Source organism: Xenopus tropicalis, chromosome 8, assembly GCF_000004195.4.
Source record: "Xenopus tropicalis strain Nigerian chromosome 8, UCB_Xtro_10.0, whole genome shotgun sequence".
Lineage (NCBI taxonomy): Eukaryota > Metazoa > Chordata > Amphibia > Anura > Pipidae > Xenopus > Xenopus tropicalis.
Window position 1 is genome coordinate 71765485 of NC_030684.2, and position 546122 is coordinate 72311606.

Consider the following 546122-nt stretch of genomic DNA (forward strand, 5'->3'; position numbering starts at 1 on the left):
AAAGCAGTCGTTTGTGGGGAACGGTATCAAATGCTTTGGCAAAATCCAAATAGATTATATCTACTGCACCCCCACTGTCCAGCTTCTTACTTACCTTACACAAAGTGATTGTAAATTAAAAAGGTGTATAAAAATAATTTTCCTTTTATTAGACAAAGTTTTTATGTTTTAGATGGATCTGCCATATTGCAATTCATTGTTTCATACAAAGTTTAACAATTTTTAATTCTCTTGTTGAAAAAACACATTTTCTCTCTTTGAGATGCACATCCGTTGACTTGAGAGACACATTTATTAGTTAAAAAAAGTAAATTTAAATAAGTTTAAAACAAAGAATATTTCACAAAATCCATAATACCTAATACCAATGATTCTGTTATACAATAAATGTACCTCATTAGACCAATAAGACTAAGGTGATGTTTATGACTTTGCATATGTTTGTGGGTATAGTTTTCATAAGGCCACCCCCACATTCATGGCTTTTATTACATTGTAGGAGAAACACTACTATAGTTTGATAAACTTATAACATGAACTCAATAATAGCACTTCAATTTGTCTCACTTTGCAGACTATTTACAAACTCTGTATTATAAATGATAGTTCCCTATGAATTCCACTCCAGCATCTGAGTTTATTCTGTTAAGACTCTCTGAATCTCTTCCTCTGCGAATACTCCTCTTCCTCCTCTTTCTGATAGTTTACATGGTCACAGTGTTTGGGAATATAATGATACTAAGCATTATCTTGCAGAACCCAATGCTTCATTACCCAATGTACAAACTTCTTTGGAGTTTCTCCCTTATGGACCTTTCCTTTTCTTCAAACACTGTACCTGGGATGTTGAAAACCATTTTATTCCAGAACAACAGGATTACATTCTCTTCTTGCATGACTCAAGTGTTTTTCTTCCATGCCTTTGGTAACAGTGAGAACTTGCTGCTCTCTGGCATGGCTTATGACCGTTATGTTGCTATCTGCCACCCTTTAAGGTACTCAGTGCTTATGGGAGGTCGCACTTGCCTAAGCTTGTGCAGTGGATGCTGTGTCTGTGCCTCACTTCATGCTCTGCTCCATGAGATGATGACTTCATTACTACATTTTCACAGACCTGCATATCTCCATCACTATTTCTGTGACATCCCCCCTCTCCTAGAGATCTCCACTTCTGACACATCCATTAACCAGCTGCTCATATACACTGAAGGCTCATTTGTGGCACTTATTCCTACTTTGCTTGTCCTCATTTCATACATGCGCATTGGAGTGTGCATTCTTCAAATCCAATCTTACACAGGCAGGCAGAAGGCATTTTCCACCTGCGCTTCCCATCTTACAGTGTTCCTACTTTTCTCAGCCTCAGCTGTTTCTATGTATTTTAATCCCACATCAGTTTCATCTCTCTATAAAGGAAGAGCTGTTACCCTTATGTACACTGCCATCACACCAATGTTTAATCCATACATATACTGTTTAAGGAACAATGAAGTGAAAGCTGCTCTCAAAAAAGTGTTTGCCAAAAAAGAGCTCCAGTAACTTGTGCCAAATCGCAAGGGAAAATAATTGTTATTATCTATTTCTATGGATACACAGAAAGGAGTTGTGGGAGCACTCCAAGGCTAAATAGAGTAAACAAATACAATGGAAGTGCAACTGATCTGGCCAAATTAACTACAAGCATACAAGAAGTGAGGGGGATTGATCAATGCACATTGATTATGATCATAAGATTGGTAAGCCACCATACGTATGGTTGCTTACCAATCTTATGATCATAATTTTGTAACTAAAAACCCCTGTTTTTGTAAACACATGGACTAGCATAAATAATTTACTTATGAAACAGGGAACCAGGGAATGTGCATTGATCAATCCTTCTCTCTTCTTGTATGCTTATCTATTTCTATGTCCACATGTTTAAAAGCCAGGAGAACTCTCATGGCCACTATATTCTGCATTTTGTACAAAAAAGACAAATTCTACTGATAATTGTTTCTATATACCAACCCAAAAATATATATTTTTATTAAGGCTATATTACTGTTAAAATCTAACCGTGCAGTTTAACTGATACCACATAAAAACTGAACTACAAAAAAAACAGATTCATATCATACCGGCAGTAAAAATTAGGGATGCACCAAACCCACTTTTTTGGGTTCGGCTGAACCCCCAAACCCACCGTGATGGATTCTGCCGAATCCCAATTAGCATATGCTAATTGGGATCGGGAAGGGTTAAAAGTTTCCCGTGGTGAATTTTCATGTAAATTTCGCGAAACAATTCGCCAAAGGTGAAATGCGGAAATGCACTGCGAATCTATGCCTGATGAAAAAATTCGCTCATCACTACTCATTTGTGTAAAAATACAGTCATTTAAGAACTTTACCAAAGGAGTATCTCTTTAAGTGTATAGCTCTGTCACTCCTCATATTAGCTCTTATTATTATACAGATGTTATAGAAGTATAGACACTTCAGCTTCTGTGTGCGGAATAAAGCCTTTAATACAAAGCATATGACATTGCTTCCTTAGTGTTTACTGAAAGAGCAATCTAGGGATTTCAGACCAGTGTGAACTTTGCATCTTGTTCTGTGGAACAGTACAGTCCTGTACTTAATGTCTGCCTTAGGAAGGTGGTATATACAGGGTCTTGCTGTGCCTTAAGCATGTTGGTGTGACCTTGCTTGCAGGTCTGAATGGCAAACAAGTTAAGGAACGTCCAAGGGGACAGCCACATACTGTCCTCAGCCCGCTCCTTCTGAATATAGCACGGCTGGACTAGGTGCCATGCACTTAGTAAATGAGGCTTCTTGTACTTTATCCTATACCTAAATCAAGTATAACAACTTGTATACATTATACCTTGCATATTAGCCCCTGCTCATCTACATTAAATGGCAGTTAGGGGTTACACACACGCACAAGCTCCAGTTTACACCTAGAGGTTAGAATTACCTATGTACATTGCAAATAGCATTTTCATGGGATCATACACAATTAAATAATTTAAAGGAATTGCTAATATAATCTACGAAACTGCAAATGTACTTGTATGTATGCTATACATACTGTACATGATTATTTTGTCCTGTATATTGTGTAAAAGATAATTTAAGGTGAACATCTGAAACAGAAGGCAAGATCCATGCTTAATTACTAGCTTAAAATTCAATTCATGTTCATTTGACTCTTTATACAGCCTGATATAGTTTATTATATATTCTTAAAGGCTGCCTCAAATGGACAATGAAACATTACACAGATATCAAGAAGAAATTAAATTCCTGTACTGGTCTGACATTGCCTGTGATTGCTGTAAGTGACTAAAATTGTATCTGTGACTGTTCACATGGGGCTGATTTCAGGCAGAAAATGCCCAATTTATTGTTTTCTGGCTGAAATCCGACCCATATGAAAAGCGACAGGCGATGCTATTTAAGTCACTTACAGTAAAATGTTTGCATGGAACTGGCACTTTCTTTGCTACTGCACTGGCCAATTACACTGCTGCCTCTTCTACCTGAGGTACATACAGTCTCCTTACAGCTAATATAGAACAGGCGTATCAGACTGAATGACAAAAAGGTAATATGAACTGAGGGCCACATATATTTAATGGAAGTCTAAACAAACTCTGAGCATAAAAAAATCTAACATGGTTAGCACGTATTTTCCAAGATTTTTTGGAATACTGTCATGTTTTTGAGCACATCAGTTAATAGAGCTTTTTCAGCAGAATCCTGCATTTTTTTCAAAAGCACAAACAGATTTTTTTTATACGTTGTACTTAATTTTAAAATTTCATGTGAGGCTAGCATTTCCCAAGGTGCCACAGCCATGTGACCTGTGCTCTGATAAACTTCAGTAACACTTTACTGCTGCGCTGCAAGTTGGAGTAATATCAACCCCCTCCCAGCAGCCGATCAGCAGAATAATGGGAAGGGAGCAAGACAGCAGCTCTCAGTAGATGTAAGACTAAGGGGCTGATTTACTAAGACACGAATTCCGACCGAATTGGAAAAATTCCGATTGGAAAACGAACATTTTGCGACTTTTTCGTATTTTTTGCGATTTTTTTGGCGCCTTTACGACTTTTCGGAAATTATCGCGACTTTTTCGTTACCAATACGATTTGTGCGAAAAAACGCGAGTTTTTCGTAGCCATTCCGAAAGTTGCGATTTTTTCGTAGCGTTAAAACTTGCGCGAAAAGTTGCGTTTTTTTCGTAGCGTTAAAACTTAAAAGGCGCGACATTTTGCGCAAGTTTTAACACTACGAAAAAATCGCAACTTTTTGCGCAAGTTTTAACGCTACGAAAAAATCGCAACTTTCGGAATGGCTACGAAAAACTCGCGTTTTTCCGCAAAAATCGTATTGGTAACGAAAAAGTCGCGATAATTTTCCGAAAAAATCGCAAAATACCGATCATTACGAAAAAAACGCAATCGGACGCATTCGGCCCGTTCGTGAGTAAGTAAATGGGCCCCTAACACTCAATAGTAAGAAATTCAAGTCCAGCTTGGGACTCCTCAAGTTACATGGGAGTAGGAGAAACAATAGTTTACCTGAAAGCAGTTCTAATGTGTAGCGCTGGCTCCTTCTGAAAGCTCAGACTCAGGCACAATGCACTGGCTGCCTACACATCCTTCAAGAATAAAAGTTTAAATGGTAGAGCAAATTATTTGCTATGTAAACAGTGTAATTTAAAAATAAAAAGCACACCATAAAAATCATGACAGAATCCCTTTAATATAGTAAGACTTGTTGCAGAGTAACTTTAAATTTTAAAGTCCTTGCTTTTAATGTAGATGTTGTATTTGTAATTGCTAAAATAGATAAAAGCCTTTTAAAAGTTTCATTTTAGAGATATGTGTACAATAAATTTGTGTTTACCGGTCCTCATTTTTCATTTAGATTTGAAGTTGCCAATTACAAAATATGATAATGTACAGATCAGTTTCGAGGGTTATGGCTTCCATGTAACTAAAAGTCAGGAAAGGCTTAGGGCCACAGGTAAAAGAAAGCAACATGAGGTCCCCAAAACTATGCCTGAACAGATACATAAATCATACTAGGAGTTACTAGGCACCAAATGCAGGGTATAAAAATTATACGCGTTCAACCTTATTTATTAGACAAATTGATTTATTACCAGTAATCAACAAAATAATTGATCAAAGTAACATAGTAGAAATTAACACATCACCGATTGATTTTGAAGAAAATAAATCACCCTAGCCGGCATCAGCTGGGGAACCCCAGAATACAGTGGAGGCAATAGGTGCAACCAGGGAAAAGGGTCATACGCAGCACGTCTGCTCATAGGTGAAGGTTCCCAAAACAACCCCTTTCTGTTATATTAATTAATGTTCTCAATTAAAAGTTACATTTTACAACTCAATGCCAAGTTATGATTGGACTAGACTAGGGCAGTGGCCATATGCCCATAGTGAGAATAACTAATTTCTAGGATTTTTATAACTACAGTTAGTTGACTCCCTAGAAAAACATGTATACATTGGCACTTCATGGCACAGAAAAACAAGTTGAAGGTCAAAAAACAGTTACAGTAAAAAGTTATACCAGTTTAATGTAAAATTGTTGCTGCTGTACAACATGGCTGATACATAAACCAGTGTAGTCCACCTTCTGTATTCCATTCATACACATCTGTATCACATTTGTATCACACTAGTGTAGAAGCAACCTTACACGGTGCCCGAATCAGCATGGGTTTCATCTGGGACAGCAGAGTTAAAGACAGAACAGAGGGGTACTCCTGCCACTGCCTTGTATAGAAATAAAGTTGCAATAAAACCACTTAAAAACAGAATTATTGTTGCACTTCCTATTCCCCAATTACACACAGTCATTTATTTTAATTAGATGAGTCTCCTGTGCCCTTCATTGCTAATAAATGCTACCCCTTCTGAAAGACTCAACACTATAATGTAGAGCTGTTCTTGGAGCGCTTCTCCAAGGTACCCTGTGTGCCCTCAGATAGTCTATTGTAGTCATAAAACTCTGGTCTCATACATTAGTTTTTTTGACCCTGTTAACTGACTAAGCAATGTTATGTCAAGTAAACGTTCTGTATTTGTGTTTTAATGTTAGTTTTCTCTTTTATTGCTAAATAAGTCTGTTATACTGTCCTATACTTATATCCAGCACTGTATAAGTGAAATATGGTGGCAGACAGTGGGATGCAAATAGCTTTTTCTGACAGTGTGTGTTTATTGGTTGCTGCATTAAAATCAAAATTGAAACTTATAATTAAAGTGCTTAAGGTAATGCTCAAACACTTTGGTTTCCCTTTTAATGATCACTATAAGATGAATCAAAATGAGTGTCAATGTAGTAACTGCTGGAAAATTGCTTGTAATCTGAACTGTAACGATTTTTCACAGCATTAGAGCAGGGGATAAAATAGCACTGCATGCAGCTTTCCTTAGCTAATGGACAAGTTTTGCTTGATCAAGAGGTTCCCAACTGTGTTCTGTGATGGGGTTATAAAACTCTACTTTTATCTTTGCTGCTGATGGAATATTAACCAGGGCCATCATTAATGGCACAGAAAATTAATAAAACACTAATACATGGACAATATGTGTTTTGTCCTATAAAGTCCATTTTTGCAATCTCATTGTTAATCTTTAGAAAATATGGAGCCAAGTAATTGGACAAGAGGTTGTTTTACCCTTCTGGGGCTTTCTGAGAAACCTTATCACTGGCTTCCACTCTTTTCCTTCTTTTTGTGCTCATACTGTCTTTGCATAGCTGGAAACTGTCTGATTTCATTGCTTATTCTAACAAAGCCTCAGCTTCACACCCCCATGTACATTCTGTTAGGAAATCTATCAGTGGTTGATGTTTGCTTGGCATCTGTCACGGTCCCCAGGGCTATGTGTGGCTTACTTTCTGGTGACACCTCCATATCATTTCGTGGTTGCTTCCTGCAGCTCTTTCTTTTTCATGCAGTAGGCAACATGGATAGCTTCCTACTAGCTATTATGGCCCTGGATCGCTGTGCTGCAGTATGTCGACCTCTGCATTACTACTCTATCATGAGTAGAAGGACATGTGCCTGCCTGATCACTTTGTCCTGGGTTATTGTCTGCCTCCACTCAACCTTGTTCACATTAATGACATTCTATCTCCCATTCTGTTCTTGGGTTGTTCATCACTTCTTTTGTGATGTGCCAGCCATTCTACTGCTTTCCTGCAGAGATACATCTGCTCAACAAATGGTTGTCTTTGTTGAAGGTTCAGTTATTGTTATGGGCCCCATGTTGTTTATTTTAGGCTCCTACATTCTAATCATTAGAGCTGTGTTAAGGCTACGTACCCCCTCTGGAAGAAATAGGACCTTCTCCACATGTTCCTCTCACCTTACTGTTGTAGTAATCTTCTACAGCTCTATAATTTTCATGTATTTTCGACCGAGTTCCCTTTACTCACCTGTGTATGACAGAGGGGTCAGTGTGGTATATAGTGTCCTTACACCAGTGCTTAATCCTCTTATATATAGCCTAAGAAACAAAGAAGTTAAAGCAGCTGTAAAGGGGATTCTACATTGTGGAGAAAAGAAAAAGGGAATCAAAGCAGGAAAGAGCTTGGGGGTAAGTGACATATTTCCAAGCATATTATATGTCTGGCTAATATTGCACAGTAGCACTTCCATTCACTCAAAAAACAGCAATTTAGTCAAACTTTATGGCATATCTAACTATCTTTAAAATAGAGCTTTCAGATGATAGTTTCCTTTACCTATTGCCACCAGCACATTAGGGTATTAAGGCAAAGGGTTGTAGCACAGAGGATGTAGTGGTAGAAAAAGGTTGTGACTTGCTTCTCATTGAAAACAGTGTTCATCTCAAAACATTCATTGCCTTTTTTTTTTTTTTAAAAAAAGGGGGGAATTTTGGTCTAATAGTATCTCTTTAAGTATGGGGCCAGCTAAAACAATAGTTTTGTAGGTTCTTTGCAAATATTTCTATGCTTGATCAACAATAAACATCTGTAGGTATTCTTCTATTCTTATATTATATACAGTATATATATATCTGTAGGTATTCTTCTATTCTTATATTATATACAGTATATATATATATATATATATATATATACGTATACGAATCAGTGAAAAGAGTGTTCTGAAAACCCAAGCAAAGTGGCATTCTTCTTTGAAAAACAGAGGTGAAATTATTTTTCAATCTTTCAGAAATATGCCCCATTAAATCTAAACCAATGCTAAACCAGAGTGGTTAAAGTAACATTTTTAGAGAATTAGGCTGAGTATTTGATTCACACAATATAGTCAATGCATCTATGGTGATGGAACAGTAATTTCCTTTTTATATGTTCTTATATCATTGATATGTTTCTTGTGTGTGGTGAGAGCTGTGCTAGAAGTGAGTCTACATTACTGGCACCATTTTATAAACAATCTTCAACATCTAATTTATTCTTCTGTTGTGCCATTTACAGAGAAGAACATGGTTTTTGGCCTAGCCCAGAGGTAAAACATGAGGAGGACATTATTGTATATTTGAGGAACAGATCCCAGCCTTGGCCAAAAAATTTAATCAAGCTGCAAAAATTCAAGCTTAAATGAAATGATATAAACTTTACAGTGTAAAGATGAACATAAGAGCTGGGGGAAAGAGCCATTCATAAAACTCGAGCAACTGACTCAGTTCAATTAATCATGAAATACTGCGTCTTTCTGGTTTATAATATGTGGTTTCCATAACACAAAGCACAATTTCCCTGAAATGAAGTGTAAATGTTGTGAAACTAAATATATTAAGACCGTTTATTTTTTGTATTCAAGCCATTCTATGTATATTGTACTTTATTTCCCAGGTCATTAGTAGCTTTTACACTAGAATAAAAATGCTTCCTCTTCAGGCATATTGTATATAGAGTAAGTTCTTTGTCATGAATATTCACTAAAAGTTGTTCTGCACCTATACAGAGAATGGAACCATTTTCTCACATGGCAAAACTAAAACACATTCATTTATAGAAGATGAACTGTTTTTTTAATGATGCTGTTCTGTTAAAAGGATACTGAGTTCACATTTGCCTGTTAGTTGTAAGTAAGTCATTAGTAAAAGATCTGCAGAAATGGTCAGCATTGTAAATACACTGTCTGCGAAGGATTTATGCAGTAAAAAGTGAACAAACTTCCAATAATCATGGTCCGTACCAGCCCATCCCAGTACCTGGAGAAAAATGTGAATGTGATATTCAGTTGCAAATTAAGCAAAGGACAATGATGATCCATAAAGCCAATGGCTGTCTAAGAATCCCCAACTCTACTACACTGCACAATTAGCCCTACTAGCCCTTTAACATAATCAGGACAGACCCCTACATGAGTGTCATAAATTGTTTTTACTTAAAAGTAATGGTAAGCCTCAATGTCTCCCTTCCAAGAACCGGATGCCACCTTACTCCTCCTTGCTGACAGTTTTTTCTTTAGCAATATGGTATATTTAGCAATAAGATAACAGGAACTTATTAAGCTGTTACTTAAATGTTATCATATTTACCCTCTCTTCCAAAATAGGCAGCTCAAATGTTGGTTGATGAAAGTTTTTTTTCAAATATATCTTTGTATACCACCACTTAAAATTGTACCTTCTAGTAGATCCAGAGGAAAGACCATTCAACCTCTACTGATTCATTCTAATATAATCAATTAGCCACTTTATTAGGCATGGCCTTATACCATATGAGCATTATCTTATATAGTTGGCCCAGTTCACCCCCTTCCAATATCAAACTAGGAATCCAAAGGGCCTGGGACAAATATCTTGCTTACAGAAATGGCAACTCCTAGCAGTCTTAACAACGCTTTAAAGGGGACATAGACCATACATTTTTACAATGCACTAAACCATGTAAAATAATGTTAAATAGAAGTAAGTGCTTTTATTTTAATACCTTTGGGTTCAAATATGTCCATAACTGCTTGAAACCTGTGCTTTACCCAGACCTTTTGCCAGCTTCTGGTTTAGACTCTTCAGTATGTGGCCAAATAGACTTCAGTAACAGAGCAGCAGCTACTTAAAGTACAGTGAATATGCATAGGGTGGGCGGGGCTTTGCGATGTCACAGGCAGTCCAAAGCCAACGGCACTCAGCACACTACATTGTAGGATAGGAACCAACCAGGAGCTAGTCTGACCTGATAGGGAACTAATAGATAAGGAAAAGATAAGGAACAGGGAGGACCTATAGGGAGCTCCAATAAAGTGGTCTTTTTTAAAGATAATATTAATTTTTGGCACAAAGTAACACCAGCACCATTTATTATTCATTATTGCCTACAAGACAGGAGGGGTTTTTAGTTTTCCTATATGTATCCTTTAAGGTTTATTTGCACATAGACAGCAGAAGCCCTATCCCAGCTCTTGTCTCAAAAGAAAGGGGTCACTATAACACTTCAAACTTACATTTTGAGAGGAAGCTCCTTTTCCTGCACTCCAAACACAAATAAAGGCAATGCTGTACTGCTATTGTTTATGTAAGTGGCCTTTTAAACAAGAGACTTCTGAAGCTAGAACACAAGCGTTTAACATTCCAACTTTGTTCTGCTCCTTCACATTTACATTGCTGGGTCCATGAGGTAGGCATTCAATGTGCCTAATGTATTTTTGCACATAATTGTGTATAATTAGTAGCTCTATACATTTTCAGTAATGGGCACACATGAGAATACAAATGGGTTTGTGAACCATATATCAATGTTTATAAGACAACGTTACCTTGTCATCATCTCCTGTTATTCTGAAGGGATAATCTCTCCCAAGAGACAGCATTGTCTACAAATATTCTTATACAGACTGCTCCAAGGTATTTTCTAAACATTTTCAGTATTCTAGTCATTTGTCTGTTTCTTTGTAGCTTCTTTTTTTCCTCTAACACCTCCCTGCCATTCATGCACTAGGCCAGACTCATAACTGAACCAGCAAGCTCACAATCTCATTCTCATATTCCAGCTGCAGGATTATTTGCATAGCCGATCCTCTTTCTTTTCTCCAAAGAAACCACTCAAATACATTAGGTAAGAAGGTTATTCCAAATTTGGCATAGTAAATATGTCTTCCAGTAAATTTATAGTGCTGCATGGTGATAGTGATTAGATTTTAAACTATAATTATATTCAAATAATACAATGTGAGCTCAAAACTCCAACTGTAATTTAGGGACAGATTTATCAAAATGTTATCTTAGAGCTAATACATATAAACTCACCCACGTTCTTTTCATTCCTGTGAGATTTTTAGAAGCAATATTTATCAATGGGCGAAAGTTAGAATTCACCAATTGATAAATATGCTTCTTAAAATCCCATAGGAATGAATGGAACATGTATCCACATTCGGAGTTTTGTAGTTTTAGAGTTTTTTGAAACCATGACTAAACTCATTTTCACTCAAACCACAAATGCCTAGTTATTTATTAAAGAGCTGAAGTTAAAAAGCATGAACAGAAAATAAGTTAGAAAAAAGGCGAAAACTGCAACTTTTTCATACTGTTGCACAAATGTGAAGAAAATCACGAAGAAAAGAAAGATCTTCTAGTTGTAAAAAGGATACCTGCCATTGATGTCTATGTTATCACAACAGTTTTTAGATGCTGTAGGTTTTCTTTTGGATTTGTCATGGTTTTGTTGCATAATAGATGGTAAAAAAAAAAAATCATGTTTATTTTCATGACAAATGTGTATCTAAAAAGGGAAACATTGTGAATACAATGTTTGCTTAACTTTGTCTCTGTTCATATTTTTGCTTTGTTTGTGTATGCTGAATAATTCTACTAGCCCAAATGAGGGTACATTAAATACTACAGAATATGTTCCATTCTGGGTAAAGATCAAGTACTATAAATCAGGCCTAGAGGAGTTAAGAAAATCACAGGATGTAGAGAATATCTCCCTTAGGGTGAAGACACACAGAGCTGCTAGTAGCAGCTACTTTTTCACCACTACTAAACGACAGAAATACCCTGCCATAGAAAATACTGAGAATTGCCTTTGCTAAACACATGTAGAGACAGTTATCAGTAAATGATCAGCATTGTCTATTTTAGTACTGATAGCTGCAAATTGTGCCAAGGCATGCGGTGGTGTATTTAATAAACTCTGTCATTTTGTTAAACAGAAATGGAAAAAAGACATGGTTATTGCTCCTTGCACTATCTGGGTCGGGAGGGATGCACCAACAGAAAAGAAGCCTAGGATGGCAGATAAGATAAATGTGGAGGTTTTTTTGTTACACTGTTTTTACTTCCTAGTGTCTCCATGATGTATATCACAAACACATCTTTCCCCCATTTCTCTCTGTTGGGATTCTCTGATGTCCCATACCTACGCACATACCTGATCATGGTTTTCTTTACCATGTACCTACTGACCATTCTGGGAAATCTGGCCATCTTGTTCTGTATTGTGTATGACCAACACCTCCACTTGCCTATGTACTACTTCCTAAGTAACCTGTCACTGGTTGACATCTGCTTAACTTCCAGCACCATTTCTACACTCCTATCTTCTCTGTTCTTCAACCATCTATTGGTGAGCTTTCCTTCTTGCATAGCACAAATGTATTGCTTTGTCTCCTTTGGAAACCTGGAAAACAACCTCTTGGCTGTTATGGCGTATGACCGTTATGTAGCAATTTGCAGCCCATTACAGTACTATATGAAGATGAAACATAGATTGTGCATAGCACTGGTATTCCTTTCATGGGTAGCAGCCTGCTTACACTCCTTGCTGCATACCCTCATGGTGGCCACTCTGGAATACACAGGGGTAAAGCAGGTTAATCACTTTTTCTGTGAAATATCTCAAGTCCTGGCAATCTCTGATTCAGATACTTCTGTTAACTTCTTGCTTATTTTCACTGAGGGAGCTGTATCTGTGGGCGCCCCTTTTATTTGCATTATTATGTCCTATTTCTGCATAGTTCGGACCATTGTCCAAATGCATTCTGCAGATGGAAGGAGCAAAGCCTTCTCAACTTGTTCATCTCATCTAACTGCTGTTTGCCTCTTCTATGGGACCATTGCTGCTGTGTACTTCTTACCCTCAACAACTGCTTCTCTGTTGAATGGGAGATTGGCAACTATAGGCCACACTCTGCTCACACCATTGTTAAACCCTTTCATTTATGGCCTGAGAAATAAGGCTATAAAAACTGTGTTTAGAAAGCTATTTTTGGGCAAGCTTAGACATATGTTTATAAGAATAAATGATTACAATTAAACTGTCCTAAGTAATTGGAGTGTAATATGCCCACAGGTCCAAAATCAACTAATTGCAGCCCTATGCGTTATATGTGCATTTATGCCCCAAGAAAGCCACTCTAGTGGTGAAACACATAGGGATGCATAGCTGGAATAGGTGTCTGTGGAGACTTACCCCACCAGTTTCCACGTAGACAGGCAGGAATTTTGGCGGTTGGGTGGTGGATATTGGCTTGGGTAAAAAGAGGGATATTCTCTAGCACTGGTTGAAATTGTTGTATCACCAAGATACTACACCCACCATGTGAGTTTTTAACTGATCTTAAGTGCACTGTCCTGCACCACACTGTATTTCAAGTGGTAGTCATTAATATTTCAGTGGTGTTTTGATTTTAAAAAATACAATTTTACATTTTAAAGTAGAAGTAATAACTGGCGGGGGGGTATTACTTACCTGATACCCCCCCCCGGCCAGTACTCCAGTTAGTAGACAACTGCACCAGCTCAGGGTACATCTGTGCGATTGATCCTCTTCCTTTTTCTTTCTTTGTGCCGCTTGTGCATGCACAGTAGTGTGAAAACCTGAAACTGCATTGGCCCTGGGGTTTTTAGGAAAGAAGAAGATCCCTTGCAGCTCGGATGCAGCTTTCTTCTAACAGGAACCGGTGGGGTATTAGGTAAGTGATTACAATCACTGGGGGGTGCCAAATGGTAGGCACCCCTGGTCATTCAGCCTCTCCTTCTCCTTTTATTACCAGGGGGGTACTTTCAAATTACTGGAGCACAGACACCTGAAGTGGTCCACTGGGGGGGGGGGGGGGTGATGGCAAAATCCCTGGTCCATAAATTCTTTGTTTGTTAGGCTAAAATTAAACTGTCCAAAACACATCATGCAAAGTAATAAATGCATTTATGAAGGTGTTGGTCACAATGGAAGCATAAATCAGGTCTTCAGGTCTCCAAAAAAATCAACTTTATTGTATTTCCCTACCCCCATATAAAGGCAATCAAATCCATAAAATTCTGATTATTTTATTATTTATGCCTAACAAAATATTTGAGGGATTTCTTGTGTAATAATTTTTCATGAAATATATAAATGGGGTATATGCACCAAAGGTTGAAAAATTGAGTGGCTTGACTTTTTGGAGTTACATGTTTGAATATACAGTTACCGTATATATTCGAGTATAAGGCGATGCGAATATAAGCCTAATACCTAATTTTACCTAAGAAAACTGGAAAAACTTGTTGACTCGAGTATAAGCCTAGGGTGGGAAATGCAGCAGCTACTGATAAGTTTCAATAATCAAATAAATAACAGATAAATAATAATAGATAACTTTAGGGAAAGAAAAATGCTACAGCAGGTGCAGAAACCATTACATAAAGCCTGTAATGATTTGCAGTGATCAATGAATGGGTTAAGGAACTCTAGCTCTGGAAGCCTCTCCCTGCACATGGTACCTGTCAGAGCAGCCAAGGCAGGCTGTAAAATGGGTGCTTTGCTTCCTGCTGTAAGTAGGATCCTCTTTTTATCACACCAAAAATCAGTATTAGGTTTCAGCAGCAGAGGCTTTCAGAACAGCAGGCTCCATGCTTGCTCTGCCAATCGCACCATCCTTGTACCTTACATTTTGCCAAGCAGCAGGGAGTGGGGGGAACAAGAACATCACTTTGGGCTCCAGCTCGGTGCAGTTGTACATTTTTTGTATGGAGTTTTTTGCGTTTAATTAGAACACAGCAACTTACACATCACTACATGGAATATTCCAGCTGGTTATCCTAATGAGAGAAGCAGCCAGGGGCAGGTGACTATAAGAAGGAAAGTGCGTCTGTATCAGGGGTTAGATGCTGTGCCAAGTTGAACATATAAGAAATCCCCCTATGACAGATAGTTAAATGTAGGCAGGAGCACTAAGTCCATACACGAGACTCAAGGAGGAGGGCAGCTTCTACACCTAACTGCAGCTGAGCCAGTAACCAGGCCAGGCTGGGCCCGAACGTTCCCTGTAGCACAACCCCACACTGCACTTATGCCCAAAATCATCCCGTTGACCCTGTGCGCATTTTAGCACCGGCTCTGCAATGGGGGGGGGGGGGGGAAATACCTTCAGTCACCAATCCTGCAGCATAAAGGGGCAAAGGTCCTAGTACTCACCATAATCACTTTGCTTCCTGCTCTACAATGGAACGCTTGTGAGGAAGATGTGCGCGGGAGCATAATGTGACGTGGGGAAGCTCAGTTGGCACAGAACCATGTAACAGCCTGGGAAATCGGCTCACACGTCCGTCCACAGGGGGGCTGGGGGTGCGCGTTACAACGCACACCGAGCAACAGGACACAGTTACATATACTCGAGTATAAGCCGAGGGTTACTTTTTCAGCACATTTTTAGTGCTGAAAAACTCGGGTTATACTCGAGTATATATGGTACTCTCTTTTTATAAATGTTCCCTATCAAATCAGTGCAATTTATAAAAGGGCCACAAGATGGCAAAGCTAACAAAGGTAAAGCATTCATATTAAGAAATGCTTCAAGGAATGTGCAAACACGGGTTATAGGACTTTTCACCATACTTTTGCCTTTAAGGGCTCTGGCACACGGGGAGATTAGTCGCCCGCAACTAATCTCCCCGAATTGCCATCCCACCGGCGACTTGGCACACGCTGCGCAGGCGATTTTGGCAAATCGGCGAAGTTGCCTCGCGAGGCATTTTCGGCGATTTGCCGAAATCTCGCCGCCGCGTCTGCCATCCCACCGGCGACTTACATTTTCGCCGGTGGGATGGCAACTGATGGCAACTCAGGGAGATTAGTCGCGGGCGACTAATCTCCCTGTGTGCCAGAGCCCTAAAACTGCATCAGTTTTAGGGGCAGATTTATCAAAACACGAGTTTGAATCCCGAATGGGAAATATTCGGATTGGAAATGAAAATTTCTGAAGATCGCAAATATCACAAAAATGCTTACGAAAAAATCGTATTAGTCACGATAATATTGTATTGGCGAGCCGAAAGTCACAAAATTTTCGTAACAAACTATTGTAAACAGCGGCAAATTCGATCCGATTTTTCTGCGCTAAAAATACGAAAAAGTTGCGCAAGGTACGAAAAAGTCTTCTAACTCTTTCCAGCTTTCACATGGGGGGGTCACTGACCCTGGCAGCCAATACCCATTCCTCTGTGACGCTACAATTTTATTGTTATTGTTACTTTTTATTTCATATCTTTCCTTTCATATTTTGGCCTTCATCTATAAATATTCCCATGCCTCTGCCTGGTTGCTAGGTTAAATTTGACCCTAGCAACCAGATAGCTGCTGAAACTCCAAACCAGAGAGCAACTGAACAAAAAGCTACATAATTAAAAAACAAATCATAAAAATGAAGACCACTTGCAAATAGTCTCAGAATAGCACTCTCTTCATCATACTAGGGGTGAACAACCCCTAGTATATACTGTAACACACTGGCAGACATGAGAGTTGCAACTTCGAATTGCAACCTCTAGTGGCTGTTTTCAAATACATAGAAGCATCATGATAGGAAAGAAAAAAAACTTTATTAAGGTGCTTACTACTATTATAAATAATAATAAAATATTAATTACTTAGGGAATCTACATACTCAGATTAGCAGCTCTTTTCCAGTCATTCCCACATATTGGTAATGGTGTTGCTGCTGGGTAGTGTGCTTTTATGTACTCAACTGCATTTAAAATATGAGATGCTTTTTTGTATTGATCCTCATCATTTTGTATTTGAGCCTGGCCCGGACTGGCAATCTGTGGATTCTGGCAAATGCCAGAGGGCTGCTGTAAGATGCCATAGACAGTCACTATTTATTGGGTTGGTGGCGGGCAGTTTTGGCCTCTGTGTACTTAAAGGAGAAGGAAAGTAATTTTGGCATTTTACTGCCAATAGATCTGCCACATTAGTGCCACCTAGAATGCTATATTTATTCTGTTTTACCATACCTGAGTAAACAGCCCTAGAAGCTCCCTCGGTTCGTTTAAGATAGCAGCAGCCATTTTAGCTTGGTCTCAGTAGCTGCAGCTACTGCTGCAGCTCCAGCCATTGTTAGCTCAATTCACAAATTTTGATAGGTGGGAGAGGGAGTTCTTATGTATTCTTGTGGGAGGGGGGAGCAGGAGAAGCGAGAGAGGAGAAAGCTGTGCAAATTCCTGGTCCTGGGAATGAAGGATTTTTCTAAGAGAGGAAGTCTACCCTAAGAAAATGTTTACAAAAAAAGAGACAAGACATCCTGTGTTTCTTTTGATAGAGGACTCTGTGAGTGCTTATGGCTGTATTTACATAGACCTTTCTGATAAAGCTTACTTAGTTTTTACCTTTCCTTCTCCTTTAAAATGCCTATTTTTGAATTTAGGCCTGATTTGATCCAAGCCACAAGGTTAAGGGTGAAATGCAAATAATATTTTGGTGTGAATTGGTTGCCTGCTTAAAAGAAACTATACACCCAGAATAAATACTTAACCAATAGATAGTTGATATCATTGTAAGTGATCTATTAAAGAATCTCACCAAACGGGAATATATATATATCAATGAATATTGCCCTTTTACATCTGTTCCCTTGATCCGCAATTTAATGATGGGCTGTGTGCTCCCTCAGAGATCATCCGACAGGAAATAATGCAGCTCTGTTACAGAAAGTTGTGTGGGAGTAAAAGAACTCTGTCCATTCATTCTCATATGGCCTAATATGTATGTGTGCCCTTGGTTTGTTTGTGTGCACCGTGAATTGTAAGATCCAAGGAGGCAGCCCTTAGTACTTAAAATGGGAATTTTTTATTTAGGATTACCCAGTGGTACATACAATGGTACAGTTTATTTAGAAGAAGCAGGGTTTTCATATGAGCTGTTTTATTCAATATATTTTTATAGAGACCTACATTGTTTGGGGGTACAGTTTTCTTTTAAGAACATAATATGGCCTGTGGGTTTGCTTATCCCTACCTCCTGTGAGCTCTTATCTTTCTACCAGCAGCATTTCGGCATAGCTGTATGTGGTGTCAGTTTTGATTCACCAAAGTTTGTGTTATATCCAGAAAACAAAATTAATTAACAATTGCTGGCCAATTACACAATTCATCACACTGTGACAAGAAGCTGGCCAACCGGGCTGGAGGAAATTACCCTCCCCATTCCGAGCTATCCTTTCCCTACTTTCCTAGCCTCCCCTTATCCTAGGTGGCAATCACAAAGATGGGTATGTAAGGAAACAGCAGAAAGCAGTGACTCCGCATATGGGAATCGCTCAAGAAGATTAAAACATTTTATTGGCCTGTAGTAAATGTAAAGAAATGCATGGAAAAGGACAGGTTAGGGGTATAGGGCTAATAGGCAGTATGAATTAACAAGAAACCATTAATGATTGTTTTTCCCTGTTTCCCACTATTCAACCAATATAATCTGTCTTTTGGCACAAAAATGTATACAAAACCTCACCCACCCAGTATTATATAATTGCAAGCCCTGTCCAAGAAAATAACCTGATATGACACTATGGATTGAAAATGCTGCAGTAAGTCATGATATTTGATGTTGTATCCGATGTTCTTGTTACATCAGATACGACACCAAAACATCATGCTCAATAACTAGTAATAGAAATCAGGTTAAGGCAACCCCCTACTGTGATTTGTATTTATAGACATGCTGTGCCATTCCTCAGCCCTCCATTTGTCAGAAATATAAAGATTAGAACAGAACTAGAAAGGGAAGTTTGAGAACAAACTTCGTGTTGGGTTGAAAAACATGAAGTCACTGAATGAAATCTGATCTGTTGTTGGCTCTGCCTCTAACCTTGGACCTCAGTTATATAGTAAAAACCACTGTGCAAAGTTTGGGGACCCTGGTTTTAATAGTGTCTGAATGGCAGCAGTTTAAATTTCCCCACTGAAAGTCACCGAGTGACATCTGATTGGTGGTTGGTGGCTCTGCCCCCTTTTTCTAACCTGGAACTGCAGTTACCGAGTGACTAACTCTGCAAAGCTTAGGGACCCTAGGATTAATAGTTAAAGAATGGCAGCAGGGCCGGAACTAGGGGTAGGCAGAAGAGGCAGCTGCCTAGGGCGCAACGATTGAGGGGCGCCAGGCAGGAGCCTCTCCTGCCTACCCCTAGTGCTACTTTGTCATTGCCTCCGCCGCTTGGGGGGGTGGGGAGGTGGGCGGAGTTGGCCGACCAGGTTGCCTAGGGCGCCCGGTCGGCTTGGCCCGTCTCTGAATGGCAGCAGTTTAAATTTAAACAAATAAAAGTCAATAGGTAAATTGTGATTGGTACGTGTGCCCATTTTTTCTAACCTTGAATCGAAGTCCTCCAATGACAAACAGTGGGCACCCTGGCATAAATAGTGTGAGAAAGGCAGCATTTTAAATTTAACGAAAAAAAATTCAATAGGTGGTGGCTCCACCCACTTTTTTAAAACCTAAAAATCTAGTCTCCCTGCCTGTTCACAGCTCCGCTGACTTTTAGGTATCTAACAATCATCATATTATATAAGCTGTAACAATGGCAGCAGTTTCAATTTCTCCATAAAAGTCAATGGGTGAAATTTGAAAATCCTCCCTGTCAAAGTCAATGGGAAAATTAGGGTGTTCGGAGCGGCGCAATCGCTTAGAAGAAGTGTGGGGCGCTTGGGTGTTGTACCCCTAAAACTGTAGGAGGAGTAGCGTTTAGAAAATGGGGGGCGCTAAGAAGAAGCAGAAGAATAAGTGGAAGAACAGTATGTTGGGGTTTTCAACCCAACACAATTATAATTCAGTATGCACACAAATATGCATTTAATTATGGTGGCTTTATCAAGACATGCAGGGATTTGCTTTCCTTGTATGGTTGCTATGTTGTTTGCATATAGAAAGCCCTGAATATCAGTGGTGGATTTTTAGATCTGTCTCCCACTTATTGCATGTCACTTATCAGTATGTTTAGGTGCCACTGTTCTTCCTCCTGATTTCCGAGCACTTCTACTCCATGAACAGTGAAAACTGTCAGTCTTTTTCAAACCACTGCCTGGTTGCTAGGTTAAACTGGACCCAAGCAACCAGATAGCTGCTTATTTCCTAGAACTTCTACTCCTTGAACAGTGACATTTCCTATTTTAATTAATATTGTCATGAATTACTAAGTGTATATATAGTTACATACGGTTGAAAAAAGACCATCAAGGGTCCATCAAGTTCAACCCTTCCAAGTAAACTCAACACAGACACAAACCTAAACTGACCTATCTATACACTCACATACATAAACTATATATACCAACATTAATACTAACTGTAGATGTTAGTATCACAATAACCTTGGATACTATGCTTGTTTAAGAAAATCCAGGCCCCTCTTAAAGGCATTAACAGAATCTGCCATTACCACATCACTAGGAAGAACTCCCCCCTATCTGCCTATAATCCCCTCTAATGTACTTGTACAGAGTAATCGTGTCCCCTCGCAAGTTTCTTTTTCCAGAGAAAACAACCCCAACTTCGACAGTCTATCCTCATAGCTTAAATCTTCCATCCCCTTTACCAGTTTAGTTGCACGTCTCTGCACTCTCTCCAGCTCATTAATATCCTTCTTAAGGACTGGAGCCCAAAACTGCACTGCATACTCAAGGTGAGGCCTTACCAGGGACCTATAAAGGGGCAAAATTATGTTTTCATCCCTTGAGTCAATGCCCTTTTTTATACAAGACAGCACTTTATTTGCTTTTGTAGCCACTGAATGACACTGCCTGGAATTAGACAACTTGTTATCTACAAAACCCCCCACTATACTCCACTAAATATATATTTTAGTGAGTCTTTGGATGACTTCGGAAAGGGCGGTGTATGCCTTCCCACTGGCAAATCACTTTACTGCCACTGGAAAAGCATTTCCGAGAGAATAGTCACCCGCGGTAGCCAAAATGTAAGCACAGGCAACTAATCTCCCTGCGTCCCATTGCCCTAACAGTCTCCTGCTCATCCTTTTATTACACACATATATTTATAAAAGCATGCGTTTATCACTACTTCGCTTTCTAATATCCTATGTGGTAAATGTTGGGATTTTAAAGCAAAATTACACTAAAATATGTATGTATATAAATTATATATATATATATATATATATATATATATATATATATATATATATATATATATAATGAAAAATAGTTGCACTCTCATTGCAGGAGATTGACACTGAGGAAGAGCACAGCTGGTGCTCGAAACATTGGAATTTTTGTTTAAGATGTTCCCATGAGTGGGTACTTTTTATAGTTCTCCTTACCTGCATCTGGGACAGTTAGGGGTAGTGCTCCTCAATGTTCTTGTGTGTATGTGTATTAGCCACAGGAATGGGACCTGTTATCCAGAATGCTCGGGACCTGGGGTTTTCCGGATAAGGGATCTTTCCGTAACTTGGATCTCCATAACGTAAATCTGCTACAAATCATATAAATATTGAATAAACCCAATAGGCTTGTTTTGCCTCCGATAAGGATTAATTATACTGTATATTAGTTGGGACCAAGTACAGGTTCTGTTTTATAATTAGAGAAAAAGGAAATCATTTTTAAAAATTAGAATTATTTGCTTATAATGGAGTCTATGGGAGACGGCCTTTCTGTAATTCGGAGCTTTCTGAATAAAGGGTTTCCGGATAAGGGATCCCATACCTGTACTGGGAAAAACCAAGGTACCAAGTTCCATATGATGGATCCTATACCTGTATTGGAATTTATCACTCAGTCCATAGCCCTATACTGAATCATTATCTTTATTTAGAAAGCTGCTGTGTTTGCTTAGTGCCAAGCTCCCCTTTGGTAAAAATTCAATATGTATAAGCTCTGGGTGCACCCTTTATGAAAGTGCCAGAAGCTACTTACCTAAATCAGACATAATTGGTGCATGTCCAAAGCTTCAACCTCAAACATTACATTGCCACAAATTACCCTGTTAATTCCAACACCACTGCACCTCTGTCCTCACATATTAGATTGCAATGTGTTTAAGGCCATTAAAGGAGAAGGAAAGGTAAAAACTAAGTAAGCTTTGTCAGAAAGGTCTATGTAAATACAGCCATAAGCACTCACAGAAACGCTGCACTGAATTCTCTGTCAAAAGATTACTTGTGTCTGTAATTCATGTGCCAGAGACACGCAGCCTTCTGTTCTCTGCTCTTTCCTGCTCCCCCCCCCCTTAGGAATGTGGATCTGAGCCAATCAGCAGGAAGCTGACTCACAGTCTTACACACTTAACATGTACACTTGGTCTCGGTGCAGGAACAAGAGATTATGGGAACTTTCTTTACACAGCTCAGCCTTTTTTTCTTTTTTGGCTTCTGATCTGATCTGAACGGGAGAAATATGGGAAGACAACAAAAGGTATGCCTGCAGCTTGAGATTGAGAAGCCTGCTGTAACCAACTCACAACAACACATTAGGGCTGATTTATGAACATAGGTGCTAAAGTGCACAATTTCAATTGCTAGTAGCAACCAGTCAGGTATTTAGTCTTCTGACTTGAATTAGACTGTTCAAAAGCACTGTTAATTGGTTGAGTGAGGATATATTTAATAAGTTTAATTTTGGTTTCAGCTTGCTTTCATGATATTTTGAAAGCTTTAAAGGGGACCTGTCACCCACACATAAAAAGCTGTATATTAAAAGTTCTTTAAAAATGAAATCCAAATTATTTTTTTAATTAAAACCCATACCTGTAAATATATTTAAAAATCTGATGTCTCTATGCCTTCCCCGCCTCTATGCCTGCAGCATAGAGGTGGGGCAGGCAATATATGATTGACAGCTCATATTTTTAAATTACAATTACTTTAACTTTGCATTCAGCACTTTCTAGATATCACCTAGATGGCAAATGTATAACATTTTGGGGATGATACAAAGCTTGACTAAATAACAGTGAACACAAAATGGCTCCAGCCTGCTAGCTTTGATTGTGAATTCCCAGACAGAAGGGAAAAAAAAATCATTTATATAGTATAAATAAAGTTTATTTTGCTGAACTAACATGAAAGAAAAGAATTTGGAATTATTTCTTAGGGTGACAGGGCCCCTTAACAGGGGTCTATAAATTCAGCAATATGTTAGACAAGTTGTTTATTAGAAAAGTTGTTTGTCTTTTCAGTGCACATGCTGAATCATCCATTGTGCCCCATGATATCCAGACCACCATGTTATCCGGACAACTGTTGTCTCATCACATACTGTTCAGAACATGTTTATCACAAGAAACTGTGCAAGTCTTGAATGTTCCAAAATGTGTAGTACAGGAGATAAACTGATATACAGGTCCTTCTAAAAAAATTAGCATATTGTGATAAAGTTCATTATTTTCTGTAATGAACTGATAAACATTAGACTTTCATATATTTTAGATTCATTACACACAACTGAAGTAGTTCAAGCCTTTTATTGTTTTAATATTGATGATTGTGGCATACAGCTCAAGAAAACACAAAATTCCTATCTCAAAAAATTAGCATATTTCATCCGACCAATAAAAGAAAAGTGTTTTTAATACAAAAAAAGTCAACCTTCAAATAATTATGTTCAGTTATGCACTCAATACTTGGTCGGGAATCCTTTTGCAGAAATGACTGCTTCAATGCGGCGTGGCATGGAGGCAATCAGCCTGTGGCACTGCTGAGGTGTTATGGAGGCCCAGGATGCTTCAATAGCGGCCTTAAACTCATCCGGAGTGTTGGGTCTAGTGTCTCTCAACTTTCTCTTCACAATATCCCACAGATTCTCTATGGGGTTCAGGTCAGGAGAGTTGGCAGGCCAATTGAGCACAGTAATACCATGGTCAGTAAACCATTTACCAGTGGTTTTGGCACTGTGAGCAGGAGCCAGGTCGTGCTGAAAAATGAAATCTTCATCTCCATAAAGCTTTTCAGCAGATGGAAGCATGAAGTGCTCCAAAATCTCCTGATAGCTAGCTGCATTGACCCTGCCCTTGATAAAACACAGTGGACCAACACCAGCAGCTGACATGGCACCCCAGACCATCACTGACTGTGGGTACTTGACACTGGACTTCAGGCATTTTGGCATTTCCCTCTCCCCAGTCTTCCTCCAGACTCTGGCACCTTGATTTCTGAATGACATGCAAAATTAGCTTTCATCCGAAAAAAGTGCTTTGGACCACTGAGCAACAGTCCAGTCCTGGGGAATGCGGCACCTATAGCCCATTTCCTGCACACGCCTGTACACGGTGGCTCTGGATGTTTCTACTCCAGACTCAGTCCACTGCTTCCGCAGGTCCCATAAGGTCTGGAATCAGTCCTTCTCCACAATCTTCCTCAGGGCCCGGTCATCTCTTCTCGTTGTGCAGCGTTTTCTGCCACACTTTTTCCTTCCCACAGACTTCCCACTGAGGTGCCTTGATACAGCACTCTGGGAACAGCCTATTCATTCAGAAATTTCTTTCTGTGTCTTACCCTCTTGCTTGAGGGTGTCAATGATGGCCTTCTAGACAGCAGTCAGGTCGGCAGTCTTACCCATGATTGCGGTTTTGAGTAATGAACCAGGCTGGGAGTTTTTAAAAGCCTCCGGAATCTTTTGCAGGTGTTTAGAGTTAATAAGTTGATTCAGATGATTAGGTTAATAGCTCGTTTAGAGAACCTTTTCATGATATGCTAATTTTTTGAGATAGGAATTTTGGGTTTTCATGAGCTGTATGCCACAATCATCAATATTAAAACAATAAAAGGCTTGAACTACTTCAGTTGTGTGTAATGAATCTAAAATATATGAAAGTCTAATGTTTATCAGTACATTACAGAAAATAATGAACTTTATCACAATATGCTAATTTTTTGAGAAGGACCTGTAAACAAGAACATCAGACTTTGATTGGTGGATATACTGGGGCTTGGGGTGGGGGTGTTGGAAATCTCAAGTAAGGGGTTATATATGGGGGGCAACAAGGTGTGAGCTTTGGAAGACTAATGTCCAATGTGTTTTTGTACGTATGTCCTCTCCGCCAGTGAGTTAAAATTTATCCAATTCCTGAATTCTTAGTCCAAGTGGTATTTCTGAAAGAGAAGATATTCTACCTTGGCACTTTGTCTGACAGTTTCTGCAGTCACCCCTTCCCCATATAAGACACATGCATGCAACTGAAACACCAGCTAGCCAGTTTGATTGCTATTAAACATTTAGATCTGGTACAACCCTGGCCCCCAAATATATTTCATTTAAGCACATGCTGCACACTGTAACGGAGAGTTAGCAATCTGCAGAGAAGACATGAATCAGTGCTAAGTCGTTTTTTATTTTTTTTATTCCAGAGAGAGTTTAAGATGCATATGTCTTCAATCAGACTAGAGGAACAGGATGATAGGCATCATTGGACTGATACTGCTATCAACCACTTAGGGGGGCATTTGACAACTGCTGACAAATGATTATCATAGTAGGACTGTGATTAATAAGGGTTACCCAATGAACCAGTTCTTCTATTTCTCTTACAAGAATATCCAGTCAATGGGCCTTCAGACAGCCTTTCAGCAGAGGTTAAAAGGAAAGTAGAACTACAGACAAGTGTCTGTCAATTTGTCCTAATACTAAGTGAGGCACAAATGCAGTAGCCTATGTATGATTAAGTGCCCCAAGGAACAGAATGTGTAAAGCTTTTTATTTTTTATCTTCCTGCAATTATGTCTATGTTTCCTTTATTCGGGGCTTTGAGTGCCTTATGTGGATTCCCAGATGGATTATGGCTTGCAGTATGCCATAGCCAGTGCCTTATACGTATAGCCATCGAAGCTATACATATATGTTCAGCACTATATACGCATATGCTGTAAACTTTGGACGCACCTATGGATAATCCCATAGACCTCCTAAACTTGTTTTCAATTTTGGCTGAAGGTGCAGTCTATTCTGGGAGAAATCATCCAATATTGTTGGTCACTGTAGGTCATACATAGACAAAAAGTTAAACTATTTGGTTAAAATAGGCTTACAATTTACAAAGAGACCAGTAACACCAGGAAATGAAGCTTCCATAACGCATTTAGAAATGTTATTATGTCATCTATAACATTATATGCATTATATAAAGGAAGCATTCTTTTATTTACCAATATGTTTAGTTTCTTACTGCAAGGATTTGAGAGTGGGGCCTTGTTAAGATTACAGATAAAACATGGCTGAACACAGCAGAGTTGATACTAAACACCTAAATAAAAAGCGGGACTTCTGGTTAAAAAAAAACTTTTTTTTTTTTACAGCCAAACAGAATATTGGCTAAAATAACCCAAAGCAGAATAGATAGTGTCTTTAACACTTCTATATGTGCTAAGGATGTCCTACAATAGAGATGTAAATATACATTCATATATTAATATTTCAGTTGGCTAAATACAAAGATACATTTTTTTTAAGTACTACAGATTTGCTTACTTTGGTTAGTCCTTTGGGAAAATGGGACTTGGCACAGATTTCTCTCTTTGCTATTTGCTGAAAACAAGGTTTTACTTTTTCAAATAACAGAGGGCACAAGCAGTGTTCATGCTAGCATTAAGAGCACCCTACGTATGCCTAGCCAGAAGGCACTAACATACTGGCATACTGCACTGATTCCCCAGGGACACAGTCTCAGCAACCTGAATGCAGAACTGCACTGGTATTTGTATTGCTAAAAGTATCTGTATCATACAATATCACCAATTATTATTGTGCTATATTATTAAAGATCACTGGTGGTGCTACTAAGGTCTGGTTTAGTTACCGACGCATAAACGGTTATGCCTAATCACTTATGTATGTGCTATTCGCTCTCATAGATTTACTCTACCAGCATTACTTTATAAGTTTAAAGTAAGGAACTACTGATCTTCCCACCAATAGAAATCAGTATGACTGTTCATCTGAAATCAGAGCTTGGCCTCACTTGCCAATACCTAGCACTACAGAGAAACACGCTAAAGGAGTTCTTTAGGTTCCTGACACAAACTATACTTGTTTACAGTAAGAAATATTGCTTTAATATCAGATTTAGGTAGTCCCCACAGAGACACTGTTCATCACAGTTATTGGTCTACTGTCTAGTAACAAGAAGCTTCTTCCCGTACCTACACCATAAAATGACTACTCCCCCACAAAGTGACAGAAACAAACATTTGTACTGTTTCAGACATTCAGTGCTTCTAGCTAACTATGATTCGTATGACAAGCCTTTATACATGTAAAGAATGATATACTCACAACATACATGATTGTAGATATGTAAAAGTTATTTACATACTAACTTCAGATGGTCATGCTTTTCTGCCTACATGTATCGTGCAAATGTCACTTAAACTGTAACCAATCAATGCCTGCGGCTACTGCAATAACCTTGACAAGGAGGAGCGAGCTAATATGGTCCATATATTTTCCTATGGAAAACGTAGGTTAGATGTGAAGGAGTCCATTAAAACAGCAATGCAACAGTGCAGTCCCATCAGTAAGCTGAGGTTTAACTTATGTCTGATAATTACCAACAGTGCCGAAATGCAGCTTCAGACAGTTTACCCAAAGACTCCTTTTTTTATACATAACAGTAACTTTGCTATCAATATAGCGGTGCTGGTGAATATATCACCCAGTTTTGGCAAACTGTTATCATCCAGGATCTGAACTGCTCAGACTCTGCTAGACAGTTCTCATGCATGGCCTTTGGGTTTTAAGAAGCAGCTCAAAATGTTGCAAAAGGAGAAATGTTGTGGAGTCAGAATTTCCTTGTAATAAAGGCTGAAAAAGTTAATAGGTTTTGGTGGGCAGATCACTAGCTACTGCATGCTCCTCCATATTCATTTCAATGCAGTAAAATCCAGCATATACTGTTTGCTTTAGATGACTTAGACTACAATTCATAAGGGTCCAAAAGAAATGAACGTTATTTATAGGTCCAACATGCCCCTGCCCACCTCTGTCCTTTACACACCTCCTTGTGTTTCTGGAAACAGCTCTGTACCCTAAATTTACGACCACAGTCTTCACATGAATACAGATTTCCTCCGTGAGTCTTCATGTGCTCAGTAAGATGGTGCTTAAGTTTGAACTTCTTGTTGCAGACAGAACAGCCAAAGGGTCTAAGACTAAAGGTTAGCATGATGTGCCGGTCCCGCTTGGGCTTCACTGCAAAGCGTTTGCCACACAAGCAACCAAACTTTTTCCCATCAGGAGCTGCAACAAGCTTAAGTGGAGCATGAATAGTTTGGGCTTGAAGGGCATGGGAAATTATCTCATTACCATGAAGGTCCACAGGTTTTGACAGAGTAAAGGACTGGGAATCTGACACATCATGTATTTTACGAGGCAAGCAGAGAGAAACATCAGAAGATGATGATGATGTAGGAGGAAGAACAAAGCTCAGTTCTGAGGGATAATCAGCCTGAATCTCTGTCATGCCAAATGTCTTTAAGTAACCACTATCTTGGTCTGGCCGCTCTTGTTTAATATAATAAACTTTTGGACTTGCTGGGGATGAGGAGGAAGGAAGGGCATAAGAGCAATTAGCTGAAACAGCCTCTTCCAAAAGATTGGCTCCATTCTGAGCATCGTCTTCTTCTTCCTCCTCCTCTTCTGACACACGTACCTTTATCACTTCTTCATCATCAGAGCAGCCAAGAGAAACTGGCAAAGAGACTGATGGAGGTGGGGGATCATCGCGTGGGGGCTGAAAACTGCTACTGGGTGACTGACTCTCACTTGCACGGCTAGACCAAGCCTGGGGATGATGCATTTCTCTCTCTTTTAGCAGCTCAGAACATCGATCTACAACCTGCCACATTTGCAAGCCACTGGCCACTAGAAGATGGGAAGGCAAAGTCTCCATTTCCAAGCATAGCCGACCAGAGTAAATGAGCTGCAAAAGGTTCTCAAAGGCATCAGGCTGGATGACATTTGGAAGAACTAAGCAACTTGTGTCATTTAGAAGAAGCTTGTCATGAAAATATGGAGAGGAAGCTGCTAAAACTGTTTTATGGGCTCGAAAAACTCTGCTTTGAACCTGAACTGACAAATCACAGAACTTTCCCTCCAATCGTTGTTTGTTCAAGGTGTCTAGTAGTGTAGAGCTGTAATGGGGGAAATCTAGCTGGATGCTCTCACTTCCAGGCATTGTGGCTACCTGGTAAGACAGAGAAAATGAAATGAAGTTAGCAAAAATTACAAGTGCTTCTCAACGGATAAAAGATGCTAAAACATGAAATCCAATACTCTCCATTCGGGCAGGGGGGAGGAATATATTTATATAATAGGAAGAGTCATTAGCAGACAGTAAATTGTGACTTATTAGGGGTCATACCCCAACCAGACACTAACCAGCTATTTCCCAACCTGCACCCAATACCAAGTCCTCTTCTACACAGTGATTTAATGTGGCCATACACGTGTAGATTTGTAAACGATTTTTTATTAATGTACAACCATGCTTATTATAAAACAATCGCATATGATCTGTCCATCAACGAAAAGGAACATTTCAAGTGATATTGTCTAGTTGAAGCCCAAACCGGAAAAGGATGTGACGTATATGCTAAAAGTTAAAAAAGAAAGGAAAAACTGTGGTAGCTGCTTGCTTGGTCCTGCAAACAATTTTGTAATGTCCTATGGACAATCTATGTTGTATTTTTTTCAGTTTTTGATTGTTGCTGTACATTATGTAAAAAAAAGTAAACAATATTTAATTTATATCTGTGAGATTCCTTTCTCTTTTGAGACTCCATAGATATTTACTGCTGTTTGATGACACTTGTCATCATTTTGTGATCTCAACACCGCCCCACACATGCACAGTTTCTAAATTGTTAAGGGATCGAAATCTGTCCATCCCATCAAATTTCACTGTTTAAAGACAAAAATGTATAAACCTGTCCGATCAATTCTCTGACCAATGTCGGAGGAAAGAACAGCAGATGTACGATTGTTGGGTGCACACCACCCATACGATAATTCAATAATTTGTCAGATCATACTGAAATTGTTATGTAAAAAAAGGCTGTATAGTATAAAGGGGTGCACAGTGACAAAATGCATGTACTTGATGAAGAACCAGTGGTGTAACTGTTAGCATTGCTTTCTTGGAGTGCTGGGGTAATAGGTTTGATTCCAGTGAGGGTACTATGAGTTTTAATGCGTTATCAATGATTGTGTTTCCTCCCACACTGAAAAAACATTTATCATAAATGGCTTCTGATCGAAAAATGATCGTGTGTGAATGCTATATGCACCTTAAGTTGTAAGCTCCGCTAGGGCAGGGACAGGTGTGGATAGTTATGGAATATGTTGGCGCTAAATAAAGAATAATTTGATATAATATATTATATATATACATACATGCACTGGGGGGCAGACTTCAAGTGGTAGTTTACCTTCACAAAACTGTGTTTCGTAAAGGTAGCCATACACTGTAAGGTCTGCTTGCTTGTCAATGTCATAAAGCAAGAGGATCTTTTCCCGATATGCCCACTTACTAGGGCCAAACAATCAAATTAAAATGGCAGGCATAGGTGCCACTGGTTCAGGTCAGATGCCGTTTGGGAAGGCCTGTCGATGGTGCCTATACACTGGCAAATAAGCTGCTGAATCGCTCTAAGGGACTGATATGGGCAGCTGAATCTGGCACATGTGGCCATCTTTACGTGTGGCTACCTTATTTTGGAACAGGATGCAAGAATTCCAAAATACAAAAAAATATTTTAAATATTTTAGAAGTAAATTGATACAGTGCAAATGGTTTCATACTGCTCAAGGGCACTACGTCGTAGTGTTCATGAAAGGCATGAAACATGCAGGGCAACTTTTTTATTTATTCATTTTTGGAGTCAATGCACCTATACAATACACTAAAATAACCCTCTGTTTAATACTGCAACTACTGCTTTTTCCCATTAAAAAATGAAACTATACAATTAATGCTACACCAGGGTTTTTTTCTTTTAGAGAATAAGACAATCTACTCAAACCCTGGCTGACAGAAAGACATCTTCCTGTCTGTGTGCACACAAGCATTTTCATGACAAGATCCATCCTGCCAGGCACTGACAGGCATGTAGTACCACACTAGGCTCCTGTCCCCTGGTGTAGATATCACATGGAGTAATATTGGTGTTTATAGTTATACTTTTCAGAATTAATAAACATTTTTGGAGAGCACAAGCCTAGCTAATATTATAATTGTACCTAAGTCTAATATGCAGGGTTGTCAATGATGCAACATCTTTAAACAACCAAGGAGGCTTCACCAGGGATATTTGTGTATATGCTGCAACCCAACAAGCTCTCTTGATAATCAGACTATAAATAAGATTTTTACAAGACACCCAAAAGCCTGGGCCACAACATTAGGGACTGTATACACTTTTACTTCTTTAAATAAATTACCAGTGCAGGGCTGCAAATGTATAACAGTTTTTCTGAGCAAGGTGCAGAGAAATAGTCCCTGCTATGTGCCCACAAGCCGTCTTTACTTTGGCATCACTGCACTTATGTAAAAGCTCAGTATATAGAGTGCTGGGCACCAGGTAGAACAGTGTGACTGTCTGCTGGACAATCCTCAGGCTCTCGTAAGCGCTCACCCTTCAAAAAAGGCATGTTTTCTGCACTTTGATCACCACATATTTTTTATCAGCCGAAGAAACATGTTTAAAATGCCCAAAGTCACTCACATACTAAAATATCTGCCTGAAATCACTGGTTTAAGCACCTGTCATGGCTACATACTGTCTCCCCTGAACACAATATCCCGTGTGAGGCTTTGTTTGGTCACAGCTAATGATGGATTTCATGTATCTGCATCAGAGAAACATTATAACATATAAAGGGCAGCCAATTCCATATCTGTTAGCAGCCATTTACATGGCAGGAGTGATGGTAGGAAAGTGATGCCCAGCACTGCCCCAGTTATCCCTCATTCCTTACTGGGCTATGTGTCCCATTATTATGTGTCCCCCTGCGAGCTTGTACCTTAGTCTCCCCTAGCGATCAGGCAGTGGGACAGGGCTGAGGGAGGACAAGGAGCAATAAGGCCCAAAATACAAGTACATATAACAAAATGCTATCCGATAACCTGTTCCCTTCCCAGCCAGGCCCACACACCCATTACCCAATCAATACAGCCTGTGGCCTTATGGTACATAGTTGCTACTGGTGTCCGTTACTGTAAATAGTGACTCTACCGCTGTAGTTCGGCTGTATGTGAAGGATGCTGGGAACTGTAGTCCCAAACTAGCTAGAAGGCCACAGACTAGACACAGGTTTGTGAGTTCTGATAAGTGCACTGCTCACAAAGGCGCTATAAACCCCACCCCTGAAACATACCGTATTACTTCCCTGCTCCCCTGAAGCTCCCTAAATACAGCAGCCCGTCACTGCACCAGCGGCAGGACAAACATAGCCAGGCCCGTGGAGGCCAGACGCGGGACAAACGTGTGTAACCCTGGGAAACCATCAAATTGGAGCCATGCAAAACGCGGTCAGGGACAAGTATAACCAACCCTGGGACTCCGTAGTCACATCTCTACGAGAGTAAGGAGGAGGGACAAGTAGGCGCTATCCCCGGGAAAACGAGCTAGGAAACATCCGGGCCTGTATCACATGGACGAACATTACCTTACCCCTTGTCTCAGAGCGCCGCTCACACCTGTAGTTACCCCTGGAGACCAGAAGGGGGATATATTGCGCTCTTTCCTTTAGGAACCTACCACAAGCACAAGTAGTATGAATGTGCTGTAATAAACCGTGGCTATGATACAAACTGCTCCATAGAGGGTTATAGCTGTGTGGTGTGCCAAGTGATCTGCCTCTCACAGCACTATGTTACTATTGCCTGCAAAGCTCCAGGCTGAGTAGCCTGCTTTCACATACATTATCCAATACAAATTACTAACCAGGTCAAAGAACTAATAAATGATTCGTTTTAGTGTGATGGACCAAAATAGGGAGCTGGAGCAAATAGAAGAAGTACAGATAAAAAGGAATATTTAAATGTGAAATTATGTGGTGATATGCATTCTCTGGTATATTTTAAGTTTATAACAGGCAGTGTCAGACTGACCCACCAGGATACCAGGGAAACTCCCGGTGGGCCCAGGGGTCAGTAGGCCCTCCTGCTCCAAACCATTTGGCCTGTTTCATGGTCATTCCCTATTTCTGAATGGGAACAAATACAAATAATAGATGGAAAAATAGATGCTAGCATGTAATAGGAGAATAATATTTTGGAGAGTGGGCCCATGTTCTAAGGTTTTCTGGTGGGCCCCTGGTATTCCAGTCCAACACTGATAACAGGTACAAGAGATCATTACACCAAACTGATTTATGCTTCCAAACAGTAGCGGAACTATACCTCCCCAGGCCCAGGTGCAGGGCATGCAGCAGGCCCCCCCTTCCCCCTTCTGGACACATTTTTGAGGCAAAGTTGCACTGGTACAACAATGCAAGCATCCACTGTCCAAAGTTCATATTTAATTATACCTACCAGTCCCAGACTGGCCCACCAGGATACCAGGGAAACTCCCTGTGGGCCCAGGTGTCAGTGGGCCCTCTTGCTTCTAACTATTTAGCCTATTTCTGGATGGGAACATGGAAGCTTGGTAAATGGATGAATAAACGTTAGTATGTAGAGAAAAGAGACTAGGATAATAAAGAGTTTGAAGGAGGAGAGGAGGAATTAAAGTTTTGGCAGTGTGCACCTGGCATCTCATTCTGACACTGATACTTAGCCCCTGCAATTACATATATATGATACTTCTTTGTTAAAAATATTTTTTTATTTACTGACACAACTATATCATATGACACAGTCAAGAAAAATGGTATGTGAGAAGAGACTTTTTTAATTATATACAGACAAATACTGGGAATATGTGACCTGAAAAGGTGGATCTGATCCTAAAGGGGATCTAAAGTCAAAAATAAAATCCCCTTTCAGGCTCCTTACCTCCAGAAACCTACCTCCAATATACTTTCATTACAAAATATCAATTCAGTTCAATTCTCCCTTCTCTTTTATTGTTCTGACAGTTGCGGATACAAATCTCTAGGCAGCATGGACCCGAGAAGAAAGTTACCCAAGACTAGTGCCTAGTGGAGAGATCCCTGCAGGAGTGCAGCTATATAGACAAGGTATAGGAGGCCAAGTGGGGCACTAACATATGAATTTCATTATAGTATTTAGATAGTTTACAGGGACCCTTAAATGATTTTCCTGTGGGGCTCAGTATCTTCCAGCTATGCCAAAGCCTCCCATAAGAGATGTTGTTAATAAAACTAAATCCCTTCCCCTACATAAGGGTATCAATATATCTTACTTTTCTGGGGCTGAGTGCCTTTTGGGGGAAACTAAACACAAAGCTGGCGTATCCCCTTTTTATGGTCCCCACCTATGGCTATTCACCCTGGAACCTTATACCTGAGCACCTGGGATGACTCCTTGCATATAAGGCCTGATCTGAGCTTAATTGCTATTGGTATATCAGTTCTCTTAGGTGGGACTCCTGGTGATTGGGTAAAGTTCTAATATATGACTAAAAACTTCAAAATAAATGGTTTAACCATTTTCTCTCAAGATTTGTTTGACCACAACTAAAAATGAATAGAAAAATCTACATAAATACAAGTAAGGAAACTGAACATAGAATGAACATGCTCATTAAAATTTCTTAGACCTTCTGCCACACAGGATGAGGAAATGCTCACCTGCCATTGATTAATGTAGAAATGTAAGATTGTCTTGCAGCCAATCACATGAGTTCCTTTTAGAAATTTGTGTTCTTCGTTTTAATAATTCTGTACTCTACTAGAAATTTTCTGGGGAGAGAGCATCACTTCATTCCATTTGATAAGGGTCTTACAGAGAAATTCATTTGATTTAAATAAACATCTGTTCTGGGCTATGAATACAGCACTCTGGGAACTAAATAAGCTGTATGTTAATTCAACAAATGTTGCATAGCGTTTTTTATTATGCATTTGCAGTTCTCCAGGAATTGTATGGCTTAGAACCATGGGGAGCTGGCAGATTTATCTTTATCTTTGGTAGCCTTTCTTATCTTTTATACCACTAGATATATCTAATGTTCAGGCTGCATGTCTGTAAGAACTTCAATTTGAGTATTTAGGAAGGAAGTTGGTCGCTGGACATAGCAGAACACAGTACAATAATCCTATCTTAGGGCAAATCATAATCTAAACAAACCAATAGTTAATAGACCAGAGAGTCAAATACAGAATAAGTGCACACAGGAATTACAAAATATAAGAACTACTAACAGCAAAGGGTATTAGTCACATTGGACCTCTAATATTGAACCTGGCATCAAGATGTAACACCAAATATTGTATGTCACATCACTGTATGCCCACCATGTGCTAAGAATTCTTCCTTGTGCACTTAATTACAGACAGAGAAACATCCACTGAGCATGATACACAGAATGGTCATAGCAGGACCCCTCCAATAGCTGCCTTTTTATATGTAAAAGCACTAGAACCTTTCAGTTTGCTGTGTTTCCCATGACATGAATGAGTGCTGAGTTATGGGTGCAGTCACTAGCTGCAGGATTCTGAACTGACATCTCGTAGACAAGGCAACAAACACACTGTGCGTGGTCTATATAGGTCTCCTAGATACAGGATTTTTCATCTAGCCTGGAGGAGGATATTTTCTGTGAAAGACCTGGGGCTAAATAGTTTTTATAGGATTTTATTAGTTGACTTGATAAAGCACCACAGTCCAGCCACGCCCCAGATATCTTATAAAATATTACAAAAAATGAACCAGGTTTTTAGGGTATTTTTAACTGGAAAAATCTCTTTCAAAAAACTAATTATAGTATTTAGAGAAAACTATAGTTTCATTTTATTTTATAATGCTTGCAACAAAAATAATACTGCTAAATACCATGGAAGGTCTTAAAGGAGAACTGAAGCATAACAAAGAAGTAGGCTTCTGTACCAGCCCAAGCCAACCACAGCCCTTTAGCAGGGAAGATCTGTGCCCCCAAAGATGCCCCAGTAGCTCCCCATCTTCTTTTCTGCTGATTCACTGTACATGCTCTGTGCTGCTGTCACTTACTGAGCTTATGGACCAACGCTCAATATACTGTATATATAGAATTTAAATGTCATAATATAAGGCTGATTAATAATTTTTTCAGATTCACATTACATAGCAGCTCTGACACCAGCGCAATTAGTATCAGAATTTAATGATCAGCCCCAGAGTCAGACTGGGCTGTCGAGACACTGGGAAAAAAACCCAGTGGGCCCTGACCTTGTGGACTCTGATGACCTCCCACTCCTAATTGTTTGTGTTGGGGGGCAAGGGTTGAGCAGGCGGTTGGCGGGGGGCCCTTGGGGTGGCAGCCATGGTGGGTTATGCACACCCTTAAACCAACGCTGATCAGCCCTGTAGCATCAGCTTATATGACAAGCAAACCTAATTTTCTGCCTGATATTTTGCTACAGCCCCTAAGCTTAGCTTTCAACAGCTGCCCAGAGCACACTGAGCATGTGAGTGTCACATTCCAAGATGGGGAGTTCCTGTGACAACTTTAAAGGCCTGGATCATTAGTGTTACAGAGCACTTCTAGCCCAGGCAGCTGATATCCACAAGACTTGTTTGTTTTGCAGGTATTCGCTATGTGTGCCAGCACCTGGGAGGATTCAGTGCTTCTGGGTACAGGCGCAAGTTAGGGATTTTGTAAGCTTTGGGGCTGACAATCCACCCTTTGTGCCCTTGTCCTAAAGCAGTCAAACACATGCTGATGAACTGACACGGAATACATTAGAGCTCACAAAAGAACAATTCACCTTCTTTCTATTCATCCCTATGGGATTTTTATAAGCGTATTTATCAATGAGTAAACGTTCAATGAGTTCACAATTTGATAAATATGCTTCTAAAAATTCCTTAAGAATAAATAGAAAGGGGGGAATTTTTCTGTAGTGAGATCTGGGGGCAGATTTATCAAAAGTTTAGAGCTTGATAAAAAAAAAAACTCACCCACTTTCTATTCATTCCTATGGATTTTTAGAAGCGTATTTATCAAACGCTTCTAAAAATCCCATAGGGATAAACAGAGCATGGTGAGTTTTTCTTTATTAAGCTCTAAACTGACATTTGGATAAATCTGCGCCTCAGTGTTCACTTTTAACATGTGGCACCACATATAGAGTGTGTGATGTTTTTGTTTGAAAATCCCTTCAGTTTTTTTTTTTACTTTAAAAATTTTTTATTGAAAAAGTAAATATAAAGAACAGTTGCTAGATTTCGCCTACATTGCTACTATAACTGGTTTCCAGCTTTGCCTTATCCCTGCACCTAAAATAACAATGTTTAAATGATATTCAACGGCAGAGGATTATGAGAAGCACCATTCTTCTTGCATATTCTAAGTACTGCTTAAATTTAAGCACGTTTCTCATTTTTGTAGGGTGACATTTTTGTTTAAAATAAAATTGTTTACATTTAGAAATCACCTGACCCCATCAAAGCCTGATATATTTGTTTAGGAACTATTTTGAGGTACAAACCTAATTTCCCCACTAGAGTCTTTTGACCCAGGTCAAGGTAGTCTTCAAAGCTGCATTCTTATTATCAGTCAGTAGGTCTGTCTTACCTTATGAAATGTGCTCCATATATTCCATGTCCAAACGTTCTCTGTTAGTAAAGACTCATTGCTTTGAAATGATATCCATGCAATTCTCTGCCTGTTGGCCTGTCCAATGATAAATGGATCTTGCCACTCTGTTTCAGGATCACTGGCAGAGGTGGGCAAAGGCAGCCAGGCACCCTAGGCCCCCCGTGTGTGTGAGCATCCGCATGTGTGAAGACATCGGAGGGAGAGAGTGATGACCATTGGTGGCAGGGGTAAGAGATCCCAGACCAGGGGCAGGCACAAGAGGTACCTGCCTAGGGCCCCCACCTTTGCACCCTAGGCATGTGCCTTTTCTGCCTACCCATAGTTCTGGCCCTGATCACTGACTGACAAAGCTGAGAAATTCTTTGAAGTTCTAAGCACTGATAGGATCACTAATTCTATCATTTATGTAGTTTATGGGAACTGCACCTTTACAATAATATATATATATATATATTTTCTAGGCAACACAGAGATCATTGCAATGCTGAGTCCCAGTAAATTTGAGACACATATCAGTGTTATTGATACCCAATGCCACTTCATATACTCCGGATAGTTAAAAATAGATAAAGCAGATATGCACTATGATATACACTCTGGCCTATCATGTGTGTAGTCTAACATAATACAGCAGTAGTAACCTACATCAACTATTTAGACATTAGTTTTTCACTATTCTATCTTAAATATCTAAAAAAATGGAGGGCTCTGCCATGTAATGCCATACTGTGCAGTGCCAGGTGCTAATATGAATTATGTATTATATATGTTATTCGAACCTGCCAGGGTCAAGCAGTCCACAGAGAAGAATTTGATTGCAGCGTACTGAGCGAAAGGTATTGTGAAATAATGGATTGGATAAAAAACATTTACTAGCAAGCTGTTGTTTGGTTTGATAAATGTAGTCTTTAACAATGGCCTTTAGCCCAGTGTGCTACAATAAAGTTCTTTTCTGTATTTTGGCTATGACACATGGTGCTACTTATAGCCAGCTTGTCGCGGCTACAAAACACCATAAACAATACAGAGCATTGTCTTTGCTAAAACACACTTAGGGGCCGATTCATTAAAACACAAGTTTGAATCCCGAATGGGAAAAATTTGGATTGGATACGATAATTTCTGAAGATCGCAAATATCACAAAAATGTTTCAGAAAAAATCGTATTAGTCACGATAATATCGTATTGCAGTCCGAAAGTCATGAAATTTTCCTACCGAACTATTGTAAACAGTGGCAGAACCTTTCCGAATTTTTCGCACAAGCGCACGAAAAAGTCAAGTGGGCGTACGAAAAAGTCGTGCAAGTGTTAAAAAAACGTCGAAAATACGCTTGGAGTGTTCGAATGAACGCTCCGAGCATTCGTGTCTTAATAAATCTCCCCTTAGAGACAATTTTCTACAAGTAGCTCCGTGTGTCATTGTCCTTTAACTGCAATAAACCATAGGTAGCATTAACTACTGCTACATTAATATGGGCTATTGGACTGGTTCAAATTGGTAGCATCTGTAGATGAATATGTACATAGCCTAAAGTACTGCAGTGCAGAAAAGATGAATCATTTGAGTTCAAGGGTTATGGCACAAGGGATCACCACAGACTGCTTGTAACTAAAAATAGTGGGAAGCATCAAGAGTAGATTGGGGCCCCTGTCTGTTGCCTAAAAAACATTAAAATGCCTTGTGTGGCACAGACCAAAGATTTCTTGCACCTTGCAACACAATCCAAACAATATTCATACAATTTCTTTTCAGTGTATGATGAAGGAGTGGATGAGCCAGAACGCACGCCTAGGTTACTTCATTTAGCATGTAAGAGATAAGGAAATACAAGTGTCTGAAGACTATGTTTTGTAAGTTACAAAATAAACAGATATATTCATGTTACAGAAGAAGAAGAGAGATGATGAGATGCAGAATAAACCAAAAATATACATTGTTCCACCCTCAGTTTATTTTTTAACAGAAATTAAATGTGTCCATTCACTGCTGAAGAATTAGCATAAGCAAAGATAAAAAAAACAGTAGGTATCAGTGCTTTACTTGTTGGTTACCTGGTGATTATTTGATTCGCTGGACTTTATCATTAAAATCCAGATACCTGTCAGATCATCAATACACATCTGTTCCTATATTGTCCTTGTCAGCCTTAGTTTGTTCCATTGTATGACTTCCCCTTTATTGCCTTGCCTTGGTTTTTGTTCACACAATGAACCCCAGTCTTCCTTGTGTCTGACATTGCCCATCTTGGCCTGTACCCTACTAATCCTTCTAGTATTTGCCATTCACATCACAGCAAGAAAAAACAGCCACTCCAACCTACAAACTGAACCACTAGAGCAAGCAGCACAACACTCGTGTGACCAAATGTATCATCCAACACGATACAGCCCCTCCACGCCTATTAACTGAAGCAATCCATATTTGTGATCATTGATTTTTTTTACTTTTTTTTTACAACATGATCTCTATAGATTTTTTGTACAATAGAAATTGTTATACAACATTTTATATTTTTGTACATGTTATCAGGGCAGGGGTTTCCATCCTTTCCTGTTTTGGTAGCACCATAGAGCAGATGATTGTTACTGTTTTCCAGTGTACACTATCACTTTCATCTGTACCCCTTCTGCCCTCGCTCCCAACCTTTAGCAAACACTGAGGGGTAGGGGTTTAATGTATCTCACAGCTGAAGTTTAAGAACCCCAAGACGGTGTACCCCTCGACTGAGGTAACAACATAGCAGTGTTTTACCTGATGATATTTGCATTAATAGCCAATAAATAAAAAAATTGTACGGGCTAATATGTATGTATTCATGTTTTAATGCTGAAGTGGCAGAACTTAAACAGAAAGCAGCCATATGAGGTTTCGCCTTAAGGAAAACTGGATTTTTTTAACATTATTTGTTTTTTTGCAGAGATCAAGAACCCAGCCTCAGTGAAAGCCAAAGCCACATTTCCATTAGTAAATGTAATTTGTAGCTCTTATGGGCACTGCCATGAACACTGTCTCTGTCTATATATATATATATATCTATGTATAGTATAAAATGCTTTATATATTCTGCAATAAAAGAATCTGAGCCGAATTTTGGAAACCTTTAAGGACCAAATTATCATTTGTTTCTCAATAAAGATCTATAAATACTGTCTTTTTATATCTTCCGGAAGAACACTCTGAATTCTCTTTTCTTTAAATGTTTTATATTTACACAGAACGTCAAAAGGAACCAAATACAATCAGAATATCTTTACTGGCACATTCATTTCAGGGCCGGCAGCTCCTGTCACCGCGGTGCAGAGGGGCCCTGCAGGTTATGGCACCAACCACTAATATGGATGGAATTTCCCCTCCCTGCCTCCCTCCCCATCCAAGCACAAATTCCATGCGACCTTTGAGGCCAAGTTATTTATAATCTCCCCGTGTCACAGGAAGTGGAGTTAGATTGTAAGCTCTTTGGGTGAGAGACTCGTATCACTCATTCGGCTCCAAGTGGACTGACAGATTTCAAGAAATAAATAAACCTTCAATAATAATAATAATAATAATAATAATGAGTGATGACTTGTAGTCTCCCATATCAGCTGCCCATTTAAGGAGGTAAAATGTACAAACGAACCTGTATATCCAGCTGAAAGTTTTCACCCCTTGCTCCTGCAAAGGATTCTTATGTGTAGATTCTGTCACTCCTACACCCTCAGGATATTAATATCTCCTGCAGCAATGACATTAACCCAAAATGCACCACACACGTTCTTTTCCCCTCAATTTCCCATTTATATACACCTTTCCTTAAATGTACCTCATGTATTTTAGCTCTTCCTCATTCTAGTCCTAGTTTCCTCTCCTACTTCCTTTGTGACAATAGTCGTCTCAGCTGATTCCATGAAAATGTGCTCATTTAGCACAGAACAAAAAAATAAGAAGGGGAAGGAGATAAAGGGGAGAAGATAAAAGAGGGATATATATATATTTATGAAAGTTAAAGTTATAACTAAAGGGCAATACAGGAGATGTTTTGAGTGGGAAGAAAGAATAGTAAGGAGGGAAAGATGAAGTAAAAGGGGCAGGAGTGTAGATGAGGGAGTCCCCTACAGTGCAGATCTGTCAGTGCGAATCTCAGGGCCTCAGACCTGAGACAGAAAGCATGAAGGGGGAGATAGAAGAGAGTGAGGGATAAATAAAGGAAATTATATGGTTATAGGATTTTAGGGTATTAAGGTGCAGGATAAAGAGTAGCAGGGTAAGTTCAGTGCGGTTACTCCCTTCTCTCTCTCCAGTTCCCAGGTGCGGGTGTCTCCCCCATGTGTTTGGGGTCACACAGATTGTCGGCCGCAGGTCTGGACGGCACAGAGGGAGGGGGTCAGAGTCAGGGGGAAAAGGGTTCCCAGCCCCCTCCCCCTCAGGCTCTAGGACAGACGCCTCAGTGGGGGAATGCCAGTCTTCCCTTCTCCCACTCACAGGCTCCTGGATGGACCCCTCAGCTCCAGTTAGTGATGGTCACTTGAGTTTAGAAAGTCTCCATTTTCTGTGATTTGGAGTCGAGGAGGCAGAGGCGGGAGGGCCCCATTCCATGGAGTCGCCAGCCTCAGACGCGGGTCTGCTGTACCCACGGAGGGAAACTTCTTCTCCTGTAGGGGGGAAAGGTAGAGATAGAACTTACTTACTAATGTAACAGAGGTGCATTCATATACACAACAAACACTCGCAGAGAAATCTTAATGTGCCCTGCAAACACAAATACAAGTAAATACAGATATTAAATATACCTATGTATGCGTTTCTCTACAAATAGGTCATGTGCCAACATAAAGAACTATTATTACTCTATGTAATATTAGTATTTGTAAAATATGCTGCAGAGGCTTCACATTCTAATGTATCATGTACACATTTCAAGCTCCCATCCAGACAACCTCTTCCTTTTCCCACTACATCATTAGTTTTGAAATTACCAGAAAAGTTTTTCATGTTGTGAGAAGTTTATCACGGTGCAAGTCTAAGGAAAAGTTGTGCAACTCAATACAATTTCCTTAACATCTTTTCAATTGTCAGAAATACTGAGAAGAAATGATAAATATGTTAATATTTCATGGCCTTTTAGATTTCAAATGAATAAAAATACTCCAGTTATTCAATATACTGAAGTAATTACTAAGAAACTGTATATTGCAAACCAGATTGGTAATATTTCACATACCAATCAAGGCTACAATTATATGAACACACTGGGACATGAGTTATTCTGGTATAACCTGAAGTACCTGTATCTCTAGTATAACACATAAATGTTCAGCCCAGATCTCCGTCTAACTGGCTTTCAAGTTGGGCTTCAAGGGAAATGTAAGAGAGTAAATAGGCCTTCTCCCGGTATCTTGTCCTCTTTGGCCTCTAAATGTTCAATACGTGTTTCACTTTTGTTTCAAGATTAAAAGAACTGTTCGGTGTTAAAATAAATTTGGATAAATAGATAGGCTGTGCAAAATAAAAATGTTAACGTACAGTCAGTTTTCCAGAAATGTAATCTATAAAGGCTGACGTAAGCGTAAGTCTAACATAATAGCCAGATCACTTACTCTACTACTTACTCTTTTGCATCTCTTTAACCTGTTAGTCCGTCACACAGGCGACTGGAAGGGAGGCCACATGGAACATGATGGTTCAGTTAGTTTGCTTTTGAATATAACCTGCATGCTCAGGATCAAAAGCAAACTAACTGAACAGTTATGTCCCATGTGGGTCGCTCACTAACTAACGGGTTAGAGAGATACAAAGGAGGGATCTGTGTTCTGGAAATTGTTAGGCATCTGTTCCAGCCATTTTTTAGTTTGCATAGCCAGTTTTATTTTTACTCTGAACTGTTCCTTTAAATGGTATTGTGTATCTATAAAAAAAAATTCATGAAACAGAGTAATTCCATGCGTGAGTTTCTAAAGCATTGTGAACTAACTAAAGAAAACAGACCAATAGTTGGTACCCAAACAGAAGGTACAGAGAAACCGCAACAACCTCAGCCGTCAACGAGAAACACCGTCCAAAGTAATCATGGCACCAAACTATTTTGAAAGGTCCATTTTGTAGATAAACAACAATGGCAATTGGCAAAGCTAAGCTGAACAACAAAGACAGACAGACAGAAAAAAAACAACAGCCTCAAAGGACGTCACTGCACAGCTGCCTTTTGAAATCTGCTTATAAACAAGTCCAATGTACAAAAAAACACATAAACTGGTGTCATAGGAACAAAACACTGACCACTTAGCGGAAAAGGATGCATTTTGATAAACTGCCTGGGGTTTTTCTGTATATGGATGGGTTTTGGTTTGAAAAAACTATTCTGTTATTCAGCTTATGATTAGGTGTCTTTAATGGCAAGAAACAGAACGCAGTAAAGAATTTTTTTGGGATCCTTTTGTGGATCCTTTGAGTGGCCATCACCTATTTTTGCTTTGTTCCATTCTTTCTGCATCCCTGAGGTGAGTGCCTGGGGTTGGAGCACCTGGACCACTTTCTTGTATTGGCGAGTTTTATACTTTAATTTGGGCTTTGGCGCCCTCATCCTCATACTCTTTTATGGAAGAACTGGTTCATTTTTTTTTTCTAAAAAATGTACTTCTTACATACAGATCTATGTATATATAAATAGCAGTCAGGCCCTTTTAGAGTAACATGAGCCCAGATTACTAGGTCAGCTCTTTGTGTTTAACTGGACACCACTGTATTCTATCCCTACTTCACTTCAACTCTTTATTACTCTACCCACTCTCATTCTGAATTTCTCCCCACTTTCCTCATGCTTCTTTCCCCTTTCCCCACACCCTGTATGTTTCTCATCCAACTTCTCTAACCTCTTCCCTTAGTTTTAGCAGGAGATTTCCCCATTTTTCTCATCCTGTCTTCATCTTGTCTCATCCATTTGTTCCCCAGCCATTCATTATTGTGCTACCTTTATTTTTTGCAGCTCTCTCCCATTCTCTTAATCCCTTTGTCTTAATAAATTTGTTTCTCTTTGATCTCTTCTTTCCTTATGCTTTAGCCCTTGTTTTATGCTGTTCTTTTTCTGATCTATACAATCTTACATTTCTGTCCCTTTATTTTTAATCCAATACTTTTCCAGTATCTCCCCATTTAGTTTCACCACCCCTTGCTGAAGCATCAGTATAGTAGCAGCTGCAGCTGAAGTGGGCTCTTCTTTGTTGAACTGTGTGGAGCTTATTGAGCGATATCACTGTGAACCCATTGCTGCATTTACCAATCACTGCACACCAGGGGCAAAAATATCAAGGCAAGCTGCTTGCACTAAAGCTTAGTAGGGAACTATATAAGGGAAAATGAAAATGACAGAATCCCAATGTGGGAATGTTGCATAGAGGCAATAATTTTTACCAGTGTTACAAATCTGTGGACTGTTATCTACAGGGTGAAAGAACACAAAATGGGCTTGTCCTCTTAATTTAAAGGATATATGAGAACCTTATGATATATGTTATCTGCACTGACAACCTGCATAGATATTTTTGTATGCTTCTTAATAAAGCACATTATAAAATATTCAAACCCCTGACAAATTATTTAATTTTATCGAATAACAAATCCAACACTGAAATGTTGTTCTCTGTAATATTTTTATTTAAAAACACTGAACCTCAATTTCGATGTTTAACATTTTTTCTATATATATATATATATAATAGAACGCATCTTCAGAAAAATGTCTAATAACAGAATTATCCGGTTTAAATAAATATTCAATCCTCAACCTATAATACTGTATAAACCAGTCATTTGGGGTAAGTATACTCCAGATGTTCACAGATTTCATGGTGGGTTTTGGCCCATTCTTCCAGGCATAGTTCCTCCAGAATTTGCAGGGTAGTCAGATAATGTTTGTGAACCTTAAATCATAAAGCATCAAATTGCCACATCAAAGTGCCACAGATCTTAATTGGACTGAAATCAGGTCTCTGACTTGATCAATGTAGGGCATTCAAATTTTAATTTTACTATAATTGTATTTTTACTATTATTTTTGTTATTCTGCTTTTGGCCTTTGGACATGTGTTTGGGATCACTGTCCTGTTGAAGATGAAAGTAGGTCCAAGCTTGATTTTTTAACAGACTGAATCAATTCTCTTTCAGTACTTCACTATAATTTTCACCACCTGTTTCTTCTTTTTTATCAAGATGTCCTTGCTTATGAAAATGCCCACATCATGATTCTACTACCACCATACTTCACTGTTGGTATGGGTCAACCAAATCAGTGGTTCTGCATAACCCTGGGATGGATGGGAAGGAGGCACAAAAGAAGCCATTACCATTTAAAATCATATCTAAAGTTTGCCAACGAGCATGTAAGAGACATGTTTGTGATGTGGGAAAATGTTTTGTAGAAAGATAAAATCAAGATAGAGCTTATTGGCCATAGTTGTAAGTAATATGTGAGGCATAAATCTAACACTGCCCAAACCTTAATAAAACACCATATCTATTGTACTAGTCAAGGCTCTGTGCAAACCAGGGAGCTTTTACCATTTACATATTAGCAGAAGAATTCTGTACAGACCTTGCTTTGTGCAGAAGGACATTATTGTGCCAGGAGCAATAAAAATATCCCATTATCTCTCCTTCGCTAAAAATTTACACTCTGCATTACGCATGCCTCCTTCAACAAATTTTACAGTTATGCTTTCATAGAGGTAGTGTTCTTCTGGTGTTTTCAACTATATGTAGAATTGTTCCACAGATTGATAGGTGGTGAAATGTATCTCATGGTTGCTAAAGAGTCCAAGGCAGCAACCTTTACATCACTCCATTTAAAATTGCCATTGCATATAGAAATGTTTGGCTTGTATGCAGCTGTTCGGACTCTGGCAATGATTGTTTCAGGTTAAGGACACACAATTTTTATGCACAACATGCTTCAGCACTTGGTAGACTGTTCCTGTGACTTTGTGTGGCCTACCACTTTGCAGCTGAACTGTTGCTCCTGACATTTTCACTTCATTATAACTTTACTTACTTACAATGACCAGGGCAGCTCTAGCAGGGCAAAAATTAATGCTTTCTGGAAAGGTGGTATTCTATAAAGGTGGCACATTGACTGAGCTCTTCAGTATGACTTTTTGTTGCTGGTAATTACATGGCTGTGTGTTAATTATACAGTCAGCAATAGTTATGGCTTAAATAGACAATTCAAGTAATAAACAGGGAATTCTGGATAAATGTAGCCATAAAGTGTATGTAGAACCATGGAGTCTTTATATTAAACTGTGAAGTTGAAGAAATGGTCATCTTCAAGGAGTACAGCTTCTACTTTGGGCATTTTACTTTTTTGGCACTCTGTTTATTAAGACATCTTCTTCAAGCAAAACATCGCTGATTTTTCAACAGTTCAGACCTAGAAAAACACAATTAATTCCTGTAGTGAAGGAACCCTTTTGAGCAATGGCATTTTACTACTAACGTTTGTTTTTGTAAGTTATTGAAAGGCTATTGAAATGTTTTTTAAATTAATTTTCATTACTACATCAGCATCTCTCTGCTTTCAATTACTTTTTTAACTTTACAAATACTGATTAGTTTGTGATTTTTGGCTTCTGTTTTACACTGTCAGTCCCCATAATAATAGAAATCTGTAATGAGCTTTTCTGAAGAAGGATAATATAATAAATGCCTGCACCGATGCTAACAGCCTACAAAGTATTTACTAACCTCCTGTTTAAAAACAAATATCTGGTTACTGTTGACTACTAGACCTAGTAATTACATAACCTTAATAATTCAGTATTGGGAAATACAGTGCCTACCTTGTTAGGTAACAAATATACCTGATGCATTTTGCAAACCTATAAACAAAGAATAGTTCCCAAACTTCATTTAATTTGATTTATTTACCCACAATGAACATCGTTCCCCCCACATTTGTTCATGTCAAACACTTATCTTTGCACTGAATTCTTGAAGTACAAAAAATGGTACCAGCCAATAAGTATTAACTGCACAAGCTATCTAATTGTTGGCCTATGTGCAGGAGCACCTGTGGGTGAAAAGCCCAATGGGGGCCTATACTCAAGGCCTGTCTAATCAACAGCATTTAAAGTTTGTGTGCTGTGATCATTGTGGCACTTAAGGATAACAGTCATTTAAAAGCATGCTGGTCCAAAGTATGCTGAATATAATAAACTTCAGAAACAATGTGGAAGGACCAGCTCTCGTTGTAGTGCAGATAAGCAGTTCTACCCTTTAACATAAATACATACTTACAGTGCCTTTAAGAAAAATGTAAACATAACCTTCCAATTGATGTCACCTTATATGTGCCAAGGCTTAGACTGAGAGCACAAAGAGCACTGGCTCAGCTGCTCTTAGCCTGAGAGAAATGGATCCACTCCCTTCCCCAGTTCCATTGATCTGCAATTAAATGTACAGCTTCTGCTTGAGTGCAGGCAACTCTCTGTGTGCTCTGGCCCTTGGTATGTGCCAAAGCTTTCTTTTTGTAGATTTGAGGTATACATAATGACCAAGGAGACCAAAGGGATTTTCATTGCCTATACAGAGGAATATCCAGCTAAACTGTGTATCAGGGTTGCCAGGTCTAATTTTCAAAAATTAGCAAACATTTTAAAAAATAGTGCAATGAGCACAGTGCAAAAAAAAATATATATATACAAGATGCCTTCTCTTAGCCCTCTTAAACCTGGAATCACAACCCATGTCCACTCTCCAGTTACTAAGATGACTGATATTGCCTTGCCCTCTGTGCCCAGTGCATGCAGCTTATGCAGTTGTACTTCATCATATGTTGCTGACTCAAGCTAATAGTAAAACAATAAAACATTTAGTTATCCAGGAAATTCAGAGTATTAAATTAACCACAGACATGCCAGCAAGATCACTGCATACCTCCCAAAACGTAAAAAAAGTAATTCTTCTAACTGCCAAGCATAGCACAGCAGCAAAACATTTTTTGTGGCCACACACACTAATCACTTTGACACACCGTGGCCCCAAGCATTTCATGACAGATATAGTTGCAGCTCCAACCACACTGCCCAAACCAAGTGTGCCCCCACCCTCTCAGGATCTAGGCAGCAGTGCTTTGGAGGAGTAGAAGACTGCCAAGAAACAATGGGAACAGGGAAGAAACATGGTGGTACAGAGTTTCATTACTTTTTTCCCTAGGTATTTTTTTCTTACAAGGAACACTAGCCTAGGGAAAAACTTGGATTCACTGTCATTGTCCTTTAAGCAAAGATGTACTTTAAGCAAAATGTATTTTACCATTAAAATACATTCACACTAGTGAAATTAGGCTTTCCTTGTCCTTAAATGAACTAAGGGCAGTATCTTTGGTTCATAAATTTCTTTTAGTATGCACTGCCATCGGGGCTAGTTGACATAGGAGTTACCATAACACATTACACCACCAATACTCAACACAATTTACTAAAATTGCCTTCTCTAGCACAAACCCTCTGCCCACCATATGCATTACCTACATTACCTAACTTGCGCATGCTGACCAGTTACACAGTAAGGCTACGCAGTATGTTTAAAAAAATATTTTATAGATAAGGTATCTGTCCAAATAATGAAAGATGGCAAGTGTATACATGCAGTAATTAATACATGCTGCATTTGGAAACCTGTTACAGAATGTCATAAAATAAAATATTTTTTTTGTTGTATTAAAGTTTAATCAGATTTTTTTTTCCCCTCTAATATTAGCCATAAATGCTTACAGATGTAGAGCACTTAAAGGAGAAGGAAAGGTTAGAACTTACACTATTGCTGCTCTGTGTCTTCTGTCAAAAGAAACATGGCATTCCTTTGCTTTTATTGTATACACATGGGTTTCTGAATCAGATTTCTTTTAGTCAGCCCAAACCTCCCAGTCATGGGCATGAGCCTGCGCAGCTTGCTTCTGTCTTCCCCTCCCTTCTTTGTTCTCCCTTTTCCCTCCTCCCCTCCCTGCTGAAATCTGAGCCCAGAGCTACAAGACAACCAGAGATACAAAGCAGGAGGAAAGGGAAGATACATCACACTAAGCTAATATGGCAGCTGCTTTCTTAAACACAGAGAGCTCCTATAGCTGTTTAGTGAGGTATGGTAAGGTATTCTACAGAATAAATATAGCGTTCTAGCTTGCCCTATTGTGGCTAATATGTTGGGGGGAAAAACTGCATATGTAGCTTTCCTTTTCCTTTAAGGCCAGAGTCTTTCTTTCAGCATGCAACAGGAAGAGAATGAGGGACAGTGCAGTGCTGGGCTGCTGAGATTTCTTTTATTTATAGATGTGCCATTTCTTCTAAAATACCCTGTATAATTAGCTAGGATCCATGGAAATGTATGGTTAAGGCACTGAGAACTGGGTGTCTAAAATGTACTGGTTTGTAATTGATAATGCGACACTGGCGAACGTAATTATTATTAAGAGATGTTCCTTTCCAACAACTACATGGATAAAATTACTGCAAATTATTAATCACAAGCACAAGTAAAAAGGTAATAAGAAACTGTGAGGCAAATTGCACCCATAGCGTTTCTATGCTAGGGCATTTCTGATTGCAGAGAAACAACTGCTATCATCCGCTTAACTTCCTGTCACCAACATGAATGAAAACCACCTATTACTGCAGCAACAGGTAGTGTCTGGTACAGAAATGTGAATTTGAGCAGTGTTGGGTCGAAAACTGTCTCTTATATGTGCTGACGGAGGGTTTCCATTCCATCACCTGCATGTTTGTACCCCCCACTACTACTGCTGTTTCCCACCTTAATAGTTTCTGCCTTGCTGCTCCTTATATTTGAAATGCTCTCCCTGATTTCCTCCCAAAACTTCAAGACTACTTGTTGGAGCACTCACAGAGCACCTGAAATGGGTACTCGCTCTTCTATTGCAGTTAACTTGCAGCAATTAAGAATGAGGGCACACAGTGCATATACGGGTATCCGCTTCTCTTAGCCCTGTGTTTTTGTCCAGGCCGAGAGAAGCGGAACTGCATGCTTACGCTCCTCCATGTACCTGCATTACAAACTATGGCAACTGTCCGAGTGTGGGTACGCAGAGCAGATCAGAGGTCAGCCTGGAAAACCTCTGCTTTTGCGTTTTTAAGTTACCCTCTTATTTGGATTGAAAGCTCTAATTTTTTAATTAGCCTATAACATACATCCATACATTGTACTGCATTTTGAGCAATAATGTAATTAGTAAGATGACAGTGATTACAAGGTTAGCCTATTGAAGGGGTATTTGGTGACAAAATGACTCGTGTGCCATTGCCGTTTAGGCCAAAATGTAAACTGAAAAAATCAATTGCAGAAAAATGTGAACAAGAGAGATGTAAGTATTTGCTTTCTTTATGGACATCTAGTAAACAAAATGTATATATATTACATTAGTAAGGCACTGTAGTTTTAGTTCTGCAAACTGAGGAGTGCAGGAGGTTACCTATCTCTGCTTTTGGCCTATATAAGGTTGGCTGTGGTGTAGCTAAGGAAAGGTTTGTTGCCATAGGCCAGTAACCAACCAACTACAGTCTGCTGTTTTCTGGAGGAAAAATCCTTATAAGTTCATCAGTTTAAGCATAAGTAAACATTTCTGACAAAATCACAACAAAAAGTAATTATACTGGTTATTGACTATACTACAGAAAGTAGAAATACAGAAATACAATCAAATTTTATAAAGCAGCTCTGTGGTAAACTAACTGGACCATCATAGATGAAAGCCAAATAAAATATTTTTTTGGTCCAGTTGGTATGCTACAGAATATGCACTGATATAACTGCTGCTCTTTTGTCATGGTCAAAGAACATGAATATGAGGTGATTAAGACAGGACATGGGTGAAGCAATGAGACTGACCCTTTTTCTTTTCATTCATCTCTTACCTTTGTGCATCTAAGGCAGCCACCAGAAGCCCGCTATTTCCTCTGGGGCCCTGTACAAGAGTAATATTTTGGGGTGTGCTTCTAACTTTCCTTAATTAAGTTTCCTCAAGCCCAAGATACACCTTCTTAATGTTCCGCTCAGCCCCTCACTGTACCTTTTCAAATAATCATGTATAGGTAATTTGTTATGCGTAATTACAGGTAACAGTAGTGTTGAGAAATGCATTTAGAAATGATAATTAAAAAAGCATTCTGAGTTGAAATGTTATTGATAACAAATGAATTTATGTGTAGCCACATCTTCCTTTTATACATTACTACCCCCTTCTTGTGCATGACATCAGCAATGATGCAAATATTACAGGAAGACTATTTATGATAATTCAGTATTAAATGCTCATGATTACAATTAAGGGTAAATTCAAATTAAATCATGGGAAAAGTAGCTCTGACTGCCAAATTTAGCACTGGCTTGATATGATTTTCTATCTGTATTACATCTCCTCTTATCTCCAGTGCATCATTCTCCTCTTTCCATATTCTGTATATTTTAGCTCCAGTTTTCTTAGTTGTCATTGTATATAGCAGTGTCTCTTACCCCCCTATTTCTTCATTAAGCCCTAGATTTCTTTGTATCCTTGTTTTTTTTTTTCTTCTCTCCCTCTTGAGATGAAAGACAGGGACAGGGTGTGATGAAGATGTCACACACAAACGCACAATGACATTGTAATTTCCACCTGAGCCTCGATAAGTCTCCTCTTCATATCGATTGGTTCTTGTGAGTGATCCTTCCTGATCTCCTCCTCCACCAGCATCAACCTGTAGACCAAGCAAAAACAGCCGCTGAACGCGCCACCAAGAGTATGAACTGTATACGTGGAACCTTTTCTGATATCTACGGTGATGACAGCAAGCAAAAAGACACTTGCATTTTACACAGGGCATCATCTATAAATGAATGCACACATCTTTTAGGCGTAAGGTTTAAATCTAGAGACTCAGAGCAGGAGATTTCCATCAGCACATGGACAGTTGATGAGTATGGTTGCAGTGATAATAATGGTGCAGAGATGTGGCATCTCTACCTAGTAGTTGCTTCAGAGAGTTTCAAGCAGATGTTTTGTAGGTGTAGTTCAAGATTACTTGAGGGCAAGATGGACAAAGAATATTTACTGTCTATTTGTTGTTGTGTAGTGTATGCACTAGTCCAGTAAACGAACAATATGACCAAAGGTAAATAATTAGCAACCCCATATGGGTAGTTTACCCTATCGTGGTATGTTGGCTTGAAAATTTTATGAGCATAAACTTGTAACTAAATTATTGTTTTTTTAAATGTATGCACTTGCACACAATGAGTTACTAAGACAAAATGCGGCAAAGGAACAAGCATTAGTCAATCCCATTTTTTGGATGTTTATTGTAAATTTATTTCCATTTATTTTACTTAGCCTTAGAGAGCTCACACAGCCTCATTTGTATAAATCTATTAGATCTTGTTTTGAACACCACCTAAGGAAAATGCCCTGTCTCATAATAGGCTCTCTTCCTCAAATGATGAACTTAACACATTTATTTTAGCTTAATTGCTAAACATCAATGGTTAGTAACAGTTTTTCAAAAATACAACAAAAATAGACAGATGTATCTAACCTTTATATTTCTACCTCATTATACATTATTAAATTACACAGACTTATTTGTTTTCTGCAACAGCCCATATAATGGTGCTTGGTGTCTGAGCTAGAATAACATTCTGGTACAGAGGTGTAACTTCAGTGAAGGGCCTGGGCAATACCCCTCCCCCAAACCACCTGATCTCTGCCCCTGATCTGCTTAAGCCTTGCCCATGATCTTCTCCCACCCTGCTGGCCCCTTAAAAACTATGAGCCCAGGTTTCCTTTAACATAATCTGCCATTGTCCTGACAGGGGCATTTAGGTTCCAGGGTCTGGCTGTGCTTTACATTAGGTGCAGAGCACAGTGATGGAGGCCACTCTGTCCTTACCGTCTGCCATAAGGAATTGAGGAAAGATATTTATTTCTTTATACGTGAATTTGAATAGAAAAGTGTACAACATGCAAATACTGGTATGGATCTGTTATCCAGAAACCCAAAGGCCATCTCCCATAAACTTAATTTTCATCCAGTAATTCAAATTTAAAAAACTGATTTCCTTTTTTTCTGTAATAATGAAACAGTACATTGTACTTGACTCAAACCAAGATATAATCTAAATCTTATTGGATAGACAGAAAACAAAACCCCTTGTCTAGTAATTTTGTAACTTTTAAAGTGCTTTGTAAACAGCTTGGTGCTTTGTTACAAGTTTGTAAAATACAATTCAGGTGCTGATGTATTTTGCATGGTAGTGGTGTAAATGATCATATTTTTTTTAGACTATTTTTTGTAACCCCAAGATTTAGCATAAATGCGTTGCGCTAATTTCAATAAAATAGTTAGGAAAGGTGTATTTTGAGACTGGACTTCTCCTGCAAGGTGGAATCACCAGGGACTAGATGGCAATCATTTCAGCTTGTAGTTAATTTGGGGCATCTCCACCCTGCTATTTATTTCACTTTCCTATCACTGTTTTCAAAGATTAAAAACTTTTAAATATGATTCATTAAACTAATTGGATGAATTATTACAATGGAGCTACTAGTAGCAGTTACTTGTCACGGCTACTAAAATAGACATTCTCATCATTATTTATTTATATAGCGCCAGCAAATTCTGATAATTTACTGATAATTGTCCCTAACTGTGTTTTAGCACAGAATTCTCAGTACAGTGTATGGCAGGGTATTTTCTGGCGTTTAGTAGCCGTGACAAGTAGCTGCTACTAATTAGCTCTGTGTGTCTTCACCCTAAAAAGAATTATTAGAGAAACAAAATTACTACAAAAGAGTATTGTCAGTCTATCTAATAAAGTAAAAATGAATTACTCTGTTAGTGATAACCCTTTCAGGAGTTTTTATGATTTATGAGTTCCCTTTTACCTCTTAACCATTGTCACTTATGCACACATCTTGCTCAACTGGGTGGGGGCAAAACACAACCCACTAAGGGCATGCATACTGTATATTCTGTATTCTGTAAAGGCTCTGGATCCATTTTTCCCTTGGTTCTCCCACCTTATAAGCACATGCATACACATATGCATACACATATAAAACTCACAGGGGGTCATTTACTTTGGAAACTAGAATGGGGTACAAGGCAGCCTTTTCCATACCACCTACCACCTGTTATACATATTGTGCACATGAATTGTACACATGAAACTTCTCAAAACTTATTACCCTTTAAAATGAATAAATATTCCTCCCCCATTATCTTTATCTTATAAACTTTTCCCTGTAGTTCTTCCAGAAAGAATTCATTTATAAAGAGTAGAGAACATCACTTCTTATTTCTATTAGAACTTTCCTGGAGTTGGGCTTGGGCTTGGCAAACATGCAGAAAGATTACCCCTGGCTACAAGAATGTTAACTACATTATAGATTTTAGGAGGTGATGACGTGTGGGGGTTGTGCATGGGGAGAAGAATCTTTAAAGGGAAAAGATAGTGATGACGGCAGATCCAAGGTGGTGGGTTTATTGTGAGAAATGCACACAACATTTGACAGATCAGTACATCAAAAGTAAATCTGTTTAATTTGGAAAAAGTGTAGCATGGACTTGGGTGGACTGCCTTTTGTATTTATGGGTTTGGGGGCTTTCCTTGTCCTTTAATTTTTTGCTGTAGGTTGTCAATGATATATTTGATTGGCTATTTACTTTACACATAATGTGAAACTACAATTCACACACTAAAGACACTTTAAGTTAAAGACTTGCTGAGTGGTAATGAAATTTTAGAGTACCTGCCCATTTCTACAGCAACCAGTGTTTTTTAATCTGTTGCTTTTTTTAATTGTTTTTTCTGTTTTATCTCTCCAATCCAGTTGCTATGTTCAGTGGCCACAGCAGCAGACTGAATATTGCTATTACGTTTTTTGTCTCTGTTGTTTTTTGTTTCTGGTGATACTACCAACCATATAACAGTTATACTTATATTAAATATACATATATGTGTGTGTGTAATATATATATATATATATATTATTGTATATCTAGAAAGTATATTGTTCCTACAGAAGATCACTAAGAAAATAAGACAAAATGTCATAATGTACTGTAGCCAGTTGTAGCCAAAAATACTGGCACCTTTGCACTTTTTTTCAAATATGTACATGAACTTATATGACAATAAACAGAACCTTGTTATTCTATTCAGAACTTAACGTATTCTGTCAGACCTGAAAAAAATATTGACACAATTAATGACATTCTAGGCTTAATACTTGGTAGCATACTGTTCAAAAAGTATAACTAACATCAGTCACTTCCTATAGCCATTAATGATAGTCCTACATTGCTCTACTGTGGATTTGGGCCATTATTCCTTTCAAACAGCTCCCAGTCTTTCATGTGGAGGATCCTTCTCCCAAAAGTGTTTTTAGATTTTGCCACAAGTACTCAAGTGGATCAGGATCTGGACTTGATGGCCACTTCTGAACAATTCAGAGTCTTCACTTTAACTATTCCTGGGTTCTTTTTGAACGGTGTCACCGCCCTGCTGGAAGACCCATGATCTGTGACAGAGACCCTGAGACACTGGGTTTAGTATTGTGCTCAAAATTGGCTTTGTTTATATTGTCATGTAGAAACTCAAGGCAGCCAGTTCCAGGGGTAGCAAAGCAACCCCTAGCAAACCTCTTTCATGTAGGGATGGGTTCTTTTTTTGAAAGCTTCGTTTTTTCTTATAAACAAACAGATCTTTTTGCTTCACCAAAAAACTATTATTTGGATTTATCTATTCATGTCACATTGTCCCAAATGGATTGTGCCTTGTTCAGGTATGCTGGTGTACTGTTCCATTTTCTTATGTTTCTTTGTCAGCAGTGGGGTCATCTTGGGTCTTTTCCCATTGAAACCCATTTCATTGTGTTTGCAAAGGAAGGAGCTAATTTAAACTAGGGCACCTTGTATCTGAAGATCAGCTTGAATGTCAGGCATTTGATGGAGGTACCGCAATAAGAGCAATCCTTCTCTGCAATATATGATCAATTTCTCTCTTGTATCCAAAGTTAGGGAGATAAGTTAAAATGCCATGGGCTTCAACCACCTTGATAACACTGCATATGGTGGTCACAGGAGATGGACTTCTCTGCTTTTTTTTCTCTTCTCCATGTTCAGTGTAGTGCACACAGACAATTCAAATTGGTTGAATGTGCACTTCTTATATTGCAGCCACCTGCAACGCATCAGTTTACCTATAGATTAAAGGAGAATCACCTGCTTGAAATGCAAATATTTCTTACAACTTCTAAAAGGTGCCACTTATTTTTTCCAATTCATTTTAGGATTTTTTTGTGGAATAAGATAAGATTTGATCATTTTCACTGAAAACAAAAGAAATACACATGTGAATACCATAGCATTGTTATTTTTAACAACTTTTAGGAAAAATGTGCAAAGGTGCTAATATGTTTGGCCACCCTTGTATATAAATACCCTGGCATAAGTCTCAGTAAACAGTTAGTATTGTATTTAGCTTTCCCCATATATGCCAGAGATGGATTAATGTGTTAAGTGTTATAGTATGTATAAAGAAAATTATGTTACTAAGTAAGAATCAAATATATACTGACATACACTACTAAAACTATAATTTACTATTCAAATAAAGGTGCCTTGAACACTGTCAGAGGTGGCAAATGTAACTGTGTTTCATACAGTAGGTATTGGCACATGTTCTTGTAGTCAGACGAGTATCACTCTATTAGTAGGAGCTTTTTACATTCCAGACAAATCGGAAAGTTTATACACAAGCTAAAGTTTATTGGTTTTTTTACTCTACTGGTTCCATAATAATAATGAAATGTAACAAACAAAATGATGAAGTTAATGAGCTAGACTATAGCAATGCTACACAACATTTGAGTATGTGCAAGTGGTGTTTAGGGATCCTAGTCTCTCAGGATCCCCATTCCCTCCACCCCCCCAATCCCCAGAAGTAAAGAATAGAGTATTTACCATTTCTAACCTGTTTAAGATGCTCTTTATCTGCGTGTCCTTCTCAACCTGCTGCTGTCGCAAACGCTTTTCACTCTGGTCCAGGCGTGACTGATATTGCTGCATCATCTTATTAGTTTGTTCTTCCTGTGTAAGAAGACGCCTCTCATATTCCTCCAGCTTCCGGTTTGACATCAACAGCCTCTCTTTTAAGGAGTAAATCTCTTCCTCATACTCTTTCACCTTTTAATAGCAAAAGAAAAACAAAATGTACAGGGAACGGGGGGGGAGGGAGGGAAAGGGAAAATTAAGAAAGAGTTGAGTAAGAAACAAAAAGTAAGAGGAGAGAAAAATAAAATACATGAAAATACAGGTATGGGATCCGGAAACCCATTATCCAGAAATCTCTGAATTACGGAAAGCCCTTCTCCTATAGACTCCATTTTAATCAAATAATTCAGAATTTTAAAACGGATTATCTTTTTTCTCTGTAATAATAAAACAGTACCTTGTACTTGATCCCAACTGAAATATAATTAATCCTTATTGGATGCAAAACAATCTTATTGGGTTTAATTAATATTTTATTGATTTTTTGTAGACTTATGGTATGGAGATCCAAATTACGGAAAGACCCCTTATCCGGAATACCCTTGGTCCCGAGCTTTCTGGATAATGGGTCCAATACCTGTACTAGATAACCATAGTCTACAGAAGCATTCTTCTTACCCTCTCAAGACGGCTCTCATCCATTGATTTAGAGTATTCCTTCAACTTATACTCCTCCCGTTCTATGTGAGCGCTCTCAATATCTGCTGAAAGGTGGGGCATGTTGGATACCCAGGCAACTGTGCGTTCTGAGGCTGGAGTGACAGGGTTCAGAGTGGCCTGTGCATGGGAGTGCTGGGAATAAGTAAAAAATAAACTATTAATACAGAATTGGGAAACAACATTATCCAGAAAGGGAGAGAAATTGGTAGAGAAAATAGTGAGATATAATTGAAAGTAAATTTATATACATATTTTGGTTTATACCTGCTTGGTTATTGATGGTTTCAAGCCACCTGCATCCTTTTCAACTGACTGCTGCCTAATTCTTGCTGCCCCATACATTGGTTCTGGGCTCTGTAGGAGGTTGCCACTGCTTGGCCGAGGTTTATGCGCTGCCTGCACCGTCAGTTGTTGGGATTTTCCCCTCTGCAAAGGGGGAGGCTGTGAGTCTTGCCTTCGTGGCACTCCAGGGCCAATGGTTATTTGAGGGGGTGAAAGCATGTGCTGGAGATTGTCCTGGAGGGATAACTGCCTTTTACTGCAAGTATAAAGAAAGGACAGAATTTAGTATGAATATATATATATGAATATTTTGTTTATGGTATGATGCAAAAAAATACAGCAATGTTTGATAAAGTAGTATTATAATAATAACATAATAAACAACTAAGAGATCCAGTGCCATCAAATTCTATTCAGACTTGATAAAAAGAATACACAAATATCAATCAATGTTGTACTTAATGTACAGATACACTGTGAATGGGTCATAGACCTGTGAAACAGCTAGCAGAAAGGTGGTCCCATTCACTGTAAATCTAGGACCTCATGCGAGTATATGTAACTGACATATGTATGTATGCCAGTTTAGTTTCATTAGCCAATGCTGATGTCAAGAGGTAAGTCTCATATGCAACTATTCCTCTTCTTTTATACTACTCCTTCCTTGCTAACATAAAGTTGAGTAAGTACTAGGTCCATCACTAAATTAATTATTCTGTATTATTAATTTATTAATTTATTAGTGTGCTATTGTTTTATGTTAGAAGAAAAGCTTAATAAAAATGTGAAAACATAATATGCAATTTGCATACACAGTTTATTATTTTGTAAAGCCAATTGGGGTATGTATCAACTTAGTACACTATTAAGGTGATTATGGCCCATTGCTGCAGGTTGTTCAAGTTACTCATATGACACTTGGGCACCTCAAATAGTGCCACAGATTCTCAGTTCAGTTGATATCAGGGCTTTGACTGAGCTATATATGTATGTATATAAAGAATATATATATATATACACACACTATATATATATATATATATATACAGCAAAACCACAAGAGAAGCAGGCACTCACGTATAGAATAAGGTCTCCGGTGCCTGGGTGCAGTATACAAAAAATGGAAGAATGTACAGGATAAATGGATGCCGCACTCACAGGTCTTATTGTGAAAATAAAGAAAAATTTATTTTGTCATGCTAACGTTTCGGCTGTCTCCACAGCCTTTCTCTCTCACTTTGAGAAAGGCTGTGGAGACAGCCGAAACGTTAGCATGACAAAATAAATTTTTCTTTATTTTCACAATAAGACCTGTGAGTGCGGCATCCATTTATCCTGTATATATATATATATATATACAAGGAAGAGTGGAGCACACCCTATAGAGATTCAAATGCCTTGGGTGCTGGCTAAAATATACGGACAGAGAGCCGCTCACACAAGGACTTGGCAATAAAGTGAAAAAATTTATTAAAAAATTTTTTTCAATAAATTTTTTCACTTTATTTTTACAAGGCAGTAAAAGTTGAAATAGGGAGGTCAAAATTATAGTAAATAAATATAGTTACAAATGTAATGTGATAAGAAAAGATGTGCAGGAGGAAAGAGCCCCCTGCTCCATAGAGCTTACAATTTAAGTGGGTTCGCCTTTTTGTTCTCCAATGTTAGGCTCCTGTTTAGGATCTATTTCCCACTAAATAATACATTTTCCTAGTTTCAGTTAACACTGTCCATGCTGCAAAAATGCCAAACCTTCAGTGAAGTACAGTGATGATAGCTTCATGCTGTTAGGTTGATTTTTATAAGCAGGGATATGGCATCTTCTTAAAACAGGATGCAGTATGAATTACAACATACAGGGAAATACTGCAAAAGTACCCATTTCAGTCTTTTGAAAACTGAAGCTTGGAGAAAGTTCATCTTGCAATGATCCCAAATGATCCCAAACATATGCCAGTATAACAAAGTGGCCCAACAACAAAAAGGTGAATGTCCTACAATGACCTAATCTAAGACCCAGTCTGAGAATCTATGGCAGTATTTGCAAACTGTGGTCTACAAGCTCCATCTTGCCAAGGAGCAACATTGTCAGAAAGAATGAGCCATAATCAGTGCACATAAGTGGTACATATATATGAAAATAAACCTTATCTATCTATGGTACATATATATGACAGAGAAAAAAGTTATTGTAGGATGTGGTATTCAGTAACTAGCTCTAGAGTCTGAATATTTTGCAAGGCAGTGTACATTAGCATGTTTAAAAGTGAAGAGGCCTGTTAGCCATGCAAACCATAGTCACATAAGGTAGCATGCTTGAAGAAGAAATATAATGGAAATTTTAATTGAAGCATACATTAAATGAATACAAAATGCAAAAAAAAATGAAAGCATTAAATGACAAGGACAAAGATCACATCAACAACAAATATATTCAGTAATCATCATCTTGGGCAAGAATATTCAATACTAATAATACATTCCTTATTATTGCTCTGTAGCTCTGGCTAAAAATTTCATGTGCCCAGTTTAGTAAGTCTGTAATCTTTTGTTTTAAAACAATCTAGATTAAGGATGGGATGACTATAACATCATTATTGTTTCTTTAATTGGTATCTATATTGGCCAAATGTATAATTTTGGTGGAACCCTAAATACACCATATCTTCCTAAATACAAAACGTATAGACTGTAAAATTACTTGCTCAGTGAGCACAGATATATTGTTATTGTTTAAGAATACATGTGGTCATGCAATATGGGTATGTAGTTTGTTTATGTATATATGTATATATACACGTATATATACATTGATGCGCCTCTCTACTCTACTCTATGTTGTGCATCTCTTTCTATGCCCCCTAGCGGGGCTGGTACCTGAACTCTGACCCCTGCCGGCTGAATTCGTCGCTGTAGCTGTGACTGTGAAGCATATGCTTTCCGGAGCTCAAGTCCTCACTCTTGCTATACCCATGGAAAGGGGCAAAGGCATCAGCTCCGGGGTCTGGTCGATGAGGAGCAGGATGAGATGGGGGCCCACCAGGCCCATCGGGAGCCATGTGGAAGAGCGGGTTCTGGAAGGACAAGGGAATGCGTAGCTGTTGAGCTGAGAGCCCATCAGTGGTGACCCCCATCTGACTGAGCCTCAGACCCGCTGCAATGCTGGATCCACTGCCCTGGGAGAGCCGGCCCCCCGGACGTAGGCCCCCTGATATGGAGGCCTGGCTGGAGTTCAGCAGATCACCTACGGCCTGCAAGTTGGTTACGCTATTCATTCGGCTGTCCTGCAAGTCCATCATGGACACACTCTTGTTCACGCTCAGCATCTTCTGGTCTGGTTCTGTGATGTCTGAGCTGCTGGTGCAATAGGCTGGCGAGGAGCGAGTTAGCGGGCGACGTGAAACAAAAAACATATCTTTTGATGGTTTATCCTTAGTAGGTGAGGGTAGGCGAGTCATGTCAATAGAGCTAAGATAAAGGCAGAGATTGTTATTTATATTGAAGATTATAAACATTATTTATTTATTTACTGTAGTGCTATATTCATGTAAAAGCTACTTATTTCTATAGTGCTAATGCACAATGATTCATTTTATTACAATTATACAAGTAGTAAACTAAATGTATTATTTAATTATAAAGGTGTATATCACAATGTTTTTAATCATGTACCTACCCATGTTACGAAAAGCATTACACTATATAATGTATAAGTACTTTTTTTAAGCAGTTTATCTATCAAGAATATTAAAACAGTTAAAACTTGCTATGTCTGTGTCTAAAGGTGGGTTAATGTAATAAAAAGCACCAAGTCTAGTAACCTATAGCAACCAATCAGATGTTTGCTACCAAATGGTTGCTGGGGGTTACTAGATGGTGCAAACTTTGCAATTTATTATTTATTGCATTGTCCACCTCAAGTCTAAGTGAACCACTGACATACTGCATCCAATAGGGAAATACATTAATCAGCACATAACTGAGCTAACCTTACTTTGCTTTCAGAAATGCTCATTGAGCACAACGGGTCTGATTTATTTACTTTTAACCTTGAGTTTTACTAATAACTGGGGTAAGAAAAATAAACAGTCATCTTTTTCTCTAAATTGTTGGTTTTGTTTTTTTTTTTTTTTTTGCTGCACTTTTTTACCATGATTTAGGTTGCAAATTTTTTGTTTTGAATACAGTTCTTCATATTGTTACTGGTGCACACAAGAGAGCCGATTCACTAAAGGTCGTTAATGCTTAAAGGGGACCTGTCACCCTAAGAAATTATTACAAATTGTTTTCTATTGTGTTTGTCAAGTAAAATAAACTTCACTTACACAATAAAAATGATTTTAATCTTATTTTCTTTAGCCTTGGAATTCACAATTGCAGCAAGAAGACAGTCGCCATTTTGTGGACACTGTTTTTAAGGCAAGCTTTGTATCTTGCCAAAATCTTGTTTCTGTGCCAATATGGGGGGACTTGATGCCCATGCCTTTGCACTGGTTACAAAATTAGGTGGTGAGGAGGGAGGGGGAATGTGAGGAGAGCAGCAACATCTAAGAAGTTCTGAATTCAAAGTGAAAGTGCCTAAGGCATAGAGGCGGGGCAGGCAATATATGGTTGACATCTGGGATTTTTAAATGCTTTTATAATGGGTTTGGATGTGTTAATAAAAACATGAGTTTGTGTTTCATGTTTAATTTGAAAATGACTTTTATTATACAGCTTTTTATGCCTGGGTGACAGGTCCACTATAACACATAGTTTTATGTGTTAAAAAGTGTTGGATAATTAAGTACCGATTCATCAAATTCATTTTGCATGCGTTACTACTCATATCGCATTTGCAAAAATCCTGATTATCGCAAAGCGTTATTTCCATCACATTGAGGTGATTATTGAATATAAATAATACTAACCCATAATTCACAGACATATTTGAAGCGTTAAAAGCATAAAATGTGGCGATAATTACTGTGAAACTTAACGCCTCCCAGGAGTAGGCGTTACTAAACAAAATTGCAGCTGGTGATTGTCTGTGGTGACAAGATGGAGTTTGCAGTCAGATTTTTTCAAGTATGTGATTGCCCTAGAGTGATGCATCCTCTAGTTTTCAGGGAAATGGTCATTTTCAGAACAGTAGTTATCAGAAAGTAATGGCTACGTGTGTAATAGTGTGCACTAATATCGAGTGCTAACGAAATAAGGCATAAATATATTGCATGGTTTAAAATAACGCTTAAAAATATGTCATCGCCAGATAAATAACGACAAGAACATCGCTTCTTAATTCTGACAAGTGTCCTTTTTGTGTATCAATCGTTAATTCTCAAAATATAAAAAGTGATAATATTTTTAACGCATGCTATAAATATCACTCGTTTTTTCGGACTTTAGTGAATCGGCCCCAGGGTGTGTTATCAGCAATCTGGAACAAACAATCCTAATAAAATAAACTCTGAATTACAGGAAGGCCATCTCCTATAGACTCTGTTTCAATCAACTCAAAAGTTTAAAAATGATTCCCCGTAATAAAACAGTACCTTGTACTTGATGAAAACTAAGCTGTGTGACTCCATATTGGTGGCAAAACAATCCTATTGGGTTTATTTAATGTTTAACTATTTAATTATTTCAATATTTAACTATACCCCAAAATGAATACTTAACCAACAGATCGTTTATATTATGTTAAGTGACCTATTAAAGAATCTCGCTAAACTGGAATATATATATCAGTAAATATTGTCCTTTTACATCTTTTCCTTGATCCACCAATTAGTGATGAGCTGTGTGTATACTCAGAGATCACATGACCAGAAATAATGTAGCTCTAACTGTTACAGGAAATAGTGTGGAAGCAAAAGGCAGAACTCTGTCCATTAATTGGCTGATGGGGCCTAGCATGTATGTGTGCCTTGGCTTGTTTGTGTACACTGTGAATCCTATGATCCCTGGCGGCCCTTAATTCATAAAATGGCAATTTTCTATTTAGGATTACCCAATAGCACATACTAATAAGTATATTTTTATGAAAATGGTTTATGTAGATGAAGCAGGGTTTTACATATGAGCTTGTTTACGCAATATATTTTTATATCGACCTACATTGTTTGAAGGGTATAGTTTTCCATTAACTGACTTAAGGTATAGTGATCCAGATTAAGGAAAGGTCCTTATCTGGAAAACCCCACATCCCAAACATTCTGGTTAACAGGTCCCTTACCTGTTAACAATTATGCTTAGCAGTGTTTCTAATATATACTATGCTTTACAGCTGCATACACAGTTTTATACAAAAAAAAAAAACTTTAACTCTAAATATTGCATGTCTCTGTAACAATGTTGCATTTAAAAATTGGGTTGCCTTTCTTGCGGAATAAAATGTTGGAACTCCCATATAAAAAAGATGCTTTGTCAGATGTTCTTTCTAAAGCAAAGCAGCATTCCAGTATTTTTATGGCTATCTAGCCAAGAGGGATCATTGTTTCATTAGAATTCTGGATGAGTTTTAGTCTCTGTTCCTAATCTTAAAAATATGTAAATAATTAGTGATCTGTCTGAGCAGGATGTCCTATGCCAATATATTTAGGAATATTTAGTGGAAAAACAAATGTAAGGCCTGTTTCTTCATCTTAAGTGATATCTGCTAGGCATGTAAAGTCAAAAAATAAAAATCAAATAGCTGAAAGAAGGTATACATGCCTTTACAGAAAGAAAGTATGAATGTACCTGTTGAGGTCTCGCACCAAGTAGCTTTGCAGCTCAGCTGAAGGTCCCCTCAGAATGACAGGTTTGGGGGGTGGCAGTCGTTCTTGGTGGCTTGGTTGTCGTTGGATGTGGGGGTTCCTGAGAGCTAGGCTGATGTCATTAAGGAGGCGTGGAAGAGGCCCCAACTTTATAAGTGCATCCTAATAAAAAATTAGGAAAAAGTTGCATCAGCAGTAAAAGTGCTCCGGTAGTTTAAAGAATATGGATTAACTGACTTAATACATCAGCAGACATCTGTTACACAGCACTATATTTAACTATATGCATTACATTCTGTATTAATAGTTCTGGCTGCTAAGCCATTGCTCACCTTACTAAGTTGTGGGATCACTTCCCAAAGCAGGGCATGAAGTGTACTCAGCTCCCGCCCAAGGTCAATGTAGCCCTCAAAGTTAATGCTGTTGGTGAGCGAATCCAGGTTTGAGATCTCATACAGGAAATTCTGCATATTCGCCAACTCCGTCTCTAGGAACTCATTCATAAAGGACATATATTCTTCTTTACTGCTGAACCTGCTGAGAGCAGTATCTCAGAACTGGTGTACATAAATAATACTAATCCCACTATCATCTAAAAACAATGATCATCCTCACATACTCATTTATCAATAGTGGGGAAATGTGCACATAGGCAGTAACCTATAGCAACCATGGGTTACTGCCCAGGTGCAAATTGTCCCGGTGGTATTAAATTAACTCTCTTGTGTATTAAATGTCAGTGTTTCTAGTTTCTATCATTATGTCCACTGACTACCAAAAAGGATAAAGTACATATTGTACAATAGAATATATTTTAACTTTCTTGAACAAGACAAATATTATAAGTGGAAATATATGGAAATGGAATTAACTCTCTGTATATCCTGTCTTTAACATAGATTTATTAACCAAGCTATCTTTATGTCACAACAAGAGCAGGGGTCAGTCTCTTTGCCTTGAACTATTGGATGCCACCCACGCTCCCCCTAATGTCACTACTCTCACTTGTAGTTGAAGTTGGCCAGGTTCTGGATGACTTTTGCGATGAGCGTGAGGGTCCTAGATGTTTGCTCATCAGGGTATTCCTGCATTAGGCTGAAGAGACTGGGGGACATAATGGCCGGACACAGGAATCGGAGGAAGAGAGAGGCACTGATGAGTCGATCTGCTATATCTTCCCGGCCGCGCTCTGCACAGCGCATCCTCCAAGATGCAAAGACTTCCTTCAACTCCCGAGGAAACACACTAAATGTTATACCAAGGAAAATAATAAAAATAAGCAATGAACAGAAAAAGGGGCAGAAGTGATAATTTTGTATTACAGAAGTAGTTATATTAATTATAAATAAACAGGAAGAGATAAAAAGGTTCATACAGCAGGCACAGAAATCTGAAAAATTGAGAAAGGAATAAATAACAGAGAAGCTAATAGAACAAAATGTAATTCAACAATGATATCAGTGCCCAGAGAACTCCATCTCTATGGTTATGGTTTTTTTTTCCTGTCTGCTTTGTCATTTTACTCTGTAATAAGGTTTTGGCCACAGTCTCTCCTATCTTTTTGTATGAGACAAACATTATAACTTTAATAACCTTCACACTTCTGCTCTACTCATTAATTCCAGAAATGAATTACGTGTAATACTTTTCATTATATCACATGACCTAATACTGACCAATGAGAGTTAAAGACTTTGCAAAGGGCGAGTTCACAGCACATCCTGAGATTGGCCTGGTGATCGGGCAATGCAGAGGGTGGACAACGCATGGGATCAACCTCACAGTCCTCCTCAGACTCATACAGTGCCCGAATAAACTCACCTAGAAGAACAAAGAATTTGAAAAAAGATGAATATCAGAACTGAATGAAAGAGAGAGAATTTAATCATATGTGAAAAGACAAAGATTAAATCATAGAGACAAAACAAGAGAAAAAAAATTAAAAAACAAATATAGGAAAACAACACAATAGCATCTTTACCAATGGCTTCCTTGAGGTATCTCTGTCCTATCAGTTTCAGATACTCCTCTATGGCTTTAGTTGCAAGTGTGTTCTCACGGAGAATAAGGTGCTCTCTGTCAAGGAAGCGATCAACCTCGGTCATAGCCATGTCTGAAAGGAAGTCCTGGGGAGAGAGAGGGAGAGAGGAAAGGAGGCAGAGAGAAATAGTGATAGAGAAAATGAGAGATTGATAGAGAAGGAGATGGAGTGTCACAAACAGAGAAATAGAAGGTCATCAGAGTGGAAGGAAAAGGGGGTAAAGGGGTTAATAGAAAATGAGAAGGGGAGAAAGAGAGTGACAGCCATGTGGAAGATGAAGTCCTGATAAAAGAGAAAAAGTGAAGGAGAAAGGATGAGAGAGAGTCTTTGACTCCATCTCTCCCAGTAGAGAGACCAATAATTTAAATAAATTAGCACTACTACTTACTAACCAATATTCTTTTTTATCATTTCAATGTTAATCATACACTTGTGGTACTGGCGACAAAATGGAACTACAAAGTAGCTTTTATAGTAAGGAGCTCCACTCAACAAAATACATGCACATGTCAAAGAATAACCAACTGGAAAGGGAAATGGAGACTCTATATGGATGTATTTATGTCAGGTTATTTAACAAATGAAACCATGAACCCCAACCTCAGCAGCACACTAACAAGCACTTTTGAGATATACTGCAGAACTTTTTATTAAAACTAACTTCTTGCTTTGTATTAATGTAGGACACATCCATGTCATGACACACACATCATGTTATGCAGCAGATGTCTACTATGGAAATGCTATTATCTGTGTGAATGTTTCTTATATGCTTGGCTGCACGCATGGTTTTTCTTTAGCTCTATAAAAGTAAATGCACAGCAATGTGGAATGTGTTGGTGCATTATAATTATAATAATATATGCGTGTCTGCTTTATCCAAATTTTATTACACAGACAGACAAAACTTGAGTTCTCGGAATGTGTAGCTCCCTTTTATCAGGAGGCATAGAATAGGGAAAGTTGATTCCTGTAATCAACGGGAGAAGAAGGAGTTTGCTCACTCAAGTCCTTCAAAATAGAGTGGTTTCTGGGACCCAGATGTATGCAAACGGGGAAAGCTTAACAACTATTTAAACACAGTTTCTCTGCATCTTAAATTAGATGATCCTCTAGGGAGAAAATAAAAGCACATTTAAAGGACATGTCAACCCCAAAAATATTTTTTTTCTAATAAAAGAATAAATATTTCCAAGCAACTTTCTAATTTGAATTTATCAAAGTTATGTGTAAATGTAATTGCTATAGAAAGCAGCATTTACTGAACTCCTGGTTGTTACTTTTTAAACAATGTTGCAATGGTCAATCTCCTCCAGCAAGTCAGGTCTGTCAATCTGCTGTGGTGTGTTACATTGTTTCGTATGCCAGAGCCACCAGGGCAGGGTCAGGTGAAGCGTATATCTGCTTCTCTCAGCCCTGCACTTTTCTGTCAGGCTGAGAGAAGTGGATCTGCTTCCGTACACTCCTCTGTGTGCCTGCCTTAAAGAATATGGCAGCTGCCCCAGTGTGGGCACACAGAGCAAAATGGATCGGAGGTCGGCCTTGAAAATGTTTGCTTTTCTCTTTTTACAGGCAAACCTCCGATCCACTCCACTCTGTGTGCCCACACTGGGGCAGCTGCCATAGTCTTTAAGGCAGGCACACAGAGGAGCGGATGGAAGCGGATCCACTTCTCTCAGCCTGACAAAAAAAGTGCAGGACTAAGAGAAGCAGATTTACACTTTATCTGACCTTTCCCTTAGCATTTTTATCACTTGCTTCTAGAGAAGCATGGACATTTTGGAACATCTTACTTCCACATACTCTTAGGCCAATGTCCAACAGGGAGATTAGTCACCCATGATAAACCTCTTCTAAAACTTCAGGTGACTTAGCGTCGCTTATGCCTTCCCAACAACACCTTATTGCCGGTGGGAAGGCATTTTGAGCAGATTAGTAGCCCGTGGTAAGCAGAGATTTGTCATGGGTGACTAATCTTCCCATTTAACATAAGCCTTAGGGTGAAGACACATGGACCTACTAGTAGCAGCTACTTTTTGCAGCTACAAAAATAAACAATGTTGATCCTTTACTGATAATTGTCTCTACATGTGTTTTAGCAGAGGAAATTAATATACGTTTTTTTGTTATCTCTACAATGAGTTTATATAATGTATAAATTAGGAGCTGTAAGTATATTTGCCATTGTTTTATTTTCTAGAGTTACTGTGACTGTGTTGCTGGCTAAGCCTGCAGTTTTAGACTTGCCTTAGCAGTCACTGACAGGTTGGCAATAAGATGTAGAGAGGTTGCAGCCACTGACAGGACCAGGAATCAAAGGAAGCCCGAATAACATTGAGTTTATAGCTTAATATATAAAAACTTACCCATGTTCTATTCATTCCTACTGGGTTTTTTAGAGGCATTTTTATCAAATGGTGAGATCTAACTTCTAACTCACCCATTGATAAATATGCTTTTAGAAATCCCATAGGAATGAATATAATGTTGGTGAGTTTTTTTATGTATTAAGCTCTAAACTCACATTTTGATAAATCTGCCCCAACTGTCCCTTTTATTTATATACCTGTTTCTCCTTGCTTTTTCCCAGGAGCATGTTTTGTTGTCCACAGACACCACTCAATAAACATGCAAAATGTACAATAACTGTGAAGTAAGGAATATTTTCTTTGGCAGTTGAGATGGTTGGCCCCTACATGACAACAACCCTATACCGCTTAAGTGTGGGTACCTCTGGCATAAGACTATAACCAATAACTGATATACAAAACCTTTGGTATTATCCTCCATATCTAGGCTGCTTTAAAGTATAAATAATAATAGATAGTCAATGTGAACTGTATGAATATAAAATAAACATGTTCTACAGAAACTTATGGTGGTACACCTAGCATCTTTAGTAATAAAGAATTATTACTAATCTAAATAGTTCCAAATCTTCAAGCTGTTGGCCAAAATAAATAGAAAAGGACAAAGATGTGTATGAATAACCCAATGTAAAATATCCATCCATTCAGCCTATGGGCAGATCAGTTGGGTACTAAATGGGAATGGCCAATATATGCCCACCTTCAAAAAGTTATAGCCTCAGTTAGCAACTGTTTGCCTTAAATCTACTCAGTGACCATCTGTTTAAGATTCATCAAAAACACACACACCTTTTGACTGAAGTCCTAGAAATGACCCAAAATACAGATTACCTACACACAACAATACCTTATAATTCATTGCATCTGCTGATCAACCATTCCAAGCACAAATTCTCTCAGGGCTGCCCAGAAGGCATAGGAAATGGGTAATTAACAACTCATTACTAATCTAACTAACTAGCCAAACTCTTTAAATATTTCAGTGTACTATCAGCATACTATCTCTACATGCTATATTATGCATAAGCAGCTGATACAGCTGATTTATATGTGTTTATACTTGCATTATAAAGTACATGCTGCTTCTAAGACACACAATATACCCATGTACCTTGGCCTTGCCTGTGCTTTGCAGTATATGCACTAAAGCACAGGCAACCTCCTCTTTGCTCTTCACGCTAAGCACAGGCTCCAGTACAGCGCACAGCATCCGGTAGTTGTTGGTGACATACTCTGCAAACTCCTTGTACAGCTCCATGGGGAGGATGCTCATGGTTTGGTATCGGGATTTTAGGCGAATGGAGGGACAGCTGCTCTTCCCCTTGTAGGATGTGGGCTGAGAAACCGGGTACCACTGCTCCACAAAGTGGCGCCCACTAATGCTGGCAATAGGCACGTTCACCATGCCCACATAGTTGCTCTTTTCTTTGCGCCTTTTCTTGTCTGTGTCCTTATAGAGGTGCAAGCGCAAGTTCCGAACAGCTGGAAGGTTATTAAATTCAAAGTGTTCCCCCCAAAAGACAGTGTCATTCCGAGGCTTGCTGGTGGTACGGGCATACAAAATGTCATCCAAACAGAGCTCACAATAATAGCGCTTCTTGGGGGGAAGATCACGGGCTTCAATAATCCACAGCTTTAAGACATTATCTACCCGCCTGCTGTTATCCTATGAAAGGAAAAGAAGAAGCATATAATTATACAAAAAATTTTGGAAGGGGTAGTTCACCGTAAAACTAGTAGGTATTATTGCATGGCATATGGCTGGCATTAAGGGGGGCATTTACTAACCTACAACTTTTCCGGGTTGAGGGTTTTTGATGTGAAAAAAGTTGCAAAGCCCAAAAAGTCAAGAGATTTATTTTCAGCAACAATTTTGAATCTGAAAACTCTCCACGTAAAACCTGTCCAGGTCATGTAGAAGCCAATGGAAGATGTCCCTTCCCTGTTTCCAAAGTTTCCTTGCATTAAAATTTTCAAGTTTTTTTTTTTTATTTTTGACACTTTTTTTTTTTTTAGTAAATCTGCACCTAATAGTACATGAGACCTCTAAAAGATCAAGGCCATCATAATTAGGCCTCCTTGAGCTTTAGTAGTCTGTAATGGAGCAGCTACTACAATTGATACAATAGTTGCAGGTATTTCTCTGATGATGTTGAGAAATATGTCAACTAAAATATCAAATGGTAGCAGTCAGAACGTTGGCAATGTACAGAGTTTTGTGTTTTACTCCCACACATCTTATTGTTAGATCCCATATTTTTTTAGGTGATCAGCGGGGAAGGACACATCACAAAGTATTGATTCAAGGCAAAAGATGTAACAGAATCATTTTCTGATATGTATATGACAAATTGATGAGATCATTATTGGTCCTTATTTGGATATAAATTACCTGTTGGTTGAGTTTTCTTTCAGAACATATATCTTTGCTCAAAGTTTTTTTTTATGCTTGATGCAATAATAACTACTATAAAGTAATATAAAATAAGAAGGATTAAAATAAGAAATGGATCGCTGCAGCTTGGGCAAAACAAAATAACCAACAGGAAAAGGAAAAAATCAATTATCAGCAATATTTTACCTTGGGGAAAAATATACACCTGGAGACATAAGTCACAACAGTCTCATAATATCAGGTCTCGGCAGCTGTGTCTGACTTGGAAAGGCATTATAGTAGCCAGTATTCATAGTATTTATATCCCTTTTTTTTTTAAACATAATGATTGCAACCATGTATTATAATCAAAGGTATATGGGTGTACTACACAAAAAAGAAAGTTAGGTGGGTGGCATGACATTCTCAAAACCAGACAAATTATTTTACAATATACAGGACCATTTCTAAATCAAAATTGTATGTTTTATACGTCACTTGCACAAAAATATCATGTACACTTTTAAAACTGTGTGTGCAAAACATATGTTTTGTGCACACTATGAATGATTTGTTAGCATAAAGAAAAGCTGGCTCAAAATAGGTACTAAATAATATGTTTTCACAAAAAGCTCACAGCTTAGAATGACATCTCTATACCTGGTTCATCCCAGCCACATTTCAAAGACTAGAATTCTAATTCTGCTGGCAAACTTCAAGAGCCTCTCCCCTATTCCAGAGCATCTCACACAGAGATGGGGATTAAGGAATGACCCACCACAGGTTATAAGGGCACTGTAAACCACCCTTGGCTATAATATCCTCTTTCTAAATGGCTAAAATAGGAAAAATAACATTTGCCATATTTAGCCATGTTTTTTTTACAAATCTGCCAATTTTCAAATAAACATTGACCTTGGAGAATATATAAATCCCATCAAAGAGGAATCTATGCAGGCATGAATATGTCACAACGTCACTTTAATATGTGTTGCAGCCATTCCATACACTTTGATCTAGAGGCTCCTGCCTCCTATACTTGATAGTGCCCCACCACTACCCCACTCGCCTATGGCAATCTTCTCCATATTATCCTCTGATGGTAGATGAATGAATGGGAAAATATTCTCTAGCTACTTGCTATATGGTAATAAACTTCCCACTGTCAGTTTTTACATGCAGTCTGCAGGCAAATGCTGTCCTTGAAATAACAATTTACTTCACAGTAATCAAACTAAAGAGAGAGTTAAATGACACTGCGTGTGGTCAATTTTGCATGGCAAAACACATATTAAATGCAAATGGTCACCCAATTTATTGCCCAGAGTTATTTTCAAACAAAAGGTAAACAACTATGCGTGAGACAAAATATTTTTGAAATGTGGGTATTGTAAGGCTTAGCATAATGTTTTACTGACCAGACAACCACTGACAAATTAGGAGTAATTGTTATGATTGGTATGCCAGCTGCCAGACAGCATTTTCTATCTATGCAATTTAGCATACGTGCCCATCATTGCATTCCCATGTGCTCCAAAACCCAAACTGTGACTTGCCTGCCAGACGTGACAATGCTAACTTGCCACAACTGTTAGAGAAGCCTTTGGTAGGCTTTTGTACCACTTAGAAGCCGATGTTGGATATGAATAAGAAGTGTGCCTCTGGGCTTTCCTGAATAGGTTTAAGAAAATCAGTATTAAGATAAGAATACTAAGAACTTGCATTATTTGGACATAAAAGCAAATACATATGTTGCCTTTCTGCACCCCAAACTGAAGTACATATGATATTTCTATGAATACTGCTATGTATTATGGCACAATACCCACTACCTATATTTGACCATGACCTGCCATGAGCATCTGACTGCCATCATTATTTAAAAAAATATCTGCACCATCAATTTTATTTGTTTAAATGTAGCCTTTATTGCAAAAGCTATAAAATTATACTGTGACAAAATCATGACTTCTACAACACCTTCATGTCAGAACAGCCACGTCCTCAATTAAAGGAGCTTTAAGCACGCCTATATTTGAGTAATAACTTCAAGTAATGGGGTTATTACACGTAATAGCCATCAAATATTCAGCTTAATCAACCTTTCCTTACCTGTGTATTCACTAAAAACAATTCAAGTCCTATATCTTATTTAATCAATGTGGAATACTTTAATGCAGTGCAAAAATTCAGAAAACCATACTTAATTCAAAATTGGCTTTCACATCTAATAGGTTGAGCTACTTTTCTAATTATTTTTACCCTAAAGTATTTGCTGTTACCATAAATAAATTACATAAAATGTTTACTTACTGGGGTATCTGGGTCATTGTTCCCTGACTCTATTCTTCTAGCTGCGTAATGGAATGACCCACATATGGAACATGTTATTTTTACACTCTAACCAGTATATGACAAGCTTGCAAGTGTTGCATGTAAATTAAATACTCTGCCTTTACTAGTAGATGAAAAAAGGTGAGCTTTATCTATCACTTGACAGCATTTACAGTTTCTGGCACCATACTGAAAGGTGCCATTAACCAACAACCGTGGATTAACCCCTCATTCCTTTTATCATCTGTTATACCGATACTTGGTGAAAGTATATTACCCAAAGCTAGTGCCATACATGACACTTTCAAGAATATCTTTTAACTGTTTATAACAATATAAAATGATTTTGTACTTTGTAATAATTCCTCTTTTTGTGAAATGTCTGTGCTGTAAAAATAAACAGAATCCTCTTTAGAGTACAGATCCCACTATCAGCAACTTTAACCTTAAGCATCCTAAAAGACTTTCTGATAGGCTTCATCTGTAATAGATAGATAGCATCAGTGCTGCCCTCAGTAGATATGGGGCCTCATACTACTAAGTTCAACAGCAAAAACCCCCATGACCCCCATGCAAGGTGAGGTTCTTCCAGTATTTGCACCTGATACCCGTTTGGGTAAGTTAACAGAGAGTTGAGCTCCCCAATACTGCTATTGTCATACTACTAAGTTAGCAGGGCCCTACCCAAGGTAGCTCCCAATAAGCCAATGGTCACCTGTGGCCCCTGGCATATGGGCCCTGGCAAAAAGTAAAATGGAGCTCCCCCCCCAAAAAAATTACAATTCGCACATGTGGGCACACCTCTAATCTACCCCAGTCGCTATTCAATTATACAAAACATCGCCCATGATCCACACCAACTCTGCCCAAACTCCAACTCTGGCATCCAACTGTACATGACCTATGAATTGTGCTATTCCATCTTGGGGCCCCCTTTTGTTAAGAAGCCCCTGACTACTGTTAACAGCAGTGGCAATGACACTTTCAGTTAAGTGCTTAGTGCCAAGCTCACTGCTTGCTTACCAGTTTTTGACAGTAGGTGAAAGGGAATTTTAAAAGAAATTGAACTTTTTGACTCTTACCAGTTGTAACACATTCTAATGGTGAGATTAAATGTTTTCAGGCAGAAGGATAGAAGATTGAATATACTATGTTATAGGCAGGGGTAATCCAAGAGAATCACCAACTATTCCTTTTTATTTACTGTGCTTTTAGAAAGACTTGCTCTTCTATTCTCGCTACCCAGTCTTGGCAATTTAAAGGGACAGTGTACACCTTGTTCAACATAAAGTAATTAAATGGTGATTCTGTTGAACATACTTTTTTCCTATTGTTTTAATCGCAAAAAACTTTTTTTTGTTATACAGGGCAACCAGAGAAATTAAAGCTACTCCATGTTTTGTCCTTGAGAGGTAGATAATTAGATTAGCAGTGCACATAATCCCCCCACATAATGGACTCCTGCTCATGGGCGTCCACAGAAGGGGGCAAGAGGGGGCACTTGCCCCCCCCTGGAAAAGTAGCAAAAAAACCAAAAACCTTACTCCGTTTCTGCAGTCCCCTCAAGCCCGTTTTTGCTGTGCTCCGATTGGATCTTTCTTCTTGTGGATTCTCCAATCAGAGCACAGCTTCCTTGACAGACAGTAAAATTGACCAATCAGAGCACACATGCACACAGGGATCGGGAGATTTTGCAAACTGGAAACAGAAATAAAGACTGAAAAGAAGAATCTGCCCCTGTAACTTTACCTAAGAACCAACTCTCAACTTTTGCTGCAGTTTTCATCCCACAGGTACTATACCCAGGCACTATACCCAGGCACTATACCCAGGCACTATACCCAGGCACTATACCCAGGCACTATACCCAGGCACTATACCCAGGTACTATACCCAGGCACTATACACAGGCACTATACACAGGCACTATACCCAGGTACTATACACAGGCACTATACCCAGGCACTATACACAGGTACTATACCCAGGCACTATACACAGGCACTATACCCAGGTACTATACCCAGGTACTATACACAGGCACTATACCCAGGCACTATACCCAGGCACTATACACAGGCACTATACACAGGCACTATACCCAGGCACTATACACAGGCACTATACACAGGCACTATACACAGGTACTATACCCAGGCACTATACCCAGGCACTATACCCAGGTACTATACCCAGGCACTATACCCAGGTACTATACAGTTCTAAAGAATCACTAGCTGACATTAAATTGTTTTTTGCCTGACCTGACATCTATAATAATATATAATCTATCCCCTACCCTAACACATGGAGGGTAAGTTAACTCTTTCCCTCTGAAAAAGCTCATTGTGTGTTTATATATGTGTTGTTGTTTTTTGCACTTACTATTTTTTTTTTTTTTGTCATTGTTTTGTTCATTTATAGTAAGTTACAGTGGGGCCAATGTTGTGTATCAGTGCCAGTGTTATAGTGCCAGGGCCTGAATATCTGCCATCTGTACCCACTGCTTCTCACTGTATATAATGTGCTGGGTTTGTAAATACAGACTGCGTCTCACTGTATATAATGGGGAGTCAGTATCCACTGCCTTTCTTGCTATAAAACTAACATAAACACATCTAAAGGGGTGGTTCACTTTTAAGTTAACCTTTAGTATGTTATAAAATGGCCTATTCCTAGCAACTTTGCAATTGGTCTTCCTAATTAATTTTTTTGAATAATTTGCCTTTCTCTTCTGCCTCTATACAGATTTCAAATGGGGGCCAAAAAATATTGCTCTGTGAGGCTACAATTTTATTATTATTATAATTTTGTATTACTTATTTTTCCAAGTAGGCCCCTTAACTATTCATATTCCCATCTCTTGTTTAAATCACTACCTGGTTGCTAGGGTAAATAAGACCCTAGCAACCAGATAGCTGCTGAAATACCAAATGGAGAGCTGCTGAACAAAAAGCTAAATAACTGAAAAACCATTAAAAATAAAAGTGAATTCGAATGCGAACTACCCCTTTAAGCTAACTGATCACAAACACAAATGTTTGCAGATCCCCTAACAGAAGTGCGCGTATGAATACTTTTACTACTAATACTAAACATTTTAGGGTAAAAAAAAAAAGCACCCCCACCCGCACTTTTGTACAGTATCCCTGGAAGTCAGTGGGAACGGCAAGAGGTAGTTGGGAGGTTAACTTTTTACGTCAGCAGCGAATCCACTAAGTGTCACATTAGCTGTAGGTCAGTCTGTGTATGGGCCATATTTAGCCTCCCCTAGTATCATCCTGCAAAAAAAAAAAAAAAATATATATATATTTATCTGTTGCAGGATGATGCTAGCTTACTTGCCCCCCCTTGGAAAATTTTCTGCGGACGCCCATGCTCCTGCTAACAAAATAGTCAAAACATAGGGTAAAGGGAGGGGGTCGTATACTCTAATTAATAATTTAATTTGCAAGGTACAAACAAAGAGTAGCTTCCTTTTTCCTATTTGCCCTATTTAGCTAAACAATAAAAGAATAAAAAAAAACATTTTGTAATTACAATAGGCAAAACATATACTAATTTATACAATATTATAATTTATTAATATCATTAAATAATGTGAGATACAGGACATTATTGCACAGCTTTATTATCTCTTACATGATAGACAGTGTATCACATATCTGCAATTTAGTTCGGTAAATACATCAACATTACAGAAGGTATGCAGCCCAATACTGTCATTTTATATTATTAGTGCAAATGCTATTACCTCCTTCTAAAATAGGTGGGAATAATATTCAAATTTCAGTTACGGTCCACCTTTTATTGCAGCTTAAGCAAAGTTCCAGAACCCTTTGCACCAAACCACTCAATCCACATACACAGGCACCATCTGCACAGGATCTCTGTGGGCTGGGGGGCACACATGATAATTCCACACCCTGTATAACATATTTTAACGGAAGGTATGTAATTCCTCATTGAAATGTTGGTCCTTAATTGCATAAGAACTTTTGGACAGTGGATTGGGTGTGAAAGACTTAAGCTGGCCATACACGAGCAGATCCGCTCGCTTGGCGATGTCGCCAAGCGAGCGGATCTTCCCCCGATATCCCCACCTACGGGTGGGCGATATCGGGGACCATTTAGGTAAAAAAAATAATAATCCGATCGTTTGGCCCTGGGGGGCCAGACGATCGGATTATGTGGGCGGCAATGGGGCAGTCGGATCGGGGACCGCATCAACGAGCCGATGCGGTCCCCGATCCGACCAGATTTTCTAACCTGGCCGATCGAGATCTGGCCAATTTCAGGCCAGATATCGGTCGGCCAGGCCGATCTGCTCTCCCCAAGCACGGGCCGATTAGCTGCCGAATCGGTCCAAGGGACCGATATCGGCAGCTATAGTCGGCCCGTGTATGGCCACCTTTATACTGTAGCACCCTACAACAACTGCAACTACAAATCAGTGAGTGCTGATAAATATCTCTATGAAAGAACAAACATCCCAGCATTTGGCCTATGTATACTGTAAAGGTGTGCATATTCATATATGTAATAAGGTATCATCACAAATTTTAGTCCTAAATATGTAATCTTTGCCCTTGTTACCACGATTACCCAGATTGACCTTAAAAGCAAGCAAGTTGCAAACTTAGTCCTTGTGTAAATGTATATTGAATAAGTAGAATTGTTAATGAATGGCCAGACCAGGGATGACTGATGTATTGACCAGCTTGAATATATTGCAGTATATGGACAAAGAATTAATGTTTTGTTTAAATGCCTTAAAGGAGAAGGAAAGGCTAAGTCACTTGGGGGTGCCAAAATGTTAGGCACCCCCAAGTGACTTTAATCGCTTACCTTGTACCCCTGGTGCCCCTGTTAGGAGAAAACAGCACCAGCCTGTAGCGATCGCTTCCTCCTTCCTATTTCTTCTGCCAGCGAAATCCCTGGGCCGGCGCATGCGCATTAGAGTGAAAAGCCGACTTTGTTGTTAAAGAAGGAAGAAGGAAGCGCTCGCAGCTACCCCGGGCTGGTGCGGTTCTCTCCTAACAGGGGCACCAGGCCGGGGTAAAAGGTAATTTATAGAGATTTAAGTGACTTGGGAGTGCCTAACATTTTGGCACCCCCAAATGACTTAGCCTTTCCTTCTCCATTAATGTCCTATATATATTGATAATGGACAAGTACAGTGGACCTTTTTTCTTTTGTGGTCACACCCTCACTGCACAACTTTGTCTTTTTTGCTTTACAATTTTCAAGCACAAATAAGTTTTTGTAAACTATGTAAGAAAATACCAGTAGTAAGTTATAAAAACTCTATAGACACAAGTATAAATAGTGCAATAGATATTTGTGTAAGCCACATATACCACCAGGGAGAATAATGCTGAGTAGTCATGGACAGTACTGGAAAGTGGTATGAAATACAGGTGTGACCCATATATAGATACAAACTCTGCTTAGTTTTAAACAGTGATTAATGTGACAGAGTAAATCTTACACTTGTGTGCAGGCACTATGTTTTGATGTTATTACTTTAACTACTTGCTTTATTGCTTGTTTAAATGTAAGTGCTGCAGTGCAATTTTGTGTTTGTATTGGTTAACTGTAACCAGAAAGGTAAGAAATTGCAAAATTTATTTCCAGACCTTTGACTCCTAATAAACCGCACTAGCTTTTAGCAGGGTTTTTTCTGACGACTTTTTCCTTAATAAATACTGACTATTCGTGGGTTCTTAAGAATATTTTCAAGTACAGATATGGGATCAGTTATCTGGAAACCCGTTATCCAGAAAGCTACGAATTACGAAAAGGCCATCTTTCATAGACTTAATTTTAAACAAATAATTCAGATTTTAAAAAATGATTTTCTATATCTCTGTAATAATAAAACAGTACATTGTACTTAATTCATTAATCCTTATGGGAGGCCAAACAATCCTATTGGGTTTATCTAATGTTTAAATTATTTTTATTGGGCTTAAGCTATGGCGATCCAAATTACAGAAAGATCCCTTATCTGGAAAACCCCAGGTCCTGAGCTTTCTGCATAACAGGTCCCATACCTATATATTGGCGTTTGCATTTTTGGCATAGTTTTTTCTCTGATTGACCCCTTAGAATAAAAAAACACTAATAACAACAGCAAAACATAATGTCCAGTGGGGGCACATTTCACTGGTGGCAAACACAGCATTAATGACCTCAGGGTCATTGTACTAATGAGGAACTTTAAATTATTGCGGGATAGAAAGGGGTGGAAATAGAAATGAATGAAATATTTGACATTCTATAATAGGGATAAATGTTTTATGTGCATATATGAGGAGTGTCCTTTAGGCGGTATGTATCCAAGGATCTTTTCCCAAGAGAACCATACTGTAGGGCATGGATATTTCAAGGGCTCGACAGCATCAAATGGTCACGTTTCATGTCCCAGCTAGTCACGTAACTAGATGTTACTACAGCAATTCAATTTAGGGCCCCAAAACATTACTAGGTAGACCCATGCTACTGCAATATATTGAAAGTGCTTAATTAGGGTCTAACTGGACCCTCTACACTCCTGGGCCCCCTACAGGGGATGCTTCTTCTGTGATTATGCACCTGATCCCTACTAAACATTAATTCTGTACATTTGGTGCCCTAGCGTTTGGATCAGAACAACCACTAGATACTGTACTTATCTCACCATTATCCAGCTTTTTGTTATCTATTTTTATGTCACATCTTTATGTGATAATGTGACTTTGATGTTAACTACACCCTACTTTGTCTCTATGCGTACATATATCTTCATTTTTATCTTAAAGGAGACATATCCTATAAAAATTATGAATGTCCCAGGGAATTATTCCCCTGTAGATATAGAAGGAATGTGCTTAAAAAGTTGTGTTTCCTGCTGATTTATTGAGAAATTCCACGCAAACCCCACTAGCCCCGCCCATCTGTTCCACTTCCTGCTGGCTGAATTCTCTGGATGAGCTGGGGAGCCGGCGGCCCTCCGTACCCTGCACTGTAGGATAGGAACCAATCAGCAGCTAGGCTGACCTGATAGGGAACTGAAGCCTCTCTGTGCTTGTGTGACTGCAGGGCTGTGATTGGCTCTCCCCCTCCTACTGTGCTTCTGGCAGGGACCGTTAGGACACGCCCACTCTTCATTTCACACTGGACGGAGAAGTGATAGGATCTATAGGGAGCTCCAATAAAGGGGCCATTGTTACAGATAGGGTTAATTTTTAGCCCAAAGGGAAACCAGCACCGTATATTATTCATAATTGCCTACAGGGTTAGGGGTTTTCCCATTTATCCAATATGTCTCCTTTAAAAAAGGTAGCCTCCTTAATATATTATAGCTGACAAAGAAGCATCATTGACAAAAAACACTCCATTTTTCTGTTTTTGCTCTATGGCTAACATGGTAAACCTCTCTACACCTGGCAATCAATGTTCTGATTGTCCATGGTGCTCGTGAAAGAAATACAAAAGATATACTGTATATAAAGAACTAAAAAGAGTATTTATGTACAGAGGTATTCCAAAATACCCAACACAGGAAGGGTTCAAAGCAAAATTTGATGTCAGATATGCAAACAAATTTACAATGAACACTGAATCAATAAAATATCAAGAATTAGGATGCGTAAGGTATTCCTGCCTCTGTACATGACATGACTCAACAAGGAAGAAAACTGCATTACGGTCAAAAGGGAAACAGAAATCCAGCTTGTAGCTAGTTTACCCTAAGTGAATGTGAAATTATTCTATGGCAGGTAAATGATGCAGGATAGTGTGCTTTTATGAATATGTATATGTTGGATCTATCAGTCACACTTCAGTTGCAGCCAATGAATATTAAAATGTATTGGGTGAATGTGCAAATTGTTAGCTTTTTATTTGTATTTCCTTCATATATAAACTGTAATGTAACTGCCATATTGCCTGGTTTGTGCAGACAAGCTCTGACATTTATAAATATTTCATGCCTTTAGAGCCAGTTTCATAATAGGCAAAGCTTGATGTGCCGAGGGCTGTCCAACAGGGCAGCCAAATTTACCTCTGATGCTTTGAATAGTACAAATCTGCAAAAAGCAATACAGTGAGGAGAATAATGGGAAGAAACATTTCAAGCACTTCAAAATGAAACTACAGACACCAGACTGCCTGGGCAACTATGGCATCATAACTATGTCTTGTATATTTTATTTTTAACATACAGTATTTACACAATTGCTAAATATCTATTCTAAACAGATAGTTGAGCAGGATCAAGTTGAAAATGAAAGTTACAGTGTTCCAAATATGCAAAAAAATTAAGGTGTACACAATTTATTATTACACATATGAAAAAACAATCATAGCTCTGGTGGTGATTGTATTGGTTCTATAACAGAATATGATACAATCTACAGTATGCTTTGAAACTTTAGTAGGTCTCACCAGAGTTGTTCAGCAAAGCACAAACAAACAGCACTTGCAGAAATTAAAGCATTATCAAGTAGGTAACAGTTTAACCTATGACAAAAAACTTGTCACACCCCGCTATTTACAAACTGTATGCATGTGCCAGTAGCTGGGTCCAGTTAACTGTTCAATGGTTTGCCCAAAGTACCACCGGCTAGTCCATGCATTCTACCATGAAAGAGAATTATTTGAGGACACTTATACTTTGGGTCTGTGTAGTTTTAGAGTTTTTTCCTAACACAATTAAACTCACAAAGGAGAAAAGCTCAAATGTTTCCTTATTTATTAAAAACCATGAAAAAAATGAGGATGCCAAAATGTGTAAAAAAGACTCACAAAAACGTGAATTTTACATCACTTAAATAACCCACATAGCTACCTAATTATAAAAAACACTTGAATACCTTGAAGTAGAAGTACCACAAAAATATTTCCTTGTACATCTCCCACTGACTTATACATGACCTCAACAGCTGTTAAATGGTGTCTTTTTACAATGATAAATAAAAATTGTGTTTTAGCACAAAAAACATGAATTGCAGAAAAAAATGTTAGTAGACAGTCCCCTAGACATCACAAGCGCAGAGATTAGGCCTAGTTTCTCCTATATATATCTAGATCTGCCCACTGTATATTTAAATTTAGCTTGTTGTTCGTGCCTTCCACATTTCCAGCCAGTTCCCAGTTAACTCTCAGAATTCTGGTAATGTTTTTGCCCTCTAAATACATATCATATGCCCTTGTTCTGTTATGTAGGTTTCTTTAATAACCTTGTCAGATTTATCATGCTGTTTGCTAAATATACATATTTATATTTGTCCCTGAAAGGAGAAGGAAAGTGTAAGTCACTTGGGGGTGCCAAATGTTTCCCGATACTCGGGGCTGGTGCTCCTGATAGTAAAAAACTGAACTGGCAGGACTTTTTTTTAGGAAACACCCCTAGTGATGTGCAGGCTGGTCCGTAACACGCAGGCTTACCCACAGGTCGGGCAGCTTCGGGGCAACAACAAAACATCAAAAGCAGGGTGCGGGTTAAGCCCTTCTACCTCCCCTTCTACATCCTCCTCAGTTTCTGCTAAGAGGATCACCAGTCAGGGGGTTTCAGGAAGTGACTACAACACTGCAGTGCCTAACATTTGGCACCCCCAGGAGATTTACACCAGGGGTTCCTCCTGCTTCCTCCGCCCCCCCCCCCCCTTGCGTCCTCCTGCTCCACGCTGTGTCCTCGCATCAGATCATAGTGGGGGCTGTGTAAACTACCTTGGGGGGCCGTATCTGGCCCGCGTGCTGTAGTTTGAGGATGCCTGATTTACACTGTCCATCTGCAACATGTTTAAACTAACCCAAGTTCCCCTCCCATTACTTACCTATGTCAGGATAATTTGAAAAATTGTTTGCTTAAATAGGAAATCTGTAAAATCTCCCATAATTAAGAGCTTTTATATAACAGGTTTCCAGATAATAGATCCTTCCCATACCTGTATTTCCCAACCCACACAAGCACTTATCCTGCTTCCTATTCTAACCATACCCTTAACATGAAGATAATTAACATAGCATTCATAGCTTTGGTTCTTCAGGGCTTCATTTTTAAAACATCTTCAAGCAAAGCAAAACCCAGCACAGGTATTCACAGAGAAGGAACATCCATTTCATCCACAAGGAATATGAATAAAACCCAGCTTGATTGATACTGATTAAAAGCACTCAAATGCTTTTATGCCCTTATGGTAATTCACCACTTATATCACACATTAAGATGATGGTTTTGTTATAGTAGTATTTGTATTTGGGTGACATTGCACACTTATTTTAGCCAGTATTTTTTCACCAAGATTAGTAATAATTTTTTATGTTGGCATATATTCCTTTATATACACCATGGTGGCACAATGATTATCATTTTCATGTTCTATAGCCCTGGGCCCAATTACAACAAGGGCAATATCTGTATAGTGTTTGCATGTAAAATCCCCCAATGTCTTCTATTCCCCACCATTCCAAAAATATATTTGTAGATTTATTGGCTTGTGGTGAAACCAACCCTATTGCATGTATGTTTAAAGTAAATCGAAAGTTTACTTTGCAAGATTCTTCCCTTGCCTGTCCCCCTCCTGAAATGCTGTATCAGAACTAAAACATCTACTGTAGTTTACCAGTTTCATCCCCTTCCTCTGAAATACTGCTCTGGGGTTTGTAGCCGCCATCTTTTTTTAACCCTGCAGCACTTCCCCTCTCTGCTCTTAGCAAACTGCACACACACCTAAATAATACTGACCCCCTGACCCCAGTCTTACCAGTTTAAATAAATAAAAAGATTTGAGTGTGTAAATGTTTGCAAAATGTACAGACCTCAGACAGATGACCCGTTGTATTAAACTGTAGGGCAAATTTTGCAGCACTGTAAACAAGCTGACAGCTAGTGCAGAACTGAGATGGAGTGATTACGATGTTGTAGAATGCGACCACTCCTATTGGCAGAGCCGAGGACTAAGGAGGAGCGGAAAGTTTAGTGTTGTTGTCCATGTGACCTGAAGTTCATTGCTGGATTGTAATAAAAGGCACTAACTTTGCCCTGAAGCCAGTGGAGTAACTACTGGAGGAGCAATGGCCGCAACTGTACCTGGGTTTTTCACATTTTGTAGACCCATTGAAATTGATCAGTAGAATATAAATTTGATGTATTTTAAGATTTTTAGTCTCATTGAAAATGATGGGAAGAATGTGATTCTCGCATTGTGTGCAAGTTGCTTTTTATGAAAATCATAACTTAGGAGTATATTATTATATCATGCTGTGTAAAAAGTGGAGTGAAACATTACCGGTGATGTTGTTCATAGCAGCCAATCAGATGCTTTGCTTTGGTTTTCTAACTGTTGAAATCTAATTGCTGATTGGTTGCCGTGGGCAACATCACCAATAATGCTTCACTCCACTTTTTACACAGCATGATAAATATACCCCTTAATTATGTTGGGTTGAAAAATCCAACATAATTTTCTTCGACTTAAGCATTGTCTTCCGCTTTTTCTTATTATAATTATTATTCTTAGCACTACTCCTCCTACAGTTTTAGGGGTACAACACCCAAACTCTCCATACTTCTTTGGCGATCCCGTCCCCCATCTTTTTTGTTGTGCCACTCCAAACTCCGCAATTTTCCCATTGACTTTGACAGGGAAGATTTTCAAACTGCTGCCACTCTTACAGCTTTGAAGCTACACCCCCCAAACTTGAATAACATAATCATGGGGTCACCCCAAATTTGTTAGATGACCCATAGTGGGTGGGGCTAACAACAGCCAATTTCAATCATTGACTTTAATGGGGGAATTGAAACTGCTTCCAACCTTACAGCTTTGAGGCTACACTCCTCAAACTTGAGTCACATAGTCATGGGATCAGCCTGAATGAAAATATGATGATTGTTGGATGCCCAAAAGGGGGCGGAGCTGTGAACAGCCAATGAGATTATACCTATTGACTTGGCGGAAATTCAATCAGATGTCACTCATTGACTTTCAGTGGGGAAATTGAAATTGCTGCCATTCAGACACTATTAAAACCAGGGTCCCCAAACTTTGCACAGTGGTTTTTACTATATAACTGTGGTCTAAGGTTAGAAAAAGTAGGTGGGGTCAACAACAGATCAGATTTCATTCAGTGACTTTCATTCATGACCTAACATGAAGTTTGTTCTCAGACTTCCCTTTCTAGTATTCTGTTGTGTGTTTTCTAAAATAAGCTGGTGCTCAAGAAAAAAAAAACCTCAAAATGTATATGTTTAATACAAAAAGTTAAATGCACACAAATGCTTTCTACAAGAAGCATGGCGCAGTGTTTGTTACATGGCACAGGATGCAATCAGGGCTGGATCTCTTAAATTTTGCACCCCTAGGCCAGTGATCACGTACCCAGCCTACCGACACACTCATTCGAGAACACAGAAAGAACCCAAAGGGGCTGTACCCACCACATAAATCATTCCACATGAAGGAACAGCACTGGGACAAGAGATTTGAAATCTGGATCAGTCCCCAGTGCTGCTAGCTATTATTGCAGAAAGCAGGTACTATGGTGCTCCTAAAACTTTGCTGCCCTAGGCCAAACGTTTGTGGCCCACAAATCTGGGCCTGGATGCAATATCATACAGAGTGAAAGACTAAATGCAATACATCTGCTTAATGTAATGATACGGTTTTGTTAAAAAGCAAAACCCTCTTTACAAATTGCGGCTTGCCAGCTACATACTACTCCAGCATCCCCAAGGCCACAGTATGACTGTCTATGACAATGATCAATAAATACTTGGTTTACAAAGTACAGTTAGAAACTTTAAGAGTATTAATCCACAATATACATTTAATAATTATGTCCTGAAATATAACACTGTCCTGAATAAATAAACACAAATGATTTAAATGAATAACATGGCTCTGTTTCTATTATAATAGCAATAGGTAGAACAGATCTCCATAAAAACAATATATGACTGCATCTATTTCCAGTCACGATTAATGGTCTATAAATGCCTCTCTAAGAATGCAGTGTGCAGAAGGCACTTAAATGCAGTATCAGTGATGTAAAACAAACACAAAGCAGTCCTTGCCCAAAACAGATTAAAATATACATTCATTAAAGTAGGGGGCAGATTTATCAAAATATGAGTTTGGGGCTTAATATATAAAAACTCACCCACGTTCTATTCATTCCTGTGGGATTTTTAAAAGCATATTTATCAATGAGTGAAAGTTAGAGTTCACCATTTGATAAATACGCTTCTAAAAATCCCATAGGAATGAATAGAATGTGGGTGAGTTTTTATGTATTAAGCTCTAAACTCACATTTTGATAAATCTGCCCCTAGGTGTTATCCATACCAATTGCAGCTGGGTGCCTTTTGTCTACCATAATCTGGAATGATTTTCTTATTCTATATACTAAACCATATATTTCTACGCAGCACAACATAATTACAAGGGATGCTTTATTATTCTGATTTTAAGGGGCTGATATATTAATGTTTAAATTCAAATTTCTTCTACGATTCAAGTTATTTCATACTAAAACTCCCAAATTTAAATTAGGGTTTCAGAACTCAAATGGTCAACATAAAGTTTTGGCATCTAAAAGCTTGCAAGTTCATGTAGGGAGTTGTCCTGGGCAAAATGTAAACAATTTTTTCAATTCGAGTTTTTCACATTTTGTAGACACATTGACAATGTTCAGTATATAATATAGATTTGAATATAAATTTCATGCATTTCAGTATTTTTTAATTTGAACGAATCTCTTACATTCATATTTTTTAATATATAAACAAATATTCAGGTTTATTCAAAATTATAAAAAATCTAGAAATTCACAAATTCAAACTTTAATAAAGAGGCCTCCCCATGTAAAGAAAACTATATATGGTGTACACTACAGTAAAACAATCTTGCACTCATTTTAAAATATGTCAGTATAACTTCTATAAGAGTTCTAAATGTAGAATAAAACATATTTCTGTATCATAACGAGGGGCACTGTTGCAATAAGTCTAGTTATTATTATTATTATTTGAGTTATTACCTGAGGCAGTAGTGTCCTTGAAGTTACCAGGGGCAGCAAAAAGCCACTCCTGGTAACTTAAAGAACCACAATTCCAATTTTTAAATCGGAATTTCAGCTCTGCTAGTGCAGAGAGCACTATTGCACTCTTTGCATTAGCGATGCAGCCCCCCTCGGGCCCCTCCGATGCAAAAAACCTAAGAGTAGAGAGGAGACGGGAGGCAACATCCCATAGGCAGCACTAGGGGCTGGAAAGGCCCCTAATGGTAACTGAGCTTTGTAAAGCACAACACAACTAAACTATGCTACACTACTCTGCAAAAATTAACATAACTCTGAACAGAAAGTACAGTAATTGACAGTGAGCAGAAATATCTGCAGCACAACAAAACTACAAGAGAAGAAGCCTTTACTTTTTCTTTTTGCTATAATCAGTAGCTCAGAGGTATATTATTAACAAGAGTAAATCCTGTACCTTATTGGGCTTTACAGCTCTTTGAAGATTCTCAATCCATTTGTCTCTTTCAGCAGCAGAACGGCAGGCAAAACATTTGGTACCTGATGATGTGGTCACCTAGAAAAAAAAGATTGACAAGAAAGCAAAAATGAGATACCTTTGAGTACCCCAAGAGATCTTTCTGCTCAGAGTAAAAGTGGATCTTTCCCCCGATATGCCCACCTAAGGACAATGATATCGGTGATACCTGTGGGCCAAACTATTGGATTACAACTACGAGAATAGGAGCCATCGGAGCAAGGACCTTATTATTGAGCTGATGTGGTCCTCAATCCGAAATGAAGATCAAACCTGCTCAATTATCAGTTGGGTAGGCCCATCAGGGGTCCCCATACATGGGCAGAAAAGCTGCCAAATAGGTGTGAAGGACTTGAATCACCAGCTTAAATCTGTCTGTGTATGGCCACCTTAAGAGAAATACATCTCCTATCTCTCCACGCAAGTGCATGCTACAACACCACTGCTAAGCTGACCCACAGTATTAGATATTAAATAGTACAACATATTTCTAAATTTATGACTCATTCCGACCTTCTTCAAGGGTCTACCTGTGGCCTGACAGATGACACCCTGTTATAGTTTGGTGTCACCATACCTCGAAGCAAAACTCCTGTCCCAAGATGCTGCTGTGTACAGGCTTCACCACAGAATCCTCATCCAAGTTCAAATCCAAAGCCTCTGCAGCACTGCTAGGACTAAGCAAGGACTCGTGAGAGTGTGACTCTTTAAAGGCCTGCATGAGCCGTGCCCTGAAAGGGACAGATAAGGGAAAATACTGAACAGAATGCAACAGTTAAATGTATAAGGACAGACAGTAGACATAATGATGTAAGAGCAAAATAGTGAGCAATATTGTGGGATGTTAATATGGAAGTGATACCGTACAGTGATACTGTCAAAACCTGTCATATTTTCTTACGCAATATTGCCAAAATTCGTCCCTTTCTTTCTACTGCAACAGCTAAGCTGCTCATGCATGCTCTCATCCTGTCACGACTGGACTACTGCAACCTGCTATTAACCGGCCTCCCTAACTCCCAGCTTTCCCCCCTACAGTCTATATTAAACACTGCTGCCAGAATTCTCCTCCTCTCATCCAGGAGTTCAGGCCCTTCCCCTGCTAAAGTCCTTATCGTGGCTTCCTATCAAACAAAGAATATCCTACAAACTTCTCCTCCTAACCTTCAAGGCCCTCCATTCCTCTGCTCCTCACTACATCTCGTCCCTTGTGTCTCCGTATGTTCCTGCCCGACTCCTTCGTTCCTCGCAGAGCAATCGTTTGGTTGCGCCCCCCACTACTACTGAGGTTTCCCGCCTTAAACCTTTCTGCCTTGCTGCCCCCTACATTTGGAATGCCCTCCCTGATTTCCTCCGGAGAGAATCCTCCCCCAGTCTTTTTAAAACTAAGGTTAAAGACTACCTTTTGGAGCACTCGCCCATCACCTGATCTGGGAACTGGCACTTATATTGTAATGTCACCCACTGTGATCTACAGCACTTATATTTGCCTATTTGTGTCTGTTAGTTACCCTTCCATATAGATTGTAAGCTGTACGGGGCAGGGACCTCCTTCCTCTTGTGTCCTCGACTCTTAACTTATTGCTGCTGTATTTATCTGTATTTATTATTATACTTTGTATTTATCTATTATCTTATTAACACCCTGTTTGTATTAATGTATTCTACTGTACAGCGCTGCGTACATAAGTAGCGCTTTATAAATAAAGATATACATACATACATACATACATATAGATGAGGATTAAATGAAAAGCATAAGAGAGTAATGATTGAATTAGAAACTGAAAGCACCTTAGATGTATTATTATTATTATTATTATTATTATTATTATTATTAACATACAAGAAAACATACAAAAACTACCAATAACCAATACAAGAGGTAAAGTGTGCCCTGGCCAAAAGAGCTTTAAAAAGAAGTAAAAAATGTAAGAGGGGTTATAGTGTCAACCAAGAAATGTAAGGTCTACAAAACAGTATAAATGAAAATTATAATGTACTTGGAGAAAACAGCAAAACTGATTATGACAAGCAAGTGATAAAAGCAGACTTAAAAGTGAAAGGTTAGAAAGATTAATAAGCAGACTGTATAGAAGATAAGGAGATCTTTTAGGTTTGTTGGAAAGTAGGTCAGTATAAGACATAAACAAGGCTAAAAGGGTGTGAAGAACTAAGAGAGACTTCATTAAGTTAAAGAATAGTCACAAGTTAAATACATTAATACAAACTAGAGATTTTAAAAATTAGGTGCAGAATCTTCTTCAGGTTGAGGCATAAAGGAGTTAAAGGTATACAAGGGTGAGCAGAAAATAAAGATACTAGGTGGGGTGAAATGAATAAACCATTGAATATTGCAGAAGTTGAACTAAGATCACATGGTTCAAAAATAGGATACAACATTTTAGAAATGTTAAGTGGTAAGGAAAAGTAACTTATGCTGCTGCAACAATGCCCATAATGCAATATAAACTGCAATCAGTGCAAATTAAAGTGAAGAAAGGTCACAAAGTGATATTCACCCTTGTGAATCATAGCCTGACAACACCATGCACAGGCGGATCAGTCAGTCCTGTGCAAGAGATGTTCAGAGAGGATTTCATGCAGTAAATAGATAGATGAATGCATTGATGCATGCAATAAAAATAAAGATTCCCTAAAGTATAAAAAAGGACACTGGAAGGTAAATTCTGTGATTAAGGATGAACTGAACACATTTTTAATGTTTCCAAATACTGAATCCTCAGGGCATCCCTAGCAACCCTACCTAAGGTGAACTTAACATCACACAAGAAGAAAAATATTAATGCAGTTAAAGTAATAGACCTTACCTATCATGATCAGCACTTCGAAACCTTGGCAATATTTGCCGGAAACTGCTGGTCCTATCTAATTTGGGCTGACTCTTTGTCCTCTTTATAGAGCTCTTCAAGCGACGGCTCAGGAATCCTTGCTATATACACAATGGTGGACAAAAGTGAACCAATAAGAAGAGAGTGAAACATATAAAAAGCAATGCATGAAAACAGTGAATCGAAATTATAGCACAAGATAATAGCACTGTACCTTTATATAAGAGGTAGGTGTTAGCACGAGCAGGGCCTCCCCAGCTTCGGGCTGTGTACCATAGATTTTTTTTTATATAATAAGATTACTTTACTGATGCAGGGTCAGAGATTTTCTGACCCACACCTATCTTAAGGCACCCCACCTGAAGCCAGCTTATTAGAGTGGGGGGTGGGCTTCAGGAACACTATCACACTGACAGTAAAGGTACGTCACCAGAAACCCAGCTGCAACACATTAAAGGGGACCTGTCACCCTAAGAAATCATTCTAAATGTATTTCTATTGTGTTTGTCAAGCAAAATAAATGTCACTTGCACTATATAAATAATATAAAACATGTTTCCTTCAGTCTTACACAATTACACCATTACAGCAAGCAGACAAGCACCATTTTGTGGACACTGTTATTAAGGCAAACTTTGCATCATGCCAAAATCTTGTGTATGTGCCAAAATGGGGGACCTGATGCCCATGCACTGGCTACACAACTAGATGGTGAGGAGAGAGGGGGAAGTGAGGAGTGCAGTGACATCTAGGTAATTCAGAATGAAAAGTGTAAGTAATTGTCTGCAGGGCAGGCAATATATGATTGACAGCTGTGTTTTTCGAATGCCTCCATAATGGGTATGGATGTGTGTATAAAAAAAAGTAATTTGGGTTTCATTTTTAATTTGAAAAGGACTTTTATTATACAGCTTTTTATGTCTGGGTGCCAGGTCCCTTTTTGGACAATCGTGACTCACACTTTAAGTAATGATCCTTTTTATTCACAAACCCACCTGACCCACAGGTAAACACTCAGATCCCACAGGTTCAAGCCAGCCCATGCATCACTAGTTTACTTCTCTTAGCTACAGAATGAGGTGTTTGAGTAGAAGGAAACTGTGGGTACTGATGTAATCATAGAGGAAAGATAGGCAATTAGTGTTATTCCTCTGGGATTGATACTTGGTTCTATTCTGTTTATATATTCACCACTGGCATCCAAAAGGTGTGCCTTTCTGCAGATGAAACAAAGATCTGCAGAAGAGCTGACACAACAAAGTGCAAATTGATTTATGGAAATGGGAGAGATGGACAAGTAGTTGTAATCTAAAACTTAACAAGACAAAATGTTAATTAATGCATATAGAGAAAAGAGATGCCCTCACAATACAGAGTAAATTTAGGAATAATAGCTTTGAAAGTACACAAGGAATAGGAATAGAAGCAAATGGAATAGAAATACTAGTTTACATACAAAGATATTAGTATAACTAAAGAGGTAACTGCCACATCACAGGCCCTGTCTATAGAAAGATATTAATAAAATAGAAACCATCCAGAGAAGGGCAACTACGATGATTCATTCTCCAAATAACAATGCATTCAAGAAAGACCTTTAAATATACAGCTTAGAATTAAAAAGGATGAAAAGAACCAGAACAAAAAAAATGTTGAAACCAGGAAATTTAAAAAGTAACATCAGAACATAGGACTTAACAAAAAAGGTCACGAATATATGCAATATGTATCGGGATCTAAATAAGTAGAGAAAATACATGGACAAAACAAAGAATCTGTCCTTCATTTGTAAATGTAACATTTCTTAGAGGTTACAGTTCTATTTTATATAATAAAGGGTTTCACCCTATATGTGTGAAATGGTATATGACCCTAATAAAAACCATTTGTATAGTTCCCATCTGTTATTATAATATGGGACATGCAACCCTATAGAGCTTTGGGCTTTAGTGGTAGCACCCATGCCACATTTTTAAACAATATAACTTAATAATAACTTTCAAGGCAAGCACGTACTGCAAGGTAAAAACACATTATATTCACATACAAAAACCTTTAATTTTTGGTGTTACTGGCCCTTAAAAACTATAAGAAACATTTACTGAGCAAGCCAAATGAACTAGCTGGCAGAGATATCCTTCAAGGCTGGGCCCTGTGCCGATTGCTGAACCACCTGCTGATTGACTCCCACTATGATAAGCCCCCACTAGATAGGGAGCCCTGTGCCCCACAAACTCTTAGAACTGTCCTCTCTAAAAGGCAGATTTATTAAAATGTGGGTTTAGAGATTAAAAAATAAAAAAAAACCCTCATGTTCTCTTCATTCCTATTGGATTTTTAAAGGCATATCTATCAAATGATGAACTCTATCTTTCACCCATTGATAAATACGCTTCTAAAAATCTAACACATTCACGCACAAACGTTACATTAGACAGAATGAGCAATGTATACAAAAATATCTAATCACTTGGTTCATTTTGTCTTGAATAATTAGTATTGTATTTGTACTAGGGATTACTTTATTCTAATAGCTATAAGCACTTCAGCCATATCTATAGTAACCGCATTTTCTCTGATCCACTAATCAATAAGGAGAAAACACTGGGCCCAGCAGCAAATTCTTTTAAGGTTCCCCTAAACTTTGGAATAAGACATTCTTCATGAAACTTCTAATTATTCATTACCATACTAAACAACCCCTATACATCCTGAGTCCCCCAGTGCTCACAGTGTTCGCTATTAATGATCATCTAGATGTCTGTTTTCATTGTTCTAAATATCCAGTGAGAGCTACTACTGGTTGCTAATGCTAATAGGTAACCTACCTTTTACTACAGAGATATAAGTTTAGTTAAGTAAACGTATGTTTCTTACCGACGGTCGAAAGGGGGCGGTGGGAGGGGCGTCCATACTGGGCTGTTTTCCCCCTGGGACGCTTTTCCTCCGGGAACGTGCAAGGTGATAATCTGTAATTTATGGGAACAATGCACAAGAGAGAGAAAAATACAAAGTAAAGAGAACAGCCTACATTAAACAATAACAAGCAAAAGAATAGTATGTGTAGTTTACAGTGCAAGTACAGCAAAAAACTGAAATATCCAAAATGTAGCTGCTTTTTTCCAACTGGTGGCAGCAGAGGTTATAACACCTGAATGACATTAGCCTTAGGCCTATAAGGGATTTTTTACCACAGTTCTTTTTTTACAACAGCTGCTGCCAAATGCCCCTGACTGCCAGTTACCACTAGTAATCTTATTAAATGGGATGTGCACTAGCAGACACATACAGAGTGGTGACAGGCAGACCTCAGCACAAGCTGCAGCATTTTTTATAGTAATGGTCTGTCTGTCACCACTACATGTTTATCAGTACTTTTTCATAAATAACTTTACTTGCAGTGACAGATGCCCACCACAGTCTGCCACTGTTTTTCTGGTAGATGGCAGTGGGGAAAAATGCCCCATGTGTCATATGCCTTTGGGGTGCAGAGGTAATTCATTAATCGTATAGGAGACACTTAGCACCGACCCAAAGAAGATAGGAGGATTCATTTGCTAAAGGGATGTAGCTTGATTGTTTCTTTTTACCTTTATTATTTTTGTATAATAATCTAGGTCTATTGCCCATAGTTCTAGGATTTAGCATCTGTTAAAGGGACCCTGCCAGCCATTAGATAAAAATCCTTGCTCTGCTTCAAAGACAAGCAAAGGCAGAAAATAACAGGACACTGCATTTGCATCCAAGAGGAGTTCAGCATTGCCCAAGTTACCATGCTTAATTCTATGGCTCTTTCAATTCTTGTCCACTTCACTTTTACTGACTAGCACACCAGTGTGCCAGATTTTTTTCCTGTACATTTTAATTTACCATATACACACCAAAGGCCACCCCTAAAGCTTCTACCCTAGGAACAGACCCTCAAGTGCCTATATGGTAAATATGGCCCTGACTTTCCCCCATATAGGTGCATTTTTTTCATTGCATAGCTATGCTTTTTGCAGTTGCTCTAGTATGGCAAACTACAGTGGCGCATGCAAATCATTCATTTAAACTCAAACCCTAAAACAGTTGTGTTTGTTTTGACGTATCAAGCACAATTGTGGTGGACAGAACTCTGCACTTACCCATAATGTTGCTGGAATTGTGGGAAAAATGCTTCACTGTGGGTACAAAACAAATGTTGGCCAAATTTGCACTTTGCATATTGAGCTTGCAGTTGCAAAAATTAAACATTCACTGGTTGGTGAATCTAATCTAAATTGCAGACCTTCAAGTCTGAATTATAGCTTCCAGTCAATGGCTGGCAGAGCTTTGTGGGAATAAATATTATAATTCCAGAGGCACAGTCTATCATATACACAGTTTATCATATGCACATACTATAAACAGAATCTTATAAACTCTGCATCATCCTAAAGAATGCAGAGCCCACGGCTGAAATACAGAGTATTTTCAGCTAAAAAAAGAAATGCTAAATTCTGGCTGCATTTTATTATTGCTCCACCTTTGGCAATACAGAGAACTGCAGGCAAAAAGTAATATTTGCTGACTGCCCCAAATCCCTGAAATCTAAGTGTAGGTCAGTTGTTTATCAGACCAACGTAAAATGATAAACCTCGATCTTTAGATGATGTCTCATTTTGGTACTTTTTAGCTACAGGATTTTGCTTCAGCTCCTACTCCTGTACCCCTCCCTAGTCCACACCATTCATGCTAGGTTTGTGTAAAAGAAGGGACATACATGACACTGCACCATACTGCTACACTATGCATAATAAAGTGGTCAGTCATGTAACCGTATCCTTACACTATGATATAACCCAGAATGCTGTGTCCCTGTAAAAACATTGACACAGATTAAAGCCATGTGCATTTACACAGCACTTCACTGCAATTCATCTAGGTCAGGCATTAAGGAACATATGGGTTCTTTTCAACTGATTAACTAGGTTTGTGTGCAGTAAGGTATTCTAAATGCATATGTAGTATGTGACACAATAACACATACTGACATATATGAAGTAAGATACACATATACTGCATTCTTCATGTGCCGGTCAGTATACAAAGACTAGTGCTGCTACACACAAGTTTATTATATACCCCAGATTTTATAAAATGTAAACCTGAGCTCACACATAAGCACGATATTGTGTTGTATATAAACACAATAATACTAAATAAAACACCAGTGTACAGAGCAGTATATAACACACACAGAGCTGTATATAACACACAGAGAGCTCTGTGCAGACGCCCACACAGACACATTGAAATGCGACGGCTCACAGCAGTGAAATCATTCTATACAAGTATATAATCCACCCACACACAGCCGTGCAGCTCACAGCACACACAGGTACAGCATTTACACATAGTTATATGCCAAGAGAAACACACAAGCAAAAGCTGCACCATTTTCAAATGCAACTACAGTCTGCAGTGCTTACTCAGGTATATACTAACAGGGTCATAGAAGGATACACACAGAAAATTCCAAACCAAATATAGAGGCACACATTCACTTTTGCTGTATTGAAAACCCCAAAGCACATTCATATAGTTAGTTAAAATCCTATAGATGGTCAGCTACATGTATGTATATGTGTAGGCACATAGTGATAAACATCCAGCTGTGCAGCTTCCAGCTCACAGCACACAAACTTATGCACTGGCAGCTTCACGCTTCACTCCACAAATAACATATAGCAATGTACATAGTCATGCATATATAAAAACATATTTTTATACACAAAATGCCTAGGAAAAAGGTTTTTTTTTCAAAATGAAATAAAAAGCAATGGTCTGATTATATATGCTCCCTATCAGGCCCTCTTAAATACCAAATACCAAGCTGCCTATGGAATTTTGTGAAGAATATAACTATATACATATATACAAGTACAAACAGATCTCTCTCTGTCTCACTCTACATATATATATATATATATGTACATTGTAAATAAATATCCATATATACTACAATTTGTATTGTTATAACAAATATTATATCAGAAAATCAAAGATCCTGAAAATTACATACAAACATAGGTTTAGCTATATCTCTGTTCAGTGTCCCAGGTCCCAGTCCCAGGCTTGACTACAATGGATATATATATATATATATATTTTTTTTTTTTTTTTTTTTTTTTTTAAAAAGGAGAGGTACTGGATCACAAATATATTTGTACACATACAAAAGGCAAATAAAATTAGCTATATAAAGATACACATGCATACATTTTCAGTTGTTCACACACATTGGCTTGCATAAAGGGATATGATTTCTTCCCTCTCACCTCAAAACTTTGAGTTTCCGTCAGACTTCATGCTCAAAACCTTGAGTTGGCCCCAAGCTGTTAAGGGTTAACCCAGGAGAAAGTTGTGAGGATTTGTGTAGTCTAAATGTAGGGGTATCATGCAGGCAGGGGATGGTAAGGGTAGGAGGAAGAGAATGTGTACAGGGTGTAGGGTGTGATCAATACATATAATGCAAGGTGCAAGGTTTAGAATGTACAGCTCTGCACTAGAAAGGCTTACAATGTGTGACTGGTCTGCAGGGCAAGGTATAGATTGCAGAGTGGCCAGTGTAGAATGCAGAATGTCGGAGTAGTGGAAGAGTTCTAGGACAGTATGTGCAAGCTATAAGAGGTAACAGAGTGTGAAGTACAGGGTGTGCAGAGTAAGGCTTGCAGGGGAAGAGGCCTCCACTTTACCCATCTCCCAGCACCAGCGCGCGTTGCATCCTTCCGTATTCACAGGGATGTCACTGTGAGCGTGGTAACCTGGCAACTGTGCGCACGCCCCCTCTTATCACAGGGACACGCACGGGGGGACCACTTAACTACTTCACAGACAGGGAGAACTAGAGATATATAAATGGGGGGATGCAGAGGTACAGGGGATGTTACAAAGAAAGATGAAAGAGCCTGCAGTCACCAAGGAAAAATGAACAAGGAAAAATCATATATATGTAGAAAAAGAAGACAGAGGCATACAATGTATTAAGGTTATACAGTGGGAATATAAAAGGATGCAAAAGATGGAAATGAGAAAAAACAGAGAAAATGGAAGGAAGGAGGAGGGATGGACAGCATGGAAAGAGGGAGAAAAAATAAAGAACGAAAAAAGCAGAGATTTGGAGAGAGAGAGTTGAGCTGTGCAAGGAACCTCTCTGTTGCTAAGCAACTGTGCGCGTACCCTGTCCTATCACAGGGAGAGGCTCAGGAAAACCTCTTAACTCTTTCCAAGACAGAGAGAGAAAGGGAAAACAGAGAAAAAGGTATAGAAGAGAAGGAAAAAGCATGAACAACAGCAAAAAAAAGTTTGGCGGAAAATGAGGACATGGAAAAAAAGTAGGAATGAAAATGGACAAGTAACATACAGAGTAGGAAGGATACTGATAGTTGATAGGAGCATAATGAAATAAGGAGCTTGTGGAAGAAGAGAGTAGGGGGAAAAGAATAGCCTAAAGAATAACTTAAAGGTCAAGGGGCAGTAAGTGTGTATATATATATATATATATATATATATATAGATACAAACAGTTCAAAAAGCAGCACACCAAAAGTTAGGAACACTACCTGGGTGCCTGGACAGTAGGATCAATGTATAAAACAGCAGAGAAGACCGGCACTCACAGGCGATTTTTCACATTGGAGTCATCAAAAAGGCATCAAAATCAGTGAGGTTCTTTATTAGTCCGACGTTTCAGTTCCTACAGGAACTTTCATCAGGTTGTCCCTGATGAAAGTTCCTGTAGGAACTGAAACGTCGGACTAATAAAGAACCTCACTGATTTTGATGCCTTTTTGATGACTCCAATGTGAAAAATTGCCTGTGAGTGCCGGTCTTCTCTGCTGTTTTATATATATATATATATATATATATACAGAGTAGAGAGAGAGAGATAAATAGCAAGTTAAATTGTTTAGTTAATCCTGAGAGAGCTAGAAGGACAGACAGAAGGGAAACAAACCTAAAGAACAATTCAAAACATAGAAAACATTAAGGATGGGAAGAATAAAGGGGCTTTAGGATAGAGGAGTATCACACACAATCACATAACACAGGAGTATCACACAAATCATTTAAACAGGTTACATCAGTCCATAATAATGTAAACAGTTAACTCAAAGAAGGAAACATTACTGATTTTATTACACAAACTCATAATAAGCAATCAACATCACCATCACACACAATATAAGATCAAGAGCACATCACCACTATATTACATGAACTGCTGAAGCTGGTTTGTGATTATATCACAAGCAATCAAGCACACAATATCAGTGATAACAGCAAACACAATCTACAATCACGCATACTTTGGTTACTGACACAGTCAGTAATCTACATCTAGCTAACCACATCACTGATTATCACACAGAGTCATATAAAGCAGGTTTGGAGACAAGCATATAGTATTTCTATTTATCAGCACCAATTATATCCATTATTTTACCTTAATTAACACTGAGTTATGCTATATAATTGATTACAGCACAAATAGGGATGCCCCATTTGTAAACATTACAAAAAAAACAATTCAGTTACATGGCATTACCAAACATATATAAAACCATATCAAGATTAAGCAATAAGTTACTTTTGTGTCCCAACCAAAGTTATTTGCATTAATACATAACTTTGGAATATATCAGCAGTAAGGTGCCATGCTACTCCTCGAGAGGCAACTTCGGCGATCGCACCGCCGCGTATGCTATCCCACAGGCGATTTACATTTTCGCAGGTGGGATGTCATATCGGGGAGATTAGTCGCCCGCAACAAGGGAGATTTGTCACGGGCGACTAATCTCCCCGTGTACCAGAGCCCTTAAGAAAGGTAATATTTTTATGCCAAATAGGCCAAGGCCACTTTATGGCAAAAATCCTATCGGTTGGCTCTATCTGGTTACCCAATATATATATTATCATACATCATACATGCCAAACACATAATATAAAAAAACTCACAAAGCTGTTGGGCATTTGGGCATTATATGCTTACCTTCCCCTTGACTCCTACATTTTATAATATAAAATCAGTAAGCACTAAATATAGTGCTAAAGTGATTTTGACATGCATACTGACACGAAGCACCAAGAACACTATGAATACTAAATCTAAGAACAGATTATTAGACAACAATATAATCAGCACTATACAGCTGATCACATGTAACAAGCTGATATAAAGCTTGGTCTATCACTGATCACATGTACTATACCACATAAGCAAACTGTATCATATCAAACACACTACAGCACTGATTATGACACAATTGTGATATCCAAAATAAAAAATTGCATTCACAATTAAATATCTGGCATAAGTCACCCCTGATTATCACTCTTATTCTGAGTATCAACTGTCTTTATTGCTTTCATTATTACACATCACATGATGTATACCAAATCACTAGATAACAAAATGAACACCATAATTTGTTATCACACATTCTATAAAAAAACACTTTGCCTAATGGTTAACTTATCCACAATCAGAAAACTACAGCAACACTTATAGCTCCCAAACATGTTTAACTGCTTCTATATGTATTAGAACAAAAAGGCAAAAGAAATTAAGGGAGTGGTTCATCTTAAAGTTCAACTTTAGTATGTTATACAATAAGCAATTCTTAGTAACTTTTCAGGTGGTCTTTATTTTTTATCATGTATAATTTTTTTATTATTTGCCTTCCTCTTCAGAAAGGCATGTCTGATTTTAACATGCTCATAATCCATTTTTGTATTGATCCTACTGGCATGTCTGGAATTTATATGCTCATTATCTATTTTCTGCAGTAATCATACTGGCATGCCCGCAGGTAATAGAGTACTTCTGGCATATTTGGGATTAATATACTAATTATTCATTTCATGTAGTGATGTTACTGTCATGTCTGGGTTTAATGATGTGCTCATTGTACATTTTCTGTAGCAATCACACACAGTCATATCTTGGTAAGTATAGCTAAAGGAAGCACAGAAGAAAGTTGTATAAAATGTTAGGTGTGTTTTTTGAGGCCTCAGTCTTTACTTGTGCCATAGGCCCCATATTTTTTTGCAACAGGCTTGCTCAACTGTGTACATGGCAGTGCAGGGAGGTGCAGTGGGTCCATTTTACTGTTTGATGGGCCCCTGGGGTGAGGTTCTCTGGTGGGCCCCAGAGAGTTGTCCTTTAGATCTATCCCTCTATAAAAAATGTTTTCTTGCATACTACTACCTTTATTTTTGAGCTCAAAAATACTATAATGTATGTGGCTTTACACTCAATAGCTGCAGCTTGAAACATGTCTCTCCCCAAATAACCAACGTGGAATACTATATCCTGAGTGAAAACTAACTGACTACACAGTTAATTGGTGAATCAATGTATGGGCACACATGCTAACTTCATATCAAACAATACTGATTAACATGTATAGCTTAGAAGAAAGAAGGATGAAACCAGATCGAAATATATTTATCAACAGGTAAATGGACTATTTGCCAGAAAAAGAAACTCTATAAAATGAATAGTGAATAGATATATTTCTCCTCTTGTGATGTGTGGACAACTATGGTGAACTGTACTTTTCTACCTTTGTAAATATGCCTTGAATTTGGAGGGCAAAAAACTGAAAGAATATATATATTCTTATCTCTTATATCTCATATTTACAAAAGTAGGAAAGTACATTTAGATCTAGATAGATAGACAGACATAGATAGATCCAATTTTAAGGAATAAAAAAATTAATCATCTGATGTGAAAACAAGATGAAGCAACTGGATATTTCCCAGAATATTTCTGTCTATATAATGCACACTCTTTTCTCTTTCACTGTCTCATGAATGAGAATCAGTGTGTTCCAACAGAATTATAGCCATTTCACAAAATGTGTAATTCGTTTAAGTTGCTGCTGCTACCTGTAAGGAATCATGGCTACTTGTGGACATTTATTATTGTGGCACCATAAATACCCACAGAAATTCACTGTATATAATAAACAGACACAAATGTCAGCAGAATATACAATTCATCAATAAGTCAAATATAATCTTTGACTTTATGAGGACTAAAAATAAGGCACTGCCCTGCATCTTGCCATGCTGTAACTAACTGTCCCAACCCATGTACCTGTGCTTCATACAACTCCGTTAACCAGCCACACTTGATGCTCATTGATGCTGGCATTGATGTTCAGATTTTTTAAGCCTGTGCAAAAACAATGATTTTTTTTAGGCAGATACAAATCTCAATTATGGTAAAAAGTGGCACCTATGCAGAGATTATATACAGCAAATGTTGCATTAAATTAATAACTAGCACTTTGTTATTAATATTGTCTATCTAATCTCTCTGTATTTGCAAATAAACTTTGCATTCGATTTATTAGGTAGTGTGGTAGCAGCTATAGATATCAAATTAAATCAGAAGCCCCATGTGAGTTTCACGTGTGATATATTCCCAAGTGTTCATTTGGATTGATAGTGACAGGGTTCATGGCTGTGTATGAATAGTACAAGTTATTGCCCCATGCTTACCCCCTTTTTTGACATGGCATTAGAATCAACGCTGTTCGAGTAGATTTTGCTTTTAGCTAGGGAGCAGTATGTCACTGTGTTACACATCTTTGTGTGCAGTCCTGTTAGTTCCAGTTAATATCATAAAAGGATCAGGCTCTTTGACACTAGAAGTAGTATCGGTGCACACAATTACTGTAAATCAACATGGCATTTTGTGAATCTGCTTCATAATAAAATTTTGGAAGATTGCCCATGCTGCCAGCTATACAACATACTCATAGTGAGGAATAAACAGTAAGATTAGGTACTATGTGATTTAATGTGAATAATGCCTGCAAAAACACCTGTAAAAAAGAGAGATTGTATCCTAATAGTTTATTGCAAGTCAGCAGACATAGTTTTTCAAGCTGGCTGTAATTAAATGATAGTATCTAAAGTGCAATGCCCCTCACCTCTCATTAGTTTTAACTTAAACTGCTTTTGCAGACAGCAACCCTTAAACTGGTCACTAATAGATATATATATATATATATAAAACCCACTATCCATTGTAGCCAATTTGTTACAACATCATTTTTTTACAACTTTAAATCATTGTTTGCATAATTGATGGGTGGGTCTGTGCATGTACTAAATTATGTGTCTAAATCAAACATCAGTATTCACTTCACAATTAGTTGTTTGCACTGGGTTCATATCTGTATACGGGCACATGCATATGGCTTAGAGGGAACATTAACAGCAGCCACTGCATGCTAAAAGCTAGTACAACTGCTCTTTTCCTTAATTTATGAACACTAGAAAAAATGTAGCCACGTGTGCCAGTTCCTACACACATTCTCGCATATGCCAGATCAATTTAGGGTGCATAAACATGGACATCAGAGGGAAGTTGGGTGGCTGAAAACAGGAACTAGCCATGCTTCAGGCAAGCATACATTTAGAATAGCATCTATACTTTCCCCTTACTGAGTATCAACATTTTGAAGGTAGTATAGGGTCACCAAGATAATTAAATGTGATTCCAAGTAAAAGAAAAATGCTTACACTGATATGACCTAAATTCTATAAGATCAAGGGTTGCAATTAGAACTACATTTATAGACCAACAACCCTCGGGCAGTGCAATTATCTATTTAAGAATTCAGAGAAATCTCAAAAATCTTTAGGAAATCACAGAAATCTAAGTAAAATAGTTCAGTTTCACTGAAAGGGAGATATTTCAAACTTCAAATCAATATCATGGCAAAAACTGGATTTATTCTGACACCTCACACTTAGAACAACAGTAGTTCTTGTGGGTACTTAGTGACCACAACAAATTTCTCATAAAGTCTTAGTTCCAAGCTATGACAGCTTACTTGCCTTTACAGATAAGGGTACAAGCTCATCATGAAAAATGAACTATTTTTTGTACTGATCCATTAACCTAGGGAACAAATTTATACTTTCATGTGGCAGACCACCAACCACAACATGGGAAACCGCACCAATTGGCAAAATAAATTATCCAGCAGCCAGGACAACAGATTAGCAGCATCCTAAACCAAAAGATTCCCAAGACAGATTGAACATTGCATTCACGGTATAGACAGAATCAGATAATTCAAAATGATCTACTTCACTATTTTCACCTTCCACTTGATGTTCCTTGATCACCATGACCCCCACTGACAAATAATGATGCAAGTCTCTATCTCTCTCAGGTGATATTTATACATGTAGCCTGGTTTTTATAGGAACTATGTACAGTGATACAATGACATTGATAGTGTTGGAGTAAAGACCAGTGTGCTTGGGCGGGAGGCACTTAGGTTACCCTCTGCTGCCCCCTAACTTGCATCTCATTTAGATGCAAGTTAGGGAGCTGCAATGGGGCCCTGTTCTTACCACCACCACTTTCTGTGCCCCCTGGTGCTGTGGTCTGCTCTGTGTGCTCTTGCTCTTCTTCTTCTTGTTGTTGTAAATTAGCTCTTTTATGTTTTGTTATGGTAATTTGAGAGAGAGCTACAGAGAAAAATGAAATTAATATATTACAATTATTCCTAAAGAAGGCTGAGATTATACCTTACGTACAGTCTATAGGCCAATGATACTGTAAAATACAAATATCAAAATATTCACAAAAGTGTAAACAACATACTACCCAAGCATGAAATAACCCCAGACAGGCTGTCATCCTTATAGAAAGATTAAATATGAAAGGAGAAGCAGCACTGACATTAAGCATAGATGTTGAAAAAGTATTCAGGGCCAAAACTAGGGGAAAACTAGGGGTAAACAGGGTAGGCAGGTGCTGTTAGGGGGGGGGGCACAGATCCAAACAAAATTGTAGACCTAGAGAGAGGTTTCAGAGGAGTTATGGTTACAAGATCTGATCTGGACTGAGGGTTCCCTTTCTCTACTTCCCTGTATTTATGATCTACAGCTCTAGTGAAACCAACATGATTGCTTGCAAATCTTTTGATAAATAGAAATACCTTGGTGGCAGTTTGCCATTGCTCACCTTCTATTTGTATTTAGAACTGAGGCCAGGCACTGCAGCAGCACTGGGTACTGAGGAAAGGGGGTATGGTAGACAGGTGGTTTGTGGGTCCCACAAGTGCATGTGTTTAGGGGGGTCTTAGGTTATGCCCCAAGTGTGCATGAGGGTTCTAGGAACCTGAATTTTTTAATTTATTTTTTTTGCTGGGGGTCATGATGCTGATGATGTTTCTCTGGGCCACGGAATGATGTAGATATAATCTCTGTAAAGTGCTGCAGAAATGTGTCAGCACTAAATAAATAACAGGAATAAAATTATTTTGTATTGTTTTTTTTTCATTCCTGCAGTAGTTTCTTACTACTTTCCACTTGGGCAGTTAACTAAATTTGTGAAAGGCTCAAACTTTTGCATAAAATTGAATATGAATGAGTGCATATCTCTTTGTGTTCTGGTATATGTATGCCACAAGAGTTAAGGCTCGTACTCACAAGCATTTGTTTCTGCTTTCCCCTGTGGGGGCGTTCTCCTGAGTTCCATCTCAGGGGAGTGCAGAAACAAACCCATGCCATTCTTCAGTATGTGCCTATACCCACACAGGTGTATGTAAGTGCCAACTGCGTTCGGTGCTTATATGCACCTGTGTGAGTACAGGCACATATGGATATATGGAATGCATTCCTTCCTGGGCTCCTCTGCAGTGGAATGCTCGTGAGTACGAGCCCTTACAATGCTTTGAATGTAGTCTAGCAACATGGAACACAGTAATAAAATGAGCTTGAAGGCATTTTGCCTTCCACTGATCTCTCTGAGGGCACCAAAGCAGTTAAAACATCACCTGTATTAAGGGCCTGAAGAAAGCACATAAATTATGAAGAGTAAATAAACAGATGTAAACAAGAAAATAGAAAAACACCAGTAGTCCAAGTGGCAGATTGGTAGAGGGCCCAATTGGGATCCTGATGAAAAGGCAGCCTAGCGTTGCCAGTGGTCCTTTGTGTGTTTTACTAAAATGGATATCACTGGCAGGTTTCTGATGATTTATTTTCAGCTCTAGCATCTAAATGTGTGCTTTTGCATGGAAATCACCAAAAATGTATTTTCACACACACACACACACACATATATAGAAAATCTCTTATAACTAATTACCACATAAACAAACATGGGTGCAATTCATAAAAGGAAGGGACAAATGCCTGGATATAATGCACTGAATAAAATGTACAGTACTGATGTAGGGATCCTGTTAACTGTGTACGTGATAAATTATTTATATACAAACACACACGCATATACACAAGGGGGTGTCCTGACATTCAGAGGGGATGTTCTCAGAGACAGGCGGTTGGAAGGCTAAAAATATTATAATTAATATCAGTGCGGAGAGTTCTCCCCGTCAGCTGAGAAAATGTGTCACAGCCTCTCTCCTCCTACCTGAAATCCCTTGCCTCTCTCTCCTTTCATTAACTGTGCATTCTCTCTTTTTCTCTCTTTTTCCTACAGTCTTTTTTCCCTCAACCCACACTCACTAGTTTCTGTCATATTTAATTGTGGAACCAAACCTAATATTTCTCTTTCGCTCCCTTTAAAAAAACAGAAACAGAGGGAGAGAGATGTAGAACATGGTTTTTTAGCAATACATCAACATAACAAAAAAAAGTAAAAAGGCTGAGGCACAAAAACACCTACATTTAATACAAACACTGTGTATATTAAACATGCATTTATATATATCTAAAGAGGGCCAGTAAATGTAAAACTGTAAAGCAGAGACAGGGATAGATGTAATGGTTTGCATAATTAGAAATAGCTTGACCCCCAGGCAAAACTTCTGGGTAGGCCACACTCTCCCCCCATGTGGGCGTTGCGGAAGTCAGGGTGTGTGAGGGAGCCTCAGGGGACAATCCATCAGGAGGCTAGAAACCATTTTCTTGGCTGACAGAAAGTAATAGTCTATTTTTGTGAAATTTAGTAATGGACTACTCCTGTACTCTACATATATACAATATATATGGATCCTGAATATAATACTTTTTCAAGAAAGGGTAAATGCACCAGGTTATGTTTTTTCAGTCTTTCCAGTCACTGTGCCACCATATACATACACAAACTTTGTTTTTCACCATTGTTACCCCCTTGCCCCCCTACAATTGTTCAGTATAATTATTGGGATCATGTCTAAACATTGTTGTATTTTTTAATTGAATACATCTTACAAAACCATTAATGCTACCTAGGGCCAAACTGATAAACACTAAAAATACAATACTAATGTCATTTAAAAAATTAGGGGGTATAAAATAAGCAGTAAACAGTGCAGTATGTAGCTCTGAATCTATTTCTTCCCCCATATAAGGTTAAAAATTCTAACTTCTAAAGAAATTAATGGGGCGCACTGGCATCTTATTTATGTTTATTTTGTTTGCTACAACCCAGTTCTTATGTGTATTCTCTAAAGTAGAGATACTAATTGCAGGCTACAACTCAAGGGCAACTTACACTCAACACTGACAGGAAGTTACAGGGTGTGGGTTTGAATTAGGATACCAATGTAGAACTCAGAGCACTAACATTCATTTCCTTCGCTTTGTCATGCCTTTCTCCATGTTCCCATGGTAACATTTTTTAACAGAAACTCTCATAAACAAGATATCATCACATGAAAATGTTCAAATTACATGGATAGACCTGGAGTTGTAAATTACCAGAAAGGAAGCTGAAAAGCTTCTATAGGTATTTTCAGGAATGAATCCTGCCCTCCACAGAAGAACTGAGAATAAAAGGAGAAAGGTTCAAATAGGAATGAGGAGATATAGGATGAAATCTAAGCAATGAGGAAATAAGAATGAAAGGTGAAAGAAAGAAAGAAAGAAAGAAAGAAAGAAAGAAAGAAAGAAAGAAAGAGGAGAAAATACAAATTTACAGAAATAAAACAGAAAAAGAAAAAAACAAGCAGATAGAAGAAAAAAAAAGGAATAGAAAGAGTTAACTGTAGAAAAAGAAATAAAATATATGGGAGAAATAAAAAGGTTATGTAGAGAAAAGAACAATGGCAATGATTTCTAATGGAGACAAGAGATAAAGAGTGCAGAGAAAGAATAAATTGGAGGAAGAGAAAATAGCGGGTAAATAAGCCAATACAGAAGAATTGGGAGTGTTCGTGTGTGGGTGAGATTAAAAATAGCGACTGAAGGAGAAAAAAATGAGAGATTGTGTGAATGAGAGTAGAAAGAGATGGGCTGCAACAAGTAATATGTAAGGGAAGGGGGTTCCCCTCCCCTAGGGCACACACTGAGGATCTCTATTTCTGCCCCTTATCCCCTCCCTGCAACAGAAGGAAAGGTGTGTGGGAGGCACCAGGACAGAGTGAGCTAGGAAAAGAAAAAGGAAATTAAGATGACCGTTTGCTTCGTTTTTACATTAGCATCCTAGTGCCACATTACTTTTGATGCCAGCTGTAAGATACTTGTATATGTGCATTCTGTACATTTATGTAATTCTTCTGGATTTATGCTGTGCTATACATAGAATTTTACTCCCTCTGTGTGAGCAAGCAAGAGTCAAACTGGCTTCTCTACTGATTCAGGCACTGCTGACCCCAAAAGTATGTACTTAACCACTTTCTGACTGTGGCATGAAACAGTGACCCGCATCAATTATGCCAGATATGAACACAGAGGTACAGGTAAAAGCTTCAGCCAGTTGGTGGCATTGTACAGATGTTCATTTTGTCCTACGGTAATGGCACATGGGGTAATTTTGGGCTCTTTGATGTCTGTAATTTTAAAGAAGAACTAAAGGTAGAGTCATCAGGGGTGCCAAAATATTAGGGATCCCCTAGTCATCACAAACTTCTACCTGATAACCTGGGCTGATGCTTCTGTTCATCAAAAAACTGCACCGGCCCGGGGTATTCTATAGAAGCTCATCAATGCCATCTACTTTCATGTCTTTTCTTAGTTTTGGTCCGGGCAGGAACATTTGCAGTACAGTGAAAGGCCAAACGTGAGCTCAAAAAGCTGGATTTTTCACTCTACTGCACACGCGCCTGTCCTGGCCTGAAGAAAAGAAGAAAAAAGCAGGAAATAATTGTGGTGGGGATGGTGCAGTTTTAAGCAAACAGGAGCACCAGACCTGGGTATCAGGTAAGTGAGTATAATCACTGGGGTTTACCTAAGATTTGGCACCCCCGTGATTATATTTTTTGTTCCTTTTTTAGGTAGCTGAGCCTTTTAGAAAGATGTAGATGTAATGCTACTATAGAAAATTTGCAAATTTTTGTGTTGAAAGCCTCCCAATGAACAGTTTTTTTTTTGGATGGCTGGGTCAATCACTCCAACAACCAGATGGCATTTTTAGTTGCAGGCCAGAAAAAGGAAGAATAGGAAGAGCATTAATTTAAAAACTGTAAAAATGAAAAATAAAACCAAATGAAAAGCTGCTTATAATATGCCTGAGGCATAGATGTAGGGCAGGCGATCTATGATTTAATAGCTTAGATTTTTAAATACGTTTATAACAGGTATGGGTGCCTAAATTAAAAAAAAAAAAAAAAAAAGAATTTTATTATACAGTTTTTTATGTGTGGGTGACAGGTCCCCTTAAAGGGTTGTAAATACAGTAGAAGGGAATTTGCCAGCATCTTGAATAGACAGATCTCTCCACTAATCATTATTAAGACTTCAATTAAACTATGATTAATTTATGAGGTTGTAAACTAAATAGGCATACAAAATGAGACAAATAGATCATATCTGTCTCTAAATATAATGCAGACATTGGCCATTAAATGGCAGCTGCAAAAAAAAATAATAATTCAGGATTGACAACTATTCTAAACATTCACAAATAGTAGCAGATCTATAGTTCTATATATGTACACAGCTGATATAATTTTATTTCATTTTATATCAGTGTCATAGCATCATACTTGTCATAACAAGGAAATTGAATAAGAGCCTTCTAAAAAATGAGCAAGCACCACCGGACAGATTTGTGTTTCCTACATATCTGAAAGTGTTGTAACTTTTCAAGGTTACACACATGAGTAGGATTAGACCAGCAAAAAGCTGAGAATAGCTTTAATGCCATTGCTAATTGCACCTAATTGTCAGTTTTGCCACAAGTGCAACCCCAAGTTAATGGGGCATTCACATCAATAAAAAAGGCTCAGTCATCCTCTGCCTGCATTTTAGGGAAGCAGAGTGCTGTACCTTGTTAGCCATAGAAAAAAACCTGAAAATATAGGTACTAACATTTAGTGGCTAACTTCTGTCCCCGGTAAGGCTGCACTGTAGGGTATTGAATGTCTGCATGAATTCATATTCCCATTCCCTTTCACTCCCATTTTGTTTTAAAGTTGCCCATTAGTAAAGTGACTCGAAGCTCATCAGTATTGTGGTTATTACTGCAGAAGTGTGCTGCTACTGGGAGATCCGTTCTCCCGCAATTGATCTCTGACAAGACATCCACTGGTGTAGTGTTAGTTGTTAGTTCAGCCCTGTAGTTGGTTATTCCACACATAGGGGGTTGTGAAATCTGCACCCAGTGGACATACTTCAAAAGACTTTCTTATACTCAGGACTTCCATCACCTCACAACTAGGTGTTAATTACACTAACCTCTACAGAGGACCCTAGCTAAAGGATGTAGATTAATATCTGCATGGGAGTGATTTTATGCAGATTGAGAATTTTTTACTCTGCACTAGTGTGTATAAATTGTATGATTTTTTTTAGTTTTGTGTATACATGCCTGAAGCAGGGTCCTAAGTTGCCCGGAAAGCTCGCATTTTTGTTAATCTACTCAAATAATATATCACCTTCTCTATATTTTCTGCTTTTTAGGGTTCTTCCTCACCTAGAAACAAATAGTAATAAAATAGACTAGTCTGATCTGATATTTTTACAATATATATTCTTAAGACGTTAATAGTTTTAATGCATACATATTTAACATGTACTTTCCAAAAGAATAATTTGTTTACTACATTTATTTTAAACAGATGATGTGATGACACATCTAAAAAGGGATGCTAAAAGGGATGTACGGTGGGGCAACTTAAATGCCAATACTTAAATTGTGGCCCGGGCCAGAGGGGCCCAGGAGAAAGCCCAGTGGCCCCTGGCCCTTATGGGCTCCATCAGCCCAGACAGCCCAGCGGCAGGTGCAGAAAGGGAGAGAAATTACTCGGCACAGGTCGGAGGTACAGTTTAGGAGTGGGAAGTGGCACACCGTGACTGGAGATTTCTTACAATGTAGGGATTTTGTGGCTGGGGTGGACGGCCCTCAATGTGGCAGTTACGGTGTGCCCAGCACACCCTAGTCTGTCACTGATTGTGGCTGAAAGCTACAAATCATCCCCAGGCTGGCAAAAATATTTGCATCTTATACTGGTTGAGCAAAGATTTGGCCCTGAATGTGGTGGCTGCAAAGGAAGAGGAAAGTGCAGATAGTGCATTGTGTGCAAAAACATGGCAATTGCCATACTTTAAATGAGAACTAAATCCTAAAAATTAATATAGCTAGAAATGATGTATTTATATAAGTTACTGTACCAGCCCTGAGGTTCAGCAGATGTATTATAGCAATGATCTTTGCCTTTACAATTATTCACAGAGCTCCCCATCTTGGATCTTGTTAGGTCAGTAACTCTGCACATGCTCACCGTGATCTGGGCTGAGGTTGAGAAGCTAAGCTTCTAAGGTCATCAGAAATCATCAAGTAGAAAATGAGTTTTTCTATAATAGAAGCTGATGCTACAGTGCTGATTATTCAATGTGGTGTGAAAGCACTGGTTGCTGGCCTCTCATGTAATGCAAATCTGGACTAATTACTGATTGTTTTGTGACTTTTATATTCTAAAGAAACTGTATATTGTGAATCAGTCCCCAAGCTCTGGCAAATTACAGCAGCCCAGAGCATATGCCATAAATTAGTATGGAAATCTATTGAGGGTACCTTCCAAGGCACATATTTTCACTGCCAAAGGGTTGTGTTCGGCCCCAAAGAGTTTCTTTGTTAACCTTTAGTTCTCCTTTAATATTTCTAAAAGCTGTTAGGGTGTCTAAAAACCATACTACTGAAGGTGAAGGATATTTTACAACTGTATATCAGTTGGAAAGGTACATCAGATATATGAGATATAGCTCTGACCTATGAAAATGATTGTCTGAACAGTGGGCCTTTTTACCCCCAATTTAAACTAACTCTTAAGAGGGCAATTAGACCGATTCTGCAGCTTATCGGCCCGTGTAGGGGCAGCAACGACGGACATGCCCAACCGATATCTGGCCTGAAATTGGCCAGATATCGATCAGGCAGGTTAAAAGATTTAACCGTAACTGCCGCTTGTTGATGCGGTCCCTGAACCGGCTGCGCCCATTGCCATCGTTATAATTCAATAATTTGGCCCGAGGGCCAAGCGATCAAATTAGCCTAAATTTGCCCGATATCACCCATGCGTAGGTGGGGATATCAGGAGAGGATCCGCTCGCTTGGCGACCTCGCCAAGCTAGTGGATCTTAACGTGTATGGCCACCTTAACACTAGTGGGTATTTACCATTTGTCATTTGAATGATCTCAATCGTGAAAGTGCCAAAGAAAATGTTTCTTGCATTGCACTTTATTGGTAAAGCCTCAAAATGTTTCACCTTAAAAAATTTAAATCATCTAAACAAATCTTTAATTGTAATGCAGTGATCTAAAGACTTACGTTCAAACATAACTGTCCATTGGATTAGATGCTTATATGAAAAAGCTGGTGATAAAATGTGAGAAAAAATAACTAACCTAAAAAAAAACAAAGATTTGTTGCTGTTGGGAACTGCCCCAGAGCAATATACCATCTATATTAGTAAATCAATGTTGCTAATGGATTCAACGTTAGTAATTTCAGTAGTCATATTTGGAGATTACAAGGGAAAGAACACTATACATGTGAAAAGAGCAGGATGCACCATCTAGTGGTTGCTGCTTCTGTCATAAAGGTATTATGCAAATATGATAAACAGTACTTAATTACAAGAAATAAAAAACAGAAAATCTAATATACAGATGGTGGGCTTTCATTTTTAGAACAATATTTTTCTTAAAGGCATTTAGGCTGTTAAAAGAGATGTTCACCTTTTAAAAAAGAAGCACTTTCCAAGATACTTTTGTAAAGCAGAAATTGTTGGTTTTATTGTATTATTATTTAAAGAGCTTACCCTATCTCCTTCACCCTCTGAAGAAGAGTGTCACGTACCCCCTCCTTCACCATAAATGCAGAGATTGGCAGCAGCTAAGAATTTTTAGGAAGAACAGCTTCGGCTTTCTTATCTACTGCACATGCTCAGACCCTACCCCACTGCCTTGCAGCCAATAAGATAAATGCTGTAGAAGTGAATGAATGCAGACTGGGTGTGTGCAATAGTGAAGAATGCTGCTCTGTTCATGCAGGAGAATCATACCTCCTGCCAACCTTTGCATATGCCTGGTGCTTTTGATTTATTTATAAAATGAGTGATTTCTGCAAAATAAAAGTATTTGGCAATGTGCTTCTTTTGCAAAGTAATATTCACTTTGGCAAATGGTAAACACCCCCTTTAAGTCATCGGGCTGGCCAGATTTTCATAGTAAGAAAGGGGAAGATCCCTAGGTAATCATCCCCACTGTATGCACAAAACTTATAAAAAGTCTACTGTTTGTAATTGGTTTCTAAGCATGCACTATAGTTTAAGGTTAAGACACTGTTAATGAATCTTGGAATGCTGAAACTCAGAAGAGCATTAATTATTTTAATAGCTGGCCAAATGATGACCCATTGAATAATACTGAATTTACTGGGTGTTGTGATCGTGTAGATGTACAAATATACTGCATATTCCAATATTTACCACAGCCAGGTAAAAGGAAACAACCATGGTTCTTTTCCAGAGATGAAGCTAATTTATTTTGATTATCCAGCCCAGAGACAGCAAATGATACAGAGTTCCTTTAAATATGCCCACAGGATCTGTTCTATAGGGATTAGCCTTCAGGACTTCTCCCTAACCTAACTCATAAAAAATCAGCAATCCAGCTCCCTGGTTATACTGTTTCTATCCTATTGACCAAAGTAATAGGAATAAAATATACTGCTGCCCTGCACTGGTACAACTGGTGTGTTTGCCTCAGAAATTTATATAAACAAAGCTGCTGTTTAGCCACAGGGGCAGCCATTCAAAGGAGAAAAGGCACAGGCACAAAGGAGATAACAGATAAACACTATTGTATTCTAGAGAGGTCATCTGTTATCTGCTATGTAACCTGTGCCTTTTCTCCTTTTTTCCAACTTTAATGGCTGCCCCCGTGGCTACACAGCAGCTTATTTATATAAACTATAGTAGAGTTACTGTAGCAAACACACAACTTTTACCAGTGCAGGGCAACAGAACATTATATTTTAATTACTTTAAAACACTTTCATTTTTTGGTGTTACTGTTCCTTTAATCTCATTGTTTTAGTTGAACTAACTAATTTCTTTAGATGTTTCTTTACCAATAACAACTGTATAAACAATTCCACTTTGAAATGCAAAAGACCCCCCAGTTGGCTTCCTGTGATATCTTGGTGTTGATGACCCCCCTATAATAAATACCAAGTTAACCAACACAAAGGCACTTCAAAGGATTCCCAACTTAAGCAACTTAATTAACATCTGACTGACTCACTGTTTAAATCTATACAGATATCTTATGCACTACGTACATTCATACATTTAAATTATATTACTATCATACACTTGCAGGTATGTATGCATAGTCACCACACATATTACTACACTGGGTTTCACTGGTGTGGGGCAAAAAAAGGAAGCCAGGAAATTGTAAGGTAACATAATTTTTTATAACTTGGCATGATCAAAAACTGTACACCTGAAATTGCATGTCTTTATAACAATATATCACATAAAACAGCCCATATGTAAAAAAAAATCATATAAATAAAGCCTTTTCATTAAGATGCATTTCTTTTAGTAGTATGTGCCATTGGATAATCCCATATAAAACTCTTCCGTTCAAGTTCTTAAGTCTGTCCCTCTGGCTCATATGATGCTCTATGTTCACACACACACACACAAACAAGGGCACAGACACTGCTAGCTTACATCATCTAATCAATGGACAGTGGTGTGTCTTTAATCCCACAGTTTTTCCTATTACAGTTGCATGTTTTCCTGTCAGGTAATCAGTGTGAGACATCACAAAATGTTGGCTCAAGATAAAAGATGAAACATGATGATTTGTAGCGATATGTATATACCAGCTTTGATAAGATTATTTGCTTTTTTTGGGATATTAATTATTTGATAGTTACATTTTCACTCAGAACATATAGTTCTCCTTTGATTTGCAATTTTTATGAAATCCATTAAAATCTTAAACCTAGGAAAAAAAGTTGTGGCATTCCAGAGCAGGATCGGAACTAGGGGTAGGCAGAAGAGGCAGCTCCCTAGGGAGCAACAAATGGGGGGTGCCAGGCAGGACCCTCTCTTGCCTACCCCTAGTCTGTGCTCCGTTTTCATCGTTCCCGCCGCTTGTCATTACGCTGTGGGGGCAATGAACTATCGCTATTGCATCTCGGCCGCACGCGAACTGCGCATGCGCACCAGAACACATAGGAGGGGGGCAGCGATGTGATAGCGCAGGTGCAGGGGCGAGGTGGCCAACCGAGTTGCCTAGGGCGCCCAGTCGGCTCGGCCCACCCCTATTCCAGAGTATCACATTAAAACACCAGGATGTCCAGTTCAAAACCAGACAAGTTGCAACCCTAATGCTTACTAAAATCCTTTAATGTAGTAACCCATAGCAATCCCTAAGATGTTTGCTTTAAACAGGTGCTGATTGGCTGCTATAGGTGACTAGGCCTGTATCAAACTTTGCACCCCAAACAATGCAATAGTGTTAAATCTATGTTCCTGTTCCAGTATCCCATGTGTCCAATTTTAAATAAGAATTTGTTTTAAAATGTTGTTACAAATTTTGATAAATATAATTTAACTACAATAGCCAGCAATAAAACAAAATAAAATAGTCATGGTTCTTTAGCTAGTCACCACACCCCCTTGTATAATTTGTTTCCCCTGTAGTTCTAGGTCAGATATTTCTGCCACCATTTCCTTATGCACTCTACTGACCATTTTTATTTGGTGTATGAACCAGCGATAAAACTGTAGTTTGTGACTGAGAGAGATACCAGTATTCGTAAATACCCTAAAGTTAAGATACCCTCTAGCTACTTCAACAGCTATATGTACCGTGTTCGTCAGGCTGCTTCCCCTCCACGGGGACACTGACTGTGCGCCTTAGGAACTTTGTTCTGGTTGGATCAGTTCTCCTTTCACGTATCAACAGCGGGTGAACCTGGGTAAAAAAAAAGATGACTTTTGGTAAGTGCATTATTATACATGAGAAATACTGAACTGGTTAGGTATGAATGCAGAAAGCCTGCAACCTTTTACTCCTTTATTTGACACTACTAAATACTTTGTTCTGTATTATATATTTTAATTTTCACCATGCTCTGTTGAACCCACTTCCCATGATTTCCTGTTTTCCCTAATACACTTTGAACTGACCCTATAAACATCAATGAAATTACTGTTAGTTTCCATAAACTGTTACTGATTTGCCTCACTTCTCGTAGAGCTGCATAATCTTTCACCTTCTCCACTTTACTTTTTTCTTATTTCTTTTATAATTCTGTTTTTCTCAATTCAGCATGTTCACCTCTCCTGTGTCCTGCTTTTTACATCCACATAATCCCCCTTACTATCTCTGTATGTCCCCTCAGGTAATAATAGCAGGCTGGCAAAGAAACAGTTAATGCCGCTGGCTTTATTCACTGCCTCTCATTGGTGGAACAGATCAGGACTCCGGCTGACGGGTTAATTACAATAATTATCCTGTACAAGAAAAAGCAGCGAATGTGAATATAGACCCACACGGCTCTATTCTCCTGTTCCCGTTCTTCCATTTCTGTCCCTCACCCACACTCTTTGCCTTACCTACTCTTTCTCCCACCCTTATCCGCTTGTTTTTTGCCATCTTTCTTTCTACCTCTTTATTTCCTATTTGCATCCTTCTCTTTTTATTGCTGGTCCACATTATTCCCCTTATTTTATTTAACCCCTTCACTTTCTAAACAACCTTTACTGCCACCTACATTTTCTCTCTGATCTAATTCCTTTGAATCTACTTTTGTTTGATCCCCTTTTATTAAATAATCTTGCCTTCTCTTCCATGAAACCTATATATCGTTCCCCCCTCCTTCTCAGCTTTTTCTTCTTAGCTTCCTTCTCTCTGTCTCTGTCTCTCTCCCACTCTTTCCCTCTCATGCTCATAGTTACTAGCAGTAACAATGACAGGACAGGATCTGGGAGAGCAGCTTGAATTCCTCCCACATACCCCCCGTCCATCAGCTGCTCCATTCAGATCCTGCCTGGGGAGGGGAGAGAATGAAACACAGAAAGATTCTGCTCTTTCTAACCTGGGGTCCCCTCTTTCTGCCTGGCCCTAAACAGATACAGCAGTGAACTGAACCAACACCCACTGAAACACCACCCTCCCAGCATCCTATATAATCTATAAGAATTTTTGTAATCCCGTCCTTAAGCCACTCTTTAATGAAAGAGGAATAATGTGATAAGACATAGTATTATACTCATGGCCAAAAAGGAGGAGTATATAAAATGAAAATAAGAACTATGGCAATTTGTTACATAACTGAAAACATGTCACTTGAGGATATGGCTATAATGGGGGCATAGCAGAAAAAGCTACCTTATTATGGTGAAAGCATATGGAAAGCAGTATATATATATATATATATATATATATATATATATGCACCTATGGCGGCAGCATTAAGGGGGTGGCCCTTGGGTCCCTTTATATTCTGTAAAATGTAAAAAATAAAAACCCTCCCCAGCCTCCAGATCATACCTATACAAATCCAGCAGCAGAGTTGGAGGATAAGGGTTCAGAGGGCAATGTAAGGGGGAAAATTATGTTTTTTTTTTCCAGTGGGTGTGTGACATCACTTCTGCATCATGAGACATGTTTATGTCCTGTACCTAGGGTGGCATCAGACCTAAATACAGCCCCGATGGGAATATTTGTCACCTGTGTGAATTCATGTCTCCAGGGGTGAAAAGCACTTAAAAATACCTGTTTGTTGAGGCTATTACCACAGATAAAATAATGAAATCAAACAACTGTGCAAAAATACCTCACACACGTGTACATGAAGCAGCTAAAGATACTTAAAAAATTATTATCTCTTAGCAGCGTAGGTGGTGGACAGTGAGGTTGGGGAATGCCCTTCCTAGTGATGTTATGATGGCAGATTCTGTTAATGCCTTTAAGAGGGGCCTGGATGAGTTCTTGAACAAGCATTGTATCCAAGGCTATTGTGATACTAATATCTACAGTTAGTACTGATATTGGTATATAGGGTCTATGTATGTGAGTGTATAGATAGATCAGTATAGGTTTGTGTGTGTGCTGAGTTCACTTGGTACAGTTGAACTTGGGCTTTTTTTCAACCCGACTTAACTTTGTAATAGTGAGTGAATCTGTCCCGTTTTGCTTTGCCAAAAAATTTGCTAAATGGCAAAAAAAATGCGAAACGCAGCTAGTGCATGACTTTTTTGATGCAGCCACAACCTATTTGATGCGACTGCAACTTATATGACATGACCACAAATTTTTGGGCGCGACCACGGCTTTTTTTACTTGATCATGACTTTTCTTGACCCGGCTGTGACCTTTTTTGACCCAAACTTTTTCCTCACTCTGCAAATTTTTGTCACAGCAAATTTTTGCGGCATTTTCGCTAGAATTTTGCTGTGAATCCATGCCTGGCGAAAAAATTCTGTGATCACAACTATGTAACTCTTGCCTGGGGGAACATATCATCTCTACAAAAACACCATGCAGAACATACTCCTTTTTATGTACACATTAAATGTACACAGGCCCAGGACAGGTGATTAAAAAGTTATCGCTGAAAACGCATAATAAATATGCTTAAACATAACCCCAGGGTGTGGTATAATTAATGCACATAAAGCAATGACATTGTATAGAACAATAAAGCAGTGCTAAACAGTAATAGATTTTAATACAAGGGACAATAATGGGAATATGTAATAAAATGTGCAAGGATTGCTACAGGTCTAGGTCCTCTGCATTATAAATATATATAGGACATAAAGACATTTTGTGCACTAAGTTACTAGAAAAAGCTATTTCCTTTAAACAAAAGAGGGATTGTTTTTCCACAAATTGCAATATATCCAAGGTGGCCAGTCCTACACTCACTTTTATCCGATTCATTAAGAATTGGCATAAATGAGACAGACTGATTATTGTGAAATATTACTTAAATAATAATTTAACAGATTACTGCAGAAGGTTCACTTTTATACATCTAATCCTAGGTATTTTTTATTTGTACCTGTGGTCAAGATTGTATGAAGTCTTGAAATTACTCCTTTAAAACACTACTTGCCCAGTTGTTTCTGCTAGGATTTGTAATTTAGGGAGAGCTGGAGGATTGTGGCATAAATATTTCTGGTTTAAAACATGACAGGCAATGGGCAAGATTTAGGAAATTCTAAGTAAATTAAATTTGGGATCACTGACACAGTCCTGTAACTGAATTCTGATTTAGGGAAGCCTGGGTTCCAACACTTTCATTCAATTATTGGCCCGTATCAGTCATTTAATCTTAATATTGCCGAGCCTTAGTCACTATACTTGTACTGTAAGATCTATGAGACAGAGCATTACACTCACACTACCTGAATTTGTATATGGTAATAAGAACCAGCACTAAGTATGTATGTATTTATAAACATTATGTATATATTCAAAACCACTGCATGCTTGGGTACAGGTAAAATGTGTACAGAGCAACAAAATGTACGGCACTCAACAGGCTTCTTGACTGCGGTACTTTTTTGTTGCTATATATATATATATATATACGTATGTATATGCGTGTGTGTATATATATATATACTTTAGTGTTGTGGTCATCACTACATTTTGAACCATTGCAATGAGGCTGTGGCTACAAAATTCTTGTTGTTGTATATATAAATATGTATGTATGTGTGTATTAAAATACAATGATCATAATGGTCAGCCTTAAGTCATCATAAGAGTAACATATCAATATATCATCTGTCTCTTAGGCAGATACTGTATTATAAGCACAAAACAATTCTTACTGTCTAAGGTTTTTAAGGGATTGAATATTTAGAGATAAATTAATAATAACCACAATTCTAGTTGCACTGATAAAATAAATATAAAAGTTATAAATACTATGAAAATTATTTCACCCATTATGTAATGTATTGTAAAAAGTGAAAACGTGCACTGCAGCTTTGTATCATTATGTTGGGTTGAAAACCCCAACATACTGTTTTTCGACTTTGGCTTCTTCTTCTTCTTTTTAGCTCCCCCCATTTTCTAAACGCTACTCCTCCTACAGTTTTAGGGGTACAACATCCAAACTCGCCACACTTCTTCGCCCTATAGCGGAGCAGGTTGCTTGTGCTTTTCTAAGCGATCCGGCCCCCCGTCTTTTTGTGGCGTTGCTCTGAACCCCCCAATTTTCCCATTGACTTTGACAGGGAAGATTTTCAAACTGCTGCCACTCTTACAGCTTTGAAGCTACATCCCCCAAACTTGAATAACATAATAATGGGGTCACCCCGAAAGTGGGAGGGGTCAACAACAGCTAATCAAATTTCATCCATTAACTTTAATGGGGAAATTGAAACTGCTGCCAATCTTACAGCTTTGAGGCTACACTCCCCAAACTTGAATCACATAGTCATGGGGTCAGCCCGAATTAAAATATGATGATAGTTGGATGCCCAAAAGTAGGCGGAGCTGTGAACAGCCAATCAGATTTCACTTATTGAATTTTATTGGTTTGATGCCAGAGTTCCCAAACTTTGCACAGTCACTGGGTGACTACGTACTCAAGGTTAGAAAAAGTGGGCAGGGCCACGAAAAGCCAATCATATTTCTTTCATTGTTTTTAATGGGGTAATTGTAACTGCTGCCATTCTCACATGTTTAGTGTCAGGGTCCCCAAACTTTGCACAGTTTGTCACTGGGTGACTATGTTTCAAGTTTAGAAAAGTGGGTGGAGCCACCAACAGCCAATCAAATTTCACATATTGATTTTTTTTGGTTTGATGCCAGAGTTCCCAAACTTTGCTCAGTCAGTCACTGGGTAACTACGTACTCAAGTTTCTTTTAAAAAAGCATAGTGTGAGGGGCCAGCAACAGCCAATCAAATTTAATCCATTGACTTTTATGGGGAAATTGAAACTGCTGCCAGTCTTACAGCTTTGAGGCTACACTCCCCAAACTTGAATCACATAGTCATGGGGTCAGCCTGAATAAAAAAAATGATGATTGTTGGATGCCCAAAAGTGGGCAGAGCTGTGAACAGCCAATCAGGCGGAAATCCAACCTGCTGCCATTCTCACAGTAATAACACCAGGGTCCCCAAACTTTGCAGAGTTAGGCACCAGGTAACTGTGGTTCAAGGTTAGAAAAAGTGGGTGGAGCCACTAACAGCCAATCAGTTTTTACATAATTACTTTCAATGGGGAAATTCAGCCTGCTGCCATTCTCACAGTATTAACACCAGGGTCCCCAAACTTTTCACAGTTGGTCACTAGGGGACTGCAGTTGTAGTTTTAAAAAAGTGGGCGGAGCCACCAACAGCCAATCAGATTTCACCTATTGAATTTTATTGGTTGATGCCAGGGTTCCCAAACTTTGCACAGTCAGTCACTGGGTGACTTCGTACTCAAGGTTAGAAAAAGTGGGCAGGGCCACCAAAAGCCAATCATATTTCTTTCATTGTTTTCAGTGGGGAAACTGCTGCCATTCTCACATGTTTAATGTCAGGGTCCCCAAACTTTGCACAGTTTGTCACTGGGTGACTATGTTTCAAGTTTAGAAAAGTGGGCAGGGCAAACAACAGCCAATCAGATTTCACCTATAGACTTCATATGTTTAAATTTAAACTGCTGCCATTCTTTAAATATTAATACTAAGGTCCCCAAACTTTGCAGAGCTAGTCACCAGGTAACTGCGGTTCACCAGTAGAAAAAGTGGGTGGAGCCACCAACAGCCAATCAGATTTTAACTATTGATTTTCAATGGGGAAATTCAATTTGCTGCCATTCTCACAGTATTAACACCAGGGTCACTAGGGAACTAGATTTTTATGTTTTAAAAAGTGGGTGGAGCCACCAACAGCCAATCAGACTTCACCTATTGAATTTTTTTTGGTTTAAATTTAAATTGCTGCCTTTCTCACACTATTCATGTCAGGGTTCCCAAACTTTGCACAGTCAGTCACTGGCTGACTACGTATTCAGAGTTAGACAAGTGGGCGGAGCCACCAACAGCCAATCCATTTCCACGCATTAAATTTCATTGGTTTATATTTAAACTGATGCCATTATTTCAGTATTAATTCCAGGGTTGTTAAACTTTCCAAAGTTAGTCACTGGGTATTTTCTGTTCAAAGTTAGAAAAATGTGGGTGGAGCCACCAACAGCCAATCACATTTCACCTATTTAATTTCAATGGTGAAGTGTAAAATGCTGTCAGTCTCACAATCTTGATGCCCCCAAACTTTGCACAGTTGGTCACTGGGAGACTACAGTTCAAAAATAGGAAAAATGGGTTGGACCACTAACAGCCAATCAGATTCCATCCATTGAATTTTATTGATTTAAATTTAAAATGCTGCCATTCTCACACTTTTTATGCCCCAGGGTGCCCAATGTTTGTCACTGGGTGACTTTGACTCATGCCACCAACCACCAATCACAATTTACCTATTGACTTTAATGGTTTAAATTTAAAAATGCTGCCGTTCTTTAACTATTAAATTTAGGGTCCCTAAACTTTGCAGAGTTAGTCACTGGGTAACTGCAGTTTCAGGTTAGAAAAAGTCAGATGTCACTCAATGACTTTCAGTAGGGAAATTTAAATTGCTGCCATTCAGACACTATTAAAACCAGGGTCCCCAAATTTTGCACAGTGGTTTTTACTATATAACTGTGGTCAAAGGTTAGGAAAAGTGGGCGGAGCCAACAACAGATCAGATTTCATGTTTTTCAACCCAACATGAAGTTTGTTCTCAAACTTCCCTTTCTAGTTACTAGTTTGTATCTACATCTGAATAATTTTGATAGGGCAGAAATATTGCTTAGCATGAACTCAGTCTCATATAGAGGGACTTCTGTTGCTTTTACTTTTGGAGTTCCAAGCTGAAATCTAAACAGAATATTACAGCACCCTGAATGTCTATAGTTTTGTTCTCTTTCAAGGACAAAAATAGATACACAAAAAGATACAAATAAACATGTTACTTAGATTAGCTCTCACATCCCAGTTAAAGTGCCCCAAGAGATCCATATACTGAATGAGCACAGAATTTGCATGCCTATACACATTTTTTTCCTTGAAAATATAACTAAGGACCACTTTCTTCAGAAAATGGGATCCTCAGCCAGCACAGCAATACACTGCAATAGCAAAGCACATTAAACACATTAGTGTTCTAATTTACCAATTAATGTATTTTATTTACTAATGTTATGCATTGATTCCAGTCAATCCATAACGATCGTTGGTATTCATTACCACAACAATCAATCCAAAATAAATCAGAACAATTAGTTACAGGTCAATTAAAGTGCTCTGATATTCATCCATAATTTGTATGTCTCAATCAATTATAAAGCAAGAATATAATCCCTTCCCCTTCCTTATGGCTGCATAGGTAAAACACCCAAAGGCCTTGAATGGTGCACCTGTATAATATTAGGGTTATTGTTCAAAACTTTCATTTTTTTTCATTTTTTGATCCATGTTATGGTTAGAAAAAAAGTGATATTAAGAGGTAACAGCTCACCTCCTCCTCATCAAGCATGAGAAGCTGATTTCCAGAGAGGACACAGTATCTTGGGTTCCAGGCTGGACGGTCGTATGGAGAGGTGACATAGGGCATACGATGCATGGGAGGTCCTCGAGCATCTAAGAGATACAATGCAGAAAGCCTTTATTGCAAGCTACAGACCTTCAGACACTGTCTGCTAGTGTAACACCACTTCCACATAAATTACACGGATGTAAAACTGTATATCACTATATTCTCATCCAATTTATCATCACAATGGCATAAACAATGTACACTTAATTTTACTGTGGTCCATTTTCGCAGTATTTCATACAGAGTAAACCTTGTTGCAACCAGTCTATTAGAGCAGGCAAAAAGCAAATGATGAAGGAAAACTTGAGCAAGCCGAGGGACTTCCTTGGTGCCTTGTGTATTTTACATTGTTTCACCCAAACCCACACCTCAAAGTATAATAAATCACGCCCTTAGTTTTGTTCTATTTCTCATTCCCAGTAGCAGCTCAGAAAGTAAGTGATTTGGCCATTACAATTTGATTCATTCATTGATACATTGTTCAGCATCATTACTTTAAAAGTCTTTAACAGAGCAACTGTTATACTGTTGCTACTTGCTAACATTTGCCTTATGCTGCTGAGAAACTGTGTATCAGTTTTTTCCATTTAGAAAGTCTTCAACCTAGACAGCAACCAACAGTATACCACGTTACTTAATACACTATACAAAAATGCTAAGTTTGCAAAATTGGACTGCCCCTTTAATACACACACAGTCAACTAGGTTATGGACCCATTATCTTCCAGAAGACTTATACATAAATAACAGTGGATTCTCATGAGCAGAGAGAGACACTACTTTTTTTTGGGGGGGGGGGGGGGGAGGTCACAGGAACTCAGGAGGTCACAGAAAATAAATTGTAAGATTCCCAGTCAAGTGGTAGCCTATACATCTGGCCTAACATCTTGTATAGAAGTTACAGTACCAGGTAAAATACTCGACTAGATAAATCCTCATCAGCCTTCCAGACTTCATGCATCAAACCCCCAGCAATAGAGCTCCACTCTCAGCCAATGTCCAATCGAAAAATATATATAGGGGGGAGCACGAGACAAAATGCAAAATTTCTGCAAAAAAGGTGCTTTTATTTTTATGCCATACACGGCATGTTTCGGGCCCGAAACATGTCGTGTATGGCATAAAAATAAAAGCACCTTTTTTTGCAGAAATTTTGCATTTTGTCTCGTGCTCCCCCCTATATATATTTTTCGATTGGACAGTACCAGGTAAAAGTACCAACATTATCTGGAAATACAATTATTTGTGAGTGATGTTATATCATTCTGAGAGTGACAGTTTAACAACAGAGAGTCAAAAACTGCATATCCCTAATTTAAGATGCCAGAACTCTTAAAATGTAAAAAAGAGAGGACAAACAAATATGCATATATACTCATGAATACTACTCCTTTGATGCACGATACATCCATGTAACCTTAAACCCATATGTAAAGTTGAGATTCACACTCACTGAGGACCTGTAATACCTTAACTACATCCAAGTGCTTAACTTGTAAAGGTGACTTTCACACTTATTGAGGAACCATTATGTCTTAATTACACACCAGTGTATAATTGTTCCTTTAAAGTGATGAGGCATCAAACTCATCACTTAATATCTGGAGTCACTGAACAAAGTTTATCCATGCTGTAAGCATCAGTGGCAGAGCTACAGAATCTTAGGCACTGTTCTTTACACTGGAGAGTACATACAAACAGGCATTGACTCAAAGAACCAAGCAGAATTGCACTTCCTTATACATCATTGGACACTGGTTCCCTTGTTACCTTCAAGTGAGGTTATATGCTAGTATGTTTATCGTAGGAGAGGGGCAAGGGCTAAGATACAGCAGCCCCCGCAGCCCGTGCCCCCACCCCACAGGGTCTGCTGTATATATTTATGCCATTGCTAAGAAAAATATATTGATTTCCAGTAAGAAGATGGTTTTTCTGGTGCACAATAGGTTTTTGCAAAAAGGGTTCTTTTTTTCTGGATCACCAGAGCAAAGTGGTAGGAAGAGGGGTAGTTAAATGTTTTTCAAACTAAATAACAATCTAGCTCAGCACTGCCCCACTTGCCCCATTCAGTGAGCCAACTGGCTAGCAAACAACATGTTTGTGGGATGAATTTGATAAAAATTATGATATCATAAACAGCAGACTATGAAGCTCATATCCATGCAAAGAGTCATAAACAGGCCTTGAAGACCCACATCCAGTCTGTTGCCTACAGTCTGATTTAGTTAACTTTATAATTAAGAATAAAAATTCCTGGTAATCAAGTATGACAGGTAAAAAAATGCAGGTTGCGAGTGTAGCTCTAATAAAAGGGTGGAATATGTTGGTTATATGTTGGTAAACACATAGGGGCTGATTTACTAATCCACGAATCCGAATCCCGAATGGGAAAAAATCGGATTGGAAACGAACATTTTGCGACTTTTTCGTATTTTTTGCGATTTTTCCGTCACCGTTGCGACTTTTTCGTAGCCGTTACTGTCACGATTACGCCACTTCAGACGCACGTGACTGTAGGCGTGACTGTCTAGAGGGTCCCTTGCTCAGTCTCACACACCTGACACACAGGTCAGACTAGCATCACAGCACCCCAAAGACCAACCAACGCTCACAAACTCATACACAACTTGCTGCCACCACTCTCATACTTCTTACACTGGCGATGAGAGATGCCAAGCACACTGGTAGAGAAAGGGTTAATGTAGAGAACCGACACACACACTCTCCTTACCAGCAGTCAAAGGGTTAATCAGCACACAGCATACAGAGGGCTAAGGCACACAACACAGTTACACACTCGGAGGTTAGGTACGTTTTAGAGCATCAAGGACAAACTTATTAAATTTAATATTTAATATTATAAAAAGTATAACAGTGCAAGTTTAAAACAAGATGTTACAAAAAAGGACATACGATAAAACAAGTACAAACAGTTTTAAAATAAAAGGGAAAAATATAGAAGTCCTATACTATACCAAGCAAAGTCCTTCTAGTCCTGGAGGCAAGGGGAAACCACAGGATAAACTTCCAATAGAAATTGGTCCTCCACATAATATCAGAGTATAGTCAGAAGAGCTGACTATTTATCCCAGTTTGCAGGGGATCTGGTAACTGGACACTCCCCCCTCCCTCAGGAATGCAAGGGGTGTCACCATTAGCAGGACACAGTGTGAGTTTTATGGCCTCCTGTGTATGGGACTGAGTGTATGGACTGGTCCAATGATACCAATGTCCATAACTCCTTGTGGGAACATAATAGAAAGATGAAATTAGATTCATCAATTCTAAATTATCCCACCGGTCCCATACAGACTAAACATCACTACTGTGTGACCTGCCCCTGCCCATATACTCCTATCTGACAAACCGAGAACCCAAATCCAGCGATGTTTGGACCCGTAAGAAAGGCCATCTTAAATGAAACATATACTTAAGTTTTGGTACCTCTAGTATAAATAGTATGGGTTCTGGGACAATAAATGTTTGTGAGTTTGGGTTATGGTGTGACCTCCACATCACCTATGATGGGTCCCAATGTGAACTCTAAGTCACCCCCACGTGGGCTTTCACTCCCCCACATGGCATGGCTCTTATCAGCCAGGGATTAGAGTTGGGCATTCCAGGATGTGAGGCGTTTACACATGGCTGGTTCCAGACCCTAGTGACCAGAGGCCTGTTATATATCTCTTTCTGGCACATTTCTGGAAGATTTTGGGATACCTTGGCCTGCTTGATTAACCCTTACAGGCTTATATCATGACAGTTACGACTTGCACGAATTGTCGCGACTTTTTCATAGCCATTACAAATTTCGTGAATTGTCGTGACTTTTTCATAGCCATTATGACTTTCGTGAATTGTTGCGACTTTTTCATAGCCATTATGACTTTCGTGAATTGTCGCAACTTTTTCATAGCCATTACGACTTTCGCAAATTGTCGCGACTTTTTCGTATTGAGCTCGAAAAATTCGCGACAATTCACGAAAAAGTCGCAAAATACCGATCATTACGAAAAAACGCATTCGGACGCTTTTCGGACGTTCGTGGATTAGTAAATGTGCCCCTTAGTATAGATTAAGTACACTTAAGTATAATTTGTTTCCCTCAGTATACATAGTAGAGAAGCCAGTGTTACAGTTCCCACTCTGTAGCAGTGCAGAAGGTTTAGCTCAAACAAGTTGTCAGGATATGCCACTTAAATGTCTGAAGAACCTTAGTGCAATCAAGGATCTTGGATATCATGAACTGAATACACTGAATACTTAAAGAGCTCAGTTTGTTAATTTTGCTAAGTTTTAGCCAGGCCACAATTTCTGATTATCCCTGATGCTAACAGTAGATTAAAGGAAATTGAGGTTATGCCAATATTTACAATCTGAACTTCTGTAGTAAGGAAGGTATTACAAAGAATAACATTCAAGATTATGTATTCAACAATGCTCATGGCTTTAGGAAGGACAGATCATTTAAAGCACCAAATATATTATTGTGTATATAAGCTCAACATACAGAATGCATAAAAGAAATAACCAAGGGCTAAATAGGGCCCTGCTCAAAAAATTTATTTAAAAAGGAGAAGGGGGTAGGTATAAGACACAAAGTGCAGGGATATGCACATTGGATACAAAAATATGTCAGAATATGCAGTGCAATTTTGGTCTCCAGTATTTAAAATGAGCATTTTTAAAATAATAATAACCATAAAGGATATAGTATAAAGGCTGGCCAACTAATTACATTGCAAAAATAAACTCTGCCTTATTCACAGTAGAGAGAATATGCGCACATGCCTTTAGTAAAGAAGGGGGTCCATCTTAAGCTGTGAAAATGGTTTATAGAGTCAGATCCACAAATTGTAAAGTTATCGTCCTGAAGTGGTTGTAGTGATACATACATTCATTTAAAAAAAAGGGTTGGATGATTTTTTACTTCAGATGTTCTAGGGGGAGCAAAGTCATCAACTAAAAGCAACCTGTAAACTAGACTGTACTCTAAGGTGCAGATTTATCAAAATGTGAAATTAAAGCTTACAACAAAAAAATCATCCATTTAGGGGGAGATTTACTAATCCATGAATGGTCCAAAGGCGTCCGAATGCGTTTTTTTTGTAATGATCAGTATTTTTGCGACTTTTTTGTCACCGTCGCAAGTTTTTCGTATGTTGCGCGACTTTTTTGTCGCGACTTTTTCGTATATTTTCCACTACTTTTTAGTCGCCGTTGTGAAAAAATCGGATTGGTTTTTCCGCCGTTTACAATTGCTCCATACGAAAAAATCAAGACGCCAACGGAATAGTCGCACAAAATACGATAAAGTTGCGGTGGCACTGAAAAAGTCGCGACAAATATGAAAAAGTAGCGACGGCGACGAAAAGATGGTGTTCACCATTTGATAAATACAGTACACTTCTAAAACTCTCATAGGAATTAACAGAAAGCGGGTGAGTTTTTCTGTGGTTAGTGTTTATAGTCTTTAATTTTGTTTTTAGATGTATTATATAAAAAAAATGCTTTAATTATTTTTGGCAAGTACACAATAAATAAACTTAGTTATATATCCTTCCTTATTAAAGATCTATCTTCACACTTTTTGTTCATGTTAGGTTCTACACATACAAGTGTTCACAAAATTTGCATGACCTATAAATGAAATGCTTATTCAAACGTATATACGTATGGGTCTATGCATTTGTTAATGCACTTGGGAAGCTTTTATAAGTGATGTACTGCGTTCGTGTGCTTCAGCTGAACTCATTCATGCTGATGAGTTTAAAATCACTTAGAAAATTCAAACAGATCTTTAAAAAAGGCTAATCATATACATAAAAGCATCTAAAGCACTCTGCTACATGCCTTGATATCTCTGTAGCCCTAATGCAAATCTAACATGGTCAAACAAAACACACAAAAAACAGAGATAAATGTTTGTTAAAATCTTCAGCTTTAATGTACCCAATGGCTATGTGCATCACACAACAGACCGATATATGCTGTATTTAAACTTGTATAGATGCCTTCATTCTGTAAAGTCTTTATCTAAAAAAAATGTGTACATTGCCTGGATATGAATATTAAATGCAATATGTTCACTTTATGATCCAAGCTTCAGCAATTATGCTATATACATTATTATAGCACAGAAAAAACAAGACCAATCCATAAATGCAGTGAAAACATAGTTTAGGTATGTCAATGACAAAATAAAGCAAAAGAGAGTCCTTTTTTAGCCTGGCATCAGAAAATGGAATAGATAAAAGTAGGAAATATTTAAATTAAATCAGAAGTTTAGGATTAGGTGTCAATATTCTTGTATCATATAAAGACCTCAACCTAGATCAGTTCTGATCAATATTATGTGAGCTGATATAATCAATCTGGCGATACCAGGAAGGGCTAAAAAATAATCATTGTTGTCTGGGATGATGCAGGGAGTTCAAAGTGCCTTTTAAACCATGATCCAGTGAGACAAAATGTGAACCACTCAATAGGCTCCTTAAGATACAATTCACAAACTGGCAATTATGTTGAACCTACATAGGAAGTCATCTGTAAGGTCCTTGTGTGACCTGATCTGTAAACAGTTATTTGTGTTAGGTTCTTCAACTTTGGCTTATTCTTCCGCTTCTTCTTCCGCTTCTCCTTCTTATTCTTAGCACCCCCCATTTTCTAAACGCTACTCCTCCTACAGTTTCAGGGGTACAACACCCAAACTCTCCACACTTCTTCGCCTTATAGCGGAGCAGGTTGCTTGTGCTTTTCTAAGCGATCCCGCCCCCCGTCTTTTTGTGGCGCCACTCCGAACCCAATTTTTCCATTGACTTTGACAGGGAAGATTTTCAACCTGCTGCCACTCTTACAGCTTTGAAGCTACACCCCCCAAACTTGAATAAAATAATCATGGGGTCACCCCGAATGAAACAGCAACATTTGTTGGATGACCCCAAAGTGGGAGGGGCCAGCAACAGCCAATCAATTTTACCCACTGACTTTTATGGGAAAATTGAAACTGCTGCCAATCTTACAGCTTTGAGGCTACACTCCCCAAACTTGAATCACATAGTCATGGGGTCAGCCTGAATGAAAATGTAATGATTGTTGGATGCCCAAAAGTGGGCAAAACTGCGAACAGCCAATCAGATTTTACCTATTGGGAAATGCAACCTGCTGCCATTCTCACAGTATTAACACCAGGGTCCCCAAACTTTTCACAGTTGGTCACTAGGGGACTGCAGTTTTAGTTTTGAAAATGTGGGCAGCGCCACCAACAGCCAATCAGATTTCACCTATAGACTTCATATGTTTAAATTTAAACTGCTGCCATTCTTTAAATATTAATACTAAGGTTCCCAAACCTTGCAGAGCTAGTCACCAGATAACTCGGTTCAGAGTTAGAAAAATTGGGTGGAGCCACCAACAGCCAATCAGATTTTAACTATTGATTTTCAATGGGGAAATTTATCCTGCTGCCATTCTCACAGTATTAACACCAGGGTCACTAGGGGACTGCAGACTTTGCACTGTCAGTCACTGGATGACTACATATTCAGGGTTAGAATAAGTGGGAGGAGCCACCAACAGCAAATCTATTTCCACCCATTAGATTTCATCGGTTTATATTTAAACTGATGCCTTTATTTAAATATTAATTACAGGGTTGTTAAAGTTTCCAGAGTTATTCACTGGGTATTTGCCATTCAAAGTTAGAAAAAAAGTGGACGGAGCCACCAACAGTCAATCACATTTTACCTATTTACTTTCAATGGTGAAGTGTAAAATGCTGTCAGTCTCACACTTTTTATGCCCCCAAACTTGAGTCCCCAAACTTTGCAAAGTTGGTCACTGGGGGACTGCAGTTCAAAAATAGGAAAAGTGGGTTTGGCCACTAACAGCCAATCAGATTTCATCCATTTAATTTTATTGGTTTAAATTTAAAATGCTGTTATTCTCATACTATTTATGCCAGGGTGCCCAATGTTTGTCACTGGGTGACTTCGACTCAAGGTTAGAAAAAGTGGGCCACCAACCGCCAATCAGATGTCACTCGGTGACTCAGTGGGGAAATTTAAATTGCTGCCATTCAGACACTATTAAAACCAGGGTCCCCAAACTTTGCACAGTGGTTTTTACTATATAACTGTGGTTCAAGGTTAGAGAAAGTGGGCGGAGCCCATTCAGTGACTTCGTGTTTTTCAACCCAACATGAAGTTTGTTCTCAAACTTCCCTTTCTAGTTTTGATTTGTAATCTGTAATATCTATGGTCCTCAGTAGGTTGAAGAACTATTATTATGATTGTGTGTCTTTCCTGAAGAAGACATCTTATCATTGCATTTTTACATTACATTTTATTCTTCCTCTTTGGTTTTCATTCTTTTGGAAATTTCTACTGAAAACAATGTACATTTAGTTCAAATATAAAGGCAAACTATACCAACCGAACGATGCAGGTCTCATTAAAATATCTTACACAAAACAGCCCATTTGTAAAACACTGCATTAACTAAAGCTTTTTTTTGGGAAATATATATTTTTATAATATCTTCTACTTGACATGCCAGTACTGAAACACTGTCATTTTAAGTACCAAACTCAGTTCCTCTGGCTCATATAAGGCACTGTACACACAAACAAACCAATGCCACAGATATATGCTAGGATACAAAAGCCAATGAATGGGCAGAGCTGTGTCATTAATTCCTACAACACTCCTTGTTACAGTTAGAACCTGTCAAATCTTCAGTGAGGGAGCACACAGAACATCACGAATTGGTGGTTCAAGTTAAAAGATATAAAAGGGTAATAGTTGCTGACATGTATATGCTTAATTGATAAGATTTGTGATTTGAGAAGGAAATATCTAGGTGACATACGAGATATATGAAAATGGAGCAGGAGTAAAAGTATGAAGTTATATTATAATAAATATGATTTGATTATAAATATGTAAAAATGACTCTGCACAAGAATAATGTCATATTCCCTTTTTGCTTGAGTACAACATTTCTAGGCAATTAACCTTGATTTTTTTACATAGCCATATTCTCTAGTTCAGCTTTTTAGAGCTATTTCCAGTGTAAACCCACATGGATTAATAAATGAATTACAAACCATCCCAAATAATCTGATGATTTGTATTTAATTTACTGGGGATTTAGATAAACCTTAATCGATAATCATTAGTGTAAGTAAGTCCTTAAACATGCACCTAAATTTTAAAGAATACTTACAGGGGACCTGTGACCCTAAAAAATAATTTCACATCATTTTCTAATGTGCAAGTCAGGCAAAATAAACTTTACTTACTATATATAAATTATATAAATCTTGTTAACTTCAGTCTTGGAATTCACAATCACAGCAAGCAGGCAGGCATCATTTTGTGATTAATGTTATAATGGTAAGCTTTGCATCATCCCATGCCCATGCACTGGCTACACAATTAAAAAACATGAGGAGGGAGGGGCAATGAGAAGAGAGCAGTGACATCTGGGAAGTGCAGAATGGAAAGTGAAAGTACTACTTGCCCCATCTTTAGATTTTAATATCACAATAGCCTTGGATACTGTGCTTGTTCAAGAAATCATCCAGGCCCCTCTTGAAGGCATTAACAAAATCACTAGGAAGGGCATTTCCCAACCTCACTGCCCTGACCATGAAAAAACACTTTTACGCTGCTTTAAATCAAGGTTCTGTTGCTTAAATCTAAGAGGGAGGCCGCTGGTGCGCTGACTGTGTTTATGGGAGAAGAAACTCCCCCTATCTAACTATAATCCCCTTTAATGAACTTGTAAAAAGTAATCATGCCCCTCGCAAGCGCCTTTTTCCCAGAGAAAACAACCCCAACCTCGACAGTCTAACTTCATAGTTTAAATCTTCCATCCCCTTTACCAGTTTAGTTGCACATCTCTGTACTCTCTCCAGCTCATTAATATCCTTCTTAAGGACTGGAGCCCAAAACTGCACTGCATACTCAAGGTGAGGCCTTACCAGGGACCTATAAAGGGGCAAAATTATGTTTTCATCCCTTGAGTTAATGCCCTTTTTTATACAAGACAGCACTTCATTTGCTTTAGTAGCCACCGAATGACACTGCCTCGAATTAGGCAACTTGTTATTTACAAAAATCCCCAGATCCTTTTCAATTAAGAATACCCCCAACACATTACCATTTAGTGTATAACTTGCATTTATATTATTTCTATATTTTCAACATTGAAAATGTTGCTGCCCAGTTTTCCAATTTTGTCAAATCACTCTGCAAGTGACAGCATCCTGCATTGAACAATTTAGTATCATCAGCAAAAATAGAAACAGTACTTTCATGCCCACCTCCAGGTCATTAATAAACAAGTTTAAAAGCAAAGGACCAAGGACCGACCCCTGCAGCATTTCACTGACAATGCTGGTCTAAATAAAAATAAAGTTCCATTTACCACCACTCTCTGTAATCTAAACTTCAGCCAGTTCTTTGTCCAAGAACAAATATTATGGGTTAAAAAACACTTTTAAATCCTGTGTTTTTATGTATTCCACCACAAGTCTGATCACAGAAAGTAGAAACAGAAGTAACTGTTATAGACATGTAAATAAAATCTTTTTCATGGGTATTACAGATACTAAAGACCAGACTCTACGTACTTGCCAAGGTTCAAACACATGAGGGGAGACGAAGGGGAGGAAGGGTTGGCGGTTGTTTTCTGTAGAGTTTCATATATCTCTACCTAATCGAGTTTCCATTACAATATACTATATATCCTTTATAAACCTTATTTGCACTATAGTCAAGCCAACATATTTATCAATCTCCCTCATAGTCTGATATCTATTATTCTGCAAGCACTACATAAATAGCACTTATATTGCAGTGTCCCCTGCTGTGACCTACAGCCCTTATATTTGCCTATTAGTGTCTGTAAGTTACCCTCCCATATAGATTGTAAGCTCTACAGGGCAGGGACCTCCATCCTTTTGTGTCTTTGACTGTTAACTTGTTGCAACTGTATTTATCTTGTATTTATCTGTATTTATTGTTATATTTTGTATTTATCTATTATTATCTTAATAACTCCGTTTGTATTAATGTATTCTACTGTACAGAGCAGCGTACATAAGTAGCGCTTTATAAATAAAGATATACATACATACATACATATAAATACAAACATTATTATAACATAACGCTACTTTTACACAGGGCTGTTAGCTTTTCAGTTTGTACTTGCCCACAATTTTTTATATCAGTCCACTTTTACAGCTAAATGACTTTCCCTATAAAACACTCCTATATTCCTATGTCCATTTTTGCAACCACACCCCCTTAATACCACTCCCATTTTACAAAATTGGCAGGATACTTAAAGTTTGAACGCATTTCTGGGGGTTTTGTGTTATTAAAGTTTTGCTAATGCAGGTGAAATTGCCCTTTAAGCTGCAAGTCTCGATCCCCCAAGAGACCTGTTTAGCTTATTAGTTACAACTGTATCTCAGTCCAGGTGTTGCTTGTTACGATCTTTGTGCTCTCTGCTAAAAGCTACTTTAATTAAGTTTGTTTTTCTTTAGATTCAGTGCAGGAGATCAAAGGTAAATGAGGGACTTTTCAATAAGAATCTGGGACTGCGGGTTGAGCTGTTAAAAGAGGGACTGTCTCGCAAAAATCAGGACAGTTGGGAGGCATGCTAGAGGATGCCAAGAACAGAAGCCTCTTGTTGCAGTCTCTGCATCTGAGGAATACCCGAAACTGTGACAAACCATAACAGATCTGGACCTGGTCTACACTACCGTACTTCAACGCTGCATACTGTGCAGTGTTGTGCAACTTCTAAAGGACTGAGTATCCCCTACAATGGGGCATTCTGTTCGCACTGCTGGCATATAAAAATGGAGGAACATATGCTCTAAGAGAGCCATCTGATGCAACATCTTTCTCCCTTGCCTCCGATCTCTCGGAGTAGAGTAGGTTTGTGTATCCAGAGGGTCCCCCCTTGACACAATTCCAACTCCACACTCGCCCACAACCTCATGAGCAAGCCCTGACTCTCCAAGATCTGTATCCCCAGATCCATCCTGAGCAGACAACAAAGCTTTATACAGGTTTCCTAATACTTTGCCCTAGGCAATTGGTCGTGACCTTAAATGGTTGAAACTCACAGGACCAAGCCATGAAGGTATATAATAACCAGATAAGTTACAATTGAAAGCATATGGTTACATACAATGTTATAACAATGTTATAACCTACCCTGCCACACCTATGCATATGTTTTAACTGCTACTATTAGTACAGCAGGATGACTAGGGATTCTACACCGTAATACAAGGAATGGTCTCAAAATACAAGTGCCTTTTCCTTTGTTCACTCTGGCCTTTATCACACCCTGGGCCAGTATATCACTGAAAAGAAGCTGAACTATCATCAACTTTTTCTCTCACTTTCCATATGGTTCTATACCAGTAGCGGTGGCCTATCCAATCACTTTCTACATGCTATCACCCAAAGTCTATCACCCAACAATGAAGACATCTCCAACTTTTACTCCATGTACCAGTGAAACAGAAGCGTAACTGGTCTGTGCGAGGCCCCTCTGCAAAAAAATTTTTTGGATGGGCCCGATGCAAAGTATCAAACTCTAGCAGCCCCCTGCCCGCTGTCCCCTGTCCTGCATTGCATCCCCTATCGCTTCTAAATCCCTGTTCCTGATGCTCTCCTATCTAAAAGCAACAATAGAGGAAGCAGACCCTGTGGCCTGCCCACCCACGGGTCTTTTTCTTCTGTTGTTACGCTACTGCAGAGAACCTATGGCAAACATGAGCGTGTTTAGACTGTTATGTTATACAAATTAAGTTCACAACAGCTTGTCCCTCTATTTATCATAGTTCATAACATAGTTCATAACATACCTAGACCAATTGCAGATTAGATTGTTAATGGGTTATAATAATAAGTCTAAAAATACATTGGTCTAACAGTTCTGATTAATTTTATTTCTAATCAGTTTTAACTATAAAGTCTTCTTGTAAGCTGTAAACTGGTTAATATGCTTCTCCACACCCTCCCCCTCACAAACCCCTAATACCTTTTTCCTTTTTTTCCCACTCTCTTCTTATACCCTTACCCCCTCCAACCCCCCTCCCTTTCCTTCTAAGCAAAAAAAAAAAATAATTATACCACTTTTACTATGATACAGGATATACAATTGCTTCTGCAGGTGAAATATACTTTCTTTAATGTTAACATTCTAACATTTTAACACATAAGCACACACATTACACTATTATACACATACACAATACACTATTAGTTTTAAATTCCTGACAAAACAAGGCATGATTTACTCCCTCACATCCCTCTCCCGACCCCCACAGTGTCTACACCCCCATAACTTCTGTGGGTGTAGTGCTTCAGCCTATATCCAGCAGCAGAATATTTTTTATCCCCTCTGTCTCCATCTCTTTCTGTCCTCACCCCCACCATCCAGCCATCCCATCCCAGTTCTCACGGATATCCCAAATGAAACACTTTTCAGACTTTCTTGAATCAGATTTTCTTACACGAACTGGAAGCTGCCCTTAAAACCACCCCTGTCGGTAAAGCTCCCAGCCGGATGGTTTCACTATCCTCTATTCCAAAACATACAAAGATAAGTTATTTCCCAACCTACTCAGTTTTAACAAACATTCCCTATGAGCTCATATTAGCCTTCTGCCAAAGAAAGGGAAAACCCCCCCAAGAACCAGGCAGCTACAGACCAATCTCACTGATAGACGAAGATGTAAAATTGCTGGCAAAAATTATATTTAACAGACTGAAGAACCTTCTACATAAAATAATAGATTCAGAAGAGGTTGGCTTTATACCCCGCAGAGAGGGCCTAGTTAACACCAACAGACTGATGAATTTATTACACTGGGTAAAAAAAAAAGAATTCTCAAGCTATTATCCACAGATGCTGAAAAGGCCTTTGACTGTGTTACTAGTCTTATATGTTTGCATGCTTACGTCATATTGACCTAGGCCCTAAGGCAATTTCATGATACAAACAAAAAAACACTGCTTGCATATGCGCTAACTGATTATTATCAAAGTACATGGACAAAATGGCACACAACAAGGGTGTCCTTTATCCCCCAATTGTTGTTATAGCACGCAAACACCTTTTATGCCATATCCACTTACATCCCAAAATTCAATGAATAACTGTGCCAACCGCCACCATAAGACTGCAGCATATGCAGATGACCTACTTTTTTTTATCCTCCATTCCCTCTTATCCATCCTAGTCCTTAACCAATTGCGCTCCTTTAGTAACTTCAAAATTAACTTTTCCAAATCAACTGCTCTCAACATATCATTAACCCCTCAAACTATACAAGCACTACCTCAAAACTTTCCCTATAAGTGGTTTCCCCACTTATAATCTAACATTTCTTGGGTGAAGATCACAAAAAAATCACAAAAATTGGGCCACTGACAACCTGAAAGCCAACCTTTTAATAAAAATTTAAAAAAGACCACTGGCTGGATAAACCAATATCCTGGTTTGACTGCATGAATGTAATTAAAATTAATGTGATACCTCGCATACTAAAAAGTAGCTGCTGCTAGTAGCTCTGTGTGTCTTCACCCTTAGATGTATTTCACCCTTAGATGTATTGTCAATTGGTCCCATCACGTTGATTCTAAATTATGGGTTGCAATAGAGCAACAAGCAACTTATGGTTATTTATTACATCTACCATGGTTTGACACAAGATACATACAAATTAGATTCATCTACCTCCCCCTCTCCATTCATACTCTCTCAGGCTGCTAAAAATGCCTCTTATGACATATGTTTACTAAATTTCCATCTCCCCCTCCTGCCGCTAATTAACAACCCAACATTCACTCCAAGACTACAGCCAAGTTATAATTCTCACTGGGCAATCAAAGACAACCTACAACTAATCCACATTATTAATAAAGAAATTTTTATTGATACATACAAATTTCAGTCAGTCAAACCTTTTTCTTTGATAGCCTAGGGGGAACCTCCATTTTAGGCCGGGCGTTAACTACTTTTGAAACTTTTGATCAGACCTCCCTACCTTGAGTCACGGTCTAAAGACCTGGGTATGCAGCCTGGAGAGGAGAAGGTTGGCATTGTCTGATGACGAAAATTTGTATATTTTTGTAGATGTTGTATATGTTGTAGATGTTGTATAATTCAAGAAACAAATTACATAATAGTGCCAGGTGGTACTACACCCCCTCTAAACTGAAAGTTATCAACAAGCAAACCAGCTACAGGTGCAAGAGATATGATAGAGACAAGGGCTCCATATATTCTGGACATGCCCAATTTTCAAAACTTTTTTGGGAAGCGGTTAGCCTAGCAATACACCATATGCTAAATTCCAAAATACCTGATGACCCAGCATATGTTTTGTTATTTCATAAAGATAAACCACTCTCCTCCTTTACATTAACGACTGAACCCAATCTATTAAACTCAGCAAAAACAACCCCACAAAAGTGGAAATAAACTACAGTCCTAGCATTAAATGACCGTCTGAGAAACATAGAAGAAATACATATATTTGAAGAATTTTCCCTTTCACAAGAACAATATACAACATATAGCGCAATATGGTTTCCCATATTATATTCCCCCTTTCTACATTCTTGTGAACTAAACACCATTGAATCATATTATAAATGCATACTATTGATCTTTGCACTGTTAGCTTTGTGATATCACATTTCTATTACTTGTAAAAAAAATTAAAAATAATCAGTAAAAACTATAATTTAAAAAAATTGATCTCCTTTGAGCCTAAAAATAAAATAAACCTCCCACCATTTTAAAATGTTTGTATAATAAAGATTATTATGTACTTCCATTGCACTGCATTTTTCAGTCATTACTGCTTACCCTTCTGAAATTATTAAGTAGGCTGATAAGGAAGCTCCTACTTCTCTAACTGCATAATTATGGTTTCTGAACACCATCATTGAACCTTGATTGCTACATTATCATGTGAACTTCAGCTTTAAAAAGTGTTGTGCGTTTGTCATCATCATTATGAAAGTGCCATGATTACAATCACTAAAACTACACTGTGCATTGTTGTCAAACCTTCACCATCAATATTTAGAGATTAACTTTATCATCATCAGCAGCAGCAGTAGCAGCAGCAGGTGAACCCTTTAATCCATGCCATTTTCATCATCACAGTTGATAACAAGATGCTCTGCCTCAACATGGCAATACTTAAAAAATTCACGTTACAAAATACATTCCTAAAAATGCTCTCAAGCAATGCTTATGCTGGCTACCATGTCTATCGTAAATATTAAACATACTTATATTTATACACTTCATTTAGCTACTGGAACATACTACTACATACTACTGGATACTACTGGAAGATACTGGAACATACTGTAAGCTGTTTATGTACAGTAGATAGTAATAAAGTAACTGTATGCTACTGCACATATCACTACAGTTTGGAAGATCTTACATTAACACAGCCCTCTGTATCATTTAGAATTAGGTGAATTGTGCTAGATGCATCCTGCAAGTGACCATACGTCCTTACACATGCTTTAATGTATGTAGTTACCGCATTACTTTATATATGTATACCGGATACTGGTACAGTACCACAATAACTGCATTCTTTTCAGGCTACAAAACATATAACATGATCATCTTCATTTTCTATGGATAAACATATCATTTAAAATGCATAAAGTTAGATAGATAGATAGATAGATAGATGATAGATAAATAGATAGATAGATAGATAGATAGATAGATATGAATAAAAGTTGTAGGAATGTTTTTACTTTAGTTCACAGAAAATTATTATAGTATTTTCTATTTTCTTATTTAGAACTAAATGTAGTTACATACTGCTCACAATATACTGATGAATGATAGATTTTAAAAGCAATAATTGTATGTTATATTTATTTAGTGCTACCTATGTACCCAACGCTGTACAGCATAAAAATACATTAAAAGAACAGCACAGGTCACTCTAATAACGAGACATCTATGTAGCACAGAATAAAACTGTAGTGTAGCCATACAACAAAAGGTAACCCCAACCCTGATCCATTTGATAATTCAAGCCTTGCGCCACTTTTTGCCTGAATGGGGTGGGTGTTTCCTAGGGGTTATAAACTATATACCCCTTCTTTTTATCCCCAAACTTCCATGCCCCCAGTGACTGCCACTTTTCCACCAAAACCCCTGCATGTAAAATTGCATACAAACTCCTATTTATTACACTTTGTTTTACTTCAAGTTATTCCACAGCCACTCCTTTCAATAATACATGCAGTATGGCAGCTCATACACTAGTTGTTTAATTTGTCTGTTATTTTTAAATAACTTACACATTTACACAGCACGTAATAGAGATAATACTTCATTCACACCAGTCCCTGCCCCAGCAAAGTTTGCAATCTAATTCACATTCAATAGGGACAATTTTGACCTGCCAGTATATTGTGGGAGGAAATTTGAATAACCCGAAGGAAACTCACACAATATAGGGACCTGCAAATTTATTTCAGATAGTGTCCATTGTCTCTAACCACTGAGCCTCAGTTTTATCCTGTAAATTAATACAGGGATCCTTATTCATTATCCAGAAATCTCTGAATTATGGGAAGGCCATCTCTCCATTTTAATCAAATTATTTACATTTTTTAAATTGATTTCCTTTTTCTATGTTATAATAAATCATTACTTTCTACTTGATCCCAACTAAGATATAATTAATCCTTATTGGTGGCAAAACAATCCTATTGGGATTATTTAGTATGTATTTTTTTAGTAGACAAAGGATGGTGATCAAAATTACAGAAAGACCCATTATATGGAAAGCCCCAGGTCCTGAGCATTCTGGATTACAGGTATGCATTCTGGATTACAGGCCCCATACCTGCCAGATATCGCTGAGGTAGGCCTGTCAGAGGGCCCCATGCATGGGCAGACAAGCTGCCGAATTGGCATATAGCCAGCTTTAGGCCCTAATATAAATGGCTATCATTATAATCTAAAATAATCTGCATAAAAGAAGGTGATATCTAGGGATTTTTACCACTGCTTGGATCAACTTGGATCTTCCTTGCACTAAAACACAAATAATGTATGTCGTAACTACATGTTAACAAATGATTAGTATACCTTCATAAAGTGTATGTGTTTCTTTAGTAAATTCTACAGGTCAGGAGCATATTAGACGCACACAAGCTAGATGGTGACACCCAGTGGACATCAGAGGCAATATCAGGAGTGTATAAAACTTGCCAACTCTCTCTATCCATTATTAGTGTTGAATTATAATAGATAACAGCTAATATGAGATAATCATACATTTATCATGATTAAGGGATAGCTGAATAATATTAAATATACAAATAAATTAGCTTTTTATGTATTAATTTACAAAATTCCGATCCACTCAGAGTATAAAATTACTCTGACAGCCATTTAATCAAACATGAAAAGAACATAATAAAATTCATAGGGCTCATTTACAAAATGTGGGCACAATTGCTAGCTACAAATAGCTCTTGTACCTACTTATGCTCATCTATCATGCCCCAATTTTCTGGTTACACCAGGTGAAAGGCACAGCATGCAAGGGCACAAGGAAATTCTGTATTTAATATCTGCCCTTATATAATGTTGCATGAAGAGCATCATATGTGTGTGGTACCTATAGGCACTAAACATTGTCTCACTTAGAGCTTGTACGATAGATAGGCATGAAAGTGTAGGGGCAAAAGCATTTACATTGGCACTCCTTTAATAAATATAAAATTCTCCAAAGCTATGAAGTAATGAATGGAAGAGATTTGGCCACAGCATTTCTTCTTATGCTACTGTATGAACACACACTTTTGACATACTACATACTACATTTACAACACTAAATATTAATTTTGCACAACCATTCGTTTCTACCCCAGTGTCACTCAGTATCAGCTGCCCAGTACTTATATCAGTAGGATTACACAATAAATTGAAAGGGGGGAACAGGGTGGAACAGACTGTCACTTGCTGCAGCTGAAGAGACTTGCAACGGCTTAATAGCTGCTAGTAACATTAAATATCAATGGCTGCAGCATGATTATAAAGAAGAAGCATGCAATCGCAAGAACAAAAAAGATTCAGAAGTACAGAGAGGGGGATATATTGCTAAGCAGTGTAAATGTAAAATTACAAAAAAAGAGTAGAGGGGTACAAAATGACACAACAGAATTTTAATAACCATGTAGAGATTACAGAATAACATTGAGAGCATCAGAAGAATAGACAATAGTCTCTAACCTCTCTTTAGTAGTAAAAAATAAAAAAATACAAAATAGCACACTGACCACAGATTGTTCTCTATGATTTTAGTGGTTAAATGTGAGGAAAAATTGCATGGGCACATGGTGCTCAAATCCTATTTTACTTTTCGACTACTAAAATAAGCAACACTAGAACTACTATTGTACAACCTACAATAACACAGTGTATGCTTTTATAACCTCTTCTCCGATTGCTAAATATGTAATACAGAAATATCTTTATAAACGTGTTTGCATGTAAATACATCATATATATATATATATATATATATATATATATATATATATATATAAATGTGAGTATTTATGTTGTAAATACATATATAAACACACACACACACAAACATGAGTATGCATTTATTAAATGGCATTTGTGTTCCTGAAAAAATTATATAATCAGGTGTATGATGTATATGTATCTCTGTATCTATTTTTATTGTTTGTATTTGGTATTCTAACTACAGTATGAATTACTGTACAATATCAGTATATATTAATCATCAATATTTAAGAAACAGACATAAACACACACACATATAAATGCATATTTTAAGAAAGAATTAGATATAATAGTTGTGTAGGTGTTTATTGCCTGCCTATGTAGAGTGAAAAAGGGCATAGGGAGGAAAAAAAATTGGAAAGAGGCAGGGATGACAGAATAAGAGAGGGGGTGGGGGACAATTTGTAAGTTAGAAAAAGCAGGAGAAATAGGTAGGGTAGAAACAGTAAGAAAGAGAGAGAGAGCCAAATGAACAAAATTGGAGAGAGGAGGAGGTATAAGTAGAAAAGGTAAAAGAGGGTAAGCTTGAAATAAGAGCAAGCAAACACCTAAAGAAGGAGGAAGGAGGGTGGATGGGAGAAGCTGAGAGAGAGAGAGAGAGATAAAGAGAGGGAGAGAGACAACGAATTATAAAAGGGGAGGAAGAAAAGGGGGAATGCAAGATTTGGGTGAAATACAATAGTGAAGGTGAGTGGGATTCAGATCAAGACATCTATATTTGATAGATAGACAGCACGGAATTTTGAGACATACTAGGAGTTACAAAGACAGCAGGATATAAGGAGACATACAGGGGCGTCTCACCCTTGTCACCCTGAGAGAGCGCTCATTCTGCATTGTAAGAGACCGTCGTGTGATAAAAACTTCAACCTTATTCTGAAAACCCCTAAATATAGGAATTAAAGCAGCGACAGTTACCTAGCAACCAGCAGCGCTGACACACAACCAACCACACACAGACACACAATGACACACACACTTACTGCCATGTATGGGCCTAATGCTTCCTGCAGCATACACACATACAGTTCATGAAAGAATGACACGAAAACAGTACATGATACAATGACACAAGTGCGTGCTATAGAGAGAAAAGTACAATCACACACAGTGCAATAAAGATTAATAAACACATTCAGAGATGTGAATCCTACAGTGGCTGCTTAAACCTTTAGCATTTAGTCAAAAACACTGCATTGCACATTAACATACAGTAAATAGTATATGCCATACTGACACTCATACTACAATAATGCAGAGAAAATAATGTACAACATGAAGCATACTGTAGGAAATCACACCAAATAATGTATAATATAATGAGGGGCACATTATGCTTGGAACAATCTTGCATAGAATAGGGGACACAGTAAGGTGCTGTGCATTACACTGCCCATAATGTATAAACATGATAACTGACATATGACATAAGTACGAAGCATGCCTACACAATGCGCAGTGTACATATAGCACTAGTAACTATTATTATTATTGTTATATTCACAGTATGTTACCTTAGTGCAGTGAGCCCATTATTATTTGCTCAAACAGCAAGCATGGTAAATATAGAGAGAGAAGTGCTCAGATACTCTTCCATCATGGCATTTAATAATCATAAGTATCAAGGCCAGAAGTTAAAACTGCCCTTACATGCACCAACCCCTTCCTTAGTTTGTAAAATTAACTGCCCCAGTGCTAGAAATGTGTGCAGTGTATTGCTTAGCTCTATCCCTGGTAAAATTAGGGTGAGAAAATCAGTAAACAAACAGGTTTTTTTAGGGCGCTGCTTCAGTTGGTAGGATCTACATTATCACAAAACGCTTTGGGACAGGTGCTGTGAACATACCGAGCTTTCTTTAAGGTTCCTTTACATCAGTGATCTCCAACTAGTGGCTCGCGAGAAAAATGTTGCTTTCAGTGGCCTTAAAGCAAGAGTTTATCTTTGAATTTTCTAGTTACCAAATAACCAATCACAGCCCTTACTGGGCACCCCAGGAACTTTTCTCATGCTTGCATTGCTCCCCAATTTTTTTATATTTATTTGTTGCTCACGGGTCATAAAGGTTGGGGACCCCTGTTTTACATCAACACTGTCTGGGGTCTGGATGTTAAGTTATCCAAACCCAATTCTGCCTATCAACTGAGATGGAAGGTTAATTAAAATATCAATCAATACCTGGGTAACACACATACATAAAATACATTGTCCCAAACTGGGGGTCCCTGTACAGGATTAATAAATTCTAATTAACCTTTGCTTGTAAGACTTTTAGTAAGGTCCTTGAAATAAAATATAAATACAATGTCAAATGGTTACTTAAAGGAACTTAAGTATAACATTAGGTCCTCTTCACAGTTTGTCATTTGACATAATCTGCAGTAGATACGGGTGACCAAGAACACAGGGCCTGTATTCCAACCAACATAAAATGTACTCGAGGTATTCATAGAATGTGTTTGATCTCTTGACTCACTTGATTGTCAGCAAGAGAAGATAATAAGGAGAATCGAATGCAGAAAAACACTTGGCAGATAGCAGGTTCAGGAGAGAGATATGAAACATACCTGTATTGTGCATGTTAATGGGCAAATGTAGAAAATCTGTAACTGGATTAACAGCTCTGAAAATAAAAAAAGAATACAGTTTGGTCCCAGCTTGCAGATATATTATCCTTTGACAAATATTCCTTGTAATTAACTATGCAGACACAATCTTCTAAGGATATCAGTAACCCTTCAACAAAATGTAATTGAAACCATAAACAGGAAATGAGGGGTGCAGTCCATACAATTCTGAACTTCCCTCAAGAGCTTGGGTCCCCAGATGTTGGCAGACCACAAAAACATAGCTTATAGACAAAATGTCTGGCAACAATCAAAAATGAAAACCCCATATGTATTAAAAGGCACTAAGTTTGCCCAGTAGCAGTAACCAATAGCATCCATTAGGAGTTTTAAACAGGTGACCAGTAAATTCTACCTGCTGATTGGTTGCTATGGGTTACTGCTCCTGGGCAAACTTGGTGCCTTTTATTAAATAACCCCTTAAATGGTCAAAGAGGTGTGAGACACAAAAAAAAAGTATTTTTGAAACTAAGATGATCTAGGGCACCCCAAGATCACAGGAATAGAGATGGAGAAGTCTCTGACTTTATGAAAAAACTTACTAGAGGTAAGGATACTCTGTATGTCCATATTTGTCACCAAACCTATGAAAGAGTTTTCACAATGATAGAACCACTGATAGGTGGAATCACAGTAGAAACTGTGGTCTGAAGTTTGACAGAAATTACCTTGTTCCTCTGGGTTCAAAAACAGTATAAGAAGGTCACCTTTACGTTAAAGAAGAACTGAAGGGCAACAACGAATTAGGCTATTTTATACACCTTATAGTTTGGGCTTCTGTAGCAACCCAAGGCTTCCACAGCACTTTAGTAGTTAAGATTTGTTCCCCCAAAGATGATCAGTAACTAACCATCCCCTTTACGCTTATTCACAACACATACTTTGGACAAGCTGCCTTGGAGACCAACTCGCAATAAATCAATCAAACCATCTCTGAATAAATTTGTACTTTTTTTGTAAAACCCTGTTTTTGCAAGAGCTATTTTTTGCTTTTATATAAATATTATATGATTCTGGCTGTTTCCAGCCTGCAGCTAAAATGCTCTATGGTTGTCGGGGGCACTGTGGGGTAATGCAATTACAATTATATTACACTGCAAATGGGGAAATATGCTCAGATCAAATTTTATTTTTAGGATAACAGAAAAAATATATGGTTCTGACCTTGACTGGTTGTTGCTTAAATGAGAAGTGGTCGAAAAATAGCTGTATTGGCAGAAAAATTGATGATACTGGCATTCAAGGCTATGCAATAGGGAGCTAGTCCCTCGTGTTTATTGTGTCAACAGTAACAAACATAACGTTTCAGGGGCATGCCCCTTGATCAGGTGTTGCCCCAAAAAGTTGTGTTTGTTACTATTTACACAATAAACATAAGGGACTAGCTCTCTATTGCATAGCCTTAAGTGCCCGTGTCTCTCATTTTTACAGCTGGGGGAGTGCCATCTCCACAGAAGTCTGTGCACCAGGCTTATATATCTATGCAAAGGCCTGGGTGTGCCCGTGTATTTTGTTATGGAAATTAGCTGTAACCTAAGCAAATTTTTGCATGCCACGTCAAAATGTGCCCTCACATTAAAAATCTCTTAACATCATTCCTTAGCTTAGAGATCATAACAGAATGTATACAAGGTGGACAAGGGGCATTTTAAGCTATGTTTGCAGCAGAGTGTGATTCTATTTTTGCACTGCATGGCAGTGGACAATTTGCCTGAGCTTATCTTTCTCAAGGCCAATATTTTATGTCTTCTTTGTTAATGGAGAACTAAGAAGTACAGACTAGTGATGTGCAGACTGGCTCAAAACCCATGGGCCAAAATGCCATGATTTATTTATATACTCACACATTCCCTACCCTGTGTCATCTGGTGAAGACAGAGAACGGACGGTCAAACGCAGGTGTATAAATTATGATGGTGCAGTGGGACACTAGTATAGGCCCACTGAAAAATACATGGTTAGTCATTTATTAACAGTGGGCAAATTTGGCATTAATTTGGTAATAACTTGTAGCAACCTATCAGATGTTTGTTTTCTCCTTTTATTTACAACTAGCTAATTGCTATGTGTTACTGCCCAGGTGCACTATAAATGAGCCTTACAGAGTTGTGCTGCATGCCAAATACATTTAAGAGAAAATACCCCTTACTGCTGTGTGCTCATTCCAAAAAAAGCCTTGAAATCCTGCACCTCTTAGCTGGTTCTGTTCCAGTCATAGATGCCCCTAAAATACAAGTCAATGCTTCAGCAGTACAAATTTATAACAGAGGCAGAAATAAGGGTGTTCAATTTAACGTATTAAACTTATAGTTAAGGAGGTAGTAATCTCCTGAAACACTCTACTCGATGATACTTCCAAAAAATGCTTAAAGGGATACTGTCGTGATTTTTATGGTGCACTTTTTATTACTAAATTACACTGTTTACTGATCGTCTGCTGGGAGGGGGGTGCTATTACTCCAACTTGCAGCTCAGCAGTAAAGTGTGACTGAAGTATATCAGAGCACATGGCTGTGGCACTTGGGAAATGAAGAATATGGCTAACCCCATGTGAAATTTCAAAATATATAAAATCTGTTTGTGTTTTTGAAAAAACTGATTTCAATGCAGGATTCTGCTGAAGAAACTATATTAACTGATGCATTTTGGAAAAAAAACATGTTTTCCCTGTGACAGTATTCCTTTAAAGAGAATATCCTGATCTTTGCTTAATATTGTATACTATATAATATAAGTGTGATGTTTCATCAAGATGCAAACAAAATACTGGTCCGATTAGTTGCCTAATAATAAATGGACTAATAAAACCTGCTTTTAGGTATTGGCAAAGGGCAGCATTTTGTTGCCCATGCAAAATTGATTTTGTGCAGGTGACAAAATGGCAGAAAAAAATCTTAGACAATTGTATTTGCTGTATTTTTGTCAAGCCCTCTCCCAGAGGTTTTCTCCCTTATGTCTAACTTACAAAGGTATTTCCAAGACTGGCCACCCCTTTTAAATACAGAGACTTTGCACTGCAGTTAAAAGAGGTTTAATTTGGAAGTAGAAATGATCCCATGGTGTGGTCAGGTAAGTGTAAGTGTAAGAAATGTTTTTTCAATTCTGTGATGAAGCCCTATTTTTCATCTTCCTTCAAGTCATCTTACAGAAATGTATCTATAAGTGTAACAACCCCCACACACATACAACTACACATAAAACATCTGCCAAGGAATAAAACATTTTTCCTTAGTAAATTCAAGCATATAGTCTAATCAGTAGCTTATTCTGAAAGTTCCAATAAGACCATGAATTATGGGTTAATACTGAATCCAATCATGTTTAGCCATTTGCTTTAGCCCAAACACAGGAGCATAATAAACAAGCTCATAACTAACATCTTACACATTTAGGACTTAATCTTTCACAAATATAGATAAAACAAGACTCATATCCTACACTAATTGTTAACAGTTATCTACTATAAAGCTACATCAATTGGTTTTTAAATTAAAATATATAAATTAAGATAAAGCCAATACTGTGACTGTGTTGGTGTGCAATATAGTGATGTGCCACATGACATAATTTCACTTGGCAAGAAAACGCTGAGGATCTGGGTTCAATGCCTGAATATAGGACTGGGTGCGTTCTAAATTACTTTCCCGATCTGATTCTGCTATCCTGATTGCTACCAGCCCTAACCTGTGCCTAAGATTGATACTTTAATTATTCCTTCTAAAACCATGTTTTGGACTATTTATGTGCCTGAACTTGAGTTTCCTCCTTAGTCCTGACTACAACCTTGGCAAGAGCCAATATTCTGAGGACAGCAATGAGCCACTTCAAAACAAAAACAACTACAGGAAATCAACATACACACATATATTGCTACAGAACAGCCCGGAGCCTAGAGAACGATGACAGTTGTCGATTGTCTGGAAGCAACATTATTAAATGTAGGCAAATATCCCTAAACATTTGAAATCATATATAACAGAATGTGCATGCAACATAGAGGAGATCAGGAGAATTAAAAGGTAGCTGGCTATTCTAGAAAAGTGACCACCTTACTCATAACCTCAACCCTCCACTTTTATTACTGGTCTCAAAACATATTCCTCTTCTGGTTCTCTTCCCTCTTGCAACCCTACTTTTTAATTGACAAGCCTAGTTGTACAAAAAACCCAAACACAAATATCCTCACAAAAATTACATACACCCCATACCAACAGACTCACACAACAAATGGATAAAAGATATCCTCAGCAGGGAAGTATTTGGTTCCACCCTAGGAACCAGACCTAATTATACCCCCCAGGACAGAGGAAGTGACGTCAGTAACATCCCCGAGACCCCTCACCCCCCCCCCAGCTCTGCCACCAGATATGTTGGGGAGTGTTCTTGTTTCTTTTCCTACTTATGTTATATAATTAAAAAAACAACTAAACTGGAAATACATATTGATAAGCTACAGCATAAAAGACAAAAAAAAAATTACTGAAATTCTACATAAACTGGCGTGTAAAATAATGAAAAACTTTTAAGATTATTTATAAATATGTAAATAGTAAACAAATGATGCAAGAAGTGGTGGAACGCTTAGCATCAGAGAGAGAGAGGTCAATTGGTCAATGATAGCAGGATTCTGTACTGATTTTTCATCTGTTTACACAAATGGAAAACCAGCTAATGAAGGTTTCCCTTTTAATAGACCCAATTCTAATGATATAAATATTGATGGATGGTTGACTCAGTAAGAAGTTCAAAAGAGACTAAAAAATGTGAAAGTAATCAAAGGTTCAGAGCCAGATGGTATTCATCCCAGGGTTCTAAACAAGCTTACCTCTGTAACTGGCAAACCTCTTTACTTAAAGTGATACTGGCACCTGAAAAGTGCTCTTCAAAATATTAATGTTCATTAAAAGTTACCTACAGGTCATGTTGATCGTTTTTTGCTAATAGGTCTGCTGCTGTAAGTAATTGTTATTTGAATTTGAATATTATATTTTTGAATATTTGTCAACCTGACTGTCCCTTCTCAGCCTGTTAGCTATAGCTTCTGATGATAACAAACTCCTGCTGCACAAATATGGCAGCCCCCTCATAGAGGAACATGAGGAATCAGATAGGTAATTTAAAAGCATTGGACAAATACTTTTATGGTACAATTAAAAACAGCATGCAAAGTCAATGTTATGAATGATGTAAAAAAGCTTTAAATTCTGGTGTCATTATTTCTTTAATATTCCAAGATTCTTTGAGGTCTGGCATGGTGAAGAGAGTGGTTATTTGAGAATGTGGTGCCACTGTTCAAAAAGTTCTCATCCTGAAAACTATAGGCCTGTTAGTTTGACATCAGTTGGTAGGAAAGCTTTTAACCCTTTAAGTGCCAAGGGACGTAGATTCTACGTCCCAGGTACCAAGGGACCAAAGTGCCATGGGACGTAGAATCTACGTCCAATGGCACTGTCGGGTTTACAAGCGCTGCGCTCGCTTTTAAAGCAGCGCAGCGCTTGTAAACCCCTCAGATCCCCCTAGGCAACGAGCAATGAAGACATACTTACCGATCCGGGTCCCCCAGCCGCACCGATCGCGTCGCCAGCCAATGACAGCAGTGGACACGCGTTGATGACGTGTCCACTGCTGTCCCTTTAAATAGCGCCGCCTACTGTCGGCTCCCTCACTCCTGCTGCGCACTTGGGACAAGATGGAGCTCCCCTGCTGCCTTCCTGCTGGATTGATCGCCCCTGATCGCCCCTGATCGTCTGCCTGCCTTGGGTAAGCTGAACTACAACTCTCTACCACTGTTTATTTTGCTTATTTCTATCTCAACTGTCTAAAAAAATTTTTTTTTTTTTTTTTTGCATTTTTTCTTCTATCTTTGTCATTATTACACTTTTGTACACATACACACTTATTTACAACTTTCCCAAGCACACACAGACACTTACACACACACTTACACTTACACTTTTTTTTTTTTTTTTTTTTTTTTTTTTCTTTCTTTCTTTTCTTTTCTTTCTGTCTTTGCTTTCTTTGGCAGTCTTTTTTTTTACTAAAACTTTATTTCTGATCTTGCTCTATAATTATCTGATTTATTTGGTTGCATTTTAGTGTTTTTTTGGCATTTTCATAATTGATTTCTGTTTTTGAATTATTCTATTGCACTGTAACTTTTTTATTGCTATTTGGTGCTGAATTTGCAGTGACGTTGGTGGATCCAGGGCTCTGACCACCGATTTCATTGCAATTATTGTTCTTCTGTTGGTTTAGGTGGTTTTATTGGATTTTACGGTGTTTTATCTTTGCATTGTTCTTTATTGTGTGTTTAGTGCCCCCAAAAAGGTTGCTTTTGCAGTGACATTGGTGGATCCAGGGCTCTTACCGATTTCATTGCAACTATTGTTCTTTGATTGCTTTTAGTGGTTTTATTCCATTTGATTTCAGTTGTTCTAGAAAGGTCCAGAGGTGCTAAGATTGTTCTGGTAGTTTCTATTGCCAAGGGTTAGGCTGATGCCACACGAGGCGTAGGGCTGATTTTTTCAGCAAGTGGAAAAACGCTTGCCGAAAATTCAGCCCTACGCCTGCTACTTGTTCCTGCACCCGAATGAATGGGATACGCTCGGGTGCAGGCACGTGTAGCCGATATACGCATGAAAACGCGAGACTTTGCATTCTCACGCGTTTTCATGCGTATATCGGCTACATGTGCCTGCACCCGAGCGTATCCCATTCATTCGGGTGCAGGCAAAAAAAAAGGGGTGCATAGAGTGCAGCCCCAATATTATGCATTTTCAGGTTTGGCGGCCATGTACTTATGTGCAACCAGACATAGGTATCGTTTTATTCAGGGGAACTTGCAGATTGATGGTTAGTAAGTTTTTGGTAGTTGCCATGGAGATTTTGGGGAGAAATCTAGGTTTTTTTATCTGGTTTTTCCTTGATTTCTGACCAAAGCGCTGACTTCTGCAAGGGACTGCGGCCACAATTTTCCATGTAGAAAGAGAAGAGTGGCGTCTCTGAATAGCTGAAGGTGTGCACTTTTCGTAAATATATAGATTGTGGGGGTTATCTCACAGGTAGGGGGGGTTAACACTGAAAAACTGCAGGTAGTGCACATAGAGCGCAGCCCCCAAAATTTCAACTGAAATTGCCCTTATGCATTGCCCCTGTTTGGGGGCATTTGGTGGCCACGTCTTTATGTGCACCCATACATATGGGGTATCGTTTTATTCAGGGGAACTTGCAAATTGAGGTTTAGTAAGTTTTTGGTAGTTGCCATGGAGATTTTGGGGAGAAATCTAGGTTTTTTATCTGGTTTTTCCTTGATTTCTGACCAAAATCTAGGTTTGTATCTGGTTTTTCCTTGATTTCTGACCAAAGCGCTGACTTCTGCAAGGGACTACGGCCACAATTTTCCATGTAGAAAGAGAAGAGTGGCGTCTCTGAATAGCTGAAGGTGTGCACTTTTCGTAAATATATAGATTGTGGGGGTTATCTCACAGGTAGGGGGGGTTAACACTGAAAAACTGCAGGTAGTGCACATAGAGCGCAGCCCCCAAAATTTCAACTGAAATTGCCCTTATGCATTGCCCCTGTTTGGGGGCATTTGGTGGCCACGTCTTTATGTGCACCCATACATATGGGGTATCGTTTTATTCAGGGGAACTTGCAGATTGATGGTTAGTAAGTTTTTGGTAGTTGCCATGGAGATTTTGGGGAGAAATCTAGGTTTGTATCTGGTTTTTCCTTGATTTCTGACCAAAGCGCTGACTTCTGCAAGGGACTGCGGCCACAATTTTCCATGTAGAAAGAGAAGAGTGGCGTCTCTGAATAGCTGAAGGTGTGCACTTTTCGTAAATATATAGATTGTGGGGGTTATCTCACAGGTAGGGGGGGTTAACACTGAAAAACTGCAGGTAGTGCACATAGAGCGCAGCCCCCAAAATTTCAACTGAAATTGCCCTTATGCATTGCCCCTGTTTGGGGGCATTTGGTGGCCACGTCTTTATGTGCACCCATACATATGGGGTATCGTTTTATTCAGGGGAACTTGCAAATTGAGGTTTAGTAAGTTTTTGGTAGTTGCCATGGAGATTTTGGGGAGAAATCTAGGTTTGTATCTGGTTTTTCCTTGATTTCTGACCAAAGCGCTAACTTCTGCAAGGGACTGCGGCCACAATTTTCCATGTAGAAAGAGGAGAGTGGCGTCTTTGAATAGCTGAAGGTGTGCACTTTTCAGAAATATATAGTTTGCGGGGGTTATTTCACAGGTATGGGGGTGTTTAGACTAAATAACTGCAGATAGAGCACAGCCCCCCCTTATGCATTGCCCCTGTTTGGGGGCATTTGGTGGCCACGTCTTTATGTGCACCCATACATATGGGGTATCGTTTTATTCAGGGGAACTTGCAAATTGAGGTTTAGTAAGTTTTTGGTAGTTGCCATGGAGATTTTGGGGAGAAATCTAGGTTTTTATCTGGTTTTTCCTTGATTTCTGACCAAAATCTAGGGTTGTATCTGGTTTTTCCTTGATTTCTGACCAAAGCGCTGACTTCTGCAAGGGACTGCGGCCACAATTTTCCATGTAGAAAGAGAAGAGTGGCGTCTCTGAATAGCTGAAGGTGTGCACTTTTCGTAAATATATAGATTGTGGGGGTTATCTCACAGGTAGGGGGGGTTAACACTGAAAAACTGCAGGTAGTGCACATAGAGCGCAGCCCCCAAAATTTCAACTGAAATTGCCCTTATGCATTGCCCCTGTTTGGGGGCATTTGGTGGCCACGTCTTTATGTGCACCCATACATATGGGGTATCGTTTTATTCAGGGGAACTTGCAGATTGATGGTTAGTAAGTTTTTGGTAGTTGCCATGGAGATTTTGGGGAGAAATCTAGGTTTGTATCTGGTTTTTCCTTGATTTCTGACCAAAGCGCTAACTTCTGCAAGGGACTGCGGCCACAATTTTCCATGTAGAAAGAGGAGAGTGGCGTCTCTGAATAGCTGAAGGTGTGCACTTTTCAGAAATATATAGTTTGCGGGGGTTATTTCACAGGTATGGGGGTGTTTAGACTAAATAACTGCAGATAGAGCACAGCCCCCCCTTATGCATTGCCCCTGTTTGGGGGCATTTGGTGGCCACGTCTTTATGTGCACCCATACATATGGGGTATCGTTTTATTCAGGGGAACTTGCAAATTGAGGTTTAGTAAGTTTTTGGTAGTTGCCATGGAGATTTTGGGGAGAAATCTAGGTTTTTATCTGGTTTTTCCTTGATTTCTGACCAAAATCTAGGGTTGTATCTGGTTTTTCCTTGATTTCTGACCAAAGCGCTGACTTCTGCAAGGGACTGCGGCCACAATTTTCCATGTAGAAAGAGAAGAGTGGTGTCTCTGAATAGCTGAAGGTGTGCACTTTTCGTAAATATATAGATTGTGGGGGTATCTCACAGGTAGGGGGGGTTATCACTGAAAAACTGCAGGTAGTGCACATAGAGCGCAGCCCCCAAAATTTCAACTGAAATTCCCCTTATGCATTGCCCCTGTTTTGGGGCATTTGGTGGCCACGTCTTTATGTGCACCCATACATATGGGGTATCGTTTTATTCAGGGGAACTTGCAGATTGATGGTTAGTAAGTTTTTGGTAGTTGCCATGGAGATTTTGGGGAGAAATCTAGGTTTGTATCTAGTTTTTCCTTGATTTCTGACCAAAGCGCTAACTTCTGCAAGGGACTGCGGCCACAATTTTCCATGTAGAAAGAGAAGAGTGGTGTCTCTGAATAGCTGAAGGTGTGCACTTTTCGTAAATATATAGATTGTGGGGGTTATCTCACAGGTAGGGGGGGTTAACACTGAAAAACTGCAGGTAGTGCACATAGAGCGCAGCCCCCAAAATTTCAACTGAAATTGCTTTTATGCATTGCCCCTGTTTTGGGGCATTTGGTGGCCACGTCTTTATGTGCACCCATACATATGGGGTATCGTTTTATTCAGGGGAACTTGCAAATTGAGGTTTAGTAAGTTTTTGGTAGTTGCCATGGAGATTTTGGGGAGAAATCTAGGTTTTTATCTGGTTTTTCCTTGATTTCTGACCAAAATCTAGGGTTGTATCTGGTTTTTCCTTGATTTCTGACCAAAGCGCTGACTTCTGCAAGGGACTGCGGCCACAATTTTCCATGTAGAAAGAGAAGAGTGGTGTCTCTGAATAGCTGAAGGTGTGCACTTTTCGTAAATATATAGATTGTGGGGGTATCTCACAGGTAGGGGGGGTTATCACTGAAAAACTGCAGGTAGTGCACATAGAGCGCAGCCCCCAAAATTTCAACTGAAATTCCCCTTATGCATTGCCCCTGTTTTGGGGCATTTGGTGGCCACGTCTTTATGTGCACCCATACATATGGGGTATCGTTTTATTCAGGGGAACTTGCAGATTGATGGTTAGTAAGTTTTTGGTAGTTGCCATGGAGATTTTGGGGAGAAATCTAGGTTTGTATCTAGTTTTTCCTTGATTTCTGACCAAAGCGCTAACTTCTGCAAGGGACTGCGGCCACAATTTTCCATGTAGAAAGAGAAGAGTGGTGTCTCTGAATAGCTGAAGGTGTGCACATTTCGTAAATATATAGATTGTGGGGGTTATCTCACAGGTAGGGGGGGTTAACACTGAAAAACTGCAGGTAGTGCACATAGAGCGCAGCCCCCAAAATTTCAACTGAAATTGCCCTTATGCATTGCCCCTGTTTTGGGGCATTTGGTGGCCACGTCTTTATGTGCACCCATACATATGGGGTATCGTTTTATTCAGGGGAACTTGCAGATTGATGGTTAGTAAGTTTTTGGTAGTTGCCATGGAGATTTTGGGGAGAAATCTAGGTTTTTTATCTGGTTTTTCCTTGATTTCTGACCAAAGCGCTGACTTCTGCAAGGGACTGCGGCCACAATTTTCCATGTAGAAAGAGAAGAGTGGTGTCTCTGAATAGCTGAAGGTGTGCACTTTTCAGAAATATATAGTTTGTGGGGGTTATTTCACAGGTAGGGGGGGTTAACACTGAAAAACTGCAGGTAGTGCACATAGAGCGCAGCCCCCAAAATTTCAACTGAAATTGCCCTTATGCATTGCCCCTGTTTGGGGGCATTTGGTGGCCACGTCTTTATGTGCACCCATACATATGGGGTATCGTTTTATTCAGGGGAACTTGCAGATTGATGGTTAGTAAGTTTTTGGTAGTTGCCATGGAGATTTTGGGGAGAAATCTAGGTTTGTATCTGGTTTTTCCTTGATTTCTGACCAAAGCGCTAACTTCTGCAAGGGACTGCGGCCACAATTTTCCATGTAGAAAGAGGAGAGTGGCGTCTCTGAATAGCTGAAGGTGTGCACTTTTCAGAAATATATAGTTTGTGGGGGTTATTTCACAGGTAGGGGGGGTTAACACTGAAAAACTGCAGGAAGTGCACATAGAGCGCAGCCCCCACATTTTTAGCTGTAATTGCCCTTGTGCATTGCCCCTGCTTTGGAGTGTTTGGTGCCCATGTCTTTATGTGCACCCATACATATGGGGCATCATTTTATTCAGGAGAAGTTTGTCTTTCAAATATGCCTTTGCTAGAAAATTTTTATGAGATTTTTTTTTGTCAAATCCACATTTGATCATGCGTCCAAGTTTACGTTTTAGAAAAAAAAAAAAAATGTCATAAAAAGTTCCAAATTTCACAATGCACTGACAAAAGGTATTTGGCTTTTGAGTGAAAACTACATTGCACCTAGAAACCTGAAGGTCTGTAGTTTCTAAAGATACCAAACATGAGGGGATATTTTAGATTTACATATAAGTTATGCTGCATTAACTGTTACAAGCGCTTTTCTGCTTTGTTCTGGTGTGATATTGTACTAAGTATTGCCTTAGTTTGGGGGTTACTTCTGGACAGGAACTGTGGGGTACCACCACATATTTGGTATCGTTGGAATTGGGAGTATCAGGGCTTTTACAAACAATAAAAAAAAGTGAGTAAAATTAACTTTTCTATGGAAAAAAACCTCAAAATATACAGAAATTTTTCATAATTTTATTTTTTTTTTACATATTTCACCCAAAATACACATCATATCTCCAGAAAAGTTATAAAATTTGGTATGTATGTCGAAGCCCAATTAGTGACGAAAAAAACGATATATAATTTCCCTAGTTTCGTGGAGGTTTTCCTACCAAAAAACATTGTTAAAGTGAATGAGTACAAAATGCTTAAAAAACGTCTGGCACTGGGGGGAACCGAAATGACGAATTCGGCTGGCACTTAAAGGGTTAAAGGGATAAGATACTTCAAAACATTGCAAACCACAATACTATACATTTGTGCATAAAGAATGGGCTGAAGGATAGATTACTAATAGTGGAGGTTACAGAACTCCGTGGTCTGTCCTTGGCTCTTTCCTTTTTAATTGTTTAATATTGACCTTTAGGTTGCATTGTAATTACTATCTTTATTTTTACTAATAATACTAAATTCTGCAAAACTATAAGTTCTGTAAACTTGCGGGATCCACAACAGACATAGACGCAGGCATTTGATGAGTCCTTAAAGGAACAGTAACACCAAAAAATAAAAGAGCTTTAAAGTAATAAAAATATAATGCACGGTTGCCCTGCACTGGTAAAACTGGTGTGTTTGCTACAGTAAAACTACTATAATTTATATAATAAGCTGCTGTGTAGCCACGGGGGCAGCCATTCAAGCTGGAAAAAAGGAGAAAAGGCACAGGTTACATAGCAGATAACAGATAAGTTCTGTAGAATACAATAGTGTTTTATCGGTTATCTGCTATGCGCCTGTGCCTTTTCTCCTTTGAATGGCTGCCCCCATGGCTACACAGCAGCTTATTTATATAAATTATAGTAGACTCTCTGAAGTAAACACACAACTTTTACCAGTGCAGGGCAGCAGCACATTATATTTTAGTTACTTTTATACACTTTCATTTTTTGGGGTTACTGTTCCTTTAACTAAACTGAGCCCCTTGTGGACTACCAGTAAGAAAAACACAAATGGTCTTAGTCCCCCTGTATTCATGATACTTCCTTGGGGACATTTTTAGCCTCCTGGCTTTCCTCTACGTTTCTCAGGCACCCAGTCTCACTTTATGTTATGGCTCCCACTGCTCCTTGCAGTGGCAGGCAGCATCCCCAGCACCTCTGGGAGTTCTAAACACAGACAGATAGCCGTCATGCGCTGTGTGGCCTTCCTAACATTTTCCACACAACTAAATACCTTTCCACAGGACAGTCTTCCTGTGAAAAGTGAGCTCCAATATGTGAGCAGGACTAGAGGAATGGATCACCTGGTCTGCCTGTTCCTTCCAGAACACTATAGGTTCCCAGACAACAAACAACAAAGCATTCTCTGTTTAGTAACCTCTCCCTTAACCCCTTCCCTACCAACAACGTAGGTACTACGTTGTTTTAAAAAAAGCAGTTAAGTGCCAACAACGAAGTACCTACATTATTGGTACCTAAGTGATTCTCTCTGCACCCCCGTTAAAACTGTTTATTTTGACAGCGTGACTATTGGATGAGATATTCTGACCACTAATTATGCTGTCATGTGACTATTTTGTTGTTTCATTGATTTGCAAAATTTTTGTTGCATTTTTTATTGCATTTTTATCCCTATATTAGTGTTCCTGATCTGATTTTAGCATAGCTTTGCCATGTGTAACTTTGGTGTAAAAAAATAACTTTACCTATTTTGAATTCATCAGAATGTGTACTTTCCAAAAATATATGGTTTAATAAATCGCTGTCAGGGGTGCTCCATGTGCAAAAGCTGAGTTGGCAGGCGAGAAATCCATATGCGCTATTTTAATTTTGGGTTCAATACACACCACAGACTTTGGTATATCTATGCATATTGGGCATCAAACTGTTCAGTAGAACTTAGGTGTTCCTATTTGGGGTGATTTGCCTTTGTATGCAAGAAATTGTGTGAGATAAATGTGGCAAACTGCAACATTTTTATGCGATTTTCTGAAATGTCATAAAAGCCACTAACTTTAGGAAAGCTTTGCAGATTGGTACTTTGGTGTAGAAAGGAATCTTTACCCATGTTGGATTTGTCAGAATGTGTACTTTCCAAAACTATATGGTTTTCTGGGGGTCTCTGTATAGTTAGGGAGTCTTACAGCACATAATACGCTGTCAGGGGGCTCTGTGCAAAAGCTGAGTTGGCAAGAAATCCATATGCACTATTTTCATTTTGGGTTCAGTACACACCACAGACTTTGGTATATCAATACATATTGGGCATCAAACTGTTCAGTAGACCTCTGGTGTTCCTATTTGGGGTGATTTGCCATTGTATGCAAGAAATTGTGTGAAATAAATGCGGCAAACTGCAACATTTTTATGCGATTTTCTGAAATGTCATAAAAACACTAACTTTAGGAAAGCTTTGCAGATTGCTACTTTGGTGTAGAAAGGACTCTTTAACCACGTTGGATTTGTCAGAATGTGTTCTTTCCAAAAATATAGGGTTTTTAGGGGTCACCCTACATTTCTGCAGCTTCTACCCCTCATAAAACTGCCATATGTTTATGAATTAGGTAAAGATAAGCCATGAAATTAGTGTGCACAATGTATATTTGGGGGGGGGCTCTGTAAGTGCCATGTGCTTTGATAAACCTATGTACAGTGGGCATCAAACTGTTCAGTAGACCTCTGAGGTTCATATTTAGGGTGTTTTATCTTGGTACCTAATGACCTGTAGAAAATAAGATGCTGCATAGTGGACGTTTTGAGGTGATTTTTGGAAATGCCATAAAAATCGTCAAACTTAGGAAAGCTTTGCGGCTTGGTACTTTGGAGTAGAAAGACATGGGTACCCATTTTAGATTCGGGGGAATGTGTACTTTCCAAAAATATATGACTTTCTGGGGTGAGCGTACTTTTTGTAGCTTTATCCCACATATAATGATGTAAATGTGTTGATTTTGCAGAAGCTGAAATGACAGAAATGATAGATCATATGGGGGTATGTTCACATTGGGGCCCCTACATGCCACATACTTAGGTAAACCCAAACTTATTGGGCATCAAACTGTTCAGTGGACCCCCGGCGTTCAAATTCAGGGTGTTTTATCTTGGTACCTAATGATACGTGGGAGATAGGATGCTGGAAACTGGAAGCTTTAAGTAGATTTTTGGAAATGTTATCAAAATTGCCAATTTGAGGAAAGTTTTGCGGCTTGGTACTTAGGAGTAGAAAGACATGGGTACACATTTTAGATTCGGGTGAATGTGTACTTTCCAAAAATATATGACTTTCTGAGGTGAATGTACCTTTTACTAGCGTTATCCCACATATAATGATGTAAATGTTGATTTTGCAGAAGCTGAAATGACAGAAATGATAGATCATATGGGGGTATGTTCACATTGGGGCCTCTACATGCCACATGCTTAGGTAAACCTATACATATTGGGCATCAAACTGTTCAGTGGACTCCTGGCGTTCATATTTAGGGTGTTTTAGCTGGTTATTTTATGACTTTTAGGAGATAAGATACTATACACTGGAAGCTTTGAAGCGATTTTTAAAAAATTTCACAAATTTTAATAAAAACCAATAACTTTAGGAAAACATTGCAACTTGGTAGTTTGGAGTTGACAGACAGTTGTGCCTATTCTGGATTCCCCAGAATCTGTTCTTTCTAAAAATATATAATTTTCTGGGATAAACCTTCTATTAGTGGAATTTTTGGCCTTAAAATCTAAAAAAAATCTTAAAAAAAGCTTTCTGGAGTAGTGCTTTGGAAATTTGGTAGTGTACTGCTGGGAATTTGTGACCTGTACAAGTGAGAAATCTCCATAAAACTATATATATTTGGTATTGGCACGTTCAGGAAGACAACTTATTGGGCATCAATAAGCAATCCGGAAGGCAAAGATAGGAAATGAGGAGCGCATCGCGGCCGAGGCCAAGACTAACCCCAAAAAGTTTTTTAAGTATATTAATAGTAAAAAGATGCAGGTTGAGGGTGTGGCCCCATTGTGTTATAATAACAATATGGTTACAGCGGATACAGAAAAGGCAGATGTGTTTAACCAGTTCTTTTCTTCTGTGTGTACAGTAGAGGAGCCAGTGGGCCAAGTCCCACCCAATAGCTTCACTGTTGCCTCAGCTCCAACTACACAGTGGTTGGCACAGGATATGGTGCTTAAAGGGTTACACACGATAAATGTATACAAGGCACCTGTAAATGTAAGGTCATGCACCTGGGATGTAAAAATATGCAAGCCCCGTATACCCTTAATGGGACTGCACTAGGCAAATCCATAATGGAGAAGGACCTTGGAGTCCTTGTAGATAATAAACTTGGCTGTAGCAAGCAATGCCAGGAAGCAGCTGCAAGGGCAAACAAGGTTTTGAGCTGTATTAAAAGGGGTATAGATTCACGGGAGGAGGGGGTTATTCTTCCCCTTTACAGAGCGCTGATAAGGCCCCATCTAGAATATGCTGTTCAGTTTTGGTCTCCAGTGCTCAAACGGGACATTATTGAGTTAGAGAGGGTCCAGAGAAGGGCAACTAAGCTGGTAAAGGGTATGGAAAGTCTCAGTTATGAAGAAAGACTGGCCAAGTTGGGTCTGTTTACACTGGAGAAGAGGCGCTTGAGGGGTGCAATGATAACTATGTATAAATATATAAAGGGATCATATAATAACCTTTCTAATGTTTTATTTACCAGTAGGTCCTTCCAACGGACACGAGGGCACCCACTTCGTTTAGAAGAAGGGAGGTTCCATTTAAACATTCGGAAAGGAATTTTTACAGTGAGAGCTGTGAAGTTCTGGAATTCCCTCCCCGAATCAGTCGTGCTGGCTGATACATTATATAACTTTAAGAAGGGGCTGGATGGATTCTTAGCAAGTGAGGGAATACAGGGTTATGGGAGATAGCTCTTAGTACTAGTTGATCCAGGGACTGGTCCGATTGCCATCTTGGAGTCAGGAAGGAATTTTTTCCCCTCTGCGGCAAATTAGAGAGGCTTCAGATGGGGTTTTTTGCCTTCCTCTGGATCAACTAGTAGTTAGGCAGGTTATATATAGGCATTATGGTTGAACTTGATGGACGTATGTCTTTTTTCAACCCAACTTACTATGTTACTATGTTACATGGGACTTTCCAAATCAGGGGTATTTTCATGCATAAAATAATTTGTGTTTCTAGTGTATGTGTTTATATTATGGAAAATATTTTTTTTTCATTTTTTAGACATTTAGAAGCCTATATCTTGGTACAGAATTGGAATTACACAAAATGTACCATATTTTAAAAGCTTAGGTTGTCCTGAAAAAAACTATATATTGTTTTCCTGGGTAAACTAAAAGTCCCCCAGAGGAAAGGCCCCTAAAGTGAAACAGTGCAAAATGTTAAAAAACTGTCTGGCAGTAGAAATTCCGCTTTGTCCAAAACGGCTGGCAGTGAAAGGGTTAAAGCTTACATCTCCCATTATGGAGAACATAAAGGGAAAACTACTCACATTTTTACTTATTTGTTGGTTCACCACAGTTCCATTACAGAGAGACATGACTAAATTGCGTACCTAGACAGGAAACTGGCGAATGAGGTTCAGTGATGATAAATGCAAAGATATGCAGTTTGGCAGAAATAAAATACATTTGAGTTATACACTAAGGGCCCATTTATTATCCTGTATCAAACAACTAATTCTGAAAAAACAGTGTTAATAGCTGTGTGAAATAAATGTTGAACTTATTAAGGTGTGTGATTTATTTTTCTCCACACGATGCCCATTATTGTACACCAGAAGTCTCTCTGGTAATAACCATTTAAAGGAGAAGGAAAAGCTAAGTCACTTGGGGGCACCAGCCCAGGGTAGCAGCGATCGCTTCCTTCTTCGCTGCGCGCGCATGCGCAATAGAGTGAAAAGACAAACTTTAACAGAGAAGTCGGCTTTTTCACTCTACTGCGCATGCACCGGACTCTGAGTCGCAGCGAAACGAAGGCGGAAGGAGGAAGCACATCGCCCCAGGTGCCCCGGGCTGGTGCTGTTTTCTCCTAACAGGGGCACCAGCCCGGGGTACGAGGTAAGCGATTCAAGTCACTTGGGGGTGCTTAACATTTTGGCACCCCCAAGTGACTTAGCCTTTCCTTCTCCTTTAAGAAAACACAAATGTGCTTATTTATCAATTTTCAAGTTTGTGAATTCAAGATTGTTTTTCTAATTTTAATAAACTCCCATTTGAAAAAATGTGAATGCTTGCTTATTTATTCATATGGAAAACTCAAATACCTTGTATTTGCAAGTTTACAAATTTGAATAAAACTCAAAATAGTTGAAAATCCCCCCCCCCCCCAATTGACTTCTAAATAAACTCGGAAGCTTTTAAATGCCAAAGTGTTCACATTTTCTGTTTTTTTGCACTTGAAAAATATCAGACATTCAAGTTTTAGAACCATAATATGAATTTTGAAGTTTTAGCTCTAAAAAACTTGAATTGTGGAAAAAAATACAATATTGAACGTTGATAAATTACCCCCCAAAGTGGCAGAAGTACCCTTGGGTCAGATAAAATCTTAACACCAAAATATGATCAAGATTGCAGTTTAGCATTAATGCATAAAACTGTAACAGTTAATCTATAAAAGAATTTAATAAAGTTTTAAGTCATGGAGATTTATTGAGCTCAATAGTGAATAGTGATATGCGGGCCGGCCCAGTACCTGCAGGATCTGCCGACCTCGCCACATCAGCTGCGGGTTGCGGGCGGGTTCGGGTTAAATGCTTCCGTTTACATTTCCTGCCCAAAACCTTACAGTGCCAGCTTCCTCTTCCGGCTCTCTAATTTATAGGTGCGTGTCCGGTACGCCCCCACCCCTTTTGTGATATCATTGTGGGGCAGGGTGGATGCGGGTCTATTAATAGAGGGAGGAAGTCGGGCTGGGGAGGGTTCAGGTTGGGAGCGGGTTAGGGTTGAGTATTTCTCAACCCCAACATCACTAGTAGGGACTAAAACTGTTGCTGAGACATACCAAATCATGTTAAAATTGTAACAGTGGCAGATGTTAGTAAAATGTTTAGTTAGTGACCATGTTCAATAAGAGCTAAAACTGCTGCTGTGGCACAGTAATGCCAACAATGAATAAAATTGTAACAGTTTAAACAGCTTATCAAATTGTAACAGTTTAAAGCAAAACCAGAAAAAAAGTGTAACAGTAGCTGGGAAGAATCTAAAGGGAACCAATCTCTCTCTCACAATTCTCTATGAGATAGAACAGATGTAGACAAAAACAGGGTCTGTGTTCACTGAGGCTGGAATAACTAGCGTAGGTGTTTGGAATGAGAAGTCATCACCCATGGAAAATGGAAGTGTAAGGATTCTGACCATTAAATAGGAACCAGGAAGTGAGCGGGTGCAGCTAAAAGAGCTAAGTAGTAAAGTTAAAGGGATTCTGTCACTGGAATACAAGTCTTTTACAAAATGCATCAATTAATAGTGCTCTTACAGTAGAATCCTGCACTTAAATCCTTTTTCCTTAAGTGCAAACAGATTTAATATTTAATTTTGAAATTTAATGCAAGGCTAGACTTATTCTTAGTTGTGCAAGTGCACTTAGCCATGTGACTTGATCTCTGACACTCTTTACTGCCATACTCTTCCTTCCCTACCCTGCCTGTGTATGCCATACTCTGCCTTCCCTACCCTGCCTGTGTGTGCCATACTCTGCCTTCCCTACCCTGCCTGTGTGTGCCATACTCTGCCTGCCCTATGCTGCCTGTGTGTGACATACTCTGTCTGCCCTATCCTGCCTGTGTGTGCCATACTCTAACTGCCCTATGCTGCCTGTGTGCCATACTTTGCCTGCCCTACCCTGCCTGTGTGTGCCATACTCTGCCCGCCCTACCCTGCCTGTGTGTGCCATACTCTTCCTGCCCTATGCTGCCTGTGTGCATGGCACATGGTGTGAACAATACAGGGGGTGAACAATGAAGGGATTAAAAGGTGTGAACAGTTCAGGGGATTACTTTTTTAAACAATACAAGGGGTTTACAGCCTGAAACTGAGACGAGAACCATGCAGGGGGCCAGTTAATCACAGTACTGATACCATTTAAAGCTTACATAAAGGTAAGCCATCAAAGCAGCCAGACAGATGGGGGGCCACACAAGGCCACCAGCTGGAATGCACTGCATTAGGGTATACGTGCACAAGGATTTAGTTGTAAAGAAATAGCTGTAAATGTTGAAGCACTCGGAGCTACAGAATTGCTGCCCTTAGAGATTCATGCACAAAGAACTTGCTGCTAGCTTGTCCAGTTCTGGCATCTGCACTTTGCACCAGAAGTATTCAGTGTTGGACTGGGATGCCAGAGGCCCACCAGAAAACCTTAGACTGTGGGTCCACTCTTCAAACTATATTTAATCCAATTCTCACTCTATATTTTCCTACCCTGCCTGTGTGTTCCATACTCTGCCTGCCCTATGCTGCCTGTGTGTGACATCTGTATGTACTTTAATCTATTCTTCTTTATATTTAGTTGATTTTTTCCCCATAGAGAAATAGAAAATGACCATAAATTAGGCCAAATAGTTTGAAGCAGGAGGGCCCACTGACACCTGGGTCCACCGGTAGTTTTCCTGGTATCCTTATTGGCCAGTCCAGCAATGGAAGTGTTTAATAGATAAACACTTCTGTGGGAAACAATACTATTTATGCACAATACTGGGCATGATAAGCACTATGCTGTCCATAATGGGAGGGAGCTCCCAGTGGGGATGGCTGTGTTTAAGCTCACACGTGCATAATAAGCAAGTGCCCCAACTTGTTTGTGTGCCACATTATGTCCTCCTGCAACAGAAGCTCACTCCTGTGCTGGTGAACTAGTATCTGCTGCCCACCTCCTGCCATCATTTTGGGAAAATGTGGTGCTTATTTTTTGTACTTTGCACCTCATCCCATATTTTTTAAACAAGCCCTGCTGACTTTAAATATTCTTTGGGAAAAAACACTGGCATAACAAATACAATGCAATAACAAAAGGTATCCCACAACCAAGGTACCCCACAAACCTCTGGACCCACACATATACTAAATTAGTGACAATTAATGATGAGTGAATCTGTCGCCTAAAAATTCACAAAACGATAGCAAATTTGTGAAATGTGTTTGTCACGTGATTTTTTTGTCGCCCACGTCTTATTTTGTCGCCCGTGGCCATTTTGATGCGACTGTGCCCTTTTTTTATGCGACCATGACTTTTTTTGACGCACAAAAAATTTTTTGCCTGCAAATTTACTCGGAAATTTCGCAAAAAAATTCACCAATGGCGAAATGCAGAAATTTGCTGCGAATCTATGCCTGGCGAACAAATTCGCTAATCACTAGTGACAATTAAACTAAATAAGTGATGTGATAAAATACCTTGACATCAAAAAAGCATGCATATAATTACAAATATTACATCAAGATTCTGAAGGAGGGGTCACCATATTAAAACAAATTCCCTTTAAAATACACACTTTCTCTGCAGTATTATAAAACAACAAACAAAACAATTAATACTAATTTAAAAAGAGATTGGATATTATATAAGGCTGAAGCCCCACGAAGTGAGTTAGTTGCCCGCAATAGATCTCTGCTATTGTGAGTGAATAACTGCTCCAAAATGTATTTCCACAGGCAACAAGGAGTCACCAGTGGAAAGGGCTACACATTGCTTTGGCTTTCTGAAGTAGCACAAAGTTTCCTCCTGCAGGCAAGTTCACACAACTTCAGAGAGCTAAAGCAATATGTAAGCCTTTCCACCAGCGACTCCTATTGTTGCAGGTGGAAAGTCTTTTTGTTTTGTTTTTTATCTGTTGAACTTTTGCTGTGTTTTTTAATCAGCTAAATTACAACACAAAATAGCATGATAATATTGTAAATCAAAAATGTTTATTTTTCTTCCATCTTTTTTAATAGCACTATATCAAAGCTTTCTGTTGTTAAAATAACTATGGAAAAACATATGGCAAACAGATACAGACATACTTAAACAAAGTGGTATGCTACCCTATTTTACACTGTGCATATATGACTCACCCCTCTAGATTTTATTTTATTTTAACAACAATCACTAAAGTCTAAGGGGCACATTCATCAAATCAAGAGTTCGAATCCCAAAATGGGTAAAATTCGGATTGGATACAATAATTTCTGATGATCGCAAATATCACGAAAATGCTTACGAAAAAATCAGAATAGTCACGATAATATTGTATTGGCACTCCGAAAGTCATAAAATTTTCGTACCGAATGATCGGAAACAGCGGGAAAACTTTTCCTTGGACTTTGATCCTTCTGTGCATGATTTTGGAAGCCTCCCATAGGAATCAATGGCACTCTGCAGCTCCAACCTGGCCCAAGGAAAGTCACGATAATAAAGCCTGAATGAATCCGAAACTTTTGTACTCGGCGCGACAATACGATTTTGTCACACAAATTTTGTCGCAAAGTACAAAAAGTTGCGCAAGCTACAAAATTGTCGCAGAAAATACGCTCGGAGCATTCGTACATTAATAAATTTCCCACTTAGTCCAAGTTCACTAGCAGAAAACTACTAGCCAAAAGCTTTTCAAAACAATATGGTAAACTAAACAACTAGATGGTGGTCTACTAAATGCAAATGCAGAAGAATATAAGGCCTTATGGATCCTGGGGTATTACGAGTGATTTCTAGGATAAAATGAAAAAACAGCAGCACTCCGGAAATGTTGTAGAAAAAAGTGACTTTACTCAAGTGCACACAGCAACGTTTCGGGCTTAAACCAGCTAGAGTGATTTCTAGCTAACTCACGGTCATTGTCTGTAAGGGGTTTGCATGGACCCCTACATTATGAGATCTGACTGCATGTATTGCCCTGTATGGGAGTTTAAATGTCTGATGTCCACACATGCACGTTCGGGGGAGCGCAACGAACCGGGGGGGGCCTCGGGTGCCCGGGTTAGAAATCCGGCGCTGGGTTTTATACTATTAAGTATCTTTCCCTTTACTTTCAAAGCTTAAATTTTATTATCCCTATGGGCCTTTTTAATGGAAATATTAGGAACTCATTATTTATATTTATAAATTATATTTATATTCCTGCTTTTGCCCTCTAACTAAGGTATTAGGCTGATTTTACCAAATAGGAACCATGTGGGAAGTGAGAAGGAAGCTTGTGTCCTGTCACCCACATAGACAATGGCAGCTTAGCATTGACTAAGGCTAACAGCACAAAATGCTTTCGCTCCACTGCTGCCGGTAAAGAAAATGCTAATACAGCCCACAGCCCGTCCGTCACTGCACACAGGGTGGATTTTTGACAGAAATTACTATAAATTTCCTGGCCAAAACCTTTTGTGTACTGACAGGTGTAATATGATACATTTGATCAGAAGGTTCTGCATGGAAATAACCTGTATTTGTATGATATTTATTAGATATTTATTTCAATTAGATTTTCATTTGGATTGTAAGCTCTATGAGGCAGGGACCTCAATCCTCTTGTCTCTTTGATTCTTAACTTATTGCAACTGTACTTTGTATTTATTTGTATTTATTATCAGTCTTTGCATTTATCTATTATTTTAATAACCTCCTGTTGTATTAATTTATTGTTCTACTGTACAGTGCTGCATACATAAGTAGCACTTTATAAATAAAGATGTACATACATACATACATGATGTCTCCAAGTCCCATCAAAATCATATTGCAGGTAATTGCTTTCCAGAAAGCTTAACATTTTTGTGCATGTTGCTGAACCATGTAACTTAGCCAAATATCAGCTTGGACCACAAGGATTTCAGAATGTATAAAAATATAGCAGTTGAGTTTGTAAAAAGGCTTATCCATATTATACTACACCTATGTTTTATGATCAACGGCCATCTGGTTTACTGCTGTGACATTTGTGTGAGTGAGCATTAAGGCAACAGTGATCATAACACGGTCTCCTTTGAGATTATGTTGCAGAGACAGCTCTATAAGGAAGTAACAAAGACACCCAATTTTAGACCTATAAGCCTCAACCCCACCAGTCAGACAGGTCTCTTACCTGTGGACATGCTGGCCAAAGGGTCCGCTGTGGAGCTTCCACATTGTTACGTTGCAACTTTCATTGTGACATTGCAACATCTAGAGCGAATTAGAGGTCAGCCTGGAAATTGTTCGCTTTCGTATTTTTCAGGCCAACATCCGATCCCCTTCTCTCAGCTTGGCCAAAATGCAGGCCTGAGAGAAGGGGATATACATTTTGTGTGACCTTGCCCTAACTGATCCTTACAGACTTTTATTAACTGGGAAAATGTCTTTACATGATGCTTTACAAATATACATGTGAGTATATTTCCCTTTTAAGCAAGGAAAGATGTTGCAAAGCAAAACTTTAAGTGTTACTGTTGAGGAATTCTAAGATATTCAAATAAGCAGGGATGGCTCGAATGATAGTAAATTATAAAATACTTGCAAATCACAATACTGTAAGTATTGGTTTATAATAAATAAATCTTGTCAGACATAAAATATTTGGGAATTTTTGTGAATAACAAGCTGTGTAACTCTAGGCAGTGTCACTAGTGGCTACTAAAGCAAATAAAGTAATGTCTTGCATAGAAATATAAGGGACAAAAACATAATTTTGCCACGGTTTAGGTATGCAGAGCAGTTATGGGCCCCAGTCCTTAAAAAAATTACATTCATAAGCTAGAGAGAATGCAGGGATGAGCAAGTTGACAGACTGTCAAGATAGGGGTTGTTTTCTTTAGAGAAAAGGTGATTGTGAGGGGACATGATTACTCTTTACAAGTACTTTAGAGGACATTATAGACAGATAGGGAATTTTTTATCCCTTAGAAAAGATCAAGGAATTCAAAGCCACCCTTTTAGCTGTGAAGAATTAACCTTTCATTTGAGGCAGAGTAATTGGTTTTTGACTGTGAGGCAGTGAGGTTGTGGAATGCCCTGTCAGGTGGTGTTGTGATCCCAGATTCCATTAATTATTTTAAGACTGTTTTGGATGACTTCTTGAACAAGCATAAAATCCCACTGCCTGATCCAATGGCAACTTCCCTGCTGTTTGATGTATTGCCAGGTTCCTCCCTGCCTGATTCAGTGCTGGTTGCAATGCTGCCTGATCTAGTGCCAGCTTCTCCCCAGCAGCCTGATCCAGTGTTGGCTTCCCTGCTGCTTGATCCAGTTCTGGCTTACTTCCAGCTCTATGTTTCAGTGTTGGCTTCCCTCCAGCAGATTGACCCTGTGGTGGCTTACTTAGGAAAACGATATAAATTGTCATTTACATCCACAAAAGCAAGAAGCAAAATGCAATACTGAGCACAATTGCCATGTTTTTTTCCCACAATGTACCATTTTTTTCCCATGATTCCTGCATCATTGACACAACTGCGCGTACCCTTTGTCGCAAATCATGAGTTATTACATTAAATATTTTCTGTCTGCCTGGTGTAATTTCTGGTGTTCATAAAGCATGTGAGTGACATGTGCTTTCAATACAAGTGTGTTATGCCTTTCGATGCCCCTTAACGTAAGTTACAGAGCAGTGGCAGGTGCAGGCCACACTGGTACAGTCCTTTCTTCCTGCTGTAAGGTCAGGGCTGGAGGATTTTGGTGCAGAGTGCAGTGAGGCATTACATGGTTTTTGGATGAGCACTTAAAGGTGCTTTTTTGAGCTCACTTATATAATTTGCATCTAGGCTCTGTGTGGGTCTTGGTAAAATTGCAGATCAAGATCAGATACTGCTTTGCGAGGTAATCCAAACCCAACAAAAATTTCAGCAGGCACTCATAGATCTCACAGATACTTTCCTTTTACAATGCCTGCTGTGGAAATTGCGAAGGCCTGCTGACATTTTTGTTTGTCATATTAAATGCCCCCCTCTAGTTTTTTTATGACATCCAAAGTTTTTTTCTGTAATTCCTCTTCTGTAACAACATATCTTTCTACACCCATTCCCTCGCACACAAAATTGTGGGTAAGCCCACCCCACATGTACTCGTAGTCCACCTGTTATTTTGCATGCATAGTGGGTCACCCACTACTCGCCTTAGTAGGCGCCCCCATGGTCACAAGGTGTGCCCCCCCCTCTAAGCCACTGTGCATAGGATTAACAAAGTTTAGCAAATGGGTCTACTAAACAGCTCTATACACAATATGAATAAAATTACCAAAGCGTATGGCATCTAGAGATGTTTGGGTTCATTTATGACCATAAGTGCAATGCACAAAGAGCAATTCCCTATGATTTGTACATGAGTTTTTAAAATAATTCCAGTGTAGGTGGTCTTTGTGGCAGCTGTTGCGGTGATACACATGTATTTTTTTACCAATCAGATACAATTTATATCACATGCCATTTGCTCAAAGTCATGATTGTGCCATGGCAGGTGATTGAAATTGTATCTGATTGGTAAAAGTCATGACGCAATCATTCATGATTGTGTCATTTCTGGCATTCGGCATCACAATGACATCTTTGCGTTCTATAGGTGCAAGTACAATGGGCCTATGGACGCAATCCACTGTGGTAAACAAAATTCATGCTTCATTGCGGCCTCAAGGGGGTGATGCAATATTGCTGCACCTACCACACATGGGTCTGATTTGCCAAAATTACCATAACAAAATGCACATTTAATCACAAATTGGATGCAACTGAGCAGGTCTGGTTGGAAGCATTTCTGGTGTTTGAAATACAAGTGACGCCTGTAAGAAGGGAACCCTGCAGTTACCGCCTGGTCAGGGTGTGGTGGTAGCTCCATGGTTCCTCTGTGTAAATAGGCACAGCAGTGCTCGTTTTGAAACGGCAGGCAAGAAAGGCCGAGCAGTGCCAAATGCAACTGTACAGAAGTACAAGGACCTCATTTTGACACAAATACCATTAATGAAAAAATATTTTTGGAATGATAACATTTTGACAAATTTAAATGGGTAAAAGTGCATTTGTACTATAAACTACCAAAGTTCAAAGCTTTGCTAAAGTTTACAGTTTTTATGAAACGTTTAAAAATTGCATCAAACCTTTCATTTTATCTCACACAAATCATTATGTAGAATAATAAAACAAGTGAACACCGGGTCTTTCAATATGCAAAGAGTTATACAATTATGACTGCAGAGCCAGGAATGAGAATTTATGTTTAGAAAGATCCTAATTTCCATGAGATGAAGCTTATATTACATTTTTATTTTCACAATAGCACCCCTTTAACAGAGTACATACAAACAAGATGTACAGTTCTAGGTATAGCCAACCACACAACCACCATATATAAAAGAGGGAGTAAGTAAAAAAAATGTTTGCCATTCAGCAATTCCTGAGGTAATGTCACTACAAAAGTACAAACCACTGAAACCTCTGAGGGTTTGTCAGTTGGGTTATGCAAGTACTGTGGTTTGCAACAGCTATGCAGTAAAGCACTAAACACTAAAGCACTGCCAGCTCATTTCTACCAGGCAACAAGCACGGAAGAGACCTGGATAGCTGCAGGAGTCCCCTTTATACATATCATATTTCAGCTCATCCATTTGACTGGAGAGCCTGCTCCAGATAATCCACTCTGTATGTTCATTAATCACAAAAGGTAAGTAAGGTGAGAAATTTCCCTTAAAAGGCAGTGTGCAGAACTTTAACAGGTAACTTTGAAGGACTGTTGTGCCATTATATAATTTAAATTCTGTGATTCCCATAATAAAGGTATTTTCTAGCATGTTGTTGTCTGCAAGGAGCTTCACTTGCATATGATTAAAAGTCCCATGTGCAATTTCATTCTTAAAGGAACGGTTCAGTGTAAAAATGAAATTGGGTAAAATAGATTGACTGTGCAAAATAAAAAATATTTGTAATATAGTTAGTTAGGCTAGAGGGGGGCAGATGTCTAACATTATAGCCAGAACTCAACTTCCTGCTTTCAGCTCTCTAACCTGTTAAGTTAGTCAGGGGGGCCACAAGGGACATAAATGCTTAGTTAGTTTGTGAGCACGCAGGTCAGATTCAAATGCAAACTAACTGAACAGTTATGTCACATATGGCTCCCCCTCAAGCCACTCATTACATTTTGCCTAACTAACTATATTGAACACATTTTTATTTTGTGCAGTCTATCTATGGCAACCTACCTCAACCAACTGTAATTAGATGAATGGGATCTTACAATTAAGTTGGTTCCTTTGTAGATCACTATGTATGGGGTAGTGGGGTTTTAGTTTTACAATTAAATAGTAGCCAAAGCTGCAGTTTTCCAATGCTGGCAGGATAAGTCCAATACTAGTGCAAGTAAATATGGAATGCAACCACATTTTGCTGAAATCTTATCTGATGAACAATGCCTTGTATTTTGTTAAGGGATGCCAAAGAAAGGTGTTAGCTGGTTTATTCTTACTTCCCTCTCCCTGGATTTCAGGGAATTTTACCTCCTCAACAGACCAGTAAAGTGAACTGGGCTGCATAAAAATTACAAACAAAATCAGACTTCCTCTTCCATGACAAATAGGGTTTGGATTCAATTAGGCCAGGCACTTGGATTTGTTCGATTCCTCCTGAAAAAGCATTGATTCGCTGAAACCAGAAACAAATCCAGGATTTTGGTGCATCTCTAGTGTATTTCAGATTGAAAGGCTAATTCTTAAAGGAGAAGGAAAGGCTAAGTCACTTGGGGGTGCCAAAATGTTAGGCACCCCCAAGTGACTTAGATCGCTTACCTTTTACCCCGGCTGGTGCCCCTGTTAGGAGAAAAAAGCACCAGCCCAGGGCACCTGTAGGAAGCGCTTCCTCCTTCCTTTTTCTTCTGCCGGCGAAATCCGTGGGCCGGCGCATGCGAATAGGAAGTAGGAAGCGCTCGCTGCTACCCCGGGCTGGTGCTGTTCTCTCCCAACAGGGGCACCAGCCCAGGGTAAAAGGTAAGCGATCTAAGTCACTTGGGGGTGCCTAACATTTTGGCACCCCCAAGTGACTTAGCCTTTCCTTCTCCTTTAATCCAATTCGTAGTACAATTTCTAAAATAAACCAAAGAAATCCTCTGAAATAACTTGTATCTAGCTGTAGGGCTATTTGCATGGATAAACTTTAAAAGGGTGGTTCACCTTTAAGTTAACTTTTCCTATGTCTTGGCATCCAGTCTCTCATATAAACCACTAACTAGTTGCTAAGGTAATTTGAACCCTAGCAACCAGATAACTACTGAAATTTGAAACTGAAGAGTTACTGAACCAAAAGTGACTAATTAAAAAATAACACAAACAAAAAATGAAGACCAATTGCAAATTGTCTTACAATATTACCCTCTGCATCATATTAAAAGTTAACTTGAAGGTGAGCAACCCCTTTAAAATTGCTTTATGAGATACATACAAATGATACCATGGATACTTGTAAGGGACAAAGAGAGAGTGATTAAATTAATTAGGAAACAAGTATTGGAAGTTAAAGGGGAACTGTCACCCAGACATAAAAAGCTGTATAATAAAAGTCCTTTTCAAATTTAACACATTTATACCCAATATAAAGGCATTTAAAAATCCCAGCTGTCAAAGTTTATATTATTTATATAGTGTAAGTGAAGGTTATTTTGCTTGATAAACACAATAGATAAGAATTATTTCTTATGGTTACAGGTCCCCTTTAAAGTAGTCATATTGAGTTCCCAAACCTACCTTTGGTTCTGGTTCTCACAACAGAACCAGCCTGTGATAGGGTGACACACATGACTGTACAAGTAACAAGACGAAGTTCAAGGGGACAGACCTTGTGATTGATGGAGGCCCAAAAATGTGATTGCTGGAGAGGCCAGTTTGTAGTTTTAATACATATTTGGAATGAAGTTCAGTTTCACAAAGCTCCAGGAGAAGTCAGTCATTTCTAGATATGCCAGTAAGCCTTAAATTATATAATGGGGATGATATAACTATTTTACTATATGTCTTGATAAGATGATAATCAATGTTATTATTTAATAAGACATCGATGTTAGTGCTGTTGTGCAAAGTGTGAATGACACTGACCTGTTATTCACAGCTAATTAATTCTGTTAAGGACTCTAATCCTGCAATGTAATAAACAGTGGGCTTTAAATAGTATCTCAAACAAATTAAGTACAATCTCAGACCACTGTGTTCTGCAAGTTATAAAGCTAGAATCTGAGCAAAAAGCATGACAGGAATGCTGTGCTGTGGCTTTAGAACCACTTGATCGAATCACTGATGCATATTTTCTGTAAAATACCTTTATATCTCAAAGGCATTTCATACTATTCCTTTATTTAGATGTAAAGTTAACGGACCCATGCTGCCTTCACATGACTGAGGTTGGTATTTAGAACCCAGCGACAGCAGTAGTGAAATGCTAGTAAACTGTGAACCAGTGTTGGCATTAATCCAGTTGTCACCAAGCATTACAAGCAAGTCAAGTTAACGATGCAAAAAAAAGTCCAAAATTAGCTTTCAAAGAAAGGTGGTAAAAAAAATCATCTTATTGATTGACATCATTTGAAAGCTAAATACATTGGAACCCTCATTTTATATCTCCAGGTTTTACATTTCCTGGAATCAGCGATTTTAGTTTTCTAGATTTTATGTTTTCTTTTCAGAATTTACATTTGATTCAGTCTAAAGAACACCAGAGTGTTCTCTCATAGGCAGATAAGTTACATCTAAATTATGGCACTAGAATGTTTTTTTCACCCTGTTCTAGTCTATTTTTTCTAAATATTGAAACTTTGTAAAGATCATCATCATTAAAAATAAAATGTCTAAAGGACCCCTCCCATTTTTTCAAAGCTACACACAGCAATCCTGAACATATGCCAAATGTAGTATCTGTTGGTCCAACATCAAAACATGTTTTGTGAACAAGTTTCACACAGCATGGATTTAATGACCTCTTAAATTCATAAGTCAGGTCTTTTCCAGTCAGAGCCACTTGACATTTTGGGAGTTGATGTCTGGACCAAGAAAAAAAGCAATACTCGGTAAAGTAGGCAAACTCCAATATCCAGTATCGAGAAAGTTAAAGAGTTAAGCTGGCCATACATGCACCGATAATATCGTACGAAACCTCGTTTTGTACGATATTCGGTGCGTGTATGGCAAGTCAGCGAGTCGACCGATATCGCAGGAAGCTGCTGATATCGGTCGACTTGCCGATCGGCCAGGTTAAAAGATTTTGATTGGGCGCCATAGAAGGCGCCTGAGCAAAATCTGCCGTCAGGGCTGAATCGGCAGAAGGAGGTAGAAATCCTATTGTTTCTACCTCCTTATCTGTCGTTTCAGCCCTGAAGGTTACTGGCGGATTTAACGATCTTTCAAAGATCGCAAATCGCCACGTGTGTGGCCACCTTTAGGCAGCAAATGGGGGGATTAGATTAGCCAGAGTCAAGCAGGAGAGTTAGGAACAAGAATAATTAGATAAGGAATGTAACACACTACAGCAGGGGTCCCTAACCTTTGTTACTCGTGAGCTGCAGTCAAATGTAAAAAGACTTGGGGAGCAACACAAGCATAAAAGTTCATGGAGGAGCCAAATAAGGGCTGTGATTGGCTATTTGGTAACCCCTATGCACACTATCAGCTTACAGGAGACTTTGCTTGGTAGTAGATCTTGTTTTTATGCAACTAAAAGGAATTAAAAAATAAGCACTTGCTTTGAGGACACTGGGAGCAACATCCAAGGGGTTGGTGAGCAACATGTTGCCCCCGAGCCACTGGTTGGGAATTAATGCACTACAGTGTACCCAGATTTATGATCTTTTCTGTGATCTTTTCTGTGCAAGACAACCTTTCTCTAAATTTGGGAATGAGCTTTAGAGAACACACATGTTCTGTTCCTAGTAAACAGACAAACTTTAAAGAGGAGAAAACTTTTCTCCAAATTTGCTTTAGTGGAACTCCAGATGCAGACAAGTTGGCATGTTGGAAAAGTGCCTGCATTTTTATTTGAGAGGCCATGATGATGATAATAATAATTATAAGCCCCCTGTCTGATATTCAGTCTTTTAAAGGACATGTAAAGTCTACACTTGCCTACAATTTAGGCAAGTTTAAGTTAGGCACGTCTCCCCCACCCAAATGGCATCATTTGTACTGCATATATCCCCTCTACTTGCCAGCACCATCACATTTTCCTAAAGCCAATAGCAGCTTTCACCCCGTGGCCATTTTTCCTGATACATAATCAGATACATTTAAATCTGCAAACAGAATACACACACACAGACCCTTATTCAGCGTACATTTCAAGAATACAGGCTCACACAGGCACAACTGTCTGATAAAAGTTCTGCTTTGTTTGAGCACTGTGATGGTAAAGCTGAGCAGGAGAAAAAATTGAAGTTTCTATGGAAACCAGCAATGCCATCTCTTCACTGGCTGCTAGACTGGAGGGCGTGTTTAGTAATCTGAGCTTAGAACAACTGAGCATGTCTGACAAGCCAGAAATCATAGCGAATTCCCGAGGGAGGGGGCTGAGTGGGTTACAGGAGGAGAAGGAAATCTAAATGAGATGCTGCAGCCTTACTATTAACCTCTGGACAACCATTGTGGCAGGTATTGAAAGATTTCAAAGAAGCTGTTCACTGATTACATTTTTGCAAGTGGGGTTTACATGTCCTTTAAGAGTTTGGATATACTACAAGATTTTGAAATGTATGAAGATGGTGATAAGATGTAATTTTCCTTCCAAAAGATCACTCCTCTAAGGCTAATTTTGATGTCATTAATTCCCATTTCCAATACCACAATTCTGCTAAGAAGGAGAACATTTTTTAGAGTACAGGCACATAGATGTAAGGATCAGGCAGGAATTCAACAAGGTAGCAGGTTGGATCAGGCTAGGGTGCTTTAATAATCAAGCAACACAATGTGGTGCGAGACAAACTTAAATAATCCTTTAATAATCCTTTAATTTATCAATTGAGGCTACATATAGCAAATTAAGTTAGATGAGTAAACTTTGCAGAAGAGAATTATATTGAACGCCATTAAAGGAAACTGGCCAGCACCAGCTCAAAAAGCCCCCAGTGGCTCAGTAGATTAATGCAGGTACAGTTCAAGACACAGTCCAAACTTCAGATTTCCCACAGTACCTGACAGAGATAGTACTTCAGATAGCTTGGTTCTGTGGTTGGAAAAGTCTTTAGAGAAGATATAGTCTAAGCAGACAATAACCATACAATAAGTTCTAAGCACAAAAACAGGGAGCTCTCACCGGATAGGTTCCGCGTTCATAGTGTCCCGTGCTAACACATCCAAAATGCCCCCGATCCAGGCGTAGCAAAGGCAAAACAATAGGTATAGTAGGATGGAGCACGCCAAGACAACTATGTTAATAAAAATAAAATGAACTTTTATTTCTAGCTTCCATTAAAAACATGTTGCAAAAATAGAAGAACTGAAACCCCCCAGCTTGACGCGTTTCATGGCTCAAGGCCACTTCATCAGAAGCTATCATAATAACCATACAATAAATATCTAAAGAGATTAACAAATTCCTGGAAGACAGTGGGGGCACTCTGCCAGGTACTAATCGTGCCCATCTCTGGTGTTAAAGGCTGTCTTACATTTAGACCAGGTTTTAAGACCAACAGAAGTTAATTTTAGTAAATATTCTTGCTCCTTTCAGTTGGTCAAAGAGTTCAGAGATAAGGGGCAAGGAATAAAAGTTTTTAGTAGTAATTCTGTTGAGACCCCTATAATCCATACTGGGCAGGAGACCTCCATCTTTACAAAGAAAAATCATGCACCGACAGGAAAGGTTAAAGGTCAGATAAACCTACACTATAGATTGTGTTTTATATATTACTTAATAGCTTTTGTTTTTAGAAACAGCTTTGTTTTTAGAGACAGGGTGTAGGTTTGACCACTGGGGTGGCATGGTTCTGGGAAGACGATCAGTGGAGCAATCATAAAGGTAATAAGACGGAAGGTTTTAAGCAGACTTTTTATTAACCAAATCAGCTACAGTTTTATAACCTTTTGGCAAAGTATGAATGAAATTGAGATCAAACGTGGCAACTGTTAGCCATGGTAAACCCAGAAAAACTGAAGCTGAAGGCAATTAATAATGAGGAAAGACAGTTTCTCACTCAAGCCTTCACAGTCCAAGATAACTCCCCAGTTGTTTCTGAAATTACTCCAGAGGTCTGTTGTCTATCATCAAGGCAAGTGGAACTGTATGGGAAGCAGGAATTGATTAACTTTATGGGAAGAATGTTCAGTGCCTCCTATATAAGACTTCCCCATCTCACCTAGGTTTGGAGTTTCCTTGCTTCAGTGGACAGTGTGTTGGCAAAGTAAGCATGCCACCACAGTAGAAGCGCAGTCTTGCAGAATGTCTTTGGAGCTTCTCTTTAGAGAGCTGTGCCTTTCCATCCAAACGTTTCAAGAGCTACAGTACATGCTCTCTTCATCAGTGGAAGAGAGCATGTAGCTCTTGAAATGTTTGGTCTGTATGTGCACTCCGCAATAAACAGGTTGGAGGTATGTTTTACACCAGCAATTCGTTTTGTGTGCCTTTTTCCCCCTTTCTTCTTGTGCTAATATGTGGGGGCTGAATCATCAAAGTACGAGTTTGAATCCCGAAATGGGAAAAATTCAGATTAAATACGATAATTTCTGATGATCGCAAATATCATGAAACTGCTTACGAAAAATCGTATTAGTCATGATAATATCATATTGGTGATCTGAAAGTCATGAAATTTCCTTATCCGAACTATCGTAAACAGCGTGAAAACCTTTCTGACTTCTGTGCATGATTTTGGAAGCCTCCCATAGGACTCAATGGCACTCTGCAGCTCCAACCTGCCCCAAGGAAAGTCACGATACCGAAGCTTAAATGAATCCAAAACTTTCGTGCTCGACGTGAAAATACGATTTTGTCTCACAAATTTTGTCGCAAAGTACGAAAAAGTTGCACAAAGGGGCACATTTACTAACCCACGAACGGGCCGAATGCGTCCGATTGCGTTTTTTTCGTAATGATCGGTATTTTGCGATTTTTTCGTTAAATTATCGCGACTTTTTCGTTACCAATACGAATTTTGCGAAAAAACGCGAGTTTTTCGTAGCCATTCCGAAAGTTGCGATTTTTTCGTAGCGTTAAAACTTGCGCAAAAAGTTTCGATTTTTTTCGTAGTGTTAAAACTTGTGCGAAACGTTGCGCCTTTTAAGTTTTAACGCTGCGAAAAAAGCGCAACTTTTCGCGCAAGTTTTAACGCTACGAAAAAATCGCAACTTTCGGAATGGCTACGAAAAACTCGCGTTTTTTCGCGCAAATCGTATTGGTAACGAAAAAGTCGCGATAATTTCCGAAAAGTCGTAAAGGCGCCGAAAAAATCGCAAAAAATACGAAAAAGTCGCAAAATGTTCGTTTTCCAATCGGAATTTTTCCAATTCGGTCGGAATTCGTGTCTTAGTAAATCAGCCCCAAAGTGTGAAAAATTTGTGCAAATATACGAAAAAGTGGCAGAAAATATCCACAGTACAAACAAATACAATTTTTATAATAAATAAGCCCTGTGGTATCAAAATTAGTCAAATATCCGGTAGGTGGTCAAAGTCAACAGTACAAAATACCCATTTGTACAAACAATGTGGCATCTCCTATTTTTATTTTTTCTTTAAGAAGAGGAGTACAAAATGATCAAATAAAAGTAAACTAACAAGGGGATATCACTCACTAAAGTTTATAAGCACCATCTAATTAAAAGTCCAGCAGAAGACACAGAAGCCTTGCAAAATACAACAAGAGGAAAATGCTACCATACAACCAAGATAGATAGTCAAGATAGATAGAATACTAACACGTTGCTTCACATACCCCTGCAAAATTTCTGGCAGCAAGGACTAAAACGAGTTTAAGTATGTAGAATAGTATAAAAGTTGATCAGTGCTGATACTTCTTCTGACAAGGCAAAAATGTTTTTATATTTATCCTTAAGGCTGATGCCACACATAGCGTATGGCATATATTTCCGGCAAGCAGAAAAACGCTTGCCGAAAATATCGCCATATGCTCCTACCTGTGCCTGCACCTGAATTAATGAAATACGCTCAGGTACAGGCACATGTAGCCGATATCTGCCGTAGATGTAAAGTCTAGCGTTTTTGGCGGGTATTGGCTACAGGTGCGTATTCCATTCATTCGGGTGCAGGCACAAGGTAGGCGAAAGTAGTGGGGAGTATTCTCGGCAAGCGGTTTTCGGCTTGCCAACAATACGCCCGTGTGGCATCAGCCTAAGACTGGTGTGACAGTGTGATTAGGAAACACAGCTGTCTTTCCTACAAATGTATGGCAAAGTGTACATTTGGGGTGTGTGATGTGGATTGCAGGGGGATTCCTTGTGCATATAGGGTTAATTAATCTCAGTCGGCTAATTAAGAGGCAGCTGAGAGAGGAGCTGCCTGGAGAGGTAACAAGGAGTGTGCTCCCAACTTGGGGGTCGCTTAGTGTGAAGGGGTCACTCAGTGTGAAGGGGTCATTCAGAGTGAAAGGAAGGTTGCCTGCCTTTGTGAGGAACTCCCAGAGGGGCTGGGGTGCTGCCTGCCACTGCAAGGAGCAGAGGCAGCTGCGACCAGGTGTATGAATGCTGAGAAGAGTCAGCAAGGCTTAGTGAGAAGCCAAAGTGTGCCAGAAGCTGGTGAGCTGTTATCCCAGGCGGGGAGAGTCAGCGTGACTGAGTGAGTAGCCCGAGAGTTCATGAGTGTGAGAGTCACTATGAAGGTGTGAAACTGGGAATGGTGAGAAACCCCGAAAGGTTCCAGAGAGTGAAAGTTACCCTGGAAAGGGAAAGTCCCAGATTGGGGTAAAATCTTGTAATATTATTAATATGTGTTTTTGCCTGAAGAAGTGGTGTCCTTTTCTAATTTCCCCAAAAAATTACGCGAAGTGGCAAACAGCATGTCACACTGGTGTATCGACTTATTCAACTCAAAATGTTTCTCTCTAGTTACAGGAGAGGTCCCCACTCTTGGGAATGCAACTTTACTTTTTACTTTTTGTACTGCAGGATAAACTACTTTCAGTGTCCTTACACGATAATCCCTTGTTTTAATTCAGACGTTATTTCTTGCTGATCCGACAATTTCCCAAGGTTAGTTTCTTCTATGGAACTCTGACAGCTAAATACAACTCTAACAGTTAAACACATCTTTTTACACATACAGAAATCAAAATCAAAAATAGTTCGAACTTAATGTAACACCACTTGTGACCTCTACTACAATCTAAGAAGCCCATATGGCTTACATGAGAAGATTTTTATTCCAGGTGCTGGTAAAAAAATAGGAAAAATGACAATTGCACAATTACATAAGCAACAATAAACATCTGCATTTCTGAATCATTATGGCACAAACACTTGGAAAATAAAAGGTGTAGTTCATTTTTACTTCAACTTTTGTATGCTGTAGTCCTTAATATTCTAAGACAATCCATTTATTTTGTATTATTTGTTGTGTTTGAATGATTTAGCTTTTTCTAGTAGAATTAAGTCTAAAACAACTGGACTTTTCTGAGTTTTTCTTGAAAACGTTTCACCACTCATCCGAGTGGCTTCTTCAGTTCAAGAAGAACTTGAAGAAGCCACTCGGATGAGTGGTGAAACGTTTTCAAGAAAAACTCAGAAAAGTCCAGTTGTTTTAGACTTAATTCTACTAGATACTGTATATCATGACCTGGATGAATGAGAATCTTCATAGACGATTTAGCTTTTTGTTTAGCAGCTGTATTAGCTATATTTAGGTCTGGAGCTGCCTAGGAACCGGAACTCAGTCTGCCCTTTTGCTTTGCAAGCTTATTAGCACATGCATCCTCACCTGCCCCTGTACCCAAATATTATTTGTTCTTGCCATCAAGCCCCCACAGGAATTCAGGTAAGAAAGTACCTTTTAAATAAACAGATGATCTGTCACTTTGCTCCTTGAATATGTCATTAAAGCAAGGGTAATTTTAATAAATGGTCAAGAGGCCAAACTGTCCACATTTAGACCTTTTATCTTCCATCTGCATCATTTCTAAGTACTAAATTATGTAGATTCACCCAAAATAATACGTGTGCGCCACAATTTGGTGTGTGTGCTAATGCGGCTTTTAACCTGTTTATGGGACTGCCTACCCAAACAATATCTGACCTAATATAGGATTAATTTCTTTCAGTTTTAAATACACAGTCAAGGGAGTACCACATAAGTGGGCTGATGCAGTGCTTACCCAATCGGTCCCTATGGGCTGGTGAAGTGGACAGCCAAATTGTGCAAAGATCCACTTGTGTGTTTATTAAAGCCTCACAGTGAATCTACTTTTTGGTTAGGTATAAGATCACTGACCCAAGCAACTATGTAGCATTTATATTTGAAGGCCACAGAAGAGACAGAAAAGTAAGGCTAATTATTCAAAAATCATAAAAAAATATAAAATGAAGACTACTATAACATACTAAAAGTTAATTTAATTGTCATACATGGCTGGAAGTAATGTCACACACATGCTGAGCGTGATGACACTTCTGCCAAATAGGGGGCGCATATAGGTCCAGTGCCTAGGGTGACACCGGTTTTAAATACAGCCTTACAGGCTGGGCTGGAGGCAGCACAATCCTATAGTCTTCATTTGTAATTTGCCTGTAGAAAGATTGTGCTGCCCCCAGCCTAGTGTGACAGTAGGATATCAGCGCAGCTCTTTCTACTATCTGTCTCCTTCCTGCCAAGCAGGTACCAGTGGCCTGGGGGCGGCTTTGGGGGACTTTGTCAGAATTATTTTGGTGCTGCAAGTCTTAAGTAATAAAAACTGACATCTTCCTATGATTTTTTTTTTTATAAAAACATGTCAGTACCGCTTTAAGGGCTGCAAAAGCAGGCCAAAACCTCTTCTGACTGTCTATCCCTAGTTATGCTTTCTATAACTTTAACTTTCTATAACTAAAGCTGGGGGAGTGGCAATGCTATTCATGATTGTGACAGCACATAGCCGCTCCTTCCTGTTGACACCCTACCCTCAGGGGCACTACTGCCATGAGGTGGGTTGAGAAACTTGCCTCAGGTGGCAGCAGCCGCAAGTTACCAGTGGTGGCAAAATGTCGCTCCTGGTAACTTCCAGGAGCTGAAATTTCTGATTTTTAAGAGAGCACAATTTTGCAATTAGCAATGCGTCCATCCACCCCCCCACCCCTCTGAGATGCTTAAAAAGGTAAGCACCGGGTGTGAGGCATGGCCACATCCAAAAGGCTGTTTTAGGGCAGCAAGGATCCGTGGAAAGCCCCTGATCTGGATCCGTGGATCTGAACCAGTGTAAATTATTTGATAGCAAATGGGCATAATATACAAAAGGATAAGAGTGAAGTCTTTTTGAGGAGCATGATCGAAATGTTAATGTATTCTGCATTACACCTTTTTTTTTGCTGTCCCGCTAATTTCAGCTGGTGCTTTTTCCACATTTTACACCAATATAGTATCCTGGTTTTCTTAAAAACTTTAGTTTAAAACATTTTAATAGTTTATACTAACCATATCTAGCCTGGGTAATTCTGTATATAGAGAATTTCAATTAGTTTGCATCTCCAAAGGTTATCCACAAATTGCACAAATCCCATGGGTGATAAACACCCATAAATACCATTCTATAGATTACAATTACAAATGAGGTATACTAACCAGTGAAACTGCATAATGGCATGGGAATGCTTCCTTCTACACTTCTACATTTGTCTGTGATTATGCAATTCAGCTGGCTAGGATGTGGATGGTTAATGTACTTATTAATCAGACTATTGGTTAATACTGGTAACAGACACTGGTTACAGACCAATATAGATTGTTATTATACAACTAATATGTAATGCATCTTTACTACATGTTTATTTCTATATTCTATAAATGTCCAAAACACAAATGACAATGCAATGTTTAAAATTCTTAAAAATATTAAGTATTGTGATTACTGTCAAAACTGGGAAATTTCTTTACCACATTACATTCAAAGTATCAAATCATATCAAAGTAATCTCCTATCCACTTCTTAATTATATTAAGTTCCTTTCATGCACTTCTTCTGTCATTCCCTCTTTGCATTCCAGCATTCTGTATTCTTCAATAACTGTGCTTCCTATGATCCTGTTGTAGGACATACACCCAAAATGTGGCTAATACAAAATGCACCCAGGCACATAATTAAGTGTCAACTCAAAAAAAAGTAAAAACAACTTGCCTTCCAGTATCCATTGATACACATTGGGAAGGTAAAACAATGAAAAGCTTAGGTTTCAGATATATTCAGTCACAACAAAAGTGCCCAGCACAGGGACATCAAACTGACAGGAATACTGACACTTGCTCCAGACAGGATATTCTGTTGGCTGATGACCCTATCATTGCGCAGGGAAATCAGCCATCAACAGAAAGTACAGGAGTCAAACTCATGTAGTTAAGAACCAAAATCACATTGGAGGACTAAATGATTTGCCAAATTTAACAGACCTAATCACTGGTAGGGAGGTCATGTTGTTATTGAAAAGTTGTAGAGGGATACAAAATATATATATAGACATAAACAATGATTAATGATTAGAAAAAAAGAGACAGAAAGTGGAAATTAGCATGGCATACAAAGTTACATTGAAGCACACACTAAAAAAAGAATGAAAGCTTTACTTACTGAAAAAAAGCAAAATTAATCAAACAAGTTGAGACTCACAGTGGCCAGAGAGCCACAGAGAGAGTTACAATTGTGAGAATTATTTTCCAGTCATGTTATCAAATTGTCAGTCATTGTAAAAGCATTGATCTTGCAACTATTAACACAGAAGTGAAACAATAGTATATTTAGCTCCACACATGTATACAATTGTAACCCTAAGTGATAACTTATATTCAATAATGAAAGACAGGATATTTAAAAGAAACTGGAATAAAGTTTAAATACAAGAAACAAAGTTATAATATTCAGATTTATGCTGCTACTGGAGAAAGCTTTGCACTGTTAGCAAGAAATGGAGCTAAAAGTGAACAGTACAAGCGAAAGAAAAGTTAAAACCTTAGTTTCAGATATACAGTAGTAAGTATTAAAACAGAAAAGAACGCATAATTAGAAAACATAAAACTGAAAAAAATAACTGACAGTTTAAAAGAACTATAGTTTGAGAATAAAAATCACAGTTATTAGAACAGCACAAATTGAGGGATTTAACATAACAGAAGATTTAGGGGTGCAAGATGTGTTTGGTAAGATTTACCTCTGAAGGGAGCATAGAACATCATTCCACAGCTAAGACGTAAATCTGAACATCGAAAATCCCCGGGAGAAAAAACACCAGGAGAAGGAATAGAATCTAATCACATTGGGGAAAAGGAAGATTGCACTGCAGGGGTGAGAGTGAGAGGGGGAGATGACAGGAAAAAGAATGGACTGAGGAAGACAGAGAGATGCAATAATGGTATTAAAAGCAATAGGGAGTATTTATGTTAATTAAATGCATTTATGGATATATGTACAGTGTATGTACATGGAAAAGACAGGTTGCAAATATGAAAATGCCTGAGATGGAGATGAGAGGTAAGTGTATCAAGGAGCAGGAGAGTACAAAGAAGATACACACATACAAATACAAGCAGAAATGAAGTAGAAATTATAAGGGGAAAACACTGGACGGAAAAAAAAAAGAAAAAATAAATTAAAGTGAAGGGAGCCCCAAAATGGGATGAAAGAGGAAAGACTGGGGTGTCAGAAAGAGGGCAAAGGGGGTGAAGAGGACAAATTATCTTAAAAAAAAAAAAACAAAAACAAAAAAAACAGGCCGTCAGGTTTTGCAGCTGGAAATCTAAAGGGGGGGAGGAGGAGGAGGGAAACGGAGAGATGGAGAGAGCGAGAGAAAGAGAGAGAGCGGAGGAGGTGGAGGAGGAGGGGAAGGATGCTCAGAATGAGATGCTGCATCAGATAGAGGAGGAGGAGAGCGGGAGAGAGGAAAGAGGTAGAGGAGGAGAGAACAGGAAGAAATTTGGATGGTATGATGAGCTGCTAGGAAGCTATATAGAAGTAAATGTGCAAGGGATGCCTTGTATCCTTTTTCTTGCTACTATGATTTAACAATTTTTTCAAATCACCATCAGACCTATGTTCAACCTATTAAAAACAGAACAATATTTATGACCTAGAACATCTAAGAATAACATTACCAGGAACCTGACACAGCCTATATTCCCATGCAAGTGTTAAACCCATCACTAAACCTACTGCTGCTATCTAATTGGGGGAACACATATTTGAGCTCCACTGCTCCTTCCTATTTTTTTTTTATTTACCTTTCCCTTCAGATGCTTACTGAATAAATATCTCATTACACCAAACAGAACCATTTCTATACATTCATTATGCAAGGGTAAATTGTAATGCAGCAAATATATTATATATATATATATATATATATATATATATATATATATATATATATATATATATATATATATATATATATATATATATATATATATATATATATAAAATATATTTGCAAGTTTAGGGTTAACATTGTATGCCAGAGTGAAGAGTGCATGGGTAATTTTGACTGACTTTGGACCAAAAAAATGAGGCCGTCTTAAACCTGTTGTATACATTGGTTTATGATAACTGAAGCATTAAAAGATGCAGCATACTTAACACATTGAGAAGAAACCAGGCAATCTATTAACCTGCTGCCATCAATTTCATGTATGCTGTAACATATTTATAATTTATACACATTATAATATTGATTATTTGTAGCATTGGTATTCACTGGACATGCAAGTAAACAATGCAACAAAATACCAGACTGATGAAGAATGTGAATGAAATGCGTAATGCAGAACAGTCTGAATGTAGACTCGCACCTTCCCAGAGCAGTTATTTACAGATCATACATTTAAAAGAAATACACATAAATGTGAATGTTTTGTATCATGGGAGACTAGAGGAATACACACATGAAATATCACCCCGGGATACAACTCCCATGGTGCACCGCTGATTCTGCCTTCAGCCTCTGTCTCCGTGAAATCAATAAAGTTGAGCGGAAAAATTAACATACTTCGCGTCTCCATGGGAACGCTGCAGCCCCCATTATGGCTGGGGCGGAAAAAAGAGCCAATTTATCCACCCGGAAATGCGAAGTCGTGGAACTTCTGCGCCGGAAGCGGGGACGTAAATGTGTTTTTAAAGGGAGTGTAGCTTTGAGCTTGGACGGTAATTGCATAGCTTTTGGTAATATACACGTATACTAAGTTAACGTCCATATTATATTTATACCGGGTAGATGACAGTCCTAAGGCACAGTTGTAAATGCGTGTCTCATCGCCTTGCATTGCTGCTGTAGATTACGTTTAACATGAACAGCTATTTGTTCTGTTTCATTTAATGTTGTTCATGTTGCAAAAGCCGCTCATTTCTTTATTTTTTATGGGTTAACTATTTCAGTGTAATTGCTATAAATCCGATTTTCTATGGTTCCATATTGCTGTTAGAATTGGTAGAGGGTGTGCAACCCCAAAATACATTTTGCATGATATGATTGTAATTCTAAGTAACTTTCCAATATATATGCAATATATTTCCAATATAACGTAAAATGTACGTTTCGAAGGAATTTGTAAGATTGAAGCCATTTTTTCTGTCCCTTTCTGCACTTCTATTACTTTCTCTTGGAACAATGTAGCAAAAAAGCATTCTTTTTAATAGGTCTGGTAATTAGCTCCAATTAATTCCAAGGTTTAAAACCACCAGGACAGAAAACAGAACGTGTCAGACAATTAGTAGTTATATTTACAAGTCATATTAAAGGACATGCCAACCCCAATAATATTTTTTTGCCTAATAAAAGAAAACAATTCTAAGCAACATATATGTAAGGACTGTATGTTGCAAAGTTGCTTAGAAAATATTTTTTTGCTATGTCCTTTAATATACAGTTTGGTAGCTGCCATGTTTGGCTGCTTCACATCTGATGTTAGGCTCCCACGTAGGAGGAACAAACCAGATGCCAAACTGATTCAAGGTTTCAGTGTACATGCTTTCTTGCCCTTTTTTATTGCTGGTACCAACATTACTGTGCTGAACCACCAAAAGCAAGTGAGAGGCTGCATGTTCTGATGTTCAGTGGTTCAGCATTGTGTCTTGGTTACAAAGTTGAAAAGAATAGGCGCTGTTAACTTATGGCAGTGGCACAAATAAAAAAGCCACTGCATGAGAATGCATGTAAAAATGCCCTTGTGCATTTGTGTATTGTTTATATGACTATGGTTACAGTTGGTCAGTGAAAAAGGAAGCTGCATATATTTGAAATACCCCTGAACAATACATGTTTAGTACATTACAAGCAATTAGTCCTGCCTTTGCAGCTGGATTTTCTAAAGTCTTCCTGATTTGCTACCATAAGCATATACAAACTGGGCAAACACCATACCTCAGAAATACAAGCTCTGAAAACCTCTCTCACGTGCATCTCAGTTTATCCCTAAATGGTATATTTTTTTAAAAAATTGGATTTACTATTAAACATGCTTGTATGGTTGCTAGGTGATGACCGAACCCTACTGTAACCCTATCTTTAGATCTTTAGTTCATAGTAGACACTGCATTCTTGCAAATACATTTTATAAATTGAATATGCTGAGTATGACCACAATCTCCTTGCTCATTCAGTAAAGTGAACTATTATATACATCTCACTTTACCAGCAACCAGCAGTCCACAATGTCATCAGCAATTCATTTGTGTGTTCCCAGATATTCAAGAGTACTGTGTAGTCCATTTTGCTATTATAACTTTCAGGCTTCCATTGTATTTCACTCACATTAACTTAAGGTTATGAACATTTCACTATTCCTAAATCAGATTTGGCCAAGCCCACATTTTGCAGCATTTGAATTTAGCCAAATGCAAGGGTTTAGATTAGGCAGATTTATCAAAATGTGAGTTTAGTTTACCATTTGATAAGAACACTTCAAAAATCCCATAGGAATAATTAGAACATGGGTAAGTTTTTATGTATTAAGCTCTAAACTCACATTTGCTAAATCTGCCTCTTAAAGTCATGAGACTATAAAACTGTGGACAGCTGAATGCAACAATTTTTCACGGAAAATGCATTTTTTAAATTTACTTTAAATAAAAATGTGCTAATTAATGATTGAATCTGGTTCTTATTAGGCCACACTTTTTGTGCATGATTCAGCCAGATTCAAACATAATGGATGTGGTGCATCCCTAATATTCATCTACTTTGGCAAAATATATTTATATGTAGACTAATTGTCTCCCTATAAAACTGACCCTACTGCCTGTGAACTTGATAGGGTCCTTCAATTCTAATCTCCTCTGATGAAGGGATGTATAATATATAAAACAGCTACATAAATGTGCCAGCGCTACCTAAATAACAGATAAATAAAAAAAAAAAAAATAAAGACAACACATTTATTAATACTGTTGTGTTTGACCAGACTTAACTCTCACTGGGGTTATCCTTTTCCATGTTTTTTTCTATTGATTTATTTACCTAATTTTTGTGCAGTTGCTCATCTTGACATAGCTTTCTTTGATTTAACCTTTCGTATCACCTCACAAAGTTTGTAAAACTCTGTTGTGTATTATAATATTATACTGCAAATAAGTATCTGAGAGTATACTGTAAACCATTTGAGATATTTATTCATTTCTTGTCCAAGGTACATGCACCCAGCCTTCTCCTCACTTCAATTCTGGACTCTGCTAATACCTGGCTGTGTGAGTATTAGACATATCTGTGTATTTGTTTTGAAATGTTAGAAATGTCCAGGAGCTCTCCAGGAGTTGCTAAAGCTAGTTTTGTTCCGCAAGCTGTAAGATTTTTAAATGATTTTAAATTTTAACTGTGTCAGGTTGGTAAATTAAGGGGCTGCATGCACAACTGCACTTTATATTTTGACATAATATTTAATATTTAAACACAGATTTTATGTGGAAATTGTGCACATTAATGTATATTGGCACTTTAGAGTATAGCACAGCAATTGAATCAAAAGCAGAAGTACTATTGGAAAATTTGTGTGGGGCACTAAAAATGCTGGGTCTGCTATATAGATAGCAGTGATTGGAAAAAGCTGGATTGATTTGTTGGCACGCTATTTATTCTGCTTTGTATAATATGGTTATAATATGGTTTTGCATCTTGCACTTGGATAGTGTTATGTATGTATGTATGTGAAATGTAATATGTTTTGATAATTTGCAATTTCGTCTCGTGTATATTTTATATGCAAATGTAATGACAATAAAGATGACTTGAAAACCTCATTCTACGCATTGTATTCACACACATCTAATCTCCCCGAAATGCCATCCCACCGGCGAAAATGTAAATCGCCGGTGGGATGGCATACGCAGCGGCGCAATTTCAGTGAAATCTCGGAAGTTTCCTCTCAAGGGAGATTAGTCGCCCGCGAACAGGGAGATTTGTCACGGACGACAAATCTCCCCGTGTGCCAGAGCCCTAAAGCAGAAGAGAACACTCTAGGGACTGGCCAGCGAAAAAGCACATCAGTGTTAATGATAAAAAATGTTAAAAATCATGATATTAGCAGTTCATGATATTATGTCATGAACACTTAAGAAAATAAAAAATAATGTAAATTGCAAAAGTCATCAGAAGCAAACTGAACAATTTTACATTAACAATTTACTAACCATTGGATTTTTGTTTTCAATTTGGATTTTTAGTGCTAAAAGTCACAGAAAAAAAAAGTTGTGAGTTTTTCGCAATTTACGTTGTTGTCAATATTATAAAGTTATACATGGCAAAAAGTTACTCTAACAAACTTTAAAGGAGAATTAAAGCCTACAAAAGTATATAGCTATAAATTAAGCATTTTATATACTAGACTTACAATACCAGTAGAGAGGTTCAGCAGCCCTACAACAGATCCACAGGAGCTTGCCATCTTGAATCTTGTAATGTGTGTAATATGTCAGTGACTGTGCATATGCTCAGTGGCTGCTGTTAAGAAGCTAAGCTTAAGGGCTGGAAATAATAATTATGATAAACATTACCTAAAAGTGAGGTAACTTCTGCCAAAGCAAAATATGCTAGAGGGCTCATTATTAATAAGTTCTGATCTAAGTTCTTTCTCTGCCTCCGTGTAATATGAAATGTAATTACTTGCATAGTCATTTTTTTTGTTTATCTTTAATGCAAGCAGAGGTAATAGGCAGATTCTCTTAGCCTTTCAGTATTTAGGCGAGAACATTCTGGGGGAGAGTTATTAAGCAGCTATCCTAAAGCACTTAGTATTGAATGTTATCAAAGTTGCTAAAAATGTTCCTAATTCAGTTAAAAGCAATGCAGGTTAATAGGGACATAACAAACAAATCATTCAAGAGCAAGAAAGATCTTGGTTTTGGTATTGGACTGGTATTTATTGCTGAACACATAACCTTTGTGGCTTCCACTTGGAATGAGCAATTTAGGTTCACACTAGCCTGGCTACAGCAGCTTTTTGTATGGCCACAACTCATTGTTGTGCAACATGCTTTAAAAATGATGGTAAGGTAGGTTTAAGGAATTAGCTTTATTATTATTATTATTATAGTTAATCACAGTTAATAGTTTAGTTAATAACATGCGAAAACTTTTGTGCATATAATCTCTATAGCCTACTGTCAATGTAAAATGTATGCAGTCAACATAATAGCCATTCTAGTAAACTACTTTCTGAACCCACCCACTTCACCATGAGCTTGGGATGTAAAACACTAGCATCACTATGGTATAATTTAGTTTTCTGTTGTTCTCTGCTTACTGCAGGCATTTCTTTTCTATATGACCCCTCTTCTGCTGAGGACTGTGGGAATAAGAGCTTTTTCCATGGCATCTGACAGTTATGCATCAGGTTCTCTTTCTGCAGCCTATGTTACCTGCCCTAATGACACAGTGGCCAAAGACATTGCCCGGTATATAAATTAAAATGGTTTATATATAATGAAAGAACTGCTGTTATACAACTATTGCTTGGAAATCACTAGGAATTGTGTTTGGTTTGTACAACATTATGCCATATCCCATGGTCATTGCTTTAAAGCAAAGCTGGAATTGCTGCAAATAGAGGATTGTTTGACAAATGTAATGTTTGATACGTAGAATGAAATCATATTAGTATTCATAAATTATATTTAAATGTACTATTAATGTGACTTTGTTAATGTGCTGAATATAATTCTAAACAATTTAATTGTATTTCTCTCAGAAGTTGTGCTAACCTATTGTTGTTTAATGTAAAATGGCCTTGTGGATATTACATAAAAGACAACACCTCTAAACAAATACAAATAATGTGCCCCCTATTGTAAAATATAAGGATATTAGTATGGTAGTACATAAACCCTGAGGTAGTATTATCATTTTATTTTTACTATATTAACATAAAAATATCACAGAGAACAGACTTTAAGTTTAAATAAATGTCTCAGTTTATATGAGAGAAGATTTCCTTCTGTAGTCCTGTGTAGAGAGCAATGAATGGCATGTAATCCCTGTTTATATTCCTGTGTAAGAAATACATCAGTTGTATTCTACAGACTTTGTTATATAACGTGTGCCTTTTCTTCTACATAGCAGCTTTATAAACTATAGTAACTTTTTGAAGCAAATACACCCGTTTTTACCAGTGTAGGGCAACAGTACATTATATTTCAGTTACTTTAAAACATTTTCATTTTTGTTGTTACTGTTCCTTTAAATAGTCTGCATAATAAGTGTGAGACTTGGTAGTGATTAATACCAAACCAGCTCAAGAGAAAATCCACTAAACTGTAGTGTATAATAATAAATCTGTTTCACAAATGGTGTTTAAGGGTTGTATGCCATTTGAAAAGTTTTATTGAAGCATCCACTGTTTATTTCAGTGATAGGTCCCTTTTATTGCTCTTTTGAAAATTATTGTAACCCACTGATTTGCTGTGTTCTGTTAAGTTAATCATTATTTTCCTTTCAGGGGTCTTGTGGAGAGGAAGTTAGCAGCCTGTGTAAATATTATACCCCAAATCACCTCCATGTAAGTTACACCTTTCTGTATATAAGTATACTAAAGTAAAGCTGGCCATACAAAGGCTGCTGATATCTGTTGTCTCGTTTGATTGGGCAGGTTAAAAAATTTTGACTGGGCACCATTGAAGGCGCTCAAGCAAAATGTATGTTTAGGGCTGAAACAGGAGGTGGAGGTAGATTTCTATTGTTTCTACCTCCATATCTGACCATTCAGCCCTTATCGTCAGTGGCGGGTGGGAATGATCTTTCCTGCGACCAGTGGTACAGTGCTACAGATGGTATTCAAGTCAGGGGAGCCGAGGCAAAGTGGAGTTTGTAGGGAGTAGATTGGGGGCCTGGATGACTAATGGTTTAATAATTAGGGGTAGAGACCTGCTTACTTAGTAATATGGGCCTGTGGTTCTTGACTGCAACTTTGAGTGCGGTTATTGTTGTGCTTACAAATTGTGGCATAAGTATTGAGGTAGTGGGTGACTGCACCCAGAGCCGCCACCCCATGGGGTCGCAGGGGATACCTTAGTGTGATCATTTGCTATATCAGGGTGCAGTATCCCCTGTGGTACAAGTTAATGCACAGGTCCTGGTGCTGTAGTTGGACCACTGTTCACTTATGACTTAAAGCCTTCTCCTTTTATTAACTATACTGTACATGATTGCAGCTAATGGGTATTTTTCTGCGACTGGAAAGCATTTTGTTTTGCATGCTGTTATTAAAGCCTTATGAAGTCATAATGTATTATTCACACTAAAGGTATCTTCTGTTCGTATTTGCATTTTCACATTTAATTGTATACTGAGTTAATGCCACTTTGTTTGTGGCAGCTGTCTCTTCATAGTTAACCTATAAAACATTAATAATAGTGGGTATAAATGAATGCAGCTGCTATGAATAATTTTGGATAAAGGCATAACCCAAGACAAGCAATATGGTGGGTATTGTCCATATTCAGATTTGGCAGTATAAAGAAAAAGAATGTGTCTTGCACAAGAAGCTATGTCCACATACAGTTAGGTCCATAAATATTTGGACAGAAACAACTTTTTTCTAATTTTCTGTACATTACCACAATGAATTTTAAATGAAACAACTCAGATGCAGTTTAAGTGCTGACTTTCAGCTTTAATTCAGTAGGGTGAACAAAATGTTTGCATAAAAATATGAGGCACAATCCCTTTATTTCAGGGGCTCAAAAGTAATTAGACTAATTTAATAACTGGAAATAAAATGTTCATTTCTAATACTTGGTTGAAAACCTTTGCTGGCAATGACAGCCTGAAGTCTTAAACTTATGGACATCACCAGATGCTGGGTTTCCTCCTTTTTAATGTTCTGCCTGGCCTTTACTGCAGCGGCTTTCAGTTGCTGTTTGTTTGTGGGCCTTTCTGTCTGAAGTTTAGTCTTCAACAAGTGAAATGCATGCTTAGTTGACTGACTTGGCCATTCAACTTCTTTGCTTTAATAAACTCTTGGGTTGCTTTGGCTGTGTGTTTTGGGTCATTGTCTATCTGTATCATGAAACGACGCCCAATCAATTTGACTGCATTTAGCTGGATTTGAGCAGACAGTATGTCTCTGAATACCTCAGAATTCATTTGCTGCTTCTCTCCTGTGTCACTTCATCAATAAAAACTAGTGTCCCAGTGCCACTGGCAGCCATGCACGCCCAAGCCATCACACTGCCTGATGTTGTATGCTTTGGATAATGAGCTGTTCCACGCCTTCTCCATACTTTTTTCTTGCCATCATTCTGGTATAGGTTGATCTTGGTTTCATCTGTCCAAGATGTTTTTTCAGAACTGTTCTGGTCTTTTTAGATGTTCTTTAGCAAAGTCCAATCTGGCCTTTCTAATCTTGAGGCTTATGAGATGCTTGCACCTTGCAGTGCACCCTCTATATTTACTTTCATGCAGTCTGCTCTTTATTGTAGACTTGGATATCGATACGCCTACCACCTGCATAGTGTTGTTCACTTGGTTGGCTGTTGTGAAGCGGTTTCTCTTTACCATGGAAAGGATTCTACGATCATCCACCACTGTTGTTTTCCGTTGACGTCCAGGTCTTTTTTGCGTTGCTGGGTTCACCAGTGCTTGCTTTCTTTTTTTCTCAGGATGTACCGAATTGTAGATTTTGCCACTCCTAATATTGTAGAAATTTCTCGGATGGGTTTTTTCTGTTTTCACAGCTTAAAGGAGAATGTAAGTCAAAATTTAAAAAGCATACTGCCCAATAGTCCTCCTATTGTTTAGTAAAATCGCCACACTTTTGGCTCACCATCAAAATATTTACTCAGTCACACTTACTTCACATTTTCTAGAACAGGCAGCCATCTCTAAAAAGGTATTCTCCCTTCCTTTCCCTCCTTGCTTCATACTGCACGTGTGTTTCATTCCCTCCCGCCCCCTCCCCTCTGCCAGATCCTCTTCTGATTGGCTGGTGGGCATGTGTAGCTCAGAACAGCAGACAGGATCAAGTTACACACATGCTCAGAGAATAGGAAGGCTGCCGCTGGCAGCCTACAGGAAGGGAAGAGAGATTTCAGTAATGTCACTGGAGTCTTCACACTGCTGTATAGGCTGCCAGCACCATATCTCAGAGAAACAAGCAGGGATCTGGGAATTTAGATATGCAGTAAGTACTTAAAAAGAATGCCTTTAGACTTACTTTTAATTTATATTAACCTTTCATTGTCCTTTAAGGATGGCTTCTTTCACCTGCATGGAGAGCTCCTTTGACCGCATGTTGTCTGTTCACAGCAAAATCTTCCACATGCAAGCACCACACCTCAGATCAACCCCAGGCCTTTTATCTGCTTAATTAATAATGACATAACAACGGACTTGGCAACACCTGCCCATGAAATAGCCCTTGAAATGAAGGGATTGTGTTAAAAAAAAATGCTTTAGTGGCCTCATATTCTTATGCAATTGTTTTGTTCACCCCACTGAATTAAAGCTGAAAGTCTGCACTTCAACTGCATCTGAGTTGTTTCATTTAAAATTCATTGTGGTAATGTATAGAACCAAAATTAGAAAAAAGTTGTCTCTGTCCGAATATTTATGGACCTTACTGTATATACACAAATACTTGAAAGGGAAATGAAAAAAGTATAGTTTTCCTTTAATGCACATTACCTTCTGAAAGTAGTTTTATCTCTTTTTGATTCATTACCATGTACCTTAGAGGAGTAGAAACAGTGAAAGATAATTGGTTATACCGTAATAGCCAGTACCTGGATCTGGATCATCCATATCTTATGTACCAATGCGCTTTATATTATGTCACTACTAATGGCATTTTCTGGCTTGTTGTCTCTTTTGCTTTCTTAGATATGAATGGAAGGGGAAGTTAGAAGAGGATAATGAAGTACTTCTGGTGTGTTTTATTGTCTGGCCAACACAGTCACCCTTTTAAAGAAACGGTAACACCAAATTGTATAAAAATAATTACAATATAATGTACTGCTGCCATGCACTGGTACAACTGTCTGACTTGCCTCAGAAACACTACTATAGTTTATATAAAGAATGCTGCTGTGTGGCCACTGGGGCAGCTATTCAAAGTAGAAAAGGCACAGGTTACATTGCAGATGACAGATAAAACACTTTTTTTCTACAGGGCTTATCTGTTATCTGCTATGTAACCTGTGACTTTTCTTAGTTTTCCAGCACGAATGGCTGCCCCTTTACACAGCAGCTTGTTTATATGAACTATAGTAGTGTTACTGTAGCAAGTACTCAACTTTTACCAGCGCAAGGCATAAGTACATTATATTTAATTTACTTTAAAAAAAGTTCATTATTTGGTGTTACTGTTCCCTTAACACTGTTTTACCATCGCCACTAATTGCAATTTTACCTCATACCAAATGTATCTATTATCTGCAAAGCAATGCATGTTCCATAAATCACTAGAGTGTTTCATTCTTTGTATCTTTCCATTTCAAACCTTTTTTTTTTAAGAAAATGTAAAAAAAAAAAAAAAATTATTTCTTTATATTAACATATCACATTCATATTATTATCATTATATAGGAAAAACAAGATTTGTAAGCATTTAAAACCCCTATTTTTACACGTGCATGCATATTTTTATGCATTTTTAAGCTAGCACTGTTCTGAAATAGTGCACATTTTGTTATTGTTATTCCTAGGCAGTGTCCTTACATGAATGATACAATACTCCACATTTAAACATAAACTAAATGAGTAGGGCTTGTGTTTTGCATACTTATACTTATTGTTGAAATCTCAACACATGTCCTGTTAGAACACTGGACTAATTTATCAAAGAAGGGGAAGAAGAACTGGGGAATCCAGAAGTTCTCTGCAGTTAGATTTGTTTGTTCTGTTTTCTGATTTTCGAATTGATGCATTTGCAAACTCGTTAACTGCCTGTGCCAATTTATCATAATGTGTTTGCTCTGTGTGGTCAAATACCATTCTGATCAGTGCCAGATAGCTTCCCAGGACTGCTCATCAGCAGCACTGAGCACCATGACCCATACAAATCTTGACTCACCAAAGTGTACCACATGGGGGGGAGGTAATTAGACAATTGTTAAAGGAACAGTAACATCAAAAAATCAAAGTGTTTTAAAGTAAATTCAATACAATGTACGGTTGCCCTGCACTGGTAAACTGGTGTGTTTGCTACATAAACACTGCTATAGTTTATATAAAAAAAGCTGCTGTGTAGCTATGGGGCAGCCATTCAAGCTGGAAAAATGAGAAAAGACACAGAATACATAGCAGATAACAGATAGGACACCATTGTATTCTACAGATTTTAGGTGTTATCTGCCTTTTCTCTATTTGAATGGCTGCCCCATGGCTATTTATATAAACTCTAGTAGTGTTTCTGTAACAAACACACAAATTTTACCAGTGCAGGGCAACAGTACATTATAGTTTAATTTCTTTGATATATTTTCATTTTTGGTGTTACTCCTCCTTTAAATCATAAATTATCTTAACTCTTCTACACTCAAAAAGAGCAAAGCTGGCCATACACTGAAAGATCCACTCATTTGGCAACCTTGCCAAACCAGCAGATCTTTTCTCGATATAACTACCTTGAAGTGAGTAATAGGCCAACCAGTTGGACTACATTGATGGTATGTAAGCCTTTGGGGTGAGGACAGCATCAACAAGTTGATGCACTTCTCACCCCAAGAAGATTTTTAAACCTGCCCAATTGACATACGGCCAATTTTAAGCCAGATATCTGTTTAAGATTTGGGAAAAGCAGTAAACAAATAATCCAAATTGGCTGGTGTTAGATTCTGATTTAATTGTTTAAGGAGACATATTTTGTGAAAAACAATATTGTGCCAATTAATTGTACTTATCTAAATATAGAAGGAATGTGCTTTAAAAAAATAGGGTTTCTCCAAAAACCCCACTAGTTCTGCCCATCTGTTCCACTTCCTGCTGCCTCCTTACCCAGGCTGTGCAGGGGAGCTAGACTGACCTGACAGGGAACTAAAGCCTGTCTTTGATTGTGTGAATGCAGGCCTGTGATTGACTATCCCCCTCCTACTGTGCTTCTGGCAGGGACCATAAGGACACACCCACTCCTCATTTGAAACATGGTCCTGAGAGGACCTATTGTGAGCTCCAATAGAGTAATTGCCTACAAGATTAGAGTTTTTTTTAGTTTATCCTTTATGTCCCCTTTAAAGGATACATATACCATAAAATTTTACAATGGCTGGGAACTGCTGGCCTTGATTTGACTTCAGTAACACAGCAGAGCTACTTAAAGTGCAGTGAATATGCATAGGATGGGCGGGGCTTTGCAATGTCACAGGCAGTCCATTCTTGCTCTGCTCATGCCCCTCCCTTCCCCTGTCTGCCTGCCTGCTATGACCGCTCCTGCCCCGCCAGCAGCACAAGCAGAGACACAGAGGGTCTGAGAATCTGGGAGGGTTTTTCCCTGCTACTGTTGTGTTAAGCCTTCCTGTGGGAGACTGAAGCGACACTCCCATCTTTCATTTCACCCTGGCTTCTGATTTCCGAGGTTGTGTATGCAGCTCTCATATAATGACAGTTTTAGGAGGTAAAATGCTTTCAAAACATCTTTTTTTCTGCATCATTTCACATTTTAAGGGAGGATGAATATTATAACTCAATATGAACTTTATATAAAATGTCTTTAACAGCGTTTTATTACAAATAATTTCCATAAAAGTTTTTGTTTGTTTTTTCATTTTGTTTGTTTGTTTTGTTAATTTCTCTTTTCTAGATGATTAAGACCAGATCTTCCAAAGTTTCAGCACTGACAGAATATGTTAGGTGAGAAAGAATATGTTAATTGACAGGCTATGCAGCCATCACACGTTGAAGTCTTCCCAATCTGCTAATGCTCACTGTTCCATACAACAAAATAAAAGATGTGTGAGGGCTGCTGCAGTTTTTGTATTACTAACCATCTCTTTTGTTGCCTGTACAGATCTGTTCATCCTTATGAAGTCTGTGAGGTCATCAGCCTCCCCATAGAGCAGGGGAACCCTCCATACCTAAAATGGGTTGGGGATATTGTTCCAGAGTAATGGATTCTCTCATTATTTTCTGATGAAAGAAAATAAATAGTTTTGCAATGTCCTCCTTCTAATGTGCTCTTTATCTGCCTGCATTCTTCTAGAATACTTTGAAAACGTTATTTACCTCTTTTGTAGCATAGATTGGAATTGACATGATTTTGATTAATTAGGTTACAAACAATTTTGTGTTATTAAGGGTTATGTTGCACAGTGTATTATGAAAAGTAACAAAATAAGGAAATCACTGGGTTATTTTGCGCTCACAGTGGCAGAAGTTCCTTGGGTAACCCACAGCATGTAGTTTGTAAACATTTGTACAGCCCTAAAAAAATATTAAGCAAGCCCATCAGCAAGCTGAACTTCAAACCAAGTGGATGGCCAACCTGCAGTTAATGAAGCAACTGGTAAGTGGGTGGGGTAGCTCTTATCTAGTTAGACATTGACCCATGGGTGATAAAACCAAGCCTTATTTTATGGTCATAAATATGGATAAAGTAAATTGTTAAAAGACGAATGCTGAAACAATAATACATGTATCATTTGGGTAGCAAAGGACTCTGTCTATATTCCACTCTGTTGCCCTCCCTGAGTATTATTTGTATAAATTGAGGCAGAACAATTGGATTAGGACTTGGTCCTGACATTCAGTGCACATCACAACAGTAAAGGCATAAGGTGACAAACGTGGTAGCCCACAACTCCACTGCACAACTCTGAATTCTGGGCACTGAACTACATGGAGAGGATATTTTCACGCCAATATCCGCTTCATGTAGCTCCACATAGGCCAGTGTTGGGCTTGTCAATGGAGCTACAGAAAGGAGCATATGAAATTGGAGCTGCTTTCCTCCACCTGCATTTTGTATACAGTTAAAGGAAAGCAGACAATCCACTGCCTGTGCATTTGCCCCTAAGAATTAGGGGACAGACCCTGCTACAAGATGTATTACATCCCTTTATTTAGGGTGAGATAAAGCAGGTTGTGGGTTAGAGAGAAAAAGAAAGGATTATAAAGCTTATCTAATGACAGTAAATCTTACTAGCAGTCATTCAGCCCTTTTAAATAAGAAAAAGAGGTTGTTTTCTGCTCTGCTAAGAAGTCTGAAAGCAGTCTAGCAAGTCCTCCTTATGCCACTGAGGGTCCCAAGAAATTTGTGATAATACTATACTCAAACAGGTGAACGTGAATGAAATCGCCTCTGTTTACCAAGGTAGAAGTGGGGTCCAGGAGCAGTCTTTAAGAAGAACACATAATTTATGTTCTCTACTATTGACTTAAAATTAGGAATTTGTCATTTATTTAGGGGAAAAGTCATAGCACATGGACCCTGGGCAAATGCCTCTTTTGCCAATTTATTAAAAAGGCCTTGTGAACAGTCAGTTATTAAGGAGAAGGAAAGGTAAAAACTAAGTAAGCTTTATCAGAAAGGTCTATGTAAATACAGCCATACGCACTCACAGTAATGCGTAGAGTCCTCTATCAAAAGAAACACAGGATTTCTTGTGTCTTTTTTTTTTTTTGTAAACATGATGTTCCAGTGTCTGACTTCCTCTCTCAGAAACAGACTAAATTCCCTGGCCCAGAGTCTGCACAGTTCTCTCCTCTCTCCTGTTCCCCCCTCCCTTAGGAATGTGTGATCTCAGCTATAACTGCTAGACTGCAGGAAAGAAGCAACTTAAAATGGCAGCTGCTATCTTAAGCAAATGGAGAAAGCATCTAAAGCTGTTTACTCGGGTATGTTAATGGTTTCTGCAGAATAAATATATTGTTCTAGGTGGCACTAATGTGGCAAATCTATTGGCAGTAAAATGCCAAAATGACTTTCCTTCTCCTTTAAGGACTTTCCTCATTACAGGCTTTACCAGACCTCTTGTTGGTCTTTCTAAACTTTTTATAGGCCTTTAAATGAGTGCAGTAAAGATTTTGTTGCAAAACCCCATCAATCTAATTGGCCACATCCAGAGTTGCCTGCAAATCCTTTATCCGGAAACCCGTTATCCAGAAAGCTCCAAATTACGGAAAGCCCATCTCCCATAGACTCAATTTTAATCAAATAATTCAGAATTTTAAAACTGATTTCCTTTTTCTTTGTAGTAATAAAACAATACCTTGAACTTGATCCCAGCTAAGATATAATTAATCCTTATTGGATGCAAAACAATCTTATTGGGTTTAATTAATGTTTTGATTTTTTGTAGACTTAAGGTATGGAGATCCAAATTACGGAACGACCCCTTATGCTCAATACCCTTGGTCCAGAGCATTCTGCATAACGGGTCCTATACCTGTACTTCTCTTGGTTTGATGTCTCTGTAGTATAGAGCTGCTGGCCTTGAGAAGCTAGCCAGTACTTCACACTCTGTAGAATTAGTTTAAAAGGGGGTACATGTTTTATCACTTAATATTATATTTTTGTAGGTAGGTGTGACCCTTTTTGCAGACGATTATGATTTGATCTCACACGGATTTGAAGCAGTCTGTTGTTGGCTCTGTCCCTACTAATTCTGGGGGGATGGTCCTCTTTAGAGCTCTAAGAAAGCCATGTTGTTTCTAAAGTGAATACAACCTCCTTTGTTACCTATCCATGGACAATCTGTTGGTTTACCAAACCTTAAGGTGGCCATACACATTAAGATCCACTTGTTTGGTGAGGCTGCGTGGTAACTTTAGATACCACATAATTTAAATCCCAAATCAAGTGAGCTGTAGAGAGAAAAGGTAATACATAACCAGGAAGAATAAAAAAGGCCAGTTGCAAATGTCTTAGAAATCCACTCTTTACATCATGTTAATTTTATGGTGAACTGATTTCTTAAAGGAAAACTATACCCCCAGACAATGTAGGTCTCTAGAAAAATACATCACATAAAATAGTCCATATGTAAAACCCTGCTTATCTTAATAAACCATTTCTATATAAAAATATACTTTTTTTAGCAGTATGAGCCATTGGGTAATCCTAAAAGGAAAATTGCCATTTTAAGTACTAAGGGCCACCCCTGCAACTTTACATCTAGTCTTCATTATTTATTCTTTATAGTTATTGAGTTATTTGCTTTCTTCTACCCCTTTACAACTTTCGAATAGGGGTTAGTGAGTTAGGCAGCCAAAAAGTTTGCTGTAAGCCTACAACTTTTTTGTTGTTGTCACTTTTTATTAATTATAATCCTATTCAATGTCCCTCCTATAGTCTCTCATGCAAACCTCTTTAAGTTTGATATTTGAGCAGCTATCTGGTTGCTAGGGCCTTATTTTCCCTAGCAACCAGATTGTTGCTGAAATACCAAACTGGAAAGCCATTGAACAAAAAAGATAACTTAAGTGAATATAAACGTCAACTTCCCCTTTGAATTATGAAATTGTGTTAATTCATAAACGAAAAATAACTCTAGAGAGAAGAACCAGAAAACACTCTTTATGCCAGAGATTATGAATTAAAAAAGAAAGATACAAAACAGCCATGGTAATAAAATGCAGAGAACAAATGTTTTGCTGAAAGTTCACTAGACATCACAGGCAGCCATCATCAAATTTGGAGGTGCCTTTTTCAATAATTTAAACAACTGTTCCTATGCTTTAGCACAATCATATATAATTACTTGGTTCCCTATTCTTATATGTCTAACAAGTATTTTCTGTACATTCAGAAAAAAATGGCACACAAGGTGAAGTAAGATTATAATGCTGGATAACTATCATAGGGTAACAAACAGATTTCAATTTTACTTTAATATTCAGGCCATCCTACAGACACTTGCTGGAAGCAATTGCCGTAGGATTAAAAAAAAAAAAAAAAAAAAAAAAAGTTCTCATATGGCTGTCACATGTAGACAGACCATTATTCCTTTGTGCGCCCACTAAGTTTGGTAAAACTTCCATAGCACTTATTTACTGGAACCACAGCAGATATTCTATTACATAGAATTTTATGTGAAAAATGCATGTTGTGACATATACATGTATTATGTGAACTCTTAAAAACAGAATGAGAGATTTTCCGATATTGTAGGTGCAATGTTTCAAAGCTGTCAAATGAAAAAATCCTTAAAGATCTAAAACTTAAATCATATCCTACAATTAAACTGTAAGTGCTCTACTTATACCCATATTGTGAGGCTACATTTCAGGAAGTTCAATGATCAGTTCCAGACCAGCCATAAACTGGTACAAAAGAGTGAACTCTGATTTAAAGACAGATGCCAAGTGGGGCAAAGCATCAAATTTCACCAGACAGTGCGCCTAAATATGCCTTTAACAGGACTTCCCAAAAAAATAATATCTCCAGTCATCAGAATCGACAGAATTGCAAGGCTAAAGTTAAATGTTGTCTTTAAGCCAATCCCACTAAAATGTCCTGAAATTATGAAACAGAACAGGCGTAATATTGAGATTTTGCTCTTGCAATAGACTCTCCTATTATAATGCAGTCTTTTGGGAGCTAACACTGTAAATAACACACATGACATAACAAAAAGCACAGGCACTGCTATATACATGCTTTTAGAGGGAGAGTTCATAGTAAACCGTGGAGAGTAGTTATGTGGAGGACATGGGATCTTTGCAGGAAGAGAATGCAAGACAAAGAAAATTGAGTCATCATCCATGTGCAAGTTTCTCATAAGCTTATCTAAGCTTTCAAAAGACATCTCCTCCTCCCCATTCAACGAGGTACTGCACTGCCCCCTGAGCAGTGACCCTACGTGCCAACACACGCATGCCTGGCTCTGTAGATCCAAGCCATGCACAGCCCTCTGAAGATACAGATGAGGAAGGCAAAGAAGGGGTGACCTGGGGGCTGCTAAGGGAGGCAGGAGCTGGACCAGCAGTTTCCATCATCTCACCAAGTAGTGGAGGGTCCTGAACTTCAGAAGACATTCCACTGCAAGAGACAAAAGGCAAGGGGAAATTAACAATTAATAAGCCAAAGAATTGCCCAGCACTCACATCTTCAAAAACACCAACTACATCAGGTAGTACCATGCTGGGCAATCTAGTTGCAACGATTACAAGGTTATCCAGTCTTGTCAAGAGTCAATTTTGCTGTGGTTAAATCTTGAATTTCGACGTATTGCTTTATATGTACCTCTTGGAACAACAGTTCCATTTTAGACTTATTTTCCAGTCTAAAGGAAAAAAATCTCTGATGCTTCCAACTCCCCACTTTAAAAATATGTGATGATATAGCGTTAAAGATTTGGTCATAACAAAACAATCACACTTTTCAATTAGGACCCCATACAAGTGTGATATTTTCCATACAGTATTTTAATTTACAGGTCAACAGCAATAACTGGCCCCTAGTGGCTTCCCTGATAGAAAGAACTGGTTGGAAACATTCTTAATGTGTAGTAGGGGGCACGGAAAGTAAAGGTATCAGCAGAACTAGCCATAAAGAGTGTAAGTGGAGAAGTAAAGCTCAAGTATATGTGTATATGTAGTCTGTGTTCTTTTTTGAATGCCAGCAAACATAAAAATTGTTTCTAGCTTTCAATTTGATACTGGTAAGTAACACAAAATACATACAGAATATTAATAAATGTATTATGTACATAGGGACATAATTTATAAATAACCTAAGTTTAGTTTTTCTAAACTCAACTGATTGCTGAATGGAAGGAGCAGCTTCCCTACGCATTGAGTATTTATCAACTGGAAAAAACTATTTGGAAGCCCACAGCAAAGAGGATTGCATAAGGGCTGTTTAATGCAATATATATTTATATATTTTGTTTAAAGACCCACGACTAATCTCCTCATGTGCCACTGCCCTAAATTATAGTTGAATGTAATATAAAACTGGGTAAATAGATAGGGCCTGCAAAATAAAAAAATGTTTCTAATAGTTAGTCAAAAATGTAATTATAACGGTTGGAATGAGTGAATGTCTAACCAATGCCAGCTTTGTAATCACAAGGCCCATGAAGACCCTTCCATAGCCAAATTGGCATGTGCAAATTAGAATTCATATCAGTATTTGGTCGAATCTTTTACAAAGGATTCGGGGTTCAGACAAATCCCAAAATAGTGGATTTGGTGTATCCCTATTAGTAACCACCAGTGTTTACCGTTGTTTACCTGTTACCCCAGGGACTAGTGTCCTTAATCTTCCCAACGCGGGATAACAGATGTGTCACTTCGGTTTTTCGAAGTTGCCCTTGCGAGGCAACTTCAGGCGAACAAAGCGATGCATATACCAGCCCACTGGCAATTTACATTCTTGCAGGTGGGATGGCATGTCGCCTGCAATAGTGGAGATTAATTGTGAGCGGCTAATCTCCCGTGTGCCACTGCGCAGAAACTAAAACGCTCTTGCAGAAAACCAAAGACTTGTGAAACTTGTCTCTGTTAATGCAGCACTCCTATAAATCTGACTTTTAATTATCCAGGTGGGTCATCATCTTAGAAACATAGGAGTAGTTAAAGGCTCAGTCTCTTTACTTGTCTGCAGTCTTGTGGCATTTTAAGACAGGACTATTCACGGGAGTTGGGTGTAAACTGACTTGTGTTCTGGCAGGCATCCTGTTCTTTTTTAGGGTAAGAAAGAACTCAAACTGTGACCAAAGTGTGAGAAATGCTATCCATCTCTCAGATTTTCCTCTGTTCTGCATCATGTTCTGCTTGTCTAAATAACAAATGATCGTAAAAAATCATAAACCCTGCATTTGGCTCCTTCGCGGAGACCTCAACTTGATATTTAGAGGCCACCTATCTCAAGCTGTCCTTACAAATTATTTGTCATAGGTACATTTAAAATGATAAATTATAACAATGCTTTACTTGTAGAGAGGGAAAATGCCTGATTCTATGCTTTGTTAGAGGAATTAAGTTCCCTATGCAAAGGGCACAAATATATGGAAATAACAGATGGACCCCTTATCCCAAACATTCTGGATAACAGGTCCCATACCTGTGTGTGTGTGTGTGTGTGTATGTATGTATGTATATCTAAGCTGCCTAATCAGATGGGTTTAAAGCATAGCGGACTTCAGAGAGAGCTTCACAGGACACTCACAGAGCTGTGAGTTCACTTTCTGTTAAAATCACAAATTATCAAATTATCACTGTTTATCTGCTGGATATAGCGGATTTGTTATGCTAAATGACTTTGCTGTATTGCTAAAAGAAAAGGCTATTTTCTGCACTCTACATTAATTACAACATTTATTTGTACATCTAATACAACTGAAAGCAGTATTTGTTATCCACTTCGTACAGGTCTTTTAATCAGATTGCTTCTGTTACACTGTTTCAATAGTCAGAAGCAAAAGTGCATAAAAGAAAAAAGGGACAAAATACTACTTTTAATATCAATTACTTTTAGAAATAACTCTAAAACCACTGAAAAACTGGTACTTTTTTTTGGAAAGCAGTTACCCTTTAAAACACTCATTCTATTTTTTTAATTCTATTTAGGCCAGACCATATTTTAGCCTAAGACTACTAAGACTATTCGAATTATTCTTTTAAGTCTTTACACCCAGAAAAATTGGAGTGGGATTAGGGTAAAGGTTATATACAATAAGGTAAAGTTGATGGAGGAGACAAAAATTGTGATTTTTTACAATGATGAAGAAAAAGTATTACATATAAAATGAAAACAATTATTCAACTTAACTGTTAATCTTTTAAAACACATTTTTAATACATTAAATATATATTTATATTTTTTAATGCTATACAGTCATATGAAAAAGTTTTGTAACCCTTCTCACCCTGCATAATAATTTACTCCACTTTCAACAAAAATGTGTCTTTCATTTCCCAGGAACATCTGAGTTCTGGGGTGTTTTCTGAACAAAGATTTTTAGTAAAGCAGTATTTAGTTGTATGTAATTAAATCAAATGTGAAAAACTGGCAGTGCAAAAATTTGGGTATCCTTGTAATTTTGGTAATTTGAATGCATGTAACTGCTCAATACTGATTACTGGCAACACCAAAATAGATGGATTAGCTTGTTAAGCCTTGAACTTTAAAGGAGACATATCCTATAAAAATTTAATGTACCAGAGAATTATACTCCTCTAGATATAGAAGGAATGTGCTTAAAAAAGTTGTATTTCAGACTGATTTATTGAGAAATTCCACCAAAACTTCACTAGTCCCGCCAATCAGTTCCACTTCCTGCTGGCTCAATTTTCTGGATGAGCTGGGGAGCCGGCGGAAGCCTGTCTTTGCTTGTGGGAGTGCAGGGCTGTGATTGGCTCTCCCCCCTCCTACTGTGCTTCTGGCCGGGACCGTTAGGACACGCCCACTCTCCATTTCAAACTCGGACAGAGAAGATAAAGGATCTATAGGTAACTCCAATAAAGGGGCCATTGTTACAGATAGGATTAATGTTTAGCCCAAAGGGAAACCAGCACCGTATATATTTTTCATAACTGCCTACAAAATTAGGGTTTTCCCATTTATCCTATATGTCCCCTTTAAGGTGGCCAACTGCAAGTTGTGCTTTTGTTTGACTCTCCTCTGAAGAGTGACAGCATGGGATCCTCAAAGCAACTCAAAAGATCTGAAAACAAAGATTGTTCAGTATCATGGTTTAGGGGAAGGCTACAAAAAGTTATCTCAGAGGTTTAAACTGTCACAAAAATACCTTCTACCTACTGTCAAATTTGGTGGAGGTTCCATCATGCTGTGGGGCTAGTTCAGGGACTGTGAAGTTACACAGGGTTTGGATATTCCAACAAGACAATGACCCTAAACACAGTTGGAAATCTACACAGGCATTTATGCAGAGGGAGAATTACAATATTCAGGAATGACATCTATAGGATGATTTGAAGCAGGCTGTCCATGCTCGGCAGCCATCAAATGTAACTGAACTGGAGTGATTTTGTATGGACAAATGGTCAAAAATACCGCCATCCAGAATCCAGACACTCATCAAAGACTATAGAGGCTGTTACATTTGCAAAATGAGGCTCAACTAAGTATTGAAGTAATATTTCTGTTGGGGTGCCCAAATTTAAGCACCTGTCTAATTTTGTTATGATCCATATTTTCTATTATTCCAATAAACTTTATGCCACTGCTAAAATAATAATGTTTCCATAAGGCATGTTATATAATAAAAAGAAGTTGCTACTTTGAAAGCTCTGCCAGTGATAAACAAAACTCCAAAAAATTAAGAGGGGTCCCAAAACTTTTTTTATATGACTGTATATTGCTTTAACTCCATTCTGTGGAAAGAGTCTCTGAACTCTGTCCTATGTTCTTCATGATTATTGGTTTGCTCACTTCTCTTAAAAATAAATTTGGGAAACAAAACATACTTTTCTGCAATTTTTCCTCTCTTACCTGGACTGCAGTGATGCAGCCACAGACCCTGAGGTGTTTGCAGACGGATGGAAAGAGGCGAACATCCTAATGGGAGGGCTAGCAAACAAATAACACAATTAGGTCAGCACAATACAATACTGCAATACAACGTGAAAGCCTGTGAAAGCCAAAAATACAAATGCTCATTTACTTATATACAGGCAATGTCTTTCAGTAAAGTACGACGCAACAGCCAATCATTCAATCATTTAGCTTTGTTTACTTCAGTGGTTTTCTCAAATAAAAAATGAAGTAAATTAAGGTCCCCATACACGGGCCGATAGTAGCTGCCGATATCAGTCCCTTGGACCAAATTGGCAGCTAATCGGCCCGTGTATGGGCACTCCCGACGGGCCTGCCCGCCCGATATCTGGCCTGAAATCGGGCAGATCTCAATCGGGCAGGTTAGAAAATCTAGTCGTATATGCCCATCATTATAATTCCCCAGGGCCAAACGCTAGAATTACCGGTACCCAAAGCTCTAAATATATATATATATATATATATATATATATATATATATATATATATAGATAGATAGATAGATAGATAGATAGATAGAGATATATATATATATATATATATATATATATATATATATATATATATATAAACTTACTGAAGTTTACACAAACATGACAATATTTAGTACCCCCAATATATAGTAAAGTGATCATGATCAAATCTACTCTGACCCCATCTCAGGCACCCTTATTCAACATCTCATAACCTTTTCATAAGGTTTCACAATATGTGATCTAGGACAACTCCCTACTATTTTGTCTGAGGCAATCACCAGACGCAATTACCTCTTTTTTAAACAAGGTTTTCACAGCCAATGTCTTTATCATAGGTATAAATCTTGCCTTAACTTTACCAAAATAATTCTGCAATTCCTAGCAGCAAAGGGTTCTTTTAATGAAGTTGATTAACCAGCATCACACTGAATAAACCAAATGAATCAGTTGAAAAAAGTTAACCAATGAAGTAGTGTTCCACTTGATACTATTTAAATGGGGCCATGCGGATGTAGATTAATACAGGCTACACAGATTTTCCTGTCCACATAACAAACATAACCAGCACAGTGGATATGTTGGTAGCAACTTTGTCACATTAAGATGCTGGATCCTGCAACTTGCCGTTATTGCACAATGCTTTATAAAATATTGATATACCCCACAAGTCCAAAGTGGCAATGAGCCCTCTGTCAGTTATGTCTTCTGACTCAGTGCCCCAATTACCTGTCCTAGTTCCAGAGTTCTGTCGGGTTTTCCAACCTTTGGCTTCTTTTCTTTTGGAAGCATTAAGCAAAGCAAGAAGAGCTAGTGATCATCAGTCCTGTTCTACTGTGTCACACTGTGAATGTATTGCCCCTTCAAATATTACACTGTGCTCAATTCTTCAGAAATGAATTTATGATAAATACTAGGTAAAGTTATGGAATCTATTTACCAGAAATAGTTCAAATCCTTCTATCAATAGATACCTGTACCATTACTCTACTGATTCTCATAACTTGCTATATGTTGAAATGAACTGCAATCACTTTCAAATTTTAAAAAACAAAAAAATCCATAGACAGTTATTTTGCTCCCAGAGCTTTTAATAACACATATTGTCTAAAATCCTTACTTCTGCAAACAGCGTGCTCCAGTTCGCCTAAAGTTGTATGCGCTCCCGCGGTATCCCTGGTACTCCTGGTTAGAGCTGAATGGATTCTGCACAACATCCTATACAAAGACATTAAAAAAAAAAAACAATTGCACCACAGAAGATAAAATGGCATATTTAGCATACAATTTCATCCCCAGATCATCTGTACTATATCCAACAATTTTTTATTTAAAAATGAATATCATATAGGTCTTTTTGTGTGATTGATAGTGTAGCAAATTGTGTATAATAGTCTCACCTGCATTCCATTCCATCAGCTTTAATGGTGCACACACATAAAACTTACAGGTTTATCCCTCCAGAAATGTTAAATCCACTGCACAAGTCAGTCAGTGGCTTAGTAAAAGAGAGAGTGCCAGAAGTTTTGTGTTCCCGTTTTTCGTAGTTTATAGTACAGCAACAAAGGAGGGAGTCTGGCAAATTTCTGGTTCTACATAGCAATGATTTAAAATATCTGTCAACTTAAAGAGGATTTAAACCCAACAATCACATTTCACATAATGTAACTCTAAGTAACTTTTAATCTGCATTTTAATGAAAGATTTTAGTAGTTTTTAAGTTATGTTCTTTACAGTTGTTATCAGTTGGCTTCTGATACATTGTTTCAATAGTCAGAGAGAACTGCAATTACTTTTACAAATAACGTTTAAACTGCTGGAAAATAACTAATGTATATCTGATGCTTAATTTTTGGGTTTACGTCAAAGGTAAAATTAAGTCCAAGTCATTAGGCACCTCTCAGTGATTCTAAATGCTGGTGTTCCTTCGTATCAAAAATGCACCAGCCCAGTGTACTTCATTTGAAGCATTGCACCACAAATCTTCTTCCCCTCCGCTGGGTGTTACATTTAGTTTAGTGTATGCATGGGTACCAAAGAATTTTTCCTTGAGATTTAATCTCAAGCTGCAGGCATACCTTCAGTTGTCTCAATAGTGCCCTTAAAGGAGAAGGAAAGGCAAAGTCACTTGGGGGTGCCAAAATGTTAGGCACCCCCAAGTGACTTCAATAGCCTACCTTTTACCCCGGGCTGGTGCCCCTGTTCAGAGAGAACAGCACCAGCCCGGGGTAGCTGCCAGCGCTTCCTCCTTCCTGTAGCGCTGTGTGCGCATGCACAGTAGAGTGAAAAGCCGAACTTTAACAGAGAAGTCGGCTTTTTACTCTACTGCGCATGCGCTTTTGTGTAAGTCTTAGCAAAACGCAGGCAGTTCATGAGGTTGGTGGATTTTTTGAAAAAGTGTAGCCCTAGCCTGAAGTAACAAGTTAGTGACTAGAATGACTTTATCTCTTGATTTATGTGGGATTTATTAAGGAAGGAACTGTATGGGGAAATGTCTTGTCAAGATGGAAAATAAGAAACTGAGACCAGCAAAAAGGTCGACTGAGTTTGGATACTCGTCTTGTTGAGGAAATTGCTACTATTATCCATGTGAGTCAAGGCAGGAAAACAGAAGCAAGACATTCAAATGGAGAGTCCTAGAGAGCCCTCAGCACCAGGTTAAAGTCCCAAGGGGGGGGCACAAAAACTTGAAGGGTGAAGCCACATGAGCAGCACCTTTAATGAAGGTTGTGACATCTGGCTAGAGGGCCAGATGTTCCTGGAAAAGTACAACAAAAACAAAACCTGGAGCTCTCTCATCAGTTTGGTGAGGACCTGGAGGACCAAGGCCCCTCGAAGGGCAGAAAATGTTAACTAGAAGTGTCGATTTTGGAAGACAAAGAGCATGAATCAATGATGGGGGTGGAAAATGGGGACATGAAGATAGCTTTGCTTGATATCCAGTTGCACCAGGAACTCATTTTGGCCCATGGCCACAATGACTGAGCGGAGAGACTCAATCTTGAATTTGCAGGCCTAATGAATTTATTCAAGTGTTTGGGGTCTAAGACAGGATGAAGAGAACTGTCTTATTTAGGGACCATGAACATATCCGAACTGGAGTGATGATGGAAGACTTCAGCATATCTTGTATTACCTTGAAACCTTGTGCAAATGGGTTCTTTGGGTAACTGAGACACCAAGAAATGGTGAAGTGTGAGGTTTGCAAACTCCGGGAGGTGTTTTAGGAAGAAACCCATGAATCCTGAGAATGAGCAAGCAATAGTCCCTGAAACAACCTCAGCTGCCCTCCACAAGTGCCAGCTGAGAAGAGGTTTATGTTGCTCTGACTGGTTGCCCCCGCAGAATGGGCCCTCAGCGGGGTTGCACAAAGCAATGAGAGGGCCCCTATGCCTTGCAGACAATATTTTGAAGCACATGGCGCAGGCCAAAATTTACACAGGGTATAAAGCCCTCACCAACCCCCCTCAGCCATCAAGCCCAGTAGAAGTAGTGGAGAGACAGTTGTAGTTGTGTCCTGCCTCCTGCAGACAGGTAGGAGAAGGGGGTGGGCATATCTCCCTGTGCATAAGCCAAGGAGGGGAAAACAATGCCAAGGGAAATTTGAACTTGTGCACAATGAGGAAAGGAGCAGCAAGGAGTGGGGCGGCAGGACACCTGGTTGCAGTCACTGGTGCCTGCACCACGATTGGTATGGAAGCTTCTAGTTGTGAACATCTCACAAAACAAAGTATGTGGCATGGACAGCAAGTGTCTAGGAAACAAGGCACCAGTGGAGGCGAGTGTTCCGTGTAGAGGCATGCTTACCCTTCTTCCAGCTGCTATCTGCTACTGTGGATAAGTGCAGGCAACACTAAGTGGCCAGTATTGTGACTTATGGCCCTGGAAGGGAGATTCAGCAGAGGGGAAGCCTGGAGACATCCTACCTAGGTAGTTATGCAGGAACATCCCTTGGAGTCCTGGCCAGTCCAGAATTGCAGAAAAAAATCATTGTGATTGTCCATACCTCCTGTGTTGAGGAGTATAGCTGTTGAGGGAGAGGACTTTTTTTTACTAGTGTACTGCCACCTAGTGGTAGAAGCTATACCCCACAATTCCTGTGTCCCCCAAGTAGCTGTGAGAGAAAAGTTAAAATATATAGGGAACAACAGTATAAAATATAACAATGTTAGAAGTCAAAAAACTTCCATGATAAATAAAAGAACCAGTCCTTTTGTACGGGTCATAGATCTTTAAGTGTTATTGTATGTATGTATGTATGTATATTGTATTTATATAGTACTACTATACACAGCACTGTAAAGCAGGAATAAATGGATACATAATAATAGTAATACATAAAAAATACATTGCTAGCATCCCAAAACAGTTCTTCAAATCTATTGTATTTGCAGGATAACATTGGCCTCTATTAGGCCAAAATCTACAGGTTCAATATCTAAATATGATTATATTGTTATATAAAAAAAATCCTATTACCTGGGTAAGAGCTTTGCACAGCTTCTGCCTCTCCCTTCCTGTCTGCTTCTCTATGCTCTGGGTCCTCTTCCTGTGTGTGGGGCGTCTCGTGATCCCCATCCTCCCTACAAGGGAACTGCAAGAGATCTTTATATCCGCTCGCTGGGGAGGGGAAGGAAGACAAGCAATGCAGTATGATATATAAAGTGGGCTTTGAAATGCATTAATACTTTGTGTGTGCAAAATTAAGGTTCCTCACCTTACACATGGAGTGGAAGTTCTATCCTTAGATTCTTGCTGCCTTAGCTGAGATTCTGTGCTTTGTGGGGCAGGAGGTGGGACACGGGTCTGTAGGCCAAACAGACACTTCTTTTTTTTTATTTCCTTTCCAGAAATAAACCTGAAGGAAAACAAAGTCTGAAAACTACAAAAATCACATATTCATTCCTATATTATTAAATTTAGTATGTCTATACATAACATGGTAGTTATTTATACATTACCGAAGTCTACATTCAAAAAATGTATTACCAGTGTTGTTAACAGGCAAATGAAGTAATAAAACTACATTAAAGGACCCACTTCAGTCAAAAGATAGGCTTCTTACCTATCCTTCTGGGCTGTAAGGGCGTGAAGAAGGTGAGAATATCGTTCAGAACGAGGAGTGTCTGTCAGCTGAGTCAAACATAAAAAAAGAAATAAGGATCATCATAGAAACCTAGCACTATATAACAAAATTATCCCAGAGTCCTAGTCTGCATAAATATATATTATTTCTTCTGATAATGAGTGGTCAAAGCACTTTAATGAAAACACAAACTTGGGAAGCTGAAGTTCCCCTTTGGGCTATGCCACACATGCTGTTTTCTTCACCTTGTGCACAGTGAAAGTCAAATGCTATTCATTTCAGTTGTTACACACAAGGGAAAGTAGCATGTTGTATTGCCAACTTCCTGCTAGATAATTTAATGCCAATATAAATTGTTTAGTACAGTGCAAAAATAACCCAATGCTGCTATGAATCAATTAACCACAATACTTTCCAAACCAAGTAGAAAGTAAATACAATAGTATTTACAATGGCATCAAATCCATGCAAACTAAAAAACCAAAGGGAGAGATCAGTATATAGAAATTACTGGACTGGTGGAACGCAAATTGAAGGAGGTGAAATGCACTGCCATTAGGGAGTGGTAAGAAGAGGGTGGGTGAGATATGTGACTTAAAAACCAGAGTAGTGGGAGCTACATGAAATGCTCTTACGATTGCGGAGAGACCATTTCTAATTTGGGCCATGTGGGGGAGAGATGGCTGATGCTTTAAAACAGTGCATTGACATAACCAGTAACAGTGATGCTTTGCTTGGGACTCTGTTAAAACCATAACTGCTGCATCATAATTTTGGCACTGCTACTTACCTCTCCTAAAAGTAAACTGTCCCAATTTTCATTAACAAAGGAAAGAATTTCACGCTCAAAGTCAAAATATTTCTTCTTACAACAAATACTGAGATGATACAAGACAAGATGTGAAACATCAACCCTGTATATAAAGAAAATAAACAATTTAACCAATCAACAGTGTGACACGGGGGACAGAAATATGTGTAAAAGCAGAAATGGACAAAGGAAAATTCATACAAGTATGATGAAGAGTGGGGTTAGAATTAAACTTGAATTGTTTGATACTGATGGATCTTAAAAGGGTTATTCACCTTTGCATTAACTTTTACTATGATAAAGAATGTCCTACTTCTAGCAATTCTGCAATTGGTCTTCAAATGGGGGTCACTTACCCCGGCAGCCAAAAACCTATTGCTCTGTACACATCTTTTTTATTGTTACTCTACACATTCAGATTTTATTTGTTGTAAGACGAACTTTTGGATATCGATCGTATGTTTTAATGCAACAATCTAAAACTAACATTCAGATTTAAATTGTAGGATTAAAGTTGAAAAAATAACAAATTAAATGATATTCTGCCCATTAACTGACAAGCAACAATTGTACAAAAGTTATGTCCCGGAAATAGTAATAATGTATAGACTTTTATCCCAGGAATGATGTGTTTATACGAATGAATGTGTTACAATCATTCGTGTGTGCGAAGCTTCAATAGTTTCTGTTCTAAAATGAGTCCAGTATATATGAATGCCAAATACAGAGTAGCACTTGCAATAGTGCTGGCAACAGCACATCGTGGAAAAAAAAGTGTTGCAATGGTCTCGTCAAATATACCCCCTCGGGGGTGTTTGTTTGTTTATATGTTATAGATCACCCATGCATACCTTTAGATGAGGGCACACTCCAAAATCTATAGTCTTAGTTCTACTATGTAGTAAACTGCAGCTTGCAATTACTACAGCCCCTTAATTGATCAAGGTGCTTAGATTTATTCATCTGCAACATAGGGTACCAAATGCTGCCGAATAAACATAAGGAGCATGTGAAAAAGACAAGACACACTGTCCCCAACCTAAGCTAAACAAAGGCATATCAAGAATCTGTTTAAGGATATAGATATATATAACTTACCATGCAAGGGGAAGTCTCCAAGCGTTTTCTGGACCTCTTGTACAGACGGAACACTCAAAAACATAAAACCTAAATGTTTAAGGAAAAAGTGGAAAGGAAACTGTAATATTGCGAGTGCTGAACAGAAAGTTAAGTGACTAAACTAAATGGATGGACAACACAGAAATAAGTTTTGCAGTCATAGAATACAGTAGACATGGTTCCAAATTAACATGGTTTTAGACTTTCTAAACATTGTGTCCCTAGATTTTTATGTGCCACTACTCCCAGAATCCCTAAATATATTGTCAAATTAAAAGGATTTTGGAAGAGCTATAAAGTTTCTTTTAACACTGGGCCTCTGTAGGGGAACTATCATGCAGATTGAAGTTTTATATACACTTCCTCTCATGGAAATTAGAAACTATTTAAATTAAACATTTTGTACTGTTTCAGAAATAATCAAGTTACTCTTCACTACTCCTCTTTTAGCAAACAGTCTCTCTTTATTCTCTCTTAATGCAGGATTTGGGGCCAGATTTTCCAAAAATTTCTTATTTCAGATAGATGGTATGTGTATTAAATAATTTGATGATAATTCCCCTTTAACGCCACTGCAACTAGAAACTACAACCACTCAACATGGAAGCTGCAGGACAGCAGAACTGGTCAATTAGTAAGAGAAAAAACAGTGTATAATAGGCAACATTGCATAGTGATTTTGAAATACAAGCATTTCACTTAGGATACAAAGGAACGCACCTGTCTCCGTAGAGCAAAGGTTTACTTAGGCATTGCGTACAAGCCTCATGAAACCATTGGAGACAGCGGCAGCACTGTAACATCTTCATGTTCCATCTAAGGGGACACATATATGTGTGTCTATATGTATGTACAGATATAAACAAAGAAATTCACTTTGACAGCAATTACATCCTCCCACAACTCCAATACTGCCCTCCACTTCCTTTAGCCATACCTTCCAACACCACCCTCTGTGCACTTGTTACTTCACATTCACAGCAATGACACCCTCCCATTACTCCAATATTGCCATCCAGTTCCTTTAGCCATACCTTCCAACACCACCCTCTGTACACTTGTTACTTACACCATACTTACTCTCCAGGCCCCCCACAGTAGCAGTAACATTGCTGTTTATTTGTTAGATGCAGTTGGTCCCACTCTAAAGACTTCAGCTGATAGGGTAAGGACAGCTTCATATGCAGCATAGCTCGTGCATAGGGACCCTTCTTAAGTGCACCACCTCTCTGTAAAAAACAGAAATACAAGAAAAAGTAGGACAAACAGTAAATGACAGAGGCAGAAATAAATTCAAGAGAGGGAGATACAGACACACACAAAAGCAAACATACCTTAGTAGCCACAGCAAAGACACATTGCCGACACATCCAGGAGCTTCCAGGACAGTCTGTGTCGCATGGGACACTAGGAACATGGCATTCTTGATGATATGCTGTGTGAGCACATACAATGAAACCATCACATTAAAACAGTCCTGACACCACATTAAAAACAAGCGGTGGTAAACTAAATGTAAGCCTCACCGTGTTTGCATTTCCCACAGTGAACCAGTTTGTTGTCTGGGGTACACGTCTGCGAGTTGCACACACAGCACAGCTGTTCTTTCCCAGGCACGGCAGCTGGAGTAATCAAAGAGGGAATGGCTGAGAGTTAACCTGACCATAACCCTTAATTACCACACATTGATAAAGAAGATAAAAGCTCCATCAAATGCCGCAAAGAAAATTACAATATACCTTTCAGTATGCTACAGAATGTCCTCTTATTAGCAACTTGATCTTTATTTTCTGTTATAGTTTTTAAACGATTTGCTTACTTTGTCTGCCTATTGCTCTATGAGGCTACAATTATATTGTTATTGCTACTTTTTTAATTGCTTATGCCCCATTTTAGGCTCTCTTAATATTAAAAAAAACACCTGAAATAAAAAACGAACTGTAAATTGTCTCCTCGTTTATATCATACTAAAAGTTAATTTAAAGGTCCTCTTTAAAGGACAATGAAAGGTTAATATAAATTAAAAGTAAGTCTAAAGGCATTCTTTTTAAGTACTTACTGCATATCTAAATTCCCAGATCCCTGCTTGCTTCTCTGAGATATGGTGCTGGCAGCCTACAGCAGTGTGAAGACTACAGTGACATCACTGAAATATCTCTGTCCTTCCTGTAGGCTGCCAGCGGCAGCCTTCCTATTCTCTGAGCATGTGTGTAACTTGATCCTGTCTCCTGTTCTGAGCTACACATGTACACCAGCCAATCAGAAGCGGATCTGGCAGGGGGGGGAGGAATGAAACACATGTGCAGTATGAAGCAAGGAGGGAAAGGGAGGGAGAATACCTTTTTAGAGATGGCTGCCTGTTCTAGAAAATGTGCAGTAAGTGTGACTGAGTAAATATTTGATTAGGTGAGCCAAAAGTGTGGCGTTTTTACTAAATAATAGAAGGACTATTGGGCAGTATGCTTTTTAAATTTTGACTTGCATTCTCTTTTAAGTCAATAATTTCTGGAACACATTGTTATTTATTATTCATTTGTGGCTTGTGGTTTCAGACAGCCTGTCATGCAAGCAACAAATTTTTAATTTAGGGATCTCTGGTTATATGAAAAAGCCTCCTATAAATAACACTGTACAAGTTAAAAATCTCAGTGTTGAACTTACCATAAATGAAACATATTGGATAAATGGAAAAACCCTATTTTGTAGGCAGTTGTAAATAATATATGGTGCTGATTTCACATTGGTCTAAAACTGAATACAGTCTGTAAAAATGACCCCTTTATTGGACCTTCCTATATATCCTATTAGGTCTCTGTCCTTGTTTCAAATGAAGAGTGGGTGTGTCATAACAGTCCCTGTCAGAAGCACATCAAGAGGGGGATAGCCAATCACAGCCTTGCACTCACACAAGCAAAGACAGGATTCAGTTTGCTATCAGGTCAGCCTAGCAGATGATTGGTTCCTATCCTACAGTGCAGTGTACTGAGAGCCGCTGGCTCCCCTGCACATCCAGAGAATTCAGCCAGCAGAAAGTGGAACAGATGGGTGTGGGGTTTTTTGTGGAATTTCTCAATAAATTAGTCCGAAACACAATTTTTTTAAAGCAGAAACCTTCTATAATTTGGAGGAGTATAATTCACTAGTACTGTATATACTCGAATATAAGCTGAGGTACCTAATTTTACCTAAAAAAACTGGAAAAACTTATTGACTCGAGTTGCAGCCGCTACTGCAAGTTGAAGTGATATCACCCCCCTCCCAGCAGCCAATTAGCAGAACAATGGGAAGGGAGCAAGATAGCAGCCCCCAGTAGGTATCAGAATAGCACTCAATAGTAAGAAATCCAAGTCCGGCTTGGGACTCCTCCAGTTACATGGGAGTAGGAGAAACAATAGGTTAGCTGAAAGCAGTTCTAATGTGTAGCGCTGGCTCCTTCTGAAAGCTTAGACCCAAGCACAATGCACTGAGATGGCGCCTACACACCAATATTACAACCAAAAAAATACATTTGTTGGCTCAAGAACACAATTGTATTTGCTATGTAAACAGTGTAATTTAGAACTAAAAGTATACCATAAAAGCCATGACAGTATTCCTTTAAAATTTACTTGATCACTTGGCACTGTGAATTTTGCTCCCTTTGTTTGGCAAACCTTCACTCCTGTGTCAGTGCCTCATAAATTCTGACTTCACTGTAGGCTAGTATTGAGTCCCAATGGGCTTGTGCACATTGCATTTACAACTTTTTACACAAAGGGGAAGTAGGGAGCAAAGGTCATAGAGCATAGACACAGAGTTAGGCTTGGGGAATTATATTTTTAATATAGGAGGAATGCTATACCTTTGTTATTGGGTTACTGGGTATTACAAGGAGAAGCAATGTGCAGAGACGGTACAGGCTGAGCAGTGGCCATAATCTGATGATAATGAACTGTACATTTCACAGCAGGCGGTGGGATCAGAAAGCTTTGGGTTGTGTAATAAAGTGCTTGGCAGCATCTAGTACACTAGATGCTCATTATACAGACTGATGCAGAGGGTTAATGTCTGTGTGTATGGCTACATCAAGCCAGTTAGGAAAGGGGACTTTTATATATGTGCCTTAGTTAATACAGCCATTTCTTCTGTCACATATCCATCGGCGGTCTGACACCGCCGCCGATGCGCCTCGCATCGGTGCCCGACTGTGCCTGTTCCTGGTGAGAAGCCGATGCTGGTGCTGCTCGTCACTTACCTATGTCTAAAGCTGTTGTATCCAGCCACTTCTGAGAATGGAGTCAATAGAGGAAGAGCATTACCGCACGGCAGAATCCGTGCGTATGATGCTGTGCATGCAGGTCATCCATGGGAGGGGGATGTGTGCGCGCAGCAATCGCGTTTCGCCAGAAAATCTATGTACCGTATATATGCGAGTATAAGCGCGAGTATAAGCCGAGGTTTACTTTTTCAGCACATTTTTAGTGCTGAAAAACTCGGCTTATACTCGAGTATATACGGTACATTTTCATTTTTATATTATATGTCTCCTTTAAGGGAAATGACACATCAGGCAATTTGGAGCATTCTGTCACCCCAACATTTTGTAGGTCAGTTATCAGGGAACAAAATGTTCCAAATCATCTCTTATAATCTCTGAACAGAATGCATCCAGTGCACATTTGTGCCGCTGAATATTGCTTGATAATGTGGTAATAAGTTTCAGAGTTTCAGACATGACTGACACCTCGCTGGGTGGTTTCAATTTAAAGTTAATAGAGGGGCACTTTGAAACATCTGTCCCCATCCTACTGAACTACAAAACACTAGAGATAAAAATGCCCCATGTGCCATTACCTTAAAAGAATTAAACCCTAAAAATGTCTTTAATTTGACATGCAGAAAAGAGTATTTCCTTTGCTTCTCAACTGGAAATGTATTAATGATAAACCACTGAAGGCAAAACTCTACCTCAACATTGTTCTAGCAAGATTAAAAAAAGATATTAAACAATATAAAAATTGACTAATTTTGTTATTTGCATCAATTCTGAAAAAAAGAATAAAAAGGCTGATTTACCCATTGGTACATCCATTTCTCAGTTTCTCAGATGTACACAATAGAATAAAAATCCTCCTTACTAAGGAAACATGTTGATTGATCCGAAAATATCTTAATATGCAGCTTGGGACTTAGCTTAGCTCAACCACTACTTAGGGGCTGATTTACTAACGCACGAATCTGAATTGGAAAAATTCAGATTGGAAAACGAACATTTTGCGACTTTTTCGTATTTTTTGCGATTTTTTTTTTCGCCGTTACGACTTTTCGTAAATTGTCGCAACTTTTTCGTAACCATTACGACTTGGGCGAAAAGTCGTGACTTTTTCGTGGCCATTACGATTTGCTTGTATCTTGTCGCGACTTTTTCGTATTGAGCGCTCGGAAGCGGTGGGCGAAACTTTCAGACTTAGCATGATTTTGGAAGCCTCCCATAGGACTCAATGGCACTCTGCAGCTCCAACCTGGCCCAAGAAAAGTCTCCATACTGAAGCTTGAATGAATCCGAAACTTTCGTACTCGGCGCGAAAGCTGCGAAAAAGTCGTAACGCTACGAAAAAGTCGCAACATTTTGCGAAGCAATCGTAATGGCTACGAAAAAGTCGCGACAATTTCCAAAAGTACCGATCATTACGAAAAAAACGCATTCGGACGCCGTCGGACGATTCGTGGGTTAGTAAATGTGCCCCTTAGTGTGTGCCAAACAAATTTTTAAAAAGTGTATTAGCAATGATTATTCTAGGCCATGCAGTTATTGTATGGGGCACAAATTATGAATATAGTGTATATAAAAAAAGAAGGCGTGCAAAATAATTCTGTATCCACATAAATAAATAACTATTGCAGTAGATCCACCCCACTGCCTTGTGCACCAAAGTATTACACATAAGTGTGCACGGAAACTACTAATATGAGTGAATGTTGCCCAGTAGTATAAGGCACAATCAATAGGCAGGTAACAGAAATAAATAGATAAATAAATAAATAAAACAAGTGGACCTTCAATAATCATGACTTGATTTATAGGCCTAAAAATAAGGGTAACAGGTTAAATTACATTTAAAAACTTACTCTGAATTCTATGTAGTTTCATACTTACGAGGAAAAATGTCCTTCCAAAGTACTGAAAACTGTGAATTATCTTCAAAGCGCACAAGACAAGTCTCCTGAGCACTGTCTACCTGCAGAAGAGGGATGAAAAGTTGAGAAGGCCTGCCCCCTTTGCTGCTAAAGTTGCTCTGCAGTTGCTCTACTTTACAAGTTTTCAGTTTAGTAAAAGGCCATTGCTAAAAGGAATGATGTGATATGTCTGGATATAAGAGCACATGCCATAAGAAAGGTCTGGCTAAACAGATTATGTAAACTCATAGTATAATTACTCATTCTAGCTGACTATAAATAGGCAGGAGCCATCAAGACCATCTGCTCACTCTTTCATAGCCTAGCCTAGTCCTCCTCTCTTAGCCTATCTAAAGAGTGGAGCAAGGTAGTTTAAAGAATAAAAGAAATTTCATTTAGAATCCTTCCTCAAAGTGCCTCCCCTCAGGGTGGAGTGGCCCACTGGAACAAAAAGGGGCCATTGGATACCTCCTCCCTTTCTAGTCATGTCTACTTTGCCCAAATCTAATTTTCACCTGAAAGTGGGGATTCCTAACAAATTAGAAACCCAATCCCTACATAGGGTACCCATCCCTTACTTTTGCTAATTTTCAAAAATATATGGTTTTAACTTATTTTAGGGTCTCTGACACATAAAATACTGACAGTACATTGGTTCTGCAGTAGATAAATCTGTATGCAATTGTTTAATCCATGGTGTTACAATATATACAGCAGACCCAGCTCGTGGGGGGGGCCCAGAACGTGAGATCTGCTGTACCTTAGTCCCCCCTCCCTGGCCCCTCTCCTACCTTAAATAAAGCGGCAGGGTCAGGGGTGGGTGGGGGAGGAGGGACTGGTAGTGCTAGGCCCTCTCAAAAGATTTTTCTGAATGGTGGACCAGTGTGACCAAGTTATGCCCCTGAGTTTAATTTTTGGGTGTTTACATGCTACATGTGTTAGTAATCCAAAACATATTGAAGATTAAGCTTTACAGAATACCCCTGGGATTCATAATTACAATGTTTTATTGTTTACGTAAGGATACGAGGGGAGATAAGATATTGTACAACTATGGGACCTGTTATGCAGACTGCTTGGTACCTGGGGTTTTCTATAACTTTGTTATGTACTGGTTTTAAGTTTTCCTGTATTTTCCATTGCTTTTTGTGGTCCCACCAATTTATAATGCATTTCAATGGTTGATTTTCACAAATGTTGTCCTAATGTTCCCAAAAATGGATTTGTCCTCTATGAATGTTATTATTAGTGAAATAAAGAGGTTTAAAATACGAACTGTCTGTATAGTCAATTCCAATTAGTCTGCACTTCATACAGTCATGCTCAAATCTCTTATTGCTTTAAGTTGTGCATCTGAATGCCACAGAGTTCTTGCAAATGCTGTTCTATAGTGTAACTTTAATGCTGCAATGCATGACCCTTGTCATTAACACAGTAACTATTGTATTTTAAAGTAAAACTGACTCCTGTGCTTATATCCTTTGAGTACTTGAAGAATAAGTTGCTTTAACCCATTTGTCTTGTATAAAAGCAATAACAATATTTTCTTCGATGGGGCATGGAATATTAGCAGCAGAATGTTATAATCTACATTACTGCTGTGACATCACAACTAGTGTTCTAACGCATTTTGGTCTAATGCATCTAAACATGATAACTGGTGACAAAACGAAGGGAAAGAAAGATACTGTTTCAGTAATCACATTTACTAATAAATATATATACAGGTATAGAACCTGTTATCCAGAATTCTCGGGACCAAGGGTATTCCGGATAAGGGGTCTTTCCGTAATTTGGATCTCCTTACCTTAAGTCTACTAAAAAAATCAATAAACCATTAATTAAACCCAATAAGATTGTTTTGCATCCAATAAGGATTAATTATATCTTAGTTGGGATCAATTACAAGGTACTGTTTTATTATTACTGAGAAAAAGGAAATCAGTTTTAAAATTCTGAATAATTTGATTAAAATGGAGTCTGTGGAAGATGGGTTTTCAGTAATTCGGAGCTTTCTGGATAATGGGTTTCCTGATAAGGGATCAAATACCTGTACATACTTTTTGTTTTTTTTAAATCATTGCAAAATTTGAGGTTGCTTATAATCATATTTTCTTCCTTTAGAAAACATTGGTACTTTTCTTTTGGAGTGGATTGCCCATTTATGATTATTTTATAATGGAGTTGCATAATAACCTATGTTTGAAAACATTAATAATGAAAGAAGTGCACCTTTTTAATTATCCCCAAATAAAGCAGTCCATCTGTCCACCGTGCCAAGACATCCTGACCTTCCCAAAAACGAGCCAGTGTCTGGAAGCGTGGCCGTTTCACTAGAGCAGGGGTCACTCTGGGACTGGCAGGTGTGGTACGACTGGGTCGGGTTGAGGGCTCCCGTCCCTCCATCACATTTTAAAAAAATTCTGTAAGAGTAAATGACAAGCATGAATGAATAGAGCATGAGTAATATACAGTGGTGTGAAAAACTATTTGCCCCCTTCCTGATTTCTTATTCTTTTGCATTTTTGTCACACTTAAATGTTTCTGCTCATCAAAAACCGTTAACTATTAGTCAAAGATAACATAATTGAACACAAAATGCAGTTTTTAAATGAAGGTTTACGTTATTAAGGGAGAAAAAAAACTCCAAATCTACATGGCCCTGTGTGAAAAAGTGATTGCCCCCCTTGTTAAAAAATAACTTAACTGTGGTTTATCAATTTCAATTTTCAATTTCAATATCAATTTGTGTAGTCACCCCCAGGCCTGATTACTGCCACATCTGTTTCAATCAAGAAATCACTTAAATAGGAGCTACCTGACACAGAGAAGTAGACCAAAAGCACCTCAAAAGCTACACATCATGCCAAGATCCAAAGAAATTCAGGAACAAATGAGAACAAAAGTAATTGAGATCTATCAGTCTGGTAAAGGTTATAAAGCCATTTCTAAAGCTTTGGGACTCCAGCGAACCACAGTGAGAGCCATTATCCACAAATGGCAAAAACATGGAACAGTGGTGAACCTTCCCAGGAGTGGCCGGCCGACCAAAATTACCCCAAGAGCGCAGAGACAACTCATCCGAGAGGCCACAAAAGACCCCAGGACAACATCTAAAGAACTGCAGGCCTCACTTGCCTCAATTAAGGGCAGTGTTCACGACTCCACCATAAGAAAGAGACTGGGCAAAAACGGCGCAAACCACTTTTAAGCAAAAAGAACATTAAGGCTCGTCTCAATTTTGCTAAAAAACATCTCAATGATTGCCAAGATTTTTGGGAAAATACCTTGTGGACTGACGAGACAAAAGTTGAACTTTTTGGAAGGTGCGTGTCCCGTTACATCTGGCGTAAAAGTAACACAGCATTTCAGAAAAAGAACATCATACCAACAGTAAAATATGGTGGTGGTAGTGTGATGGTCTGGGGTTGTTTTGCTGCTTCAGGACCTGGAAGGCTTGCTGTGATAGATGGAACCATGAATTCTACTGTCTACCAAAAAATCCTGAAGGAGAATGTCCAGCCATCTGTTCGTCAACTCAAGCTGAAGCGATCTTGGGTGCTGCAGCAGGACAATGACCCAAAACACACCAGCAAATCCACCTCTGAATGGCTGAAGAAAAACAAAATGAAGACTTTGGAGTGGCCTAGTCAAAGTCCTGACCTGAATCCTATTGAGATGTTGTGGCATGACCTTAAAAAGGCGGTTCATGCTAGAAAACCCTCAAATAAAGCTGAATTACAACAATTCTGCAAAGATGAGTGGGCCAAAATTCCTCCAGAGCGCTGTAAAAGACTCGTTGCAAGTTATCGCAAACGCTTGATTGCAGTTATTGCTGCTAAGGGTGGCCCAACCAGTTATTAGGTTCAGGGGGCAATTACTTTTTCACACAGGGCCATGTAGGTTTGGATTTTTATTCTCCCTAAATAATAAAAACCCTCATTTAAAAACTGCATTTTGTGTTTACTTGTGTTATCTTTGACTAATAGTTAAATGTGTTTGATGATCAGAAACATTTTGTGTGACAAACATGCAAAAGAATAAGAAATCAGGAAGGGGGCAAATAGTTTTTCACACCACTGTACATATTAACATGTAATAAATACACTGAGATAAAAATCAGTTATACTATATTGAAAGGGGGAGCTAATGTTACAAGAACATGTTCTATCCAATCTGTGGGCCCTTATTGGGTAGGGTAATATAGATAGTGATATTTTAAGATAATTTTCATTTTTTATGGTTTATGAATTGTTTAACTTTTTCTTTCAGCAAACCTCCACTTCAGAAATTTAGAAGCTATATGCTTGCTGGGATCTATTTAAACCCAACAACCAGGCGGCATTATTAATAAAATGGAAGATGAATAAGAAAAGGGTTTGAATATAAAGATAATAAAAGTAATAAAAAGTAACAAAACAATATAAAAAATGTAGCCTCACAGAGATGTCTATGTAAATACAGCCATAAGCACTCACTGAAACGCTGCACTGAGAAACAGGATTTTTTGTATCTTTGTTTTCCTATGTCAGAGTCTGTGCAGCTCTCTCCTCTCTCCCCCTCCTGCTCTCCCCTCCCTCAAGAATGCTAACAACTCCAGCCCCCCCCCCCTTAGGAATTTGTGATCTGAGCCAATCAGCAGGAAGCTTCCTCATAGTCTTATTAACTGTGCATGTACTCAGGTCTTGGTGCAGGTGCATTGCATTATTGGAATTTTCTATACAGAGCTCAGCTTTTTGTTTTTTTTTTTGTTTCCTATGAGGCTTCTGATCATCTGAATGGGAAAAGTATGGGGAAACTTAAGTACACTATTGAGACAACTGAAGGTAAGCCTGCAGCTTGAGATTAACTCTTTATTAGCCTTTCCTTCTCCTTTAAAGCCTCCCAATAGATACTTTGCTTGTGTAATTGTACAATTGCCTTACATAAATATACTTACTGGTTTTAGATTATTTTGGGGTGTTTAGCATATGGTATACTCAGAAAAAGAAAGTTTTTTTTGTCTGGAAAAACATTGTTGAGTGAACTACCAGCACTAATAAGTTTTCTTTAACAGATAGCTCTTTTTAATGACATGGTTTATAGACGCAACAAATAATCTGGGTGTCATGTAGTTACCTTTACAAAGTTTGCTGCAGGTATGTTAGTTTTAAGCTTATTTTTGCACTGCACCCCTCACATTCCCCCTTCCTCCTCACCATCTAATTGTGCAGCCAGTGCATGGCCATTAGGTCCCCCATTCTGGTACATAAACAACATATGTGATGATCCAAAACGGCACCTGCCTGCTTGCTGTGATTGTGTAATCCAAGACTGAAAGAAATAAGCAGGAACGGACCAAGCCGGCCAGGCGCCCTAGGCTGCCTTGCTTGCCAATGTATGGGTATGGGTGGGCACGTGCATGAGCACCGACGTTGTGGATAGAGGGGGTACACAGTGACAAGCTACAGTCTGTGCTATAACTTTAAATGCCTAACTGAAAACTGCAGGAAAAAAAAGTTTAAATAATTTAAATAATGTAAATAGATTATCTACACAACGGTAAGCATTATAAAAAAATAAATATAAAGGGCCAAATCAATAGCAAAATAAAATAATATTGTGTAGCAAATTAAACTCTATTGTTGTGTCATACTGAATACTCAATATGTAGAAAGGTAGTACAAAGGAAAATATTTATCGATAAAAAGATTTGGACAATAAGGCAACAAAGTAAGATGCGTAGGAATTTAAATGAGTCACGTCCATAGCCCCACCGAATAATACACTTCTTCTATGTACTTAGGACGTGCAATAGATACGCAGTTCTCAATAACCCATAAAGTTTCTCCAGATGGCCACTCCGTGCCCAGTGCCTTCCCCACACTGGACGGGATCTGAGTGGCCCACCTGTCTTCAGGAATGGGAGTCAAGAGCCAGTGGAGAATGAGTGCCCCCATAAGCTCATGCCATGACAACTTGATGAGGTCTGACTGAAGCTCAATCAGCAGTATTCATGCAGGGACAAATGAAAAGCCTGGCCTCTCTGCAGATGGCAAGCATTGCACTAGAGTACCGATAACAGGTTACACCAGTTCACATTGACAGAACTAAAGCCTAACATAAACGTTAAATATTTCCAATGTCCACATTTACAAAATCACCTCATAAGACGCATGCATATTAAATACATATCATATAGGTTCTTTTCAGTAACTGCGTACCTTATCAACCGCTAGATGCGGCCGCCATTTTTGATGCTCCAAGCCCATCCCACGCGTGACGTTGATTTGCTTGGATCTAAATGCCAGTGCAGTTTCTTGAGGGCGGTGGAACCGGGCGGTGCCCGGGGGTGACAGCCATGAAAGGTTGAGGAGTCTGACCCAAGTGTTTTGATGCTTTTTCATAGGGACCGACATGCCCGGGCGCGCATGCGCAAGCGGTCGCTCCTGGTGCTGGCTATCTGAAGGTCGTGCTTTGGCATTTTTTAAAGTGGGATAGATTGATTTTGTAGAAGATTATGCGCAGCGTTCAGTTGTTGAATCAATGGCTATTGTGACACCGAGTCTAGGGGTCCACTTGCATGCTGCGTATAGGGGGCCTGTCCTATAGTATGTTATAGGCTAGGTGTGACAGGTCAGTGGGAAACTGGCTAGGTGATGGGCCACTCTGGTATGATTTGTGACTTAAGAGAAAAGAGATTGAAAGGCTGAAGGTTTGGAAAAACATTAATAAACCACTTCTAGAAGTCTATATGGTCTTCAGTTCCTGGACTCTGTAGCATCTTTGTTCCTCAAAATCAGGGTGTAGAAAACAGAAAAAATTAGTTGTCACTACATAGTGTCTGTCTATGGGAATCTTAATCTCACATCCTATTTTCTTCTGTCTTTGCATTAAACACTACTGTGTGAACAGAACAGAGCAAGAGGGCCCACTTACACTTGGGCCCACCGGGAGATTTCCTGGTGGGCCAGTCCAACACTGCACTGGCAGTGAAAACACCTGGTATTGCATTGCAATGTTTTTAATAGCGGTGCACTGTGGGCACCTATCATACCAACATGCATGATACTTCCACTGTTGTCACTGTGAAGAAAACTTAACAAATGCTAATGTGTTGTGGCACAGACACAGGTTCTGTCAGAGATCTTGAATGGTAAAACCCTCTTGGACTCACATAATGCACATAATGCTCCTGCTTGTGTCTAGATGGCAAGTGAGTCTCAAAGGGGAAGTTGTTTCTTGTGTGGAAACAAACACCATATTATCAACTGTGTTATGTATAGTGATATATATTATGTATCCTGAAACAATGTAGCAGATAGCAGTTTTTCTCCAGGGAAATAATTCACAAAAGTGGAATAAACTGAAATGGGAGGAAGAAATATTATTGGCATTAAACTGGAGATTGTCAGATTCACAAAAACATTAATTCATTTTGTCAATATGGTGGTTATGTACTATATGGTGTTCTCCAGATTAACTTCACTGGTCTGGGGTACTTTTGTTGCCAACTTCTTCTATCGCATCTTCTGATCTGGGCAGGATAGGAAAAGCCAGCTCTATTCTTCCAAGTTTGGCTTTTTCATTAACATGCACACCCAGACCAGAAACCTGGAGGATAAAAACATAGAATGAAATTCCCCCAGACCATTGCAGTTTTTAGTGAAAAGGAGCACCAGCCCAGGCATCAAGCTAGCATTTGTAATTACTGGGGGGATTACCAACATTTTGGCACCCCCAGTGATTATCCACCCCCAGTGATTATCCCTCTCCTTTTAATTTTGCTGCCATTAATAACATCATTTAGTCTGAAAAAGGAACAAAAACATTCTGAAAGCTTGCTATGATTATCTAAGTTAGACAATAAAGATAATACCGGTTTTGTTATTTTGTATTTCAAAAGGGTTAACCCTGTTACTTCATTAAGAAAAATGGAATTAAAGCTGGCCATACATGTGGTGATCTGACGATGACAGATCGCCACACACCATTCAGGGCTGAATCGGCAGGTAAGGAGGTAGAAACAATAGGATTTCTACCTCCTTCTGCCGATTCAGCGCTGAAGGGAGATTTTGGTCAGGCACCTTCTATGGCACCCGATCAAAATTTTCAAACTGGTCCGATCGGCGAGTCGGGCGATACCAGCAGCTTCCTGCGATATCGGTCGACTCGCCGACATACCATTTTAAAGGGTAAATTACCCATCAGTTCTGTTCAACTGGCTTTTGTTTCATTGTTTTAGAAGTCACAACCAGCACTGATATAAGAATATATTGCAATTACACTAAACCTATTAATAGTGTGTAATGTATTGGACCTTTCAATAACATGATTTTTTTTTACAGAATGAAAGAATACCACACCATATGATATTCAGCACAGGAAACCAAACAAATATAATCTCCCTAATTAGGCGTTGATTTATGTACCAACGCTGGTGTCATAACTCCGCTCACACGATATACCTGTCGCGCTAACAGTGCGTTTATTGCCAAAAACATATTCTTATATTTCATGTAAAAGCAAAGGGTAGGACAAATCAGCTGGGGTGGTGTCAGCCCTAAACACTAGCCGCTGCCTAACTCCACTACGCCTCAAGCTCTCCTGTTACGGCTATCAACAAAGGCGCCAGCAGCCACGGCCGTGGAGGGGCATATAGAGGAACCGGAAGTGATGTGAGGAAAAGAAAAGCGAATGGCTAGTTTGCTGCGGGGAAAGGACGGGTTGTAGGTGGGTATTGTATACCTGAAGAAAGGCTGAGCTGTGTCGCATCAAGCAGAGCTCTTCTTAGCTGATTCAAAGGTTTGGATTTGTATGTGTGTTTACAGTTACATCTGTTCAGAACTGAGCTCATATACCAATGAATACATTGCGTAAAATAAAGTGAATTTGATTTACACAAATGCATGAATAGGTTATTACAGCTTTTGAAAGTGAACTGTATAAAGTTGGCATAAATATTTTTTAAATGACATTAAATAAAATTGAATTTTGCTGTTTCCTTTACGGGATCCTTAAGTTAGATCATTGATTATTAGTAATTATTATTATTATTATTATTACACACAAAATGCCAACATATTCTGCAATGCTTTATATATCACATAAAAGGAAACTAAAGATATTTATTTCTCGAGCGCATTCTTTTCCATTGATGATAGAGGTTGTTTTTTTACATTTAGATTTTTTTCTTCTTTTTTGGATCTTAGATTATCTTTTGTTTTGCAAAAGATAAATATTGGCAATTATCATACAATATTTATTGTGATTTCAGTACAACTGCAGTGTGACCAGCTTTACTAGAAGAAATTAGATATTTATTTTTTACTTATCTAGCTTTTTCCTAAGCAGCAGTCCAGTTTAAAAAATAACAGAAGCTATCTGGTTGCTAGAGGCAAATTTACTCTATTAAGCAGGCAGTGATTTGAATGACAAATTGAAAGATAAATAGGAAAAGGCCTGAAAAGAAAAAAAAGATAAGTAATAAAAAGTAACAATTGCAAGTAATTCTAATGTAATACTAGCACAGTTGAATAGAGATTACACCTTTAAGGTGGCCACACACGTGGCGATCTGCGATCGTCAGACCCACCACTAACCTTCAGGGCTGAAACGGCAGATAAGGAGGTAGAAACAATAGAATTTCATTTGGAAGCTGAAAAGAAGTGTAAGGTAACTTATTCGAAACTATAAAAAAAAGGGAGGCCAATTTATTAACTCATTAGCTTTTGGAATTACAGTGCTCTTTAAACCACTAAAATATTGGTTTGTACTATGCAGGATTTTGGTGATAAACACAATGAGCCTTGGTAATGTGGAAATGAGCCACATCAAGGTCAAGATGGATAACGGTTACCTTGGTAAATCTGTGGAGATACCGAAGAAGAGAGGTAGAGGAAGGCCTTTGGGGAGCACAAAAAAAACGAAAGTGGTGAGTGTGATGCTGGATGAAATTTTTTTTTAAAAATGGTACTGGAAGAGTAACATTACTGGTTAAGGAGTACAGGAGAGAGCACCAGACAGTTGAAAGAAACCGTACAAAGGCTTTTTGGAAATAGGTTCAGTTACATTTGAAGATTTGGTAAGAAGAGACAAAACACATTTTTGGTACAAGCCCCCTTTATTGAGCCTATATATGTGATACCCTTATGGCAATTATGGGAAAGCAGTATTTATATATCTGTAACCTTTTAAACATGTACGCCACCCTCTCTATGAAAAATAAATAAGTGAATTTTTAACCTTCATTGCCTTAAAGCATTTATTGGATGGTGCACTTTAAACTATTGGTTTAATATATAGAAACACCAGCTTTCTGCAAACTATTATTATATTTAGCTTTATTGATGTATGTTTTTAAATTTATATGTTTTATGATGTATTTTCTGATTAAATTCAGCCACATTTTAGATATATACCTATTGGCACAAATAATGTGCATAAAATAGGAAGCATTATTTTGTTCAGACAGTAAAGTATAAAAAGCTGAAAGGGGACAAGAAGAGGAGGCAAATGGGAAAAATGAAAACGTAATTCATCATATTGTAAATTATGATATTATGATCAAATCAAAGGTAGCTGTTTCTACACAGGATACAAACCTTTGAGTGCCACTACTGAGTCACACCTTAGGCTAATGTCACACAGGGCTGTACTTCCGCTTCTTACTGTCTGCATTTCCTCTGCAGGTTTTGTGTCTGAGTGCTTTTTTTTCGTTTTTTGTTTGTCTGTACATTTGGCTTAAACACATTATCTAAAGTAGACAAATGAATCACACACTTATGATGTATTGATCTATTGGAGCTGACTGTCCCAGAAAACTAAAGAACACAAAAGTCTACATGTAGCTGAACAGTTTGCTGAGGGGGGCATAGTGTAGACTGACTTGATTATTTCTAGTGACTGTACAGAATTTTGATTTATTATATTTATTAAAATTTTTACTTCATTGAGATGAAGCTTATATGGATTTTTAATTTTTTTTTATATTAAACATTTGATTTAATGAGATTTCTTCTTTAATAAAAAAGGATCTTCTGTTTATCTTGTGTTTTCTGAGTTATCTGCCACATACAGCAAAATGTACGCCGGAAGTGCTTGCCAAAGCCAACAGGGTCAATTCAGCAGTCCACAAGCAGCTGTAAATGCAAACAGATAGATGGAACATGCTGCCCCCAACTCTGGGAGAACCCTCCATGAGCTGCTTTGGAGTGTTGGAGCCCTCTGGTAAATTTAAGATGGGGATGAATTAAAAAAAAAAATATTCATGCAAATCGTTTGCTAGTCTCAGGTATGAGATATATTATCTGTAAAACCCGTTATCCAGAAAGCTCCGAATTACAGAAAGACAATCTCCCATACACTCCATTTTAATCAAATAATTCAGATTTTTAAAAATGCCTTTCTTTTTCTCTGTAATAATATACAGTACCTTGTACTTGATCCCAACAAATATAAAATTAACCCTTATTGGAGGCAAAACAATCCTATTGGGTTTATTTAATGTTTACATTTTTTTTTGTTGAATTAAAGTATGGAGATCCAAATTACAGAAAGATCTCTATATCCAGAAGACTCCAGGTCCCAAGCAGTCTGAATAGCAGGTGACCTGTAATACTTTTCTGTAAACAATAGCAGCATTATGGATACACCAATGTGTTTATATATCTATAACCTTGTTACAGTGAGGAAGGCCCTGGACACATTTTGAAACACAATGCAAGCTGCCGTAGGACTGTCTAGCTTCTAGAAGATGATATTTGACTGAGCAGGCCCTTAAATAATATAGGGGTACTCCAAAAAGAATCAGTCTGGTTGGAACTTTTCATATGTTTGTGACAGCTTTCTATTTTCTCACTATCACACATTCTGTCTTTCCTTCAGGCCCCTGCATTTATAAAGCTAATAAAAACTAAAGAATGGTGGTAGGTGGTTTATGCAGTGTAAAGGTGGCCATACACGAGGCGATTTCGCTCGTTGTGCGATGAACGATTATATCGACAAACGATCGTATGGCGATCGAGTTCCCATACGATATGCCATCCACGGGCAACGATAATTCGGGAAAGATTTTGTCGCATCATTATCGTAAAATACCTACGATCGTACATCTACGTACGATCGATGTCGTTGACTTCCGCTGCTGGCAATCGTGACATGCGCAGAGAACAATCGTTGAAAGACAAATGTCTGACACTCACACCAACTGGCAGATTTTATCGTTAAACGACCAAAATTTTTAAACCTGGCCGATCGATTTTGGGGACGATAATGTCGGCTCGTTTAGTGGGCCGACGATCGTTCGTACACCACCAACTATACGATAACTTAACGATAGCATCGGATCGTTCGGGAATCGGTCGTTTGTAAGTAAAAAATCGGTCCGTGTATGGCCACCTTTACTGTGCTTCCTTTCCATTTTGACATTTATATTTACATTTCATCAGATGGTACTTTGTTTTTATCTCCCTCTTACACATTTATATAATTGGTAGCTTAGGGGTTTTCAAGAATTATTTAATGAAGTTACATTTGTTTGTGAAATTCTGCTGATTTTATTAGAAGCAGAGAATTCTTTCTAGAGAAGGTACTGTAGTTAACTCCTTAAGTATTTTGTATACTAAAGTATTGTACTTTAATGTAAAAAAACACTAGCTTATAGGACAGTAGCAAGTCTTAATTGGTAACTAACAACATGTTTTCCACTAAAGCTCACCCAAGAAGTCAACTTCCCAATTGCCTTTTTTCAGCTCCTACACTGCTTTACAGATGCTTCTTCTCAATTGTTGATAGGTATCAGCTAATGGTATTCTGAGGCACAGAAGAGGAATAAAGCGTTTGGCAGAGGTAAGGCATCAGACTTTCTGCATAGGAACAAAATGTGCATAATACATACATTATCTTGTTTATCTGAATGTATACATATTAATGAAAGTGAGCCTTCTTTGATATATCTGTGAGGAGTCATCTGCCATGGACAGCAAAACTGACACCAACTTTACTGATCATAAAGAGTGTTAATTAAACCAAGGCCAAGGCAGAAACATATAAGTCAGACAAGGAATGTTATTTGGGCCAGTATATGTAACGCCCTTTCTTAAGTGAAACTAAAGACAAAATAAACATTGATTTAGTAATTAATGTACCATATCTAGAGTGCTGATGAATGGGTCTGGGTGAACAGTAGCATTAAGATGAAAAAGATATGCCCTCCTGGGCCTGCACTGGTAGGTGCTTGACAGCCACTCTGTCCAGGTCATCTCAAATCATCCTCTCATGTGCATGCTATATCCCTGGCTGAGTATCTATGGATGGGAATGTACGCATATCCATTGATACACACAGAGGCACCCTGAGAATCAAAACAATGTATATAGCTATGGGCAACCCTGAAAGCAAGTTAATATGGTATTTGGCTTGAAAACTAATTTGAAGTCTTAGATTTTCGTGGAAGTCCAGCTTGAACGATTATTTGCTGTCCTACATGACAAATAGCCAGCACCGGATTTCTACATGTGGCGCCCCTTATCACACCTGCAGTGCAAACAACCATTCCCCCCCCCCACGCCATGCAAATGCGCATGCGCCAAAGTTAAAACTCCCATACGGAGCAGTGGGGAGAAGTCCCCATTGCTCCGTATGGGAGCAAAATTTAAAAATTTGCGTGCGGCGGGCCGCCCCTATGTTTATTACACCCTAGGCCTGGGCCTTTGTGGCCTTGCCACAAATACAGGCCTGCAAATAGCAAGGTAATAGATATATAAAACCATTTGTCAGGAGCAGCCACAGGTGGGTGGCTGGCAGGTAGGAGCTTATATGCTGTGTAATAAGGATAAAGGGGGTACTGCGCTTGTTGTTAGGCAGGAAACAAGTTATGTTGCTGAAACATGATTTATTAAATGAAAAAAGAGCAATAAGAAATATGAATGTCCTTACAACGGGCCAGTGGTCAGAGGCAGGCAGAAGATGAAAACAAATCCGGAAAGCAGGCAGAGGGTCTGGACTGGCAGCAAACAAGGAGGGTCTGGAAAAACAGGCAGTGGTCAGGGGCAGGCTGGAGACAGGGAAAGTCCAATAATCAGGCCGAGGTCAATACCGGGAGATCCAACAGAGGTCAGGGACAGGAGTTGAAGAACAAGGTAAGGTGAACGGAATCAGGCTGGTACGCGGGCAGGAGTCAGGCAGGTAAGGACACTGGATCGCAAAAAAGGCTCAATGATCAAGCAACCAGTGGTTGCTTGTAAAAGGCTTATGAAGCCCGTTAATTGTCTGATTGCAACCACCTGGGCTAATTAAGGGAGGAGAAGGTGAACATAGACACAGAAGCAAAGAAGAGGGGTTAACAATGTTCAGGGCTGGATGCCCAAGGTCTCTGGTGGCTCAGTGAGGTAATGCAGAACCTGCCTAACAGAGTCCAGAGTTCCAATACAGGCAGGTCCTGACACCATTGTTGTTTCAGCTGACTCATGTTGCAAAGTTTGAAAACCACTGCGTTCACTGACTCACACTAACACAGAAATTTCTGTCTCTTTGGCAGGTGGCTGCACACATAAAACTAATAAAAAATAAAAGTAGTAAATCAAGGGGTCAAGGATTTACAGAGGTAAGGGTTTACTACATACCTCTTTAGGACTATTTCACAAGTGTTTCCAATACTTGCACAAGTGAACGTACATAATTTAAAGTGAACAAGAGTTTTTAAGACCATACTCACATTAATGGTGATAGCACAGCAAAGATCCAAATGGTTGGTGCTAGAGCTGGGCGGTATGACCAAAAATTTATATCACGGTATTTTTCAAAATTATATCGGTATAACGGTATTTGACGGTATATAAATAAATAATAAATATTGGTGGCCAGGGCCCCTAAATAGTTTGCAGGCCACCCCTCCTCCCAAAGACAGTGCCAATACATTGCCCCCCATACAGCAAGCTGGCCAGGACTAAAGCAGAAAGAAAAAAACAATGGTCAAAACTCCCCAACATGCCTGTCACCACTCAGACTAGCAACCTGTGAATTCTGGGCTAATGCCAGAGGGGCTGCTTTAAGATGCCATAAATAGTCACTATTAATGAGCTGGTGGGGATATTTGGGCTTATGTGTACTTTAAATGCCAGGGCATAGTTTAAATCCCAGTCCAGGCCTGCTTATTTGGTGACAGAGACAGGATTATTTTGACATTTTTTATCTGATGACTGTGGCGATCCAAGCACCATAGTCATAGCCCCAAACATTAAAGTGGGTGACAGGCTCACCCTGCAGTAAGTAAACAGAAACCTTTGGAACAGACCAACGTGGCCTGTCTTCTTTGGTGTGTTTGTATCAGAACAATCACTGTAAACCTGGCAATAACCGCTTTCCGCTGAAGTACTCGGTCACCACGGTCCGACTCTGAGTGATGCCTCCTAGCGATGGCGCTTTTGTAGAGTGTGCGCGCTGACGTCACGAGCGCGCTGACGTCACGCGCGCACCCGGAAGTAGTACCAGGAAGCGCGCACACCGGTATGGGGGTATGTAAAAAATTCATATCGGTTTAAAAAAAAAAAACCGGTGATCGGTTTTTACCGGTATACCGCCCAGCACTAGTTGGTGCTCACTGTAGGGATATCACCCTTCATTTATATGTGAAAGAGTTATATTATGTCATATTAAGACACACCCTTAAATCCATATGCCGCCTCCTCCTCCTCAGTGTGGAATCTGTTACTGTTCAAGGACACACAACTGGATATCATTCGGATAATATGCAAAGTCTGTATAGTGTCTTGGAACAGAAAGATATATTTGCTTGCACTTAAAGGATAAGGAAAGGTACTTATACAGTTTCTTCCCAACAGATTAGCCACAACAAGGCAAGCTAAAACACAATATTTATTCTGTATAATGCTTTACCATACCTGAGTAAACAGCCCTAGAAGCTCTTTGTGTTTGTTTTGGAAAGCAGCTGCTAAATTAGCTTGGTGTGACATCCCTTGCTTCTCCTGCACCCTTGTGTAGCTCTGGGCTCATATTACAGCAGAAAGGGGAGGAGGGAGAGATGAGCAAGCTGCGCAGGCTCAAGCCCGTGCCTGGGATGTTTAAGCTGAGAAAAAGAGATCTAATACAGAAGCCCATGTGTTCACAATTGAAGCAAAGGAATGCCATGTTTCTTTTGACAGAGGACTCAGAGCAGCATTACTGTGTTTATTGGTGAATTGAAACCAAGCCTACCAGCAAACTTCCAAAATGTGCCAACATATGCCATCCAGTGCCAACATATCAAGAAGACAATATGTGTTGCTCATTTGGTGTCTCCATTGTTTACACTGGTGGTCCTTTCACACATGATCTCATAGTCCTCTGTGTCAGGAAAGGAGATATCCCAATGTTACGTAGAGTTGTAAAATTACATATGATTGGTCGTTTCACCCACTTTTTCAAACATGACTGCTTCTATGTTCATGTTTTGTGTATATATGTCCCAACTTGGCATGCATTATTTTTATCAGGAATACCATTGGTTGCAGTGGAAAACAGGGTGTCTACTTTTGCCCAATCGCGATTACAGGCTGCACTAATTATTATTTATCTATTATTTCCCATGGACATTTCAAGTTCTTTAAAGTAGAAGGAAAGGTAAAAAATAAGTAAGCTTTATCAGAAAGGTTTATGTAAATTCAGCCAAAAGCACTCAGAAAAGCTGCACTGAGTCCTCTATCTAAAGAAACACAGGATTTATTTTGTGTACACATGTTCTTCGGTATCAGACTTCCTTCTCTCAGAAAAATCCTTTAGGGCACGAAACGAGTCTGCACAGCTCTCTCCTTTCTCCCTCTCCCTTCTTCTGCTCCCTCTCCCATCTCAACGTCCAAATGTGCTGTGTAATCTGAGCTACCAGCAGCTAGAGCTGCAGCACGGAAGCTACTATTTTTAACAGAGGGAGCTTCTAGGGTTTTTTACTCCGGTATGGTAAAGCTTTCTGCAGAATAAATTTAGAGTTCTAGTTTGCACTAATGTATTGGCAGTAAAATCTTTGGGGGGGTGCCAAAATGTTAGACACCTCCTAGTGATTAAGATCGCTTAACTGGTGCCCCAGGCTGGTGCTCCTATTAGCAGAAAATCACACCAGCCCGGGGTACATGCAGGCAAGTGATCCTCTTCCTTCTCCTTTCGCTGTGATCCCAGGGCCCATTCATATGCAGTAGAGTCAATAAGCCAGCTTCTTTGGTAAAGTGCAGCTTTCAATCTACTGCGCATGCAGAGCTGGCACAACGAAAGAAGGTGGAAAAGGATCACTGGCCTGCATGTATCCCAGGATGGTGCGTTTTTTTGCTAACAGGAGCACCAGCTGGGGGTATTAGGTAAGTGAATACAATCACTTGGGAATGCCAAAATGTTAGGTACGTATTAGTGATTCCACCTTTCCTTCTCCTTAAAATGTGTATATATTTTTATATAGGCATGCAATATTTTATCCACAAACCTGATATCCAGGAAGCTTTAAATTACAAAAAGGGCTACATCCCAATAAATCAATTTTACGCAATCAATCCTAATTTTTAAAAATTTTGTTCTTCTTCTCTGTAATAGTAAAACGGTACCTTGAACATCATGGTAACAAAATTACATTAATCCATATTGGTCGCAACACAATGCTGTGTTGGATTTATTTAAGTATCGATATTACTTGAAATAACCCATATCTGTATTACCCCAGGCTCCAAGCATTTCGAATAGAGGCCATATCTGTGTCTACATATGAACATTATGCAATTAATATACCATACACTTGTAGTGGAGGGTGGGAGATGCCTTGACTTCACTTTTTCTATGCAGGGTAAAGACAATTCTGCCTCATCCTCAATCTATGTTGGTCGATCCCAAGTAAAAGCGGTGTCTTCCCAAATGCCTTCTGTGCCAAAAAGAGCACGAGGAAGACCTCGAAAAACCAAACTGCCACTGATAACTAAAAAAGTTACAAATATAGAAGTAGAGCCTGGAATTGAGGTGAGTAAAACGGTGAATGGATTGCAAAGAAATGCGAGAATGAAAACAGACTGAAATAAATAAGATAACTAGTTTGTGCATCTATTTAACTGAGAGTTTTTTTTAACAATAATTAATATCCACTCAGTATTTTCCAGAGTGGATAACAATGCAATTCCAATATGCCCATTATATGTTAAAATTTGTAAACATCAATTTGTGACATAATTTATGTTACAGAAGGTGTTTACATGCCTAGCTTTGGAATCATGTTAGTAATTTTAGCCCATTTATCATAACATAAAACAAGGAATAAGTACAGAAAGAGAACATAGAAAGAAAGAAACATAACTAAGGGTGCATATGCAAACACAGTGTCTTGTTAAATAAAGTTTACCAATATCCATATTTGTCTTTGGTGTTGTTATTTAGAGGGTCAGGGCTGTGAATGTTCTTAGCAGGGAGGGGGCCTCTACCAGGGCCACATCCACTGGGGAGAGTTGGGTTGTGATGAGGTTATGCTTAGATAGTTAGATCAATCCAAGATGACCATACTTTTAGAAACTTCTTTGGGCAGCCTTATCTGGTAATTAGTCACACATGTAACATAGAAAAGTTGCCATATCCTAAGTTGTTATTGGATAAATGACACTACCTTGTATGCATAGGGCACAGTAAAAACAGCGATGTGGCGACTGATTTACTTCCGGTTACAAACAGTTCCTGCATTCTCTAGTGATTTAGAAGAATGCTTTGAAGGTGATTTACAGCTTTTTTCATGCTGGTTCAGGGAGAGGACTGAGCAGTGAATGCTGTTTTAGCTTCTGCTCTGTTTAGATGTCTGTGTGAGCGGAGCGCGGCAGAGATTGTACAGGAAGAGGGAGGGGGAGGAGGGGGAAGTTTTGGAGCTGCTGCCTGAGCCTTATCAATACTTGGTAAGGTTATTATTTAAAATCTATTTAAGATATGAATATTTCTGTATGATAAATTTGCTAATAAAAATGTTTTGAAGGCATGTGTTTAATGTAAAATATTTGTGTTACTTGTCCTTTAATAAAAAAATGACATTGGGTTACATGTTTAATTTGAAAAGAGCATAATATACAGCTTTTTATGTCTGGGTGACAGGTTCACTTTAAAAAAAACATTTGATAATCATAAAGTGATCACAACATGTCCTCCTTCTATGTTGCAAGGTTCATTCTAAGTCCAAGTTTTAGTTCAATGTATAAAAGCAATCTAGCTTTGTAAAAGAAAATCACAGAGCAGCTTCTGAAATAAATTAAAAGGACATTATACCCCCATTTTCAACATTAGCGTGTGCTTAAAATACTTTATGCTTATTGTTTTAATTAGGAAATATGAATGGTTTTGTTTTTTCTTGAACTAAACACCTGATCCCTGTGAGCACAATCAAAATAAATCAGCATTCCACTGATAATATGTAATGAATCACCCCTAATCTTAAAGGAGAAGGGAAGGCTAATAAAGAGTTAATCTCAAGCTGCAGGCATACCTTCAGCTGTCGCAATAGTGCCCTTAAGTCTCCCCATATTTCACCTGTTCAGATGATCAGAAGCCAAACAGGAAGAAAAAACGCTGAGCTGTGTAAAGAAAGTTACCATAATGCCTCACTCCTGTCAGCTGTCAGCTTCCTGCTGATTGGCTCAGATCCACATTCCTAAGGGGGGGTGAGTTCATAGCATTATTGAGGGAGGGGGGAGCTGGAGAGAGCAGAGAGCTGCATGTCTCTGGCACATGAATTACAGACACAAGAAATCTCTTGACAGAGAAGTCAGTGCAGCGTTTCTGTGAGTGCTTATGGCTGTATTTACATAGACCTTTCTGATAAAGCTTACTTAGTTTTTACCTTTCTTTCCTTTAAACCCTAACAGGCTGTAGCTGGGGAAAGGGAGGAGTTTATAAGAGGTATATAAGCTGTATTTCAAGAACATCTGTATATTCATAGTCTAATAATTGCCAGAACAAAGTCACAGAACACAAATATTTAACAGAATTTTAAAGAATGGGCATGTATTGAAACTATTTACACACCAAACCAAACATTTTCTCATTACAACATTATATAGTGACATTTCGTCTGCTGTTATAAAAAAATATAATTTTGTTCAAAGTAATGTTTACTGGGAGTGGATTTTTAAAAAGTCGATAGCTTTCTATTGGTCAAGGCTTTCAGTCAATGCCCCATTTAGGCATCCACACTCAGCTTTAATTTATAGTTTTAGAAACCAAATAAGTCTACTTAAAAATGCTTATTTTAAAGGAAGTGGTAAAGAGGCATTAAACACTTGATCTGAAATTCATCTCACTATATCTCTCAATCACATAATAAAAATCTGTAAAGCAGCCCAGAAATTCAGCCTTGGGAGTGCTGAATGGCCCTCACATTATTATAATGGGTCAGTTGCACTGGAAAACAGGCTATCTACTGTTGCACCAAAATGCACCATTACAGACTGCTCCTTTTTATTATTTATGTTATTCTAACTTGTACGTATGTACATTTCAAGTTCCTAATCTTTGCTACCTACATATGTAGGCACACAATGTATATTCACTTGTATCAGGGTTTAAGTGGTGCCTTATATTTAGTTTTTTTTATCATCCTCTGCAGAACAAAGACAATTCTGCATTATCCACAATCTTGTCAGAGTGTTCTCTGCCAAAAAGAGGAAGACTTCAAAACACAGAACTGATGAATAAAAAAGTGAAATTAGTGAATGGAGTAGAGCCTGGAACAGAGGTCAGTGTTGCAGTGACAAAAGAGGGGAATAGAAGAAACTTGAATGAAAACATGTACTCTTATATGACTTTTTTTTATAAAGCATAAAGTCTCAATTTTCTTGGATACTAAACATCTCCTAGGTTATTTTTTACAGGACAAAATATAACATCTGTTATAGCAATTCAGCTAAATATATTGTTTTCACTGTTTCTGTGTGTTTTACTTCTTTGCCAATAACAATGCTGACCTTAAGCAAAAAAAAGGGCGAGGGAGACCAAGGAAGATAAAGCAGACAAGAAAACCTAAGCCAGTAAGTTTGCATATTACCTTTTACCAGTAAATCTTCTGTAACTTCCTAGTCACTTTAACTCTGTTAAATCTCCTTGATTCCATGGCACATTTAATCCAGAGCATAGATACGTGAATACATACCCTGAAGATTTTTACCTTTGGGTTGGGGCCCAGAAATAGGCCTACATTTTTTTCATGGTCTCTATGATCTCCCTGAATATAGTAGCATTATTTTTTTTTTATAGAATAGAAAATAGCCATTAAATGAGTAATTTAATATGTATTTTCAGGCTCACAAAGCTATGCCTAAAACTAAATTTGGGTCCCTGGAAAAAATGCCTATAACTAAATTTGGTTCCCTGGAAAAAAAGGACCACTATCTTAAGCTGGCGGTACATGCACAGTTTAATTAATATGAAAATAGGATTATTCTATATATGGAGTCCACCATTCCTAAGTAGTATCAGTGTATTATGGATATATAAATCTGCCAGTCTGGGGATCAGTTCTGATTGAAACCGTATATGCCAGTGTATGGTATTAGCTATTATATGGTACACTGATAAAAGAGGGAATGATGAGGAACTGCATTATAATGATAAACTTTCTGTTCATTTGATCCCATTCAGAGTGTGTATGTTTAAATATGTGTTAATTTGTATGGTGCTAGTTGTATATGCAGCAGTGTACCTTAATATAATAAATTGTTTAAGGTAAGACTGTTCATGGAATGACATAATGAAACATAAACCACAGATCTTTTCAGAAAAGTCCACCTGTGGGTACTGCTTACATTCTACATTTGTAAGAGAATTAGAAGTCGAACCCTGAATTTCTGGGTTAGGATCTCAAGTTAATAGACAAATTATTTGTATTGTATATGACTACCTGTATTTGCAATTTTTTTGTTAAGATCCAAGCCACTGTTCAGGAGTCCCAGGACATTCGGCCAGCCAGCATTTCCCCTCAGGATAATTGTTCAGTGGAGGTGGAAAAGGTTAAAGCTTCCAGTACACAGAATTCTCAGTATGCTAGCTGTGAGTCACATAATTCCAGCTGGCCTTCTAAAAGTAAGCACATTCAGTTATTCTATTCATATTTGAATCTTATTTTAAAGCATATATGGTCATATATGCCTTTATACATACTTATAAACTGTTGAACATGATCATTTACCTAAAATCATACCAGGGATCTTAACCTCTCTATTTCTCTTGTTTTAAAAGTCATTAACACATCTGATGACACTGCAGTGACACACTGGGTTGTGGAGGAACCCCCTGAATCAAGTCCTTCCCAGCCTTTATATCCAACTGAAGAACGATTAATGGAACAAAATGAGTTTAGGGACAATATTATTCAGGGTCTGGCTGATTTAAAGTACCAACTGACAAGAGAGTTGGCAGCAGCAAGAACTGAGATGCGCGAAGGGGCAGAGATGGTTAGGGCAGCCATTGCAGGGGTGTCTGCTGAAATCCATACACTTGGCTTAATTTTGCAGCCTCTAGTTACAATGATATCTTCTAGAAATGAAATTTGTGCATCACCAGCTTTGAGCTCTTATAGACCCCAAAGGGACACACCCTCTGAGAATTCTTTAGAGTTTCCCAAACAAGAAATACAAACATCATGCACTATGATTAACTGCCACAATGAACCTTCATGTCACCTACAAATGAACATGCCTACCTCCACATCCTTGCAGCCTCAGCAGGACACTCACCGTGACCTATCTACAGGCCAGTTTTAAAGGGATTCATCTCATGTTTGCTCTATGGAAAGGTCTAAACAAAATATGTCTTCTGTTGTGTCTGTTGGAAGATGTCTGCATGATACAGATTGTACTACGAGATCACAGGCCAACAACATTGTTACTCAGACTCAGGATATTTCAATTAAGCTAGTCTCTCCTGGCAGCATTACAGTAACCAAGTCTTTGCCCAAAATATTGCCTGTACATAAAGACAATCAAGTGATTTTCAGAATACTGAGAAGACCTCATATGAGGCTAGTTTAAGGGAAGAATTTTCATCTGTGCTGCCACAATGCTGCATAGAAGTATCACAATCCCTTCCTGTGTCACCTTGTCCAGCTACAGCTTTTCTGCAGACAGAAAAGGGCTGTGCCTTAAATTCACAAAACCCTGACTGTTGATTTCTACTATTTGCCCATTTTTTGTGACGTTTACAGCAGGATTATCCAGTGTCTATTCTTGGGCAGTTCCTAATTCAAGCTGCTTTTAAACCAATATAACCATTGGTGTGTCCCAAGTTCAGGATATATGTTAGCACATGTATCTTTGCCAGATACAGTTCTGTTGCCCATTGGAATGTCAAAATCCTTGCCCAAATTGTTACTGGTTACAGCAATAATTTAGAAGAATTCAAATATGTAAGACACATTAGGGAGCTGATTTACTAAAATTAATTTTTTTCTGGCCTTCAAAGTCATATAAACTGGACATGGTAAAAATTCGAATTAAACTTGATGATTGTTGTATTTATAAAATGTCACAATAATGCTGTTATTGGTCATACAAAAATTTTGAGTTTAAGTTTTGAAAATCACAAATTTTTCTATCCAAAAGTATTGTTAAAACTCGAAAAAATTCAATATACTGTTTCAAAAATTAGAGTTTAAACGGACGTTCATTTCCATGAATCCTCTTTATTTTTCCAGAACAGGAATTGCTCCAGCGGCCATTTTAGGAGCATCAGTTGTTAATTCTTGGAAAACAATAATGAGCTGTGTAAAATAGAAAACAATGATGGGATTAACTTTTCCTTTAAAATGTGTGAAATAGAAAACAATGACGGGGTTAACTTCCCCTTGAAAATGTGTGAAGGACAGGCTGTCACTGATTATTCTATTCCTCTGGTATTCTAAGACTACATAGGACTCAGTGGTACTCAACAGACCTGCCAAAAAAAGTTAATTAAATGTTAATAAATTACAAGTTGTGGGAGCATGCAGCAGCAGCCCCAGAAATACCCCTGGTTGAGGGCTTTAATTTGGACTTATAGTTAAGAGCAGGACTTAGTGAAATACATTTGCACCAGTGCACAGTATATGTGTAACAAAACTTCTTGCCAGAACCATATTGAGAAACAAAACTGCTACCTTCAATTAGTTAGCAACAGGAATGGGGCCCTGAATGCTAAATATTTCAATTGATTTTTGTCTACTGTATGGCATATGCACCTATTTTGCAATATAATTCTATTAGAAATTAATTGTACAGGTTCCAATCTGCACTCCCCAGCGACTTTTTCCTGCTTGTCCCTGCCAGTGATAATGCCAGTGATAATGTTAATACAGGCATGTATGTTTTGTGGACAAGCTTTAATTAACACTATCAGTGGTGGGGGACAAGCAGGAAAGAGACACGGCTGGTGGCTGTCTGGGGGTCACACATACAGAAAATTGATATCTCAGAGTAGTATTAGCAAAAGGTTCAGTTTTGGAGTCTCAACAATCAGAAAAGTAGTGGATCACTGTAAGTTTCCCTACTTAGCTGTTAAAGGTCAGTTTTCTAGTACTTCAAAGCAACAGGTGCATGCTGGGTATTCTAAATTGAAAATGTGGCGGTACCCAGGAGGAGGAGAGAAAACAACTCCCCCAAATTAATAAAATTCTTTATTTCATATTTCTGCAGAGATATTTTTATATATCGGCTGGTGGAGTGTTTGTGGGGGGAAAAAAGTGGATGCTCACATTGCCACTTCTGCTATGAGTGGCTGTGATAAACTTTCCTCGGGTGGTAGTGTTCGTCAAGTTACTAGGCGTAATAAGCCACCTCTGGTAAGAGCTGGAATTCTGGTCCTCTAGTGCAGAGAGCACAATTGCCATACCTATTCATTAGCAGTGTGGGGCCACTCAGCCCACTCCAATGCAAAAAAAAGTTAGCATGGAAGGGTGAGGGGATGGTATCAGAGTCCTTCAAAGCACCCCTGAATGCATACAAGTATGAGAAAGCATTGGCATTTGATTAAGGGGTTGTCCATCACTGATCGCTGTATATCTGTAAATGCCAAAGTATACAGTCAAGGATAATCTAAGATAAAATACAGGGTATTATACAGCATATTGTTGCAACAACAATATAACCTCAACACCTAAGAGGCTCTTTACATGATTTGCCTATTATCTGGCTTTGCCAAATTGGTATAATCTCATCATCTGGCACCCTGGGTCAAAAATCATACCATAACAGGGGCCTATGGAGAACCATTGTAAGAGGACCACATCACCCAATTGGAGTTTTTTTAAACTGCCTGAATGATATGTAGCCAAAAATTGGTTGGATGGGCCATGGGGATGGTACCATTGTTAGGATTGTAGGGTGAGTTGTTGGCTGGCTGGTGAGGAATGAGTTAATATGCACTGGCCACGCATCCTATCAGCATCAGGCATAGGTTACTTAAACCCCTTGCATGCACTCCTTTGCCTCATCGCTTGCACAGCTAGTACCTTTGCAAACCTTCAGCTGCACCTGGGAGCCGAAATGTGAGTTGTTACAATAGTTCAGTAGTCAGCCTAGCAGCTATTGTGTTGACAATGAGTTATAGACTGGTTACTTTGTTTTGGGTCTCAAGCCAGGGGGTTTCAGAAACAGTGTACCTTTTGCCTTATAACATATTGAACTGGCCATAAAATAGAGCCAGCTGAGACCAGTCAAGCTATTGTGGATTTGTCTGAACAATTTGCATCAATGTGGGGTTGGCAGCTTCTGTAAGGCTTCTTTAGCCTTTAATTTGTCATAATCCAGTTAATTCTGTTCTTATTTGCTTCTAGCAATATTGCTAATTTCTGTAATAAATTGATTACATTTCTGCAATAGAACTAAATGTAGCACATTTCTTAACTTAAATTGTGTCTACTTCAGCTTGTGCATTTCAAACACCTACATTTAAACATCTTGAGATTTAAGTGTTGTTTTGGAGTGATCATTATGTTAAGTCTTATTGACATGAATATTTGGAACAAGTCTACCATATGTTGTTATAGTGGCCTGGTTTACAGAACTGTTTCAATAGTTTAGCAGGTGAATAGAATTAAGCATTCTTATGGATGGGAATATTGCTTAGCTTCTAGCAAGATCATTTCTACAGCTCTTGTATAAACCCATATGTTATCCCATATGTCTAAAGCAAGGCATCTGTTTAGCTACTGTATACACTTATTCTGCCATGAGTGGAAAAGTTAAGGATGAGGATGTACAAGATGGCAGAAGAACTCATGTCCGCTTTGTTTTGAGTCAAAACCAACAGTGCAGAAAGGGGCAGACAAAACTGCTTTCAGTGGCAACTTCATTTACAAATAACTTAACAGACTGTTTATATGGGATATCATTTCTAAATAAACTTTTGCACTTTTTCCACAAACGCATTCCAGCGTGTCTACCTGGTGCTCTAAAATTCTGGTGTATAACCCTATATGAGAGGCCACATATATCTGTTTCTGTAATTTCATGGAGTGAAAGACATCTGAAAACAAATATTATTCATATGCTTCATGCTACACACATAGCACTGCCTTGAAAATAGAGATCTTAACCCTTAAGGAATTATGGTCAGAGACACGCACAGTACCCCTTTATGTCCCTGTGGCAAACTGCGCATCAAGAACTGCTGGTTAAATAGCAAATGTACAGCCTTAAAATTCAGAGCTATAAATCTGAACTTGTAGTCAGTGTGTTTCAATCTGTTTAGAGCAGGTTTGCCGGACCAATGGCACTTATGCCTGCAGTTTTAATTCGTCATTTGGTCTAGAGCTGAAAAATTGAATTAGCCCAATATCGCCCACCCATACATATCGGGAGAAGATACGCTGGCTTGGGGACCTCGCCAAGTGAGCGAATCTTAGTGTATTGCCACCTTTAGGACCATGGTAGACGGGGAGATATGTCACCTAAAATGCCTTCCCCTTTACTTACCTTTGGATCACAACAAGTAAAACATATTACTTCCAGTGATCCAGCTTAATCATGAGAAAATGCATAATAAAAAGGCAGTTTCCCACAATTAAACCAGCTAGCACAGCTAACAAATCTCTCAAAAATGCCTTACCTTTGTAAAACACATTACTTTTTCTACATTTTTGAGAGATTTGTCATCTGTGGTAGCACAGATTACCACGGGTGACAATCTTCCCATGTGCCATGAACCATCTAATTCAATAATCCCAAAACCAACAACAATTAAACTTGTACCCTTCATTTAAAACATAGGCAGCATTTTGCCAGTAGCCAATGCATTAAGATTCGTAAGTTTGCTCATATTTAGTGACCCATAGAAACCAGATGATTTCCCTTGAATAGGTGATTGGTTTCTGTGGGTAAAGGTCCCCATACACGGGTCAATTCTAGCTGCCGATATGGGTGCCTTAGACCGATTTGGCAGCTAATCAGCCCATGTATGGGCACTACCAATGGGCCTGCCTACCAATATCTGGCCTGAAATCGGCCAGATGTCGATGGGGCAGGTTAAAAAAATCTAGTCGGATTGGGGACCACATCGGCTCGTTCATGTGGTCCCCAGACCGCCTATACCCGTCGTTATAATTCGATTGTTTGGCCCCAGGTCCAAACGATCGAATTAGCCTGGATTCTCCCGATATCACCCACCCGTAGGTGGGGGATATCAGGAGAAGATCCGCTCGCTTGCCGACATCGCCAAGAGAGCGGATCTGAAGGTGTATGGGCACCTTTAGACAAGTTGCACACGTGACCCCATGATGTCTTATCTTTGTACCATAGAACAAGTTGGAAGCAAGATTCTGTGAATTGAATGTTTTGAGTCATAGAATGAAAGTTTCATAGAAAAATGACACCCTTGCCATCAATTTGAATAGATACATATTTACCCATTTACCTTATTCTAGGGTCACTTTACTATTGGGGTTTTGGCTCTGCTGTCTAAAATGTTTTTTCTGATGGGATTCTTTTAAAATTCAGAAGTTTACATGTCAGAACTTCCAATACAATATAAAAGACTGCTTTCAATATCAATTACATTTACAGATAATTGTAATAGTTGGCACTTAAAAGATTAAATAGCAGATGTTCAGGGTAATAAAGCTTTGTGTGCTTATGGAAACGACATCACACCTGTTTTAAAGCAGTACTCAACCCAAAAAATACTTTACATGGATTAACATTTTATGTTATTTAAAGTTATTTGTAAGTACCGTTGCTACCTAAAGTAATATTTGTTAATTTCTATTAACTGCACTGCAGTTCTCCTCCAGCAAAGACTCCAGTTTCCACAATTCCTTGCATGCCTCCTTGCAAGCCTGTTAATCACAGAACATGCAAGACATTGTTGCAATTGAACTGATGTATGGGGATGAGCTGGCTTCTTCTGTGCTGATTCAAGACTCAGAACCAGCAATGCAGAGAACACAAAGGGACAGACCATTAATGCTTTCATAGCAATATATAACTTGAATGATTTCTTCACTCTGCTATAGATTTTACAATCTAGATCAATATCATGATTGTACAGTACACTTACTATATATCAGTTGTTTTACTGACACACTACTTTTAGTGTTGAGGACTTAGGCTAATGTCCCACAGAGAGATTTAGTCACTGATTTTTAAAAAGCAAGTTCCAGCAATAAGTTGCTAATAAGCGATTACTAGAGATTTCAACAACGGATCGATTCTATTTCCCACAAATCCAGGTCTCAAATTCCCCGCCAACAATTAGAAATTACATTCAGTGCAATAGGGAAATCACAGCGACTTCCCGCTCAGTGGGTTTTACTTTCAGCGATTCCAGTAGTTTTGAATGACAATGCTATTTTTGTAAAATTGCTTGCAAAAGGGTCTCATAGCGATTCAGAGCAATAAGCGATTTGAAGTAGTATCATTGGTTTAACTACTGGCGATTTATATTCTCTATGTTGAGACAAACTAAGCGACCTTTACCTGGAACCTGCTTTTTAAAAATTGCAGCAATTCCCTGTAGAACATTAGCCTTACTACATAAAGTACTCTTACTTACTGTTTAAAGTACTTCTTTGTGTTGGTTACTTAAAGGAAAAGGAAAGGCAAAGTCACTTGGGGGTACCAAAATGTTAGGCACCCCCAAGTGACTTTAATCTCTTACCTTTTACCCCGGGCTGGTGTTAGGGGAAAACCGCACTAACCTGGGGTACCTGCAGCGAGGTTTCCTCTTCCTTCTGTTGTAAAAATCCCTGGGCCGGCACATGTGCAGTTGAGTGAAAAGCCGACTTTTTTGTTAAAGTTCGACCTTTCACTCTACTGCGCATGCACAAGCGCGCTAAGAAGGAAGAGGAAACACTCGCTGCAGCTACCCTGGGCTGGTGCAGTTTTCTCCAGGGGCACCAGGGGGGTAAAAGGGGCACCAGTCTGGGGTAAAAGGTAAACGATTAAAGTCATCTGGGGGTGCCTAACATTTTGGCACCCCCAAGTGACTTAGCCTTTCCTTCTCCTTTAATGTAAAAACTGAAACCTCTAGTGTTCTGTAGCAGGAACCATTTGTTGCATAATATAATATATATAGAGATAGCTATGGAATATAAATAAATGAGCATGCACAGTAGGCAGTGAAGGAGCTAAGGCAGAGTGGGGGTAGTGGCACAGGTGTTGTTGAGTTGCTAATCCCCTTCTTGCTGACAGTGTCATGCTCATAGATTAGTAAATGTCTCGCCTCAGCAGCTGAAACCTATTACTTATCCTTGTCTCTCTTGCATTATCTCAGCTTTGCTACACCTTCAGTCTCTTTCTGCTTTTCATAGTTTTCTTCAATTGCTGTGCTCCTGGTACCCTTATTCTCTTTTTTTCTACCCAATTTGTCTTTCCTCTTCCTTTCTCGTCAAGCTTTGTTCTAAGCTTCCCATTATCTGCTTCCCTCTCTGATGGACTCCAGTAGTAGTGACAGTGAGGAGCCTTCCTCACCGCTCCTGCCCCCCTCTTCACCTTCTGGTGAGGAAGACGAAGATGCTTTTGAGATCCTCTCGAGGGCGACACAGTCACCAGATTTGCTCCCGTGGGAGCAGCGAAGTACGAAGACAAAGATTATGCATGTGGTTGACAGAATATTTCTCACCTTCCTTGCTGTCTTTCTTCTGGTCCTTTTTGGAGAAATAATGTACATAGTCTACCATACTGTGCCTTGGGCAGAAGTAACTCAGGCACTAAAGAACCAACTTCTGTTGCAGGAAGAGGATGAGGAGGAGCTGGACCTGTGAGGTAAGGCAAATGAACATAATGTGCAAATCTAGGTTGCAAGTTATATTCAGCTGTAGTTAAGTAACATCTTGAAGGCTGCCAGTTGCTAATGTCGGATACAATAAATTGAATAATGAATAACAAACCAAACATAACAACACATTGGGTTTAACCGGAAAACTTAGGTTTTCTAGGCTAAAAGCAATGTATTTAACCACTAGTGTGCCATAGGGTCTATGACCTACAAGTGGTTAAATAGATAAGTGAGGATTTTACATCTCCATGTTCTTATCCGCCTCTAGCAAAACTTAAATAATCTTGAGAGGAACGCATTGCTTGTTTTCAGAGGATGTTTGAGTACAGATTTTCATCAGCTCCCTTATCTTTATTATTTTGTTTGTTTTTCTGTAGTATTAATTACTAAATGCCATGTTGTACACTGGTTATATAGGTCCTTCCAGATAGACCTTACGACTAATGCTAGTCATGTATATGACCAGATTTGGAAAACCAGTTTGATCAGTTTTAAGTATACTGGCCAACAATCTGGTCATTGTCGGCCGGAGCTGCAGCTTCTATTATTAGTGCTGGATGGTAGCCATACAAGTGTATAGCCAGTCAAATAATATCCATTTGTTCAGTGTGTGGTCAGATCAGGCAGTTTGTGTCCACCTAAAGGTAAGTAAAGTTAAAATCATTGGTAGGTGCCAAGTGTTACCTGAAACCACCAGCCCAGGGTATTTATAAAGGAGCATCAAAGAACAATCCTCTTCTTCTACTGGTTCTTTCTTTGGTTGCCAGGGACAGACGCACACACATTTATCTTCATAAAGTTTGGCCTTTTAATCTGTGCACCCAGCACAAAAAAATAATAAGAATACCGCTCTGTAGAGCTCCAACAGAAATGCACCTGGGCAGTATATCAAGTAAATATAATCACCTGGGGTTGTCTAATATTTGCCCCTCCCCCCTTCCAGCTGATCATAACTTTTCTTCTCTTTTAACGTGTCCAATATCCACCTTGCACAACGTCAAAAGAAAATAATTGTTCAGACAGGCTGACTGCAAAGCTTTAATTTTTTTTTTCTTTCCCATGAAAAAGTACAAAAATATGAGCAAATAAACTTGGGTGAGCAAGAAAATAAATTTTATCGTTGGTGAAACTATCCCTAATGGAGCTGCAACCCAGACAATATTTAGGTGTTGTTATTTATTTTGCTAAAATATTGCAACCTTTAATATCTGGTGATTAAAGGACATATAAAGAGAATTTCACTGTGGGGTGCCAAAATGTAAGGCATCCCCCAGTGAAATAATTAGCTTTTTGCTAACTGTCTAAGCACTATTACTTACATTTCTCCCAGCTTCCCAGGCCTGCCTTGTGCAGATTACCTTCATGCATGTGCATTAGAATAAACTCAGCAAGCTTTACTCTACTGCACATCTGCCAAATTATATAGATTATAAAAGTAGTTTGGTAAAATTTGAGAATTATATACAGTATCTAGTAGAATTAAGTCTAAAACAACTGGACTTTTCTGAGTTTTTCTTGAAAACGTTTCACCACTCATCCGAGTGGCTTCTTCAGTTCAAATGACTGGTAGGGAATTCCCCATGGATCATACCTTCTTACACCTGTCAGTTTCAGCTAACACCTAACTGAACAAGTTCAATGGAACCATTGTGATTGGATGTCTGTGACTCTACTACCATCAAGAGTTTAAATACCGGGGAATTCCCTACCAGTCATTTGAACTGAAGAAGCCACTCGGATGAGTGGTGAAACGTTTTCAAGAAAAACTCAGAAAAGTCCAGTTGTTTTAGACTTAATTCTACTAGATACTGTATATCATGACCTGGATGAATGAGAATCTTCATAGACATATTGAGAATTATAAATTCCAAAACTGTTGTTTCATGTCACTACATACAGGCTTCTGTTCAAAAAAACAGCCCAACAGCAGAAGAGGCCAAACTCAAGAAGAAAAGAGGCTACATACTCCCAGAGTGGGACCCAATGAGACAAGTTCATCTAAAAGCTTTGTGCTACCTGAGACTTATATTGCAAAGGACCTTACAAATAATCAGTGAATATAAACGTGTGTACAGGAGATACACAGAAGCAATTCCACCTTATATACTTTCTGTCCTGTTTTATGGGACTATCATTATAATACCATGGCTTGTGTTTAGAATGTGTATATTTGTATGTTAGCTTTCAATGCTTACAACTCTTGCAAAGCCTGAGAGAACAAGATTATGAAGCTAAAGAAATGCGGTAAGAATTTTGCTTGTGTATTAATACAAATATCTTAACATACAATCCTAATTTTACCATTACCAAATGTGCACATCCTTATATGTATATGTATTGGATCCACATGCACAATAACTGTCTATGGAGGATTCTAGGCTGTATAGAATCTTGGTCAATGTACATGCACAGTAACACTCTATGGAGTATTCTGCGATCCAAAATCATCAGAATGTGACTGTGACCTGATATGCATGTGAACTGAATCTAGGAGATCACTACTCTTACATTGAAACACAGTAGTAATTATAATAATTACCCTTGAATTAGTGGCCGCTGATGCCACCTTCCAGCTGCTCACCTACTGGCACCATATATCACAGCACTAAAGACTACAATTTCCAATGCTGGCTGTAGCAAGGGGCATCCTTTCAACTTCTTAGAGTGTAACAAGGAAGAAGCCTTTCTCTTCACAGGGTGCAGATGGTGTCACTCTTTACAAGGTGTAGCAGAGTGTATCCCTTCCACTTCATGGGGTGCAGATAGTGCAGTGGGAAGGGGTTTCCAAGGTCCACTGAGTGTAGCAACTTTTTCAGATACATTGTAAATCACATACCATTGCCCACAGGGTACTTACCTTTGCCAGGAGCCTAATTTTAGGCACCAGACTTCCCTGCAAAAAAAATAATCTCGCTCTCCCCCACAAAATCACAGGCCACCCATAATTTTATGTGTATGTGGAACATCTGTGACTGCAACCACTTCAGGCCCCCTGTACCCTCATGGCTCCAGGGTCTGTTTGCTCTGTAGTTGCACCACTGACCTTTGAAATTTAAACAGGCCTTCCTATGATTTGATTGCGGTTGATGTGTATTGTAAATCAGTGTTTAGCCACCCCCATGTGCGTTCAAAAGTATAGCATTAGTAAACTGCAGTCAGATACCATAAAGGTTGCCACAGTACGGCCACCATTAGGCACTACAAGACTGGCAGGGTGAGAAGCACTAAAAATGTGTACAATGTAAGGTAATGTTTTCAACACCAAAAAGACAATAAAATGATTTTGTGATGTTGTTTAGATTGTCTTTGTTTGCAGGTGGAGTTTCCCTTAGGAAACGACAGGTGTGCATGGAAACAGATAATACTAGAGGCACATTGCATCAGGAGTGCCTCCACTACAAATATAGAAGGGAGTGAGATGTAAACAAATGTGATGTTTTCCAAGAGCACAGTAATAGTTATCAGAAGAAGAAGGGGGATTGCCAGCAGCCTTTTTAACTGCAAAAACATTTGGATACAGGTTTTTTGGTTACACATCACCTTTAAAGGATCATGAACCCCAAATTCACATATTGGGTTGCCAATATGTTAGGCACCCCTGTTTCTACTGCAGTGCCACCAACTGGCTTTCCTGGTCATACTTTGGAAAGGCTTAGCCTTGCACATGCATAATAGTTTCAGATATATGGGTTTCTTCCCCATAAAACAGAAATACTTTTAATGCATGCATAAATTGCTATTACAAGCAATGTCTTACGGGATTTTCATAAATGTATTTATCAATGGGTGAAAGTCAAGAGTTTGATAAATATGCTTCTAAAAATCACAGAGGTAAATAGAAAATGGTCGATTTTTCTCACATTTTGATAAATCTACCCCTTTGATCCAGGTAGTGTAGTACTGCTCTCCTAATCAGAAATTAAATTATTTCACCTTTTACATTAGGCTTAAATTACAGTGAAGAGATGAATGCACACTGAAAGTGTCAAAATTAAAATGATGTTAGAGAAAGAAGTCTGTGGAGCCCTTGGGCAGACAGGGGTCATACAAAACCTTGTAGTGTCACATCTGGCTGGTAAGCCCTTGGTTAGAAAATTGTTTGCTATGGAGTAATGTGCAGTAAAAGGGCAATAATGGAGTTGTTACATTATATTACAGTCTTTTGAGTACAAGTACCATGTTTCCTTTGTTCATGTGTTCTCCTCTTGTATTTCACATTTAAAAAATGTACCTTATAAAACAGCCTTTACAAGAATATTTCATTTTTGTTTTAAACTTTATTAGCGGTATTTTCTTACAAACAATTTGAAAAATCCTTTAAGGGCAATGGCAGACATGAAGAATTAGGGAATGTAGCCTACTGTGTTTTTTAGTAGCCCCAACATCCAGGACCAACACATACAAAACTGCCCTCTACTGGTCACTATAAGAATTGCCTGAAAGCAAGATTCTCACCTACAAATTCTCTGGTACACATTTTTAGGTACCAACTGACAAGTGCTGGTGCAGTATCTTTGTAGTCATTTGGACATGTTTAGACAACTCAAAAGACAGGGTAGGAGAATGGTTAAAACCTCCCTATGCCCTATAACACACCTGCAAAAACATAAAAAACAGCAAACCTATAGAGTTTGCTGGTTTAGAATCATTATGAAAGAGTGATTTGTGAGGAAGTAAACATTACACTAATCTGTAACAATGACTCCTGATATTTAGGAATGCAGAAAGGTAGCAAATAATAGATAACCACACACCAGTCATCCCAAATACTGCTACACCGACACAGAAACACCACATTTTTGTTAAAAGAGAAAGAAAGGTAAAAACTAAGTAAGCTTTATCAGAAAGGTCTATGTAAATACAGCCATAAGCACTCACAGAAATGCTGCACTGACTTCTGTCAAAAGATTTCTTGCGTCTGTAATTCATGTGCCAGAGACACGCAGCTCTCTGCTCTCTCCTGCTCCCACCCCCTCCTTAGGAATGTGGATCTGAGCCAATCAGCAGGAAGCTGACTCATAGTCTAACTAACTGAGAATGTACACTTGGTCTCAGTGCAGGAGTGAGGCATTATGGGAACTTTCTTTACACAGCTCAGCGTTTTTTCTTCCTGTTTGGCTTCTGATCATCTGAACAGGTGAAATATGGGGAGACTTAAGGGCACTATTGAGACAACTGAAGGTATGCCTGCAGCTTGAGATTAATTCTTTATTAGCCTTTCCTTCTCCTTTAAAGCATACATTTATGAAAGTCCCTCTATTTTCTTCCCATTACATACTAGTTATACAATTTTCATTTTTGCTCAGATATAAACACATCTGCTCTGATCCCAATAATGTAGTTCACTCATCTGATAAAAGTTCCAGCATTTACTTTCGTGTAACCCCCAAATATTATTATAAAAATAAATCTAATTTACAGAATTTAAGAAAAACAAAACACATTTAATATTAGCAAAGGCAGATTGATTGAGCTATCCCAATTGATCTAATAAAAGAAATGGTGGGTCTCATGATTGCAGGATTTGGTCCCAAAATAAAAAAAAACAAAAAGGGCTGAAAACTATCTTGGCATTTCAAATGTATATCATAGAGTTCTATGATATTAACTTCTACTAAAGTGTAGTTTGCAGTTGGTCTGTGTTTTGTGTGCCTGTACATGTATTTTTTTTCTTTGAAACCTGGAAACCGGAATTTGTCAGTTGTGTGTCCCTGGCAACCGCAGAGAAGATTCAGGTGGAGACTATATTTATATTGTACAGAACTTATCTTTATTTATGCCTCCTTTTAGTCAGTCTTCCAGGTTGCGAGAAGTAGACTGTCACTGTCTATATTACAATGTAGCGTGATATAGACAGCGCATTATCCCCTTTAAAAGCTTTGCAGTACTTCACTGTGGTTCGTGGAAGCCAAAGGACATAAAAGTATTGCAGTATAAAGACATCAAAACTGCCTAGTTAATGGCAGTAAAATGTTATATCACAAATCTCTAACTAAGACATAATCTTTAGCAAAATATAGGTGGCCAAGGTACATCCCTGAAAGACACATGATCTCATCCTAACAAAGACCCAAAAATGCCATGACATGTTTCCCTGTTTGTTGACCTTGTAGTGAGTGACTACTCAAACTGTGCAATAAGAACCATCATAGCGACCCCAAGGAGAAGTCCAAAAGTTTCAAGGATGGACTGAGAAGGGCGCGAATCCTTCAGGAGTTCTGGGATTACTGAAACTGTTGCAATATAAATAAATCCCCCTGCTGTAAATGGCAGGATCCATAAAGTCGCAGCTTCCCCAATTCCTTCTGCCAAGAGTGAGCAAGCGGTGCCTGCCAGTGCTCCCAAAGCTGTACTGAGCTGTAGCATCATTGCCTGCAACAAAGGAGGATAATATTGTCCACATAAGCACTTTTTGCCATTGAGCTTTAGTAAATAATTATATCTTTAGTGATTGTGTTCTCCAATCAATCATTCTATGTGATACTTGAAAAACTATTATCATTTTTACTTCAGTATGGGCCCAGTATGGATGCCTTGCAAGAAATTATATTAATTTTTATCACAGGAATAGCAATCGTTGTAGATATGTAGAATCTTACCCCCAATTCAGGTGGAAGGAAGGAGCAGGCATCAACTATGCAACGATCGATTGATCGAGTCTAGCCCGACTCCTTCCTATACAGAAGGAAGGCTAGACTCGATCAATCGATTGTCGCATAGTGATTGCTGCTCCTTCCTTCGCCTTATCGCCATATTTCAATTAACAGGAAGCCAAGTTTTAACAGGTATTTTCTTTTAAAGCATTCAAAATACTAAGGGGTTTGCAAGATAGGGCAGTTATTGGTGCAGGGTAGAATAGCTTTTTCACTTAAAAAATGTTAGTGTTAATTTTCCTTTAAGTGGCCTCATTTCATAATGTAATGGATAATACATAAAAAAGAAACAGCCTCACTTACAGTAATTACTAGGAAACTCACCTTCCTCTTCGTGCATCCACTCTGCACCAGGATAGCAAAGTCCCCAATTTCATGAGGTACTTCATGTAAGAGAATTGTGATTGTGGTGACAATTCCAACACTGCTGCTGACTAGGAACGAGGCTCCAATTGCTAGTCCATCAGTGAAGTTGTGTGTGAAATCAGCAGCAAGATTTAAATAGCCAGAAACGGTCATTTCTACAATGGCATAGAGAATCACAGAATGAACAAAGGACTGTAAAAAAAATAAAGAGGAGAAAAGCGAAAAGGAATGCAGAGACATATGCTAATATAACCTGATTGTGGTTCCTTTTTGCCGTTTTTTCCTTTCTGCACATTACTACTTCCTTTCTTTCTGTGTCTCACACCATCCTTCCCTAGGTCTTTTTCCTCCTCCTTCTCTGTTGCATTATCCACTAAGCTTTCCTTTGCGGCTGTGAGAAAGCATACAGGTGACATAGGAATGTGAGATCCGAGCCCCTTACAGTGCACATTAGTAGTAACTGCACACAGGGAAGCAGAAACCAAATACTAACTGTATTTACCAAAAGAATGTGACATATTTATATTATATATATATATATATATATATATATATATATATATATATATATATATATATATATATATATATATATATATATATATATATATATATATTACATATACATACATGTACATACACACACACACACACAGTAAACGTACAGAAAGTCACTGCTCATATTCAACATACCATGACTATGTCCATGACCATGTCCATGTTCTCCTTTTAAATGCCTCACAAACTTCTCAACAACAAGGAAGGCAATGATTCCAGCAAGGACCCAAAGGCCAACTGACATCATCTGGGAGTGGCTATGACCTGAAAGCAAGGAGGGAATATATGAGGAACGGGTCTAAAGAAGTCTCTTGGTAAAAAAGTGCAGCAAATTGAGATAAAATGGGGGAAAATGCTAGCAGCAAGGAGTAAAATCACTAGGTTGCATAGAATGGAGACAAAGATACTGAGGAATAGTTCACAATCAGAGTGCATGTAGAAACAATACAAAATTCAAGAGGAATTAACCCTACTGATGTGTATTTATACCATGGGTTGTCCTTAGCTGTTATGTATGGTAAAGCTTCAGAAATACTATCTGGCCTTTGAATACAAGTATGGGACTTATCCAGAATGCGCAGGACCTGGCATTTTCCATAATTTGGATCGATATACCTACCTAATCTACTAAAAAATATCTTAGTTGAGATCAAGTACAAGGTAAGGTTTCATTATTACGGAGAAAAATTAAATATGTTTTATAGTTCTGAGTTATTTGATTATAATAGAGTTTACAAGAGTAGTATTTTTCTCTCAGGCAATCTAACCCAAGTCAGGTCAGGGCCTGTTTGGCCTCTAAAGTAAATAGATCTGTGCTCACCATGAGAGTGTCCATGACCATGTGATTCTTCAGGCTCTTCAACTGCCTCGTGTACAGAATGTGGCTCTGTAGAGACATATGTAAATATGACTGTCAGACTACACTAAAAGCCATCACTTGAGTTGGATAAAAAAAGGATAAAGAGAAATAGATGACTGGGAACATAGCATACCAAGTGCATGAGGGATAAGGTGCAAGAAGGCGTCTCCAAGAAGCCCACCTGAGGCAAAGCTCAGAAGTAGTTTGAGCAGGGACTGGTGCTGGCTGCTATTAGACTGTACAGGTATCAGGAAGAGTATGAAGAAGGGAGCAGCTGATATCAGGAGTGTGGCACATATAGCCTAAGAAAGAAATTGTGTTAAAGAGTATATCTGGAGTATTGTACTGTAGAGCTAAGTGTATTAGAATGCAAAACCCTGCCACAGAAGCAGCAGTATAGCAGTGAGAACAGTCTTAAAATATATATAAAGCATGACATTGTACAATGGCATTGTATTACTAGACCTATCAAGGGTAATGGAAATAGAAAGTCTTTAGCCAGGGGCTACATAAACAGCAGAAAGAAACGTGACAACAATAAAGCAGCAAGAGAAAACTTTAGTACAATGCACGAGAATTAACAATAATGAATTATGGGCAGAAGCAGATGACTTATATTTAAAAAATATATTTTAAGATGAAATATGTATTTGAAATAACTATGAGACCGCAAGCTAACAATTGCTTTCTGGTGAAGTCAAATGAAATATATCTATTGTCAGGATGGTGGCACCAATGGAAAAATGTTACGCTTAGTCAGCGTTATTCAGTTGGTTACATCAGTGGAAAACATTATTTGGTTTAAAGAACACAACCTCAAACAATGGCAAAAGGGCAGGGTCCATATTACTAGTCCACTCGGGGTTAAAAAAGTGGGGAGAAACAGCTAAAGACAGTAAAACACCATAAAGCAGCAGTGCAAGAAAGCACCAGTAACTGAACGATGCATACTTACATATGTCCAGAGTTGCACAGGTTCCATTTTCTCTTTTGACCCATGACCATGTAGTAAATTATCTCCAGCTGCTGCCTCTCTTTTGGTGCGCTCCACTTCTATATGACTCTGCTCTTTATGATCCTGATTATGTCCTTGCTGGCTTTCCTCATGGCTGTGTCCATGGTGATCCTGATGGCTATGCCCATGATGAACATGGCTATGGCCATGGTGAAGATCCTCATGACTATGTCCATGATGGGAATGACTGTGTCCATGGCAATCATGTCCATGATGACTATGGCCATGTCCATGGTGACCATGACTATGGCCATGATGAAAATCCCCCTGTGACTGGGATAAGACTGTGTGCGCCAAACAACAGAACATCAAAATGGCTACCAATAAGGCACAACCAACACCACTTTTCAACGAAAACCGACCCATTTTACCTAAGAGAAATAAACATACAACAGTTTAGACACCCTAGTTACATCAGGCACAGCAACAAAAAGCATAACCATTTATCCCACATATCTAGAATTACATGCGGGATATTTTCTTTTTAAAGCATCCAACATAACCAACAGTCCATTAGAATTATGCTTGCTTCTCTGCTAGTCAATGCCCTATGGAATTCCTATGTAAGGAATATGAATGGCTTCTTTTTCTCAACCTCACTGCTTTCTCCATGTCAGTACTCTGTGCGCCTTGTATTACAGACCTGCTTTCGTGCCAATGTGCTTATAACCGCTGTGTAATTACCATTACCCCATTGTTCTATTACCTTCCCTGCTTCTCCTTTAACCACTGTGCGCCAAACCGGTACCCACTTCTACGTGGCACACAATTATCCGGTTCAAAATATCGCGTGAAAAGACAGACCGGAAACACGTCATCCGTCACTGAACTAGTAGTATACAGCGTGGCTTGCGTCCGCATCCTGTTGGGATTAAGCACTGTAGGCAATAATTCCCTGCTTAATAGCAGACACGCCTCGTTTGTACAAACCCGCCCTGTATCTTACCCTCTCTATGGTAGAAGACTTTCTAGCCTGACCTCTATTGTACGTGGATAACCGGTGTCATGGCGGCTTCCTGCAGGTTAAAGTCTATGCTGGCTCTGGTGACAGGTCAATCAAAACACAAACCGTATTAGTTGAAATGAAAGCTCCTTCTACTGTTCTTTTTGTGTAGCATATGTTGTCACGGAGAGATGCTTTGTGAGGGTCTCTGCAGAATTGAATGCACTGCTGTATTTGTTTAATAAACTTAACAAGTCTGTCATTTCCTTTAGCATTTAATTATGTAACTCTGTACTGACTGCTGTATCCTGAATAGATAGCTTGCATGGAGAGGCAGCAGAAATTGAACATGGGTTTTTAGGATATTCCCAATGAAAGCATTATTATGGTGTCATTCTGCCCTTGTCATCCCTTCAGGTCTCAACCCAGAGTGTTAAAGATACAGACCCACATGTGTTAAAAGAACCCATTACAACAACCTTTGTCTTTGCACCCAAAGTTCCCTTAGTTCATACTCCAAACTGTTCTTCAGATCTTTGTACATTTATTTTTGCTGCTCCCCACCCCCGCTTTGCCTAGTATGCAATTATATCTTTTTTTATGTAGGGATTGTTAATGTACATTAAAATGTCCAGCTGACTCCCATGACATACACATAGATGGGCAAAATGCAGTGATCCAAGCAATTGCCTCACAGGGTATTTTCTTGGGTCTGTCAGTGATTGCGTAGTGCCTTTCTGAGATAGTTGTTGAAACAATACACATGCCAGCTTTGGTAATTTATTCATAGTGACTGTTCAGTTGATCTAGTTGTGTTAAAAGTTGATCAACCAAATTGGAGGGCTACACAGTCCATTGGAGAAATAAATCTGTGCATGTAACCAGCTTTATCTTACTAAACACTTACTTTGATGTTTAGCTTTTTCTGTAATAGGTCTTAATGTATTATTATCCTATATGTATAAATCCAGAGGATTTAAATATTGCAACTCTGGTTATACAGAAATTGCTGCATAAATTATAGCCTTCTAATAGAAAAATGGGAATATTAATTTCATGTCATATCAACTTTTAAATAGTCTATGCAGTTTGTCAGAACATGGAACAATAATACAGTCAAAATTTCCATTGACAATGTATGGGGTGATAGACATAAAAAATAGAAGCAAATTGTTGCCATGTGAGAAAGGAGTCTGCAGTGTTGCTGTGATGATGTTAGTGTAAAATAAGGATGGTTTCGTGTAATGCTATGTGAGTGCTGCAATATTTTTTATCTGGTTACTAAAGTATGTGCCCCACTAAAATGTATCTGCAAAAGTGGTGAGTGTTGGAGTTTTGCTGGTTTTTTTTTTTCAATGGACAGAAAAGCAGGGCTGTCTCAAGCGACAGAAAATTCCCTGCTCAAAGGTGCAGCCATAGCTATAGTGTACATTCTGGTTAGATATAGTGATAGTGGTGCATAACTTATATAGTTGAATCACATTGTAGATTTCCCCTCCAAGTTTAATGTGTAAAGACTCTCTCTTTAAAGGAAAAATGTTGAAAGGAATACAGATAATATGGGGCAACAGTACATGTGTTTGGTAATGTACTTGTTTTAAAGGGTAGTGCAAGAATATTACACAAGAAAGGCTTTCACCTTTTAGCTGCCTGCCTTTAAAGGACAAGGAAAGGTTAATATAAATTAAAAGTAAGTCTAAAGGCATTCTTTTTAAGTACTTACTGCATATCTAAATTCCCAGATCCCTGCTTGCTTCTCTGAGATATGGCGCTGGCAGCCTACAGCAGTGTGAAGACTACAGTGACATCACTGAAATCTCTCTGTCCTTCCTGTAGGCTTCCAGCGGCAGCCTTCCTATTCTCTGAGCATGTGTGTAACTTGATCCTGTCTCCTGTTCTGAGCTACACATGCCCACCAGCCAATCAGAAGCGGATCTGGCAGAGGGGAGGGGGGGGGGAGGGAATGAAACACATGTGCAGTATGAAGCAAGGAGGGAAAGGAAGGGAAAATACCTTTTTAGAGATGGCTGCCTGTTCTAGAAAATGTGAAGTAAGTGTGACTGAGTAAATATTTGATTAGGTGAGCCAAAAGTGTGGCGTTTTTACTAAACAATAGGAGGACTATTGGGCAGTATGCTTTTTAAATTTTGACTTGCATACTCCTTTAATACTAAATAGCCCAAAATAGTAGCATTGATTTTCTAAACTGATAAAAAATAATTTTGTATTTTTTTTTCTATTTGCGAGCAACACCTTCCTTTAAGAAATGTAGTAGTAACAATTACAATACTATCTTAAAAAGCATTGCAAAACATCAAACATTCATAAGAGAGGACGGTAGGTAAAACCTGGCACATATAGTTAACAAAGATGCTAGGGAGGAAATTGGAATCTAGCTTTCTAGCTGTTGCTTATTTATACATCACAGCATCTTTTGAAATTTGTAAGATAAGATCACCAGAACAGATATTCAAGGACATGGTAAGAAAATGCAGCTAGAAGGGCTGCACTGATTGTTATTTAATTTAAATGTAATCAGTTCAGTCCTGCAACATGGATCTATTAGATGTGTCCCTGAATTTTTAAATGATAAAACCATATTGTAAGAGAAATTGGCAGAAGATTCCAACCCTAAGGTGAGGATAAATGCTTTGCCATTTAATTGTATTGATTATCATATTCAGGTAAAATATTAGGTGTTGTTTATTATACAGGTATTGGACCCCTTATCCGGAAACCCATCATCCAGAAAGTTCTGAATTATGAAAAGGCCATCTCCAATAGACTCCATTTTAATCAAATAATTCACAATTTTAAAAATATTTTCCTTTTTCTCAGTAATAATAAAACAGTACCTTTTACTTGATCCCAACTAAGATATAGTTAATCCTTATTGGAGCCAAAACAATCCTATTGGGTTTAATTACTGTTTAAATAATTTTTTTTAGCAGATTTAAGGTAGGAGATCTGAATTACGGAAAGACCGGTTATCCGGCATACCCCAGGTCCCACGCATTTTGGATAACGGGTCCCATACCTGTACAATGAAAGTAGTAATATTATGTAAGGGCAAAGACATATGAGCTACTTAGAAGCAGCTACTTGTCATGGATTGTAAACACCAGAAAATACCCTGCTATAGACAATACTGAGAATTGCCTCTGCTAAAACACGTCAAGATAATTATCCGTATATTATCAGCATTGTCTATTTTTTAGCCATAATAAGTAGCTGCTATTAGCTCAGTGTGTCTTCACCAAAAAAACACTCCTTGAAGAAGCCAGACTGTACCTTTCAGTCTGATTTCTTTTTAAGTAGCCAAGAATAAATTGTATATGAAATAGACGCAACACTTTAAAACATGTTTGTTTACTTTTCAGGAGGAGGAAGCGGAATAGGACGTGCCATCTGTCAGAGACTTTCGGTGGAGGGTGCTTCAGTGGTTGTTGTTGACCTAGATATATCGTCAGCTAATGCTACACTGCAAACCCTTTCTCATAACCTTTCAGGACAAGAGCATGCAGCATTTGCAACAGATGTTTCAAAGGCAAACCATGTCAACTCTCTTATGCAGAAAATACAGGTAACATGACTAGAGGCACAACTGGTGGAATGCCTTTGGGTACTTTGAATATACAGGGCCTTGCAAAAGTATTCAGACCCTTGAACTATTCTCACATTTCACTGAAAAAAAATGTTGTTCTTGTGACATGTTTATATCAAAGCACTGAAATTCAAAACTGCTGAATATGCAGTTTCGCACCGAATTCTACTCAGTGTGCCTGCACCCAGGCTGATGCAATGGTTCTGTGTTTGAGTGTAGAGGTGGATTCTCTGCCTGTGTTTATGCTGAGAATAGTTATAGATAATCAGAGGTGGTAATGTGTATTTTGCCATGTTAATAATTTACATATATCAAAAAGAGAAGGGTAAATTTAAATTTAAAGACTACCTTTTGGAGCACTCGCACCGCACCTGATCTGAAAACTAGCACTTATATTGTAGTGTCACCCACTGTGACCTACAGCACTATTTGCCTGTCTGTAAGTTACCCTCCCATATAGATTGTAAGTTCTATGGGGCAGGGACCTCCATCCTCTTTTGTCTTTGACTCTTATCTTATTGCAACTATATCTTTTGTATATTTGTTTATTGTAATACTTTGTATTTATCTATTATCTTAATAACCCCGTTTGTAGTAATGTATTCTACTGTACAGCTCTGCGTACATAAGTAGTGCTTTATAAACAAAGATATACATACATACATACTATTTGTTACTTATCAGCTTTTGTCCATCTACTTACCTCTTTAGGGCCGGTACTCCGTTCCTCCACGTATTGCTATCAGCAGTGCTGGAATCACAAAAGATGAGTTTCTTCTCCGCCTCTCAGAGGAATCATTTGATTCTGTGCTGAACGTCAACCTAAAGGTAATGTAAAATTTACTGACCAACAACAGTTTAAAGGTCGCAGAAGCCAGCTCCATCCATTGCCTAATGGATGCCTTATTGCTGTTGCCGAACAAGATACATTACATTGAAAATATTATAAATAATAGTTGAATAATTGAATTGTATCTACTTTATCATTTTAACCTGTTGGGAAGATGTTATTCCTAAAAGATAGTTTATCTCCCTTTGTGGGTGGGGGAGGGTTACAATTTTCTGTGTATTGTTTTTATACTAAATTATATACTTATAGTTCCTTGAAGAAAAAAATAAGAACAGAAATATAACAGAAAACTTTTTGTTATGTAAGAAGTGTATTTTTCCTATCTCTTACAGGGTCCTTTTCTTATTACTCAAGCTGTGGCTCGGGCAATAGTAGCCAGTGGAGAACATGGAGGTTCAATTATTAACATTGGAAGCATTGTGGGGAAGGTAGGTTTCCTAGCCATGAGCTTTTTGTTAAATTTAAGAGCAAAGCTCAATTTATTAAAAGGATTGGAACTTTGGAAATCCTTTAAAGGAACAGTTCAGTGTAAAAATGAAATTGGGTAAAATAGATAGACTGCGCAAAATAAAAAATAGGCAAAAATGTAATCTGTAATGGCTGGAGTAAGAAGATGTCTATCATAATAGCCAGAACACTACTTCCTGCTTTCAGCTCTGTAACCTCTTAGTTAGTCAGTGACTTTAGGGGGGCCACATGGGACATAACTATTCAGTTAGTTTGTGAGCACGCAGGTCAGATTCGAAAGCAAACTAACTGGACAATTATGTCCCTCAAGTGACTGATTGGTTACTGACTGCTAAAAGCTTAGAGAGCTGTAAAGGAGGAAGTAGTGTTCTGGCCATTATGTTATACATCTGCTTGCTCCAGCCCTCATAGGTTACATTTTTGCTAACTAACTATATTGAAAACATTTTTTATTTTGCACAGTCAATGTATTTTACCCAGTTTCATTTTTACATTGAACTGCTTCTTTAACATTGTATCTATAAAGTATCAGCAACTTTATTCACACTAAGGGGCACATTTACTAATCCACGAATCCGAATCCCGAATGGGAAAAAATCGGATTGGAAACGAAAAATTTTTCGCGATTTTTTCGTATTGAGCAATTGTAAACGGCAGAAAAACCAATTCGATTTTTTTCACGACGGCGACGAAAAAGTCACTACAATTTGCGGAAAAGTTGCGACGGCGACGAAAAAAAATCGGAAAAATACCGATCATTACGGAAAAACCGCATTCGGACGCTTTTCGGGCGTTCATGGATTAGTAACTGTGCCCCTAAGTCTCTGCTGCAAGGCAGCCAATCTGAAAAAGCCCAAGTTTTGTAGACATAACAGTAGATGAAGAGGGATGGATAATATTGGCAGAATAGATTGGATGTGGGAGGAAAACACTAGCTTAAGGACAAGTTAAAAATGACCTGAATAATCACCATAATAAACACTGCTTACAGGTGGGAAATCTTGGGCAGTCTAATTATGCTGCATCTAAAGCTGGAGTAGAGGGTCTGACCAAGACTGCAGCAAAAGAACTGGCCAAGTGAGTTAAAAGTCTTGCTGTCCATTTTCTCCAATGCACCCATTATTTCTGTGTCAAAATATTTTTTCTCCCACAGGTTTGGAATTCGCTGTAATACTGTGCTGCCAGGATTTATCTCCACACCAATGACAGACAAAGTTCCACAGAAAGTTCTGGACAAGGTAAAAAAAGATTTTTCTTCAGCTTGGTCTGACTCTAGAAACAATGTAACAGGTCTGTCTTAGTCTCTTAATCAGGTGGCTTGCAACATTGTTTAAGGAGTCAGCCAGTATCGCAGAGAATAAAAACAGAATTTTAGTATCAATTAAGTTTACATATAACTTTAAAACCACTAAACATTTGTAATGAACGTATATTGAAAAGTTTATTAGACTTTTTTTGCACTATGCAAAACATTTTAGGGTGGAGTTCCCTTTTAAATCGATTGCAGTATAATAGGTTGTTTTTTAAGAGACTTTAATTACTCATCAGATTTGCACAGTGATCTTGTATAGCACTGTGTTGGTGTACTTTATATTTTCTAGTGGCAGTAATATACTGTCAGAGCTAACATAAACTGTTCTGTTGCAATTAAATCACTCTGAAGGTGCATTTCCTCCACTTGCTGGCTTTTGCCATCTTCATGTAATTCTTTACATTTTTTTTTTGTTCCTGTAATTATATTCTCTTTGCAGTTTGCAGGAATGGTTCCATTAGGCAGACTTGGTTACCCAGAAGGTAAGTATCTTCTGTTCCTGTCCTTCTCATATCTACATTTCCCTTTTCACTATCTAGGTTGCAGATTGACAATGTGAAACCCAGTGTTTTTTTCCTTTACTATTCAACTTCTTTCCATATTTATCGAGTTTATTTTTTCTACGTGTTGAACAAAAAAAAACCCAAAACATAAATGTTTATAGCCTCTAATAGATACAACTGAGCCGACTGCACATTAGAAAACCGTAGGATATACAGTCTCTAATTGATATCATCTTGATGTGGCTTTTCAGATGTTGTTGAATCACGAATCCCAGCCTATTCCAGCAGCTTTTTTGATCAGCTCATCTTGCTCTCTCTTTCAGATATTGCTGATGTTTGTGCATTTTTAGCATCAGATGACAGCAAGTACATCACAGGAGCCAGCATTGAAGTGACTGGTAATGGTCAAATATCTTTCCAAATCAGATGGCACAGTTTCAGAAAGCTATGAGTATATTTTGTGAGATGCATCTGTCATCAGTACATAGATAGAATTTTCTCACAGAATTATAGTGTGTTTTATTACTGCATATCAGAATATTGGGTTAGTTTATATACATAATATGGAACCAAATTGTGTATCAGCTATAAATGACAACCCTTAAGCTGACTATAGCAAACATTAATTATAAAGTAGTGCCACTATTATTATTATTACATATTCATAAGGCACCAACAAATTTCACAACGCTGTACATTAAAATGTTACACACAATACATACAATTGTCACTGATACAAAAGGTACCTGCTTAAGTGAGAGGATCTAAAAGGAATAATGATATCCATAAAATGTATAGAAGTTCAAGACAATTTAAGACATTCCTTTGTTGGCAACACCTGCATAGTTTACATAGTGTACAATTTGGTCAGTTTCCAAACACACAGTACATACTACATCTCTGTGTTCATGTGACCTCTGAAAATGATTATTGGTGGACTGACCTTTGATTGGCCAACATGAAATAAGAGATAGATGACCTCATTCAGTTTATGAGTGAAGTCATGGGTCAATCAGGAGTAGCACAGGGAGGGCTGCCACCGTATCAAAAAAATCTGTACCGGCAAGGGCAGGGCCATGAGTGGGCAGGCAGTGACATTAATGGAAGGGACAGTGATGTCACAGGGTGGAGTTGTGACATCAAAGGGGGAGGGGCCAGATAGGCAAGGATTTAAACAACACAGGATTTGGTGAGTGTCTGAGCAAAGGGGCGGATTGGAGGCAGGTTGGGACAGATTAAGAAGTTATTACAAATTTACCAGTAAGTACATTGCTGGCAAATAAGTAATAAAAGCCCCAGCCATGCTTGGTATTTTACTGGCTAGGCAGGTTAAATACTGTTCAGGTGGCAACCCTAAGCACGGTTTACCCTAAGTGACTGATCGTCCTATTCAATAACCATATGTTACTAAACTGCACAGATATCAAGCGTGTTATCCCACTTGACAGTTTGTCATATATCCTGTAATTAACCCCTTGTGGGTCGGCCTTGGATAAAAAAGCAGACAGTGGATCAATATGCAGCAAAGCCTAGTCATACCATAATGCCCACTCCTGCCTTACTTACAGTACAAACTTGTTAAAGCCACTTACAGTACAGGCATTGCACCCAGGAAAGTCATAATCCTCATAATTCATTCTGCTTTTATAATCTATTGGAAAAGCTTGCCAGTGTAGTAGAGACTGTTATAGCAACAAAGGGAGGACCAACCTCTTATTAATACCTTTGGTTTCAGTAATCAAATTAATAAATGAATTACCAGCGCTATTTGTAAAAGATCCACAGGTAACCTCAGTAACCCTTGGGCTCAGGATATATCTGGCACCTGAGTATTTGTGAGTTCTGTATGAATTTGGTTAATATTAAAAATATTAGTTGTCATATGAAGTGTCTTTTAATTTGCAGGGGTGCAATGAGGCTGTGACCACAATATTCATATAGGACATTAAGACATTCTGTGCATTAAGCTACTAAAAATTCCCCCCTTTTAAATAAAACAGGGATTGTTTGTCCATATATTGCAATATTTTTAATCTGGCCAGCTATGTCAAAGTCATCCCTGGTCTGGTCAGTCCTACTCTCAATTTCATCTGATTCATTAAGAAAGTAGCTTAGGGTAGAAGAGACGGGAGGGTGGTAGTCTTGTCATGGACCAGTGGCGGAGAGGCCCTGAGAACTGTCTTATTTGCTGGCTGGAAAAGAGGTGGGTCTTGTATTAGGTGGACAGGGTTCTGGGCAGATCATGTATGTGCTTTGGGCAAAAAGGGGGGCAAACAGTTGTACAACTAATTTGGACCACTTTTTTAACCATTGGGGCCCCATTTTACATAGTTGGCAGGGCCAACCACACAGGGTTTCGTAATCATGCAGTGTGCTAATAACTTGTGCCTCCTGGGGGGAGGAGCTCTGCTAGGTAATATGGGGCACCATAATTTCTATGGGTGGCCCTGGTGAGATGTATATTTCTTTTGTTTATCTTATAAAGTTGCTGGTTTTGTAATGGTATATATATATATATATATATGTTTCATTGGTAGTCTTTCAAATACAGTTACTTGCTAAAACTGTGGCACTTGTTGATAGCCTAACCAATTATTCCCTTTTTCTTACAGGAGGACTGTTTCTTTAATGTTGTTCCGCCTTTTTTTTTTCCGCCATTTTTCTTTTGTGACTAGTGCCTTTAAGGCTGAATGTATTTATGTTCACAGAGCCAGTGGATTTCTTCACATACACACAACAAAATAAGTACTGTGAACTTTACAGAAGCCAAAGCATAAGCACTACAATGAAGTGAATCTTTTTCGGTCAATGTTTCAAAAAATATATATATTAAAGGGGTAGTTCACCTTTAAATTACCAGTTAGCAATTGGTAATATTTTAATTTTTATGGTTTTTAAGCATGGGTGACAGCTGGTGTGGTCTAACTCCTCCATGAGAAAGGAGGGTAACCACTGCCAGCACTGGTCTTTTCCGACACCCTTTTTGGGTCCCGGAACTTCCTGCTGCAGAACTGACACACATCAGAGTTTGCACCAGAGGAAACAAAGAATAAAAGATTACTTTTTGTTCAGCAGCTTTCAATTTGGTATTTTAGTAGCTATGTGGTTGCTAGGTTTTAACCAGGCAGTGGTTTAAAGGAGAGATGGGAATAAAAATACTAGAGGGCCTGCGTAGAAAGATAAGTAATGAAAATTAACGATAATAAAAATGTAGCCTTACAGAGGAATAGTTTTTGGCAGCTGGGGTCAGTGACTCCCATTTGAAAGCTGGAACTTGGCAGAAGAGAAAGGCAAGTAATTCAAAACCTAAAAAAAATAAATAATGGAAACCAGTTGTAAAGTTCCTAGGAATAGGGCATTCTATAACATACTAAAAATTAACTTAAAGATAAACCACCCCTTTAATTAAATACCATGTAATTTTGCAGTGAACATCTTATAATTCTTTCTGAATAAAGCTGGATGCTGACACCGTATCCATTATATTTTATACATTATACTATATGTTTCCTGCACGTTTCCAATCACTAAAGGTTATTGGCTCTGTGTTGTACCTAAGATTCCTTCATTTCATCTGGCCCTAGTTTGCACAAAAACCTTTGACACCACTGTAGAAATGTGCCTAAAAAAATAAAATTTCCATCAATACCCATTACATTCTCAAAAAAAAAAATTAGCTTATACCTGTATGTTGTCCCTAATTATTGTCCTTGTCTACACACAAACCAATGGACCAGAATTCAAAATAACCAAAAATGTGTTTTTGGGTAACCATGGGTGACAGCTGGTGTGGTCTACCTCCTCCATGAGAAAGGAGGGAAACCCCTGCCAGCACCGGCTTTCTCCAACACCCTTTTGGGACCCCGGAACTTACTGCTACAGAACTGGCAGGGAACCTGTACACATCAGAGTTTGAATTCGATGAAATGAAGAGTAAAAGTTTACTTTTGGTCAATTTCTCACATTGTCGTCTTCTAAATTAGCCACTGTTCTGCCCCTTGCTGGCACAATAATCCTGGGAGAGCATGGGAAGACTCCCAAACGACCAGAATTACAACTCCTCTAAAGGACTTTTTTTGGTCCAAACAATCTGGAGCTCAACAAACAATAAATCTGTGAGTTCTGAAGGTGTACCTTTATCCTACCTTAATTCTTTACCTACCAAGTATAACTGTGCTGACATATCTCTTTTAAAACTACATAAAAAGAGGAAGTTGCCAGCATTTAATCTGAAATCACATCACTTCATGCTAGAGCTCTCATATGGAAGTCTAGAAATGATCTGGTAGAAAATACTGTAGAAGCCTTAAATTACAGCAATTTCACATCTCACCATACTGAGATTGTTACAAGCTAAAGGCATGGCGTTTAAAAGGAGTTTTAGTTTCAGCATTCGAGTCAACAAGGATGGTAAAACCTATTTACTCTCTGGATGACCTACCTGCTTTTTGCTAAACATGCAAAATAGATGTGCTGGATCTTTTAGACTGGTTGAGGTTTTCTCAAGCTCTGCAGTACTAAGTCTCCCATGGAAAGAAGCCTGGTCTCTAACTCTAAAAATAAGCAGAAGAAACACAGACTGGCTCCTGAAAAGCAAAATGAAACTTCATGCAAAAGCACTAGACTGACAATAAGCTTGGATAAGTATCAAGCATACATTGATTGATTCAAGTGTTTGAATACTCTAAATGCATAATTCTGGACAGAGCATAACTAGGAGCATGCAACATCTGTCAACAATCCCCCTAGGGCCATGCTGTCCAACTGGCGGCCCCCCACCTGTCTGGCTGCTTTCTTGACTTACCTTAGTGTAAGCTTTAAATGGTATCAGTATTGAGATGAACTGGCCCCCCCTGCATTGCTCACACCTCAGATTCAGGCTGTAATTCCCCTGTATTGTTTAAACATGTAATCCCCTGTGTTGTTCACACCTTTTAGTTTCTGCATTGTTCACCCCCTACATGGTTCACACCTCAGGCTCAGACTGTAAGCACCTACATTGTTTACCTGTTCACACCTACCTGTGTGTATGGCACAGGTAGCATAGGATATGGATAGGCATAAAATTTTATATAAGCATAATGGGTTTTATATTAAGGTCTTCAAAAGCAAATCCTGGTGAGATCCTAATCATCGCATACCCCCCAACTGTCCCGCTTTTCGCGGGACAGTCCCGGTTTTTACAGCGCGTCCCGCTGTCCTGGATTGTTCAATGAATGTCCCGCATTACGAAAATGCAGAACATTCATTAAACTATCCAGGCCAGCGGGACGCGCTGGCAGCCGAGCCACTCCGACTCCTTATTCGGCTCCTCGTACGGCGACAACAGGACCTTTTATAAGGTTGCGCCCGTGGGTACGTGTGACGTCACACGTACGCACGGGCGCAACCTTATAAAAGGTCCTGTCGCCGCCGTACGAGGAGCCGAATAAGGAGCAGGAGCCACAAGAAGTCTATGGGGGGCGCTATGTATGGTGGGAATTTTCTATTGGAGGTACTCTCTATGGGGGCAATTGGGGGGCTACTGTGTATGGGGGGCACTGTGTATGGGGGGCTCTGTATGGGGGGACACTGTGTATGGGGGGCTCTGTGTATGGGGGGACACTGTGTAAGGAGGGCTACTGTGTATGGGGGGCACTGTGTAAGGAGGGCTACTGTGTATGGGGGGGCATTGTGTATGGGGGAACTGTGTATGGGGGGCACTGTGTAAGGAGGGCTACTGTGTATGGGGGGTACTGTGTATAGGGGCACTGTGTATGGGGGCACTTTCTATGGGGCATTGTGTATGGCGGGTACTTTCTATGGGGGCACTGTGTATGGGGGCTACTGTCTGTGGGGCAATTGAGGGCATGGTCTATGGGGTCAATTGGGGGCACTGTCTATAGGGGGTACTGTCTATGGGGGCAAATGGGGCACTGTGTATGGGGGGCACTGTCTATGGGAGTGCTGTCTATTGGGCCAGCAGGGGCACTATTTTAACTATTTTAAAAATGAATTTTAAAAATGGGGTGTGGCAATTGGGGCGTGACCACAAAGTGGGCGTGGTCAAAAAGGGTTGGGTTTTTTTTTTTTGTTGTCCCTCTTTTAATTTTTCAAATGTTGGGAGGTATGTCATCCTAGTATTCAATATGCCTGTAACAAAAGTTCACTTTGCACAAATTACACAAAACGCCTCTCTTTTTTGGCCAGATTGAATGAAAAGGCTCTGACGGAAACAGGTACAGTTTGCAAACAGGATAAATATATATATTTTAGTTCCCCGGCACAAGTCTAAACTCTGAGCAGAAAATATAAATGACTTCTGCAGCAATTGGAAGTTGAGATGGTGCAAGGCATGAAAAGAAAGCAACACAAAGGACAAGTATTTTATTTTCCTTTTTTTGTTTTCTAACAGAATTATAAGCAGCTTTAGACCGTGGAACGCAAAGAGACGCCTACTTGCCCCTCCCACTAGGCGGCTACGTGATGCGTCACTGCGCTTACGTGTAGTCGTGACGCCGCTCTCGCGCGATGAGACTTGCCGTGTCCGGATTTTCTGTAGGATAGGAGGCTAAGAACCTTCAGTTTACAGTTTTGTGAGAGCAGTAAGTAGCAACCCGGGACTGGGGTCTGTGTTAGCCAGAGTGGGACTTGTGGTCAATATGAAAGCTGTGTAGGGGAAAGAACATGCGCACTCCAGCAACTGCTATCTCCCCCGAAGTCTGCATCTCAGTGACAGCGGGGGGCCCGGTAATACAAGTAAGTGCGGCGCACTGGGACCCCATTAAGACCCAAAACCCACCGGACCGGGACGACGTTGCCTGGCATATAGTTTGTGTGGGGAGAAAAAGAGGAGATGCTTAGGGATGTCGCTTCGTAAACGTTAAGAAAGTTGGGTTTTCAAAAATATAAACACACTGGGTCTGCTGTTACATAGAGATATAGTGGTGTGATTTGCATTGCTATGCCCAGTCACTGAACCGATTCTATAGAAACACTGCTGGCTGTTATACTGTTATAGTAGTCTCTGTGGCAGCCCTACAAGTCCCAGTATAGCTATGGATGTAGTGGCTGTAGATAACAGCCGAAGTATCAACAACTGCCTCTCACTGCATTTTGTTTCTTAACCTGAACTAGTTTCAGATGTTGCAATGCCAGCCATACTGTAGTCCAATAGCTCCACCCTTTGCATTATATTTAGCTGACTGTTTTAATGTTTTAAAATTACAGTGTACAGATATACAGAATGACAGGTATACAACTTTTTCATTAGAAAAAAATGCTTTCTGTTCTCAGGTTCCGACTTGTAACAGGAGTCGGGTATCTTTCAGATCTGCTAATTCGCTTTTGTTAACTGCTTGCAACGTTATTTCAGGAGTCAGACACAGGAGTGCAAAGAAAGACTTCATTAAATAGCAATTACTTTTACAAATAACGTTAATATGGGATGCATGTATAATGAGAAGTTGCTTAATCCAACAATTTATTTTTCAGTACAAAATGCAGATCTTGGGTGTAGAACCCCTTTGAAGTTTTTTTAGTGTTTTTGTTGCTGTACAGTACCTGCAGAAAAACAGCAAGTTTTTTCAGGATGTCTTTATTTTCCTTAGAGTTTAAAGACAATGGCGGCTCCAGTGAGTGCACAGTGTTCTAGTAAGACCTGGGAGTTGAGTCTGTATGAGCTGCATCGCACCCCACAGGTATTAAGGTTGTGGAAATATTTTAAAGTGTTTGTTTATACCTTTTCTATAGAATGTTGTTCTTTTTTTATTAATGTCACTTTATTAATACAAAGCCCTGTTATCTCCTCGTTGTGGCTAATGCCTTAGTTCTTGTAACCATGTGACAAGCTTTTAACTACAATATTCTTACCAATATGGATTTCTTTTTAGGAGGCTATTATGGATGGAACTGAGATTGCAGTGTCTCCACGCAGTCTTCACAGTGAGCTCATGTGTCCTATTTGCCTGGATATGTTGAAGAACACAATGACCACCAAGGAATGTCTCCACAGATTTTGCTCAGACTGCATTGTTACAGCTCTACGAAGTGGGTCAGTGTTTGTCTAGAAATTGTAAAGATTGGGTTTTCTGCCAAAGGGGCACATTGGCTACATCAAAACTTGTAAACTATGTAAGATAATATCCTTGCTATAGTAAGGTGCAGGGTCGGAATGGGGGGTTTAGGGCCCACCAGGCCACAGGGGCCTCTGCACCCCCCAATTGGCTCCTGTTGCGCCTTCACACACTTCCCTGCAGGGCCCCCCACCTGTCCGACCGCTTCCCCAGAGCATGAATAAATGAAGCTTACCTGCAGCGCGTCGGCGGAGAGAAAACTGAGGATTAGTGGAGTGCACTGCAGGGATCAGGTCTGGGCCGCCGGGGGCCCAATGTGTTTTTTATCTGTGCCCCGGCAACCCAGTTTGACCCTAGTAAGTTGTTACAATATTAGTGTGCCTTTGTTAATTGCATACTCTTTCTTAATTGTTGGCTAATATTAGAATTTTGCTTCTGTCCTTTTAGGAACAAAGAATGTCCTACATGCCGGAAGAAGCTGGTCTCGAAACGTTCTCTTCGCCCTGACCCAAATTTTGATGCACTGATTTCCAAGATTTACCCAAGTAGGGATGAGTATGAGGCACATCAAGATCGTGTCCTGGCAAAGTTAAGCCGTCTACATAACCAGCAAGCACTAAGCAGCAGCATTGAAGAAGGGCTTAAAATGCAAGCTATGCACAGGTAGTTAAGTGGGAGCTGACAAATTGCTTGCCTGGGCTAAGGAAATGGCATTGATTATACATCTGCAGAATATCTTGATTATTCTTTTTTTACATTTCCTATTACCAGAGCACAGCGAGTTCGCAAACACCAGCATGAATCCGACAACACTACTTTTAGTGGTGGGGAAGACAACTGCGACAGCCGCTCACATGTCAGCAACCCGTCAGTGCACAGCAATCAGGAAGCAGGGCCTAGTCGTAAACGATCTCGAGCCTCTGAAGATTCCGGAGCAGAACCCGATCTTTCACATGAAGGTGGAGTAAGGAGCCCTGATCCTCCAGGTGGAGGAGAGACTGGTAGTGAGATTGAACTGGTTTTCAGGGCACACCCCCTACTAGTGGAAAAAGATGGTTATAGTCAGACTAGGTAAGAATGCTTCTAAACAAATGAGTTAAAAAAAAAAAAACATTGTCAGTATGCTAAAAGCTGGGACGATGCTGGGTAATAATTTCCAGAAAAGCATGATGAGGACACCAACTGCATAACAAGTAAAGGGATTAATAAATCCTCTAATGTTATGTATCTTGCAGGAGTTTGATTTAAAGCCCTCCGATTCATACAACCTTAATATTTCTCAGGTATGTAAAGACCACTGCAAATGCTACAGTTGATCACCTATCAAAATATTTAGCTTTGCGCATTGCTCTGGAGGAGGAGGCTCTTCGTGGGGGAGCAGAAGGTGTAACACTGGGAGAGGTTAGCGAGAAGCAATACACCATCTACATCTCTACAGGGGCTGCAGGTGGACAGTATACTGTGAGTATATATATAATATGCATTCGTGTATAAGAAAATAAAAGGCCCCACTTACTGACATGTTGAGTATTATAAACATTTGTATTTTTTATGTGGTTGGTAAATATATTTTGGATTTTCTTATCATACATTTTATCTGGTTACCAAGGGCCCAAAGTTCCCAAATGGGAAGGAGGGGGGGGGGATGGAGTTTGCTTGGGTTGGTGATGGAACTGGAGTGGGTCCGTACTGCACTGCCCAGGGCACTACTGGTGCTTTACCCACCTGTTGTATTGAACTTTACTGTATGTTAGAAACAAAGGCCAGAAGAAACTTGTTTTCAGATTCTCTTATCCGTGTCTGAAATTCTAACGCATTATTACAAGATTTACCCAAGCTGAAATGAGTAAGAGGCAAATCAGGATTGTTCAGTTTTGCATTGTTTCTTTAAGGAAAAAGAAAACTTGAACCCCATAGTCATGAGGTCAGCCTGAATGGAAATATAATGATTGTTGGATGCCCAAAAGTGGGTGGAGCTGTGAACAGCCTATTGACTTGGCGGAAATTTAACCTACTGCCATTCTCACAGTAATAACAACATGGTCCCCAAACTTTGTAGGGTTAGGAACCAGGTAACTGCAGTTCAAGGTTAGAAAAAGTGCCAATCAGACTTAACCTATTGACTTTTAATGGGGAAAGTCAACCTGCTGCCATTCTCACAGTATTAACACCAGGGTCCCCAAACTTTTCAGTCAGTCATTAGGGGACTGCAGTTTTAGTTTTGAAAAGTGGGCAGAGCCACCAACTGCTAATCAGATTTCACCTATTGACTTTTTTTGGTTTGATGCCAAAGTTCCCAAACTTTGCACAGTCAGCCACTGGGTGACTACGTTAGAAAATATGGGCGGGGCCGCCAAATTCCAATCACATTTCTTTAATTGTTTTCAGTGGGGAAATTTTAACTGCTGCCATTCTCACATGTTTAATGTCAGGGTCCCCAAACTTTTCACAGTTGGTCCCTGGGGGACTGCAGTTCAAAAATAGGATAAGTGGGTTGGGCCACTAACAGCCAATCAGATTTAATCCATTGAATTTTATTGGTTTAAATTTAAAATGCTGTTATTCTCTCACTATTTATGCCAGGGTGCCCACTGTTTGTCACTGGGTGACTTCGGTTAGAAAAAGCGGGCACACCCACCAATCACAATTTACCTATTGACTTTTATTGGTTTAAATTGAAACTGCTGCCGTTCTTTAACTATTAATCTTGGTGTCCCTAAACTTTGCAGAGTTAGTCACTGGGTAACTGCAGTTCCAGGTTAGGAAAAGGAGCGGAGCCACCGACCGCCAATCAGATGTCACTCGCTGACTTTCAATGGGGAAATTTTAAATTGCTGCCATTCAGACACTATTAAAACCAGGGTTCCCAAACTTTGCACAGTGGTATTTACTATATACCGTATATACTCGAATATAAGCCGAGGTACCTAATTTTACCTAAGAAAACTGGAAAAACTTATTGACTCGAGTATAAGCCTAGGGTGGGAACTGCAGCAGCTACTGCTAAGTTTCAATCAAAATAAATACCAATAAAATTACATTAAATGAGGCATCAGTGGGGCATATGCCTTTAAATATTTATTTCAAAGAAAAACCAGTAAACTAGCTCTGTAAGTGGAGAAGAAGGTCAACAAAAACAATATGGTGTCAACAATGATACCTTAAGAGTACTACCCCCCTTAGCTCAATCAGCAACCAAGCTAAAACACAAAGAGTTAAAATCTTTCAAAACTATGGTTTATATAGAATATAAAGTGCAATGTCTAGTGCGGAATGGGACAGTAGATGAAGATGAATTTGGGAGCAGGCCAGACACTGGAGGGTCTGGTTGCAGGTGGCCTAATTTGGACACAAAGGACAGAGGGTGCTAGTCTGTAGGGACCCATTGCACCCGACTCGAGTATAAGCTTAGGGTGACTTTTTCAGCACATTTTGGGTGCTGAAAAACTAGGCTTATACTCGAGTATATATTCCCATTTGTGATTGTGCCCTGTGGTGCTGTATAATACATACATACATACATACATACATACAAACGTCAGTATGTAAGGTGGGGATGATTTTGTTTACCACATTTATAATTTAACAGCTTGATTGCTGCTTCACAGCACTTGTTTCAAATTGTTTCCTTTTCCCCCTTTAAAGAAGGAAAGGCTTCTTTAAAATGTTGGCACCCCCAAGTGACTTTAAGCGCTTACCTTTTACCCCAGACTGGTGCTCCTGTTAGGAGAACCGCACCAGCCCGGATAAAAGGCATTTTGGCACCCCCAAGTGACTTAGCCTTCTCCTTTAACTTTTATATCCTAGATCTATATTTACTGCTTCATTTTGAGGTAATTAGCTTGGCTCACATTTTACTTTTGTTTTCAGAAGGAACAAATGAGAACTGTAATTGTTTCATTTTGTTTAAAAGTCAACCATTTTGCTTTATTTGGAGTGCAGCGTAAAGCGATGGACTCGGACACAGATCAGTTATGGGCTAGGTGGCCTAAAGAGCTGCCAAACTGCCCTAATTGCTGTGTTTGTTGGCAGAATTCCACAACATCTATGGGTTCAGCTAGTTCTCCCGAATAAATTCATGCTTCCTGACAGCTGTTATTAACTACTTGCATTAAGTTTTTAAAAACAAACTTCGAAAATACGTGGATAATTATGCATACATTAATGTGTATCTCATCATTTGTTTGTTTGTTTTTATCAGACCCTGAATGGCTCCTTAACACTTGAGCTGGTAAATGAAAAGTATTGGAAGGTAAGCAAACCGCTGGAGCTTTATTATGCTCCAACCAAAGAGCAGAAATAGTCTCATGGATGAAATGACTCACATTAAAGATGCTGCCGCCTGTATAATGACTTCTGCATTATATGCTTGTGCCAAGCATTCCACAGGGAATCCACCTGTTATGGAGGCGCGTGAGGCTGCTTTATTTTCCTCTAATCCTAATAGAGCGTTTAGCAGCTGTGGCTTCCGTTTCAACTAAAGGTATACCAGAGTACCCTAAAAGATGGAAAGTTGTATTTAACTTGTATCCCTAAGCCAACACCTTATTATTCAATGGATTATAAGCCCTGTCTGATATCTTGAGAACCAAACTGGTGGATTAAGCAGGTACTAATGACCAAAACACTGACGAGCACCAGGCAGCAGTGCCCTTTCATTGCATAGCCCCACATCTGAATGGTACTCATAAACAAAACTGGAGAGGGGCCGAAATATACTGACATTCTCTAAGCACACTGAAAGGAACTGCATGTATGGTTCATCCTAAAGAAACAAAAGAACCCGTCAGAATGCCTATAAAAGGATACCACCCGGATGTCTGCAAAAGCAGCAAGGAGCACAGATCCAAGAAAGAATTAAGGCTGGAGCTGCCACTCTTAATCCTCTTAACTGCCAGCTTTGCAGTGATAAGTCTAATATACCAAGCTCTTCATGCAACTCTACCCAGATTTCACCAAATTTTATTTGTACCCTGTCATTTATAATATATGTTTTCATTGGTTTTCCCACATGGCACCCCACAATATAAATATAGACACCGTATATTTAAACATTCTGCCAAAAAATTTTTTTTTTTTTTTTGTCAATGTAATTATACTGTCTGGGAGTACTGTAATATTCCTCTGTGAAGTAGCAATATCACTTTCATATTTGCAAATGAAAGATGGGTATAGGCCATGATCCTTGCTGGGTGTTTATTAAATGTTACTCAAACCTTTTCCTTCCCCACTCAGTTAAACGGCCAATATCCCCTTGTTTGATATGATTTCAAAGATCAGCACTGTTTGCCTATTGTTTTATTCACAAAAATAAATGTATGGTTTCTGTTATTATTCTTCATCTAATCAGGACAAACAGAAAAACTGAAGCTGCTCCATGGTTGGTTCTTCTAGGGATTTAATTAAATTACTAGCACACAAACAATCCTCTGTATAATGGACTCCTGCTGGCAAAACAGTCAAAAGGGGCAAGGAAGGTACTGTTACACTGGTAATCTGCTACCTTACAAGGACCAAACAAGTAGTTTCAGTTATCCTGTATAGAACAGGGGGCAAAAACCATATTAAAAACAATAGAGAAAAAGTATGTTAAACTTAAGCCCTATTCATTGCATCCATGTTTAACAAGGGGTATTCCTACTAAAAAAATAATTTTTTTGCCTAATAAAAGAAAACATAATTCCAAGCAACTTTTTAATATCAACTTATTAAAAGTTATTAGTAAATGTAATTTCTATAGAAAGCAGCATTTGCTGAACTCCTGGTTGTTACTTTTTAAACAATGTTGCAAGTGCCGGGCTCCTCCAGCAAGTCAGGTCTGTAAAATCTGCTGGTGTTTTGTTACATTGTTTCAAATGCCAGAGCGACCAGAGCAGATAATAGAAAGGACAGGCAGACAGTTCTTTTAATAGCAAATATATATATACATACAAATAACTAGAAACCCATTGCAAATATGTAATGCGTGTATATTGCAAAGTTGCTAAGAATTAAGTTTTCTTTAATTAAGCAAAAAATTATTTTTGGGGTTGACATGTCCTTTAATCTCTTTTAAAAGAATGACATTCAGTATGGACATCCATACAGGTAGCTGTTGGAGGGCTAGTACTTTAGATCTCTTCCTTACTCTTTTAAAAGATATATTATTAGAGTGGGGATTGGATAACATGCATGTAACATTCCAGTGTAGTAAAACAGCCTTCGTTTAGATACTGTGTTTAAAGAGCCTGCAAGACTTTCTTGTGACATACATATTGACTGGCAGAGAGAGTGCTCTGGTGTCTTTATAGGCTTATTGGAACTATCTCAAACATAAGCTACATAATTGGGTCTCAGATGTTTCTCTTAAGCCTTACTTGCACTTAAATGTTAATAGAAAGCGATGGAGGGAACTCTAAATCTTTGTATTGTATGTTAATTGCTCTTGACACAGAGCAACGTTTTCTTTTGTAACATTTTAGTAAATGTGGCTTTTAATACTGGTTTGTATCTATTTTTGCTTAAACTGTGTGGATAATTTAAAACAAAGATGTGTGTAGATATATATATACAGGTATAAAAATGTAGCCATAGCACTTTGGAACCCTTGTCTGTTATTGCTTCTAGTAAAGAACATAACTCCTTTACAACGAATGTGTTATCGTGTCCACAAAGGACTTGCAACTGCATCTTCCTTTAAGTTGTGGCATTTTACATTAAAACCCCTATGCATTTAGAATGTATTACCCCTGTACTTTCTACTAGCTAAGCTAGTGTTCTCAATCTGCACAGGCCTGTTTCAGCTATTGCTCATTAGCACCTCACTGTCCCCGGGGAATGGATAAGCTGCAATAACATTCAAATGACTGCACAGGAAATTATACATTTTCTTCATGCTGTGAGACTACATAAAACTATACATATTTATCCAAGATTTGTTACCAGTAGTAAACTTTATTTTACCCATACATTTAGTTCTGGCATGATTTTACAAGCAATAGTTAAGCATAGGAAGAGAATGCCATTAAATATATTTAAACTCAAACATTTGGTGGAGCTACCTGTTTACCTGTTGGTACAGGTATCTTACTGACTTAGCAAGGCAAAAGCACTTGCTCTTTCATTGTTAAGAAATTTACATCACTTGATGCATCTCAGATTAGTGTTATATACACAGGTAACAGAATCAGTTTTATGATACTTCCTACTTCTACCTTCTTGGGTTCAGAAATTAGGCTTATGTTTTTTGAGCTCAACCATTAGGTGATGCAGGTTTATTAATTCTGAGCATACAGGCAGATTCCTGAGTGGCGGCTGGGAGAGTATCTTATGGAAGCGGTGATAATACTGGATCAGCTGTGTTAATGCACCCTGTAAAAATGGAGAGAGTTAGAATAAAAGGAAGAACCCAAATAAAGGTCTCTCTTAAATAGCCCTTCCTAATTCCCTTACTTGTATAATGCTAGTTCCATTCTTAAAGTTGGTAAATGACCTCATAACATCCTGACTCAGATTCTCCACTGCTTGTTTCCATGTTGATGAGAACCCCCGTACAAGCTGAGCAACACGTGCTACAAGAAATTCAGACCGTTACTTTATGCAGTGAGTGACAATAAAAACAAATAGTAAGACTTGTTAAAATACAAACATCCTGTACCCTCTTCACTTCTGAGTCGTTCCTGCTGTCCCTTCTCAATTAGAGATTCTGACTCCTTGACAAATGCAATCATTCCTCCAAATGATGGAGCGAGTATCTCTTCAATAAACTCCTGGCATTTTAAACAGTACAAGGACAAAATCAATATGAAATACATGGTGTAGAAGGTAATAATACAAACACAAAGGGGCTACAAACCTGTGTTCGAGCAGTCAGCAGCTGTTGAAAACTTTCCACTTCTTTGCTGTCAGAAGATGCTCGTTCCTAGAGATGGCAGTGAAAAAAACTGTAAATGATCTGAACTATAGCTCTGCTTGTTTGTATGTCGGATTAATATCTCCCAATAGACATTACAGACTAGTGTGAGGTTCACTGTGTATAGTTATTAATTTATTACATGTGAAACCAACTTGAATTGGATGAGTCAGATTTCATAGGAAATGAACACATTGCTAGTGTTAAACCTTGTCTTATGTGAAATGCCACAAACATCTAATGTGTTGCAAACTAGTGGGACTCACCATAAGGACACTGAGCATCATATCATAGTTGTTTATTAAGAAAATTAGCTGTTCTTTTCTTGATGAGAACTCTGCTGCCATTCTAAGGACAAAATTCTCCACTTCTACCTAAAAGAAAGTCAAAAAGAAAAACTACCAATAGGCAACCTCCAGGGCTTTTTCATGTAGAATCTAATATTTCTCTAGCAAGTCACATTTAGAGCACTATATCCCCCACATACTCAAAATCTGGAGCTTTGTCACTGCCCATAAGAAGCTTCTTAGTTAACTGATGTTACCTATTCATAGAGTACAAAAAATATGACGTTTTCACATAACCCAAAATATAACTAGTACAGATATAGGATTTGTTATGAGGAAACCCGTTATCCAGAAAGCTCTGAGTTACAGTAGACCTTTTTACTAAAATACTTAACATTTTAAAAAACGATTTCCTTTTTCTTAGTAATAATAAAACAGTACCTTGTACTTGATCCTAGCTAAGATATAATTAATCCTTATAAGAGGTAAAACAATCCTACTGGGTTTTACTTTATATCTTAAAAAAGTGTAGGATGGCTGAATCCCACATCACACTTTATAATCCTTCTCCAAATTCTCTTCATATAAGGTTAGTACCTGTAACTGTCCAAGCAGGGCATTTGTCTTCTCATTTGGAAATGTCTGGTTTATGCTAACGATGGCTGAGGAAAACTCTGCATAACGACGGGTTATCTAAAAGGAAAAAAAAACAATTTTCATAGCTTATTTTTTAGACACATATGTAATGTTGTATAATTCTCTGTAATTAATTAGGTTTTGTACCTAAAATGTGGCACCAGCGGGTTTATCTGTGAGCTGTGCAGTATAAAGTGGTTTAGAGGTCAAGCTTGCAAGTGACCAAGTACATGGACAACCCTCTAATGGACTGTGAAACTGACCTTCCCACTTGCTCTTTAACTCACTACTACAGATTATAACGTTTACAAGCTGGCAGTAAAGGGTAAGATTGACACAGACTGTAAATTTTTTCATCTGGGTCGTGAGTGGAACTTTAAAATCCATGTTTTTCAAAAACGCAAATACATTTTTTTATATTTTATTTTGAAATTTCAGATGGGGCTAGCCATATTCTTCATTTCCCAGGGTGCCACAGCCATATGACCTGTGTTCTGATAAACTTCAGTCACACTTTACTGCTTAGCTGCAAGTTGGAGTGATCTCACTTCCCTCCCAGCCGCCGATCAGCAGAACAATGGGAAGGAAACAATATAGCAGCTCCCAGTAGATATCAGAATAGCACTCAATAGTAAGAAATCCAAGTCCGGCTTGGGACTCCTCCAGTTACATGGGAGTAGGAGAAACAATAAGTTATCTTAAAGCAGTTCTATGTAGCGCTGGCTCTTTCTGAAAGCTCAGACTCAGGCACAATTCACTGAGATGGCTGCCTACACACCAACATTACAGCTAAAAAAATACATTTGTTGGTTCAAGAATAAAATTTGAATGGTAGAATGAATTATCTGCTATGTAAACAGTGTCATTTATAAATAAAAAGTATTCCAAAAAAATCATGATAGAATCCTTTTAATGCTTTTTATGTTTTGGGCTTCCGTAGCAGCCCAAGGCAACCACGGCTGAGATTAGGGACCAACCCACTATATACAGTATCTATATACAAAACACAAATTTGATGATACAAGGCTGATCAGTAATACATTAGAACCACTTTACATGGCAGCACATAAACTACAGCATTCTGCATTAAAATGATTAGTAATCAGCCCAGTATTGCATCAGCTTCTACAACAGATTTTACACCACTTTCTGCTAATATTTTCTGACAACCCCTAAACTTCTGCATAGTATGATGTATTTGTGTTACTACACCCAGTAAATTTATCAAGACTTTTCCTGAGATAGGCAGATGTTTACTGCTTACATAGTGCGGCCTTGTATCAACAGTGCCCAGCCTTTGTGGATCTGTGTTTCGAATACTTTGAATGTTTAATTCTAGGATAAGCTGAAACCTGGGCCACAGCATGTCCAGAAGGGCATCCCAGTATCTGCAGAATATTAATGAAGACAATATATAAAAATAGTGTCCTATTATAGCACATATATACACTATTAAAAAGTATCAAGACTGTCTTCTTAACATACACAGAAATATAATCCAGCATCAGCATAAACATAATCTCTATGTATAGAAGAGCTAGAATCTCTTAGCATAATTGTGCCACCATGACTATAACTTAATTACAATCCAATAGAATTTAGATTATCCAATGCCTGTCCAACAGGCAAACATATATTAAATGCTAGCAGCATGTCAGAGAACCACTAGGCCTCACCCCCACCCCTTACCCAGTCGAGTTACTAACTCCAGGGTAGTTGGTTGTAATTAAAATTTCTCTGTACACATGCAAGGGACACAGATATGGATCTCTAAAAAAAGTCAAGTAGTCTGTAGACTGAGCTAAACTATTGAGGTGTTGTAGATTGCATCATGGCCCTCTAGCCAGCAGTGGTGTTTACAAGCTAAGCATTGACTGAGGAACAACAAACAGAGGCAGTATTATCTGTGTGACTGCCTTTCCCAGCTTCTTTCTGTTCATATGTTGTCCCTGTTCTGTATGCTTTAAAATATTAATTTCTTACTTGTCCACAGCAGGGATGTCTCTTCTCTGAGCGATTCCTTTGAATCTCAGTACAATGTGAATGCAGAGGAAGATAGCAATGCTGTCATAGCAGTCCGATACATAGGAATCAATATGTTTCTGGGGGACAGACACATATAAGATGTGAAAAGCAACAGAACATAAAGTTCATTGTTTATATTACATATAGTTTTTGTTTTGTTTTGAATGTTGACAATATTGACTACTGGGGGCTTTTTCAAAATATTAGAATAAAGGGAAAGGAAATGTGTGCCCCACATATTACAGAACTCATACTCTTGGGGCTGATTCATCAAAGTATGAGTTAGAATCCCAAAATGGGTAAAATTCGGATTAGATACGATAATTTCTGATGATCGCAAATGTCACGAAAATTCTTATGAAAAAATTGTATTAGGTACGATAATATCGTATTGGCGATCTGAAAGTCACAAAATTTTCGTGTCCGAACGATCGTAAGCGGCAGGAAAACCTGTATGACTTTGATCCTTCTGGGCATGATTTTGGAAGCCTCCCATAGGACACAGCAGCTGCTTCCTATTTTGGTGAATCAGAAACATGTTTCCTGTGCTTTGTGTTTATATGTAGGTTAATTATGTATAATTACACTGTAATTGTACATAAGTGATCAGTCATCACAATAAAAGGCCAAGCTATTAGCATGTGTTGAGCTGATCATTGTTCTTTGATTATACATACATACAGATGCATAGAAATGGTTCTGACCAGGAGCACAGCTAAAACCACATATTTCCTTTTGTATTCTAGCTAATAAATCTGTAAGATGATCAGTGGCCACTCACCAGGAACATGGCAAGGCTTCGCCCCATTACAGAGTTAAACAGCTCCTGAGCCGCTGCCCCATTTACCAGAAAGAACTCTGATAAGAAGAGGAATTCCCGACAACTGTTATCAAGGAGTGCATAGTGTTGGCTGCGAAATAAGGACTCAAATGGATACTGGGAGATTAAAGAGAGAAAGAAACAGAATCTTTAAATAAAGCAATACCCAAATCTAGAATGCATATTTCAGATGGATATAGGTTTGCTCTACCCACCCTGCTAATTTGTATATTCTGAAGTGTAGAATTAAACATAAAGAAATGAAACAAATTTAAAGCAGTAATATTGCATAGCAACAGGGATGTGTTGCCTCAGTTGTTGACAATTTAATGGCAGCAGTTGGGTAAAGTTTTTATATAGCATTTACTCATTTGTGACATGGTACATATTTTGTACCATATCGACAACTACTTGCTACTGCTTGGAGGCCCAAAAGCAATGATGGACCAGTGAGGTCTGCACTAGCAATGCATACTCTCTTGTCTCTGTGGAAACACAAAAATGGCTAAACATATTTTGCTGTGGGGCAGAGTAGAATCTAGTTGCTCCACGGTGTATGCTATCTGCTCTTGAACTAAAACATCTAATATTTTATATTTTGTTAAACACCTTCAAAAGGTTCTTTTGTTCTAATACTGCCTTCATACCTTGGAAGTTACATTTATTTCCTGACTTGTTGCTGTCACACAAGCCTTTCTTCTACGGGAGGTCCTAGTGTTCCGCTCCTCCTATAGACATATATTTTTTCCCAGCACTCATTCTTACCCGGATATCACCCCTCTGAGCGGTGTGTGGAACAATAATAGGTCCTTCTAGTTCAGTTGGACTGATGATTGCAGCTCTGTTACCAACTGTAAACACAGTGTTCTTGCTGCGGAGAGCTGGCTTTGAGAAAAAGCGTGTTTAAATTAAGGAAAAAATACTTCATTAGCAAACATAATCAGAAATGAAATGCATATTCAAGGGCTAAGCTAACCAATAGGCCCTTCAGGTTTTCCATCTACTGGGTGGCCACACCTTAAATAAAGGACACTATAAAAAAATCCACTAGAACCAATTGTGCTGTTGCATGTATCTTTTCGTAAGTATTTTATCTTAAAATAAATTGTATGACCACCCTGTTTATCATACTTAAGACTACCTTGTTCTTAACCCCACAAAACACACACTGTAAATAAAGTTATACATACATACTGTAATTTGCATAACATAAAACACTTTTTAGTAGGTGAAGTGCCTGGAAACATTCTGGAACAGGAAGTCAAACCAAGAATACAAACACAAACCAGCCCTTCAATCTTTGAAACAATGTTCAAAGTCTATATATAAGCTCATTTACACCTTAAGGTGGCCATACACTTTCAGATTTTAGTCTTTCTCTGCCAAACGTTTGGCTATTGATCAAACTTTCAAATGCAACGTTTAATATGAACATTCAGATTGAAATTGTAGGATAAAGTCCTAACATTAACAAATCGGAGGATGTTCTGAACATAAAATAATTGTCAGACAACAATCATACGAAAGTGACATTCCAGAAATGCATTGAAGGTCACCCAAGGATATTGTCAGATTTTATGGTTATGTGACCAAAATTTTCGAAATTGTCCGATCAACTAAACCATAATTGCCATGGTACGAAAATTATTGAGACAATAATTCAGAGCCTACACATGGTCTAAAAATCATATGAATCTATGTTTCTTATGATTATATCATTGCGTGTATGGCTAGCTTTAGTGTCTATCACAGTCTAAAGCTGGCCACCTTAACAGCCACAATCAAAAATAACTGCACCAAAGTGGTACATAAGGATATCTTTCTTTGCTGTGTCTTCAATACCCATTAGATCGTCCTTCTCTGCCACTTCTTCATACTTAAATACAATGAAATTTAAAAACAAAATGATTATGCAAGAAAGGATTCTATAACAAGACTTCTATAACAAGACTTGTACATCAAGTTAGATAAGCTGTTGCTTTCTAACTTGAAATTTTTTTCCTCACCTGTAATTTCATGAGTCGGCTAGTGTAGGATTTGAAATATGATAGATAGACCTTGCTCATCGTCTCTACATATTCATCCTGAATCTCCTGTGCCACTGAGCGCTCATTTCCCAGAAGGAACTGATAAAAGAACCTGTTAACCAAAGAGCGGATATTTACTTCTTTTAATACAGAGAGTTACAGTGCAGTTTGCGCAGAAAAAAAGCTTTGTTTATTTTACAGAGGCACAAGCAGACCTTTAAGCAAAACAGTGTTGCTGGAGAAACCAAAAAATGTATTCTTGGTAAATTAAATGAGGTATAATGTGCTGACCTGTATTTCAGCAAAGCATTTTGGGGGATTTGGTAATTTGTCATAGGTTTACGGAAGGAGTAGATCTTCTGCAGGATGAACTCACGGACTTTAGTCACAGCCTGAAAAGTAGGGCATATAAAAAAAACAAAAAAAAACAGAATAGAGCAGTTGCAATCAACAAGGCAGTATTGGGAGAACACAAGGATGCACCTAGTATTAAAATTTTTATCTTTGGTCAAATTTGGAAGGTACATTAAAGATCCCTTATTATTGTGTATGGAAACATTTTCTGCTGGTGCACCTGATGGTTCAGTGTAACTGGCAATCTTATGAATTCAGGCACTGGACTGATTAAATGTCATGGTCGTTGGGAAAAATAACCTAGGAAAATGTTATAGTACATTTTTGTACATGACCCTGATTTGCTTGAATTTGTGAACAGTGTTACTGATAGTCACACAAGCACCTTTATCTTCAGTTTCTGCAGAGTCTCTTGCACATCAGCGCAGGCCTGGGTATCTCTGAATGATTGCTCCTTCACATAGTTTATCTTATTGTTCAGTTCATGCAACTGTTCCACAAACTGCTGGTCTGTCACTGGGACATCAAGGATCACACTGAAAGATATAGAATGATGTTGTCAGTAATTACAGGACATACAATAAGCGATGATGCGAATGCAGAAAGGGATAGTGGGCCCATTGTCTGTGCACTTTACCTGATCATTGTGCTGGGTATAATCAGTTCATCCACTAGCTGGCTGAGCTCACTCCTTACTGTTTGTCTATTTTTTAGTTTAATGTTCATAGCGAGAGACTGTTCTTGCAGAGTGTGAATTTCTGAGCTGATCGAACTAAGGTCTGACTGAAAACTGCATAACATATGGCCCATTCGCTACAAAAAACAAAAAAGCAGCATTACAAAATGTGAATCATATGTTATTTATAACAAGGTATGTAGTGAGTTTTAAACAGCATGAACAAATATATATAGGTGGAAAAAATACCAAATAGGCGGCTGCCAAGATGATTGAAATTGACAATGATGCTCAAAAGTATGTGGTATATAGCATTACACAGGGAATAATATACTGTATGATCAGAATGTCAAGGAGTTGCCTGACTGTGTAAAAGTTTGAGGCTGAAGGTCGAGTGCTTTTATAAAAGTCAGAAAATGACTAGGTGACCTCGAAGGGCCTCATTTTTTTTTAATAGTAATCTAATAGCCTCATATTTTACGACATAGTGTACATTATTTACTGTAAAGTGACACAAATGACATCACTAAACACTGTTTATAAGGATATATTTAATAGGATATTCATGGCTCTTGTGTATTATAGGCTAATAAGGGACAGCATTATAGATCTTACCTCCAGTATAGCATCACAAGCTATAATTTGGTTGTGGAGAGAGGCGATGTTCTGACTTTCCTGTATATCTACCACATATTGAGGAAAATATATATGCTTAGGGGGAAAAACAATGACCATTTATGTAGGTAGGGGAAAAAGAAGAACAAATATTTAGAGGCTTCCCTTAAAGATTGACTGTTAGATGCTATTAATAGAGGATACAGTCTGTTATTGAAGCATGCTCAATCTGCTGTAACTCCAGTTCCACTTGCTTAGAATATTGTCTGAGATCAACACCCTAAAGAGCAGGGAGAGAAATGATATGAGAGACAAACAAAATGGGTCGCAGACACAAAACAGAGAACAAGCTTTTGTACTAGAAGATATAATAAAGAACAAAGTGTCCTATATATGTTTGCTATATTGCATGTGTATCAAATGTAAATCCTGAAAATGCTACAGACAAACAAGTGTGTACCCATGCCAGAGAGGTGCTGGATTTAAAAGCAATCTCTTATCTAAAAACAGGTTTTCCAAGTACCGTATATACTCGAGTATAAGCAGAGTTTTTCAGCACCAAAAATGTGCTGAAAAAGTCCCCCTCGGCTTATACTCGAGTATAATACATCACCCCCATGGACGTCCGTTCTGAGCTCCCACGTGCGCGCTCACCCCCCCCCCCCCCCCCCCCCCCCCGTGGATGCGCATCGTACTGCCAAGGCACCCTCGGCGTGCAGGAGGACAGGAGGCTACCGGGAGCTATTTGTTCCGCCGCAATAGAATATGAATTTTCGCAATGACTCTGCTTCTCTGCTCTGCTGTCCCGCAATGATTCCGATATCGCTGGTTGTGGTGGTTCTCGGGGGATGGTGTGCAATTTACTTGGCTGACACCTTTCTTACGGTAAGGCATTAAGGCCAGACTGTTCCACTTACAATGAGACAGGGGAGGTGGGCTCCTGTCATGCCCAGTGTATATATATTTAATTTATATATATATAAAGATATAAAGTGCAGAACGCGTTTGTATACCCGCATAGACAGTCCTCATAGCTAGTGTGTGCCTGGGGCAGGTGCCCAGACAGCAGAAGCTGAAAACGCAAAATTATTGTCTATGGACACGTGTTTCATGAGCCAGCAGGTTGTGTTGCTTTCCTGCTGCCGATTAGCTACAGCTGACTTGTTTGAGGATTTTGAGAGCTCTAGTTAAACAACAGTAGGCGACTGACTTCGTTATAGGAATTGTTCTGCACCCCTTGAAACCCACACTTTAGGGCACTGTTGGGCACGGGGCAAAGATGCCTTTCAGACACGTGTCCTGACTCCTGTGTCATTAGGGTAATAATTACTATGGGCATGTTTAGTACATTTTTCATGTTACTACTTAAAGTGAGCAGTAATTAAGTTTAAAATACAGTTTCCAGTTTAGGACATACTTGAAGCTTCCACTGTTCAGATCTAAGTTATCAGAACATGTGCACCTGAACATTATACACACATTGGGATCTGTTCAGCTCCCTTCCAGTAATAAGGTGTCAGTTGTTAAGGCTAAGGAGTCCTACATCTGAGCTCTCTAAAGGACCATATGCACAGCCTAATATAAATCTGTACTTTAGCCAAATATATGATGCAGCTTAATAACCAAATAAATCAAAATACTGGTATTTAGAAACTACATGGCACTGTAACTGCAATTTGCTTCATTCAGGGACGGCTAGATTCATGTACTGGGAGCACACACAACACGGGTTCATAAGATGTGAGTGCACACTGCACAAATGCTTAGCAGTAGCGGCTGCATTTCCCACCCTAGGCTTATACTTGAGTCAATATATTTTTCCAGTTTTCTTAGGTAAAATGAGGTACCTCGGCTTATATTCGGATCGGCTTATACTCGAGTATATACGGTAATCACAAATAATCAGCTCCACTGTTATATTTATTTATTTAATAAATTAAATCTTAAGAGTTTTAAGAAAATGTCTTGGTACATCCAAGCAACTATTTTTCTTTTTTTCCCTAACAAGTCCTCTGTTTCACTGGAATTAATGGAACTAATCTAACTGGGTGCTCTTGCTAGAAATATAATGGCTGCTCCCACAAATAACCCCAAAAAAACATATGCCCATATGTATTACAGAATATATACAGGTATGGGATCCCTTATCCAGAAACCCATTATCCAGAAAGTTCCGAATTACGGAAAGCCAGTCTCCCATAGACTCCATTTTAAGCAAATAATTCACAAGTTAAAAACGGATTTCCTTTTTCTCTACAGTAATAAAACAGTACCTTGCAACTGATCCCAATTAAGATATAAATAATCCTTATTGGATGCAAACAATCCTATTGGGTTTAATTTAATTTTTTATTGACTTTTTAGTAGACTTAAGTTATGGAGATCCAAATTACAGAAATACCCCTTATATGGGTCCTATACCTGTATACAGAAATTAAATAAAAACTAATAAAGCATGTAGTATATCTTGCCATTAAGCAGTTTTATTTGCACATTGTACTCACTGCTTTAAGAGCTTCCTGCACAAGAGCATCTTCCAGATTCTCCTGAATATGAACTGAAAGAGAGAAAAAGTAAAGTACAAGAAAGAAAGTTGCAATGAAAAAAATAGTTTCTACAGTATGTACATATGTTGCTGCAGTTATACAGGCTGTGGTGTTTGATAAGAAGATACAGTATAGCTGCAGTATGTATAAGAGGATAAAGAAATAAGGAAGGGAAAGAGGTAGTTTACCTTTCATTTAATTTTTTAATATGTTATAGAATGGCCTACTCATAGCACCTTTTTTTGTTTGGTATTCTTTTGGATTAGTTGCATTCTTCTCTATATCATACTAATAAGTTAATTTAAATGTGAACTAATCATTTAACAACTATGTGAAAGGAAGATATGCAACAGGTACTAACTGCTAACAGTGTCCAAAGTCAGGTCATCAGAAGTCAGGTCCAAATCCCTGAGGTTTAAAGTCACGTCCTCCATCTGTAGAAAAAAACATACATACACAACACAATGAAGAATATTTAAAGGAAAAATAAAGTCAAAGTCACTTGGGGGTGCCAAAATGTTAGGCACCCCCAAGTGACTTTGACCGCCTACCTTTTACCCCGGGCTGGTGCCCCTGTGAGGAAGGAACAGCACCAGCCCGGGGTAGCTGCCGGCGCTTCCTTGCTGCTGATTCGCTGTGCGCGCATGCGCAGTAGAGTGAAAAGCCGAACTTAAATGTTAAAGTCGGCTTTTCACTCTACTGCGCATGCGCCCACCGCTGGCACTCAGGAAAAGGAAGCGAGGAAGACGGAAGCGCTGCGCTCCAGGTGCCCCGGGCTGGTGCTGTTTTCTCCTAACAGGGGCACCAGCCCGGGGTACGAGGTAAGCGGTTAAAGTCACTTGGGGGTGCCTAACATTTTGGCACCCCCAAGTGACTTTGACTTTCGTTTCCCTTTAAGATGTCTCAACTTTCTTTTTGTTAATTAAAAAGCATTATAGATCTGAATAGCCATCAATTAGTTCTGGCATTCCCAAAGTACCACAGCAAGGAATAAAAATGTAAACTGAGAAAGTGAAATCAACAATTTTTTAGCAAATGAAAATGAATCTGATTATTTGTTGGGGGTTGTGTGGTAAAAAAAAGTTACAGAAATAAGTCTCCCCTGTGGACAGAAAAAAACAGTCTAGCTTGGTCAGATCACACAAGCAGGTATATTGAACATTATACATGCATTATACAAGAAATCAATTTTACACCTCCCCTAAAACACAGTTTCACATTACACACCAGCGTTAATTATGGAGTAAAGATAAAGATAACATGATGCAAAAGCAGCTACCGTTTGGAACATAAAATGGTCACAGTTCTCCGTCATGGATTTGCAATCATGGGTGTGATATGATTATAGTTATACAGTTAAAGTATGTACCTATTTATTCAACAATCATTCAATCAAATGTGTCTTGGCAACAGATATTCTGTTTTATATGAGTGAGTTTTTCATTTTATAATTCTGTAAAAAGCAATGAATATAGCACGGGTGCAGGCACACGGAGCAGATTTCACCACATAAATGCATACATGAGCGTTTTGCCACTGAAATTTGCTCCGCATCCCTGCACCAGGCCGCAGTGGCTCTGTGGGAGGCACATCTGAAAGCTGAAGCAATGATCAGAGTATTACTTAAATACAGAATGAATAGATAATAAGAAATAATTATTGCGCTGCAAAGACAAATGGCTATAGGCGGTAAAACGCACAGGTGCAGTCAACAGAATCCAATTAGCAATACATTTTGACCTGTCTCCTGCAGGATGACCAGCTTTTTTCTTGCTACTGGCAACTGCAGCTGCACAATTTAACAACTGTGTTCACAGATCAGCTTATTCATTTGGTCCCCTGAACAGAAAAGGAGCAGTAGAACACTGTAACATTAGGATCTGTCACAGTTATCTAAATCAACATAAGGGTTTCTTAACTAATGCCCAGCAGCCTTCTAAATCCAACACCTGTGCCTAGACAGATGCTGGCAGCAAGCTGGTATGAGCGCTGAAAACAAATATGTAAGATATCCCGTAATCATCCTAATGTAACGAGCACGAAAGGAAGGGGGTATGAATGAAATGCCAGTCACAGAGAAACCTGGAATCCTACCGGAACTCCCAGTAAGCCTACTCACCTCAGCCATTTCAGTCATCCAAAACAAACCTTCCAGCGACAGCTCAGAACGCTTCCGTACTCTGCCGAAAACTACATTTCCCAGGCAGCCACCAACACGCAAGGTACGGAAGCCCATGAGGCGGGCTCGCTATAAGTAAAGCGAACGTCACTTCCGCTTCCTCTTTCTTTCCCAGAAGCCGCCACCATGGTGAGGCGATTTTTCAGACTGGGAAAAGTAGTTGTAAACGAATCCGGTGCCATCCGATTCTCACGGTGCTCCGGTAGCGGTATTTGGGCGATAAACTGTCTGCAGGGAAGCTGGGGTGTTTTGTTGGCCTTGTATTTAGCGGAGGGGGGGTGGGACGGTTGCAGTGACAGGCCGGTATAGTGTTAGCCTTGTTCCTTTCGGCATTGGAGCCCTGTATTCCCTCTTTTAGCATTTTGGCACACTGAGGTTGCTTATGACACTGATTAGTCTGTGATAATGTGAGTGACTAGTGAATCTAATGTATCTTATCCTTCCTCCCTCCAGTCTCTGGTGATCCCTGAGAAGTTTCAGCACATTTTGCGTGTTTTGAACACGAATATTGATGGGCGCAGGAAAATAGCTTTTGCTATCACTGCTATTAAGGTGAGTGCCCCTTTCTAAAGTGGAGTATAATTCATTCTGATTCTAAAAGGCTTCTCTGAAGGAAACTATCAATATTCTTCCAATGGAAACAAATGGTACCCTTCTGAGTTTCCAGGTAGTACCTGCCAGATCCCAAAATATTTTTACAGACCCTGTGTGCCCCTCGTCGCAGCATTGGCTGTAGAGCAACGTTTTAAACCTGAAAGGCTTGTTGGCAATTTCAGACCATTTCTTCTAGGTCCTTGTCACTTGGTACAAGAGCAGTGAGAGGTTGCTTGTGAACTTCTGTTTGTACCATCTGCATCATGAGCTCCTCAAATGTATTGTCATCAATGTCTGTAGTGCTGTAGGCTGTAGTGTAAGGTATATGAGCATAGACAAGAAATGGAGATTAAGTATTCAAAATTTAACATTGTTATCTAGAACTATTAAGAGGTATTCACCATTTGTTTGTAGTGAATGCAATAAATAGGGCTTGTGCTAAACATTTTTTTAATGTTATAAAATAACCCTGTTTAGTGTGAGAAATTAAGCCATAGATAAGACTAAAATTGAAGTCAAATTCTACATCTTGGTTCTTAGGAGCAGACTAACAAAAACTTATTGGACAGCGCTGCGCAGTATGTTGCTGCTTTATAAATAAATGTTGATGATGATAATAACTTAACTGACCACTAACTGTGTATATTAAAAGCTATCCATGTCTGTTGCTGGGGAGGAGATGTGGTGTTTATGCTTTTGATTTTTTTGTGTAAGAAATAATAAAGATTTATTAAATCAGTTAAGTATGTTGAGCACAAATATGTTTAACACCCGTTAATAGCCCTAGGGCTAGGGGAAAAGTTGGTGGTTGAATTTAGTTCTAGTTATGTTTTGAAAGTCTGCTTGTAACTAACTACAGGTTTTTATTTATATTTGTGTTTACTTAGGAATAAACAATTCCTTTATCTTTAATTTCCCTATCTAGGGTGTAGGTAGACGTTACGCTCATGTTGTCCTACGCAAAGCTGACATTGACCTTACAAAGCGTGCTGGTGAACTGACCGAGGATGAGGTACGTTTTAACTACTATGTTATGAAATCTTGGCCTAGGGGCAGCATATATCCAGCCTTTTGTTCCTTAGAACAGTTTGACTTAAATTGGTAAAAGGAAAAAATGGCTTTTTGGGGGGGTGTAAGCTCTTGTTTGTTTTATTTTGTAGTGTGCATGATTGTTTACTAACTTCTTTATCACAGGTAGAACGTGTGGTTACTATCATGCAAAATCCTAGGCAATATAAAATTCCTGACTGGTTTTTGAACAGACAGAAGGACATTAAGGATGGAAAATACAGCCAGGTATGTTGTTGTGATTTAGGGTTGATATTTAGGTTGTCGTAATGGTTTTGGTCAGCATGGTCATTTTTTGTTAATCAGGTTCTTGCCAACGGTCTGGACAATAAACTCCGTGAAGATTTAGAGCGACTCAAAAAGATCAAGGCTCACAGAGGACTGCGTCACTTCTGGGGGTGAGTGGTTTGGTCGTTCACTAGAGCCTAGATGTATTAATGATGTAAATAAATATCCTGCTTTTAGACATAAGTAATTTCTGATTATCCTCTGTACCTATTACATAAGCATTCCCTTTTTTTAATTTAACATATCGATTTTAAGTGGCTATTTATCTAAAAAATCAGGAGACGGGTTATAATTGCCTCTTGCAAAAGCAGGGTAATTAGTTCAGCAAGCTTGAAGCTACAAAAGTCAAATTGTATAACAGATGTGTTTACAGAAACAAAGTTTGTAGTTTAATGTGTTGCCCACAAAGGGATTTAACAGTACTATATAACTTTTTCAGTATTGTGAAATGCAGTCTTTAGAATGAGCAATAAGCAATTGCACTAATGTTATCCTGTTTTTGGAATAACATTCACTGTTATGTAAATTGCTGGCTGTGGGGTTTTTTTTATGTAAAAGAATGCATGCATATGTATTTTTGTTTAATTCCCGCATTCAATTTAACCATGCTGAGTTAATGCAGAATGTAATTAATAAAACTATGCACATGACTGATGTGCATTTAAGCCAATAAATGTATTTCCCACGTGTGCCCTTAAGCTTTACTGTATATCACTTTACCATAACTGGTGATATTTTCGAGACAGTGTTGTGCAAGTTGAACTAGATCCTCTAGAGCAGTGCTGTTCAAGGTATTAAGTCTCTGCATTTTTACCAAACTGAGTAAAGCAAGGCAACAAAAGATGGCTGACCTTTCTGCATACTTAACAGCAGATGTATTGCAGCAGTAGATGTAATATAAAGCATATGTATATTTTAATAGTGACTTGTCTGGTTTGCGTGAACTATAACTTGTCTGGGATTCATTTGAATCCAGGTACCATATGGCCCTATTGAATAGTTTACATATAGTTTACATAAACATTATCTGTCGACTTCATGCCATTATACTGACTGGAAAGTAAATCTAAAACATGTTTCTGTTGATTCCAACTGGCTGTTAGTGCAGGTGTGTTGGGTGGCACTGCTTGCATAATTGACAACTTCTTTGGCACCACAATTTACTGCTTTGCAAAAGAAACATTTTCTCATTTGTGTGTATCTGTTTTTGCAGAAAAAAAACTTGAGAACTGGGTTGATAATGGCTTGTTTAATAGGGTAAACATAGCCAAAATCCAGGTGGCCAGCAAGGTAGACCCACTGGCGTGTAATACTTTTAGTTTTGGTCTGCATATGATTTTCTAGCAATAAGACATATACTGTAGGAGGTGCAAGCTTTTTGCCTCAACCAAAACTGCTTTAACAGGATTGATGTGGCTATGTAGTGTTTTTACCATAATTTACTTTAATGGTATTTAACCCCCTTTACCCATGTAATCTGCAGTATACCTATGTGCCTAATAAAATTTCTAACTAAAGTTTTTTTTTTTTTTTTTTTTTTTTTTTTTTTTTAAATCCTGTTACTCCACTATTTCTCCCCCAGCAATCTTTTTTTTTTTTTTTTTTTTTCCCAGTCAGGTTTTGAATGAGAGGTGTAATATGTCTAGGGGGTGGCTTATTTTGCATAAAATGTATTAAAGGAACAGTAACACCAAAAAAAATTAAAGTTTTAAAGTAATAAAAATATAATGCACTGTTGCCCTGCACTGGTAAAACTGGTGTGTTTGCTACAGTAACGCTACTATAATTGATATAATAAGCTGCTGTGTAGCCACGGGGGCAGCCATTCAAGCTGGAAAAAAGGAGAAAAGGCACAGGTTACATAGCAGATGACAGATAAGTTCTGTAGAATACAATAGTGTTTTATCTGTTATCTGCTATGTGCCTGTGCCTTTCCTCCTTTGAATGGCTGCCTCCATGGCTACATAGCAGCTTATTTATATAAATTATAGTAGACTTTCTGAAGTAAACACACAACTTTTACCAGTGCAGGGCAGCAGCACATTATATTTTAGTTACTTTTATACACTTTCATTTTTTGGTGTTACTGTTCCTTTAAGCTCACTTTTTCAAAATAACCAACACTGGCACAGATCCTAAATGTAGGAAGACAGAATTTGTGTCTAAGTTGGTATCTCTACATTAAGGACTTGTACCAGTGTTGGTTATTTTGGAAAATAGCTTTGTAACATCTAGGTGAGGAAACATTGCCTGCCCCCAAAGATTTTAAACTCAATCCCTGCATGATATTGTGAAGAGGAAAAGTGAGAAGCAATATGATTATTTCAGAAATGCTAAACCGTGCTGCATTTTTATTTTTAGCTGATTCATTTTACTCAACAGGAAAACCCTCCAAGCATTTTCTTAATCAGTTGATCATTATAATGATCCTTTACAACTGGCAAACCAATCAATGCCAGCGACCAATGTTTTTTTTGCTTCCACACTAGCAAATTAGCGAATGTTTATTGGATTGAGGGGGAGGGGGGTGCATTTGCAACATTTAAACAAATTATTCCCTGTAACTCTCTAGAGTGTTTGGTTTAATAATTTTATTGGCAAGATATTGAACAGATTTTTGAGGTATTTGCTATTTAGCCACCAGTCGGCAGGAAGCCTTCATTGGTCACCTACTTGAAAGCAAATATCTATTGTGGGTCCAATAGTTCATTGCAGGCAGTGGGCTAGTCTCATACGTTAGGCCTAGTTGTTGTGCTGGTGAAAACTTAATCTTCTACATAGCAGCTTATGTTGGTGTTAAAGGAGAAGGAAAGGTAAAAACTAAGCTTTATCAGAAAGGACTATGTAAATACAGCCATAAGCACTTACAATAATGCTACACTGAGTCCTCTACAAAAAAGGAGACCAGAAATCTTGTTTCTTTTGATAAACATGATGTTCTGGTTTCTGACTTGCTCTCTCAGAAAAATCCTTCATTCCCAGGGTCAGAGTCTGCTCCTCTCTCTCCTCTTCCCTCAGGAATGTGTGATCTGAGCTATAATGGCTAGAGCTGCAACAGGAAGCTACTTAAAATGGCAGCTGCTGTCTTAAAGGAACAGTAACACCAACAAATGAAAGCTTTAAAGTAATGAAAATATAATGTACTGTTGCCCTGCATTGGGAAAAAGTTTTTTGGTACAGAAACCCTACTATAGTTTATTCAAATAAGCTACTGTGTAGCCACGGGGGCAGCCATTCAAGCTGGAAAAAGGAGAAAAGGCACAGGTTACATAGCAGATAACTGATTAAACACCATTATATTCTACAGAGCTTAGCTGTTATCTGCTATGTAACCTGTGCCTTTTCACCTTTGGCCGTCCTCATGGCAACACAGCGGCTTATTTAAATAAACTATATTAGTCTTTCTGAGGCAAACACACAACTTTCACCATTGCAGGACAACAGTTCATTATATTGTAATTACTTTTATACACTTGTTTTTTTGGTATTACTGTTCTCTTAAGCAAACGGAGAAAGATTCTAGAGCTGTTTACTCGGGTATGATGTTCTAGGTGGCACTAATGTGGCAAATCTATTGGCAGTAAAATGCCAAAATAACTTTCCTTCTCCTTTAAAGGAGAAGCTGTATGTAGCACAATTACATTTTGTATTTTGTTTACTGGTCATGCAATAAACTGTTTTTCCCTACATTACAGAATGGTGTCATTACCAAAAATGCTAATTTATAATTTTTCTTGTAGTTTGCGTGTCAGAGGTCAGCACACAAAGACCACCGGCCGCCGTGGTCGCACTGTGGGTGTGTCCAAGAAGAAGTAACCTGTTGGATGCTATCATTTTGTCAATAAAGTTCTGTATAAAATACTGTGTTCTGTGTTAACTTTTGTAAAATTAGGTACAGCGTACTAAAATGGTATTGTAGGAATATTGTGAACATTACCTCAACTGTAAAGGTGCTAAGTCAGACAGGTTCTTAAAAAAAAAAAAAAAAAAAAACTTTCACTGTGCAAAAATGTTTGGTGTTTTTTTTTTTGGGTGGTGGACCACTTTAGGACAAAAACACAGCAATATGTCACCTGCAGAACATCATCTCTTGTGGGCAGTGTGCCCAAAAATAGCTTTTCATTTGAAAGAATGGGAATTGCTGCATATAAAATGTTTTAAAGGCACTTTTATACACCTTGTTCACCAAGGGAGGGGTAATCCCTTGCAGGCCACAAACCACCGTCTTTTTGGCCTAAGGTGGGATTTTTCTTTCACTTCACTTGTAGCCACAAGACCAACTGAAAAAGTTCAATTTTCTGGGAAACAGGGCACTGGCAATGCAGGTGCCTTATTGTCCGTAATACAATGGCACTCAGGGCTACAAACGGGATAAACCCTTAATTGAGATTTTTATTGCGGTAGTGCAACGTTTCGGGGCAAAACAACCCCTTTATCAAGCATGCTGATGCTTGATAAAGGGGTTGTTTTCCCCCGAAACATTGCACTACTGCAATAAAAATCTCAATTAAGGGTTTATCCCGTTTGTAGCCCTGAGTGCCATTGTATTACGGACAATATTGTATTTTTGGAGGGCGCCGATCCCTCTGGCAGTGAGCACCGGGCGTCTGTTTCTTCTGGAGAATTAAGGGTGTGCGAGGAAGGTCTTTGCTGTAGGCAATGCAGGTGCCTTAAGCATAGGAATGTAGCTTTCTTGGCCTGTTTTTGCCAACTTCAGATGCAGGGGTGTGCCCCACAAAATGTTGCATTACAAGTTATTAATCAGAGGTTAAACCCACATGCATATGTTCTGTTATGCCATTATAGAGGTATAATTTTTATATATATATATATATATTTTTTTTTTTTTTTCTTGTATATTGTACACTCCTTAGGGCTGTGGCAGACGGGGAGATTAGTCGCCCGCAACAAATCTCCCTTGTCACGGGTGACTAATCTTCCCGAAATGCCATCCCACTGGCGAGTATGTAAATCTCCGGTGGGATGGCATACGCGGCACCGCAATTTCCCCAAAATTGCAGAAGTTGCTATTTCGGGGAGATTAGTCTCCTGGGACAAGGGAGATTTGTCGCGGGCAACTAATCTCCCCGTGTGCCACAGCCCTTACAAAATTCAACATAAATGTGTATCTCTCCTACTTACAACAAAAAACTGCAGAATGAGACATTAGAGAAAAGAATGATGTAGGAAAGCAGTGGAAGTCAAAAGGGGAAAATAAAGTGTAGGCACAAAAATGTGGAAGGGAAGAAAGTCCTGTAAATTGGGTTTCAGGGAAAAGTAGAACCCAAAATGTTTGGGGAAGGAAATAAGAACATTTAAGAGTAATTGGTACAAGAAAATGAAGTAAAAAGTAAGTGCCAAAGGCACAAAACTTGCGGAATGGTAAAGATGGAAAGCATACTCTTAAGGGAGAAGAAACAGAAAAGAGGGGGAAAAATGGATACGGAAGAGAGAATAGAATTTGAAAAGTAGATAAATTGTGCAAGTAAGAAATAAATGGGTAGAGTGGGGTTAAAGTAAGAACAAGAATAAAAAAGTTGGTAGGAAAGTAGGATACTAAGAAGAAAAGGGAAGTAGGTTTGGGATCCCATAGATCAAACCCTGTAAACATGTGCTGGGTACAAATTCTGTGTGACTGGAATGAACACTACAGTGTTAAATATAAGTGTAATATGATACATATGATACAATAATGATTACAGTGTAATATGATAAGCCTGATGACACATGCAGATTTCCCCCCAAACATACATTCTTACCAGCCTGCAGTGGTAGGTGTTCAGGCAGTGATGTCATGGCATGGGGGAGGGGGGTAAAGAACAGAAAACAGAAACCGCTAACAGAAATATATTCAAATATAGTCTAATTGCATGTCTCTTTGGCCATGGGGACTAGTGGGACTGCAATGAAAGGGTTTAGGATGATTGAAGGTGTGACCAAATATAAGGGGCACTATTACTTTCACCTCATCCCATTAAAAAGTAAATATACCCTTTTTTTTTTTTTTTTTTTTTTTATACAAGTTTATGTAAAAAAGATAAACTGAATCAAAGTTAAATATCAAAGTTTTTTTTTTATACACATACCTGATTCCACTTGTTATGTGCGAGTTGACCCCCCCTAGGTCAGGTAGGTTAAGGTTAAAATTAGGGTAACCATTGCGGATTTAGGTTGGGTGTGGGTCCTGAAGTTTCTCTGCTTTGGAACATAAGGCTGATGTCAGACATGGCGTATTCTCGAAATAACACTTGCCGAGAATACGCTATTGTAAATGCGTCCTACCTGTGCCTGCACCCGAATGAAAAAGATACGCTCGGGTGCAGGCACATGTAGCCAAAATACGCATAAAAACACAAGAGAATGCAAAGTCTCACGTTTTTATGCGTATTTCAGCTACATGTGCCTGCACCCGAGTGTATCTTTTTCATTCGGGTGCAGGCACAGGTAGGACGCATTTACAGTAGCGTATTCTCGGCAAGTATGCCTGCACCAGAACGTATCTCATTCGGGTGCAGGCACAGGTAGGAGGTGGAGGGCGTATTCTCGGCAAGCGGTTTTCCCAAATGGTAAGACAGTAGGCTCAATAGGGAATTTCTCCACTAACTGAAGTGTTTCAATTTTCCTACTATTTTATATCAAGGTAATAATCAATCTCCAAAATTTTAAAATCCTTTTATGTATGCTATGATCTAATCTCCATAAGTATTAGTTGCTTTATTCACCATTTTAGGATTTTAAGAAACAAAAACAGTCACAGCAGTATATGTTTTGAATTTTTATTAAATGTTGTAATCACCTTTTGTTAAAAAGTAGCATTGGCACATATTCACTTTTTAACAGAACCATGTCACTTTAAAGCACTATTAACACACAGAAGTGAGTTGCAGTTCACCAATTGGGTATGTGAACACTATAGTTAAAGTTGTGAGAGTTGTAGGTCCACTTTCCTTAATCTATATACCTATTGAACAAATATCTAGTATTACTGATTAACAAGTAATTCCAATGCATTATGCAGACTGCAACAATTTCTGTTGGTCGTGCATAATATGTTTAAATTAACTTCTATGTATTTGGAAGCAAACCCTGCCAGAGAAAGATAGAGGGCTTAGTAAGAACCCGCAAACCCCAGTTACTTTGCATGCTAGCGCAGTGTGGCATACGGGTGAACGTCCGAAGTTCTGTATCTACTCCCTTGGCCATGCTGGATGTTAGTATGTTGCATTTTGGGGTAGGTGGGACACACTACAATATCAAGCTTGCGGCATATCTCATCATTGTTGTCAATTAAGTCTATGGAAATTGACTCTAGTCAGTGCCACTACACTGACCACATCTGAGCATTTACTGCATATGCGATCCCTTCAAAACTCATTTTGCATGTAGAACTTCCAAGATCATGTTGTAAAATGAATATGGTTGTTTTACATGAATACGTCTGAAATCATTTAAACCCATGCGTGGTTTCCATTTGCTAATATAACATACTATTCTCCCTTGTTGATAATATGCCATTACTTAAAATGGCGATCGACGGAGCTCTCAGAACAAACTTTATTTGTCAACACTTCCTGCGTATCAGCGTGGATATAACTTTATTGTCTAGAGTTCCGGTAACAGATGGGGGAATCCAAGATGGCGGCTGTCAAGAAAGCTAAAAATGTAAGTAACACGTGGGTTGTGTAACGCTATATAATTCATTCCTAGTGACACACGGTAGGTTATCCTGTCGCGGCAATCTGCCCTGTCACAGGCATCTATGTATTTTCATTTTATAGTGCCTGAATGAAACTTGTCTTCCTATCCCACAATATGTTCACTAGCACAGAGTATACCTTTTTTTCACTATTCCGTTTCTTATGCAAGTATAATAATAAAAGCGGAGTAAAATAATAATACAATCATTTAAAGCGACACTGGTATTATAATTGTTTGCCAGGAGCAGGAAGAAATTATCTTTTTACTTTCACTCATAAACACTATGTGCAGCTCATGCTGGGGGGAATGGGAGTGTGATGGATATACTGTATTAAAACGATTTTTTGGAACTGTATGCAGCTTTAGAAGTTAAAACCACTCTACCAGTCTGACTTACTGAACATAAATACTCAGTGTACATGCTTACCCACACAGTATGTTGTGTGAACATGCTCTTCAACCAGAGTCTATGGAGCTAGTGCTAAAGTTCTTAAGTGCCAATGCTGTAGAATTTTCTATTGCTTCTGATTCCAACCTGCATTTAATGAGATGGGGAGTTGCCTGTCAGTGTTCATTTCATGGAAATCGCCTGACACACAAGGGGTTAAAGGAATTATACCAACTGCACATGCATGTGGAAGACAAAGTGGAGCTCATTTATCAACAATAATCAGAGCTCCTGGGCAGTATCCGATGTTCTACCTGCAACTGGCTGAAAAAAGCTTATTGCTGCTTGCTATAGGTGACTGCCCAGGTGGAGTTTTGGCCAGTGGTAAAGGGGTTGTTCACCATAAAATAAAGTATGATGTAGAGTTCTGTTCTGCGGCAGTTAGCATTTTTTATATGTGGTTTTGAATTATTAAGCTTTTTGTGCATCAGGCCTTCAGTTTGAAATTTCAGCAGCTATCTGGTTGCTAGGGTCTACATTACCCTAGTAACCAGGCAGTAGCTTGAATAAGAGACTTGAATATGATTAGGCAGATAAAGGGGTGGTTCACCTTCAAAATAACTTTTAGGATGTTATAGAATGTACTATTCCTTGCAACATTGCAGTTGGTCTTCATTATATATTTTTTTTATAGTTATTGAAATATTTGCTTTTGTTGTCTTCATCTTCCTAGCTTTCCAATGGGGGTCACTGCTATCCAAGAAACATTTGCTCTTTGAAGCTACAATTTTATTTTTATTGCTACCGTTTATTCCTTATCTTTCTATTTAGTCCTTCCTCTATTCATATTCCAGTGTCTCATTCACACTACTGCCTGGTTGCTAAGGTAAACAAGACTTGGGGACTAGATAGCTGCTGAAATTTCAAACTGGAGAGCTGCTAAACAAAAAGCTAAAAACCTGAAAAACTGCAAAAAAGAAAACAATGAAAACCAACTTCAAATTGAATCAGAATATCAATGTCTATGTCATATAAAAAGTTAATTTCAAGGTGAACAACCATTTTAGGGTCTAACTGGCAAATCAGTGGAAGAGTAATATGGTAGCCTGGTAGCTCATGCAAATGAACAAATAGATTAATAAAACACTCTGGACAGTCCAGCCACCATTATTGTTTATATTGACATTTATAGAAAAATCATACTTCTATGTTGTGAGGAAAGATAAGATGGTTACATAGTGTACTATTTCATTATATATTTAGGCCCTAAAATCTATAGAACCTTTTTAGAGAATATATAGAACCTGCCTGTCAAGTATATTAAATCACCAAATGCTTAATATTCAACACAGTAACTATATTATGACCTAAACATATTTAGAAGCTTATTCATGGGTGTAATCACCTGAACGCTGCTAACCAATATATTTATTTATTTGCATTTTAGAAAGAGCTCACCAGAAAAAAAATCTGGTCACACACATCCCCTGGCCCTGCATTCAGTTTTCATTTCCCCAATGCCAATGTAATTAGCACTTGCGTGAAAACTCTCTCACCCATTCTGCAGCCACCCAGAGCAAGCAGCCTGAGGATTCCACAGTTCACACCAATGAAGGTCATGCACACTGGATCACACACTGCAGAAAGAAAAAGAAAACATCTTTGTTTCATTACGCCCCATGATTCGTGTCATAGCACTTTTTCAAAGTACCTGACTGCCAGGCACCCTAGATTTTAAGTTTCATTCTTTTTTTTCCTTTGTGAATTATAGTGTTCACCATGGCTGGCAGGCAACCAGTTAATGCAAAAATATATTCTTCATAGCTTTTTTTTTTTTGATGGGGGTTTATGCTCCAATTGAAAGTCCCTGCAGACAGTTAAGGCATATTCAGAAACACTTCAAATTCATGGCTTGGGTTTGAAAGAAGTAGTATTGTAGCACACTGGAGCTAATGAAATAGAGAAAAGTGGATTTCAAACATTACTTATTATGTTTCATTTTGTAGCATTGACTAACTAACACTTGGCAACACCCTGTCTCTTCTAGAAAGTAAAGAGGTACTATGAAGAACAAGATGAACATCAGACCCCAGGAGGGAATGTGGATGGGACAGATAACCAGACAGAATCACCTAAAGATGTTCCACAACTTCCAACAGAACAAAAATCAAGACGAAAGAGAGTAAAAGGAGATTTGAAGAAGTCAGGGAGTAACTTTATCTCAGGGGTAAGACCTGCAACTCAGCTTGCACTCCTTCTGTAATATATTGTTATGTTTCCTGCAATGTCTCTCTTCTGACCCTTAGTCTGAAAAGTCACTGGGGGTGGCTGGTGGTTTAAATTAATTTGAATGGCTGCACAGAGGGGTATTGTTTGTTTCCTACATGACTTATATATGGTGGCAGAGAAATGTTACGTGTGCTGTGTCCCTTAGACTGTAAGTGATTTTTGTCTCTTTTCACAGGCTAAAGATCCCTTTCCTGGTTCAGTTTCTGTACCTGAAAATCGTCTTTTAAAGTATGAGAGAGCAAGAAAATCAAAACTGGTAAGTGAATTGGCTTTTCAAAGGAACAGTAACATCTGATAATAAAAATGTTTTTATAAAAATGGCAATATACTGTACTGCTGCCCTTCAGTGGTAAAACTGGTGTATTTGCTTTAGAAACACTACTATTGTTTATATTAACAAGCTGCTTTGTAGCCATGGAGGCAGCCATTCAAGCACAGGACACACAATAACAGATAACACTTAACAGATACGCTGTGCAGAATCCCATACTACAGAGTTGATCTAATATCTGCTATGTAACCTGTGCCTTTTCTCCTTTTTTAGTTTTGAATGGCTGTCCCCATGGCTACACAGCAGCTTATTTATATAAACTACTTTGTATTTCTGTTTCTTAAGAAGATTATGATATTAAATGATTAACCTGACAGGAATATTTTCTGCCTTCCTTAAGTATCGGTGGTTTTATAAATAATGAAATAGAACTTGTAAAGTCTTTTAAAACATGTATCTTTATATGTAATGAACCATTTTTGTGAACTAAATATGCATATTATATGGTTTCTTTGGTAGTTTCTGGAACCTGTTAAGAAACATTTAAAAGAAAACCTGTTTGTAACAAAATCCACCATTCATTCCAGGGCAGGAAATATTCCCCTTATGTTCAGCACCACTTGAAGACCCAAGAGAATGATGTGCAGACTGCGCTGGGGCAAGCAGCCAGGCATGATATACTTCTGCCAGAGGAGGAAGGGTAAGAGTGGCACATACAATTGCTATGTGTGCAGAAGAAGCGGGCCTTACTGAAGTGTGTCATGGACACATCATTTTATTTTTTTCACTGTTATGAATAATGTATTGTTTGGGCAATATTTATTGGTAGGTGTTTGCATTTTCTCCACTAAGAAAACAGCACAATGTATATTTCCCTTTTGTGGGAGACCTAGGAAGAGACATAACACCTAAAAATGAATATGGCTAGAAATGCTAGGTTTTTTATACTGAACTTTACAAGTCCAGTTCAAAAGTCCTATTAAAGTAATGATACAGGCCTTCAAAGTTGTCTAGAGCGGTTGTCTAGTGTCGGTGACATTGCTTATACTCATTATATTCTTGGCTGCTGTTCAGAAGCTATGCTTAGGACATGGGCTTATAAGTGCTCAAATGATCCACAATGGCTACAAGTATTATAATAATAATATTATTATTATAATTGAAAGCTACATTAAAAATTTACATCTCCAAAACTGCACTATGTTTTTTGTGTCCTTTGGGCACTTAATCATGGGCCCATACAGTCATGTCAAAATTAAGTATTTCTCACAGAAAAGTATTGCAGTAACACGTGTTTTGCTATACACATGTTTATTTCCTTTGTGTGTATTGGAACAGAACAAAAATGGGAGGAAAAAAACAAATTGGACATAATGTTGCACAAAACTCCAAAAATGGACTGGTCAAAATTATTGGCACCCTTAACTTAATATTTGGTTGCACACCCTTTGGAAAAAATAACTGAAATGAGTCGCTTCCTATAACCATCAATAAGCTTCTTACACCTCTCACCGGGAATTTTGGACCACTCTTCCTTTGCAAACTGCTCCAGGTTTCTTATTGGAATGTCACCTTTTCCCAATAGCAATTGTAAGATCTCTCCAGAGATGTTCAATGGGATTTAGATCTGGACTCATTGCTGGCCACTTCAGAACTCTCCAGCGCTTTGTTGCCATCCATTTCTGGGTGCTTTTTGACGTATGTTTGGGGTCATTGTCCTGCTGGAAGACCCAAGATCTCGGACGCAAACCCAGCTTTCTGACACTGGGCTCTACAGTGCAATCCAAAATCCTTTGGTAATACTCAGATTTCATGATGCCTTGCACACATTCAAGGCACCCAGTGCCAGAGGCAGCAAAACAACCCCAAAACATCATTGAACTTCCACCATATTTCACTGTAGGTACTGTGTTCTTTTCTTTGTAGGCCTCATTCCGTTTTCGGTAAACAGTAGAATGATGTGCTTTACCAAAAACCTCTATCTTGGTCTCATCTGTCCACAAAACGTTTTCCCAGAAGGATTGTGGCTTACTCAAGTACATTTTGGCAAACTGTAGTCTTGCTTCTTTATGTCTCTGTGTCAGCAGTGGGGTCCTCCTGAGTCTCCTGCCATAGCGTTTCATTTTATTTAAATGTCGACGGATAGTTTGCGCTGACACTGATGCTCCCATAGCCTGCAGGACAGCTTGAATTTGTTTGGTATTTGTTTGGGGCTGCTTATCCACCATCCGGACTATCCTGTGTTGCAACCTTTCATCAATTTTTCTCTTTCATCCACGCCCAGGAAGATTAGCTACAGTGCCATGGGTTGCAAACTTCTTGATAATGTTGCGCACTGTGGACAAAGGCAAAGCTAGATCTCTGGAGATGGACTTGTAACCTTGAGATTGGTGATATTTTTCCACAAATTTTTTTTTATAATATGTATATGTGTATATATATATATATATATATATATATATATATATATATATATATATATATATATATATATATATATATATATATATATATATATATATATATATATATATATATATATATATATATATATATATATATATATATATATATATATATATATACATATATATACAAACCAAGAGGGTTCAGCACTCCTTAGCAAGTGGCTAATTGACCCAGGTGCTACCGATTCAAGCAATTTCAATAGAGTCCACAGGTATAGCGGTGCACACTGGGAATCCTTTAAAAGTTAGCTTTTATTGAACTATATAAAACTTAATACATGGAGAAATAGGTCAACGTTTCGGCCCCCATCTTGGGCCTTTGTCAAGACCTTAAACATGTAACAACCATCAAAGCTATAAATAGATAAAAGCACAAACCCACACCCAATGGCACAAGTCATTCCAGTCATGTGTCAAAATTAAAAGAAAAGAAACCCTGTACCAAGGAGAAAACAATATCAAACACCATAAGGAGAATTATAATGAGCATACCATTATAATATATATATAAAAGTCCACACGACAGCACCACACTCCGAAAGTTGCTACAATGTAGCTGCCCCTGTGCACGGAATACCGAATAGATACCAAATCAAACACAACCAACACCAAGGGTCTTGTGGTTCAAACAAATATTAGTGTATTATTATTGCATGTACAACCGACGTTTCGGTCCCTTTTGGGACCTTTTTCAACTCACAACAGTATATAATAAATATATATATATATAAAATACTGTTGTGAGTTGGATCTTATGTTAAGGTACTGCAGGCCAAAGGATGTGCTGTGCTTCAGCAGAAACAAAGATTGGGAGCTACTGGGATCATATTCAGGGGAACAGATCTTTATTACTGAAGGGCTGTGTTTACCTTGGGCTGGTTCAGAGGCCTAAAACCTATGCTGTAACATTTAAAACCTATTAATGTATTGAGTTTTAGTTCTCCTTTATGTTTTAATTAATTCAATTAATTATTAAAGCAGCAATAATTGTCTGTAAACAGAAGTGTAATATGTTTGTAAATATAGCCATTAGGTTTTTTTTTATCTGCATTCCCCTGCCAATGCGATTGTTGTGTATTTGTTTTTATAGTGACCCTTTTTGGATCCTAATGCGATACACCTTTACTATTATCTCCATTAATTTAAAGCAAATTAATATTTCTGCTCCTCCCATAGATTTCTAGAGGGGGATGAGGGCCAGGACACATGCACTATAACTCAAGAAGACATTGCAGAGATGGTGGACATAACCAGTGCATCAAAGGTCAGAGACTCTCTGTCACTGCACTACTTTAATGTGTATTTCTTAATAAATCACATTTGTTTTCTCCATATCTATATTTTTGTCTTCTGCACTGTACCTAAAACTTTACTTGGTGCCTTTAAAATGCAACTATAGTACACATTGTTATTCAGTCCTCCTGAGAAAGGGCTTACCATGACATTAGAGAAAGTATATATTATTAACTTTTATATTAAAACTTTACTATTTTATTTATCTTTCATTCTGTCTTTAATTAAATCAATTCCTGTGCTCCCACTGTCAGTTTACTCTTTTTACCTTTTTGCAGCATTTCAACCTGAACCTCAATCAGTTTGGCCCATACAGAATTAACTACGCTCGCAATGGAAGGTATATTTGCCCTTTTAAAAGAATGAACTCCAATGTTCAAGCTTTTTATCTATTATTCATAATCACATGTAATTCCCTGCTCTTTATTAGATATTTTCAATTTGCACAATCTCTTCCTTTTATACTGTAGCTCAGGCTTCCTAGATAACACTGACTCAAAGCCTTGTGGCACTTATTTTTAGACACCTTTTGCTCGCGGGGCAGCGTGGTCATTTAGCATCCCTGGAATGGCAGTCCAAGAAGCTCATCTGTGAAATGAATGTGATGGAAACTGTTAATGATGTGAAGTAAGCAAGCCCATACAAAGAATTATTTGACATAAAAAAATGTCCATTAGCAGGTGAAAGTGTGTTTTTTTTATTACCTAGATTGGGGGTAGTTGCATGGGACATAAAGGTACAACATCTGGAATATGGAGGTTTAAGCAATTTTTTCTGGGCTTATTGCCCCCTCTTATTCTGTTTATCTTGAGTTTCAACTTAGTGTCTTTAAAAGCAGTATGGATGTATTCATTACACGTTTTCTGTTTTGCTCTTAATAACAGTTTTATTACAAGTGTAGTATTATGCCAATCATCATGCTTGAGTCATTTTACAAATTCAGTACAGTGTGCAAAGTACCATTTTTCAATGCAAATTGCTATGCTTATGCCTGCCATGCTTGTGTCGTTTTTACGCATCACAAATTGGATGCAGTTGTGTCACTTTTGGCTTCCAGTGTTATAATGGTAATGGCACATGTCTGCTGTGTCTTTTGAAGCAACTTCTGTGGGAACCCTGGAATGACTGCCTTGTTTTAGTTGCCGGTAGCTCCAGGGCTCCCCATAGTCAAAAGACACTAGTGAGCAATTCACTACAAAAGGCAAGGTGGAAACAATAGTGCTTAATGCAGCTATATAGAAGGGTGTGTTTTGGTTTTACCTTCAGTGAATGGTGTCAATAAGTGCAACAGAGTACAAGGATGATATACACAATTTCACGGTAATGCTCAGTGCTGTATATGCCAAATCAGTGACGTACATTTTTTTCCCTTCCTTGGAGGTGGTTGCACACACATACCATGTATGCAGCGGCTCAGCGGCGCTGGCTTTATATCTATGACTCTCAGGGTGTTGAGCTTCATTGCATAAAAAAGTTTAATGATGTTTTGCGTATGGAATTTTTGCCATATCACTTCCTGCTAGCAACATGTGTGAGTATAAGCCAAGCACAATTTATTTATTCTACATTTCTTTTTCCATCTATGTCTGTTCCTTATATTCCTTCCATATTTTTTCTATCTTTGTATATTCACCCCCTTTTTTCCTGCTGTTTCTGTGCTCATCTGTGCAACAGTGATAAATGGGTTAAAAAAAAAACTCTCAAACTCAACCTTAGCCTGTATGTATACAACATCTACAAATTATTTTTTGACCCATGCCTAATTGGAACCTGCAGTACCAGAGCCTTTTCTGTCATGTCATTGGATGATATTGCCTCCCCCTGTTTGCATTTGCTTAACTTTCTTTTCTCTTTTCACAGTGTTTTCCTTTTTCATATCTTGCATTTTCTCGTTCCTTTCTCTTATGCTCTTTGGCTTTCTTTGCAGAGTTCCACTGGATTCCTCCAGTACTTGGATGTCTCTGTTGGGAAAGAAATTGCAGCTACATGTGTAAAATCAGGAAGACTAAACGTAATGTGCCAGAACCCCAACAATGCAGTTATACACCTGGGACATCACAATGGTAAGTGTGGTCACTTTCACAGATCTCTTTTATATGGATCAGTTGGGTACCAGAAGGTTTGGGGGAAGCCTTTATTGGTAATGGTCTGTTTAATTTCCTTAAACATCATGTGGTTTTACATCATGTTGTCCTGAGTTTTGAATAAGATAACACATTTAATGACATTTGCATTCGGTCTGGTCTAGGGGTCCTTATAATGGGGAGCATCCCGGGACATTGTGGGGGAGCATTTCAGTCTGTGGCATCTATCCAGCTCCTCCAGATTTTTTTTGTACTTCTGAGGGCACCCCCTGGCAGTGTACTTGAGTTGGAGCAGAGGAAGTAAAGTTCTAATAAGGTTTAGCCATCTATCTACTGTGAGGGGGGCTTGAGCCATCCAGTGTAGTAGTATACATTTCCAAGCATAGAACAGCAAACTGCAAAAGAGAGTTCTCATGTGGATTGTTGGGGTGAGGTCGTCGACCACTCTCAGTAGGCAGACCTTGGGTGTTAGTATGTTTGGAAAAGAGGTTTTCTCTTGGATATAGCTCATTATTTGTGCCCAGTAGGATTGGATGGTTTGGCATTGCAAAAGGAGGTGTATATAGTTTGCTTCCGGTACATTGCATTTGGGGCATTGGGATGACTCACGTCTGTTCATTCGATACAGTCTCGGGGGGTTAGGTTAAGTCTGTGTATGATCTTAAATTTTATTAATGGGGCATGGGGCAGCCTTGTCGCGTGCCCCTGAATAGGCTGAATTCAGGAGATGTATAGCCGTTGACTCTGGTGCTTGGTAGAGTAGTCTCACTGGATAAACTGTTTGCCCAGGCCATATCCACACAAGACTTCCCAAAGGTATGGCCACTCTATGGAGTCGAAGGCCTTTGCTGCATCTAAAGAAACTGCAGTACGTGAACCCTTATTTGAGTGGTCTGCATGTATATTGGTAAACAACCTGTGTATATTTATATTTGTGGACCTGTTCGGCATGAATCCGGTCTGATCTGGGTCAGTTAACTCTTTGATTATTAGCTTGAGCCTATTGGCTAGAATTTTTGCAAGACTTCGGTGTCTGTTTTGAGAAGGGATATGGGCCTGTATGACCCACAGTTGAGGGGGGTCTTTGCCTTTTTTGGGGATGACAACAATTAGTGCATTGTTGAAGGAGGGGGGAAGTCTGTTCTGTTCTAGCGCGTTTACTATGGTTTTGTGGAGCCATGGGGTTATCAATTCTGTAGAGGTTTTGTACCAGTCCGGAGGTAGTCCATCTGGTCTCGGGGTTTTTTGGGATTGGAGAGAGGCTATTGCTTCTCTGACCTCCTCCAGGGTTATGGGTCTGTTCAGTAGCGCAGTGCTGTGTGGGGATAGTCTCGGTAGGGGTATGTCCCTTATGTATGTTGACAGTTGGTCTGGTGTGTAATTAATTTTGGTTGCGTATAGTTGTTGATAAAATTGGGCGAAGTTTTGTGCTATTTGGTGGGGGGTCCGTGATAGGTGTTCCTATGGGGGAGTTGATCCTGGGGATAATATTGGAAGGTGATTTGGTTCTGGATAGGTAGGCAAGAATTTTGCCATTTTTTTGGGTGGCATAGAGTAGTTTCTTTTGGGTCATTTTGGTTCTGGTTTCCTCCAGGGCAGTTTGTGTGGCTCTAAAGTTATGGAGGGTGTCTGCCCCAGGGTTGGAGATATATCTCCTCGGTTTTTGTTAGGTTTTGCTGCCTTTCTTCTAGTTCTTGGGCTGCTGCTTTCCTAACTCGAGTGATTGCTGAGATTAGGGTACCCCTTAGCGTTGTTTTGCATGCTTCCCACACTATGTCTGGTGGTGCCATACCTGGGTTGACCAGAACTCTGCCAGGGAATTGTTGTTTTGTTCCCTTACTGAGGTGTGAGTCAGCCACATGGAGCTAAGGCGCCAGAGTTTTGCCCTCAGTTGTTGTGTGCCCGGGAGACGGTTCTGTTGTGGTTGGTTATCTCTGGGGTGGATCCATCTCTTGCTTTGCAGGGTGTAGCTTTGGGCCTTTGAAGGTATTGCTCTCTAATTGTGGAGTTACGTGTAGTGTGTGGTTCCCTTGGTCTTTATGTTGGGTCCTCGGTGTCTCTGGTTCCTTTCTTTTTTTTAACTCAAGGGAGGCGAGTTGGTGCGAGGTTTTTGTGTGTGTCTGTGAGGCCATGGTTATCCGCTGTCGACGCCGGTGAGGGGATTGTTGGTTGGCCAAGGGGACCAAGTTATCAGTTCGGTTTTCCCCTCATTTTTGCATTGACTGTGTTAAGTTATAGTTTGTTTTCTTATTTTGTTTTTATTTTGGGGGTACATATTCCCAGTATGCAGCAGTTGTAGTTGCCTTGTGTATATATGTAGGTGTGGCTTTCTTGGCTTGTAGACGCTTAGTTTTGGCGGTTGGGGCTAGCTCTTTGTGGGGGGCCCCCTTGGGTGTCAAGCCAGTCATTCGCCTACTGCAGGGATGTGAAGAACAAGGTTTTCCCCTCTCTCTGGCCATGCAATTTTGTTGGGTATAGCATCCCATATTTATAGTTAGCTTCCCTTAGTCTGCGTTTGGTTGCGGTGAACATACCTACTTCAGAGCCTAGGCGCGCCATCTGGAGGCACCGTTTGAAGGTCAGCTCGCAGAAGGGAGAGGTTGCTTTTTACCTCCTCTAGTTTTGTGGAGGTAGGCAAATTTGTTTTAGAAAGTTTGGTGTTTGCCGCTGGTTTCAGGATGTGGTGCTCGGAGCTCTAGAAGGCACTTCTGTTCAAGTCGCCATGTTGGCCACGCCCCCCCCATGATTGACAGTTTTTGCCGAGATATTGTGTTGATTGCAGCAAAACTGTAACTGCAAATTGTAGTAAATCTCCCCAAATTGTCTGTTTATTAGCTACTCAGTACTGTTTTAAGCAAAAGCACACCATAACATTCCATTTTACAGCATGCCTACTAAAGAACAGACTATTGAATGTCTACACTGTCATTGATAGCTCATGGTGCCCTGTATGTCAGGTGCAAACCTTTACTCATTGGAGGTATTGAGGTTAAGACCTGTCCGTTTGGCTTGCCCCTTATACATAAGGCAAAAGGCACCAGCCAAATCTAAAACTGCAGGCTGAGCCAGAAACATCATCACTGAAGACTCAGGAAAGAAGACAAAAAGGAAATAATTAATTCTCAATATTTGGATTTGATAAATACAAAGCAATATTTAGAGGTAAAGGAATTTTGACTTTAACTTCAGTTTCCCGGACAGGACAGCAGTTGATGGTTATAGTTTAGGCTTAGGATGAATATACCTGTTTACATCATGTCCTGTGTTTTTATTAGTATTTTGTAATTACATATTTTTTTAATTTTATGTTTAACAGGGACAGTGTCGCTCTGGAGCCCATCCATGAAAGAGCCACTCGTAAAAATGTTGTGCCACCGTGGGGCAGTGAGAGCCCTAAGTGTTGATAAAACAGGAATGTAAGTTTTAGTCTATATTAAATCACTTTTCTATAGGCTCTTTTGTGATTACTTTACTGATTTAGAATTCTATTTAAAAAAAAAAAAATGGTCAAAATATTTCCACTCATCTTTTTTCACACACCCCCTGCTTTTCACCTTCACAGGTACATGGCTTCTTCTGGCCTGGACAGGAAGCTGACCATTTTTGACATGCGTACTTACCGACCACTCACTTCCTGTCTTCTTCCACTTGGTGCAGGATCCCTGTGTCATAGCCAAAAGGGGCTGTTAGCAGCAGGAACAGGGGACATTGTGCAGGTATGGGTGTTTTGCTAACTGCAGTTGCCTCTGAGAACATTTGGCAGTCAAAAAAGTTGGTGTGCCATAAGCTTTAGTTTCAGTATGCCCTGGCTAGGAGGCAGATGACAAAAGGGTCGGGATAGATTTAGGGTTTGTCCATCAAAATTGTTAAATCTGCAAAGCAGGTCCCACTGTGGGGCAATAAGTGCCTGAAAATCCAAGTGAGTGTGGTTCCTATTTTTGTTGTAATCTTGGGTTAGGTTGCAACAGAGACATTTAACTTTTGGTATACAAAAAAGGTTCATTTGTTAAAATATTGTGAAAATCTTACAGCAGATCTCAAGCTTAGACATTAAATTCAGTTTAGTCAGCAGGCATTGAGAACTGGTGTTTGATAGCTAGAGCCATTGTTACTCCCATAAACCCAAGTATAAAGCTGGGAATATTTTTTGTCTTAAATATGTTATACACAAATATATGATTCTGTCGCATTCAGGTTTATAAGGACACTAGCGTCTCTCCTCCCCGCTCCCCTTATATGTGTCTACAAGTCAAAGGCCCTATTCATGGGCTTCAGTTCTGCCCCTTTGAAGATATTTTGGGTATTGGGCATGGAGGAGGCTTTACAAGTATGATCGTGCCAGGTCAGTGTTTAATAGTTTTGCTGACACTTTCTTCCACTTTATCTGTTTCATTGTTCTTTTTGCTTTTCTCTCCATCTGTTTCTTTGCATTTACATCCACTTTATATGCTCTGCACCTCTGCATTTGCATGCAACTTCTTTCCTTACTTACTAATATTTTTGTAACTGCTTTTCATGTTATCATTTTGTTTCCTGCTTGTTGATTACATTACTTCTACATTTTATTTCTAGGTGCTGGAGAAGCCAATTTTGATGCTATGGAGTGTAATCCTTATGAGACCAAAAAGCAAAGACAGGAATGGGAAGTTAAAGCCCTACTGGAGAAGGTGAGAACATTTGTAAAGAGACTGGGTCAGATTATAAAGTAATGCATTACCAATAATGGAAAATGCTGGTAAGCTTAAAAAAAAAAAAAAAAAAAGTATAGCAAGATAATAGAAACGAAAGCCAAAGAAATACATTTTTTTGCAGTTGTAAATGTGCATCCCAAGCACAGATAGAAAGAAAATAACACCGTTCCACAATTTCTGCCTTTCAGATCCAACCAGAACTCATTACTTTGGACCCAACTCAGCTAGGAGAGGTTGATGCTATCACCATGGAACAGAAGCACAAAGAGAAAGTGGAGAGACTGGTGAGGACTTTGTGTTATCCTTGTTAGTTGTTATCATATGCTCCATTCTCCCTTTTCAATTTTATTATTAGCAGTTCTGTTTACAGTGCTGCCAACATGGCCTACATTGGGTTATATGCTAATCAGTTTCTTCATACTTTTATCTTAGGGATTTGATCCTCATGAAAAAACCCCTTTTGTACCCCGCCACAAGTTAAAGGGTCGGAGTTCTTCAGCAAATTTGCTAAAACGCAAAAAGAAGGTGGCACATGAAGAGCAAAGGGTTAGTTCCAACGTCAAAATAAGTGTATGAGTGATAATAGGCAGTCGTTCACAAAAATCACTGGTGCACTGTAACTCTAACAGGGTCAAATAGGCATAACTTGTCATAATTATTCCACCAATGTCTGCATTATTATCTTGGCGCCTGAAGGCTGATGATATCAACTTGTTTTAACACGCATTTATCCTTGTAATGGGCGGATAACTTACAGCCTAACACTATGTTCCATGCCCTCTTCTGTGTACACCTGGCATATGTCATTGATGCTTCAAGCATTCATTTAATGTTCTCTTTATCATATTAACTAACTTTCTTTCATACATAGTTACATACATAGGGTTGAAAATACATCAAGTTCAACCCTCAAAACGCAGCACACACAAACCTATACTGAGCTATCTATACACTCACATACATAAACTATATATACCTACATCAATACTAACTGTAGATTTTAGTATCCTGTTTTAGTACTTTCTAACCTTCTTTCTTTCCCACAGGAACAGATTCGAAAAAGTATTAAAGTTAAAGAAAAACAGAAAGAACAGAAGAAGAGCAGAGAAGGGATAAGATCCCCAGCTGAACAGTCAGCCTTAGACCGATTCAAAAAGTGAGAAACACAAAGGCTTGGCAGAGACTTTTTTTTTTCAGAAACCACATTGATTCCACATTCATGAGCAGCAATGCTAAAATTCCATTTTTAACAACCGATATTTCTCTCATCTTTTGTGCTCAAGGCATTTGCATTTTCTTACCCACTATACAGCACTCATTGAGTGTCATTTTGTCTCATGGGAAAGTTTTTACTTTGACTGTGGTTTATAGCATTTTCTAGTCCTACGCCTACTGTATATATGTTTAATAATACATTTTTACTGTGCCTGTAATTCTCAAGTAAATAATGTATGGAAGTTTAATCTGTGTGACTTCATTTACCCTTAATGATTTTTCCACTGCTGTTATAGTTAATTAGCTGCACTTAGAAAGCATACACTTTACATAAAATAATAATAATAATAATAATGATGGAAGAGGCACTGCTGCCATGAGGCAAACTGAGAAGCTCTCCTCAGGTGGCAATGCTTAACGGGTTTTAACGGGTGGCAAAAAGCTGCTCCTGGTAACTTCCAAAAAAATTGTGTGTTTGGTGGGGATTTTAAAGATCGGAAGAAGGTTACAGTAAGATGACAAAAAGAGAAGAGAACAATGAAGAGGGATGATGGGAAAGGAGATGAGAAAATATTAAGAATAAAAGTCTGGAGGCAGATAGAAATGGGGAGTGAAAGGTCAGGTGCAAAGACAGTGGGAATTAAAGGCTTAAAAAGAAACTATACCTGAATATTGCAGGTATATATTGCATAAAACAGCTCATATGTAAAACACTGCTTCATCAAAATAAATTATTTTTATAAAAATATTCTTTCTTTCATCTCAGGCACTGAGTCCTTCCTGGAGGAAAGAACACTAAAAGAACAACAGAGTGGATGGCCCTCCCAGGGAGCCCTACCATTCCCAGCTGGCTACACCTCCTCCAGGAGGCTGTACCACCCAGTTCTTTTAGTGTCCTTATGGGAGGAGGACATAGCTCCCCTAGGGAAGTTTTTTCTTTTTATTCCTTTGTTCTCTCCTTTCTTATCATAAGATTTTCACAGAAGTATTTTGTTCAAAAGCAGTCTTACTTAAAGAAATTCTTGCTACAAGATCTTCTGCCTAGCAGTGAACTTCATTGTTGAGTCTGGATATGGTGGAGGCCATGAGAACACCACCTGTGTGAACGTGGACACCAAAAGGTGAAACAACTTGAGAGATTTTACTGCTCACTATTCTCTCGTGTGGGATTTTTAAAAGAATAAGTTCATATTCTCACTGTTCTATATGTCAAAGTTTGTTGTACTAAAACAACTTATAAAAAAAAACTTCAGCTCCAAAGACTATGACAGAAAAGCAACAATCAGTGACACTCACATGCTCAGTGTGCTCTGTGCAACTGAGAAGCTAAGCTTAGGGGTCTTCCCAAATTATCAAGCAGAAAATGAGGTTCATCGGCCATATAAGTTAATGCAAATTTTATTTATTTCTAAACTGCCATGTAATGAGAATCTGAATTAATTACTAATCAGCCTTGTATTATGACATTTATATTCTATATACACAGTATATTTTGCCTGGGTCCCTAAGCTCAGTGCAATAAATTGGCAGAAAGGAGATGGGGAGCATCTTTGGAGGCACAGATCTTCCTTGCTAAAGGGAACATAAAAAGCCACAGATGAACACAAGACAAAATATTCATCTGTAATAACACCCAACTTAGAATTCTGATGTCAGTAGTCTATTATAATATTTAGGAATGCACCAAATCCACTATTTTGGAATCTAGTCGAACCCTGAATCATTTAACAAAAATCCTAATTTGTGTATGTAAATCAGACCATGAAGGGGCTAAAGAGAAGCATGCATGAAGCGCATGGTGAAAAATGTTCAACTTCTGTGTTTATATGACAAAAAGTCAAGTGATTTTAAAGGGCAAGGAAAGGCAAAGTCACTTGGGGGTGCCAAAATGTTAGGCAACCTCAAGTGACTTTAATCGCTTACCTTGTACCCCGGGCTGGTGCCCCTGTTAGGAGAAAACAGCACCAGCCCGGGGTACCTGGAGCTCAGTGCTTCCTCCTTCCTGCTTCATTCTTGGAACGACTAAGAACAGGCACATGCGCAGTAGAGTGAAAAGCCGACTTCTCTGTTAAAGTTCGGCTCTTTTCACTCTACTGCGCATGCGCGCGCAAGCGAACCCGGAAGTAGGAAGCACTGCAGCTACCCCGGGCTGGTGCTGTTTTCTCCCAACAGGGGCACCAGCCCGGGGTAAAAGGTAAGCGATTAAAGTCACTTGGGGGTGCCTAACATTTTGGCACCCCCAAAGTGACTTTGCCTTTCCTTCTCCTTTAAGGATCCGAATTCGGTTCAGCCAGGCATATGGCCAGATCCAAATCCTGCTAAAAAAGGTTGTATCTTGGCTGAATCCTGGATTCGATGCATCCATCGGTATCATTCAGTATTAGGTTGGAACAGTAACCCCCGAGTTTATTCCTTTATTTTTGGTTAAAAGCAGGCACTCTTCAGGTAATATGGTGGTGAAAAGGGGTTACTTTATTTATATAATTTATCAGAGCCTTAACCCTTTAAGTGCCACAGGACGTAGAATTTTGTCTGCTGTATTTCAATTTGGCTTCCTCTGTACCCCACATAGTTTTGTAAATCTATGCATATAGGGCATCAAACTGTTCAGTAGACCCCTGGCGTTCATATTTAGAGTGTTTTATGTTGGTGCGTTACTAAATGTGGGGTACATAATGGGCAAAATGCAAGCTTTGTGACAATTTTCATAAACACTGTACTGTTTAGCATAGCTTTGTAGTTTGGTAGTTTGCAGGAGAAAGATGTATTTACCCATTTTTGTTTTGTCAGAATCTGTACTTTAGGAAAATACATGGTTTTCTAGGGTCTTCATACTGTTAGAGGGTCTTATGGCACATACTGTAATACACATACCGGTAGCTTATATTGCAGCGTATTCACTTTGTATGCACTAGCTTCCTTTTGGGGTCTCTAAATGCCAGATACATTGGTGATCCTATGCACAATGGGCATCAAACTGTTAAGCTGACCCTTGGCTTTTATATTTGTATGTGGAAGGTTTGATGCGATTTTCAGGTATTTCATCAAAACCGGCAATTTTGGGAAAGCATTGCGACTCTGTAGTTTGGAGTAGAAAGACATGGGTACCCATTTTGAATTCGTCTGAATGTGTACTTTCCAAAAATATATGGGTTTGGGGGGGTCAATGTTTTTTTGTGTTTTTACCCCACACAAAATGCAGTAATCATGTTGAATTTTCAGTAGCTAAAGAGATCTCTGGGGCAATTTGTATGTACTAACTTCCTTTTGGGGTGTCTACATGCCAGATACATCGGTGATCCTATGCACAATGGGCATCAAACTGTTCAGCGGACCCCTGGCTTTCATATTTAGGGTGTGTTTTCTTGGTACCTAATGTTATGTGGGAGATATGCTTGAAAGTGGAAGCTTTGAGGTGATTTTTTTTTTTTTAATTTTCATATTTTTTTTTATAGAAACTGCTAAATTCAGAAAAGTATTGCCGTTTGGTACTTAGGAGTAGAAAGACATAGTTACCCATTCGGCAGAATGTGTACTTTTTAAGAATATATGGGGTAAACCTAATGTTCCAGGATTTTTGCTCTGGAATCTAAAGTATGCCGTATTCTGCTGTAATGCTTTGAAAATTTGGTAATTTACTGCTGGGAGTTTTTGATCTATAGAAGTCTGAAATCTCCATAAAACTATACATATCCGGTATTGGCACGTTCGGGAGACATGAGGCTTTCCAAATCAGTTGTATTTTTGTCCATAAAATAAAACATGTTTCTGGTATAAATCCCTATATTTTGAGCTTTTTTTTGTATTTCAAGCTCTAAATCTTGTTCCAGAAGTGGAAATACACAAAAACTCAGATTTGGAAAGCTCATGTTCTCCCGAAAAAAAACCAATATATAGTTTGCCTACCTAAACTTAAACTAAACGTAAAAGCCCCTAAATTGAGAGAGCACAGAAGGTTTACAAAACGTCTGGCACTGAGGGGAACCGAAATGTGAAATTCTGCTGGCACTTTGCCCCCTCCCTTAGGAATTAAATTTGGTTCTTAGTAGGAATGCACCAAACTCACTTTTTTGGGTTTGGCCGAATCAGAATCCTAATCAGCATATGCCCTTAGAAAGGGTTAAAAATCCCCCCCCCAACATTTAATGCTTCCAAATGCTAATTAGCATATGCTAATTTGTTAATTAGGATTCAGCTGAAACCGAATACTTTTAAAAAAGGCTGGATTCGGCCCAAATCCCAAACTGAATCTGGGATTCATTGCATCCCTGGTTCTTGGCTTACTGAGTATGTTCAGTTTTTCTCAACTCAGGTTACCAAACATCCCCCCAGTCCAGCAGCCAATGAAGAGAAACATGTTTTTTTCTGTTCCATAAGCTCCCTGACACATATGGGTGATTCCCTTTATGCCCCAGGTGCTTTTGTCTGTGTCTCCCCTGTTTTGAGACTGGGAGTAAGTTAGGTGCGTAACTGCCAACTGTTAGTCTTGCAGGAGGATCAGAGCACCTGTGGTAAAGTTAAAAATTGTGAAAGCAAAGTCAAAAAGCAGTCATTTTTAACTGCAACTCTTTATTGGGCAAACACAACATGTATTGAGACTGAAATTCCGTTAAAGGAACAGTAACACCAAAAAATGAAAGAGCTTTAAAGTAATACAAACATAATGCATTGTTGCCCTGCAATGGTAAAACTGGTGTGTTTGCTACATTAACACTACTATAATTTATATAATAAGCTGCTGTGTAGCCATGGGGGCAGCCATTCAAGCTGGAAAAAAGGAGAAAAGGCACAGGTTACATAGCAGATAACAGATAAGTTCTGTAGAATACAATAGTGTTTTATCTGTTATCTGTTATGTGCCTGTGCCTTGAATGGCTGCCTCCATGGCTACATAGCAGCTTATTTATATAAATTATAGTAGACTTTCTGAAGTAAACACACAACTTTTACCAGTGCAGGGCAGCAGCACATTATGTTTTAGTTACTTTTATACACTTTCATTTTTTGGTGTTACTGTTCCTTTAAGTATGCTGCAGATTGTATGATGTATTACAGCACCTGTTGCTGCATTCATATTTGTTATATACTTTGCTGGTTTATAATTATGTGTTGCATATTATCCATGCTACTTGTGTGCTGTGGTTCAGCTGGGAACTCAAATCATCAAGTTCAACTATACATATACTTTTATCAGGTAAGTGGAAAGTTTCCAATATGAACACAGGAGTTTGCAGACTAATAACATGCTACCTGCTTGGATTCATCCTCAACCTGGAAAATTTGTATCCAGGTATCTTCGCTATAGGTTCACAGCTTGATGGAGCAGATAGGTTGTTTAGCTGTGCTGTCCCTTTAAAGGAAAAGGTTCCTAATGCAGGAGAGGCTGGGGCAGACTAAATGGCTTCCAGGATGTAACTATTTTATTGGATTTTTCTGAGCCTGTCACGTTGTTCTCACATGCTGCAGAGTGTATGAACTTGTAGAAACAAAAAAATGACATGTCTGGTTACATCAGCGAGAGATCATTATACAAGGAGCGCGTTTATAGCCGCAAGCCTGTTATGGATTGATTCATCCGCTGCTTGTATGCCTTATGTATCCAAACTCCTGTGATATACACAGCATATTTGCTTCCCAAATACCATTTCTTTCCAATGTGAAGCCTATTACTTTGATATGGTTTATAGGAAGTTGTTTGGTAAGGTTAGCACATGAAGATCAGTTCATTGTGCATGTTAAATCAGTATATCATTACTTTACTACAATATCTGCAGTTAACCAGGGAATTATGATCTAGCCATTCAGTGTTTGGATACTAAGCGCATTTCTGCAGTGTATTAATACCATACTGCAACTTCTGCAGATTTCAGTGTTATATAGCCATTCAGCATGTGGATACCAAGTTCTTCAGGTCTGTATTACTCTATTGCAACTCTTGTAGTTCACTTTATTACGACATTACAATGTTGGCAGTTAACCAGCACAATTATGATATGACATTTCAGCCCGTAGACTCCAATGGCTATAAAAAAATATTGTGCAGTGAAAAATTTGTCGCTTATTGACTCTAATGCGTTTGCTAATTCTTGCCAAAATGCGAAACAGGACAGATTCACCCATCTCTAATTGCAGCTTCTTAGGCTAATGCCAGGCAAAGCGCATGGCGCATATTTTCGGGAAGCTATAAAACGCATTCCGAGAATATGCTCCATACTTTTAAAACTCCCCCTACCTGTGCCTGCACCCCAATGAATTGAATACGCTCAGGTGCAGGCACATGTAGCCGATATCCGCATAAAAACACAAGAAAATGTAAAGTCTCGCATTTTTATGCAGATATCGGCTACATGTGCCTGCACCCGAGCGTATTCAATTCATTCAATGGCAGGCACATGTAGGGGGAGTTTCAAGTGTATGCAACGTATTTTCAGCAAGCGTATTTATTAACAGGAGACAACTGCTCAGAGTACCAATTCTGTTGTATCCATGCAGGATATTTATTAGTCTAGCAGATAGGTTTTATCTATGTACTGTATGTATACAATGTATATCAAGCCCCATGCCCCTGAAGATGCCCACAGTAGATCTCCATCTTTTGCCGTGCCCAACTACTGCACATGCTCAGTCTGCTCTTGGCTGACCTGAACTTAGGGATCGACTCACAATATTCTTCTTTCTCCTGCCTCCTTGCTCTAGTCACTGCTAAACATGCATATAAGCCAACCAACACTGAGTTCAGAGTTTGTGCTCTCACTATTATAAACAGACTGTGTACGAAACCCCCAGTCTGCTCAATAAACCTTTGCTCTGGTCATTGTAATGCAAGTGTCAGAAAGTTGTTTGTAGAAGAAGAGAATTCAGAATGAGTTTTGGTTAGAAAAAGCCACAATTATCTTATGAGCTGATATTTTGGGTGATGGAGATATGATATTTGGGAGCCTGTTGTAAACAAGTTATGTCTAAATACTAAGCTAAAGCTTGTTTTTATTGATATCTTGTAATAAAATGTGTATAATAGCACAGTACTAATTTATGTGTAACTGTATCCATGATACACCTGTGTTTCTGTGCCAATGGGATCATTTGGCCTGTATCATTTATGGATTAATTTTTAGGTTCCACCTAGTTCTCTATCGAGGTTGAAGAAAAAATTATATACACAAGAGAACTGACCAATGAGAATGCTAATTAGATTCCCGGCACTATAGCAGCCATTTTGATATCTTATATATAGAGATAATTGTCATTTTCCTTTCATTATATGACACAGAAATCAGACATGGGAATAAAGGGACAGACTTGTTCAGCGCTGGGAAACTGTGCTTAATGCTCCCAACTCCAATTGCAGGAACAAAATTTACACAGATCATCTGGGATTCTCATTGTAGGATTATTTTGCATATTTATGCAGCCACTGCTCTGGAGAGCTGGGAAAATATTAAACAATGCAAAAAAAACTCTAAAACCCACATTCCATTACATGGCAACACAAGAACCAGTGTAGTCTGCATATTATGATTCTAATTATTAATCAGCTTCTATAGCAGATATTACCTGATGTGCTGTTTTGCTAATTTACTACGTTCCCTAAGCTCAGCCTCCCAACAGCAGCCCAGAACAATCTGAGCATGTGCAAGCCCTAAATCTTACAAAAGATGGTCTAACAAAGTAACAAGATGGTGGGCCCCCTCTGGACAACTTTGAAAGCATAAATCATTCCTTTAATTAGGCTTCTCAACCTCTGGGCTTGTGCAGTAAGTTTCAAATCTTTATATTTATGTTCAGTATACAAAATACAGCATTTCTAATGATTTTCAGATTTAGACTATAGTTCTCCTTTAAGGTTACATCAGTCTGCATTCAGGGGCCAAACATACAATGAATAATATAAGCACTTTTTGCAAGTGTTCTTGCCTGTTCTGTGCTCCCCTTCCAATTTTGTTCATAAAGACCTTTCCTATAGTGCCACAAGGCAGATTTTTATCCTGCAGGTAAATGCAGGCCAAGAATCCTCCGGGTACAGTAACATCAATAAGCTTTTTTGTGCAACAGATCTTCGGCCTGAGTTTATCAGCAGGCGAAGAATCTGCCCTTTTTTACTTATGTAATAGACTGATTTCATTGTTTAGTCTCTGCACGAGAAGAAACAAACACGCAATTAATTCACATGTTGTTAAAATGATTGGAGAGCACTATGCAATATTCCACATTCCACCATAGGGCCAGATTCAATTCAGTGAGAAAAAGTTCTCATGGTTTAGCAAAGGAAAATTCATGGACAACATTTAATTTGAGAATTTTTTTTCCCCATTGACTTCAAAAGAGTTTTCACATGATAAACAGTTCACATCTTGAATTGATTCTCATCCATGAGTTTTCACTTTATAAACCTTTTTCTCACTGAATTGAATCTGGCCCATAAAGAGCTATGTAGGGGACAAGAAATGTAAAAATATCAGCAATGTTATTAGAAATTGCATTTCTATATCTGGTCCAGTGTATAATTATCAGCATACTGTTAGAAGTGGCAGTCATATCTGTCCAAATCCTCCCTCTTCTATCAAATTGCCCAGTATCTTACAGCGCAGCAGTGCAAATGGGCACCAGTAATTTCTTGCTTCACTCAAAATTTCCCAAGCCTCCTTCATGCCCTTGGGTGTTAGGCCATGGGAGCTGAACATTGTGCTGTAACAGCAGCCATTGTGTGGTATTTTCATGGAGCCTGACATACTTGCTGAATGTTTGGGGGATATCCCAGCTGCCCATGCCAACAGTCCCACATAGACGTCCTCCAATGGAATAATAGGGCTTTTGCCAGTCTGCTGCAACAGCCACTCAACTACTTCATGGGACAAAATATAACCTGTACCACTGCAGTAAGGACTAAAGTACTTTTCTGGGTAGATATCAGTAGAAGTGTAATGCCGACTGTCAGGATCACGGTTAGGGTAGACTTTCCAATGCACCCTTCCTAAATAGAGAGGTCCATGTTGTCCCTGAAGGTATCTTGACAAGGAAAATGTATTTACAAATACATCATCGTCAGTTTTCAGCAGGAACCTAGCACCATGACATCTCTGAGACATCCATGATAGTCCCACCAAAGTTTTCATAGTCAAGTTGCGGTAACTGTCATTAAAGGCAGCTTGGATGATATCCCCATGGATCTTTGCCTCCTCCAACAATGCAGCTTGATCATTGTGTGACTGAGGAACCCCTAGTACAAAAAAAGTGACTGCCTGAGAATCCAAGTTGGATGAAGACCCCCAAGTCTGCCTGATGGCATTGCGCCGTTCATGGTGAAAGGGAGCGCTAGAGACTAAGATAAGAAGCATGGGGGCTGGTGAACAAGCTTTAGGAGGGGAAAGGAGAATAGCTGGGGGTTTAAATGGAGTAGTTGAAGGCGGAGAGCGAGTTGGATAGAAAAGTGGAAGTGCGCAGGAAATAATCTCTTCATAGTGCTCTGAGAAGACAATAAGAATACAAATAAAAAGAGAAAGGCATAAAAAACGAGAAAAAGTCCGACGCGGGATACACAGGCGATGTATATTAAAAGCAAAGTGTGAAAGCATGGCAAGTGAGGAAATTGCTTCAGGCTGCTTCTTCAAATGGTTCTTCTGTTTGATTAGTTTAACAAAATCTACATTTGCCTCATCTGCACATTTAGGATTGGGCAGTTACCAGTGACTTAGTCTGTAATGTTACCAAAGGCCTAAGATGGTAGTTTGCCTCCATTTGACAGATGAATCCCAGACCTTGCACTGTTGTTGGCTGATTGGTGAGAGCACTAAGATGGCATCATAGCTGAAAGCAAGGCGTTTGTTACTAAAAATAAAAATACAGCAGAATTAGGTTACTGTGAAGTGATAACATGAATCCTATCAAAGGAAAAAAGAAAAAGACAATTAAAGCTGCCAAAGCAAAGTGGGAATTTCATTTTAAAAAATATATGTAATAACTAGGTTAAAAAGATAACTGGGGGGAGGGGCAATCCTCTTCTTCTTTCTTCAAATAAGCTGCTGTGTAGCCATAGGGCAGCCATTCAAGCTGGAAAAGGAGAAAGGGCACAGGTTACACATCAGAAAGCAGATAAGCTCTGTAGAATACAATCTGTGAAAGAACTAAACTCATGGTATTCTACAGGGTTTTTCTGTTATCTGCTGTGTAAAGCTGGCCATACACGCACCGATAATATCATACGAAACCCCGTTTCGTACAATATTTGGTGCATGTATGGCAAGTCAGCGAGTCAACATATCGCAGGAGGCTGCTGATATCGGTCGACTCGCCAATCAGGCAGGTTAAAAGATTTTGATCAGGGCTGAATCGGCAGAAGGAGGTAGAAATCCTATTGTTTCTACCTCCTTATCTGCCGTTTCAGCCCTGAACGGTTAGTGGCCGATGGTACGATCTTTTGTGTGACCGATGGTGACCGGAAATCGCCACGTGTGTGGCCACCTAAAAGCTGGCCACATATGTTCAGACTGTAGTTGTCTTAAAACATCATGTTTTGATTGTACATTTTAATGCAACAATCTGAAACTAACATTCAGATTGAAATTGTAGGTTTAAAGGATTGGCCTTTAATAATTGCCAAACAATTGTATAAAAGTTATGTCCCAGAAATACACTGTTGGTCACCCATGCATAGTGTCAGATAGGCAATACATGATATCATTAAATGACAGAACCTTTCCGATCAATGAAACGACTGATCACCATGGTACGGAAACTGGCGGGACGATAATTTGGAGTTCACACACGGTCTGAAAATTGTACAAAACTTTTTCATATTATATATTATATTGGTGCCAACTTAACTAGTCACTTTTCTCCTTTATCAGGTTGAATTGCTGCACCATGGTTACAGAGCTCATATACAGCTAGGGCCAGGGTTAAGGTTAATGTATAATAATTACTCATATCAAGAATAGTCCAAATAATTTGGGGACATTAAAATCAGGGCTAGGATAATGGTTAGACTAACATGTAACATTATTTTCTTTAATTGGCTTTAATAGTTTGCTTAGAGAATGAGCTATATCACCACTTGGATCTAACCTCTTTATACAGATCAGGCTGTCCATATTCCCACTAGTATTTGGCTGCATTCTATGACTGGGTTCTCGGTTTCCTTACCAGCCCAGCCTATATTCTATGGGGCTGATTTACTAATCCACGAATCCGAATGGGAAAAATTCGGATTGGAAAACGAACATTTTGCGATTTTTTCGTCACCGTTACGACTTTTTAGTAACCATTACGACTTGTGCGAATTGTCGCGACTTTTTCGTAGCCATTACGATTTGCTCGTATATTGTCGCGACTTTTTCATATTGAGTGCTCGTAAACGGCGGGCAAACCTTTGCGACTTTGCATGATTTTGGAAGCCTCCCATAGGAATCAATGGCACTCTGCAGCTCCAACCCGGCCCAAGGAAAGTCTCCCATAGGGCTCAATGGCACTCTGCAGCTCCAACCTGGCCCAAGGAAAGTCTCCCATAGGGCTCAATGGCACTCTGCAGCTCCAACCTGGCCCAAGGAAAGCCTCCCATAGGGCTCAATGGCACTCTGCAGCTCCAACTTGGCCCAAGGAAAGTCTCCCATAGGGCTCAATGGCACTCTGCAGCTCCAACCTGGCCCAAGGAACGTCTCCCATAGGGCTCAATGGCACTCTGCAGCTCCAACCCGGCCCAAGGAAAGTCTCCCATAGGGCTCAATGGCACTCTGCAGCTCCAACCTGGCCCAAGGAAAGTCTCCCATAGGGCTCAATGGCACTCTGCAGCTCCAACCTGGCCCAAGGAAAGTCTCCCATAGGGCTCAATGGCACTCTGCAGCTCCAACCCGGCCCAAGGAAAGCCTCCCATAGGGCTCAATGGCACTCTGCGGCTCCAACCTGGCCAAAGGAAAGTCTCCCATAGGGCTCAATGGCACTCTGCAGCTCCAACCTGGCCCAAGGAAAGTCTCCCATAGGGCTCAATGGCACTCTGCAGCTCCAACCTGGCCCAAGGAAAGTCACGATACCAAAGCTTGAATGAATCTGGAACTTTCGTACTCGGCGCAACGGCTACAAAAAAGTCACGACAATTCGCGCAAATCGTAATGGCTACGAAAAAGTTGCGACAATTTACGAAAAAGTTGCAACGGCTACGAAAAAAGTCACGACAATTTACAAAAAAAATCTAAAAATACCGATCATTATGAAAAAAAAACGCATTCGGGCGCCTTCGGAGCGTTCGTGGATTAGTAAATGTGCCCCTATGACTGTCTCTGCCTACACTAGTATCTAGTTCCCGCACTGAAACACAAGGCACAAGACACTCAGAAGACGAGAGCAGAAAGAATACACGCACCAAAGGAAAAGTGGCTCTCCTCTCTGTTTCTTTCCAAGATATAAAGTAAGCAACACAAGCATTAGCAGAGGTACTTACCGTTACAGGATCCAACAAAGGCACATTCAACCACACCTGCGCGTTTTTATTTTGGGTGTGTCTGGCTAAAGATGGCAAGATTCAAACCAGGGGAAAAACCTCTCAGGAACGCCCAATGCGCCCTATAGCAACCAAGCAGCGCTCCAATAGGATGGGGCGGAAAGGCGTCAGGGGAAGCGCTCTGATCACTTCCGGGTGAGAGGCGGCTTCAGCTGCACGTTGGTTCTGACAGGACACGGTAATTGTGTTTATTCGGATGGGTAGCGGCAGGGAATGGTTTGTTATACTGAGTGCTGCTGTGTAATAGGGGAACTCTGTGCGTTTGCTTCATCTCCCGACGTGTAGCGCGGTGTCGCCTTGTGCCCGGCATGTTACACAATGAATAGCGCAGAGTCGCTGGTGTAGCCTGTATTCTGTCTCTAGGGCCGTGTGTGCCTCTTGCATTGGTAATTTGTAGCTTTTGTATCTAAAACTGTGTTCAGTGTATTTACCCATTTGTACAGCACTGCAGGATGTGTATGTATATTTATATATTGCTACCTATGTACACAGCGCTGTACAACAGGTACATAGGGGATAATCCAATCATTATATACAATCATTACATACAAAGTACAATAATATAAATAAATACAAAGTTTAGTTGCTTTAAAGGAGAAGGAAAGGCTAATAAAGAGTTAATCTCAAGCTGCAGGCATACCCTCAGTTGTCTCAATAGTGCCCTTAAGTCTCCCCATATTTCACCTGTTCAGATGATCAGAAGCCAAACAGGAAGAAAAAACTCTGAGCTGTGTAAAGAAAGTTCCCATAATGCCTCGCTCCAGCACAGACACCCAGACCAAGTGAACATGCTCAGTTAGACTATGAGTCCGCTTCCTGCTGATTGGCTCAGATTCACATTCCTAAGGCGGGGAATGAGTTATTAGCATTTTTGAGGGAGGGGGTAGCAGGAGAGAGCAGGAAGCAGAAAGCTGCGTGTCTCTGGCAGAGTAAAACAGACACAGCTAATCTTTTTTCAGAGAATTCAGTGCAGCGTTTCTGTGAGTGCTTATGGCTGTATTTACATAGACCTTTCTGATAAAGCTTACTTCGTTTTTACCTTTCTTTCTCCTTTAAAGATTGCCCAGAGTTATGTGTTAGAGAGAGAAGAGGATGGAGGTACCTGTCCTGTAGAGCTTACAGTCTAAATGGTTGGGAATTAGGTTATATGTTATAGGAGGGCTCAGAGAGGTAGTGTTTGAGTTTAGTTCTCAAGAGACTGACAGTTGTGGATCTTAGATAGCAAGGATCCGGCTAGCAGTTAAAAGATTATTTTAAGGTGGACAACACCTGTAAATCTGCAGATCAAGCATCACAATCTTTGATTCTATATAGTTCCATGTATCTGTTCAGGGTCTGTGGATTGTAAGTGCATCCTGCTCCCTCATAGTTGTACTCACAACCCCTCATGGTTGGGAGTTTAGGGTTGAAATGAAAGTAATGCACTGCTAGGGTTCGGAAAATCCTTTTTCTGTCTCAGGTCAGAATAGTTCTAATTCGTATGTATGTATAACCAGGCCCAGACTGGCAATCTGTGGGTTCTGGCAAATGCCAGAGGGGCCGCTGTAAGATGCCATAGACAGTCACTATTTATTTAGAGCAGTGTCTGTTTGTGCTGCCTTAGGGCTCTGGCACACGGGGAGATTAGTCACCCGCGACAAATCTCCCTTGTCACAGGCAACTAATCTCCCCGAACTACCATCCCACCGGCGAAAATGTTAGCCGCCGGTGGGATGGCACACGCTGAGCAGGTGATTTCGGCAAATGACGGCGTAGTGTTCTACCGACAGTAACCTTTGTGGCCCCAGCTCTCTTCTGGGCTGATTCCTCACCTTTCTTATCATCAGTGATACCCCACGAGGTGAGATCTTGCATGGGCCCCAGTCCTAGGAAAACTGACGTCTTTAGCCTTTTCCATTTTCTAACAATTAATCCAACAGTTGATCTATTTTCACCAAGCTGCTTGGCAATTGCCCCGTAGCCCTTTCCAGCCTTGTGGAGGTCCACAATTTTGTCTCTGGTGTCTTTGGACAGTTCTTTGGTCTTGCCCATGGTAGTAGTTGGAGTCTGACTGACTGTCGGGTGGACAGGTGTCTTTAAAGAGCTCAGACAGGTGCTACTAATTTAATTAATGAGTGGAGTAGAGGTGGACTATTTAAAGGCAGAGTAACAGGTCTTTGAGAGCCAGAATTCTTGCTGATTGCCAGGTGTTCAAATACTTATGTGCAGCAGTGCAATACAAATACATTCTTTAAAAATCATATAATGTGATTTCCTGAATTTTTCTTTAAATGCTGTCTCTTACAGTGGGAATGCACCTATAATGTGAATTTCAGACTCCTCCATGATTTCTAAGTGGGAGAACTTGCAAAATTGCAGGGTGTTAAATACTTATGTTCCTCACTGTATATACAGTTGCAAGAAAAAGTATGTGAACCCTTTGGAATTATATGGATTTATGCACAAATTGGTCATAAAATATAATCTGAGCTGCATCTACGTCACAACAATAGACAAAACTTTTTCTTGCAAAAAGAAATATATATATATATACACACACTCAGAGCCATAAAACAGCCCCAAGTATTCAGATTCTAAATCCAGTCAATTTACTACACCCCAAAATTTCCACTACATGTCAAAAGGACCCCAAAACCAATACGTATAAATACACAGGCAGAACAGTGGCTTCAGACAGGACAGTTCTAGTCACTTTTTCCATTTTTCCAAAAGAACAGTAAAACCAAACAATGAAACTGTTTTAAAGTAATTCAGATATAATGTGTTGCTGCCCTGATCTTCTAAAGGCAAAGACACATGGGGCGATTAGTCGCCGCAACTTTTAAAAAAGTCTTTTCTGCCATAGGTTAAAATAGAAGTTGCTGCAACTAAACACCTGCGAGTTTTCACTACGCAGATTAGTCGCCACAATTTTTTAAAAAGTTGTGCCGAGTAATCACCCGTGTGTCTTTGCCCTAAAAGTTGTGTGTTTCCATCAGAAACACTACTATATACTACTATAACTGATACATTCTGTAGAATACAATAGGAATCTTCACAGCCTGTTTTCTGCTGAGTAACCTGTGACTCTTCTCCTTTTTTCAGTTTGAATGGCTGCCCCCATGGCTACACAGCAGCTTATTTATATAAACAATAGTAGTGTTTCTGAAGCAAAACTTTTACCAGTGCAGGGAATATTACATAATATAATATTCACTTGCTTTGGTGTTACTGTACCTTTAACAACACAACTGATATTTAACATGACTGAATTGGTAAATGTTTTCCCTGGACTGGTCATAATTTTTTCATATTTAACAGTTTCTATATATTTGTGTGTGCTGACAGTCTAAGTATGTTATTTATAAACAGATGGCGGAACAGTTACAAGAGAAGTTACAATCCGAGATCAACAAATACCAACAGCTCCAGAAAGGTACGTATTATACTTCTATATCATCTCTCTCGTCTCTTGTTGGCTCTGTGCCTTTGTGCAGCAGATAATAATCATTCGTTTCTTAATTGATAAATGCATCACAATGATAGTTCTAATAGTGATGTTACTGATGTGCATGTGGAACAGAAGTAATTTGGTTGCTCTTTTGCTGAAGTATAAGAATTTTTTGGAGGGGAAAGAATATCTTTGAGATATGCGGTTTCTGTCTTAAGCAGGTGTTGAGCTGGCTCCCCTGCACAGGCCCAGAGTCTGGGGGATGGATGGCTTGGAGGTCAGTTAAAGGAGACATATTGGATAAATGGAAAAAACACTAATTTTGTAGGCAATTATGAATACTATATGGTGCTGGTTTCCCTTTGGGCTAAATTTGAATACTGTCTGCAAAAATGGCCCCTTTATTGGAGCTTCCTATCCTCTCTGTCAATGTTGACGGGTGGGCGTGTCCTAAAAGTCCCTACCAGAAGCACAGTAGGAGGGGGATAGCCAATCACAGCCCTGCAGTCATGCAAGCAAAGTCAGGCTTCAGTTCAATATCAGGTCAGCCTAGCTGGCAGGAGTGCCACTGGCTCCAGAGAATTCAGCCAGCAGGAAGTGGAACAGATGGGCGGGGTTAGTGGGGTTTGGGGGAATTTTCTCAATAAATCAGTCTGAAACACATCTTTTTTTAAGCACAATCCTTCTATTTCTAGAGGAGTATAATTCACTGGTACATTCTTAATTTTTATATGATATGTCTCGTTTAAGGTGAGATTTGGGGAGAATGTCAATTTGATATCATTGATACTGCTGGAAGCTCAGTCAGGAAAGTCAGTGTTACTTGAAATAAAACTTGCAAGATGTTTTTGGGCCCATGATTGAATGAAAGATACAGCAATATATTCATATATCTATAAGCTTGCTGTTAGCTAAGGAGGAACATTTGGAAAGTTCCAAAAGGTACACATATATAATAGGACCAGTAACAGCAAAAATCACTGTTTTAAATATAATTGAAATATAATGTACCCTGCACTGGTAGTGTTCAGAAATGATAATACAGTTTATATAAAAAATCTGCTGTCTTCCTACAGGGGCAATTTTTTTTTTATGTATGCTGGATGAACAGATATAAACTTTAAATGTTAAAAAAAATTATAAACTTTCACTTTTTGATGTTACTTGTCCTTGAATTTTTTTTTATAGCTTTTTGTGTTTTATTGGCTGGTATTATTCTGTCATGCTTCTCTTTCTTTAGAGATCAGCAATACTATGTCAGCCAGGCAGAAGCTTGAGGCTCAGTTGACTGAGAACAACATTGTCAAACAGGTGAGTTTGAGGTAGGGGGGAACATAGTTAGCAAATGAATGCCAATATGTATATGCAAGCACTTGTACAAGAGCAATATAAACTCGCCACATACCTCAGAGTTACATGACCCTTACAAAAGGACTCTGCATGCGTTCTTTTAATTATAAAGTAGGGATGCACCAAATACAGCATTTGGTTTAGGGTTTGGCCAAGATTCAGATCAGGCTAAACCGACGTGAACTGGCACATGCCTGGGTGAACTGAATGCAAATTCTTAAAATTGCGTGACTTTTTGTCATCCCACTGAGACAATACCAGTCTTTCCTAATTTAGCAAAGAAACACTTCTTGAGGGACCATAATCCAATTTGTGCAGACATCTGTAATGTACTTAAGTCAATCAGGTAACTTACAAGGGTAGGTGTGATACAGGTAATAAGCTTCAACTGATAATTTTCCTACAAGGGGAGCAAATGAGCAGGGACAAATGTATTAAATGTGTAAAAATGTGTTAATCCTAATGTTTACCTGGTCTGAATTCTACACATGAAAAATAGAAACAAAAATAATTTGTGTATATATTTAGTATAATTATTTTATTATTAATGCTAACTGCTTATTTATATTATTTGACTGCACCCATCACATACAGCATATTTATAGTTTAGAGAGAATACAGCCACATCAAGCAAAGTTATTGTTGGTGGAATCAGTTTTTGCTATTTGATATCTTACGCCTCCCCAAAAGCCATGTCAGACAAATTCTCAAACTGAATTGTTGTTGTATCACACTACACATGTTTACAATTGCACTGTATTAAAGAGTTGGTGAAGGTAGGGCTGGGCGATATACCGCTTAATACCGAATACCGGTGGTTTTTTTTAAAACTATATTCATTTTTCAGATACCGCAATACCGGGGTGTCAGGGTACTCACCCGTGCGGCCCGGTCTCGCGTGCGTCCTGTTGTCCGCGGGACGTTGCGCACGCGCATCCAGGTGCGCGTGCGTCAAAGCGCACGTACATGTCAAAGCGTGCACGTCCGTGATGCGCTGACGGCGCCGGTTCTGTGCATGCGTGGGGGGTATTTAAAGCTATCAAACGCCTCCTCCTGTGCTATGTTGTCTGCGGCCTTGCCTGGGAAACTAAGCCTGCCTGATTTACCTTACGACTTTCTGTTGCCGATCCTTCGCTTGACTGATTTTCAATACTGCAGTAATTATTTTCTAATTTATTAGGAAATGGGGTTAACACCTAATCATGCATGGAAAAAAAAAATACCGTCAAATACCGTGACACCGATATAATTTTGAAAAATACTGTAATATAAATTTTTGGTCATACCGCCCAGCTCTAGGTGAAGGTTAAGTAAAAAAGACCTCAGCTCTAACATCTCAGATCTAAGTTCCTCTACTTTATACTAGGGATGAAGCAAATCCACTATTTTGGTATCCGGCCAAACCCCAAATCCATTGAAAAGATTTGGGCAAATACCAAACTGAATCCTAATTTACATATGCAAATTAGGCCACGGAGGGGGTTAAAGAGGACTGTATGCTTTGCACATGGTCAAAAATTTTATAAATATATAAAAATAGTTTTTTTTAATCCAACCTTATGATTTTGTTATCTCAATTATGACAAATTGCGTCCTTTGTCTGCTGGAATAGTGGCACTGTGGGAAATAATAGGGTTTGTATTCAAAGGTAAAACTGCAATCTTAAGACAATAACCCATTTTATATAAGCTGCAGAAAGAGAGGGCAAAGACATTTTCTTCCTAATATTTCCATTAGGCAAATACATAATCATTTCTAAAATGGTCCTGGAAACTTTTTTTTTTTTTAAATGTATTTTCAAAATAAACAGGAACAGAAAAGAAGATTTCAGACATTAACAGTAATCATATTTGGCAATATATAGAATGTCGGGTAAATATAAAAAATAACAATATAGTGTGATTCTTAAGAATGAAATGTGTATGTGTGTTTCTATATATCTCTGTAGGAGCTGGCTTTTCTGGATGACAGTAACACTGTATATAAGCTGATTGGTCCAGTGCTGGTAAAACAGGACCTGGAAGAGGCAAAGTCTACTGTGGATAAAAGACTTCAGTACATTAATGGAGAAATGTGAGTAGTGTTTTTCTTTAGTCTGTATTGAGATTAATAACTGGTTTGTATAATGTTTGAATGTTTGTTTCTCAGCAAAAGATATGAGACCACACTTAAGGATATGGAGCAGCGTTCAGAGCAACATAGGGCATCCCTTACTAAGCTTCAACAAGATTACCAGAGGACACAAGGAAAGGGGCCAGTGAAGGCCTGAGGGGCATTCAGAATAATCTATAACCCTAGACCTGGTTTTCATTGGTCATTAATGCTCCAGGACTGTGTAACCAAAACTTTGCCCACCATTTATTTTCCTGGAATACTTTTGGCACCTCCTGCCTCTTGTGCACACTGATGCCACTTCTTGGACAGTAAGAGCTTCATTGTGGAAATACTATGTCTTGAATTGTGTTGGGTAATAAAAATGCTTTGACTCCGAGAGGACTTAATCTTATCTTTCCTGGGAGAATAGCAGAACATTGCACGTAAGAAATACACAAACCATACATATAGTTTCTGAACAAATGGAACAACTCCTGACCTATGAACAATAAGTACCAATAGAAATGTAAGAAGTGAAATTAGATACCAAGGGGCCTCCACCCAAAATAGGTTTTGTTTGTTTGTATAAGAGATTAATAATTCTAAGCAACATTCCATTATGCACTAAACAATTGAGTGGTTCAATGGTTATTTGTAAATTACATTGCTTTTAAAAGTAGTGTTTTTCTGCAGGTCTGTTAATCTTTTGGCTTTTGTTATTGAACACCATTGAATAACTGTATAAAAAAAGTTGCTTAGAGTTACATCTTCTTTTATTATGCCAAAAAGTGTTGAACCTCTTTAAGGAAGACTAATATTTTCAGCCCAATTACTACATATTAGAGAAATTACATGACTAAAATACATTTGTGTCTCCAGATCTATTAATGGACCCATGTGCTTGGTTCGTGGCACTGGATCAGAAGTGTGTAGCGCTGGCTCCTTCTGAAAGCTCAGACTCACAATGCACTAAGATTAGGTAGAGTTAACAGTGTAAAAAGTATACCATGAAATCATGACAAAATCCCTTTGTGAGCTCAGCAGCACCCACGCTGCAAGGGGGGTGGACGCCGATAATGGGTCTCTCAGCAGCTCCAGAGTATGTAGCTTAAAGAAATACAAAAACGTTAAAAATCTAGTCTTTAGGAGCTTGTTTTCCAGTGGCCATGTGATTGTACATGTGATACCTGTAAGATACACACAGTTACATTTGGAACATTAACCCCTTCAATACTATATGAAAATGTCATGAAAGTCAAATTTGGTCTGTGGAATTTAAAGGAGACATATCCTATAAAAATGATGAATGTAGCAGTCAATTATACTTCTAGATATAGAATTCTCTGGATGTGCAGGGCTCTCAGTACACTGCACTGTAGGACAGGAACCAATCAGCAGCTAGGCTGACCTGATAGGGAACTGAAGCCTGTCTTTGCTTGTGTGAGTGCAAGGCTGTGATTGGCTATCCCCTTCCTACTGTGCTTCTGGCAGGGACTGTTAGAACACTCCCACCCTTCATTTCAAAAATGGACGGAGGACTGATAGGATCTATAGGGAGCTCCAATAAAAGGGCCATTTTTACAGATAGGACTAATTTTTAGCACAAAGTGAAACCGGCACCATATATTATTCATAATTGCCTACAAAATTAGAGGTTTTCCATTTATCCAATATGTTTCCTTTAAAATCAATGTTGCTGAAATGCTGCATCAAGAAATATTGTAGTGCCACTTCTTTAGTTGACTTCTTTAGCCCAACTTTGGATGTGTTCGTAGCCATGAGGGCTTCCCCAGCTATTCCTGTAATCCAGCATTTCTTGACAGCTTATTTATGGCTTATATGTGCTAACATTAATCAGTGCATTTACTGTGCTGAATGCTTCATTCTAATATATAGAATCAGGGCTGAACATTTTTATTAAAATAACAAACACGCCGTATGAAAAAGGTAGTTTATATGCAGAATTTCTAAGTACAGTTACAATAAACATAAATATATCAACATCACAGATGTTTTATACAGGTGTATGTACAATAAAATGCACTCTTCCATCATCATACAAATATAATAGTGTTCTACCAATAGTGTATATGGAACGCAGCAGCACAATGACAATATACAGTCTGATGTCACTTCCGGCACATGTGTAACACGGGTTTATTGCATCATTCCCTTTTGACAGGCACTAGAGGTTCCCATTAGTATGACTTGGCACATGAGATCATTTAGCATTGTATGCCATAGTGTACTGGAGCATCTTGTTGGGCGATAAAAGTGTGATGTCTGCTTGTGACATGTCATTGGTAAAGTCAGTAACACAGGATCCTGTTGTGTTTAGATTTCAATATAAGATTTTTTCCTGTATATTTTTAATTCCTCTTTACTTTGGGAGCAGATGAATCTCATGGTGAGCTTTAGAAAAGTGCTCTTGCAAGGTCTCCTGCCTTTGCTTTGACCTTAGGGATTGTGGCACTGATGAGCATTTTAGCGGGTGCCTGGGTGTCTGTAGAAGATGCTGAACTTACAGTCTTACGGGGACGGAGAAGAAAATCCAAGCTTGCAGAGCTCATGGCATAGAAAACATTTGCTTTCTCTGGAATAACCAATTCTGATGAGACAAATAATATAACTGTTATTGTACAAACTCAGTAACAGAGTCTCGGTAACACCAGAATATTAATTTCATGACATTACCATATGCTGTAGCTGTGTCATTAAAGGAAAAAGGACCAATCCATGAAGGAGGAAAATTTATGCTGCAGGAGCAGATAAATTATTTTTGCATGGACCAAAACAAATTGGTTCACTATGTGGCAATATGGAAAAATAAAACCTATGTGGGATCTACAAGTGTTTTATATGTCTATAAAAGTAAACAATGTATAACCTGTCTCTATGGCATGCTCCGGAGTACTGGGTATAGAGTATACTCTGTGCAATTAGAATTATCACATATATACAAAGTATCGGTATGTGAATCAAACTGAGATGATAAGCAACCCTCTGGGCACACAACCATATGGGTATCTAGGGCTTCATGTATGATTTATTCAATCAGACATAAACCCTCAACACAAAGGGGAGCAGTATGATAAAACTGCAGGCACGGAAATAGTACACTTAACAATAAATAAACTAATTTTCCTATGGTGCCTTGCACACTTCTGATATTCCCCTTCATTACAGGTATTTTAGCCACAGAATATGCAAGGAAATTATGGGAATTTGGGTCTTGGCTGGGGGACAGCTGACTACTGCAACATTGTATCAATTTTAAATTTAGTCTGAGTAGTACATGGGAAGTCATAAACCGTGAACAAGGCCCTCTAAGTTTTGCATGGATTATCAATTTATTTTGTATGTAATGGCATATTTATTACAGTGTGTAAGCCAACATCACTAGTGATGTTGTCTATAGCAACCAGTCAGCAATTAGGATTTAACAGTCACCTACAAATTAGAAAACCAAAGCAAAGACCTGGCTGGTTGCTATGGGCAACATCACTGGTGATGTTGGCTTACACACTGTAATAAAAATGCCCCTAAATGTGTACTCTAGGGTACTGTACAATACTGCTGAATATGTTGGTGCTTTATAAATACGTGTTAATAATAATAACTGCAAATGAGAAACAGCTAATGCTGTAAATAGCAAGTACAGTTATAAATGACTTAAAAAGCCTTGAGCATTTTTAATTTATACATATTTGAAAGTTGCTTAGAATTACATTTGCGTCCATGCTAAACTTATATTTGGGGTAATATCTGTGTAACCACATATATGAAATTTGCTACAAAAATAAATGACTGATTTCTACTGTCAAAATGCTTCTACAGCAATTGTCAGAATATGGCTCCAACTCAGTTTCACCTCTGAGGTAAATGTGAAACTCTAACCTTTGCCCTCTGGCAGCAGTTGGATGAGTTCCTGTGGCCCTTGAGGAGTCATGTGATGTTTCCTGAGAATTCGATCAATAACTGCAGGTGCTTTTTCCTGACTGCTGATCTGTAAAAGCAGAGCCACTGTTAATATGGTGTGTATGGGCAGTTTCTAAATAATACTGAGTCCTGTTGCCTGCTTACCCTCACACTTTTGTACACACTGTTCTCCTCAGCTGGCTCTACCCGCACACGAATGATGCGATGTTCTGCATTGGAGCCAGTGGGTGAAGAATGCTCTGCTGTATGGTCCAGAGATGGATGAGGCTCTGCAGAAGCATTAATAGCACTTCCACATGAGGCAGAGCGTCTATGAGTGCGTGCCACTGGACTTAATGCAAGAAGCCCTTTCATTGGCAGCTTTGGTGAACTCTGAGTGTCCAGAGCTGGCACTGATGGGCTCTTCTGGTGCTGTTAATGAGAATGTGGCAGTCTTATGTCAAATGCTGGTTATATTGGAAGGAAAAGCAAAAACATGAAAGGGGGAACAAATCAACTATTGAATGATCAGAGCAATTTACAGGGAGATTTTGCTAAAGGAATATGTCATTTAGGCAGTCAAAGATTTTCCAAACATGCCACTACCACTTGGGCCTCAGTCTTACTCAGCAGGTATATAATGTGAAGAGTGCACTTGTATCTTAGCACTCTCTGGGTTTTGAGAAATATCCTTTTGTTACAAAGAGAAAGTAAGTTTGATTACCGGACTAAGGCTGAGAGCCATCTGTCTATCACAAGGTGTATCCCAGGATACTACATGCATGCTAGGTCCAAATGGGGCTGCAATGGCAGCCAGGAGGCTGTAGGGAAAGAGATAGGAATAAGAATATTTACATTATATTAGTATTATAAATGCAATAAGGAAAATCTAGCAGTTGTCCAGTATTTTATTTAATAAATGAATGTCAGACCTAGAGACCTGAGGCTGCATCTGGTTGAAGTATGCTTGGCCAGCATGAAATGCTTTAGCTGAAGAGCTTTGTGTGCAGTCTGTTTATCCACGTAATTGTTTTAGGAAACTGATTTCTCACCACAATAACTTTACACTTAATAGTATGTAAAACAGTATGTAATATGTATATTAAAGACATACTCTCTCGGATTGTTTTCCTGAAAATCATGTCATTTTTAAAACAGAATGGCTTTACTCAAATTTTGAAACTGTTTTAGTTTAACTATCTTTCAATGCAAACAGAGAAAGAATAAGGAAAACTATACCCCCAGAATGAATAATTAACTAACAGTTTATATTATGCTGAGTGACTTATTAAAGAATCTCGCCAAACTGGAATATATATATCAGTAAATACTGCCCTTTTACATCCTTTCCCTTGAGCCACCATTTAGTGATGGGCTGTGTGCTCCCTCAGAGATCATCCAACAGGAAATAATGCAGCTCTAACTGTAACAGGAAGTAGTGTGGGAGTAAAAGGCAGAACTCTGTCCATTAATTGGCTGATGGGGCCTAGCATGTATGTGTCCCTTGGCTTGTTTGTGTGCACTGTGAATCCTATGATCCGAGGGGGTGGCCCTTAATTCTTAAAATGGCAATTTTCTATTTAGGATTACCCAATAGCACATACTACTAAATAAGTATATTTTTATGAAAATGGCTTATGTAGATGAAGCAGGGTTTTATATATGAGCTTGTTTATGCAATATATTATAGAGACCTACATTGTTTGGGGGTATAGTTTCCTTTAAGCAGCAGTACTGTCACTCTCTATAACAGACTATTGACACTCCATTGGTTGAGAAATTCTTCGTTGCCAGTGCTGTAGGGGTTTGAGTCTTTTACATGATTATGTTAAATTATGTAGAGAGATTAATATAGATAACTTAATAAGGCAAAAGAAACCAGTTATAGTAGTTTTAAACATGTAATATGTAAGATATATAAATTTAAAAATTGTGTTAGAATTTGGCTGAATGCCAGCACTTTTTGCACGATTCAGATCTTGAAGAAAAAAAATGAATGTGAAAACTCTTTGTTTACAAACAGATTTCTAGATTGTGTTCAGATTAGAGATCTGGGAAATCACAAGTGTTCATTCTGAACCCTGAAGGCATACCCCCCAACATTTGAAAAATATTCAAAGGGACAAAAAGAAATGCCAAACTTTTTTGACCACTCCCATTTTACAAAATTTGGCAGGTTATGTAAAGTTTGAACACATTTCTGTGGGTTTTGGAGTCTTGTTTTATGTGTTATTACAGTTTTTCTAAAAAAAATAAAAGGTGAAATTGCCCTTTAAGTCTCAGTTCCCCCAAGAGACCTGTTTAGCTTATTAGTTACAGTTGTATCTCAGTGCAGGTGTAGCTTGTTAACTTTTCTGGGCTCTCTGCCAAAAGCTACTTTTTAATTAAGTTTGAGAAACATTATTTTTTTTAGCGTTCAGTGCAGGAGATCGAAGGGAAATGAGGGACTTTTCAGAAAGAATCCGGGACAGGACTGCGGGCGGGACTGTAAAAATTGGGACATTTGGGAGGTATGCTGAAGGTCATGTGACTTTATGGGCAAGGGCACACAGTTTATGACCTGTTTCTCTACGCCTTTATTTTGTAGCCAGGCAGAGAGAAGCGGATCCACTCCTATATGCTTCCAGGTTTAGCAGCACCAATAGGCATAGCTTTGATTTTCATAGATATTGCATTTTTCATATTCATGTATTACATCTGTACTTACCTTAAGTCTACTAAAATTATTTAAACAGTAATTAAACCCAATAAGATTGTTTTTCCTTCAATAAGGATTAATTATATCTTAGTTGGGATCAAGTGCAAGGTACTGTGTTATAATTACAGAGAAAAAGGAAACCATTTTTAAAAATGTGAATTATTTGATCGAAATGGAGTCTATGGGAGATGGCCTTTCCGTAATTCTGAACTTTCTGGATAATGGATTTCCGGATAAGGCGTCCGATACCTGTATATGCAATATTCCCACCCCCACAGTACTTTCCATAAATGGCATACCCAGTGTAACTAGTGGGCTAAATACAGAGAACCTCTGTTGTCATATTGCACATTAGTGGCTTTTACTATAACTCTGATAATCCCTCCACCAATTCAGCTAAATGTTACTAAAGAAATATACTAATATTCATATAGATACAAGGTAATATATAATAAAAAATGTGCAGCATAAAATCCATATTAGTACATACTGATATACTTACTCTGTGCAGTGTGTGATGACCACCTTTGGTTTAGGTGGATTTGACGTTGTTACTGTGTCTTGAGTAGGTTCAATGTCACATGACAGCTGGTAACTAAAAACAAATGCGTTTATTTTTTTGTCTATTTATTACATTTTCTTTTATTAAGTACATACTAACAAATGAAGACAGGTCATTTCAGAATATGTTCATAATTGGGGCCCTCTTAACAGAGATTCCTTTGCTGGTGTATAGAGGTGGGGTCAGTCAACTAGTTTATTTTAATTATTACAATTATTCTTTATTTATAAATATTTGGTAAATACTAAATTAATCTTCTCAGAGTTGAGCAGCATTGTCAATGGACCCCTGATATCACTGTCACCCTCTTTGGCCTGGACTGGCAATCTGTAGATTTTGGTAATTGGCAGAGGGGCTGCAAACAGGGGCCCATTTTACTTAAAAAAATATACTTTTTTTAAAATTTGTGTTGGCCGTAGGGAACAGCAGGATTAGACAAAGTGGCTGCCTGGCTTGGCTCTGGAGCTTTATGTGAACAACACTGTGTGCAGCCAGGTTAAATTAAAGTGGCGCATATGTCTGTGCATGCCCTGGCCCCTCATCATCACATCTACGTTGTCTTCTGTTTCTTCTTCTGCACCCAGACATAAATAAAAATATACCAGTGCCACCTGCTTGTTCTTCGGTTACACAGCTTCTGTTACAGTTTTTGTCAAAAATGGCAGAAAAAAATGCCTTAGTAGGGCACAAAAACGAAAAGCTCAGGCATAAAGAGCAGCAACAGGTGGCCCTGCTTAGGAACATTGCTAAACTGACTGGGTATTTGCCAAATCGTCATCCAGTCAGGCGCCAGGCCTTGAGCTTTCTGTCAGGAGAGCACGAAGGAAAACGTTCTAATGGTAAGAACTAGTTTTATATTTTTTTAATTTTCCTGTCTCTATCTACTCATTGATATTGTTTTGTGTTCAGTTCAGTGATAGTGCAGTTGACACACACTATCAAAGTACAATGTTTTAAGTTTGCTGCTTTTAAGATACATTTATTTAACCAAGTCTTTCTTGTTGCATGTGCAGAATAAGCTTACTGGTTGGTTGTTTTTCTGATGTGGAATGATACTGCATGATATTTTGATGGACTTTTTGGAAATTATTTTACTGTTACTAATAATTTGAAAGTTAATTGTTGAATATTTCGTAACTTTTTGTAATGCTAGTAGCCAGGGCCCTTTGGATAGTGTAGCATAGGGGCCTCACATCTCATTAATCCACCACTGATTATACTAATGTGATTGCTTGGCCCTAGGGCCAAATTATTGCATTACAATGAATGGAATATGAAATGGCGATATGAAAAGTGACCCAATGCATTCCTCAATCCAACAGAAAGTTGGCCAAATTAGTCTGAAGCACCCGAATCAGCAGCTTAAATCTGCCTTTGTATGGCCACCTTTAGGGCAGTGGCAGATGGGAGATTAGTTGCCCCGCAACAAATCTTCATTGCCGCAGGTGACCAATCTCCCCGTAATGCCATCCCACAGGCAAGAATCAGTGTAGTGCAGGGTTTTATGATCAGCTTAGGTAGAAAAGATCAGAAAACCCTGCACTACACTGATGAGCCCCAAGAAGGGCGAAACTGGTCTGTAGTTGGGAATCTGATCAGCTATTATCCTGGCTTCTGCTTTATACCCAGTGGATAAGCTTTAGCCTATAGGATAAACCCATGTAAATGGGACTTTTCTAAGAGCCTTAAGGAATTTCTTCTGAGAATCCTGTTATGACTTATTTGCATACGTATGAGGCGGTCTCCTCAACCCTTTTGACTTGTTCCTAAACACACGTAGAGCCACGACAAGTAGCTGCTACTAGTATTGCTGTGTGTCTTCACCCTTAGAATTGTTTCTGTTCAGGTCACAATTGCTGGTAAACAATAACTTATTCTAAGGTTCATTAAAACACTTTAGTAACAAACTGTAGAATCTCACCTTTCAGCCTCACTAATTGGCTGAAGCCTCTGAAACCATGTGATAAACTGAGGATCAGAGTGGAATCGATATCCTTGGCAGACTGATTGCAAAATTCTTATTTGTGATAAGGCCTCAAACTCCTATAATGAAATAAAATGTGTAAAGAATATAATGAAATTCAGTAGCTATTTAGCAGTATAGGAATGTTTTAAATTACAGAAAAGCTATATTATAAAGGGAGTCGTCTTCTTTGCGAAGGTGCCAACCCCATTCTGCGCCCCCTACCCACCCCCCACCCCCAGCATTGCTTCATATGGGAGCAAAATTTAAATATTGCGCTGCGGGAGGGTGGCATGCCGCCCCTAAGATTGTGCCGCCCTAGGCCTGGGCATTTGTCTCGCCACAAATCCGGGCCTGTGTGAAGGAAATTATAATAATATTATAGTAGTAAAGAGAGAGCAAGCGAGAGAGTATACAGTTGATAAAGTCACAGAATGTAAAGTTAATAGAGGCATAATACTGTAGGAATCTAGGAATTCACCTTTCTTCTTTTTTCAAAGTTCAGGTAACCATTCTAAAAGGAAAACAGTATTGTGCATCAGAATATGTTTATTGGCAAATAATGTCATGTTTAAAGCCAGAGGCAAGAAAACACCTTACTCCTTATTAAGACAAGTGGAGAGATCAAAACTATGCCCTTGCACTATATGCATGAAAAGAAAAACGAGAGGGGTTATGTCAGCCCACAGTCAGTGGCCAAAGTATCTGTAAGTAAAAAGCTTAGCCTCAGACCTATAAGCCCAGCATACAACAGAATATCATCTCTAATAATTGCATCAGTGAACTTATGTTTATAATGTGATTACACAACACTAAAAGCAGCAATAATTGTTTGTGCCCTTTCTTTTTAGTATTCCATAAGCATTACTGAATCAGTAAGCCTGCATGGGATATTGCTGCCTGGTAAATCATTTTGAAAGCCACAGATTATAAATTATATAAACAAATACAATGATGCATGGCAAGCTATTGCTAGTTCTGAATTGAGTACATTGTATAGATAACTGAGCAATCAGTGTTTTATATCAATACAGCACCACAAAAAGAATTACCTGATGATTTTATATTTATTTGTACGGAAGTAAAAAATATTTTTATTGAAATTATTATGATTACATACCCAAACTGATGTTCAGAGAGCAACCATGCTATTACTATGTAAATAAAATGGGTGGCATTCCCCTTCAATAAGACCTTTACCAGTGTTACTTTTTTTTTACTTTAGCAAAAGCTGCTAGCTAATCTAGAACTGGTCACAGAAAAGCACTGATTCTTACCTCTAGCTGGTCCCTTATGGCTGAATCCAACATGACCAGGTCAGTGAGGAACACTCCAAGGTATGGAACTACCCCCTGCTGTAGGAAAGGAAATGTTTGAAGTTGAACTGATGCTGGACAATAAGATAATGAGATATAAAAGGAAAGAGAGAAAGAGGGGAAAAAAATGTACCACTGCTCTGGATTCCCTAGTGCGAGGCTGTTGTCTCTTGGAGGTTATTTCAGGTTGGTCATGAGGCTACAATATGGATTAAAAACACAAAATAGACTATAGATATATGTCATATTATTATAGGTTTGGCTACAATGACTATGAATATTATAGTCCAAATCAAAGAGAATAATTGATTCTCACCTGAAAAAGCAGCTCTCTCATTCGGGCATAATTATCTTTTTCACAGAAAACCTCCCTCATTTCCTGGTAACTGCGTAGAATTTCCCTATGCAACATTATGAACATGATTCTGTGAGTATCATCCTACCATTTCTTAGCCTGTTTTAGCACAATTAATATACATGACACTGCTTTTCTTACCCACCTTTAAGTATTACACTGGCTGATGTAGCTTTATAATGACAATTTAGGAATGTTTTTTCAGTGGTGTGTATTCAGCCCAGGATTTACTCACTTAGACCTACACCACATTGCCATTTTGACCTCTGCTGCCTATTGGCAAAGAACAGTGGTGCCTCTCTTTGCCAGTAACCAATGCTCACTAGTAGCAGATGGGCCTCTACACCACTATTAGCTAAGAAAAACCCAGCTGATACTTCTAGACATAACATTGGTTGACATCAAATGCACTTTTTTGCGGAGCTGGAACTGTATCTTTATAATTGCTTTCTTCCCTGTCCCTATCCTTCTTTTACATCTGTACCCTTTTTTTTAAGATACCTGAAAACTTAATAAAACAGAGATTTACAACAAAAGAAAAACACTGGTAAACATCACCTTATTTTTGTTTACTTCACTACATTTTCATACTTAGAGTAACTAATTTCATATATTGAAAAATTGTACAGGAAGTGATGCAAACTACATGTTAGTGGTTTCATTAAGCAAAAATATAATATAAATATATTAACAGTCCTTAATGCCTTGTGGCAAGAACCAATGTGCCAGTTCAGCCTGCTCTGATGAATTGCGAGCAAACTGCAAAGTAGAGGGCAATGGAGTGAAATGGAACCCAGAATTTAAGAACAGCCTTGATAGAGTTTTACAATCATGTCTTCCTTTAGCTGGTTGTGCCTACACACAAAATAAACTCTTCCTGTAAATAACGTGCTAATGGAGGCAGATATCTGTTTACCTGGATGTTTCTGCCCATACTTTCTTCAGTCTGTGTACAGCAGTGCTTTGCAATGCAGTGATAATGGCATATACAGAAGAGAAATTCCTGAGGGACCGGCACTCCTACAAAAACACACAGAAGCCATTGAGAAAAATGTCATAGGAGAAAAGGAGATGGGTTATATTACCAGAAGACTTTATAGAAAAATAAATATTTAGGCAATAGATAGCAAGTGTGTAGGCAAGACATAAATTCAAACTGGGTAAAATATTAAAATATAGTTTTAAAAAATGTTTTTTTGTTAAAGGCTCTTGAAATACACTATAATTACCATAAAATACCTCATTCCTGCATTCTGAATTGCTGAAACAAAAGGACAACCTAATACTAATGTCATACTTTGCTAATCCCATACGGTTTCTAAAATGGACATACAGTGCTAAAAATGTATTTGCCTCGATTTGCATTTTCAAGTTCTGTAAAAATAACACCTAAAATAGACAAAACTCAGAAGATAGCTAACAATTTTTCATGTACATGTATTTCACCTCCCAAACCTTATCAATTATTGCACAATATAAAGATAATAGCTGGTTTAAGAGAGCCAAAAAGTAAGACCAATCTGCAAGCCATTTCTTTCTCACCTCTGCCACTCTCACCCACTTTTCTATGATTCGAGCTCTTTGTTGCGGTTTTAGTTGGGGGTCTCGAACACACGCAGAAGTCACTGCCCCAGAAAGACGATTAAAGTGCTGAACAGTCTCTCTGACTGACTGGCATCGGTTCCAGGGACTTCCAACCTTGTCCCTTCGAGACCACACTGAGCCCAGACATTCATATGGGACCACACGTAAGAAGAGAGACTGCCAGGAGGAGAAGAGGAAATACAAATAGTGAAGCACGCAACAAGGTGCAATAGAGAGTGGACAATTGTGGGTCAAGAGGCACACATTACAAAAAAATACATATAATGTGCCTGGGTGCTTAAAATTATTCATAATGGACAGCATTTTATCCCAATGTATTTAAATGAATTTTATTGCTGCTTCTTTGTCCATTATAAAGTATACACCCACAGACACCTAGGTAATACTGTATGTGTGTATATTCAGAGATATTATTTATGGACACACACACCCAAACACACCTAGGTATTACAGTTAAAGGGAAGCAAATGCTGGGGTGTAGCAGAGAAGTAAAGCAACAAAGCAAAAGTCATGATGGGTCAGTCAAAAAAGGGAGTAGCCCAATGTAAAAAGTAACATAAGTGCAAAAATAAACTTTGCATGTTTATTATTTAAAATAACAGACAAAGTTTCTGTCTCCATCTCCTCATCACCAAGTGTGCTTATATAAGTGAAATCTGAACAAGTACAATAAGTGACAAGTGGGAATGTACTAGGGCAAGTGAGAATAAAGTAAGGAAATAGGGCAGAATCAGTGCAAAGAAGTGGGGTCGCGCACATGTGCATCTGTTTAGCTCACATACGGAACACTGGGGACAGGATGCACTAATGTTTTCTGTGCATCCTGTCCCCAGTATTCCATATGTGAGCAAAATTTAAGTGTCTCTAGACGGCATGCTGCCCCTACAATTGTGCCGCCCTAGGCCTGGACTTTTGTGGCCTTGCCACAAAATTGGGCATGGGTGAAAACCAAGCAGAACAACAAATTCAATAAAATGGAAACATAACAAAAGAAGTGAATCAGTACAAAATGAGAAAGGGAAAAAAAGTTTAAGGCCTGTACTATTTATATAGTAATAGTAAATATAGTATATATTTAGTATTTATATATTTAGTATATATATATATATATATATATATATATACTTTTTGGCACAAAGCATTAAAGGAACAGTAACACCAAAAAATTCAAGTGTGTAAAAGAAATTCCAATATAATGTACTGCTGCCCTGCACTGGTACAACTGGGGTGTTTGCCTCAGAAACACTACTATGGTTTATATAAAGAATGCAGCTATGTAGCCATGGAGGCAGCCATTCAAATGAGAAAAGGCACAGGCACTTAGCAGATAACAGATAAAACACTATTATATTCTACAGAGCTTATCCGTTATCTGCTATGTAACCTTTGCCATTTCTCCTTTTTTCCAGCTTGAATGGCTGCCCCCAGGGCTACAAAGCAGCTTATTAATATAAACTATAGTAGAGTTACTGTAGCAAACACACAACTTTTACCAGTGCAGGGCAACAGTACATTATATTTCTTTTACTTTAACACTCTTTAATTTTTTGGTGTTACTGTTCCTTTAAAGTGTCCTGCCAATCTGTTCAGATTAATAACACCCAGTGCTCCTACTAACTCAGGGAAACCTCAAAGATGGCAGTAGCTCCAGATTCCCAATTGTGTCTGGTGTCACTAGATGCAGGGCACAGACAACATATTGTGCTGATAAATATGCCCTAATTTTCTAGGCTGTATTTTATCTTGTACCATACTGCTAATTTGTTGAGTCAGGTAAATGTATCATGAAACCTATTCTAGTTATTTCAAGAATAATGAAAACTCTAATAAAGGCAAAGAAGATGAACAAATTGATTGTGCAATAGTAACAGTATAACAGAAACAGACTGTGCTCTCACAGCTTCCATAGATGTCAGTTGCTCAGCCACATGGCCAGCCTGGAAGGCCAGGATGTCTAAAGGGTCAGAGGGACCTCTCTCATGTCCCAGTGCAGCAGAACTATCCTGATTATCTTTCTCTTCCACATTCAGTTCCTCTAGTTTCTTCCCTATGTTGCCTTTCAAAAGTCTTGATAGCTGTTGTCTCTTCTCAGTTTCCAAAGATGAAAATTCTTCAGGGTACTGAGACATCCACGCACAAAACAGGCTGCTGACACTATCGAGAATAACAGACAAAAAGGATACAGATAAACAGAAATAATTATAGTATTTGAAGTAGAGACCATGTGAGAAAAATGAAAGTTTTTTAGAAGGGGATAAGTGGGGCAATCAGTGCATGTGATCCTTAAAATAGCATGAAATATAGCCTAAGAGAGAATGGAACAGCCACAACCAATGTGTCAACATACTACAGGTTTTAGAATCCCACTCATCCAGATATGTCTGGGACAGAAAACTGATACATACTCTGCATCATTCCATCCGTGGGTATCAGAATTGTGCCAACGGTTGTCACTCTCTAACCTGCAAAATACCAAAGACAGGAATGGAGGCTGAAAGATGGTACTCAGGGTCCAACAGGTAAAAGTAAAATAATGTTTGATTACAATTATTTAAAGCTCAGTACACAGTGACATGGAGAAACGTTGTAGGGCATTTAGTTAATTTTCGGCCGGACTGAGCAACCAGTTGCAGCTGGGCTTATAATAGCAATTTCATGCAACTGATGCAGACGTTTAATGCAGGCTAAAGAATCTTGTACGTGTTTACTACCAGTGCATATGCATTTATAAACAGGGAGTGACAGGCACCTCTTGCTGAGAAATCCATTTGACGTATGGGTCACTGGGCTGAACAGAAAAATTTCTGTTATTTATTAATGTTATTAATGTTGTATATGATATATTGGTTTATCTAAGTGAAGAAAGAAAGAGAGATTTACATTTTTGGAAACATGAACACTCATAGATATTCTCACCTATGAAGCAGTATCCTGAGCACTTCATTAGTGCAGGTAAAAGTGCGATATGTTGCAAGGAATGCTGGGATGTATGTAGTGTCCCCAAGGATGCGGGAGTCCAACAGATGATAGACAAGCTTTTGGAGAGTTCCAGCACGAAGTACTAGCACTTTAACTGGAGTCTGAGGAGAGAGAAAACAGAAACAGTATATGATGAGCAGGACCCTCTTTGCTTCCTCTGCTTCTTTTTTCACATTCATAATGTTATATATCTTGTAGATTGTAAGCTCTTTTGGGCAGGGCTCTCTTCACCTCTTGTATTGGTTATTTATTGCTTTATATGTTACTCTGTATGTCCAATGTATGAAACCCACTTATTGTACAGCGCTGCGGAATATGTTGGCTCTTTATAAATAAATGTTAATAATAATAATAATAATATATAACTTAGAATGGCAATATAGGTGGGAAGTATGTAGCACAATGAAGGCACAAAAAATGAAGACCTTTTTAAGGGAAAATATTTGTAGAAGCATAATTATCAACTGTTATTTGGTGGCTGTGTCAGAGCAACAGTTTTTAGTAAATGTATAGTGATTAGCACAGGTAGTGGCACAACTAGACGTTACGGGCACCACTACAAAGACATTCCAGGGCTCAGTAGAGGTATAATTTTGCAGGACAAATCATTTGTGATACACTGAAAACAAATATTAACTACTGTTCTGTTTGTCATGTGGGGGAAGCTTTGTTTCTTAAGGATTGTCTCCTTCTCCGCTGTATCTTTTAGTAGATTTCCAGACAGGAAGCCTGATAGGAATGAGATAAAAGGCTTGCGCCAAAATAACAGCTCAAATTTATTTTCTTCTAACAAATTGCTGAATTCTTTTCGTTTCCATTTGTAAATGTCACCAGTAGCAAAGGTTTAAGGTGCCCATACACATGGTATGGATCGGATCTTCACCCAATATCCCCACCTATGGGTGGGCGATATCGGGGAACATGTAGGCTAATTTGATCGTTATAATGGCGGCAATGGGGCAGTCGGTTTGGGGACCACAGCAACGAGCTGATGCGGTCCCTGATCCGACTGAATCTTTTAACCTGCTTGATCGATATCTGGCCAATTTCAGGCCAAATATCAGTCGTGTATGGCCGTCGTTTTTGCCTCTACACGGGCCGATAATCGTCCCGTGTATGGGGACCTTTAGTGTGCCTTGATAGAGGGACAGACAGTATGGCTCATCTGTAGCTACTGACTATGAGTTTACAGTCATATTGATGTAAACCCAAAATCATGGGTTGCAAGTTTACATATATGGCATAGAAAGAAAACTAGCCTTCTAGTAGAAATAATATAAATCAGGGCTGATCAACTAGAGAAGTTGAATGTGGCTTTTCCAACGCCCTCAGCCTGTCCATGGACTTCTTTTTATTACATCACCATGTACATATAACATAGCCTAAAAAGCGTGGTTCACCTTCATGGTAAGGTGCTGTCCAACTGGCGGCCCGCGACCCCCCTCTGTGTGGCCCCCCACCTGTCTGGCTGCTTTGATGGCTTACTCTTGTGTAAGCTTTAAATGGTATCAGTACTGAGATTAACTGCCCCCCTTGCATGGTTCTCACCTCAGATTCAGGCTGTAATCAGGCTGTATTGTTTAAATATGTAATCCCCTGTGTTGTTCACACCTTTTAATCTCTGCATTGTTCACCCCCTGCAGTGTTCACACCTCAGGCTCAGGCTGTAATCACCCACATTGTTCCCCTGTTCACACCTCAGGAGCAGTAGAAACCCACAAAAAATCCCTGCACACTACAAAAAGAACATATACTGAGGTGGTACTTCAATTAAAAAGTTTTTTTAATATATAGTTATTGTGCAGACTGTAGGAGCAGTGCCAGCATTGTGTCACTGTAGGCTGCCTGTGTGTGCCATACACACAGGCATCATAGGACAAGCAGAGTATGGCACACACAGGCAGGGTAGGGAAGGCAGAGTATGGCACACACAGGCAGAGTATGGCACACACAGGCCAAGTATGGCACAAACCAGCCAAGAATGGCAAACACAGTGAAAGTATGGCACACACAGGCAGGGTAGGGAAGGCAGAGTATGGCACACAAAGGAAGGGTATGGCAGGCAGAGTATGGCACACACAGGCCAAGTATGGCACAAACCAGCCAAGAATGGCACACACAGTGAAAGTATGGCACACAGGCAGGGTAGGGAAGGCAGAGTATGGCACACGCAGGCAGGGTAGGGCAGGCAGAGTATGGCAGGTTTTTGCTGTACTACAACCATTAATATGGGTATGGTCATGTGATAACATGGGTGTGGTTTCAAGTGGGTGCGGTTTCAAAAAGGGGAGTGGTCAAAACTGGCTTCCATTATCGGCCCTCCACCACGTAGGTTGGAAAAATTCCGGCCCTCGGTACAACAGAAGTTGGACAGCACTGTTTTAGTATGTTGTAGAATGGCCATTTCTTAGCAACTTCTAAATTGGTCTTCATTTTTTTAAATAGTTTTTGAATTATTTGCCTCTTCTCACTCTTTCCAGCTTTCAAAGGAAGTCACTGACCCCGGCAGCCATTAAAATTAATTCTCTGTGAGGCTACAATTTTATTGTTACTTTGGATTACTTTTCTTTCTATATAGGCCCTTCTCTATTCATAGTTCTGTCTCTCTTTCAAACCACTGCCTGATTGCTAGGTTCAATTTTACCCTAGCAACGAGATAGCTGCTAAAATTCTAAACTGAGCTGCTGAACAAAAGCTAAAAATTCAAAAACAGCAAATAATTGAAAAATGAAGACCAATTGCAAATTGTCTCAGAAAAGCACTCACTACATCATACTAAAAGTTAATTAAAACCTTTAATCAGGTTGTCGACCTGCAATTTGGAAGCTAGACAGCAACAAATAACACAGGGAGAAGAGTGTGTGTCAGTAATGGACAAGTCACTGCTGAGAATAGAAATAACCCTCTGACAATGCTCAGCAAGAGCTAGAAAGCCACAATTTAGTTATAAGTTTTATAGAATTTTCAGGATTTACATATTCACCATGTATAAACATACAAACAATGGGATATTACAAAGCAGGCAAGTTATAGTATTATATTGTGTGTTTTACTTGTTGTGGATTTGTGTTCCGTAAGTGCACAGCATACACAGCTCCATCCTGTTCCTCCTCACCCACATACTGCAATACCTGAGAAGATATAATATAACAGTAGAAGTAAACACAAGTACAACAGTAACTACCAAGATAGACACTCCTTGGCTTTTAATTAGAGACCTACATTCATATATGTTATAATTTCATGTTTGTAAAATACAGTATTCTTACATGTATCTTCATACTTGCATACTGCCACCCCATTGTCTACTGCTATATGTCTCTCTTGCACAACACTGAATACTAACAACTGCACAGAATCGCCATTATACACAGAGAAGTTCTCAGAGACTCCTACACAGAGCAGGATGCAGACAAACAATGACATGTTACTCACCTTTCCTGGCAAACAGTACCATTTTGTTTTGGATGTGACACAGGGCTCTCCCCGCGACACACAAAACCCAAGGGCCACATTCATAGAAGGAAACCTTCAACTAATATGAGTCCCTGGTGTAAAGAGTATAATGTAAAAACAATAAAAGGGAAGACAGACAAAAAAGTAGATACTGTGGGGGAAGGCTGCAGGGAGAAAAGGAGAAGTGGGTAGGAGAAGTGCCACAGATAGATGAAAACAAGAATCTTATTGCTAAAATACACATAAATAGGGAGAAGGGGAGGTGGGGATATAAAGAAGGGGAAGTCTTGCTATGGGGAAATAAAGAGAAACTAGGGTGAGACAGTACAAGAAATATTATGGGAAATAGGTGTTATAAGAGAAAAGTGAAAGAGAAAGACACAAACAAAGGAATGAAGGCAGAAGGATGAATCTATTGCTAGGATTTTTGCCACTTCCTCATGCAAACACTGATCAGCACACACAGGAACTCACACACAGCCTTATACACACAACCTGATAAACCTGTTTGTGGCATTAATATTAAACCACATGTAAGCACATTCCTTTAGAAACATGTATATCCTAATCCCAGTTTCTGCTGAGTCCTACATTTAAAAAATAATGAAACTAGATGAAGGGACATGCAAGGTTAAACCATAATGTAGGGGTAGAATTGGGTACAGGCCCAATGTGCACGGTGATCTGTCCAGGGGATGCCCAACCCCTTGCCACGTGCCACACAGAACTACTATTTTGAATGTGTTGGTAAGCTTTAGAGTTTCAAAGAAACTTGCACCTAAAAAATCAGACACATGTGCCTTTTTCTTTACACATGCCACAAATAAAGCCAACTGGAACTGCAACTTTTTCAGTGCAGTTGTGTCAGAATGACATCAGAGTGCAAAAGCAAGAGTGTGAATTTTGCCACTGTGGTCTTAATTGCATCAGACGTCCCACTCTGTAATAATCGTCTGTAATACTGCCGGACGTATAGGGGATATATCCTGCATTGCGTGTAAAAAACACAGCAACTGCATCTGAAATCACTGCACTGCACATGCTGGTTGTGAATGACCCCTAAAATGTTTTGCTGCTGATATCACTTCAGCCTAAATACTTTTGCTTCCTATTAGGTTTTATTCTCAGGAATGGCCAAGCTTACTTTGTACCCACACCCCAAAAGTGCCACAACCAATTAACAAAAGAAACATTTTTTTACATTGTTGGAATTGCAGCACAGGGAGTAAAAAAAGCACTAGGTGCACCAGGATTTTATTACAGACTTGCTACTATCTCCACATTTCCTGACATATTGTGGCCCCCAGCATTTCATGGCACACTGCAGCCCCCAACATTTCATGATTTAGTGATACACTCCTAAATTACATAATATAAATAGATGGTGCTGGGGGAAGGGGGGGGGGGTCAACGGTAAACACCCCAGGTATCAGATATAAACCAGAATAAATGACAATTATGATTTTTATTACAAAATAACAAAAGGAATCTTCAACAGGGACCTGTAATTTTTCTGTGCCCCTTGCAATTTTGGGGAGGTTAAAACACATTAGGTTATTATGTAATTAAAATAACTTTCTATTTATTGTCTGGATTGTTATGCTTTATTTAACTATCTAGCATTTTATGGCACAGTATGAGCCCCAATCATTTTCTGACACACTGTGGAATTTTTATGACACAGACCAAGCCTTGCACAGATGACACATCCTGTATTAATGGAACTGATCTGCATAGTATATTATCACCAGTAAACACAGATACATTCATTTCAGTGCTCTTCTTCAAGTCAAAAATGATTAAAGAGTCATTCCTGCATTATTACTATGGACTGTTCAAAACATTGGGCTTGCCTACATTAAAGTACACAGTTTCCAGACACACTGTTATGTTGCATGGCAATTCTTCAGCTGAGGGCTACAATGCCATTCAACCTAAGGGGACAAAACCCGAGAGAAAATGTATTAAAAACTTGCAGTATGGCTCCCTGGTCATCCCTTTAGTCTCCTTTTGCCTCCAGTGTTATCTAATAGATGTGAGACAAAGAGCTAAATCGTCACAAGTATGAGCTTCTATTTTTAACTTCCTTGTCAAGTAAATATTTCCCTTGCTTTTTTCCTGTTCCTCCTATTTTCTTCCCCTTATGCATTTGCCTGGATACTTCACAATTTTAACTGCCAGGTAAAGGGAAAGCCGTGTCTTTACTTACTGGGGATTTCTTTTCCTGGCTGGTCTTCATGTCTTTCCTCCCATTCTAGTTTAAGTTTCAACTTCTAAGCAGACACCTGGGGAAGGGTAAGGAGGGGAGGGGAAACTGGTGGGCAGAACTGAACATGTTTCTTATACCTGACATGAAAGAAAAGGTATGGTATTTAAAGCAAAGCTTTCCCTTTTAACTGCCTCTCCTACGTCATAAGCTGTGACTTACCCTGCTAATGTGAAAGAGGAGGGAGCAGCAACAATATTGAAAAAGAACTCCAAGTAAATTGCATAAAGCAATAGACATACTGGAACAAATATCTGTACAGGTATCCTTATGCTGAAGAGAATAATGAGAGTTATAGTACAGCAATTACTAGACAGCAGCATGTTAAATACACGTGGAATGATCAGTTTGCAGTTTATGCACTTAATTAGGTAGGTTTTAATACAATAAGTTATTTAACAATGCTAGGTAACATGTGCATGAGCTCTAAGGGTCACTTCCCGTCTTTCTTCCTAGTCCCCCCACTGCCTCGCTCCTTATTCAGCAACTCTACATTCTCCACTTGGAATTCCTCTGTCCCAGCACTTGGCTGCTAATCCTGATGCACAGGGCTAGAGTACGAGGAGGTAGCAGAGGTATGTGCCCAGTGTCTAAGGTCCTCTGCCTACCCCCTAGTTTTAGGTTTAGCTCTGCATCTTGCATCCAATTAAAAACAGTGCTGCTCACACAAGCACAAAGAAGCACTCCCCAGCACCTTAATTCAGCTGGGCCGCCCCAGCTTGCACCCTGAATAAAGTATATTAGCACGAGGTAGTGTCCAGAGTTCAAATAGCTGCACCTTAGGAAGCAAATGTACAAGAAGTGGGGCAACTGCAAAAACCACTTTGCACCAGTTTTTGTACTTTGCACCAGTTTTTGTACTTTGCACCAGTTTTTGTACTTTGCACCATGCCCTGTCAGAGTAAATAATCCCTAGACTGTTACAATTTTCACAGTTCCTTTAAATAAAAACATTAATTTGGTAGCAGACATTGGGAATGATTTACTAACATTAGTCCTAAACTGCACCACTGCTATTACCATAGCAACCAAGTAGCAGTTAGTTTAAAATGATAAACACCATTAAGGTGGCCATACACTGTAACATCCACTTGTTTGGCAAGGCCACCAAGCGAGCGGATTTTTTCCCTACAGGTGAGTGATATCAGTGATATATTGAATTAAAACGGCGGGCATAGGCGCCGTCGGTTCGGGGATCGCATCAACTGAAATGATCTAAAGGATCGTTATCGGCAGCTGAAATCGGCCCCTGTATTGGCAACACAGAAGGGCCTTTCTGACCCACATCTGTCCTAAAATTGCCCAGATCTCGTCGGGCAGGTTTGATTTTTCTGTCGGATCAGGGACCGCATCAGCTCGTTGATGTTGCCCCGAACCAATGGCGCCTATGGCCACCATTTTAATTCAATCATTTGGCACAATCTATGTGCAATCATTTGCATCTATGTCAGCCTAATCAATAGCCTCAATTAAGTACATATTATCATTATTACGACTTGTTGTTACTATTAACACATATTTTTAAAGCACCAACCTATTCCATACCACTGTACAATTAATACACTGAACATACAAATTTACATACAAAACAACCACTTAGTAATACAAGGTACAGAGGGCCCTGCACATTTCTGACATAATTTGAACCACTATTCAAAAATTGTTTATGATGAAATTAAACATTTTTTTGTATCCAATATAAAGGAGGTCTATAATTAAAAAAGGGAATTCAATTATGTGTATTCTTTTGTTCCATAAACGATTATATCTAAACACAATCTGGGTTCAGCATAGTAACTTCATGCCATGCAGTTTGTACCATAGGTCATTGGTGTCTAGCTGAAGTCCGCTGGGAGGATGTAGCCCTTCCAAGGCATTTTAAAGGAGAAGGAAAGGGTTAAAAATGCGACCCCCCCCCCCTCCATAAATGCATAGGCCTTATGTTCCTGTACCTGATCGCTACATTTTTTTACCTTTATAACCAGTATTTTCTGAGCACTCTCTGATTTTTCTAAACACTGTTTAAAAACTATTACGGCCGCCATGTTGGATATTTAAATTAGTCCAACATTGTGCCACTTAACTAAATGCGCATGCGCGAATATTCTCCCTCCCCCTAAACACGAGCGCTCGTAGTGGGAGGGTCACAGGTGAGGTGGGAGGGAGAGTGCTCCTGCTTCAGAGATTCAAAGCGCGCTCACAGAATATGTAAAATGCGCATGTCACCGGTCTTGGTTTTGGTGCAGGAGCATGGAATTATGGGAATCTTCTTTACACAGCTCAGCGTTTTTTCTTCCTGTTTGGCTTCTGATCATCTGAACAGGCGAAATATGGGGACACTTAAGGGCACTATTGAGAGAGCTGAAGGTATGCCTGCAGCTTGAGATTAACTCTTTACTAGCCTTTCCTTGTCCTTTAAACAATGATCACAGAGTGTCTAAACTGACACTGTAACTTTACAGTCATTAAGGGCAAAGACAGAAGAGGCAATTAGTTGCTCGTTTTTTTAAAACCCCCTAATCGTGGCAACTAATCTCCATGCACAAGTATTCTAGTCACCGTCTTCGAATTGTACCACACAGGACAAGATGCCGCAACTTTTGCTGCGGGCAATTAGTCACCATGACTGGATTCTAAAAGTCATGGCGACTAATCGCTGCGTCTGTCTTCGCCCTAAATAGTGACAGATTAGGAGCCTAAGCAAACAAAGTTAGAAATGAACTCACTATTGGCTTCTTAAAATCTCACACCTCTCCTTTTTGTCATATACACACTAATTGGGATTTTCTCTCCCCAGTGTGAGTTTTGACTCCTTTTTGGTTACTTGTATGTCAGTGAAGCACTTAATCTGCTTTCATAACTTTTATATTGCACAAAGTGAATAGTGTCTGTCCATACCACATGCTTTGACCTTAAGTGTTGTGTACTGGGCAGGGACATATATATATATGTAACTACATTTTATAAGTGCTGGATCCACAGACCATCACAGCAATTGCATTTTATTGTTACAAGGAAAAAAGAGCAAAGAGACCATTATATGTATGTCCTCCCCATGTTGGCATGTGGTACCTCCTCCCTGTAGTCCAAAAATATTCTAGTAAGTATGCTTTGGAGGGAATGGACCCCAGTTGGTGTGTGTCTGTGGTAGGGAAATTGCTTATATGAATAATAATTTGAATACACAGATTTAAACTTTTATGATAGGAAATTAATATTCCAGTGCAAGTGTCCATTTAAAAAACTGGGCAACTGCACGAAAGTATAAATGCTCTGTATCTAGGCCTAGACTGGCAATCTGTTGGTTCTGGCATATGCCAGAGGGGCTGCTGTACGATGCCATATACAGTGGAGGGCTGTTTGGGCATCTGTGCCAGGACCTGTTTGATTGCCTGTCCAGACATGTCTGTATCAAATATATAAAAACTGGAGCTGGAACTGATGCATAGCTGGCAAGTAAGTGTTATTTGTTACACCTGCATGAGTCATTTTTTCACAAAGCGATGCGGATAATTCATCTTTAAAAAGATTCTGGCATGGTTTCTTAAATGTAATAAAGACATTGCAGAGTAAAATACATGCTTTATAGAGAGGGATGCACTGAGTGCAGTATTCAGTATGGGATTCAGCCAAAACCTAGAGCTTGTTGTAGAATTCATATTCGGCCAAATTCAAATTGTGCAGCCAAACTGAATATAAACTCACAAAGCCATGTTGCTCTAGACTACCAAATGTGGCAATGTATTTGTTCACAATGTCAGCAATATTCACCTCTGTTTGGGTTTCTCGTAACCTGGATCCTCGCCTCTCTTCCTCCTGGGCCAGCCGTGGCATGTGGGCCTTCATGTGTGTAACCACACGCTGAACCAAACAAAGACAGTTTAGTATCCATGAGCACAATACAGCAACACACAAACAGGAAAGAGCAGGAACAGGAACACCTGCAATATTTATTTTACATGACATAAATAAAATAAACAGTTTGTAATGGGATGCCACATTGCCTTCATCAGTTTAAGAAAGTCTTAGATCCTAAACTAGTTCCCCCATCATCTTGCAAAGCATCTTACAGAGAATGATGGGAGATGTAGTTTAAAGAAAGAAAGCAGACAGCAGGGCATTGTTCTTGCCTTAAACCTTTAAAGATTAATCACAGTTTGCTTTACTCTATCGTGTAATATTAATCCAACACCAACATAAACCACATACTCATACTCACATGGTTATCTGATGTCACAGAGTGATAGCCACCACATGAGGAATGGGCTTTAAGCCATATCACTTGCTCTGGAGAAATTGTAGTAACGTTTGTATGCAGTGCGGTCTGTTTGGGTTCCTCAGTACCACTTCTTGCTGCAGACTTGGAAGGAGACAGCTCTCTCAGTACAGATTTTTCCTACTAAGAGACATCTCTGATTTTTCTTTTCCTGGAAATGGTTCTTTCAATTTCAAGTAATGTTTCAAGTTGGGCGTAACGGTCCCAAGAATAAGAGCGTCCCCCTCTACCTCACCTTATCCTGAGACCAGCGTCACATCCTGTGTAGCAGGAAGAGATAGTCAGGAAATCTGCAAGAGAGCGCTTCCTCCTGCATCGCAATAGTGATGTATACGTCTGGGTAAATACAGAAGATTCCATTGTGAGAAACAACCGTATTCTGCAATTCTTGTACCACACACCCAAATGGATGCACAGATATTATGGAGACAGTTTTAAAAAAACCATAGCTTTTGGTTTTCTTTTATGAAAAAGTTTTCACAGGGTACGCAGTATGCAAAAAGATGGGTTGGTTCCTTTATAGAGATGTAGTATGGTGTAATGTAAAGTTTGACCACGTTGTATAACCCATAGCAACCAAGATGTTTGTTTTCAATCTACTGACCAGTAAATGCTTCCTGCTGATTGGTTGCAATAGTATTTGTTAGACAAGTAGCAAACCTCTGACCGTTTAATAACATTAAAGGAATACTGTCATGGGAAAACATGTTTTTTTCAAAACATGTTTCAGTTAATAGAGCTCCAGCAGAATCCTGCAATGAAATCGATTTTTATTAAGTGTAAAAATATCTTTTTTATATTTAATTTTGAAATTTCACATGGGGCTAGCCATATTCTTCATTTTTCAGGGTTCCACAGCCATGTGACCTGTGTTCTGATAAACTTCAGTCCAAGTTGGACTGATATCTCCCTCCCCCCTGCAGTTACCTGACACCTATATTTCTAAAAGTGGTAGATATCAGAATAGCACTCAGTAGTAACAAATGCAAGTCTGGAATGATATATACATTATATATATATATATATCCAAAAAAGACCAGCAACACCGAGTTGTATTCCAAAAACAATCAATTGTGTATTAAAAACGCATGAACAGCTGTTCATGCGTTTTTAATACACAATTGATTGTTTTTGGAATATAACTCGGTGTTGCTGGTCTTTTTTGGATATTTAAATCATTTACCTTGCACCCGAGCTAAGAGCTGAAGCAGAGTGCCACCCTGGGTTCGCTATATATATATATATATATATATATATATATATATATATATATATATGTATGTATGGACAGAGAGCCGCACACATAAGGACTTAATAACAAAGTGAATTTTTTTTTATTGTCAATAAAGAAAATTTCACTTTGTTATTAAGTCCTTATGTGTGCGGCTCTCTGTCCATATGTTTTCTTTTTAGCCAGCACCTAAGGCATTTGAATTTCTATAGGGTGTGCTCCACTCTTCCATATATATATATATATATATATATATATATATATATGTATATATGTTTGTAAGTGCTGCCCAAATGTGTTGGTGCTACATAAACAGACAATACATTAAGTTGTACTCTATTAATCTTCTCTAAAACACTAAGGTGCATCTGGTGCCTAGGCCAAGTCCTTGAACACAACACTATTAAATCATTTGAACAACTAAAACAAGAATACAATCTCCCTAACCACTATTTCGATACCTACAACATGCCCTCTCAACACAATACCCCTCAGGATGCCCATTCCTTTAAAGGAACAGTAACACCAAAAAATGAAAGTGTATAAAAGTAACTAAAATATAATGTGCTGCTGCCCTGCATTGGTAAAAGTTGTGTGTTTACTTCAGAAAGTCTACTATAATTTATATAAATAAGCTGCTATGTAGCCATGGAGGCAGCCATTCAAAGGAGAAAAGGCACAGGCACATAGCAGATAACAGATAAACACTATTGTATTCTACAGAACTTATCTGTTATCTGCTATGTAACCTGTGCCTTTTCTACTTTTTTCCAGCTTGAATGGCTGCCCCGTGGCTACACAGCAGCTTTTTATATAAATTATAGTAGTGTTACTGTAGCAAACACACTGGTTTTACCAGTGCAGGGCAACAGTGCATTATATTTTTATTACTTTAAAGCTCTTTCATTTTTTGGTGTTACTGTTCCTTTAAATTTGGCCCTATATTACTACCATTCAAGCTGGGTATGCCAAAGGCATGATATCCAAACTATACAGCATACTCCTAAAACCTAACACCAATATATACACACTGACTTCTTTTGGTCTTAAATATCACTTATGCAGATGACATCCAGATATATTTAGACACCCCTGATGTTCAAACCCAGATTGCTAACTGCCTCCTGGCTATCTCCTCCTGGATGAACCAATGCCACCTCAAACTTAACCTAGCTAAAACAGAGCTCATGGTCTTCCCGGCCAAACCTGGCCCTCCTCCTCCTTTCACCCTCACTATTGATGGCATGTCCATTAACCCTGTTAATTCTGCACGCTGCCTTGGGGTTATCTTTGTCCAGTCCCTCTCCTTCTCTAACCATAATAATAACACTGCCAAAACCTGACGCTTTTTCCTCCACAATATTTCCAAGATACGCCCCTTTCTTTCACAAGTAACAGCTAAAACACTAATCCATGCCCTCATCCTTTCCCGCTTAAATTAATGCAATCTCCTACTAACCGGCCTCCCAGACTCCCACCTCTCTCCCCTCCAATCTTAAACTCTGCTGCCAGGATCCTCCTGCTCTCTCCTAAGAGGGAACCTGCTCAGCCTCACTTAAGCTCACTAGCATGGTTGCCTGTTAAGCAAAGGATAGCTTACAAAATCCTTCTGCTAACATTCAAAGCCCTTCACTCCTCTGCTCCTCACTACATTTCTCCACTGGTCTCTCTGCATGTTCCTGGTTGTCTCCTCCCCTCCTCTCAGAGCCTCTGTCTTTTTACACCATCCACACCCACGGCTTAAACCGTTCTATCTCGCTGCTCCTTACCTCTGGAACTCTATCCCTGAATCCCTCCGTTCGTAACACTCACTAACTCTCTTTAAGATAAAACTCAGATGCTACCTTCTGGAGCACTAAAAAATATGTTGTCTAGTTCTGCAACAAATGCCCCCACCTAGTTCACTCTTACTTTCCAATTTGTGCCTGTATGTTATCCAACCATTTAGATTATAAGCTCTACAGGGCAGGGACACCCTTCCTAGTGTGTCTCATACCACATGGAACTTACTCCCTGTGTATTTATACTTATTTATTGTATTTATATATAACACTTGTCCTCCCTATATGTAATTTTGTATATTGTAAGATTGTACAGCGATGCGTACCCTTGTGGTGCTTTATAAATAAAGTTATACATACATACATACATACTTAATATGGACCTCCCCAATCCTTATAGATTACTGGAAACAAATAACCCAATTCATCCCCAATGTGATGGGAGCCCCAGTGCCACTAGACCCAAAGGTGTGCCTACTGGCCATCCTTGAACACCTATATCCCAGTACATATAAAAAAAACAGCAATAACCGAATCCTTTATTTATCCCGCAAACACATAACAAGCAAATTGTTATCAACAGAATCCCCAACCTTAAATGGCTGGAGGACACTTGTAAACTACAGGGAAATCACATACAAGAACAGAGGGCATCCAGACAAATATGATAAAGTGTGGGCCCATGAATTGAAAACCAAATATACACAAATATCCACTATAAACACGCCCAACACCTTCGAAACGACCACAGTGTCTTGCATTACTAACAAATAACTAACCCCAGGATTTGCTTATGAACTATGTAAAAAACTATGCATAAACACAAAAATAACAGCCAGAACAAGTCTTGCCAAGCTTGAAACTACTACTGTACAAATAATGCAACACAGATGTCAACCCTGTTACTGTTGTTTTTATTTGTAAACCCAATAAAGTGTTGAATAAAAAAAAAAAAAGTTCTACTAGGTGATATGCACAGTATCTATAATACTATGCCCTTAACACTGACATTTCTTTTGCTTGTTGTGCTTAGGGGCACTCCTGCCATGAGGCAAGGTGAGAATATTGCCTCAGGCAGCAAAGAGTAGCCAAGTTACCAGGGGCAACAAAAAGCCTCCTCTGGTAACTTTAAGCACAATAGCTCTCTGCACAAGTGATGCATGGGCCCCTGGAACCACTCCATGGTCAGACTGGGCCTAGACAATATCCTTGCTGCACTCCCCCCATATGCATCTAAGGGGGGAGTATGCAGAATATGTTGGCGCTTTATAAATAAATGTTAATGTAATGTAACGATATTGCACATGTGCTCGTGAGTGGAGGTTGATCGCGGCTGCAGACCCCTGGGGGTATGGGAGCTGTGGCCCCTTGAGGGGTGGGGGGCAGGAGATAAAGATGGAGGGCAGCAGCCTCTGGCAGCGGCAGCCCCAGAATTGAAGGTGGATTTGAGTTTGTGAATAATACATTTTATTAAATAGTTTATAACCATTGATATGGCTGTTATGTTTTACTTTATGTTTTATAACTGGCAAACTTAAATAGAGAGCACTTATTTAGTCAAATTTATCAGTATCTAAAAAAACTTATCTAGCTAATAAAGCAGTGAAGATGTTCTAAAAAGTGTTAAAGAATTAGATTTACTTACCAATTGCCCCGCTCCTGTACCATTTCCCAAAAAAACATGTCAAACAGCAAGTGATTTCATTCAGTCAATTCATTATAGGTAAAGATTATACATTAGAGGTTAGTACATGAAGAATCTGAGCAGAAGTACTTATAGCAGGCTAATAATAGGTTTCCCTGTTTGTTATATGGGCAGCCTATGTTCCAGTTAGTCATGGAAACACAGTATTATGGAAAAAAATGACCAAGAACAAGACTAACTTCAATGCTTCGTAACACAGAAAATAACCTAAGGCTAATGGCACAGTGGGGCTGTATTTTGGATGCAGACAGAGAAAAGCCGATCCACTATCATTCACCCCTGGGCCCCCCGGCAACTGCAGGGTCTGCTTCCATTGTAGTTACACCCCTGATGAGAGCAGATCAGCTTTTCTCCACCTACAAACAATAAGCAGATGGTGAAAAGCTAATACCTAACTCTTTGTGTAACTAGCCTTGTGATTATCCCAACACAACAGCAAAGGTATCACAGATGGCTTCAGCCTATGCTAATAACTGTTTGGATGGTTTTAAAACTAAGCACACATTGGGTCAGCCATTATTTAGACACTAAGGTATCTATTATATGAACTGTTCTTTTTATGCACTAGGACTAAATATAAAGTGGAAGACCTGGTGAAAACAATAAATTGTTTTGATAGTCTCGTTAAACAACTGATTACAATGATTTGTATATGCATGTTTTGTATATGTTGTAGTATGAATAAAAAGGTAAATGGCAATTTGCACACATTGTATATATATTCAGCCCACTGACAGGAATAACATTTTACATTATAATCCCAAAATATTTCAAATGTTTTTCTACATTTCAAATGTGCATATAGAGTTTACCCATCTATACAATGGCATGATGAGCTCTAGCACCTCAATGGTGGTTTGTATTATCAAGTGCCGCCATGGATTGTTATATGGTGGCAAAACAATGCAAAAGTAGTAAAGGATAGGTATGCACTAGGCAAGGTGAACGTCTCATCCAGGTGGATCCGAAAGAAGGGAAGCAGTATATGGAACAAACATATTTTGCAAAGCATTAGGCATGGCATCTTTGCCATGTGTGCCCACTTACTATATACCCAAGGGCTGGAGAGGGATAGGAGATATTGAAGCATAAGCCATATGGGATCTGTGATCGAGACACCCAAAGGTCTTAATGCAAAATAATTGCTTTTTGGCCTCAATAATTGCTTCATTGGCTTAGACACAGTACTGTATTAGCAAAGTGGTAAACTGGCAGTTACACCGAGAATCTTTATATTGTTTCTGCATTTGCTTTAATATTTGTAACCACATATGTATGTATATGTCTGACAGCATCAGCAGAGCAAAACTGTATCAACCACATTGTAACAAAGCCACATTGTAACTTACAAATGGACAGCTAGTGGGACACCCAGTGGTAAGAGCAATTTTAAACACTCAGTGAAAAAGAAAACCTGAGATAATGAATTTAGCAGAGATCAATCTGAAGCACAAAAAATGACAGTTTCTTAATATCAAAACTATTGATAGGTTACCTGTAATGTACACGTCTGAAACTGATGTTGCCAATGGAATGGATAAAGGCAAGGCCTGATATTAGTTAGTGAGACAGCCATATTGACAACATCATTAGCACCATGAATAAGAGGATGCACATTAAATGATCACTTACTTCTCAGAAACAATATTTTCATAGGTGTGTGGGAAATGAAATATGTTTGTTTAGATAGCAAAGGACCAAACAAAGCAATTACCCTGGGGCTACATTATGATACATCCGTACATAGCCAATTCCAATCAGGAACATCAGCAAATCTGACTGCCATCATGAAAACCATTATTCACATTAGTGAAGGTGAAACTGGGCAGTTGTTCCCAAATCTGGCATGAGCAAGAACTGACCCAGAGAGAGGAATGGAAAATGACAGAGCCAAAAGTATCCTGACTGTGTCCCTGGGAAGTAGCAAAAACTTAATGCATATTGAATGTTTCAAATGGCTACAATAGTCTTTATAGATACATTTATAATAAACCAACTTAATCACAACTTCTAAATAAGTGTTCTACAAAAAAATACATAAAATCTCTTATTATATATCATTTGACTGTGATGTCCAGGAAAAGAACTCTAATTACTAACCTGGCAAACTGGAAAGCTTGATAAAGACTTTTTTATTTACCATCCTGCATTGGATTGAGACACAGTGGTGCAGAGCAGAGAAGGGAGCAGCTCCAGCAGCCAAGCCTGCAGAAATAGTCCTAGTAAAATAACATCTTTCAAAAATCTTAAAAGCTTGCCAAGTCCTGTTGTGTGGGCAGTGGCCTGCACTAAATGATGATGAGATGAAAGGGACAGCTTATAGCAACTGGTAAATAGGTGGGTCTCTTTTCTAGATTTATTGTTAGCCCTACATGCTTAGTATATACAACATATCTCAATAAACTGGGAGAAGCAGATACAAAAACTCCACTGCATTTATTACAAAAAGAAAGATAGTATGTGCACCAATAGAGTATTTTAGTCTAGGTGCCTAGGCACCAAAGGCTTGACTACCCCCTCACAAATATGTAAGTCACAGAAGAAAGGCTTACCCCCATAAAGCTGCCACCAGGGGCCCTTGGGTTCACTATGCATGTTATTATAGGAAATAACATTTATGCACCTTCAGAAATTTGAAAGCATAATATAATGTAACTCGTATATATTGCGATTCTCTACACCAGTGATCCCCAACTAGTGGCTTGTGAGCAAGATGTTGCTCAGCACCCCCATTCAATGTTGCTCCCAGTGCCTCAAAGTAGCTGCCCACTTTAAAATTCTAGCTTGAAGACGAAATTTAGAAGCACAAAGACACAATTTTAGTTTAAGTAGAGCCTCCTGCGGGCCAGCAGTCCACATGGGGCTACCAAATGGCCAATCACAGCCCTTATTTGGCATCCTCAAGAAACGTTTTTCATGTTTGTGTGGCTCACCAACACTTTTTATATCTGAGTGTGGCTCACAAGTAAAAAAGGTTGGGGATCTCTACTCTACACTGATGCTTTCAATCTACATAGTCATAGATTTCTCAGTTTCTCTTGTGCAACCTGCACTGGTGTTGCAATTCATTACTAATTACAAATACATCACCACAACAAATAATACCCTGCACTGCCTGGGCACAGTAAATCTCTATATATACATTGGCACAAATTGTAATAACACAAAATTAAGTTGTAACATTAAATCAAAAACAAGGAGCAGCTCAATAAAATTAACACATTCAGTCACATTTTGGAACTTTTTTTTTATTACATAGCTTTTAAAACAAACAAGAATAATTGACTTAAAGAACATCAGAATTTTTAAAAATGTCCATACTTGAAATTAGAGTTAAGGTTCTTGTCATTTTAAATTATACACAAAACAAATGAAACAGGTATCACACAGCATTAGGCTAGAACCACAAAGACTCATTTAAGGTGATTAAATACTGTTGGCTGCATTGTTTTTGCTGGTTTTTTATTTCTTATTGGGCTGGACACATGCACTGTAAAATAAAACAGCTTAGCCTGACCAGGAAACTGTGAAACCTAAGTCTACAGCCAAGGGGGTTTGAAAACCATTAATAAATAACACCTCCTTAGATTAAGGAGCATATTTATTATAGTGTGTAAGCCAACATTATAGCAACCAATCAGCAATTAGATTTGAACAGTCACATACAAGTTAAGGTGGCCATACCCGAGCCGATTTCAGCTGCTGATATTGGTCCTTTAGACCGATTCGGCAGCTTATCTGCCTGTGTATGGGCATCTCCCAGACCGACATCTGTCCGACCGAAATTGTCCTGATCTTGATTGAGCAGGTTTAATTTTTCTGTCAGATGAGGGGCCACAACGGCTTGTTGATGTGGCCCTATCCTACGGCACCTTTGCCCGCTGTTTTAATTCGACTGTCAACTTGCCAAAAGAGTGGATCCATAATAAATATACCTTTAAATGGGTAATTCATGTGGCTTTCCCTACAGGAAACAATAATGCCTATTTGTAGTTCTAAATAATTTAGTTATTATAAGCCAGTGTGCCCCTAGCCTTACACATACTAATATTAACTTTTAAATAGATAAAATGGTCCTGCAGCTTTGCATTTATTTGTTCCTTTTATGATTATTTATTTAGATTTTCTTTGACTGTAATTTCACCATGAACACAGCAAGAAGCTAAAACACTTGTAAAACAGTAAAAAGCGTATGGAAATATGCAATATTAAACAATATACAGAGGCAAAATACAACTGGATCACCATAACCCCAATCAATAGGGGCTTGTGGTAAAATTGTTTTCTGTTTATTGTTTTAATTTAATAAACAATGCAGAACAGTAAAAAAACCTTTAATTTTACACCTCCTTGATTTTTCATAGAACATATGGGAGGAGAGAAGATGGAAAGGGGATCAACTTGTCCTTTCCATTTAAATCCCCTGTACTGCTGCCCTGCACTGGTACAACTGATGTATTTGCTTCAGAAACACTACTATAGTTTATATAGATAAGATGCTGTGTAGCCATGGGAGCAGTGATTAAAGATGCTACAAACTAAATAGCAGATAAGCTCTGTAGTATACAGTGGATTCAGGTCTTACAAAGGAATATCAGTTTACTGTATTCTACAGAGGTTATCTGCTATGTAACCTGTGTATTTTCTCCATTTTCATATTGAATAACTATAATATTAACAGTAGCTTGTTTATGTAAACTACTAGTATTTCTGAAGCAAACTCACAGTTTTACCAGCGCAAGGCAACAGTTCATTATATTTTAATTACATTAAAATACTCATTATTTGTGTTATTGTTCCTTTACCTTAATCACAAGCAGAAATTGGTAGAAGGCTTGTATATACAGAGTTTGTTATAGAACAAACCCTTATCCGTAAACCCGTTATCCAGAAAGCTCCGAATTATAGAAAGCCCGACTCCGATAGACTCCATTGTAATCAAACAATTCAGAATTTTAAAACTTATTTCCTTTTCCTCTGTAGTAATAAAACAGTACCTTGTAATTGATCCTAACTTAGAGATAAATAATCCCTATTGGATGCAAAACAATCCTATCGGGTTTAATTAATGTATTATTGATTTTTTTAGTTATGGAGATCCAAATTACGGAAAGATTCCTTATCCGGAATACCCTTGGTCCCAAGCATTCTGGATAACGGGTCCAAATACCTGTACAGGTTTGGGCATACCTAAGCGCATGTGATAGCTAATTGCTCTATATACTAGCTGGTTGTACCCACAAGCATTTAGTCCTGTGTTTTAGTACACTTGCCTTCCATTGTATTCTTTCAAATGTAACATTTTGCATTTGTGTGTCTGGTACACATTCAAAATACATTCGAAAGATGAATAATAAACTCACATTCAGCCTGCATTTTGCTTAACACACATTCAAACATCCATGTGTAAGGGCCTAATGGGGGAATGTAATAAAAGTCGTAAACAGAAAAAAAAGTGCACAAATAAGAATAAATATTTGCATTTCACAATGTAGTATTGTTCATTAGACTGTTATTGCATTGCAAAGTTTAATTGCGCATTGCAAACTTTTTAAGGCATGCTTGAAGGTGGTGTAATCTTATGGAGCAACTTATTGATTAAGAAGTTTTATTACATTCACTGCGCACTGTTGCAAACAATATACTGTAATTTGCAAACTTTCTTCCACTGTTGGAAGTGGTCGCTAAACAGTTTCCGCACAAGGCCCATATAAAATTAGTGCAAAGGCAGATTTGTTCACACAGAGGCATACATTTTCGCATTGCAAATCATTTTTCCATTACCGACTTTTATTACATTTCCCCCTAAAAGTCTAAATGTAAAGTACAGAGATAGTTACTATGTCAGACTATTAAGAGAAAAACGTTATGACAGTAGCACGGTTAGAACCAGGTCTAGAAACTCATAGCTATAATAATGTAAAGCTGGTTGCCTAACATGTGCTAATTTGCACCACTGCAGTTACCCATAGCAACAAATCAGATCTTAATAATAGGTGACATCAAAAATAACTGCAGATTGCTACAACATATATAACTGCACTTGTGGAAATCATCCCCTGTATATCTAAGCATTGTTAGGTACTTTTACATAGGGTATGCCTTAAACTGGGCTGGCACATATTAAAGTGGTACACTAGTTTTGTAGATGGAATCAGCAGTAGCCCAGTGCTAGAAAGTGGTTTTGTTTTATTTACATAAAAATTCAAGATAACTTGCATTTTGCACAGTTCTGCAGTACTGCTTCAATAGTTGCATCTGAATGTCAATCTGTAACACCTAGGTGTCCCCAGGTTTGCCATGGCAATTACCATAGATTATCTGGTGAAACCAGGGGACACAAAAAAATCAGGCCCAGGTTTGTGGCGAGGTCTTAGGGGGCGGCATGCCGCTCAGCCACACCAGAATATTTTGCCCGCATACAGAGCAATGGGGAAAGGACACGCAGAAACTTTAGCACGTCCCCTCCCCACTGCTGCTGGTGGCGTGTGTGCACAGGGGTGAGGGGGTGGGGTGCGCATACCCGGTCGAGGTGGGCGGGCGGCCTTGGGGCGCCCTATTCAGAATTCTGGCCCTGCAAATAAATGGGAGATCTCTGAACTTACTGCCTACTTATGGGGTTCCAATAGGGCCTTTATAGGGCTTCCATGCCTTTGGAGCAATTGCTTAGTGCATAGGGGCTAAGGGGTGCAATGCTGGGCTCCTGAATGCCTTGCATCTCCGGTAAATGTAAATGAACTCCATGGTCGTTTTAATCAAGTGAAAAGAAAATCCTCATATTTAAATAACATCACAAACATAATAGTGCAAAAACATTGTCTCTTTGTCACACACACCGGGACAAATTTACAAGACAAATTTACAAGATGGAGTCATTTTTGTGCATCCCACCGATTCCTAAGGAATATTTTTATACAATTCCTCTGTAACAAAATTTACACAGTCTCCACTTTTATACATCTTACTAGCCAACACCCACTAAGGCACACTTTTCTGTGTCAATAACAGTATTAAGTGCTTCTCACAGATTGATCCCTTGCTACTTCTTGTATATAGGCTGCCCAAATATCTCCTACACATTTTACCCATTTAGTTCTCACACGCACATTGCCCAAATTACAGAAATTTGTCCAACTGTTTCTCTCACACACACACTGCCCAAATGTCTACACCCCACACATACACTGCCCAAATGTCTCTCACCTACAAACTGCACATATTCTGCTGTACTGTCTCATACATACATACCGCTAAGGGACACTTGCACACAGCCCAAGAAATACTTGTGCGCGCACGCACACACACACACACACACACACACTCTCTTCATGTCTTCTGTTGCTTGATTTATTCGTCCTAAAAATAAAATCAGGAAACATTTCACTAAAATATAAATTAAAATATAAATTAGAACAGAAATATAAATAATAATAATATTCCTTATAAAACTATCCTTGTTATAATTAAACACAATTTTCTTATTTGACAGCAATCCTCATGTAAACTAACAACTTTTTTTAAACTCTTGTTAATACTGTCCCACATATTCAGAGAAGATTTATTTACGCTAAAGTCAGAAATCACAATGTGGCAGTCCCAGACTGGGACCTTCAGAGAACCAACACCCACAGCCCACTCTAAGAACCTTTATATATACATGGGATAATGTAAAACATCACAGAGTTTGAATCAGGTCTACTAACCCATAACAGCCAATCATGTTTATAATGACATAGTGGCCAGATTCTACCAGTTCATTTGTTACGATTGGGTTACATGGCCTTTTGCAAAAATTATAACCCCCTTAATGTACTTATTGGTATTGGTTTGATATTACTTTAAGTTGGAAATACAATAGATGATGGGAACTGTCCAACTGTGCATGGTCCTCCAGGATATTACCTGGTATCTTGGAAGGGTAGCCTGACCCTACGCACGCTATAGTACGTGTTAACTAAGAATGGAGATAAATATCACCGCTGATGTTGCCCATAGCACCCAATCAGCAATTAGATTTGAACAGTCACCTACATGTTAGAAATTAAAAGCAAAGATCTGATTGGTTGTAACAGGCAACATCACCGGTGACATATACCTCTAGTCTTAGTAAACACGCCCCCAAGTCCATTATCAATTAACAGATGCTGCACTTCTCCAAAGTCTATTTACCTGTTATCTTGTGTATGCCCCTGCACCCCTTATTCTCTTGTTTTTAAATTTCAGACCCTACTGATCTCATACATTCACATATTCTGTGCCCATTACTTACTAACAAAACCTGCTTCGGTCATGGATATATGCTAACAAACCCTTTGTAAATGTATTTTGATGTTCCATTTAAACCATGACATCTTAAAATGCTGACCTGGGAAACGTCTGCAAAAAGTATTGTTCTTCCCATGTCTGTGTGGACATATGGTAATATGTTTTTTTCCCTACTCTACTAAAAAATACAGGCAGATATATTGGCACCTGCTAAAAATGATCCTAGTGTGTTGTTTGTTGAAAGTAAGAGCTGTACTGGGGCAGGGGCAGATATAAACAATTAACAATTTCTATAAAGCATTGTATAAACATGCTGGAGTTATATCAATAACAGATAAAAATAATAAAGTTTTATTTACAGCCAAATGTTATACAGCAATAAATAAAAATATGCACAGATGGTTGCCATTTACCTTTTTACTCTCATGGGTTCCAAAAAACAGCTTAACTGAAAATGAAGAAAGAAACACACAAAAAATGAGACAGAAGAGGAATGAAGAGAGTAAAATACTAACTTGTTACATGTAGTGAGCCAATTATTTCTCATATAGCATATTAGAGGACAGATTACATTGGAATGATGATGTCATACACTGACATCTATGGTGCATTTAAGCATAAAAATCTGTTGGAGGACAATGTCCCGCGGCCTCCAGTTGGACAGCCCTGCGTTAGACCATAGAGGGTATGTAAAGTAAAGTACAAAGTTTGCTATAGTTCTATCATCTATAGCAACTAATCAGCAGGTAGCATCTCCTGGTCCTTGTTTAAAAGCAAACATCTATTGGTTGCTATTGGTTACTACACCTGGGTAAACTTTGTGCCTTTTATTACATGTGCTGATTATTTACATGCATGGTGCTATCCCTGGTTTAAGCAGTGGGGATCATTTACTAACAGTGGCCTGAGCTACCCAAGTGTACCCATAGAAACCAATCAGCAATGATATTTGTTCTGTTTCCTACAGGTAGAATAATGAAGGCAAATTGGTTGCTGTGGGTTACCCAGCTAGGGCAAATTTGCCTAGTATTAGGAAATAAGGACCCTTTCACTTTTTTTGAAGACTAGTATTGCCCTTTTTGATTAGGTCACTAAACCAAGCAAGTGTTGCATTTATTGGCAGTAAACAGTAGCTTAATCTTACACCACAATATAATAACAATACTACTACCTTCATACTTTTCATTTGCAGTACTGAAATGTATTCTCTTCTATTCCTTTCATCAATAGTTCTGCTCCCTCAATTGGGATTTCTTGGTTTAGCACCTTTCTGTTAATCTAACATACTCACATTTTCTGTGCAGAAAGGAAAGGGATCCATATAGAGCTAATGCCACAGCAAACAGGTACATGCCATCTTCAAGAGATAATCCTGCAACCCCTACAGGAAAAGGATGAATGATACATAAACAGGGCTTTAAATGCACAACCACATGCATTTGATGATAACTTTCTGTTTGTAATATATTTTATATTGTAAAAATTATGTTAAACTTAAAGGAGAACTAAAGCCTAAATAAAGTAGGGAAGAAATGTACATCATGTTTTTGGCTCCTGTACCAGCCATCTACAACCACAGCCCTTTAGCAGGGAAGATCTGTGCCTCCAAAGATGCTCCAGTAGCTCCCCATCTTCTCTTCTGCTGATTTACTGTTCTGTGCTGCTGTCAGGTACTGAGCTTAGGGATTGACTCACAATATACTGTATATATAGAATATAAATGTCACAATATAAGGCTGATAAGTACTTAAAGGAACAGTAACATCAAAAAATTAAAGTGTTTTAAAGTAATTAAAATATAATGTGCTGTTGCTCTGCAAAAAACTGTTGTTTTTGCTACAGAAAAGCCACTATATAAATAAGCTGCTGTGTAGCCATGGGGGCAGCCATTCAAGCTGGAAAAAAGGAGAAAAGGCACAGGTTATATAGCAGATAACTAGTAGATAAGCCCCATATAATGGGGGTTTATCTGTTATCTGCTAAGTAACCTGTGCCTTTTTCTCCTTTGAATGGCTGCCCCCATGGCTACATAGCAGCTTACTTATATAAACTATAGTAGTCTTTCTGAGGCAAACACACCAGTTGTAGCAATGCAGGGCAACAGTACATTATATTGTAATTACTTTTATACACTTTCATTTTTTGGTGTTACTGTTCCTTTAATACAGCTAATTACTAGATGGCAGCTCGGAAACCAGTGCAATTAATTTCAGAATGTAATAATCAGCCCTGTAGCATCAGCTTTTATTACAGGCCAACCTCATTTTCTGCTTGATAATTTGCTAAAACCCCTAAACTTAGCTTCTCAACAGCTGCTCAGAGGCCAGTGAGCATGTGAGCAGACACTTTCCAAGATGAGGAGCAAGCTGACAAGTTTGAAGTTCTGGATCATTGCTGCTATTGAGATGCTGAAACTTTAGGATGGTGCAGTAAGAACAGTATATAAAAAATGTCAAATTTAGGGTTTAGTTCTCCTTTAAAATGTTTGACATACAAGAATCCTAAAACCACCATGGCGTGGTACAAGTAATAGTGAAAAAGTAACCTAATGACCTTTACCACTTCTGGCTCACTGTAATAACAGACAAAAATACCAGGTCAAATATTTACTGTAAGATGAAAAATGCCAAAATGATACCAATTTATTGGTTATTAAAGTAAAGCTGGTTATACAGAGGCCTATATAAGCTGATGACTTAGCCCCTCCTGAACAGAGCAGGCAACTTTTTGATTAATATGATTGTCTGATTAATAACTGCTCAAAAATCGCCTATATATATGTTGGGAGGGTTTAAAAAAACTAGCCAAAGTCCATATCCACACGCTGATGCAGTTTGTGTCCAGCAGGTCTTTTTAGACCTGTAGTTTGACAGGATCAATTGGTTTAGCCTAATTTGACTCAGGGTGTGGGGGGCAAAATCAGGCAGAGATTCGCTTGTTTGGCAAATGTTATCTCTACAAACCAGATCATGGAGCTGAAATGTTACTTTCTTTAGACAGTTCAGTGTAAAATACACTTTAAGTTCCAAGAGAGTCATTCATCCTGACTAGGCTACAGTGACAGCTTTTCATATTACCAAGAATGCATCTCTGCTAATTACTTTAAGAACCAAGACATTCATTATAAGAATGAAGCAAGGTCAACACAATGGTTGTCTATTACCTGCAACTTGGAGGGTGTTTGAACGTGTTATTCCTTCTGGGGCACTGACGTGGCGAACTTTGCAGAAGTAACGAGCTCCATGGCGTTCGGGACTGGCAGTGATGCTCAGGCTTGCTGTGAGGCTAAAAGTGCCATCCTTGTTGAGTGTGTGAGTGGACAAGGATACTCCAGGAAGAACAGAGAATTGGGAATCCCCTGGAAGACGAACTAGGAGATCGACTGAGATTTCCAGTGGGTGAAAACGAGAAACCTCGCAAGAGAGAGTAATTTCTTCACCAGGTCGAGCAAAGAGAGGGTCAGGTAGGAAAGTGACCACAGGCAGGGCTGGGAATAAATAAATAAAGGGAATACTGATGAGAAGGAAGAACATTACCAATTGATATGCAGAAAATGGAGACTTAGGGTGGATGAGAGAAAAAATGCTTTAAATTACGCATGCATTCAATTCCTTGTATACCGTCAATACTTCTGCTTAATATCACCTCTATCACAAAGCTCACCTTCTCTACTCTGGTCCACTGGTTACATGTCATTCTCTCCTATTCTATATTATAAAGATTTTACTTATAAATGTATTTATAAATCTAAAAATAAAGGGAGCCTCACAGCATATAAAGCACCAATGCGTAGTAGGAACATGTCTTACTTTCTCTTCCCCTTATACATTACTGTAATACTGTTCCCCTCTCCTCCTCTTGGCACTCCTTGACTCATCATGATTTACCTGTGACTTCCAGCTGCATATCCCTTTGTGCCCTTATATAGGGCAAGTATATTGTACAGAGGAAGGTGCCATGGTCTGACACAGCTACTTTGTCCACTAACAGTGATGCATTCCCATGAGAATGCAAAGTGGAGAAGTTCATCTCACAGCCTTGGAATATCTCTTCAATTCGATCCAGTCTCCCATCATAAGCATACAACACGCTTCCATCTCCGAGTGCACGGTGCCGCCATTCAACTGCAAAACGAGATTGTTGCCCTCGCCAGAAACCACAAGGCACAGCCAGTGGGTCACCAAGACGGGCATATAGGGTTGCGGATGGGGAATACACTGCAAGAAAAACTGAAAAAAAGAGAAGCAAGGGAGATATTAGCAAATAAATTTGAGATTTACGGTGGCTGACTGAAGGGAGTTATGTAAGACTTATGTAAGACTTGGTCTTTTCTCTGAACAGTGGCCTAGGGTATCAGGTAAGTAATTATATCACTGGGGGGTACAAGAATAGTGGATAGTAGTATATTGCCACAGGTCCTTCTGCTCCAAAACAGAGTCCATAGACCTGTGTTTGCCCCATGAAGAAAAAAGCAATTAAAGACACATGGGTGCCCCCTAACTTGCTTGTCATTCAAATGTGCAAGTCAGGAAGCACTGGAGGGAGCAAGCCACAACCAAACCTGTACTTGCTGCCTACAATGCACCCACAGACGCTGCACTTTGCACCTTCTACCCTTTGTTCTTGCAGCCCGTGCTGTTGAACTTGTGTTTGGGGTCTTGCACTTGCAGAAGTAAAAATGCAGACTGGCTGCACTGGGATCAGTCAAAAAGGAATGGTATTTAAAATTGCAATAGACATGAGGTAAACAAATGCAAATTATGATAAGGCATAAACATATTATATAAGATGAATGAAAAGTCTCAGTTTAATCTTGAGAGCCAATACCTGTCAGCTGGTCATCTTTTTCTCCCTGTGGACCCAGCACAGCACTCACAGTGTTTCCATCTGAGTCATCCTTTACAGATAAACTATACCAAGGGTGCCCAAGAGCTCGAGGGCTACGTTTCTCCTCTGTAAGTGAGCGCACCCAAGCCAGTGGAACCTCCTGGGGCAACAGATATGTCACTTCACATGATGAGAGCCTTGGAGATAGTAGCTTGCCAGAAGGGTCTATTGGGAAAGCAAATATGTTTCACTCAAAAGATCTTTAGTCAGTCTAATTTTGTAGCAGTCTAATTTTGTTGCTTTAACTAGCAAATCCAATGTTTTATTTGGAACCAATATATATCTGTTATTTTGATCCCACACTGACAGCTCTCCAATAGGATTGCCTTCTTTACAGAATGGAAAATTATATATAAAAGGAAATTATATATTTTGGGGGATACAGTTACAGTGTTAATGAACCCAAGTATATTTTATTCAGCTTTCAGGCATACACAGATCTGGACTGTCCAGTTCAAAACTGGTCAGGTTGTGCCTGCAAATAGGGTGTAAAAACATTAGAAATTAAATCACCTAATGTTCAATCAGGGATAAACAAGAAAAAAGTGCAATTGGTTACTGATAAATTAACTACAGCGTGTGTGAAAGTGATAGGGATTTTATATTGTGGGGTCCACTGGGGCAGGGACTGAAGTGAATGTATAATGACATATAATCTCTGTGAATCTCTGTGGAATATGTCAGGGCTATGCAAAGAATAACAATAATAAAAATAGTTGGTGCCACAGAGAATCAAAGCTCAGTTCTTTTGGCTACTGTAATCTCCTTCATCACACCAGAGTGTGAATATACTAAACAAACTTTCATTTTCTCTCCTATGAACAATAATGATTACATTTGTATTTATTTGTTTCCAGTTATTTATATAGTGCAGAGCACAGAGATTATTCATCATTTATATCAGGCCCTGCCCCAGAGGAGCTTAACCTACCTTTAAATATAAAATAATGGCCAATTTACTAAGACACAACAGCCATCATTTAATATTTTACAGTGAATTATCTGTATAATATACTGTCACTCACCAATCACATGTAAGTGCAAAGTTTCAGGACTAGAAGTTATAGGAGCTTCAGGAATGAGGTTCAAGGGATCCATCAGATATAGTTCAACAGGAGTCTGACGGATAGTGCGAGGGATAGAACTACCTCCTCCCCCAATCTCTTCCACCAATACACAGGCCAAAGGCTTATTTTCATAAGCTTCCCCAAGCCCACGGAATACAATTCCTAGAAAAGAATAAAGATTATTATAATGATGTTAAATTATTTAAGAAAAGTTAGAAATTCAGGGCTGTGGAGTCAGTACATAAATCCTTCACTCAGACTCCCCAGTTTATGGAATTGCAGAATCCTTGTTTTTTTAATATATTAATGTATTTCCATGTTGATTGATTGAAAGAACATAACATACAAGCCATTTCATCACTGCCAAAGTTCAGCAATTTTAAAGCTATATGAACATGGGGTCTGCACCATAATGCTCACTAACCCCTTGGATGTTGCTCTCAGTGGCCTCAAAACAGGTGCTTATTTTTCAGTTCCTGGCTTGGACGCAATTTTTGGTTGCATAAAAACAGGTGTACTGCCAAACTGTAAGCTGCCAGTCCACACAGGGGCTACCAATTAGCCAATCACAGCCCTTATTTGGCAACCCAAAAACATTTTTGTTATGCTTGAGTTGCTCCCCAAACCTTTTTACATTTGAATGTGGCTCACAGGAAAAAAGGTTGGGGATCCCTGACATAAAGGATCTCCATAAGACCCTACATGTTTCATATACCCAGGGAACTTAATCATGGGCTAGACATCCCCAGTGAATCCTACATTAAAAATCCTAACATACATTAAGTTATTTTCTTAAGAAAATTATGCAATGCAGTGCCATTTAGCTTTTGCTAAAAGCTGATTTATGAATTTTCAAATTTTTTGAACCATGTTCATGAAAAATATATTTGCAAAAACACTACAACTTTAAAAACCCCTAATAAATTGTGGTGGAAAAACACACGGTCACAAATGAAAATGACATTGTTCCACTAATTTACAGTCTGTAAAAGAAAATTCCTATTTTTTTTGCCAAACAATTGTGCCACCTTTAACCCTTTCACTGCCAGCCGTTTTGAACAAAGTGGAACTTCTACTGCCAGACAGTTTTTAAACATTTTGCACTGTTTCACTTTGGGGGCTTTTCCTTGGGGAGACTTTTAGTTTACCCAGGAAAACTATATATTTTCAAGACAACCTAAGCTTTCAAAATATGGTGGAATTTTTGTGTAATTCCAATTCTGTAACAAGATATAGGCTTCTAAATGTCTAAAAAATGAAAAAAAAAATAATATTGTCAATAATATAAACACATACACCAGGAACAAAAATTATTTTATGCACGAAAATACAACTGATTTGGAAAGTCCCATGCCTCCTGAACGTGCCAATACCAAATATATATAGTTTTATGGAGATTTCTCACTTGTATAGGTCAAAAACTCCCAGCAGTACACTACCAAATTCCCAAAGCACTGCTCCAGAAAGCTGCATACTTTAGATTTCAAGGTCAAAAATTTCACTAACAGAAGATTTATCCCAGAAAATTATAAATTTTTAGAAAGAACAGATTCTGTGGAATCCAGAGCAGGGTCGGACTGGGCCGCCGGGACACCGGGAAAAATCCCGGTGGGCCCCGGCTCTAGTGGGCCCCTGCAGCCCAGACCCGACCCTTGCCGGCGCTCCCCCTCCCGAACGCTCCTCCCCTGACGTGTCAAATTTATGCGCTCGGGGGAGGAGGTCGGATGGGGGCCCTGCGAGGGGGGTTAAGGGGGCCCCTACAGGGGGGGGGGATTTGAGGACGCGCCCGGATGAGTGTACCTGCAGGGCCCCTGGGACGGGAGCCCCGGTGGGCCCTTCACAGCCCAGTCCGACCCTGATCCAGAGTAGGTAGAACTGCCTGTCTACTCCAAATCAGAAGAAAGGGAGTCAAATTACTGAGAAAGGGTTTTTAAAAAAAGCAAAAATTTACATAGGGACATATTGAAGAAAACATTGTAAAGTACATATCTATGTAGTAAATAGGCTAGATATATTATTATTAGACATAGCAAGTTACATCATAATCATAGTTTAAGCTATTTGGTTGTCTAGTTTTCAAATGGATTTTCTTTTTTTTCTTTACAATGTTTTCTTCAATATGTCCCTATGTAAATTTTTGCTTTTTTTAACAACCCTTTCTCAGTAATTTGACTCCCTTTCTTGTGATTGGCCAACTGTATAAACCTTCCCATTGGCTACATTGCCTTTAAATACCTTGTCTGTTGTTAATTGCATTTAGCCTATGACTAAGTACCCTTTGGTACGAAACGCGTAAGGCTTCCTGTTTTTACATATGGATTGAATAAAATTTATATGCTTTTATATTAACTTCCTTTTTGGCTGCTCTTTTCTACACCTTTGGATATCCGGAGTGCCTGCCTACCATTTTTTCGTTGTCACCAAGATAAAACACCCTAAATATGAACCCCAGAGGTCTACTGAACAGTTTGATGCCCACTGTTTATCAAAGCACATGGCACTTAGAGACCCCAAAATATACCTTGTGCACACTAATTTCATGGCTTACCTTTACCTAATTCATAAACACATGGCAGTTTTATGTGGGATAGAAACTGCATGTAGGGTAACCCCTGAAAACCAAATGGAAAGTACACGTTCAGACAAATACAACATGGGTAAAGAGTCCTTTCTACACCAAAGTACCAATCTGCAAAGCTTTCCTAAAGCTAGTGGTTTTTATGACATTTCAGAAAATTGCCTAAAAATGTTGCAATTTGCCGCATTTATCTCACACAATTTCTTGCATACAAAGGAAAATCATCCCAAATAGGAACACCAGGGGTCTACTGAACAGTTTGATGCCCTATATGCATAGATTTACCAAACTATGCGGAGCAGGTTTTGCACCCAGTATGTGTTTTATGTGCCATAAGACCCCCTAACAGACCCTAGAAAACCATACATTTTACGAAAGTACAAATTCTGACAAAACAAAAATGGGTAAATACATCTTTATACTGCAAACTACCAAACTACAAAGCTATGCCAAACAAAATGGTTTTTATAACATTTCTGAAAATTGTCACAAAGCTTGCATTTTGCCCCATTATGTACCCCACATTTCATAACGTACCAACATAAAACACCCTAAATATGAACGCCAGGGGTCTACTGAACAGTTTGATGCCCAATATGCATAGATTTACCAAACTATGCGGGGTACATAGGAAGCCAAACTGAAATACAGCAGAAAAAATGTCCATGTGCAAGACAAGTTACAATGAAAAATATGAAATGCAATAAAATGGCTAAAATCCCCCCCCAAAAAACTAAAATTAATGTTTTGGTTTTTTTTCCTAGTGATATCTGCATTCAGAATCACAGTTTGAGTATTCTGGCTTGGGCAAATTAGTTTTACAGACAAAGTCAAGCAAACAACAACTATGCATAACTGAAAATGCAATAAAATGACTAAAAATGCAACACCAACATAATACACAAAAGGTATTGCACAGTGCGGTTAGCAAATACACTATCCGCAATGGCAATAAAACATTTTTTCAGGCAAAAATAAAAACGATGCGATAAAAAAAAAAAAATTACAAAATTACATAAGTGTGTAAGTGTGTGTGTACACTAGGCAAAATGTGTTTTGTGTGCATGTGTGTGCAAGTAAGTGTGAGTGCTGTAAGTGCGGTGAATGTGTGAAACCCCCCAACCCCCCCAAAATGCATGTGTGTGTGTAAGTGTGAGTATAAGTGTGTATTAGTGTAATATGTGTGTGTATGTGGTACATGTGGGGTCAAAGGAGCTGAAGATCGCAGGAGGGAGACAGGAGACGCAGGGACAGCAGCTGCAGTGGTGAGTAGCCGGCACAGGAAGCAGGGGGGGGGAGCGCAGGAAGGGAGGGAGAGAGCAGAAAAACTCTGTCACGTATAATCTATGTGCCCGACTTTTTCTATGGAGGCCCCTGGGCGATCGCGCCCCAGGTGCCACTAGTAACCCCCTTCTGCTCTAGGGGGTTCTTTACCTTGCGCACTTGGATTAAGCAGTGAGCGCAGAGAACAAGCGCAAGATAAAGAAAACATAGCTCCTACGTGCATGTCATTTAACATCTTTTTATGCCAGCATGTAGGAGCTACGTGCTTGGCAAGGAAAGGGTTAAGAGGACCTTCAAAATCAGTAATCCACAAATAAAATTTGCAGTAAAATAATGCTCTAATAGAGAAAATTACATTGTGATAATTACATATTCCATGAATCAGTCATGTGTCCCAGTTCTTTCCAATTGCTTGCTGAGGATGGTGCCGATCCCTCAAACCATGCACCAGACTGTCTCTACCTAAGGGCCAGGGTGTGCTGGTGGGTATATACTTACACATTACATATTTCCCCATAGTTTGAAAACATGTCACTATTAATTTTATGCAGATGGCAAAATTTCTGAAAAAGTATAATAATTCTGTAGCACAGCAAGCAGAGAACATGTACTCACCACTGAAATACTATTGCAAAAAAAAAAAAAAAAGGTTGCTTTCTGTTTTTATTTTTAAAGTTTTTGTCAAATTGAAGCTGAAACTTTCTCTCTAGTGTTTGGCAGCGCAGTAATCCAGGTGCAGCCTGTTACAATTTGCAACAATAGTTAGTACATTTCTCAGCATTTATGGAATGTTATGTTAGTAGTAACTATTGTATCAATTCTAACATCTGCCTTTAGGGCAGTGGTTCTCAACCTTCCTAATGCCGCGACCCTTTAATACAGTTCCTCATGTTGTGGTGACCCCCAACCATAAAATATTCCTAAGACCATCGGAAATATTTGTTTTCCGATGGTTTTAGGCGACCCCCGTGAAAGGGTCATTCGACCCCCAAAGGGGTCCCGACCCACAGGTTGAGAACCGCTGCTTTAGGGTGATGCTACATGGGGGAGTTAAATCTAGAATACTGAGGCCACAAATCTCTCCTGAATGTTTCCCACTGGCGACAAAGTAAATTACTGTTGGCAAAACATATGTAGCATTTCGTTTTCTGATGTCTCCCACATTTCCTTGTGAGGAGCCCAAATGTAACTGCAGGCAACAAATCTCCCTGTGTCCCATCACCCTAAATAAAACCCAGGGATCTGTTCAGCAGGGACAAAGATAAGAAATATCTGCTAATGTATAAAAATAGAATGGTTTATAGATTCAGTGATTCTGGTGAACTATTATATAATAATAAAAATGAAAAAAAGTGTGGAAAATTAATTCTAAATACATTCTAAGCAAGGTATTGGTGAAACCATAGATTATGCAGATCCCACGACTGCTGAGGGGCCCAGAAGCTACAGGAACACACAGTATGGCACTGACTGATAAACAGTTTCAGTATACAGTATGTGTATGAAAAATGTATTATTATTGCTCCAATGTTTGGAATGATTTTGCTGTAGGACCCAGTAATTTCATTGCTAGTGGCCCAAACTTTAGCATGGATAAGGCATCAGCAGATATTTGCATCAAGAGTACTGGAGTAAAAGCTATATAGCTAAATCAAACTATACATTGCTGCTCACTGACTGGGGGAAGGGTAAATGGCCGTTACAGGCATCAGTGCAACATGCAGAGCTCTACAAACAAGTGGGTGCAGGTGTGGGGTGGGATCACGTGCCGTGCCTCAGCACAACAAATAAGATTAACAAAGAGATAAAATGTGCACCAGTTGTTTCTGTAAGGGGTGTAAAGTTTTTGGATTTGCTGAATACTCCACATACTCCATAACACTAAACCCTAATCTGCTTATTTCAGTTTAAGAACTTTTTAAAAACATTCCATCATCTGTGAATAAATAACCATCAGATACAATTTTCCAGAGCTTTACACTTACACATTAGGGAGCCTATTTATCATCCTTTATAACATTTATTTATGCTGGAAAACAGTTTTTTGTCACCTGATTGCTGCATTTTTACAATATTATTTCTAGGGATCCACTGAATCCAGGATTTGGTTGGGGATTCGTCCAAGATTCAGCTGAATCCACGCTCCTGCCCGAACCAAATCTGAATTCTTAAAAACAGATGACTTTGTCACAGAAACACGGATGTTGAAAATTTAACCCATCTTTAACCCTTCAATATCCTAATTTACATTTGTAAATTAGGATTCAGTTTGGTATTTGACCGAATCCTTTACGAAGGATTTGGGGTTCTGCTAAATCGGAAAATAGCGGATTCAGTGCATCCCTAATTATGTCTACGGGGCCCTTACGGGTACCCATTTTGGTTAAGGTAGTCATAACTCAGTCCTTCCAAACAGAGTTGCCAGCTTGTTGGCCCATGTAGGATACCCATCAACAGGCCTGTCTGACCAATATCTGGCTAAAAATTGCCCAGATATCAATCGGGTGACCTCCCCAAATCAGCAGATCTTTAGGTCTATGGCAGTTTTAAGGGTTTGTCCAAAACCAGATTCTGAAGAATGTGTTGGGATTCAGTGGGATCCCAAGCTGAAAACAGTATTGGAATCCCTAGTTTCCATACAAATATGCTGCACACAACTCTAAAACTTAAGAAAGGAAATCAAATGCTGGTTCTAACAGCTAGTTTGGTTATTGGATCCAAAAGCACAGAATACTACCTATAATACTGTAACATTAAAAGGAAATACCACTAGCTAAAGGAGGGGCTGGAGAACAGGGGCGGGCCAAGCCGACCGGGCGCCCTAGGCAACCCCGCCCACCTCCCTGCCCCCCGAACGGCGCATGCGCGCCAAAGCACAGGAGGCGGTGCAGGGGGGGCGGGGCAATTAGATCGGTCATTGCCTCCGCCGCTAATGACAAGCGGCGGTGGCAATGACAAAGTAGCACTAGGGGTAGGCAGGAGAGGCTCCTTCCTGGCGCCCCTCAATCGTTGCGCCATAGGCAGCTGCCTCTTCTGCCTACCCCTAGTTCCGGCCCTGCTGGGGAATATCTAGGCAGAGAGAACTACAAGATGTCATCCCCCACTATATATGGTACTTGCCAGACAAAGCTACTTTGGTGTTTGTACCTTCCTTTAGATCCCCAGACAACCTTTGCCTGTAAGAGTGACATTGTAGCACAGGGGAGCCGAAATCGAAAATATAGGCTAAGTCGCGGGCCAAATTTTTTTTTCTACTTAGTAGTAGAAGGATAGATTCGTCAAAGTCACAGCACAGTCAGGCACAGTCACCATGGGCCATATAAAACAGCTAGGTTGGCCGGATTCGGCCCCCGGCCTTGTGTTTGACATGTGTTGTAGCACAACAACATGATGGCACACCTGTATTTTGGGTCAAATCTGCATGCTTTGGCTGAAGATCTGGGAGTTGAAGTTTTACTTTTACATAGTAAAATACATTTTGTAACAAAAAGTCATTGTCTATTGTGTGGAATCGAATTTAATGTAATATATTATCTATTTAGTCATTGCATTGTTAGACAGGCCTTCAGTGTGCAAATACATTCACAGCTCAAGTATACACTAAGCAATATTAAGTAGAAAATGAAAGCAAATGTTTGGAAAGGCCCTAATCGGTGACTGAAATCAATAAGAGCAGCCAGACCGTGAGGGGGGGGGGGGGGGGGAGGAAGGCAGAGGAAAGCAGGGACAGTTTGGGGAGAAGATTCGGGGGGACAATATAAGGCAAGAGAGTTGGGGCACGCTGCAAGTAGGAAAACTGTACGCAAAAAACCTTTTATGACACTTACCAATCAGCAGAAGGGACGGCAGGAAGTAGAAGAAAGTGGGATTCATCCTGGCAAATGTGTGCAGCACAGAAACAGACTCCCTAGACCTGTGGCCGGCAGCTGTACAGAACAAACGTTACCGTGTGTGCAGCGCTTCTCCCCCCTCTGCTATTCCGCAGCTTCACTGATCCCACAGTCTCCTCCTCTCCTCCCTGTCTGTCTCTTTCACTTTCATTTTCACTCACTTACACAGCCCCTGTGCTACAAGCATGGAGTAACTCAATCTGCAGTGTATTCTTCTTTGGCCTATTTGGATTAATTTACTAATAGGAACATAACCAGACCTTAACCCTTTCATTGCTGGACAATTTAGTCAACCTAAGCTAGAGTTTTTGTGTAATTCCACTTCTCTTACAAGATAAAGGCTTTTAAATGTCTGAAAATGGGGAAAACAAATCTCCATAATATAAACACAAAAATACAATTTTCAATTTCAATTTTGAAAGTCCTGTGTCTTCTTAATGTGCCAGTACCAAAGATTTATAGTGTAACACTATTTTGGCTTAGATTAGCCAAGCCCAGGCTAGTAGCGTAGTGTAGCGCATGTGTTACATGCGACCCTTAATTCTTAGGCGGGGCCTCCGCTATATGGAGCTGAGGGTATAGCTGAACTATAACTTTCTGAGGCTGTGTAGTGCAGATGGTATAAATGGACGCCAGAGTGGTTCTTATGGTGAAACTATGATACAGATTTATTGTCCCAGACAAAGCAGTGGTGAAATCAGGGTAATCATATACTCACAAGACACAAGCAGTATGATGGTACAAGTTATATACGCTCTGATGCAGAAGAGAGGGTATGCACCTTTTTATCCCACCTCTTGGTAGAGTCTGGGACGGGATACACATCTTTCAACCAGTACCCCTTGGTACTTTGTGGCCCTGCACTGAGGCAATATTGCCGGATAGGAGACTACTCCTGGATCTAATCACTCCTTTGGTGGGGCTAATGGCTGCCCTTTCTAGCTAGAGCTGACTATGCACACTTTCCTAGAAAGTGCTATTAAATAATCTGCTGTGCTTGCTTATCCTCATTTACGGGGCCCTGTCCCCAACTTTCACTAGAGGTATAATGTCCTCTAGGGTACAATGTCTTCTGGGGCCTACAGTCTGCTCCCAGGCTCAGATGGAGCTCTGCTTGGGAAACAGCATGCAGCAAATTACATAACTAAACCTGAGCATAAAAGCTTTGCCCAATAACAGTGAAGGTGTGAAGAGGTAGGGTGTAAAGCCATAGGGAACTTAACCCCATGGGTCCCTACAATAGTTATATGGTGATTTCTCACTTGTATAGGTCAAAAACTCCCAGCAGTACACTACCAAATTTCCAAAGCACTGCTCCAGAAAGCTGCATACTTTAAATTTCAAGGCCAAAAGTTCCACCAATAGTAGGTTTACCCCAGAAAATAATACATTTTTAGAAAGAACAGATTCTGGCAAATTCAGAATAGGTACAACTGTCTGTTTACTCCAATATACCAAGTTGTAATGCTTTCCTAAAGTTGTAATTTTTTATATAATTTTTTTGTGAAATTTTTGAAAAATTGCTTCAAAGCTTCCAGTCTATAGTATCTTATCTGCTACAGGTCATTATGTAACCAGATAAAACATCCTAAATATTAATGCCAGGGGTCTATGGAACAGTTTGATAACCAATATGCATAGGTTCACCTAAGTATGTGGAATCTAGGGGCCCCAAAATAAAATAACACCATATGATCTATCATTTCGGTCATTTCAGTTCCTCCAAAATCAACACGTTTACATCATTTTATGTGGGGTAAAGCCAAAATAAAGTACACTCACCCCAGCAAACCATATATTTTTGAAAGGTATAGAGGCCCCCAAATCCAAAATGCAAAAGTACTAACCCACAAAGCTTTCCTAAAGTTGGCAATTTTGATATTTCCATAAATTACCTAAAAGCTTCCACTTTACAGCATCTTATCTCCCACATATTATTAGGTCCCAAGATAAAAAAAAGCCAGGGGTCCACTAAAGAGTTTGATACCCAATGTGCATAGGTTTTCCTATGTATGTGGCATTTAGGGGCCACAAGGTGAACATACCCCCATATGATCATTTCTGTCATTTCAGCAAAATTAACACATTTACATAATTGTATGTGGGATAAAGCAACAAAAAAGTACACTTACCCAAGAAACCCTATATTTATGGAAAGTACACATTCCCCCAAATTCAAAATGGGTACCCATGTCTTTCTACTCCAAAGTACCAATTTCCTAAATTTGGTGATTTTGATATTGCCAAAGATCAACTCAAAGCTTCCATTTTGCAGAATCTTATTTTCTACATGTCATTAGATAATCATATAAAACACCCTATATATGAACCCCAGAGGTCTACTGATTAATTCCCACTGTACATAGGTTTATCAAAGCACATGGCACTTACAGACCCCAAAATATACTTCACCCCAGTGAGTTGGCGCTCTCAATAAACTCACTGGGGTGAAGTATCTAATTAATACAAGGATTAGGTGGAGGAGGGCAGCTCAAGGACACATTATTTTAAGAGTTAATTAACACTGTGGGGTGTGGTCTTTCTTTGTTAATCAATAATTCTTTTTTTTCCATTCTTTTTTTCTTTTTTCACTCACTTATTCTCCTTCCACTCATGTTTTTTTCACAGCATTTGAATTTTTCAGTTATATACAGTATTGACTTTATAGGAGCGCGGACAGGGTTATTTTATATCGAGACCCCAAAATATACCTTGTGCACACTAATTTCACGGCTTAAATTTACCTAATTCATAAACATACAGCAGTTTTATGTGGGGTAAAAGCTGCAAAAATAGTGGGGTGACCCCGGAAAACCATATATTTTTCAAAGTACACATTCAGACAAATCCATAATGGCTGAATATTTCTTTCTACTACCAAACAGAAAGCTTTCATAAAATTAGCACTTTTGACCGCATTTCTGAAAATTGCAATTCACCCCAAATATGAATGCCAGAGGTCTTCTGAACAGTTTTATGCTCAATATGCATAGATTTACCAAAATCTACGCACAATCCACAAATGAAAATAAATTGTGGATTGTTCAAGCGCTCATCCTGTCAGACCAGATGCATCGATCCTCCAAAAGGCTATCCGCAAGCCAAAACAGCACACAAATGACGTTTCTCACCATCCCCAGTGACTTTCACACATCCACGGTGACTCACACTCGTGAACACTAAGGGGCTGATTTACTAACCCACGAATCCGACCCGAATTGGAAAAGTTCCGACTTGAAAACGAACATTTTGCGACTTTTTCGTATGTTTTGCGATTTTTTCGGATTCTGTACGAATTTTTCGTTACCAATACGATTTTTGCGTAAAAACGCGAGTTTTTCGTATCCATTACGAAAGTTGCGTAAAAAGTTGCGCATTTTGCGTAGCGTTAAAACTTACGCGAAAAGTTGCGCATTTTTCGTAGCGTTAAAACTTAACGCTACGAAAAATGCGCAACTTTTCGCGTAAGTTTTAACGCTACGCAAAATGCGCAACTTTTTACGCAACTTTCGTAATGGATAGGAAAACTCGCGTTTTTACGCAAAAATCGTATTGGATCCGAAAAATTCGTAAAGAATCCGAAAAAATCGCAAAGTACCGATCATTACGAAAAAAACGCAATCGGACTCCATTCGACCCGTTCGTGGGTAAGTAAATCAGCCCCTAAGGCTTCACCTTAAGCCTTGCTGACTCTTGTCAGCTCTCATACCCCTGATCATGACTACCTCTGCTCCTCACAGTGGCAGGAGGCACCCACAGCTCCTCTGGAAGTTCCTAACAGCAGCCTTCCTGCCCTGTGCCCCGCTCTGAGAGTGACCTTCTCTGAGTCAAGAACCAACCTCCTACTCAACCCCCTACTGTGTAATCCCACAGCCCTTGCATCTGCTGCTCACCTGCAGTCTAATCAGGCAGCTCCCTACAGCTGGCCAATTGAAAATGTTAATTGGAGTTTGGAATGGAAGGTCTTTCCTGCTCTCCCTCCATTCACTCCAGGGACCTATGAATTTGGCATTTCCTAAGCCAGTAACCTAAGCACCGCATTACCTGCTACAAAACCAGGCATTTTCCCTGGTGCTACTTGTATCCCACCTTTAACACTGGTGGAAAACACACCAAATAATGATCTTATTCATTGCCTCTCTCACACAACCAATAAGGCAAGGAGCAGCTGCATTTGGTAATACCTGATGGTTGCTTGTAGTGCTCTATGGAAGACAACACAAGACAAATGCTTTGGTGTCACTACCTTAGGAACAAGGGTAGTGGGCAATGGCTTAACTACATGTTATTAGGCCCTGTAATCTTTTGGAAAAAGACATTTTTTTTATTAAATATTTTTTGGCCCTTGCAGGCTGCTTGGGTGTTAGAAGAACTACCTTGTCAATTGCCTTGAAACCTGTGACGATCATTGGAAGGCTTCTGGTGACGTGCTCATTATTTTGTCTAGCCCATTGCTAGTGGAGCCGTACTGATCAGAAGCTGTTTATAAAAAAGATATAAAGATATAATTTAGTTCTTCTTCCACCCACTTGCCAAGTTGCTGACACCTAGCAAAGAGCTGGATGATGATTTTAAAACTGCACTATGGGATTTATTTACAAAAGCAAGTGCAGAGTTCTATTATGGATACAGGATACATGGCTAATTGCACGTTATTTAGGCCCCTTCAGTCTGCTCTGCTGAAAGCATAAATGTATACTTAGGGGCTGATTTACTAACCCACGAATCCGACCCGAATTGGAAAAGTTCCGACTTGAAAACGAACATTTTGCGATTACTTTGCGATTTTTTCGTATGTTTTGCGATTTTTTCGGATTCTGTACGAATTTTTCGTTACCAATACGATTTTTGCGTAAAAACGCGAGTTTTTCGTATCCATTACGAAAGTTGCGTAAAAAGTTGCGCATTTTTCGTAGCGTTAAAACTTACGCAAAAAGTTGCGCATTTTTCGTAGCGTTAAAACTTAACGCTACGAAAAATGCGCAACTTTTCGCGTAAGTTTTAACGCTACGCAAAATGCGCAACTTTTTACGCAACTTTCGTAATGGATAGGAAAACTCGCGTTTTTACGCAAAAATCGTATTGGATCCGAAAAATTCGTAAAGAATCCGAAAAAAACGCAAAACATACGAAAAAATCGCAAAGTACCGATCATTACGAAAAAAACGCAATCGGACTCCATTCGACCCGTTCGTGGGTAAGTAAATCAGCCCCTTAGGATCTCTGGAATAACTGCCATCTTAGATCTTACAGCAATTTTAGGTTTCTCCTAGCATGTTGTATTGCTAATGCTGTTACTGGCGCCACACCCATTGGCACATGGGAAAGGAGGATATTCCCTGTCTGAAATAGTCTGCTGCAACTTGTACATTATTAATAAAAGCAGAAACTAATGTGCCTTCATATGTCTACACTCCTAAATATATATTTATATATATATATTGTTAGATCTATTCTCACCTCCCGACCAGGACTGAGTTGGGTAAACAATCCTGTCTTGTCTTACAAACCATATTTATCCTCATTAAAGAATGCACATTTCAGCTATTCCAGGGCTCAAATAACCAGGGCTGTGGAGTCGGTAGATAAATTCTCCGACTCCAACTCCTAAGTTTCTGATACTTCCGACTCCACGACTCCGACTCCTCTGTTTTTAATATGCTAATGTATTTTATACATCCAGGAAGGGGAAGGGGCACTTAAAACACAACTGAACTGATAATAAACCGATAGACAATTTTATCTATACTCCTACTCCTACTGATTTCCCTAGAATCCCATAGCCATGTTTAAAGTTTAAGCTAACATTACAGCAGTTTTTCAAATGTTTTAAAGCTTCAGTCTTAAAGGAACTTTAACACCAAAAAATAAAAGAGCTTTAAAGTAATAAAAATATAATGCACTGTTGCCCTGCACTGGTAAAATTGGTGTGTTTGCTACAGTAAAACTACTATAATTTATATAATAAGCTGCTGTGTAGCCATGGGGGCAGCCATTCAAGCTGGAAAAAAGGAGAAAAGGCACAGGTTACATAGCAGATAACAGATAAGTTCTGTAGAATACAATAGTGTTTTATCTGTTATCTGCTATGTGCCTGTGCCTTTTTACTCCTTTGAATGGCTGCCCCCGGGGCTACACAGCAGCTTATTTATATAAATTATAGTAGGGTTTCTGTAGCAAGCACCCCAGCTGTACCAGTGCAGGAATGGCTGCCCCCGGGGCTACACAGCGGGGTATTTATATAAACTATAGTAGGGTTTCTGTAGCAAACACCCCAGCTGTACCAGTGCAGGAATGGCTGCCCCCGGGGCTACACAGCAGCTTATTTATATAAATTATAGTAGGGTTTCTGTAGCAAACACCCCAGCTGTACCAGTGCAGGAATGGCTGCCCCCGGGGCTACACAGCGGGGTATTTATATAAACTATAGTAGGGTTTCTGTAGCAAACACCCCAGCTGTACCAGTGCAGGAATGGCTGCCTCCAGGGCTACACAGCAGGGTATTTATATAAACTATTGTAGGGTTTCTGTAGCAAACACACCAGCTGTACCAGTGCAGGAATGGCTGCCCCCGGGGTTATACAGGGGGGTATTTATATAAACTACTATAGTAGGGTTTCTGTAGCAAACACCCAGCTGTACCGATGCAGGAATGGCTGCCCCCGGGGCTACACAGCGGGGTATTTATATAAACTATAGTAGGGTTTCTGTAGCAAACACCCCAGCTGTACCAGTGCAGGAATGGCTGCCCCCGGGGCTACACAGTGGGGTATTTATATAAACTATAGTAGGGTTTGTGTAGCAAACACCCCAGCTGTAACAGTGCAGGAATGGCTGCCCCCGGGGCTACACAGCGGGGTATTTATATAAACTATAGTAGGGTTTCTGTAGCAAGCACCCCAGCTGTACCAGTGCAGGAATGGCTGCCCCCGGGGCTACACAGTGGGGTATTTATATAAACTATAGTAGGGTTTCTGTAGCAAACACCCCAGCTGTACCAGTGCAGGAACGGCTGCCCCCGGGGCTACACAGCGGGGTATTTATATAAACTATAGTAGGGTTTCTGTAGCAAACACCCCTGCTGTACCAGTGCAGGAACGGCTGCCCCCGGGGCTACACAGCGGGGTATTTATATAAACTATAGTAGGGTTTCTGTAGCAAACACCCCAGCTGTACCAGTGCATGAATGGCTGCCCCCGGGGCTACACAGGGGGGTATTTATATAAACTATAGTAGGGTTTCTGTAGCAAACACCCCAGCTGTACCGGTGCAGGAATGGCTGCCCCCGGGGCTACACAGCGGGGTATTTATATAAACTATAGTAGGGTTTCTGTAGCAAACACCCCAGCTGTACCAGTGCAGGAATGGCTGCCCCCATACTACACAGCAGCTTATTTATATAAATTATAGTAGATTTTCTGAAGTAAACACACAGTGCAGGGCAGCAGCACATTATATTTTAGTTACTTTTATACACTTTCATTTTTTGGTGTTACTGTTCCTTTAAACTATTGACTATCCATTCCCTTCACGTATACAAGTATTTCTAGTCCTGCAAAATTTTTTTACTTAATTAGTTATCAGTGAGAGTTATGCTAGGTTCACAGTGGGCATTGTGTTCCCAGTAATAGAGGAACACGACGAAGTGGAGCTGCCGCACCTTAACTGTGCGTTACGTCCCATTTAGTGAAGCATACAGTCAATGAAAAGCATGCTTCATGGTCACTCAACATGTTCATTTATGCACTGTGTGCATTGGGCTTTATTCTTATAGCAGAGAAGTAATTAATTATGACTGTTTGTGAATTGGGACATTTAAACTTGCTTTATTTATTTTTTTTATTCCCATTTAAATTTAGTAGGAGTCGGAGTCGGTTCATTTTTTGCCGACTCCGACTCCAGGCACCCAAAATTGCCTCCGACTCCGACTCCACAGCCCTGCAAATAACTGTCAACGAATAGAACTGTAGCTTCCACCTTGCGGTATACCCCTGGAACTGTTTCCTATGGGGTCAGCTTGCATAGTGTAGTACAGTGCTGTCCAACTTCTGTAGTACCGAGGGCCGGAATTTTTCCGGCCTACATGGTGGAGGGACGATAAAGGAAGCCAGTTTTGGCCACTTCCCTTTTTAAACCACACCCATGTTATCACATGACCATACCCATATTTATGGTGGTAGTACAGCAAAAACCTGTCATACTCTGCCTTCCCTATTCTGCTGTATAGCGTCCCGTCTAAGGGCTGTTCGGCGCATGAGGCAAGTGTGTGCGTGTATTCGCACGCCGGCGCATACAACTGCACGTGAATCCGAACACATGTCTGCGCATATGTTTGCACGTACGACGTTGCGTGCGGCAGTGCGCACACGTCACAGCGCACGAATTGGCGCCAAAAGTTCCGTTTAAAAGGACGCTGAAGGTTTCAATCATTGCTTGGTTATTGGCCTAGCTCCTGGTTTCCTGTTTCGACTTCTGCTGTATTTTGACTTCTGCCTGATTCCCGGATTTTTGCCTAAACTCTGCCTGGACTGACCTCTGCCTGTGTAACGGACTTTGCCTGGACTGACCTCTGCCTGTGTAACGGACTTTGCCTGAACTCTGCCTGTGTAATGGACTTTGCCTGAACTCTATTACCTTGTCCTCAGCCTACTTGAGACTGTAAATAACCCATTTTGCATTAATTTAAGTAGGTTGTTATTGACATACTAGACTTCCCTCATACTGCACACGCAGGCAGTATACAGTAACACAATGCTGGCACTGCTCCTACAGTCTGCACAATAACTATATATTTAAAAACTTTTTAGATGCAGTACCTCAGTATATGTTCTTTTTATAATCTGCAGGGGACCTGTGAATCTCAGTACTGATACCATTTAAAGCTTACACATAGGTAAGCCATCAAAGCAGCCAGACAGGTTGGGGGCCGCACAGAGGGGGGTCGCGGGCCACCAGTTGGACAGCACTGGTGTAGTAGAACAGGTCACATTTAAACATTATATATACCTGTATGTACTATATGTGACAATAGGTGTTTTTTCTCACTCCTATCACACAACATTTTTTTACACGTGATACATGCAATTTTTTTCTCACTCCAAAGTCAACTGTCATTTTTTCTTGGAAAATTTTTGCTGCAGTATTGTGAAAAAAATAACTGTGGAATTCACTGCAACTCCATAGCTGGCTAAAGAATTTGCTCATCACTAGTGATAAATTGTATTTCGTCATCTGGGAGGCTGACAAAAAAGTCCAGATGCCAGCAGAACACTGTCTGTTGGAAAGTGCAATGCTAACAGTAACATTTGGTGCAGGAGGAATAATTCACTGAGGTTGTTTTTCACTGTTTGGGATAGGGCCCCTGGTTCCAGTGAAACCACACCTTAGTACAGGGATCCCCAACCTATTATACCCATGAGCCACATTCAAATGGGGAAAAAGCATTGGTGAGCAACACAAGCATGAAAATGGTTCCTGGGGGTGTCAATAAGAGCAATAATTGGCTATTTAATAGCCCCAATGTGGACTGGCAGCCTACAGAAGGCCCTGTCTGGCATTATACTGGGTTTTTATGCAACCAAAACTTGCCTCCAAACAAGAAAATCAAAAATAAGCACCTGCTTTGAGGCCACTGGGAGCAACATCCAAGGGGTTGGTGAGCAACATGTTGCTCCTGAGCCACTGGTTGGGGATCACTGCCTTAGTGTCAATGACATTCTTGACAATTCTGTGCTTGGGCAACATTTGGGTAAAACCTGCCCTGCTATAAGCCGATTTCAAACGTAGTGGACACCAAGCGCTCCGGACTCCGGGGTCTCTCATAAAATCAAATCTTTATTGTTGCATTAAAAGAAGGAACGCCTAACGCGTTTCGTATGCCAAGCACACTTACTCATAGGCTAATAACAAGCCTATGAGTAAGTGTGCTTGGCATACGAAACGCGTTAGGCGTTCCTTCTTTTAATGCAACAATAAAGATTTGATTTTATGAGAGACCCCGGAGTCCGGAGCGCTTGGTGTCCGCTACGTTTGAAATCGGCTTTTTTTCCCCTTCAGCTACGGGTTCGGGGCCCTGAGCACCCGGACCAGCCAGGGATACCGGTGAGCTATTTTGACTTGAACTGACTATGCTTGACCATTGTGTTCCTTGAACAGCATTTGCGATACGTCCGAGGTTTTTACACCCGGACCTTACTGCTTAGATTGGTACGGATTGTATTTTGTGAATTGGAGCATTTATTATCATATGCAGAGAAATTTACTTTTGTTTTTCATTTTTGTTTTACTTTATATGATATATTATCTTACCTCTTTTTCTCTGCCCTGCTATAACACAATAATGCAAAAAGTGAGGTCTGCACAGATGTGTTTTTTTAGATGGAAGTGAAAGAACTTGACTGGCTGCACACAGGGGTGTTTCGCAGCTACCCCAGGCTGGTGTGGTTTTTTTTCCTAACAGGCACACCAACCCAAGGTAAAAGATAAGCGATTAGAATCACTGGGGTGATTTTTATCTTTCCTTCTCCTTTAAACTTTGTGAAAATTAGAGGCTGTTGTAGCAGCAAAGGGAGGACCAACTTCATATTAGTATCCTTGGTTTTGGGAAACTGTGTTGGACAGTCAAAGATGTAGATACTTTTGGAAATATAGTATATATGTTGTAATTTCATGCATTTTTAATGTCATGTGTACTGCCACTATGAAAAGTTTGTTCTCTGCCCTTAGTTCCCTTATTCAGTGGATGTGTATGAAAAGAAATAGATACAACACATTAAGAGCTGACTAGGATCAGGTATGAGGAAGCTAAGTCATCCATCGAAACATGTCAGGCTGGGGTGATGTCACATCCAGTTGCAAGGAGTCACAACGGGAAACACACACGCCGGCAGAATCCTCCTCTGGAACCAAACAATAATCTTGTGGACGTCCTCATATATATGTGACAAACCCCAAGGAACTAAATGTAAGTGCAATATGTCTTAAATAGGGATGGGTGAAATCATTCGCGCGATGAAAAAATTTGCCACACGTCAATAAATTGGTGCATGCATTATTTTTTGTGACGCATGTGTTGCTTTCTTTTGACACACGCAAAAAAACGGTGCAAGTGTCAAAAACCAATGTGTGCGTCAGAAAAAGCAACACATGCGCCAATTTATTGTTGCGCGGCAAATTTTTCTGCCACGCAAATTATTTCACCCATCCCTGGTTTTAAAGTCTTTTTTGGGATTTTTTTGCATATTTGTTATTGAAGTCTGAGGACACATATAGATAGCAGAGGGAGAGACGTGCTTGACTGAATACAACAGGCAATATTCTAACCATTGGTTTGTAAGTAGGCACTTCTGCTGAGCGGTGTATAAGGACTTTTACTACAGCATGCATCTAAAGAATAGATATACAAAACACAGGGTTTAGGACAGCACACCTAAAAAGAAAAAAACAAAATAGTGTGCTCACTATAGGAGACTACCTGAGAGTCTCCAAATAACTCAGTAAAAAATCCAGTCAATAGGGAACTCCTTCACAAAATGTTCAGTCACATCAGCCAATTAATGGTCAAAGCTTGTCTTATTTTTCCACACTTCTTCCTGTTACAGTTAGAGCTGCATTATTTCCTGTCAGGTGATCTCTAAGGGCTCTGGCACACGGGGAGATTAGTCGCCCGTGACAAAACTCCCTGTTCGCGGGCGACTAATCTCCCTGAGTTGCCATCACCTGCCATCCCACCGGTGAAAATGTAAGTTGCCGGTGGGATGGCACACGCGGCGGCATGATTTCGGCAAATCGGCGAAGTTGCCGATCTGTTGGTATATGTTAAGATAACACACACGAATCATTGGTTAAACCATACTTTATTCTAACAAGCCAACAATAATTAGTCACCTTAGTGAGGACCATGCCCTCTTATTAACTACAATAAATTAGGGAAAAAAGGGAAGAAAGGAAGAAGTCTATATGCACAGAAAGTTATAGATATTTGTACACAGTGGAAGAGGTGGTACTCAGGCCTGTATGTAAAAATGCACCAGTTTTTAGCCTGGGCTTCGAACAACTGAACACATGGACATGTATACATGGGTTTTATACATTAGTGTGCAAAAGTATCTATGTTTAGTAGCAATATTAACTTTCTCTGAATTGTAGAGAGGTATGTCTGTGTAAGTGGTGAAACTATGTCTGCTGAGGCCGAGTAGATAACTTTGTTTAACAAGTCAAAAGTACTAATCTTCTTTTATTAACAGAAACATTGTTGGTTTTCAATGATTTCCAATAAAATGTGATCCTACTGACTTGGTTTATAATTTGCAGTATCATCAGTTTGGTAATTTCCCTATGGGACCAAACTGTAAATTATATCCTTATAAATGGTGGTTAGTGGCATCATCAGTTATAATCGGAGTTTAGTGATGTAATTTGTGACATGACTCACTAAAACATGTATATTATAATAAAGTACAAGAAGTCACCCAGAGTATTAGAAGTCACATCAGAGTTCCATGACCTGTATAAAAGCACTCGGCCATTGGCCTGCTTTTCTATGGTCATGGAACTCCTTGGTGACTTATAATATCCCTATATTTTACAATAGGAAGTACTTTATTCACTATATATCTTTATCCTTGAGATGCAGAACATCTAGCAAATTTCTAAACAGAGAAATCCATTGTTATTAGTTAAGTGTATGCCGATTCTTGCCTTAGCATAATGCAATACAAACCATATGCATAGCATCATACATGCCAACATTCCCCTTAGGGAGAAAAATGCGGACCAGTGTACATTTCAGCTTAACATATTTTCATGTCTTTTTTCTCTGTAATGCTGAAATGCTGAAAGTATATATGTCATGTCCCTATTTGGGGGAAACATATTCATATGGTTGTAAAAATAACAGAAATGGAAATTTAAATTAAACCATTTGCCAGAACTTATTTCAGTGCATTTTGGATTAATGAACATAACAGGATCAGTAACACAAAAGCATAAAGAAAGAGATATTTTCAAAGACACATCAGATATTTTACATTTAGGAATGTTTTCTTCTTAAGTCTGCTGTAGTATTTGCTTGGGAGAGTTCCAATTGCACAAATTTTACTGTATGTATACTCCTGCCCATTCACAGAGCTGGATACTAAACCAAGCCTGTCCAACTCCAGGCCTTAAGTGGTCATGAATTAAACCTATTTCTGGCTGACTACTGCTAAGGAAATTAGTAATTTGATAATTGTTACAGAACAGACTGACCTTGAAGAAAAGCAAAGCCCTAACTAAGGATAAGTCCTATGGCGGTTTGACTATCCTGGTGCTATTCCACAAAACATTGGATTTGGAAATGCCCAAAATCCAGTCACTGTTTCCCATAACAAATCATGGGAAATACTTGGCAACTGCAGCCACTAACAGCTACAGACTGGCATCTCCAGAAATGCCAAAGCAACATTCTGGTGTTTTGACCAACACTGTTTTCTGCAAATGCACAACACTGGTCAAGACACCTTGTGTACCTCAGACCTTAGGTTTGAAACAATAAACTTTATTCACAGAACTTTTGTGACAGTGCCAAGATCCATGCCTCTAAAATTGCCCTTGGTGACCATCTTCCCTTTCTTTAGCCCTTCCTGCGTAGTGGACTTGGGTTACACATGTTTAGGGGCCATGCAAGAATAACTGAAAGAGAAGATATTTAGGTGTGGTTTCTCAAATAAATGCTACATTTAATATAAAAAGAAAACAAACAAAAAACAACTATGGCGCATGGTGTTTTCAAATGCAGCTAACTTAGATGATAAAATGCAAGCTTTCATGACTTCCTGGGTCCCTGATTCAGATATCATGCTATATTTTTGGCTCTGACCAATAGCTAACATGATACAGCACTCTGCAACTATAAAACAGAATCATCTGGTATGCATACCTTTGCAAAAAATCTTCAAAATCCACATTTTGCAGGGCTGTCTAATGTTCTCTCTAAGTTTAGTTGACATCAGCAAATAAGAATTGTGGAAGATATAGAAAATGTGAAATGCACTCACAAAATTACTGATTTAGCACACATAGGTTTTTAAAAACTATGCATAAAAGATGATTTTTGCACAAATTTACAGCTTACAAGACCTTAGAGAGTATGCTTAGCATTCAGTTTCTATGAGCAGTGTATGGCTGTAAAGAAACAAATGCATTTTTCTTGCAATAGTATCAGCAGCAAGTGTCTAATAATATAAAGCAATATCCAGCATGGTAGAGGTTTCTTTTTCCTAAATGGCATGCCCACTTTAACATAGTCCTAGCAATGTTGTAGGACCTAGTAACACTTTTCTAAAAGGAACTTATTAATCACAGATAAATGCTTTCCTTGATATCAAGAAAAATACATGCTTACCCAATCACTGGGTTAAGTGCAGATGCAGAGCATGTAAACCCAAAAATAAAATTTTGCCTAATAAAAGAAATTATAATTCTAGGCAACTTTTCAGTATAAATGAATTACACATATTTTGTGGTTTTAAAGTTATTTGTAAATATAACTTCCACTAAAAAGCAGTGGCTGTTGCTTTCTAGAGTATTGTCTTCCCTGTTGGTTTTGACAGCAATGGAGCAAAAGCCAGCTGATTAGTAATTGCACACAGGACGATTTGTTGCCCGCATTAAAAACTCGCTACCATGGGCAAGAAATCTCCCCAAACATGCCTTGCTCTTGCCTAACATTCTAATCACCATAAGTAAATTACATTACTCTCAGCAACTGGATTTAATTGTGGGAAGATTCAAATGCAGGCATTAGTTATTAATGATCCATTTCATTAATGATCCATGTTCCCTAGCTAGAAAGCAACTTTGAATCACTTTGCATACTTAGAGCAGTGGCACACGGGGAGATTAATCGCCTGCGATAAATCCCCTCACAAGGAAACTTTGGGCAACTTTGAAAATTAAGCGACACGTATGCCATCCCACTGGTGATTTACATTCTTGCCTGTGGGATGGCATGTGGAGGAGATTAGTCACCTGCAACAGCGAAGATTTATTGAGGGCGACTAATCTCCCCATGTGCCACTGCCGTTAGTGCTTGGTACTATTGAATTTTATTCTTGAACCAACAAATGTATTTTTTTTTTAGCTGAAATATTGGTGTGCATTTTGCCTGAGTCTGAGCTTCAGAAGGAGCCAGCGCTACACATTAGAACTGCTTTCGGGTAGCCTTTTGTTTTTCCTACTCCCATGTAACTGGAGTCATCCCAAGCTGGACTTGGATTTCTTACTATTGAGTGCTATTCTCAGATCTACTGGAAGCTGCTATCTTGCTACCTTCCCATTGTTCTGCTGATCGTTGGCTGATATCACTCCAACTTGCAGCTCAGCAGTTAAGGGCTCTGGCACACGGGGAGATTAGTCGCCCGCAACAAATCTCCTTGTTCGTGGGCGACTAATCTCCCCAAAATGCCATCCCACCGGCGAAAATGTAAATCGCCGGTGGGATGGCATACGCGGCGGCGCGATTTCAGTGAAATCGCGGAAGTTTCGTCTCAAGGCAACTTTCGCGATTTCACTGAAATCGCGCCACCGCATATGCCATCCCACCGCCGGTCGCGGGCGACTAATCTCCCCGTGTGCCAGAGCCCTAATTGTGACTGAATTTTATCAGAGAACAGGTCACATGGCTGCAGCACCCTGGAGTATAATATGTATATAATAATTATATGGCTATCCCCACGTGACATTTCAAAATTAAATATTAAAAAAATATGTTTGCATTTTTGAAAAATGGATTTCAATGCAGGATTCAGCTGGAGCAGCTCTATTAAATGATGCATTTGGAAAAAACATGTTTTCCCATGACAGTATTCCTTCAAATAAGAACTTGAGCCCCAAAACAATGATTTTATCTTGTACTTGTCTTCACAAGTAGCAGCTTTATGTAATTTAAGTTCTGGTGGCCATTTTCCCCTGCTTACCTGCTTGGTCCTTGCTACTTTTGGCTTCCACCCCATGTTACTATCAACACTGCCTGATGTGTAAGAACCTGGACGAAAAGCAGACAATACTACAGAGTGGGGAATGGTTTGGTATAATTTAGCTCTTTAGTTGGACAGCCTTAATTAATAGTACATGCTGATGAATTGAGCCAATGCAAAGGTAAAATATTGTAAGAAACGAAATCGTGCTTTACAGAAATCATTCCAAGTTTTTGGAAATGTAGGCCATATCTATAAAATGCATACTGTGCATTTTATTTTTTTAATGTTACTTTGCCTTAAACAGGAAACTAACGGCAGATACAAGGAACAAATGCACAAGGAGCCAACTGATGACATGGTGCCCTATGACCCTGTTTAGATCATTGTTGATAGTATAGTCCAGCTTTCTCTATCCTCCCTGCACTGCCCATGCCAGCTAAGGGCTCTGGCGCACAGGGGAGATTAGTCGCCCGCGATTAACTCCCTGTTCGCGGGCGACTAATCTCCCCGAGTTGCCTACCCCTGCCATCCCACCGGCGAACATGTAAGTCGCCGGCGGGATGGCAGACGCGGCGGCGCGGTTTCGCGCAAATCGCCGAAAAAGACTCGCGAGTCTTTTTCAGCGATTTCCGGAAATCGTCCCGCCGCGTCTGCCATCCCGCCGGCGACTTACATGTTCGCCGGTGGGATGGCAGGGGTAGGCAACTCGGGGAGATTAGTCGCCCGCGAACAGGGAGTTAATCGCGGGCGACTAATCTCCCCCGTGTGCCAGAGCCCTAAATGATGCCTGACATACATCAAGTCAGTAGTGTAATGTGTAGGGCTCATTAACTTTGAAAACAATAAAAAGTGACATATTGTTAATATTTCTGTCAGTAATGGTTTTGCAGTATTTGTAATGCCTGGGATATAAGAATTATTTCTGCCATGCCTATAAATTCTGTTTACTGATACCAATAGCATTTAATTTTATGGGGATACCGTGTTAATTTTTACAAAACTACAACTTATGCATGTGAAGCTATTTAGTTCTCACCAAACATATATAGTAGCATTCTATCACTGTAAAGACATTTCCTAATGCTGATATTCCCCTGTATATACCTTAACTATTTGTGTTTATGAGCAGATTTATATGTATTTAGTGACACACAAAAATATATTTAAGTGCATTACCTTTTTATCTTTCGAACAAAGTAGAATGAATGCATTCTAAATACATTTCAGAAACCATACAGACTGGTGCGTATGCAAATTACCTACATCCTATGTAAGTGAGTAGACAGGTGTGAAGAATGATGGAACCCATGTACATGCAAGTGCAGATAGGTACATAAGAAGACAGACAAGCACAATGAAGTATGGGTAGGTGTAGTGTGCACACAATTATAGTCCCCTGTTTATACACCTAAAATGTACAACAGTTGTGCAATCCCAACAACCCTCTATAGGTACCCTATTGCCCTTTCTTAAACAGGAGGAAGCTTATGTTTCTTAAATACACATACAGTAAGAGAAAGAAATGTATAGTGTAGTCTGCCCTTTAAAGGACAACAGATTTCAAGTTCTCAATGCATCATTAGGGAGGAAAAATACTCCAAGGTACTAGAGTCAAAGTCAAAGAGAGAAAGAGTTTGTGTCCACGTGGAGATGAAATTCTGAGGCCTGTAGAGGAAACAGTGCTTAGCAATCTTTGCTTGTTGGAGAAAAGTACCACAGAATTAGAGTTAATCTCTGAGCAGAGGGAGAATATGAAAGGCAGCAGGAGACTGGAGATACACTGACCAATATCTAAATTACCCAAATTACCCACACAAAAGCATTGTTTTGCTGATAGATTTCTGATATCTTTCAGATAATCCTAATTTCTGGGACTGTGAATGTGTGTCTGCATATTTGATGTATGTTATTCTCTTTGTTTTAATCAGATGCAATAGTTGTAAGAAAAAAAAAATAATATTAATATCCAGTTTAGATTTTTATGTAAGATTTCTTATTTTTTATAGTGGCCAAATATATGGCTCCTATTTTATCTGATTTAAAACTTGGTAAAACATTGATAGTTGTTTTTAGCCACTTAATATACATGTTATCTTACCTTAATATGCGGAGAGGCTAAAAAATTGTGTTATTGTGTCTTCTTTATCTACAGCAGTTGGAGAATTTTCATGGAAGCCAAGCCTCTTCTATAGATGCCTATATTATTCAATTTTGTATATGTAAGGTCAAAACAAGGAAGAGAAAAGTAAATACTGATGCTTATCTCTTTCTCCCCATGAAAATTTCTGCCTGTAATCATTAGACTTTCCTTACCCCAACCCTTGCAACCACTTTGTGTTTTCTTGCTGGCCTTTTTCCTTTCCACTGTTTTCTCTCGAACTAAGCTACTGCTTTTCCTTCTCCCACTGCTTCATCTCAGGCAGCAGAAGTCTTTTCTGCCCCATTTCTCCATATGACTCCTCTCTTTCCAGCTCACACAGCAGGATCATCCTTTAGCCCTTGGATTATACCTCCCCCTGCAGTGGCCCTGTGCCTCCTTTCACAGTGGCCACGATGCCTCATGAAGCTGTCCCTCCACATAAATTTCTTTGCGCACACTTCACACTCATATGGCTTTACACCTGTGTGTGTCTTCATGTGTTCTGTCAGGTGGTGTTTCATCTTGAACTTCTTCCCACAAACAGGACAGTCGAATGGACGCAAATTAAGGTGCATGTTGACATGGCGATCACGCATGCTTTTATGGGAAAATGCCTTTCCACAGTGGCAAAGAAATATCTTCCCACCCTCTCCTCCAGGGCTTGTTCCGGAACCTCCTTGTCCTGCAGCCCCATGCCCTGAGGGCAAAACAAGTAGCTGGTTTCCTTGCATATCCAAGGGAAGAAGAGGAGGACCCTGTGGATAACCTGACCCACCTGCTCCCTCCTCATATGGCATACCATCAGATGGTTCACAAAAGTTCACTTGCTCCTCAGGTGCATTTAGGGTGCGGACATCACTTATGCTTAGTTGCTCTTCCTCTTCATCTTCCTCAAGCTCATCATCTTCTTCCTCTTCTCCTTCACAAGTCAATAGCAAACCTTGGTGAGGACGCTCTTTTTTCACATACACCCAGTGTCTTTGTGGCACTATGCTAGGTCGCCTGTAACTAGAACAGCTTGCAACTGAAGCCTCCCCGCCTCCTTGCTCAGGTTCTCCAACAGCTTCTTCTGCTCCATCACTAACCACTTCACTTCTCCTCCTACCCCTCTCCACACAGGGTTCTGAAGGAGCCTCCCGTGGACTGAAATAATTACTACTGCTTGGAGACTGATTCTCACTTGCCCTGCCTGAGTGAGGACGCTGAGGAGTAGGACCAGTAGTGCTACCTGCTCCTTCTACAATGCCACAGCTGTTACCTCCTCGAGATTCTTTCAGCAGCTCTGAACATTTATCAACTACATGCCACATTTGAAGAACACTGCCCACAGTCAAGTAGTTCACAATTTCATCAGCTAACATGGTCAGACGTCCAGTATAAGCAGCACACAGTACAGCTTCAAATGCTCCTGGATCCACAACTCCTGGCAAAGAAACAGAACTCATGCCTTTTAACAATACTTGGTCATGGAAGTATGGGGAGGAAGCAGCGAGCACAGCACGATGAGCACGAAAGACACGGCCCTGTGCATGTATTGACACATCACAAAGCTTTCCCTCCATCCTTTGTTGATTTAGGCTCTCAAGGAGGGAACTTGCTACATCTGGAAAGTCAACATGGATGAGGGGCCCAGCAGCATCCATGGTTTAAAAAACAGAAGAGGGGAAAACCTGTGGGAGTACAAGTGAGAGAGAATTAGCGGTGAATATAAACAAATAAAGTATACAGTTTGTGCCTGTAAGATTAGATTGCAAGCTCAGCAATGCTGGGATCTCCTACCTCCTGTGTCAAATGACACTGCAAGACAAAGAGCTACCCCCTAAGAGGATTGTTTTCTTTTCTGAAAAACACAAACTGACCTTTCTATATTTGTATTATTCTTCCCTATTAATGACATTGGCATTACATTAAAAATAATAATGTAATAATTAAAACGCTAAAACAAAAGGAGGAGCACCACATTCCAACAATACAATATATATTGTTAAAAAGTATGCTGAAGAAATACCGCTCTGCAAGGTCTTCCTAATGATATTGCATTTTAGGACTTTTAGTTGGATGAAAGATTTTGTGATCTCTTACAATGTATGCTGGGGGAGACAGCCTCTGCAGACCAATAGTGGGGTTCTGAGTGGATTAAAACGACCAAATATTCTAAAGGGGTTGCAAATCCATTGCAGAAGCTATAGGTGGGTGATAAGCAGAACTCAAGGGTTGCTGGCAGATGAGACTATGCGCAAATCAGCCGTAAATAACAAAAGAGATCGATTAATGAACATTCACTGGTCCTGTTTCACTAGTCATTTAGTACCTGTACATACATTTTCATAGACAGGGCAATCATAAAATTGTTAAGCCACCTCTCCTTCCTTTGAATTTTACTTGGTCTTGGAGTGCTCCCATTTTTTTGGATCTGTGTAGTTAAGCAAAGTGATGTTGGTCTGGGCAATCTCTTTCCAATAAACAGCAGAGGGCCTCCTACAAGCAGAGGGCAATTAAGCCTGTAAGGACAAGGCAATCTCTCCCATCAACTCTGTGTGACTAGTGCCTTGGTCAGGAGACATTTTTCCCATTAGATGCCACCATGCAGGGAGGTGCCAGCCTATGAAAATATGACCAGCAGTAAATAGTTAGCACCACTATACGTAGTTTACCATGAGATGGTATGGTGGCTTGGCAAATTATCATAGCTTTGTAACTAAAAATCTAATTTTGAAGATATATGCACTTGCATAGATACTAAATTACTAATGAAACAAGGGACCAGGGAAAATGCATTGATTAATCGCCTCTTTTGTATATTTGTCATTTGGCCAGGCTGTTTGCACTTTCATGCTACTTGAATTTTACAGGTTTGTGGGGTAATCCATTAAAAGTAAATAAAAAATATTTACAATTACAAGGAAAAGTAATTTTTGCTTCAAAACAAGCCACCTTCAAGCATGCCTTAAAAGTATGCTATGAGCAAATAAAATGTGTAATGCAATTAATTAATTAACACACAATATTCGATTGGGAAATTCTTATTTTTATTCTCATTCATTCGCTTTTTTTATTTATGACTTTTATTACATTTTTCCAAAAGTACTATCACAATCCTCTTTTAGTGTATCAATGAATACAATTTTAAAGGGGACCTGTCACTCAGACATAAAAAACTGTATAATAAAAGTCCTTTTCCAATTAAACCCAAATGTAACCCAAATTCCTTTTTTTATTAACACATCCACAACCATTATAAAGGCATTTAAAAATCCCAGCTGTCAATAATATATTGCCTGCCCCGCCGCCATACCTAATTTTCCATTGAGCACTTCATAGCTGACACTGCACTCCTTACTTTCCCCCTCCCTCCTCACATCTATTTGTGTAGACAGTGCATGGGCATATGGTCCCCCATTCTATCACAAAAACAAGATTTGCATGATGCAAAGCTTTTCTTAATAAGTGCTCACAAAATGGTGCCTGTCTGCTTGCTATGATTTGTGTAATTTATATTATTTATATAGTGTGAGGTCTACTTTGCTTGGCAAACACAACAGAAATAAATTTGGAATTATTTCTTGGGGTGACAGGTCCTGTTTAAGGGTGTGAATTAAATTTAGAGGAATTTAGGTTGCAGTAAAAGGATCTGTGTAGGGAAGCAGATAAAATGGAATGGTGAAAGTTCACAAGTTTTTGACAATGTCCATTTGTGTCTTTTAGCCCTATTTAGTTTGAAGTAGTGTTTCTGAAGCAAACATAGCATTTTTACCAGTGCAGGGTAATAGTACATTATATTTTAATGCATAAAAATAATAAATAAAGCACTTCTATGTTTAAGTGTTAATAAGAGGTCAGAGTCAAAATCTCCATATAGGAAGGAGCTGGAATAAAAGGTAACACAGGAAAGTTTGAAACAACAGTAATACAACATGAGAGTTTTATATGCATTTAAATATAATGTTGTTACTCTGCAATGGTAAAAACTCTGTGTTTACTCAGAAATACTACTATAGTTTAGTTTAAATAACCTGCTGTGTAGCAATGGGGGCAACCATTTAAGCTGAATAGGGCAAAAAAGTCTAATGTTAACATAGAGGCAAAGGCTTCCTGGGTCTAATGTTAACATAGAGCTTCAAAGGCACCCAATCAAAATTTTCAGTCCTGTCCGATCAACGAGATGACCAATATCCAAGGCTTTTTACCCATATTGGTTATCAGTGTGTGTATAGCCACCTTATATTCACAGAGTGTATCGGTAACTATCTCAGAATCTGCAAAATACAATTTTCAACAGGCACAACCAACACATGGCAAAGCTGGGCAAATATGTGTACCATGACATTTACAAGCAACTTTTGCTTGTCTGGAAAACACAGTAAAAATCCAGGTGCTCAGTCAGGGGGACTACAAGAAAATAACCACTTGGAAATTATTTATAATGAATTTCAAATAACATTAAAAAGGCACCACTGTAATATTTTTTTAAAAAAATTCTGTGCAGAATATCTTTTTTTTTTTTTTTTAACAAAAAACATGCCCAAAGATCTTATTTCCCTGTACTTATTTCTCCCCACAATGCCTACAATGCCATTATATGTGCACTGACATTCTTGCGCCTAGTCATAAAGCACCATGTATAAACACAGAAATGTACCTATCAGGCTTGCATCTTATTAAAGGTTAATCAAAATGACCAGTTTGAACTTAGAACTGGATAAAGTAATGGTTTTGCTGAATTTGTTTGTAAATAGGAAATTCTACTCACCCAACTGAGGATAGTGGATTATATAGGTAGCCAAATGCATGCATTAAAGTGAAACAGCAGAGTGCAGCTTTGCAACATGTGCAAGTCCCCCATAGTGTATTTAGATTAGACTGAGAGCAATATTAGCTGGTGGAACTAAACCCTAATAAGAAACAAAACACAAGGGCAATGAGTTGCAAACAACCAACGATGATGGATACAATATTCACCTATTTAGACGGAGAAATGGTATGTGCTGGGTGGTGCAACCCAATAGTAAATGGCAGCAGATACAACAGTAAAAATTTCTTGCAGAGTATATTCCCCGGCACCTATAATATTCACAGATAAGTATTTGTGTGTATCTACCGCATCCACCAACATTCTTTAAACACACTAAAAATCTTTTTCCCTAGTACGTCCAAACGCCACAGCAGAACTCCTCCCTCCCACAAAGAGAGAACTGTTATGATATAAACGCCTGCTTGTTGTATACAGTATGTTTCCATAAATACAATACATGGCAGTATCCATTTCTTTTGCGGTACCCATTTACTGCACGAACACATACAATGCCCTAAGCAAGCCACCCCTCCTACACACAATACGTACAAAACACCCACACAGCAGTTCTTAGGCGTGCATACAACGCATTTCTATAGACATATAATAAAGAGCAGTCAGTCTCACCCCTGAATTGTCTTTTGCTGCCTCTTTAATACTCTCAGTGTCTCAGGCCTGCCCGAGCTCCGCCCACCCATTAAAGGCGCGCAGGCGCACTGACCAATCCTAGTGCTTTTGAATGTCGACCGATGAAAATAATCTTTCCTTTAAGATGTAGGTCCCACCCACTTTTAGTGCCAAAAGCCTACTGTGCCCGGTTGGAAACGCCCTCAAATCTGCTATTATAGTGCTGTATTTGAAGGCATGCTGATTCGTGAATTAATCCGTCAATCAGGAACGGAAGGTTGACATCAGGAATATACTCCTGTAGGATTGGCCGAGTGCGCGAATGTTTTTGAGTGGTTAACGTGTATTTTTTTTTATAATCTCGTATGGGGGTACTGCCCGCTGGTTAAACTTCATGCTTTCTTGTGAAATCGGAGCAGATGGTTTCAGACTATATGGCGCTGCTTGTAGCACGTTTGTCTTCATAGAGTTCCTAGTGCAGGCCTGGCAGCAGCGCTGCTGTTTAAATCAAATAATGAACAATTCCCAGAATGTGCCCAGGGATAACAGCCTTCCCTATTGGATATGTAAAGTGTAGACACCGACAAGATGACAATGATGATTTTAAGGCAGCCAAGCAAAATTCTTCTTGCATTTATATTCCCTAAATGTTATTGCAGCACACGGCGTGACTCTACCAGCCCTATAGTGGTGTATTTATTCCACCCTGGGCACAGGAGAAATAATGCGTGCACGGATTGGCACATTCATATGTTGTATTGCTCATGCGCGGAGCTGATAGGATACTGGCACACCCTTACCCAGCACTGCTCCTAATTTCCCATAAAAAGGTGCCTGTGCTTTGCCCCCTGAATCTGACATCCTTTTCACCAATCCATAGGTAACAACTGTATGTGTGAGTGCAGGCATGTAAAAGTCAGGTAGATATTTGCATTTTTTGACCAATGCATAGATGCCTATGTAGAAAATACAGACCAGCACCCCTGTTTTTTTTGTACCCTGCACAGGGTGTCCTGTGCTGTACGTTTTCAGTTGTATAGAAATTGTATACTCTCACTATGTTAAAAAGCAATTTAGACACTGGAAGCCATTTGCTGTTAAATTGCTGATGTCACACTTCAGGAGGGCTTAGGTTGTACTTATTTGGGTCCTTTTTAGTTGTATAGAGTGAATACTCTCACTATGTTAAATAGCTATTTAGACACACAAAGCCATTCCCTGTTAAATTGCTGAAGTAACATCTCTTTGTTTGTATTTATTTGTTATGCACCCTGTGTGCCACTTCTATATTTATCTAGTGTTTTTTTGCGGTGAACTCAACAGGGCTTTGCCCCACAGAGGGGAGGGCTATGTGGCCATCAGGATGGGGCATTCTTGCATCAGGATCTTGACCAACTGGCAATCTGGGCAGCTAAGTGGCAGATGAGATTTAATGTTGATAAATGTAAGGTCAAGCCACTTATACCCTTAAAGGAACAGTAACAACAAAAAATAAAAGTGTATAAAAGTAACTAAAATATAATGTGCTGCTGCGCTGCACTGGTAAAAGTTGTGTGTTTACTTCAGAAAGTCTACTATAATTTATATAAATAAGCTGCTGTGTAGCCATGGAGGCAGCCATTCAAAGGAGAAAAGGCACAGGCACATAGCAGATAACAGATAAAACACTATTGTATTCCACAGAGCTTATCTGTTATCTGCTATGTAACCTGTGCCTTTTCTCCTTTTTTCCAGCTTGAATGGCTGCCCCCGTGGCTACACAGCAGGGTATTATATAAATTATAGTAGTGTTACTGTAGCAAACACACCAGTTTTACCAGTGCAGGGCAACAGTGCATTATATTTTTATTACTTTAAAGCTCTTTTATTTTTTGGTGTTACTGTTCCTTTAATGGGACTGCACTAGGCAAATCCATAATGGAGAAGGACCTTGGAGTCCTTGTAGATAATAAACTTGGCTGTAGCAAGCAATGCCAGGCAGCAGCTGCAAGGGCTTGAGCTATATTAAAAGGGGTATAGATTCACGGGAGGAGGGGGTTATTCTTCCCCTTTACAGAGCGCTGGTAAGGCCCTATCTAGAATATGCTGTTCAGTTTTGGTCTCCAGTGCTCAAACGGGACATTATTGAATTAGAGAGGGTCCAGAGAAGGGCAACTAAGCTGGTAAAGGGTATGGAAAGTCTCAGTATGAAGAAAGACCGGACAATTTGGGTCTGGTTACACTGGAGAAGAGGCGCTTAAGAGGAGACATGATAACTATGTTTAAATATATAAGGGGATCATATAATAAATAAGTTAGGCAGGTTATATATAAGCTTTATGGTTGAACGTGATGGATGTACGTCTTTTTCAGCCTATGTTACTATGTTATTACGGGACATGGCTACTTGTACAAAGTGTGGATCAGATGGAGACTGTGTATATATTACATCTTATTAGGGTGATGGCACACAAGATTTGTTGCTTGTGGTTAAATCTTTGCTACTGTGGATGCCACAACTCTCAAAAAAGACTTTTCATAGGATAACATTAAGAATGCCATGGTAGTGAAGCTTATTAAAACACCTTGTTTCACTACGAGTTTTCAACCTCAAACCATCCGAGGGGGCATGTAAGCTTTCAAGAGCTCAAATTTTGCGGAAGTAAAAAGTTGGTTTATTAACTAGAAGTTGTTTGAAAATTGGATTAACAATGGTAATATGCCAGTATCTATTGAGGATTGTCCTAGTGTACCCTGAATGTAAAAGCAACAGGAGATACTTTTATGGCAAAATTATTAAGCTCATGCAGACAATGTTATATATATTAAAAAACAGTTTAATTTCAGGTGTCAGTATCTCTTTAAATATCTATGAAATGATAAGACCAATTTGGTAATGCTGTTGGGATAAAAGCCAAATCATTTAATTTATATGATGGAAGGTTTATTTGGTGGAACTCGGTTTCTTTTTGTTATATTTCCTGCTTGTGTTTGTTATGTTTACTATCACAGTATCTCTGTATTTGATTTTGACCCATATCAACAGGAAGTATATGAATAGTGCTACTTGGTACCGTAAAATTCACAGGATTACTCTTCTTTTTCAATTGGTATGTGATTTTTGTTCTTATTTATATATATCCATGACCCCCTTAAAGGGGTGGTTCACCTTTAAGTTAACTTTTTAAACTTTTTATATTATAAAATGGCCAATTCTAGGCAAATTTTCAATTTGTCTTCATTATTTCTTTTTTATAGTTTGAGTTATTTGCTTTACTTCTCTGATTCTTTTCCATCTAAAATCAAATGCTCTGTAAGGCTACAAATGTATTGTTATTGCAAGTTTTTATTAATTATCTTTCTATTCAGGCAATCGCCTATTCATATTCCTGTAGCTTATTCAAATCAGTGCATGGTTGCTAGGGTAACCCTAACAACCAGAATGGAAAAACTGCAAACTGGAGAGCTGCTAAATAAAAAGCTTAATAATTCAAAAACCGCAAACAATAACAAATTAAAACCAATTGCAAATTGTCTCAGAATATCACACTACATCAGGGATGGGCAGACTTTTTTCCTCCGATCGACTGACGACGTGGGAAGTGCGGCGTGAATTCGTACGTATGTGATGCAGGCCACCAGAAATCCTCGGGGATCGACTGGTGGACCGCGATCAATGTATTCGCCACCCCTGCTCTACATCATACTAAAAGTTAATTTAAAGGCAAACAACCCGTTTAAGTGCCTTGCAGACTTCCTGCATTTACCCTGTTCCAAGGATTGAGTTTGACACATTTCTCATTTGTTTTACATAACATTAAAATATTCTGTTGCTCTTTAATTTCCTTGTTTGCTTTACCACCTTTGTTTTCATATTACCAGTGACACTTTCAGAACTGTGTAAGAAGAAAAACATGACTCAGTAGTAATAAAACACAAATTTATTAAAGTTTTCTTTCTTTTTTTTTTACAAATCCAAAAAAAAGGTTTGTTTGCAGGAGATATCCAAAATAATCCCTGGGATATACCCAAATCTGAAGAGGCACATAGCCCTTCAAGAACTAACCCTCTATATGAGTTCCATAGCCCATATATAAAACTTCCCAGAAGCCTCCAAACAATTCAGTGCCATTGGTCCGCTTATCAAGCCAAGATAATTCATCCAGGTGTTATCCTTACTATACTATACATGAATAAAAAAAAATCAATGCTTGTCAACACCTGTAGAAGATAGTCCATATATAGCCGCAGAAGAAACCTTAGTCAATGTTGCTCATAAATTAATTGTTCCAATGTAAGTTCAGTCTGAAAGCACAATCACTTCATCAGGGTCACACTGTGTTGAGGCATGAGACTGAAAGCAAAGAAAAGTTGTCAGACAAAGTCAGAGGAAGACACGAGGTTTAGAGAATAAAAAAAAAAATAAAAAGAACCAGAGTTTGAATACCAAACTAGGAGGTGAATTCAATTAGGAAAGAAAAATATGAAAAAAAATAAAAGTTGGATGAAGGAGTAAAAGACAAATATTTAACAGATATTAAATATTATGTTGCCTACCCCTTTATAAAATGTTGTTTTTCTACTTACCTTGAGACCCTGATTTGATGCAGGACAGGGAGATTCTGGAGGGCTGCAGCTCACAATCAGGTCTAAAGAAATTTCAGGTGAAAATTGACTGTTGCTGTCTGAATCAGAGGTGCTAGGAAGAGAAAGGTAAGAAATTAAATATTTTGCTGACATTAACTTGGTTTACAGAATCCTATATTTGCATTAAAAAGAATTATCTTCTTGCTTTTCTTCCCTCCAAAGCTTTTTTGTTCACTTTTCAATTCCGATTTGATCCAGAACCAAAAAATTGAAAAAGTAAACAATCTGAGACAGTTATTTCTATGTGGTTTTAGCTCCCAGAAATCATTTAAAGCCGGCCATACACGCACCAATAATATCGTACGAAACCTCATTTCTTATGATATTCGGTGCGCGTATGGCTGCTCGAAGAGGCGACTGATATTGCAAAAGGCTGCGGATATCGGTGAACTCGTCGATCGGCCAGGTTAAAAGATTGAGCAAAATCTACGTTCAGGGCTGAATCGCAGGTGGAGGTAGGATTTCTATTGTTACTACCTCCATATCAGACGATTCAGCCCTGAACGTCAGTGGAAGGTGGGAACGACCTTTCGTGCAACCAATGGTCACACAAAAGATTGAAATTGCTACGTGTATGGCCACCTTAGGAGTTTGTTCTATTGTATAAAACACCATGTGGGTCACTTCTAAACACTGGGCAACTTTGCATCTGGGCAGTAATGCAGGGCAACCAATCAAACGTTTTAGCACAGCACATTCCAACCATGTGGTCATCTGCATCTGAAAAAGACTTACCTTACTTCCTCAGTGAGGTTATTGCTAAACTGTTTAATTTCCTTACCAATTTTTTCTTGGACGCTTAATTTTTATTCCTTCCCCTTTGTCATCTGTGCCATTGAATAATCCATCCCCATTTTTCGGTGAGGTCTGTGTCAGGCTCTTCTTTCTTTTCATGCTTTTGACATGACCCTCTTTACTTTTTACATTCATCACGGAGTCACTGCAGGACCCAATTACACTGACTGTTCTACTTTGTAGACATTTTGCAGTCTCCTGTATTTTCATGGATACACCATTTTTGTTACTTAAATGTGACACATCAGAAACTTTAGAGAAATCAGCCTCATCACTGATATCACCATGTAATGGCTCCATGTTGGTTTGTGCTTCAGCAGCTATACAGCTTTTAGGAAGTGGCATTTTAATGATACATATTCCATCATCCTCTTTCTCTGCTCTCTTGCTTTCAAGCTCATGAGGTTCAACTGGATTATTGCTATTGCCTTTTTCACATGGTTTGTTTGACTTTATGTTCCCAATACATGTTCCCAAACCTGCTGCACACTGCAAAACTTCTTCTGTTTGTGTGGCACTTACTTCAGTGTTTTTTGTAAGTAACTGATAATGTTTATCTTGAGTAGCACTTTTCAACCTGATTTTGATTTCTGGAACAAAGTTATCCTGCATATTCCCAGTTAAGTTAGACAAGTCTGACTGCAAAGGACAGTCCATAGGTGACCTATTTGTAGACATGTCAGTCTTTTTACCCACAACTACTGCATTTTCAAACTCAACATTGCTTGCAGCATGTGGCAGTCCCTCATTTTCCACTAAGTTCTCATTTTCTGGCAATTCAAGGCAGTCTTTTGTGTTTTCTGAGATACTCTTCTGTTGAATACCACACTCCACTAATTCATTTTGCAGTTCTATAGTACTCAATATTAAATTACTCTGGCTTTGGTTTGGAAGACAGGAAGAGGTATGAGGTGTAAGCAACTCCTGCTGTATCTCTAGTATTTCTGAAATTTTCCCATGAGATGATAAAAGAGAAGGCTGTGCAGAAGTCTGTATTAACAACTCTTTATTTTCTCCATCTTTTTTTACCATGGTTTTATCAACCTCATCTTTTGGCCTGCTTTCCTCTTTCGTATATCCCTCCTTCTCTTTATCTTCTCCATGTTGGATTTGGTCTTCATCCTCCTTTTCATCTTCTTTCTCCTCCTCAGCTGAAGAGAATGACTCAATTTCTGTCTCCCTGTTTGGGTCTTCCTCATTGTCTTGGTCAACAGAAAGTTGTTCTAAGGAAAGAAATTGAAAGCAGGGAGGTTACTATGCATTTTGCCTCTTCTGGAACTGTTCTGTGCCATTGATTGCTTTTTGTGCAGTTTCCCTGATTTAACTTTCTTACCCCTTCTCACCTGCATCCATGTCATCTTCCTCTTCATCAGACAATGCCTCACATTGTTTCAGCTCATCTTCAATATCAGTTATGGAGTCATCCGACTCCTCTGCCTCTGATTCTTCTGAAGATGGCGAGGAAACCTTTCTTTTCCTTGGCGAAGACATCTACAATGCAAAAAGAGACACTAGTTAAAGTAGGGGTTCCTATACTTTATGGATGAGAGATCTACTTTTTTTTTCTTTATTTATAACAGTAAAATGAAATTACTACATGTAATAAAAACAGGTTACATGAGTAAAGATGGGTGTTTAGTAAAATTTTTTGTTTAGTAAATGTTTTTGTTTCACAATTTCAGGTTAGTTGCGCGGTACTACGGTGCTAGGTGTAGCCCTAATGCGTAGTGTTAAGTTGGACATGGCCCCCTTCTAGATAGTTAAAGACCGGCTTGACTCGCACCACATACCCCAAATTTTTTCAAATTTCCTTTGTGCCCCTCTGGTCTGGTAAGTGTGTTTTATGAGGGGTAGGGCAGCATTTATAAGCTGTTGCCAGAATTCGAGTGTGGGAACACTATTGCCCATCCACCTCATTATGACTGCTTTCTTTGCGTAAAATCTGAATCTTGCCCTGGCTGCGTTGGTGGGGAGTATGTCCTCCACCGTGCCTAGGAGACAGGTTGTTGGATTGATCACATTAGGTAGCGCTAGTTCTGTTGATATGGTATCCATCACTGCAGACTATCACTGCGCAATGGGGGGGACAGCTCCAGATTAGGTGGAGAAACTCCGTTTGGGAGGATTTGCACCTTGGACAACAAACGTTTTGTGCTTTGCCAAATTTGTAGAGTTTAGTGGGTGTAATATACAATTGGTGCAAGACCTTATACTGAATCAGCCTGTCCCGTAGGGAAATAAGAAACTCATAGAAGCTTTCTGTGGCTTCCTCCTACTGCTCTAGCGTTAAGCTAGGGTAGTGCTGGGCGGTATACCGCCATATACCGAATACCGTTTTTTTTTTTTTAAAAAAGCTGATATTAGTTTTTCAAATACCCCCATACCGGTGTAGATCGGGGTTGCGGTTGAGAAAGTTGCGGTCGAGAAAGTTGCACCCGTGCGTATTGACGTCACGTACGGCGCAACTTTTTAAAAGGGCCCGTCTCCGCCTGTCTTGGAGCAAAGGATATGGTGGGGAGGGGCTGTAGGTAGGTCCCAAGGCCCCCTTCCCCACACTACCTGTTCCCATGAAAAGCTGTGCAGCAGGTCTAACAGGCACCATCTCACACCACTTGTGCGACTGCTGACAGAGCATGCGCAGTTGAAACCAGGTCCAGGTAGGTGCCTGTTAACGCCACTCTGAATTTTGAAAGCAAATAAAAAGATAGTAACACTTGTCAGAGGAACGGGTGGTGCAGGGAAGGAGCAGGGCCGTTAAGGGCATGGGGTTGTAGAGGAGGTACATGTGGAATTTCATATTAGCCCTGCTACATTTCACCTGTGACCCTAGTTTTATGAGGGCAGTGCTCTTTTAGACAATTTTGTATCTTTAATAAAGGTCCACTTTAAAATTGCCTTAGAACATTAAAAAAACATAATCAGCAGCATAACCAAGCCCATTAATTCTTGATAATGCGTTGCAAAGCAGAATTCTTTGACGAAAGGTCTCATAAACCTGCATCTAAGTAAATGACCAGAAGGAAAGAATATTTCCCTTATTATGAATACCCAGTCAATGTTCCCGAAGGGATGGAGAACATCTCTTTGTGAACAGCTGCATACCTAAAAAAAAAAATACAGTCAAATACCGTGACACCGATATAATTTTGAAAAATACCGTGATATAAATTTTTGGTCATACCGCCCAGCTCTAAGCTAGGGATTGAGGTGGTCCACATGGCATTGGATTCCAGGAGGTGTGCATAGAAAGGAGCTTTTTTGATATGTGTTGGTTAAGTGCTGTTTCTAGGTCCAATGAGACCAGGTTTGGGGTGAGGGTTTGGAACTTGGCCAGAAAGGCGTGTCTTAGCTGTAGGTATCTGAATAGGTGCACTTGGGGTTCTTTTTCTCACAGCTCTTGGTGCGTAGGGAACTGTACACCTTGGGCTAGGTCTTCTAGTTTCTTGATCCCCAGTCTCGGACAGACTAAAAAGTCGGGTAGGTTCTTGAGGTGGGGGAGTAGAGAGTTTCCCCATAAGGGCATGTGGGGGGATAGGTGGGGTGGTGGGTAGCCCATGAGTTTGAGTGCCACTGCCCAGGCTTTGTGGGGGGTTTTGAGAGAGTCAGGTAGGGCGCTCCCATCAGTGATGAGTCTGTAGGGGAAGTTGCTTAAGCCTTTCATGGAGTTAAGGAGGGAGGCGTGTAAGGCCGTGTTGGGGTTGTATGGGTTGGGGCAGAATTGCCAGTGTAAGTATGATATTTGGGAAGCCAGGTAGTAGAGAAAAAAAGTGTGGGAGGGCTAGACCTCCTTGTTGTACCGGTGCTGCTAGCTGTTGCCATGAGATGCGCGGCATTTTGTTTGCCCATACGTTTGGTATTATTAGGGTGTTGAGTTTGTGGAAAAATGAGCGTGGAAGGGGGTATGGTGTGGCGTGGAATATGTACAAAAACTTGGGGTGAAAGACCATTTTCAGCAGATTGATACGCCCCCAGAGTGTGAGTGGTAGTTTTACCCAGGTTTTCAACGTCAGGGCCAGTTGGTCCATCAGTGGGTCGAGGTTAAGTTTGATAAACTGTGTGGAGTCTGAGTGAACCCGGATATTTAAAGAATTGGACCCATTGTAGTTTCATACCAGATGGGACTGCTGGCGTATGGTCTAGGGCAGTGCTGTCCACCTTCTGTGGTACCGAGGGCAGGAATTTTTCCGGCCTCCGTGGTGGAGGGCCGATAAAGGAAGCTAGTTTTGACCACTCTCCCCTTTTTAAAACCACACCCACGTTATCGCATGACCATAGCCATATTAATGGTGGTAGTACAGCAAAAACCTGCCAGACTCTGCCTGCCCTACCCTGCCTGTGTGCGCGCCAGACTCTGCCTGCCCTACCTGCCTGTGTGCGCGCCAGACTCTGCCTGCCTACCCTGCTGTTGTGCGCGCCAGACCTCTGCTGCCTACCCCTGCCTGCCCTACCCTGCCTGTGTGCGCGCCAGACTCTGCCTGCCCTACCCTGCCTGTGTGCGCGCCAGACTCTGCCTGCCCTACCCTGCCTGTGTGCGCGCCAGACTCTGCCTGCCCTACCCTGCCTGTGTGCGCGCCAGACTCTGCCTGCCTACCTCTGTGTGCGCGCCAGACTCTGCTGCCTACCCTGCCTGTGTGCGCGCCAGACTCTGTGTGCGCGCCAGACTCTGCCTGTGTGTGCGCGCCAGACTCTGCCTGCCCTACCCTGCCTGTGTGTGCGCGCCAGACTCTGCCTGCCCTACCCTGCCTGTGTGTGCCATACTCTGCCTGTCCTATGCTGCCTGTGTGTATGGCACATACAGGCAACATAGGACAGGCAGAGTATGGCACACACAGGCAGCCTACAGTGACGCAATGCTGGCACTGCACCTACAGTCTGCACAATAACTTTATATTAAAAAACTTTTAATTGCAGTACCACCACAGTATATGTTCTTTTTATAGTGTGCAGGGTTTATTTGTGGGTTTCTACTGCTCCTACAGTCTGAGGTTGGCTAGGTACACTAAAATGTTGTCTGCACATAGTGATACCTTTTTGGATATGTTGGCATATTTGAGACCTTGTATGCTGGGGGAGTTACGTATGAGTATCGTCAGAGGTTCAATGGCAAGGGCAAATAGCATGGGGGAGAGAGAGGGCAGCCTTGGCAAGTCCCTCGAGAGAGGGCGAAGGGTTCTCAGGTAATGCCGTTGACCCTGATTTTGGCTGTGGGGTTTTGGTATAACAACTGGACCCATTTGATGAAATGCTGCCCCAGGCCAAATCTTTTGAGGACCTCCCATAGGTAGGGCCATTCAACAAAGTCAAATGCTTTCTCCGAGTCTAAAGAAGCGATAACCCTCAACCCTGTTTCCCTATGGGGGGTTTGTAAGTTTGTTAATAGTCGGCATAGATTGATATCTGCTGCTCTACCTGGCGAGAGATCTACTTTTAGTTATGCTATCCCATTAAGGTCTACCACCACTACAGCATTGTATTAGTTCTATTGAAGTTTAGTGGAAAATTTGTTACATTAATGTGATAAAAAATGTTGCTTAATATAGCAGTATGTATTAAGAATGCTACTTGATAAGCAAAATTGGTTGTTATCCTTTGCCTGTAGACAATGCTCTGCTCAAAATCTACATGTAAAAATCTACACTTAGATCCAAATTTATTTTTTGACACACGTTGATTAGGGAGTGGAGAAAATATTATTGGCACAAACAGTGGCCTTGTCAATGACGTTACACATTAAAAGACTGACATACTTGTTCTCTCTTGGAGCTGCTTGGACTTTCACTCTCCTCTTTTATTTTTCTGCTTTCTTCATCCTCTCCCTCATCCTGCATTTCTGCGTACTTCTTAATAATGTCATCAAGGTGAGATAATGCTACACCGCGGTTCTCACGAAGACGCCGAGTCAAAGCTGGATCTTGGAGAGCAGGATCAAACCCTAGATAAAAAAAAAAAAAAAAAGAGAAGGCTCCAATGGGATTATCATACATCTATTTAGTAACGGCCTTCAAAAAGGAAATTGTTGATTTATTTACATTAAATTTTTTGTGCCAACATAATGCAACCAATGAAAGTAAAAATCTACTTACAATACAATGCCACATGATAATGTTATTCCCAGTTCTAGTTGGCAACACTTTTTTCCTAGTTATTAGTTTTTTGGTGGTAAACAGCAACAATGTATCTTCAATGTGTCTCCCTGGTGACTGACATGCACTATCCTGGAACTGTTTGATATGGACTAGTGTGGTGCAAAGGTGGCCATTTGATTGTTTGTTAATAAGAACTGAATCAATGACCTCATGCTGTCCCGATCCAATGGGAAAATTAAACCTGCCTGATTTTTTCCCAGATATTGATCAAGGAGATCAATCAATCAGACTGCAGTCAGTCTAATCTAAACTGCTTTACAGATTTCACTTATGGGGTTTTGGTACTTGGAGGAGAGTTTATTTACCTCTCAAGCCTAAAGGTGGCCATACACTAGCAGATCCGCTCGCTTGGCGATGTCGCCAAGCGAGCGGATCTTCCCCCGATATCCCCACCTACGGGTGGGCGATATCGGGGAGCATTTAGGTAAAATGCGGATTATGTGGGCGGCAATGGGGCAGTCGGATGGGGGACCACATCAACGAGCCGATGCGGTCCCCGATCCGACCGGATTTTCTAACCTGGCCGATCGAGATCTGGCCAATTTCAGGCCAGATATCGGTCGGCCAGGCCGCTCTGCTCTCCCCATACACGGGCCGATTAGCTGCCGAATCGGTCCAAGGGACCGATATCGGCAGCTATAGTCGGCCCGTGTATGGGGACCTTTAGACAGACTGTTTGAACATGCCAGGGACAATATCAACAGACTCAATCAGTTCCAAGCCAAATCCAAAAAATCCTTGAATCACAAAAAAACATGTAATTTTACAAAACACGCCAGTTAGTAGAGCTTCTCCAGCAGAATTCTGTAAGGAGTCTGTTTTCCAAAAACAGCAAACACATTTTTTTAATATCTGATTTTAAATTTGACATGAGGCTAGCCATTTAGTTTCCCAATTGCCTTCAGCCATGTGACAAACTTCAGTCGCTTATTGATGAATCCATCATGATTACTATATAAGGCCAAATATTATCCACAAACAATTCACCTGAATACTAAACCAAGTCTGAATTTACGTAAATAAATCTCCCCTCATCCACCAATATGCTTTAAAGTCATATGAAATTAACAATCCAGATTCAGTTTAGTCTGGACAAATCCAAATCTGCATGACCATTGGAAAAGCACTACTCCAGGAACTGAAACATCTAACAAATCCACATAATAGAAAGCACCAATGCTTGGCACGTTGTTTTTTTTTGTTTACCCATCTCTCATTCTCCACTGACTTTCAATTCCTGCAGCAGCACTCTCTACATATACACAAGCTGATCCAATACACACACGTGTTTTGTTCATTCATTGGTGGGTCTAAGGTACTGGAATGATGAGCACCCTTTATTTATGGACTAATAAATGTTAAATTTTAATAACCTGAAGATGCCACATAGGAGTGAAGCTAATGTTATGCTTTATCTTTTATTGAGTCTGATACCCATTCCACAGGAAAAAGTAAAAACCATTGGATAGTCATGGAGGGGTGGGAAGGAGGAAAGAATGATCAAAAGAAAAAAAGCTAAATTACAGATTTCACACAAGGGAACCGGAAAAAGAAAAAGGGGGTAAAACATAAAGGGATAGGCTAAACAAAGACTAAGTAAAAAGGAAAAAATCAAGGGTGTATGAACATCAACCACTTCTCAGTCAAAAGATATCACTATTCCTAAAAACCAGAATCAAGTGTTCATTTTTACCTTTTTAACACAAAGTGTAAATGTGAATGCTGTTATAATTTAGGAGCCTGCATACATTTTTAATCCATTGTGCAAGTTTTTTTCAATCACACCTAGACAGAAGAACACATGACCAAGAGGAATAGCATTTTCATCTTTTGCGCATTTACCTGGCTTATAGGCATCAGTGAGGTGGCATCCAAAGTTATATACCAGATCGAGATGCCTTCTTTCCTGCAGTCGATTTCCTAGCTCACGAAATGCATCCTGGGCCATCCCTTCCATTTGTCTGCGCACCAAACCAAGACTGTGCTTCTCATTGGCCTTTTGTATCACTCGAAGTACATCACCATAGTCTGGGAAGCCATCACTAGTTTCATTTATGAACTTTTGCAACCTGCGATTAACTTCTGGGTAACGCGTGCCACAATATTTAATCTTCTGCTCTATTACTCGACCAGTAAGGCTGGGGCAACCCTTCAACTGACAGAGTTTGTGGAAGATGCAAAGTAGTTTTCTTTTAAGACGGGATTCCTGTATGTATGAAGAGTCCTCATCTTCCAGTTCGTCAAGGCTTAACTCTTTCTCCTGCAGTTTTTGAATCTCCCTTGAAAATGTCTGAAGCAGGTTTTCAAGATACCGAATTTGAGCTTTGGAACCAGCTTTCTTTGATGTACTCTCCTCTTCTTCCTTTGTTTCTTCTTCTTCTATTGTGCTGCCTCCCTCTATATGTTCTATGGATGTTGTATGATGAGCAGGTGACTTTAAGATAATCTTGCGCTTGGTTGTATTGGCCTTTAGTGCAGTACAAAGTTCATTGATATAAACGTAGACTTTTGTGTGCTTACTTTGCACCCTTGTGAGACAGCGACCCAATATGTTATGAAACTCAACAGAGGACAAGAAAGAAGGGCTGGCCTTGGAAAGACGACCTCTGAGAAAAACAATAACTTCAGGGTGTTCTTGGGTGAGCCTGGTGCAGTAATCTACAAACTGAAAAGTTTAGAGGTGATTGTGTGTAAGGATTAATGTGAAAAAAGAACAAAATTTTAATTAAAGGTTTTATTCATCTTTGAATTCGCTTTTAATTTTATAATTTAGAGAGTAATAATCTGAGACAACTTGCAGTCAGTCAGTCTTGATTTTTTATTTAAACTGCTCTCCATTTTAGAATTTCAGCAATTTACTCTACCAACCAGGCAGTGGTTTGAATAGGAGATTGGAATATTAATAACCCCCCCCCCCCCATCTGAAAGCTATAAAGAGTCAGACGGAAAAGGCAAAACATTCGGAGAATTGGTCATTCTATTACATACCCAAAAACAAGAATGATTGGGAACAGCAGAGAGAAAGGATATAAGTTGATCAACCATGGGCTGGAGTTGAAGAAAGAGGGAAAAAAAAGGCTACAGAAAGGGAAAGCAAAACACAGGAAACAGAGATAGTGACTTGAAAAACCCTACCTTTTCAAATAACGCGGTATTCTCTGCACTCATCGAGCCTGACTTCCTCTTGCTTTCTCTTCCTTTCTTTCCATTAATTTCTGGTGAAAGCCGCTCGCAAGTTGAATCATTTGGAACGACATTTGTAGTATCTGTATCATCATCTAGTATTATAACATCATCCACAAGAGCCATTTTATAGCGAACAGGACCTTAAGGAAAAAGTTTTGGCGGAGACAACATGGCATAAGCCATAGACCTGTAAAAAATAAATAAAATGAGATGTGCATTTACAAATTGTAATTTATTTTTGGGGGGGTAATCTTCTTTAAAATGCCATCAGTACTCTGAATTCATGAGAAGACATGTTTAATACACTGGTGTACAATACTATGTACATAAGCCTTCCAAACTTACATTACTGACTATAAAAATAAGCCACAAATAATGTAACAGCCCCCCCCCCCCCCCCCAGTCCAATTCTTTCCTTCCCAAGTCCAATATGTTAACCAATCATTGTCCAGTGTTCTTATTATATCATGTCCTTTGACGCACAATCACTCTGTACGGTCTTTGGTGATACAATGTTCCAGACAACACGTGATGAGATGTTGGTGACTGACTTGTTCGTCGAGCTTGGAGATGAGTGACTCAGTATACTTTTAGATGTAAACAACTTATATAACAACTTTCAGCTACAAAAACAAGCATAGCTAAATAAGAACTATAACTTTCTCGTGTAAACCTTTGTTCAGGCCCAGACCTCTGTCCAAGTAAACTTAAACATATCCTCACTACATTTAACACTGTCTACTTTTAAGGTATGGTTAAAAAACAGTAAAACGGTAAGTTGGTCCCAAAAAGACAGCTACTACATAACTACAAAGCTTCTCTCTGTCAAATGACTAAGATACAACAACTCAAATATAAATGCCAGGGCTCTTATGAACAGTTTGAAGCCCAATAAACATAACATTACAAATTTATGAGTCCTATAGAGGCCCCACACAATGGAAAGTTCTACAGGAAATTTACACAGGCAAAAACAAGTAATGAAGAACAATGGAGAATGCAATAAATGAACTAAAATAATAAAAAGAAAACTTTTAGCACATTGAGATCAATGGTCAAAATACTACTTTTAATAGCCTTATTGTGCTATTGGCATTAACAACCAACCAACAGCTACTACAAAATGACTAAAAATGCAAACCAGAGAGATAAAATATGATATATTATACAGTACATTTAGTGTTTACATTAATTTCAATATTGAAACAAAAAAAATCTTAGCTAGACATACCCAATTTAGTAAAAAAACAAATGAAAACTATAAATGTTGGGGAAGGTAGGAGAGGATGGCAGGGTGCAGAAATAGGAGGTGAAATGCGACAACTAATTAGCACACCGCAAACTGCTGCAGGATTAGTTGCAGTGATTCGTATATTAGCCTATGGTCAGGTGAGGGTGTTTACTGAGGCTCCTGGGCCCACACGTAGCATATGGCGCATATTTTTGGCAAGCCGAAAAACGCATGCTGAGAATATGCTCTATACGCTTAAAAATCCCCCTACCTGTGCCTGCACCCGAATGAATTGAATACGCTCGGGTGCAGGCACATGTAGCCGATATCCGCCTAAACGCAAATGAGGCAGGAGCTTTTTTTATTTGCCTAAAAAGTCATCCATCCATTTCTTAAAACTAATGTAAATGCAGGTACAACCACTTTAAAAATAGATTTTCCACAACTTCACACCTCAGTTCATTTGATACAATGCCAGATAGGAGGGATTGGAAATACATTATGTAAGGCCAAATCATTTTTATCTTTTCTGATTCTTGGAAGTTGTGTAGAAACCACTGTTGACCTCAATTAAATATATTTCATAAAATTATGTGCTGGTAGACTTCTAAGCAGATATATACTAAATAGCTGCACAAAAAAACAGTGCAATCTGCATTGCACTTAATTGTGAATTGGCTATTCAGCCAGTTGACTTTATAAGTTGGTGAGGATATTAGTGTTTTATATTCAATTTCAACAAGAATGAGCTGAATGAGATCACGTGCTGCTTCATGTTTTTTTTCCAGTCACTTCTACAGGAATTGTATACTTAAAGGACATGTAAACCCTACATTTGCCTACAATGTATATCAGTTGGGCACGTCTCCCCCACCCAAATGACATCATTTGCACTGCATATATCCTCTCCGCTTGCTAGCACCATCACATTTTCCTAAAGCAAATAGCAGCTTTCACCTGGTGGCCATTTTTCCTCTAATACATAATCAGATACATTTAAATATGCAAACAGCATACACACACACAGACCCTTATTCAGCATACATTCCATCAAGAATACAGGCTTACACAGGCACAACTGTCTTTGATAAAAGTTCTGCTTTGTTTGAGTTGAGCTCAGGAGAGGAGGTTAGGAGAAAAAAATTGAAGCAGACAGCTAGAGCTGAGTTTCTATGGGAACCAGCAATGCCATCTCTTCACTGGCTGCTAAGACTGGAGGGCGTGTCTAGTAATCTGAGCTTAGAACAACTGAGCATGTCCACAAGCCAGAAGTCAAAGCAAATTCCTGAGGGTGGGGGCCGAGTGGGTTACAGGAGGAGCATCTAAGTGATTAAGGAGATGTTGCAGCCTTACTATTAAAGATTTCAAAGAGGCTGTTCGCTGATTAAATTTTTGTGTGTGGGGTTTACATGTCCTTTAAAAGAATAATTATACCCTAAAAAGTAATATGGCTAGAAACTGAAATTATTGGACCAGCCTAAAGGTTCAGCATCTCTATATTAGTAATGATCCAGACCTTCAAACTCATGACAGGAGCTCCCCATCTTCTGTTAGAAGTGCCGGTGACACTCACACGCTCAGTGGGCTATGGGCAGCTGTTAAAAAGCTTAGGGGTCCTCACAAATTATAAAGCAGAAAATGAGGTTTGCCAGTCATGTAAACTAATGCTACAGGATTTACTAAACTCTAAAGCTAAGTGTGATGTAGGAAGAGGAAAATAGAAATGGGGGTCCCTGAATTACCCCCATATATGCCCCCCTCTTCTGGGTTAATAAACTTTAATATTTAGGTGAAATGTCGACGAAGGACATAAAGCTTTTCAAACTAAACAATGCTGATCCCATTGTGGTGGACATGAAACCCAAAATTTCACACTGGGCACAGCTTAAATGATCTTAACCCAAACAAGGGGCACATGCCCCAGATGTAAAGGTGGTCCTGGGGCCTGGTTACATGTAAAACTGTCTTGTCCGGATATCCATGATTATTGAATCCTGATCTTAGCTTTTATTTCTAAGGGAATGGTCCTGAAAATAGAACCCAACCCAGCAACTGCAGTTTTAGGTCTGACTACTGGAATCACCTCCTGCAGAATACTTTCCTTCTACCTGTATAGTTCTATGTAAAAAAAGAAATTATACTTAGTGGAATAGATTCAGATAGAGGCTGTAAACAAAGCCCTACCATTTTATAAGGTACATTTGGCTTTTCTTTTTCTTTTTTCTTTGCTTTTCTCCCTTTTTCTCACTTTCTATTTTATAATTCGCATTAAAAAGGGAAGGAGGTCCCTACAATAAGTCTGCACACAACATTAATGTCTATAAAATAATCAGATAGCTTTAATGCCATTAAATACACATGGAGCTATAACATCTCGCCACCGCGGCTGCCGTATGTGTGTGACAGACGGGAGTTCCAAGGCAGCTAGCAGGGCCACAGACCAACTGCATTTGCACGGACACAGAACACTTCTCTACTTGTCTTTAACTGCTGCCAAATGTTACGCCTGTCAGGTTACAAGACTTCTTCCAAAATCTTTTTGTTACTACAATACCACCCCAATATATAGAAAGCTAAATAAGCAGGTGATTACCTTGGTGAGTAGCCGAATTTTTAGCAATCTGCCACACGTAGTACCATAGGCGCACAGACTATATTATAAAAATCGTATTCCCAAACACAAATAACATACGGTATAATCGGAAAATTATCGCGCCAGTCCCACTCAACGTCCGCTTCCGGTCCCGTTTAGATTCAGCTATTCCACTATCTGCTTCCGTTTCCGTGTAAGAAAGTGGGCGGTGCTTGCGACGTAACGTAACCTTGCGTAGGGAAGTCTGAGCCGCAATGAGTTGTTTTTTAGTACAATTAGCATAACCCAGTCTCTTTCCCTATGGTGCTGGTACTGCTGTCCAGGCACTGAGGCTGATACAGTAATCTTTTTAAGTTTAGGGAGGCTCTAGGTATGACTTACTGGTAAAACTGTACTGATTCATCTCCTGCAGCAAGACAGCTCTCTCAGTCTGCTGGCTTGTGTTACATTACATAGTAACATAGTAAGTTAGGTTGAAAAAAGACATATATCCATAAAGTTCAACCATAAAGTATGCCTCTGCCTGCCCTATGCTGCCTGTGTGTGCCATACTCTGCCTGCCCTATGCTGCCAGTGTGTGCCATACTCTGCCTGCCCTTCCCTGCCTGTGTGTGCCATACTCTGCCTGCCCTTAGCTGCCTGTGTGTGCCATACTCTGCCTGCCCTACCCTGCCTGTGTGTGCCATACTCTGCCTGCCCTTCCCTGCCTGTGTGTGCCATACTCTGCCTGCCCTTAGCTGCCTGTGTGTCATGCTCTGCCTGCCTTACCCTGCCTGTGTGTGCCATTCCCTCCCTGCCGTATGCTGCCTGTGTGTGCCATACCCTCCCTGCCCTATGCTGCCTGTGTGTGCCATACCATCCCTGCCCTATGCTGCCTGCATGTGCCATACTCTGCCTGCCCTTAGCTGCGTGTGTGTGCCATACTCTGCCTGCCCTTCCCTGCCTGTGTGTGCCATACTCTGCCTGCCCTTAGCTGCCTGTGTGTCATGCTCTGCCTGCCTTACCCTGCCTGTGTGTGCCATTCCCTCCCTGCCGTATGCTGCCTGTGTGTGCCATACCCTCCCTGCCCTATGCTGCCTGTGTGTGCCATACCATCCCTGCCCTATGCTGCCTGCATGTGCCATACTCTGCCTGCCCTTAGCTGCGTGTGTGTGCCATACCCTCCCTGCCCTATGCTGCCAGTGTGTGCCATACTCTGCCTGCTCTACCTGTGTGTGCCATACACACAGACAGCATAGGTCAGCTATGCAGGGATTAAAAGGTGTGAACAACACAGGGGATTACATTTTTAAACAATACAGGGGTTTACAGCCTGAATCTGAGGTGAGAACAATGCAGGGGGGCAGTTAATCTCAGTACTGATACCATTTAAAGTTTACACAAAGGTAAGCCATCAAAGCAGCCAGACAGGTGGGGGGCCACACAGAGGGGGTCGCCAGTTGGACAGCACTGATCCAGAGGAAGGCAGAAAACCCCATCTGAAGCCTCTTTAATTTGCCATAGAGGGGAAAAAATTCCTTCCTGACTCCAAGATGGCAATCGGACCAGTCCCTGGATCAACTTGTACTAAGAACTATCCCCCATACCCCTGTATTCCCTCACTTGTACTGAGAGCTATCTCCCATACCCCTGTATTCCCTCACTTGTACTGAGAGCTATCTCCCATACCCCTGTATTCCCTCACTTGTACTGAGAGCTGTCTCCCATACCCCTGTATTCCCTCACTTGTACTGAGAGCTATCTCCCCTACCCCTGTATTCCCTCACTTGCTAAAAAGCCATCCAACCCCTTCTTGAAGCTATATAATGTATCAGCCAGTACGACTATTCAGGGAGGGAATTCCACAACTTCACAGCTCTCACAGTAAAAAATTATTTCCGAATATTTTTTTTTTTTTAACAGAAATTCTTTTTATTGCTTATATCAGTATATAAGGGTAGGGATACAGAAAGGAAAAAGGGGGGGGGGGAGGGGTACAGCCATAGTTGAGTTTTCCATATTATCATTCAATAACATACAAGAATGTTCGCATATATAGTTCAAGGTAAATCAATCAGGTGAGTATCCAGCCAGCCTCCCCAGACTGACAGACTCTGTCAAATTTGTTCGGCTGGCCTCTGGATTCATATGTAAGCTTAATTAGCGGGAACATTTTATTGACCAATTCTACCCATTCCGTCTTCCGGGGGGGCCATCAAATGCATGATTAACACTTTTTTGGCGTAGTATAGTAGTGATCTTACCAAAATTCTAGCATGATTGGTTGGAACAAGGTCATCCACTAGGCTCAATAGACATATTTCTGGTTGCAATAGTGGTGGGATGACTAAAGTGTCTATCATATATCTGGTGATTTTAACTCAGTACCTACTGATGATAGGACCTGTCCATATCATGTGCCAGTATGACCCATCCACTTCTCCACATCTTTTGCAAATAGTGGCTGGTATTTGGCCCATGCGGAATAGTCTATTTGGGGTATAATAAGTTCTAAGCGTAAATTTATGCTGGATAAGTCTGTCCCTGGAACAAATCAAGAATTTGTATAGATTCTCAGTAATTTCTTCCCACTGGTCGGGCCCTAAGCCCGGTATGTTATCTCGCCATCTATTGTAGGCTGTTTGGAATGGGGCTGGGCCACTGGATAGTATTTGTGTATAGATGTGGGAGATCATTTTGCTAGGGTCTTCTCTTCTTAGCAGAGAGAGTAGTGGTGGTTCTTTCAGGGTCAGGTCTGTTGCCCCGAACTGGGCTCTAAGTGTATGCCTCATCTGCAAATATCTATACATGGGCAGCTGGGGCATGTTTATTTTCTCCCTAAGTTCCACCATGTTGATAAATTTAGAGTTTGTAAGTATGTTTCCTAGATATTTAAGTTTATTTGATGCCCAGAGCCACATAGCTGTCAGGAGCAGCCACAGGTGGGTGGCTGGCAGGTATAGCCACAGGTGGGTGGCTGGCAGGTAGGAGCCTATATGCTGTGTAATATGGATATAACGGGTACTGTTGTATATAGGCAGAAGGAATATTGAGATGCAGAGAATTTATTAAGGATTCAGCAAGAAATACAAGTCCATAAAACAGGCCAGTGGTCAGAGGCAGGCGGCAAAACAATACAAGTCCGTTAAGCAGGCAGAGGGTCAGGACTGGCAGCAGGCAAGGAAGGTCCGAATAACAGGCAGTGGTCAGGGGCAGGCTGAAGACAGAGAGGAGTCAAATAAACAGGCCGAGGTCAAATACCGGGAGATCCAACAGAAGTCAGGGACAGGAGACGAGGAACGGAACCAGGCAGGAGTCAGGCAGGTATGGTCACAGGAACACAGGCAGGTATGGGTGCAGGAACCAGGTAGGAGTCAGGCAGGTACGGACACAGGAATCACAAAAAAGGCTTAATGAACAAGCAACCAGGGGTTGCTTCTAACTGGCTTATAAAGCCCGATAATTGTCCAATTGCAACCACCTGGGCTTACTAAGGGAGGAGGAGGTGACAAGTCAGAACAGTGGAGCAAAGAGGGGTGAATATAATGTTTAGAGCTGGATGCCCAAGGTCTCAATTGGCTCAATGGAGTAATGCAGAACCTGCCGAATATAAAGTCCAGAGTTCGAGTACAGGCAGGTCCTGACAATAGCACCCGAATGGTAGAAATGTTGCAAATTTGAGTTTTTCCACAACGGTAGAGAGGGAGACAATATTGGGAAAGCCACTTTTGCAAGCTTTGTTGCTACTTGCCAGGCGGCTACCGGTGCTTTCATACATGGGGGCAGGGGTGGATGGTCTTTGGGTTTCCTAAATAAATAGTTTTCCAGTGTTTCCAGGGAACCTAGGGTGTTGGCCTGAAGTACCACATTTCGATTTTCCAACTCTTGAGTGAACCACCAATTTATATAACTGAGTTGGGCTGCTAAAGAAAAGGTTTGGGAGGCTCAGTCCTCCTTTATCGTAGGGGGCTGTTAGTGTAGTAAATGAGACCCTTGGTACTTTATTCCCCCAGAGAAATGGGCGCATCTGCGCATGAATAGCATCGCAGATTTGTTTAGGTATTGTAGTCGGTGCATTATGGAAAATATATAAGTATTTGGGGAGGAAAATCATTTTAATTACATTTATCCTTCCCCACAGAGTGAGAGGAAGAGATGCCCAATGCATTAGGGATGTAGCCAGTTGCAGATTTATGGGAGTGATGTTCATGGGAATATATTGCTCGGGATCCAAGTGTATATTTATCCCCAGGTACTTAAACGTTTTAACCCACTGTAGTCGGGAGTCTGCCACCTGGTTTGGTGTCAGAGTGGGTTCCAGGGGGAATATGACTGATTTGGTCCAGTTTATACGAAGACCTGAAAATACTGTTAAATGGGAGAAAATTTTTAGTATTCCTGTTAGAGAGGGCCCTGGATCTGCCAGGTAGAGCAAAACATCCTCGGCATACAGGGGCATCTTCAATTGGGCCATATTTTAGCCCTATCACGCGTTTAGATTGCCTAATTTGTATCGCCAGGGGTTCTATTGCGAATAGTAGGGGTGACAAGGGGCATCCCTGCCTTGTTCCTCTAGTTAGGGAGAAAACTGGTGAAGTAAAGTTGTTTGTTTGTACACAGGCTGTAGGGTTAGTATATAATAGTTTAATCCATTTTATAAATTTCCCTCCAAATCGTTCCAGGATTCCCCATAGATATAGCCACTCAACTGAATCGAACGCTTTCTCGGTATCCAGGGATACCACTATCCTGGAACCCTAGTTGTCATGTGGGACCTGCAGATTATAGTACAACCTCCTCAGATTTACATCTGTGGATCTGAGAGGCATGAAGCCGGCTTGATCTGGATGTATAATTTGGGAGATTACTGTTTTCAGTCTAGTAGTCAGAAATTTTGCCAGTATCTTTGCGTCAACATTAATTAATGAAATAGGTCTGTAGGACCCACGTTGTTCTGGGGGTTTCCCTTCTTTATGAATTAGAACAATAAGGGCATTGGCAAAAGAAGGTGGGAGGTTGTTTTGTTCTGCTGATTGTTTGAGTATTTCACACAAGGTGCCCGCTAGCTTATTGCCTAGGGCTTTATACCATTCTATTGGGAATCCGTCTAGCCCAGGGGCCTTAAGGTCCCCATACACGGGCCAACTATAGCTGCCGATATCGGTCCCTTGGACCGATTCGGCAGCTAATCGGCCCGTGTATGGGGAGAGCAGAGCGGCCTGGCCGACCGATATCTGGCCTGAAATTGGCCAGATCTCGATCGGCCAGGTTAGAAAATCTGGTCGGATCGGGGACCGCATCGGCTCGTTGATGCGGTCCCCGATCCGACTGCCCCATTGCCGCCCACATAATCCGATCGTTTGGCCCCAGGGCCAAGCGATCGGATTATTTTTTTTTTTACCTAAATGCTCCCCGATATCGCCCACCCGTAGGTGGGGATATCGGGGGAAGATCCGCTCGCTTGGCGACATCGCCAAGCGAGCGGATCTGCTCGTGTATGGCCACCTTTAGAGAATGCCATTGATGTTATTGCATCTTGGATTTCTCCGGGCGTAATTGGGTTGTCTAGAAAGGAGACTGTTATGGGACATAGTTTCGGGAAAGTGATAGAGTCTAGGTAGTTTTGCAGTTGCACTGGGTTATATTGTACCTTAGATTTATAGAGATTACTATAGAATTCCCCAAATCTATTCGCTATTTGCTTGGGGTCTGTAGTTATTTCCCCGGTTTCTGTCAGAATCCTATGTATTATAGTTTGGGGCGAGGTTATTTTGGATATGTATGCTAGAAGCTTCCCTGATTTTTTCCCTTGCTCAAATCCATGCTGTGCTGCATATAACATTTTTTTTGAGTAATTTTGGTTAGTTTACACTTCAGCTTGGTCTGTGCCTGTGTTAAAGATCGGTGGGTTTCTGGTGAAGGGTTTGTTATGTATGAGACCTCTTCCTCCTCCGCCTCCTCTGTTGCCTGTTCGACCTCTAGTTTGGCTTTGGACCTGGTAATTTTAATGGCTTGTATGAGAGTACCTCTGGCTACTGCCTTGAAGGCATCCCATAGGATGGCTGGTCATGCCGACCCAGAGTTTTCTTCCCAATATTGTTCAGCTGAGCTTTGTACCTTCTCAGCAATTTCTTCTTGAGACAACCATAGGGGGCTTAATCGCCACCGTTTAGTGCCTTGGTGTATACATGTTTGTACTTAAATAATGAGGGGGGAGTGGTCAGATATAGATCTGGTACCATATCTAATGTCGGTTATTCTAGGAATCATTTCTGGAGAGACTAGTGCTAGATCAATATGGGATAACGTTTGATGGGTCATTGAGTGGCATGAATAAACGCGACAGGTCTTGGAGTCCCATGGAATCTGTCCATCTTTAAAAGCTTAGTGGGTGTATCATTTATCGAACCCATCTTATCTAGTGAGGGTAGGAGACCAGAGTTGAAGTCCCCGAGCCAGCATTGTGGCACCAAAGGTAATAGAGCCACTTTCTGAGAGATGTGACATAGGATGTCTATGGAAAAGGGTGGGGGTACATATACCGTGATTAGTATGAGCTCAAGCGTAAGGATCGTACAGTGAAGGATAATATACCTTCCATAGTGATCAGTGTGGATTTGATGGAGAACGAATTGGAGGTTCTTTTTAATTAATACTGACACTCCCCTTGCATGGGATAAAAATGTGGCATGGTAAGTTTGTGCTATCCAGCCTTTTTTAAGAGCCAGCACTTTCTGACCTGTCAAATGGGTCTCTTGTAAACAGACTATTGCTGGGGACCATTGTCTAAGAGCTGTGAAGAGGAGGGCCCTTTTTATCTTATCATTGAGACCTCTAATGTTCCAAGAGATTACGTTTACCGTGGACATTGTATCATGATATCTACACGTGTCTTGTACTCAACTTTTATCGCTGCGGGAGGGATAACTGTTGGAGTTGGAGGGGGGGGGGAGGAGAGGGGGATTAAACATAGCCCAAAAAACACCCTTGCCTACCCTGCCTATACCCCGAACTACGTTGCGTCAGCATCCGCTTGGGACGTGGCAACCAATTAACCAATTTAACCAGGTAAAATAACAATTTAACCATGTTTGCTTTAACTCTTTGTTACCCTTGTTCGCTCTGGAATTTGGTGAGCCGCAACCAGTCTTCTGAGTCCTTAGAGCGTGGAGTGGAGTCATATCCTTCATGCCCATCTTTAGTTAGCTGAGTAGGGTAAGGATCGTCGGATGCCGTATTAGCGCCTTTCTAGCCAGTCCATGGCCTCCTGCGGGGTGGAGAAAAATCTGGTGCTGTTCCCGTCAATTAGCCGGAGCTTAGCTGGAAAGATTGTGGAGTAGGCAATTCCCCTTTTGCGTAGTTTTTTCCTCACTTCTGCAAATTCGGCTCTTTGCTTTTGGACTTCTATCGTGTAGTCAGGGTAGAATAGAATTTTTGCGCCGTCCAGCTGCAGGTCGCCCTTAATTCGCATCTGTCTTAGGATTGCGTCGCGGTCTCTGTAGTAGAGGATTTTTGCAATCATTGTGCGTGGCGGGGTGCCAGGTGGGGGCTGTCGCGCTGGAATTCTATGGGCCCTTTCCACGATAAACACCCGTTCCAATGTGATCTTTGATCAGTTTCCGGTGTGGAGCCTTCCTGGCCCTCTGGTATTCCAATAATGCGGATATTATTGCGCCTCTGCCTTCTCTCTAAGTCGTCCGCTCTGGCTTTACTTTGTCGAAGTTGGTTTTGGAGTTCAGCGATTGCCTGGGGAACTGACCTTGTGGCGTCTTCCACATCTGAGATTCGCCGTTCCGTTTCGGCTGTCCGTTCCCCCAGCTTTTGCAGATCCTGGCGCAGAAGCGCTAAATCAATTTTCACCTCCTCCACCCTGGTATCTATTTTTACTTCTACTGCGGTCCTGGTGTCCTGGATTGCCTGCAGCAGTTCTTGGAGGGTGGGTTCTGGTGTCGCTTGGTCCATTGGTTGGGAATTAGTGAGGCTTGGTGCGGGCGGTGTGTGTGCGCACCCGCCATCTTGGTTCTGTTGTCGGGCAAATTTTTCCAATTTGTTAGCTGTTGCTTCACTTGTTTTCTTATGGCCACCCATCGCAATGGTAGAGTCAGGTATTAGCTGCTCTAGAAGCCGATTTTTAGTTATGTGGTTGCGGTAAAACTGCCTGAATCAGATCGACTGTAGCAGAGCTTAGAGCAGGCACGTCTCTCTACATCGGCAGTTAAGCCACGCCCTAATTTCCAAATATTTAAACGGAACCTCCTTTCTTCAGAGTGGGTGCCCTCGTGTCATTTGGAAGGACCTACTGGTAAATAAATATTAGAGAGGTTATTATATGATCCCCTTATATATTTATACAAAGTTATCATGTCACATGTTAAACGCCTCTTCTCCAGTGTAAACAGACCCAACTTGGCCAGTCTTTCTTCATAACTGAGACTTTCCATACCCTTTACCAGCTTAGTTGCCCTTCTCTGGACCCTCTCTAATTCAATAATGTCACGTTTGAGCACTGGAGACCAAATCTGAACGGCATATTCTAGATGGGGCCTTACTAGCGCTCTAAAGGGGAAGAATAACCCCCTCCTCCCGTGAATCTATACCCCTTTTAATACAGCTCAATACCTTGTTTGCCCTTGCAGCTGCTGCCTGGCATTGCTTGCTACAGCCAAGTTTATTATCTACAAGGACTCCAAGGTCCTTCTCCATTATGGATTTGGCAAGTTGAGGCCCATTAAGTGTATTGCTTGCATATTTTTACATCCCAGGTTCATGACCTTACATTTATCCACATTAATTCTCATCTGCCACTTAGTCGCCAAGATTGCCAGTTTGTCAAGATCCTGCTGCAAGGATGCCACATCCTGGATAGAATTGACTGGGCTGCAGAGTTTTGTGTCATCTGCAAACACTGATACATTACTTATAATATCCTGCCCTAAGTCATTTATGAACAAGTTAAACAAAAGTGGACCCAGTACAGAACCCTGACGGACCTCACTGAGAACCTTATTCCAAATAGAGAATGTACCATTAACAACCACCCTCTGTACCCGATCCTGTAGCCAGTTTTCTATCCATGTGCAAACGACTTCACTAAGACCAATAGACCTTAGTTTAGAAAGCAGTCGTTTGTGGGGGAACAATCAAATGCTTTAGCCAAATCCAAATAGATTATATCTACTGCATCCCCACTGTCCAGCTTCTTACTTACCTCATCATAAAAAGCAATTAAATTGGTCTGGCATGACCTGTCCTTCATAAAGCAATGCTGATTACTGCTCATAATGGCATTCTCTAGTACATAATCTTGTATGTGATCCCTTAACAAGCCTTCAAATAACTTGCCCACCACAGATGTCAAATTTACAGGCCTATAATTGCCAAGCTGAGATCTTACTTCCTTTTTAAATATAGGAATGACATTCGCCTTCCTTCAATCAATAGGTACCATACCAGATGAAAGCAAGTCTGAGAATATCAGAAACAGAGGCCACTGTCAAACTGAACCTAGCTCTCTCATTACCTGAAGGTGTATTCCATCTGGCCCAGGCGCCTTGTTCATATTAATCTTGTGTAAACCTTTAAGCACCATATCCTGTGTCAACCACCAACTAGTTGAAGCTGAGGCAACAGTGCTGCTATTGGGTGGGTCCTGGCACTCTGGCTCCTCTACTGTACACACAGAAGAAAATAACTGGTTTAGCACACTTGCATTTTCTGTATCCCCTGTAACCATATTGTTACTATAAATCAATGGGGCCACATTCTCAACCTGCATGTTTTTACTATTGATATACTTAAAAACCTTTTGGGGTTAGTTTAAGCCTCTGCCACAATGCACTCCTAACTTTCTATCTTTGCCTTCCGGATTGCTTTTTTACAACACTTGTTATAGTGTTTATATATATTTCCCTATTAACTTCTTTACCTCAGAATTAAGCCACATAGGGTGATTATTAACACTTCTACATTTTCTTATTAATGGAATAAATTGAGAACAGTAATGATTTAATATTGTTTTAAATGACAACCGTTTCTGCTCTGTGTTTTTAGCAGATGCCCCAATCTATGCCCTGAAGCACTGCACTTAAGGAGCTAAATTTTGCTTTTCTAAAATTCTGGGTCTTTGTTGCCCCAGCTTATATTTGTTTCCTGCAGCAAACATCAAATGAAATTACATTATGGTCACTATTACCCAGGGGTTCAACCACTTGTACATTTGCTATACGTTCTGGGTCATTAGAGATCACTAGATCCAATATAGCATGGTTCCTTGTTGGCTCCTTAACAACCTGTGACATAAAGTTGTCATTCAAAAAGTTTATAAACTTGTTCCCATTTACTGTCCTGGCAGTGCTATTGCTCCATTTAATATCAGGATAATTAAAATCCCCCATTATTATCACTTGCCCCAAACTAGCAGCCTTTTCTATTTGCTACAGGAGCCGAGACTCATTAAGAAGTGAACATTTTCTTATTATTTCTATCACTATAGGCAGACATACAGTGGCTTGCAAAAGTATTCGGCCCCCTTGAACTTTTCCACATTTTGTCACATTACAGCCACAAACATGAATCAATTTTATTGGAATTCCAGGTGAAAGACCAATACAAAGTGGTGTACACGTGAGAAGTGGAACGAAAATCATACATGATTCCAAACATTTTTTACAAATAAATAACTGCAAAGTGGGGTGTGCGTAATTATTCAGCCCCCTGAGTCAATTCTTTGTAGAACCACCTTTTGCTGCAATTACAGCTGCCAGGCTTTTAGGGTATGTCTCTACCAGCTTTGCACATCTAGAGACTGAAATCCTTGCCCATTCTTCTTTGCAAAACAGCTCCAGCTCAGTCAGATTAGATGGACAGCATTTGTAAACAGCAGTTTTCAGATCTTGCCACAGATTCTCGATTGGATTTAGATCTGGACTTTGACTGGGCCATTCTAACACATGGAAATGTTTTGTTTTAAACTATTCCATTGTTGCCCTGGCTTTATGTTTAGGGTCGTTGTCCTGCTGGAAGGTGAACCTCCGCCCCAGTCTCAAGTCTTTTGCAGACTCCAAGAGGTTTTCTTCCAAGATTGCCCTGTATTTGGCTCCATCCATCTTCCCATCAACTCTGACCAGCCTCCCTGTCCCTGCTGAAGAGAAGCACCCCCAGAGCATGATGCTGCCACCACCATATTTGACAGTGGGGATGGTGTGTTCAGAATGATGTGCAGTGTTAGTTTTCCGCCACACATAGCGTTTTGCATTTTGGCCAAAAAGTTCCATTTTGGTCTCATCTGACCAGAGCACCTTCTTCTACATGTTTGCTGTGTCCCCCACATGGCTTGTGGCAAACTGCAAATGGGACTTCTTATGGTTTTCTGTTAACAATGGCTTTCTTCTTGCCACTCTTCCATAAAGGCCAACTTTGTGCAGTGCACGACTAATAGTTGTCCTATGGACAGATTCCGCCACCTGAGCTGTAGATCTCTGCAGCTCATCCAGAGTCACCATGGGCCTCTTGGCTGCATTTCTGATCAGCGCTCTCCTTGTTCGGCCTGTGAGTTTAGGTGGACGGCTTAGTCTTGGTAGGTTTACAGTTGTGCCATACCCCTTCCATTTCTGAATGATCACTTGAACAGTGCTCCGTGGGATGTTCAAGGCTTTGGAAATCTTTTTGTAGCCTAAGCCTGCTTTAAATTTCTCAATAACTTTATCCCTGACCTGTCTGGTGTGTTCTTTGGACTTCATGGTGTTGTCGCTCCCAATATTCTCTTAGACAACCTCTGAGGCCGTCACAGAGCAGCTGTATTTGTACTGACATTAGATTACACATAGGTGCACTCTATTTAGTCATTAGCACTCATCAGGCAATGTCTATGGGCAACTGACTGCACTCAACTGGCTGAATAATTACGCACACCCCACTTTGCAGTAATTTATTTGTAAAAAATGTTTGGAATCATGTATGATTTTCGTTCCACTTCTCACGTGTACACCAATTTGTATTGTTCTTTAATGTGGAATTCCAATAAAATTGATTCATGTTTGTGGCTGTAATGTGACAAAATGTGGAAAAGTTCAAGGGGGCCGAATACTTTTGCAAGCCACTGTACATGGGTCAATATGGCATGACAAATTGAAGAGCATATGGATTGGATTTGCTTTCTAGTTTCCTGCTTGCAATTCAGCATGCACTGGCCCACATGAGACATCTCAACATCTGAGCTCAGTCAGAGTCACATATATACTAACTACTGTTTGAGACTGAATGTGATTGGTGAATTCTGAATATAACCACATCCTTGATTATTAAAGGGTATGCACAGCAATACAACCAGGTCTTTGTATGATTTTGCTTTCCTTCTTTCACAAAAAATGTTTGATTTGTTTTCAGCTTCTTTGTATAGAAAGCAATTTTGCAATAAAAAATGGAATAAGTTCTGATAGGATTTTTTTTTTCATAATTAAAAGGAGAAGGAAAGTCATTTTGGCATTTTACTGCCAATAGATTTGCCACATTAGTGCCACCTAGAATGCTATATTTATTCTGCAGAAAGCTTTGTCATACCTGAATAAAGAACCCTAGAAGCTCTCTCTGTTTAAGATCTAAGGTCTTCATAGCTTCCTGCTTGCAGTTTAGCCATTCCTAAGGGTTGGGGAGGAGTGAGTTTTATGAATCCTTATGGGATTATGTGAGGGGGGAACAGGATAAGAGATGAGAGAACTGCACAGACTCCTGCCCAGGAATGAAGGATTTTTCTGAGAGGAAGTCAGATAATCTAAACATGTTTACGAAAAAGGAAACAAGAAATCCTGTTTTTCTCTTGATAGAGGACTCTCAGCTTTTGTCAGTGCTTATAGCTGTATTTACATAGACCTGTCTGATAAAGCTTACTTAGTTTTTTTCTTTCCAAAAACCTCACCATTTTGCAGGGGAGTGTAGCCTTTTTTTTTTTATATCTAGTGTATTATATTAGTATGTGCATTGTCAGCTTTAAACACTTCATTCCCTAAATCAAAAACCCACCTTGCCCCATCAAGCCTAGCAACATGCCAACAGCTCACATAAATCTATGCTGCTCCCCCCAACTAACCCACCCCAATGGCCACCTCCCTCTCCGTTAATGGTACTTTGCCCTGCACAGGAGAGTACATAAGGGTTAAATATGCAGAGATTGATGTTAGCTACAGACAAATAACCATGTTAATGAGCAATTCCTTTGGTTTGCCAGGATCTCTCACACAGCACTGCCAGACATTTCAAGACCCACAGTAGTGCAGGAGTTCAAGCCAAGTTCACTTACAGTAACTGAGTAACATGCAACAATTCTGTACGATTTAAAAAGTGGGATGGAATCAAACCTAATAGAGGTTTGTCCCAATCACAAACTTTGTACAGCAATTGTGTTGAAATCAGCAATATTGCCTCACCACTATATTAACCCTTTTACTGCCAGCCATTTTGGTCAAAGCGGAACTTGTATTGCCAGACAGTTTTTGAACATTTTGCACTGTTTCACTTTAGGGGCCTTTCCTCGGGGGGACTTTTAGTTTACCAAGGAAAACAATATATCGTTTTTTTCAGAACAACCTAAGCTTTCAAAATATGGTAGAATTTTTGTGTAATTCCAATTCTGTAACAAGATATAGGCTTCTAAATGTCTAAAAATGCAAAAAAAATCAAATTTTCCATAATATAATCACACATACTAGAAACAAAAATTATTTTATGCACGAATATACAACTGATTTGGAAAGTCCCATGTCTCCTGAACGTGCCAATACCAAATATATATAGTTTTATGGAGATTTCTCACTTGTATAGGTCAAAAACTCCCAGCAGTACACTACCAAATTCCCAAAGCACTGCTCCAAAAAAACTGCATACTTTGGATTTCAAGGCCAAAATTCCACTAACAGAAGGTTTATCCCAGAAAATTGTACATTTTTGGAAAGAACAGATTCTGGGGAATACAGAATAGGCACAACTGTCTGTCTACTCCAAACTATCAAGTCGCAATGCTTTCCTAAAGTTATTGGTTTTTATCAAAATTTGTGATTTTTTTTAAAAATCGCTTCAAAGCTTCTAGTCTATAGTATCTTATCTCCTACAGGTCATAAAGTAACCAAATAAAACACCCTAAATATGAATGCCTGGGGTCCACTGAACAGTTTGATGCCCAATATGTATAGGTTTACCTAAGTATGTGGCATGTAGGGGCCCCAATGTGAACATACCCCATATGAACTGTCATTTCTGTCATTTCAGCTTCTGCAAAATCAACACATTTACATCATTATATGTGGGATGAAGCTAGTAAAAAGTACGCTCACCCCAGAAAGTCATATATTTTTGGAAAGTACACATTCCCCCGAATCTAAAATGGGTACCCATGTCTTTCTACTCCAAAGTACCAAGCCGCACAGCTTTTCTAAAGTTAGCAATTTTGATGACATTTCCAAAAATCCCCTCAAAGCTTCCACTTTGAAGCATCTTATCTCCCACATAGCATTAGGTACCAAGATAAAACACCCTGAATTTGAACGCCAGGGGTCCACTGAACAGTTTGATGCCCAATATGTATAGGTTTACCTAAGTATGTGGCATGTAGGGGCCCCAATGTGAACATACCCCCATATGAACTGTCATTTCTGTCATTTCAGCTCCTGCAAAATCAACACATTTACATTATTATATGTGGGATAAAGCTACAAAAAAGTACGCTCACCCCAGAAAGTCATATATTTTTGGAAAGTACACATTCCCCCGAATCTAAAATGGGTACCCATGTCTTTCTACTCCAAAGTACCAAGCCGCACAGCTTTTCTAAAGTTAGCAATTTTGATGACATTTCCAAATATCCCCTCAAAGCTTCCACTTTGAAGCATCTTATCTCCCACATAGCATTAGGTACCAAGATAAAACACCCTGAATTTGAACACCAGGGGTCCACTGAACAGTTTGATGCCCAATATGTATTGGTTTACCCAAGTATGTGGCATGTAGGGGCCCGAATGTGAACATACCCCCATATATACTGTCATTTCTGTCATTTCAGCTCCTGCAAAATCAACACATTTACATCATTATATGTGAGATAAAGCTACAAAAAAGTACGCTCACCCCAGAAAGCCATATATTTTTGGAAAGTACACATTCCCCCGAATCTAAAATGGGTACCCATGTCTTTCTACTCCAAAGTACCAAGCCGCACAGCTTTTCTAAAGTTAGCAATTTTGATGACATTTCCAAAAATCCCCTCAAAGCTTCCATTTTGAAGCATCTTATCTCCCACATAGCATTAGGTACCAAGATAAAACACCCTGAATTTGAACGCCAGGGGTCCACTGAACAGTTTGATGCCCAATATGTATAGGTTTACCTAAGTATGTGGCATGTAGGGGCCCCAATGTGAACATACCCCCATATATACTGTCATTTCTGTCATTTCAGCTCCTGCAAAATCAACACATTTACATCATTATATGTGGGATAAAGCTACAAAAAAGTACGCTCACCCCAGAAAGTCATATATTTTTGGAAAGTACACATTCCCCCGAATCTAAAATGGGTACCCATGTCTTTCTACTCCAAAGTACCAAGCCGCACAGCTTTTCCAAAATTAGCAATTTTGATGACATTTCCAAAAATCCCCTCAAAGCTTCCACTTTGCAGCATCTTATCTCCCACATAGCATTAGGTACCAAGATAAAACACCCTGAATTTGAACACCAGGGGTCCACTGAACAGTTTGATGCCCAATATGTATAGGTTTACCCAAGTATGTGGCATGTAGGGGCCCGAATGTGAACATACCCCCATATATACTGTCATTTCTGTCATTTCAGCTCCTGCAAAATCAACACATTTACATCATTATATGTGAGATAAAGCTACAAAAAAGTACGCTCACCCCAGAAAGCCATATATTTTTGGAAAGTACACATTCCCCCGAATCTAAAATGGGTACCCATGTCTTTCTACTCCAAAGTACCAAGCCGCACAGCTTTTCTAAAGTTAGCAATTTTGATGACATTTCCAAAAATCCCCTCAAAGCGTCCATTTTGAAGCATCTTATCTCCCACATAGCATTAGGTACCAAGATAAAACACCCTGAATTTGAACGCCAGGGGTCCACTGAACAGTTTGATGCCCAATATGTATAGGTTTACCTAAGTATGTGGCATGTAGGGGCCCCAATGTGAATATACCCCCATATATACTGTCATTTCTGTCATTTCAGCTCATGCAAAATCAACACATTTACATCATTATATGTGGGATAAAGCTACAAAAAAGTACGCTCACCCCAGAAAGTCATATATTTTTGGAAAGTACACATTCCCCCGAATCTAAAATGGGTACCCATGTCTTTCTACTCCAAAGTACCAAGCCGCACAGCTTTTCTAAAGTTAGCAATTTTGATGACATTTCCAAAAATCCCCTCAAAGCTTCCACTTTGCAGCATCTTATCTCCCACATAGTGTTAGGTACCAAGATAAAACACCCTAAATTTGAACGCCAGGGGTCCACTGAACAGTTTGATGCCCAATATGTATAGGTTTACCTAAGTATGTGGCATGTAGGGGCCCCAATGGGAACATACCCCCATATGATCTATCATTTCAGCTCCTGCAAAATCAACACATTTACATCCTTTATGTGGGATAATGCTACAAAAAAATTACATTCACCCCAGAAAGCCATATATTTTTGGAAAATACACATCCCCCCGAATCTATAATGGGTAAATATTTCTTATTGCTACAAAGTACCAAGCTGTAAAGCTTTCCTAAGTTTGCAGATTTATATGACATTTTCGAAAATCGCATAAAAATGTTGCAATTTACATAGTTACATAGTTACATAGTTACATAGTTACATAGGGTTGAAAAAAGACCTGTGTCCATCAAGTTCAACCCATCCAAGTAAACCCAGCACACCTAACCCACACCTACCAATCTATACACACACATACATAAACTATAAATACAACCACTAGTACTAACTGTAGATATTAGTATCACAATAGCCTTGGATATTCTGATTGATCAAGAACTCATCCAGGCCCCTCTTAAAGGCATTAACAGAATCTGCCATTACCACATCACTAGGAAGGGCATTCCATAACCTCACTGCCCTCACCGTGAAAAACCACCTACGCTGCTTCAAATGGAAACTCCTTTCCTCTAATCTAAAGGGGTGACCTCTGGTGCGTTGATTGTTTTTATGGGAAAAAAGAACATCCCCCAACTGCCTATAATCCCCTCTAATGTACTTGTACAGAGTAATCATGTCCCCTCGCAAGCGCCTCTTTTCCAGAGAAAACAACCCCAACCTCGACAGTCTCACCTCATAGTTTAAATCTTCCATCCCCTTAACCAGTTTAGTTGCACGTCTCTGCACTCTCTCCAGCTCATTAATATCCCTCTTAAGGACTGGAGCCCAAAACTGCACTGCATACTCAAGGTGAGGCCTTACCAGGGACCTATAAAGGGGCAAAATTATGTTCTCATCCCTTGAGTCAATGCCCTTTTTTATACAAGACAGCACTTTATTTGCTGTAGTAGCCACAGAATGACATTGCCTGGAATTAGACAACTTGTTATCAACAAAAACCCCTAGATCCTTCTCCATTAAGGAAACCCCCAACACACTACCATTCAGTAGATAGTTTGCGTTTATATTATTTCTACCAAAGTGCATAACTTTGCACTTATCAACATTGAACCTCATTTTCCAGTTTGCTGCCCAGTTATCTAATTTTGTCAAATCGCTCTGCAAAGCGGCAGCATCCTGCATGGAACTTATAGTTTTGCACAATTTAGTGTCATCAGCAAAAATAGAAACAGTACTGTCTATGCCCACCTCCAGGTCATTAATAAACAAGTTAAACAGCAAAGGACCAAGGACTGACCCCTGCGGTACTCCACTAACCACACTGGTCCAATTAGAAAATGTTCCATTTACCACCACTCTTTGTACTCTATCCTTCAGCCAGTTCTCTATCCAATTACAAATATTATGTTCTAGGCCAATATTCCTTAATTTGATCATTAACCTTCTGTGAGGTACTGTATCAAACGCTTTAGCAAAGTCCAAGTAGATGACATCAACTGCCATTCCAGCATCAAGGTTCCTACTCACCTCCTCATAAAAGGCAACTAAATTAGTCTGGCAAGATCTGTTACGCATAAAACCATGCTGGCACAAACTAATAGTATTGTGAACTGCAATGTATTCAAGTACCCTATCCCTTATTACCCCTTCCAAAAGTTTTCCTACTACTGATGTCAGACTAACAGGCCTATAGTTTTCAGGCTGAGAACGGGATCCCTTTTTAAATAACGGCACCACATTAGCAATCCGCCAGTCTCTCGGCACCATGCCAGACCTCAATGAATCCTGAAAAATTAAGTGAAGAGGTTTGGCAATCACAGCGCTCAGCTCATTTAATACCCTGGGATGAATCCCATCCGGCCCTGGACCTTTGTTTACCTTTACATGTTCAAGTCTCTTTTGAATTTCCTCCCGAGTGACCCATGCGTCAGTAGCTAAATTACTAGAACTGGGCATATTACAAGGGAAGCCTTCATTATCTGGCTCCTCAGATGTATAGACAGATGAAAAATAAGAGTTCAAAATTTCAGCTTTTTCCCCGTTTTCATCAACCAACGTACCCCCCCGTGATAATAAAGTTCCCACCCCTTCTTGCTTCATTTTTTTACTATTCACATAATTAAAAAATAATTTTGGATTCTTTTTACTCCTAGCTGCAATATCCCTTTCCATCTCTATTTTAGCTTGCCTGATAGCTTTTTTGCATGCTTTATTTGCTTCCTTGTACCTGATGAAAGTTTCCGCTGTCCCAGCTAACTTGAATGCCCTAAAAGCACGTTTTTTCTTACCAACCTCGACAATAACACTTTTATTCAGCCATAAAGGTTTTGCTTTGCGATGCCTCTCCTTGCTTACAAGGGGGATATACTGTTGTGTATACCTACAAAGCAATGTTTTAAAGATGTTCCATTTTCCTTCTGTGTCTAACCCCATGAAAAGCCTTTCCCAGTTGACACATTGCAGAGATGCCCTTATACTGGCAAAGTCTGCACGTCTAAAATTGAGTGTTTTAGTTACTCCCTTATAGCGCTGTCTCTGCAGCATTATCTCAAAGGAGACCATGTTATGATCACTGTTCCCCAAATGCTCACCCACACAAATGTTAGAGATAAGTTCATTATTATTAGAAATCACCAGGTCCAAAATAGCGTCATTCCTAGTGGGTTCTTGAACTGCCTGAAATAAAAAGTTGTCATTTAGCATATTTACAAACCTGCTAGCTTTTTCTGACTTAGCCACCCCATTACTCCAGTCAATGTCCGGATAATTAAAGTCCCCCATAACAACTTGACCCAGTTTTGAAGCCTCCTCCATTTGCAACAATAGCTGGGCCTCATCCCCCTCATCTATACGGGGTGGTTTATAACATACACCAATGATCATTTTCCTTGTGACCTTCAGCCCTACTGAAATTTCTACCCAAAGAGATTCGACGTTTTCATTGGTAATGTCTTTATTACATGGCTTTAAGTCTGACTTTACGTAAAGACAAACCCCTCCACCCTTTTTAATCTCTCTGTCCCTCCTAAAAAGTGTATAACCATTTAAATTCACAGCCCAGTCACATTTATCATCCCACCAGGTCTCAGTGATACCTATTAAATCATAATTTAATAATTTGCCGCATTTATCTCTCACAATTTCTTGATAAAGATCAGATAAAGACAAATCACCCCAAAAAGGAACACCAGAGGTCTACTGAACAGTTTGATGCCCAATATGCATAGATATACCAAAGTCTGCGGTATGTACTGAACCCAAAATGAAAATAGCGCATAAGGATTTCTCGCCTGCCAGCTCAGCTTTTGCACACAGAGCCCCCTGTCAGTGTATTATGTGCCAAAACTTCCCCTAACCATACAGTGACCCCCACAAAACCATATATTTTTGGAAAGTACACATTCTGACAAATCCAACAAGGGTAAAGAGTCCTTTCTACACCAAAGTACCAATCTGCAGAGCTTTCCTAAAGTTATTGGTTTTTATGACATTTCAGAAAATCGCCTAAAAATGTTGCAATTTGTCGCATTTATCTCACACAATTTCTTGCGTACAAAGGCAAGTCACCCCAAATAGGAACACCAGAGGCCTACTGAACAGTTTGATGCCCAATATGCATAGATATACCAAAGTCTGCGGTATGTACTGAACCCTAAATGAAAATAGCGCATAAGGATTTCTCGCCTGCCAGCTCAGCTTTTGCACACAGAGCCCCGTCAGTGTATTATGTGCCAAAACTTCCCCTAACTATACAGATCCCCCACAAAACCATATATTTTTGGAAAGTACACATTCTGACAAATCCAACAAGGGTAAAGAGTCCTTTCTACACCAAAGTACCAATCTGCAGAGCTTTCCTAAAGTTATTGGTTTTTATGAAATTTCAGAAAATCGCCTAAAAATGTTGCAATTTGTCGCATTTATCTCACACAATTTCTTGCGTACAAAGGCAAGTCACCCCAAATAGGAACACCAGAGGCCTACTGAACAGTTTGATGCCCAATATGCATAGATATACCAAAGTCTGCAGTATGTACTGAACCCTAAATGAAAATAGCGCATAAGGATTTCTCGCCTGCCAGCTCAGCTTTTGCACACAGAGCCCCCTGTCAGTGTATTATGTGCCAAAACTTCCCCTAACCATACAGTGACCCCCACAAAACCATATATTTTTGGAAAGTACACATTCTGACAAATCCAACAAGGGTAAAGAGTCCTTTCTACACCAAAGTACCAAGCCGCAAAGCTTTCCTAAAGTTATCGGTTTTTATGAGATTTCAGAAAATCGCCTAAAAATGTTGCAATTTGCCGCATTTATCTCACACAATTTCTTGCGTACAAAGGCAAGTCACCCCAAATAGGAACACCAGAGGCCTACTGAACAGTTTGATGCCCAATATGCATAGATATACCAAAGTCTGTGGTATGTACTGAACCCAAAATGAAAATAGCGCATAAGGATTTCTCGCCTGCCAGCTCAGCTTTTGCACACAGAGCCCCCTGTCAGTGTATTATGTGCCAAAACTTCCCCTAACTATACAGAGACCCCCACAAAACCATATATTTTTGGAAAGTACACATTCTGATGAATTCAAAATAGGTAAAGTTATTTTTGTACACCAAAGTTACACCTGGCAAAGCTACGCTAAAAACAGATCAGGAATACTTATATAGGGATAAAATGTGATAAAACCACAAAAATTGTGCAAATCAGTGAAACAACAAAATAAGTTACATGACAGTGTAATTAGTGGCCAGAATATCTGATCCAATAGTTACGCTGTCAAAATAAACAGTTTTTAGGTAAAAGAAAATAAAAACAAAGTGGTAAAATGAAAAAAAAAAAAAAAAGCAAAACAAAAAAAAACCAAAGTGTTTGTGTATACATGTGTGTACATGTGTAAAAGTTGTGTGATAGTGTGTAAGTGTGTATATGAGTGTAAATAAGTGTATAAAAGTGTGAAAAATGAAAAAAAAAATAAATAAAATAAAAAAATGCTAAAATGTGTGCTGTAAGTGTGTGTAAATGTATGTAAGTGTGTATAAATGTATGTAAATGTGTGTATAAGTGTGTAAAAGTGTGTAAATGCAATTAAAAAAAAAAGTCCTTACCTGTTCCTGAAGACCGATCGCCTCCTTCCTCATTTGGGCCGGCGCTGGGGGAGAGGGAGGAAGCAGGAAGCAGCAGATGCGATCGCATCTGCTGCTTCCTGGAGGGTCCTGCGAGCGATCGGCTCGCAGGACCCTGATGACAGCCCCCCTGGCACATTGCCCAGGGGGGCTGTCATTGTTAGAAGCCCTCTGCAGCGGCGGCACATGCCGCCGCTGCAGAGGGCAGCGCTTAAACGCCAACGACGTATGAGACACGTCGTTGGCGTTTAAGCCCTTTTACTGCCAGCACGTATGCCATACCTGCTTGGCAGTAAAAGAGTTAAAGTTTATGACCACCATGATCTTTACACGATTTATTCTCTTTCAGCGCAAAGCAGTCACAAAGATAGTAGTTAAGCCTACAGCTGTAGCCCCATGTGGCTAACCAGACAGATGCCATTGAGGACAGTGTCCCCTGCATCTGCCAAAACTCATGAGAGCCAGAATCAAAATTCTGTGTACAGTTGGCCATAACTGAATTTGGTCTGGTAGTTCCCAACCACCTGGGCACACATGGCAAATGGTGAATAGAGGATCATTGGTCCTGATTGAAAATTTTCAGTTGGTCTACTGAAAGGAAGTAAAGAGATGGTACACATATGTATAGCATGTCAGATAGGCCAATGGGGCAACATACTGTACAGACTGGCCAGTGTATGGCTGCCTTAAGAATGCAGTCTATTTTGCAGTTCTTTCAGATAAGCTGTATAATATATATCCACTTATACATATTGTTCCATTATCAGCCCTCTGTCTCCAGTCAGATGTAAGATAAGAAATGGAGATTAATTTGTTCGTTTGTGTATCAAAAAGGTTAGCACTTAAGAAAGAGAAAGTAAAAGTCCAGTACAACTTTATTTTTTTTTTCTTTTACAGACAGCAAATTGAATATATTTTCATGGGATCTTCACATACAGCTCTTATACTGAGAAATACAGCTAGGTTTACTAAAATAAGTACAACAGTTCATTTTTTTTCCCTAAAAACATTAACAAAATTAAAAAAAAAAAAAAATTGGTATATATACATAGGAAGGGGAAAGAAAGCACACAGATACCAAAAACATTATATACATAATTTAGGATAGAAATGTACAACAAATAACTAACCTTAAGGCTACAGAAGCAAGAGTTTTTCAGACAGTATGTAATTACAGCATAATATGTATATACATATATAAAAAAAAAGGGGGGCCTTTATAGGTCTGCATACAATACATATGTATGTATTGTATGTATTCATGTATTTGTCTTACAAGTGGCTGAATAAAATTTCTACAAAAAAAAAAAAAAAAAACATTTTAAAACAGTTTAGCAGTTCATTTCCGGTTGGCTCTTGCTGTTCCTATGACACATTCGTTAACCTGAAACACAACAAAAGCAGGTATGCCATTAGATCTTTATACTGACACATAGTACAAATGGGGGCTAGTGCCCTGGTGCTAACAGACACTGTACTAACCCACAGCAATCTATACGCGGTTTACTTTTAAGCAGGTGATTCGTTAAAGCTACTTGCTAATTGGTTGCTACAGGTTACTGCACCTGTGCAAACTTGGTGCCCTAAATGAGGAAAAAAAAAATGAAAACAGCAGCAAGTTGTTTTGTATTTACAGTCCCTTTCATTTGTGAAATGATAGGATGGGAAAGGCATTCTTCTTTTGTTACCTTGCAAAAAAACTATAATGCAAACATATGTGCACATGAATACTTATATTTTTGTCACACTCACCCTATATTCTAAGATGAGGCTATTGTCGCAAAGCCATATAAATAATTCCACTATATTAACCAAAACCTTCATGGCAAGGGCACACTAGGCAGATCGTCAGCCTGCAAATAAGCACAGGTTGACAATCCACCCCAACGCTTAAAAAAAAAAAAAATAAAAAAAAATCTTCTAGTTGTACCTGCCCAAGGAAGCACTCAGCCAATATTTACCAACACACACAAGACTTGGCATGTGCCTGCACCCAGGCAGATTTAGTGTTTCTGGGTGCACCAACAATCCGCCCTGTGTGCTTTTGCCCTTAGGAGTCTCTTTATACATTTTATTGTGCAGCATTAAATGTGTATCACTTGATTTTATGTAGTAACTTGGACACAAAGAAAACCCAAGTTAGTGACCCATAATAAATCACTTTAATGCTGAAACCATTTCAAAGGGCTGAACCTTTGGAGAATAGTGTCAGTGAGAGCTACTGTCTTGACATCGGTCCATTGTCCTGCTGACCAGGCCATATAAAGTGTTTTGGGACTGGACTGGCTCAATTGCTGCAAAGTTAATTTTTCTCTTGAAGATAATGCCTTGCCCCTGGTTGCAGACACACAGAAAGGATTTTGGCACAGAATTGCTTGAAAATGTATTTTTCTGCTGAAATCTGCTCCGTTTGCATTTTATACTTTATACTTTTATACAGACAGAATGACCAGTTTCATAGTCTTACCTTGCTGGCAAATCTTAATGAATTAAGAGATTCTGCAAAGTTTTCTTCAAGTGGTGATATATTTACAAACATCAACCTGTGAGAAAAGAAAATAGTCAGTACCAGCACAGGAACAGAAGAAAATCATCTTAAAAGCACAAGGACAATTTAAAACACTGGGGGATGCAACTATATTAAGCACCACAAAGTGATACAAATAGCTTACCTTAAATCACACCAATACCAATGCATTCTCCATAAAAAGTTATGCTTTGTCTGCATGGCAACACAAGCAACATCAAGTGGTGTGCATGTCGTCACAAATGCATTTTAGCGGTTTATCACTAAACTGGTACTAAAACCATTGCCTTCTATGTAGCTTTTCCATCATTATATCCACATCATATTTCGATTTATAGTATAGCCCTTTAATTTTTTTTAATGTTACTAAGCATGCAAGATGGTATAAACCATGCAAAATCAAGAAGTAGAGAAAGTAGTAAGTTGCAGAATACTTTCTGCTCTCAATATTTTCATAAGCTAACACAAATCAGCCACAGACACTTACACTTTTGCATTTCCGCCCAGACTGTTCTGCAGCAGGTAGGTAAGCTTACTGTTCCTGTACGGAATATGGGAATCCTGTTTAAAGATAAGCATAAGAGGAGTCACATAATGTTTGTATTTCCAAATACATATTAGTGGCAGCTTTAAAAGACTGAGTTCTTTACACACCCTCTCCTAATCATCCCGTATTAATTTCCTAAACTGTATGGTTAGTAAGTTAAAAAAAAATAAAATACAATATCCTGGCATTGTACCCAAATTCTCAGACTGCAAGTACTTTTAAAACATCAAATTTATTAGACCTCCATTAAAATAAATAAATGACAGAAGCATAATGGAAGTCTCAATTTTTGACACTGCTTTTGCAGTCTGAGGATCTGATGTAAACTGCTTAAATTAAGATTTGTTCCCTTGCTTCAAGTGTCTTTCTAAGCCACAGATTTAGGGTGGCACAACATCCAGGTCAGGTGGAACAGGTAAGCAAAGATGGATGTATCGCTCGGATGTAATGTTGTGTTTAAGTAACCATACCTTAAAAGGGGCAAGGGTTGCAAGTGACTCTCCAGTAACTTGGGGGACTCAGGAACTGCTGGGTATAGCTTAGACCACTAGGAGGCAGGACACTAGGAAAGAACAAACTTCTCCCTCTCAAGCTATTCTCCTTGTACCATGCTACCTTGATCAGTTTTGAATAACGAAAGAAGGACATGGAGTACAACAGTAAAGTATAACTTTAGAACTTTGTACATAAAAAAATTTGGAGAAGACAGTAGTAAAGGATCGCTTTTGAGGGAGGGAAGTCCCGTGTCCCCCAAGTGACTGGAGAGAGATTTACAGTGAGTATCACTAAATCTCCTTTTCTCTTACGTCTACTTGGGGGACACAGAACTGCTGGGACATACCAAAGCTGTCCCAAGAGAATAGGGTGGGCAGAAACGAGAAAATTAATTAGGTCACTGCCACCTAAAGAACCTCCTGCCAAAGCGAACATCCTCTGCCGCAAAGACACCAAGTCTATAGAACCTCAAAAATGAGTGGATAAATCACCAGGTAGCAGCTTTGCAGAGTTACATAGGGTTGAAAAAAGACCATTGTCCATCAAGTTCAACCCATCCGAGTAAACCCAGCACACAACCTATACTAACCAATCTATACACTCACATACATAAACTATATATACAACCACTAGTACTAACTGTAGATATTAGTATCACAATAGCCTTGGATATTCTGATTGATCAAGAACTCATCCAGGCCCCTCTTAAAGGCATTAACAGAGTCTGCCATTACCACATCACTAGGAAGGGCATTCCACAACCTCACTGCCCTCACCGTGAAAAACCACCTACGCTGCTTCAAATGGAAGCTCTGTTCCTCTAATCTATAGGGGTGACCTCTGGTGCGCTGATCTTTTTTCCCATAAAAACAAACATCCCCCATCTGCCTATAATCCCCTCTAATGTAGTTGCTCCGCAGATGCCTGGTTCCCGATTCCCCATGAGGTACTTACTGCCCTGGTGGAATGTGCAGTTACCCCCTGCGGGGAGCTTTTGTTCATAGCAATGTAAGCTCAGTTAATTGATTCTTTTAGCCACGAGCAATAGTGGCCTTGGAAGCAGGCTGCCCTTGATAAGGTCCTGATGGGAGTAACAAACAGAGTATTAAGCTAATGCCAGACGAGGTGTAGGGCGGATATTTTCGACAAGCGGAAAAGTGCTTGCTAAAAATACCGCCCTACGCCTGCTACATGTGCCTGCACCTGAATGAATGGAATACGCTTAGGTGCAGGCACATGTAGCAGAAATACGCATAAAAACGCAAGACTTTTAAACTCTCGCGTTTTTATTGGTATTGCCGCTACATATGCCTGCACCCAAGCGTATTCCATTCATTCGGTAGTAGGAGGAGGCGTAGGGTGGAATTTTCGGCAAGTGTTTTTCCGCTTGCCAAAAATATCCGCATCTGACATCAGCCTAAGACGGATTGTCCGATTGTATTTTGACCGGGTGTCTCCAAAGGGAATCCTGCCAATGTAGCAGGGTCAGGTGAATTGCCCAGATCTCCAGAATGTTTATCGGAAGGGATGATTCTCTCTGGGACCACATTCCCTGTGCCATCCGGCCTTCCATCACCGGCCCCCAGCCCGACAGGCTGGCATCTGTCTTTAGAACGGCCTGCCTTTGGAAAGGTGATCCTCCACCAGCCACCATGCTAATGAATTCCTGATTCTTTGAGTGAGAGAGATGGCCTGGGTTAGGCTGTCCCCCTTGTGCCACATGGAAAGGATAATCCACTGAAGGTCCCCGAGATGGAATTGTGCGTATGGGACTGCCTCCGTGAATAACTGAAGGTGCTGGATTTTCTATGGAGGGAGATAGACCCATTGGGTCTTGGTGTTGAATGTCATGCCAAGGTCTGACATAGGACAAGAGATGATTTTTTGAAGTTGATTTTCCAACCAAACTCCTGGAGAAGCTCTATTGTGATGCGAAGATCCCTCTCTGCCTACTGAAAGGATGGGGCTTTGATGAGAAGGTCGTCCAGGTAGGGGGTGACTGAGATTCCCCTGGACCTGACTGCTGCTGCAGAAACTGCCATAATCTTGGTGAATACCCTTGGAGCCGTGGTGAGGCCGAAAGGTAGAGAAGTGAACTGGTAATGCTGGTTTTGGTAAGCAAAGCGCAAGGATCTCTGATGGAGAGGGAAAATGTGTGCAGATAAGTGTCCTTGATATCTAATGCTGTCAGGAACTCGTTCTGCGCCATGGCCACTATTACAGAGTGCAGGGATTCCACTTTGAATTTGGCCAGCCAAATGAACTTGTTCAGTCAGGATATGTCTAGTAATGGATGAAAGGAACAGTCTTTCTTGACAATGAATAGGTTTGAGTAAAATCCCCAAAACCTTTCTGCAATGGGTAAAGCGGTGAGGAGGGAGGTCGGAGAACTCTAGGTGATAACTTCGAGATACGACCTCCTGCACCCAGGAGTCTTGGGTGTGGAAGAGCTAGACTGCGCAAAAGTAAAAAAGCCTTCCTCCCTACAGGCAGTCATGCGGAGGTGAGCTTGTCACCCTGCTTGTGCTAAGACTTACGGGGCTGCCAGGTAGATCTTGACTTGTTAGAGAATCTGTTCCTTGTGGAGGAGAGCTGAGCGGTGTCTGTAGGCGACGAAAGGAAGAGTGTGCCTTATTTTGGAGAAGGAGCATACTCTTACCTCCCGTGGCTTGACTGATAATTTTGTCAAGTTCTAGGCCAAAGAGGAGTTTCCCTTTAAAGGGCAAGGAAGTAAGATTTCTTGGAAGAGAGGTCCGTAGACCATAGTTTAAGTCACAGTGAACGACGAGCAGAGGCTCTGTGAGTTGTGCAGCATCCAGAGTTGCCTCACAGATATACAAATTAGCCTCTTTAATCTGAGAGGCTAAGCGAGCCAATTTATGGCACAACATTCCGGACAAAATGCCCTCTAGAAGGGTCTCTGACCATGACTGAACCACACGGCTGATCCATGCTGACGCAAAAATGGGCGTCCTCAAAGGAAGAGGCATCGGAGACAGGAAGGGTGAGAGGGGAGAGTCTGGGGGATCCACTGCTGGTGGGGATGCCCACTTGTCTGCGGTATCTTGAAGAAATAGGTACAGGCGTAGAAAGTGCCTGTTAGTTGGGAAGCGTTGGTCTGAAGTGTCCCATTCCATCTGGTCCAGTTGGGCATGAGAAGGAAAAAAGATTACTGATTATCCGTCTCTTAAAGAGTGGTTTGGATGCGACAGAGGAAGTACCGGTATCTGAAAGCTTTAGCGTTTCCAGAACTGAAGAGATTAGAAAGTCTACCGCTTCAGAAAACATGGATGGTTCCTCTTCCTCTGGCTCAGGGGTATCAGGAAGCGCCAGACAAGGATAGAAAGTCACTCTCATCAGATGAGGTGGGTGCCTGGTGCTTCAGGGGTCTGGACCTAGGAGCATCCAGTCTGTCTGGTAATTTGGTTAGGGATGCCACCAGTCTAGGTATGCCATAAGACAACTGTAGGGCCCAGTAAGGAGCAGTCCGATTGTGTAATGGAACACCTAACTGACCAGATCCAGGAGGATCAAGGTCCTCCCAAGCTTGCCTGGGAGGATGTGCTTGGAGGGGCCGACTCACCAGGGGCAGAAGTACCCTGTGTGGCAGAGGGAACCTCAGGGGGGAAACGGGTAACAGAGAGGGTCCCTATGGCCTACAGGGAGCAGTTTATGGCATTTGGAGCATGCTAAAAATTTGAAGCAGAAGGCCCCCCTTTGGAATAGCCCTTCATTACTGCCCTCTGCCATAATTTAGTGATGCAGGTATATTTGCTGCATAGTAAGAAGAATGTTACCTCCTGACACTAGCACTAGGGTGCCAGCCGAAAGCCCGCACTGTGCTGTCTGGCAGGGATGCATATGTGGCTATGTGATTTGAGGTAGCCGTGGGCGAGAGCACTCACCACTTACCCCTGGTCCTGAGGGCCCGCATACCGCACCCCTCTCGTCTGGCTGGCTGCCCACCTGGATAGGGACAAGGTGCCAGATGGTCAGCACTCTAGGAGCTATTTAGGACCCTGGATGAGAAAATCCCATGGAGGGGTATGCCCTACTCTGTATAGATCAATAGGCTGCTCCCCAGGTGTCCAGATAAATCTAGACCGAGGACAATCTGGTTGTAGGGCTCTAGAAGCCCTGAGTCCATACCTCCTGAGGAAACTGATCAAGGTAACATGGTGCAAGGGGTATAGCTGGAGAGGGAGGAGTTTGTTCTTTCTAGCGGTCTAAGCTATACCCAGCAGTTCCTGTGTCCCCCAAGTAGACGTAAGAGAAATGTAATATGAGCTTCATCTCATGCACATACAAAAAATGCCCTTCCGCAGGAGCCTAATACATTTTTTGTGGGAGCTCTATTTCCATAGACATAGACAAGAGCTAACTCAGATAACAGATTCCAGAACAAACAATATCTAACAAAATAATGGCACAAATGCTACATTAAAAGAGAACATTGCTGGATATTTTGAGAGAGTGAGCTCTGATACAGCTTTTGGGCAAAGGGAGACCCAAACCAAATAATGTATTAGACCTGTCAATCAAAATCTGACTGACTACTGTATAAAGAGACAAATTGCCAAGAGAGGGATCATGAACTGTATTATCTTGGTATGGAAATGTATTATATTTAGAATATATAATTTCAGTAAGACAATGCTTACATTTCCAGTTTTACAGTAGTTCCCCCTTAAACAGAATGGAAAAATGCCTCCTACTAAATAAATGTGACCAACGCAAGCATGAAAATGTACCTGCGATATTAAATAAGGGCTATGATTGGCTATTTGGCAGCCCCTGTTGATAAGGGTTAAATTGCTGAATGTTGAGCCTGCACAATTTTGTTTTGTTTCACGAAGGTCTGTGTATGTGCTACTTCAGTTGTTATGATTATCTTGACTATCCTGTCTCTGTCCAAGTTGTTCTGGCCTTGATGATTTCAGCAAACATTCAAGGCTAAGAAATCACAATAAGTTTCAGCAGCTACTTTAATAATTCCTGTTTTCTACTAATAACTGCAAAGCATATGTGCCCACCCATGTTACATAAGCATAATGGGATGTGTTTATCTACTATATAAGTAATAACAAAACAAAATAAAGTTGAACTTGTTTGCAATACACATATTGGTTGTATCGTTTGTACAAGTTCCCTGATCAGTACGCCTGAGTGGATGGTATCAGATGTCTCACCAATACACGGGTTAAATCGAGCCGGCTCGTTAGCTGCAGGGATAGTGCTAGGTGTACATACAGGATTAACCCTTACACCTGTGTGGACTGGCAGCCTAGAGGAAGCTCTGCTTGGAAGTACATCTGGTTCTTATGCAGCTAAAACTTGCTTCCAAGCCAGGAATTCAAAAATAAGCACCCACTTTGTGGCCACTGGGAACAACATCCAAGGGGTTGGAGTACAACGTGTTGCTCCTGAGCCACTGATTGGTAACCACTGAGCTACAACCTGTTTGCTTATTTGTGCATTGAGGACTGAAGTAGTGTTTCTAAAGCAAAAAGGCCAGTCTTACTAGTGCAGGGAAACACTGCATTATTTTTTTCATACTTTTATATACTTTTTAATATAACCAATCCTAAAAAATGTGAGTACCTTATTGGGCCATGGGGAAGGGCTAAGTGCCAACATATTTGTATCTGTACAATATTTGTATGCTTCTGAATTTCCAGGTGATAGATTGATAATTTAGCTTAACATTGTTAAGTTTTTTCTGCCCATCCATCCACATTTATTAATAAAATTCTGCTTACCTTGTTACAGAGAGATGTAATGACCATCCCCAGGGTAGAGAGAGATGTATTAATACACTGTGTTTCCTTTAGTCGGTCTCCACTTGACAGAGATCGATCAAGGCGCTCACTTCCAGCCAGATCAATCAAACTAAGCACAGCTAAGGGCACAAAAATAATAAAGCTCAGACAATTCATTTCAAGAGTTTTTAAAATACTTTAAACTGCATTAAAAAGGAGCAATGGGCACAAGACCAATTAACAGGGCTTGTATAAAAAAAAAAAAAAAAAAAGTGACCACACAAAGGCCATTGAAGTTCTCTCATAAGGGATCTAAATAGGGCCCTAAGACTTACCAAATGATTGTATCTTTTAGTGTCTATACAAAGTGTCTTAGTCTCAGTTTCTCCCTAGTTTTGTCTAGGGCTTACAGAGAAGTTTATTACAGTGAGTGATTAAAATTACTTTAATTCTCCCACAGTTGTTTTGAAGAACCAAAGATGTGGGATTATGGGTAAATTTAAACATCAAATAGAAATTATACAACATAATAAAAATTAGATTTTTTTTAAACATAAAAAGTGCAACCAAAGTGCTATCTTCATTTTAATTAAAAAAAAAATCACTCACATGAAGTCTTAAGATCTCTCTGTTTATTTTCTCCTTCTATTCTTAACTGGAAGACACTATGACTCCTAGATGACCGATCATTAATAGCAGTTTTTGCCACAGAACGATTGGCCTTTGCTATCCTGAGAAGATCATGCACCTGGTAAGAGAAATTAAACAAACAAATCAAAATACATAATACATGTTTCTGTTATTTTTACCTATGCCCTACATGTTGTTTTGAACACCGTGGTTATGTCAATGTGAACACAGAAGCAAATATGCCCTATGTTGACTGTGACTGCTTCCAACTGAAGAGAAATACACTGCCCTATGGAAAACAAATGGTGGTTACAGATGGGCACTAATATGGTATTGCTTGCTTTGGCATGGGAGCATTACCCAGCAGTCACCATCTGCCATAAATGACGAGCAGTGAAGGACAATGCAGCGACGATATCCTTTTGCCTAAAGTGAAAAGCGGTATGATTTCAAAACACATTTTTTTAACCCATAGCTTAATTCTTACCTCTTCCACACTGGAGACCTCCACATATCGTAGGTTGGTGACATATAGTTGCGAGTTTGATGAATTAACCTTACGTATTTCATACTCCAACTTCTTATCTGGGCGATTTATAAGCAAGTCCCTTAAAGTTTCATTATAGATTTCCAGGAAACTTGCAGTAAATGTGAACTTAAAAAAAAAACAAAAAACAAACAAGAATTTATCAAAATAGGTATATGCAGCTCTCACTTATTAATGGGGGAATAGTGCTCTATTCCATATGTTCATAACTCAGATCTCCAATCCTGCTCCATTCCAGGTTAACTGGCTCATATACTCCTCCGTACAGCTCACTTCCCATCCAACCTCAGACAGCCTCCCTGCACGGTCTGTTATCTACTAACACAAATACTACCTATGCTGCCCATTTACTTGCAGTTGTTTTCTGTGCTACAATGCTGTCATACAGGTATTCTAAATACAAACTGAATTGTTTAATGAAGAAGAATTGCCTTTTTTTTTCTTTTTTCTTTGTTTGTGACAGGCACTGCGCCAGTTTTCCTGCAACAGATACCACTCGATGTTAAGGTAAGCACAGTTAAGGCAACCACCTCACCAAGCCTACTTATAACCTTTATAGAGAGATAAAATTAGTTTTGATTATATATGCAGACCACAAACCACAACTGCAAACAGTTTTGCCCTTTAACTACAGTAATTTACTGAATTCATGTTAAACATGGGAAGTGGTATATTGCCTCTTTTTAAAAATAAATAAAAAATTCTTACCTGCCAGCCTTTTGCTTTAAGCTCCTCTGCGCTACTAAATATCTGCCCGATTGCTCTGGGAATCATGCCTATGGTATCATCAGTGATATCTTCAGGCCCCTCCATCGTGTATGTCTTGCCACTTCCAGTCTGGCCGTAAGCAAATATGCATACAGGGTAACCATCTAGTGCAGACTGAAAAAAGGGAAATGAATTCTGTGTAGCTCTGTAAACCATGGATAGATAAGAAATGGCTAAAATACATCTGTTCTTACCTGAACCAGCAAAGAGATTTCCTCAAATACAGATTCTTGACTACAGGATGGAGGAAAGACACAATCAAAGTTAAAGTCGTATTTAACTGCGTCTTTTTTCTCTCGCCCTACATGAGACTGCAAGAAAACAAAAAACCATGCTTGTTAATCGAAGTGGCAGAATTCGCAAGATTTACTGCATAATTTATGGAAATAGGCAATGTTAGTTGAAACACAGTCTCTTGGTATAATCCAAACCAATACAGGTTTTTTTGCACAAGGAGAAACTGCCAAGCAACTTTACCAACAGACATTAACTTCCAATGGTTTTAAGGCTGCGACACACGGGGAGATTAGTCGCCGCGCAACAAATATCCCTTGTTGCGGATGACTAATCTCCCAGAAATACCATTCCACCGGCTAGAATGTAAATCGCTGGTGGGATGACATACGCAGTGGCTCAATTTGAAGTTGCCTCCACTTTGGCAAATCGCGCCGCCGCGTATGCCATCCCACCGGCGATTTACATTCTAGCCGGTGGGATGGCATTTTGGGGAGATTTGTCGTGCGGCGACTAATCTCCCTGTGTGTCACAGCCCTTAAAGTTATTTGTAAATTGAATTGCTATTTAAAATCAGTATATGTCTGTTTTTATTCTCTGTCTTGTTGCTCTGACTCCAAAACAATGTTGCAGCTGACAGATCTAGAGGAGACCCAGATAAAGTAAGTTTATTTCTTTTATGTTAACAACACTGTAAATGTGTAACTAGAAAGTTGTTTAAAATCTTTTCATTATGCAAAAACTTCCAGCACCCAATCATCGGGGGCACAATCTTAGTTAAAAGGGCATTTTACTTACCATGAGTGGCATGTTGTGTGAAATTCCTGTCTGCGTATGCGCAGTAAAGTAAACCCGCCTTATCTACTCTACTGTGCGTGCACAGAACACCAAATGGATAAAGATTTCGGACATGGAGATGCTAGCGTAGTGCTTAGGTACAACAGGAGCACTGGTCCAAGGAAAAGCTTAGCAATCCTATTTCACTAGGGGGTGCCTAACATTTTGGCATCCACAGTGAAATAGACTTTAGACATCCTTTAACAGAAAGTGTTTCCTTTACCTTTCAAAAGCATTATATTTTATTTACTGTAGGTTTACAATACAAATAATATTATGCAACTCATTTTTTTACTTGTATTGTTTTTAAAAAGCAATACAGGTAACTAGCTCAGTGCAGGGCTAATATTCTACTTTTCTGATACAGCAATGTTACCAAAATAAAACATTGTAAAGAACAGCAGTAATGTTTTACCAACGTATAAGTAATTTAATTAACAGATTCCTGGCATTTTCAGTTCCTGCGGCCGGGTTCCATCAATTTTCACTTATAACAAGTTCAGCAAACAGGAAGTAACTGTGTATTCAACAAACTATTTAGCCTCCCTTCAGGTGGCTTTTTGTATAGTGTGGCTGGTTAATTTATTAATAACAAAGCTCTGCTGGTGTTTGGGGGGCATAGAGCGTCTCTCAGAGGCATGTATTCCAGATTCAAGTATCCCAAAAAAGTATTATGCACAATGCCACATTGTTGGATTGGCCTACCTCTTCCATCTTAGATAAAACAACAGCCTTGTCGTCATTGCTGGGATAGGAAATGTGTCCAGCTGGTAACTCTTTCTCCTGTGTTAGAGTTGGTCTTACTCGGCAGAAAACACGAATGTTCCCCTTTGAAAATAAAAGATAAAAGGGTTACATAGCAGGCATATAAAAGGTTATGTTCTATGAAAAAGGTTTCTGTTGATTTAAGCCAAGTGCCAAGTGTAAGGGACAACATCTGTTATGGTCAGTGAGAGTGGTTAAAAAGTAAGCAAGACCTAAATACAACTTTGTTGGATGCAAGACTTACAGGTGTGCCCGGATTCCACTTTGATAAACTAGCAATCTTATCTTAAATCTCACAGCACACACCATATAATTTGTCACAGAAATTCAGATGACAATTTTTTTCTGCCACATGAAGTAGCAGTGGCAAGGAAACATTTAACTTGTAGGGGGAGAGAACCTCTTTCCCCAACATTCATAAAATTTCAGGAATATAAACAGACCCGTCTTGAACTCATGTAAAATTTTGTCTGAAAGTATATGTTTAGTATGTAATATAGGTCGAAATCCCTTTTAACAGTAACTGCTAAAGACTTTATATCTACCTTAAGCTCCTGCACCAAATTATGTAGCCGTCTTCGCTCTGTATCCAGATTGTGCACTTCAGTATCTTTCTCAGCGACAGACACTGTTAGGGCCGCAATCTCATCTGTTTGCTCCTTTACAGTGTGTTTTAAACTAGTATTTTCTCCAGAAACACAAACAAGTTTTACCTGCAGTCAAAAAAAAAAAAAAAAATTGGAAAATCAGAGAATGTACTAAAGAATTTCATTATTACAAAAAAAAAAAAAAACCCCACAACAAAACCCACCACACACACTTTAAAGAAGAATATTTGCTATTCTTAGTGGTTGCCAAGACACTTCTTGGCTGTTTTAAACTACTAATTCCAGGCTTTCAGCACAGCAGCTCTATTTCAAAATCAGTGTGTAAGTGACCCTAGGGTCAACAGACTATGAAGGTGCTGACACGGAATTTCAAAGTGCTGCTCAGCCAGATGATTGCTTTTAGTCTGAAACCACCAAAAGTAACTTTTTTTTTTTTTTTTTTTTTTTTAGGGTGGGCGGGGGGTGTTTAAATTCCCTTCATAGTAAAACCTACATCTTTGTCCAGCAGCTGCTTAGTAAGGCTCGTATTTGCCCCTTGAAGTTCCTCAATAGAGATACTCTGTGAGGAAAGCGTGTGTTCCTGTCGCTGGCATAGCTCTGTAAGCCGAGCCACTTCACGTTCTAAAGCAGACACCTGTTGCCGCACTTCTTGAAGCTGAGATTCCAGAGTACTAAGAAGAAAATTATTCATATTGAGCGCCATCAGACATTCACAATTAAAACACTTGATAGAAAGGACATAAGTCTTAAAGTTATACAGACACCAAATATAAACTATTCAAGATGTAGAATAGGTCATTCTATAACATACTAAAACTTTAACCTACCTTTTAGTATGTTACACAATGACCTATTCTAAGCAACTTTTCAATTGGTCTTCATTATGTTAGTTTTTTTTTTTTATTTGCCTTCTTCTTCCAACTCTTTGCAGTTTTTAAATGGAGCTCACAGACCCCAGCAGCCTAAAAACTGTTGCTTTGTGAGGCTAAAATTTTAGGGCTGCTTTTGTAAGTATTACATGAAGTTCATAAACCTGACTGTCCCTTCGCAACCTGTCAGTTATAGTTTCTAATGCTAACGGACTCCTGCTGCAAAAATGTGGCATAGAGGAACATCAGAAAGGTAGTGTAAAAGCATCAGGAAAATACTTTTAAAACAAAATTATAAACAGAATGCAAAGACAATAGGATAAATGTTAAAAAAAAGGTTTAGTTTCTGGTGACTCTTTAAAGTGGCTGTTTGCCTTTAAATTAACTTTTTGTATGTTGTCGAGAGTGCTACAGTGTAACAGTTTGCAAACAGCCAAATAGAAAGATCAGAAAAAGAAAGTAATAACAATAAAACTGTAAACTCACATAGCATAAGTTTTTGGCTGCTAGGGTCAGCAAATAATTCAAAAACTATTAATTAATAAAAAAATTGAAAAGTTGCTAAGAACTGTGCATTCTATAAACATGCTAAAAAGGTAACTTAAAGGTTAAACACTCTTTAAGGTGCCATCTGCAATTCTGCTACAGTAATTTCTTTAAAAAAAAAAAAAAAAAACCCATGATATTTATATTAATTTTTTTGCCAAAATTACAGAACTAATATTGACTGTAGAAATTAGATATGCATATAACCCATGTAAAACTATACTGGTTATTGGCAGTACTGGACTAACCATCTCTCTTTGCTTAGCTTGGTGTTCTCCGATGTCAGCATTTCCACATCCCGTAGCAGCTTATCTTTGCTGTTCTGGAGACGTACATTTTCACCAGATAGGTTTTGCACTTTTCCTTTGTAGTTAGTCACTTTATCCCTCATGTCGCTGACCTGACCCTTAAGATCCCAAGCAGCACGCTTCTTTTTGTCACCACTAATGGCTGCTGGCTGAGTAGCTGAGGATATATGGCACATTACACACTCAAATTATACAATATAAACATACACACACACACTAAATAACATCAGGATTAAACTGATAAACACAAACATGCACAATCACCCTGATCTACAACCATCTCAAATTATTCATACCTACATCAACTGCAATATTTGTAAAATATTTTACAAACATTGCAGTTTATAGGTGTACTGAACTGTATATGGTTGGAATGACAATAAAAGCCTTACTTACAATGCAGATATAAAAAATGACTTTTAAAGGCTAAGCTATCTCTGTATTATACCACATATTCTAACTACTTCTACAGATGTTCTGCAACTGGCACCCAAAACCCTGCCACCAAGCCTTATTGATTGAACTCTTAAAATTCACCCACCAAGGAACACAACATATTGCATGGTGATCAAACAATTTAGAAGAAAAAGAATACAGTAAACATACCTGAGGCGGACACCTTGGGCTTCCCAGAAAATGCTGCAAAAATAAACCGTAAAATTGTTTTAATTCATGAAATGAATATATGCAACAAGGTGAAAGCCTTTAATACATCTTCAAAACTAGTACAGCTCCTGATACCTATATTAACTCCAGACAAAGTTAATATAGGTATAGGACGTACTACCCATAATGCCACAATATTGCTATTTCCCTAAGTGAAGGGAAACTTTATGCAAACTTCTTAAACTTCATTTTTTACATTTTTTTCAAGATTGAAATCTTGTTTCAGGTGGCAGCGAGCACCCAGTTACTAGGGGTGCCAAAAATATGCCTCTGGGAATTTTAATTAGATACCAACACCTGAAATATAATGATCTGTCCGTGTCACCAAAAAAAAAAAAAAAGCGTGTAGAGCAGGAATGTACCGTCTGTGACATCGAAAAGCCCTGCCCACTCTATGCATATTCACTGCACTTTAAGTAGATCTGCTGAAGTCTATCCGCCTGTGGCCCCAGCCACATACTGAAGACTCTAAACCAGAAGCTGGCAAAGGGTCTGGGTAGAGCAGTTTTCAAGCAGTTATGGACATATTTGAACCCAAAGGTATTAAAATAAAAGCACTTCTATTTTACATGGTTTAGTGCATTGTAAAAATGTATGGTATATATCCCCTTTAAGAACAAATTTCATGTTGGTTTGAAAAACGTGAAGTCACTGAATGAAATCGGATTAGCTGTTGTTGGCTTCACATACCGCTGTGCAAAGTTTGACCCTGGTTTTAATAGCGTCTGAATGGCAGCAATTTCATCTGACTGGCGGTTGGTCGCTGCGTCCGCTTTTTCTAACCTGGAACTACAGTTACCCAGTAACTAACTCTGCAAAGTTTAGGGACACCAAGATTAATAGTTAAAGAACGGCAGCAGTTTCAATTTAAACCAAAAAAAGTAAATAGGTGAATTGTGATTGGTGGGTGTGCTCACTTTTTCTAAACTTGAGTCGAAGTCACCCAGTGACAAGTCTGGGCACCCTGGCATGCTGTGAGAATAACAGCATGTTATATTTAAGACAATGAAATTCAATGGATGAAATCTAATTGGCTGTTAATGGCCCAACACACTTTTCATATTTTCGAACTGCAGTCCCCCAGCGACCAACTCTGCACCTGAGCCCCCAAACTTTGCAAAGACTGTGGGACTGACAGCATTTGACATTTTACCATTGAAAGTAAATAGGTGAAATGCAATTGGCTGTTACATATATAGTTACATAGGGTTGAAAAAAAGACCAGAGTCAACAAAGTTCAACCCTTTCAAGTAAACCCAGCACACACAAACCTAAACTGACCTAACTATATATACAAACATCAATACTAACTGTAGATTTTAGTACAACAATAACCTTGGATACCATGCTTGTTCAAGAACTCATCCAGACACCTCTTAAAAGGAGAACTAAACCTTAAAAATGAATATGGCTAGAAATGACATTTTACATACTGAACTTATTGAACCAGCCTAAAAGTTCAGCATCGCTATAGTAGTAATGATCCAGGCCTTCACAATTTGTCACAGGGGATCACCATACTGGAATCTGATAGAACTGTCTGGGATAGGGCAAATGCCAAGTGTGGTCTGGGCAGCTGTTGAGAAGCTAAGCTTAGGGATCATCGCAAATTATCATAGAGGGTGATGCTATGAGGCTGATTATTAATGACTGATGCTAGTTGCTTTGGTTTTAGAGCTGCCATGAACTAATAATCTGTATTATTACTAACCAGCCTTATATTGTGACATTTATATTCTATATAAATCAGTCCCTGAACTCGGGTAAGAGACAGCAGCACAGAGCATGTGCAGTGAATCAGCAGAAGAGAAGATGGGGAGCTACTGGGGCATCTTTGGAGGAACAGATCTTCCCTGCTAAAGGGCTGTGGTTGCCAAAGGGCTGCAGTTGCCAAAGGGCTGCTTTAGCTAAGCTTTAGTTCTCATTTAAAGCAGAAGGAAAGGCAAAGTCACTTGGGGGTGCCAAAATGTAATTCACCCCAAGTGACTTAAATCGCCTTTTACCCCAGGCTGGTGCCCCTGTTTGGAGAGAACAGCACCAGCCCGGGGTACCTTCAGCGCTGGTGCTGTTCTCTCCAAACAGGGGCACCAGCCTGGGGTAAAAGGTAGGCGATTTAAGTCACTTGGGGGTGCCTAACATTTTGGCACCCCCAAGTGACTTTTGCCTTTCTTTCTCCTTTAAGGTCACCGACATGCCTTTAAAAAAGGCTGTTCGGGCAATGGCACACGAGAATGGTCACCCATGATAACTATGTGCGACTGTGAGCAACAAATCTCCTGAAAATTCTTAGCAATCTGGCTAAATCATGGGGAAAAGCCTTTTTTCACATTTTCCTGTGATTAAGCTAAATTGCCACGAGTATTGTGTTTTACTTGTGGCAATCTCAAGGTAAGTAAAGGACAAGGCATTTTCTGTGCTATTACAGGCAACAAAATTCCCCATATGCCATTTAAAGGGCAGACATTAAACTTACCACCACTGTGTGTATTTTAGGTGCACAGTATGGGCGGCAGAAGCAGCATACCTCCCAACATTTCAAAGATGCACCCCCTAAATACTATGTCAATTTGGCAGGTTATGTAAACACATTTTTGGAGTTTTGGGGTCTTGTAAATTTGTTTTTACAGTTTTGCTAATGAAGGTGAAATTGCCCTTTAAGATGAAAGTCTCAGTTTCCCCAAGAGAATTGTTTAATTAAGTTTGAGGAATAGTATCTTTTGGCTTTCAGTGCAGGAGATAAATGGGAAACGAGGGACTTTTAAATAAGAATCTGGGACTGTGGGCGGAGCAGTTAAAATCAGGACAGTTGGGAGGTATGGAGGAGGTTTAAAGGAAAAAGGGTTCACTTTCCATCTCAGACAGGTAATTACGTGGCAGCTGAGGTTAGTCCATAGGTGTAAGAGCACAACTTTTTTTTTACAGACAATAACTCCTTGTATGACTAGAGGAGAAATGCATGTCTGGCCATTACCTCTGTGAGAGGCTACTGGAGCCTAAAAGGGGCAAGCTGTGGGGAAGGAGGTGATATGCAGTCTGTGTAGAGATGGTAAATGCAGATGATGCTCGAAAGCTGCAGCAAACAAAGGTATTGTACACCTTGTGTTAGGAAAACCCATATAGCTTTCACAATTTTGGCGAAAACTTAACTGCGGAGAATAAAGTGCAGTAAGAAAACCACTTTAAGCTGCAGTTTGGTGTCATCTTGATCAAGTCCCCACATAAGAAAATGTAATGCTGTGCCAGAGCAAAGAGATCTCCAATAGCCTTTGTAATGCGGGAGACAGGGCCCCTGCAAAATTCCCCGCTTGTCAAACTCACCAGCACTGCACTCACTTAAAATAGTTTCTTGAAACAGGGCTGGTAAATTATCAGTTACTTATTCAGCACCCAGCTGCAGGACATTTCTGCTGTGTCAGTGGTCTGTAGTCTGGTTGTTACCGGGGAAAAGACTGCCACCCTTTTTACCCTTCTCCTCCCCGGCACCTCAGAAACCCAAGTATCTTCTCTACTACTATCACAAACATACAGCTCTATCTAGCCGTTTCTTGGCAAAACTCTGATGGGGTTCGCTTCAGGGGTTGAACTTGAAGTTGGCTTTGGTCTTTCAACCAAAGTTAACGATGTAAAGCCAGTAAAGAAAAAATGTCGTGAAGGAATCTGACTTTGGTTGCTATTTGAATTTCAAACTCACCAACCCTGAACTCACTTCCTTTTTGCATTGCTCTGCCAATAAGCCATTTTACCACCAACAATTCTAAAGTTGATGAAGGGGGAACATGGGTAGCCACAAAAATGGCTTGCCGGATGTCTGTTCAAAATGATGTTATTAGCTTCATTTAATTAATTTTCATTGCATTTCGACACAGTATTTCTCTAAATGAGCATTGCTAATTGATATTATTGCTGACTAAAAGTTATGTTAAAAAATTACAAGAAAGTAATATACCTGCTGAGGTCACTCCTGGAATGCTATTCTTTGGCCGAATTACTGCCAAGGACTGTCGACCTGTAACAAAGATTGTCATCTGTGGTTATCTTTTACAAAATAAGCAAGCAAATTCATAATTAAGCACGTGTCTGCACATACCTATCACCTGTGGCTTTGGTAGTGCAGCAATAGGAGCTGCACGGGGTCTGGAGGTAGCAATGCTTGCTGCTACACGGACTGTTGGGAGTTCTGCCTCTAGTGAGGATCTGAGGCGCTTCTTAAAAACAAAAAAACAAACAGATGTACTAAAACAACGGTAATACATAGTTTGAGGTTATTGTCTAAAATGTGCAGAAACCCATTAAAACAAGAACACTCCAGAACATGAAGAATTGACAAGTAAGAGACTTTTGGGACATGCTTCACTGAGTTTACTGCACACAGATCTATTGATGGCCACATAGCAGAACAGAGTAGTATGTCAGGGTGAGGACATACAGAGCGACAAGTAGCAGCTACTTTTGATGGCTAAAAAAAATAGACAATGCTGATTGCTTACTTATAATTGTCTCTATGTTTGCTTTAGCAGAATTCACTATATTGTCTATGGCAGTGTATTTTCTGGCGTTTAGTGGCTGCTACTATTATTATAATTATATTAGGTCATATTAAGACATACCCTTAAATCCATATGCCTACCCTGTGGATAGCACCGCAACCTCCAGCACATAATTACACACCTTAGGGACCATATAATAACTATTACCAAATGCCAACAAACTCCCAGAACAAACCCCTGCCAGGTTCACCTCCCACAGGCAGCATAGGGCAGGCAGTATATACAGTGATACAATGCTGAGGTGTGTGTGTCTGGAGGTGTGAACAGGTGAACAATGTCAGGGCTTACAGTCTGAGCCTGAGGGGCGAACAATGCAGGGACTAAAAGGTATAAACAGTACAGGGGATTACATGTTTAAACAATACAGGGGTGTACAGCCTGAATCTGAGGCGTAAACAATGCAGGGGGCCAGTTAAAGGAGACATATCCTACACTAATTAAGAATGTACCAGTGAATAATACTCCTCTACATATAGAAGGATTGTGCTTAAAAAAAAAAAAAAAAAAAGTTGTGCTTTGAACTGATTTATTGAGAAATTCAACCAAAACTCCACTAGTCCCACCCATCTGTTCCACTTCCTGCTGGCTGAATTCTCTGGATGTGCAGGGAAGCCGGCGGTTCTCACTACACGGCACTGTAGGATAGGAACCTGACATGATAGGGAAGTGAAGCCTGTCTTTGCTTTTGAGTGCAAGGCTGTGATTGGCTCTTCCCCTTCTGCTGTGTTTCTGGCTGGGACTGTTAGGACACGCCCACTCTTCATTTGAAACACCGACTGAGAACTGATAGGATCTATAGGGAGCTCCAATAAAAGGTGCCATTTTTACAGATAGGATTAATTTTTAGCCCAAAGTGAAACCAGCACCATATATTATTCATAATTGCCTACAAAATTAGGGGTTTTCCCATTTATCCAATATGTCTCCTTTTATCTCAGTACTCACAATGGTAAGCAGTCATAACAGCCAGGCAGGTGGGGGGGGTGCCAGCTGGACAGCACTGACTTACTAAACCCTAGAAACAAATGTGTAGAAATGCTGTATTTTACATACTGAGCTTACTACACCAGCATCTCTAGAACAGTAATGATTCAGTCCTTCACATTTGTACACCGGGGGTTCACCAGATTGGATTTTGTTAGGGGCTCAGTGACATTTAAATGCTGGTCTGGGCAGCTGTTGAGAATCTTAGCTTAGAGGTTGCACCCCTTAATGCTCTTGCACTTGTGCCCCCAGGGTCAAGAATGTGTAACATTTCTAGCCTACTTTTCAGCTAAACTTCAGTTATCCTTTAAAACAACAAAGCTGAATAAACTTTTAATAATGCACATCATTGAAACAGCAACTTTTTTTTTTATTCAGTATTAAGAACACTACAATATTTTATTTATTAAAAAGGTGATACGTTGCCCTCCAATTCCACAATACTAATATATGCAGTCTAATCTCTGCTATAATAGCATAACAAAAGCAAATACAACGGTGTGTACGCAACTGCCACAAAAACAACCTTTGCACAGAGCACTTAGCATACAAGATACACACATACTTGGGGGCAGGAAAATTGATGCCATTTTGGTGTCATGGATCAAAATTCTTAGTAAAAGAGGCAATTTGCTGTACCGGTGCTCCTAACCTTGCAGTTTTTCCAGAACAACATTAAGCCTATTTACATTTCTAGGAAAAATATTGCAACTCAAAGTGTCAAAAACAATTAAGTGCTGACCTAGAGGTAAGAGGGACAACAATAATCAAAGAAAAACTAAGAATAAAAATAAATTGGTAACGTCTAAACAGCTTCAGAAACAATAAAAAAAATTCCTCACATTGCTGAAGACTGCTCCTTGCTTTGATTATTTTATACAAAATAAAATTGTTGCAAATGGTATTTTAAATTTGGCTTCTGTTTATTTTCCTATCAGAAAGAAAAAAAATAGAACAGGGAATTGAAGCTACATCTGGTAATGTATTCATCTTTAAAACCAGAAATGCAGAGTGCCCAATATATGGCCTTGCACATCAGCTTAAGGGCCGCCGGAAATTATAAAGCAAAGAAAATTATGTTTGTCGGTCACATAAGCTGATCCTAATGGGTTGATTAAAGTCTGATGCTATTAGCACTAGTTTCAGAGCTGCCATGCAGTAATCATCTGTGTTAATTACTAATCAGCCTTAGGGCCATGGCAGATGGGGGATATTAGTCGCCGCGCGACAAATCTCCCTTGTCGCAGGCGACTAATCCCAATATGCCATCCCACCGGCTAAAATGTAAGTCGCCGGTGGGATGGCATACACGGCGCTGAAAATTCCTCTTAAGGCAACTTCGTCAATTTCAGTAAATCGCCGCGCCGCGTATGCCATCCCACCGGCAATTTACAGTCTAGCCTGTGGGATGGCATTAAGGGGAGATCAGTCGCGGCGACTAATCTCTCTGTCTGTCACGGCCCTTATATTGTGACATTTATATCCTATATATACAGTATATTGTGAGTTGGTCCCTAAATTGACAGCAGCACAGAGCAGTAAATCAGCAGAAAAGAAGATGGGGAGCTACTGGGGCATCTTTGGAGGTACAGATCTTCCCTGCTAAAGGGCCGTGGTTGGGCTTGGGCTGATACAGAAGCACAAAGCATAATTCACAATATTTCTAGTCTAAGTTTTTTAGTTAAGCTTTAGTTCTCCTTTAATATGTATTCATTATAAGACAGATCCATGGGTGGACAATTATCAGAAAAAAATATTTTCTCATTTCATGAAGAAGCATATAAGCAATTTTACCTCCATGGTGCACTGATGACATTTTGATGAGGATTTCAGTAATTTAATGGAAACCAGAGAAATGGGAAGTGGGGCATATAGACATGTTGTTCTTAAAGGAGAAGGAAAGGCTAAGTCACTTGGGGGTGCCAAAATGTTAGGCACCCCCAAGTGACTTAGAACGCCTACCTTGTACCCCGGGCTGGTGCCCCTGTACGGAGGGAACAGCACCAGCCCGGGGCACCTGTAGACACCGCTTCCTCCTTCCTTTGCGCGCTGCCGGCGAAATCTGCCGGCCGGCGCATGCGCAGTAGAGTGAAAAGCCAACTTTAATGTTTAAGTTCGGCTTTTCACTCTACTGCGCATGCGCGCGCAAGCGAGGAGGAAGGAGGAAGCGCCGGCAGCTACCCCGGGCTGGTGCTGTTCCCTCCGTACAGGGGCACCAGCCCGGGGTACAAGGTAGGCGCTCTAAGTCACTTGGGGGTGCCTAACATTTTGGCACCCCCAAGTGACTTAGCCTTTCCTTCTCCTTTAAATGAATAACAGCATTGAAAGGGGAAAACAAAAGTCAGGGCCAAAAAAAAAAAAAGAAAAATCAAATGAAACAAACCCCCTTTTCTTTTGTTACCCTCTGCATCTGCTCTTGGTTCTCATCGCTCAAGACGCGTTTTCTCTTCGGAGGCACTGGCAAACGGGAAGCCACCTGGGCTTTTTTGTCTGTGGAGTTGTCCATTTCTGTCTGAGAAAAAAAAGTATAGAAGTCTTAAAGATCAGCTAACAACATGGAAGCATGGCTGCATTCAGAATACTGAATAGTGGTAAAAATGCCATGACAAACTTTATTCCAAAGAAAATAAATTATTATGATTAATCCATGCCGATTTTTCAAGTGCCAATTCAATTAATAGGTCATGGGCTGAACATATCTCTTGATTTAAATCTGTGCATCTGTGACTTTCTTGCACAAAACAGAACTAAATCTGTAAATAAGTTCTCATTTCCTAGTTTATACCAGCAGGTTATAACAAATTACCAGTCTACTGAGAAGCCCTCTGTGTTATAACCTGTTCCTTATACCAAAGCATAACAAAAGCTGCAGCAGGGGGTAGAGAGGGGCTTGTTTATAAAGAGAGCTTCTCAATGTACTGCTGGTTTGACAGTAAATTAATGTTAGCCAAAGACACCATCTGCAGAAAACACCATCCAAATTATTTCAGTAGGACAGTGCACAAAGGCAAAGTGGCCATACTGTGAATAGCAGTTACAGTATGTACATGTTTGCCCAACATGCCAGTCGGTCAGATACAATTGTAAGCTCTTTTGAACAGGCTCTTTACCTATCATATCAGTTTTTTCTCCCATCTCTAATCTGTGTAATCAGGGCATGGGATATGTTGGCACTTTATAAACATGTTTTCCTATTAACGCTGATGGGACTGGCCTCTATAAATTAAATGTATTAAGTACTTGCACTCAATACTCATATCAGAATTCAATTTCTCTTAATAAAAAATGGGAATGACGTAGCACTTAGGTAACACCCCCTTGCTTGCACTGGAGCAGTAACCTCTGAGAAGGTAACTGGTGCAGCAGGAATGACAGCACAACGTATTCACTAGTGAGAGGGGGGGGGGGGCGCTTTACCCACGCTGCTGTATTGGGACGCAATAATTAGCGGACTGGTCACTGCGCACAAGCGGTTGCGGGAACGCTATCATCTAAATCTTAGCAGAAAGCTTCCTATCTTAAAATTGGTTGGCATATTGCATGAATCTTTGTGCGATTTTCCTGCCTATTCTTCAGCAGGTTCTCTTCAGAAATCACTCCGGCAGGTTTGCAAGTGGAGAAAAATGTACCAACAAGTACCTCTATCACTTGTCCTTCTAACATGCCCCAACTCGCTAAAGATCTAGGCTACCCCAGCTATACATTAAACATCGCCTGTTAGCTCACCAACACAGGGTCCATACTTACCCTATATCACGCCACTCGTATACACTCCTGCTTCGCTTCCTTACAAGCCGCGGTCAGTTTGAATTCAAACTCTGCGTACAGTGTTTAAGTCCCGCCTCCCATAAACACCAATAGTAACCGGCAGCAGCCGCCATGCGAAGCGGATAGGGCCTTTTCAAAAGAAAATATTCCTGACGAAACACGTTGGGCGGGGCTACGTACTGACGCAGTCGCTGTAGCTGTAGCTTGGCGTTTACTGTGAGATTCTGCAAACGCTGAAAGCAAAAAAGCTGTAAGAGAGGTCTCGATGTCCAGGCGTTATAGGGACAATCTTCAGGGAAATATTTAAAGTGAAGGGAGGGTGTGTCTGAGTGATAGGATAGGTAAACGTGCGGCAGGTAAGCGAGCAGTCAGCGAGTTTTGGGGATAGGTACAAAGACCAATAAATACACGCTAGTTGTTGCACTTTACGTAGAACGCATTCAGCCAGTCGTAATGCCTACTGGAACGCAACTGTGTGCAGAGGTGAATGTATCAATAGGAAAGCAGTTGGGATAAGGAAGGGTGCGGTGCTCTGTTTAGGCACCTGGTAAATAACAAAAAAAATTTTTTTTAAACCCTTGGAAAGTACAGTCTACATAAAAGTTCACAAATTGCCAACACTTTCAGTGTTGTCTGAGCAAGGTATTTGCTTACCCATTACAGACTGGCAATGAATAGATCTATATAGTTTAACCTACATCTATTTATATTGTCTCTTCAAAAATTCTAAATTTTACAGCTTTTCACAAACAACAGTGTGGTAAATACGTAGTATGGTAAGTAACGCAGAAAACAACATGGGTTATACCACGACTTTCCCATATTCATTTATTGCAAATGTTGTGACAAGTTAATGTGTGAGTGACAAGCAGTCCCCTGATCAGAAATACTCAAGCGAGCAATTATAAATTGAGTTCAGGTTGTCACCACTGCAATTCCCTGTAACTATACAGTACCTTTGTCTCTTCTCACTCAGGTGTTTACCCACTGGAGTGCAGAAGAAAAGATTAACCTTGAGTACCTGTCAACCAACAATTTGAGCAATAAATGGAGAGATAAGAATTACTTCAAAACAAATTGAGTTCTTTATTGATCCCTACTGGCATATATCTTCTGGTGATATCAGATTTGACTCAAAAACACAATAGCACATAAAGGCCGTGGCAGACGGGGAGATTAGTTGCCCGCAACAAATCTCCCTTGTCACGGGCGACTAATTTCACCGATATGCCATCCCACCAGCGATTTACATTCAAGCCGGTGGGATGGCATATGGGTGAGATTAGTCACATGTGATGGTATAACCCTATATTGGGATAATTACAAAGGGTTGAAAAAAAAAGACCAGAGTCCATCAATTTTAACCCTTCCAAGTAAACAGAGCACACACAAACCTATACTGACTTATCTATTCACTCACATATATAAACCATATATATGGCCCTTGAAACAATAAATCTTAACATTGTGGAAGGAGCCAAGAACATGTTTGCCAGATCTGTGTACACAAACACAGGGGAAATTAGTATGGGATTGCAGGTTATGGGGGCAGGTTCAGGTTGAGCTCTTCTGCCTGCTCTCCTTGTAAATGACCGGCTTACGCTTTTAGATTTATAGGCGTGTGCACACTCTGCCCTACCCCTTTTGTGACATAATCAGTGGGGCGGCCCAGGGCCTAGAAATAGAAGGGAGAAGCTGGTTTGGGTTGGGAGCAGGTAGGCTAGGGTGAGGTACGGGTTGAGTTTTTCTCGACCCACACATCACTAATACTGAAAATTAATTATCAAAATATTATTGTACATAAAAAGTTACTTAAAGGTAATGTTAATCATTGTGACTGTAGTTTGAAATAGAAAGACTTGGGTGCCCATTTTGCATTCACCCGAATGTGTACTTTCTAAAAATATATGGTTTTGGGGGGGTTAATGTATTTTTTTGTGTTTTTACCCCACAAAAAATGCAGTAAATGTGTTGAATTTTCAGTAGCTAGAGATCTCTGGGCAATTTGTATGTACTGACTTTTGGGGTCTCTAAATAAACTGAATTGATTTTACTTTAATTTTGAGCTACTTTGAGACTTTCATTTGGAGTTCCGGAGTGCCTGCCTGTTTCTCTCTCTCATGTGATTTCCTGTATTGTCTCCCCAAGCTGAAGGTTTGGGGCATGGGCAGCCGAACCCTTGGGTAAAGACATTTACTTCAATCACCAGTACTGTGTATTTTACATCTTTTTGAACAACATAAAGAAGGTTAGGAATAGTATTCTGAAGAAAACAGTGAAAAACAAAGTGTAGTAGTGCACACTCAGCACTACTAGTAGAACTCTTGCCTACTGTATGTGTAATGGTGGCCATAAACAGTCAGGTTTTGTCACATTAAATGAACATTTTTAGGACAATACAATAAAATTGGCTACCTATCATTGCATTGATGGGGTGAAAACTGTGATCATTCAGATGACAACGTGTCACAGACAGGTTTAAACATTTTCATTGTGAAACCATGAAATCAGTTGCCTTTATTTTGAAGGGTTGGGTTAAATGTAAAAGTAAAACAAAGAAACAGATACAAGGGAAACTAATATTCACCTTAGCTCTAACTCTCCATTCGCTAATGTAAATATCCAAGGGAGAAGTAGTAATCTCTGCTGCATGCTGGCTAATGCACAGGGCTTGTCGGTTAAATTAGGGGAGCTGCAGGATATTGCATGTATTGAAAATTATGATTTGATTGGTATCACTGAGACCTGGTGGGATGAAAAATGCGACTGGGCTGTGAATTTAAATGGTTACACACTTTTTAAGCTGGCCATGCACGTGGCGATCTCACGATGTTTCGTACGACCATCGGTCGCACGAAACATCGTAAGATCCGCCACACACCATTCAGGGCTGAATCGGCAGGTAAGGAGGTAGAAACAATAGGATTTCTACCTCCTTCTGCCGATTCAGCTCTGAAGGGAGAATTTTGGTCAGGCGCCTTCTATGGCGCCCGATCAAAATTTTCTAACTTGGCCGATCGGCGAGCCGACCGATTTCAGCAGCTTCCTGCGATATCGGTCGGCTCGCTGACATGCCATACACGCACCGATTATCGTACGAAACGAGGTTTCGTACGATAATATCGGTGCGTGTATGGCCACCTTTAGGAGGGACAGAGAGAGATTAAAAATGGTGAAGGGGTTTGTCTTTATGTAAAGTCAGATTTAAAGCCATGTAGTAAAGACATTACCAAGGGAAATGTAGAATCTCTTTGGGTGGAAATTTCAGCAGGGCTAAAGGTTACAAAAAAAAAAAAAATGATCATTGGTGTATGATATAAAATGCCTCATATAAGTGAGGGGGGTGAGGCCAAGCTACTGCAAATGGAGGAGGCTTCACAACAAGGTCAAGTTGTTATGGGGGACTTTAATTATCATACATTTACTGGAGTAATGGGGTGGCTAAGTCAGAAAAAGCTAGTAGGTTTCACCTGCTAGGAATGACTCCATTTTGGATCTGGTAATATCTAATAATACTGAACTCATCTCTAACATTTGTGTGGGTAAGCATTTGGGGAACAGTGATCATAACTTGGTCTACTTTGAGTTAATTCTGCAGAGACAGTTCTAAGGGCTTTTCATAGGGTTAGACACAGAAGGAAAATGGAACATCTTTAAAACATTGCTTTGCAAGTATACGGATCAGTATATTCCCCTTGTAAGCAAGGAGAGGCATTGAAAAGCAAAACCTTTATGGTTGAATAAAAGTGTTAGTATTGAGGTTGGTAAGAAAAACGTGCTTTTAAAGCATTCAAGTTAGCTGGGACAGCGGAAATTTTCATCAGGTACAAGGAAGCAAATAAAGCATGCAAAAAAGCTATCAGGCAAGCTAAAGTAGAGATGGAAAGGGGTATTGCAGCTAGGGGGGGAAGTTGGTTGATGAGAACAGGGAAAAAGCAGAAATTTTGAACAATTATTTTTCATCTGTCTATACATCTGAGGAGCCAGATAATGAAGGCTTCCCTTTTAATATGCCTAGTTCTAGTAATAGCTACTGACGCATGGGTCACTTGGGAGGGAATCAAAAGACACTTGAACATGTAAAGGTACACAAAGGTCCAGGACCGTATTTTATTCATCCCAGGGTATTAAACAAGCTTAGCGCTGTGATTGCCAAGCCTCTTCACTTAATTTTTCAGGATTCATCGAGGTCTGGCATGGAGCAGAGAGACTAGCCAATTGCTAATGTGGTGCCACTATTTAAAAAGGGATCCTTCTCAGCCTGAAAACTATAGGCCTGTTAGTCTGACATCAGTAGTAGGAAAACTTTTGGAAGGGGTAATAAGGGATAGGGTACTTAAATACATTGCAGTTCACAATACTATTAGTTTGTGCCAGCATGGTTTTATGCGTAACAGATCTTGCCAGACTAATTTAGTCGCCTTTTATGAGGAGGTGAGCAGGAACCTTGATGCTAGAATGGCAGTTGATGTCATCTAATTGGAATTTGCAAAAGGGTTTAATACAGTACCTCACTGAAGGTTAATGATCAAATTGAGGAATATTGGCCTAGAACATAATATTTGTTCTTGGATAGAGAACTGGCTGAAGGATAGATTACAAAGAGTGGTGGTAAATGGAACATTTTCTAATTGGACCAGTGTTGTTAGTGGAGTACTGCAGGGGTCAGTCCTTGGTCCTTTACTTTTTAACTTGGTTTATTAATGACCTGGAGGTGGGCATAGAAAGCAGGATGCAGCCGCTTTGCAGAGCGATTTGACAAAACTGGAAAACTGGGCAGCAAAATAGAAAATCAGGTTCAATGTGGACAAGTGCAAAGTTATGCACTTTGGTAGAAATTATATAAACACAAGCTATCTACTAAATGGTAGTTTGTTGGGGGGATCCTTAATGGAGAAGGATCTGGGGTTTTTTGTAGATAGTAAGTTGTCTAATTCCTGGCAATGTCATACTGTGGCTATTAAAGCAAATAAAGTGCTGTCTTGTATAAAAAGGGCACTGACTAAAGGGATAAAAACATAATTTTACCTCTTTATAGGTCTCTGGTAAGGCCTCACCTTGAGTATGCAGTGCAATTTTGGGCTCCAGTCCTTAAGAAGGATATCAATGAGCTGGAGAGAGTGCAGAGACGTGCAACTAAACTGGTAAAGGGGACGGAAGATTTAAGCTATGAGGTTAGACTGTCGAGGTTGGGGTTGTTTTCTCTGCGAGGGGACATGATTACTCTGTACAAATACATTAGAGGGGATTATAGGCAGATAAGGGGTGTTCTTTTTTCCCATAAAAACAATCAAGGCACCAGAGGCCACCCCTTTAGATTAGAGGAATGGAGCTTCCATTTGAAGCAGTGCAGGTGCTTTTTCACGGTGAGGGCAGTGAGGTTGTGGAATGCCCTTCCTAGTCATGTTGTAATGGCAGATTCTGTCAATGCCTTTAAGAGGGGTTTGGATGAGCTGATTATCCACATTCTTTAAAAATCTACCCACTGTCCTGTATACTGAGGGCCTCAATCTTACTGCCATCCCTTGTTTTGCAGAGAGCATATTTTGTGTGGAGACTGGGCTGGTACCCCTAATGCATAAATGGTTTGCATACATCTTTATTTAGCATTGGCCTATTTAGGGATTCCATATTCAGTAATTTAAAGGACAATGAAAGGTTAAAATAAATTAAAAGTAAGTCTAAAGGCATTCTTTTTAAGTACTAACTGCATATCTAAATTCCCAGATCCTTGCTTGCTTCTCTGAGATATGGTGCTGGCATCACTGTGACATCACTGAAATCCCTCTTCCCTTCCTGTAGGCTGCCAGCGGCAGCCTTCCTATTCTCTGAGCATGTGTGTAACTTGATCCTGTCTGCTGTTCTGAGCTACACATGCCCACCAGCCAATCAGAAGCGGATCTGGCAGAGGGGAGGGGGGGAGGAATGAAACACATGTGCAGTATGAAGCAAGGAGGGAAAGGAAGGGAGAATACCTTTTTAGAGATGGCTGCCTGTTCTAGAAAATGTGAAGTAAGTGTGACTGAGTAAATATTTGATTAAGTGAGCCAAAAGTGTGGCATTTTTACTAAACAATAGGAGGACTGTTGGGCAGTATGCTTTTTAAATTTTGACTTGCATCCTCCTTTAAGGGATCAGTTAAGAATAATGCAGTCATTTTGTGTGTCTCTTCCTAAATATGGGATCCCTGCATGCAGCGCAATGCTGACAAAAACATGCAAGTGCTAAATTACAGCATCAGCCTTTGTAAATAAACCCGTTGTATGTTTTATGTATTTAGTTTCTATTGGTGAACTATATAAGAAAATTGGTGGTATTATTCATTAGAAATGTTTAAAGAGATACAGAATGCCAAAAGAAACATTGTCTGCAGCTATGTTTACAGACAGAAGTATAAGGTACATGCAGTCCTTGTTGTTATTTATTTGTGTAGCACCAACAAATTAGGCAGCTCTTACATTAATATAACAGACACTTACAATAAATTGACAATGAACGGGAGTATAAAAGAAATGGCTACAAATTAATACGCATGCGAAAAAAGGACTACAAACACATGCGAATTATAGAAAAAGGACTTAAAATTCAATTACCAAGTACAACTAGTTAAATTGCTTATCCATATCAGGTAATGCTATTTTCTAATTTTAGGACCTGTGAATCCAGCTTCCATAGAACTGCAACACTCAAATCCCTTGCCTTCCTAAGATGAAATGGCATATTTATAAAAACTGTTAAAAATTGTACTTTTAGCAATTTTTTCTGCACAGCTTTTTAACTTGTATGGAAAAAAGCTGGTGTTGCATTGTAAAATTAGATAGGATATGTACACTTTAAAGAAAACTAAACTCTAAGCCCACTGTTTTATTACCTATGGACCCCCTTACACATCTCCAACTGCATCACTGGCCACCCATAAAAGTCTAGGTTCCCCCATATTGTTTCTCTTACTGTGGAATTGTGCCATATCACAACCAGTGTCTGGCTCCCTGGCAGTCATCACCTAGCAGAAGCATGTTCAGTTGAAGCCAATATGGTCCTAGCTTCCACTGAGAAGCTGGTATAAGGGGGCTAGCAATGTGTTTAGGCATAGGGCCCTGTGTGTGTATGGTGGACATTTGGGTGGACTTATAAATAGCATACCCAGAGCTTTTACATTGCAATTTATGGCAAACGGGAATACAGCATTACACCATTTTAGGCCTCTGTGTTGACCTTATATTGCATTCTTCAGATTAAAAATGGTATCATCTTTTTTGAGCGATTAGCTTTTTACAATGAAAAATCATCAGTCATATTCTGCCTTAAGGGGCAGTATAACCCCTTGTTCAACTTTACTTCAATTAATAAGGTTGGTGCTGAACATATTTTTGGTCTATTGTTCATCTATATTTTACATTAAAAGACAAGAAAAACAGAATTCACTATAGATGAATTCAGTTCCTTTTATGAAAAATAAACACCAGCCGAGAGAAGTTCCTATTGCAGTGCTGCTATCCTACCTTGTTTTCCTAGTTGTTCCTCGTTTGGGAATTAGACTTGCACATGTGCAGTACAGTAAAATTTCCAGACATTACACTACTGCAAATGGGCAAGTCTAAACAATGGATCACTAAAAAAAAGCAAAGTAAAAGGGATAGCACCACAATACAGGTTTTAACGAACATGTCACTATGCCTGTATGAACCCTTAGGGGCTGATTTACTTACCCACGAACGGGTCGAATGGAGTCCGATTGCGTTTTTTTCGTAATGATCGGTACTTTGCGATTTTTTCGTATGTTTTGCGATTTTTTCGGATTCTTTACGAATTTTTCGGATCCAATACGATTTTTGCGTAAAAACGCGAGTTTTCCTATCCATTACGAAAGTTGCGTAAAAAGTTGCGCATTTTGCGTAGCGTTAAAACTTACGCGAAAAGTTGCGCATTTTTCGTAGCGAACGCTACGAAAAATGCGCAACTTTTCGCGTAAGTTTTAACGCTACGAAAAATGCGCAACTTTTTACGCAACTTTCGTAATGGATACGAAAAACTCGCGTTTTTACGCAAAAATCGTATTGGTAACGAAAAATTCGTACAGAATCCGAAAAAATCGCAAAACATACGAAAAAGTCGCAAAATGTTCGTTTTGAAGTCGGAACTTTTCCAATTCGGGTCGGATTCGTGGGTTAGTAAATCAGCCCCTTAGAGTTGCTAATGTTTTCTAATGAAGGTGCACCCTGCCTCCCTCCATGCCTTACAGCTTATTAACCCATGTTAGAAACCTGTGTTAGTATGGCTTGTTGGAAACCAGCTTCATGACAGGGCAGGTACAGACTGGTAATTTGTGGATTTGGGCAAATAACAGAGGGGCTGCTGTAAGAAGCCATAGACAGTCACTAGTGGGCTGGTGGGGGGCTGTTTGGCCTTTTGTGTACTTAAAATGGCAGGGCCAGTCAGTCCAGGCATGGTGCAGGTTGATATTCTGAAGGACAACAGTGCCCCAGCCTAGCAGAACATTGCCCTGCCCCCCAAGTGCAAAGTAACTTATGAAGAAGCTTTCCTTCAAGCCATGTTAGGGATTGACACAGGTTAGTAATCAATGAATTGGGTATTAAGCAGGGGGGCACTGTAATAGAAACTTCCCAGGCCAATGTGTTTTTTTCTAAAAGGAGAACAAACCAAGTGACTAAATTCTATGGGGAGTGCCTAACATATTCACAGCCCCCCTTAAATTCAGAATTCCTTGTCCAAAAAATTAAACCATAACCAAAATGGCAGATGGGGCGATTCACAGCCATTTGTCATCCACACAATTTTCAGCTTGGCATAAAATGCTCAGAATTACCTCTCCACTTACTTGGATGGTAATTGGCTGGACTCTGCTGGTGCACTTGCTGGTCAGGCAACTGAAATGCAAAAATGTACTCCCCAGCAACTTTTAGTTTTGGCACGGTAAAACACTGGAGCAGATGCAGTTGTGACTATAAGGTATTACAGATCTATGGTCATTGTGGTTAAAGAGGACATTGTACAAAAAAACAAATTTTTATTACCACACAATTTATAAATATGTTAAAAGAAAACAGCAGCATTATGAAATCAACTACTGTTTCTGTGAGGTTACTCATATATAGTTGCACACATTGAAAACAGTAACATTGAGAAAGATGTACAATTTTACACAACCTGTTCACTATAAAAAAATCCTGACAACCTTTTCACTATTGCATTCTGCTTCTAGTCAATTTTATTTTCATTCCTGAACCCATAAGGAGTATGAAGAGGCTTCATTTATTCAAGGTCTACCAATGCCACTGGTTTTCTCATTCTTTTCCACACTTAATCCTTTCACCTGTAAAATATCAAGTAAAAATTGTTACTGAACAGTGTGCTTAATACAGTTTTTGACTTTAACTGTTTTATCAAAGTAAAAAAAAAAAGAGACTACCCTGGCCATCATAACTTTAAAGGTTTAGCTAAGCTGCTGTGGTATTACTCAGCCTTAGTTGGCAAAACAATGCCAAAAGCTGGGAGGTCAAGTATGCATGCCATGATCTTGAAGATTTTGATAGGAAGGAGGGATTTTGCTTTGTTCCAAGAATTCTAAAATAGTCAATTGTTGGATTGCTCCACCAGTTCAGAGACTAGCAAAGACGGCAAAGTTATATGGCAAAGTAACAAACCAGCAATGACTGGGTGCTCAGGAAACCAAATAGTTGCCACATGTAAAAAACTCTTTTGCTTTTGCAGTTACCCAGGTTTGCTCATGTAAAGTTTTTTTACTAATGGATGGCAATATATTTATTTAATATATGTGTGTGTATGTTCAGTTTACATGGCATTTATTATTTTCATTGGTCGATCTCTATGCTTCTCACCACATCATTGGGACCACCTGATGATATCCTAACAATCTTTGGCCTTCCTCTGGGTCTTTTCGGGGTTAAAGTTGGAAGGTGTAATACATGCTTCCTTGGACGCCCTCTCTTCTGTGCACAAGAGTTTCCCATGCTGACAGCAAGCTGTAAAAATATTGAAAAAAAAATGAAATAAAATATAATTTAAAATATACTTGCTGAATAGTCAGCTCCTCGAAATATATAAATCTTTAAAGTCAAAATAAAAGGGCCAAAAAAACCAAAACAGGATCCTGCAGGTACAAAAATATGAGGGTTCCATCTCTAAAAAAAAACCAAATGACACCAAATTAATTCTCTGAAGCACTACTGAACCCTGGCTTAATACTGCAATTCTGCTAAACAATGAATTTTTTTTTTTGTCTGTTTAAAATAATAACAATTTCATTTATTAATTGCAAACTTTATGATGCACACATTGGCTGTCTCAGCAATAAAAACACAACAGAGAATGTAAAATGGCCTATAAGTGAAGTCATCATACCTTTTTTGCAGAAGGGATTTTGTTCAAACTTCCTTTAGGCCTCCCCCGTGGTCTTTTGGGAACCACAGTGCCATTTGTGTCAACTGGTTTTCTGGGTCTCCCTCGTCCCATTTTTGGAGCTCCCGGTGTTCGTTGCTGGGGGGATTAATATTACTAGTTAAATGAATTAATTAAATTAATATTACTAGTTAGGATAGTATAACTTGTATATAGTGTTTGATTTCATAAGGCAGTGCTTTTTATTACATGAGGTGGGCCAATCTCAAACAGCACAACCCTGCCATAAGAAACGGTAATATGCAGAGATTTAGGAACAGATAAGATAGCTAACTATGTGACAATGTTTAAGTACTGTTAAAAATAATGATGTAAATTTGAAAAAATCTGGTCCCCATGGTTGGACATAAACCCCGAAACACCAGATGTGGTCTAAGGCCCTCAGACAATCAGACTCTTCAGTCTAACCAATGGAAATGTAACCCTAGTAATATAAATACAGAGTATGGCATTCACCGCAAATGCTAATTTTTATGCAAAGTCACTGTATGTAAACTTGATATGTGATTCAGTTACTGTGTAGCCCTATTGCTATCTTCCCTTTTCTCCTCATACTTTCTTCTTTTTTAAGTTACACAAAAACAATAAAATCATACTTTAAAAAAAAAAAAAAAAAAAAAAAAATGATGTAAAGGGAACTTAATGTTAAATTAGCCAGGTACTTGTCTCACCTGCAGAGCAAACCAAGATGGGTATTTGTTTTTGCTTCCTTTAGGCCTTCCTCTTTTTCCTTTTGCTCTGTTCTGTTCACCCGACTGTGATACCTCCTGCAAGTTAAGTGTTGCATTCTTAGTTTTGTTAAAGGAGAATGAAAGGTATGATCACGGGGGGGATGTTAGGCACTCCCCAGTGATTATAATCACTTATCTGGCTCACAGGTAGCCTGGGCTGATGCAGTTTTCTCAGCACCGGATTCGTGTTCCGGGCGCCCCTAGGCTGCCCCCGCAGGTCGCCTCCCCTCACTTAGTGTACATGCACGAATCCCCCCAATCCCCGCAGCAGAGAGCGATAGTGTGCATGCGCATACCATACATTTAAACTCCCATACGAAACAGTGGGGAGAAGTCCCCATAGCTCCGTATGGGAGCAAAATTCAAAAATTTAGTTGCGGCGGGGCGGCATGCCGCCTCTAAATATCAGCCGCCCTAGGCCCGGGCCTTTGTGGCCTCTCCACAAATCCGGGCCTGAGTTTTCTGGCAACAGGAGCACTGGCCTGGGGAACCTTTGAGCAAGTGATCCTCTTCCTTCTTCTGTCTTCATGTCACTTGTGCATCTGCAGTAGAATGAGAAGCTGAACTTTAACAAACAAGCTGTTTTTTTCACTATACTGCCCATGTGTTGGCCCTGGGATTGTGAAGAAAGAAGACCCCAAGCCGGTGCAGTTTTCTGCTGACAGGGGCACCGGCCTGGGGTATTGGATAAGTGATTACAATCATTTGGCACCCCTCAGTGACTGTACCTTTCTTTTTCTTTAGGATTATAGAAAAGTTGTTTTAAAGCAACAGAAATGATTGTTTAAAAATATTTATCTGATACTTTATAATAAATAACGTGTTTCATATGCTTGATTTGTAGCAACTTTAACAACCTTGGGTTTCTGTGTTACAGGGAAAGCCACAAAAAGTATATAGGTAGGGCATGGGTTACACTTCACTCACAAAAGGGTAAGATCTGAAATCAGAAATAGGACTACAGAGTAGAAGGAAGGTTTCTGATACTTAGTAACAAACCAATGTTCCCTGCATGTTCCATGCCCTGCACAAATTTTGATGCCAATGCATGCAACAAATTGTGTGCACAATGAGGGTGTCTAACATATTGTAAACCCAAGTGAGTTCAGCTTTCCTTGTCCTTTTTTTAGATGCAGAAGGCACAGAGACAAAATACACAATGGTCTCTCAAACCTTGGCAGGAGAACTGCACAGTGTCTTTGTTGTGCTCCCTTTGGGCCTCTCTCTTCCTTTTTGTTGAGGTTCTTCTATTTTAGGATATTCATTTTCTGGGGGCCTGTCCCCATCATTATCCATTACTTTTGGACATTCTGATGAAGTAGGAATGTTACTCTGACATTTGCCTTCACTGGCTGAAGAGATCTGAGAAATTTCAATAGAATAATTAGTCCAGGGAAAAACCAAGATGTTTTCACTGAGGAAGATCATACTGAACTATTAAACAAGTTCCCAATTCAGCCCCAAATATATTCTAGTTCCTTTTAGTCTGGTCCACCACTTCTGTAAAAGCTAATCATAATTAGTTGAGTGTATTAAAATAAATGATTTAAATAAATGATGTTACCTGCAAAACAGACCAAGATGGGTGTTTGTTTTTGTTCCCCTTAGGCCTTCCTCTCTTTCTTTTTGCTGTGATGTGTTCACCAGACTGTGATTCCTCCTGCAGTGAAGTTAGACGTGGCATCAGGATTTTTTTTTTTTTTTTTTACATTTCTACTTAAGGTCATTATAAAAGAAAAGTTCTCTTAGAACAATATTAATTTATTTTCATGTCAGCAGTGTAACTATAGACTGATGCCCTTGGCCCCCTTTATTCACATAAATTCACCATCCAACACTAGTGCACCAGTAAATGTCACTGGTCTAGGGTACTGTTCTGGTGAACCCTAGGCTGTGTGCAGTACAGTAAAAACATAACTTAGACATGAAAAGCCAAAGTTTCCTCTCCTGTGCATGCACACAGCCCAAGGCCGCAGCAAAGATCCCAGTGACAGGACACAAGATGGTGGTACAGCACTCATTAGAATAGTATCCCAGGCCAGTGCATTTACAGCTAAGAGTAGTGTCAGCTCAGTGTCTGAGGTAAGCTATAATAATCACTGTGATTAAGCCTTTCCTTGTCCTTTATATAGTGAATGAAGTACCCCCTATAGTAAAATATAGGGATATTATAAGCTGAAGGCCAAGTGCTTTTATACAGGTCATTGAACTCCGAGGTGATTTCTAATATCTTCATATTTTACAACAGCAGGTACATTATTTATTATACTATACAAGTTTTAATGAGTCATATGATAGAAATTACACCACTAAGCTCCCATTATAACTGATGACATCACTAAGCACCATTTATAAGGGTATAATTTACAGTTTGGTCCCATAGGAAAATGACCAAACTGTATATATTAGAAGTATAATTATGTTTGAGTCAACATTGTTTTCTACTTGCCAGCAGTGTGGTGAGCCTGTACGCAGTTACATAATTTAATGTTTACTGTGCGTATGTTGCACACAGTTTACAAAGTGAACACAGTTCAACAGAGCAGAGTTCTACCATTCTCTTTTGATTTCTATAGGATTTTTCAAGGAGTATGTATCAACTTAAAGGAGAAGGAAAGGCTAATAAAGAGTTAATCTCAAGCTGCAGGCATACCTTCAGTTGTCTCAATAGTGCCCTTAAGTCTCCCTATTTTTCAATAGTTCAGATGATCAGAAGCCAAACAGGAAGAAAAAACGCTGAGCTGGGTAGAGAAGATTCCCATAATGCAACGCTCCTGCACAGACACTACGACCAGGACTGTAGTAAGCACATGCGCACAAGCAGGAGCGTCTGGTTGCCATGGTGACACCCTTATAAGAAGTGCATGTAGCGCGAGCTGGTGGCATAAGAAGAGGACGCCAGCAGGTGCTGGGGGGGTGGGGGGGTCGGGTGCGGGTACATTTGGTGATGTTTTCCTGCTGCCCTGCCACCTTTGCAAGCGCAGCGTGGAGCCAACCGGAGCAGAGCGGGGGGGGGGGGGGGGTGTTCGTAGTTAGTGTGTGAGATGCAGCCTGGGGGAGTGGGGGGGGGGGAATGGTGGTGTTGGATTTGCTTTGTGAGCCAGAGCGGGGGGGGATGATTGTAGATGGTGTGTGAGATGCAGCCTGCAGGTGCTGGGGGAGCGGGGTGGGGTTAGGCTGCTGGGGACGCATGTGAAGTAGAGAGTAGTGAAGGAAAGGAAGTGGGCATCCCTAGTAAAGATGGCGGCGCCGTTCACTTAAAAGAGTATGTAGTAAGTGTATCTCTGTAAATCTTTCATTAGGCAAGCCAGAAATATAGCGTTTTTACATAGCAATAGTAGTACTATTGAATAGTGTGCTTCATTGTTTTTGACTTTCCTTGTCCTTTAAGAGACTAGAGAATACCAGAATTTCACTCTGGTAGACTGTGGCAAGCTCTAATTTTACTCTCTGATGAATATGCCACCAGGTTTACAAGAAATTAGAATATTGTGTTCACAGTAAACAGTAATATGAGAGGCAACACGCTGAAAGGTCTGTAGCTCAGACTATGGGCTATATTTATTAGTGAGGGAGATACAGCTTGCTACAGTCCACTGAAATTTCACCTGTATTTACTTGTATAATCATGTGATAAACAGTGAGATATGTTTTTCTTATTAAGTTGTATCTGACTCTCTTGGGACATTGAACTGAATCTGGCTAAAAGTAAGCGGTCACACATTAATAAATATGCCAGTAATAAACCTAAACAAGCGAAGAGAGAATGGCAGAACTTAAGGCTTATAGGAAATCATCAAAACAGTAGCTGAAAATGTTACGTCAATATGAAGCAACTTGGCTTTATTAAACAAAACAATATTAATGTACCACTAGAATTTCTAGCCATATTAACAAGGCCAGCTTAAGGTTCCCAAACTTATAAGGGCCCCTTTTAAATGTCTGCTATATTTTATGAACGGATCAGCGATACCTCTGTCTTCTCCTGCATTCTGTGCTCTGCCAGAGATTCCCAGAATTGAGAGATATATGTTAGGGGTGGAAAGGTGAAACTGTCCATCACACAAATAAAGGCAGCAGCCTCTTCTGCCTGATAAAAGATAGAGCACTCTCCCAGCCCCTGACCCGGTGAGCAGGATCAAGGAGAGGAATGCGAGCCAATGCAGATAGTTGACCCTTGCCTGTCACAAATGCTCCACCCAGGACAATTAAACATCAAGGTAAACCTGTGAGCTTGAGATAGCAGGGGAGATTCAAGAGTTAAGGGGGCGGTCTATATTCCCAGCCATCAATTAAATGGCAATGCTGAGAAGCAGGACATCTAACAATGAATCCAGGACAGCGGGCAGTGCTATAAATATCGGGACTGTCCCGCTAAAAGCGGGACGGTTGGGAGGTATGATGGTAGGAAAGCTTATAGCATTTTTAGTCTTAAAGGGGAAGGAAAGGCTAGTAGAGTTAATCTCAAGCTGCAGGCATACCTTCAGTTGTCTCAATAGTGCCCTTAAGTCTCCCCATATTTCACCTGTTCAGAAGAAAAAATGCTAAGCTGTGTAAAGAAAGTTCCCATAATGCCTCATTCCTACACAGACACCCAGACCAAGTAAACAAGCTCAGTTAGTAAGACTATGGGGGAGATTTATTAAGACACTATGCTCTGAGCGTATTTTCGCCGTTTTTTCTGCGCTTGCGCGTCTTTTTCGCACGCCTTGCGTGAAAAATTTGGAAAGGTTCAGACCTTTCTGATAAAGCTTACTTACTTTTTACCTTTCTTTTTCCTTCTAACAGATCTAATTATAACAACGGTATAGCCCCGATCAGAGTGAGGGCTAGTGATGAGTGAATGTTTCGCAAGGGATTTGCAGCGAATTTCTGCATTTCGCCATTGGCGAATAGTTTTGCGAAACTTCCATGAAAATTTATTGCACATCAAAAAAAGTTGCTGTCATGTCAAAATGGGTGCAGGCGACAAATGCGTTTCACAGATTTTTTGCCGTTTTGCAAATTTTATGGCAAAGCAAAACAGGACAGATTCGCCCATCACTAGTGAGGAACACAACAATGAGCTGATGCAGTCCCTGATCCGATAGGAAAATCAAACCTGCCCAATCAACACCTGGCCACTTTTCATCCAGATATTATTTGGGTAGGCTGCTGAAACAGTCTTACTATCAGTATAATATTTATTAAGTCAGTTATTGATATAGCTATTAATACAATAGTTGCTGAGGTTCCTAAGAAATGTACCAACTAATATAGCAAATTGTCACAGTTCAGAGGCTGCACCTGGATTACCGAGCAGCCAGACTGAAATACTTTGAAATTAAAACTTTGAATTGAAAAATGTTAAAAAATAGAAAAATTATTTCTAATGTACTATCTGAAATCAGCTGAACTGAAAAAAGTAGATGCAACTTTAAAACATATTTTCTATCAAATGTATTTAGTTACAAAGATAAAACAACATAAATATGAATGCAGGGGTCTTCTAAACAGCCTAAACCCCAATATGCATATAATCAAACCCTTTTTTTGTATGTACACTTGTTGAATTATGGGATGTGTGTGGTAGGGGCCAAAAGCCTACCACCACCAAAAATAAGTCTGTGGGGCACATTTACTAAGCAAGTTTGAGAAAAATTCAATTTTTTTTTTTACTTCTAGATATTTTCAAGATTTACAAATGGGTTTTTGCGAGTAATTTTTCTGATATTGTTTTTCTAAAAATGAGAGTTTTTTGGAAATTTTCTCTGAAAATTTAAAAATTTCCAAAAAGAACTCCCAGAATTCATGACTTATTAATTTTTAGTTAAGTTTTTTTGTAAAAAAAAAAAAATTTGGCAGGTTTGGTCTGTCGAGCACCATAGAGTCCTATGGAGGTTTAGAATAGTGGAGAAATTGAATAGTCAGTAACACATTTTCAAGGAGTTTTCTGTTTCAGCCAGTTTCAAGGAGAAGTTATTCTCCTCATTTTTTTCTGTTTCAGACAGTTTCAAGGAGAAGTTAATCCCTTCATTGTTTTCTGTTTCACCCAGTTTCAAGAAGTTAATCCCCTCATTGTTTTATATTTCACATGTGTTCACATAGAAGTTAATGATGATATATCACTAAACTGAATGCCTGATTTGCCTGCACTGCAGTTTATTGTCTGTTAGTGATGCACTGAATTCACTATTTTTGTATTTGGCTGAACCCCGAATCCTTTTGTGAAAGATTTAGCTGAGAACCAAACCAAATTTTAATATGGATAAGAGAAGAGTAAAGAGAACCGCATGCAGAATGGAAATTTTTTAGACATCCGTGTTTATGTGATAAAAAGTCATGTGATTCAAGTCATGTGATTTTAAGGATTTGGATTCAGTTCAGCCAGGAGCGTTGATTCGGGCGAATCTGAATTCTGTTGAAAAAGTACAAATCTTGGTCTAATCCAGATCAGAACCGAATCCCTACTGTCTGTGCTCACCTCAAAACTTGTGTAAACGTGCTCAAGTGTGCCACTGACTCCATCACTGTATGTGTTAGTATTTTATCTGTGTAGCATAAGATAGTTTGAACAGTTTTATCTCACCCTATTTACAAATATATTGCTTTGGTTACAAAAGTACACATTGTGGCACATTATTACAATACCTTATGAAAGGATTCCTTAAACTCAATTTCATTTAAGGGAAGCCTTCTTTTGACTTCATCTGATTTTTGTGGTCTTGTACTCTTCCTCTTTCTGCTGCTTTCTGATTTTTGAGTACTCATCATTAGCTGCAAAAAAACATAGATATATAACCAGAAATTATGATAGACAGGCCTGCAAAAGCAGTGATGACAATTGTCCAGCTTTGTAAGCCCCTATACTGCAGGCTGTAGCTTTGAGATTTTTAACCAGTTAACAATACTTGACCAAACTCCCCAGAATCTCTTCTGGCCCATATAAACACAAACACTTTGGTTTGCCTGTTCAGGTATCCCTAAACGAAGGAAGTGCAATACATACTTTATAGGTGTTCAACTTAGAGGAATAGCATACTCCCACCTTTTCAACATTGGTAAAATCGATAGGAATTGTGCTGATTATGTTATTTGCCTATTCTTTTATTTAGAAAAAACTTATAGTTTTTACTTCTTGCTCTATATGGGGCTATTGCCTCTCAAGGAAACTTCAGGCGACTTTGGAAAACCGAAGCAATGTGTATGTACTCCCACCTGTGATTTACATTCTTGCCAGTGGGATGGCATTTTGGGGCGATTGGTCACCCGCGGCAGCTAAGATTTTTCACGGGCTACTAATCTACCTGTGGGCCACTGCCCTTAAGGGCAGGCTGATTAGTTGCCTGCGGTTAAATCTCTTCTACCACAGGTGATTAATCTCCCTGAAATGCCTTTCCACAAGCAATATAATAAGTGAATCACGGGTGGAAAGGCATATGCTTCATTTTCCCAAAGCCACAAAGTTTCCTCCTGCAGTACACATATGCCTTTCCACTGGCAATTTACTTTAAGTTACAATCACTGGGGGGTGCCAAATGTTAGGCCCCCCCCCAGTAATTGTAATCAAGCCGGTGCTCCTGTTAGCCAAAAACTGCATCAGCCTGGGGTTTATGCAACTGAGCGATCCTCTTCCTTTCCTTGTTTCAGAATCCTGGGGCCGCCACATGCGCAGTAGAGTGAAAAAGTCGAATTTCATGTTTCACTCTACTGCGCATAAGCAAGCTGAAGAAGAAAGAGAATTGCTTGATCGTAGGTACTCCAGGCCAGAGTGGTTTTTATGGTGACAGGAGCAGGGGTAGCAGGTAAGTGACTGCAATCACTGGGGGTGCCTGAAATGTTGGCACCCCCTAGAGACTGAGACTTTTCTTCTCCTTTAATCAAACTTTTAAAATGTTATAAAATTAGCAATTCTTAGCAAATTTTCAATTAGTGTTCATTTTTTATAGTTTTTAATTACTTGCCTTTTTCTGTTGCTCTGTAAAGATGCAATTTTGTTGTTATTGTTACATTTTAGTACTTATCTTTCTATTCAGGTCCCTCCTATTCATTTTCTAGGGGCACATTTACTAACCCACGAACGGGCCGAATGCGTCCGATTGCGTTTTTTTCGTAATGATCGGTATTTTGCGATTTTTTCGGAAAATTGACGCAACTTTTTCGTTACCAATACGATTTTTGCGAAAAAACGCGAGTTTTTCGTAGCCATTCCGAAAGTTGCGATTTTTCCATAGCTTTAAAACTTGCGCAAAAAGTTGCGATTTTTTCGTAGTGTTAAAACTTGCGCGAAACGTCGCGCCTTTTAAGTTTTAACGCTACGAAAAAAGCGCAACTTTTCGCGCAAGTTTTAACGCTACGAAAAAATCGCAACTTTCGGAATGGCTACGAAATCGTATTGGTAACGAAAAAGTCGCGATAATTTCCGAAAAGTTGTAAAGGTGCCGAAAAAATCGCAAAAAATACGAAAAAGCCGCAAAATGTTCATTTTCAAATCGGATTTTTCCAATTCGGACTCGGATTCGACCCATAGTAAATGTGCCCCTTAGTCTCTTATTCACACCACTGCTTGGTTGTTAGGGAAATTTGTACCAATTTCCAAAGTAGAGAGCTGCTGAATAAAAAGCTAAATGATTAAAAAACATAAATAAAAAATGAAAACAAATTCCAATTTGTTTTAGAATATCACTCTCTACTATCATACTCAAAGTTGATTTTAAGGTGAAAAACCCTTTTAAAGCACAAGGAAAGGCTAGTTCACTTTGCAGTGTGCACTCCCACTCCAGTGAATGGAAATGTTTTCCCTGGGCTGGGGTTCTTTTTTAAAAAAAAGCATGGGCCTGGGGAAACAGACCTCTGCACTGACATCTTACTCTGTTTACAAGTATCCCTTGCTTGGGCTTTAGCAGTTTTACTCTAATTAGTGTGTGCAAGGGTAAGTCAGCACTAGAGACATCTGGGAAAGGTAAGTAAATTACAGTGTTCTGTTAGCTTTTATTCTGGGTCAGTGAATTTTTTTCTCAAAGAAGCACCAAGTGGGATAAAAAATGGTTTCACTGGGGCAATATTTTGTCATCCATTTGGGATTATATTTACAGTGCATCAATAATAAAGACCAACAGCACTGTAATGAGCATTTTTGTGCCAAGGTCCATCTATCACTGGCCATCATGGGGGTTATCTAACAGAAGGAAGGAGCTGGAAGTAAGGGAATAAAAGTGGGCATGATAATGGGGAGCTGGTTGAATTCTGGATGCTGTAGTTTTACAAGCTGCAACAGGTGTCATGGAGTCTAGTGAGCATGGTCCTAATTTTTACCCAGCTGCGTGATTTTATTGAAGGGGGTACAACCTCTCAGTAGCATGTAAGATATTTATTGTGCTATTGTATGCAAACATTTTACTATACAAGGCACTTTTATGTGGATGCATTTTTATAGGCATACTCCCATCATTATGGAATGGATAAAATGTTTGTGATCTGCTAGTCTTGAATTCCTTTGTTCATTAAACATCAATATAAACTATGCTATTATTTGCATAAAGAACATATGCAGTATTTTAAGTGGATACATCCATAACAAAGTTACAATCTTTTACTCCTAGGATGTTAAATATCTATATTGTCTGTAATGCATTTAATATTTAAGGCATTTTTGTATTTGTTGTAATTCAGTATCGTATAATTAGTCTATTTTAGCTATAAATAATGTTAGTATTCTTTAGGTGAGCACTTTTCCTCTTGCAATATTTTTACTTTTCTTGTTCTTTGGTATATGTAGTCAGTCAGGTAAGTGTAACCTGAGAGCACTAATCCACTTATATTAATTATCAGTCAGCAGCCTTTCGCACGAATCAAAGTGTTTATTTAATTATCCTAAAGGAGAAGGAAAACTAAAATCAGAAGTGGCGAGGGCCAATTTTTAGGCACACCACAGTAACTCTTCCTCAAATAAGCACCAGTTCAGGATGCTGTGTGTTAAGCTTTGGTCTTATATGTTTTTCCAGTCTTCCATGCACCCCCCTGGGCTTGAGTGAATGCATGTGCAGTACAAAGCTTTTTCCAAAATCATGCACCCTTACAGAACGGGGATAGGTGACAGACTGGCCCCATTCCCCAGCAAGTAGCTTTCCCTCAAGCCTGGACCACTTGCACATATAAATTATATTGACTTAATCATCCCTTTAATTTAGCACACAGAAATAGGTACTGCAGCATGATGTAGATGCTAAACCAGCTATAGGACTGTTCAGCCTCTGGGAAAGTATAGTGAGTCATGTGCATATAATACACAATTATAGCCTTTTTTTTATCAGGCTTTAGTTTTCCTTTTATGTTAATAGTGCTTCATGAGTCTACTTGTAACTTCTTTGTGGGCAGCAATTTGCCTTCTGAGGCAGACTCTTGCCTTATAGCACAAATGCACCTTGTGGTACTATAAGTACTAAGAGAATGTGTCATCACTAGCGTTCCTATATATAAGAACTTTCTCTGTAGTGCCAGGAGTCACTTGGACTCATTTATCCACATTGAGCAATTTTGCATCTGAAAAGTAAAGGTGGCCATATACAGGCAGATTTCAGCTGCCGATTTGGGTCCTTCAGACCAATTCTGCAGCTTATCTGCCTGTGTATGGGCACCCCCATGTGCTACCCAACTGATATCTGGCCTAAAATTGGCCAGACCTCGATCGGGCAGTTTTGATTTTCCTGACGGACCCTGGCTCCAATGGCCCATATACCTATCATTTTAATTCATTCTTAGGTGGGCATATGGGAAGAAGATCCACTTGTTTGGTGACCTCGCCACACAAGTGGACCTTGCTGTGTATGGCCTCCTTTACATAGGGAACTAATCGAATATTTGTTTTTATTGCTGTAGGCTTTCACATTTGGTAAGGGACTTATGTAAATGAAGTAAAATCTCTATAAAAAGATGTAAAATATATACTGTAAAAATAAAAGATATTAATACTACTAGTCATTCTGCAGCTGGCTGAAAAAAGCTAATCACTTATTGGTTGCTACGTTACTGTCAATGTTCAGGCTAATTTTTTATTGCAAACATTATCTTTTGTGTTGTAACACTGGTTACTGCGCAGGCGCAAATGTAACCAGTGTTGATGCATGAGCTTAAACATTTTAAGAATAAAGGTGGCAAAACATGACTAGATTTGTTTGGGCAGTTTAGGCATCTACATTCCTGAAGATGGCCAAATGAATCCTGGGTATGGTCATCTATATAACTGGTGACTTATAGGAGTGCTGGGCTGGGTGACTATTGTTCTAATACACATGCTGGACTTGGCCAAGTGTTACTAAGTGTTACCTAAAGATCATTGCTGTATTTTCTATATTAATATTCAAGTTAGCTAATCTAGATCATTCTTAGTTCAAATACTATCCAGGACCATATATATATATATATATTTCAATCCAGTGAGATCCTTGAGAAAGGTCCTAATGAGGACAGAAACGTTTTCAATAAATTTTTGACAAAGTATTGAAGGGTGTGCCGGCTACGGACGATTATTTTTTATATATATATATATATATATATATATATATATATATATATATATATATATAAAACCAATATGTAGAGAGCACTCACAGCGAAAAATGTAGTCCGTTTATTAGATCATTGCATCTACGCGTTTCGATCCCCTCAGGATCATCATCAGGATAGTGAAAGGAAGTAAAGTGCATACATAAATACAAAAATAGACCAATCAGTGCACACCATCAATTAACATACTCTATCAAGGTGTTTGTGGCCAATACTATAATCATATCAACTTCAGTGATAGAAAGAACTTACTAAAAAACCCTAATTATCACCAGCTAGGGGGCGCTAACCCACATTTTACAAGTAAAACCAACTATTGTAAAGTGCAAAGATTACTCAGAATATACTGTATAATTCTTTTAAATACGTATCACTACTATCACATATAGGATTTAGAGCTAACAGACGGTGGGGGTTAGCTAGCAATAAAATAAAAATACTAAGACCAACCCACGATGTGGGAAAGTTAAAATACGTATATGTGTATAATATGAAAATGTGAGAGTATCACTCAATTCAGTGCCAACCCACATATGTGGGTCAATTTAATAATAGTGATTCACGCATACATAAATATATAAGCATATAAAAAATTAAAAACATCAAAACGAAGAAATCAATTCATCGGGAGCAAATAATATCACAATCAAATCTAGTTAATAAAAAGCAATAAAAAAGCAGGTCATGATTAATTGCTCACACAAAAATTCAGCATTTCTCATAACTAGCTCATAAAAAGCAAGAGAGGTCACGTAAGATTCCAAGGGGATTTAGGATGCAAAATGTGCCACAATAGGGAGGTCTAATTCAGATTTTTGTAGCCATTGGTGCGGCATCCTAAACAAATGTTCCCTTGATCTTATGTTACTTGTTATCGAGGAAGCAGGTAGAGAACTAGCCAAAATACAGCCCAATATTGCTGAATTGGAGAATAAGTCTTTGATGATTTTAACTACAGACCAGTCTGTTAATTGGATACAAAAGTTGGAGGCAGGGGTACAACAATATAGACAAGAGCTTATATCATTTAAATAAGCTAAAATTACTAAAGTTGACCAGGATTACAAGGACCGGAGAGTGTATGGTTGGTTGATCAGTCGGGGGGAGGTGCCTAGGAAAACTCGACGCCATTTTAGGAGAGATAGAAATTTGTCCACCATTGATAGCTCTGGGGACTCACCCTCACTCATCTGACTCTGACCCAACTATACCATGTGTTGCACAGGAGGGAGGAGTACCTGTTATCCACACTATTGTTTTTTAGGAATAAACAAAGGAAAAGAAAGTACACCCGTCGGGGGGGTGGGGTGGTAAATCAAAGGGGCAGGCCCCCAAAAAACCCACACAGTGATATTTAACTTGAACCAACATGTACTAACACTGGGGGAAAAAAGGAAAGATCCTTTTGATCTTGAAGTTGATCTATTTAGGTTTCAATGCAAATTAAAATTGAAAGATCACTTTAAGGATAGCACTGATGTACAAAGAGAACACCTGGTTAGTACATTTTACCCTCCCAATACTGCAACTTCTATTAAAACTTTTTCCAAGATTGTACAAAGAGTACATGCGTTGTTGAGAAAATCTAAAAAATTTTTCTCCAAAATGTTGACTTCAGAAAGGGATGCGATCAACTCTTTACGGAATGATAAACAACTTATAGTGCACCCTGCTGATAAAGGCAGAGTGGTAGTACTTTTGGATTTACTTTATTACAGACATGAGTTGTTGCAACAGCTTTCTGATACCAATGTATATGATAGACTGCCTGGGGACCCTACTACTAAATTTAAGTGGAAATTAGATATGGAACTAGAACTTGCTCTGACAGCCAGATGGATTAGTCAGGAATGCCGTGAATTTCTTTCAAACCAATTCCCCAAGTGTCCAATCATCTACACTTTCCCAAAGGTGCATAGAAATGTATCTGCCCCTCCCAGTCGCCTTATCATATCAGCCAGAGGTTCACTTTTTTCTAATGTAGCCATTTTTTTGGATAGATTTTTGCAGCCACAGTGTGCTCGTATGAGATCATATGTGGCTGATATGTCATCTTTACTGAACACTTTGAGGCAATTTGGCCCCCTTCCAGAGGACACACTATTTCTCACTTTGGATGTGTGCAATTTATATACTATTATACCTCTAAATGAGGGGATTGCAACTTGAAAAAAATACTTAAAGAAGGACATAAAGGGGCTCCACCAGATGAATTTTTGTGCTATTTGCTACAATTAGTCTTAACTTCTAACTATTTTAGGTTCGAACAAACTTTCTATTTGCAAAAGCCTAGCACAGCAATGGGCTCTAATGTGGCCCCCTCATTGGAGCCGAATTGTTCGTTGCCGGTCTTAATGCCCTTTCCACTCTGGTAAAATTCTCCCTGAATTATGCTAAGGATACAATTTATTTTCTGGATGTCAGGATTTTTCACACACATACGGGGGTGGGTACAACTTTGTTTCGTAGATGCAATGATCTAATAAACGCCGTGAGTGCTTTCTACATATTGGTTGCGTATCTCTGGTCAGCACCTGGCCGGTACCTATGGAGTGGTGAGTGCCGATTCTCTGGAGGTTTAATTACGGGCAACACATTTGCTCACCCCCACACTGGGAAAAAGTATCATATCCGACACAGGTTGACTTGTATCTCGGACCATGTTATCTATTGCATCATGTGCCCGTGTGGCTTATACTATATAGGCAAATGCGTTACATCTTTCCGGATACGAATGAACAACCATAGATCCGTGATTCGTGCTGCTTTAACCTCTGGTGAATCTGATATTCCTTTAGCGAGACATTTTGCACAACAAAAGCATTCATTGCCTATGTTGAGGGCCATTCTAATTGATTATATCCCTCTTCCTGTACGTGGTGGGGATCGTTCCAAATTACTCCTACAAAGGGAGGCTCAGTGGATTCGAAGACTGGACACTATTGCTCCGCGTGGCCTTAATGAAATGTTCTCACTTTCGTGTTTTTTATGAATTTTTCTGGATGATTATTGACGTAGTGCAATTTAACATGTATATTTAATTCTTAACTATTGTTACATAGCTTGAGATATTTATTCTTCTCATTTGAGACCCCTAATATTATTGTGATGTTGGACATGTTTAGACAAGGCTAATGTTTTTAATGTTTTTAACCTTTCCTATATTCATTTGCACTTATTCACTTTTTCTACTTGACCCCAGAGTGGGCATATGCTGCTATCAATTTATCTTTATTGAATAATATGTTTTTTATACTACATGTCATCTTTTGGGTGTGATACTCTTTAGGCTTCACTCTTTAACTACACTTATGTTTAGTCAGCTTCCTTATATATAGAGGCATTGCTGAGGCTGATTATACTATTATTAATTCACATTAGTGATATAGTTCACACTTTTAATGGGTTTGACTTTTATTAATTGTGTTTTTTACCTATGGGGTTATATACATACACAATGTATTTAAAACTAAAATGACCCCTGTTTACACTGGGATTAATTATGCAAATTGTTTGGGAGCACTGATTGGTTGATATTTGTATTTATGGTTGCACCTCACTTCCCTTCCCCATCCTGATGACGATCCTGTGAGGATCGAAACGCGTAGATGCGATGATTGAATAAACGAAAAAACTTTTTATTCTACATTTTGATGCCGTGAGTGCTTTCTATAAACCTGCTGTCTATCTATTTGGTCAGCACCCGGCGAGTGCCTTTGGAGCGGTGAGTGCCGATTTCTGCTTGGATTATATATATATATATATATATATATATATATATATATAGCCTCTCATAGGCCTGTGCCCAGGGCAGCAGCTTTAAATATGGGTGATATTGTAAGAAAATGCTATAGAACCACTGCATTTATCATTCCAGCATTCAGGGACTGGTTCAAATAGAAAATAGGTTCTAAACTGTCTAGTTTATTTACAGAGCCAGTGTATATAGGAAATTTTATGTAGCATGAATGTAAATATCATGTAAACTTTAAAGGCGTTGCTCACCTTCTATTCACACTTTTTCCAGTTCAGTTTGTTCTGATTGTACACCAGAAATAACATTAACTATTTTTTATTTTTGACCATTTTTCTAAAACTGAAGCTAAAACTGTTTTGTTTACTCTGTGGTGTTTCAGTCTGGCGGCTCAGTATTCTAGGTACAGCCTTTGAACTGTTACAATTTTCTACATTACTTGGTACATTTCTCAGCAGTACCAGTTTGCAACTATTGAATCAGTTCTAACAGCTGCCTTTAAAGGGGTGGTTCACCTTTAAGTTAACCTTTAGTATGTCATACAATGGCCATTTATAAGCAACTTTTTAATTGGTTTTCAGTATTATTTTTTATAGCTTTTAAATTATTTGCCTTTTTATTCTAACTCTTTGCATCTTTCAAACAGGGGTCACTGACCTTGGCAGTCAAGAAACTATTGCTCTGTGAGGCTCCAGCTTTATTGTTATTGTTACTTTTCATAAGTTATTTTTCTGTCTAGTTCCTCTCCTGTTTATAAACCAGTCCCTCATTTAAACCACTCCCTGGTTGCTAAGGTAATTTAAACCCTAGCAACCAGATAGCTGCTAAAACTGGAGAGCTGCTAAACAAAAAGTGAAATAATTAAAATAATACAAATAATAAAAAATGAAAACCAATTGTAAATTGTCTCCAAATATTAGTCTCTACATCATACAAAAAGTTACATAGTTACATAGTTACATAGTTACATAGGGTTGAAAAAAGACCATTGTCCATCAAGTTCAACCCATCCGAGTAAACCCAGCACACAACCTATACTAACCAATCTATACACTCACATACATAAACTATATATATACAACCAGTAATACTAACTGTAGATATTAGTATCACAATAGCCTTGGATATTCTGCTTGTTCAAAAACTCATCCAGGCCCCTCTTAAAGGCATTAACAGAGTCTGCCATTACCACATCACTAGGAAGGGCATTCCACAGCCTCACTGCCCTCACCGTGAAAAACCACCTACGCTGCTTCAAATGGAAGCTCTGTTCCTCTAATCTATAGGGGTGACCTCTGGTGCGCTGATTGTTTTTATGGGAAAAAAGAACATCCCCCAACTGCCTATAATCCCCTCTAATGTACTTGTACAGAGTAATCATGTCCCCTCGCAAGCGCCTCTTTTCCAGAGAAAACAACCCCAACCTCGACAGTCTAACCTCATAGCTTAAATCTTCCATCCCCTTTACCAGTTTAGTTGCACGTCTCTGCACTCTCTCCAGCTCATTAATATCCTTCTTAAGGACTGGAGCCCAAAACTGCACTGCATACTCAAGGTGAGGCCTTACCAGGGACCTATAAAGCGGCAAAAATATGTCCTCATCCCTTGAGTCAATGCCCTTTTTTATACAAGACAGCACTTTATTTGCTGTAGTAGCCACAGAATGACACTGGTGAACAACCCCTTTAATGAATTCCGGGGATTATGCTTAGTTACAGTGTCAGTGACCCAACCTCTTACAGAGCTGCTCCAGGAAGACATGAGAAGGTAGAAAAAAGAATAAAAAGCAACTGAAAAAAATATTTATTTCTTGTGTTCTGTCTAATACCAGCTGAACTAAAAAAAAGTGTTTGGAACGTGGACAACCCATTTAGATATGTATTTTCTAATTTGTATTGCATAATAAAAAAAAATGTTTAACTATACTCAGGTATATATATTTTTAAAAATATATGTGAAAAATGTCTACCCTTTGATAAATATATCTCCAAATCTGCAAGATTAATGTATCTGTAACTATAGGTTTGTTGAATTCTTTACATTCAGCATTATTATGAATGTATATATACAAAGAGAGATATTGATGTAGTCATAGTTATTAGACAAGCAAAACACTTCATATACTGACACATACAATTTTTTTATGAACCATTTTAAATCTATTATGACATGCATCATAGACATCTTATATGTACCATGTATCATGTTAAAAATGGGCATACTAACCACTGTGCCATATCATGGAAATAATGCAATTAGTTGAACAATTATTAACAACAAGGCTGAACATGTGTAAAATAAGGTATAAATAATAGAAACATACAGATACTTTACCTATTAAGAACAGCTACCCACACGATTCAGAATTATCAATGTCTAAATCCCCTCAAAGCCCACAAGACACAGGTGCCCAGCTGCTCGTAGGCTCTGTTCTCGCTCATACAGACCTCAGACAATCTCTTCCTCTGCCCTACAAAATCATCATTTCCTCTCCTCCCATTAAGGGGGGGGGAGTAAAACAGAGGCTGGGGGTGTGGCTTTAGATGGCCCCTGCGCTTGTGACAACTGAATAAGGCCCAGCCCACTGATTGCCTTTGTGACAGCTCAACCACACAGCAGTTTCTCAGTGTAAACTGAACATTTCCCTACATATCAGATCTCTGTAGGAAGGGGCACTGGATTAATATAAATAACTGGTGCCCGACAAAAAAATATGTTTTTAACAAGCAGACCCAATACATTTAACACATCTCTGACTGTGGTGCAGTACACTATGATAACATGCTAATAATTCAGAAGCAACAAATATAAAGTTATAAAAATAATATAGATAAGTTACTAAACTGTTCTGATGACTGCTGAATATATATATATTCCAACATTGTAAAGGAGATTCGCACTCACATGGCTTTTAAGATTTCAAATGTGCATTTATTTGGGAGACTAACATTTTGGCTGGGTCCATTGGCCTTAAGGCCCCCATACACGTTGAGATCCACTCGCTTGGCAAGATCGCCAAGCGAGTGGATCTTCACCTGATATCGCCACTTACAGGTGGGCGATATCGGGGAGCGTGTAGGTAAAAAAAAAATAATGCAATCGTTTGGCCCCAGGGGCCAATGGGGCAGTCAGTTCGGGGACAGCATCAACAAGCCGATGCGGGCAATTTTAGGCCAGATATTGGTTGGGCAGGCCCCTCGTTTCTGCCCCTACACGGGCCAATAAGCTGCCGAATCGGTCCAAAGGACCAATATCGGCAGCTACTATCGGCCCGTGTATGGGGACCTTTACATATACTGATTAACTGCACCCAGGCTCCGTTTGTCCTTCTACACGTAAGTGCAGGGATGGAACTATGGGTAGGCAGAAGAGGCACCTACCTAGGGTGCAAGGGTGAGGAGGTTGCATTAGGCAGATACCTGTTCTGCCTACCCCAAGTCTGGGATCTCTTACCCTCGGCGTTGCTTGTAAACACACTCCCCCCTCTGGTGGGGAGCATGGAGGGGGTGGGAGAAGGGGCCAGCTGGATTGCCTAGGGCACCTAGCTGGCTTGAGTGTCGACATTCTGTGAGATATATATATATATATATACCTGTTTGTCAGTCACAAAGTTGATTTTTACATAATATGGGTCCCCTGAGAAAAACATAAAAAAAACACTGATCTAAACACTGATCTGAACAAAGCTACAACCAAATAGTAAATTGTGCTTATTTACCTGTAAGAACAATCTTATGAATTAACCATAAATACAGCAAAATAGTTTGATTTAAAGAGATACTGACACCAGACCAGACCTTTTTTCCATCTACGATAATGTTGTCTTTGCATGCTATTTATAATTTTGCCTCTATGATTTTACATTACCTATCTGATCCCCCATGTTCTTCTATGTGGGGGCTGCCATATTTGTGCAGCAGGAGGCCGTTAGCATTAGAAGCTATAATTCGCAGGTTGAGAAGGGACAGTCAGGTTGTCAAAACCTGTCAGATTTAGGAATTTCAAGTAACAATTACTTACAAAAGCAGCCCTATCAGTGAAAAATGATCAACATGACCTATAGGGAACTTTTACATTAATATTTTGAAGAGTAGTTTTTTTATTGTCAGTATCACTTTAAAAAAGACACACAAGTTCAACCTTTTTTGTCTAAATTGAACCTAAAGACTAGTGATGAGCGAATCTCTCCCGTTTTGCTTTACCGGAAAATTAGCAATATGGCGAAAAAGTTGCCATTAGAGATTAGAGCCAGGCTGGTCTGACTGCTGGTATTTAGACAGACAATTTAAAAAGGAAGAAATCATCCAAAGTAAAAATGAAATTAAATGTGTTCATTGTTCTAATGAATCTTTCACTGATTATCAGGGTTTTTCACCTAGATTAACCATTAAATGATACTTCATGACCATATTAATACATATTGTACATGCATTTTTTTTTTACATTCTCAGTTCCAGATCTGATATTTAGCACATATATAGCACACAGTACGAGTGACGCTGGCATGCTGCTGGGTAAACCTAGATCTGCTTCCATCAAACTCTTTATGACACTGCAAAATGTATAACAACAATAAACACATGTTAGCTACAGTCTGCAATTATATATGGTTGCCTTTTATGGGAATATTTTTCCAAAATGTAACATTGTTCCTACTGTTTTGCCCTTTAATAATTTGCAGACCCCACTGACTCATTTTCCTTATAGGCTCATATCAGAGGCTAAAGAATGTATTTCAAACACTAGGGCTAAATAAAAGATCTCCACAACCAGCTCCTTTTGGGTATGCAGGACCTGCCTGCTACATGGAATTCTGCATAGATTTTTTTCAGTTCAGTTGTTACAGATAGTACACCAGAAATAATGTTATCACCTGCTTTCTATATTTTATTTTTGACGGTTTTTCTAAAATGTAAATTAAAACTTTTTTATTCCTCCATTCTGGTGTTCCAGTTCAGCAGTTCTGTAATCCAGGGGCAGCCACTGACCTGTTACAATTTGCCACATAAATTGATACTTTTCTCGGCATCTCTAGGATGTAGCAACTGATGTATAAATGTAACAGCTGCCTTTGATAGGATGCTTTCACTTTTCATCTGGAAAGCCTAAAGTCCCACAAAGCCACCCCTGGCACAGGGCAGGCCATCAGGAGGGTTCTATACATGGGCCCATAAACAACCAACTTGGTCTGTAGAGGCCAAGTTATCAGCTGTGATCGGCCCATGTATGGCCAACTTAAAAGTCTTCACTGAAGTTTATCTATTCAAATATAAGATATGTTCTGGTGCTGGTACCATGCCAAGCATACAAGTCTCAAGAATGTGCTGTTTAAAGTATGCAGTATGTAACCTATCAGAAGTTTCTCAGGTACAATCAATCTGTTGTTGATATTTACAGTGTTTTTAACACCTCTTTGACCACTAGGTGGTTTGTCACACATGGAATTCACACTGTACTATAAACTGAAATTTTGGACTGATTAGACTTCTTTTCTTTCCTTGGATTTGATATAGAATACTAAAAGAGTTAATAGTTTGTGTCAATGGTGCTACTAATTGTAAGTTGGACTTATTTACCCCCATTAAGGGGAACCTGTCACCCACACATAAAAAGCTGTATAATAAAAGTCCTTTAAAAATTAAACATGCGCCCAAATTCTTTTTTTAATGAAATCACCCAAACCTGTTATAAATGTATTTAAAATTCTGAGCTGTCAATCATATATTGCCTGCCCTGCCTCTATGCCTGAGGTGACACAGAGGCAGGGCAATATATGATTGACAGCTCATATTTTTAATTACAATCACTTTCCATTCAGCACTACCTAGATATCACCTAGATGGCAAAAGCATAAGATGTTGGGCTGATACAAATCTTGCCTTAATAACAGTGTTCACAAAAGGGTGCCTGCCTGCTTGCTGTGACTGTAAATTCCAAGACTAAAGGGGAAAAAAAAAACAACAATTTGAATCTTGTAAGTTAAGTTTATTTTGCTGAACTAACATGATAGAAAAGTATTTGGAATTATTTCTTAGTATGAAAGGTCCCCTTTAACTTTAACTTTATAACACAATTGACAGTAACATGTCTTTTGGCTTGGAAGAGGGCCCAGGCAGGCCTGAAATGTTGCCTGAATGCTTTTGGGCTAAATAAATATTTACATTTTTCTTACAATTTTAGAGTGCCATATAGTAATCATGCCTCCTTGTGCCCTGCTGTTCTTCTAACAGCAGCACCAGCCCAGGGTAAAACCTAAGCAATTTTTAAGTGATTTTTACCTCTCCTTCAAGTGTTTTCTCTCCCTAACGGCCTATTTTAGTGCGATCCAACAAAAGCATCAAACTATCATAAAGTTAGTGGGCAGTGAATGATCGTAGTGACTTTCCATCCAACATTGGTCAGAAAATTGATGGGGCAGCTTGGAAAATTTTAATTATTTACAATAAAAGTTGATGGACTAACTGTTCTTTTAAAAAATAGTTTCAAGATAAGCTGGGTCCTACAATAACAAAAAGCTTTAGCGCATGGAAGTAGTTACCCAGCACCTGCTAGTCTACAATTCCAAACAATTACCCCAAACCTTTGGCTGTGTGAGGACTGCAAACCCCACACCGACACTATTCCCCAACAGCAAGTAAACAGAATAACACTGGCTCAGCTGCTGACCCTCAGCGTTACAAGGTAATGCTCCACCTCTGACCCTTCCCTAGAAAGGCAAGTAGGCGATGAAGCACAGATGACGGGAGGAGACAAATGTATTTACTTGGGCGTACTATCCAAAGTGAGGCTGGAAGCAATTAAGATCTAAATAACAAAGTTAAAGGGGGAGAAATACAAGTAATGCATGATTGTATCCCTATTTTCCCCGGGGAGCAAACATTTAAGTTTTCAACATAAGCCTTTTAAAACTACCGGAAGTTCAGACATAGTGGTGCTCTCATGGTACAAAATAACACCACTCGTCTAGCCGCGTTCGCCATTTTGTAACACACTTCTCGGAGGGTGAAATAGGGTCACAAGCCATATATTGTCCATCTTGCTACACCCATTCTTGTTGCCTTGCTACATAACTCACATGAATTAATTTCGCTACGAACTATCATGAACATCGTCTCCATACGGCTCTAGCATCAACTTGTTAAAGACAGACCATAACTTGATGCCCCTCCTAGAAAAGAATACGACAACTTCCGGGTGTACCAAGATGATGGCATTTCCGTTTCAGTAAGGTACTGGGGCCGCGGGGGCCATTGGGAGGGTTGGAAGCTGCGGGTCCGGTGTGAGGTGACCGTAAGAGATCCCGGAAATTTCGTATTTGCTGCCAGCGCATCGTTAAAATGCTACTCCGTTAGCATAATGACTTGAGGACTTAGTGGGTATTTATATACATTTACTGTATATAGCGAAAGGGAGTGCCTGTACTGTAATACACACAGGAGGAGGGCAAACCGAGGCCTCAACGGGATGGGAGACAGTCGGGGTGAGTGGGGAAGTGTATTGCAGCATTTAGCGGCAGTTTGTGTATACTTGTATGGAGTCGTGAAATATTCTCTATTGCTCGTACAATCTCCCCTCAACCTAATTGCTTTTGTGTGTGTGCGAATGTGTATGTGTTATACATATTTATTCTACACACACATATAAAGATATATGAGGTATGTCTATGAAGATTCTCATTCATCCAGGTCATGATATACAGTATCTAGTAGAATTAAGTCTAAAACAACTGGACTTTTCTGAGTTTTTCTTGAAAACGTTTCACCACTCATCCAAGTGGCTTCTTCAGTTCAAATGACTGGTAGGGAATTCCCCGGTATTTAAACTCTTGATGGTAGTAGAGTCACAGACATCCAATCACAATGGTTCCATTGAACTTGTTCAGTTAGGTGTCAATATATGAGGTATATTTATTGTTTACATATATTTATATAGAGAGAGAGTTATATATGTGTAATATCAATACCTATGTGTTCGACTGGATTTCTATATACTGAGTTATGCTGACATACATATCTTCTTAGCAGTGCTGCTACACTTCCTGTTTATAATATATCTGTAGATATAGATGAGTTCTGTTACAGAATATCTGTATAACCTGCAATGGTGCCTCCAGGATACTTAGGGTTGATGTTCTAGCTGACTCAAAAAGTCAATATTGTTGATTTTAAGGTCATAGCAACCAGACTGGCCAAGTTACTTGATAATTATTTAGCCAATGGGGTTGCTGATGGCATTGAAAGCTACATGATTTTTTTTTTTGTTCTGGCAGTGTGAGAGCTGATGTGAATGTGTAAAAAAAGGTTTTGTATAGTAATCGTGTAGCACATGACAGATATGAAAGTGGGACATATTAGCACAATCTCATGTACTCTCTCTGTTTATTCACAGTATGCCAGAGCCCGGACACATCATCTCTCAGCCCCCCCTTAGGACGTTCCTATAGTGACACCCCACCACCCCCCTCTGCCCCTTTACATCCTTCCATGGTTGGATCTGCAATGACCTCATCTGTCAACTCCCCACTTGGTAGCATTGGGTCTCCTTTTCAGGTTATTAATTGTTCTGTTGGATCCCCTGGCATTCCTGGAACTCCATCAATTGGTTATGGACCTGTCAGTAGCCCCCAGGTAATTTTGTTTATCAACAAACTGCAACTCTTCCTCTCTAAGACTAGTGGCACATGGGGCATTTTGTCCTCTGCTGCCATCTGGCAGAAAACAGTGGTGACAAAAATGTCCCTGTCTGCCTTGCCTGCCACCACCCCTAATACAGGTATAGGACCTGTTATCCAGAATGCTCACAACCTGGGTTTTCCGGGTAAGGGTTCTTTCTGTAATTTGGATCTTCATACATATGTCTACTGAAAAATTATTTGAACAATGATTAAACCCAGTAGGATTGTTTTTCTTCCAATAAGGATTATATAAATCTAAGCTGGGATCTAGTACAGGGTATTGTTTTATTTTTACAGAGACAAAGGAAATCATTTTTAAAAATTAGAATTATTTGCTTATAATGGAGTATGGGAGATAGCCTTCCCATAATTAGGAACTTTCTGGATAACGAAACCCATATCTGTGTGTAAAGCAGAATTGTAGTCTATAGTCCAGAGTTTGGAAATTTTGGGTCTGAGTTCTGCCACTCACTGCTTTCCAATAGCATGCCTTTTATTGTGCAGTTAAAGAGATGATAAGGGTCAAATGTATATTTTCTGGCTCCTTTAGACTGATGGCACACGGAGCGAATAATCGGCTGCTATTAAATCTCTGCTACCACAGGTGACAAATCTCCCCAAAATGAATTTACAATGGCAATTGAGTGAGTTGCAGGTGGAAAGGAATATGCGTCTTTGTTTTTCTGAAGTCGCCCAAATTTCCTCTTGCAGGCAACTTCAGAAAATGAAGCAATGTATATGCCTTTCTACCTGCGATTCACTTTGTTGGCGGTGGAAAGGCATTTCGGAGAGATAAGTCACCTGCGGTAACTGGAATCAACCACATGCAACTAATCTTTCCATTAGTCTTATAGACAAAATTTATTATCAAATTGCTGATTCATGTTCCTCTATTCTATCCATCTAATTCACAACAGATTGTTTATGCCTTATTTTAATCTGTAGACGAACGGGAGACCTTTCTCGCACACCCTTAGCTCTCCAAAAAAAATTAGCGCTCGGTGCACAATGCTGGAGGGATCGGCACCCTCCCAAAATTACAAATAGCAACAAAAGCTCTGGCACTCAGAGCTGCAAATCTTTATTGCACCTCTGCAATAACGATTTCTAAAGGGCTTGTCCCATTTGCAGCTCTGAGTGCCAGTGCTTTTATTGCTATTTACTTTAATCTGTACCAAGCCTTGTAGTTAAAGGTCCTTGATCCTCCACTGCCAGCGTAATATAAAAGAGAAAACTCAACCACAGGGCATCATTCCTTGCATGTGTGCGTTCATTTTGCCATTCAAATAAACATCTTTCGGGGCCCAAACACCTTTATCAAGTTTGTCCATTATCTACATTTTTATGTACATAATTATGTATGTATAACCTTTTATATTACTTCCACAGTCCCCTTATTACTTATTTATTATACCAATCTTTTAAATGTATGTTTATGAAAACATTTCTTATTTTATTTGTATATATATTTATATTCTTACAGATTAATTCCACTGTGAATCTATCTGGCCTACACCCTGTTAGCTCCTCTGAGGATGTGAAGCCTCCACTAGGGATGAGGAGTATGTCAAGTCATCCTAATGGAGGGGCAGTTAGTGGAAAGAGGCTGTGTGCAATCTGTGGGGACCGCTCTTCAGGTAAGAATAAGGACTAGCCATCAGTTGGGAGTTCTGAGGAAATTTATTAATGTTTTTATATGTTTTAAATGGTTATTTTACATTCCCCATTCTTTAGGTTTCTGTTTTTCTTGTGCTGGTAGGATGCTGTGTGTTGACAGCTCTACAGCACTAAGATGTTGTATCTGCAACACTAATATAGCCCCCTGCTGAAAGTCCGCTTATACCTTTTATTGTTAGTTTATGTCCATGTTTTGACAAGCCCCTCAGCTAAATGCTTTTCAAAATGGACTGTTTTAGACAGTGTATAATTAGTGTCTGTTTAATTTTACCCTACTGAAAACCAGTGTTCTCCCCTTATCCTTTTTGCCAGGCACATTGCCCAGCACACATTATAATACAACTGTTCTTACAGAAACACAGTCTTAGAGTCTTCTGCAAAAAAAATCATAGTGGGCAGGTGGGGTAGTCACATATTTATTTTTTCTCACTGCCTCTTTTTTTGGATAAAGGAGGCAAAAAAATATTCAGGAAATAGGTTCTTGTGGTGAAAGTGGTTCATTTGCAAGTTTCACATGAAAGGGATTTGTAAAGGGTTGAAGGCCTTTGGGGAGAGAGAGGATTAATTAAATCCAAAAAGCTCAATCTTTTTGCTTTTATGTTTTACTCTTTTTACATTTTATTCTAGGAAAGCACTATGGAGTGTACAGCTGTGAGGGATGTAAAGGATTCTTCAAACGTACAATTCGGAAGGACCTGACCTACACATGTAGAGACAACAAAGATTGTATTGTAGATAAGAGGCAAAGAAATAGATGTCAGTATTGCAGATATCAGAAATGCCTTGCTACTGGGATGAAGAGAGAAGGTATGCATTTATTAAAAATGTTCTTATAAATACACTGTTAAATACTTATATTAGTAATTATCTGATGTCCAAGCATGACAAATATAAGGAGGTATGTCACTTATGGTACAGCCTCTTTCCATATAGGCCAGCATTTATCAAGCTTAGGCCAGCCACATATGTGTGAGGCTTGCTAGCAGGTCTGTTGAAGCCTGTGTGGTGCAGCTATATAGAGAGAAGTGTCAGAAATTATTTTTTCAGAAAAATGTACAATGTAAAGTGTATATAATGGTAATGTTTGCAGATATCTGTATGAAATGAAACATGTCAGAAAATTGAATAGTCCCTTTTAAGCTCTATAGCTCTCCAGCAGGTGAACCATAGATCATATGCTCTGTGCTTAAATATAGTAAAAAACGTCACCTGACGAGCACACAGTGTTGCGTAAAGTTTTACCATTGTTTTGATTAGAGCATTTGCAATTGAACACAGCAAGCGAAAATTTAGACCCAAATTCTCAACTGTCAAGAGCACAAACATATCTCTAGTATCTATGCTCATTTACCGTTAAATTATATATGGATATGATGACTGTATACAAATGTGGTGCAGTTTAAGAGTAGCCAGTAAGAAGGTAGTGCTTAATATGTTGCATTATTTTCTATATGCCAGGCCACAATGTGAAGCTTTTTGATTTTTTTTTGTTTAAGGAAAAAAAACTGAAGAAGCTGCTCGGATGAGTAGTGAAAAGTCTTCAATGATTACTTCTGACTTACTAGACATTGATGCTGCATGCACCTAACTGGCATCTAACTAAAATACTTTATATAATTTGTTTAAATTGACTGCAACTTACTACTTTATTGGTCTATAGTAACTTTCACAGCCCAGCCAACAATGTGAACAGCATTGATTGACCGGTATGCTGTTGTATAGCATGGAGATCTCTCAGAATTCCTGCTGCTTTAGTCCTTTGCACATATGTATATATGTATAAAATATAATGTGGCTTTTATTGTTTGTTTACTTGCCAGCAATGTTGGGGTGCAAGGCAAAGTGTTTTTTCTGAAGTGTAACCTTAAACCTAGAGATATAGGTAATAAATCATTGGCAGTGTATCGCTGCCTTCTTTGCCTACATCACTGCAAACACAGCAAAAGCGTTAAAAAAAAAAAAATGTAAAGCTTCTGGTTATTTTTGTTATTGTCCCCATTACAATGGCTTCCCTGTCCCCTCCTAAACTGCATCAATGAGAATATGAAAACAAATACTGTGCTTCTGTGTAAAAAGAATGCAGAACCTGGAAATGCTGTTCACGGCCACCATCTTTGTTTGTGTTGCTTATGCTTTGCTGTGCCAGTGTGAATGCACCTGGAGTGGTCATCCACCAGTGCGCACACTTGGGTCTCCGAACAAAATGATTCAAGGTGGTTTGAGGGGAGGCCTGGGGGCCAATGTAAAATTAGAAAAATGACCAGGAGGTTTTAAATGAATTTTTAGTCATCTCAAAATATTCCCCAGCGGTACAAGAGGAGCGTCAGCGGGGAAAGGAACGTGATGGAGAAGCAGAGTTCAGTGGGGCAATAAATGAGGAGATGCCTGTGGAGAAAATATTGGAAGCAGAACTGGCAGTAGAACAGAAAAGTGACCAGAGCCTTGAGGGAGGCGGATCAGTAAGTAATCATTAATGATAGTAGTAACTACTTGGAATGGGCTTGGAATGACTACCAACCTAGATGCAACAAAAAAAGTAAACATTCTCTTAAGTCACTTATAAATTCCCCATCAATTAGTATGCATTAATGTATACATATTTGTATACTATTATAAGTTTATATACATGCACGTGATAGCATAATAGGAAGTCTTTTAGTCATGCATTGCAAAGGGAGTTTGTATGTTCTTTCTGGGTCTGCGTGAGTTTCTTCTGGGTATCCAGGTTTTCTCCCACTCTCCAAAACATACTGGCTATTTAAACTGCTCGTGATATAATTTGCCCTAGATTGAGTGTGTTTTGTTAAACCTGATAGGCACGTTAAGCTCCAGGAACTTTTTAATTATGTTTACTTCTTAGTAGGGATTCACCAAATCCAGGGTTCGGTTTGGGATTCCGCCAAGAATTAGCCTTTCTCAGCAGGATTCGTCCGATTCCATGCTCCTGGCCAACCCTAATCCTTAAAATCACATGTTTTTTTGTCACATAAACACGGAAGTAGAACATTTTTCGCTGCGTGGGGTTCTCATGAAGGATTCTGTGTTCAGCCAAATACAAAAATAGTGGATTCGGTGCATCACTGCTTCTTAGACGTATTGCTGCTATATAATAATAAAAACTCTTATACAATAAAGCTCATGCTGTTTTGTCATTGCCTACTTGAGGATCACCGCAACACATTCAGTTCTCTTCCTGCTTATGTGTATTAGTATTCTGCACACTTTGTATATTTTTGTATATATAATCCAGTAATATGCATTTCCTCTAAATCTGCCCATTAATGTTTTTACAACCTTAGAGCCTTCCTGTGTTCCACCATTATTATCAATTTCGGGGCAGCATGACTGGCCAAACATGATGCCAAGATGGTGAGGCAGTATGGTCAAAATCTCTCAATCTGCCTGGCCAAAGCTGATCATGTATGGTCAGCTTAAAGTTTTCATAGAGCTACATTTTAATTACATAAAGAAAGGGCACTCTTTTCTGTAGAAGATTGATATTCATCATTGTTGTTCATCATAGTTACATCCTTTTTTTCTGCAGCCCAGTGATCCAGTCACTAATATATGCCAGGCTGCTGACAAACAGCTCTTTACTCTTGTTGAATGGGCCAAGAGGATCCCTCACTTCTCCGAGCTGCCTTTGGATGATCAGGTCATTCTGCTAAGAGCTGGTATGAGAATGCATAAACACAAATCACATAGCATATTCATGGTCTGTATTTCACTCTTCAACCCTAACTTCTTTGTTTTTTTTGCCTCAGGATGGAATGAGCTCCTTATAGCTTCTTTTTCTCATCGCTCAATCTCTGTAAAAGATGGGATTTTACTTGCCACTGGTCTTCATGTTCACAGGAATAGTGCACACAGTGCAGGCGTGGGGGCCATATTTGACAGGTACTAGATAGTAAGATCTATATAATGTTTAGAAAATGGAGTAAATAGGCAGCTTAATGGTGTGCAACATGTAGCACCCCCCAAGGATTATACGTTCCTTTTAAAGATGAATGAACTGAATATTTGGGCAGTTTGCATTGTTGTTTTTATGAGACATGGTGTAATTTTATGTTGACATATTTTCCAGGGTCCTAACTGAGTTGGTATCAAAGATGAGAGACATGCGCATGGACAAGACAGAACTGGGCTGTCTCAGAGCAATCATATTGTTTAACCCAGGTATGTTGTGGGAGGCGGTGTATTTATGTTGGCAACTTTATGGCAGCTACAGACCTTCTGATGTTTTTACTGCTGAATATGTTAAGTAGGTGTGTGTACAATAGATCCAGGCTACATTTGGAAGGGCAAGATTTGGTAATTTAAACAAAAGTTATTAATAATACCATCTCATTTTATGGTGCATCTCAAGTCAGTTATCAGAACTGATTCAAGGCCTTAGAATTGTGGTTAGATTTGTTGGGTACTCTAATTCTTCATGTTTTAAGCTTTCATGTAATGTAATAACTTTTATGGTTCTTCAATGATCTTATTTTTGTTTTTCTTTCAGATGCCAAGGGTTTATCAAACCCAGGGGATGTGGAAGTTTTGCGGGAGAAAGTATATGCTTCTTTGGAATCCTACTGTAAACAAAAATATCCAGATCAGCAGGGAAGGTGAGGCTGTTGGATGGAACTATGAAGGAATTCTTCGGGGTGGGAGTTTTCTGTTGCAGCTCTGCCATATAGTAGCGTTCTGGCCATTATATGAGACATCGGCCTACTCCAGTCATTGTAGATTATGTTTTTGCATTACTAACAATATTATTACATTATTAATATTATTACTATTTTACACAGTTTTATTTTTACACTGAATCGTTCCTTTAACATATTTGCACCCCCCAGTGATTAAGCATTTTCTTGTTCACAGACATGGGGTGGTGCTTTGCTCAGTCCCACGCCCAACATGGAAATTCAGATTCACTTTAATACTGCAGTGGCAGCTAAATTGCTTGTTATTTGTAAAGTGTGTATCTGGCTACAGTATGTTACAGTGAAGATCCAAAATTCTCATTTTGCTCCCAAAATTCTAGTTAGTTTTTTTTTTTTTTTTTCTATTCAAAGCTTTTTATTGAATAATGTCAACATAGAAAGATACATTATACATATTTTCAGTCACCATAAATATATACTTTCTATTGATTCAATTGAGCATATTACTTTTTCTTATCATTTTAACTAAAAACTTTCAAGTTTTATACAAATCAACAGTAACCTATAGACTCGGTTTCTAGTTTGTTCTTATCTCACAATCGGGGCAATGAATCTTTGCAGATCATTCCCCTCTGCAGATTCTTTACTGTACTTTTAATGCTTCCTTTACAATCACAAATTTTTGAAAGAGGGTACATCATCTTTTGTTCTTTACTAATGTCTTGTTTCATCAGTGTAATTCTTGCTGATTGCCATTGAAACTCTGTACTCTCATACACTCACTTTTTATTTTTGTTTGATACTGCCCTTATTGCTTTCTGCCATGGCTTTATTTTCATTAATATTCCTTGCAGTACTCTAGTAACTCTAAAAAACTTCTCTAAAGCAACCTAAAGCCTTTAGGTATTCCCTTCTTATCAGTTCAAAAAGCTCCCCTTTACTTTTGCTTTTTCCCTTCCTTTAGCAAATAAATGTATTATGCACACTTGATGTTTGTTTCCTATATTATGCCAACTTTTACCATTTTCTTAAATTGGCACTGTTTTATATTTTTTTGTTGATTTGGGTATGACTGCCCTTACAAAATAAATTATTAAACTATATGTAATCTCTCTCTCTCCGGACCTGACCATAATAAGTGTATAATGTCTGCATCTGACGCATTTTATCAAGGGCATCAGGAGTAGTCAGATCTACCCACAGCAAGTAATTTCTTTAGTGTCAAATTGGTTTTATTTTATGTCCCTCATACTAATAAGCTATAATATAGGTTCCTTTTCACCTCCTCCCAGTCATCTGGTTCAAGGTAGATGCCACTGGCCAGCTGCTTGAGTTTAACCCTGTTTTTGGGGTCACATTTTTCTGAAATTACTAAAGTGTAAGTTTTGTATAATAACTTATATTAATTAGTATGCAAATATAGATTCTGCCCCTGTGTTAGATAGGTCTCCAGAAAATTGTGTGAAGAAATAAAGATGATACATCTGCATATCACTAAACACCTACAGGTCTGCCAGAGCTGGGAGTTGTTGAAACTGGTCAAGTGTCTTGAAAGTGCCTTCCAGTGTGAGGTACTAGAGGTGTTTGGCGTTGTCCCAGGTTCCTTTGGTAGCATCAAGAAGCAGGATTAGAGGGAATAAACATTTCTGGGTCTATATAGAAACAACATACAGAGCTTTCAGTAAAGAGACATGAATGGTCTGAGAGACTAAGTAGTATAGTTCAAAATTGTACTGTTAACTTTGTAGCCCAGAAATCAGCACCATATGTTATTCATTTTTGCCTCCACGATGAGGGCTTTTGAAAAAAATGCTGTATGTTTTTTTTTTTTTTTTTTATATCCAGACTAGCACAGAACACTGCATTAGGGTATGCAGAACTTTGGGGATTGGAAAGAGTGAGAAAACGAGAGGGATTAGCAAATGTGGCCAGACTGGCAGGGGGTAAGGGAGCTTGAGATTGCAGTCTAAGGAGATAAGCAAATGTATTATGACACTAATGGAACTGGTATGATGAAATAGATTGCTAGACAGATTAAAAGGTATAATCAGGTGGAAGATAAGGTATTAAAACGGTTATTAGACAAGGATATAAAAGCTTGGCCATGTATTAACACTAGCCAAGTTTTCTCATCACCTGGTATTTAAAGGAACAGTAACACCAAAAAATGAAAGTGTATAAAAGTAATTACAATATAATGTACTGTTGCCCTGCATTGCTACAACTGGTGTGTTTGCCTCAGAAAGACTAATATAGTTTATATAAGTAAGCTGCTATGTAGCCATGGGGGCAGCCATTCAAAGGCGAAAAGGCACAGGCACATAGCAGATAACAGATAAACCCCATTATATGGGACTTATCTACTAGTTATCTGCTATGTAACCAGTGCCTTTTCTCCTTTTTTCCAGCTTGAATGGCTGCCCCCATGGCTACACAGCAGCTTATTTATATAGTAGCTTTTCTGTAGCAAAAACACCATTTTTTTTGCAGAGCAACAGCACATAATATTTTAATTACTTTAAAATGCTTTAATTTTTTGATGTTACTGTTCCTTTAAGGTATTTATGGCAGTTTTCTTTGAGTATATTTTATAAGTCCTTTATCTGTGCTTCTGGCTTTGAATGCTGTTCTGTTTGAAACATTGCTTGTGTGCTCACTACTGCAAAGTGTTTTCGATCATTTCTGTCTATGGATGATTACTTTAAAGGTTTCTCTTTAACTCTCCCTTAGGTTTGCCAAGTTACTTCTGCGTCTGCCAGCTCTGCGATCCATTGGTCTGAAATGTCTTGAACATCTATTCTTTTTTAAACTTATTGGAGACACTCCAATAGACACATTTCTGATGGAGATGTTAGAGGCACCTCACCAGCTATCTTGAGATACTGATGGAACCAGCAACAGACTGCTGCTACACCCCTATAGACTGCTTCTGGAACACACTCCACTAGACAGCCTCCAGATGGAGATGCTAGACTGCAGCTGTCCAGACTGTTTGCCGTTGTTGGATTGACTTTTCTTGATAAACTTTTTCCAGAGACTGCTTCCTTTACAAGATGGTAGACATGCATATTCAGGGGTACTGAGGCAGAAAGCCTCTCGAGAGACACACTGCTGCACAGAGGTCTCTGCAAATTCATTTTGGCTTCCGTCTAGAAATGCTCACCGATGCCAGAAAGAGTGCCAGAGATTTTACCTTTTATTTTGAGAGACACTCCTATGCAATACTCTTCATTATTCTACTTAATAGAGCACCATGGAAAAAAGTCAACACAAGACATCTCTTAACAGGAGTAGCATGCTGTATCCAGTCTTAATTGCCCTAGAGACATTTAGGATTTTGGACACTCCTGAGAGAGTTAAACTCTATGAAGGAGGTAAAATGAATCCTACAGCTAGAACTTTTTTCAACTACCAGTTAACTTGCATGGGAAAGAGACTTCAAACTGTGTGACAGAGCACCACTCTTGTCATAACAGGATATAAAGTGGATATGGCGAGTGGAAGAAGCAACTAGTCCTGTTTAATCAGCGGGGTTTATTGATGCAGTATAATATAGCATTTTCACATGCCCCCTCTCCTTGATTTATTGGTGTTCTCTAATCATAACTGCACTTCTTGGGATAAAGGGGGAGGCTATTGGGTGTCAACAAATGGGGAAGTGGAACTTCTATATAATCATCTCTTGAGATCCCTCATTAACATTTCTAAGCAACAGTGAATGTTATGCTTTTTGGGGTGCCTTGAAGGGAAACATGGGGATTCTTTACCCATAAATTTTTCCTTTGGTAAGATCAATAGTTTTTGGGGTGACTGTCAATGTTGGTTTAACCAGTTGTCGTTTTATGTTTGCTTTTATTTGAAAGAATGATTACATTGCACAGGACTTTTAGGATGTTTAATAATGTCTATTTTTGGCATTTTACCAGTTGTTCGAGTTAACATGTAGGGCAGATATTCCCAACATGTGGGGCCGGCCCGGTGCTTAAAGCAGAGTGTAGGGGTGAGATTAGGGGTGCATGCTGGTTTGCTGTTCTGGATACCTCTGGAACTCTAGCAAGATTGCTGTTATTGCAACATTTTCATATAGCTGTATCCTTGTTATGCGCTATGGGGGCCTCCATACAAAGGTTGGACTGCAGATGTGGGGGCTTTAACCCAAAAATCTAAAAAGCTCTGTAGGGTTTTGCAGATTGCTACTTCCCTACAACTTTTGTTTTTTTTTATTTCTGGGGAAGGGGTTGGAGGGTGTTCTTTGCTAAACGAGTCTGGATATATTTTATTTCCTGCAGACTTAATTGTTGGGTGTCTCTTAATAGTGAGGGTTTTTTTTTTTTTAATTTTCCTTTCAGAAATGTCTGCTGCTAGAGATATAACATTTTTCCAATGCACCTTTTAATTTCCTTGTACCTGTCTTTCTGTTTTATTCCCTCTCTTTATCATTCTATGCACATAGAATCAGCCATTTTTTGATGGTTTTCCATATCAGACTTGTATAAATCAGCACATGCCTGCTGTACAGTCCATAGCTATAGACACATAGTTCACCAGCCCTCGACATGATGCAGATCCTCAGTACAGATGTCATATACTGAAATTCCCTGTGCCCTGTCTCCTTAATTCCCACTGCTTGGAATGAACATTAAAGACAATTAAGCTCATGCTTTTGACTTTGGTCTGATCATTTAAATAAGAGTTTGCATATTTTTTATATTGCTTTTCATCACTATAATGGGCATGTTACTTTACTGGATACCTGGAATAAAATGATTGCTGCCAGTATTCTTGCATGGATTTGTATGTATGCAGGGACACTTTCTCTCAGAAGTCTCTCAGCAGTTACTGCTTAGTAAAGATGAGTGCTCAGCCTGCCATTTTTCCCTCATGAATCTGGAGGGCATTTTTCTATACAGTTGGTGGATTAGTCTACTTCAGTATAATTCTAGTGATGCATGAACACCAAAATATGCAGACAGACAGAGAAGTTCTCGGGCAGAGAAATGTCTTAATAAATAAAAAGCAGTGATATCTATAAACACGGACTAATATAGTTTTCTTGTCCCCAGGATATGTTAATAGTGCTGTGTTTTTAGTCCAGCATATGGGGGAATTCTGCCCATATTCATCTTTAACATGACTGCAATTCAGTCATAAGTGAGACAACATGACAATCCATCTGTAACTCCATGTTTGCCAAATGGTAATAGAATTGAGTGTATAAATTCAGACCGTTCTACAAAACATGTAAAACTGTTTCATTTTATATTTAGACCAAACAGATCATTTTTGTAATAGGTCAGTTTGCATGAAACAACCCGTATTCAAAATATGATTTGATATGATGTAGAAAATGTGAAGTATCATCAAAAGCATGACATTGCTTCAAACACCAGTTTCTAGATCTTCAGTTAGTCTACTATTCTTTGAGTTTCTGCCATAGATAGAAAGGTACTGGGTGCCAGTTCAAATCTTGCATGTATTTAATTATAACTTTATTTATAAAATGCTACTAGGATATGCAGTGATGTACAATTAAAAAATATAGAAAAGTCCACAAAGAGAGAACAAAGACTATAATAATTATGCAGAGATTAAGTGCCATGTGGTAAGAGTCACAGTAGGAAGGAAGTTCCTGCCCTGTAGAGCTTACAATCATGACTCAATCACCAGCCAAAAGTCCATGTAGTGGGCCAATACAATCTCCTTTCTCGTCACATTGGTCTTGTTTAGATATTAATAGGACTGTGCTTAAAATCTGTAAAATCTCTGAATGTTGTAATTTGACTTTATTGCCATGTGGATCCACAAAGATCTGTTTGTTGACCTGACTTTAAAAAGTGTGTAACATCATGAAGTGAAAATATGATATGGTTTATGTCACAAGTTAAGTTTTTATGAAGGTCCAACATGGTGTAAAATCACTAAATAAGCATAACTTGAGAAAACACTGTAATACTCTTGTTGCAAAATACACATTTTACATGCAGATATCTGCAAAATAACACCAGTATGTGAATTTTTACACACAGGAGATGATACACCAGGACAAATCAAAACCTGTTAAAACAAATGTATAAACGTGGCCATACACATGCAGATTTAAGCTACTGATTCAGGTCCTTTAGACATGTGGCTTATAAACGTAGAGGATCTGAAGATGATTTCTGAAATTACATAAGAGTTTTGTGTCATTACATAATTACTGCAGTATAAATATTTAATTCCCTTTTATTTCAGGTTCCTGTATTCATTGTAGGCATTTTGGTGCAAGTCATTACCACAGCAGAACACAATATGTCTACATTAATACATATTATTAATATGACTATGTATTTATAAAGCACCAGTATATTCTGCGGCACTTTTAATATGTGGCTACAGACTGGTCAGAAAAATATTTTTCTGGGAGTTGGGAGCACTATGGTACGTTGGGTTAGCATTACTAACTTGCAGTTCAGTTTCAAGCAGTGGCATAACTATAGAGGAAGCAGACTGTGCTGTCGCAGAGGGCACAAACCATGGGGTTCTGTTTCCTCTATAGTATAAAAATCTTCCCCCTCCTCCCCAGTTGCTCTCCTACCTCAGCATGTGGGGGGTTGGGGAAGTGGGTTGCGCCAGGTTGGCTGCACAAGCCAGGCCCCTCTGAAGATTATTCGGGGGGGGGGGGGGGGGGGGAAGCATAGTTGCACTGTTAATTTCAGGGTGCAGTCTGCAAGGAGTTTGTATATTTCCCGATGTAGGAATGTTATACTTTGTGCCTGCTGTCATCACTACTGTCACATTGCCGACAGTGCAAAGCAGCTCCCACACCAGATATGTGGGTGGCCCCAAAAAAAAGTAAAGGTTCATAAACCAATAGCTGCAGATTAGGGATTTGTACAGCAGCACTTTTTAGGAGCCAGGGTCCTAAAACAAGGCCTGTCCCTTCAAATCGGGGACTAATGGGATAGTAATCTTTATTGGGCCAGCGAATGATATCTACTTAAAAGGCTACAGGATATGTTGTTGATGTATAAATAAAGTAGTATAATAATTTTGCAGGAAAATGCCAACTGTGAATCTCTTGCATGGTTACAGTGTTATATGTATCTGTAGCCCACAGGGTGGCAGCAGCGGCAAGCATACTGCAAATTACTCCCACTCTGTGCCTGTCTGTATTTATATATCTCCTGTATGTGCTATGACTATATTTTATTAGCTTCTGTCTGGTTGAAATGATTATTCTTCTATTCCTTCTTTCCCTCTTTTATTTCTGCTTCTTCCTACCTGTCAACTATTTCCCTGCTGCTAACATGAGTTTTCTTAATATTGCTGTTTTTCAGAGCCTTTCCCATATCACTTTCTTCCTTCTGTCCCATAAACCTGCCTGTGTAAGTCCCCCACCCACCCACATACAATGCTTTTCTCTCTTGCTAACACACAGTTTCAACTTTTTCTCTTGTTAACACAACACACAATCCACCTCTAAGACACAATCTCTCTTTCAAAATCTTTCTCTAAAAGTCTCTCTATCTCACACACACAATATCCCTCTTTCTTTCCCCTTAACTCTATCCCCCCTCCCTTTTCCCTCCCTCTCTCATTACAGTGAATCCCCCCTTCTCCCTCCCTGCACTCCTCAATTCCTCCATATTTTTCATTCCTGCTTTTCCTGCTCCCTCTTCCCTAGGGTCTTGCGTCGGCTCCTTAGGATGCCTTATTTTAACACTCCCTCTTTTCTGAACACTTTACTAATACGGTTATTTGAAAAGAGAGAGAGAGAGGGATTCAATAACAACTTAAAAATGAAAGAAATGTGTTCATGCCGGATGGCTGTTATTTTAGCTCTGAAGTTTTAGCTAAACAGCTACAGCAGGGCACAGGGCTAGTTCTGAATCCCTCCTCTGTCCTTGAGCTTTTTATATCACATCAGACCCCCAAAAAAACGGGATTTTCATTTTTTTTCCTGGTGCTGTCAATGGCTCCTTGTTCTTTGCGCTGCCGAGCGAGAGACAGCAAGAGCCTCACCTTCTGCTCCCATCACCCCTTCCAGACCTTTCCATTCTGAAGCCCAATGTTTCCCTGATCCTGTCCTTTCCTGGGACTCGACCAAGTCCTTGCCATTTTCTGCTGAGGCCTAAAACCTTGGCAAATATCTGCCTGGGACTCTTTTAGAATTATTAAAAAAAAAACAAAACAAAGTAAAACATTCTTATAGGGAAATAATGTACTTTGCATAATTTGTAATTAGCACTTTAAATATATATATATTTCCTCCTTAAATATAGTTGTCCTATCTAAGAATATTTTGTCTGTTACCTTGCAGAGAATTTAAGCAGAAACTTTTCTCCTCCTTGTAGTAGCTTAATTACTTTACTAAACCCCTAGGGTGCCCTCATTTCAGTCAACACGTTTTTTATTCTTGATCAATAAGAAAACTGTAACAGTCTCTCCGAGGAGGATAAATGTTGCATTCAGCGAGTTTTTGTTGGAGAAGCAATAGACAATCAAGTCTCTGCTGGTGGAGGTGATCCTAGGGTGAAGTGTTAATACAATATACAAACCTTATTTTTCCTGGCTTAGCAAGCAACCAGTGTATTCCAAGGACTGCCCTTTTGTAGAAAAGCAATTCTTTTTTGCTGAAATGTATTTATTTGTATAGTTGTTGTGAACCACAAATGGCACAAATTACACATACAATAAAATATTTGTGTGTGGCTGCAGGTGCTACTATTTGAAAGAAAAGGCATCTGTTTTTTTGTGTGACTGAGAATCCTGAATATGTTACAGCTTCTTGAGCCAACCTGCTTATACCATCCCCTGCCTCCCTTTATCCTCTGTATTTGAATCCTTACTCCCCTTCCATCTGTTTCTTACTTACCTTATTAGCTTAGCCCAACCTCTGCCCCATCCTTTATTTCTTTCTGCCCTGTCACAGAACAGCAATCCTTCACATAAAGTTTAACAGATATGAACAAATACGCCTTATAGAATACAATTCGACCCAAAACCTAATAGTTTTCATAAAGGAAGGGGGTAACGTGTGTTTTTTTATAGATCTAGTCTTACATGGAGTTTTTTAATTGATTATGTCTGACATTTTTGCTTATGAGTGGTAGTTGAATTGAAGAATAACTTTCATGCAGCCTAGAAGGCAAAGCAGTAAAAATGACCCATTTAATGGCTGTTGAGATTCAACATATTTGAGAAAATTCTGTGGTTCTCCAGAGTTGTTGGACCTCAGATTTGTATTAGTACAGTAAATAGTGTGTTATTTTGACAGACTGTTCAATCTGAAAATCTACACTACTTATGAAGGCAGAGTCTGACAGTTATTGCTCTAACTATCCAGTTTCTATTTTACATGTCTGATAAGAGAGAGACTTGAGGATGCGGCAACTATGGCCACCCAAGAGCTGCCCAACTGAAACTTTAAGGATGTTAAATGTGGCCAATGTCTGATCTAGGATGCAGGAGTTTGAAACCTATGGAAAATTGTTTCAATATATCCCATTAATTATTTCTTACAAATAAGACTTTCTGACAGGTACAGTCTTTGTGCAGTCTCATACACTGTCAAAAGGAAATGAAGTTGCTGGCACCCAGCCAGTCCATATATGGGTCATCTTGGACTTATATAAGACTGATAAATACTCTTTTACAGACTAAATTTAATAACTCAACCACACATGGACAGATTTCTTGCCATCTTTTCAATTAGCCCACAGGCCAAAAAAATATGTGTAGAATTGTGGCACAAATGTGGATGGTAATATTACTTTGATCTAATTTGCTTGTGAGCTTTAAAAAAAGCCTTAATTTAAACATATGGATCTGATCTGTGACAATGGCAATGTTTAGGCCTGTACACGGCCCTTTATCAGGTTACTCAGGCTTGGCTTGTTTGTGTGGACTGTGAATCCTATGATCCCAGGGGGCGGCCCTTAATTCTTAAAATGGCAATTTTCTATTTAGTCTTACCTAGTAGCACATGCAGCTAAAAAAGTATATTTATATGAAAATGGTTTCTTTAGATGAAGCAGGGTTTTACATATGAGCTTGTATATGATATGATATGATGTTTATAGAGACCTACATTGTTTGGGGGGTATAGTTTTCCTTTAAAGGAGGTCCTTATTTTTGAATTACTGCCTGGAGGCAAGTTTTGTTTGCATAAAAAACAAGTGTACTGCCAAACAGGGCCTCCTGTAGGCTGACAGTCCACATACTGTAGGGGTATAATTGACTATTTGGTAGTCCCTATTTGGCAACCCCAGGAACATTTTTCATGCTTGTGTTGCTCCCCAGCTCTTTTTATATTTGAATGTGGTTTAGGGGTAAAAAAAGGTTGGGGATGCCTGATCTGCAGAATCGTGTAAGTATTCAAATTTATTGGAGTTTTCTCCACAGCTTGCATGGACCACTTTACATATTCTAGCCATGGTGCTGCTCTACCAAGATGAAGTTATGGCTTTAAATATGTATTCTCCTGCACCCCCACCCATTTCTCCTCTAGAGCTGTCCAATAGGTTTGGGCATTCCAGCAATTACCTGCATTTCACATTGTATCCAAGCAATTCTACCATGCTGGTTGCTAGACACATTAACATCAGTTCTTTGGACACTGTAAAGCTGCTTACAGCTTTACACCGTATCTGCTGTGCTCAAAGAAACTTGAGTACAGCAGATACTCTGTACCTTCCAAAATAAATTACATTCCTCGATGAATAAAGTTTCCCTGAGGAAGAAGGTGCTGGCAAAGCCTAGTGTGGTCCATTTTATATGTATGTTAAAGGCTGTTTTGGAGTATCTAATTGCACAGACAGGGTCATGTGAACTTTATGTGTGCTTGAGAGGCATTATATAAACTGCTATGTGCACTGCCCTAAATTATTTATATATATATATATATATTCAGTTTCATACTTACAGGGTTAGGTAGCTTTTATATTAAATTTTATTAGGATGTTGTAGACAGTGATAGTATGAGACAATTTGCAGTTGGTCTTCATTTTTTAATATGTGATTTTTGTTCAGCAGCTTTCCAGTTTGAATTTGAGTGGCTATCTGGTTGCTAGGGTCTTGTTAACTTAGCACCAGGCCATAGTTTAAATGAGAGACTTTATTATGAATAAGAAAGAATAAGTAATATAAAGTAACAATAACAATAAAAGTGTAAACTCACAAAGCAGTAGTTTTTTTTTGGCGGTCAGGGGTCAGAGACTGCCATATAAAAGCTGGAAAAATGTAGAAGTGAAAGTTAAATAATTAGAAAATTATAAAAAATAAATAATGAAGACCAATTGCAGAGTTGCTAGGAATAGGGCATTCTATAACATACTAAAAGATAATGTAAAGGTGAATCACCCCTTTAAATAATTACTTGACAAACCTGCACAGGAAAATACTACCCTGCAAGTATCATAGAGAGATAAAAAAGTCCATCAAATTGTATCTCTTTCAGTTGTAGATAACCGGAATCCTCCAAATCATTCAAACAAAGTGAACATGCACACTACTGTTACCCAAAGCATAGTTGTCCTTGTTTTTGGGTGACAATCATGCACATAGGTCAGGTCTGCACTCATTTAACTTTAACTGGTTGAGTGAGAGCAATACCCCTAATTAGAGTTACTTAGGATAAATGCTCTATGCACAGCTATGTTAAAATGTATGGATTAGGTGCAATAAAAGTGTTTTAAATAAATGAATAATATGTTTGTCTCCAGTGTTAATAAATACATCCTTAAGTCTTGTATGTATACTGGCCCACTTTTCAGGTATGCCAACTACTACTTTGGTATTGGTTACTGGTATTGGTTAGTATCGTTACTAGGCTTTATTCCCTTCCTAACCCTTTCTGTTGCCTCTCTTTTTTGTTGCTATATGGGGGCCCTGTGCTAAGGTGTGCTCAGCGCCGGATTTCAAATCCTGACACCCCGAGGCTGCCCCCCATTTGCGACCCACCCCAAATGCACGCATGTGCGAACGTGCAAACAATCCTCTACCCCCCCTTCCCGCACGCCACGCAGCCGCAAGCGTACATGCGTGTGCTTTTTAACTCTCGTACGGAGCAGTGGGGAGAAGTCCCCATTGCTCCGTATGGGAGCAAGATGTTAAGCTTTCGTTGCGGTGGGGCGGCATGCCGCCCCCAAATCTGTGCCGCCCTAGGCCCGGGCCTTTGGGGCCTCTCCACAAATCTGGGCCTGGGTGTGCTGACTTTAATCATCTAGTGTTGGATTGAGGTCTTAGGAGCACATGGGGGCTGCTGCCTGGGCCCCCCCCCACAAGCTCCCCCTCCCCCACTGTCCCGCATACCGCCCCCCCCTCCGTGATGGCACACAATGGTCCAGATCGGTGTGGGGGTGGGTGCTTTGGCAGGGGAGCAGGCTAGGTCAGCAGGGCCATAGGACCCACTAGGGCCAGGGCCCTACCATTTTTTCCCCCGGTTTCCCGCCAGCCCAGTCCAACCCTATATTCATCAATTTTCCTTTAATTGTTGAAAACACAAGATTATAATGATGTATTCCACATTCTCACATCTCTCCCACCCCATTCTCCACCTTGACACATTTCCCACACTTATAATTTCCCCATCAATCCACCTCCCCATTTCCTTTCTGTTCCCAACCCCCTTGCCCCCACACCGTGTTTCCCATAATTCTCTAATGTTTTTGGAACACTTTCACTGTAATAATCATCTCTTCTTTTCTATGACAACTTTTCCCCACCCTCAACCCATCTCTCATCCTCAGCTTCCTGTCTTATTTTCTGCCATCTCTTTCTGTCTCCCACTTTTTTTTCTCCCTAAATCTACTGTCCTCTAGTTTTTCATCTGCACCCTGCTTCTGCTCTCTTTCATTTTTCATCCACCTTGCATCCTAAGTTAGCACAGCCATACAATTTCATCTTTCCCCAGCATTCACTTTGCTCTTCTCTTCCCCCCTTGTTGTGGCCATACATGGGCAGATTTAAAGGAGAAGGAAAGTTATTTTGGAATTTTACTGCCAATAGATTAGCCACATTAGTGCCACCTAGAACGCTATATTTATTCTCCAGAAAGCTTTACTATACCTGAGTAAAGAGCCCTAGAAGCTCCCTCTTATAGTAGCTGCCATTTTAGCTTGGTCTTGGTAGCCTCCTGCTGCAGTTATAGCTGTTCACATTCCTAAGGGTGGGGGAAGTGAGTTATTATGCATTCTTATGGGAGAGGGGAGGAAGTGAGAGGATGGAACTGAGCAGACTCAAGCCCCAAACCTGAAGGAGCCCTAAAAGAGAGGAAGAAGCCCTAAAAGAGAGGGAAAAGAACAAGTTCCCAAAAAAGGGGATGCAAAATCCTGTGTTTCTTTTGATAGAGGACTCAATGCAGCATTTCTGTAAGTGCTTATGGCTGTATTGTATTTCTGATAAAGATTACTCAGTTTTTACCTTTCCTTCTCTTTTAAGCTGCAGATTTGGCCCCTTCAGACTACTTACCTGTCAGTGTATGGGGCCCTCTGATGGACCTGGCCAACTGAGCAACGTGCATTGTCACGTTGATGCAGTCCTTGTCCAACAGGCTAAAGAGGCAAGAGAAGTTATTACGAGAGTTCGGGAGTGTTATTGTTCAAGCGGTTGACTTGCCTTGGGCACCATTTTCATTAGGCCCAGGACTCCAGCGCTGGATTTTCAGCATGCTCTCAAGGTACTCCCCTCAACTACGCTGCCAGATTTAGCCACAGGTATCCGGCGGTGGGCTGTGGGGGAATTTCATTAACTTTATGATTTACTGTTTAGGCACCCAAGGACTACCACTAAATCTGCTGTCCACTAAAAGCTGCTGCTCTAGGCATGGGCCCTTGGGTTCATGTATAGTAAATATGGCCCTGATTATACAGCTCTGTGCATTGCCCTTATCTATACCAGCTGCATGTTTAGTGAGGGACTTAGTGTACAATGGGGCCAGCAGTGTTTTAGCAATGTATGGTGCATGCTGTATGCATATTAATTACGCAGTCCTTGTGCATATACAATTTGGAAAGTGTTATTTCTAATATTATATCACCAGAGCTGGGCCAAGGGGTTATGGCACCCATGGCAAATGTGCCAATCTAAAGAACCACTAAGGGTGAAGACACACTGGGCTACTAGTAGTAACTACTTTTTCAAGGCTACTAAATACCAGAAAATACCCTGACAGACAATACTGAGAATTGCCACTGCTAAAACACACAGAGACAATTATCAGTAAATGATCAGCATTGTCTTTTTTAGTAGCCACGACAAGTAGCTGCTACGAGTAGCTCTGTGTTTCTTTACCCTAAGGGCTCTGGCACACGGGGAGATTAGTCGCCCGCGGCAAAACTCCCTGTGCGCGGGCGATTAATCTCCCCGAGTTGCCTTCCCCTGCCATCCCATCGGCGACAATGTAAGTTTGCGCAAAATCGCCCCGCCGCGTGTGCCATCCCGCTGGTGACTTACATGTTCGCCGGTGGGATGGCAGGGGAAGGCAACTCGGGGAGAGTAGTCGCCCGCGAACAGGGAGTTTTGCCGCGGGCGACTAATCTCCCCGTGTGCCAGAGCCCTAACAGTTAGCAGTTACATAAAGCTAATCTAATGATGAGCATACAGTGTGTTGTTGTGGAAACTGCAATAAACATATTATCTGGAATTGCAATCTGCCCTTGATTGCCTCCCTTAGTTTCTGTCCTATATTACAAAAAGTTGTATTATAGTACCACTATTATTGTACTACTGTCTCTTATGCCTCATACAGGTATCATTGCTAGTCTCCTTGGTGTCCCTAAACAATTGTTATAAAAAGGTATTATGGAACTTTGTGGATATCCTTGATCACAGAGGCAGCAGGTGCACTGACCCCACAGCTGCATTACCTCCGCCTCTGTCCGTCAACGCCCAGTTAGAGTCCTGTAATTTGAAACACCAGGAATAGTACAAACCCCAGAATTCCAAAAGAATGCTCACCTCATAATTACAGGGAAAGTTAGCCTCACTCTGTTCTTCTGAAATGTGTCCACTTTAGTGAAAAAGCCAATTTTACAATGATAGAAAACAGAGAATGTTGTAACTATTCAAGGGAAAGCATTACTCCAGCTGTGGTTGTGTTACTCTCATTACACTCTGTGTATGGAACCATATACAAAATATATTTTCTTGCATCGATTCACTGTTTATTACAATTAATGTAAAATAGTATTTTTCCTGGTGCTGAGTTTTTGAATTCTATGCCACCGTTTCTATATCTGCACATTCAGATTTGCTACAGACACTTCACACCATATGTCCACACAGGTCTTCTACTTCTTTATTTATTTTATACAATACAGTACATTACTGTATTACTATGCTGAACATACTTTCCACTAGGGTTGAAATTAGTTAGACTGGTACAGCATCTGACCTTTCAGTAGGATCACACTGACAGACTCTGACAGAAAGGTGGAAACAGGACTGGGGTTCAAAATAGGTCCTGGCATTTCAAGTACACAGAGGCCCAAACAGCCCCCACCAGCCCAATAAATAGTGACTGTCTATAGCAGTGCAGTCCAACTGGCAGCCCGCTGGCCGCATCCAGCCCATTACCCCCTCTGTGTGCCCCCACCTGTCTGGCTGCTGTGACTGCTTAACTTTGTGTAAGCCTTAAATGGTAGAGATTAACTGCCCCCTGCATTGTTCACACCTCAGCTGTAAACCCCTGTATTTTTTTTTCATGTAATCCCCTGTAGTCCCTGCACCTCAGCCTACACCTCAGGCTCAGATTGTAAACACCCACATTGTTTACCTGTTCACACCTCAGGAGCAGTGCCAGCATTGTGTCACTGTCCGCCCTATGCTGCTTGGCACACACAGGCAGCATATGGTAGGCAGAGTATGTCACACACAGGCAGTATAGGGCAGGCAGAGTATGTCACACACAGGCAGTATAGGGCAGGCAGAGTATGGCACACACAGGCAGCATAGGGCAGGCAGAATATGGCACACACAGGCAGCATAGGGTAGACAGAGTATGGCATACACAGACAGCATAGGGCAGGCAGAGTATCTCACACATAGGCAGCCTGTGTGCAGGGTCGGACTGGGGGTTGCAGGGCCCACCGGGGCTACCGCCCCAGGGGCCCTGCAGGTGCCCCTGCCAGCCACGTCCACCACCCCCCGCAGGGGCCCCCCTAACCCCCGCAAGGGGCCCCCATCCAACGTCCTCCCCAAGCGCGCATAAACTTTATGCCTGTGTGTGCCATACTCTGCCTGCCCTATGCTGCCTGTGTGTGCCATACTCTGCCTGCTCTGTACTGCCTGTGTGCCCCATACTCTGCCTGCTCTACCTTGGCTGTGTGTGCCATACTCTGCCTGCCCTATGCTGTCTGTGTGTGCCATACTCTGCCTGCCCTATACTGCTTGTGTCTGACATACTCTGCCTACCCTATGCTGTCTGTGTCTGATATACTCTGCCTGCCCTATGGTGCCTGCATGTGCCATACTCTGCCTGCCCCATGCTGTCTGTGTGTTCCATACTCTGCCTGCCCTATGCTGCCTGTGTGTACCATACTCTGCCTGCCCTATGGTGCCTGCGTGTGCCATACTCTGCCTGCCCTATGCTGCCCGTGGGAGGTAAACCTGGCAGGGGTTTGTTCTGGGAGTTTATTAGCAGTTAGAAATAGTCATTATATGGTCCCTAAGGTGTGTATGTGGTCCATGCTATGGACAGGGGAGGAGAAGGCATATGGATTTAAAGGTATGTCTTAATATGACATAATATAATTCTTCCACATATGAATGAAGGGTGATATCCCTACAGTGAGCACCAACCATTTGGGTTTTTGCTGCACTACCACTATTAATGTGGGTATGGTTTTAAAAGCTCTTGTGATAACATAGGTATGGTTGGAAGTGGGTGCGGTTTAAAAAGGGGAGTGGTCAAAACTGGCTTTCACAGATTGCCAATCGGGACCTGGGTGGAAACAAAATTATTTTCAATGCTGGTGAAAATATTAAAGTTTATGACAACAGATGACTTTCCCCAATAATTCAGCACAAATGGCAGTGAACTGGCTGCAAAGTTGTGTTTTCAACATACAAAAAAATTGCCTGTATGTACAAGTACGCATACTTTTGAGAAGTGAATGAAAAACAAAAAAAACATTTTCACTTTGCTAAGGTTATTTTAACGGCAATAAATATACGGCAAATGAGGATTCTTTAATAATGGCCAATATTTGCTATTCTCCCATGTAGCTATGCTTCCTTAATATTACTCTTTAGATTAATAGTTAATGTCTAGATCAGGACATAGAGCCTCATCCAGAATTTAGTTACTTTAGGGCATTGCAACCATATATGTAAGGCCGTCATAATTGATATAAAGCCAGCTGAAGGGGGAGAGGAGGCCCCTCCCAGGCCTTGAAGGGGAACTCCAGCTTCCGAACCAAAATTTGTTAGAGCCCCAAACAGAAACCACTAATACACCTATCACTGTATTCTGTTCCTTCAAATAGTATGAATAAATACCATTTTTATATGCTAAAATCCAACTGCTTCTCTTTCTGCATCATTTGAAATCCTGGCAGGGAAGGAGGGACTAAAATATTGATGTTGTACAAATTGTAATGCAGTGTTACTTTCCTTACTTACATCACGTATGCAGAGGATTTTGGGATTTGGAGGATGAAGGCTGAAGGCAGGCTGAGGACAGTCGACTATTGTTTTTTTTTTTTGAGTCTCAAAGTAGTCAGCCAGATCAGCAGGAGGTCACGCTTAGGTAACTTTTCCAAACCATATTATTACATAAAAAAATCATCAAAAGGCATGTATATCATGAAAATCATGTGTATTGCAAGGTTGCTTGAAATTATGTTTACATTTCAAAAAGCTTATGTTGAGTTTGTGTGGAGTTCCCCTTTAATGTATGATAAGGTAGTAGGAAGGAATACTTCCACTATATAGTCAATATGGTTTCTGAAAAATAGCTTACCAGTGTGTGCGATTTTTAAAACTGTGGCTTTCAACCATACCACTATTGTATGATGTTCCTGCAGCCATTGAACCTGGACCTAACAGAGGTGTAATTTAAGCTT

The 546122-nt window shown here is 39.3% G+C and overlaps 23 protein-coding genes across 63 annotated transcripts; 11 read left to right on the plus strand and 12 right to left on the minus strand.

Annotated features, from left to right (window-relative positions):
- The first annotated feature begins 612 nt into the window (after positions 1 to 612).
- On the plus strand, positions 613 to 1539 carry LOC116406787 (olfactory receptor 1361-like). The gene has a single exon (XM_031891690.1). It carries the CDS (start codon positions 613 to 615, stop codon positions 1537 to 1539), a length of 927 nt encoding a protein of 308 aa, XP_031747550.1.
- A 5452-nt stretch (positions 1540 to 6991) lies between these two features.
- Positions 6992 to 8516, plus strand: LOC116406788 (olfactory receptor 1L6-like). The gene is made up of 2 exons (XM_031891691.1): positions 6992 to 7624; positions 8493 to 8516. Exons 1-2 carry the CDS (start codon positions 6992 to 6994, stop codon positions 8514 to 8516), a joined length of 657 nt encoding a protein of 218 aa, XP_031747551.1.
- A 3885-nt stretch (positions 8517 to 12401) lies between these two features.
- On the plus strand, positions 12402 to 13280 carry LOC105948083 (olfactory receptor 1361). The gene has a single exon (XM_012968759.2). It carries the CDS (start codon positions 12402 to 12404, stop codon positions 13278 to 13280), a length of 879 nt encoding a protein of 292 aa, XP_012824213.2.
- Positions 13281 to 25553: 12273 nt separating this feature from the next.
- zbtb9 (zinc finger and BTB domain containing 9) lies at positions 25554 to 32955 on the minus strand. Of its 3 annotated transcripts, none has more exons than XM_004917018.4 (2): positions 32896 to 32955; positions 25554 to 29408 (listed from the first exon to the last, which is right to left on the minus strand). In XM_004917018.4, the coding sequence occupies exon 2, from the start codon at positions 29397 to 29399 to the stop codon at positions 28173 to 28175; it is 1227 nt and encodes a 408-aa protein (XP_004917075.2). In that variant the 5' UTR covers positions 29400 to 29408; positions 32896 to 32955; the 3' UTR covers positions 25554 to 28172. The 3 variants fall into 3 exon arrangements, with proteins under 3 accessions (XP_004917075.2, XP_004917074.2, XP_002938719.2); XM_004917017.4 differs by lacking the exon at positions 32896 to 32955 and adding an exon at positions 32776 to 32872; XM_002938673.5 differs by lacking the exon at positions 32896 to 32955 and adding an exon at positions 32600 to 32769.
- A 6902-nt stretch (positions 32956 to 39857) lies between these two features.
- Positions 39858 to 189455, minus strand: syngap1 (synaptic Ras GTPase activating protein 1). 16 transcript variants are annotated; one of them, XM_031892381.1, is made up of 20 exons: positions 188767 to 189455; positions 125186 to 125307; positions 117477 to 117582; positions 95069 to 95160; positions 92171 to 92292; positions 89917 to 90070; positions 89280 to 89378; positions 71201 to 71755; positions 67661 to 67805; positions 67356 to 67500; positions 66685 to 66924; positions 66012 to 66213; positions 65663 to 65841; positions 62188 to 62407; positions 61817 to 62013; positions 58922 to 59195; positions 58616 to 58789; positions 57908 to 58129; positions 52561 to 52642; positions 39858 to 42558 (listed from the first exon to the last, which is right to left on the minus strand). In XM_031892381.1, the coding sequence occupies exons 1-20, from the start codon at positions 188789 to 188791 to the stop codon at positions 42419 to 42421; spliced, it is 3495 nt and encodes a 1164-aa protein (XP_031748241.1). In that variant the 5' UTR covers positions 188792 to 189455; the 3' UTR covers positions 39858 to 42418. The 16 variants fall into 16 exon arrangements, with proteins under 16 accessions (XP_031748241.1, XP_031748240.1, XP_031748234.1 ...); XM_031892380.1 differs by having other exon boundaries at positions 66012 to 66216; XM_031892374.1 differs by adding an exon at positions 147461 to 147516 and having other exon boundaries at positions 61817 to 62407; positions 66012 to 66216; positions 188767 to 189404.
- Positions 189456 to 190663: 1208 nt separating this feature from the next.
- Positions 190664 to 203187, plus strand: cuta (cutA divalent cation tolerance homolog). Of its 2 annotated transcripts, none has more exons than XM_012967828.3 (7): positions 190664 to 190769; positions 193232 to 193289; positions 195346 to 195491; positions 196532 to 196591; positions 199912 to 199957; positions 202829 to 202878; positions 203036 to 203187. In XM_012967828.3, exons 2-7 carry the CDS (start codon positions 193236 to 193238, stop codon positions 203133 to 203135), a joined length of 456 nt encoding a protein of 151 aa, XP_012823282.1. In that variant the 5' UTR covers positions 190664 to 190769; positions 193232 to 193235; the 3' UTR covers positions 203136 to 203187.
- A 3335-nt stretch (positions 203188 to 206522) lies between these two features.
- phf1 (PHD finger protein 1) lies at positions 206523 to 232560 on the minus strand. 3 transcript variants are annotated; one of them, XM_012969487.3, is made up of 15 exons: positions 232337 to 232548; positions 228366 to 228556; positions 226114 to 226195; positions 221504 to 221599; positions 221312 to 221412; positions 221058 to 221206; positions 220698 to 220817; positions 219957 to 220025; positions 218838 to 218961; positions 218027 to 218094; positions 217679 to 217819; positions 217441 to 217555; positions 214082 to 214179; positions 212426 to 212503; positions 206523 to 208006 (listed from the first exon to the last, which is right to left on the minus strand). In XM_012969487.3, the coding sequence occupies exons 2-15, from the start codon at positions 228537 to 228539 to the stop codon at positions 207763 to 207765; spliced, it is 1659 nt and encodes a 552-aa protein (XP_012824941.1). In that variant the 5' UTR covers positions 228540 to 228556; positions 232337 to 232548; the 3' UTR covers positions 206523 to 207762. The 3 variants fall into 3 exon arrangements, with proteins under 3 accessions (XP_012824941.1, XP_002938718.1, XP_031747188.1); XM_002938672.5 differs by having other exon boundaries at positions 220698 to 220793; positions 232337 to 232546; XM_031891328.1 differs by lacking the exons at positions 206523 to 208006; positions 212426 to 212503 and adding an exon at positions 213093 to 213740 and having other exon boundaries at positions 232337 to 232560.
- A 1804-nt stretch (positions 232561 to 234364) lies between these two features.
- Positions 234365 to 260604, plus strand: LOC100486535. 5 transcript variants are annotated; one of them, XR_004219883.1, is made up of 10 exons: positions 234365 to 234917; positions 235896 to 236046; positions 238908 to 238961; positions 240652 to 240717; positions 243933 to 244103; positions 246718 to 246846; positions 247082 to 247138; positions 248033 to 248189; positions 255968 to 256339; positions 258252 to 260604. XR_004219883.1 is itself a non-coding variant. In XM_012969103.3 (9 exons), exons 2-9 carry the CDS (start codon positions 235915 to 235917, stop codon positions 248867 to 248869), a joined length of 1287 nt encoding a protein of 428 aa, XP_012824557.2. In that variant the 5' UTR covers positions 234379 to 234917; positions 235896 to 235914; the 3' UTR covers positions 248870 to 252503. The 5 variants fall into 5 exon arrangements, 4 of the variants coding, with proteins under 4 accessions (XP_012824557.2, XP_002938716.3, XP_004917076.2 ...); XM_012969103.3 differs by lacking the exons at positions 255968 to 256339; positions 258252 to 260604 and adding an exon at positions 248346 to 252503 and having other exon boundaries at positions 234379 to 234917; positions 247085 to 247138; XM_002938670.5 differs by lacking the exons at positions 255968 to 256339; positions 258252 to 260604 and adding an exon at positions 248346 to 252503 and having other exon boundaries at positions 234379 to 234845.
- Positions 260605 to 260609: 5 nt separating this feature from the next.
- Positions 260610 to 266610, minus strand: slc39a7 (solute carrier family 39 member 7). Of its 2 annotated transcripts, none has more exons than XM_002938669.5 (8): positions 266510 to 266610; positions 265744 to 266174; positions 264922 to 265090; positions 264750 to 264815; positions 264065 to 264193; positions 263625 to 263762; positions 263330 to 263526; positions 260610 to 262724 (listed from the first exon to the last, which is right to left on the minus strand). In XM_002938669.5, the coding sequence occupies exons 2-8, from the start codon at positions 266167 to 266169 to the stop codon at positions 262473 to 262475; spliced, it is 1377 nt and encodes a 458-aa protein (XP_002938715.2). In that variant the 5' UTR covers positions 266170 to 266174; positions 266510 to 266610; the 3' UTR covers positions 260610 to 262472. The 2 variants fall into 2 exon arrangements, with proteins under 2 accessions (XP_002938715.2, XP_004917078.2); XM_004917021.4 differs by lacking the exon at positions 266510 to 266610 and adding an exon at positions 266447 to 266481.
- Positions 266611 to 266627: 17 nt separating this feature from the next.
- On the plus strand, positions 266628 to 276799 carry hsd17b8 (hydroxysteroid (17-beta) dehydrogenase 8). Its single transcript, NM_001016671.2, has 9 exons — positions 266628 to 266854; positions 270127 to 270329; positions 271062 to 271178; positions 271533 to 271628; positions 272660 to 272745; positions 272822 to 272906; positions 273420 to 273462; positions 273807 to 273881; positions 276096 to 276799. The coding sequence occupies exons 1-9, from the start codon at positions 266809 to 266811 to the stop codon at positions 276110 to 276112; spliced, it is 768 nt and encodes a 255-aa protein (NP_001016671.1). The 5' UTR covers positions 266628 to 266808; the 3' UTR covers positions 276113 to 276799.
- Positions 276800 to 279975: 3176 nt separating this feature from the next.
- Positions 279976 to 288110, plus strand: ring1 (ring finger protein 1). Its single transcript, NM_001097325.1, is given in 7 exon segments — positions 279976 to 280067; positions 281073 to 281162; positions 281355 to 281515; positions 281985 to 282200; positions 282309 to 282608; positions 282821 to 282998; positions 285739 to 288110. Coding segments are annotated over 6 exon segments (1035 nt in total). The 5' UTR covers positions 279976 to 280067; positions 281073 to 281084; the 3' UTR covers positions 285841 to 288110.
- vps52 (VPS52, GARP complex subunit) lies at positions 287518 to 301617 on the minus strand. The gene is made up of 20 exons (XM_002938686.5): positions 301534 to 301617; positions 299776 to 299848; positions 299373 to 299425; positions 297073 to 297148; positions 296869 to 296936; positions 296215 to 296390; positions 295963 to 296113; positions 295515 to 295615; positions 295203 to 295335; positions 295015 to 295072; positions 293962 to 294095; positions 293158 to 293313; positions 292335 to 292453; positions 291616 to 291739; positions 290313 to 290408; positions 289695 to 289802; positions 289372 to 289437; positions 289174 to 289285; positions 288969 to 289087; positions 287518 to 288887 (listed from the first exon to the last, which is right to left on the minus strand). Exons 1-20 carry the CDS (start codon positions 301549 to 301551, stop codon positions 288741 to 288743), a joined length of 2088 nt encoding a protein of 695 aa, XP_002938732.3. The 5' UTR covers positions 301552 to 301617; the 3' UTR covers positions 287518 to 288740.
- Positions 301618 to 301677: 60 nt separating this feature from the next.
- rps18 (ribosomal protein S18) lies at positions 301678 to 307407 on the plus strand. Its single transcript, NM_001016358.3, has 6 exons — positions 301678 to 301722; positions 302047 to 302145; positions 303113 to 303199; positions 303382 to 303483; positions 303562 to 303653; positions 307284 to 307407. Exons 1-6 carry the CDS (start codon positions 301720 to 301722, stop codon positions 307357 to 307359), a joined length of 459 nt encoding a protein of 152 aa, NP_001016358.1. The 5' UTR covers positions 301678 to 301719; the 3' UTR covers positions 307360 to 307407.
- A 3723-nt stretch (positions 307408 to 311130) lies between these two features.
- Positions 311131 to 326188, plus strand: wdr46 (WD repeat domain 46). Its single transcript, XM_002938668.5, has 16 exons — positions 311131 to 311205; positions 313677 to 313856; positions 314094 to 314174; positions 314777 to 314889; positions 317834 to 317921; positions 318229 to 318290; positions 318473 to 318577; positions 319331 to 319481; positions 319878 to 320013; positions 323351 to 323450; positions 323597 to 323750; positions 324229 to 324376; positions 324607 to 324701; positions 324914 to 325009; positions 325158 to 325271; positions 325772 to 326188. Exons 1-16 carry the CDS (start codon positions 311164 to 311166, stop codon positions 325883 to 325885), a joined length of 1779 nt encoding a protein of 592 aa, XP_002938714.2. The 5' UTR covers positions 311131 to 311163; the 3' UTR covers positions 325886 to 326188.
- A 6225-nt stretch (positions 326189 to 332413) lies between these two features.
- Positions 332414 to 338485, minus strand: b3galt4 (Beta-1,3-galactosyltransferase 4). The gene is made up of 2 exons (XM_002938685.5): positions 338371 to 338485; positions 332414 to 335765 (listed from the first exon to the last, which is right to left on the minus strand). Exon 2 carries the CDS (start codon positions 335510 to 335512, stop codon positions 334472 to 334474), a length of 1041 nt encoding a protein of 346 aa, XP_002938731.1. The 5' UTR covers positions 335513 to 335765; positions 338371 to 338485; the 3' UTR covers positions 332414 to 334471.
- Positions 338486 to 338600: 115 nt separating this feature from the next.
- On the plus strand, positions 338601 to 345701 carry pfdn6 (prefoldin subunit 6). Of its 2 annotated transcripts, none has more exon segments than NM_001015908.2 (5): positions 338601 to 338608; positions 341782 to 341845; positions 343101 to 343171; positions 345159 to 345283; positions 345359 to 345701. In NM_001015908.2, coding segments are annotated over 4 exon segments (381 nt in total). In that variant the 5' UTR covers positions 338601 to 338608; the 3' UTR covers positions 345480 to 345701.
- A 1532-nt stretch (positions 345702 to 347233) lies between these two features.
- Positions 347234 to 371179, minus strand: rgl2 (ral guanine nucleotide dissociation stimulator like 2). Of its 3 annotated transcripts, XM_004917022.4 has the most exons (18): positions 370642 to 371179; positions 370194 to 370283; positions 363754 to 363831; positions 360638 to 360801; positions 360127 to 360183; positions 359620 to 359875; positions 357659 to 357877; positions 357033 to 357136; positions 356078 to 356162; positions 355895 to 355960; positions 355723 to 355800; positions 354927 to 354959; positions 354404 to 354525; positions 352423 to 352515; positions 349947 to 350043; positions 349388 to 349654; positions 349202 to 349310; positions 347234 to 347912 (listed from the first exon to the last, which is right to left on the minus strand). In XM_004917022.4, the coding sequence occupies exons 2-18, from the start codon at positions 370266 to 370268 to the stop codon at positions 347719 to 347721; spliced, it is 2097 nt and encodes a 698-aa protein (XP_004917079.2). In that variant the 5' UTR covers positions 370269 to 370283; positions 370642 to 371179; the 3' UTR covers positions 347234 to 347718. The 3 variants fall into 3 exon arrangements, with proteins under 3 accessions (XP_004917079.2, XP_017952404.2, XP_002938730.3); XM_018096915.2 differs by lacking the exons at positions 370194 to 370283; positions 370642 to 371179 and adding an exon at positions 366366 to 366517; XM_002938684.5 differs by lacking the exons at positions 370194 to 370283; positions 370642 to 371179 and adding an exon at positions 364136 to 364649.
- An 11289-nt stretch (positions 371180 to 382468) lies between these two features.
- Positions 382469 to 397521, minus strand: tapbp (TAP binding protein (tapasin)). The gene is made up of 8 exons (XM_002938682.5): positions 397324 to 397521; positions 389593 to 389796; positions 388508 to 388732; positions 387568 to 387909; positions 386844 to 387167; positions 384972 to 385061; positions 384094 to 384128; positions 382469 to 382771 (listed from the first exon to the last, which is right to left on the minus strand). The coding sequence occupies exons 1-8, from the start codon at positions 397367 to 397369 to the stop codon at positions 382763 to 382765; spliced, it is 1275 nt and encodes a 424-aa protein (XP_002938728.3). The 5' UTR covers positions 397370 to 397521; the 3' UTR covers positions 382469 to 382762.
- Positions 397522 to 414507: 16986 nt separating this feature from the next.
- zbtb22 (zinc finger and BTB domain containing 22) lies at positions 414508 to 421115 on the minus strand. The gene is made up of 2 exons (XM_002938681.4): positions 420905 to 421115; positions 414508 to 417155 (listed from the first exon to the last, which is right to left on the minus strand). The coding sequence occupies exon 2, from the start codon at positions 417126 to 417128 to the stop codon at positions 415818 to 415820; it is 1311 nt and encodes a 436-aa protein (XP_002938727.2). The 5' UTR covers positions 417129 to 417155; positions 420905 to 421115; the 3' UTR covers positions 414508 to 415817.
- Positions 421116 to 424809: 3694 nt separating this feature from the next.
- On the minus strand, positions 424810 to 439672 carry daxx (death-associated protein 6). 2 transcript variants are annotated; one of them, XM_002938667.5, is made up of 8 exons: positions 439482 to 439667; positions 435607 to 435844; positions 434314 to 435136; positions 432073 to 432257; positions 427669 to 427816; positions 426312 to 427548; positions 425471 to 425582; positions 424810 to 425237 (listed from the first exon to the last, which is right to left on the minus strand). In XM_002938667.5, the coding sequence occupies exons 2-8, from the start codon at positions 435778 to 435780 to the stop codon at positions 425184 to 425186; spliced, it is 2733 nt and encodes a 910-aa protein (XP_002938713.2). In that variant the 5' UTR covers positions 435781 to 435844; positions 439482 to 439667; the 3' UTR covers positions 424810 to 425183. The 2 variants fall into 2 exon arrangements, with proteins under 2 accessions (XP_002938713.2, XP_031746862.1); XM_031891002.1 differs by having other exon boundaries at positions 424858 to 425237; positions 439581 to 439672.
- A 22386-nt stretch (positions 439673 to 462058) lies between these two features.
- kifc1 (kinesin family member C1) lies at positions 462059 to 486722 on the minus strand. Of its 3 annotated transcripts, none has more exons than XM_031891075.1 (17): positions 486586 to 486722; positions 485222 to 485346; positions 481395 to 481512; positions 481254 to 481313; positions 477248 to 477280; positions 476582 to 476798; positions 475412 to 475589; positions 474856 to 475023; positions 474251 to 474373; positions 472669 to 472785; positions 472415 to 472588; positions 471647 to 471814; positions 471139 to 471277; positions 470530 to 470669; positions 464216 to 464289; positions 463669 to 463744; positions 462059 to 462585 (listed from the first exon to the last, which is right to left on the minus strand). In XM_031891075.1, exons 2-17 carry the CDS (start codon positions 485342 to 485344, stop codon positions 462541 to 462543), a joined length of 1953 nt encoding a protein of 650 aa, XP_031746935.1. In that variant the 5' UTR covers positions 485345 to 485346; positions 486586 to 486722; the 3' UTR covers positions 462059 to 462540. The 3 variants fall into 3 exon arrangements, with proteins under 3 accessions (XP_031746935.1, XP_002938711.2, XP_002938712.2); XM_002938665.5 differs by having other exon boundaries at positions 485240 to 485350; XM_002938666.5 differs by having other exon boundaries at positions 485222 to 485350.
- Positions 486723 to 495617: 8895 nt separating this feature from the next.
- MGC147402 (uncharacterized protein) lies at positions 495618 to 520237 on the minus strand. Of its 2 annotated transcripts, none has more exons than XM_012968680.3 (8): positions 520151 to 520237; positions 504408 to 504533; positions 499342 to 499437; positions 498951 to 499139; positions 497718 to 497813; positions 496990 to 497124; positions 496467 to 496610; positions 495618 to 495940 (listed from the first exon to the last, which is right to left on the minus strand). In XM_012968680.3, the coding sequence occupies exons 2-8, from the start codon at positions 504528 to 504530 to the stop codon at positions 495884 to 495886; spliced, it is 840 nt and encodes a 279-aa protein (XP_012824134.2). In that variant the 5' UTR covers positions 504531 to 504533; positions 520151 to 520237; the 3' UTR covers positions 495618 to 495883.
- rxrb (retinoid X receptor beta) lies at positions 520043 to 532734 on the plus strand. Of its 9 annotated transcripts, none has more exons than XM_012968355.3 (10): positions 520043 to 520451; positions 521464 to 521702; positions 523233 to 523386; positions 524054 to 524233; positions 525734 to 525885; positions 526971 to 527100; positions 527191 to 527323; positions 527511 to 527602; positions 527931 to 528036; positions 530806 to 532733. In XM_012968355.3, exons 2-10 carry the CDS (start codon positions 521559 to 521561, stop codon positions 530951 to 530953), a joined length of 1239 nt encoding a protein of 412 aa, XP_012823809.1. In that variant the 5' UTR covers positions 520043 to 520451; positions 521464 to 521558; the 3' UTR covers positions 530954 to 532733.
- Positions 532735 to 546122: the final 13388 nt, after the last annotated feature.

Coding starts and splice junctions, on each gene's coding strand:
- LOC116406787 (XM_031891690.1), top strand. CDS start 613: ATGAATTCCACTCCAGCATCTGAGTTTATTCTGTTAAGACTCTCTGAA.
- LOC116406788 (XM_031891691.1), top strand. CDS start 6,992: ATGGATAGCTTCCTACTAGCTATTATGGCCCTGGATCGCTGTGCTGCA. Junction 7,625..8,492: donor AAGCAGGAAAGAGCTTGGGG/GTAAGTGACATA, acceptor TGCCATTTACAG/AGAAGAACATGGTTTTTGGC.
- LOC105948083 (XM_012968759.2), top strand. CDS start 12,402: ATGGTTTTCTTTACCATGTACCTACTGACCATTCTGGGAAATCTGGCC.
- zbtb9 (XM_004917018.4), bottom strand. CDS start 29,399: ATGCCTGGAAGTGAGAGCATCCAGCTAGATTTCCCCCATTACAGCTCT.
- syngap1 (XM_031892369.1), bottom strand. CDS start 188,791: ATGATGTTCTATGCTCCCTTCAGAG. Junction 62,408..65,662: donor TTGGTGCGAGACCTCAACAG/GTACATTCATAC, acceptor CCTTTATCTTAG/CTCTATTGACATGACTCGCC. Junction 58,130..58,615: donor ATGAGAGCCGTCTTGAGAGG/GTAAGAAGAATG, acceptor TGCTATTAAAAG/GTGAAAGAGTATGAGGAAGA.
- cuta (XM_012967828.3), top strand. CDS start 193,236: ATGCACCCAGCCTTCTCCTCACTTCAATTCTGGACTCTGCTAATACCT. Junction 195,492..196,531: donor GTGGCCAAAGACATTGCCCG/GTATATAAATTA, acceptor TTTTCCTTTCAG/GGGTCTTGTGGAGAGGAAGT. Junction 202,879..203,035: donor GCACTGACAGAATATGTTAG/GTGAGAAAGAAT, acceptor TTGCCTGTACAG/ATCTGTTCATCCTTATGAAG.
- phf1 (XM_012969487.3), bottom strand. CDS start 228,539: ATGGAGGGACGGGAGCCCTCAACCCGACCCAGTCGTACCACACCTGCC. Junction 220,026..220,697: donor CCTTTGCTCTACGGAGACAG/GTGCGTTCCTTT, acceptor TTAAACATTTAG/GTTTTATGTTTTTGAGTGTT. Junction 208,007..212,425: donor GCTGCATCACTGCAGTCCAG/GTAAGAGAGGAA, acceptor TGTCTCTTGCAG/TGGAATGTCTTCTGAAGTTC.
- LOC100486535 (XM_002938670.5), top strand. CDS start 235,915: ATGAGCCTTGGTAATGTGGAAATGAGCCACATCAAGGTCAAGATGGAT. Junction 238,962..240,651: donor GAATAAAGCGTTTGGCAGAG/GTAAGGCATCAG, acceptor TCTCTTTGGCAG/GTGGCTGCACACATAAAACT. Junction 248,190..248,345: donor TTCCAGCTGGCCTTCTAAAA/GTAAGCACATTC, acceptor TTGTTTTAAAAG/TCATTAACACATCTGATGAC.
- slc39a7 (XM_002938669.5), bottom strand. CDS start 266,169: ATGGGTCGGTTTTCGTTGAAAAGTGGTGTTGGTTGTGCCTTATTGGTA. Junction 264,194..264,749: donor TGGTCATGGACACTCTCATG/GTGAGCACAGAT, acceptor CCTTGCTTTCAG/GTCATAGCCACTCCCAGATG. Junction 263,527..263,624: donor CAAAAAGGAACCACAATCAG/GTTATATTAGCA, acceptor ATGCCATTGTAG/AAATGACCGTTTCTGGCTAT.
- hsd17b8 (NM_001016671.2), top strand. CDS start 266,809: ATGGCGGCTTCCTGCAGGTTAAAGTCTATGCTGGCTCTGGTGACAG. Junction 270,330..271,061: donor CTCTTATGCAGAAAATACAG/GTAACATGACTA, acceptor TTACCTCTTTAG/GGCCGGTACTCCGTTCCTCC. Junction 273,463..273,806: donor CAGACTTGGTTACCCAGAAG/GTAAGTATCTTC, acceptor TCTCTCTTTCAG/ATATTGCTGATGTTTGTGCA.
- vps52 (XM_002938686.5), bottom strand. Junction 296,937..297,072: donor GCATGCTTCAATAACAGACT/GTATCCTCTATT, acceptor AATATGTGGTAG/ATATACAGGAAAGTCAGAAC. Junction 295,616..295,962: donor TGCAGAAACTGAAGATAAAG/GTGCTTGTGTGA, acceptor CCTACTTTTCAG/GCTGTGACTAAAGTCCGTGA.
- rps18 (NM_001016358.3), top strand. Junction 302,146..303,112: donor TTGCTATCACTGCTATTAAG/GTGAGTGCCCCT, acceptor TTCCCTATCTAG/GGTGTAGGTAGACGTTACGC. Junction 303,200..303,381: donor GTGAACTGACCGAGGATGAG/GTACGTTTTAAC, acceptor TCTTTATCACAG/GTAGAACGTGTGGTTACTAT.
- wdr46 (XM_002938668.5), top strand. CDS start 311,164: ATGGGGGAATCCAAGATGGCGGCTGTCAAGAAAGCTAAAAAT. Junction 313,857..314,093: donor GGAGTAACTTTATCTCAGGG/GTAAGACCTGCA, acceptor CTCTTTTCACAG/GCTAAAGATCCCTTTCCTGG. Junction 320,014..323,350: donor ACACCTGGGACATCACAATG/GTAAGTGTGGTC, acceptor TATGTTTAACAG/GGACAGTGTCGCTCTGGAGC.
- b3galt4 (XM_002938685.5), bottom strand. CDS start 335,512: ATGCTTTCACACTTTGCTTTTAATATACATCGCCTGTGTATCCCGCGT.
- pfdn6 (XM_012968348.3), top strand. CDS start 341,782: ATGGCGGAACAGTTACAAGAGAAGTTACAATCCGAGATCAACAAATAC. Junction 343,172..345,158: donor AGAACAACATTGTCAAACAG/GTGAGTTTGAGG, acceptor ATATCTCTGTAG/GAGCTGGCTTTTCTGGATGA. Junction 345,284..345,358: donor CAGTACATTAATGGAGAAAT/GTGAGTAGTGTT, acceptor TTTGTTTCTCAG/CAAAAGATATGAGACCACAC.
- rgl2 (XM_002938684.5), bottom strand. CDS start 364,219: ATGAATGTGGCCCTTGGGTTTTGTGTGTCGCGGGGAGAGCCCTGTGTC. Junction 355,961..356,077: donor TGAGAGAGCTGCTTTTTCAG/GTGAGAATCAAT, acceptor TCCATATTGTAG/CCTCATGACCAACCTGAAAT. Junction 349,655..349,946: donor TGGCTCTCAGCCTTAGTCCG/GTAATCAAACTT, acceptor TCTCATTAACAG/CACCAGAAGAGCCCATCAGT.
- tapbp (XM_002938682.5), bottom strand. CDS start 397,369: ATGAATCCCACTTTCTTCTACTTCCTGCCGTCCCTTCTGCTGATTG. Junction 387,910..388,507: donor AAAAGATGACCAGCTGACAG/GTATTGGCTCTC, acceptor TCTTTTTTTCAG/TTTTTCTTGCAGTGTATTCC. Junction 384,129..384,971: donor TTCCTTTCTGCACAGAAAAT/GTGAGTATGTTA, acceptor CTTCATTTTCAG/TTAAGCTGTTTTTTGGAACC.
- zbtb22 (XM_002938681.4), bottom strand. CDS start 417,128: ATGGATGCTGCTGGGCCCCTCATCCATGTTGACTTTCCAGATGTAGCA.
- daxx (XM_002938667.5), bottom strand. CDS start 435,780: ATGGCTCTTGTGGATGATGTTATAATACTAGATGATGATACAGATACT. Junction 432,258..434,313: donor CACTGATGCCTATAAGCCAG/GTAAATGCGCAA, acceptor TTTTTTATCTAG/GGTTTGATCCTGCTCTCCAA. Junction 427,549..427,668: donor GGAAGATGACATGGATGCAG/GTGAGAAGGGGT, acceptor TTCTTTCCTTAG/AACAACTTTCTGTTGACCAA.
- kifc1 (XM_031891075.1), bottom strand. CDS start 485,344: ATGGACAACTCCACAGACAAAAAAGCCCAGGTGGCTTCCCGTTTGCCA. Junction 477,281..481,253: donor TCCAGGAGTGACCTCAGCAG/GTATATTACTTT, acceptor TTATTTTTGCAG/CATTTTCTGGGAAGCCCAAG. Junction 472,589..472,668: donor AAATCTCTTTGCTGGTTCAG/GTAAGAACAGAT, acceptor CCCTTTTTTCAG/TCTGCACTAGATGGTTACCC.
- MGC147402 (XM_012968680.3), bottom strand. CDS start 504,530: ATGATGAGTACTCAAAAATCAGAAAGCAGCAGAAAGAGGAAGAGTACA. Junction 497,814..498,950: donor TGTGCAGTTCTCCTGCCAAG/GTTTGAGAGACC, acceptor CTTAACTTGCAG/GAGGTATCACAGTCGGGTGA. Junction 495,941..496,466: donor CAGGTGGTCCCAATGATGTG/GTGAGAAGCATA, acceptor GATATTTTACAG/GTGAAAGGATTAAGTGTGGA.
- rxrb (XM_012968349.2), top strand. Junction 525,886..526,970: donor GCCTTGAGGGAGGCGGATCA/GTAAGTAATCAT, acceptor TTTTTTCTGCAG/CCCAGTGATCCAGTCACTAA. Junction 527,603..527,930: donor AATCATATTGTTTAACCCAG/GTATGTTGTGGG, acceptor TTTTTCTTTCAG/ATGCCAAGGGTTTATCAAAC.